General features: G+C 37.5%; 1 protein-coding gene, 1 long non-coding RNA gene and 2 pseudogenes across 2 annotated transcripts; 3 read left to right on the plus strand and 1 right to left on the minus strand.

Annotated features, from left to right (window-relative positions):
- Positions 1-59,266: 59,266 nt before the first annotated feature.
- LOC132597190 (SCAN domain-containing protein 3-like) lies at positions 59,267-441,912 on the minus strand. The gene is made up of 4 exons (XM_060297563.1): positions 441,871-441,912; positions 369,244-369,323; positions 240,488-240,633; positions 59,267-60,423 (listed from the first exon to the last, which is right to left on the minus strand). Exons 2-4 carry the CDS (start codon positions 369,308-369,310, stop codon positions 59,374-59,376), a joined length of 1,263 nt encoding a protein of 420 aa, XP_060153546.1. The 5' UTR covers positions 369,311-369,323; positions 441,871-441,912; the 3' UTR covers positions 59,267-59,373.
- A 105,462-nt stretch (positions 441,913-547,374) lies between these two features.
- Positions 547,375-547,774, plus strand: LOC115842107 (phosphatidylinositol N-acetylglucosaminyltransferase subunit P-like; annotated as a pseudogene).
- A 483-nt stretch (positions 547,775-548,257) lies between these two features.
- Positions 548,258-549,017, plus strand: LOC115842160 (mitochondrial import inner membrane translocase subunit Tim17-A pseudogene; annotated as a pseudogene).
- Positions 549,018-557,003: 7,986 nt separating this feature from the next.
- On the plus strand, positions 557,004-562,703 carry LOC115842108 (uncharacterized). The gene is made up of 2 exons (XR_004035087.2): positions 557,004-557,421; positions 561,694-562,703. It is a non-coding gene; the product is annotated as an uncharacterized lncRNA (long non-coding RNA).
- Positions 562,704-576,716: the final 14,013 nt, after the last annotated feature.

Genomic DNA, 576,716 nt, shown 5'->3' on the forward strand with positions numbered 1-576,716 from the left:
AACACATTCATGAGTTGAATTCTAGTATTCATCAATTCATCTATTCTAGTCAGAGTTCTATTGATTCATTACACTGGAACATTTATACTATATCTGAAATAACCTAAGGTTACAACTCACCTGTATGTATAACATTGCAGCATTTATCAGTATATGCCATTCGTTACTAACTCCTGTCTTTCCACATGTGATGTGGTAGCAAGGGTTATTTTTAAGCAAAGTATAGATGGTTTTTACACTGTTTCTTGATATTTATTTAGGCTACATTGCTTTGGTTTATTTGCCTAGGTAATTATATTTTGTAAATTTTTAGCCTCTATTTTACAGTGGAAGTAATTCTTTTTCATCTATATGTTTCAAACTAAGAGTTTGAATGGGATTGGATTGAATATCAGTCAAGGTGACTGAGGTGAAAATTAACTTCTGCAAACACTTTTTGAAAATTTATTTTATATTGGAGTATAGTTGATTAACTATGTTGTGTTATACTCAGGTGTACAGCAAAGCAATTCAGTTATATGTATACATGTATCTATTCTTTTTCAAATTCTTTTCCCATTTAGGTTATTACAGAATATTAAGCAGAGTACCCTGTGCTATATACAACAGGTCCTTGTTGGTTATCTATTTTAAATATAGTAGCGTGTACATGTCAATCCCAAACTCCCAGTCTATTCATCCCTCCCCTTCCCCCCTGGTAACCATAAAATCATTCTCTAAGTCTGTGAGTCTGCTTCTGTTTTGTTCATTTGTATCTTTTTTTTAGATTCTGCATATAAGCAATATCATATGATATTTGTCTTTCTCTGTCTGACTTACTTCACTTAGTATGATAATCTCCAGGTCTATCCATGTTGCTGCACATGGCATTATTTCATTCTTTTTAATGGCTGAGTAATATTCCATTGTATATATGTACCGCATCTTCTTTATCCATTCATCTGTTGATGGACATTTAGGTTTCTTCCATCTCTTGGCTACTGTAAACAGTGCTGCAATGAACACTGGTATGCATGTACCCTTTCGAACCATGTTTTTCTCCAGACATATGCCCAGGAGTGGGATTGCTGGATCATATGGTAGCTCTATTTTTAGTTTATTTAGGAACCTCCATACTGTTCTCCATAGTGGCTGTACTAATTTACTTTCCTACCAACAGTGTAGGAGGGTTCCCTTTTCTCCACACCCTCTCCAGTATTTATTATTTGTAGATTTTTTTGTTGATGGCCATTCTGACTGGTGTGAGGTGGTACTCACTGTAGTTTTGATTTGCATTTCTCTAATAATTAGTGATGTTGAGCATCTTTTCATTTGTCTCTTGGCCATCTGCATGTTTTCTTTGGAGAAATGTCTATTTAGGTCTTCTGACCATTTTTTGATTGAGTTATTTGTTTTTTTGATATTGAGCCCCATGATCTGTTTGTAAGTTTTGGAGACTAATTGTCAGTCACATCGTTTGCAAATATTTTCTCCATTCTGTGGGTTGTCTTTTCATTTTGCTTATGGTTTCCTTTTCTGTGCAAAAGCTTTTGAGTTTAATTAAGTCCCATTTGTTTATTTTTGTTTTTATTTCCATATTTTATTTTCTACATTAAGACCATACATGAAGACTGCATGACAAATAAATGAAGAGAAATTTGCTGGCAAATTCATTTCTATTTGAATACATATGATGATAGAGATTATGAACTAAACAAATGTTGCCAAACATATTCCCACAAAGAAATAGGGTTTGCAGTATGCAGAAACATACTTTTATATATTTAAAGTACCTGGTTTTATATTAGAAATTTAAAAAATACAATGCCATCAAAGATCCTAAAAGACAGTTTTTTATTTAAATGTTGGGTATTTTATTGCTCTTTTAACTTTATAAACTGTATGTTCCAGTTAAAATTGATGACTTTGCTACTATTTATGAAGCTTAACAAATTAAGCACAATGTAAGCAAATGTGCTATTAAACAGGAAATAACAACTAATCCTCCTGTGCTGACAAGAGGGTAGAATTGTATTTTTCTGGTTTTGTGTTTGGTTTTATTTTTTTTCATTCACTGGCAGCCTATCTGGCATCTCACAAACAAACTACCTGGTGAATAATAATAATCTAAAAATATGTGTTTATTACTTCCAAGAACAAAATAAAAAAGAATATCTGAAAGTATGAGATTCAGAAACTATCAGTTCATTTATTGTTTATTTCAAATTCTGTATTTTTCATTTTTGTAAGTTCTGACTTCATGAATAGGGTCTTTAATAGTCTATGTAATTAATCCCATTTTTCTAAATTAGTATTAGCTTATCAAAATCTGTGAAACTAACAATTATGGATGCATTCAACCTTGAAACATTAAAAAATCACTGAACACTCACATGAAGGAGATGGTCTTGAGACTTGAAAGAAGTTTGGGACATAAATGGAATAGAATACAATCCAGCTTCAATTTTTTTGTTTGTATTTCTGCTATGAACAATAAAATCTTTATTTCATTGATTTCTCCATCCACGTGGGTCAAAATGAGCAGAAAATGTAATACCTTGTGCCAAATTCCATCCTATGGAAGTAGGACATAAGTATGGTGTCTGTGTATAAATAGAATAGTTTCTGAAGTGGACATATCAAGGAAACACAGATTTACCACATAGCTAGCCTTGTAATCTGACCTCTGCTCATCTTTCTAGTATTATTTTTGCCTTTCTCTGCTTTCCCACTCAATGCCTTAATCTTATTGAACTAATTTTTGTACCTGAACTTCTATGTTCCTCTCTCTGCCTTCCTACAAGCAGTTACTTCTACCTGACCCACTGCACTCTCAGCACACCCCAATCATCCCCATAACCCACCTTTTCCTGGCCCAGTTACCCCTGCTTTTAGCTCAGATGTTGTTTCCTTTTCTGTCCCACTCACTGCCCAGTCTGGGTCAGACACCCCTCCAGATACCTCCATGCCAACCTAGAAGTATCTCTCTCATGGCACTAAGTACATGCTATTTTATTTTATTTTATTTTTTGCGGTACGTGGGCCTCTCACTGTTGTGGCCTCTCCCATTGCGGAGCACAGGCTCCGGACGCGCAGGCCCAGCGGCCATGGCTCACGGGCCCAGCCACTCCGCAGCATGTGGGATCTTCCCGGACCGGGGCACAAACCCGTGTCCCCTGCATCGGCAGGCGGACTTTCAACCACTGTGCCACCAGGGAAGCCAGTACATGCTATTTTAATCTTCTAGTTACCGTGTGTGTTTCTGTTTCTCAGAACCAGAAGGCAAAGAAAATGTCTCATACATTATTTTTTCTGAGCTCCAAACTGTTATGTAACTGCCTAATGCATGGTGGTAAGTACCCAACAAATGATTACTTAATGAATGAGTTCACATGCATGGATGACAGCACAAGTGGTGACGAGGAAAAGGAGAGGAATAGACAATTCACCCAAGAGGAAATAAAATCAATTAAACATGCCTTGTTTACCACGCAAATCAAAGAAGTAGAAATTAAGACAAATCTGTCTTCAGTCACTTACTCAAAGAAAAATTATATTAATGGCATTATTCAATGAGAGCAGTTATGAGATGAAAATGGTATAGTCATATATTACTAGTAGGAATGTAAATAAGAAACTGATTTTATAAAAATTATAGTAATGAGCACCGAGAAGCATAAAATATTCATGACCATTTGGCGTACTTTGGGAAGTTATCCTCAAGAAAGGAGCTAAAGGAAGGAAAAACTTTCAGCTCAAGCTCAACCCTGAGCTCCAGACACATCTACCCAGATGCCAATTAGACAGCCCGACTAGGGCAACTGGCAGCTTTGAAATTAAACCCGTTAAACTTGGTTATAAGCCAGAATATATTCTTTCTTAGTTAACAGAACTACCATCCACTCCATTATTACAATGAGAAACCTGGGAATCCCTCCTCTCTACTTAACTGACTCATCCAATTAAACACAAAGCCTTCTCTACTTTACTAGCTCCTCTTCTACTACCTCACTCCAGGGGTCCCTCACCGGAATTGTTTCAATCGCCTCCTCTCTTGGCCAATAGGTTTTGCATACCACAAACCAACAGATCCTTATAAAATACAAATCTTGTCATGTCACTCTCCTTCATAAGTCTTTCCAGTGTTTTCTTACTGTTACTGTATATCGCTCCTCAACTAGGCTTAAAAGGCAAACTGTTGTTCACTGCAGGGCTCTCCTTTACTTCCCATGCTATGTGCTAACCAGGTTCTCTAGTTCTGGACCTTTACCTTTGATTTACTTCCTCCGCTTAGAAGGGTTCTCCACACCCCATCTCGCCTTCACCTGGCTGATTCCTACTCATCTATTATATTTTGGCTTAGGTGTTACTTTCTCTGGGAAGCCCTAGCAGACAATATTCCTTAGCACCATGTATTTTTCCTCTTACAGCATTTGTGACAATAAATAAATTTGTTAATTAATAATAAACTAACTTCCAGGACTACTAGAGTCCAGGAAGGCTGGTATTATTCCTATCTTGCCTGTCAATGTATTTCTTAGTGCCTAGTACCCTAAGAACACAGGAAATGTTTTTAGAATAAATGAATAACGTGGTCACCAAAAATATTAGTTTTAAAAAAGAGAGATAAGATCAACAACAAAAAAAGCAATCACAAACAATGCTGAAAATGGTACCACTAAATGGATACACATATATTTTTGGTGGAAATGTGAATTGCCACAAACTTTCAGATTAAGTAACCGACAACATGTACTAAAATTAAAAAAAAAAGTCTCCACTTTCCTTGGAGCAGTAATCTTGGTAGTTTTGGAAATGTATCAGGCAGAAATAAAAGCTTCAGTACATAAGGACCTATGCATAAAGCATTTATGAAAGCATTGTTTATAGTGGCCAATAAAGTAAAGAATAAAAACAATAACAAAAATATTAACTCTTGAAACATGTATGTTCATCATTAAGACACAGGTTGAATTAATATTGTACAAATAATGCAGCATCACATTATCACATCTGATAGCATAACAGCTATCCCATATAAAAAGATATATCTACATTATTGACTTAGAGGGATGTTTCAAGACATATTGTCAAGTGAATAAGGCAAGTTTATATGAGAAAAACTGGAACAATATAAAAAGCCATATAAATAAGTATACATATACCCACAAGCATACAGAAACGTATAAAAGAATTCTCAAACTGTTATCGTTAGTTATGAAAAAGAGTAGAATTTGCCAGGGTTAGAAAAATATTAATTTTCCTCTTATAAATTTCCATATCATTTGACTTATAATAAATTAATGGAGGGGGATATATGCATATGAATAAAATAAAAGGTGCTAAAAAATTAAAATGGTGACTATTCTTTTACAAGTATCTTGAAACGTCATGCATTTCTACAGTACATATTTTAAAAGTTGGGAACATAAACAAAAGAATGATGTCTTACATTTTTCTTTAAGTTCATCAAAACTGGATTTCTAAATCTCTTCGGTCATTTGTTTATCAATATCTCATTTCCATAGTGCTCCATATATCCCTTTGTCAGACCCAAATCTCAGTCCTCCTAAATCCTTCCCCTGACTCCCCTGCTTTGACTTGACTACCTGGTCCTGACCACTCTTCCTCCCCTGAAGTCTCTCTTTATTATAGGCATTTATTCTCCCACATGTGTCATACCTCAGCGTACAGAGGTGGAGCCCATGGTCTTCCCCATTGCTGCTTCTACAATTTACTTCTGCTTATTCTTGTAAAAGAAGCAACAAAAAAATGAAAGAAAGAAAGAAAGAAAGAGAGAGAGATACTATTGATATGCCAACAACTCTAGCCCTAACCACACTTTTCACTATCAAGAATATGCAGTTACCCACCTCTATCACTTGTCTATTTCATTGATATATTCCAAACTGAAATACTGGTGGTCTTCTCAGCCTTGATTTTTTTTTACACTAGTTTCCTTTTATCAGTAAATGGCACTTGCATCTACACAGTTGTTTATGCCTGAACTGAGGGAATCGTCATTTATAACTCCCTCTCTCATCCCTCATATCTAATTTAATGCTACCTGCAAAATACATTATACATCCAACCTATTATAATAATCCATTAGATTATATTCTTCACTCACTGTTACAGAATTTTATACATATATATATTCTTGCAATATAATTTTGTAGTACCTCCCACTGGAGCAGTCAGACTTTAATCCCCACCCAATGTTTTGCTTGTTCATATGATTTGCTTTAGCTAATAAAATGTAGGCAAATATAATATATGCCCCATCTGACAGAGGGGCTTTAATGTACTTGGATACTTTGGCTTATTAGACTTTTGCACTTCTGCCTATTTGCTTTGAAAAGAACATACCTGGGGAAGCTTCTCGTCCCATGAGAAAGAGAAGATATGTAGAACAGACTTGCACCCGATGTTTGAGGCAAGCCCCTGAGCCCTCAGTCTACCTGCAGAACCATGATTGATAAAAATAAATGCTTGTGATTTCTGAGGTTATTGTTACATGGCATTACTGCAGCAAAATACTCATCTAATAAACCACCCTAGTCCAGTGCTCTGTCTCTCATCTGGTCTAATGTTGCAATAGCCACTTCCCAGCAGTCCTCTGCAGTGATCTGCACAGAGCAGTCAGAGTGGGTGTTTTAGAAATATAAATTCAATCATGCCACAACCCTTCTAAGAACCACCTATTGTACTGGAATATAATCTACCTCTATAAGGTCCTGAAGATCTATTAACAGGGATACATTTTAGAAAGGAAGCACTCAATTTCAAATATAGGAAATGGTCATGTTTATTTTGTTTCCTTAACTATGCAGAACTCTTTACGTGTTAGGCCTCTAGTGAAAGCTGAAGCTCTGCCTGGACCTTTGTCTCTTGTCCCTCATGGTCTGGCTTATGCTTAATTATCTACCAGGATTCAGCTCCAATTCCATCTCAGATATTAATTTTGTCCTATAAGATTATTTTCCTTCATATCACTTGTCACAATTTGAAACTACATATACATATTTATCCATATGTCTGCTTTATTTTTCTTCTAAAAGACTGGAAGCTTCTTAGAGGTATAGCCTTTATTTAAATTAATACCAAAGGTATTAATTTAAATAATATCCGAAAGATGAGCTTGAATGACTTTTTATTTCTCTAGTGGTTAGACCAAGGAATGGAATGACTGACAAAATATCTAAAGGGGAGGAAAAGAGACATTTAATGTGTTATAATATTGAAATCTAAATAAAAGAGATGCATTATTTCAATATGGATAGTTAAAAATTAAATGGAAAATAAACTTAAAAGGTTTTGCACAGCAAAGGAAACCATCAACACAATGAAAAAATAACCTACTGAATGGGAGAAAATATTTGCAAATGTTATGACCAATAAGGGATTAATATCCAACTTACTTAAATAGCTCAAACAACTCAACAGCAAAAAAACAAACAACCTTATTAAAAAATAGGCAGAACTGAATAGACATTTTTCCAAAGAGGAAATGCAGATGGGCAACAAGCACATGAAAAGATGCTCAACATTGCTAATCATCGGGTAAATGCAAATCAAAACCACACTGAGACATCACCTCACAACTATCTAAATGGCTATCATCAAAAAGACCACAGATAACAAATGTTAGAGAAGATGTGAAGGAAAGGCAACCCTTGTACAATGTTGGTGGGAATGTAAATTGGTACAGTCTCCATGGAAAAGAGTATGGCGGTTTCCCAAAAAACTAAAAATAGAACTACCATATGAACCAGCAATTCCACTCTTGGATATATATCTAAGAAAAACCCAAAACACTAATTCAAAAATATACATGCACCCCAATGTTCATAGCAGTATTATTTATAATTGCCAAAATATGGAAGCAACCTGTGTCCATCAACAGATGAATAGATAAAGAAGATGTAATGTGTATATATATATATATATATGCACACACTATATATATATATATATATACACACACATATATATAGTATATATATGTGGAATACTACTCAGCCATAAAAAAGAATGAAATTTTGCCATTTGCAGCAACATGGATGGACTTGAATGGTATTATGCTAAGTGAAATAAGTCAGACAGAGAAAGAAAAATACTGTATGATATCACTTATATGTGGAATCTAAAAAATACAATGAACTAGTGAATAAAACAAAAGAAGCAGACTCACAGATATAGAGACTAAGCTAGTGGTTACCAGTGGGGAGATGGAAAGGGGAGGGACAACATAGGGGTAGTATATTAAGAGGTACAAATTATTATGCATAAAATAAATAAGTTACAAGAATATACTGTACAGCACAGGGAATACACCCAATATTTTATAATAGCTATAAATGGAGTCTAAACTTCAAAAATTGCAAATCACTATATTGTATACCTGTAACATATAATATTGTATATCAACTATACTTCAATAAAAAAAGTTTTTAGGGGGGGTTTGGTGGTGGTGAGATCAATTGGGAGATTGGGGTTGACATATATACACCAATATGTATAAAATAGATAACTAATAAGAACCTGCTGTATAAAAAATAAATAAAATAGAATTCAAAAATCAAAAAAAAGAGATCTTACAGAGAGGACCTTCAAGATGGAGGAGTAAGACATGGAGATCACCCTCCTCCCCACAGATACATCAGAAATACATCTACACGTGGAACAACTCCTACAGAACACCTACTGAACCCTGGCAGAAGACCTCAGACCTCCCAAAAGGCAAGAAACTCCCCACGTACCTGGGTAGGGCAAAAGAAAAAAGAATAAACAGAGACAAAAGAATAGGGATGGGACTTGCACTTTGGGGAGGGAACTGTAAAAAAAAAAAAAAAAAAAAAATTAAAGAAAATACATCTAGTGACTTTAACATACAACTTGAAAACATAAAATAGTGCTCACTTAATATATTCAAGAAAGGGAGCAAGGCTTGAGTATAAGAATCTGCATTACATGATACTATGATTTCCTATCCTTGAAGTGGTGATCTTCATTCACACACTCCCTAGGGAAGCTAGCAGTGGAAATACACCAGTCATGGTTTATTTGTAAGTTTATCTGGAAGTCATTCACAATTGAAGAAAATCAGCAGAGGGAATGCTCAGACCTTATTATTAAGTTCCTGACAGTTCTTAGGCTGGTAAATGTATTATCAATCTACTCCTGGTCATGTTTTTGGTTCAAATCTGGCCCATCCTATCTAAAAACTATTACTCATTCACTGTTATCTGCTCACAGCACACAGGGATGTTACTCAACCTATTTTGAGACTGAAGGTAACTACACTGCAATCTTCTCTTTCAAGAGAACAATTTACTGCAGAATTTATGTCCAGTAGGATAATTTCACATAGATGGCAAAATATGGTGGAAAGCACTGAATTAGGAACTAGAATAAATTTGATTCTCTTATGTCCTATTTCCTCTGCCACTCCACATTGGGAAGGAAGGAACGAAGAAAGGAAGGAAGGAAGGGAGGGAGGGAGGGAGGGAGGGAGGGAAGGAAAGAGGGAGAGGGAGAGGGAGAGGGAGAGAGAAAGAAGGAAGGAAGGAAGGAAGGAAGGGAGGGAGGGAGGGAGGGAAAGAGGGAGAGGGAGAGGGAGAGGGAGAGAGAAAGAAGGAAGGAAGGAAGCAAGGAAGGAGAGAGAAAGAAGGGGGAGGAAGGGAGGAGAGAAAATCTACTTATTATTCTTTATTTTAAAAGGCAAATAAATAAAAGAGATAATATATGTGAAAGTACTTTACACAATTTAAAGACTAGTGTTATAATACAGTGCATTACTATATGCTTAATTACTCTATCTTTGGCAAACTGTTGTCCAGACATATTAACCGAATTTAGACAACTAAAAAATATATTTTGGGAATCAATATTTTCTGAATTTGCATGACTCTAACATGGTAGACTTAAATTTAAGCCATTTTAATAAGAGATTTCTGAGTCAATTACTACTGTAAAGTAGTAATATATAAATTATATGTAAATATATAAATTATATATATATGTAAAGTCCATATATTTTTAAGATTTCCTTCAATTTTACCTAATGTCCTTTTTCTGTTTCAGAATCCCATCCAGGATACCACACTACATTTAGTTGTCATGTCTCCTCAGGCACCTCTTGGCTGTGACAAGTTTCTCCTACTTTACTCGTTTTTGATGACCTTGGCAGTTCTGAGGAGTGCTAGTGAGCGTTTTGAAGGATGCCCCTCAATTTGAGTTCGTCCATTATGTTTCTAATGATTAGACTGCAGTTACGGGTCTTGGGGAGGAAAACCACAGAGGGAAAGCTGCCATTCTCATCACATCGTATCAAGGACATGACTTAATCACTGATGGAAGGTAAGCTTTCCCACACAGCTGTGGCAATGACTATTCTGTTTCTACACTGTGAAGTTACTTTTTTAGCCCCCTTTCCATATCATCTATAACTTTTGCTTTATAAAATTTGCTGCTACAGTATTTGTACGTATATATTCCTAAGTATTAGATCTTACTGGATCTTGTAGCTTTAGCATTACAATGCTTTCGGCCTAGATTCTACACTGAGATTAAGATCACTACCTGTTATTTTATTTACTTTGTATTTGCCTGACATACCTACTCCATTTTTTATATTTAACCATTCCAAATCAATTTGTTTTTAGATATATTACTTTTTGACAGCAAAGAGTTGCCATGCATGCTAAAAATCTTTTATCTTTTAATAGTTAAGCCCATTTATACTTACTGAAAAAGACATATGACAGTCTTTCAAATTTTATCTTATATAACAGCTAGCATGCAAAACAACATGTGCTGCATAATATACATGAACATTATGTAACTTAAATACACGTGAATGTGTATATAAACAGGTATAAATTACATACGTGCATATATGCATGTGTGTGCATGTGTGTGCATGTGTCTGCATGATTTGTTTTCTTTGCCTCTTTTTGAAGTTCCTCTGAAATTTTGGAATTCTTGTATTTTTGTTCTAGTGGTTAACTTTATACTTATCCTGTGATACAATACCCTTAGACCTCCCCCCTTTAGATAACAAATGTTATCTTTTATGAAAACCAATAACGTCAGCTCTAATCCTCTTCCCTTCCATCCTTCCCTGCTCCTTTGTCATACAATTATCTTTTTACTGAATGATTGCTTTTGTTCCCTTAAATTTGCTAACACTTTCACTACTAGAATAGTCAGTTTAAATGATATTCCTTGATCCCCAACGCTCACAAATGAGTAATCCATGAGTTTATTCTACTTCCAGTATTTATTCCTCTTTCTCCCAATTTTTATTATTCATATATCATTTCTATGTCTAAGAAAATTTTAAATTTACATTCCATTTTTTTAGCCTTATATTCACTTTTTTTGGCTTAGATTTGCAATTAAATCTATTCAGTGCTTATTGCCAGTTCTTTTTTTTTTTTTTTTTTGCGGTATGTGGGCCTCTCACTGTTGTGGCCTCTCCCGTTGCGGAGCACAGGCTCCGGACGCGCAGGCCCAGTGGCCATGGCTCACGGGCCCAGCTGCTCTGCGGCATGTGGGATCTTCCCGGACTGGGGCACGAACCCACGTCCCCTGCATCGGCAGGCGGAATCCCAACCACTGCACCACCAGGAAAGCCCTATTGCCAGTTCTTTTGCTAAAGTACCCTTGATTTGTTGGAGGACTCAAGGATTTTTCTCAAGGAGGACTTAAGAAAACAATATTCTCAGGGTTCTTGTGTAAAAATTCAGTATTTGTAGACTTTATGTTTGAAGAACAACTTGCTTAGATGTAAAATCCCTGGCTCACATATTCTGAGACTCCTTCAGTATACAATATTTATGTTAAAAGAGATAACTGAGTCAAATACTTATTAAAAATAAATTTCACAAGCGCTTTTTTAGTTCCTGTTATGTTTCAAGTACATACACCTTGACCAAGGTGTCAACGTTATTTTTTACATCACTTTTGTTTAATTTTATTTTTTGGCCACGCCATGTGGCATGTGGGATCTTAGTTCCCCAAACAGGGTTCGAACCCGTGCTCCCTGTATTGGATGCGCAGAGTCTTAACCACTGGACTGCCAGGGAAGTCCCCAAGGTTATTTAAAATTTTTTTAAAAATTAAAAAAAAAAAACCTACCTTTGCCGACCATATATAGTCTGAGAGGGGAGACAGTATGCCAACAATTACAGTAAGATCCAAGAAAAACTAGCAACAGCTAAAACCACAAAGGGTTGGGGGAGCACATTTAAAACACAGATAAAGAAACAAATATCAGTATAAATAAAGTTAATATTTATACTATTTAGGAGTGAAAGCAAATAAATGAACTTTAATCACCAATTAACAGCAATGTACAATGCTCTAATTATAACTGCTTATTTAATATATATGAATACACTAAGTTAAAAAATGTTAGTCCAAAGGATGTACCAGAAAACAACTTTATTTTCCCCCACTCCCCATTTTGTGTCCTTTCAAACCAGCTCTGGGGAACATGTTCTTCCTTTCCTCTCCTTTAACTCTCTGACAGGTCCCATGATTGTCCCAATCACTCTCAAGTAAGATCATCTCTTATTTGCCAGGTGTGTGCGAAGCAGAAGGTAACAAAACTCGAAGCATAAAAAGTTTTTTAAAACTTTATAATATGGTGAAAACAAGTGATCTAGAGAACTGGGGATAAAGAATGACTTGTATGTGGGTGCAATTTTACATGGGCTGGTCTGGGAAGGTACCTCTGAAAGGTTATATATCTGAAACCCAACAGAATAAATAAGCCAGGAGTCCATGTGGGTGGGCAAAAACATTCTGGATAGAGGGAACTGCAAAGGCAAACTTCTACGGAAAGAGCAGGTTCCCTGTGTTCTTGGAGAAGAGAAGAAGTTGGGGAGACAGTACGTGACTTAGCAAAGGGGAGAGCAGAGGAAAATGACATCAAAGAGGCAACAGGGCCCCGATCGTGTAGGGCCTTGTAGGTCAGGTTAAAAATTATGGACTTTTCTATGGAACAAAAGGAATGCATTTGGATGGTTATAAATAGACAGATGACATATTCTGAATTTTATTTTAATAGGATCACCCTGGCTACTGTGTTGAAAAGTAAACAGTACATGGCATACATCAAAATAAGGAGACTACCATTAGCCAGCTTTTAAATGAGCAAAGGTGAGAAATGATGGTGACTTATATGAGCATGTCAGTGATACACTGGGATATACTGAGAAGTAGTAAGTTTCTCAATATCATTTACAAGTACAGCCAACATGATTTCTTAATGAATTGGATATAAGATGTCAGAGAAAAGAAATCAAAAATGACTTTACAGTTTTCTGATGAACAACTGGAGGATTGTAGTTGCTATATACTGAGATGGAAGAAGACCAAGATAGAAACAGGTTTAATGGGCAGATTTAAATCAAGAGTTAAGTTCTGGGAATTCCCTGGCACTGGTGGTTAGGACTCTGTGCTTCCACTGCAGGGGGCACAGGTTCGACCCTTGGTCCCTGGTCGGGGAACTAAGATCCTGCATGCTACGCAGCATGGACAATAAATAAGTAAACAAACAAACAAACAAATAAATATTAAAAAAAGGGAAGTTCTAATCATGTCAAGTTTGAGAAGCCAGTGAACATCCAAGTGAATAAGCTGAATACACAGTAAAGTACATATGGAGTTCATATGAGTGGTCTAGCATTGTATAGGAGTCAATAAGAAGTTATAAATTATATTTAAAACTGGACAACTGCATGTAAAAGAATAAAATTAGTACATTTTCTCACACCATATAGATTAAAAGTCTAAATGTAAGACTGAAAACCGTAAAATTCCTAGAAAAAAACAGAGGCAGACACCCTTGACATAAATTGTAGCAATATATTTTTTTTGATCTGTCTCCTAAGGCAAAGGAAACAAAAGCAAAAATAAATACATGGGACCTAATTAAACAAAAGATTTTTCACAGGAAAGGAAACCATCAACAAAATAAAAAGACAACCTCCTGAATGAGAGAAAGTATTTGCAATGATATGACCAATAAGGGGTTAATATACTAAATATATAAACAGCTCATACAATTCAATATCAAAAAAACCCAAACAACCTAGTTTAAAAATGGACAGAAGGCCTAAAGAGACATTTATCTAAAGAAGACATACAGATGGCCAACAGGCACATGAAAAGATGCTCAACATCGCTAATCATCAGGGAAATGCAAATCAAAACCATAATGAGATATCACCTTACACCTGTCAGAATGGATATCATCAAAAAGAACACAAATAACAAATATTGGTGAGGATGTGGAGAAAAGGAAACCCCTGTGCACTGCTGGTGGGAATGTAAATTGGTGCAACCACTGTGTAAAACAGTATGAAGTTTCCTCAAAAAACTAAAAATAGAACTACCATAAGATCCAGGAATTCCACTGCTGGGTATATATCTGAAGAAAATGAAAACACTAATTCAAAAATATACATACACCTTAATGTTCATAGAGCATTATTAACAATAGCCAAGATACGGAAGCAGCCTAACTGTCTGTCAACAGATAAATGGATAAAAAGATGTATTATATATGGAATACTATTCAGCCATAAAAAATAATGACACTTTGCCATTTGCAACAACATGGATGGACCTGGAGGGAATTATGCTTAGTGAAGTAAGTCAGACAATAAAAGAAAAATACTGTATATTTTCACTTATATGTGGAATCTGAAAAATAAAACAAACCAGTGAATATAACAAAAAAGAAACAGACTCATAGATATAGAAGGCAAACTAGTGGTTACCACTGGGGAGAAGGAAGGGGGGGCAGCAAGATAGGATTAGGGAATTAAGAGGTACTAACTACTACGGATAAAATAAATAAGCTACAAGGATGTATTGTACAACACAGGGAATATAGTCAATATTGTATAATATCTTTAAATGGAGTATAAACTATAAAAATTTTGAATCACTATGTTGTACACCTGAAATAAATATAATATTGTAAGTCAACTACATATTAAAAAATAGTTTTTAAAAGCTGTGGGACTGGATAAACTCTCCTAAGGAGTGATTATAGTTGGGAAGATAGCTGCAAGGATCAAACCCTGGTGCACTGCATAATTTAGAGGTAAGGAGTTTGGGAAAGCTGCAGAGACTAAGAAAATGTTGTAAGAAAAACAAAACAAAACAAAGGAATTATGTTCTGGAGCCAATGAAGAAAGTGGACAAAGGAGAAAGGTGGTGGTGTGTCTTATGATGGCTTTGGATCAAACAAGATGAGGACTGAGAGGAGAGCACTGGACTTGTGAACGTTTGCAAGTCATCTGTGACCTTAACAAGAGCATTTTTTGATGAATGGTGTGGGCAAAAGCCTGACTGATAGGGCTGGCAGATACTGACAGCCCTTTTGAGTTTTGCTGTAAAAGGAAGCAGAGAAAAAGTTCTCCAATCACTTTAGTTGTAAAAAGGTACTGTTTCAGTCATTAAAATGTCATTCTGTGTATGATGAAAAAACTCACGCGTCTGACTGAAGTTAGCTCTGGAAATGCTTCAGTGGCATAAGTGGGGTGTAGTTGACTTCCTTTTCCTGCCTGTCTCATTTACGACTCCACTCCATTAATGAGGCTGCTGCTGGGTTCTTGGGGGTAAAAAAAGATGAGGGAGAAGGAAGGAGATGTGAGGGAAAGGAGAGATGATACTTGAACAGCATTAATGAACTCTGACTTTGGACTTTGAGTGTGGTAGGTCTTTATATCTGACCCCCTAGGCTTGGAAAATGGCTCAAACTTAGTCTCCCCTCACCATCCCCCATTCCTGCCCCTGACTTGGGATAAGGTCTAGTTTCCTAAATTCAGATCATATCTCCTCCATCTAATCTTTTATAGATATTCTCTCATCACCCTGGTTTTGAGCAGTTTACTCCAGAGAAGCTCTATTGAGCCAACTCCCCACCAAGTGACTCTCACAGGCCTGAGTCCCCATAAGACCACAGGATGGGCATGCTCCATGCAGCCTTTGCCCTGAAAAATCTTCGGGAAAGCAGCTTTTTCCCCATGAAAGCATGTCTCCTTGATCCATCATCAGAACATTCAGGTAGTCAGACACTCTTAGGCTTGAGAATGATGCCAAGATTACCTTCTGCTAATCTGGCCATTTCCTTTGCTATTTGATGTCCCAAGGGGTAAACTGTAAAGTTCTTCTTTGGAGGCTGAACTGAATACTGATAACTTTTACTTAATGTGTACTATGTCAAGGGCTACTCTAGAAGCGTCACTCATATTTAAAAATGTATTGTTCACAGCACCCATTGAGGTAAGAATCCATTTTACATACAGGAAAACAGAAGTACAGAAAAGTTAAGTAATGTTTACAAAGTCACATAACGTCTAAGTGGCAAGCTCAGGATTTAAACGTAGACAGTCTGGCAATGGAGTCTATACTCTTAGCCGAAATTCTCCTCTGAAAGGAGGCGACTGAGACTCAATTCCACACCACTATTAACTTACATTAAGAACAAGAAAACTTAGATTCTGTGTTTGTTACATTATACGATGCTGTTAGTTTGTTAGAAAGCTTTTGGTCTCTAGCAATACCATTATTGCCATTAAACAAATAAACATCTTTGGTGCTGCATTTTGTTTATATGTAGCAAAATAGCACATGAGAATAACAACAGGAACTGTAAACTATCCTTAAAATTTTCCAAGGTGATCCATCTGATGGAAACCCATTCATTACCTTTCCTCATATCTACACAATTTGAAGATCCAGAACCTCCTGATGGAAGAACCAGCTCTGAAGCTGATGTTCTTGAAGGCACCAAGTTACATGATACAAAGTACAGAAAAGAATTGTGACAGAGACAGCACACAAAGGACACACTTTTCTTCATTTTCTACTTAAAACAAAGGGAAAAGAAAATGCTTGAGAGGACAAAGTACATAAGAATATGGATTAAAAGTCAGGAGAAATTCTCAAGTTTTGTTTGGTTGATTTCCCAGACTTTTACCTTTTTATATTTTAGGTAAATTCCTATCTAACACTGAAAATACAAGTATGAGGAAGATGTTCATTCCTTAAGCTCATTCTTATTTTGTAATTCTATTAAATAAATTATATTTTGCAAAATTAAGAAAGTATACATTAAAGTAGAGAGATAATAAAAAAGTATAATGCAGTGTATCACCTTTATCTGTAGTCTAAATTCAAAATATCATGTGAGGCATCTCAGAGGCTAGTATTATACTGATATCTTACACACTTCAGCATAGACATCCTGGATTCACACTATCTACCCTTCAGGTCCATCTTCTGAAGAGTGCTAGAGGGTCTTTCTGTAGGAAATGCTGCCAACACTATTAATGGCCTATGCTAAAATATAAGCAAGCAAAAATAAAGTCAATTCGGCTATTTCCTCCAAACCCTAAAATCTTGTTCCAAAAACCTGTTACCAGACATGATTTTTAAAGCACAAAAACATGGAAGTATGCAGAAGCAAACAGCAAGCACAGCATAGCCCTTTACCCTTTCTTAGAGAAAAATCTCTCTAGACCAACTTTAGTGTCGTTACCTGGACGGCTCATTCCTAATGCAAAGGTCAGTACCCATTCCTGGAGATTGAGTCTGGAGGTTCAGGTGGGGTCAAGCTGCTCTCTAACTGATTCTAATGCTGGTGCTTACTGAAGTCAGTTGTCTAGCAACTAGAATAGTTGTTCTCAAAATCTCAATCTCTGTACCGTCTACATGAATACCATTTGGGGAGTTACAACATTATTTACTTGATAATTAAAGAATCTTTTCTTTAAAGTTTTATATCATTAGATATACATAACATAGATAGATAGATGATAGATAGATAGACAGACAGTAGAATCTTATGTAGCCAGCTTACAATACTTCACTAGCCACTTCATGGTTTTGTATCCATGCATTCCCAATTTTGGACTGCAAATTAAACAACACTAAAAGTCAACATATGTTTCTCCCATAAAGTACTACAGTATAAATGACTTACATTCAACAATTCAAAACATTATGTTTCAGGGCATAAATATTTCCAATGAGATGTTTTGAATACTTCATAGTATTCAAGAACTACAAGAATACTGCATAGTGAAGAAATATTAATACACTGTGCTTAATACCTAAGAAATGGCTTTTCTTATATAAAACTGTAAGCATACAGGGAGAACATGGAGACTAAGAAATCAATCTGGTATTTGAAATTTACAGTGAGTCTTGAATAATCAAAGTTGATTTGGAAATATGGAGACCTGATCAGGATGTTGAATATATATAGTGAGAGAAGGGGGGGGGGGGGGAAAAAAAAACTTTAGCAGATGGCAAGCATAAATTGAAATATAATCTAAGCACCTGATCTTTTGCAGAAACACACATTAGCTTAAACTCAATTATAAAATCTAATTACATTTCTTGTGAAACCTTCTTTTAAAATGTTGATCAGTTATTAACGGCTTAATATTTGCTATTACTTGGAACACAGTAGGTAAAGACAGTGCAGTGAGACTAACTATAATGCATGTGTGGCTCATCCATCCAGTCATCAGCTGCATGATTATCAAGAAAATGTGCTCAAGTTCATTTGTGACCAATTGGCAGTCTTCGTTACAAAACAAAAGCTATCCTTCCAAGTCAAAAGAAAGTTCTTAACTGATTCTTAACTGGAACCAACTGCTTCTCCTGAAATGTTTTTTTTTTTTTTTTTTTTGGTCAAAGTGAAACTTTTCTTGACTACTTTCTTTTACTGTTGTCTTAAGAACAAAAGCACAAAAACTGATCAATATGGCAATCAAGACAATTCAGTAAGAAACTTTCATCTATTTGCCACCAGTGAATGCCACAGAGACCATCACCACAGGAAAGACAATCGAGGAGGCAACTCTAAGGCAATCTTTGAGCAACTTTCCTAGTTTTAAAGTTTCTTTAGAAAAAATGTTGGCCTTTGGTTCCGTTTTACAGTTCACAGTGCCATCAATTGAAGCTGTGCACAGATATGCTGGGAGAAAATGGCTCCTTTCAGGTTAACTTGGTTTTAACTCGCAATGTGACTTAACTCTATTTGAAATGTGGCTAGCTTCATCTAGTCTAAATTGGGGGCATGTATCATTGTCTCTTTTTGCCTCAGGACAGTACTGGAAATGAGATGTTTGATTTCAATGCATTTTTTTTCCAGCTGAAATTGTGTAAACAAATAGATTGGGGAAAAGGTAATGAAACCATCTGTAGCCTGGAGCTAGCTATTGGTCCTGCGCTAAGCATTTGACGCAATCAACTGTCTAAGAGATTGAAAGTCCTAGGCACTGGGATTTAAGGTTATCATGAGCTCAGAGAAGGGAGGATCTAGGAAGGGGTTCGCACAGTAACTTCATATACAGAGGTTAGGTCAAACAGAGTGGTAAGTGACCAAAGGCATTTTAACCAATAAAAAGAAACCACATGGATAATTCAAATACTAAAATTAATAGTTTAACAGTAGAGAAACTCTAGATCAGAATTCAAGTGTACTTAGTTTTCCCTCTGATTTTGTTAATAACTCATTGGTTGCCTTTAGACAAACCAAATGATTTTTCCATGCCTCCGTTTCCCAGTAGGAAAAAATATGGTTAGAAAAGGACTATTTCACCCGGAACATTAAGGACTATAGAACACAACAGGGACAGTAACTAAAAATGCATCTGAGCATTTTATCCTTGCATCAACTGGAGCAGTAGTATTGCATTTTTCTATTGCATTTTACATTTTCATTTAAAGGAGTCCTGTTGCCATAAAATGCTTGAAAAATTCGTAGTCTAGAAGAGGGTTTCTAAAGTGACTTCCAGCTCTTATGATGGCAAAGGTATTGTAGACAAGGTGTATAATTCTCAACTCTACCCTAAGTAACCTCTGTGCACACAGCTCCTGTGACAGGATTTTCATCAACACAAATTTACATCAGAGAATGGGCATCACTAAAACACTAATAAAGGAAGGGAATATAGTGGAGATAGACAGTGAAGGGCCTTCACTTTGTTAAAAGAGAAAGTCAATATGAGCATTTGTATTCATTCAGAAATAAGTAGAAAAGAATGCTACTATTTGGTAGTTTTCCATTGAATGGGATATAAAAGTAAGTGAAATTAAAAAAAAAAGAAAGTGAAAGAACATAACTTCTGTAGTGCTAATTAATAACTCAAATTATTTCTAGAGCAATTTATTAGGTATACATTAACCATGGATGTTTACAATGATCTTAAGAAACTCTTGAACTAAATTTTTTGATCAGATAAAATGTTGTACTGAATAGCACGTGAAAAGAGTGAGCTTTTGTCAGAAATATTTCATTGTTGTACAAAGATTTCATCACAATAAAATTTTATTTGTATTGGAAGAGAATGGTAAATTCAGAAATGTATTTTTCTAAATGAATAAATGAAATTAAAATAGCATTCTGTTAAAAGATATCTCATTTGATGACATTTTGACTAGGTACAGAAAACTGGAATTATAATGTACCTCATCTATTCAATATCCTACTATTATTTGATGGGAAGTATTTTTTAAAACAACCCAACTAGAGTTAATTCCTTAAAAAGAATCTTGAAAATAGGATTCTCCCAAAATATTCTGTTTGTATTAGAGTATATTTTATAAGAGAAATGAAGCACTTTTGGAAAAGAATAAATCATGCCTAAAATTCCCATTCACTCTCATATACTCTTAATAACTAAAATGATGTAGAAAAGTCCTTTGTACTTGGCTACATAGATTGCTCTTCTCAGTGATGTCAAGAGGTCATGTGGTTTTATAAGGGCAACATACACGCAAATGATTGTGCTTTGCTGAAAATAATTAAGGAAAAAGTATTAATTTGTTTGACCAAGTCAATCAAACATCAGGATGTATTATAAGACTAGCTGGAAGGGAAACAGTACTTCTGGGTGCATGCACCTTGAAAGATTCCTCATCACTTTGTGAGGAAATGCTAATTTTCATCTTACCAATTCCCCAAGATAAATGTGGGTAGGCAGAGAGGCTTGCAGAAAAATCCCTCATCAGAACAGGTTACAGGGCTCTGTGATTCTCTGACAATTAACTGAGGAAACGTGTTAACATGGAAGCATGTTAAGCCAAATGGAACACTTACATATTTATTAAAAGTTAGGCATAGTAAACTAAACAACATACAAAACATGAATTCAGTTATGGGGAAGAAGAATGAAGTGTTTACCTGAAGGCAAAGAGGTAGAGTCAGACCAAATTATCTAATATCATTCCCCACCTAGTCACCCAATGCAGATTGCCATTTCCTAGTTAACAAGAACTTCATTTTATCATCTTGGAGTCAGGAGATTGTGATCATCCAGAAAAAAAAGTGATTGTTGCCCATTTAAAAATGTTATGATTCACCTCAGCGGACCAATCAGACAGTCACCTGAGTAAATTAAAGATTTGCTTTTAAATATTGTAACACGTCAATAGATTAATGTCATAAATGTTCAGAATATTTTGAGAATTAGATTTGAACCAAGAAAGAACAGCTAGAAAATAAAAACATAAACGAAGACAATGTCAAATGTTCTGGTATAAATCCATCTATGGGTTTACATGCTCTCTTCCAGATCCAGTCCAAATATTTTATACTTTGAGATGTTTGTGGGTTTGTTTAATTCAAAAGATAATTAGATTACTGATAAAAGCTAATAAACTAGTCTCACATATGACTCTGTAATATTCTTCTGATTAACCTCTGAACTTGCTTTCTCTTCCTCCCACTCACCTCACCCCACCCACCACCATAGGATCTACAAATTCCAAGTTAGAATCACATCTCCCTGATGTGCTCCCAAAGTGACAAAAAGGAAAGGGATTTTCCTTTCCTTAGTTGAGTCAGTCTCTAAGGCAGATGGTTAATTCATTGCACCTGTAACCAATTAGTCATTCAAAACAACTTATTCTTCACAGTAAATTGTTCCTTTGCCAATATGAGAAGCAGGTGCATATTCAATGGATAAATCGCCAAGTGGCTGGGTACACAAGATGGAAATAATCCAAATACAAAACTCTTTTAGATTAATGTGCAGAAAAATATGACCAGTTACAATGCTTCCAATCTAAATTAAGAATTTAATTATTTCAGATTTTGAATTGTGGCTTTGAGAATTTTACTTTTTCATTCTGATATTTGGCTAGCAAATTAGGCAGATGTTTTTTCAATAAAAATTAACTTTCTTTTTAAAATAATAGAATTTTTTTCTTCTTTCTTGAAACAATGAATTTTGATTACAATAAATGTATTAAAATATATTACATTATATAGTAATCCTATTGTTATTCTGCTTCAAAACAGGTAACTTAAATGGAAGATTTAACTTCCAGCCCAGGCACCATGACTACTCCATGAAACTGGGTACAGGTTAGTCACTTTCATGTTTTGTAGAACGAGAATCTTTGTGATCTATTCAATTATTCTATTGCTACGGTGCCAACGTTACAGACTTTCATAGACTTAAACCCTTTTACTCTAGGAAATTATTCAATAAATATTCTTACGTTTCTCAGACATATTATTTGAATATAGAGAAGGGGTCCAGAAACAATTTTGGGGGCTTCAGATGTCAATAGCATCAAATCTAAGCAGCCCAACTTCTGGATTCTCTTCCCATCACGATTGTAGGATGATAAGAAATCACACCCAAGAGGAGTATCAGACCCTATTTAGTTGGCACCAGGATCTTATTCATATCTTCTCATCCTAGGAACCAGCCTGGAGGGTACATATAGGGGGAGACCATGGCCACATTTCTAAAATTAATAAGGGATCTCCAAACACCTGGATGAAAATTTTTGTACAGGGAGGAGATTAGCTCTGGGAGGATACAAGACTCTAACGGCATCATTGTAGTAGCATCACTATCCCAATCAGGACAGATACACTGGAGACATGTTTAAATCTGTCTTTCCACATCTCACATGTCTCCAATCCTTTGGATAGAATTTTACAGTATATTTCCCATGTTTTTCATTTCCATCATCACTATTCTTCTGATGTCCTTCTCCCCCAACTGACTTGTTCAATGTATTCACACATTTTGCATTTACTTATTCAATAAATATGGATTAAGTATCCACTGAGGCCAGGCACAAAAAAGAAAATTGTGAGTGGGGAATAAGGCAGACAAGATACCTGTTTTAATGGTGTTGATAGTCTAAGGTAGATAATGACAAATAAATCAATAGTTAAATTTAGTACTAACCCAGAGCTGAGGATCATTAAGGCTCCTGGAACAGGTGAATGTCTAAGCCAAAACCCAGTGGTGAGCCCCTTCTCTAATTAAGCAAAATAAAAGAAGGAACATTTTTCCAGGCAAGGGGAATGCTCTGTTTCTTGTCTCTTGACTCTCAGTGCCAAGCTTCACAATGATTACAGATTTATATCCTTAAAAATACTTCAGATCATGGCCATCCTCTGTTTATAGATTCCCTATTGTCTACTAAAGAAATTACAAACTTGAGATTGTTTCCAGTCTCATCTTCTCCAACAAAGGGCAAAAGAGTATTAGTCCAGCAAAGAATATTAGTCCTTTGCTGAAAAACAGGAACAGTTAAACTTTTTGTTGTTGTTGTTTGTGCTATCTGCTTATACTGGAATGCCCCACACTGTAATGCCTTCTTAACATCCCATGAAATCCTACTTATCCTTGAAATATCTGTTAAAATATTGTTTTCTGGGAAGTTTCCCTTGCCCTTCCATTCAGAATTAGCTGCTTTTAAAAAAATTCTGCAGCCCATTCATTGTTCCTCTATCATACAGCACCTATTTAATTCTGCTTTCTATAGTAGATCTTTGTTTATAGCTGAAGTTTAGGCTATACTAGCAACTTGGAAGCCCCTGCCCCACTGCTTTAGAATTCCTAGTCCACACTCCAGTCTAGAAAGCTTTCTTCCTCCTTAGCTGCTTTATTGCCACAGTGAAAATACAGTTGCCCATAATTTCCTGTCTCCCTCCAAGTAGCAAGGGTAACTTGATACTGGATGTTCCCAGTGGTATTTCTCACTATCAGGTACCCCTTTAGCACCTAGAATTTGACCTTGCCTGTGCTTTATTTCTCCTCTCCTCCCTAACGACCTGAGCTTCCTGGCCATTACCTTTCTTCTCCACTCTCTGGTATTCCTGATGAATTCCCATGTAGAATCATGGCTCTTTCTGCCATAGAAGAAAACTTTCTTCCAAACATGACAAAGTTTTCACAGAGATGGACTCACCTCTAAGAAATTATGCATTTTAAAAAATCTCCTAAAGAGATATTTGCTTTTTTAGATTTAAAGCTCCCTTAGATAAGAAATTCAGACCAGGTTATGATAAACTAGGCTTTTCCTAACATTCTTCTACTCTCACATCTGGTCCCTTAAATATTCTCTGACATTTAGGGTTGTCACATGGAACCCTCTCCAGGGTTGGGTGGACACCCTTCCTCTCAGCCTTTGATAAAGATTTTAATTGAAAAGAACTAACTTCTGATCACAATACTCCATTTACAGTTGCCCCAAAAGAATTTTAGGTCCTTTTTGGAATGAGAATTCCTAGAAATTCTATGACTCTTGGAGTCATTGATGTAGGCTCTGGCTGCATACCTCTCCCTCTGCAACGAGATTATGCCTAATTCTATTTTTCAAGCCTCTCAATCTTATGAAATCTTGCCTAGGATGGTGCTTTATGGACAGTAGGCACCTAATAAATGCAGCTGAATTAAATTTTCCCAGGAACAAACATATGGCTCAGATGACTAAAACGTGAAAATCCTCTATAACATCTAAGGGGGAAAAATCTTGTTAATGCTCATGGTGACAAGTTTATATCCTGAAACATGAGATCTGATTAGTTTTTTTAATTTAGCTCTCATAACTACTACTTTTACTGCTTGTCATAGGATTATCCAGCTCACTTTGAAATTCAGCTACAAAATAGAACACTTTGACGTTCTGTGATTATACCAGTTTCTGTGAACATTTAACTCCGTGGCAGGGAGTTTAAGAAAACTAGAGTTTGGGAACCTAAGGAGGTCATGTTGAAGAAATCTCAAGGGGGTCTCAGGGATGAGAACACTTTGGGTGCATTTGGCACTGGTACCAGCAAAAAATACAGTTTTTTGCCAGGATCTTATCTTGTTAACTGAGATTTTGTAGTCATGAGGGCAAGGTCATGGATTCAGTTTTTGTATGTCAGTTCCTTGACCTTGGGCTGTACCCCTAAACTGTTGTCAACAGATACCCATCATTTACCAGGAATATCACTAAAGCATGCAACACCGGGACACTAACTTAAAAGTCTATCAATAATTTATTTCATAAATTTGTGTTGAGCACCTACTAGGGATTCTGAACTTATTCTGTATATAAGAAACTAGCAGCAACACTCTAGTATTTTTTTAGTAAACATATGAACTTTCAATAGAGTGTAGATCTGTATGTCAGATCCATGGCCATTTAGAGAGAAAATCAAGCACTGGGAGACATGCACATCCTGGGTTGAGGTCAGGAGGTTTGATCAGCAGAAATAAAAGTGAACTGGAGTCTCTGGGCTTATCTTAGGTCAATGCACTTACCTAGGCACCAGGACTCTAGGGGTCAATGACCATAAAGTTGAGTCCAACAGACAGTTTAAAACAGATTGTATCAAGACAGATACCTCATGAAATGGGGAGGCCATTGGCTTCCTATCTTGATTCCTAGCACTACAATTGGAGAGATGTCAGCAAATTATCCCAACAAGTAATGAGAGCAAGCTGCCACTATCCCATACAAAAAAATGCATAGCTTAGAGGTTTCCTATAAAATCAGGAAGCCTTGATAAACAAGGATATATTTATAGTAGCTGAATAAGTGGGGCTGGGAGGGTAAGGACAGTCACAGCCATGGAGATAGAGGAATCAGATAGGGTTCCATACTATCAAAGCTTTTTCACTGGTGAGGGGAGGGGATAAAGGAAAAGCGACTCTATCCAATTTCTCTCCTAATGCAAGTGGAGACATTGGGAGAAATGTCACAATCCTTTCTTAAAATCTGCTCAGAAGACCTACCCCCATATTTGCCAGCCAAACTTATTACCAGTTTCAATGAAAGAAGTTATTCTTAACAGCAAGATGGAATGTGTAGCAGGACTGCTGGGTTCAACTCCAGAGGCTACTTTTTATGAAAGCTTCTTTCTTAAGAATCTCCAAGGCTTTATCCTGTCTAGATCTTTCAAAACTCACTGCAGAAACAGAGGACAAAGAACCTATGAAAGTGGGCTTCCCTAGTGGCACAGTGGTTGAGAGTCTGCCTGCCGAAGCAGGGGACACGGGTTCGTGCCCCGGTTCGGGAAGATCCTGCATGCCGCGGAGCGGCTGGGCCCGTGAGCCATGGCCACTGAGCCTGCGCGTCGGGAGCCCGTGCTCCGCAACGGGAGAGGCTACAGCAGTGAGAGACCCGCGTACCGCAAAAAAAAAAAAAAAAAAAAAAAAGAACCTATGAAAGCAGTACATGGAGATCATAAAAGGTAGTATTCTGGGCAAACACTTGCAATCTTGATGATTCCTACCCCCGCATCCCCTCCCACACTGTGCCAGTATGATTTTGCTTATTTGCTCCTTTTGCACACCTTCAGCATCACTTCCTCTCAAGACACCAACTGCCCTAGCTGCGTGAAATATGACATGGCCATTAAACAATTTTCCACCTTAAAGGCAATTACTTTAGTTGGATTTTGTTTTTTGTATATGTCAATTTAGGCATCCTTCATTCCTGCACTGTATTCTTAGGAACATGAACAATCTCAGGGATAAATCATCAACTGAGGATTACAGAGCAGACACACGTACACATGTGCACACACATATACTCGTATACATACAAAAGATCTGTTACTTTGTCACTGCAAATAGCTCTTTGTCATGCATATCCGTCTTCCACCTCATTTTGCCAATTACACAGTCTCCTCTGCCACATACTTATTAAAAACATTTAGAGATGAAAGGTTTTAAGACCTCATTTCTGTTGCCATTTCACGTCCCTGTGCACATGTGTTTCGTACTCTGACCGTATAAGGCAAACTATTAACTATGTTTCATAGAACCACAAGACTGATAGCATTTGCATATGAGAAATATTGGTTGGCCAAAAAGTTCATTCAGGTTTTGCATAAGATGTTAAGGAAAAACCTGAACGAACTTTTCGACCAACCCAATATTATTTAATATTGGCATTTTCATATGTAATCTATATTCCTCATATGTTTCTTGAATAATTACTCTACTATTATCACTGCTACTTTTATTACTACTTCTAGTACTAAAACTCCTATTACTATTAGTTAATATTATTTACTGATGACCTACTACGCTAAGCAATTTATATATGTATAATTTTTAAAACAAACCTAGGTATAATTATTCCCATTTTACAGTAAAGAAATTGAGTAACAAAGAAATTATATAACCTGTTAAATAATAAATCCAGATCTATCTGACTTTAAAGTCCATGCTCTTAACCATTATGGAGAATACAGAAAGTAAGAGAGTATGTATCCTCATGCTGCCATGTGTAATCAGCTCTCTTAATACCTAAGGTCCTAGGGTAGGTCTGTCAGTTGATGAAAGTGTTTTACACAAAACTTAACATATGAGGATTCAAATGTTTAATACTACCAACGTATGACACTATCTTCTTAAATGAGATGAAAACAGATCTTGAATATTGATTTGAATTTGGATCTACTTTCCAAATCCCAAAGCAACTTATGGAAAGACATCATCTGTAAATACTGCATCATCATCACACACTGCCGTGGACACCACCTCACTTCACTGATTCAAGTGTAAATTCCAATAATTCATAAAAGTTTAAAGAGACTAAGCCCTATCCCTTTCTGCCCAAATTGGTTAACGAAACCTTGCATTCCTAATTAAACATATATGTGTATGACACAAAGTGTACATAGAGGTATTTTTTCCCTCTTATTTTGAAAACGGATCCTTTTAAATCATGTCTTTACTCATAAAGTAAATGAAGTATTGTTTATGACTTCCAGAACATATTCATGTCCTGGAAATTAGAAATGTATCTAGCTTGTTCACTGTTAATCTCTACAATCTAGCAAATCAATGTGCTGCTATTATTTAATATTATGCTAACTTTTTAATAAATCTGTTAGAAATTCCAAAAGAGTTATTTACTATTTAAGCTAGACTTAATTAAATGCATAACCTCATTGAACTTTCTACTGATTTTTTACCGAATAATCTCCTAATTACATATTCTCACTTCCCTAAATTATTTGCTTAAAAGAAAAATGTGTAACTATCCATAAATTATGAGATATATCTATAAAGAAAAAACATTGAAGAAGAATATAAATATTTATACTCAATTTTTTTCAAAGGGATTTGAAATAATTTATAAAAAATATACACTGCAATGGCACAGAAACAGATAACAAGAACAAGAAAAAAGGAAAAATAAGATAAACAGAAAATGAGATTCAAGGTAAGGTTACCCAAAAAATGCATACCAAAATTTCTTTAAATACAAGTCATTGATTTTGCTGTGAGCTTCCTAATAGACAAAACAAAATGAGAAATACTATCATTTTTAATTCAGAGTCTATAAGGAGGTTAAATATAGTTGGTCAGGAAAAGCACAGCTGATACGTGCATAAAAGTGTTGACTCTTTGGAGGTCATGTATTTATTAAAACCATGCTGCCAACTGGCAAAATTTTTTAATTCTTTTCGGTAGGAGGGATTGCTTTCCATGAAATAGAAGAAAATTCTTTGGCGTCTCATTACTTTAAATCATATATTAGTTTTATAATAAAACCATACTCAAGGATGACCAATAATATATACCAGACTCATCTTTAAATGATATTCATTCATTTCCAACACCCAAGTCCAATTTCAAATTCTATAAGTAGACTATAAGGATCTGCAAAAAGTGACAGACTTGAAAGGTCATTTGCAGGGCTTCCCTGGTGGCGCAGTGGTTGAGAGTCCGCCTGCCGATGCAGGGGACATGAGTTCGTGCCCCGGTCCGGGAATATCCCACATGCCGCGGAGCGGCTAGGCCCGTGAGCCATGGCCGCTGAGCCTGCGCATCCGGAGCCTGTGCATCCGGAGCCTGTGCTCTGCAACGGGAGAGGCCACAACAGTGAGAGGCCCGCGTACCGCAAAAAGAAAAAAAAAAAAAAAAAAAAAAAGGTCATTTGCAATGATGTGTTCAGAAATATTTTGAGCAACGTTGATATCAAAGAAAGAGTCATATAATCTCTTAAGGTGAATATTTGAGGGAAATAAATGCTTGTTAAGATAGTTTTCATTCTTTGCGTACCCAAGGGATTATAGTAGGCTGTGATTGTATACATGGCAGTCCAGGATAAACAAGGCATTCGCAAGCCATCCTCTTTAGCTTGGGGGTGCAAATAATCAGTCCTTTCCCTCAGTAAATATATTCCTGGGTTTTTTTTATGCTTCTTGTGCACATGTCTTTTTTCTCCTTTAACTGGAATAAAAGTTCCTTTAGCAAAGGAAGCATAATTGCTGTTTCATTTTACCCTTGGCCATTAGCAAAGCTGCTGTTAGGTGCCAACAAATACTTATTGAATAAATGAACTATTCTCTGATCCCCTGAAAAACTAGCAGACTGCCTAGCTCTGCTGTCACTTGCCGTGTAAAGATGTGGCCTCAGAACACATTCTCCCATATCTTTTCTTGAAAATTCAGCAAGTTTATAATAAGGAGATGTAAAGTGTATTAAATGTCTTTATAATCTCTCTTTTCTATGCTTTGGGTAAATGCTAATCTGAGATTCTGTAATCTGCATGACTGGTATAGATGACAGCATGCATAATTTGCTGATATTATTTTCTTAGGCTAGTAAGCTCTGTCCAACCTTTTAAGAATATTGAATTGGAAGATCATGTTCCCACCATTTCATTCAGGAAATTGGTAGAGTCACGGCCCAACAACTTGAGAAAATAACATTATTTTATAGGGGAGGTAAAAAGAGGAAATGGCAACAAAGAAACAATCCTAAACGTCAGACTGGAAATGGTGAATATTTATCCAATGCACCCAAAATGCTGTCAATGTGAAGAAAGCAGTAAAAGCATATTACTGTGATTTATTTAACTAATTAGCTCTCCTTTAAAGGTCTCTGGTATTTAAATTGCCAACTGTAAGTGTTAACCCTTTAGTTGTTCTTATAAATGAACACTGCTTTTTTCACAATGGAAATCCACATCAGGATAATTTTTTAAATGCTAAGTATTAATACAATGGGAGACATAGGAATCTATTTAATAAGGATAATTTAATCAAGTCCACAAAGGAATGTATTACACAAACAGTTTTTGAATACAGAGAAGTGGAAATGCTGGAAATGTGGTCTTTATTTTCAATGACCTTTCAAAGGGAAATATACATTGAGTCAAAACTTTGCAGCCTGATGGCTCTTCTAATTAAGGGCGTGACTAGAAGGGAGATGGTAAAGTAGCCTCCAAATAACGCTGGCGTCCTAGCAACCATAGCTCCAGTGATTTAACCAGATTTAAAATGCAAACAATAAACCTCAAGTATTGAGCCTGAGAGGGGTGTTAAATATCTTGGGGCAAACAGTGCACGAGTTCTTCAAAAGAAATGCTCTTCTGAGGAGGCAGTGATACCAATCTGTTTCAAAGCTTTCCCCTGCACTCAGGTACCTGCAATGAGCTCTGCATGAACACTGAGTTACATTATGCTTAGATTATCTCCCCAATACATTGACCGACCCTACGGTTTCCTGCCAGAAAATACACTTTAAGAGTTAGGTGGCTCAAACCTGATGTGTATCCACAAGGATTGTTTACCACTTTGTAATTTACAGCCTAATGTATTAGATCGTGAGTATATTCTTCATAAGCTTGTTTTTCATCCATTTTCATTCAGTATTATCATTCCCGTTTTCTAAAACACAGCCTCAAGAAAGTCAGTCTAAGAAGATTCGATGCAATGTCTTAAACAAGCATGACACTCAAAAGCAGCATATGTTTCCAAGTAGGTCTCATTCATACAAACTATTAAGTAGAATATTGATGTGAGAAAAAATTTTAAATGGGTGAATGTAACCACCTTCATAAAGTCTTACTTAATTGCATAATATCCAATACCTTATGGACATATATGGAGGTTCCAGAAGCATGATCTAGAGATAGGTTTCTTGCAGAAGAGGGCCCCTGAGTCTCCTCAAATGATAATTGGAAGACACTCAGACCTGTGGAAAAGGTCCCAGAGTCTTCAGCCATGATGGATCCTAGCCATTCAACACAGAAGATATTTCCCAGGAGAAGGACTGAGTTGTGCAGACAGAAAGCACAAATTTCTCAAGAAGATTACTAGGAATGATAGTAAATGGGGTCACGTGTCCTTTAACCCCTTGATTCTTGAATTCATATACATATAAAGGCCATAGATTCAGTATAGAGGTTGGTGAACTACGGCTCTCAGGCCAAATCCATCCTGTTTGCCTATTTATGTAAATAAAATTTTATTGGATCTCAGCCATACACTCTCATTTACATATTATTTAAGGCTGCTTTCACACTAGAGTGACAGAGTTAAGTGGTTGCATCAGAGACCACATGGCTTGCAAAACCTGAAATATTTATTATCTGTCTCTTTACAGAAAAGTTTGCCAACTCTTGATCGCACACATATATTGCATCCTGGAGGACAGTGCCCTATCCTTGCAAGGAATCATCTTCACGCTGGCACCTTTGCCTTCACAATTCCATTTTTTGTTCCATTGGGCTGACAGCTTCTGGGCAGTGCAATGTGGCCTGTTGATCTCATGGTCATGTGTTCACTCCCACTTCTCTTTTGCTGTAAAATGAGTGTCTCAGTGTCTCAATCTGACATGATATTAAGTGAGATCCTGATCTGGTGGATCTTTCTTTAGGCCCTTGGATAGTGGTGCTGTTTGACATCCTGCAGTCAGGAAAGGGAAACTCATGCTCAGAAAATATACCTATTCTTCTTAAAATGAATCATTGCCACTGAAGAGTAACGGGGTCCAGTATAGTCAACTTGCCACCAAGTGTCTTCTTGGTTTTCTTGAGGGATGGTGCTGTATTAGACTCAGTGTTTGTTTCTATTGCTGAGAGGTTGACAGTTCAGTAGGGGGATAGCTAGACCAGCCTTGGTGGGTGTGAGCCCATGGTCTTGAGTCCATGCATAGCCTCCATCCCTGCCATCATGTCTGCTACATTCACGTGCCCATTCTGTAAGCACTGGAGCAGACCATGACAGAGTCTGGCTGACATCAATTGGATTATTCATTTTGTCTACTTGGTTGTTTAGTGCCTCTTCCATGATGGGTGTTCTCTGGTGGAATCAGCTTGCAATGAAAAAAAATTCACATTTTTTGTCTACTCCCCGAGGATAGAATGTTTTTTTGCTGAACCAACGTACTAAACTAACATATTTATGAACCAAGCTCTGATTCGTTTCCTCCTCCAAATCCCCATTTATCTATAAATGTAAGTAGAGTGAGAGGTTCTGGTGCAAAAGTGAATGATCTGGTGGGGGGTGAGGGGAGGTGGGGTAGTGATGGTAGAGTGAATGCTATGGTTGTAGTGATGATAAGGGGGGTGGGCTCAGCCATCTGCTTAAGATCCAAGCTTAACTTGAGTCTTTGGGCATTGCTTATACCAGATCTCAGATGCACTGCTTCTATATTACAATGAAATCCTTATAGGGCTACTAATTTTAATCACAGATCTACTCATGAAGGAAGCTCTGACCACATGGTCATATGATGACCCCATGGTGAGACATTCCATCTCTACCAGTGCCCAGTGGCAGAAAAAAAGATATTTTCCAAAAGGCATAAAATTCTCAGCAGAGCCTTGCTCCAGAATAAACTGTATTGTGTTTGTCCCACTGAAACTTACCCAATACTCCACCAGACATTTTCTTCCATTACAGACCTCTCCGATACAGTATAAGGCTCAAGAAGCAGAGCTGCTTGTCCTACAGCCTGGACCTGCTACAGAAACCTTTGTTTTTCTGTTATCCAGTCAAAGCTGGCAGCTTTTCATGTCACACTTTATATGGACAGAGCAGTTTTTCCAGGTGTAGAATATGCTGATTCCAAAACCTTAAGAGGTCTACGCAGTGTTTGTTGTGTTTCCTTCTTCATGGCGAGAGATATCAGAGGTAATCATGTGTCCTTTACTTTAGGGGATGTATACTGACTTGTCCCTGACCATTGAATCCCTGAGCACTAATATGACAAGCCCCTGAATCTTCCCATCTCTGTAATGCTTGTGTCTTGCAAACACCCCTAACATACTTGTTACTTCTTGCTTTTCCAATCTGATTCACATGATGTCATCAATATACTGTACTAGTGAGATAATTATGATGATGTCCAGATAATTCAAGTCTCCTCAGAGATGGGGGGTATGAAGGTGCCTTGGTATCAATGTCAACTCAGACCCTGTGTCTAACACTCCAAATGGTTGGGTATTCCCTTTCCTGAGTAAATGGTTATTCCAGAAGCAGATTTTATATAGCAATTTCTAAGCAGGAAGTTTATTGGGGAGTGCTCTCAAAATCAACATCTACAGAAAAGTAAAGGATACAGGATTGGATGGAAGGAAAATTGAACTGTGATGCTCTCTCAGAAGAGATCTCAGCTGGCCTCACAGGGAGCACTGAAGCTTTGATAACCCTTCAGAATTATTCTAAGTTGTGGCAAAATAGCCAGAACGCTATACCTCTGTGTTGACCAGTTGGTGGATACAGGCTGCCCAGGGAAGGGGATGTGATCTTGGGTGAGGAGGCTCTTTTAGCCGAGGCAATCTGAATGGAACTAATAATTGAGGACTTTCAGTTTACATCTCTAACAGCAGTTGGCAGGGCAGGTTGGGGGGAAGCCCTTTATTCCTAAAGAAGGGGTCACAATGTCTACTACACCCCCACTTGGTAGATTATATCATAAAAAGTTCACTAGTAAACTGAAAAGAAGTTCAGTGCAATTTTTAAGTCTCTCCATAGGAGTTGAATTCAATTAACATCATGTTTTCCAATGTTCTAGTGTACACTATACACAACCATACTTACAGTACGTATTGTATCAACAAAGGATTGATATGTGTGTTATTTTCAAAGTCATTTAAAATAATTTATGACTTAAAAAACAAAATAAAATAAAATAACATCACTAAATTGTATAGCAAAAAATTAACTTTATAAAAAAGCAAATACTCTCAATTCTTAAAAAAATTCCATGGGATAGCCAGAGAAATCAATACTAGGGACATTTTTCTCCTTCCCAGTATTCAGAGAAGCAACTAAAACATTACATCTTGGAAAGAGCACTGGTCTGGAAGTGAGAAGACCTGGGTTCAAATTCTATTTCTACTGTCTTTTATGTGACCTAGGGCATGCAGTTAGGGTGCCTTCTAATGATACAATGTAGGGCAAGCTCTGTATGTTTCTTTTATGTGTGTGTGTGTGTGTGTGTGTGTGTGTGTTTTATGAATGCTTCAAGGGTTATTGTGAAGACCAAAATATTTCAATACGTAAAAGTGCTTTTGTAAGGTACAGATTAGTATATGAACATAACGTTATTTAGTAATCTGTGTTAAATCAAAATTATTATACCTGATTTATTATATATCCTTCTAACTGTAAAGTGGCATGTAAGTTTTATCCTTCATTGTAATTGAGATGACAACAGAATTAAATGAACACACTGCTTCATTCAACAGCTCCCCACGGCTCAGAGACTACAGCTTAGTCTCATTAAATAGTTGTTGATGAATAAGAAACTCTACAAAGAGTATCAGTAATCTATCCACAGATATTAAGTCATGCTATCTATATAAGACCTACATGAGAATTACTAATTTACCATATTGACTCCCAATGAGACTTGGTATTATAGAACCATAACATCTTAGGGCTGGAAGGGGCCTTAACTCTCATCCAATTTAGCCATGTCTTTGATACATGATTTAACCAAGGTACAGATATGAATAGTGACATGTTTGAAATCAGGTCTAACCAGCTGCATAACTGCGTCAGAATCCAAAACTCTCAACAACCAGGTTAGCATTCTTTCTTTTGCACCATTCTATATGTCATTTTTCTATTATTCTGGCTCCCTATAGAAGTAAAATATAGTGGAAAAAAAGAAGTAAAATGTTTTCTAACACAATATCTTGAAGGGATTTTTTTCAATTCAAACTCAAATTAAGGTTTACTAATCTAATTTTCAAATCTGGAATATGGTAGAAGAAAAACTCTCAACAATCATTTTGATATAAGGGAGTTAAGAAAAAATTAATTTTTAAAATAAAGCTATCAACATTTTTTGGCAGCACTTAATTGAACTTCACATTGTTTCTACCTTTAGATACCATTCTGTTTTCCAACCAGTACCCAACAAAAGACACATGATTCATTTTTCTCTCTTCTCCCCTAATTCATCCAACCTTAGCTTTCTCATATGAAATATGTATTCAATGTACCTTGTATTATATGAAATACATAAATTTATATTATATGAAATATAATTTATCTCTTTCAATTTCCAAGTAGAATGATTAGAAAAACATATGTCTAAAGTCTGATCTAAATGTAACAGAAAAGGAATCATCACAGTTTTATGTTATGCATAAAAGATTTCAAAATGCTACTAGGCATATTTGATTCTTAAACACTTAAGCAATTGCTAAAAATTATTTTCCTAGTGATTATGTAGACAGACTTTTAGGAGATAGTAGGGAAGATATCAAGAACAGATGAAAATAGTAACATGAAGGCATATCTGCTTAATGAAATAATAAAGAAACCTGAAATGTACAAATATGAGGTTGTCACAACAGCACAAATCAAAGGTATTTCCTATGGCTTTTGAAAGCCAACAAAAAATGGCAAGGTATTGAGAATGAGCAAAAAAAGGTAATTTTACTGAAGTTCTTTTACCAAAGAACTGAAGAAAATCGAGTTAACAAAGATCTTAAAATAATAAGGTAGGGGAACTTTTAGAGATGGTCTCTTCAATAAAAAATTTTTTCAGCAGTCCAAATGGGAAAAAACATTAGTTTTTCTTTGGATTAAAAAAATGGAATCCATCAATAGAATTATCCACATAATCACATCATAGAGCTGTCTAAAAATATATTTTTGGCTTATGCTTCAGAATTTTAGGGATCATTAATGTGCTTAATGTGCTCAAGTACATATTTTAAAAAGAAATTGGTTGTTTTCTACACTTACATTCAAGGTTGCATTCTGATTTCTTCCTTTTTAGATTCATGAAGAAACAGAAATGCCGATTTTCTATATAATATGGACACTGTTTAACACTGTTAAATAATATATTCAGCATGAGTAAGGTATTTATGAAAGTTGAATAGGTTCATATGGACAGTCTTATTAAAATGGAGAAATTTTGCTTCTAAATGCTATTAGGAGAGTAAACCAATGTTTCAGTCGGCATGCCCTTCAATTTATACTCAAAGGGATTTGGTGTTCTTACTTTTTAATAAATTGCCTTTGTAACAAAGAGACCTCTTCTTTTACCCAGAGAAATTGAAAAAAAAAAATAGTTTGTGATCTTGACGTTCTACTCAGGCATTCTGAGAAAAGGTTTGACAATTTCCACCCGTATCCAAGCTATGTTAAAAAAACACAAAACTAGGGCTTCCCTGGTGGCGCAGTGGTTGAGAGTCCGCCTGCCACTGCAGGGGACACGGGTTCGTGCCCCGGTCTGGGAAGATCCCACATGCCGCGGAGCGGCTAGGCGCGTGAGCCATGGCCACTGAGCCTGCGCATCTGGAGCCTGCGCTCCGCAACGGGAGAGGCCACAGCAGTGAGAGGCCCGCGTACTGAAAAAAAAAAAAAAACTCACCATCCGTTATACCTCCATACCTAATTATTAAGCGTCAATCAAAACTGACAGTAGGACAACAAAGCCACACAATTACACAGAAGGATATACTTTAAAACGCCATTCTAAATTTATGAAATTGCATAGTTTTATAGTCCTCTTAGAAAATGACAAAAGGTGCCAACCATAACCTTTTCTCTGACTGGTGAATACAACAAATACACATCCTTAATGCATTCACCTTTTATTCTTACAAACAATGATAAAAATTTTGGAGTTTAATTCCTATCTTTTTATTTCTTGAGGTTAGGAAGTTTATTTCATATGTATCAAAAATCATTTATATCTAGAAAAATAGTGAAAAGCATAAATTAAATTAGGTCAATTTTGTTTAATTATAAAAAACTTATACTCATAATAAAATATTTAATAATATAGGAGAAATTATAGATTAAAATAGACTTCACTCCCAAGCCTTGGCTGCCTAATTCCTATCCTCAAAGGTCATTTGGATAGTCATATTAAAATGGAGAAATTCATTATTGATGACTTTCGGCAGATCATTCTATACATATTCTACGAATTGATAGATTGTTATGGATACATTTATATATATTATCTTTTAGATAAATAATATAATTACATATTTATATATATTGCACACATCTGTGAATGTAACTGTAGGATAAATTCTTAGTAGGGAAATTTCTATGTCTAAGCATGTATGTAAATATATATATATACTATAATTTAGTTAATATTAAATTATATCAGCTAACTATGACATATTTTTAATACAGTGCAGATATAATCCATTTTTAAGAGTAAAGTTAATCAACAATGGACAAGATAAATGATAATTTTGTAAAAACAACTCAAAACAAAACATAAATATTTTTACAGAACTAGAACAAAGATTTTCAAATTTGTATGTAAACACAAAAGAACCCAAATAGCCAAAGCAATCTTGAGAAAGAAAAACAGAGCTAGAGGAATCAGTCTCCCTGACTTCACACTATACTAAAAAAGCTGCAGTCATCAAAACAGTACAGTACTGGCACAGGAACAAAAATATGGATCAGTGGAACAGGATAGAAAGCCCAGAAATAAACCCATGTACCTATGGTCAATTAATCTACAACAAAGGAGGCAAGACTATACAATGAAGAAAAGACAGTCTTTTCAATACGTGGTGCTGAGAAAACTGGAGAGCTACATGTAAAAGAATGAAATTAGAACATTCTCTAACACCATATACAAAAATAAACTCAAAATGGATTAAAGACCTAAATGTAAGACCGGATACTATAAAACTCTTAGAGGATAACATAGGCAGAACACTCTTCAACATAAATTGCAGCAATATCTTTTTGGATCTGTCTCCTAGAGTAATGGAAATAAAAACAAAAATAAACAAATGGGACTTGATTAAACTTAAAAGCTTTTGCACAGCAAAGGAAACCATAAACAAAATGAAAAGACAACCTACAGAATGGGAGAAAATATTTGCAACCTATGTGACTGACAAGGGAGTAATCTCCAAAATATACAAACAGCTCATGCAGTTCAATATCAAAAAAGCAAACAACCCAATCAAAAATGGTCAGAAGATCTAAATAGACATTTCTACAAAGAAGACATATAAATGTGAGGCACGTGAAAAGATGCTCAAAATCACTAATTATCAGAGAAAAGCAAATAAAAACTACAATGAGGTATCATCTCACACCAGTCAGAATGACCATCATCAAAAAGACCACAAATAATAAATGCTGGAGAGGGTGCTGAGAAAAAGGAACCATCTTTTACTGTTGCTGGGAATGTAGATTGGTACAGCCTCTGTGGAGAATAGTGTGGAGGTTCCTTAAAAAGCTGAAAATAGAGCTACCATGTGATCCTGCAATCCCATTCCCAGGCATATATCTGGAGAAAAACATAACTCAAAAAGATATATGCACCCCAATGTTCACTGCAGCACTGTTTACAATAGCCAAGACACGAAAGCAACCTAAATGTCCATCGGCAGATGAATGGATAAAGAAGATGTGGTACATATATACAATGGAATTGTACTCAGCCATAAAAAAATAAAATAAAATAATGGCATTTGCAGCAACATGGACTGACCTAGAGATTATCATACTAAGTGAAGTAAGCCAGACAGAGAAAAACAAATATCATATGATACCACTTATATGTGGAATCTTAAAAAAATGATACAAATGAATTTATATACAAAACAGAAATAGATCCACAAACATAGAAAACAAACTTATGGTTACCAAAGAAGAAAACAAGGTGGGGGTGGGGGAGTGGGGATAAATTAGGAGTTTGGGATTAACAATTACACACTACTACATATAAAATAATCAACGAGGACCTACTGTATAGCACAGGAAACTATACTCGATATTTTTTAATAACCTATAAGGGAAAAAAATCTGAAAAAGAACATATATATATGTGTATATATATATATATATTTGTATATGTATACCTGAAACTAACACAATATTGTAAATCAACTATACTTCGATAATAAATGAATGAATAAATAAATAAATAAATAAAAACTTAGAGAAAATACCTTGGGAAAAATAGTTGATGGCCAACACTGGAATTAAATTTTGAAGAGCACAACAAAATGACGATAGCAATCACTAGTTTGTAAGATTTAAAATAAAAATAAAACTATAATTTTAGTTATATTAGGTTAATAAATTGTTAGGGCATATTAATAATGAATGTCATTATTTCTTGAATATGCAGCATCAAAAAAGCAAACAAAATTATTAATGCCAAATAAGATAACATATTTGTCATCAATGCAGAAAGTAATTAGCCCCATATTTGAATGATTTCACATTTAAAGCCATTAAAATCACACAATTCCCTGAAAATGGTAAGTTATTACGGAACAAAGTGAATATATGCCTCCTAACTCCTAACCATTTCTGCTGGTATAGAACAAACATATGGTTCAATGACATACTCTATTTTTTCATTTGATCTTTCACTGGGAGGGAGGGAGACTTAGATATTTGAAAATTTATCCTTAATTATTCTATTTAGATAGAGAAATTTAAAATGTTTTTTTATTTGGAAGAATTTAAGATCTAGAGTAAACAGTACTAGGCTGATCACTGTGTAGTAGACAAAGTTTTTATAACCAGGGTCAACAAATTTATTAGATCTCCAGTTTCTAGCAAGCAATTTGAGAAATGGAAAACTTTGGACCACGGGTATATACAGGAAGCGCAGCTGTGTTCAAGTTCTCTGAAAATGAGAAAATACATAATAATCTAGTTTTTTTTTCAAGATTTTGTCCTTAAAATACATGTTCTAAAAGATATTCCTTGAGGCCTTCTTACGTAACTTTTTTGAGAACGTGGGTTTAATTTCAAAATGCTCTTCCAATAATCAAGTATTAAATATAGTGTATGTTGCTTTATATGTATTTATTATCACAGAACATCATGAAGGAAGAAATGTTTAGATCTCTCCCTCTCCCCCCTGACCCCCCACACACATTCATCAATCTTCATAATGATTGAATTTATTCTAGAGATCACAGTCAGCTTAGATTATCAGTATCTGCCTGGTTCTAAATACAGTTGTAGCAATAGTACCTAAAAATGTATCCATAAAAAAAAAATTAGTACTCTTTAATAAAACATCTAGGACTTCAATCATCAAATGCCTGAACAATTTACTGCCCTTGTTTTTATTATGACAGCTACTGCACTGGTCTCAGAAAAATTCACTCATCATTTCACCACCATTAAATTTAATGTATACACTATGTAGATCATTGTATTAGGAACAATACATTGATCAAAATTTGGGTTTGATTCTGAGTCTAACATTGTGCCAGGATCTATAGTTTATACAGAGAAATATGGTCCTTCATTTCTAGGAGCTTTTGAACTATCTAGGGATCAACGATCTACAAACAACAAAGAAGTCGAATAGCAACAACATACGATACATGAGAAATGAGTAGAAAGGCAATAAGGTACTGTAGATTTTTAAGGAAAATGTCTGTAGTCACTACTTCATAGAAGAAATTTAACTGGAAGCATCACTTGATGGTGAAAGGAATTCAAACTTACAGTGGAAAATAAAAAATCCATTTTAGGCATTGATAATTGTGTGAACTTAAAGCACATGGTAGGGGACTGGTTTAGGAAGAAGGTACATATCTATCTGGTCAGAATAGACTTTAAGAAAAAAAAAAAAACTGTAGGATATATCCATTGAAAACTAGCTGGAATCTAGGTCATACTAGACCATAGGGACATGCTAGTACATAGGGACTTCTAATACAAGTCTAAGGAAAAAGCATTTTATCCTATGGGAAGAGAGAAATTCTTAAAAACCTTTTATCTGAGGTGGCAATGCTTTATAAAAATTAATCTAGATATAAGAAATAACATGGATGGATGATAATACTAATAGCTAAAATTTACTCAGCACTTCCTGTGTAATAGGCATTGTGCTAGGTGACCAACATGGATTGTGTCATCTTAAATGTACTTAGAGACTGATGTTATAGTAATTCCTATTTCCAGGGGAGAAGATAAGGTTAAGACAGGTTCAAGAATTTCCCCAGATCCCCAAGCTGACCCATGAATGAGCCAGAACTTAATGTGGGCAGTAAGTCTTTAAGCTAGACTCCTGCAGGCAAGTAATTAAAACTGGTCTTTTGTGATAAGTTGCTCTACTGTGAAGCTAGAGTGAAAATAAAGAGGAATGAAAGGGTGCTAAAGAAAATGTGAAGGAAATCAGATCAGATCAAACAGTGCTGTGAAAATGCAACACATTTAAGGAACAAAATTTTTGAGTAAGAATGTATTAGTATTATCCACATTTTCTTTGCAGAAATTTGCTTCTACCTTTTCCTGAATCATGTGGTCATGCTAATGATAGTCAGTTATCCTAGACTGGTTTGAAAGAAAATTCTAGATGCAAACAATTTGCAGATGTCTCAGAATAGACTCATTTTGTCAGATTGCTCTGCTGGTGATGGTTTGGTTTTGTGTGAATGATTTTCCCCCAATATGTATTCAGTAGAAATGATACAAACCAGCTTTGCAGACAGGTCTCTTAAGGAAAAATTAGCTTTGTCCTTACCTATGTTTCCTAAAGGCATCTTTCCATCTGATTATTCTTCTTCAGTTTCTTTTGGAGTAAGGAAAGCATTAAAGGAAAGCGTTAGGAAGACATAGGAAAGTAGGAAAGCATTAAAAATCTGCTCACAGTAAATTCTTGCAAAGTTTCATCCAAAACAGATTCTTATGAAAAAGTAAGAATAACAATGAGTTCATTCCCTGATTTTTGTTAGATCTTACCTATCTTCTTTAGAGATATGCTTATTAAATAACTTTGCACAAATAATACCTAATTAGAAATATGAATATCTAAGCTTGAATTAAATATTTAAAAAGCATTAAATCTGGCATAAAATTTTTCTACCAGGAAGTCACGACTAGGGCATACAAAGTGTGTTTGATAACGATTTACTATTGAATGAGCAATGTGACTGTAACTTGAATGCGGGTCCAACTCTTTTCCATAGCTGTTTTACGGTGTAACCTACATAAGATTTACTTTGGATAATCAGCTAAAGGTAATTTTGTCCAACAAAAGTTAAGTAGAAATATGAGTCATGATCGTGCCACTCCTCTGCGTAAGACCCTGAAATGGCCTTGCATTACACTCTGAGTAAGGTCAAAGTCCTCACAATGATCTTATATGAACTGGCACCTGCTACCTCTCTGATCTCTCTCTTGCTGCTCTCCCTCTCAGTCACTCTGCTCCAGTCCCCTCTGGCCTCTTGGCTACTTCTCAAACAAACTAGGTACCATCCTAAGGTAAGGCATTTACTGGCTGGTCCTTCTTTTTAGAATCTTCTTCAAAATTTCAACATGGTTGATGCCCTCTTGTTCTGCAAGCATTTGCTAGAAGACATGAATAATGCCAATCCTGACCATCCTATTTAAATATGTTCCCTCCACTGATACTCCTCATCTTGCTCCTCTTACATATGCTTTGCCAGTTATCATCTTCTAACACACAAGAAAACCTATACATAATACATATACTTTTTAAATTTTATAACCATTTTGCCTAAAAGGTAAGCTCCTGGAGAGCAGGAATGTTTGTTTAACAAAACAAACACTGTTGAATCCCAAGCATCTAGTTCAGTTCCTAAATAGTAGATACTGAACTAATATTTGTTGAATGAAAGAGTGGATGAATGAAAGCATCTTCACATTCTCCCACCAAAATTGGTCTCTAAATAGCCATCTTGTGTTTCAGAGCTGCAGGGTAAAGGGTCAATAAATATTTTAGTTGGCCAATCCTTCACCAGGGAAACATAAATGAATATAATTCTTCCAGGGCATATTTTTGCTAAGTGTTTAGAGCAATTGCTATTTAAATACTGTGCTTTACTGTTAAAGTCTGATGAGTGTTACTTTATAAAATGTCAATTAAACAGAATGAGGCAGACACTCTTTTAAGTCATATACAATCCTATTATCTTTGATGAGAGTAGATGCTAAAGAGTATGTCTCTGAGACAGGGAAAATCAACGCAATTATCTAAACTATGTGATCTTTGAAATTATGTCTGTCTCATGTTTGAATAAAACCTCTCAATACCTTGACATTTATAAATGCTCAATAAATATTTGCTGGTATAAGAATGCATTTCAAAACTCCCTTTTCTCTAGCATAATGTCAAGGATTTTTAATTTTAGCTGCTGACACTTAGGAGATCTCTGGTGGTTCCATGTCCTCTCTACCCAAAAGGAATTTTGGTTAAATAACTTCAGAGCTCACATTCTATTGATTTACACTTATTTTAACTATTCTGCTAGATTAGCGAATTCCTTAGATAAAGGAACACTGGGAGAAAGGCTAATGAGTATTTTTTTCTTCAAATTGTCATGCTTTCATTATGGTCCTCCCTAATCTGTGCCTTAAGATGTTCTTCTCACTTCAGTTAAATCTACAAATAGCATGTTGAAAGAATCTCATCACTTTCTTCTCTGTGTTTTAATATTATAGCCCCAAAAGGAAACAGTTCTATACAGTGAATAGATATTAATGCCTGGCTAAATTTCATCAATGATGAGAAAACAATAAATTCTATTCTTTCTGGGTCTGTGGTCAGTGCACAATATTGTGTACTACAGTGTGGTACTGTATCTTAGCAGTGTGAACCAAAGATGGAGTGACAGGACTTAAATTGGATCTAGCTTTGGGGAATTTAATGAAAAAAAATCTAGAATGACAGAAAGTTAAAGAAAGAACATTGAATTAAAAAACAAATTTCTTTAACAATTATTTTTCTATAGTCCCTTTGCTATCATCTTAAACTCACATATTTGATTCAAAGCTTTTCCCTCAATCTTATGGAGTCAAAGAAGTTATCATGATACAATTGAAACTTCAGATTCTCACTGCTGAAATCTTTCATCACAATTCTAAAAGGTCTTGCAATGGTCTGAATGTTTATGTCTCCCTGAAATTAATATGTTGAAACAGAACCTCCAAGTTTTGGCATTAGGTGGTAGGGCCTTTGAGATGTGATTAGGTCATGAGGGTGGAGCCCCCATGAATGAGACTAGTGCCCTTATAAAAGAAGCACAACATAGCTCCTTAGCCCCTTCAGCCATGTGAGGATATATATATATAATGAGAAGTCTGCAATCTGACTTTTACCTGACTGTGCAGGCACCCTGATCTTAGATGTCCAGCCTCCAAAACTGTGAGAAATAAATTTCTGTTGTTTATAAGCTACTCAGTCTGTGGTATTTTGTTATAGCAGCCCAAACAGACTAAGACAGGTCCCCACTACTACCACCATTTCCTTAATGTCTATCAATGTTCATAAGGATTGATAAGATTGAATTCTTAGAATGTGATCATTCTTGACTGCCTTTCTGGTCTAGGAAGTAGATTATATGAGCTAGGAATTGCATTAAGACTTCTTCCACAAAAACAAAGAAACAAAAACAATAGCAAAACCCTTAGAGGTACACGTACTGGGGAGACCTCCAAGATGGCAGAGGAGTAAGACGTGGAGATCACCTTCCTCCTCACAAATACATCAAAAATACATCTATGCGGAACAACTCCTACACAACACGTACTGAATGCTGTCAGAAGACCTCAGACTTCCCAAAGGCAAGAAATTCCCCACATACCTGGGTAGGGCAAAAGAAAAAAGAAAAAACAGAGACAAAAGAATAGGGACGGGACCACACCAGTGGGAGGGAGCTGTGAAGGAGGAAAGGTTTCCACACAGTAGGAAGTCCCCTCACTGGTGGGGACAAGTGGGGGTGTGGGGGGAAGCTTTAGAGCCACAGAGGAGAGCACAGCAACAGGGGTGCAGAGGGCAAAGCAGAGAGATTCCCGCACAGAGGATCAGTGCCGACCAGCACTCACCAGCCCGAGAGGTTTGTCTCCTCACCCGCCGGGGCGGTCGGGGTGGCCAGGGCTGGGAGCTGAGGCTCGGGCTTTGGAGGCCAGACCCCAGGGAGAGGACTGGGATTGGCTGTGTGAAGACAGCCTGAAGGGGGCTAGTGTGTAGCAGGGAGGGACTCTGGGAAAAAGTCTGGACCTTCCAGAGAGGCAAGAGACCATTGTTTCAGGGTGAGCAAGGAGAGGGGCTTCCTGCTCCGTGTGCCCAGAGATGGCAGAGCACTGCTTAAGCAAGCTCCAGAAATGGGCGCGAGCCACAGCTATCATTTCGGACCCCAGAGGTGGGCAAGGACCGCTAACGCTGCCACCAAGAATACTGTATGCAAGCGCAGGTCATTACCCACACCCCCCTGGAAGCCTGTGCAGCCCACCACTGCCAGGGTCCCGTGATCCAGGGCGAACTTCCCGGGGAGAACACACGGCGTGCCTCAGGCTCCTGCAATGTCATGCTGGCCTCTGCCACCGCAGGCACACCCTGCATTCCACTTATGACTACCATACCCCTCCCTCTCCCTGGCCTGAGTGAGCAATAGAATCCTAATCAGTGGCTGCTTTAATCCCCTCCTGTCTGGGTGGGGAACAGACTCCTGAGGGTGGCCTACACGTAGAGGCAGGGCCCAAACCAAAGATGAACCCTAGGAGCTGTGGAACAAAGAAGAAAAAGGGAAATCTCTCCCAGCAGCCTCAGGAGCAGCAGATTAAATCCCCACAATCAACTTGATAAACCCTGCATCTGCGGAATACCTGAATAGACAATGAATGTTCCCAAAACTGAGGCGCTGGACTTTGGGAACAACTGTAGACTTGGGGTTTGCTTTCTGCATCTGATTTGTTTTTGCTTGTATGTTTATCTTAGCTAAGGTTTTAGTGTTTGTTTTCATTGGTGGGTTTGTTTATTGGTTTGGCTACTCTCTTCCATTTTTTTTTTTCTCTTTTTGTGAGTGTGTGTATGTAAGTTTCTTGGTGTGATTTTGTCTGTTTAGGTTTGCTTTACCATTGGACTTAGGGTTCAGTCTGTTCAGGTTTTTTTGTTGGTTTTTTTCCTTTTATGAGTGTGTGTGTGTATATTTCCTTGTGTGATTTTGTCTCTTTAGTTTTGTTTTTACCATTTGTTTTGGGGTTCTGTCTGTTCGTTTTTGGGTTTTTTTCTTCCTTTTCTTCCATGCCACGTGCCTGGCAGGGTCTTGGTGCTCCAGCTGGGTGTCGGGCCTGAGCCTCCAACATGGGAGAACCGCATCCAGGACATTGGACCACCAGAGCCCTCCCAGCCCCACGTATATTAATCAGTGAGAGCTATCCCAGAGATCTCCATCTCAACACAAAGACCCAGCTCCACCCAACGGCAAGCAAGCTACAGTGCTGGATGCCCCATGCCAAACAACTAGCAAGACAGGAACACAACCCCACCCATTAGCAGACAGGCTGCGTAAAATCAAACTAAGTTCACAGACACTCCAAAACACACCACCAGACGTAGCCCTGCCCACCAGAGGGACAAGACCCAACCCCACCCACCAGAACATAGGCACCAGTCCCCCTCACCAGGAAGCCAACACAAGCCACTGAATCAACCTCACCCAGTGGGGGCAGCCACCAAAAATAAGAGGAAGTACGAACATGCAGCCTGTGAAAAGGAGACCCCAAATACAGTAAGTTAAACAAAATGAGAAGACAGAGAAATATGCAGCAGAAGAAGCGAGGTAAAAACCCACCAGACCAAACAAATGAAGAGGAAACAGTCTACCTGACAAAGAATTCAGAGTAATGATAGGAAAGATGATCCAAAATCTCAGAAATAGAATGGAGAAAATACAAGAAACAACAAGGACCTAGAAGAACTAAACAGCTAATAAACAATGATGAACAACACAAAAAATGAAATTAAAAATTCTCTAGAAGGAATCAATAGCAGAATAACTGAGGCAGAAGAACTGATAAGTGACCTGGAAGATAAAATAATGGAAATAACTACCACAGAGCAGAATAAAGAAAAAAGAACGAAAAGAATTGAGGACAGTATCAGAGACCTCTGGAACAACATGAAATGCATCAACATTAGAATTATAAGGGTCCCAGAAGAAGAAGAGAAGAAGAAAGGGACTGAGAAAATATTTGAGGAGATTATAGTTGAAAACTTCCCTAACATGGGAAAGGAAGTAGTCAATCAAATCAAGGAAGAGCAGAGAGTCCCGTACAGGATAAATCCAAGGAGAAACATGCCAAGACACATATTAATCAAACTGTCAGAAATTAAATACAAAGAAAAAATATTAAAAGCAGCAAGGGAAAAGCAACAAATAACACACAAGGGAATCCCCATAAAGTTGACAGTTGATCTTTCAGCAGAAACTCTGCAAGCCAGAAGGGAGGGGCAGGACATATTTAAAGTGATGAAGCGGAAAAACCTACAACCAAGATTATTCTACCCAGCAATGATCTAGATTCAACAGACAAATAAAAACCTTTATAGGCAAGCAAAAGTTAAGAGAATTCAGCACCACCAAATAAGCTTTACAACAAATGCTAAAAGAACTTCTCTAGGCAGGAAACACAAGAGAAGGAAAACACCTATGGAAACAAACCCAAAACAATTAAGAAAATGGTAATAGGAACATACATATTGATAATTACCTTAAATGTAAATGGATTAAATGCCCCATCCAAAAGACACAGGCTTGCTGAATGGATACAAAAATAAGACCCATATATATGCTATCTACAAGAGACCAACTTCAGACCTAGGGACACATACAGACTGAAAGTGAGGGGATGGAAAAAGATATTCCATGCAAGTGGTAATCAAAAGAAAGCTGGAGTAGCAATACTCATCAGAAAATATAGACTTTAAAATGATGACTATTACAAGAGACAAAGGAGGACTCTACATAAAGATCAAGGGATCAATCCAAGAAGAAGATATAACAATTGTAAATATTTATGCACCCAACATAGGAGCACCTCAATACATAAGGCAAATTTTAACAGCCATAAAAGTGGAAATGACAGTAACACAGTAATAGTAGGGGACTTTAATACCACACTTTTACCAATGGACAGATCATCCAAAATGAAAATATATAAGGAAACACAAGCTTTAAATGACACATTAAACAAAATGGACTTAATGGATATTTATAGGACATTCCATCCAAAAACAACAGAACACGCTTTCTTCTCAAGTGCTCATGGAACATTCTCCAGGATAGATCATATCTTGGGTGACAAACCAAGCCTCAATAAATTTAAGAAAATTGAAATCATATCAAGTATCTTTTCCAACCACAATGCAATGAGACTAGATATCAATTACAGGATAAAAACAGTAAAAAATACAAACACATAGAGGCTAAACAATACACTACTAAATAACCAAGATATCACTGAAGAAATCAGAGGAAATCCAAAAATAGCTAGAAAAAAATGACAATGAAAGCACGATGATCCAAAACCTATGGGATGCAGCAAAAGCAGTTCTAAGAGGGAAGTTTATAGCAATATAATCCTACCTCAAGAAACAAGAAACATCTCAAATAAACAACCTAACCTTACACCTAAAGCAGTTAGAGAAAGAAGGAAAAAAAGAAGAAAACCCAAAGTTAGCAGAAGAAAAGAAATCATAAAGATCAGATCAGAAATAAATGAAAAAGAAAGGAAGGAAACAATAGCAAAGTTCAATAAAACTAAAAGCTGGTGCTTTGAGAAGATAAAAAAAATTGATAAACCATTAGCCAGACTCATCAAGAAAAAAATGGGAAAAGACTCAAATCAACAGAATTAGAAATGAAAAAGGAGAAGTAACAACTGACACTGCAGAAATACAAAGGATCATGAGACACCACTACAAGCAACTATATGCCAATAAAATGGACTACCTGGAAGAAATGGACAGATTCTCAGAAAACTACAACATTTCAAGACTGAACCAGGAAGAAATAGAAAATATGAACAGACCAATCACAAGCACTGAAATTGAAACTGTGTTTAAAAATCTTCCAACAAACAAAAGCCCAGGCTTCACAGCCGATTTCTGTCAAACATTTAGAGAAGAGCTAACACCTAACCTTCTCAAACTTTTCCAAAATATTGCAGAGGGAGAACACTCCCAAACTCATTCTACAAGGCCACAATCAACCTGATACCAAAACCAGACAAAGATGTCAGAAATAAAGAAAACAACAAGCTAATATCACTGATGAACATAGATGCAAAATTCCTCAACAAAGTACTAGCAAACAGAATCCAGCAGCACATGAAAAGGATCATACACCATGATCAAGTGGGGTTTATCCCAGGGATGCAAGGATTCTTCAATATATGCAAATATATCACTGTGATACACCATATTAACAAACTGAAGGAAAAAACCATATGATCATCTCAACAGATGCAGAAAAAGCTTTCGACAAAGTTCACCACCCATTTATGATAAAAACCCTCCAGAAAGTGGGCATAGAGTGAACCTACCTCAACATAATAAAGGCCATATACAACAAACCCACAGCAAACATCTTTTTCAATGGTGAAAATCTGAAAGCATATCCTCTAAGATCAGGAACAAGACAAGGTTGCCCAGTCTCACCACTATTATTCAACACAGTTTTGGAAGATTTAGCCATGGCAGTCAGAGAAGAAAAAGAAATAAAAGGAATCCAAATCACAAGAGAAGAATTAATACTATCACTGCTTTCAGATGACATGATATTATACATAAATAATCCTAAGGATGCTACCAGAAAACTACTAGAGCTAATCGATGGATTTGGTAAAGTAGCAAGATACAAACTTAATGCACAGAAATCTCTTGCATTCCTATACACTAACGATGAAAAATCAGAAAGAGAAATTAAGGAAACACTCCCATTTACCACTGCAACAAAAAGAATAAAATACCTAGGAATAAACCTACCTAAGGAGACAAAATCATGTATGCAGAAAACTATAAGGCACCTATGAAAGAAATCAAAGACGATACAAACAGATGGAGAGATGTACCATGTTCTTGGATTGGAATGATCAACCTTGTGATAATGACTATACTACCCAAAGCAATCTACAGATTCAGTGCAATCTCTATCAAACTACCAACGGCATTTTTCACACAATTAGAACAAAAAATTTTATAATTTGTATGGAAACACAAAAGACCCCAAAGAGCCAAAGAAATCTTTGAAAGAAAAACAGAGCTGGAGGAATCAGGCTCTGTGACTTCAGACTATACTACAATGCTACAGGAATCAAGACAGTATGGTACTAGCACAAAAACAGAAATATAGATCAATGGAACAGGATAGAAAGCCCAGAGATAAACCCACACACATATGGTCACCTTATCTTTGACAAAGGAAGCAAAAATATAAAATGGAGAAAAGACAGCCTCTTCAAGAAGTGGTGCTGGGAAAAGTGGACAGCTACATGTAAAAGAATGAACTTAGAATACTTCCTAACACCATACACAAAACTAAACTCAAAATGGATTAAAGACCTAAATGTAAGGCCAGACACTATCAAACTCTTAGAGGAAAACATAGGCATGACATAAATAGAAAACATAGACATGACATAAATCATAGCAAGATTCTTTTTGACCCATCTCCTAGAGAAACGGAAATAAATCAAAAATAAACAATGGGACCTAATGAAACTTAAAAGCTTTTGCACTGCAAAGGAAACCATAAACAAGATGAAAAGACAACGTTCAGAATTGGAAAAAATATTCGCAAGCGAAGCAACTGACAAAGGATGAATCTCCAAAATTTACAAGCAGCTCATGCAGCTCAATAACAAAAAAACAAACAACCCAATCCAAAAATGGGCAGAAGACCTAAACAGACATTTCTTTAAAGAAGATAGACAGATTGCCAACAAACACATGAAAGGATGCTCAACATCACTAATCATTATAGAAATGCAAATCAAAACTACAATGAGGTATCACCTCACACCAGTCAGAATGGCCATCATCAAAAAATCTACAAACATTAAATGCTGGAGAGGGTGTGGAGAAAAGGGAACCCTCTGGCACTTTGTAAATTGATACAACCACTATGGAGAACTATATGAAGGTTCCTTTAAAAACTAAAAATAGAACTACCATATGAGCCAATAATCCCACTCCTGGGCATATACCTGGAGAAAATCATAATTCAAAAAGAGACATGTACCACAGTGTTCATTGTAGGACGTGGAAGCAACCTAAATGTCCATTGACAGATGAATGGATAAAGAAGATGTGGTACATATATACAATGGAGTATTACTCAGCCATACAAAGAAACGAAATTATTTGTAGTGAGGTGGTTGGACCTAGAGTCTGTCAAACAAAGTGTCGTAAGTTATAAAGAGAAAAACAAAAACAGTATGGTAACACATAGATAAGGAATCTAAAAAAAAAAAATGGTTCTGATGAACGTAGGGGCAGGACATGAATAAAGATGCAGACGTAGAGAATGGACTTGAGGATACAGGGTTGCGGGGAAGGGTATGTGGTATGAAGTGAGAAAGTAGCACTGACATATACACTCTACCAAATGTAAAATAGATAGGTAGTAGGAAGCAGCTGCATAGCACAGGGAGATCAGCTTGGTGCTCTGGAACCACCTAGAGGGATGGGATAGGGAGGGTGGGAGGGAGAGGCATGAGAGAGGGGATATGAGGATATATGTATACATATAGCTGATTCACTTTGTTATACAGCAGAAACTAACACAACCTTGTAAAGCAATTATACTCCAATAAAGATGTAAAAAAAATTTTTAAATGTGCATATTCCTATATCAGCATCCCAAATCTACCACTCCATCATGAAGAGAAATTAAATGGAATTGCTGCTCCCTAAAGATTAATTAGTAAGCTTATTCAGATAATATTTATTTTGTTTCTCTATGAACAGTGCTAGGCTCTAAAATATCGCTGGCTAGGTTAGCTAGTCTACTAGTTCTAAATCCTCACCATCCAATATGGTAGTCACTAACCACATGCAGCTATTGAGGACTTGGTGTGTGGTCAGCATGACCGAGAAACTAAACTTTTTAAATTTAATTTTGATTAATTTAAATATAAATTTACATAGCTACAGGTGGCTAGTGGTTACCATATTGGACAGTGCAGTTCTATGGACATGTACCTTTGAGTAGTACCAACAGGAGCTATACTGGCAGAAAGCTTATAATCTAATGGACAAGGAAAATAGCAAAGAATGATGAATAAAGCAAATACTTGGCAGAGGCTGTTTTCAACTGTTGTTATTGTAAAATGAAGTGTAGGTCACTGGCGGCAGTAAATGTACAAATCTTGATCATAAAGCAGGGTGCAAGGCCTTCATTTAAACAATTCTAACAATTATCACCTGTGATACATATATATGCCTGTAAGAAACATTAAAATGTATCAGAAAAGTGCTCTACATGAAAAACCTGTGCTTGACCACCATGAAAAAATAATCTACCAGATATGTCCACCATCTATTTCCGGCAACATGATTGTCATTTCCAGGGATAGGAAAGAAGTCAATTTTAGACTGATGCAAAGACATCTCTAATTATTAAGTTATTAAAAATGGGATGATGGTTTTCTCACATCATTTCTGTTTGTAGTCTCTAGATGTATGTTATCTTCATGGCTATTTGTATTCTTGTTGTTCAGGAGAACTTTTATTTCAGAGAGAGAGAGAGAATGCAGAAACTATCAAGAAAGGAAGGAAAAAAGGAGGAAGGGAAGAAGGAATTTGCTATGCTGAAGTAATGATGTGGTTTAGAGAGGATAAATGTCAAATCTACTTTTAAGGAAAATGAGAACAAATTATTAAACCAAAATGACTAATCATATTTTTAGTTGTTGTTCCATATGAAAATTTAGAGGGAGGGGATATGGGGATATATGTACACATATAGCTGATTCACTTTGTTATACAGCAGAAACTAACACAACATTAGTAAAGCAATTATACTCCAATAAAGATGTTAAAAAATAAATAAACAAACAAACAAAAAAGAGACTGTAAAGGTTTCAACAGACCAAAAATCAGATTTTGTTTGTGGATCAAAACATTGTGCTTGTGCTATCTCATTTTACCTTTCATCATGTTATTTCTCAGTTATTTGCAGTGCACTGGATTTCAAAATGGAAGATCCGCTTTGTCAAGTGGAAGAAGTAACTGAGCTTATCTATGATGCCTATTTGGCGGCATTCATACGTGCTCCACATTTGAGCTACTGACGGAGAAGATGGCCTTATTAGGTAAGGATGGGTTAGTTCTTCAGAAAATAAAGAGGAGGGAGAGAGAGAAGCTTGATGATCTAATCAGAAAAACCAAGGATCAGACTAAGAAGGAAAATCAAAACTTGGGTAGTATTAAATAAGGAATTATCTAAGTAGAATGGTCTAATGGAATAAAATGCATCGGGGCAAAACACTAAAGGAAGACAGAGAGCAAATTTGATTTTGTTGGATGATACTAGAACTCAGTGGCACACAGAGATATGGGGACAACAGGTCGGGAGCTGATGAGCAGTGTCTCAACACTTGGGAAAATTTACTCATTTTTCTTAAATCACATATAATTGTGAATATGTTTTCTTGCCACTGCATTACTTTCTTTGAGAGAGAGTCAGAAATAACTGCTTAACTGAATTGATCTGAATTTGGTCAATATTACTTACTTTCTCCTTCCACTAAAAAATAAAGTTCTGCGTGTTTTCTTAAAGAAAATACAATACTTAGTTTATTTAAAATATTTTGGGGTAGCTTGGAAACAAATTGAAATAAAGTCGATATATTTAATAAGCTCTTTCCTTTGACACTGTCAGTATCCCATGAGGTAAACAGGGTAAATACTATTTTGTCCACATTTCATTTTAAAGATAATTAAAGCAAAACTATGATAAATTAACGTAATGATAAATGTTCATGATTATTTACCAAATCAGTGACAAAAATTTTACTTTAATATTTTTAAAAATGGAAAAAAATTAAAGAAGTTGTTATTTTACCATTCCACCAATATTTTCAAAACTATTTCCTAACATTCTCTAAGAAATGTGTGTATACTTTTTGCCTAAGAAGTCAGATATTATTTGATACATATATTCATCAATATTTAAGAAATAATATTCTTAAATATTTTTAGGCTTCTGTTTTCTTTTCTCTAAATATCTCACTAGCACAGTAAAATAAGGCAAGGGTAAATAAATAACCCACCATAAAGTAGCTTGCTACAGATTTAGGTGATTGTCCAGAGAAATTAGTTGATTTTTTCCCCTCCTAATATTTTCTGCTTTTTTTATATACTTGTTCAGTTGTTTTGTTTTGTTTGCTGATTTTTTTTTTCCCTTAGAGCAGTCTGATGTGGTGTGTGTGTGTTTGCTGTCTTCCTTTGGTTAATAAAATGAAATACGATATTAGATTTGTATTATTCACAGTACTGCTAAGGAAAAATTCACATTTTTATCAGGATATAGGAAACTTAATAGACCATGGCCCCTAATAAAATAATAAAATAAGATGATGGGGTTTTAATAATTATTTGTTCGCTTTTAGAGTGGTAGCCAAGACTGTTTTCATGGTGCGGCATTACTAAATGTCACTATTTGTCTTTCTGTCCTAATTCTCTGTATATTCATATTTGAAAAGCCTCAATCATCTAATGAAATCATTTGGAAATTATTTACTGAAATAAGTAGTTTTCCAAAAAACACTCTGGTTTTCCCTTTCATACTATCAATGGAAATGTATTCTCTACGAAGGTTTAATGTACATCAATGAATAGCCCTAGAGACAACTCTTTGCCCTTTGGACAATTTTTCATAGTAGAGGGCAGAGCTGTTTCAATTTAAATGATGTTGCACTTGAGGTCAACGGTAATAAGCAAGCTCTACTAGACTTTCATTACATTTTCTTATCATCTGAATATAATCATAAGCACTTGATGCTAGCTCCTACAGCCTTCACGTGAATTATAAATATCATATTTAAGTTTCTCTTTAGAGGAGAAACAAGATTTCTGCTGTGGATGAAGAAGTGAATACAGTTAAGTAACGTGATCTGTTTACCAAATTACCTGCCATCAAAAGAAAGCAAAATGCCCGGAAAATGGGAATTGGCTTGACACCTCATTATTTAAAACAAACAAACAAACACATCTGTTTTTGAATACAGAATTAACCTATTAGCCCACTGTCAAAATAAAGCTTCCAACTGAATGTCCAATTACCCATTCAAAAGACCCTCACAAATCATTTGGGCAAAAACCTCTACAAAGAGGCCTGCCTGAAGGTCAGCAGTGGAAATGTGTGATGCAATAAGAGGGGAAAAAAACCAAACAAACAGAGAATTCAAAACACTCTCCTTGTTATTTCCTCAACTCCAAACAAAAGAACCTTTTTAATCTACAATGAATCCCACATTTATCTCAATACATATAATTCCAACACTGGAATTGCATAAAGATCATGCCTACCAGCAGAATTAACTCTCCTTAAGCCCTAAGAAATCCCACTAGCACAGTAAAATAAGGCAAGGGTAAATAAATAATCCAGTCTAGAGTAGCTTGCTACAGAATTAGGTGATTGTCCAGGCCTTGATATCACTAATTGCTTTATGCACGTGGCCTATTGTTTTCTGTGCTAGCTAAATTTTTGGTGGAGGAAAAAGCTGGTGATGCATCTAATTTCAGCTTTGAGAGCCCTGACTGTGCTCCCTTGCTCATCTGAGTTTACGTAGGCATACATGCATAAACATGGCATTGTAAAAAAGGTATTTAAGTAAAGGTTATCAGCCTTTAAGAATTGTAATGAGGCCACCAGGTAAAAAAAAAAAATGGTCACAACTTGTGTGCTATGCAAAGCATAATGCAAAGTTTCTCTTTCCTGAGGCACCATCTAAATCACTTCTGCTCTGTGAAGACTTTAATTCAGTGTAAAGAAAATACTCTTCAGCTTCTCCAAAAGCTTCCATCTTACCTGGATTAAACTTCAACCTGCCTGTTGTCATTTTACTTCACAGTCACTCAAACACTAAGGGAAATAGGAGAAGCAATTTTAAAAGAAGTGTATACCTCAGTGACTTTAATAATAATCTACAAGAGTTCCATTTCCTCTTAAATTGAACAAGACCACATTCAGGCCAGAAGATCACAAGGTAGTGAGCAAATGGATACTTCCCACATACATGTTACTGAATTGATCAGTATGTGTATAAGAAAATTGGTACAGTTGGCCCTCCATATTGGTGGGTCCTACAGCCACAGATTCAACCAACTACAGATCAAAAATATTTTTTAAAAAAATCCAGAAAGTTCCAAAGAGCAAAACTTGAATTTGATGCACACTGGCATCTATTTACATAGTACTTACATTGTGTTTACAACTATTTACACAACATTTACATTGTATAAAGATGATTTAAAGTATGTGGAAGATATAAAGATGATTAGATGATTTAAAGTATATGGGAAGATGTGAATAGGTTATATGCAACTACAGCTGACTCTTGAACATCAAGGATTTGAACTGCTCGGGTCCATTTATATGCAGATTTTTTTCAATTGTAAATACTACAGTACTACACGATCCAAGGTTGAATCCTTGGACACAGAAGAATTGATATAGAGGGCCAACTCTAATTTATTCACAGATTTTCAAATGTGAGGAGGGTCAGCACTCCTAACCTCTGAGTTGTTCAAGGGTCAACTGTACTAGGCCATTTTATATAAGGAACTTGAGCACCCTCAGGTTTTTGTATTGTTGCGGAGGGGGGTATGTCCTGGAACCAATCCCCCACAGACACCAAGGGACAACTGTACTATCTTTGTAAAATGTTGATGAACTATATTATAGGGTTAAAATATTGATCTCAAGAGTTAAACTGTCTCTGTTCAAATCTGACTTTGCCATTTGCTGGCTGGGTGACATGGGGCAAGTCATTTAACTTAAGTCTCACCTCCTCGTTGCCAAAATAAGGATCACAGTGGTGCCTATTTCAAATGGTAATTGTGGGTTGTGAGATAATGCCAGTTGACTAGCTGCAATATAAAATATAAGACCCACAAGTTCTTAGCATACGCCTGACATAAACAGTAAGGATGTGTTCAGTGTTAATTTTTATAAATCTGTTATTATATTGTGAACTAGACAAGATCCAGATATTTTAAACAATTTTTTCCATTCTTCCAAATACCACATGCATTGTGCTCAACCTTCTTAGTTTTGTTTTAACTAATTGATGTTAAAGTAATCAAGTTTTAGTGAAGCACATAGATATAAGTCATAAGACATGTTTTCACCTAACTTAGGGGTTGCCGAACTTTTTTCTGTAAATAGACAGACAGTAAATATTGAGAGCCATAGCCTCTGCTGCCGTCAATTCTGCCGCTGTAGTGCCAACGTAGCCATAGATAATACAGACAATACGCAAATCAACAGGTGTCGCTGTGGCCCAATAAAACTTAATTTATGGAAACTGAAATTTGAATTTCATGCAATTTTCAAGTGGCACAAAATATTATTCATATTTTGATTTTCTTTTCAACCTTTTTAAAAAGTAAAACAAAAACAATCTTAGCTTGCGGGCCACACACAAACTAGAAGTGAGTGGTATTTGGCCCTCAGGCTATAGTTTATTGAACTCCTAATCCATTATTTCTACTAAAACTGTTTAATCGTTATAGCTTGTATTTAAAGATAAATTATATATAAATTCTTTCAACGTTCTTGACTATTTACTGGTGAAATTAATGAATATGCCCTATCAATAGCCTAGTATTTTACTGTGATATTAACAGTCCTAGTAGTTAATGCTAAAAATTTCTAACACAATTTGGCACATTCCTTAATTTTATTTCCTCTGAAATGTAAAAATAAGGTAAAGCGTACTTTAGACATTAGTACTGAGGCTGGTCATTCTGGGGAAGAGTAAACCTGCCTACCTGATCACTGTAATGAAATGTCAGCTCTGGAGTTGTCAAATGACATAGCCATTGGAAGACCTGAGGGAGGCTAGATAATTGGAAAGATAAAAAGGTTTGTCTAGAAGAAGGACTCTGATCTTGATTGAGATTTAAAAAAAGGATTGGATGTAGATCATCTGATTGGACAGTTCACCTTTGGTAAACAACACTGGTTGTTTGTGTGGCTTTATTTGAGAATAAAAAGAAAAAAGAACGTGGAAAAAAGAACAAGGGAGAGATCATCCAATAAATATAAAACTCTATTGGTCTACTGCTCTGCTCTTTGAGGAGACTCTTGAGGATTCTGAGTATATTAAATAACATCTGATATTTACAACCGGAACTCTAGCTATGCGGCTTCCACATCCACAGATTCAACCAACCTAGTATTGGATTCAACCAATTCCGGACCAAATTCAATCCAAGGCTGGTTGAATTCGTGGGTGCAGAACTGGAGGACTGGAGGGCCGGCTCTACTATGCCATTTTATACTTATAAGGCAGCGGTCCCCAACCTTTTTGGCACTAGGGACCGGTTTCATGGAAGACAATTTTTCCACGGACCGGGGGCGGGGATGGGATGACTTCGGGATGATTCAAGTGCGTTACATTTATTGTGCACTTTATTTCTATTATTATCACATTGTAATATGTAATGAAATAATTAAACAACTCACCATAATGCAGAATCAGTGGGAGCCCTGAGCTTGTTTTCCTGCAACTGGATGGTCCCATCTGGGGGTGATGGGAGACAGTGACACCCGAGGTGTGGTGCTTATGTCCAGTTTACTCCGTGATCTCGTTTTGGTTGCTGTCACTGCAGAAAACCCTGCTTCACAAAGATAGGATGTTGGAAACGGAAGCAGGCTTTTCAGTGCTTTTGTGTCAATCTCAGGATACTCCGCCTTGACTTTCATCCAGAACGTATGGAGATTTGAAGTTGTCTCAAACAAATTTTTTTTTTTTTTTTTTTTTTTTCTGTACGCGGGCCTCTCACTGTTGTGGCCTCTCCAGTTGCGGAGCACAGGCTCCAGACGCGCAGGCTCAGCAGCCATGGCTCACGGGCCCAGCCGCCCCACGGCATGTGGGATCTTCCTGGACCGGGGCACGAACCCACGTCCCCTAGCATCGGCAAGCGGACTCTCAACCACTGCGCCACCAGGGAAGCCCTCAAACAAACTTTTAAGGCCACCGTCATTTGCGATCTCAAGCAGTTGATCCTCTTCTAGCACGGATAAAGTTGATTCAACTGGTTTATTCACAAATGGGTTGTGGATCCATTCCTTCCCAGTTCGGGGGTCTTTTGTGGTTGGGAAGTAATGCTCAAACTCTTTTGAAAGCTGAGATTGGTGAACATGCACCAGCAGGGAGAAAGTAGGCCCTGGCTCAGTCTCTTTCAAAATCTCTGCTAATGCTTGAAACATGACAAAAGTCCCAATGTTCACTTGTTGCCCCCATAATTCCAGTTTGGCTTTGAATGAAGCCACTTTATGTGCCAACTTGAACACAGCTACCATTCTCCCCCGAAGTGATGACAGACTGAGTTTGCTGAGCAGGTTGAATATGTCACACAAGTAAGCAAGTTTTGTGACGCATTCTGTGTCACTGGAATGTGCTGCCAGTGGTGACTGTTTCTCTAAAAGAAATCTCTGGAGCAGCTCACGTAACTCAAAAACTTTGACCAGTGATCTACCTTTAGAAAGCCATCTCACTTCTATGTATAAGAGAAGACGTGTGTGCTTTGTGTCCATCTCCTCACAGAGCTGCGCGAACAGACGTGAGTTAAGGGCATGTACTTTAATGTGGTTGACAATTTTAATCACAACCTGCAAAACGTTGTTAAGTTCAGGTGACATTTTTCGGCTAGCCAGCATTTCTCTATGGATGACACAGTGTGTAGACTCACGTTCAGAAGCGACCTCTTTGACCCGAGTAGTGAAACCAGAAAGCCGTCCAGTCATGGCAGCCACTCTGTCTGTGCATATACTGACAGAAAATGACCAGTTCAGTTTTCCTGATATGTAATCATTCAAGGACTTGAATAGTTCTGCAGCTGTGGTGTTGGTTGGCAACAAAAGTGCACATAACATATCCTCATGCACATCCTCCTGAAAAATATATCACACAAAAACAAGCATTGTTGCCTTGTTGTCAACATCAGTAGACTTGTCAACCTGGACTGCATACCACGGTGACTCATTAATCCTCTCTAACAATTGTGCCTCAATATCCTCTGCTATTTCATCAGTTCGTCTAGTTATGGTGCTGGCAGGAGGTAGAGCTCAGGCGGTAATGCAAGCGATGGGGAGTGGCTGTAAATACAGATGAAGCTTCTCTCGCTCACCTGCCACTCACCTCCTGCTGTGTGGCCTAGTTCCTAACAGGCCACGGACTGGTAACAGTCCGTGGCCCAGGGGTTGGGGACCCCTGTTATAAGGAACTTGAGCATCCGTGGATTTTGGTTATCGGGAACTGAATGTTGCCTTGGAGCTCTTCAACTGGGAGAATGAGGAAAGAAGATAAAGATACCAGGAGGGGAAGAAAATGGAAGATGGATAAATGCAAATGGGGCCTATATAGATTTCTATTAGTAACTTTCAGGGACAGATTGTCACTGAAGACTATTCGAGAATTTAAGTTAGCCTCTGCCGTGTTAACTCTGAAGAGGGGCAATTTTGGAATAAAAATGAATTTCTTAGAACACTCATAGTGGGACTTCCTTGGTGGTCCAGTGGTAAAGAATCTGCCTTACAATGCAGGGGACGTGGGTTCGATCCCTGGTCAGGGGACTAAGATCCCACATGCCGCAGGGCAACTAAGCCCACCTGCCACAACTACAGAGCCTATGCGCCCTCTCTAGTGCCACAACTAGAGAGAAGCCCGCACACCACAATGAAGAGCCTGTGCACCACAACGAAAGATCCCACATGCCTCAACGAAGATCCTGCGTGCCGCAACTAAGACCCCATGCAGCCAAAAATAAATTAAATAAATAAATAATAAATCTTAAAAAAAAAAAAAAAGATATATTACAAAAAAAAAAAAACACTCATAATTCCCTAAAACAGGCCTGGGCAAACTACAGCCCCGGAGCCAAATCCTCTTGCCTCGTGTCCTGTAAATGAAGTTTCACTGAAAGACCACCATGCTTACTTATTTATGTATTAACCATGACTCTTTTGTGCTTCAGCAGCAGAACTGACTAGCTGTGACAGAGAGCCTATGGCCTGCAAAGGCTAAACTATCTATCTTCTGGTTCTTTACAGAAAAAGTTTGCAGAGCCCTGCCTTAATCCTCACTATTCCACATGTGGTCTGTAGACCAGTAGCATCTGCATCACAAGAAAGATTGTTATCGATAGAAATGCAAAATCTCAGGCCCCACATCAAATCTACTGAATCAGAATCTATACTTTAATGAGATCTCCAAATGACATAATGACACATCAGTGACTGAGAAGCACCTCCCTGAAATAATTTCTTTCTGTTGACAAACACATGAAACATGGGGTGTAGGGGGACCAGATGTTTATCATTTTCTGGCATCCATCTTGTGAGGATGAGATTCTCACTCTCTCCCAAGTGGTTTTAAACCTTGATATTCATAAAAATTACATTTCTTAATTCACAACCCAAACTCCTGATGTGGGAATTATATCAAGAGGTCATAAAGAAGGATGAAATATTTATAGCAATGGAATATTCCAATAACTGATAAATTACCATATCTATAAGTCTTGAAAGAAGGCCTTCTTTAGATTACCAACAGGCAATAAAGGTACTACTACCAATATGTGAGTTCACATTCAGAAAATTTTAATGCTGTTAAGCTACAATAATAATATTTAAAAAAAAACTGTTTACAGTTTTGTAGTTTAATCAGTCTGAAGAGTTCTATTTTTATACTTCATTCCCTTAATCAGATGTAATAAGACAGAACTTGTAACTCATCAGCCCAGGTACATGTTCAAAAGGAAAATACAGAAATGTACTTTCTTGGTTGATGGAAATGTAGGTCTATTTAATACATACTTTATATTTAGTATTTTATTATTAAGCTTAGTTCAGTATAAATGCACATTTTTCAATGTCATGAATACATGGCATGAATGATGTGACAAGCAATTTGCATTTATATAGCACCTTTCAAAGGCTGAGGATCACAAAGCAAAGCATAAATGCTTGTGTAATTTTGCAATTAAGAATTCACTTCTAATTACTCCTACTTAAATGTGCAGTCTCTTTTTAATCACAACATTTTTACACCTGTGGTTAAGTGCTCTGACAGAGCCTCAGCCTTATCTCCAAAGCATGCAAATTGCATGACTGGATTTTGTAATGAAGACTACATTTGCCAGGGGAAAAATGATCACAGACATGTAACACTGGTAACAATATTAAAGACACAACTAAATTTAGAAGCATCATTCTCTCCCATTATGTACTCATTTGGATCAACACACACACACACACACACACACACACACACACACACACACACAAATGTCTGTCAGTTCTGGAGCATGCACGAGTTTCAGGCTTAGTTATACTTCTGCTATATCGCCAGGAAGTTAAGATATGAGATCTGAAAACTGGCTTATAAATGTATGCTTGCCTGTAGTATAAATCTTTAGCTCCTGGAGCTACAATTGCTAACATGTGTGAGATTCCTAGTTTTCTTGAATAATCAAGGGACCAACAAATAACATGGTATTAAAAAAATGATATCCTGCTACTAGGGGAAAGCACAGTTCAGCTGCAACATATGGTTCTGGAGAGCTGCAGTCTCATAAATGGAGCTGAGGAAAGAAAAGTAATTCTGGGAAGGTGGTTGTAGCTAAAGAGAAGGCTCTAGAGACAGCCATCTTCATAACTGACTGCAGAAAAGCACGAAGCTCCATTTTCAAAAGCTGATTAGAAAGAAGATTCATTAGGAACCTATGGTGATCTGGGGACCAGTGTAACACAAATAGCCGAGGCATGGTTCCTGCACCTTGAAAGGCTGCCAAGAGGAAGCAGAACTGCATGGACCAGAAGCAAACACATTTCAAAAATCCACAGTCAGGGGCTTCCCTGGTGGCGCAGTAGTTGAGAATCTGCCTGCCGATGCAGGGGACACGGGTTCGAGCCCTGGTCTGGGAAGATCCCACATGCCACGGAGCAACTGGGCCCGTGAGCCACAACTACTGAGCCTGCGTGTCTGGAGCCTGTGCTCCGCAACAAGAGAGGCTGTGACAGTGAGAGACCCGCACACCGCGATGAAGAGTGGCCCCCGCTCGCCGCAAGTACAGAAAGCCCAGGCACAGAAACGAAGACCCAACACAGCCAAAAGTAAATAAATAAATTTTAAAAATCCACAGTCAGTAATGAAAAATTAGTAGGTAAGAAGGTCTCAGGTTTTCAATAAACTATTAATTGTACGAAAAATAATTTTAATAGACTGTCCATTTAAAAAACAAATATCGAGACCTTCCAATATACCAGATATTGTGCTCATCTCTGATAATTAAAGTAATAGCAGTATCGGCAACAATAATAAAAACAATGATGATCATAAAGGGGTGTTAGGAAATCAGGCAACACTTCCACACTCAGGAAGTCACAGGATGGAGGGCAGGGGAGAAATAACTAAAGAGGGTGATGTGTGTTTTATCAGCTTGTGTGCAATGCTCTGAGAGCAGAGAACAGGGAATATTTAATTCTGCTAGTCTTTGGAAAGTCTTCAGAGAGACAAGGATATTTCACTAGAAATGTGAAATGCTGTCAACCACACTATTGGTGGAGGAGGGATGAATATCAGGAAGTAGGAATATTCAAATATGAATATTCACACAAATTATTTGTGACCCTTGACTTCATACATAAACACTGCAGTAACAGCATGTTAATCAGGAGTACAGGCTAAAAAGTCGAATTATCTCTATTCATTTCTAACTGTGTGACTTTGGACAAGTCACTTAACTTGAGCCTCAGTTTCCTCACCTCTATAATGGGGAAAGAATAGAATATACATCTGAGGATTGTCTTGACAACTTAATAATACTTAATATTAAGCATTTCGAATTTGACATATGACTAATGTTTAGTAAATGTTAGGTGTTGGATTTTTTCCTCTCTCTCTCTTTTTTTTTTTTTTTAACTTCTGTCTCTTTTTAAGTAAAGCTAGAGCCATTCCGGTATATGGTAAATGAAGCAGTAAAATAAGACCCCTTATGCTTAAGGACGTTTGTCTGTTGCTTCCTTTCCAGAGGGAAGATGGTAGTTCTGCCATTTGAGAAATAAAACACAACACCCTCTATCATCTTTTAGTCTGCTTCTTTTACCACTCCCATTTCCCATTACACATATCTAGTCTTTACAATAATCCTATGAGGAAGGTAATATCATTATTTTTACTTCATAAACAAGGAAACTGAGGCTCAGCGATAAACAATTCTACAAGTTCAAGAGCCAAGAGCTTGTGAAGCCATGATTAAAATCTAGGTGTTCTAAGCAGAAAAACCAGCTATTTATCACTTCACTGAAATGTTCTAAGATAGAGTTTGGTCCAAAATAATCCCTCCTCAGTAACTGAAGCATCAAGGGAGGCCAGACTCCATTTGCAGCAGGGACAAGCGGGTAGTATAAGAATTCTGGAAGGCTCCTCTAACTAAAATCCTAAAATGCTGGAATGAAAAACATACAGGTAAGTTTGTCACAAAAGGAAGGACTCTGCATAGGTCAAGAATTATGTGAAAGCAGAAATAACAGAAGATAAATGATCCATGAAACCAGTTTTCACCAAGGACATTTCTACTGATTCTTGGAGACTTTGAGACACCATTCTGATGGCCACATGGGGTAGGAAACAGATGGTAAAGCCTAAAGCTCACCAAACATGAGTATTTTAATAGATGACTTCCACATATAACTAAGGTCTTCGAAGGAAATCAGAAAAGAAGAGGAGCCCACTTGGTGTGAGAACACTCTAGAATCCATAGCACAAAGAGCCACAGTGGATGGGTCATTGATTAAGATGATAATGAGTTAGAAGCCATTTTGCTAGTTTACTCCATGCTGACAACCAGTGGATCTGTCGATCCATGCAGTAGCCTTCTTTTGTTTGCCTCCATGCAGTATTTTACTGCATGAATTCCAAATTGCAATCGTATGGGAAGTTACTGCACCACCAGTGTAGACTTATTGGGTATACTATACTAATGTCTGACAGTAACAGTTAAAACAACAAAAATACCAGAAAAAAGAATCAGTCTCCAGCCTCATCTATCTTTTTTCTGATCCGTATCTGGAAATGCTCACTTGGATCCAATAATCTTGTTTCAGAACTAATGTTCTTAAAGAAACTTTGGGAGTTAAAAATTAACTCTGGATCAAATTTTGGCTTTATATTTTCATGAGTATACAGCACCCCATTCTCACTGCAATGATATCTCTCCATCTCATTTTTGTTAATTATATTGCACTTGAGTTTATAAAAGTTCCATTCTTTATATCCTGTATTCAGGGTCCAGACAGACCAAGGGTGTTGACTAAAGGACACTGGAGAAATGGGTTGGGAGGAGAACCTAAGGACAAATTTGGGGATAGACAGGGATCTTTCCACTAGTGGGCAGGAGACCAGGCAGGATGTTCACAGAGAGTGACCAAGTATGTGAATGGAGATGGAGAAAGTAGGGAAGAGTAAATGAGAAAAGCAGTAAATTTTTCTTACAGACTAACAAGGCACAGACATATCACTCAGAGAGTTAAAAATAGTCACACAAGTCTCACACCAACAGTTTTAAAGCCAAAAAACTTTCATAATAGTAGTGTTCTGCTTCTCTTTCCTTCTTTTCTCACCCAAATGTTCCTTTCCATCCTCCTATCCTCAAGTTGGCTGGTTATGGTAGGATAGATTATTAAAGACTGAAATCTAAGAAAAAGGTGTTTAAGTAGTTAGGCAAAAGACCACCTTTGTAGGTTTCTAAATAAAGAACTAGTAAGAGTAATTGTGGGACTAAAGGAAATTCAGAGCAGCAGAAATCTGTCAGATGGGCTGGGATTTCAGAAAGGAAGTCGAAGTTGTAATCCAGATCACATATGGATTCTTAACTGGTTCCTATATCAAACAGAGAGACTACTAGTTCTTAGAAGATAGAGATTTTTGTTCAGTTTAATAAACACTAATACCTTACCTACTATGTGGCTGGGTATCTTACTGGCAGTCTAAAACATGGAGAGAGCCACTATTGAAACTGGGTTTTATCAATGTAATAACAAAATCAATAGCCATATGTGTAGTCTTCTGTGTGTAACATTCCAGCCAAATAACTCTGGAGAAATTGGAGAAATGTTTCATAACTTCTTTTCACTGGGCTTGTTCAGATTCTCAGAATGGCAACTTCTATTAGAAGTTTGAAGTTGAAATAATTTGAGGGAGAGTCAGGTTATGCATCTGTAAAATTTCCACATGGCTAATAATTCAAATTTTTTTTTTTTTTTTTTTTTTTTTTTTGCGGTACGCGGGCCTCTCACTGTCGTGGCCTCTCCCGTTGCGGAGCACAGGCTCCGGACACGCAGGCTCCGAGGCCATGGCTCACGGGCCCAGCCGCTCCGCGGCACGTGGGATCCTCCCGGACCGGGGCACGAACCCGCGTCCCCTGCACTGGCAGGCAGACTCTCAACCACTGCGCCACCAGGGAAGCCCTAATTTCAAATTTTGAAGTCATAAAGACATACATTTGATTCCTGGGTTTGTCATATTCTAACTGCAAAATCTTGCATTCTTCTTCGGTAAAATACGAATAATATGGCATTTCACAAAAGGTTTTTGAGTGCAGTAAATTAGAAACTTTTGTGAAAATTACCTAGTATAATACCAGGCCCAGACAGCCTTCAGTGAATATTAGTTTATTTCTTTCTTCAATATTCAAAAAAAAAAAAAAAAAACCCAAAACTGAAAGCATGAGTAGGAATTTTCAGATCCAATCATCTTCTTACAATTTCACACATCAACAGCTGATTTAGCCGCTATTTTATTTTCACTCATAGCCACTAACTTCCCACATGAATTCCCTTGCTGTTCTAGAATGTTGCACAGCCCTTTGCTATTTTACAAATCACTTCAGTTCAACTAGAGGATAAAAATTATTTTTCAGCAAAAAAACCCATATAATACAAAACCACATCTCCACAGTCTGGGAGACCAGATTAATTCTCTACATAAGGCAGGGAGAAATCATTAGAGATCACTACAGGAAAACATTCCAAGGAAGCAATGCATATGTACTTTTGTTTTATTCTGTTCATTAAAACAGAATAAGATGAGACTTGCTTTTCAAGATATCCTCCCACATTTTTAAAGTAGCTTTCTATATATTATGCAGGTTTTCACAATACTAAATATCCTTTTTTTTTTCTTTCTTTCCACAAAGCATGATGGAGTATGGGCTACAGAGTTAAGTAGACCTGATTTGAAACCTGTCTGGCCAAATTACTGTCTTATCTTGTGAGAGTTACCTCACCTCTCTGAGCCTGTTTCTTTATATATAAATTGGATATAATACTTTATAGTACAGTTGTGAGGATTAAATGAGGAAAATATGAATGCTTCTTTATATGGTGTCTGGCACAGATAAAGTGTTCAATAAGTATTAAGGAAGATTCATAGCTATTATTATTGGGCAGAGGAAGCACATGTAGTAATGCCTATGCAAGTTCACACAGGATTTGAGCTGCCTGCAGTTCCTTAAGGAGCTGTGCTGATAGAACTGAGAGAATATTGAGGTTCAAATTTACTCAAAGTCCCCATTACAAAACTCTGAACATGTACGTTTGGACCTCAAATTGATAAACCAGAGACATTAGGATACAGACATGGGATAATACTGGTCAAAATAGTTTAAAGGAAAGAGATGCACAGGTATAATCTTTAAAGGAAGAAAACTGATTTGTTACATATATTCTTAAAATGTGTTATTATAAGGAGACTATAAGCAGTGTGATATCTTCTCCAAAACGCTCAAAGATATTTATAATCACACTGTCCAACCTACTGTATAACTAACCATCATCAGGAAGATGATAGACCTGGAGCATATTCAGTGTCTGTTCCTTACTCTTTCCATCCAAAAATCGGAAAAAAAAGCAAAAATTTTAAAATTATACATAAAGTTTTTTCTTAATCATAAATTAAAGATAACTTTTAGAGGAAGAGAAGAAGAAGAATGTTACCAAATGGAAATTACAGCCTAAGGAGTTTATCTGAAATCAGAAGATCTAGGCTTTAAGTTTGTGTTTTCTGTTTGTCAACTGGATGACTTATCTTGGATAAGTCACCCAACCTCTCTGCACTTTAGCTCCTTCACTGTCTTGAAAGATTTCTGAGAGAACAAAATGAGATGATATGGACTCCTAACATCAATACTCCTTGACATGCAATGGACACATTCACCCAGTGGCTATAGACGTTTATCATTGGCTTCTGTCTTGTTCCAGGCTTTCTTCCATCCTCCTTTGTTTAACCCTTTCTCAGTATGTGCCCTTATGTCTAGTCTTACTTGACTTTGTGCCTTGACTGCCATGTCTTTTGCCATGTTCCTGTCTCATTCAATAGCAGACATCACATGGTCCTCTGCAAGACTCAGACCCAGCACTCCCATAGGAGACTGTGCACAGGTTGACCTTTGACTCCAACCACAAGGTTACTCTGCTGGCTCCAGCCCCTGGACAGTACTCTGGCTGCCAACGAGCAACCACTAGCACAACCCCACCCCACTGGCCAGGGAAGGGGTTACGGAAACTAAGCCAAAAATTGCTATCTCTCTACATCCATGGGGTTAAATGGGGGGTGCTGGCTGCCAAGAATCCAGTATCAGTGCTGTGGTCTCCACAGTGAAGAGCTGTCTGAGTTGAATATATGCCTGATATAACACTATATTCTTTCAACAGCAGCTGGCCAGCCGGTTTATCTCCCTTTCCTGCCGCAGTCTGAAACATTCCAGGTCTCAGGACTCTGAGCCACACAGAACACAGCACTGGGTATATATTTCTCATGGGACTCAAATCCTAGACCTTAAGGTATGTGCACAAAGGCACAGGTTTACTGGTTCTTGAAAAGTAGCTCACATACTAGAAATGGTACTGACCACCCTAATGACAGAATGCTTGGATCACAGCGACACTGTCTGTGTCACACTGCCTGGGGTCTTAAATTCCAACAGCATCAGGGAGGAAAGTAATGGAGAACTCAGCTCAGCCCTGCTAAAAGTGTACTAAAATTCCCATTTAAAAAAAGGCAGAATTAAAGATACAGCTAAGGAAGACCACTCTGGGTGCCTAATGGGCCCTCCCTCTTCTTCAGGCTTGGATTGAGCCTTCTCTTCAGACAAAAAGAATATCCCTATCTCCTTCATGGAAGTCCTAGGAACTTCTAGAATCTAAGCGCATCCCAGTTAACCATCAACTTATGAGAAAATGATCAAGTCACTTCACACCCTTGACTTATAGTTGCCCTTTTATATAATGAAGAATTCTCTTTCAGTCCAAAAGTCTGTGACGATAGCTTTAAAATGGCAGTAAGAATTAAGTTATTCTTGCTTTCAATTTGATGTTTTTATATTTGGAGTGAATGGATCGATTCTGCTGAAGAGAACTGAGCATCTCTGACTTCGGATGCTCTGCATGAGCACTTTATGGATCAGTGGCTCCCAAACTTTTCCCAATCCAACATACTAAGTCATGAAGCACATTCCGGTTAGTAACAGTCCTCACCACAGTGTTGACCACTTGTGGGTTGGGACAGTTGGGTATCAAATGCAGAGGGGGATATATGTGGATGAATACTCCTCAGCTAATTCTGATATGTCCTTCTCACACCATGTTCAGAATCACTATTATAGATTGAATTTACCTAAAGAAATATATAGGCTAGGAAAAATACCAAAAAGAAAGAACTTTCAAGTGGCCAGAACAGTCCCTGACTGGCAGAATTAGAACTAAATCTACTCCAGGGTACAGCCTGAATGTGCCTTCTCAAAGTCATTACATAGCACCTGGTACAGCAGAAGACTAATATAATAATTAACCAAAGAAAGGAGAATGTGGATGAGACAGACTTTGATTTTTAAACTGATATTTGTCAGTTTTTTTAATTTATTACAAAGTTAATAATGCTTGATTTAACAAATCAAGCAAGACAGCAATGTGTAAAGAAAAACTTGGTACCCTCCCGCATACTTCTCTTCAGTCTAGTCACTGCAAGAAATATTTTGATGTGGGATGTATAGACCAGATCATTCTCTATATGCACAAATATATAGATTTGGTTTTGACAAAAATAGGATAATATCCCAATATATTTACTTCAACTTTTTTTTGTGATTACAAATATCATGACTTTATTTTCAGATTTATATATAGTTAGATAAAGACTAAGATACAGAGCTAGAGACAGAGAGGTAGAGAAAGAGAAGAAAAACAGAAAAAGAGAAAGTATGAAATATATTATTTGGTAAACCATTCCCTACTTAATATTCAGACTTTTGCAGCTTTTTTGACATAAAAAACCACTTAAAAGAAATATCTTTTTACATATATCCTATATCCTTATATATCTTATTTTTAGTTTTATGGTTTAGAGTCCCAAAGGTGGTGTTGCTGGGTTACAGGGTATGATAGTTTAAACTTTAATTTAAATGCTGATAGAATTCTTTCCAAAAAAATGTATGCTGACTTGCAGTCTCACTGGTATTACACGAGACGAGCCATTTTCCTGCATCCTCCAGCAATGGATGCAATGATTTTTCCTAGTTGTTGTTTACCTTAAAAGTGACATGGCAACAGCACTGTTGCCTACTTGTGATTTTAATCAGTCATTTGCATTCAATTTTCTCTGGATTACCTGTTGTTCTCATTTTTATGTTAAGTAGCTTATTCTTTTCTAATTTGTGAGAATTTTTAATATACAGCTGGCCTTCTTTACCCCATGTTCTGTATCCATGGATTCAACCAACCACGGATTAAAATATTCCAAAAAAAAAAAAAAATCCACAAAGTTCCAAAAAGCAAAACTTGAATTTGCTACACACTGGCAACTACTGATAAAGGATTTACATTGTATTTACAAATATTTACATACTATTTATATAATACCATGTATTAGGTATTATAAGTAATTTAGAATTGATTTAAAGAATACAGAAATAAGAGACTTGGCCATCTGCAAATTTTGGTATCTGAGGGGGTTTTGGAACCAAAACCCAGTGAATAACGAGGGACGACCATATTGACCATACTTCCCATTTGCCTAAATGAATTACACATACTTATTTTAAGTACTTATTTTGAGGCTTCCGGGAGGATGGCGGAAGAGTAAGATGCGGAGATCACCTTCCTCCCCACAGATACACCAGAAATACATCTACACGTGGAACAACTCCTACAGAACACCTACTGAACACTGGCAGAAGACCTCAAACCTCCTAAAAGGCAAGAAACCCCCCAAGTACCTGGGTAGGGCAAAAGAAAAAAGAAAAAACAGAGACAAAAGGATAGGGACGGCACCTGCACCAGTGGGAGGGAGCTGTGAAGGAGGAAAGGTTTCCACACACTAGGAAGCCCCTTCCAGGGTGGAGACTGTGGGTGGTGGAGAGGGGAAGCTTCGGAGCCCCGGAGGAGAGCACAGCAACAAGGGTGCGGAGGGCAAAGTGGAGAGATTCCAGCAAGAGGATCACGGCCAACTGGCACTCACCAGCCCGGCAGGCTTGTCTGCTCACCCGCCGGGGCGGGCGGGGCTGGGAGTTGAGGCTTGGGCTTCCGTCGCAGCGCCGGGAGAGGACTGGGGTTGGAGGCATGAACACAGCCTGCAGGGGGTTAGTACGCCACAGCTAGCCAGGAGGGAGTCCGGGGAAAAGTCTGGACCTGCCGATGAGGCAAGAGACTTTTTCTTCCCTCTTTGTTTCCTGGTGCGCGAGGAGAGGGGATTAAGCGCGCTGCTTAAAGGAGCTCCAGAAAAGGGCGCGAGCCGCGGCTAAAAGCGCGGACCACAGAGACAGGCATGAGACACTAAGGCTGCTGCTGCCGCCACCAAGAAACCTGTGTGCGAGCACAGGACACTATCCACACCCGCCTTCCGGGGAGCCTGTGCAGCCCGCCACTGCCAGGGTCCCGGGATCCAGGGACAACTCCCCCGGGAGAACGCACGGCGCGCCTCAGGCTGGTGCAACGTCACGCTGGCCTCTGCCGCCGCGGGCTCGCCTCGCACTCCGTGCCCCTCCCTCCCCCCAGCCTGAGTGAGCCAGAGCCCCGGAAGCAGCGGCTCCTTTAACCCCGTCCTGTGTGAGCGAAGAACAGACGCCCTACGGCGACCTACACGCAGAGGCGGGGCCAAATCCAAAGCTGAGCCCCTGGGAGCTGTCAGAACAAACAAGAGAAAGGGAAATCTCTCCCAGCAGCCTCAGAAGCAGCTGATTAAAGCTCCACAATCAACTTGATGTACCCTGCATCTGTGGAATACATGAATAGACAACGAATCATCCCAAATTAAGGAGGGGGACTTTGAGAGCAAGTTTTATGATTTTTTCCCCTTTTCCTCTTTTTGTGAGTGTGTATGTGTAGGCTTCTGTGTGAGATTTTGTGTGTATAGCTTTGCTTCCACCATTTGTCCTAGGGTTCTATCCGTCCGTTTTTTTGTTTTTTGTTTTTTTTTAATTTTTTTCCTTTAATAATTATCTTTATTTTAATAACTTTATTACATTTTATCTTACTTTACTTTATCTTCTTTCTTTCTTTTTTTCCTTCCCTCCCTCCTTTCTTTCTTTCTTTCTTTCTTTCTTTCTTTCTTTCTTTCTACTTCTACTAATTCTTCATTTCTACTTTTTCTCCCTTTTATTCTGAGCCGTGTGGATGAAAGGCTCTTGGTGCTGCAGCCAGAAGTCACTGCTCTGCCTCTGAGGTGGGAGTGCCAACTTCAGGACACTGGTCCACAAAAGACTGCGCAGCTCCACATAATATGAAACGGCGAAAATTTCCCAGAGATCTCCATCTCAACATGAGCACCCAGCTTCACTCAACGACCAGCAAGCTACACTGCTGGAAATCCTATGCCAAACAACTAGCAAGACAGGGACACAACTGCACCCATTAGCAAAGAGGCTGCCTAAAATCATAATAAGTCCACAGACACCCCAAAACACACCACCAGACATGGACCTGCCCACAAGAAAGACAAGATCCAGCCTCATCCACCAGAACACAGGCACTAGTCCCCTCCACCAGGAAGCCTACACAACGCACTGAACCAACCTTAGCCACTGGGGACAGACGCCAAAAACAACGGGAACTACGAACCTGCAGCCTACAAAAAGGAGACCCCAAACACAGTAAGATAAGAAAAATGAGAAGACAGAAAAACACACAGCAGATGAAGGAGCAAGATAAAAACCCAGCAGACCTAATAAATGAAGAGGAAATACGCAGTCTACCTGAAAAAGAATTTAGAATAATGATAGTAAAGATGATCCAAAATCTTGTAAATAGAGTAGACAAAATGCAAGAAACATTTAACAAGGACCTAGAAGAACTAAAGATGAAACAAACAATAATTAACAGCACAATAAATGCAATGAAAAATACTCTAGATGGGATCAATAGCAGAATAACTGAGGCAGAAGAACGGATAAGTGACCTGGAAGATAAAATAGTGGAAATAACTACTGCAGAGCAGAATAAAGAGAAAAGAATGAAAAGAACTGAGGACAGTCTCAGAGACCTCTGGGACAACATTAAATGCACCAACATTCGAATTATAGGGGTTCCAGAAGAAGAAGAGAAAAAGAAAGGGACTGAGAAAATATTTGAAAAGATTATAGTTGAAAACTTCCCTAATATGGGAAAGGAAATAGTTAATCAAGTCCAGGAAGCACAGAGCGTCCCATACAGGATAAATCCAAGGAGAAATATGACAAGACACATATTAATCAAATTGTCAAAAATTAAATAAAAAGAAAACATATTAAAAGGAGCAAGGGAAAAACAACAAATAACACACAAGGGAATCCCCATAAGGTTAACAGCTGATCTCTCAGCAGAAACTCTGCAAGCCAGAAGAGACTGGCAGGGGATATTTAAAGTGATGAAGAAGAAAAACCTGCAACCAAGACTACTCTACCCAGCAAGGATCTCATTCAGATTTGACGGAGAAATTAAAACCTTTACAGACAAGCAAAAGATGAGAGTGTTCAGCACCACAAAACCAGCTTTGCAACAAATGGTAAAGGAACATCTCCAGGCAAGAAACACAAGAGAAGGAAAAGACCTACAATAACGAACCCAAAACAATTAAGAAAATGGGAATAGGAACATACATATCGATAATTACCTTAAATGTAAATGGACTAAATGCTCCCACCAAAAGACACAGATTGGCTGAATGGATACAAAAATAAGACCCATATATTTGCTGTCTAATAGAGACCCACTTAAGACCTAGATACACATACAGACTGAAAAAAAGGGGATGGAAAAAGATATTTCATGCAAATGGAAACCAAAAGAAATCTGGAGTAGCAATTCTCATATCAGAAAAAATAGACTTTAAAATAAAGACTATTAGAAGAGACAAAGAAGGACACTACATAATGATCAAGGGATCGATCCAAGAAGAAGATATAACAATTGTAAATATTTATGCACCCAACATAGGAGCACCTGAATACATAAGGCAAATACTAACAGCCATAAAAGGGAAAATCAACAGTAACACATTCATAGTAGGGGACTTAAACACCCCACTTTCACCCATGGACAGATCATCCAAAATGAAAATAAATAAGGAAACACAAGCTTTAAATGATACATTCAACAATATGGACTTAATTGATATTTATAGGACACTCCATCCAAAAACAACAGAATACACATTTTTCTCAAGTACTCATGGAACATTCTCCAGGATAGATCATATCTTGGGTCACAAATCAAGCCTTGGTAAATTTAAGAAAATTGAAATTGTGTCAAGTATCTTTTCTGACCACAACGCCATGAGACTAGATATCAATTACAGGAAAAGATCTGTAAAAAATACAAACACATGGAGGCTTAACAATACACTACTTAATCATGAAGTGATCACTGAAGAAATCAAAGAGGAAATCAAAAAATACCTAGAAACAAATGACAATGGAGACACAACGACCCAAAACCTGTGGGATGCAGCAAAAGCAGTTCTAAGGGGGAAGTTTATAGCAATACAAGCCCACCTTAAGAAGCAGGAAACATCTCGAATAAACAACCTAACCTTGCACCTCAAGCAATTAGAGAAAGAAGAACAAAAAAACCCCAAAGCTAGCAGAAGGAAAGAAATCATAAAAATCAGATCAGAAATAAATGAAAAAGAAATGAAGGAAACAATAGCAAAGATCAATAAAACTAAAAGCTGGTTCTTTGAGAAGATAAACAAAATAGATAAACCACTAGCCAGACTCATCAAGAAAAAAAGGGAGAAGACTCAAATCAATAGAATTAGAAATGAAAAAGGAGAGGTAACAACTGACACTGCAGAAATAAAAGAGATCATGAGAGATTATTACAAGCAACTCTATGCCAATAAAATGGACAATCTGGAAGAAATGGACAAATTCTTAGAAATGCACAACCTGCCAAGACTGAATCAGGAAGAAATAGAAAATATGAACAGACCAATCACAAGCACTGAAATTGAAACTGTGATTAAAAATCTTCCAACAAAGAAAAGCCCAGGACCAGATGGCTTCACAGGCGAATTCTATCAAACATTTAGAGAAGAGCTAACACCTATCCTTCTCAAACTCTTCCAAAATATAGCAGAGGGAGGAATACTCCCAAACTCCTTCTACGAGGCCACCATCACCTTGATACCAAAACCAGACAAGGATGTCACAAAGAAAGAAAACTACAGGCCAATATCACTGATGAACATAGATGCAAAAATCCTCAACAAAATACTAGCAAACAGAATCCAACAGCACATTAAAAGGATCATACACCATGATCAAGTGGGGTTTATCCCAGGAATGCAAGGATTCTTCAATATACGCAAATCTATCAATGTGATAAACCATATCAACAAATTGAAGGAGAAAAACCATATGATCATCTCAATAGATGCAGAGAAAGCTTTTAACAAAATTCAACACCCATTTATGATAAAAACCCTGCAGAAAGTAGGCATAGAGGGAACTTTCCTCAACATAATAAAGGCCATATACGACAAGCCCACAGCAAACATCATCCTCAATGGTGAAAAACTGAAAGCATTTCCACTAAGATCAGGAACAAGACAAGGGTGCCCACTCTCACCACTCTTATTCAACATAGTTTTGGAAGTTTTAGCCACAGCAATCAGAGAAGAGAAGGAAATAAAAGGAATCCAAATCGGAAAAGAAGAAGTAAAGCTGTCACTGTTTGCAGATGACATGATACTATAAATAGAGAATCCTAAAGATGCTACCAGAAAACTACTAGAGCTAATCAATGAATTTGGTAAAGTGGCAGGATACAAAATTAATGCACAGATATCTCTGGCATTCCTATATACTAATGATGAAAAATCTGAAAGTGAAATCAAGAAAACACTCCCATTTACCATTGCAACAAAAAGAATAAAATATCTAGGAATAAACCTACCTAAGGAGACAAAAGACCTGTATGCAGAAAATTATAAGACACTGATGAAAGAAATTAAAGATGATACAAATAGATGGAGAGATATACCATGTTCTTGGATTGGAAGAATCAACATTGTGAAAATGACTCTATTACCCAAAGCAATCTACAGATTCAATGCAATCCCTATCAAACTACCACTGGCATTTTTCACAGAACTAGAACAAAAAATTTCGCAATTTGTATGGAAACACAAAAGACCCCGAATAGCCAAAGCAATCTTGAGAACAAAAAAGGGAGCTGGAGGAATCAGGCTCCCTGACTTCAGACTATACTACAAAGCTACAGTTATCAAGACGGTATGGTACTGGCACAAAAACAGAAAGATAGATCAATGGAACAGGATAGAAAGCCCAGAGATAAACCCACACACATATGGTCACATTATCTTTGATAAAGGTGGCAGGAATGTACAGTGGAGAAAGGACAGCCTCTTCAATAAGTGGTGCTGGGAAAACTGGACAGGTACATGTAAAAGTATGAGATTAGATCACTCCCTAACACCATACACAAAAATAAGCTCAAAATGGATTAAAGATCTAAATATAAGGCCAGAAACTATCAAACTCTTAGAGGAAAACATAGGCAGAACACTCTATGACATAAATCACAGCAAGATCCTTTCTGACCCACCTCCTAGAGTAATGGAAATAAAAACAAAAATAAACAAATGGGACCTAATGAAACTTCAAAGCTTTTGCACAGCAAAGGAAACCATAAACAAGACCAAAAGACAACCCTCAGAATGGGAGAAAATATTTGCAAATGAAGCAACTGACAAAGGATTAATCTCCAAAATTTACAAGCAGCTCATGCAGCTCAATAACAAAAAAACAAACAACCCAATCCAAAAATGGGCAGAAGACCTAAATAGACATTTCTCCAAAGAATATATACAGACTGCCAACAAACACATGAAAGAATGCTCAACATCATTAATCATTAGAGAAATGCAAATCAAAACTACAATGAGATATCATCTCACACCAGTCAGAATGGCCATCATCAAAAAATCTAGAAACAATAAATGCTGGAGAGGGTGTGGAGAAAAGGGAACACTCTTGCACTGCTGGTGGGAATGTGAATTGGTTCAGCCACTATGGAGAACAGTATGGAGGTTCCTTAAAAAACTAAAAATAGAACTACCATATGACCCAGCAATCCCACTACTGGGCATATACCCTGAGAAAACCAAAATTCAAAAAGAGTCATGTACCAAAATGTTCATTGCAGCTCTATTTACAATAGCCCAGAGATGGAAACAACCTAAGTGCCCATCATCGGATGAATGGATAAAGAAGATGTGGCACATATATACAATGGAATATTACTCAGCCTTAAAAAGAAACGAAATTGAGCTATTTGTAATGAGGTGGATAGACCTAGAGTCTGTCATACACAGTGAAGTAAGTCAGAAAGAAAAAGACAAATACCGTATGCTAACACATATATATGGATTTTAAGAAAAAAGAAAATGTCATGAAGAACCTAGGGGTAAGGCAGGAATAAAGACGCAGACCTCCTAGAGAACGGACTTGAGGTTATGGGGAGGGGGAAGGGTGAGCTGTGACGGGGCGAGAGAGAGTCATGGACATATACACACTAACAAACGTAGTAAGGTAGATAGCTAGTTGGAAGCAGCCGCATGGCACAGGGATATTGGCTCGGTGCTTTGTGACAGCCTGGAGGGGTGGGATAGGGAGGGTGGGAGGGAGGGAGACGCAAGAGGGAAGACATATGGGAACATATGTATATGTATAACTGATTCACTTTGTTATAAAGCAGAAACTAACACACCATTGTAAAGCAATTATACCCCAATAAAGAAGTTAAAAAAAAAAAATCTTCCAACAAACAAAAGCCTAGGGCCAGATGGCTTCACAGGCGAATTCTATCAAATATTTAGAGAAGAGCTAACGCCTATCCTTCTCAAACTCTTCCAAAATATAGCAGAGAGAGGAACACTCCCAAACTCATTCTATGAGGCCACCGTCACCCTGATATCAAAACCAGACAAGGATGTCACAAAGAAAGAAAACTACAGGCCAATATCACTGATGAACACAGATGCAAAAATCCTCAACAAAATACTAGCAAACAGAATCAAACAGCACATTAAACGGATCATACGCCATGATCAAGTGGGGTTTATTCCAGGAATGCAGGGATTCTTCAATATACGCAAATCAATCAACGTGATACACCATATTAGCAAATTGAAGGAGAAAAACCATATGATCATCTCAATAGATGCAGAGAAAGCTTTTAACAAAATTCGACACCCATTTATGATAAAAACCCTGCAGAAAGTAGGCATAGAGGGAACTTTCCTCAACATAATAAAGGCCATATATGACAAACCCACAGCCAACATCATCCTCAATGGTGTAAAACTGAAAGCATTTCCACTAAGATCAGGAACAAGACAAGGTTGCCCACTCACAATACTCTTATTCAACATAGTTTTGGAAGTTTTAGCCACAGCAATCAGAGAATAAAAGGAATCCAAATCGGAAAAGAAGAAGTAAAGCTGTCACTGTTTGCAGATGACATGATACTATACATAGAGATTCCTAAAGAAGCTACCAGAAAACTACTAGAGCTAATCAATGAATTTGGTAAAGTAGCAGGATATAATATTAATGCACAGAAATCTCTGGCACTCCTAGACACTAATGATGAAAAATAAGAAAGTGAAATCAAGAAAACACTCCCATTTACCATTGCAACAAAAAGAATAAAATATCTAGGAATAAACCTACCTAAGGAGACAAAAGACCTGTATGCAGAAAATTATAAGACACTGATGAAAGAAATTAAAGATGATACAAATAGATGGAGAGATATACCATGTTCTTGGATTGGAAGAATCAACATTGTGAAAATGACTCTACTACCCAAAGCAATCTACAGATTCAATGAAATCCCTATCAAACTACTACTGGCATTTTTCACAGATCTAGAACAAAAATTTTCACAGTTTGTATGGGAACACAAAAGACCCCAATAGCCAAAGCAATCTTGAGAACGAAAAAGGGAGCTGGAGGAATCAGGCTCCCTGACTTCAGACTATACTACAAAGCTACAGTAATCAAGAGAGTATGGGACTGGCACAAAAAGAGAAAGATAGATCAATGGAACAGGATAGAAAGCCCAGAGATAAACCCACACACATATGGTCACCTTATCTTTGATAAAAGAGGCAGGAATGTACAGTGGAGAAAGGACAGCCTCTTCAATAAGTGGTGCTGGGAAACTGGACAGGTACATGTAAAAGTATGAGATTAGATCACTCCCTAACACCATACACAAAAATAAGTTCAAAATGGCTTAAAGACCTAAATGTAAGGACAGAAACTATCAAACTCTTAGAGGAAAACATAGGCAGAACACTCTGTGACATAAATGACAGCAAGATCCTTTTTGAACCCCCTCCTAGAGAAATGGAAATAGAAACAAAAATAAACAAATGGGACCTAATGAAACTTCAAAGCTTTTGCACAGCCAAGGAAACCATAGACAAGACCAAAAGACAACCCTCAGAATGGGAGAAAATATTTGCAAATGAAGCAACTGACAAAGGATTAATCTCCAAAATTTATAAGCAGCTCATGCAGCTCAATAACAAAAAAACAAACAACCCAATCCAAAAATGGGCAGTAGACCTAAATAGACATTTCTCCAAAGAAGATATACAGACTGCCTACAAACACATGATAGAATGCTCAACATCATTAATCATTAGAGAAATGCAAATCAAAACTACAATGAGGTATCATCTCACACCGGTCAGAATGGCCATCATCAAAAAATCCACAAACAATAAATGCTGGAGAGGGTGTGGAGAAAAGGGAACACTCTTGCACTGCTGGTGGGAATGTAAATTGATACAGCCACTATGGAGAACAATATGGAGGTTCCTTTAAAAACTAAAAATAGAACTACCATATGACCCAGCAATCCCACTACTGGGCATATACTCCGAGAAGACCATAATTCAAAAAGAGTCATGTACCAAAATGTTCATTGCAGCTCTATTTACAATAGCCCAGAGATGGAAACAACCTAAGTGCCCATCATCGGATGAATGGATAAAGAAGATGTGGCACATATATACAATGGAATATTACTCAGCCTTAAAAAGAAACGAAATTGAGCTATTTGTAATGAGATGGATAGACCTAGAGTCTGTCATACAGAGTGAAGTAAGTCAGAAAGAAAAAGACGAAATTGAGCTGTTTGTAATGAGATGGATAGACCTAGAGTCTGTCATACAGAGTGAAGTAAGCCAGAAAGAAAAAGACAAATACCGTATGCTAACACATATATATGGAATTTAAGGGGAAAAAATGTCATGAAGAACCTAGGGGTAAGACAGGAATAAAGACGCAGACCTACTGGAGAACGGACTTGAGGATATGGGGAGGGGGAAGGGTGAGCTGTGACAGGGCGAGAGAGAGTCATGGACATATACACACTAACAAACGTAGTAGGGTAGGTAGCTAGTGGGAAGCAGCCACGTGGCACAGGGATATTGGCTCGGTGCTTTGTGACAGCCTGGAGGGGTGGGATAGGGAGGGTGGGAGGGAGGGAGACGCAAGAGGGAAGACATATGGGAACATATGTATATGTATAACTGATTCACTTTGTTATAAAGCAGAAACTAACACACCATTGTAAAGCAATTATAGTCCAATAAAGATGTAAAAAAAAAAAAAAAAAAACCCCACAACATTGTAAATCAACTACTCTTGAAAATATTTTTTAAATGCAAAAAAAAATTTAAATTAATTTTATTGTGTGTGCATACCACAGGTTCAATATACAAATTATGTCAAATTGATTTCATTGTTTTTCAAAATAAAGAATTTTTGATATTTAAAAAAAAACTGATTTTTTAGAAACTCTAAACAATAAAGTTTTCTTTATCTCTGCTTGTAATTCACTGTCCTGATATTTTTCCTTACTTTTATTGAAGATCATCTTTGTATGCAAATAAGCATTCATATAAGTCTTACTACTCATCATCTCACCACCTATAAATTATGAGGAGCTTATTATGTACTATGCGCATGTGCAAGTTTATAACATAAGTTTGAACAAAAATTTAATTTTTTTACTTAATGTGCAAATGTAACATGTTAAAAATAGTTCTGCAGTACTAACACCATATCTGAGAAAAAAATTAATGAATGATTCATCTTCAGGTAGTTTATCTTCCATAGCTATTCAATCAGAAGGATATTCAAAAAAGGGTACTTTCCTTTCCTTTCCGATTATTATTCTATTTTAATGCTCAATTTCAATTCAAGTTTTATCACTCCCTCCCTCCCCATTCTTCCTTCCTTCCTTCTCTCACTCACTTCCTCTTTCCTTTTGTTTCTTCTTTTAAGTATTATTCTATTTTAAATAAATAGAACAATAATTTAAAATTCTATTTAAATTTGTTTCTTTTTTTTTCTTCATTTTTTGTCTTTCATTTTATAAATCAGGTCATAAACATCCCTTGAAAAGGAAAAGTAGCACAGAATATATATTCTTCTATCCTCTTAGAAAAAAAGTATTCAAAAGATGGGTAAGTGCCAAAGTCTTTAAAGTACCTTAAACACATGTGGGACACATAGATCAACTTGATGGAACATCATTTCATTGTTTTCAAAATGTATGAGCTAAAGCAGGAGGTATTATTTCAGAGAAAAGGGAAAAAAAGATTAATGAGAGCAAGAACAATGATGAATTACATGCAAGAGCAATGATGAATTATATGTGCCTATAATAAAGGCTGTTAGCAAAGAAGTCTAGATCCTATCAATCTAATGAAGAAACATTAAAAAAGAATTCAAGTACCTGCTTTAAAAACATGAATTTTTCAAATTTTACTTCACAGAATTTATTTTATTTTAGATTCTTATCATTTTTACCTTACCAGAAGTTAAATTATGAAATATTGGATACTCCTTCCCTTGACACATTTTGATGGCCTTGATAGAGGAATGATATTTATTATTATATTACTCCAAAAAAGGAGAGATTTTTCACAGAAAGATTTCCATAAGATTCTCAGTTTTTATCATTACAGCAGAGACCCTAAAAATGTCATTACCATGGAACCAGATACTTAAAATTGCAGACCAAAAGAAATAGAATGATACCTTAATTAAGGGTCAGGATATGGATCTACAGAAAAGTACAGTATCCTCTGTATTACTGGCCATCACAGCAAGGATGACCAAACTATAAAATGACATATCTATAGAGAAGGTAAATTGGGCAATTAGCATTGCCGTATTTACCATCCAACACATTTAAAAGAATTTAATATCACTTGTAAAATTTTGCAGACTATTAGACAAGGGTTGTGATCCTCTATTAGCTATAATGATGCTTATCATTATTGTTTACATTGATTGAGCATTTATCTGCCTAGCACATAATGAATATATGAGATTTCCAACCTTTTCTCTACCAAGGACACTGAAAAGAATTCTGACTCCGTGCATTTTACAGGGAGGAGAGACCTAGTGGAACTGACAGACCTCCACGTTCCAACACCATATTGGGCTCACAGGACGATGAGATCTACATCTTTGGACTGGTCTAGTGACAGAAGGCTGTAACCCCTGATTAACTGTGCTTCATAAACTTGCAATGACTGTTACCATGCAGAGGTAATGGGTACTCTGCATTTTAATAAAGATAAGAGTAATCCTCAGCAGTCTGCCTTAGTGTCATTAATGTTGCTGCATAACTTGGGATCATGAAATACAGAATGAAAAAGAAGAGAGGAGCATAGAGAAAAAAGAAGATCAATTTGAATTCTCTTGAAATTGCACCTGCTCTTTCACTCAGTATCAGTACAAGTATATCCCAAGCAGTGGATACAGAAAAACCTGAAATATTCAATGCTGGTTGGTGAAACCTTTTGAAGGATTGGGAAAATAGTTTCAAGGATTTCCTGACTTACAATAAAGAGCTAACTGCATTGTTAGAAAGGACAGGCAAGGTGATAATGACTTTCCTGAAAAGCCTTGGGGAAAAATTGAAGAATTAATTGAGATTCAGAAAGATATTTGCTAATGAAGAGTTATTAGACTGTACTATACTATAACATCATAGATATAGATATCTATATACATCTATACATCAGTCTATCTATATCTATATTCCATCTATCCCATACATCCTATCTATCATGTATCTACATATCTGTCTATCTAAGTATCTATCTAGATTCTATTAACCTAGATAGATGATGATAGATAGATGATAGAATGAATGGGTAATTTAAAACCTACACTCCCTTCTAATTTGGCCCCATATAGAAAGTGACAACATTGTATATTTCTTAAATTTAGCCCTGACTCACTATCTTTATGAGGTTGATAAGCTGAGTATGACAAAGACAGATGACACACCTCTATCATAAGCTGTTTTGGAAAGCATATAACCTAAGAGGCAATGCCACAGACATAAAATTATTAAACTGTTCTCTGCAAGTGATAGGGCTCCTTCTATAATTCTAATATGCATTTGGATTTATCACAGCTTAAGGGCCCGTTTTCAGACTCAAAGATGATTCTTGATTTTCCTTTCCCTACTGGCTTTTATGTTAGCTTATAGTTTTAACTCAGCTTCCCCTAATGTTAATATCTTTTATAAACCATAGTACAATTATCAAATCAGGAAATTAACACTGATGCAATACTATTAATTAAACACACATCTTATTCAAATTTCACTAATTTGTCACTAAACTCCTTTTTTCCATTCCAGTATTTAACCCAGGATTCCACATTGTATTTACTTGTGTCTCCCTAGTGTCCCCAAGTCTCACATGACCTTGACACTTTGGAAGAGTATTGCCTTGTTATTTTATTTAACTTGGACTTGTCTGTTTTCTCATGATTAGATTGAGGTTATGTATGTTGGCAAAAATACCACAAAAGTGGTGAAGCCTTCTCAGTGCATTCTATCAGGAGATATATGATATAGATGATGCTGATACAGGTTAAACTTTGTCACTTGGTTAAGGTGATTTCTACCATGTCTCCACTGTAAAGTTACATTATACATTATAATTATGTTATAAATTCTATCATTATTGTTTTTCTTTTGCTCAAAATGTTCCAGCTTTGGCAACTGAGAGTTCCTTTCAAAACATCTTCAACCACTTTCAACACTTCCTTATTTTCTGGCACCGCAAGATATTCCAAGCTTCTCATATTTTTTTTTTCCCTAGTCCTGGAAGCAACTATTTCTCCAAGGAGCACTGGCTTCCATTATTAGAGAATGACTTTTAGAAACCATAATCTCAGCACTAGGTGTGCTCTTTACTACAGAGATTTCATTGCATTTCTTCTAGGCACTCCACATAGAAAGTCAGAAAATATATTTATAAACACTAACCCATGTATACACATCTACATTTAATTTTCTACATGTGTATCTATGTACCTATCAATCTATGTATGTATCCTGTGAGTTGACACTCCTCCCTCATATTCCAACCCATCAGAGTTTTTTCAAGCCTTCCCATTTTCCTTATCTATCAATCATTTATCTATATCATCTTCCTCCACCAGTGAGTAACCTGGTTTTCATTATCTACAATAAATTTGCTTATTTGTTCAATCCTACTATATAAAAATATTTTCAGAATTGATAACCCATACCCTTGCAAAGAAAATATTAATAACTAGAGTACAGTACTGAAATGGTTTATTTTTCTTTAGTCTTGAGTCAAAATACTTCTTTCCAATTTCTTCTAGATTAGTTCATCCCTTCCCAATTCTCTTTGGTGTGGTTGTATGTCGTGGATGACCTAAAATTAAGGCTCACTACTATGTGCTGCCTTGACATCTGGTAAAATCAGGATGGCTCAAATAGCCTAATGACAAGTTTCCCTCCTCACTCTGTGCCCTAACCCAGTGACCTCCTTATCACGGGAGCAGGTGCAGTTCCTGCTTATCCCTGAGGTTTCAGTTCCCTGCCAGGTGGAGGAATTATTCAAACAAGCCAATCACATCCTCCCATGGGAACCAGGGGACTCTATATGGATTTGTTTACCTTTCCTAATTTTTATGGTATTGGGTTGTTTGTTAAAGTTTCCTATTTCACCAACGTCCAGATATTTTAGCAGATTTTGTTTGTCTGGTAGTGGGGAAAGGGCTGATGAGTTCCCTTTTATTCATAGTACCCTGCGTTTCCCACTTCTGCTTTTTTTCCCCTTCACCACCCAATGGCTAAAATGTATTTCTCCCTTTTTGGATTCCTTCTTCTGCCCCAGAGCTATACCTTTTAAAGATACCCCTCTAATTTATAAATATTTTGTGGTCCCTTCCCTATGATTCATGCTCCTAACTGCCCAGAGCTTTTTCAGTAATTTCAGACTTAGAACGGTCTAGTCTTTCATACAATAATTTTAGATCAACTTTAGGTCCCTTCTCTCATTTTCTTTTTCTGTCTTCCCTGCAGTTTTTCATGGTTTACCTTTGCTTACCAAAAAGCCTAGAAGCAGGGCAGGGATGTGTCAGAGTGTGCTAGGTCATACAATAGGATTGGTGATTTTTTCCTCTTTATTCATAGTTGTTTTGAAGTTTCAGCATTCTCTGTCTTCAAGTTATTCTGCGGGGATGATTTTTCTTAGCTTTTTTTCCCTCTTCTTGTATTTTTTGGTATTATTATTGGGAGACACATAGCTAGGTGTCTGTAATTGCCTTCAGTCCTCAATCATGTTTTATAACATTTCTAAAGTTATATAATTTTTTATAACTAATGTTTCCTGTGCCAACAATTTAATATTCCTATCTCTGTCTAACTCATTTGGTTGGGGGGTAATTGCTGCTAATAAAGATTTTCCAGAGAAATTGATTTGGAAACTGCTTAGTGTAGATATGCCTACAGAAATAAAAAGTAGTGATACCTTGACAGTCAATATAACCAGTTCTCTTTGTAAAACTTAAATATTAATCCTGTCTGACACCGTCTGGAGATGAGAAAAAGGCTAAACAAGTACCAGCTAAACAGAATGTCTTCGTATGCATCCATTACTTCTAGTTGTGTGCTTCTTAATATTCTGTTTCATGAAGCACACAGAAATGAATATTAGAAATAAGGATCCAGACTGTCACTGACATGTAGGAAAAGATAACGTGTTAACCCACGTGAGCTTGCAGTAGAATAGTTTCAGGTCAGTAATTGTTTGTTTCTTGAAATCAAGGAGTCTGGTGAGTTTGACAGATTTCCCATTTTTACATATATTCAGCTCCCAGCTTGCAGTGGCACTAGTGAGAAGCTGCATTTCCTTTGTTTGCAGTAGAAGAGACTGATAAGGCCTCACTTCTCTTTGACCTTTTGCCATGGAAGGCTGCTCTGATTTCAACTTGCCACGCAGTAAATGTATGCGTCAGTTAACAAGGATGCAAATTTTTAAATGTGTATTTCAGCCTTAATCCATCAACCTCACTGGGAATACAATTCAGCTTGCATTCCCTCCTGAAAATGATTTACAAAAATGATTTACGTGCTTCACATATTTGTACATCTGACATCATGCGAAGTATGGAACAATTTACAGATGTGCAAAATGTTCCACGGAAAGCCTAAAATGCTGTTAACAATCTGGTTGAAAAGGAACCGAGATGGGAGAGATTTATCAAAACTGAAGGTTGATGAAAGAAGTCACAAATCAAGAATTATCAAATTATGTCATGTTACTTAGCTTCTGCTTACAAGTAGCTAATGGCAAAGGGTTAGGTGAGGATTGGAAACAACCGGGTATTATTAATAGGTGACCAACAAAAAATAGTCATTTTAAAATCATTGTACATTTGATTATTTTATCAAAATTATCTAATTTCTAGATTCCAGCTAAATCAATGGCGCATTTAGAAAAATCTTTCTGCAATATTTTAGGTAATACAATTGCTCCTACGTGTCACACTTCAAGACACTAAGATGAAACTTAGAATCAATTTAGTCAAAGACCAACCAGCCATTAATCACTAGACTATGTGAAACAGCACAAAAAGAAAAAAAAAAAAAAAAGAAAAAAGATTTTCTTAGTCGACTCAAAGAGGAGTTCACATTTTAAGCACTGGGAGCAATTAAAATCTGTGAAAGACCAGGGCATCCAAATGACCAATATATCTCTAAGTTGATACACTAAAGCTCTTAAAAGTGTCATAACAAACAACTTGTCATCTTAAGAATATTTTATGAGGCAGTTGGATACTGGAGGAATTGTAGGAAGTCATAGCTCAGGCTCAGGAAATGTCTTTTCTGTTCTCACACTAAGCTTTGGAGGCCAGATCGACATTGCTGAGTTGGGATAACACTAAAATGGGCAGTTTATCCATATTCCTCAAGAAAAATGTCCAGTAACATGAAAATTTTCAGTTAATAGAGAAGCATCTCTCTGAATTATTTTCCCAGTTTTTCTTGGTATTTTAATAGATGGTTTGGATCTATTTTGTTTTCTTTTCTCTAAGAACTCTTTTATTTCAAGGTAAGATGATAGCTACTTATTTGTAAAGAGAATTTCATTTCAACTTATTTGTTATCAAACATATGGACTAAAACAGAGGACTAAAGTGAATACTTTTGTTTGCAAGCTTGCTTAGGAAGAATTATATTTTTCACCGTACAGCCTGCCTCATCACTCTCTTTGTGTATTAAGTGTATGTATGTATTCTCATAAAAATAAAACTTATTTTATTACTTTTATATACTGAATTTTTCAGCTATAATTTCCTACAGTCTGCAATAGCTATATATTGAATTCATGAACTTCTGAGAATTATTTTCTTTCTTTGGTCATATACAATCAAAAAAATACCATTCCTTACTAAAACAATGTGAACCATTTTTGAACTTATATAAACAGAGAGTAGAAAAGTGCCAGAAGCTGGGCAGGGTGGGTGTTGGGGAAGTAGGGAGAGGTTGGTAAAAGGGTACACACCTTCAGTTATAAAATGAATAAGGTCCAAGCACCTAAGGTATAACATGGTGACTATAGTTGATAACACTGTATTGAATAACTAAAATTTCCTAAAGGAGTAGAATTTAAATGTTCTTAAAATAAATTGATAGATAGACACATAAGTGAGGTGATGGATATGTTTAACTCGATGGAGGGGAATCTTTCACAATGTATACATATATGAAATCATCACATTGCACCAATTAAATATCTTCTTTGTCAATTATACCTCAATAAAGCTGGAAAAAATTTCAAGTGGCACATTTTTAATGAAAATCCTATGTTCCTTACAATATTTTAATACATTTATTTATACCCTGTTCATATTTAGAATAAGGCAAGATATGATTTTAGTGAAAAATAATAATGCCGCCTGCTTCTGTAATGCCTTGGTAGTTACCAGGAATCAATAGAGATTGAAGAAAAAGAAACCTAAAAAAATGATTAAAGCTAACAAACCAAAATATTTAATAAATGTGTCAAGATTGGCATCACCAACACTTACTTACCAATCTCTGAATGCTGAATATTTTGCATAATGTTTAGTCCTAAATATAAGAAATGTAATTTTCAGTATATGGGCCTTATATGCTTTTTGATAAATATAACGTTAACTTTTGTCATGTCTTTACAGTACTGTAAATGTTAATTTTACTTTCAATTTTCAATTGTTCATTGTCTAACTACAGAAATACATTTTTTAAAATATTGATTTGTATTGTGTAACATTCCTTAACACTTACTAGTTCTATGAGCTTTTTCATAAATTCCTTATGTTTTTCACATATACAATCAATTCATAATAAAAGCAAAATAAAAGCAATTTTATTTGTCCTTTTAAATTTGTTTGCCTCTTATTCTTGCCTTATTGCACTGGCTAGGACCCCACCTCCCCAGTATAATGCTGAACATCTACCTTGACTTTTTCTTGATTTTAGAAAAATCAAGGGTGGTAGATGAAATAGTGTTCCTCCAAAATTCATATCCATCTGGGACCTCAGATTATGACATCACTTAGAAATAGGATCTTTGCTTATGTAATAAAGTAAGAATCAAGATGAGATAGAGTGAATTAAGGTGGACCCTGAATCCAATGACAGTATCCTTATAGGAAACGGAAAATTACACACAAAGACACACACACAGGAACTAAGCATGTAAAGATGGAGGCAGAGATAGGAGTTAGGATACCACAATCCAAGGAATATCAAGGGCTACCAGAAGCTGAAGAGGCAAGAAAGGTTTCTTCCTAGGAACGTCAGAGGGAGAAAGGTCTTGCTGACATGTTGATTACAGCCTCTGACTTTCAGAACTATGAGAGAATAGCTTTCTATTGTTGTACGTCACCAAGTTTATACTAATATATTACAGCAGCCTTAGGAAATGAATGCAGGATGGAACCATTTTGTCTTTCACCATTAAGTATTATGTGTGCTATTGAGTCTTCATAAATGTAGGGCCTGGATTTTAAAAGGCAATATGCCCGAGAAGAGGCAAAAAAGTCTTGGGCCCAATTGGGGTCAGAGATATTGCACAGAAGGGCATGCTCAGATGAATTAGCCAGGACAAAAATACAACCTGCAGAAAGTTAATGGCAGCATTTTCCAGTCTTGATCTCAGTTCCAGAAAAACAGAAAGAATTTTTAAAAGCATATGTCTCCTCCAACACAGAATAGACAAAACAATCTTGAAAAACACAAAGTTGGAGGATTTACATTCTTGATTTCAAAACTTAGTACAAAGCTACAGTAATCAAAACAAGGTGGTGCTGACACTAGGATTGAGTGCTGACACTAGGATTGACACACAGAACAATGGCACAAGGATTAGAATTAAGAGGCCAGAAATAAAGTCACACATTTACGTTCAATTCGTTTTCCACAAGGATGCCAAGACCATTTGATGGGGAATGAACAGTCTTTTCAACAAATGGTGCTGGGACAAGTGAATATCAACATAATAAAGAATGAATTTGGAATCCTACTTCATACTATGTATAAAAATTAACTGAAAATGGATCAAAGGCCTAGATGTAATAGTTAAAACTATAAACTCTTAGAAGGAAATATAGGCGAAAACCTGCCTTATCTTGGATTAGATGATAGTCTTATAACACAAAAAGCACAAATAACAGAAGAAAAAATAGATAAATTAGACTTCATCAAAATTAAAATCTTTTGTGTGTCAAAGGGCATAATCGAGGAAGTGAAAAGACACAGAATGAAAGAATCTGCAAACTATCTGATAAAGGTCTAATATCCAAAATGTATAAATAAGTCTTACAATCCACACCAAAGAGACAGATAACTAAAAATTGATCAAAGGACTTAAATAGACATTTCCCCAAAGAAGATATACTACAAATAACCAAAAAGCACATGAAAAGATGCTTAACGTTATTAGTAACTAGGAAAAAAACAAATCAAAACCACAATGAGATACAACTTCATACCCACTAGGATGGCTATTAAGGAAAAAACAAATCAAAAAATAACAAATAGTAGTGATGATTTGGACAAATTGGAACTCTCATACATTGCTGGTGGAAAGGTATAATGGTGCAGCCATTGTGGAAAATCATTTGGCAGTTCTTCAGAAAGCTGAATGGAAAATAACCATATGACCCAGCAATTCCACTCCTAGTTTTATACCAAGAGAATTGAAAACATATATTCAAAAGAAGTTGTACATGCATGTTCACAGCAGCATTAATTCACAATACTCAAATAGTGGAAATAACTCAAAGGTCCATCAACTGATTAATGGATAAACAAATGTGGTATTTCCATGCAGTAGAATGATATTTCATAAAAAGAATGAAGTACTGTTATGTGCTACAACATAGATGAACATTGAAAATACTACTGTAAATTAAAGAAGGTGGAGACAAACGGCCAAATAGTGTACGGTTCCATTTATATTAAATATCTAGAATAGGCAAATCAATAGAGACAGAAAGTTGATTAGTGGTTGCCAGGGGATGGGAGGAGGCAAAAATTGGGACTAACTGCTAATAAGGACAGAGTTTCTTTTTGGGGTGATAGAAATGCTCTGAGAATAGACAGTGATGATGAGTGCATAATATAATGAGTATACTAAAATCACTGACATATTAATAACAAGTACATGTCTTCTTCGAAATTTCTAATAATAAAATTTCATGTGTTTGGGGTTAGAAATTATACTACCTGTATCTCACCCCCCAAAAAAGAGATAAAACTTTAATTTACATAATGGGGGTAGTATTTGACTTATTCTTAGACAGATGAATATTGCAAATTCTATGTGTAAGTATTGATTTTCACAAGAAAAACCAAAAACATAAAGCTGAAAATGACATAAAGGTACAAAGATGTCTCTATTAATAGATTATATAATTCCTTTCATACCTAAAGAATTCTTACTACAGAAAACCTTGCTAGAATTAATAAGTGAATAAAGCAAAGTAACAGAATACAGGATAATATAAAAATAAATAATATTCCTATTATGTTAGAGATAAACATTTGCAAAATAAAATTAAATTATATGTACCACTTCTGATAACCACAAAACATAAAATTATTAGAAAAATAAATTTAATAAACAATGTACAAGATCACTCCACTAGATTAGTGAAGTCCTCACGGTATATTGAAGCCCATTTACTGGCTTTCCCAGCTTCTTGCTCAGTCATATCATACCAGTAACTACTAGAAATGAGTCATAGGATTATTTATCTCACAGAAAGTGGCAAATGCTACACATGAGAGCTGTATATTCTAGAGAGCAGGTTATTAAATATTTATCAGCATAGCCAGGGAGAATACTTAAATAAATGAAGAGATATTCAATATTCATGGATTAGAAGATTCAAAATAGGTTAATCATCAATAAGCTGATTTATAGATTTCATGCCCATTCAAGTCTAAATTCAAGCAAGCTTTTTTGGTGGAAAATGACAAAATTGTTTTAAAAAATGTAGATAAAAATATAAAAGACCTAGAATAACCACAACAGAATTATAAAAGAAGAATAAAATTGAAAGACTTCTAAGGGCACAAAATACATTAATCATTGATAAACTGGCCTTTATAAAATAAAGAATACTCTGCTTTTTAAAAGACAATGTTAATAAATGAAAAGACAAGCAAAAATACTGTTTAAAAATATGTAATACATACATCTAAGAGAAGAGTAATATCAGGACATGAAAAGAACACTGATAATACAACGATGAAAGGACAAGCGATGCAATAAAAATAGGTAAATGATTTCAACAGGCACTTATCAAATAAAACAATGGTAAATGCACAAAAAAGGTATTTAATGTTATTAGATTTCAGAGAACCATAAATTAAAATCACAATGAAATAAAATATTAAATTATTAGACTATCTAAAATTAAAAGTTGTGAAAATATAAGCATCATAGTATGATAGCGATACTGAAACTCTAGAGATTATTTATGGAAATGTGAAATAGTATAAACACAAGAAAATTTCTCATACACTTAAATAATTACCTTACCTCTGACCCCATAATTCCACCCAAAGAGAAATACTATTATTTACCAAATAGAAATACTAGTATCATCACAAATATGTCTCATGACATATTAAAACACAGGTGAACATGACACCAAAATATTGAAAGAAACATCTAAAGATGAAAGTAGCACAGAAGCAAAAAGAAAAAATAAAATATATGAAAATGAGGTGAAGAAAAGATTAGAAGATCCAACACAGATCTAAGGAGAAAGAAGCCATATTAGAAGAAATAGTGGCTAAGAATATTTCAAAAGTGATGAAAAACACTAATGATCAGATTCAAGATTTCCACCAGACAATGTGGTGAAAATGCACAAGACCAAAAGCAAGGTCAAGATTTAGAAGCAATCAGAGGAAATTGCAGTTGGACAGTCACTTAACTTTTTAATATCAACAATAGCAGCAAAAATGAGAAATGGTATCTCAACGTGAAGAGAAGTTATATTATTTTTATAACTTTTTTAGGCAAAATTGAGTTTTTACCACCAGAAAACCTTCACTAAGAGACATTTCTATAGGAAGTACTTTAGGAAAAAGATTTCAGAAGGAAAGTATAAGATTCAAGAATGAATAATGATAAACAAAAATCACAATATTTGTTTGGTTAAATCTTAAACATTAACAATATAAAACAATAAAATATAATTTGTGGGGCAAAACAAAGTCAGCAGGGACGGGGAAGGGTAAGCTGGGACAAAGTGAGAGAGTGGCATGGACATATATACACTACCAAACGTAAGATAGATAGCTAGTGGGAAGCAGCCGCATAGCACAGGGAGATCAGCTCGGTGCTTTGTGACCGCCTGGAGGGGTGGGATAGGGAGGGGTGGGAGGGAGGGAGATGCAAGAGGGAAGAAATATGGGGACATATGTATATGTATAACTGATTCACTTTGTTATAAAGCAGAAACTGACACACCACTGTAAAGCAATTATACTCTAATAAAGATGTTAAAAAAAAAAAGTCAGCAAAGAACATTTGACTAAAATAGCATGTGAATTGGGATGAATTAAATGACGTTAAAATACTCTTAGATGTTTGTTTAGTTTAGGAAGAATGTAACGATAATAATTAATTTTAGATTTTATTGTATTTAATATTTAATGTATATCAAAATTTCTAGAATAACCACTAAAAGATTATTAATAGACTAAATGATACTAGAACAATACTAGAATAATATACTAAAAAAATGTGTACAGCTTCCAAATCAATAATGGGAAAATGGCCAAAATTTACAAATTGACCACAAACTGGATTTTTTCAGTCATAATAAAGGATTTGATGTGTTAAAAACTATATACTCATAGAAAGGAGCTAAACCTAAAATGCTCACATTAGGAAAGAAAAAAGGCTGAAAGTAAATGACTTAAGCATTCACCTTAAGAAGTTGGAAAAAGAATCAGACTATATCCAAATACGGCAGCAGGAAGAAAAACAAAGAGCAAATATTCATGAAATTAAGCACAGTGGTATGCACGACTAAAATGAGGGGTTGAATGTGGTTGCTCTGGACTGAAAGCTGATGGGGGAGACCCAATAACCCAAGAAAGTGCTGAGGCCGATCCTGCTGTGTGCCAACCCTAGCTTACCTTTCACACCTGTATGGGTCACTGCTTCCTCATATCTGAGCTGGTGAGAAACAGGACCCACAGAATGGGTGACAGAAGGAAAGAAGGAGAGAACAAACAGAACTGGGAGTTGGGCTTAAGATGATTTCCAGTGCCTCTGCGACCTGAAATAAAGGAGTACTAGATGCCAGCTGGGACTGTGCTTTTTGCATTTACTTGGAAAAACAAACCAACTGCTCCACCAAAGACCTTGCACTGGCTCTTACTAGGGCATCGTGCATTGCCCATCTTTAACCAGGCTTTCAGCTGTAGGCTCTCAGCCGTTACTAACTGCTTGAAATATTTATAGTTTTACAGTGGTGTTTTATGATGTATATGCTCCCACAGGCCTTGGTGAGTAGCATGGCTTATGAATTTATTGAATTTTGAAACAGATTTATATATTTCCTTTTGTTTATGTTTTATTGGATTCTTGCTCCTAAATCGACACATAGAAGATGGTGCCCTGTCTGGAGGGTAACTTGCCAATCTCTACACGCTAATGAGTGAAGTGAGAAACAGCAAAACATTTCAAGCTGAATGGAAATTCATCTTTGGATAAGCACGCAACTGAGAAGACGAATGATGAATGCTTGCTTACGACTAGAGTGTGCTTGTAAAAGAGACACTTGCTTAACGCCACTTTGTAAACAGAGTTAGTAACTCACAACTTACGCCCAACGTGGAAAAAGAATTCATGCTGTGGAATACTATGCAAAATGCAGGCCTGACAATGGGAAGCATATTATTATATTGTAATGCACCCTAAAAGTTTGAATCAACACAGAAATTGATAAAAATAGTCTTCTGGAACACTGGTTTACAACCTCACATACTACAAAAAACCTCTCATACATGTGTGTTCATATATGTATATATCCATATATATTTGTATATGTATTCATATATATTTAATATAGATATATACATGTTTTTCAAGTTAATAAGGAATAAACCATCTTTTCTATTTTTGATTAATTAAAGCCCTTATTATAGTTGATGTTTCTCTTCTCATAATAGAATTATTTCTACCTCATTTGAAATTTAAAGGTTACACTTTATTCTACAACTTGGATAATTGGGACAGGAAACAGGGATTTTTTTTTTCTTGGATCTTCTTTTAGTCAGGCATTTGATTATTACTTCCTTCTAAGAAAAAAATGTTCCAGAGAATAGAAATAATTACGCATATTTGGTCTGAGGTCTTTGAAAGTATATCTGACATAGGCTCTTCTATGATCACAATTCAGACTGAATTCACTGGAATGACAACAGCACAGCTAAATGGTTTGCAACTCAATTATCCATCATGCAAGAATCGCAGAAGCACTGGATTTAAAAAATCCTTCTGGCTTCTTTCTGATATCTCCTTTTTGAAAGAGCCAGCACCAATATTTTTAGTAGTTTTATATTAAAACAAAAAAATATTTAAATGAATGGATAAAGTCACATATGAAGGTCAATAATATCTTTGGAATAGTAAGATCTTTAAAACTCATTCATTTCTGGGCAATCATGATATGTTCCATAAATGAATGTAAAAAAGGTAGAAATCATAGTTAAAGGGCAAATTTTCTATGGAGATATATATATATATATATATTTTTTTTCTTTTGTCTTATGAAAGTGTCCTATAAGACAGTGTCTGTTTCAGAATTACTTTCTTTATAGTCATAGAGAAGTTTAATCTGAAAAGCTACCAGCTATTTATTTCATTAATGTATGTATTATTGTTTCTGGTGGCTACCTGAGATGAATCTGATATTTAAGTGCCTCTAGGCATTATATGTTGTTTATAGCTTTGTATGTGCACATCTGGCTTGGGGCTCTGATAGACCTACTGTTCTTTTGTAACAAATTGAATTCATTTTTTTTTGTTCTGTGACTCTGACTTCCATTTGACAACTTTTTACCCTTGAAGCCTGACTTGGCAGCTCCTCAATTGATGTCTGGAGATACCTGATAATTGCTAATCAGCAAATTGTATTAGCTTTTTTAAGTTTTACAGGATGTTCTTCCTAGCTTTATTGAGATATAACTGCCATACAACATTGTATAAGTTTAAGGTATATAATATGGTGATTTCATATATATACATACTGTGAAGTGATTATCACATTAGTTAACATATCCATCACCTTACATTGTTACTATCTTTATGTTTGTGTGTATTGAGAACTATTTTTTTATTGTATTGAGAACTTTTAAGATCTACTCTTTTAGCAACTTTCAAATATAAAACACAGTATTGTTAACAATAGTCACCACTTACATTGTTACAATTTGTGTGTTTGAGGGTATGTTGAGAACTTTTAAGATCTACTCTTTCAGCAACTTTCAAATATAAAACACAGTATTGTTAAATATAGTTAATGCTGTACATTATGTCCCTGGAACTTCCTTATCCTATAGCTGGTACCCTTTGACCACCTTCACCCATTTCCCCCACCTACCCACAGTCCCTGCTCCTGGCAACCATCAATCTACTCTCTTTTTCTACAAGTTTGTTTTTTTTAGATTCCACTTATAAGTGAGATCACACAATATTTGCCTTTCTCTCTCTGACTTACTTCGCTTAGCACAATGACTCAAGGTTAATCCATGTTGTGAAAATTGCAGGATTTTCTTCTTTTTTAAGGCTGAATAATATTCCATACATCCATCAATGGACACTTTGGATGTTTCCCTGTCTTGGCTATTATAAATAATGCTGAAACATGGGGGTGCAGGTATCTCTTAGAGACAGTGATTTCATTTCCTTCAGATATATACCCAGAAGTAGGATTACGAGATCATATGGTAATTCTTTTTTTAATTTTTTGAGAACTCTTCATACTGCTTTCCACAGTACCAATTTACATTCCCAATAGCAGTGCACAAAGGTTTAGTTTCCTCCACATCCTCACTCACAGTTCAGAAATCTGGCGTGGCAAAGCTGGGTTCTCATCTCAAGAAATCACAACACAAATCATGGTATCAGCCAGTTTGAACCCCCATTTGGAGGCTCTGGGGGAAAATCTGCTTTTAAGTTCATTCTTCTTGTAGGCATAATTCAGTTCTTTGCAGTTGGAGGACTGAGCCCCTCATTTCCTTGCTATGTGTCAGCAGGCACTGCTTTTAGTTCCAAGACACCATTCCTTGGCATTTGGCCATCTCCAACTTCATGTCAGTAATGGTGCATCAAATCCTACTGCTTTGAAGAAGAACTACAATCCTGCAGCCTGTGGAACAAAAACCACATTCACAGAAAGATACACAAGATGAAAAGGCAGAGGGCTATGTACCAGATGAAGGAACAAGATAAAACCCCAGAAAAACAACTAAATGAAGTGGAGATAGGCAACCTTCCAGAAAGAGAATTCAGAATAATGATAGTGAAGATGATCCAGGACCTCGGAAAAAGAATGGAGGCAAAGATTGAGAAGATGCAAAAAATGTTTAACAAAGACCTAGAAGAAATAAAGAACAATAAAAGAGAGATGAACAATAAAATAACTGAAATGAAAACTACACTAGAAGGAATCAATAGCAGAATAACTGAGGCAGAAGAATGGATAAGTGACCTGGAAGACAGAATGGTGGAATTCACTGCTGTGGAACAGAATAAAGAAAAAAGAATGAAAAGAAATGAAGACAGCCTAAGAGACACCTGGGACATTAAAGGCAACGACGTTCGAATTATAGGGGTCCCAGAAGGAGAAGAGAGAGAGAAAGGACCAGAGAAAATATTTGAATAGATGAAAATCGAAAACTTCCCTAACATGGGAAAGGAAATAGCCACCCAAGTCCAGGAAGTGCAGAGAGTCCCATACAGGATAAACCCAAGGAGAAACATGCCAAGACACATAGTAATCAAATTGGCAAAAATTAAAGACAAAGAAAAATTATTGAAACCAGCAGGAAAAAATGACAAATAACATACAAGGGAACTCCCATAAGGTTAACAGCTGATTTCTCAGCAGAAACTCTACAAGCCAGAAGGGAGTGGCATGATATACTTAAAGTGATGAAAGGGAAGAACCTACAAGCAAGATTACTAAAGGATCTCATTCAGATTCGATGGAGAAATCAAAAGCTTTATAGACAGGCAAAAGCTAAGACAATTCAGCACCACAAAACCAGCTCTATAACAAATGCTAAAGGAACTTCTCTAAGTGGGAAACACAAGAGCTGAAAAGGACCTACAAAAACAAACCCCAAACAATTAAGAAAATGGTCATAGGAACATACATATCAATAATTACCTTAAATGTGAATGGATTAAATGCTCCAACCAAAAGACACAGTCTTGCTGAATGGATACAAAAACAAGACCCATATATATGCTATCTACAAGAGACCCACTTCAGACTTAGGGACACATACAGACTGAAAGTGACGGGATGGAAAAAGATATTCCATGCAAATGGAAATCAAAAGAAAGTTGGAGTAGCAATACTCATATCAGATAAAACAGACTTTAAAATAAAGAATGTTACAAGAGATAAGGAAGGACAGTACATAATGATCAAAGGATCAATCCAAGAAGAAGATATAACAAGTATAAATATATATGCACCCAACATAGGAGCACGTCAATACATAAGGCAACTGCTAACAGCTATAAAAGAGGAAATTGACAGTAACACAATAATAGTGGGGGACTTTAACACCTCACTTACACCAATGGACAGATCATCCCAAATGAAAATAAATAAGGAAAGAGAAGCTTTAAATGACACAATAGACCAGATAGATATAATTGATATTTATAGGACATTCCATCCAAAAACAGCAGATTACACTTTCTTCTCAAGTGTGCACAGAATATTCTCCAGAACAGATCACATCTTGGGTCACAAATCAAGCCTCAGTAAATTTAAGAAAACCGAAATTGTATCAAGCAGCTTTTCTGACCACAACACTATGAGATTAGACATGAATTGCCGGGAAAAAAATGTAAAAACACAAACACATGGAGGCTAAACAATACATTACTAAACAACCAAGAGACAACTAAAGAAACCAAAGAGGAAATCAAAAAATACCTAGACACAAATGACAATGAAAACACGATGATCCAAAACCTGTGGGATGCAGCAAAAGCAGTTCTAAGAGGGAAGTTCAGAGCTATACAAGCCTACCTCAAGAAACAAGAAAAATCTCAAATAAAAAATCTAACCTTACACCCAAAGGAACTAGAGAAAGAAGAATAAACAAATCCCAAAGTTAGCAGAAGGAAATAAATCATAAAGATCAGAGCAGAAATAAATGAAATAAAAACAAAGAAAACAATAGCAAAGATCAATAAAACTAAAAGCTAGTTCTTTGAGAAGATAAACAAAATTGATAAACCATTAGCCAGACTCATCAAGAAACAGAGGGAGAGGACTCAAATCAATAAAATTAGAAATGAAAAAGGAGAAGTTACAACAGACATCACCGAAATACAAAGCATCCTAAGAGACTACTACAGGCAACTCTATGCCAATAAAATGGACAACCTGGAAGAAATGGACAAATTCTTAGAAAGGTATAACCTTCCAAGACTGAACCAGGAAGAAATAGAAAATATAAACAGACCAATCACAAGTAATGAAACTGAAACTGTGATTAAAAATCTTCCAACAAAGAAAAGCCCAGGACCAGATAGCTTCACAGGTGAATTCTATCATTTAGAGAAGAGCTAACACCATATCCTTCTCAAACTCTTCCAAAAAACTGTGGAGGAAGGGACACTCCAAACTCATTCTATGAGGCCACCATCACCCTGATACCAAAACCAGACAAAGCTACTACAAAAAAAGAAAATTACAGATCAATATCACTGATGAATATAGATGCAAAAATCCTCAACAAAGTACTAGCAAACAGAATCCAACAACACATTAAAAGTATCATACACCATGATCAAGAGGGATTTATCCCAGGGATACAAGGATTCTTCAATATACCCAAATCAATGAATGTGATACACCATATTAACAAATTGAAGAAGAAGAACAATATGATCATCTCAATAGATGCAGAAAAAGCTTTTGACAAAATTCAACACCATTTATGATAAAAACTCTCCAGAAAATGGGCATAGAGGGAATCTACCTCAACATAATAAAGGCCATATACATCAAACGCACAGCAAACATCTTTCTCAATGGTGAAAAGCTGAAAGCATTTCCTCTAAGATCAGGAACAAGACAAGGATGTCCACTCTCACCACTATTATTCAACATAGTTTTGGAAGTCCTAGCCATGGCAATCAGAGAAGAAAAAGAAACAAAAGGAATACAAATTGGAAAAGAAGAAGTAAAACTGTCACTGTTTGCAGATAACATGATGCTATACATAGAGAATCCGAAAGATGCCACCAGAAAACTACTAGAGCTAATCAATGAATTTGGTAAAGTAGCAGGATATAAAATTAATGCACAGAAATCTCTTGCATTCCTATACACTAATGATGAAAACTCTGGAAGAGAAATTAAGGAAACACTCCCATTTACCATTGCAACAAAAAGAATAAAATACCTAGGAATAAACCTAGGGAGACAAAAGACCTGCATGCAGAAAACTATAAGGCACTGATGAAAGAAATTAATGATGATACAAACAGGTGGAGAGATATACCATGTTCTTGGATTGGAGGAATCAATATTGTGAAAATGACTCTACTACCCAAAGCAATCTACAGATTCGATGCAATCCCTATCAAATTACCAATGGCATTTTGGTAGAAGAAAAAAATCTTAAAATTTGTATGGAGACACAAAAGACCCCGAATAGCCAAAGCAGTCTTGAGGGGAAAAAAACGGAGCTGGAGGAATCAGACTCTCTGATTTCAGGCTATACTACAAAGCTACAGTAATCAAGACAATATGGTACTGGCACAAAAACAGAAACATAGATCAATGGAACAAGATAGAAAGCCCAGAGATAAACGTATGCACCTATGGTCCACTAATCTATGACAAAGGAGGCAAGGATATACAATGAAGAAAAGACAGTATCTTCAATAAGTGGTGCTGGGAAATCTGGACAGCTAAATGTAAAAGAATGAAATGAGAACACTCCCTCACACCATACACAAAAATAAACTCAAAATGGATTAGAAACCTAAATGTTAGACTGAACACTATAAAAGTCTTAGAGAAAAACATAGGGAGAACACTCTTTGACATAAATCACAGCAAGATCTTTTTTGATCCACCTCCTAGAGTAATGGAAATAAAAACAAAAATAACAAATGGGATCTAATGAAACTTCAAAGCGTTTGCACAGCAAAGGAAACCATAAACAAGATCAAAAGACAACCCTCAGAATGGGAGAAGATTTTTGCAAACGAATCAACCGACAAAGGATTAATCTCCAAAATATATAAATAGCTCATGCAGCTCAATATTCAAAAAACAAACAACCCAATCCAGAAATGGGCAGAAGACCTAAATAGATATTTCTCCAAAGAAGACATACAGATGGCCAAGAAGCACATGAAAAGCTGCTCAACATCACTAATTATTAGAGAAATGCAAATCAAAACTACAATGAGGTATCACCTCACACCAGTTACAATGGGCATCATCAGAAAATCTACAAACAACAAATGCTGGAAAGGGTGTGGAGAAAAGGGAACCCTCTTGCACTGCTGGTGGGAATGTAAATTGATACAGCCACTATGGAGAACAATACGGAGGTTTCCTAAAAAACTAAAAATAGAATTACCATATGATCCAGCAATCCCACTACTGGGCATATACCCAGAGGAAACCATAATTCAAAAAGACACATGCATCCCAATGTTCTCTGCAGCACTATTTACAATATACAGGTCATGGAAGCAAACTAAATGCCCATTGACAGATGATGGATAAAGAAGATGTGGTATATATATACAATGGAATATTACTCAGCCATAAAAAGGAATGAAATTGAGTCATTTGTTGAGATGTGGATGGATACAGAGTCTGTCATACAGAGTGACGTAAGTCAAAAAGAGAAAAACAAATATCATATATTAACGCATATATGTGGAACCAAGAAAAATGGTACAGATGAACCGGTTTGCAGGGCAGAAATTGAGACACAGATGTAGACAACAAACGTATGGACACTAAGGGGGGAAAGCGGTGGGGGGTTGGGGGGGTGGTGTGATGAATTTGGCGATTGGGATTGACATGTATACACTGATGTGTATAAAATGGATGACTAATAAGAACCTGCTGTATAAAAAAATAAATAAAATAAAATTCAAAAATTCAAAAAAAAAAAATCCTACTGCTTTGAATCTCTCCCTCCTGAGGGAGCCCAGTCCCTTTTAAGAGCTCACCTGATTAGGTTAGGTGCCCCCAGGATAAATTACTCTATTTCCTTTTATAAAGTCAACTGATTAGGACCTTAATTATATCTGCAAAACACCTTCAAAACAGCTCCTAAATTAGTACTTGATTAAATAACTGATGTACAGTTAAAATTAATATCTTAATGTTAGCAACTGGAGATACTGAGGGCCATCTTAGAATTCTGCCTGCCACACATATATTTGAACATTTCGTTAACAGTCACTTTATTACTTCCACAATCAGCTCATGCCGTATTTTAATAAACACAAGACTAGCTCTTTTCGTAACTATGAACTCCTCAAAGGCAATATGCATGTTTTACTTAGTTTGGTACTTATACCAGGAACTCACTCCAATCTTTGCACAATGTATGATAGTTTGATAGATATATGAAAACTCACATTTTCAAAAAAACACTTTTGCTTATCTAGCTAAAAAGTCCATTTTTGCAGCTCTAATTCACATTTTGGCATTTGGAGTCAGAAAGAACAAGGATAATCTCTATTTCAAATATTTGAAATCATGATATTTTCCATCTTTGAGTTTTTTCTTCTCTAGACCACATGTCTCTAATGTTATAAATCTTTCATCAAAGCATGGTTTTCAATCACCATTAATACCCTCTTAACATTTTCTTGGACACTTTAATTTACTTTAATTTTAGTGCCTACAACTGGACACAATTCTCTGGACGATTTCTGCAATATTGTTGTGGTTGTTTTGTTTGTGAAAAGTATAATAGGGTTATCATTAGTTGGACTGGAACTCCATACTTCTATGAAGCAATAACATCTTTAGAAGTCATATAAAAAGGTTAACTCACTGTGCCTATAATCTAGTTTAGTTTACCTTAACTTTTTTTTTACATGTGCTATTCTGAATTATGGCTCCTCAAGGTAGATATTTTTAGATACAAAATATATTGATTCTTATTAGATTTCATCATTAGATTTAGCCTTTCATCCAGATCCTTTAATATTTCTTGAGATCCTGAATGTGGTCACTGAATGCATCATTTGCACACCTTATCTTTCTTTCCTTTCTCCTTAAAGGAATCCAGAGGATGTCATCCCCAAATATGCTGCTTTGGCATATTGACTATTTGAGTTGAAAGACTTCAGAAACATTAGGTGCAAGAAGAGCACTCTGACCCTCTTTTTCTTCCTGAAAGCAAGAGTTAAAACTCCCAGGTGAAAGGTACCTTTCCTGTACCTGGAGGAAGGAAGACATTCCTATCACAGAGACAGAGAATTCAGGCCAAGAAATCTGTTCAAACCAACCTTGTTAAACTAACTCCATCTTTCTAGTCACTTCTCCACAATTTACTACCCCTAGCCCAAACCATTTGACTTATCAATCCTGCACAAACTTATTGTTTCTTTGTCTGAAAGGCATAAAGCTTTTTTCCCTGGCCACTTTTTTTGGTCTCCAATCTCCCATGAAGCCCCCCATGTACATGTAAAATTTTAATAAATCTTGTATGCTTTTCTCCTAATCTGTTTTATGTCAGTTTAATTCTTAGGCTCAGCCAGAGACCCTAAGAGAGCAGAGGAGGATTTTTCTTCCCCTACATCCTCATAGCCCATTGTGTGCATGTCATATTCAATTTACATCTCCCACTTACTCACATATGCCATTAACTAAAATGTGAACTCAAATAATACCATGGAGAACAGCACTCTGGCCTCTATGCTGACATTAATTCAAGAAGTAGCACTCAGCCAGTTACCAATGTACTTGATTGTATTATCTCCCAACAGACAATTCCATATTTTAGCTACAATAACTTTTAAATACTCATACAATTCAGATAAATTATTTCTACAACACTTTTCCAACCAAACAAAGGAATCATCTCAACATACCTTGTCAAAAAAAGAGTACTATTAAACATTAGGGAAACATTTATTGAACATCGGTTCTGACCTGAACATTGAATTAGAAGCACACAAAAAATTAGAATGCTATTATGCCTTTGTTTTTCCACTTCTGAAGTCAAACAAATATGGTCTGCCTGCAGAAGGTATGTTCTGAGGTATAATTAATGTAGAAACGTGAATTTGACCATAAAATGGGAAAGAAATAGTAACTCAACTGCTTCCGAACTGTTGCATAATAAATGTAGACAAATATATTTTATAAATCTTTTTTTAAAGTACCCATATGTAATTTTTATTAAGTTTTAGTCCCCATTATTTACTAGTTGATGTGAATTTACAATTTCTTCTTGCTAGCATTCTATTATTATCCATAGTTGTTTAACTGACTGATTGACTTAATAATCCATCCATTCATCAATTATGTATTGAACCCTGGTATAGGAAACACATCATGCTAGGTAATTTTTAGTAAATTTAAAGGTAAGTAACATATCTTTCTCACAGAACTTAAAAATGTGATATGTAACAGTAGAAAACATCACCAGTGTGGAGGACAGAGAGAGATCACCTACCTATTCAATAGCATATTATCAGGAATTTACTATGTGTGAATAATTGTGATAGGCATTGGAGATAAAGAGATAAAAAATAGTCCTTGTCTTTAAGGCCTTTACAATCTATGCATAACATTATAAATAATTTTTTGGAACTGGTGGCTTTTGAGTTGTACTATAGGTAATAGTATGTGTGATAAATTTGTAGCAAGGAAATACTGAAGGTAAAAAGACAGTTTAGAGGCTATCAGAATAGTCCAGGCAAGAAATAATGAGGTTATGAATTTAGGTAACTGTCACAGAATGCATAGTTAGAAGCCAGATGTGAGAGGATTGATTGGGCTAAGTATTTATTGAGATAGGGTGAGCAGAAAATGGAATAAATCAAATATGCCCCAGGTTAATCAGTGTGTCTCTGAGACTGATTCTTTTAATAGAAATACAGTATTCAAAAAAGATAAATTTAAGGTTAAATATCTCTTTATGATAAATGATTATCATGAAAAAAGATAATCATTTTGAAGTACCTGGATTGAAATGATAGAGTATTGTATGTTGCCACTAAATTTTTAATTCCCAGGATGCTTCCTTCCATGTAACAGGGATTCAGACATCAGAGAAGCAATGCAGCATGGTGGTTAAGGGTCTGGGCTCTGGAATCAGGCTACCTGGATTTGAATCCTGTTCCTGCCCCTTACTAGCTGGGCGCTGAGCCGTTGCTTAACAGTATGTACCTCTGTTCCCTCACTTGTAAAATGAAGATAATAATAATACTGTCTATATTATATGATTCACACAAGGAATAAATGGATTAATACACTTTAAACAATGCTTGGCATATCATAAGTATTAATACATCCACTTGTTAAACTTTATCTCCATCTGGAGTAGACCACTGAATGCCAGACTTAAATATGCAGCTGACTACTTGACACCTAGCTTAAACTCGATGGCACAAAAAAGTGAATGCATTAGGTACAAGCCCTCTCTATCTTTTCAAAATGAACCTGCTTCTTTCCCTGTATTCCCTTTGGAGAAAGGTGAATTTTCGGAAACCTGGAAGTCTCTTTCTCCCAATATATCTAATCAATTAGCTAATCCTGAAGACTTATTTCCTTATCGATCTCTGACCTGTCCTATCTATGCTTACTCAGGGCCACTTTTTTGTTCAAACTACATTAACTCCCCTATGAGGTACTATAGTAGACTCCTAATTGGTTTCTGGCTGTCACATCTTCCACTACATATTTGCCCAGACAGTATCGCTAAAATCCAAATCTTATCATGATACTTCACAGATTAAAACTTCTCATAAGCATGCCATTCCATAGGATACCGAATAAACTCATCCAAGAAAGATCTTCCACACGCTCTGCATGCTTCGGCCCCTGTATATTGTGACACTTGTACTCCAATCACAATCTCCAGCTACATCACACAACGGACAATTGTTAGACTGAAACAAGATGTTGCCAGTCTCCCATCTTCATTTACACAATTCTTGTTGTTGGTAATGCCCATTCCCTCTTCTCCTTAGCCTTCTTAGTTTTATAGAACTCATGGTCATCTGTCAAAACTCACCTCAAGGGTGATCTTTTCTCTGAAGGCTTGTGGATTACTTTTCCTATCATCTGTCTAGCACTTTCTATGATCTGTCTTCTCTGACCGCCCCCTCACCTTATAACCTGAAAATTTGCCTATCAGAGCCCATGTAACCTTAATTGAATCAAGGTACTCCAATGTCTATTTTACTTCATTAGAAACTAAACTTTTAAAATACACTTATGTGACTTTGTAACACTGCCTGGCACATGGAACATGCAATACATAATGAATAAATGTTTGACACATAAGAGGACATAATAACTAATTCAGTAAAGGTGACAGCCATAGTTTTCATAAAAGACAATTAATCAGACTAGAAAAAGTACTGGGAATGAGTTAGGATTTCTAGTCACTTAATAGATTCCTAAGGTAAAAGTTATAAAGTACAGTGCTAGAGAGAAAGACATTTTTATAAAGAAACAAAAAGTGGATTAAGTTTTAAGTTCAAACTAATTTGTTTAGTGGCTGGCATAAATGTACCCAAAATGTCTTTGGATTAATTATTCCTTCACATTTTGATCACTTCTTCCCAAAGTAAAAAATGTCATCAATAGAGTTTTACGTCCTCTTATGTTTCTCCTAAACTTAAAATTCTACTAATAAATTCAGCCTTATTAAAACATCTTGTAACTTGCTTTTAGGTAAATTTTCATAGTGGGAAAAAATTAGCAATTAACTTTTTCCCTCTTAATTATGTGTCTCTTTTTATACTCCTTGAGAAATCAAATAACAATTGTAATGAACTTTGTGATCTTATTTCAAAACACATTAATTATTGAAGTACTATCTCTAATTGTTATAAATTTCCAGCCAAAACATTTCATGTTCCCCTTCCTTTAATTTTAATATATTTTATTTATATTCCAAGTGAAGTAATATTTTAATCAGAGAAAATATAAATGTACTTTCTCTGAAAATAGAGAAAAAAATTGTTATAGTACTACAACACAGAATTCATGTAACAATACAAATAATTCTACTAAAGATTATTCACTAACTCTCAGGTCAATAATATAGAAAAGACTCTTTCAGAACCATTTAAACCTTTCTAATGTAGATTCTCAATTATTCTGTGACTCTTGAGTCATAATGAACCAAGTTATTTTGTAGGTAAACACAATCAGTATCTTGGTCCTCTTACAGGGCAAATAAGTTACTGGCAAATTGGTACATTTCCCAGTTAATGGCATAGAATTAAATTAAAATACATCATATAAATGGCATTAATACACTCTGAAATTGAATCACTTAAGAAAAATGATAATGTTAATTAAAGTTATGCACTACTGGGTTCATCAGCAAATGCCCAGACTGACACAGAAAACTTAGAAGATAATTTTTTCCTCTTTAGAAATTAGATTAGAAGTTAGGGGCTTCAAGATGGCAGAAGAGTAAGACGCGGAAATCACCTTCCTCTGCACAAATACATCAGATATACATCTACATGTGTAACAACCCCTATAGAACAACTACTGAACGCTGGCAGAAGACCTCAGACCTCCCAAAGGAAAGACACTCCCCACGTACCTGGGTAGGGCAAAAGAAAAAAGAATAAACAGAGACAAAAGAATAGGGACGGGACCTGCACCAGTGGGAGGGAGCTATGAAGGAGGAAAGGTTTCCACACACTAGAAGACCCTTCGCGGGAGGAGACTGCGTGGTGGCAGAGGGAGCCACAGAGGAGAGCGCAGCAACAGGGGAGCAGAAGGCAAAACGGGGAGATTCCCGCACAGAGGATGGGTGCCGACCAGCACTCACCAGCCCGAGAGGCTTGTCTGCTCACCGGCCAGGACGGGCGGGGGCTGGGAGTCGAGGCTCTGGCTTCGGTCGGATCCCAGGGAGAGGACTGGGGTTGGCTGCGTGAACACAGCCTGAAGGGTGCTAGTGCGCCACAGCTAGCCGGGAGGGAGTCCGGGAAAAGGTCTGGAGCTGCCGAAGAGGCAAGAGACTTTTTCTTCCCTCTTTGTTTCCTGGTGCGTGAGGAGAAGGGATTAAGAGCGCCGCTTAAAGGAGCTCCAGAAAAGGGTGCAAGCCGCGGCTATGAGCGCGGACCCCAGAGACGGGCATGAGGCGTTAAGGCTGCTGCTGCCGCGACCAAGAAGCCTGTGTGCGAGCACAGGTCACTGTCCACACCTCCCATCCCGGGAGCCTGTGCAGCCCGCCACTGCCAGGGTCCTGTGATCCAGGGACAACTTCCCCGGGAAAACGCACGGCGCGCCTCAGGCTGGTGCAACGGCACGCCGGCCTCTGTCGCCCGCAGGCTTGCCACGCATACGTAACCCTCCCTCCCCCCAGCCTGAGTGAGCCGGAGCCCCCGAAGCAGCGGCTCCTTTAACCCTGTCCTGTCTGAGCAAAGAACAGACGCCCTCAGGCGACCTACACGCAGAGGCGGGTCCAAATCCAAAGCTGAACCCCAGGAGCTGCGCAAACAAAGAAGAGAAAGCGAAATTTCTCCCAGCAGGCTCAGGAGCAGCAGATTAAATCTCCACAATCAACTTCATGTACCCTGCATCTGTGGAATACATGAACAGACAACAAATCATCCCAAATTGAGGAGGCAGACTTTGGGAGCAACGATATATATATTTTTTTCCATTTTTTTCTTTTTATGAGTATGTATGTGTATGCTTCGGTGTGTGATTTTGTCTTTAAAGCTTTGCTTTTATTATTTGTCCTAGAGTTCAGTGTATCCGTTTTTTTTTTTTACTTAAAAATTTTTTTTCTCAATAAATTTTTATTTTAATAACTTTTAAATTTACTTTTATTTTATCTTCTTCTTTCTTTCTTTCTTTTTTTTTTCTCCCTTTTATTCTGAGCTACGTGGAGGACAGGCTCTTGGTGCTCCAGCCAGGCATCAGGGCTCTGCCACTGAGGTGGGAGAGCCAAGTTCAGGACACTGGTCCACAAGAGACCTCCCAGCTCCAGTAATATCAAATGGCAAAAATCTCCCAGAGATCTCCATCTCAACGCCATGACCCAGCACAACTCAATGACCAGCAAGCTACAGTGCAGGACACCCTATGCCAAACAACTTGCAAGACAGGAACACAACCCCACCTATTAGCAGAGAGGCTGCCTAAAATCATAAAAAGTCCACAGACACCTGAAAACACACCACCAGACGTGGACATGCCCACCAAAAAGATAAGATCTAGCCACATCAACCAGAACACAGGAACTAGTCCCCTCCACCAGGAAGCCTACACAACCCACTGAACCAGACTTAGCCACTGGGGACAGACACCAAAAACAATGGAAAATACGAACATGCAGTGCAAAAAGGAGACCGAAAACAGAAAGTTAAGCAAAATGAGAAGACAGAGAAACACACAGCAGATGAAGGAGCAAGGCAAAAACCCACCAGACCTACCAAATGAAGAGGAAATAGTCAGTCTACCTGAAAAAGAATTCAGAGTAATGATAGTAAAGATGATCCAGAATCTTGGAAACAGAATGGAGAAAATACAAGAAACGTTTAACAAGGACGTAGAAGAACTAAAGAGCAAACAAACAGTAATGAACAACACAATAAATGAAATTAAAAATTCTCTAGAAGGGATCAATAGCAGACTAACTGAGACAGTAGAACAGATAAGTGACCTGGAAGATAAAATAGTGGATATAACTACTGCAGAGCAGAGTAAAGAAAAAAGAATGAAAACAACTGAGGACAGTCTCAGAGACCTCTGGGAAAATATTAAATGCACCAACATTCTAATTATAGGGGTCCCAGAAGAAGAAGAGAAAAAGAAAGGGACTGAGAAAATATTTGAAGAGATTATAGTTGAAAACTTCCCTAATATGGGAAAGGAAGCACAGAGAGTCCCCTACAGGATAAATCCAAGGAGAAACACACCAAGATACATATTAATCAAACTATCAAAAATTAAATACAAAGAACAACTTTTAAAAGTAGCAAGGGAAAAACAACAAATAACAGATAAGGCAATCCCCATAAGGTTATCAGCTGATCTTTCAGCAGAAAAACCGTAAGCCAGAAGGGAGTGGCAGGACATATTTAAAGTGATGAAGGAGAAAAACCTACAACCAAGATTACTCTACCCAGCAAGGAACTCATTCAGATTTGATGCAGAAATTAAAAGCCTTATAGACAAGCAAAAGCTAAGAGAATTCAGCACCACCAGACCAGCTTTACAACAAATGCTAAAGGAACTTCTCTAGGCAGGAAACACAAGAGAAGGAAAAGACCTACAATAATAAACCCAAAACAATTAAGAAAATGGGAATAGGAACATACATATCGATAATTACCTTAAGTGTAAATGGATTAAATGTTCCAACCAAAAGACATAGACTGGCTGAATGGATACAAGAACAAGACCCATATATATGCTGTCTACAAGAGACCCACTTCAGACCTAGGGACACATACAGACTGAAAGTGAGGGGATGGAAAAACATATTCCATGCAAATGGAAATCAAAAGAAAGCTGGAGGAGCAATTCTCATATCAGACAAAATAGACTATAAAACAAAGACTATTACAAGAGACAAAGAAGGACACTACATAATGATCCAGGGATCAATCCAAGAAGAAGATATAAAAATTGTAAATATTTATACACGCAACATAGGAGCACCTCAATACATAAGGCAAATACTAACAGCCATAAAAGGGGAAATTGACAGTAACACAATCATAGTAGGGGACTTTAACACCCCACACCCAACAATGGACAGATCATCCAAAATGAAAATAAATAAGGAAACACAAGCTTTAAATGACACATTAAACAAGAGGGACTTAATTGATACTTATAGGACATTCCATCCAAAAACAACAGAATACACATTCTTCTCAAGTGCTCATGGAACATTCTCCAGGATAGATCATATCTTGGGTCACAATCAAGCCTTAGTAAATTTAAGAAAATTGAAAATCATATCAAGTGTCTTTTCCGACCACAACACTATGAGACTAGATATCAATTATTGGAAAAAATCTGTAAGAAATACAAACACATGGAGGCTAAACAACACACTACTTAATAACCAAGAGATCACTGAAGAAATCAAAGAGGAAATCAAAAAATACCTAGAAAAAAATGACAATGAAAACACAACGACCCAAAACCTATGGGATGCAGCAAAAGCAGTTCTAAGAGGAAGTTATTAGCTATACAAGCCTACCTTAAGAAACTAGAAACAACTCAAATAAATAACCTAACCTTACAACTAAAGCTATGAGAGAAAGAAGAACAAAAAAACCCCAAAGTTAGCAGAAGGAAAGAAATCATAAAGATCAGATCAGAAATAAATGAAAAAGTAATGAAGGAAAGCATAGCAAAGATCAATAAAACTAAAAGCTGGTTCTTTGAGAAGATAAACAAAATTGATAAACCATTAGCCAGACTCATCAAGAAAAAAAGGGAGAAGACTCAAATCAATAGAATTAGAAATGAAAAAGGAGAAGTAACAACTGACACTGCAGAAATACAAAGGATCATGAGAGATTACTACAAGCAACTCTATGACAATAAAATGGACAACCTGGAAGAAATGGACAAATTCTTAAAATGAACAACCTTCCAAGACTGAACCAGGCATAAATAGAAAATATGAACAGACCAATCACAAGCACTGAAATTGAAACTATGTTTAAAAATCTTCCAACAAACAAAAGCCCAGGGCCAGATGGCTTCACAGGCGAATTCTATCAAACATTTAGAGAAGAGCTAACACCTGTCCTTCTCAAACTCTTCCAAAATATAGCAGAGGGAAGAACACTCCCAAACTCATTCTACGAGGCCACCATCACTCTGACACCAAAACCAGACAAGGATGTCACAAAGAAAGAAAACTACAGGCCAATATCACTGATGAACATAGACGCAAAAATCCTCAACAAAATACTAGTAAACAGAATCCAACAGCACATTAAAAGGAACATACACTATGATCAAATGGGGTTTATCCCAAGAATGCAAGGATTTTTCAATATACGCAAATCAATCAACATTATACACCATATTAACAAATTGAAGGAGAAAAACCACATGATCAACTCAATAGATGCAGAGAAAGCTTTTTACAAAATTCAACACCCATTTATGATAAACACCCTCCAGAAAGTAGGCAGAGAGGGAACTTACCTCAACATAATAAAGGCCATATATGACAAACCCACAGCAAACTTCATCCTCAATGGTAAAAATCTGAAACCATTTCCACTAAGATCAGAAACAAGACACGGTTGCCCGCGCTCACCACTATTATTCAAAATACTTTTGGAAGTGTTAGCCACAGCAATAAGAGAAGAAAAAGAAATAAAAAGAATCCAAATCAGAAAAGAAGGAGTAAAGCTGTCACTGTTTGCAGATGACATGATACTATACATAGAGATTCCTAAAGATGCTACCAGAAAACTACTAGAGCTAATCAATGAATTTGGTAAAGTTGCAGGATACAAAATTAATGCACAGAAATCTCTGGCATTCCTATACACTAATGATGAAAAATCTGAAAGTGAAATCAAGAAAACACTCCCATTTACCACTGCAACAAAAAGAATAAAATACAAAGGAATAAACCTACCTAAGGAGACAAAAGATCTGTATGCAGAAAACTATAAGACACTGATGAAAGAAATTAAAGTTGATACAATGAGATGGAGAGATATACCATGTTCTTGGATTGGAAGAATCAACATTGTGAAAATGACTATACTACCCAAAGCAATCTATAGATTCAATGCAATCCCTATCAAACTACTAATGACATTTTTCAGAGAATTAGAACAAAAATTTTCACAATTTGTATGGGAACACAAAAGACCCCAAATAGCCAAAGCAATCTTGAGAAAGAAATACGGAGCTAGAGAAATCAGGCTCCCTGACTTCAGACTATACTACAAAGCTACAGTAATCTAGACAGTATGGTAGTGGCACAAAAACAGAAATATAGACCAATGGAACAGAATAGAAAGCCCAGAGATAAACGCACGCACCTATGGTCACCTTATCTTTGATAAAAGATGCAAGAATATACAATGGAGAATAGACAGCCTCTTCAGTAAATGGTGCTGGGAAAACTGGACAGCTACATGTAAAAGAATGAAATTAGAACACTCCCTAACACCATACACAAAAATAAACTGAAAATGCATTAAAGACCTAAATGTAAGGCCAGACACTATCACACTCTTAGAAGAAAACATAAGGCAGAACACTCTATGACATAAATCACAGCAAGATCCTTTTTGACCCACCTCCTAGAGAAATGGAATTAAAACAAAAATTAAAAAATGGGACCTAATGGAACTTAAAAGCTTTTGCACAGCAAAGGAAACCATAACCAAGACGAAAAGACAACCCTCAGAATGGGAGATAATATTTGCAAATGAAGCAACTGACAAAGGATTAATCTCCAAAATATACAAGCAGCTCATGCAGCTCAATATCAAAAAAACAAACAACCCAATACAAAAAATGGGCAGAAGACCTAAATAGACATTTCTTCAAAGAAGATATACAGATTGCCAACAAACACATGACAGAATGCTCAACATCAGTAATCACTAGAGAAATGCAAATCAAAACTACAGTGACATATCACCTCACACCGGTCAGAATGGCCATCATCAAAACATCTAGAAACAATAAATGCTGGAGAGGGTGTGGAGAAAAGGGAATCCTCTTGCACTGCTGGTGGGAATGTAAATTGATACAGCCACTATGGAGAACAGTATGGAGGTTCCTTAAAAAACTAAAAATAGAACTACAATACAACCCAGCAATCCCACTACTGGGCATATACCCTGAGAAAACCATAATTCAAAAAGAGTCACATACCACAATGTTCATTGCAGCACTATTTACAATAGCCAGGACATGGAAGCAACCTAAGTGTCCATCAACAGATGAATGGATAAAGAGGATGTGGCACATATATACAATGGAATATTACTCAGCCATAAAGAGGAACGAAACTGAGTTATTTGTAGTGAGATGGATGGACCTAGAGACTGTCATACAGAGTGAAGTCTGAAAGAGAAAAACAAATACCATATGCTAACACATATATATGGAATCTAAAAAAAGAAGAAAAATGGTCAGAAGAACCTAGTGGCAAGACAGGAATAAAGATGCAGACCTACTAGAGAATGGACTTGAGGATACGGGGGGGGGGGAGGGTTAGCTGGGACAAAGTGAGAGAGAGGCATGGACATATATACACTACCAAATGTAAAGTAGATAGCCAGCGGTAAGCAGCCACATAGCACAGGAAGATCAGCTCGGTGCTTTGTGACCACCTAGAGGGGTGGGATAGGGAGGGTGGGAGGGAGGGGGATGAAAGAGAGAAGAGATATGGGGACATATGTATATGTATAACTGATTCACTTTGTTATAAAGCAGAAGCATTGTAAAGCAATTGTACTCTAATAAAGAGGTTAAAAAAAAAGTGATAGTATTCAAAAGAAAAAGAATCTACAAGATAAGTACCTTAATAGTTTGCAAAACTCTCTACATCAGATAACTAGGAACAGATTCATGACAAAGGGCAAGTCTGAATCCCAGTCCCTAAATACCATCCTAGTTTTTGCCTTCTTTTCAATGCTCAGCATCTCAAAGGAGTTCTCTAAATTTCTGTTTCAGTTCCCAGTTTTTTCACTTAGCATTCACTCCTCATTCCACTTTAGTCTGGATTTTCTCTTCTCTAATGAAAGGCCTCTTGCTAAATCCATAGATAGTCTCATGTTATGACACCAAAGAACCTTCCATCAGCACAAGGTTGAGCACACTTCTCTCCTGAGCTTCTGAGATGCTTCATTCCCCAAGTTGCTGCCTCCAACTTTGGCTACTACTTTGGAGTCTCTTCTGCAGGCTTATCCTCCACTGTCTAGAGACTACACGTTAGAATTTCTTAAAATTTGTTCACAGCATGCTTTCTTTTCTCTCTGCTCTTCCTAAACGATCCCAACTATGATTACAGCTCTATTAACAGCTGATCCTCTTCTGGTGTCTCTATTTTATGAATAGCACCACTAGTCTCCTGTCAGTTTTACTCAGTAGCCCTAAGAGCTACCCATTCCTCTCCATTTCAAACTATCATCACCAAAGTACAAGCCACTAAATATCTTACCCTTACTAAAGCCATTCACATCCTAACTGCCCACCTTGCCTTCTTGTTTTCTCCGAGGAGCTCTTCCTGCTGATGCTACAGTTATCTTTTCAAAATGTGAATGAATACCAGCCCCACCATCTTTTAAAAGTTAGAAAAGCCTTCCCATTGTTCTTAGGATTAGAATAAAATTTCAACTTGCCTTCAAGTTTGTATGGTCTTGGTCTAACTCACCTCTCTAGTCTCTTCCCACACCAGGACCCCACCTCAAGTCTCTGTGTCAGTCACACTGCTTAATTTCAGGTCCTTGGACTCCATGCTCCAACTCCCACAAGGTCTTTGCAGGGCTTCCTCCCCATCCACCATTCTTTAGCCCAGTAAACTCCTCCTCATCCTTCAGATCTCGGCTCACCAGTCACTTAGTAGGAAACTCCTACCATTACTCTTCAGATACCCCTATATGTTTGTCTTTGTGGAAAGTTGCAAACTTACTCAAAGGAATTTTAGGAAGTGAAAGTGATTGAAAATAAATGAGTATGTCAATTTACCAAATCTGCTTTTTTCCACCCCCTCAATCATGATTTTTTTTTTTAAAGTATTTAGCTACTTGTAATTGCTAGGCTTGGAGACTCAATTTCTTGAGAATCAATTTAGTAATCTCCTCAACTTGATTTGTAATAGATTATGTTGAAAAGACACCTATCTTGTGTCAAACAATGAATTTAGAAGAAAATTGTCATAGTAACCATTTTTATACAAGTAGTATTTGTCTGCTTGCCAACCAGCCCTTTTTGAGTACTTTAACCTTCCTCCTCTTATTTTTTTAAGCCCACTGAGGTAGAACCCTTGGTAATTGACCAAGCGCAGCAAGAATATATCTTCAATGGTTTTTCTCATTTTTATCTTAACTATGTATTATAAATTTTAATCTCACAATCTCACATTAGGTTCCCAAGATTCCATATGGATTTGAGGAAAAAAATATGTTTTAAAAATAAAACCTTTGAGTCTTATCACCAGAAAAAAAAAATGTCTGGGAATTATAACCTAGGAATAACCTTAGGAACTTTAATTTTATCCAGACAAGAAAGCCACCTTTTTCCCTTGTATCCACAATGCCCAGATCAGTGCTAAGTTTATTATTCAATTTTTAAAAATATTTTTTCTTGTAATGGATGTGGAATATTTTATAAGAATAGTGTTCCATGGAATGTCTAGGAAAGTTTGTTCAGAATATGTTAGAAGAATACAAAACATCTTTAGAATATAATATGGGATAAAGATTTAGTACATATCAAATCATATTAACAAGCATCTCTGAATATATGAATCGGTCCACGAAAAATAACAAAAAGTTCTAATATAACCAAACAAAAAGAAATCAGAATAACAAGAAGGAACATTAATATGGGATATTATAAAAGTATGAGCAGAATCTGAATAATGCAGGGATGATAAATCCAGCCTAGAACACAGGTCCACAGCAGTCTTAAGGTTTTCATCATTTTCTTAGCTAGGAAAAAAATGGACATTATTATAAGGACCATAAGTATATTTGTATTAATTTTTTCTTGTGATAACTTTTAAGGAACTATATTGAGAATCACAGTGTTCATTGTTCATATTTCAGAGTGTTGCTTCACTTTCTATCAACTAATCATTTCATTGTCTTCTTCATGAAGTTCTAAACTATAAAAACCCATCTACATGTTACATAAGATCATCTGGCTTAAGTGGACCCTACTAGACTATTGCAGTCAAAATCCCAGCACCAATTGTACGCAAAATCAGGCAACATCATCCCTATGGAATACTGCCTTATCCTGGCCTATACCTGTCTGGGGAGACAATTTCAAAGAATCTGGATATTTCTGTGAAGTGTCCTGATTAACAAGAGGTATATTATAGAACTTGTTGTGGAATAGTTCTCTATTACTGAAAATTACTAATAAAATTTTCACCTACCTTTTTTCTTAGTCCTGTAGTAGGAATTCACATAAGATAATTTCCCTGTTCTTAAGAGATACTTTTAGAGTAGCTCAAGCTATTAGCAGCTTATTGTATAACCCTATAAGGTCATGTTCAGAAACAGGCTCACTATATATACACACACATAAACACATACACACAGACACACACACACCCCGATTCACTCAGGGATGAACATTCAGAAATTCACACATGAATGTTTTGATTTATTGCAAAAGGACTAGAAGAGTCCTCGCTTCCAGAAAATAGAAAGAAGACTTTCTCAATTGATTTTATGAAGCTGGTATTACTGTCATACCAAAAGCAGATAAAGACAATACAACCAAAGAAAATTAGAGACCAATATCCCTCATGAATATAAATGTAAATATCTTAACAAAATACAATAATAGCAACTAGAATTTAGCAATATATAAAGAATTATACATCAATACCAAGTAAAAACATAAACAATATAGTTAGAAAATGGGCTAAAGTTACACAAAAAATTTCACCAAGGCTGATATTAGATAGAAAATAAGCACATGGAAAAATGTTAAACAATTTAGAGATTAGGAAAATGTGATTAAAACTACAATGAGCTATCAATACACAGCTATCAGAATGGCTAAAATGAAATACTGTGGGGGGGGGGGACCTTGAAGATGGCGGAAGATTAAGACGCGGAGATCACCTTCCTCCCCACAGATACACCAGAAATACATCTACACGTGGAACAACTCCTACAGAACACCTACTGAAGGCTGGCAGAAGACCTCAGACTTCCCAAAAGGCAAGAAACTCCCCACGTACCTCGGTAGGGCAAAAGAAAAAAAGAAAAAAACAGAGACAAAAGAATAAGGACGGCACCTGCACCAGTGGGAGGGAGCTGTGAAGGAGGAAACGTTTCCACACACTAGGAAGCCCCTTCGCGGGCGGAGACTGCGGGAGGCGGAGGAGGGAGCTTCGAGGCCGCGGAGGAGTGCACAGCAACGGGTGCGGAGGGCAAAGCGGGGAGATTCCCTCACAGAGGATCGGTGCCGACCAGCACTCACCAGCCCGAGAGGCTTGTCTGCTCACCCGCCGGGGCGGGCGGGGCTGCGAGCTGAGGCTCGGGTTTCGGTTTCGGACGGAGCGCAGGGAGAGGACTGGGGTTGGCGGCTTGAACATAGCCTGAAGGGGTTAGTGCACCACGGCTAGCCGGGAGGGAGTCCGGGGAAAAGTCTGCACCTACCGAGGAGGCAAGAGACCTTTTCTTCCCTCTGTTTCCTGGTGCGCGAGGAGAGGGGTTTAAGAGCGCTGCTTGAAGGAACTCCAGAGACCGGCGCGAGTCGCGGCTAAAAGCACGGACCCCAGAAACGGGCGGGAGACGCTAAGGCTGCTGCCGCCGCCACCAAGGGGCCTGTGTGCGAGCACAGGTCACTCTCCACACCCCTCTTCCGCGGAGCCTGTGCAGCCCACCACTGCCAGGGTCCCGGGATCCAGGGACAGCTTCCCCGGAAGAACGCACGGCGGGCCTCAGGCTGGAGCAACGTCATACCGGCCTCTGCCGCCGCAGGCCCGCCCCGCACGCAGTGCCCCTCCCTCCCCGCCCCCGGCCTGAGGGCGCCAGAGCCCCCAATCAGCGGCTCCTTTAACCCCGTCCTGTCTGAGCAAAAAACAGACGCCCTCCAGCGACCTACACGCAGACGCAGGGCCAAATCCAAAGCTGAGCTCCTGGGAGCTGTGAGAACAAAGAAGAGAAAGGGAAATCTCTCCCAGCAGCCTCAGAAGCAGCGGATTAAAGTTCCACAATCAACTTGATATACCCTGCATCTGTGGAATACCTGAATAGACAAGGAATGATCCCAAATTGAGGAGGTGGTCTCTGAGAGCAAGATTTATGATTTTTCCCCCTTTACCTCTTTTTGTGAGGGTGTATGTGTATGCTTCTGTGTAAGATTTTCTCTGTATAGCTTTGCTTCCAACATTTGTCCTAAGGTTCCATCCGTCCCTTTATTTTTCTAAATAAGTATTTTTTAATTCAATAACTTTATTATACTTTATTTTATTTTTACTGTATCTTCTTTCTTTCTGTCTTTTTTCCTTCTTTCCCTCCTTCCTTCCTTCCTCCCTCCCTCCTTTCCTTCTTGCCTTCTTTCCTTCTTTGCTTCTTTCTTCCTTCCTTCCTTCCCTCCTTTCCTTCTTTCATTCCTCATACTTCTAATTCTACTTTTTCTCCCTTTTATTCTGAGCCGTGTGGATGAAAGGCTCTTGGTGCTCCAGCCAGGAGTCAGGGCTCTGCCTCTGAGGTAGGAGAGCCAACTTCAGGACACTGGTCAACAAGAGACCTCCCAGCTCCACATAATATCACACGGAGAAAATCTCCCAGAGACCTCCATCTTAACACCAGCACCCAGCTTCACTCAACGACCAGCAAGCCACAGTGCTGGACAACCTATGCCAAAAAACTAGCAAAACAGGAACACAACCCCACCCATTAGCAGAGAGGCTGCCTAAAATCATAATAAGGCCACAGACACCCCAAAACACACCACCAGGCGTGAACCTGCCCACTAGAGAGACAAGATCCAGCCTCATCCACCACAACACAGGCACTAGTCCCCTCCACCAGTAAGCCTACACAACCCACTGAACCAACCTTAGCCACTGGAGACAGACATCAAAAACAGCGGGAACTATGACCCTGCAGCCTGCAAAAAGGAGACCCCAAACACAGTAAGATAAGAAAAATGAGAAGACAGAAAAACACACAGCAGATAAAGGAGCAAGATAAAAATGCACCAGACCTAACAAATGAAGAGGAAATAGGCAGTCTACCTGAAAAAGAATTCAGAACAATGATAGTGAGGATGATCCGAAATCTTGGAAATAGAATGGACAAAATGCAGGAAACAGTTAACAAGGACCTAAAAGAAATAAAGATGAAACAAGCAACAATGAACAATACAATAAATGAAATTAAAAGTACTCTAGATGGGATCAATAGCAGAATAACTGAGGCAGAAGAACGGATAAGTGTCCTGGAAGATAAAATAGTGGAAATAACTACTGCAGAGCAGAATAAAGAAAAAAGAATGAAAAGAACTGAGGACAGTCTCAGAGACCTATGGGACAACAATAAACGCACCAACATTCAAACTATAGGGGTTCCAGAATAAGAGAAAAAGAAAGGGACTGAGAAAATATTTGAAGAGATTATAGTTGAAAACTTCCCTAATATGGGAAAGGAAATAGTTAATCAAGTCCAGGAAGCACAGAGAGTCCCATACAGGATAAATCCAAGGAGAAACAAGCCAAGACACATATTAATCAAACTGTCAAAAAATTAAATACAAAGAGAACATATTAAAAGCAGCAAGGGAAAAACAACAAGTAACACACAAGGGAATCCCCATAAGGTTAACAGCTGATCTCTCAGCAGAAACCCTACAAGCAAGAAGGGACTGGCAGGACATACTGAAAGTGATGAAGGAGAAAAACCTGCAGCCAAGACTACTCTACCCAGCAAGGATCTCATTCAGATTTGATGGAGAAATTAAAACCTTTACAGACAAGCAAAAGCTGAGAGAGTTCAGCACCACCAAACCAGCTTTGCAACAAATGCTAAAGGAACTTCTCTAGACAAGAAACACAAGAGAAGGAAAAGACCTATAATAACGAACCCAAAACAATTTAGAAAATGGGAATAGGAACATACATATCGATAATTACCTTAAATGTAAATGGACTAAATGCTCCCACCAAAAGATACAGATTGGCTGAATGGATACAAAAACAAGACCCTTATATATGCTATCTACAAGAGACCCACTTCAGACCTAGAGACACATACAGACTGAAAGTAAGGGGATAGAAAAAGATATTCCATGCAAATGGAAACCAAAAGAAATCTGGAGTAGCAATTCTCATATCAGACTAAATAGACTTTAAAATAAGGACTATTAGAAGAGACAAAGAAGGACACTACATAATGATCAAGGGATCGATCCAAGAAGAAGATATAACAATTGTAAATATTTATGCACTCAACATAGGAGCACCTCAATACATAAGGCAAATACTAACAGCCATAAAAGGGGAAATCGACAGTAACACATTCATAGTAGGGGACTTAAACACCCCACTTTCACCCATGGACAGATCATCCAAAATGAAAATAAATAAGGAAACACAAGCTTTAAATGATACATTAAACAAGATGGACTTAATTGTTATTTATAGGACACTCCATCCAAAAACAACAGAATACACATTTTTCTCAAGTGCTCATGGAACATTCTCCAGGATAGATCATATCTTGGGTAACAAATCAAGCCTTGGTAAATTTAAGAAAATTGAAATTGTGTCAAGTATCTTTTCTGACCACAACGCCATGAGACTAGATATCAATTACAGGAAAAGATCTGTAAAAAATACAAACACATGGAGGCTTAACAATACACTACTTAATCATGAAGTGATCACTGAATAAATCAAAGAGGAAATCAAAAAATACCTAGAAACAAATGACAATGGAGACACAACGACCCAAAACCTATGGGATGCAGCAAAAGCAGTTCTAAGGGGGAAGTTTATAGCAATACAAGCCCACCTTAAGAAGCAGGAAACATCTCGAATAAACAACCTAACCTTGCACCTCAAGCAATTAGAGAAAGAAGAAAAAAAAACCCCAAAGTTAGCAGAAGGAAAGAAATCATAAAAATCAGATCAGAAATAAATGAAAAAGAAATGAAGGAAACGATAGCAAAGATCAATAAAACTAAAAGTTGGTTCTTTGAGAAGATAAACAAAATAGATAAACCACTAGCCAGACTCATCAAGAAAAAAAGGGAGAAGACTCAAATCAATAGAATTAGAAATGAAAAAGGAGAAGTAACAACTGACACTGCAGAAATACAAAAGATCATGAGAGATTACTACAAGCAACTCTATGACAATAAAATGGACAATCTGGAAGAAATGGACAAATTCTTAGAAATGCACAACCTGCCAAGACTGAATCAGGAAGAAATAGAAAATATGAACAGACCAATCACAAGCACTGAAACCGAAACTGTGATTAAAAATCTTCCAACAAACAAAAGCCCAGGACCAGATGGCTTCACAGGTGAATTCTATCAAACATTTAGAGAAAAGCTAACACCTATCCTTCTCAAACTCTTCCAAAATATAGCAGAGGGAGGAACACTCCCAAATTCCTTCTACGAGGCCACCATCACCTTGATACCAAAACCAGACAAGGATGTCACAAAGAAAGAAAACTACAGGCCAATATCACTGATGAACATAGATGCAAAAATCCTCAACAAAATACTAGCAAACAGAATCCAACAGCACATTAAAAGGATCATACACCATGATCAAGTGGGGTTTATTCCAGGAATGCAAGGATTCTTCAATATACGCAAATCTATCAATGTGATAAACCATATTAACAAACTGAAGGAGAAAAACCATATGATCATCTCAATAGAGCAGAGAAAGCTTCCGACAAAATTCAACACCCATTTATGATAAAAACCCTGCAGAAAGTAGGCATAGAGGGAACTTTCCTCAACATAATAAAGGCCATATAAGACAAGCCCACAGCAAACATCATCCTCAATGGTGAAAAACTGAAAGCATTTCCACTAAGATCAGGAACAAGACAAGGTTGCCCACTCTCACCACTCTTATTCAACATAGTTTTGGAAGTTTTAGCCACAGCAATCAGAGAAGAAAAGGAAATAAAAGGAATCCAAATCGGAAAAGAAGAAGTAAAGCTGTCACTCTTTGCAGATGACATGATACTATACATAGAGATTCCTAAAGATGCTACCAGAAAACTACTAGAGCTAATCAATGAATTTGGTAAAGTTGCAGGATATAAAATTAAATCAAAGAAATCTCTGGCATTCCTATATACTAATGATGAAAAATCTGAAAGTGAAATCAAGAAAACACTCCCATTTACCATTGCAACAAAAAGAATAAAATATCTAGGAATAAACCTACCTAAGGAGACAAAAGATCTGTATGCAGAAAATTATAAGACACTGATGAAAGAAATTAAAGATGATACAAATAGATGGAGAGAGATATACCATGTTCTTGGATTGGAAGAATCAACATTGTGAAAATGACTCTACTACCCAAAGCAATCTATAGATTCAATGCAATCCCTATCAAACTACCACTGGCATTTTTCACAGAACTAGAACAAAAAATTTCGCAATTTGTATGGAAACACAAAAGACCCCGAACAGCCAAAGCAATCTTGAGAACGAAAAAGGGAGCTGGAGGAATCAGGCTCCCTGACTTCAGACTATACTACAAAGCTACAGTAATCAAGAGAGTATGGGACTGGCACAAAAAGAGAAAGATAGATCAATGGAACAGGATAGAAAGACCAGAGATAAACCCACGCACATGTGGACACCTTATCTTTGATAAAGGTGGCAGGAATGTACAGTGGAGAAAGGACAGCCTCTTCAATAAGTGGTGCTGGGAAAACTGGACAGGTACATGTAAAAGTATGAGATTAGATCACTCCCTAACACCATACACAAAAATAAGCTCAAAATGGATTAAAGATCTAAATATAAAGCCAGAAACTATCAAACTCTTAGAGGAAAACATAGGCAGAACACTCTATGACATAAATCACAGCAAGATCCTTTCTGACCCACCTCCTAGAGTAATGGAAATAAAAACAAAAATAAACAAATGGGACCTAATGAAACTTCAAAGCTTTTGCACAGCAAAGGAAACCATAAACAAGACCAAAAGACAACCCTCAGAATGGGAGAAAATATTTGCAAATGAAGCAACTGACAAAGGATTAATCTCCAAAATTTACAAGCAGCTCATGCAGCTCAATAACAAAAAAACAAACAACCCAATCCAAAAATGGGCAGAAGACCTAAATAGACATTTCTCCAAAGAATATATACAGACTGCCAACAAACACATGAAAGAATGCTCAACATCATTAATCATTAGAGAAATGCAAATCAAAACTACAATGAGATATCATCTCACACCAGTCAGAATGGCCATCATCAAAAAATCTAGAAACAATAAATGCTGGAGAGGGTGTGGAGAAAAGGGAACACTCTTGCACTGCTGGTGGGAATGTGAATTGGTTCAGCCACTATGGAGAACAGTATGGAGGTTCCTTAAAAAACTAAAAATAGAACTACCATATGACCCAGCAATCCCACTACTGGGCATATACCCTGAGAAAACCAAAATTCAAAAAGAGTCATGTACCAAAATGTTCATTGCAGCTCTATTTACAATAGCCCAGAGATGGAAACAACCTAAGTGCCCATCATCGGATGAATGGATAAAGAAGATGTGGCACATATATACAATGGAATATTACTCAGCCTTAAAAAGAAACGAAATTGAGCTATTTGTAATGAGGTGGATAGACCTAGAGTCTGTCATACACAGTGAAGTAAGTCAGAAAGAAAAAGACAAATACCGTATGCTAACACATATATATGGATTTTAAGAAAAAAGAAAATGTCATGAAGAACCTAGGGGTAAGGCAGGAATAAAGACGCAGACCTCCTAGAGAACGGACTTGAGGTTATGGGGAGGGGGAAGGGTGAGCTGTGACGGGGCGAGAGAGAGTCATGGACATATACACACTAACAAACGTAGTAAGGTAGATAGCTAGTTGGAAGCAGCCGCATGGCACAGGGATATTGGCTCGGTGCTTTGTGACAGCCTGGAGGGGTGGAATAGGGAGGGTGGGAGGGAGGGAGACGCAAGAGGGAAGACATATGGGAACATATGTATATGTATAACTGATTCACTTTGTTATAAAGCAGAAACTAACACACCATTGTAAAGCAATTATACCCCAATAAAGATGTTAAAAAAAAAAAATCTTCCAACAAACAAAAGCCTAGGGCCAGATGGCTTCACAGGCGAATTCTATCAAATATTTAGAGAAGAGCTAACGCCTATCCTTCTCAAACTCTTCCAAAATATAGCAGAGAGAGGAACACTCCCAAACTCATTCTATGAGACCACCGTCACCCTGATATCAAAACCAGACAAGGATGTCACAAAGAAAGAAAACTACAGGCCAATATCACTGATGAACACAGATGCAAAAATCCTCAACAAAATACTAGCAAACAGAATCAAACAGCACATTAAACGGATCATACACCATGATCAAGTGGGGTTTATTCCAGGAATGCAGGGATTCTTCAATATACGCAAATCAATCAACGTGATACACCATATTAGCAAATTGAAGGAGAAAAACCATATGATCATCTCAATAGATGCAGAGAAAGCTTTTAACAAAATTCGACACCCATTTATGATAAAAACCCTGCAGAAAGTAGGCATAGAGGGAACTTTCCTCAACATAATAAAGGCCATATATGACAAACCCACAGCCAACATCATCCTCAATGGTGAAAAACTGAAAGCATTTCCACTAAGATCAGGGACAAGACAAGGTTGCCCACTCACAATACTCTTATTCAACATAGTTTTGGAAGTTTTAGCCACAGCAATCAGAGAATAAAAGGAATCCAAATCGGAAAAGAAGAAGTAAAGCTGTCACTGTTTGCAGATGACATGATACTATACATAGAGATTCCTAAAGAAGCTACCAGAAAACTACTAGAGCTAATCAATGAATTTGGTAAAGTAGCAGGATATAATATTAATGCACAGAAATCTCTGGCACTCCTAGACACTAATGATGAAAAATAAGAAAGTGAAATCAAGAAAACACTCCCATTTACCACTGCAACAAAAAAAATAAAATATCTAGGAATAAACCTACCTAAGGAGACAAAAGACCTGTATGTAGAAAATTATAAGACACTGATGAAAGAAATTAAAGATGATACAAATAGATGGAGAGATATACCATGTTCTTGGATTGGAAGAATCAACATTGTGAAAATGACTCTACTACCCAAAGCAATCTACAGATTCAATGCAATCCCTATCAAACTACTACTGGCATTTTTCACAGATCTAGAACAAAAATTTTCACAATTTGTATGGGAACACAAAAGACCCCAATAGCCAAAGCAATCTTGAGAACGAAAAAGGGAGCTGGAGGAATCAGGCTCCCTGACTTCAGACTATACTACAAAGCTACAGTAATCAAGAGAGTATGGGACTGGCACAAAAAGAGAAAGATAGATCAATGGAACAGGATAGAAAGCCCAGAGATAAACCCACACACATATGGTCACATTATCTTTGATAAAGGAGGCAGGAATGTACAGTGGAGAAAGGACAGCCTCTTCAATAAGTGGTGCTGGGAAACTGGACAGGTACATGTAAAAGTATGAGATTAGATCACTCCCTAACACCATACACAAAAATAAGTTCAAAATGGATTAAAGACCTAAATGTAAGGCCAGAAACTATCAAACTCTTAGAGGAAAACATAGGCAGAACACTCTGTGACATAAATGACAGCAAGATCCTTTTTGAACCCCCTCCTAGAGAAATGGAAATAGAAACAAAAATAAACAAATGGGACCTAATGAAACTTCAAAGCTTTTGCACAGCCAAGGAAACCATAGACAAGACCAAAAGACAACCCTCAGAATGGGAGAAAATATTTGCAAATGAAGCAACTGACAAAGGATTAATCTCCAAAATTTATAAGCAGCTCATGCAGCTCAATAACAAAAAAACAAACAACCCAATCCAAAAATGGGCAGTAGACCTAAATAGACATTTCTCCAAAGAAGATATACAGACTGCCTACAAACACATGATAGAATGCTCAACATCATTAATCATTAGAGAAATGCAAATCAAAACTACAATGAGGTATCATCTCACACCGGTCAGAATGGCCATGATCAAAAAATCCACAAACAATAAATGCTGGAGAGGGTGTGGAGAAAAGGGAACACTCTTGCACTGCTGGTGGGAATGTAAATTGATACAGCCACTATGGAGAACAATATGGAGGTTCCTTTAAAAACTAAAAATAGAACTACCATATGACCCAGCAATACCACTACTGGGCATATACCCCGAGAAGACCATAATTCAAAAAGAGTCATGTACCAAAATGTTCATTGCAGCTCTATTTACAATAGCCCAGAGATGGAAACAACCTAAGTGCCCATCATCGGATGAATGGATAAAGAAGATGTGGCACATATATACAATGGAATATTACTCAGCCTTAAAAAGAAACGAAATTGAGCTATTTGTAATGAGGTGGATAGACCTAGAGTCTGTCATACACAGTGAAGTAAGTCAGAAAGAAAAAGACAAATACCGTATGCTAACACATATATATGGATTTTAAGAAAAAAGAAAATGTCATGAAGAACCTAGGGGTAAGGCAGGAATAAAGACGCAGACCTCCTAGAGAACGGACTTGAGGTTATGGGGAGGGGGAAGGGTGAGCTGTGACGGGGCGAGAGAGAGTCATGGACATATACACACTAACAAACGTAGTAAGGTAGATAGCTAGTTGGAAGCAGCCGCATGGCACAGGGATATTGGCTCGGTGCTTTGTGACAGCCTGGAGGGGTGGAATAGGGAGGGTGGGAGGGAGGGAGACGCAAGAGGGAAGACATATGGGAACATATGTATATGTATAACTGATTCACTTTGTTATAAAGCAGAAACTAACACACCATTGTAAAGCAATTATACCCCAATAAAGATGTTAAAAAAAAAAAATCTTCCAACAAACAAAAGCCTAGGGCCAGATGGCTTCACAGGCGAATTCTATCAAATATTTAGAGAAGAGCTAACGCCTATCCTTCTCAAACTCTTCCAAAATATAGCAGAGAGAGGAACACTCCCAAACTCATTCTATGAGACCACCGTCACCCTGATATCAAAACCAGACAAGGATGTCACAAAGAAAGAAAACTACAGGCCAATATCACTGATGAACACAGATGCAAAAATCCTCAACAAAATACTAGCAAACAGAATCAAACAGCACATTAAACGGATCATACACCATGATCAAGTGGGGTTTATTCCAGGAATGCAGGGATTCTTCAATATACGCAAATCAATCAACGTGATACACCATATTAGCAAATTGAAGGAGAAAAACCATATGATCATCTCAATAGATGCAGAGAAAGCTTTTAACAAAATTCGACACCCATTTATGATAAAAACCCTGCAGAAAGTAGGCATAGAGGGAACTTTCCTCAACATAATAAAGGCCATATATGACAAACCCACAGCCAACATCATCCTCAATGGTGAAAAACTGAAAGCATTTCCACTAAGATCAGGGACAAGACAAGGTTGCCCACTCACAATACTCTTATTCAACATAGTTTTGGAAGTTTTAGCCACAGCAATCAGAGAATAAAAGGAATCCAAATCGGAAAAGAAGAAGTAAAGCTGTCACTGTTTGCAGATGACATGATACTATACATAGAGATTCCTAAAGAAGCTACCAGAAAACTACTAGAGCTAATCAATGAATTTGGTAAAGTAGCAGGATATAATATTAATGCACAGAAATCTCTGGCACTCCTAGACACTAATGATGAAAAATAAGAAAGTGAAATCAAGAAAACACTCCCATTTACCACTGCAACAAAAAAAATAAAATATCTAGGAATAAACCTACCTAAGGAGACAAAAGACCTGTATGTAGAAAATTATAAGACACTGATGAAAGAAATTAAAGATGATACAAATAGATGGAGAGATATACCATGTTCTTGGATTGGAAGAATCAACATTGTGAAAATGACTCTACTACCCAAAGCAATCTACAGATTCAATGCAATCCCTATCAAACTACTACTGGCATTTTTCACAGATCTAGAACAAAAATTTTCACAATTTGTATGGGAACACAAAAGACCCCAATAGCCAAAGCAATCTTGAGAACGAAAAAGGGAGCTGGAGGAATCAGGCTCCCTGACTTCAGACTATACTACAAAGCTACAGTAATCAAGAGAGTATGGGACTGGCACAAAAAGAGAAAGATAGATCAATGGAACAGGATAGAAAGCCCAGAGATAAACCCACACACATATGGTCACATTATCTTTGATAAAGGAGGCAGGAATGTACAGTGGAGAAAGGACAGCCTCTTCAATAAGTGGTGCTGGGAAACTGGACAGGTACATGTAAAAGTATGAGATTAGATCACTCCCTAACACCATACACAAAAATAAGTTCAAAATGGATTAAAGACCTAAATGTAAGGCCAGAAACTATCAAACTCTTAGAGGAAAACATAGGCAGAACACTCTGTGACATAAATGACAGCAAGATCCTTTTTGAACCCCCTCCTAGAGAAATGGAAATAGAAACAAAAATAAACAAATGGGACCTAATGAAACTTCAAAGCTTTTGCACAGCCAAGGAAACCATAGACAAGACCAAAAGACAACCCTCAGAATGGGAGAAAATATTTGCAAATGAAGCAACTGACAAAGGATTAATCTCCAAAATTTATAAGCAGCTCATGCAGCTCAATAACAAAAAAACAAACAACCCAATCCAAAAATGGGCAGTAGACCTAAATAGACATTTCTCCAAAGAAGATATACAGACTGCCTACAAACACATGATAGAATGCTCAACATCATTAATCATTAGAGAAATGCAAATCAAAACTACAATGAGGTATCATCTCACACCGGTCAGAATGGCCATGATCAAAAAATCCACAAACAATAAATGCTGGAGAGGGTGTGGAGAAAAGGGAACACTCTTGCACTGCTGGTGGGAATGTAAATTGATACAGCCACTATGGAGAACAATATGGAGGTTCCTTTAAAAACTAAAAATAGAACTACCATATGACCCAGCAATCCCACTACTGGGCATATACCCCGAGAAGACCATAATTCAAAAAGAGTCATGTACCAAAATGTTCATTGCAGCTCTATTTACAATAGCCCAGAGATGGAAACAACCTAAGTGCCCATCATCGGATGAATGGATAAAGAAGATGTGGCACATATATACAATGGAATATTACTCAGCCTTAAAAAGAAACGAAATTGAGCTATTTGTAATGAGGTGGATAGACCTAGAGTCTGTCATACACAGTGAAGTAAGTCAGAAAGAAAAAGACAAATACCGTATGCTAACACATATATATGGATTTTAAGAAAAAAGAAAATGTCATGAAGAACCTAGGGGTAAGGCAGGAATAAAGACGCAGACCTCCTAGAGAACGGACTTGAGGTTATGGGGAGGGGGAAGGGTGAGCTGTGACGGGGCGAGAGAGAGTCATGGACATATACACACTAACAAACGTAGTAAGGTAGATAGCTAGTTGGAAGCAGCCGCATGGCACAGGGATATTGGCTCGGTGCTTTGTGACAGCCTGGAGGGGTGGAATAGGGAGGGTGGGAGGGAGGGAGACGCAAGAGGGAAGACATATGGGAACATATGTATATGTATAACTGATTCACTTTGTTATAAAGCAGAAACTAACACACCATTGTAAAGCAATTATACCCCAATAAAGATGTTAAAAAAAAAAAATCTTCCAACAAACAAAAGCCTAGGGCCAGATGGCTTCACAGGCGAATTCTATCAAACATTTAGAGAAGAGCTAACGCCTATCCTTCTCAAACTCTTCCAAAATATAGCAGAGAGAGGAACACTCCCAAACTCATTCTATGAGACCACCGTCACCCTGATATCAAAACCAGACAAGGATGTCACAAAGAAAGAAAACTACAGGCCAATATCACTGATGAACACAGATGCAAAAATCCTCAACAAAATACTAGCAAACAGAATCAAACAGCACATTAAACGGATCATACACCATGATCAAGTGGGGTTTATTCCAGGAATGCAGGGATTCTTCAATATACGCAAATCAATCAACGTGATACACCATATTAGCAAATTGAAGGAGAAAAACCATATGATCATCTCAATAGATGCAGAGAAAGCTTTTAACAAAATTCGACACCCATTTATGATAAAAACCCTGCAGAAAGTAGGCATAGAGGGAACTTTCCTCAACATAATAAAGGCCATATATGACAAACCCACAGCCAACATCATCCTCAATGGTGAAAAACTGAAAGCATTTCCACTAAGATCAGGGACAAGACAAGGTTGCCCACTCACAATACTCTTATTCAACATAGTTTTGGAAGTTTTAGCCACAGCAATCAGAGAATAAAAGGAATCCAAATCGGAAAAGAAGAAGTAAAGCTGTCACTGTTTGCAGATGACATGATACTATACATAGAGATTCCTAAAGAAGCTACCAGAAAACTACTAGAGCTAATCAATGAATTTGGTAAAGTAGCAGGATATAATATTAATGCACAGAAATCTCTGGCACTCCTAGACACTAATGATGAAAAATAAGAAAGTGAAATCAAGAAAACACTCCCATTTACCACTGCAACAAAAAAAATAAAATATCTAGGAATAAACCTACCTAAGGAGACAAAAGACCTGTATGTAGAAAATTATAAGACACTGATGAAAGAAATTAAAGATGATACAAATAGATGGAGAGATATACCATGTTCTTGGATTGGAAGAATCAACATTGTGAAAATGACTCTACTACCCAAAGCAATCTACAGATTCAATGCAATCCCTATCAAACTACTACTGGCATTTTTCACAGATCTAGAACAAAAATTTTCACAATTTGTATGGGAACACAAAAGACCCCAATAGCCAAAGCAATCTTGAGAACGAAAAAGGGAGCTGGAGGAATCAGGCTCCCTGACTTCAGACTATACTACAAAGCTACAGTAATCAAGAGAGTATGGGACTGGCACAAAAAGAGAAAGATAGATCAATGGAACAGGATAGAAAGCCCAGAGATAAACCCACACACATATGGTCACATTATCTTTGATAAAGGAGGCAGGAATGTACAGTGGAGAAAGGACAGCCTCTTCAATAAGTGGTGCTGGGAAACTGGACAGGTACATGTAAAAGTATGAGATTAGATCACTCCCTAACACCATACACAAAAATAAGTTCAAAATGGATTAAAGACCTAAATGTAAGGCCAGAAACTATCAAACTCTTAGAGGAAAACATAGGCAGAACACTCTGTGACATAAATGACAGCAAGATCCTTTTTGAACCCCCTCCTAGAGAAATGGAAATAGAAACAAAAATAAACAAATGGGACCTAATGAAACTTCAAAGCTTTTGCACAGCCAAGGAAACCATAGACAAGACCAAAAGACAACCCTCAGAATGGGAGAAAATATTTGCAAATGAAGCAACTGACAAAGGATTAATCTCCAAAATTTATAAGCAGCTCATGCAGCTCAATAACAAAAAAACAAACAACCCAATCCAAAAATGGGCAGTAGACCTAAATAGACATTTCTCCAAAGAAGATATACAGACTGCCTACAAACACATGATAGAATGCTCAACATCATTAATCATTAGAGAAATGCAAATCAAAACTACAATGAGGTATCATCTCACACCGGTCAGAATGGCCATGATCAAAAAATCCACAAACAATAAATGCTGGAGAGGGTGTGGAGAAAAGGGAACACTCTTGCACTGCTGGTGGGAATGTAAATTGATACAGCCACTATGGAGAACAATATGGAGGTTCCTTTAAAAACTAAAAATAGAACTACCATATGACCCAGCAATCCCACTACTGGGCATATACCCCGAGAAGACCATAATTCAAAAAGAGTCATGTACCAAAATGTTCATTGCAGCTCTATTTACAATAGCCCAGAGATGGAAACAACCTAAGTGCCCATCATCGGATGAATGGATAAAGAAGATGTGGCACATATATACAATGGAATATTACTCAGCCTTAAAAAGAAACGAAATTGAGCTATTTGTAATGAGATGGATAGACCTAGAGTCTGTCATACAGAGTGAAGTAAGTCAGAAAGAAAAAGACAAATACCGTATGCTAACACATATATATGGAATTTAAGAAAAAAAAAATGTCATGAAGAACCTAGGGGTAAGACAGGAATAAAGAAGCAGACCTACTGGAGAACGGACTTGAGGATATGGGGAGGGGGAAGGGTGAGCTGACAGGGCGAGAGAGAGTCATGGACATATACACACTAACAAACGTAGTAAGGTAGATAGCTAGTGGGAAGCAGCCGCATGGCACAGGGAGATCAGCTCGGTGCTTTGTGACAGCCTGGAGGGGTGGAATAGGGAGGGTGGGAGGGAGGGAGTCGCAAGAGGGAAGAGATATGGGAACATATGTATATGTATAACTGATTCACTTTGTTATAAAGCAGAAACTAACACACCATTGTAAAGCAATTATACCCCAATAAAGATGTTAAAAAAATAAAGAAAGAAATACTGTGGCAACATCAAATACTAGCAAAAATGTGGAGAAATTGAATTCCTCATACGTTGCTTGAGGCAGTACAAATAGTCACTCTAGGAAACAGCTTTATAGCTTCTGAAACACTGAACATGCAATTACCATATGACCAGTAATTGCCCTCTGTTACATATCTCAGTGAAATAAAGACTTACTTTCACACACAAACCTGTAAATGAATGTTTACAGCAGTTTTATTCATATTAGCCAAAACCTGGAAACAACTCAGAAAACCTTCAACAGGTGAGTGGTTAAACAAACCATGGTAAATCCATACCATGGAATAGCAGTAAAAACAAACTATAGATACACAAAACTTGGATGCATCTCCAGAGAATTATGCTTTAGTAAAAAAAATCGAATCCCCCAAAATTTGCATACTGTAGGATTCTATTTCTATAACATTCTCAAAATGACAAGTCATAGAAAAGAACAGGTTAGCAGTTGCCAGGGGTTAAGGAGGATGTAGGGGCATGTATAGAAACAGATTCACTACATACACACACACACACACACACACACTCACACATTCACACGTACACTCATACACACATAGATTCTGATTCACTTAGAGCATTCTCAAACGAATATTTTCATTTTACTGCAACAGCACCAGGAGAGATCATGTGCAGGGTAGAATTATTCATAGGCAATATGCCTTTGGTGGTTTCATATTTCTTCTCTTCAATCCTTTCTCCTATAACAGACAGCTGATTTCTCCCTTGGGGTCTACCTTTTAGGAACTACAAGGACCTTTCCATAGAAGACTATCATCCAATCTCTTTTTTAAAATATTATTTATGGTAACTTAAGATGTTATGCCACCCAGAGATACATCATTTTAAATAAGAATTCTTAAAACTCCTAAGAACCAAAAGAATGTTTCTCTGCTGGTGGAATTGCTAGCACCAGGTTGGATAAAATTATTTGGGGCATTTATCCCTGTAGAATTTCTTCTAAAATCACACTATGTAGACCTCACCATTCCAGAAAATAGGTGGATTCATCAAATACTGGCAAAAACGTGTGGATAGGTCAGCACAATCAACTTCCGTTATTGGAAAAATAATTCAAACTCATGTCAATGTGACGGTGAATCAGTATTAAAAAAGGCATACAAAAAGTAGCATCTATAATGCAAATTAAATGTATTTTAAGATAACTTGCTAATAAAGGCATAATAAAGCAATCAATTCACTTGGAAAATATTTTTATGGAGAATACATGAAACAAAAAGATAAGGCTGAGTTCATCAGTACAGCTGATCTTACTGTCAACCAAAGACTAAAGTAAGATCCCCAGAAGATCTTAGATACAAGCAGGCCATTTAAAAAAAATTGTTTATTTAAGCAGAGTCTATTTTAATTGCTACATTTGTACTGGCCCAAGGTAGAGCTTTCAATTATCAAACAAAATTAAAATTTTGTTTGATCAGCAATATGAAATCAGTCAAATGTCATAGTGCTTTGAGACCTGGTCAAATCCACCTTGGTGAGAAGGGAAGTTTACCAGGGAACTCTGTGAGCTCTCTTCATTTCCTTAACTCTAATTCCAAATAGTATCCCTGCTCTCTTGTTAACTTGAGAAAATTATGAAACCAGAATAAAAAGAGCATCAGAGGAATCCAGGCTATTTTCCTAGTTCCCCAAGTCCTGCACCTCTCATCACAACTCTCAATACCCATTATGGAGACTCAGGAAAGGATTCTGTGAGCTGTTGTCATACTGTTTAGTATGCAGGCTATTGAACCTGGTCCCTGATGAACAGGAGGAGACAGACCCTGAGGCTGTCTAGTGCATGGTATTTGTGTTGTTTAAAATGCTTCAAGCCTTGGATCTCTGGAAGAACAGAGGAGGAAAGGTCATTTTAATATTTTCCCTTTTCTTTCTGATGGTGCAGTTCTTAACTCGGTGAGTTAGAGATGGACAAGTACAAATAATGCTTTCTCAGCTTTCTTGAAATGCTAACCAAAGATAAAAATGTTATGCAGTGGTGCTTAAAATTTAATGCCATTTTGAAAACAAAAACCATGAATTCCTAAGTAAAAGTAATAGCACTGTAAGATAATACTATAAATGCTATACAAATGAAAGAAAGACATTTAAATGCAAGTGACCCACTCCTAACAGACTCCCTTCATTAGCCCATCCTTCCTCCCCAACTGTTCTACACAGGGCAAGACTAGAGATTTGTTTAAAATGCTTATATTACTTTTCTTCTAGAATGGTCTTTGGGTAGAGTGCTTAAGCAAGAATACACATACGAATAAGCTATAGATTGGTATGGAGGTTAGGAAGAGGATAACAGGTAAACTGCAGGCAGAAAAAGAAAACATAAAGAAAAAGAAAATGAAATCCTCTTCTAAGTGACTTTAATGCATTCTGAAACCTAAAAACCACCATTCATCCATAGAATAGTAAGTTAATATACTTATAGAGATATCTGGTAAACATATATTGTATGCCCCATTTGTGATATTGGCTGAAATGTTATTTTGAATATTAAATTTAAAATCAAAACAGAAAAAAACAGAATCCTACAAGAGGAACACTCCCTCTGGATACACATTTCCTTTGAATAGGCACACAAACTTCCTTTACAAGTGACCTTAATTTTGAATTAAAAAGGCCAAATTTGTGACTTGCTGCTCACCTCTCTACCTTTGACCTGTCTACTCTACCTTCCAAAAGAGAAATCAATGGAGGCACGTATCAGCACGGTTTGAAGATTCTATTAGATGGCCATGAAGAGCTGTCCTGAGCCATTAAATCCACCTTTCTCTCCTTTAGTTTCACCCTACCTGCACACACACAGTTAAAAGAATAGATAATATAATGGTAAACAATCTTCCACGAAGATAACTGGGAAAATATAAGAGAAAATTTTTATCACTAATATAATTTACCAACCCTTTCTCTCAAAAATTTTCATAATGCTGTCATTAGAAATTATATTTTTCACTGTTCAAGAAGTCTACTGTCTCTATCTTGCTTTCAGTTCTAAGAAGAGTCTCAAATCAATAAATATCATTTTGATGATTTCATAAATAAAATAATTACAGATATTTTTATTTACTTTGAATTCTTGCAAATGACAACAATTACCATTGTGATTAACTGCAGAACCTGGGAACTGATAAACAGAGAAATTTGGGCTTTTTCAGATTAAGCAACAGCATGTTAGAAGGAGAATTACTTTAAAAGTTTGATTTGTTTTTTATAGATGTTCATTTATAGTTTACAAATTAGACTCTATTTTCTTCTAAAGCCCCATTTGTTGAAATCCTGAATCAGAATTATCAGTTCCAAAAAGCAGAGGAATTAAGATACAAATAATTATTTCTTCAGAGTATAATCTGATGAGCTAGCATCTGAGCCCAAATAATAATTTCAAACAATTTGGAAGCAGTTTTCATATAATTTCATGCTCTATGAAAAATCCATTTGGAAACCATGTATGACATTTGTTACAAATAGTACATTTATACTTACATCCTTACATTTTTCCATTTTTCATCAATTGCTGCCTATTTCATATTTCAAGGAGGGGCAAAAACGTGCCATCAGACTGAAGTTACTAGGATATGTGATTTGCAATCATCATTCAGACTTTCATAACTTTATGTTTTGCACAGGGACCTAAAGAATATATTTCAAGAATGTATTGGAGGTTAGAGGATGTGCTTCTGTATGGAAGAGACCTCATTTAAAGAGCTGGGTTTCTCTGTAATCCTTTCAAAGGATATTCATGTATGCATTGAATAAGAAATATGCTAAATGCTAGGAGTGTATTTTAAGCTTTGGTCAGGCTAATATGCTGTTTTAATTGTTCTTTAACTGAGACATAATAAATTTTGAGTGAAATATATATATATATATCAACCAACAGGGAGGTTATTTTTTCTTTAAGCAAGACTGAAGGAAAATGAGAATGCTTTTGTTCCATTTTTATTAATTGTATAATTCTTTTTAAATTTATGCACTTTATTTTTTAATTTCCTGTACACATCAATAAGTTTTCAGTAAAAGACTAATAACACCAGAAAAAAAACTTCCAGAGATTTCGTGAGAATCAAATGCACATAGTATATGAAAACAATTTGAAATTTTATCATCCTGCAATTGAAGTGAATAATATGAGAGATTAATGATGGTGATGATGATGATCTTGAAAATGATGCTAAAATTTACTACTCTTCAATGATATTTTATACCCAGGCATGTACTTTTTCTATGTTTTATCTAATTTATACTTAGAAATATTCCATGTTTCTTTTGGGTTTTTTTAACATCTTTATTGAAGTATAATTGCTTTAAAATGTTGTGTTAGTTTCTGCTGCATAACAAAGTGAATAAGCTATATGTATACATCTATCCCCATATCCCCTCCCTCTTGCATCTCCCTCCCACCCTCCATATCCCACCCCTCTAGGTGGTCACAAAGCACCTAGCTGATCTCCCTGTGCTATGTGGCTGCTTCCCACTAGCTATCTATTTTACATCTGGTAGTGTATATATGTCAACGCTACTCTCTCACTTCGTCCCAGCATACCATTTCCCCTCCCCGTGTCTTCAAGTCTACATACTCTACGTCTGAGTCCTTATTCCTGTCCTGCCCCTAGGTTCATCAGAACCATGTTTTTTTTTTTTAGATTCCACATATATGTGTTACCATACTGTACTTCTTTTTCTCTTTCTGACTTACTTCACTCGCTATGACAGACTCTAGGTCCATCCACATCTCTACAAATGACCCAATTTCATTCCTTTTTATGGCTGAGTAATACTCCATTGTATATAGGTGCCACATCTTCTTTATCCATTCATCTGTCAATGGACATTTAAGTTGCTTCCATGTCCTGGCTATTGTAAATAGAGCTGCAATGAACATTTTGGTACATGACTCTTTTTGAATTATGGTTTTCTCAGGGTATATGCCCAGTAGTGGGATTGCTGGGTCATATGGTATTACTATTTTTAGTTTTTTAAGGACCCTCCATACTGTTCTCCACACTGGCTGTATCAATTTATATTCCCACCAACACTGCAAGAGGATTCCCTTTTCTCCACACCCTCTCCAGCATTTATTGTTTGTAGATTTTCTGCTGATGGCCATTCTGACCAGTGTTAGTTGATACCTCATTGTAGTTTTGATCTGCATTTCTCTAATGATTAGTGATGTTGAGCATCCTTTCATGTGTTTGTTGGCAATCTGTATATCTTTCTTGGAGAAATGTCTATTTGGATCTTCTGCCCATTTTTGGATTGGGTTGTTTGTTTTTTTGATATTGAGCTGCATGAGCTGCTTGTATATTTTGGAGATTAATCCTTTGCCTGTTGCTTTGTTGGCAAATATTTCTCCCATTCTGAAGGTTGTCTTTTCATCTCATTTATGGTTTCCCTTACTGTGAAAAAGCTTTTAGGTTTCACTAGGTCTCATTTGTTAATTTTTGCTTTTATTTCCATTTCTCTAGGAGGTGGGTCAAAAAGGATCTTGCTGTGATTTATGTCATAGAGTGTTCTGCCTATGTTTTCCTCTAAGAGTTTTACAGTGTCTGGCCTTACATTTATGTCTTTAATCCATTTTGAGTTTATTTTTCAGTATGGTGTTAGGGAGTGTTCTAATTTCATTCTTTTACATGTAGCTGTCCAGTTTTCCCAGCACCACTTATTGAAGAGGCTGTCTTTGTTGTATATTCTTGCCGCCTTTATCAAAGATGAGGGAACCATATGTGTATGGGTTCATCTCTGGGCTTTCTATCCTGTTCCACTGATCTATATTTCTATTTTTGTGCCATTACCATACTGTCTTGATCACTGTAGCTTTGTAGTATAGTCTGAAGTCCAGGAGCCTGATTCCTCCAGCTCCATTTTTTTTCTCAAGATTGCTTTGGCTATTCAGGGTCTTTTGTGTTTCCATATAAATTGTGATTTTTTTTGTTCTAATTCTGTGGAAAATGCCATTGGTAGTTTGATAGGGATTGCACTCAATCTGTAGATTGCTTTGGGTAGTACAGTCATTGCCACAATGTTGATTCTTCCAATCCAAGTACATGGTATATCTCTCCATCTCATTGTATCATCTTTAATTTATTTCATCAGTGTCTTATAGTTTCTGCATACAGGTCTTTTGCCTCCTTAGGTAGGTTTATTCTAGGTATTTTATTCTTTCTGTGGCAATGGTAAATGGGAGTGTTTCCTTAATTTCTCTTTCTGATTTTTCATCATTTGTTTATAGTAATGCAAGAGATTTCTGTGCATTAATTTTGTATCCTGCTTCTTTACCAAATCCATTGATTCACTCTAGTAGTTTTCTTTAGGATTCTTTATGTATAGCATCATGTCACTTGCAAACAGTGACAGCTTTACTTCTTCTTTTCTGATTTGGATTCTTTTTATTTCTTTTTCTTCTCTGATTGCTGTGGCTAACACTTCCAAAACTATGTTGAATAATAGTTGTGAGAGTGGGCAATCTTGTCTTCTTCCTGATCCTAGAGGAAGTGGTTTTACTTTTTCACCATTCAGAATGATTTCTGCTGGGAGTTTGTCATATATGGTCTTTATTATGTTGAGGTAGGTTCCCTGTATGCCTACTTTCTGGAGAGTTTTTATCACAAATGGGTGTTGAATATTGTTGAATGCTTTTTCGGTATCTATTGAGTTGATCATATGGTTTTTCTCCTTCAGTTTGTTAATATGGTGTATGACATTGATTGATTTGCATATATTGTAACCTTGCAATCCTGGGATAAAGCCCACTTGATCATGGTGTATGATCCCTTTAATGTGCTGCTGGATTCTGTTTGCTAGTATTTTGTTAAGGATTTTCACATCTATGTTCATCAGTGATATTGGCCTATAGTTTTCTTTTTGTGTGATGTCTTTGTCTGGTATTGGTATCAGGGTGATGGTGGCCTTGTAAAATGAGTTTGAGAGTGTCCCTACCTCTGCTATATTTTGGAAGAGTTTGAGAAGTATAGGTGTTAACTCTTCTCTAAATGTTTCAAGGAATTCACCTGTGAGACCATCTGGTCCTGGACTTTTGTTGTTGGAAGATTTTTAATCACAGTTTCAATTTCTGTGCTTATGATTGGTCTGCTTATATTTTCTATTTCTTCCTGGTACACTCTCGAAAGGTTGTGCTCTTCTAAGAATTTGTCCATTTCTTCCAGGTTGTCCATTTTATTGGCATAGAGTTGCTTGTAGTAATCTCTCATGATCCTTTGTATTGCTGCAGTGTCAGTTGTCATTTCTCCTTTTTCATTTGTAATTCTGTTGATTTGAGTCTTCTCCCTTTTTTTCTTGATTAGTCTGGCTAATGGTTTATCAATTTTGTTTATCTTCTTAGAGAACTAGGTTTTAGTTTTATTGATCTTTGGTATCATTCCTTTAATCTCTTTTTCATTTATTTCTGATCTGATCTTTATGATTTCTTTCCTCTGCTAACTTTGGGGTTTTTTTTGTTCTTCTTTCTCTAATTGCTTTAGGTGGAAGGTTAGGTTGCTTATTTGAGATATTTCTTGTTTCTTGAGGTGGGATTGTATTGCTATAACCTTCCCTCTTAGAACTGCTTTTGCTGCATCCCATAGGTTTTGGGTCATTGTGTTTTCATTGTCATTTGTTTCTAGGTCATTTTTGATTTCCTCTTTGATTTCTTCAGTGATCTCTTGGTTATTAAGTAGTGTATTGTTTAGCTTCCATGTGTTTATATTATTTACAGATTTTTTTTCCTGTAATTGATATCTAGTCTCATAGAATTGTGGTCCAAAAAGATACTTGATATGATTTCAATTTTCTTAAATTCACCAAGGCTTGATTTGTGGCCCAAGATATGATCTATCCTGGAGAATGTTCCATGAGCACTTGAGAAGAAAGTATATTCTGTTGTTTTTGGATGGAATGTCCTGTAAATATCAATTAAGTCAATCTTGTTCAATGTGTCATTTAAAGCTTGTGTTTCCTTAATTATTTTCATTTTGGATGATCTGTCCATTGGTGAAAGTGGGGTACAGTCCCCTACTATTATTGTGTTACTATTGATTTCCCCTTTTATGGTTGTTAGCATTTGCCTTATGTATTAAGGTGGTCCTATGTTGGGTGCATAAGTATTTACAATTGTTATATCTTCTTGGATTGATCCCTTGACCATTATGTAGTGTCCTTCTTTGTCTCTTGTAATAGTCTTTATTTTAAAGTCTATTTTGTCTGATATGAGTTTTGCTACTCCAGCTTTCTTTTGATTTCCATTTGCATGGATGATCTTTTTCCATCCTCTCACTCTTGGTCTGTATGTGTCTCTACATCTTAAGTGGGTCTCTTGTACACAGCATATATACGGGTCTTGTTTTTGTATCCATTTAGCCAGTCTATGTCTTTTGCTTGGAGTATTTAATCCATTTACATTTAAGGTAGTTATCGATATGTATGTTCCTACTGCCATTTTCTTTACTGGTTTGGGTTTGTTTTTGTAGGTCTTTTCCTTCTCTTGTGTTTCCTGCCTAGGGAAGTTCCTTTAGCATTTGTTGTAAAGTTGATTTTGTGGTGCTGAATTCTGTTAACTTTTGCTTGTCTAAAAAGGTTCTTATTTGCCTGTCAAATCTGAATGAGATCCTTGCTGGGTAGGGTAATCTTGTTTGTAGGTTTTTCCCCTTCATCACTTAAAATACGTCCTGCCACTCCCTTCTGGCTTGCAGAGTTTCTGCTGAAAGAACAGCCGTTTACCTTATGGGGATTCCCTTATCTGATATTTGTTGCTTTTCCCTTGCTGCTTTTAATATTTTTTCTTTGTATTTAATTTTTGATAGTTTGATTAATATGTGTCTTGGTGTGTTTCTCCTTGGATTTATCCTGTATGGGACTCTCTGATTTTGCTGGACTTGATTAACTATTTCCTTTCCCATGTTAGGGAAGTTTTCAACTATAATCTCTTCAAATATTTTCTCAGACCCTTTCTTTTACTCTTCTTCTTCTGGGACCCCTATAATTCAAATATTGGTGCATTTAATGTTGTCCCAGGGGTCTCTGAGACTCTCCTCAATTCTTTTCATTATTTTTTTCTTTATTCTGCTCTGTGGTAGTTATTTCCACTATTTCACCTTCCAGGTCACTTATCCATTCTTCTGCCTCAGTTAGTCTGCTATTGATTCCTTCTAGAGAATTTTAAATTTCATTTATTATGTTGTTCATCGTTTGTTTGCTCATTAGTTCTTGTAGGTCCTTATTAAACATTTCTTGTATTTTCCCCATTCTATTTCCAAGATTTTGGATCATCTTTGCTGTCATTACTCTGAATTCTTTTAAAGGAGACTGCCTATTTCCTCTTCATTTGTTTGGTCTGGTGGGTTTTTACCTTGCTCCTTCCTCTGCTGAATATTTCTCTGTCTTCTCATTTTGTTTAACTTACTGTGTTTGGGGTTTCCTTTTCTCAGGATGCCAGTTCGTAGTTCCCATGGTTTTTGGTGTCTGTCCCCAGTGAGTGAGGTTGGCTCAGTGGGTTGTGTAGGCTTCCTGGTGGAGGGGACTGGTGCCTGTGTTCTGGTGGGCAGGGCCACGTCCAGTGGTGTGTATTTGCATGTCTGTGAACTTAGTATGATTTTAGGCAGCCTCTCTGCTAGTGGGTGGGGTTTTGCTCCTGTCTTGCTAGTTGACTGGCATGGGGCATCCAGGACTAGAGCTTGCTGGCTGTTGGGTGGAGCTGGGTCTTAGCACTGAGACAGAGATCTCTGGAAGAGGTCTCACCGATTGACATTACGTGGGGCCAGGAGGTCTCTGGTGGTCCAATATCCTGAACTCGTCTCTCCCACCTCAAAGACTCAGGCCTGACACCCGGCCAGAGCACCAAGCCCCTCTCAGCCACAGGGCTCAGAAGAAAAGGCAGAAAAAAAGAAAGAAAAAAAAAATTTTTAATAAAAAAATAGTAATAAAAAAAAGAAGAAGAGAGCAACCAAACCAGTAAACAAATCCACCACTGATAACAAGTGCTAAAAACTATCCTAAGGTAAACATAAAAATCAGAAACAAAATCAGTTGCAGACAGTAAACCCCAAGTCTACAGTTGCTCCCAACGTCCACCACCTCAATTTTGGGATGATTCGTTGTTATTTCAGGTATTCCACAGATGCAGCGTACTTCAAGTTGATTGTGGCGATTTAATCTGCTGCTCCTGAGGCTGTACAGAGAAATGTCCCTTTCTCTTCGTTTGCACAGCTTTTGGGGTTCAGCTTTGGTTTTGGGACCACCTCTGCATGTAGGTTGCCCTCAGGCATCTGTTCCCACCCAGACAGGACAGAGTTAAAGCAACAGCTGATTAGGGGGCTCTGGCTCACTCATGCTGGGGGCAAGGGAGGGGTAAGGTAGTTATAATTGGAATGCGAGGCAAGCCTGCCTGCGGGCAGCAGATACTCAAATGATGTTGCAACAGCCTGAGGCGCTCTGTGTGTTCCCCCAGGGAACTTGTCCCTGGATCACAAGTCCCTGGCAGAGGCATGTTTCACAGGTTCCAAGGGGGGTGTGGACAGTGACCTGTGCTTCACACAGGATTCTTGGTGGTTGCAGCAGTGTTAGCATTTCATGCAATCTCTGGTGTCCAAGCTGATAGCCGTGGCTTGCATCATCTCTGGAGCTTGTTTAGGTGCTGTTCTGCCTTCTGTGGGCAGACAGGGAAAGAATCCCCTATCCTCACGCACCCTAAAACAATGGTCTCTTGCCTTTCAGGCAGGTCCAGACTTTTCCCTGGACTCTCTTCCAGCTAGCTCTGGAGCTCTAGCCCTCTTCAGGCTGTGTTCATGCAGACAACCCCCGTCCTCTCCCTGGGGTCTGACCTCCAAATCTCGAGACTCAGCTACCTGCTCCCACTTGCCCTGGCAGGTGAGCAGACAAACCTCTCAGGCTGATGAGTGCTGGTCGACACCGATCCTCTGTACGGGAATCTCTCCGCTTTGCCCTTTGTACCCCTGTTGCTGTGCTCTGCTCCATGGCTCCGAAGCTTCCCTCCTGCCCGTCCCCCATCTCTGCCAGTGAAGGGGCTTCCTAGTGTGTGGAAACTTTTCTCCTTCACAGCTCCCTCCCAGAGGTGCAGGTCCTGTCCCTATTCTTTTGCCTCTGTTTTTTTCTTTTTTCTTTTGCCCTACCCAGGTACATGGGGATTTTCTTGCCTTTTGGCAAGTCTGAGGTCCTCTGCCAGCGTTCAACAGGTGTTCTATAGGAGCTGCTCCACATGTAGATGTATTTTTGATGTATTTGTGGGGAGGAAGGTGATCTCCACGTCTTATTCCTCCACCAACTTGAAAGTCCCCGTAACTGTGTAATTCTAAACCTTTATTAATGCCACAACTCTACAATATTGTCCTATACTCTTTGTAGTCTTAAACTCAGGATAAATATATAGGAATTAGTAAGTGATTCATCAGTTTTTCTCGAGAAATAGCTATGACCAGAGTAGTAGCTAGTTAGTTAGTTTCCCGGTTTAGCATGCTCTGCTAACTAAGCTCGATCCAGATTATACTTCTATAGCCCATGAGTTACACATGTTGCTTCATTCTAGGGTCTCATGATCTACATGGAAAGCCACTGCATGTGTATGTTTGCGTGTGTTAATGTGTTGCTGATCAAAACAGCTGAGAACGTTTAGCTGGATCAATAAAAATCCATCACTAGGAATAGAAAAGTCAATTTTAACTACTAATTATGGCCCAGCAGCTTCATTTTTGCACACAGAAAAAAAAATTATTGAAATTGACGAAAGAAAAAATATGGTCTGTATAACAATTTAAAATCTGACACAGGATGAGAAATGTACAGAGGTTGGTTAATCACAAAACTATATACAAACAAAATAACAGCAATATAAAATACAGAGGCAACACTGGCTCTCTTGTACAGAGATTATGTGAGTGGGGACAAGAAAAGCCATTATTCTCTAGACTGCTCTTACTCTCCTCTACATTCATTGGTGACTACATCTCAGAACTTTATCCATCACAAATACATATATTTCCTATTACAATCATGATTCAGCACATATGAGAAGGATATATTACCTTTCATATATGTGGTTTCATATATTACCACAGGACAGGGAATTATTTTCAACATATAGATTATCCCAAGAACTTTTCATTTGTATGTTTTTGACATCATGATGGTTTTATTTTTGCCTTCAACGTTATAGGTTTGAGTGTGGTTTTTAGCGATTAGTGTGTAAGAATAGGGTTAGGGAGGGAGCAAGATTAATAATTAATTACACTGAGATTATTACCCATTAATCAATTCATTTAATACAGGTGGGGTTTAGAATTATTGATGCTTTGCTCTCTGATATTGTATGCAAAGAACCTGGTTTCTTGTCTAACCCATAGCAGCATGATATCAATGACTGTTAATTCCTTTTATTTCTACCTTCATGTGTATTTACAGGGTTGAAAGATTTCATTGGGCTTTGTTTTAAAAGGAAGTGGTTCAGCAACATTCTGCAGCATTTATTTCAAATTCTCATTCATTCTACAAATAATTATGGAATTGTTATCATGTGCCAGTTCTTATTACATTGGTGCAGTCTATATGGCTCAGCCTAGACAATTAAATGAGGCATTGCAATGTGGTATTGTGGACATTAACAGAGATAGGAAAGGGATTATGCCCACTTTAAAATAGTCTCAGAAGAGGGTTGGGGTCAGAGACCGTCAAGTTGGAGAGAAAAGACAGTATAAATACCTACAGAAAGGGAAGAAAGCATGGAACATTCAGGGAGCTGAAAGTGCTCAAAAGGATTCTAGGAACTAAATGGATTTTGTGAAAGTCACATTTCAACGGTATACATATAAAGATCAACCAAGATCCAAAACTGCCAAATATGAGAAATCTGGATTAGCTGTAAAAATATAATTTTCTACATGAAAAGAGGTTATGTGGTTTATTAAACTATGGGTAAACTTGTGCCATGTAAACATCCGGTTGTGACATAGCTAAATAAATGGTTTTTCGGGAAAGTAAATCTAAAACCTTACATTATCCATTTTTAGAAATTACTCTTCTTATTACAGGAGGTAATTGAAATATTACTTATTAAATTACCCCATAATTTTTCCTTAATGAAAATAAAAAAAATAATAAAAATATTTCAAACTGATATATTATGTTCACATTAATTATTTTATAGTATTTCTTTACTAAATCAATTTATTCTTCACTGAACTGGTAATACCCTTCATACTAAATTTTTCTTGGTATAATTTAGTTTAAGTCAGTCTAATGCTAAATGATGCTTGTTAGCGGCTGAAGGGGCATATTGGATACTGAATAAGCTGAAAGGGATGCTGCCATTTTTTAGAATGCACATTAACAAAGAGTTTACAGGTCAAGAATACTTATGTTTGTGCATAGAAACAAAATGATCTCTTTAGAAGTATATTTGTTTAGATATAACTTTGTGATGTTTGATGTTTACTGAAAACACTGCCATGCAGAAAATCACAAAGATATTTTTAGCATAATTTCTTCAAAATCTTTTTCTTTGCACTTCTAATATTTTCTGAAGAAAATAAAAGGCACATTAACTAACTTTCTAAGTAAGAAAAAATACCAGGTAAAGGAATCCATTTTCCTATTAATTTGAAAGCTTACATTTGGGCCCACCAAACAATATGTAAGTCATGAGAGTTTCTGAGCATGATTGAAAAAATCCTCTTTTTTCTTTTTTGGAAACAATCCTTTTTCATACTTTAACCTTTATATCTTGATGAAAAACTTCAAATTATTAAACTTCAAATTATTTTTCTTATTGGCATTTTTCCTTAATCTTATTATTTGTCTTACAGAAAATTCTAACCTCTTGCTTCTGTCTATTGCATCAAAATTGAAAAAGCAGAACAAAGAAAATCATTATGATTTGAGAATGGTTTTTCTTTCAGTAAATGGATTTCACCTCCAACAAATCAAAATGAAGAATGATGACTTTCTGGAACATTTAAAAGACTAAGTACCCACAGAGTAAAGTTAAAACCAGCAAAGTGGAGAATGGATAATATAATTTATGACACATATCCTAAAACACAGAAGATTTGCAATATAAGAGAAAAAAGTCTAACCAATAGCTGACTGGCAAGGGTACAATATATGCCACAGAAAAACAAAAAGCAGTTATTTATGATTTCTCAAGTTGCTTATCTTGTAAGTCCAATGTGTTCATTAAGAATTAAATATTAATTCAATAATGCTGACTGGTAAAATTCAATGTAGCAAATATGAGTTGCCCCAGGTAAACCCACTGACTGGTGGCAGGTGAAATTAGATGATGGAAAGTAAGATAAAATTTGTACTTAACTCAAAAAGCTTTTTTCTTTCTTTTAAATTCAAGTTATGAGTAAAGGCAGCCAAGATACCAGATTCTGCATTTAGTCCTCTGCCAAACCTTCAGCTAAAAGCAGTGAAGCTATGTTCAAAAGCACCATTGCCTCAGACCAGCATTATGGTCACCCTATGTATTTGTGAGCAGGTTGGGAGGGACACAGAAAAAAAGGCAGAACCCAGCTAGCTCTCCCTCAGTTTAAAACATGAACAAACCCAGGATTTTTACAGCTAATGCGCTAGGCTCTAAAAATTAGTGTTCTGGAGAAGTCTACAAGTAATGTGCATGTAAAGGGAAAATGTAAATATAAACTGTCAATTACCTATATATGTCCCTTCCTTTTTTATAGCTGGACAAAAGACATTATCATTTGTGAGTATGACTTCCATAAAAATTTCTACCAAAACAATTATTAGTGTCAAAGCAAAAGTAACCATGACTTTTATGTGGACAAATAGGAAAAATTTTAACTCAGGCATTAAATTGGAATTTGAGAATCTGAAACAATTTGAGTTTACTTTTGAAATAATGTTAAGAAAAGCTCTGATGAATAGTGCAGTATGTTAGAAATAATAGTGGAATGAATAGGAACCCTAACGTTTAATCCTAACTCTAACACTTTCTGGATGTGCGAATTTGGGTTACCTAAACATTTTTGTGCAAGAAATCCATTATCTTCATTAGCCCTAGAGAATGGTACATATTGAGCCATCAGAAAATGGTTGATTGAAAGCTCTTTCTAAACAATACTGTTTGGCAAATGTAAACAAATTCATATTTTAAAAAGGTAAATATCAGCACTTAAAAGACAAAGTTTCAAATGGTGCTCTAGAAACAGTTTGCATTCAAACAATGAATGGACCGATGCATAATTACAGAAATATATAAATAATTTTTCATGTCATATTTCATATAAATTGCCTCTGGAAGCATTTACATTTGAGGAATAAAAATTTATTTTAAAATGTTTTGTTATATATTCACTAAGTCACTATAATTATGGAAAGCATGTTTCTATTTTGGGTAGTAATTACAGTGATGTGGTTTTTTTTAAACCAACATCAATAATGATGTAGATCAAAATGACTCAGAAATGTTATTACGTATTTCAGATGATCATTGGCAGGTCACAACAATCTGTTTAACATGGAAGGATATATATTTAGTTACCATAGAGAAATTATGTGTTAAAAGAGAAAAGGGTTACAATTATTACATTTAGTAGAATACAATTAAAAGCTTTTCTGTCTGAAATCAGCCTTCACTGTCTTCTAGAACAGCTTTAGATGGAGAAATAAATACTCACATAAAAATTTCTTTTTAATGGGAAGGGGTTGAGGGAGACTTTTTTCAATAGCAGAATAATACTTCCTAATAATGTAGCAATAATATACTTTCCTAAAGCATGCTAGGGGACTTCCCCGGCGGTCCAGTGGTTAAGAATCCAAGCTTCCACTGCAGTGGGCATGGGTTCATCCCTGGTGGGAGAACTGAGATCCCATATGCCTACACAGCATGCCTAAATAAATAAATAAATAAATAAATAAATAAAAGCATGCTAGCCAGAGTAATTCAGCAATCTGAGAGAAAGGAATATTTATTTTATGTAAAACCGTGTAAGAAAATACGACTAGCTAAGCCATAAATAAAATACAGTGTTTCTATTGTAACATCTAAGGGTTAGGTGAATCCCAAAATGCATTATACAATACGAATTCCAAACTACATTTAGAGAAAAACAAAAGGTAGAAATCTGAAAATGCTGCATTGTTAAAAGATAGAGTAAGTCTCCATTACTTGAAAAGTTTGAGCACAGATGAACATTCATGCTTTATTACAAAATTAGTTTATCAACACTGAGATCAGAATGCTGAATGAGCTGAACAAAAGTTCAAAAATCTTTGCAGACTAAAAGTTATCCAAAACTCTAGAAAGCTGTCTAAATTGGTGCACCTGGAGCTATAATGGTAGTTAAAATTCATGGAGAAATTTCTATGTGCCGGGTACTGTGTTAAGCAGGAAACTTTTGGAGGAAGTTCTGGATATTTCTTCTTTTTCAGAGATGAGGAAGCTGAAGTACCTTGGTAAAATGTATAACAGCTATGAAGTGGCAAATCTTGGACTCAAATCCTGACCTTAAGTGTGACACTATATTACCCCTGTATTGTACATATACTGATCTGCTTTTTAATGCTTGCTTACAATAAAAAGACAGCAATGCCCCTATTTCTAACTGAATATAAATAAAGAAGACATTAGTTTGCATAGGCAGTTGACTGCATTTGAGAACATTTTTTAAAAAGACTGACTCAAAATTTTAAATGATATGGCATTAAAAAACTGTATATAATTAATTTAAATCAGTTAGTTATATTAATTATTTACAATTGCCAATTTTTGCCAAATTTCACTGATTGGTGTTAACAAATTGAATTATGAAAATTAAAAAGTATAAATTGAGTTATATTTAAGATATGAGAAACTACTGTAATGAACACGTTAGGTTGTTTGAAAGTGTCATCCATGCATGCTTTAAAAAATGTTAAGAATTTACCTGTGGCTTAAAAGAAGCAAGTCAATAACTGGATGGAGAACATTTTGTTCAGTTTGGTTTAGTTTCTTTGTCTTATATAGGAAGTGAAATACTATTATCACATTACTTGGTACAAGCCAAGGAAAAGGAAGTAAGTCTACTGCTGGAGAGTTTTAGGCTTTTTCCTGAGGAAGTTCATTGTTTCTAAATTATTTTTAATGGACATATTTATTCATTAATTACAGATTCACATGCAGTTGTAAGAAATAATGCAGTGTTCTCATGCATGTTTTTCCCAGCTTCCTCCAATCATAACATTTTGCAAAACCTTAGTATAATACCACAACCAGAATGTTGACATTGATACAATCCACTAATCTTACTCAGATTTCCCCAGGTGAATTTGTAATCATGTGCAGTGCATGTATTAAGTTATATACAATTTTATCATCTGTGTAGGTTGATGTATCTACCACCACAGTCAAGATACTGAACAGTTCCCACACCACAAGGAGAATCCCTGTGTTGCCATTTTATAACCGTGCCCAGCCCATCTCCTTCCTTCCCAAATCCCGGGCATCTACCAGACTATTCTCCATTTCTAAAAATCTGTCATTCAAACATGTTGTAGAAATGGAATCACAACATGTAATCTTGGGATTGGCGTTTTTTCACTCAGCATAATTCCCTGAAGATTCATTTGATTTGTTACACATGTATCACCAGTGTGTTCCTTTTCATTGCTCACCAGTATTCCATGGTATGGATATACCACAGTTGGACCATTCACCCATTGAAAGACATCTGGGCTGTTTCCAGGTTTGGGCATTACTAATAACGCTGTTATGAATAATTATATACAAGTTGTTGTGTGAACATAAATTTTAATCTCTCTGGAATAAATAGTAGTGCAAATGCTGGGTCATGTGGTTGCTAGATATTTAGTTTTTCATGAAACTGTCAAACTGTTTTTCAGGGTGGATTTACCATTTTACACTCCCACCAACAACATAGGGTGCTCCAATTTCTCCATATCCTCACTAGCATTTGGTGTTGTTAGTGTTTTGTTTTGTTTTTTAATTTTAGCCATTCTGATAAGTATGTAGTGATATAACTTTGTAGTTTGAATTTGCATTTCCCTAATGGCTAATAATGTCAAATATATTTTCATATGGTTATTTGCTATCTGTATATTTGCTTTAGTGTAATAACTGTTCATATCTTTTGTCCATTTTCTAATTGAATTATTTATACCTTTTAGTGATGAATTTGAGATTTCTTTATATAATATAGACACAAGTCTTTCAACAGATATACGGTTTGCAAGTATTTTCTTTCAGTCTGAAGCTTGTCTTCTATCCTCTTCAGGTGGGCTTTCCAGAACAGTTTTAAATTTTGATGAGATTCAACTTATCAATTTTTCCTTTAATGGATTGTGCTTCTGTGTGATATCTAAGAACTCTTCCATAGTCCAAGATCCTGAAGATTTTTCTAAGTTTCTTTTTGTAAAATTTTATAGTTTTACATTTTCATTTAAGTCTATGATCCATCTTGAATTAATTTTTATATCATATAGGTTAAGGTCAAAGTTAATTTTTTGCTTCTGAATACCCAATTGCTCCAGTAGCATTTGTTGAAAAGGCTATATTTTCCCTTTGAGTTGCATTTGCACTTTGTCAAAAATCACTTGAACATATTTGTATGGGCCTATTTTTGAATCCTGTATTCTGTTTCATTGATCTCTGTTTCTACCCTTCTACCAATATCACACTGTATAACCCTTAACATTTAGTAGAGTAATTCTTCCCACTTTATTCTTCTTTTCAATATGCTTTTAGCTATACTAGGTCCAGTGCCTTTCCATGTAAAATTTTAAGTGAGTTTATCTACATCTAAAAAAAAACCAAAAAACAAAAAACAAAAAACTGGGGGATTTTTATAGGAATTGTGTTAAACCCAAATATCAATTTGGAGAATTGCTATTTTTACTGTGTTGAGTCTTCTAATCCACAAATATGGTACATCTCTTAATTTATTTAGGTCTTCTTTGATTTCTTTCACCAGCATTTTGTAGATTTCAGCATACAAGTCTTGCACATGTTTCATTAGATTTAGATCTCAGAATTTCATATATTTTGGATATAATATAAATGGTATTGTATTTCTAATTTTGGTATCCATGTGTTCATCACTACTATATATAAATACAATTAATTTGGCATGCTTATCTTGTATCCTGTGACCATGCTGAACTCACTTATTCTAAGATATTTTTTGGTAGAGTCCTCAGGATTTTCTATGTAGACAATTATGTCATCTGTGAATAGATATAGCTTTATGTATTTATTTCTAATCTGCATGCTTTTAATTTCTTTTTCTTACCATATTACAATTTCTAGGACTTCCAGTACTACATTGAATAAGAGTGGTGAGAGGGAACAGCCTTGCTTTGTTTCTAAAGTTAAAGAAGGAAGCCTTCAGTCTTTTACCATTAAGTACATTAAGTATGTTAACTATAGGGTTCTGTTTTTGGTTTTTTCTTTTGCTTGTTTTGTTTTTTGGGGTGTTTTTTGGTAGGAGCTCTTAATCAAGCTTAGGTAATTCTCCTTTATTCCTAATTCACTATTTTTTTTATCATGAATGGAGGTCAGGTATTGTCAAGCTTTTTTCTGTGATAACATGATCATGTGATTTTTTTTCCCTTTAGCTTGTTGATATGGTGAACTAGATGGATTGACTTTTCCAAAGTTGAACCAGCATTATATACCTGGAAAAAAATCCCACTTGGTCATGGTGTATAATTATCTGTATACATTGTTGAATTCTGCCTACTAACATTCTGTTGAAGATTTTTGTGTCTAAGTTCATAAGAGATATTGGTCAGTAGGTTCATATTTTTGTCCTGCCATTGTCTGGTTTTGGTATCCAGATAATATTGGCCTCATAAAAAATAAGCTGGGAAGTGTACCCCCCTCTTCCATTTTCTGAAACAACTTGTATAAAACTGGTGTAATTCTTTACATGTTTAGTAGAATTCTCCAGTTAATCCATATGGGCCTGAAGATTTCTTTTACAGAAGCTTTTAAACTATGAATTCAATTTATTTTATGGTTATAAGTCTATTTAAATTATCAATTTCATCTTCATTGAGTTTTGTCAATTTGAGATTTTTGAGAAATTGGTTCATTTGTTCTAAGTCATCAAATTTATGAGTAAAGTTGTCCATAGTATTCCCTGATTATCTTCTTAAGGGCTGCACAATCTGTAACAATTATTCCCTATTTTATTCTTTATATTTGTTAGCATGTTTTCTTTCTTTTTATTAATGTCAGTCTTGCTAAGCGTTTATCAACCTTACTGATTTTCTTAAGAAGCAGGTTTTGTTTCATTTATTTTTCTCTACTGTGTTCCTATTTTCAATTCCATTGAAATATGCTCTTTATTATTTCCTTCTTTCATCTTGTTTTAGGTTTACTTTGCTCTTCTTTTTCTAGTTTCTTGAGATAGAAACTTAGGATATTGATTTTAGACTTTTATTCCCTACTAATATGTATTCAGTGGTATGACTTTCTATTCATCATTGCTTTAGCTGAATTCCACAAATTTTAATACGCTGCTTTTTTGTTTATATCCATTCCTGTATATTTTCTTATTTCCTTTTTGACTTCCTTTTCGACCCATGGATTCTTTAGAAGTACGCTGTTTAATTTCCATGTGTTTACAGATTTTCTTGTTGTCATTATGTTATTGCTATTTAATTTGATTTCATTATGGAAAGAAGACATATTCTGTATGATTTCAACTCTGTTAAATTTTTGAGGTTTGTTTTCTAGCACAGGACATAGTTTATCTCAGTGAATGTTCCACGGATACTTGAAAAAATTCTGTACTCTACTGTTGTTGGGTGGAGTCTTCTTCATATGCCATTTAGATCCCATTGGTTGACGGTATTAATAAAATACTCTATATCATTGCTGACTTTTCTGTCTAGTGTTTCTATCAGTTGCTGAGAGGGGGTGTTGAAGTCTCTAGTTATAATTGCATATTTATCTACTTCTCCTTTCAGCTCTACGAGATTTTATTTCCTGTCTATTGAGACTCTGTTTCTTAATATATAAAAATTTAGAATCATTAATTCTTGTGGATTAATCATTTCATTATGCAATATCTATCTTTTTGTCTCTAGTAATTTTATTCTCTGTGAAATCTACTTTTTCAGGTATTAATATAGCTATTCCTAATTTTTTATTAATGTTTGTATGGTGTATCTTTAGGTATCCTTTTACCTTCATCTATTTTGCCTTTAAGTCAAAAGTGACTTTCCTGTAAGCAATAATATGTAGGTAATGTTTTTATTATTTTCTCTGCAATTTCTGCATTTTTATTGGTAGGTTTAAGATATTTATATAAGGTAATTGTTATATGTTAATACTTACATCTGCCATCTTATTATATATTTTCTATTTGGTTCTTCTTTTTATTCTGTTCCTTTGTTCTTGCCTGCCTTCTGGCAATTAAACAATTTTGGGAGCCCATCTTGATTTATTTATAGTGTTTGAGTATATTTTTGCATAATTTTTAGAGACGCTGCTCTGTATATTTTACATATAGAAATAGATGATATAGATATAGATATCAATGATAGATATAGAAATAGAAATATAGATAAATAGCTGTGTAACTTATAGTCTACTGAGATCAACATTTACGACATCAGATGAAGTGTGGAAACCTCACCTCCATTTAGGTCTCTTTTCCTTCCCCCAGTTTTAAATATAATTGTCTTGAGTATCAGATGATCACATAACTTTTGTTTTAATGATAAATATAATTGACAAAGCTCAGGAGGAAAAAGATAGCCTTATGTTTGTACCTCTATTTCTGCTCTTTCTGTTGTTCCTTCTTCCATCCAGATGCTACAAGGTTCCTTCTTTTTATCATTTCCTTTCTGTAAAATAACTTCCTTTAGGCAATCTTTAAGGGAAAATACTCTAGTAAGAGATCTTTAATTTTCTTTCACCTGAGAATGTTTTTATTTCCCCTTTATTATTTATTCCCCATGAGTATAGACTTGATGGATATAGAATTTGTGGTTAACAGTTCTTTCCTTTTAGCATTTATAGAATATTATGCCACTTCCTTCTCGTCTCCATGGTTTCAGATAAGAAATCTGCTGCCAATTGATTTAGGATTCCCTACAGGTAATGCTATTTCTCCCTGATTCCTTTTAAGTTTTTTGAAAATTTATCTTTAGCTTTAAAATTTTAATTAAGATATTTCTTGCCATGTGCTTCCTCAGGTTTATCTGTTTGGGATTCACTCAGCTTATCATATCTGTAGGTTTATTTCTTTCACCAAATTTGGGGAGTTTTAGCCATTATTTCTTTGAATTCTCTTTCAGCCCCACTTTCTCTTGCCTCCTTCTGGGACCCTGACAATATGAATGCTGGATCATTTGCTCTCATGCCACAGGACCCTGCCTCTGTCTTTTTTTTTTTTTTTTTTCCCTCAGTCTATTTTCTCTCTGTTGTTTAGAATTGATAAGTTCTATTATTCTGTCTTCAAATTTACTAACTTACCTTCTTTTATCTCCACCCTACTAATAAACCCATCCAGTGAGTTTTTAATTTCTCTTACCATATTTTTGTTAAGGTTCCATTTGGGTCCTTTTTATAATTTCTATTTCTTTAGTAATATTTTATATTTTTTGCTTCAGGAGAATTTGCAATTGGTTATTAAAGCATTTTTATAATGTTGCATACAATACGTGTCAAATAATGCCAACATCTCATTCATCTTAACGTTGACATCAGTTGATTGTCTTTCCTCATTCAAGTTGTGATTTTCTTGGTCTTTGGTATGATGAATGGATTTTTATTGTATCCTGAACATTCATCTGTTATTTAGGAGACTCTGCATCCTATTTAAATCTTTTATTTTAGCAGGTAGTCACCTTGTTTAGTTTTAGCACTTGTATTTTAGTTTAATTTTATAGGCTGTGGTTCTATAGCAGTTTAATTTTCAGGACCTTAGTGGTATTATTTTGGTTTTCTTCTGTACAGTTAACTTTTCTGGGGCTCCCACTGGTCCCTGCTGTCGGTGTTTGAGTATTTCTGGGTGTCTCCCCATGGTGGAGGAGTCCAGTAGGATCCTCCTACCTGTGCTTGTCTGCTCTAATATCTTGATCTGTGGGGACAAAGAGGCTTCCCATACCATGTCACTTGCTGTGACTGGGTCTCTTTTTCTGGTTCTACCCACCTACCCTGATGTCTCTGGGTCAGGGAGGGAAGTATCATCCCAGAAGAGAAAGAAGCTTCCCAGACGAGACTACCTGCTGTAGCTGAGTCTCTCTTACTGGTTCTGCCTACCAGCTTCAGTATCTTTTGGTGGAAAGATAAGTCTTAGAGCCAGCAGGGAAGGAGACTCTCCTGGATGGTTTTTTCTGGCAGGAGTCCCAGTTGATTCTCCTTTCTGGTGGTGTTATGCTCCGCTAGTGTCATCAGAGGGACTCCCATTGAATCGGGGGTAAATGAGCCTACTTAGGCTGCCTTCACATGCTATATTGGGGGTCTAGAAATGTCAGGTCTGAGCAGGCTTCCTCTTTTGGGTGGAAGGATGCAAGATATTCTGCTGCTGTACCACTTCTCTCTCCTGAGGTCTCAAGACAACTCGCCTTCTTAGCATTTTTTAGAGTTATGTTTTGATTGTTTCCTGTGCTTTATACTTGTGCTTTGCAGGGAGGAGCAAGGAAAATGGGTCTATACTATTTTGTCCCAACTAGAAGTAATGACACAATTATATTTTGAAAAATTCATCCACAGTGTGGTGCAGGCAAAGGCTGGAATATAGCTCTGAATGAGAGCATCTGCTTTCTCAGAGAGGAACTATGCCCAGCCAGCTAGCAGGATCCTTCCCAGTTCATATACTCTCTACTCGATAGAAGGCTACCTTACAGCTCAGCTTCCCCAGGGGAGTGAAGCATCAAGAAACTGCTCACAGTAGCTCCTCCTTACCTCTTTTCTAGAACACATGGTCCATTCTAAATAATCTATGAAAAAATGGAAATCTATTTCCAGTCAACAACAGAGGCTGGGAATTATTTTAAAACCATTTTTTCTCTCTCCTTAATATGACATCATTGATTCAATACATGGATCAAAATGTGAGTCATTATAATAAATGTTAATCCAGATTGAATTATTATCCAGCCACTTATTATAGTTTTTAATCTTACCCCCCCAAAAAACACAATTTTTGCTATTGTTTGTGCTTGCAGCTCTACTCAAATAGAGAATAAATCAATGGATCTAATACTACATCTGATGAATGGTCAACATTTATTTTGATTGATACCAATACATACGCTTTGCAATAAGCTACTCCAAGTTGTACATGTACATATTCTTGAAATAGGTATACTTCCCTACCCTCTATCAACTATGCATGCAAGATAAGTAAATGTGGCAAAGTGAATATGGAAGTCTGTGGTCTGTTGGGTCACTGATATATAAATCAGAGTCAGGGCTCTGAATGGTATCCAGTTGGAGAATACTGATGACAATAGCAGAGGAAATGGTTTTCTGGGGACCAGGAAGAAAAATGCTATATCCGTAGGGTCTATAATTAATTGTACTGAAAGGCAGCTATGTTATTGTATCCTGGCATGCAGCTGTATATGCTTCCTTTAGGAATCCAAGAAAGAAAGATGACTTCTAGAGATTTTTTAAAAAAGCAAGTTGGAGGGACAGGCACTACAAAACTCAGCATCTGTTGAGCTCTATGCCCCACATCGTCAACATTAAGTCTCTATCTGTGTCTTAGGCAGCTCTGGCTGCCATAACAAAATACCACAGACAGGGTGGATTAAACAATAGACATTTATATTCTCGCAGTCTGGAAGCTGGAAGTCTAAAATCAGAGTGCCAGCATGATTGGTTTCTGGTGAAGATTCTTCCTATCTTGTATACAGCCACATTCTCACTGTGTCTTCACATAGCAGAGAGAGATAGAGAGCAAGCTCTTATCTCTCATGTCTCTTCTTATAAGGGCACTAATCCCATCATGAAGGACCCACCCTCATGACCTCCTCTGAACCTAGTTACAGTCAGCCCTCTGGACTCACAGGTTCCACATCTGCAGATTCAACCAACCACAAATCAAAAATATTAAAAAAAAAAAAAAAAAAAAAAAACTCCAGAAAGTTCCAAAAATCAAAACTTGAATTTGCACCAGCAACTATTTACATAGCATTGACATTGTATTAGGTATTATAAGTAATCTAGTGATGATTTAAAGTAAACAGGAGGATGTGCATGGGCTATATGCAAATACTATACCATTTTATATAAATGACTTGAGCATCCTTGGATTTTGGTATTTGCAAGGGGTCCTGTAACCAATCCCCCATGGATACCAAAGGATGATTGTATCTCTCAAAGTTTCCATTTCCAAACACCATCACACTGGAGATTATACTTCAACATATGAGTTTTGACAGGACACAATTCAATCCATAGCAATCTGCAAATCTGTGGGTGCCTCCATGGGACATTATAGCAACTGTCATGCCTACGAACAATCCTGAATCATCAACACTAGATGAATTAGTGTTACCAGGCCTACATTTAAGTGTCAGTAAATTATAGTTTATATGTATATATAAACTTATAAATATTATAGTTTTTATGTATATATACATATTTTATTTATAGAAATACATTATAGGAAAACTCTGTACACTAAAAAAAGTAAAGATAAAGTATTTGCAATATAAAAAGGAATTTTTACTACCCAGTAAACTCAAAGGATATGTTTTAGTAATGTCAATATATAATAAAGCAATTTTTTCTTTCCCTTTCAACTGGTTTATATCTCTCTGCATATAAGCATGTTCTGACATCCCCTTTCCAATTCAAACCCTCTACCAACCCTGATATCAACTTTAACTATTATTTCTCCATTACTAGGGTTTCTATCTGCAGCAATGGTCTTCTTTCCACCTTCCTCCCATATATCCCGTAACAGGATAAACTGATTCCAAAGTTGTAAAACTGATTTTTTTCAGATTTTCATGCACACACCATTGATCTTTTCTGTGTTAATTTGCTGACAGATGGGAGCAAATCCAGGCCTAAGCTGCCAAAGCCCTAGAAACATAACCAAAGAGTTGATTATATTTTCTCCCCTTAACTCTGTAATAAACTCCAGACACACACACACACACACACACACACATCTCCAGTCTAAATCTTATTATGAGCAAACACAGATTGCCCCTAACATGTTCTGAACTTAGGCAAAAGCACAAATAGATGTCCTGCTTGGATCAAGGGAAACACACATGTGTCTAGCTTGGAAGATGGATATAGGGAAGAAGTCTGTGTAGGCACTGGATATAAGCTGATGAATTCTGAGGTTGCTGGAACATGGTTTAGAATGGGGGGCCATGGGTTCAAGATGGACACATACCCTTAGACCCAGAAAATCTTCATATTGAGATGAGGGACACAGTCAGAGAAGAATTAGAGTGGGGACTTCTAAATCAGGGGGACTAGTCCAGGGGCCTATTTGCTTGTGTTAATGGTGGCACTAGACATGGTTGTCTCTTAGTTACTCTACCTTCTCAATCTAATCCACTAAATGTCTTTGTACATAATATTAACTTTGTTTTGTGATATCATCATCCTTCCTGAAATTTAAGGGCCATTTAGTTTTCTTAATCTCCCTTCATTGTACCTTTCATCTCCTTATACAAATGATATCCTCATTCCCTGGCTGAAGCAGCTAACATCTTGATGTGGAAACTAAATGACTTCATGTAATACTGAACAATGAAGTGCAGAACAAGACCTGTGATATATAACAATATAAAGATACTAAGGAAAATAAGAATAGGCCTATAACTAATAAATAAATTGAATCTATAGTTAACAGCCTTCCAAAATAGAAAGCACCAGGTCCAGATGTGTTCACTGGTAAAATCTACCAAACATTTAAGGAAGAAATTATACTAATTATCTATAATCTCATTCAGAAATTAGAACAGAAGGAATACTTCTTAACTTATTCATGAGTTTAACAATTCTATGGCCATCATTACCTTTATATCAAAACCAGACAAAGGTAGTACAATAAAAGAAAACTACAGACCAATATATCTCATGAAAATAGACGCAGAAATCCTCAACAAAATATTAGCAAATTTAATCCAATAAGCATAAAAATAATTTCACAGCACAACCAAGTAGGATTTATTCTTGGCAAGCAAGTCTGGCTCAATATGTGAAAATTAAACAATGTAATCCATCACTTCAATAGACAAAAAAAGAAAAATCACATGATCATATCAATAGATGCCTAAAAAGCGCTGCTGAAATATAACACCCATTCATGATAAAAACTCTCAGTAAGCTAGAAAAAGAGGGAAACTTTCTCAACTTGATAAAGACTATACAAAAAACCTATAGCTAATGTCATACTAAATGGTGAGAAACTTGAAGCTTCACCACAAAGTTCAGATATAAGGTAAGGATGTCCACTCTCACCATTACTCTCAACATCACACTAGAAGTTCTACCTAATGCAATAAGAAAATGAAATAAAAGGTATACAGACTGGGAAGGAAGACATAAAACTGTCTTTGCAGATGACTTGATCGTCTGTGAAGAAAATTAAAAAGAATCAACAAAAACCTCACAGAACTGATAGCAATTATAGCAAGGTTGCAGAATACAAGGTTAATATGAAAAAGTCAACTGCTGTCCTATAAACCAGCAGTGAACAAGTGGAATTTTAAATTAAAAAAACACAATGCCATTTATATTCACATCCCCCAAAATGAACTACTTAGTCATAAATATAATGAATTATATACTAAATTTATATGAAGAAAACTACAAAACTGATGAGTAAAATAAAAGAAGAACTACATAAGTGGAGAGATATTCCATGTTCATAGATAGGAAGACTCAATGTTGTCATGAGGTCAGTTCTTCTCAAATTGATCTATAAATTGAATGCAATCCCAATCAAAATCTCAGCACTTTACTTTACGGATATTGACAAACTGATTCTAAAGTTTATATAGAGAGGCAAAAGACTCAGAGTAGCCAATACAATATTGAAGGAGAAAAATAAAGTTGGAAGACTAACACTACCTGACTTCTATACTTACTATAATGCTACAGTAATCAAGACAGTATGGTGTTGGTGAAAGAACAAATAGATTAGTGGAAGAGAAAAGAGGACCCAGAAATAGACCCACATAAATATAGTCAGCTGATGTTAGACAAAGGAGCAAAGGCAATAGAATGGAGCAAAGATAGTCTCTTCAACAAATGATGCTGGGACATACACATGCAAAAAAAAAAAAAATCTAGACACAGACCTCACACTCCTCACAAGAATTAATTCAAAATGGATCACAGACCTAAATGTAAAATGCAAAACTATAAAATTCCTAGAAGATAACATAGGAGGAAACCTAGATGACCTTGGAGATGCCAATGCCTTTTTATACACCACACCAAAGAAGATACATCAGATGGCAAATAAGCATATGAAAAGATGCTCTGCATCATATGTGTGCCATCAGGGAATGCAAATCGAAACAATGAGATACCACTGCACACCTATTAGAATGGCCAAAATCTGAAACACAGACAACACCAAACGCTGGCAAGGGTACAGAGCAACAGGAACTCTCATACATTGCTAATAGGAATGCAAATTGGTACAGTCAGTTTGAAAGATAGCTTGGTGTCTTCTTACAAAACTAAACATACTCTTAGCATGGGACCCAGCAATCAAGCTTTTTGGTATTAACCCAAAGGAGTTGAAAACTTATGTCCCCACAGAAACCTGCACAAGGGTATTTATAGCAGCTGTAGTCATAATTGCCAAAACTTGGATGCAACCAAGATGTCCTTCAGTAAGTAAATGGATAAATAAACTGTGGTACATACAGACCATGAAATACTATTTAGTGCTAAAAAAAAGAGCTATGAAGGCATGAAAAGACATGGAGGAAATTTGAATTCACATTACTAAGAAGGAAGCCAAACTGAGAATGGTATATACTGTATAATTCCAACTATAAGGCATTCTGGAAAAGCCAAAACTATTGAGACAGTAAAAATATCAGTGGTTACCAGGGGTTGGAGATGGTGGTGAGGTATGAATCTGCAGAGAACAGAGAATTTTTAGGGCAATGAAAATACTTTATAGGATATCATAATGATGGATAAATCTCATTATGTATTTGTCCAAACCCATAGATTGTACAACACCAAGAGTGATTACAATGCAAATATGGACTTTGGGTGAATATAATGTGTCAATGTAGGTTTGTCAACTGTAACAAATGTACCACTCTGGTGAGGGATGTTGACAATGGGGGAGGCTATACATGTGTGAGGGCAGGGCACATATGAGAAATCTCTGTTTCTTCTCCTCACTTTTGCTGTGACCCAAATACTGCTCTTAAAAATAACACTGAATAATAATAATTTTTAAGGATGTCAAATATTATTTAAAATAATAATTTAAAAGATTTCAAAGAATCTGGAGAGCACACCCTCTCACCCCTTTGAGGGAATAATGCTGCTGTCTCTACTTTTGTAGCATTCCCTCCTTAATTCCCAAAAGAATTGGACCTCTAAGGAGAGAATACCAGGAGTTCTCACGGATAAGCTGGAGGCTGTTATTTCAAAGATGGTCTTGGTTCCTGCCCCTCGAATCACAGACTCCAAGTAACCTTCTGTTTTACCTCTGTGAATGTCTCTGATTACAGCAGAAAATTATTGGAATCATAAAATTGTTGGAAAGGGAAAAAAGTAACCATTAGCCACTACTATTTTCTGTCTTATTTTTAAAGTAATATTATAGCTCATTCTATCAATATCTTAAAAAACAGTGCTACATCAGTATTCAAATAAATAATATGTTTTAGATTATCTAAGAAACACGTTCATGGTACCAACAAACTGATTCTAAAGTTTATGTAGTGAGGCAAAAGACTCAGAATAGCCAACACAATATTAAAGGAGAAGAACAAAAAGCTTTGCATGATGTAGTGAATCCATCAAAGGGAAAGGCAAGTTCAATGGTAGCCCGTGCTACTCTGCATTTGGTGTGGAGGTTCCTCATCACTGATGTGATATGAGGAAACAGTAATAGAACTTGATTTGTGGATCACAGGTTAACTTGGAAATCTATCAATTTACAATGCTATCTGTTAATATGTTAATTCTCAATACTAATCTTATTTATAAAAGACACACTTTATCCACCCATGTAGAGAAACAGCTGAAAATTTAACTTGAGACCTAAGCTTGGCACAAAACTAGAGAACAGTGAAAACTGAAACTAATGGCCTCATTCTTACCCTCTCTCATGAAAGAAAAACGACTTTCTCAAACAAATGAGACCAGAAAGTGAGAAATCATGACTTGTTGCTTAATGCTTCTCAGGGGTGTTATTCTAAATTCTGTAGACCTGTGGTTACCAGGGGTTGGAGGTGGTGGTGAGGTATGAATCTGCAGAATACAATCTATGGGTTTGGACAAACACATAATGAGATTTATCTATCATTATGATATCCTATAAAGTATTTTCATTGCCCTAAAAATTCTCTCCGCAGAAGGAATGCAGAAACTCTTTTGAATTTTCAATCAAATCCTCTGTAGCAATTCTAATGAAGCCCCACTGAGTCCTTAGTCCAAGCCAAGATTTTGAAATTTGGATCTGAAAGTAGCTCTAAAATATTTTCTTTACGTTATTTTCTTTGCAGAAGAAGACAATGTTGAGGTTCCTAATGCAGCAGATGGTTGCTGGAAGATATGAATGTGTTATGAGTAAATCAATTTGTTCTATTATAAAAACTGAATTTAAGGTGTGTTTTCTATATTCTTAAAGAGTATTAATCAATGGAATTCATCTTACTAAAATATGAGATTTAATACAGAAATTCTATTTGTATTTATAACCATGAAGTGACTGAAATCATGGGAAATTAGAGAAAACTGTAAGTTTTATATCATAGGAGTATACAATAAACCATGGCATGAAAAAGTTTAATAGGATGTTAAAAGGAGATTTGCAAATTTCTTTGTCTAGCACTTAAGGGTCTACACATTTTCTTACCCAGCAGCAACCTTTTATGTCATACGGGAACCCTTGCTTTTCCCATTACAAAAAAAGCTCATACACGTGTCTGTACCTTTGTCAAAGTTGTTTCTGTCTGAGTTTCCACTGTCTACATATCTGTATTCTACCCTGGAATGAAGTAGTTAAAATGTATTAATTTTAACAGATAAAATATTTAAATTTTAATTACAAAATTTATTTTTAATTAATTTTTTGAAAAATTAAAGATTTTTAGTTCTACAACAAGAAAGTTCAGTTCTGACCTGCCTATTATTCTTAGGTTCCACCCTGATCTACCATCAGTAGGAGTCAGAAAAAAGCAAGGCATGCCTGGCCAGAGGAAGAAGTAAGCCTGCCAAGCTGCACAGCCAGGGAGATCAGCTCAGTGCTTTGTGACCGCCTGGAGGGGTGGGATAGGGAGGGTGGGAGGGTGGGAGACGCAAGAGGGAAGAGATATGGGAACATATGTATATGTATAACTGATTCACTTTGTTATGAAGCAGAAACTAACATGCCATTGTAAAGCAATTATACTCCAATAAAGATGTAAAAAAAAAAAAAAAAAGAAGAAGTAAGTCTGCCACCTGTTTGCAAGAGGGACTGAAGAAACTATTCCTAAAAAAAAGAGACATTTTTAGCAGAAGTTTGTTGAATAATAGAGTCTTGATGGCTATATGCTAAGAGGCGAGACTAAGTGCTAGTGTTAGTTCTTACCTGAGCTCCCTGTGAACTTACATCTTGGATTTTGAAAATGGGCTGTCACTAAAAGCTGATTCCTTAAAAAGAATTGTGAGCTATTTGGAATCTTTAAAAAGCATAATACACAGAATGAGAGTAAAAGCAATCTCTCAACTGTGCCAGAGAGCTCTGTCTAGTTTTGGCTCCCTGAGGGTATATTGCACTAGTGGTGAGACAGTATAAGTGGCAGCAGTGACATTTTTGGGTGGTAGCACCCAGTGAACATGACACGACAGATGAAGCACCACCTGGAAGAAACCCTACCAGAACCTCGAAAATGAGCTAGCTGCAGACTGGCCCACGAATACATATAAGACAGTCCCTGGGGACTTGGCAATTCTTGATGGGACTTGTATGGTGTTGGGACCTATATTAATATGCAAGGCAAGAACTAGGGAAACAAGGTTTACATATTTCCTCATCAGAAAGAGAAGGTGACACCTGCTATGCCTAACACAAAAGATTCTTGAGAATAACATGATATATCATATTTGAAAGTCACTTACAATAGAAAATCCCCAAAGCTACACACAGCAGTTACATAGCAAATAGGAAAAAAGAAAGGAAGGAAAGGACAGAGGAGGAAAGAAAGAAGTGAAACAGATATTTATTCGGATGGTTGTTATTAAACTTTCCAGAACTTAGTCAAATTCCCCATGAAGTTTTCCTAGTGATGCTAGTCCACATTGGCCATGTTTTCTTTAACCTTTTTAAAAATTGGTGTATGTGTGTATCCCTCAATTAGCACCTTAAGTATAACAGTTCTTGATTCAAATAATCTGGACAATAGAATTTATCATATCTGGGCAAATAGTATCTAACTCTCTGTGTTTTTCATTTTAGAGCTTTAATCATTAGCAGTGCCTAGTAAATAGCTATAACCAATTCTCAATCCCTAACCCACACAATCATGGGATGAAGTCCATGGGATAGATAGCAAAAAGACTACTGAAGTTGGAATGAGAAAAATCAATTTTCAAATCTCAGTGTCGACATTTAGTAAATATGTAACTTTGGCCACGCAACTTAACTTCTCTGAGCCATTTCTTATCTGAAAATAAGGAACATGTACTGAACTGAAATTTTTTGCTGATTAAATACCTATTAAAAGGATGCATTATATATAAGAAATAATATATGTTAGGTAAATGTGAATTTAACAAAATTTTTAACTGTTATTCTTTAACTAGTAGGTAAATCAAATATGTTCCAAAAGACAAAGATAATACTATCAGAATATGGCACACCCCCAATTGAAAATTTATCCTGCAATAATGTATTTTAAAATTGGATCTCTGCAAACACAGCGAAAGCAGGGTCTGCCTACATATGATACACGAATATGTCTCATTCATGAACTGTTTGATGTGTATGAGTTTTGTGTCCTCAAATAAATCATGAGCTTACTGTGGGCAGCAGTCATATCTTATATTTTCATGTATCATTTGATAAACAGCATAGTACTGGGAACAGAAGATTTTCAATATTGTAAATTGATTTGTTGATGGATACAAAACAGCTATCTAGTAATAGACAGATTGGAACTCATAAGCACTAAACTCTGTAATTAGAAGAACATCAAGCTTATATTTAATTTTCTTAATTTTCTTTATTACATTGTCATTTGTCCTTTTCTCCTTTAATGTGAACATAGACTAAAAATTAAACCAGGGTTACCATGTGATAAAATAATGATCAATGACATATGTCTCTCTAAATAGAGGGAAAATAATATAGTCTCATATCTATTTAAAAGGGAAAAAGTTCAAAACAGTCACAATATGTATATCTGTGTCTGTCTGTCTGTGTATATATATAATTTTTTATTTAATCCTAAATAGCATGTCTCTTTAAAACTAAAACTTAGAAAAGTTTAGCTTTCTGTGTTCTCCAGGATTAAAGACCATTTCAAAGATGATCTCTAAAGATTAGAATTAGGGTTAGTGTTTGGGTTGGGGAATGGGTCAGGCTGAAATGTGAATTTCCTCTGTCCACACTTAACAGTGATACTTTATTTCCCAACTTATCACATTCTAGCTCCTCTAGTGTTATATATTTCTCCAAGAAAAAAGAATACAATCTCTTGCTGTAGTGCAACATGCCCAAGTCCCTCTCTAAAAGAGTCCCTTACTAATCAAAATAAAAAGGTTTTTTTCCTCATTGATTTTAGAACTCCACCTCAGGCATTTAATTTGAACATGGTACAACCATATCCCTTTAACTATTGTTTAACTGTTAAATTCTTGACTCAAGAACACAGACTAAAATCTCATCCTGCTTTAGGCAGCTTCTGCTTCCATTCCTCACCCTACCTAACCAGATATATTTATTTACACTATTGCTTTCTCCCCCAGTAAGTAGGTCATTTCTCTGAGCCCTATCATCATTGTGTTCATCTGCATATCTGGATCTTCTCCAGATGTCCCTTCAAACTGATCTTTTTCTTTTCAACTTTCTAAATTACATATTTTCTTAAAAATTTAAATGCAAATTATGATGCTGGCTATGCTCTTATCTCATTCCAACAGAAACTGCCCAGACGACAGTGCCTGTTATAGGGAGAGCCCTAGGGAGAGTGCGAATTTGATGTACCATGGCTCCTGACCCAGGGGTTGGCTAGTGACCTATGACATGACCTGATGTGCAAATAAATGGGGATAATAAGAAGTTCATTCTCTGGAATTAGAATTAAAAAACAGAAGTAGGTGGCTCATAGAAGCTGGAAATTAAAGAATGTAAATCTCAGAAGCAAAAGATTGAGGCTTTTACAGGCAAAAACTTATGAAGAAAATATAAGCAAGGAGAAGCTCAGCTGCAAAGAACAAACAAAACAAAACTCAAACAAACAGGGAGAAGGAATAGTCTGGTGGAAATATACTCAAGTATAGGGACGCTAAAAGGAACAGAGCGATATGAATGTAGATCACTAGAGTTAACAGCCAAGAAAGGCTTCTAATAAGACTCCTAGCTCTGTGTGTCCTGGCTCTGGATTTGTGCTTCCCTTGAGGCCTTGCACATTTATGTGAATAAGTACTGCTCACCAACCTTTAATTCATTACCTTATCTTTACCTCCAGATTATAAGCATCTTGAGCTCTGAGGTCCTGTCTTAACTCTCTCTCTCTTCTCTTTCATCCAAACACCTAGCACTAAACAATATTTGACACTTAGTAAATGCTCACTGACTGATTCAAAACAACTTTGAGACTCTATAAATTAATCTTTATTCAGAAATACACAAGGTAATGATTCCAAGTCTTGTTATTTCACTTTATAAAGTGACAAGGAGTGCAATTTAACTTCTAACAGGTTTATTTCCTCCTTTTTGTCATTATCATTAAGACTTGACAATAATAACTCCAAGTATAGTGGGAGCCAAGTAACAGAAGAGTTTAATCCATAGGTATTTGAGTTTGATAAATGGCAAGAACCTGTCAAAACTTGTTTATACAAAGAAAAATAAATGCTCTCCCTCAGATGTGAGAACCAGGAGAAGAAAACGATACCCTTCACTTATTGTCTCTTCTCACCACTTACTCTTTCAAATGAAAGAATGATAAATACAAGGTCAGATATTTTTAATGAAAAAACATTATAATAATTAATATAAAATCAGTCAAATGTGCTGGTTACAGGAAAATTTCTTGGTGGTTCGAACTCTGTAGAGATGGATAAAAACAGAGGTAGTAATCCTCTTGAAATTTGAAGATGGTTATTAAGTTACCATTCAGCCTCCTCTTCTTTCAACTAAATATGACTAGTTTCAGAAGAGTCTAGACAGGTCACATTTTTCATCCCTGTAATCACTGTGGTCGGTCTTTTCTGAACCAGCCAATTTCTCCACATCCTTCTCAGGTAATTTTCATGACTTTACAACGGCTTATGTTTAATGGCAGAGCAAGCCAAAAGAATCAAAGATTTATTTGGCCCTTGTTGGCTTGTATTACAACAGTGACAGAATGTTCTGGCTTACAGACAAGGAGGAAGCAATAAATATAGCATGTCTGACCTTCAGGAAAGTTTTTGACTCTATTAGGAATACCATTTTATTCAGCAAGTCAGAAAACTAATCATTTTCATTACATAATGGATGGGGACTCATGAGGCCTCAGCTTTTCACTTCTAATCCTTGTAATCCTGAACCAAATAGAGTGGTCCCTGGTACCTATTTCTAAATCTTTGGGGAGAGTCTGACTGATGTCCTTTTTGGTGTTCTCTTGAAGTACAACCTCTTAGGTCCTGGGCTCTTCTCACTTATCTGTGGATGAACCAGATGCACTTCTCCATATTGAACTTTTCTGCTACTCTTCCTTATACTAAAATAATACTATTATAGGTTTCACATGAATTTTACCTACAGGAATGGGGGTTGGGAGGGAAGATGGAGAAATAGAGAATAAAACAAATAGGGAAATTTCAAAACCACAAAGATAAGTTCTTAGTATTCCTGGAAGTTAACTCAACAACTTAAAATCTGAATTTGATTATCATAAATTTTAGTCATTATCTTGACCTGCACCTAAAACAGTCCCTTTGGGTGTCATTGACATTCACATGTTTCTACAAAGAAGCAACATAGGTGAGGTATTGAATAACAACTTAGTACACCAAGGTTAATGTTGATTTTGAATTTGTGAACATTGGGCAAGATATTCAATTTTCCAGGCTTCATTCAAACAACATATATTGAATACTCAGTATACCACATAGCTTCCTAAGACCTTGACCTCCTGTACTTTACAAAACAAAGAAATTGATTTAATGACTCCAAAATGCCTTCCATCTTTAAAAGTGTATTCTTTCTGATATTATTGATATTTGAGGCCAAAGAAGTTGTGCTTGGTTACACCTTGACATCTTTATTTCTTTTCTGAGTATTTTTTCCTCTGCTCCCACTCTGAGGTGTTTCACTTTGCAATATCACAAATTTTCAACTGAACTCAGTATGTATGAATGCTTAGCTAATTAAATGGTTCTCTTAAAGTAAAAACCCAGATTATACATCCTATAGCATAATCCATTCTAACTTGCCTAAGTATTGCTCTGGGTAGAGTGGAAAAAGTTTCACTTTCACATTCTTAATATCTACTGATCAAAGATCTTGCCTGAAAGCTTTGTCAGGGCAAGAGTTGGGTCTTAACACCTCTTTATGGCTCCCCCTATGATTAGCAGTATCCATGGTACCTTGGCCTTACTCACTAATTTAGGAGAGGGCAGGATTTGAACCCAGGCTGCTGGGTCCACAACACTGCCTCAACCACTGCCCCTAGGATGTAGTTAGGCCAGGTTTTCACCAACCAGTTTAGACAATAAATGTCTCATTTATAGATATAGTAATGCCCTTTGCCCTACTGTATGCTGATTAATAAAATGAAACTTTTTGAAAATTAATAGACTATGGACATGTGCGCAATACTGGAATTGATAGTATAAATAATTAGGATCAAAAGCATAACTTTTAACTCACAAAAGTACTAGTACAATGCCAGAGATTATCTAGCAAGTTGAGACTACAGACTACTGTCATCTCACTTGTCTTAGCTTCCTAATGATAAATTTAGTACCATGCAAGAAATATACATTATACCCTATTGATGCAATAATACTTCACATAAATTTGATTTGCATGATGCCAATACTGTAAGTAAAGCAAAATAAGGCAAATATATTGTTTCATTTTTTAAAAAGTGATGAATAGCACTTTCTAGACTTATGTAAGCTTCCTGCATTTTATAACTTTTATAACAGGATGAATTAGCATGATATGGTGAAACATGATGACAGATGCCAGAGAAAATTAAGACTTTATGGGCATAGAACTAAGAGGACTCCACATGTAGCATGGGAATAAGACAAATCACTGATTTTCAAATAGATTACTAATCTGATTCTCTGTTCATATCTACTCTATGTGTTTATCCTGACCTGAAACTCTTTTGGAGTTCCAGTTTGGGGTTTCTCCAAAAGCAAGACTGCTAATAATTCCGAACACTGTCACATTTTATTTTATTTTAGTTCAGTGAGGCAGGCAAATGGTCATAAAGGGTTAAAATAAGAGGATCACAGTAACTCAGTGATTTGCTGTAAATAGGATACCTAATTCAAAGGCCCAAAATTGAAAAGTAAAACCTAAATGTGTGTGTGTGTGTGTGTGTGTGTGTGTGTGTGTGTGTGTGTGGAGAGAGAGAGAGAGAGAGAGAGAGAGAGGGAGAGAGAGAAAGGAACAGGGACAGGGAAGTAGGGGAAGGCGAGGAGGAAGGGGAAAGGGAGAGCTGGGAAAGATGAAAGTGGAGAGTATGCTTCAAATAACTAGATTTGGTCTAGAGGCGAATTTGTGAAAGTACAATTACAGAAATGAGACAATGACTGCAATTATAAGCCTCATTGTTATCTTTAACATTTAAGCAATTGTTCAAAGACACAAAAAGTACTTTAGGCTGTATGCACTAGAAAAACATGCAAAAATTATTAAATTCAGAATCTGTGCATATGTAGAAATATAGACATACATTAACAATTTATATGTCAGAAAATATAGAGCAGACATGGATTCTACAGAACATGAAAATATAGTGAAAAATAGATATGGAAACCAGTGATTGAATAACGTGACTTTATAAGCCAAACAAAACACTCACTCTCTCATACATATATTTAACCAGTGCTCTCATCATCACTAAATTATGCTAGTATCACAATAAATAAGCTCAGCAGTTATTTTAAACAAAGAAGCAATACAATTTAATTCATTCTAGCCAAGAAAATAATGACACTTATTAGAGGTATGAATTTGAATATAGGACTTCACCACCCTAAGCCTCCATAAAGAAGACTGTATATGTGATGTTCTCAGCAGAATTCTAGCACAAATTTAGGGTCCAACAAATTTTATTTATATTTGCTTGGAGCACGGCCTGATATGTTTTGTGTATTTACACAATGCTTTATATTTATATACATAAACTCTCAGTGCCTAATCCTCACTTGTCAATCACAGGCTTATTTTAAAGACTTTTCCATCCATGAAAAAGATAGATTCACTTCATTAATGCAATATGTACCTCTCTATAGATTGTATTTAACAGTAAGGAAAGTCCCTGAACACCAAAACATGGTATAGTTGATTCACATTATTTGCAAATTCCATAGATTCTAGTTGGTTTACTTGCTAAAATTTATTCCTGGATATGCAAAGCAGTGAAAATTTTGAGCCACTTGACATGCACATCCCACTAAAAGGCAACCTCTGCCTTATTATTACAGGTCTTGCAGTGTAATTGAGTGTCCTTTAGAAGGTTTATTTTGCCATGTTTTTCACATTTTTATGCTTTTTGTAGGTGATTTTGCTGTTTATAATGGCCCCCAAGTGTAGTGCTGAAATGCTGTCTAGTGTTTCTAAGTGCAAGAAGGCTGTGATGTGCCTTATGGAAAAAGCACCTGTGTTGGGTAAGCTTCATTCAAGCATGAGTTATAGCATTATTGGCCCCAAAATCAATCTTAATGAATCAACAGTATATATTAAATAAGGAGTTTTCAAGCAGAAAAAGCACATAAAACAAGGTTATATATTGATGTTGTGATGAAAATGTTGTGAACAAAAGTTCCCAGGAACCTAATCCTGCATTTCCTGTGAGCAATTGTTCAGTATCTCCTAATTCAATATTTGTGGTAATTTTACAAAACGTTTAACTATCATAAATAATGAGAACTGACTGGATTTGATTTTTAGAAAGGCACGGTTTACCTGTGGTGATATATTGTAAGGCAATATAAATAAGAGCATCAGAAAGATTGACTGATAGATATAGTTGCAAAATAATACACATCAATTATCCAAAGCTCAGATTTCTTGTACAGTTACCTGGACCATGACCTTCACACTGAAAATGAGAAAAGGCCTCTAAGTAGCAGAGTTTTGTTGACTCCCTGCTTCTCCCAGCCTGTGGCCACTTATTGTCACTCTGGTCTCTCCCTCCCCTATATTCTTGGTTACTAGGATCTTACTAGGACATTAGAATTATGGCTATTGAATTGAAGGGTTCGGGGTGGTGACTTGAAAGTCACAGAAAATCAAGAACTGGATCAATGTAATGGTGCGTTAGCTCTGCAGGGAGAGGTGGAAAACCAATTGGAGCGAATTTGTGGTGTCTGAGCCTGGGAAACTTGGTGGATAGTGATGTGGTTAGACCATTTTATCATGAAGTTCACAAAAATAGGTGTAACTTTCCCATTAAAGCCAATTTATGCATCAACAGGGAACAAGGTAAAAATCAGAATTGTAGTCAGTACCTTAATAAAAATAGTTTCCTCTCTCTTTTGAAATGCATACCTCCCCCAATCTGGGGATAGTTTCCATTTATTCACTAAACATTCAAGTACTTACTCTGTGTAAGCATTAGATGTTGGAGGTAAAACATGACAAGATACTATTGTTGTCCGCTTGGAACCCACAGCCCAGTGAGAAAGACAATTATAACATCATCTCACATGTTCATGGCTGCAAGGTTGAACAATAGGTGATTTTTTTTTCCAGTTACAGCAGGAAATAGTGAGAGTATGTTCTGATAGTAGAAACTGATAAATGGATCCTTGAGCATGTAAGTCAACTTATAATTTAAGATGGCAATGGTGATTCTGAAACTTCAGATTCCCGAGTTCTCAAGCGTGATTAAATTCCCTGGGGACCTTGTTAAGATGCAGATTCTGAGGCAGCAGCTCTGGCGTAGGGGTCTGAGACTCACACATTTGCATCGAGCTCCCAGGTGCTTAGACGCCGCTTATCCACAGACCACACTTTGAGTAGCAAAGCCTTAGGGTACAAAACTTTCACCTGGTGACCTTGGGAAAAACTATTGGTTCTTAAGCCCTACAGCTAGATATTCTGAGACAACAGTCCCAGCATGGTCCAGTAATGCAAGTGATTTCAATGCAGATGGTACTCAGACAACACTTTTATAAAGCACTGATTGATGAGTTTATAAAGATTTCTTCATTAGAAGTCTCCAAGATTAACACATGTTTTCTAATTCCTGCCATCTGGACATTGTTTTTAACACACCTTGTAATTTTAGGAAGACTCAAAATCAGGCTGAAAAATAACACATTGTGCTCAAAGTTAAAATGGAATTCAGAAGACACAGCCACATTTATTTGTTTGGAAAAAATATTGTCAGAATTTATTATTAATGTCTCAGGTGTTCTACTAGGGACTAGGGTTACAGGATTGTGAAAAATAAATCCATACCCTTTTAAATATGCCTGTTTCAACTGAGCAAATATGGACTGAATGCTGAGTGAGACCCTCAGGCTCGCAGAAAGTAGGCTCATTTGTTTAGAAACTATTACATAAACAAGTGAAATTTCCTTTGGGGTCTCCTATGATTACTTCCAAAATTATTTTGAAATTTTAAAAATATGTTTGTCATATATAACCCATTTTGCCCATTTGAACTGTAATCACTCAGTTCACAAAGTACAAAGCATGTGCCCACCAAACCTTGGTTTTATTTAAAAGAACTGAATTTCTAAATTTCAAATGGTCATTATACTGAATTGCTTATCAAAGATAATAAATTACTGATTCAAGCTTTATACTGTAATGTAAGTCTTGTTTTTAAATACATGGTCTTTTTTACTCCTGATATCCAAATTTCTACAATAGCACTGATATTTTTTCTCTATGTTAATAGAAGAATTAACAATTTATTAGTAGAAGGATGCAAAATCCACAAAGGCATTCTTCCCTTCCCCTCTCTGATTTTATTTCTAAATCAGCTCTATTAGAACAGAGAAGATAGTATTTAAAATTGCTTTATCTTTAATAATGTTGCTATGCCCAAACAATAAGTTTCTTTTTGTCAGATGGCCATGTCAAATAATGGAAACAGAAAATGATCCCAATAAAAAACATTTTAGTTGCAAATAAAGAACCTAGTTTCTCCTGGGCAAAGTCTATGATCTGTAACATTGTTGGCTCAAGAAAGACGAAGACTGTTTTGCTTTCATTTATGTTTCAGCATGATCGGTTAACCTTAAAAATACCAAATAAATGCCACAGAAAAGAGCACAACCTAAAATTCTTAGAGAAAAAATAACTTCAGGTATATTTCTGTAGTTAAAAAAAGAAAGGAAGATGGGATGTTTGGGTTGATAAAGCACTGTAGAGATGCTGAACTGATGAGAATGTGAAAGCAAAGGAAGTGTAGAAAGAAAGGTGCAGCCACACTGAGAAGTATGATTTATAGACGCTGCCAGAGCAGCAAATCAGCATTGCCTTTACCCTGATGTCCGCTGTACAGGTCTGGAAATTCCTCCTGTTCCAGTTCTGATCTCAAAAGGGTTTTCTAGATATGTCTAGAGAATAAAGTTTTCTCTTTAAGGCATTGTTAGATATGGTACAATTTGATTTTTGTTCAAACTGATAGAGTAGCTAGCTAATCAATTCAAACTGATAGATTCCTAAGCCAGAAAATTGTACTTCTATGATGAGGTTGGAGGGGCCTGATGTTTGTTCTCATTCTAGCTTATCTGGGTGGCAGCCAATAATTATTTCCATCTTAGGTAATGCAGGACCTGTATACCTACTTCCATCCCATCCAAAACAAATTAAAGTTGTATTTACATCACTTAGTTTTTAGTGATCAGTGGGAAGAGGTGTCATTTTAATCCTAAAGCCAATAAAACAGTGGCTAAATCAATGCATACATAAAACCCTAAAAAAGGAATGGAGAATGATGTTTTAAATGATGGCCATAGTTTCCATGTAGATATGCCAAACTATCAATTTGAATTTTCAATATCTGTTCTAAATTATAGTCAGAATAATTCTGTCCTTCACTACAACCCCCTCCAATTTGTAGTAACAGTCAATTAATACCTCTGATATTTTTACTATTGTGTCCAATGCATATTACGATGAATAATAGCTATTAAAATCACTGAGCCTTATTAAACTTTGAGTAGTTTGTTTTTAATATGAAAAAATTTATAGAACATTACTTGCCCATATCTTAAGGGGAAAAAAAGGAAACAAAAAACTTACATCTTAACAGTGAAGTATGTTTAAAAGTAAAATTTGAAATACAGTAATATAATTATACTGACATCTTTTGTGAGTGATAACACATGATAACACATAATTGAATGGCTCCTGTACCAGAAGAATTACAACTATGGACAAAGACAAAGAGCCTAATTTATTCTGACTAATCAGGATTGATGTTAATTAAAGAAGAGTGCAAGATAATGACTTCTCATTACCACCTGATAGATGGAAATAGATTGTTCTTCTTCTAGGTAAAATAGCAATTAAGTAACCTTTTAAAAAGGATTTATTTTCAGAAGACTTTCCTCTATAATTGGTGAAGTATTCGTAAAAAGATCTTCACATGAAATCATCTAAAAAAATGGATTTCATCAAAGGCTGCTTATTCTATAGTATTTATCATATTTTGTTGGATATGTACAAGATAAAGAGTAGTTGAAAAGGTGGTGATCAGGACAATATTGACTCGCATTATTCTATGGAATGTTTCACATTAAAGAACATAGTCTAGAAAAGTGATTAAAGCTCAAGTACAAATCCCAGTTCCTTCATCAACCAGCTCTGTGACCTGCACCAAGTGTTTTGACTTCTCTAACACTTCATTTTCTCATCTGTAAAATTTTAAAAATAGATCTTGCTTCACAAGCCTGTTGTATTAAATAAAATTATCTATGTATTATCCATTGCACAGAGATGGGTATTCCATAGATGTGCTGGTACACTAAAAGAGTTAAATAAATACTGGATATTGCATTAGTTTTTTTATTGCTGTATAACAAATCACCACAAACTTAGTGGCTTAATGCAAATTTATTATCTCACAGGTTCCATGCAGCAGCAGTCTGGACTCAGGTGAAAGGGGTCCTCTGGCTCAGGGTCTCCCCAGAGGAAGTCAAGGTATTAGCTAGGGCTGCAATCTCATCTGGGGCTCAGGATCTTCCAGGCTCACCTGCTGGTGGAATGTCGCGGAGCAGCTGGGCCCGTGAGCCATGGCCGCTGAGCCTGAGCATCTGGAGCCTGTGCTCCGCAACGGGAGAGGCCACAGCGGTGAGAGGCCCTCACACCGCATCATTACACTCTGGGCAATGTGGGGTTGATTTTTTTTTCTAATTTTTTTAATCGATCTTTATTGGAGTATAATTGTTTCATAATACTGTGTTAGTTTCTGTTGCACAACAAAGTGAATCAGCCATATGCATACACATGTCCCCATATCCCCTCCCTCTTGAGCCTCCCTCCAACCCTCCCTATCCCACCCCTCTAGATCATCGCAAAGCACCGAGTTGATCTCCCTGTGCTATGCCGCTGCTTCCCACCGGCCAACTATTTTACATTCGGTAGTTTATATATGTTGATGCTACTCTCACTACACAACATTGTAGTGTATGCTTTTAACACAACATTGTGAATCAACTCTGATACTTCAGTTAAAGAAAGAAATAAAATTGCCTTTAGCAAATATGTATACAAAGAGACTTCTGTACCCATTATGCATTACTTTTAATCACTGTCTTGCTGGATACACATATCCAATAATGAACCAGGTTTCCCACACAAAACCTGAGAAGTAGCCCTTCAACACCACATCTGATTATTGAGCAATATAAAAACCAAAATAAATGTAGTAATGAATGTCAGTATGACTCAAATACCTTCTTGATAAAGAAGGTTAAAAGAAAGAAGAGACCCTAATCAGTGCAGATATCATTATAGCTTGTTTTGTAAGGGGTAATGATCCTCTATTTGATATATGGATTAATTTGTTTCAAACAAACTGTCACCATCCAGTTTTTGTTTTTCTTCCTTAAGAATCTTCTTCCAGATTCTCATCCACCTTTAGGTTGATAAGAATAAGATGAACTTTATTTCTTCTATAGACAGGGCTTTAAATGATCTTTTACTAAATATTTTTTTGTTTTCTATTGGCTCAAAGGGTGAAATTTTCTAAGTAAATTTTCCTGTTAGCTAACCTCATCTATGGAGAATTACAGATTTATAATTGAAATAGGTGATCTTCACTTTATTTTTAAAACCCTTGTTCTTTTTAACAGGATAGTATTGATAAAAGTAGACTCAGAAATGAGTCAATTATAAAACAAATAATAATTTATTCATATTATCATTCATCTTATCACCGATAATAAATTACTCATATTATCACTGATCAAAAATGAAAATAACTTCATTTTTACTTATGAATTCATAAGCCACAAGCATTACTTTGCTGACATACACATTAATGCAAATCTCAGCATGCTGAATAATCTATTTCCAGACAGGAACATGTGGCAAATAAGCAGTACATTTCCTACAACACAACTAGACTCTAAAATCAACCTCTGAAACTACATAGAGGGAGTTGTTTAATGACATCTATTGAGGAAGACCTGTCCTGGGAATCTCCCGAATGAATCATGGCATCCCATATTCTTTGTCAAAACCTTAAATGAATTAAGTGTTTGGCTCACTGATAAGTAGGATGAACCAAAATAACTGAATGTGGTCATCAAAAATGTGTTAAACCTGTCACTGTACATCATTATCTGCTTCAAATCCAACACAGCACAATTAGCTTACAGTAGTTACAGCTGAATCAAATCCATGTTAAGGTTGAGTGAATAATGCACACTCTTCAGTAGATTAAATTAGACTCCAAGTAGATGAACAGAATAAAGGATGCATGTGTGACTGGTATAAATAAGGTAAAACGTAGGATTTATAGAGTGCTAAACTTGTTTCCTGAAGCAATGTGGGCTAAATAGCCTTCATTACTGTCTCTTAACTAGCAGACATGTCATAGGTAGATCAAGGCCAGAGCCTAAAAATAAAAATCTACTTAATTCTGGACGCTGGCTTACGATTGACATGTTCAAAGCAAGTAGTCAAATGTGTAACCATCAATAGATACTAGACATTATATTCTTCTCATTGCTGAAGAAGTACTGAAAACTTACAAGAGAGGAAGACTAACAAACCCCATTGTACCTTAAATTGTAGAGAAGAAGGCTTTGGGGGAAGAATATCCCATCACTCTTAGTGTGATGAGTATTTTTAGTAAAAACTTATGGTTACACTCGCAGCAAAAATTTTACTACAGGGTTTATGCAATGGTAGAAAATGATTTGATAACTGGTAGGGAGATGTTTATTTCCTAGGAAATTAAAATTATATGGGTGTGTTCATACTCATAAAAGGGTTTAGGTGAAAATATGTGTTTTATGGGATGATTGGAATTGGCATAAATATTAAATTAAACCCAACAAATAGGCATTTGTGTTACTGATTTGTTTGGGAAGCTCAGAAATAAACACAAGACACTTGTGTAAATGCCAGCTATAACTCAGTTACAACACTCCACAAGTCTGAAAATTTAATGTCTTTTGATTCAGGGGTTATGTAAATTTTAAATTATAGCCATGGAATGTACAAACTTAGACTGCTTGGGACTAGAAATTTGATTAATTTGAAACTAAAGGTAAACCTTATAGTGGACTGGAATGTTCATATTTCCTACCAAGTTTACCTCCTCAGTAACATCATACCTGAAAAGTCAGGTTAATAGTTACAATGTTTTCTGGTCAATATGTCATGAGAGAAAAAGATGCTTGCAGTCCTAATGAATATTTTATTTAATTTGAGTTAAGTTAAAATAGATGGGTAACTTTGAGTTTCTAGAGACCAGACTGCTTACCTCTTTTTATATATTTTAGATAATATATTAATATTTGGTAAAATATTAACAAGTTTTTATTTCCTCCAGCTGCCTCCAGTATCATTTTCTAGATTTCATATATCTCTGTCATTTCAGCATATTTTCATCATGTGTCACACATTATAGGATTTTTTCAGTGACTGTCTTTTCTGTTGGTCATTTCCAGTTGCCTAATAGCCAGCTTCATTAATCTCAAAGATAATGTCTATAAATCTTGGTACAGAACTGACTCCTTCTCAGAAAACTTCCTGAAGATAGCTAACCTCACCCTTTTCGATTCTTGTTACTTGCAACAATAACATGATGGCTCTTGGTAAGTGCCCTGGTGTTTTTTTGATTCATACTTTTGGCATGCTTTGGGGTCTTCAAGTATATCCACGGCCTACTGACTTTTGAAGAAATGTGTGACATTTAATTGTCATTTTTACCTATTGTTAAAACAACTTCTTTTCATTTTAACAGTTTATATAGAAGATAGACAGTATTACTGTTACTTGGAAAGTTGATAATTTTCTCTCTTCTATGACCACTTAAGACCTGCAATCTCATCTGACTTCTGTTGTCCATGGCTTATAGGTAAATAGATGCTTGTTTCCCCAGAGGTTATTACCCTTCATTGGCATGCTTATGGTAGATATATTGGGAGTGTAGGGGGACCTTATGTCCAAAATGGACATAGTAGCTTCTAATTCTTTTTTCTCCTGCATAAAAATAAAATCAGTTCCTAATGTGAAAGCTATTCGGCACTTTCTACAATACAGAATTTTTTCTTAAAGATCAAAGATTGTGTATTTGAGTGAACTACATATTTTTAGTTGTACTACTGACCCTGTGTGAAATAAGTATTATTTGGTGAGAGTCCTGGCCTTACCTGGATATTTCAAAAATGTTTTAAAGATCTACATAATTGACACCATCATCATTTAAGTATCCCCTGTGTCTATGGCAGTATACAATATTATCTGGGTATAGAGGGCAAAATAAATAGAAGATTGATCCTACATTGAGGAATTTACAATTTAATCAAGATGTACATGGATGAAATGAAAAGCCAATAGATAAAAAAAAAAAAAACCTTTATACATTAGTTCCAGGTGGTATGGTTTAAAGTCAGGCTAAGTCTTTAACAGTTATAGAATACAAATATATACCTTCATAAAAGCACACACGCCTTCATCACATAAAACAAAGACACTCTAGGCCATTACACAGACCATGATAAATTGCAAGAAAGGAGAGGTGCTATAATAGTAAAATCAAGCCAGTCAGTTTTCCTCAGTCTTTAGCACTGGAGAAATACCTATATCATGAGTGAGGCTGCACAAACTCAACACAGACCCTCAGCTCTCAATACACGTTCAAAACTAGCACTTTGCTGTCACAGCAAGCCAGGGAATCGTTTGAGCAGTTTTAAGAGACAAAAATCTAAGATGGTTTTGACTACCTCCAGTTTTATTTCCAATTACTTTTGTGTAAAATTTTTCAAAAACACAGTAAAATTGAAAAATTAAATTAAGTGAACACCTGTATCCCAATCACCAAAGAGTCCACAATTAACATTTTTCTAGATTTGCTTTATTGTCTATCTATTCACCTATCCATCCCTCTTTGCATCCATCAATTCATCTATATTTTGAATGCATTTCAAAATAAATTGCAGATACCAGTATACTTCCCATCTAAATACTTCAGCATATATATTATTATTTGTTTAAAATTTTTCAGGTTAAATGTGGTGCTATGAAATGCACAAATCTTAACAGTACCATTAAATGAGTTTTGACAAATACACAACCTGTATTAACCTAAACCCCCATTTTTTAAAAGATACACTCTTAGTACTTTGATATAGAGTATCAAGAGGTAGAATATTACCATCACCCCAGAAATTTACCTCATGCTCCTCCCCAATTAATCCCCACTCCTCCCAGAGACTATCACTGTTTTTTACTTTTTCCACCAAACATTAGGCTCTAGAACATCATAAAAATGGAACTATATAGTATGAACATTTTATTGAAGGCTTCTGTCACTCAGCATACTCTTGAGATTCATTCATGTTGTTGCATATAAGTAGTTTTTATTCTTTCCTTTTATCACTGAGTAGTATTCCATCGTATGAATATACCATAGTCTGTTTATTCATGTACCTATTTGCTGGACATTTGGTTTGCTTTCAGATTTGCGCCATTATGAATACAGTTTCTCAGAACATTCCTACACAAGCCTTTCTGTGGACGTACATTTTTATTGTTCTTGGAGTGAAACGGACAAATCATAGGATAGGTGTCGGTTTAGTGTTATAAGAAACTTCAAGGCTTTTTTTCCAAAGTACTAGTAATATTTTATACTCCCACGAACAATGCATGAGAGTTCCAGGCACCCTACATCCTCACCAGCATTTGACATTGTTCAATTTTTTAAAAAGAAATTTATCCATTCAAGTGTATATGTAATTGTATCTTTGTGGTTTTAATTTGCATGGTCCAGTGACTGAACTAATCTGGGTCCAAACACGGAATAGAAACCACACAGTGGATCAAACAGAAGTTTAATATAAAGAATTATCAAGCTATGATAAAAGAATAACTATAACAGATAAGAAAATGCTGTACATACCCTAGGACTGAGAGAGCATACCCAAGGAAGGACATACTTAGAAGGGGACTTCCTCCTCAAGGCTGAGGTTCAGACCTTGTTGGAGAAGTTACAGTTTAGCTCACTGGATGGTGAAAAATTCCCTGGTTTTTCCAGGCTAAAGCTTATCTGCAAAAATGGGCCAGCACAAAGCAGTCCTCTGGTATGCTGCTGGGGACTAGTTCATTAGCAACTGGAATGCTGTTGTTCAGATGGGGTAGGAATCCTCCAGGTCCCAGGCTATACATGCTGAGATAGCATCAGCCAGGTGGGATCCTCTGGGTCTCAGAGGAGCTACGCTGCTGCCTGCAAGGGAAATCAGGTTGCTTGTGGCAGTAGGAGGTTTTTGGGGTGCTGGTGTCTCTGTCTGCAGCAGAGCCGCTGCACATCCTCCCAGCCACGCTGCCCACCCTCCTCGTAGTACCTGGAAACTGCAAGAGAGCCCTTTCCTCCTGTGATGCTCATCTAGCACCTTCTACTGAGAAAGCTTAACATTGTGCTTACTTTAAAGAAGAAGGGCTTAAAGGAACCCTATTATCACAGGGCACAGATTCAAGGGGGAATTTCGAGCTGAGTGACAATATACTGATAACTGATACAATGAACAACGATCGTGCAGACTTTTTATGTGATTTTATATATCGTCCTTTGTGAAGTATCTATTCTAACTTTTTGTTTTTCTTTCTTTCTTTTTTTTTTTTAAGAAAACCATTCTAAGCACCTTGATATTGCTTCAGCTTTACCTGGATTCATTAAAAAGCCACAACAGAGAAAGAAGCCATCACATGAGCTCTTCTGCATTCTTTTATGTGGTTTTGATTCTTCCAAACATAGAATTGCTACAAGAAACCCTGATATCTAATCTCTATCAGAAAACATTGCTTACTGTAAAAATATTGTTGGAGATGACTCAATATTATGGATAAAAACTAACACAGATAAACATTAAAAAGGCAGCATGGCACAGGCGATAGAACTGACTTTGGAGCCAGATCACATATGTTAAAATACAGCTTCTCCACTGACTAGTTGTGTGACTTTGGGTAATTTGCTTAAGATCGCAGTGCCTCAGTCTCCTCGCCTGTAAGATAGGGATAATAATTGTACCTCATAGGGTCGTTGTAAGAAATAAATAAGTTAGCATTTATAAAGTTCTTAGAAAACTTTCTGGCACATAGTAAGTCCCAGTGTTTAAATATATGCTTGTATATACTTTATACTTATATAAATTTATATTATTGATAATATATTGATATATAATAATCTATTATTAGTATATAATAATCTATCAATACATTATATTTCTATATAATTTTTTTTTTTTTGCGGTACGCAGGCCTCTCACTGCTGTGGCCTCTCCCGTTGCAGAGCACAGGCTCCGGACGTGCAGGCTCAGCGGCCATGGCTCACGGGCCCAGCTGCTCCGCGGCATGTGGGATCTTCCCGGACCGGGGCACAAACCTGTGTCCCCTGCAACGGCAGAGGGACTCTCAACCACTGTGCCACCAGGGAAGCCCTCTATATAAAAATTTTAATGTAGGTTAGCTAGTGATAATACTAGTTAATATTTATTAGGCACTTTCCATGTACCAGGTACCAGAACTTTGCATGTATTATCTCATTGAGTTATCAAAAACAAAACTTTTCTGATAAAGATATAATGGGAAAATGGAGTTTTAGATAGGCTAAATTGGTTTTTAGCCGAAATAGTGTATTAGGTTATAGTATAAAGTCCACTCCCCATCTCACCTTCACCCTGGCCAATTCCACCAAGCAAATGAAGATGCTGGACAAAGTATAACCATTTAAAAGAAAGGAAAATTTCCATACGTAAGAAAAAAAAGAGAGAACTCAAAGTTACAGAGGTGAGTAGAACTGAAACTGAAAGAAACCTGGGATTACTGAAGATGAGACACCCTTTGTAGGACTGGATATTAATGCTTCACTATGTCAGGAGATGAACCCTCAGGCCTGTACACAGAGGAGAGTTGGATGCAAGCTTTCTGCATAAACCCAGGAACCACAGTGGGCTGTCAGTCCATGAAATAGGAATGAGGCAACTCCACTCACTGGCTATAGAAAATGGCAAAGAGGCTAAGCTGTTCACCAGTAGCCATGGTTGGAAGAAAGAATCTTGTACAAGAAATCAAGCCCAAACCTACACCATCTGTGGATATTGGATCTGAACTTAACAGTACTCAGATGGAAACCCCATGACATAAAAGGGGTAAAATGCATATTTCCCAGCAGAGGAAAATAAAACTTCTTCGTAGGTGTGTCTCTACAACCAGAGCAGGTTGAACAACCCTGGAGGAAGGCATGCTAAATCCATATTCGCAGGAAATGTCATAACACAAGGAAACAAATCACTTTGAGACTTGATGGAAACAACCACCTGGAGAACCCAAATTTTAAGAAATGCAATAATGGAATAAAATTAAGGACACTGAAACAAGTATGTTAAAATAATCAGAGACAGAAAAAGAAAGGATTAAAATCATAAGGCAAGAATGAGACATATGGGGAAAAAAAACTAAGCTAAACTAAAAACAAACTAAGGCAGATCCAAGAGTTGGAATATTTACTCAAGGTCCTACAAGACGTAAAGGACAGATTCAGCATTTGAACTCTGGAACTCTAACCTCTAAGTACTGTACTATCCTATCTCTCAAAATAGTATGAGAGTTTTATATAGGATGCACATAGCCAAAATTGTAATACTATTTTTAATCTCTATATTTCCATCTCTTCTAAGATAAATAGAATTGTGGATAATTTTTATTTTGTGCTTTATTTTTCAAGTTTTAAAAATTAATCATTAAAGTATTTTTTCTTTGCAATAACAATAATTTAAGGTCAAAATAACAGTTCCTTTTCATCTTGCCTAGAACATCTTTGCCTTAAATCTAGCAGTCATAGAAATTTGCCCAATTGTTACAAAACCCTCAACTTGTGGAATCTCATATTTTTAAGAATTTGTGTTTCATTAATTTTTCTACATAGTTTAAATTACAGACTAGACAAGACTCTCAGAGAACCAGGTGCTAGGTATCTTGGCCCCTATATGATAACTTTTATAGAAATTAACTTTGGAAATTTTTTACCAACTTTATATCAAGAGACATAAGAGGGCTTCCCTGGTGGTGCAGTGGTTAGGAATCCACCTGCCAATGCAGGGGACACGGGTTCAAGCCCTGGTTCAGGAAGATCCCACATGCTGCAGAGCAGCTAGGCCCGTGCACCACAACTACTGACCCTGAGCTCTACAGCCCGCGCGCCTAGAGCCGGTGCTCCGCGATGAGAGAGGCCACCGCAATGAGAGGCCCGCGCACGGCAATGAAGAGCAGCCCCTGCTCATCGCAACTAAAAAAGAAAGCCCACGCGCAGCAACAAAGACCCAACGCAGCCAAAAATAAATAAATGAATTAATTAATTTTAAAATAAGAGACATAAAATAACCTTACAAAGTATATTTCATTTGTATTCAGTTCAGCGTTCAGTTAATTATATTGCCTACTAGATTACACAATGTGTGTGGGGGGGGGTGTGTGTGTAGTATTAAATTTCACCTTATGGTATTTTCCTTCATCACATTTTTTTTTCTTAAAATATATACTACACCTGTCTGAAATTGTGCTTTTTGCCCATTGAATGAACACTTCCTTTCCACCACCTGTGAGGTTAAATTTCAAAGGTCAAAAGATGTCCTGACCTCAAAGATGATCTGAACCACCCTTTATCTCTAGAGGGGACAACACCTGAATTATTACAGATTTATGGTCATTTATTTTATTGAAGTTTGTTTTGATAGATGCAGAATACTGTGTACTTAGTCTTACAAATGGACACTCACCTAGGGTTAGAACTATCAGAGGAAAATTGCACCTGATGGAGTTAAACATGAAAGGAAAATTTTATTAGAGATTATTGCAATAGGGTTCAAGAGGACAGCAATAAGGGAGAGAGGAACTCATCTCCTCTGGAACAAAAGGCAGGAGAGGTTTTAAGTGCTGGCGAGAGCTAGTGAAAAGTTCTGGAGGACATTACTGGGCTGTGGTCAATCTGATTAGACCACTTGTGTTTGCTAATTGGCACTCATTGAAATTAGGCTCCTACCCTCCCACTGAGACTGGGAGATACAGGTGCTATCTTTCTTGAAGATGACATTTCAAAGGATGGTTCCCAGGTCCTTGAGAAAAACATTCCTGGACTGTAAAACTGGCAAGAGCCTTGGACAAGATTTATATCTCAAAGGGACAGAGAAAGAACTTATAATTACAAATTTTCTAAAGTAAATGCTCTACGTAAAAGAAGGTCAGGGGCCTATAGTTAGGACAAAACTTGTCTAAAGTATAGTCAAACTGAGGAAAGCATTAGGCCATCTTGGTCAGTAGCTAATCTATAAGTAGATAAAGCTACATAATTTCACTGTATATTTAGATCCATAGAAGGAGACCGCTTAGTCTTTTTAACGATATGTTTTAATATATTTAAAGCATTTATTTCAATGATAATGCAGTATTTTGCACATGTGGCGTTATCCCACCTTTCTCTGTATCTGTCCTCTCCTCTTCCCTAGTGACTTCCTCCTCCTTCTGTCACTGCTGAGATTTTGTGGGACCATGCTCAATCATCCCTGCTCACATTTAGTCTCAGGTAGCCACAGAGATTTGGAGCTTCAGTTCCTCAAGCTACCTAAATTGACAATTTCATACCCAAGACACTCAGCATACACCTTACAAGGCTGTTGTGAGAAATAAGTGAGATAATGTATGTGAAAGCACATTGCACAGTCCCTTGAAAATAGCGGTTAAGAAATACTTTCTAAGTGAGTCAATCCTTTATGCATTATTTCACCTCTTCTTACTACCCCTGCCACCTGCTCTCTTTCCCTTTCTTGTTTTAGTCTTCAGCCTCCTTTTCTCTCACCTTTGTGAGAATGTGCCACACCTGCTGACAACTCCATGCCCATCTCGGGTCCATGGCCTCAGCAGTAGCAATGCCTTCACCCTCCAAGTCTGCTCCTTGACCCACTGCCTCTCTCATACACACACAACTCCCAGTTCTGGTTCTCTTCTACAGCTCTCTACAACTCAGCATTGAGAAAGGCAAGGCAGACCAGATAGAAGAGCGGAATCATCCCTGGAATTCACAGGTTGTTAGAGGGGCAGCCCGATCCCTGGCGCATCCTACACCTGAACAAAGCCCCACAGAAACGTCCCAGATGTTATGATTCTGAAAAAGTGAAGAGAAGAAAAGCCAAAGAAGGACAGAAAAAACGAGAGAAAAAAATGACAGAGTCAGAAAAGGTACAAAGAAAAGCAAGAAATAGAATGAGAATTAGTTTAAAAATAAAGGTAGCAGTTTTTTGTTTTGTTTTGCTTTCAAGGACTCAAGGATTGGAAAGTCCCATCCTAAAAGGAGAGCAGAGAAGACAGTATTGGGTGACAGTTGTCCTGGGGAAGGATCAGAGAATGGACATTCTGGTGGGAAAAGACTATGAAGCACCTCTCAATGAGACACCTGAATTTTCATTGTCTTCGGGCCGCTGCTTCTACACCCAGCCTCAAGGCAAAATAATTCATTCCTTGGTGTATTGATTCAAGTGAAGCCATTGAAAATATTTTTATCTTGTCTAAATTCCTTCTCACTGTTTTCTGTCCTTCTATCTGTTCTTTTTAACTTGTCTCCCATTTCAGATGAACATCTGACTCAAATACTTGGGGGACTATTCCTTCAAACTTTCTTCACCCTTCATTCCTTTCCCTTTTCTTTGATTCCTCTTTCCATAATTAGCATCCTGTTTCTTCAGAAGTAATGCCCAGTATGTTCAGCAGAGTAAAGAATGTTTGTAAGTCTAATACATATAATAACTCTATTATAAATATTTGAGAAACTACTACTATTACCTTGCATAACATGTACTATGAAAAATTTAATACATGTAAAAGAAAAATGATGGAATAAAAGGAATAAATGCTAAGTACCAGGGAACATTGTCACATTTCTTGCGCTCACTCTGCCATGACAACAACTTCAGGAACACTTTATGATGAAGGATGGACTGAATAATGGCCCAAATAAAACTTTAATTTTCTTTCATTTTAAGCTTATTGAGTACTTATTATGCCTGGTCCTTAAAAAGGATAAAATAATGCTTTCCATTATTCACAAAAGAATTACATTTGTATGGATACTATTGTGCAATTATTCCATAGATCTCTTCTGTGACACTCAGGAGTTTCAAATGTAGTAAATATAAAAGGGGACTTTAAATGTTGATGAAGTCACTAAACAGTAAGCATGGATGGTTTAGGAAGAATATTCATTACTGAGAAGCAATGGAAATGTGTTTATGGAAGAATCGATCACCGAGTCGATACTGGCACTTTCCAGTGGGATTGGCGCATTTCTCCCATTAAACTTGTAATGACTCGGATCCAAAGCGTATTTAATTCATGGATCACTGCTGTAATATTGTGTCAACATGTACTGAGGGAGTCTTCACTGTATGGATCACTGCAGTGACAGACTGTAATGGTCCCTTGTCTACCAAGTTAATGCATATTATCACAGAACACTAATACAGCCTATACTTTATAAGAAATTGCTAACAAACCCTTAACATTATCAGTAGGAGAATTAACAAAAAACCAGAACTAGTTGCTAAGACTTTTTAGAAAAAATCTTTACAAAACATAAGATTTCTCCAATTTCACTCTATGCTTACATGATCATTTTTACATTGAATTTTTCCTAAACTCTATATTGTTAAAAGATATATTCAGCTCTTCTGCTCTTTCTGGACACTTACATGGGTAATTTTCTTTGACCTTTTTAAGAGTAAAAAAGCTACGAATTTGGGGCTGAATAACTAGGAAGTGGAATATTCAGTAAATTAGACAACTCCAAGATAACCCTAGGTGGTAAACTGAGTTTGGTGCCCACCTCCCTCCCCCAGGCAATGGCAAGACATACTACATTACATTTAGTCAAGAGTTTCTGCTGGCATATTAAAACTATTAACATAGGTTACTGAGAACCCTCCTTTTTATAAGAAAAGCAAAGATTCTATTTGATTTGCATGTGGAGTATTTTAAATTCTCCATGGAATTAAGTTCAGACTATCTCCAATTCACAGTTACTCCAAGAAAAAAAATTACATCATTAAAATGCCAAACAATAACAGTAATAAAGAAATATATGTACAAGATAATACATAAAAAATCACCTCCTTACTTGTTTTTACTTCCTTCTCATTCACGTGTGTTTATAAGACAAAATCTAATAAATAAATAATTGTAGACCCACGCAATGGAATATTATTCAGAAATAAAAAATGAACAAACAACTGATTCATACAACAGCATGGATGGGTCTAAAGTGTATTTGTTTTAATGCATTTTTAAGTGAAAGAAGTCAGACACAAAAGGCTACATAGTACATGATTCTCTTCATATGACATTCTGGAAAAGGCAAGACTATAAGGATGGAAAACAGATTAGTGTTTGCTAGAGATTAGAGGTAGAAAGAGGGGTAGGGACAAAGGAGAGGCATGAGAAAAATTTTTGAGTGATGAAATGATACTATACATTATTGTGGTGGTAGAAATACAGCTCTATGCATTTGCCAAAAACCAGAATCGTTCAAAAAGTGTGATAAAGAAAACTGACAGACAGCATTTAACCAACTGATCAAGAGTAACATCACCAGTAATCCTTGATAATAATTTGCTGAGAAGTGATGGCCTTACTAAAAATTTATAACATCAATCTAATCATGAGAAAACATAAGACTAATCCAAATTAAGGAACAAAATGGTGATCAATACCCTTAAAAGTACTGAGATAGTGAAAGGCAAGAAAAATCAGAGAAACTGTCATAGATTGGAGGAGCCTAAGGAGACATCACAATTAAAGGCAATACTGGATCCTGGACTGGACCCTACAACGAAACAGAGACATTAGTAGATAAATGGTAAAAGCCAAGTAAAGTCTGTAGATTAGTAATCAGTATTGTACCAATGTTAATTTGCTAGTTTTGATTATTTCACCATGGTTATGTAAGATGTTAATATTATGGAAACAAAGAAACTGTGAAGGATGTACAGGAACTCTATGTGCTATCTTTGCAACCCTTCTGTAAGTCTAAGTTATTCAAAGATAAATGGTTTTAGAAATCTAATGAAAGTACCTGCTGCACTGAAGGGACTATGTTTATGTGTTCAAGTTGCCATGAGGCTAGCAGAAAACCAATAGACACAGAAACACTGCATTGATTTTATAAAATAAAATCTAAAAATCTAATGTGATTTGGATTAAATGCCATCTAACTCCTCTTCTCATAAGATTTTAGAATTAGAACACATTTTCTGCTTTACGTTCCTAAAAGCAATCAGAGAAATCAACTGTAGTAGTTTATCACTATTGTTTTAAACTCAGCATTAGCAGAGTATTGGCCAGTTGATATATATATATATATAGCACAAGGCACAATCAACCCTTCTCAAATCATTACTCTCAAGGTCTAGTCCATGACTCCATTCCTGAAAAGAATCATGGATTCATAGAGTGCTTGAAATATAGGAAACCTCAGAGAGGTTATTTGATTCAGAAGTTATCAACTGTCTGAGTTTGAACATTGTCTAAGATGTTTGACAACTGCCTCAGAGAAAAGGAGGTCACGTGAGTGTTACTCAACTCCCTGAAACCCTAGTCTCCTCCCCTTTTCAACCACTGCAACCAGATAACACTTAAGTTTCTTTTGTTTTGTCTAATGGGACTCTACAGAAACTTTTTAAAATAAAGAATTCTAAGGCTAAAAGAAAAATTTTAAACCACTTCTGTATGTCAACCTTTTTAGTTTTCTGTTTTTTGAAAAAAACGAGAGGGAAGGATGTGAAGTGACCTGCCCAAGGTCATACAGTGTTTTAATGATAAAGTCTAGAATCCAGACCTCTTAAATTCTAATGCACTATTTCTTTTTCTACAGCTTGTATCCTAACTAAGTCCCTCCAAAAGTAGTAACTAAAACTTTTTGGAGAGATCTCCTTAAACTTTAAAGTGTTCCAGGGTCAACTGGGTAATGAAATGCTCAAGTATGATACCAATGTATAATGTAATTGTGATTATCTTCACCTGACTGCAGTGGTAATCAATGAATGATTTAAACATGTAACACATACACACATATATACAGCTATACAGAGACATACCCACAGGAATGCTTAAGAGCCTCCCCCTCATATATTTGTGCACCTTGCTCCTTGTCCTAGCGAACAAAAAGTTGTGTCTGAGGAAGAAATGTGTTGGTCCTCCACAATCCCACTTCATGAAATCTTAAGTTCCCAATATTTCCTGTGCTCAAACCAACCAATATTTTAACAACAACAACTGATCTTGAAACTTCTGAAGCAAGTTGTTAATAGTGAGAGAGAAAGGCAACCCCTGACAGTGACAGCCAGGTCTTGGTACAGCACTATTAGCTGGGCTTCAGTGTTACCACGAGCTGGACTAGCATTCTCGGCTAGTTCATGTTCTCTTGTGGAACATCAACAGTCTCACAGAACAGCAACATGGGAGAAGGCCACTCTGAATCAGTGATTATGCCAGGCAAAAATCAAGACTACTGAAAATCATGTCTGATCACAGACAGTATCATATACATTTCCAACCATAAAAATGACCAAACATCTTTCCGTCCTGGCTAATATGAGTGAATGCTACTTCTTTACCAAACATAGCTTTAGCCTTGCTTCATTTCTTTTGTTTTTTAGATAAGAATTGTTAAGAAACAGAGTTACCTCTACTTTCTAATGGCATCCAATACACAGCAAAGCCCTGCTTCCTTGAATCCTTCTAAAAAGCAACTAACAGAAGCTGAAATTCTGCAGGGAGTCCCCTCTAAAACCTTCTTACTGAGATATTCCATGGTTCCCCATGGCACATGTTCTCCCTCATTGCAACGAGTCAATAAACCCAACTTTGTTGAACTGCAGGTGTGTTCCTGATGGTCTTGGCGGAACGGCACTGACAAAAGTGCAAAAAGAAGAAATTTAATCACACACTTGGAATGACAAATAAATGGCTAGGGGCCATTTTGAGTGTCAGCCATTTTTTCCTAACATCCTCTTCATTGCCACATGAGAAACAATTAAAAAACAAACAAACAAAAAACAGCTAACAAGAAGAAACTGTTCATCAAGTCAGGGTCTGTAGATTCTATTGTAGATTCTATGTCACCTCACAAGCAAGCTCTGGCCTCAGCTCTCTCTTTCTGGACCACTCTAGAGGCTGGATGCTGGTCCCAGAGTGACTGGGCAAGACTGTGTTCAGGGAGGTTAAGCTGTTAACTGAGCTGCTACTTGAGACTTACTTTTTGCTCAAATGTATATAGTATTACTGTTTTAATAAGGTTCATTCTGAAGAAAAACCTCACATAGTTTAAACATAAGTTGTTTACTTAGTAATTTTCACTTTGGGTAAAATTACAGTCCATATAGATGAACTATAGGGGAGAAAACAGATCAAAAACCAAAGGAAGATTTAATTTCCTTACATCTGGACAAGAGTTAGAATGGCAAATCCTTGTGTTGTGATAAAAATAGCTCTGTAATAATACACAGTATTTGCCTTTCTCTGACTTATTTCACCAGGCATAATATCCTCCAGGTTCACCCACATTGTTGCAAATGACAACATTTCATTCTTTTTTATGGCTGAGTAATATTCCTTTGCATATATATATATATATATATATATACACACACACACACATATATACCACATCTTCTTTATTCATTTACCTGTAGATGGACAATTAGGTTGCTTTCATATCTTGGCTATTATAAATAACGCTGCTGTGAACATTGGGGTGCAGATATCAATATCGTTTCAAACTGGCCTTTTCGTTTTCTTCGGATATATAGTGGATATTGCCGGATCATATGGTAATTGTATTTTTAGCTTTTTGAGGAACCACCATACAGTTTTCCAAGGTGGCTGCACCAACTTACATTCCCACCAACAGTTTACTAGGGTTTCTTTTTTTCCACATGCTCGCCAACATTGTTATTTACGGCCTTTTTAATGGCAGCCATTCTGACCAGTGTGAGGTGATAACTTATTGTGGTTTTGACTTGCATTTCCCTAATGATTAGGGATGTTGAGCATCTTTTCACGTGCCTGTTGGCCATCTGTATGGCTTCTTTGGAAAAAATATTTATCCAGGTCCTCTGCCCATTTTTAAACTGGTTAAAAAACCTGTTTGATATTGAGTTGTACGAGTTGTGTATATATTTTGGATATTAACTCCTTAACAGACATATCATTTGCAAATATTTATGTTATCACTTATATGTGGAATCTAAGAAAAAGACCAACAGATGAATGTAACAAAACAGAAACAGACTCACAGATAATAGATAACAAACTAGTGGTTACTGGTGGGGGGACAGGTTGGGGGAGGGCAAGATAGAGGTAGGGGATTAAGTGGTACAAACTACTATATGTAAAACAGATAAGATATAAGGATATATTGCATAGCACAAGGAATACAGCCAATATTTTATAATAACTTTAAATGGAGTATAATCTGTAAAAATATTGAATCACTATGTTGTACACCTAAAACTAATATAATGTGTAAATCAACTATACTTTATTTTTTTAAAAGAAGACCAGTTCTGTGGACAAATGATTTAAAACAGCAAACCAACTATCATACTGTAGATAATATTTTTAGGAGAAAATATTTTGGATTCATAAGAACAGAACAGTTGTTTAATGTGAATAGACTATTTGATTGTCTATGCAATCACAAGACTTGACATGGAATCTTAGTTTCCTCACAGATTGTCATTGCTTGTTGTGATCTTGAAGAATTTACTTAATCTGTCTAAGCTCAGGTTTTTCACCCCTAAAATATAAGCTCCATTGAGGCAGAGGTTTTTTTGTTTGTTTGTTTTTATTGGAATATAATTGCTTTACAATGGTGTGTTAGTTTCTGCTTTATAACAAAAGTGAATCAATTATACATATACATATATCCCCATATCTTTTCCCTCTGGCATCTCCCTCCCTCCCACCCTCCCTATCCCACCCCTCTAGGCGGTCACAAAGCACTGAGCTCATCTCCCTGTGCTATGTGGCTGCTTCCCACTAGCTATCTATTTTACATTTGGTAGTGTATATATGTCCATGCCACTCTCTCACTTCGTCCCAGCTTACCCTTCCCCCTCCCCGTGTCCTCAAGTCCATTCTCTAGGTTTTGTCTCTTTTATTCATTGCTATTTTCCTTGCACCTAGGGCAGTCATTGGATCATAGTAGATACTGAGACATACAGTAGAGAAATTTTATAAAATTGTAGCGTAGAATCTGGTAAATAGTAGATGTTTAATATATTTTTATTGTTAACTATGATGGTGGTGGTAGTATCATGATTTGGGGCATAAATTTAAAACAAAATATTAAAACACTACTATTAGTTATGTTGATGTAAACCTCTCAAACAGGAGGAGAGTTTGAATGAATCTCTGTTAGTTGTTGCTACGTAAAGAGTAGTGCCTTTTAACTGATATACAGGCAAAAAGTGATCTCCACTTGGACATGGAAAGCTACAAGAAAGGAACTGTAAATATTTTATTCTGACTTATATATTTCAAACTTATTATCAAAATAATTTTTAGTATTCTAAGATTTATATAACATAAGATGTGAATAGGGAGAATTTTAGAGAAATATAACAAGATGTGCGTGAATTTAAAACCTCCTACTAAATTAAAACATTATATTATTGATCAGTCTAGCTTTTCTTTTCTAGACTCAAGAAAATAGTTAATGTTCTCCAAGTTTTTTATCAGGCATTTGATTTGGGGTAGCTTGCTATCTACGTCCACTCAAGTTTCATCCTAAGCAGTTTGGAGTTTTCAGTTTTAGAGATGAGAGTGAAAATTTAACTGTGTATGGCAGCAGAATATGCCACCCCCAAATATGCCACTTTGGCAACAAGATTATTTTTAGCTAAAGGCAATAGAAAAGAAGCAGATACAAGAGAAGCTCTCTGCCCTCCCTCTATCTGCCTAAAAGCAGGACATAAATTTGCCAAAGTGTCCCCTTTCCCCCCTCTACCTGGAAGGACAAAAGTTAATCACCAGAGACAACTTTCAACCTTTATCAGCCCATTGGCATCAGAGGAATCTCCACAACAAACTTTACTAATTAGCCTTATCTTCCATTAGTTCCCCACATATTTGCTTTTCTACAATTTATCACTCCTAGAAAATCAGTCTGTCTTTTCACTTATCTGAAAATGTATTGTTCCTTTGCTAAGATGCTCTATGTATACACCCAAGGTCTAACTACCCCTTTGGGCTACTTATCTCTGGATACTCCCATGTGTAAGCACAATGCACCTGCTAACAAACTTTGTTTTTCTCTTATTATCTATGTCGTTTGGAAGTCAAATTTTCAGGGCCCCAGCTGGAGAACCTAGAAAGGTAGTTGGGAAATTATTTTTTCTCCCCTACCACTGCTTTAGGAATAACCACCTACTGTTTGACCTCACATTTTTCAAACCAACTTAAGGAACTACAAACTATAGAGGGTGAGCCCCCAAGGTAAGTGACTGGCTAAATAAATATCTAAAGTTGCCTGAGGTTATCACTACTTCAATGACAGTCTGATGCTTGGTCTCCTGGAACAAACTAAACTGTTCTCTGTTTTGATAACTTAGCCTTTTCTAACACCCTCTATTGATCACTGGTAACATTTATTCACTTACTGGCAACCTATGCACAGGAACATTGCCCAATTCAATCTGTAAAAGAAGCTGTGCTATACTACCGCCCCCTCCCTATAACTCTCTTATTCCAAATGTTTTTACCCACCCTTCCTATTGAATACTCTGAAGTATATAGTGCTCTACAAAGTAGAGGTAAACTTCTCAATCTCTTGACTCATGAAAGTGATTTATTATTATGTATTAGGCATCAGGTAAATAATAAAAAATACGTCACCATCAAAACATTGTGTTCTTCTTTTCCATGTATATTTGCATTTGGAAGAGTGAGAAATTCCTTTTCCCATTTGTCTTTAACTATTTGTTTGTTTTGATCCCCCCAAATTTAGAAGAGGTGAGAGAAATTAAATGAGAGAAAGAGATTTCAACACGAGTGGATGCAAGATCTGCAAAGGCAGAAGTAAGCCATAGTAAGTTACTTAGAAATTCATTAATTCACTCTTTGAATGCTTAGATTAATTGCGTCAAAATTAGTGTTTGCCTCTGGAACATCTAGGTGGTGATAAATTTATTAAATGCCTTTTAGCCTGACAAATCCTAAATTGCCAAATGTTGTTTTGTTTATGTGTGTAAATATATGCAAAGTAATTCAAACTTTACTTTTAAAGTCTTCAACTTTATTTATCACTAAAATTGCCTGTCAGCCCCAGAAGAGACAATGAGGTAATTTGTTAATGGATAGAAGTGGAGTCCAGGGAGACGTGATTAACACGACTAAAGGCAATGGGGATTTCTTACATGTAGATCCGCAGGTTAATGTTCACCTTTCATGATCCTCTAAATTATATCTTGCCTCCTAATCAGCTAGGCTTAAAATATTCTGTCTCTTAATACTGACAAGGTCCAATTTATTAATTCTCCCACATTAAACGTACAAGACCAAACACATCTTAGTAGATATGTAGACCATGTGCTATTAAATCAGTTATGTTATTTAACAGAATCTCAAAAAACACTGTTGTCCCTGAAAATCTTAGAGAAGCTGTGTTATGAACAAGCTGTGCTATGAACAGGCTCAGTAAACAATATGCCTCACATCTAATAGTAATACCTAAAATTTGTTGAGTACTGTGTTGTAAGCACTTTATATGTATTAATTCATTTAATGCTTATCGCAACCTTACAAGATAGCTACTAGTTTTAGGCTCACTTTGCAGATAAGGAAACTGAAGCATGGAAATCTTGGGTACCTTGCCCAAGGTCACACAACTAAGTGGCAGAGCCACATTCATGTTTAAACCCAGGCAGACCAGTCCCACGGCTTGCATGCATAATGTTAGACTGCCTTTCTTATAGTAACAAATATGTTCCCAATGTATGTTGATGCTGCTATGATTAATAAAGTATAAATAGTAGAAAAGTAGGCACTGATTCTTAGAAGCCAATAGATATTGAAACTGAGGGCTGATCTGATGAGGCCCTCCAAACCTAACCTGCCTTGCTTGCTTTTAGTCTCTTGCTTTTAGTAGATATTAAACTAAACTCCCACTAGTTTCCTTAAAGGCAACACATCTGACTTTTGGGTCACTACAGTAATGGTTGCTTAAGCTTTTTTTCAGGAACATGGAGCTAGTTCTTGCCCAGTTTAGACCAGTTGAGACCACTGACCATTCAACTGGGTCCTCATGAGTGTCCCATGAATGACATTTTGACTTCAGAGGGCCAAAAACTCCATCCTCAGGACACGCTAAGGCTTCCATTTTCTGAACACACATTGTGTGAAGAGCCATGAAGCCTGACTATGCTTGCTCAGACCATCAATTACCTCTCTTTTCTTACCTCCGATATCCTTCCCCACACCTCAGATCACCCTGCCTCTTCATTCCATAAATGTCCCTAAACCCTATCTTCAGGGAGGTGGATCTGAGATTTGTTCTCTGGTCTGCTCACTTGGCTGCCTCATGAATAAATCTTCTCTGCTGCAAACCTTGGCATCTTGGCATTTGGCTTGCTGCATATCAGGCAAAGGAACCTGGTTCAGCAACAATACCATCAGTATTACTACTTTTATGTTGTAGTTTCTTGAAATTGCTTTGGCCTTCAAAATGAGGTTTTTACCCTCGGAAGTCTGGAAACTGTGGGCCTAGCACAATTTATCATATTCAGTGAGCCTCTTCTTCATCTACAATAATAACCAGAGACGGAATTCTCCAGGAATAGCCAGTGGGAGCTATTCTCTGGTTATCTCTGGAGAATGAGGGAAGATCATCTTGGCTGGGAACAGGAAGAAAAATATGAAAGAGTGAGCTTCCAAAACAGAGAGCAAAGGGAGAAGCAGAGGTAGGGCAGATTAAACACCAGGGTAGAGGTCCACGTGGAAGCTTGAGCCAATGCCTGTATACCACGGGTCACCACTGAGGTGAGAATTGTGTCTCATCCACTGTAAGGCATCTATCCAACAGATGTGGAGTAAACGCCTTTTGCCCACAGATGCTTTCAACGTCTTGGATCATTTAGCATTTGTATATCCCACTAGAACAGTTAAAATCACAGTATAGTTACATGAGGGATAGGGCAGTGATGAAACTCACTCCTTATTATAATTACACAACTATAACGTATACTATTACTTTCAATATATTTGAGAATTCTTGGAAGACAAACCTTTTCTAGGGCAAAAAATAGCTGGGACAATTTTCTTATTCTGTTGAGTTTTTTTATTTCTACTTGCTATATCTCCTTCCTATTTTTCAGAAATATGGTAAAGATTATACCACAATTAATGGGAAAACAATTGCATGTGTGAAAACAAGAGTAAAGATTCTCCTACAATAAATGAAAAAATATGGTGGTTTTGAATTTTGACTTAGAGTATTCAGGACATGATTTTAATCACATCCCAGGCATATAGACACTTGCATTATATTGCCATAATGCATGTTTCACACTGTAGAACAAGTGTTGCTACCAAGCCAGCTATAAGAGTTTTCTACACAAGTACTAGCCACCATGACTAGCACTGTTCACATTCCATTTTTACCTTATGACATAGGCCAGGGTAACGGAACTGATGCACACGTTCTTCCTGCTTGTATCATTTCTTTCACTGATGCAGATACATAATATTAAGGTCTCACAATTTGCCCACTAACTAGTCTATGACCTGAAAATGATATGAATGACTAATCAGCCTAAAATGGCCTGAGTGCGCCCATTCGTTCCATGCCTGTTTGGCTTTCTTGCTGGCTGAGCTTTTGTGACCTTTTGAAAAATGGCTGCTTGATCTAAAAATGTGTTTTATTTCTAGGTAAGGGACTATGTCAACTTCCATTTCTTATGGAATTCACAGTGAACCGTCCAGCATAGCAAGACATTTCTTACATTCTTATCTGCCTGTTCTTTCCCACCACAAATCTTAACACAACCAACATCCCAATCTCTACTTATATCTCGTGACCTCAGCAATTGGATTTTCAATTTCTACAGGTTTCCTTTTAGGGAGCACAGACATTTGCTACAGAGCAGTACATTTAGTTTTCCACTCGTGTAGCTTTGAAAGAAGAAAGTGTACTTATTTCTTGAGGCCTTCTCAGCTAAGTGAATTTGGCTCCATCTTCCCCAGCTTTTAGTTCTGCCATTAGTGTTAGAGGATGCTTCAGTGAAATGTACTTGTATTCCATATAATGGAGGTTCACTTTGATGCTGAGAATATTAAAACTGGATTTCCAGAATTGTAATTGTAAATTTTCCCAGAAAAATCAGAATCAAACTCATATTGTTATTGTTATATTAATTTAGCAGTAGATAATTTTTAAAGAAATATGTATATCATTACTAATTAATCTGGCAAAAACTATGATAATTTTAGCCCTGATAGAATCACTTGATTAGAATTACCCCAACTGAGGTGACTCTAATGATGATACCTGATGTGTCAAGATTCTTAGTTTTCAATGAAAGTTAGACTCAATAATACTTTTTTTTTTAATAGCAAAATAAACATATGTTCTCTGGAGGTCATAGAGCCACAACAGAATAGAAACATGGATCTAGGCCATTAGGAGATATAATGAAATTATTTCATTTTCCACTCACATTCATTTTGAAAAAATAATTAAATTTAAAAATTTTAATTTATCAGTCTTTCTGTATCAAAGATGTAGCCATCAGATATTCCCCACACTATTTCTAAATGTGTTGATATTTGCTCAACTACACATTCAAATTAAAATGAGATGTTTAAAATGTTTGTTTCCTGTGTATACGTCTGGTCATGGAATCTCAAAGATAAAATACATCTGTATTAGTAAGCATTCTCCATTCTTATTAGTAAGTAAGTCTCTCAAAACAGAGATTTACTATGGGGAATTGGCTCATGCAATTATGGAGGCTGAGTAGCCTCACAGTCTACCATGTGCAAGGTGGAGACCCAGGAAAGCTGGTGGTATAATGTGGTCTGGGTCCAAACACCTGAGAAACAGGGGAACCAATGATACAAATCCCAGTCTGAGGGCAAGAGAAGATGAGATGAGATATCCCAGCTCAACACAGACAGGAAAAAAAGGAGCAGATTCCTTCTTTTCTGCCTTTTGTTCTATTCAGACCCTCAATGGATTAGATGATGCCCGCAAAATTTGGGGAGCATAATCTACTGAGTCCACCAATTCAAATGCCAATCTCATCTGGAAACACCCTCACCAGTATACCCAGAAATAATATTTAATCCAGGCACCCCATGGCCAGTCAAGTAGATACACAGAATTAACCATCACACATTTTATGTTATAAATGAGGAAACAGAACCTAACTAACTAGGCTTAATCTCTGAGAATGTTAGTGATGGCATTAAACGTAGATAGTGGGCGTCTCATTCCTGATCCAGAGTTCTTTAATATGCCCTTCTTTTTTCTTTTTTTTTTTTTTTTTTCTGAAATCTCCTATGGATGCCTGTCAATTTAGACATTTACTTTAAGTGAGAATTTGAGTTTTTAAAATAGGATGTTTCATCATGGAGCAAAAGGTCACAGTCAACCTCCAACTCCAAACTTCTGACATGGGATTGTAACAGAAAAAATACCATTTGTAGAGATCGGAAGATGAGACATAAAGAAAATAAACTATCTTCCCAAAACCCATATATTAGCAAATATCTGATGCCTGAAAGATATACTTCTTATGTACATTACAGTTTAATATTCACAACATATCTGTCCCAAGCTCTTCCTTAGTGTATGACCTGCTTCAAGTGCTACAAATATTCACCATCAGGTGCTTTTTCATTTTCTCTACCATATGTATCCACTCATCTGTAGTATGGCAATGGCATCTGTGACCTAAGGATTTGTCTCAAAAGATAAGAGGGACTAACAATTTCTTTTAGTCAAAGATGTTTCAGGTAGTATACTAAACATTTAATATAGAATATTCTCACCACAATCTACAAGATAGGTATCATTTCCTTTTAAAAACAAGAAAAATGAACCCCACAGTTATACAGATGACAGAATTCACTGTAGATAACATTAAACATTTGAAAAATGTTTTCATACTTAAAAAAATGAGTCAACTGTGGTAAGCCCACCTATAGTGATGACTATGAAAAAAGTGGAGCACAATAAAAAATATTTGAGCATATTATTATTAAAAACAATACATGAAAGTATATGCAAGCTCTTATTTCAAATCTTTAGAAATTTATGTACGAAAAAGGACAGAAATTCAATGAAAATATAATAAATAATTCATAGAATTAGAACAAGTAAATCCAAAAGGAGATATATTAGAGTGGGCAAATAGGGCACATTTTTCTTTTTTATATTTTCTGATTCATTTTTATAGTGTAGATACATCACTTTCACACAGGTAAAAATTCTGTTCTATGAAGAACTAAAATGCACTAAAATTTAGATAATACCAAAGATAAAAGTATCTGAAAATAAATTTTATTGATTTTAGTTATTTTTTTTAAATTCTGAAATGTAGTATCATTTTGTCTCATACTTATTATAATAGTAGTTCCAATATGATATTAATACTTAATTTAAATTGTCTCAAATTCTATCTTGTAATTATTTGTTTAACTTTTTTCCTGGTAATATTGCATAATAGGAATATATGGAATGATTTTTCCCATGTAAAATACTACCCTAGAACCAAGGTCAAACTGCTGTCTGAAAATTTTTTAGATGCCTAGATTAGCCCTCACTTTCATTGTGATGAGGGTGAAAACATACTATTTTGGGAGCTGGTCCTCCTTTATCCTTTACTTTTACATGCAGCTGCATAGTAAATGAGTTTTAAAAACAATTTCAACCAAAACCAGCCTTCTCTGTAATGAATAGGAATGAAAAATAGAAATACTGAAAGATTTTGTTTGGCTTGCTTTTTTTTTTCCTATTGGCACAGAAATAATTTGACTGCAAACCATCTCTTCTTCATAGCATGCATGACTGTTTTGTCCATTACTTTTCAATTGAAAAAAGAAAAATGTTTAAAGATAGAAATAGGAAGGTGACTTTTGTTTGTAGATGAGAGTCTCATTTGTGGCACTTGTGCTTAAAATCATTGTAGTAAGAAAAATAGTTCAGTAATAGCTCAGGGGTTTGGGTTGTGTAAAGAGAGAAAGAGAAAAAGAAAGGGAAGGAGAACCTCTGAGAGATGTTTAAGGCCAGAATCATGCATTATTGGCCAGGTTTTCATTTGGTCCTTTTTGGACTGTGATGAACAAGACCTGGAAACACTTTAAATGCCATATGATCAGGCATTTAAAGATAGGGTTCCTTAGCAGAGCAGTGGGTCTAAGGATTAAACTTTAGGGTAGGTGACCAAAGAGAGAGATTGAAAAAAGACAGGAAACTAGTATAGACCATTGAATCCTACAAATCTTAAGCCATTTAGTCTAAATGGATTAAATGTGCCTTCCTGTTAGCAGACTATCCTTCTTACAGATAATAATTATAATATCTGAACAAAATGTAAAAAAAATAATAATAATAACACATTGGAGAATGACCAAAAAAGGCAAAAACTAGAAGGGATTTGATTCTTGAAGAAAAAAAAATGCATGCGATAGAACTCACATTTATATTGCTTTTCCCCTGAGGACATTCTCAAGTCTGTATAGAGCTGGCAAACAGAACTCAAGCAAAAAGTTACAGCATTTTTTTTCCACTTTATTTTATTTTACTTTGTTTTGTTTTGTTGCTTAAGGTGTCAAATGAAGTAATTGTGCCTACCAAAATGGTGAAAAATTATGGGAAGAAATCCCATAAAGAAGGGATTCACAATGGAGGAAGACCCAAAATTATCATACATACTTCCCATATACTCTTGGCTGACCCCTGAATGGCAAACACATAAGGAAGACTTGAAAAACCTTAGAGGAAAACAAGAGTTAGAAGGCTGAAAGAACTGAGCAGAGATCTCAGGGACTTCCCACTGCATAAAAGTGTGGAGTACAAATCCTTCCACGTCCGAGGGACTTGGTAAACACCTCAGGTCTTTGCCTTATGGCAAGGTGTTTACATAAAAACAAGCCTCCATGAATTCAAAGTGATCAGGCAACTAGTCTGTCTGATAGAACAAAAAGCAACACTCTTCAGAGGACCATAACAGAATCAACAATCTACAATAAATCAGAATTTCCAGGAAAAAAAAATAGCAGATAATTAAATAAGCAGAAAAATATAACCAATTGTCACATACACACACAAACGCAGTCAATAGAAAAAGACACAATATGACTAAAATATTGGAATTAGCAGACAAGGAATTTAAAGTAGCTATTAGAATTAGTCTCAGTGTAGTAAAGCAAAAACTATCCTTACAATGAATTACAAAATAGGAAATCTTAACATAGAAAATGGAAACTATCTTTAAAAGGACTAAATAAAAATTCTAAAATGGAAAATTACAATATATAATATGAAACTTTTCCTTGATGGACATACAAGCAGATTGGAGAGAAACGAGAATTGAACAGTAAAATTAAAGACAGATTAATAGAAATGACTTAATCTAAAGAACTGAAAAGCAAAAGACTGAACAATAAACATCAGGTTCTAAGTGACCTGTCTGGCAATACGCATCAGTCTAACATATATGAAGTACAGTCTTAGAAGGAAGGAAAGGAGAGAAGTAGATTTTTAAAAATATATTCAAAGAAATGGTCAAACATTTACTAAGTTTTGTTACAGTATCAACCTGCAAATTCATAAACCTAAATTAAATCCAAACTGGGTTAATACAAAGAAAATCACACTTGGGTATATTATTGTCACACTGTTGAAAAACAAAATCTTGAAAGCAGACAGACATAAAGAGTTAAATAACACACAAAGGAATAACTATATGTAGGAGAGCTGGCTCTCACCTGAAGCAATAAAAGCCAGAAGACAAGGGAACTATATCTTTGATGTCCTATAAAATATAAGTCAACTCTGAATTCTCTTTTCCATAAAAAATATAATTCAAAAATTAAGGAGAAATAAAGTCATTTTCAGATATGTGAAAGTTGAGAGAATGTATCACCATCAAACATCAGATCTGTATTATTAAAAAATGGAAAAGGGAGTGTACAGGCTAAAAGTAAATATACAAGATGAAACATAAATCTACAGAAAGAAACAGCACTGGAAATGATAAATATGTGAGTAAATATAAAATCAAAATTCTCTCTTAATTTCTTTAAAGGACCTATGCCTGTTAAAAGCAAAAAAGTATAGCATTATATTGTTGGATTTATGATGTATGTAAATATAAAATGTATTAAAACAATAACACAAAAGACAGGAGGATAATAAGGTACAATATTAATTCTAAGTAGACTGATAAATTAAGGATACATATATAATGCCTAGAGACACCAGTAAAAATAACACAGAGGTATATAATTAAAGTTAATGGAAGAATCAAACTAGAATATTAAACTGGAATATTAAACTCATATTTTAAAAGGGCAGGAAAGAAGGAACAGAGAAATAAAAATGAGATGGGACAAATAGAAAACAAATGGCACAGTGATAGGCTTTATTCAAACTGAATTAATAATTAGGCTAAATGTAAATTACTAAACACTCCAATTAAAAGGAAGAGATTCTTAGATTTGATAGGGGAAGCAAAACCCAACTAAACGCTTCCCATAAAAAAAGCATTTTAAATATGAAGAAATAGGTTAAAAGAAAAATATATGTCATTCAAACACTAATAATAAGAAAACTAAAGTGGGTATATTCATAAGCAAACTGTGAGTTCAAGACAAGGAATATTGCTAGAAATTAAGAGGAACATTTTATAATGATAAATGAGTAAATTAATCAAGGAGACATAACAATCTTAAATGTGTATGTACATTAATAACATTAATAACAAAGGTTCAAAACACAAGAAACAAAAAAACAAAAATTAAGAGAGATAAATCAACAGTCATAGCTGGAAGTTTAAACACAGCTTTCTCAGAAATTGATTAAAAAAAAGCTAGACAAAGAAATAGAAAATTTATAGAATTCACAACATCAAACCACTTGTTGTAACTGACATTCATAGAACAAACATTTCATCCCACAAAGGCAGAAAAAATCATCTTTAAAAATGCACATGAGATGTTCAGCAAGATTGACCATATCTGGCCAACAAGATAAATCTTAAATGGCAAGATATTCACATTTAGTTCACATCAAAATTCAATTAGAAATCAATAATAAAGTTAAGTTTAAAAATTAATAATAACCTAGATATCTAAAAAAGCTCCAAATATAAGAAAATTAAACAATCTAAACTATATTCTAAATTACATGGATCTAAGAAGAAACCACAAAGGCACTAGAATTATTTATGATTTAATGATAATTAATAATAAAAATACAGTATATCAAAATTCATAAAATGAAGTGCTTACAAGGAAATTCATAGCTCTATAAATTTATACTAAAAAGGATGAAAAGTCTAAAATTAATGACAAATTATCACTTTAGGAAACTAGAAAAAGAGCAAATTATACATAAAGTAAATGGGCAAAAATAAGGACAGAAATTAAAGAAACAGAAAACAAAAATAGCTAGACTGGTCTAGAAATTAAGAGAAAAAACAAATTAACAAGTAAGGAATTAAAAGATGCCACTTCAGATACTAAAGATATAGAAATGATGACAAACCAATTGCATGACAATGTCATGGATTAAATGCGAAAAATGGAAGAAAAAAAACACAACTCACCAAAACTAACACATGGAAATTGAAAATATGAATAGTCCTGTATCTATTAAAGACAATGAATTTTTTATCTAAAACCTCAATCCAGAAGATTTCAATGACCAATTCTATCAAATATTTCAGGAAGAAATTATGTCAATCTTATAGAAAATTCTTCAGAAAACAGAAAGTACACTCCCCAACTTATTTTCTGAGACCAGCATAACTCTGATGCCAAAACCTGGCAAAAATATTGCCACAAAAGAAAATCACAGACCAAAATCTCTCAAAAATAGGGAAACAAATTGCTTAACAAATTATTAAAAAATAGAATTTAGCAATACATAAAAAAATACATCAAGGTTTATCCAGGAATAAATGGTCGCCTTTACATTTGAAGATAAAAGTAATTCACCATATTAACAAAATACAGAGAAGAAAATCACATAATCATTCCCACTTCAAATAAAGCACTTGATTTTATTAAAAAGAAACTCAGAAATCTAAGAAGAGAAGGGAGCATTCATTACTGATATACGACATACATAAAAAACCTACAGCTAATATCATACATAATTTTAATATGAAATATTGAACACTTTCTAAGATTGGGGGCAAGGAACATATGGTTATTTTCTATTTCCTTTCATCATTATTATGATACACCTAGCTAATACAAATACAATTTTAAAAAACATGAAGATTGTATGGGGCTTCCCTGGTGGCGCAGTGGTTGAGAGTCCGCCTGCCGATGCAGGGGACGCGGGTTCGTGCCCCACTCTGGGGCATGCCCACATGCCGCGGAGCGGCTGGGCCTGTGAGCCATGGCCGCTGAGCCTGCGCGTCCGGAGCCTGTGCTCCGCAACGGGAGGGGCCACAACAGTGAGAGGCCCGAAAAAAAAAAAAAAAGACATGAAGATTGTAAATGAAGAAATAAAAGTTTCTATATCTGATGAGGGCATAAACACTTATGCCCCCAAAGTCCTAAGGAATCTACCCCTAAACACAAAGGAACTGTATTGGTTTTCTAGGGCTGCCCTAACAAACTATTACAGTCTCAGATGCATATACAACAGAAATTTATTTTCTTAAAGTTCTGGAGGCTAGAAGTCAAACACAAGGTGTGGGAAGGTTTGGTTTCCTCTAAGGCCTCTCTCCTTGGCTTGTAGATGGCGAACATCTCACAATGTGTGTGCATACCTAGTGTCTCTTTGCGTATCCAAATTTCCTATTATTACAAGGACACAAGTCAAATTGGATTAGGGCCTACTGTAAGGGCCTCATTTTAACTTAATCACCCTTTTCAAGACCTTATCTCCAAATACACTCATTCTGAGGTACTGAGGGTTATGCTTCAACATAATTTTGAGAGAACATAATTCAGGAGATAATCAGAACTAATAAGTAAATTTACCAATTTTGAAGGGTATGATCAATGATATTTCAATACATAAGCAGCAAAAACAAATAGAAAATAATTTTTTTTTAAAAAGACAAAAATTTCATTTATAACAGCATTAAAACCAGAAAATATGTATGTAAAAATTAACTAAAGATATGCAATATGATACTGAAAAAAATGAACTGCTCATACACACAACATGGATGAATCTTAAAAACATTATGGTGAGTGGAAGAAGCCAGACATAAAAGAGTATATACTGTATTATTCTATTTATATGAAGTTCAAGAGGAGGAAAAACTACTCCATAGTAATAAAGACCAGAACCATGTTTACCTATTTGACTCTGGATTCTCTTGAAGGAAGATGAGGGAGCTTTCTGAAGTGAAGTATATGTTCTGTATCTTGACTGTGTGGTGATTAGACAGATATTCATTTATCAAAACTCAGTGAATTATACACTTAGGATCTGTTCATTCACTATATGTAAATTTTACTTCAATTGTGTGTGTGTGTAAAACTGGAGTGACATATAATACCAAGTTTTGTATACTACAAAAATTATGAGAATTAGCTTTGAAATCAGACAAAGAGAACTATAATCCCAGGTCTGCCACCTCCCATTTTGTAGCACTGGATGATCTACATAAACTTGTCTGGCCCTGTGCTCTCCAGGCAGAAAACTGGAGTGATCACAATATCCATCACACAGAGTTATCGTGAAGATTAAATAATATAATGTATGGAAGCGTTTAGAACAGTGACTAGCATATAATATGTGCTCAAGAGTAGTAAAAATTGTTATGATTAAGATGCAGATTTTTTTTTTAAAGGGAAATAGTGGTTTCTCCCTTAGACCGAATTGTCTTCTAATTGTCTTCTAATGCACGATATCCACAAGCAAAGAGAGAGACAGATGGATGAAGGATAAAAGAAAAACGGATTGGAGAAGCTGCTGCAATTAAGGCAAAATGCTAACATTAGCATAATCGAAGGAGACTGAGGGATTCAGTGACATTTCTTAGGGATATTGTGAGGATTAAATGAGGTGCGACATGAAAAATTACTTCGCTGGTGTCTGGATTGAGTAAATCCTCAGTAAGTATTCAAACTGAATTTATTTGTATTCATACTTAACTTTTTCCAAAACACAGATACTGATAAACATAACAGAGCTTTTTATAAAAGCTTTATTTTATTCAGGAAATATACCATATAAAGTATTACCTCTGAAGCCCGCGCGCCTAGAGCCCGTGCTTCATAACAAGAGAAGCCACCACAATGAGAAGCCCGTGCACCACAAAGAAGACCCAACGCAGCCAAAAATAGATAAATAAATTTATAAATAAATAAATAAATAAACTATTCCCTAATAGTTCATCCCAATTAGCTGGTATTCATGTTTTCACAGGATGCATTTGGAGCAGATTATAAAACTTACTTATGTGGTGGCCTTAAAAATTTAGCCTTTGATATAAATCCATATATCTGAGTGAAAGATGTTTTACTTTAATAGTTACTCATCTATAGTTATTCCATTTTACTTTTCCCCCCAATCAAAGCATTTTAATCATCCCTGTTGCTTCTGCAATCTCTTATCCTTTGTTTAGTTCTAAAGGTTCATGACACTGTTCAGATCTCAGCCAGTTTCGATTAGCTATTGAATTTTTAAACCACTGAAAACTTTGTGAAATAGTTATACTGAATAGCTACTGAAGGACTTAGTATATAATTCAGTCTGTTCAGAAATTCTCCTCTTAATCATGCTGCTTATCATAAGTTATTTTGAGTATGTGATTTTGACATAATTCCTTTTATTTCCCCCTCAAAATAATTAAACATAATTTTCTATTCTATTTTTGGCCAACTTATGATCATTTATAAAATAAATTTGTGGGCTTCCCTGGTGGTGCAGTGGTTGAGAGTCCGCCTGCCGATGATGCAGGGGACACGGGTTCACGCACCGGTCCGGGGAGATCTCACATGCCACAGAGCGGCTGGGCCCGTGAGCCATGGCCGCTGAGCCTGTGCTCCGCAATGGGAGAGGCCACAACAGTGACAGGCCCGCGTACCAAAAAAAAAAAAAAAAAAAAAATTTATATGCTCTGAATTATTAGTATTTGCATTTTTTAGTAATTGGGTTTTTTATTTAACAAATAAAAAACCCTCTTCAATATTGATCTATTTCAATAATCAACAGAGCCTTTTCAAACCAAGGGTCAGGGAAGAGTCAAGTGGGGATGATTCTTTCTCAAGTGGAAATATTAAAAATCAGTTATCACTTTTACTGCTCATCCACAGACCTCTTAAATAGCAACAGTGAAAAAAATTAAAACTATCTTGTCTTCTCTATCATAGCATAATTTGAGAAAAGTAGGTAGAAAATAAAGAAATTATGGAAAGATCTGTCAAAAACCACATATAATTCCTCAATACTAATTTCCATTAAAATTAAACCAACTAACTTTAGGGTTTAGAAACATATTTCATGAGCAGATAAGGATAAGGTATGATATAATTCATACAAACATATTAATGAAGAGAGATTTCTTGGGACACCAATCACCATTTTATTCCTAACAGTCTTGAAAAAAAGAGACAACAATCCCAAAATGGAGTCCTCATGCTAAGCCCACATCACCAGACCAAGGCTTAATACCTAACTTAATTGCAGTTACAACCTCCCCCATGAATGGAGACTTAACCTGTCAGTCTGGAATTTTCCGGTCAGCACCAATGAGGTAATCTGCCACACAGGCCCTTTTCCATCAACCAAAGGAAAATGAGGTCATCTGCTCTCTCCTTTTCCCTCCGCCACCTGCCTTTAACAACCTTCTATACTGTACACCTCCTTGGAGCTCCTCTCTACTTGCTAGATGGGATGTTGAGTCATGGCTCATTCAATAAAGCCAATTAGGTCTTTGAAACTCACTTAGTTGAATTTTTGTTACTTAACAGTGTGATTATACCCCCTAGAATCATTTTTACATTAAATACTTAAGAATTTTCTTTTTAAAAAAATGTTTGAAATATGTTAATTTTTATAGGCAAATGTAAAATTTAGCTCAGACATGGAATGAAATTCCACACATTCCATTTTAATATAACTCAAATTAATTACAGATTTCTTTAAGGTTTCATTCATCATTGCTAGTCTTTTTCTTCCATACGTAGATAGATAGAGAGATAGATACTAAACTTTTCTTAGTATGTGGCAAAGGATCAGCAAGACAAAGCTGTTCTTTTTATAAAATACCTTAATTCAACTGTTTTTATGAGTATTATTAAAGCTCAGAATTCTTACATATCGACTGAAAGAAAAAAAAACACAATGTAAAAGCTATGAGTCGAGTTTATTCAGTGTCTTACTGAGGACTCTAGCCTGGGAGACAGCCTCTCAGAGAGCTCTGAGGAACTGTTCCAAAGAGGTAAGGGGAGAGGGCAGCACATATGTGATTTTGGCAAAGGGAGTACACGTAACCAAGCACACATATCAGTAGAAGGTTGCTACTCGTCACAAGGAACAGATATCTTGGTTAATGGTTTTAGAACTTTTCTAAGTATGGGAAGATAGAAGAATCCAGGTTTATAAAATTTTTCTCCTGAAAATATCTAACGATCTGAGGGCCTGTTCTGCCAGTTTTTCTCAGAGTACAGAGTGCCTCATTCCTGATCTCTGCCCTGAACTCCTTTCAGGGTGTGTTGAAGGTAAGTGGCTGCAGAGGCTAAGGACTCAATCCTTGTAGAGTCAGATGGTGAGTGGCATTCTTTAGTTGGCAGACATAAAAAGACTATATAATGGTGAGTTAAAAAGAAAAATCTGACTAACTTCTGTCCTTCTTTGTGGTTAATGTTTTTTGTTCTAGTTTGTTTTAGTCTACACTGGGTGTTCTAAGAAAAAATAATATTCATGCACTTCCTTTCCATGGCCCCTTCTTAAGAGGAGAGGTCATCACTGTGCCTCTAAAGTAAAATAAGTTTTTAAAGATAAAATCATGGCTCTCATACAAATACAAAACTAATGCTTGTCAAATGCTATATTTAACTCCTTAGTGAGGGAACTAGTAACATATTAAAACTCTTAAAATTGTCATATATAGGCAATCAGGAATTCTGAAATGAATTTACAAATAGATGCAAAACTGGTCACTACCTATAGGGCAATAATCAATTACATTCAACCTGACACATTTCATTTATATTTCTGTGGGCAAAAATTACTTGTATTATCAGTTTTCTGAAAATAGCTATGTAAAATAGCTCAAAGAAAACGAAAGGTAAAGAAAGCCGAGAGGGTTGCACTAAGTAGAAGAATTACTAATTTGTTTAACCATTTCAAAGTCCTTCAATATTTTTTTCTGACACTAAAATGTCCTTAAAAGTCTCCTTAAAAGTCTTATTAAGCTCCTTAAAGTTGTGTTCTAATTAAAGCTGAAATAAATAGCTTTAGTTTTCAAGACTATAGGTAGTGATAGGATGGCATTTTATGTCTCACACAGAATTTATAGAGTATATTGGAAAAAGGAAGTAGTTTCCTATATGTGAGAGAGAGAATAAGACTTGGGGAGTTTCCACAAAGAAACAAGTGTCCTTAGGGGAAAAGGTAATGAGTGTTGATGGAGTGGAAAAGTTATGAAAGCAGAGACCAAAGAGGTATCGCTGGGTCTGTGTCAGCAGGCAGCACAGCTGTGAGGGACAGCACTAACTCATGCAGAGCAGCTGAGCCCAATATGGAGTTGCATGTTCTATCTGATGCAGTGGTATGTACTGCAACTCCCACAGACTAGGAATGAGCCCTACTCCTAGCTTTCCGGATCCATGTAAGCCCAGAGTTCTTGACTAGAGGAAGGTATCTTAAAAGCCTAAATTTCTATTCTAACCCCAGGACTCAGGACTCACAGCTGGCTTCATTTGACTTAAAAAGTAGAGTAATGTGACATTTTTGAAACTCAAATATAGTATAATAAATCCATTCTCACTATAGTATTAAGCTTTTGGTTAGTGGCATTACAAGAAAGGATTATTTGTTCTGTGGTTACTTTTACTTTCAAGGCTGATTTAGCACAGATTTCTTACTTTGGGAAAATAAAGATAGGAAATATAATATTAAAACACAATTATATTGCAGAATATGTATAATAAACTGTTCCCTAAAAACCTTGCAATTTTAGGATTTTTTTCTAATTATTTCAAGATCAGAGATTATTAGTCTGTTAAGAAAATTTAATAATGGATGTGAATAAATGAGCTTTTCCTACCAGTCTATGAAATTTCCATCATTCATAGCTTCACTGAAAGAGAACATATTTCTAGAAAAGCCAACATGTTTCTTTTATAGATATTTCAGAAAACAACATGAGTTATCAGAATAATATTATCCCCTTAAATAGATATAACATCATTTATATCTATACACACACTAAGTGGTTGATTCATACACCCATTCAATAAATATTTATCCACTGATTTCTAGGTGTCAGACAGTATGCTGGGAACACACCAATGGACTAAACAGGCAAAGTCCCTGCTCTCATAGAGCTAGTATTTCAGTGAGGAGAAAAAAATGGAAATAAATGGAGAAAAAGTAAGTGTACAAAGGCGATGTAAGTATCAAGCAAAGGAGAAGAAAATTTATTGAAGTGGTCAGGGGAGGATTTAGTGAAAAAGTCACAATTGAGCAAAATTCTAAAATTGTGGAAACAGAGATATATGCAGATTGCTAGGCAAAGAGATCTGCAGAAGAGAGATTAAAAAAAAAAAAAAAAAAAACTAGGAACAACAAAAACAACATATACCCTGAGGATGGAACATGAAGCATGCCTAGAATGTTTAGGAACAGCAAAGAGGTAAGTATGGCTGGAGCCCACTGAGAGGAGAGAGCTGTAGGGAATGTTAAAGAGGCCACATATGGGATCACACTGTGAAGGTTACTATAAGAAGTCTGAGTGAAATGGAAAGCCATCTCCTGTAACATGTGATGATAGCAGCTTAATTCCAAGACTGCTAGACATATACACAAGCATAATGTCCATACAAAGCACTCAAATTTGGTGGTTATAAAATATTAAATTGCAGCATTAAATCTGCAAATTATTAAATTGCACTATATGTTCAGTTGCTGTAACTGAGACGTAAGTATCAGTGATGAGAGCAAGATAAATATGTATCTCTCTCTTGCATAAAAGTCTAGGCATAAGCAAACCAAAGTTGGCAAGACACTTTCTAGTAACAGGGACCCAAGTTCTTATTAATTTCTTTTCTATCTTTAGGATTTTGCCCTTATCAGTGTGTTCCAAAATGAAGCATGACCACACCACTACTCTCATGAGTAGGAAAGAGGAAAGGAAGATGTAAGGTTATACCTTTCCTATAAAGGTGTGACCAGGCAGTTGAACACATCATTTCTTCCCCTACCCCACTGGAGCTTATTTAATCACACAGTTACCCAAAACTGAAAGGGAGTCTGGGACATGTAGTCTTTATTCTGGTTGAACACATGCCAAGTTAAAATTAGGAGTTCTACTATTAGGGAAGAAAAGGATAAAGAATACTAAGAACAATTAGGTGTCTCTGGTTTAAGATTAAAATACATCCTTGTAGCCTATCTTATACCCAATATAATTTAATTTTAAAAGGCATTAAACATCCTTTAAAAGTCTGGTATAAAGGAAAGAGTACCTGACAAAAGGCCAAAGGATGTTAGTATTCAATACTACCACAAATCTACCAAGAATTAGCTGTGCAACCTTCTCTTGCAGTCAGTATGTCAATTGTAGTACTGGATAGCACCTAAACAAAATATTCTCCCTAAAACTTTAGAAAAGTCATGATTATCAAGTGCATAATTATTCTAAAATACTGAAACTTACACAATGTTATAAAAATTCCAGAGTAGAAATATCTGGCCTCCAGCCCAAGGGACACCAGATGCATCTCTTAAAAGCCAATAAAGTATGGGAGAACATATTTGCAAATGAAGCAACTGACAAGGCATTAATCTCCAAAATATACAAACAGATCATGCAGCTCAGTAACAAATAAACAAACAACCCAGTCAAAAAATGGATGAAAGACCTAAATAGACATTTCTCCAAAGAAGACATACAGATGGCCAAGAGGCACATGAAAAGCTGCTCAACATCACTAATTCTTAGAGAAATGCAAATTAAAACTACAATGAGGTATCACCTCACACCAGTCAGAATGGCCATCATCAAAAAATCTACAAATGTGAGGAGCTTCAAGATGGTGGAAGAGTAAGATGCGGAGATCACCTTCCTCCCCACAGATACACCAGAAATACATCTACATGTGGAACAACCCGTACAGAACACCTACTGAACGCTGGCAGAAGACCTCAGACTTCCCAAAAGGCAAGAAACTCCCCACGTACCTGAGTAGGGCAAAAGAAAAAAGGGAAAACAGAGACAAAAGAATAGGGATGGGACCTGCACCAGTGGAAGGGAGCTGTGAAGGAGGAAAGGTTTCCACACACTAGGAAGCCCCTTCGCGGGCGGAGACTGTGGATGGCGGAGGGGGGAGCTTCGAAGCCGTGGAGGAGAGCACAGCAACAGGGGTGCGGAGGGCAAAGCGGAGAGATTCCCGCACAGAGGATCGGTGCCGACCGACACTCACCAGGCCGAGAGGCTTGTCTGCTCACCCTCCGGGGCGGGCGGAGGCTGGGAGCTGAGGCTCAGGTCTTCTGAGGTCGGATCGCAGGGAGAGGACTGGGGTTGGCGGCGTGAACATAGCCTGAAGGGGGCTAGTGCACCACAGCTAGCCGGGAGGGAGTCCGGGAAAAGTCTGGAGCTGCCGAAGAGGCAAGAGACTTTTTCTTCCCTCTTTGTTTCCTGGTGCGCGAGGAGAGGGGATTAAGAGCGCTGCTTAAAGGAGCTCCAGAGACGAGCGGGAGCCGCGGCTAAAAGCGCGGACCCCAGAGACGGGCATGAGACGCTAAGGCTGCTACTGCCGCCACCAAGAAGCCTGTGTGCGAGCACAGGTCACTATCCACACCTCCCCTCCCCAGAGCCTGTGCAGCCCGCCACTGCCAGGGTCCCGTGATCCAGGGACAACTTCCCTGGGAGAACACATGGCGCCTCAGGCTGGTGCAACGTCACGCCAGCCTCTCCCGCCACAGGCTCGCCCTGCATCTGTATGCCTCCCTCTCCCCAGCCTGAGTGAGCCAGAGCCCCCAGATCAGATGCTACTGTAACCCCGTCCTTTCTGAGAAGACAAAGGGAAATCTCTCCCAGGAGCCTCAGGAGCAGTGGATTAAATCTCCACAATCAACTTGATGCACCGTGCATCTGTGGAGTACCTGAATAGACAACGAATCATCCCAAATTGAGGCGGTGGACTTTGGGAGCAACGATATACATATACTTTTCCCTTTTTCTCTTTTTCCGAGTGGATGACAGCATCTTGGTGGTTGATAGCGTCTTGGTGCTCCGGCCGGGCGTCAGGGCTGTGCCACTGAAGTGGGAAGGCCAAGTTCAGGACACTGGTCCACCAGAGACCTCCCCACTCCATGTAATATCAAATGGCAAAAATCTCCCAGAGATCTCCATCTCAACGCCAAGACCCAGCTCCACTCAGTGACTAGCAAGCCACAGTGCTGGACACCCTATGCCAAACAACTAGCAAGACAGGTACACAAACCCACCCATTAGCACAGAGGCTGCCTAAAATCATAAGGTCACAGACACCCCAAAACACACCACTGGACGCAGACCTGCCCACCAGAAAGACAAGATCTAACCAAAAGACACAGGCTGGCTGAATGGATACAAAAACAAGACCCGTATATATGCTGTCTAAAAGAGACCCACTTCAGACCTAGGGACACATACAGACTGTAAGTGAGGGGATGGAAAAAGATATTCCATGCAAATGGAAATCAAAAGAAAGCTGGAGTAGCAATTCTCATATCAGACAAAATAGACTTTAAAACAAAGACTATTACAAGAGACAAAGAAGGACACTACATAATCATCAAGGGATCAATCCAAGAAGAAGATATAAAAATTGTAAGTATTTATACACACAACATAGGAGCACCTCAATACATAAGGCAAATGCTAACAGCCATAAAAGGGGAAATCAACAGTAACACAATCATAGTAGGGGACGTTAACACCCCAATTGCACCAATGGACAGATCATCCAAAATGAAAATAAATAAGGAAACACAAGCTTTAAATGACACATTAAACAAGATGGACTTAATTGATATTTATAGGACATTCCATCCCAAAACAACAGAACAAACTTCCTTCTCAAGTGCTCATGTAACATTCTCCATGATAGATCATATCATGGTTCACAAAACAAGCCTCAATAAATTTAAGAAAACTGAAATCATATCAAGTATATATTCTGACCACAAGGCTATGAGACTAGATATCAATTACAGGAAAAAACATGTAAAAAATACAAACACATGGAGGCTAAATAATATACTACTTAATAACCAAGAGATCACTGAAGAAATCAAAGGGGAAATCAAAAACTACCTAGAAACAAATGACAATGAAAACACAACGACTCAAAACCTATGGGATGCAGCAAAAGCAGTTCTAAGAGGGAAGTCCATAGCAATACAATCCTGCCTTAAGAAACAAGAAACATCTCAAACAAACAACCTAACCTTATACCTAAAGCAATTAGAGAAAGAAGAACAAAAACCTCCCAAAGTTAGCAATCACAGAAATCATAAAGATCAGATCAGAAATAAATGAAAAAGAAATGAAGGATACAATAGCAAAGATCAATAAAACTAAAAGCTGGTTCTTTGAGAAGATAAACAAAGTTGATAAGCCATTAGCCAGACTCATCAAGGAAAAAGGAGAAGACTTAAATCAATACGATTAGAAATGAAAAAGGAGAAGTAACAACTGACACTGCAAAAATACAAAGGATCCTGAGAGATTACTACATGCAAATATGCCAATAAAATGGACAACCTGGAAGAAATGGACAAACTCTTAGAAAAGCACAACCTTCCAAGATGAACCAGGAAGAAATAGAAAATATAAACAGACCAATCCCAAGCACTGAAATTGAAACTGTGATTAAAAATCTTTAAACAAACAAAAGCCCAGGACCAGATGGCTTCACAGGTGAATTCTATCAAACATTAGAGAAGAGGTAACACCTACCCTTCTCAAACTCTTCCAAAATATAGCAGAGGGAGGAACACTCCAAAACTCATGCTACGAGGCCACCATCACCCTGATACCAAAACCAGACAAGGATGTCACAAAGAAAGAAAACTACAGACCAATACCACTGATGAACATAGACGCAAAAATCCTCAACAAAATACTAGCAAACAGAATCCAACAGCACATTAAAAGGATCATACACTATGATCAAGTGGGGTTTATCCCAGGGATGCAAGGATTCTTCAATATACACAAATCAATCAATGTGATACACCATATTAACTAACTGAATGAGAAAAACCATATGATCATCTCAATAGATGCAGAGAAAGCTTTCAACAAAATTCAACACCAATTTATGATAAAAACCCTCCAGAAAGTAGGCTTAGAGGGAACCTACTTCAACATAATAAAGGCCATATATGACAAACCCACAGGCAACATCGTCCTCAATGATGAAACCTGAAACCATTTCCACTAAGATCAGGAACAAGACAGTTGCCTGCTCTCACCACTATTATTCAACATTGTTTTGCAAGTTTTAGCCACAGCAATCAGAGAAGAAAAAGAAATAAAAGGAATCCAAACTGGAAAAGAAGAAGTAAAGCTGTCACTGTTTGCAGATGACATGATACTACACATAGAGAATCCTAAAGATGCTACCAGAAAACTATTAGAGCTAATCAATGGATTTGATAAAGAAGCAGGATACAAAATTAATGTACAGAAATCTCTTGCATTTCTATACACTAATGATGAAAAATCTGAAAGAGAAATTAAGGAAACACTCCCATTTACCACTGCAACAAAAAGAATAAAATACCTAGGAATAAACCTACCTAAGGAGACAAAAGATCTGTATGCAGAAAACTATAAGACACTGATGAAAGAAATTAAAGTTGATACAATGAGATGGAGAGATATACCATGTTCTTGGATTGGAAGAAAATTGTGAAAATGACTATACTACCCAAAGCAATCTACAGATTCAATGCAATCCCGATCAAACCACTAATGGCATTTTTCACAGAATTAGAACAAATATTTTGACAATTTGTATGGAAACACAAAAGACCCTGAATAGCCAAAGCAATCTTGAAAAAGAAATATGGAGCTAGAGAAATCAGGCTCCCAGACTTCAGACTATACCACAAAGCTACAGTAATCTAGATAGTATGGCAGTGGCACAAAAACAGAAATACAGACCAATGGAACAGGATAGAAAGCCCAGAGATAAACCCACACACCTATGGTCACCTTATCTTTGATAAAAGAGGCAAGAATATATAATGGAGAAAAGACAGCCTCTTCAGTAAGTGGTGCTGGGAAAACTGGACAGCTACATGTAAAAGAATGAAATTAGAACACTCACTAACACCATACACAAAAATAAACTCAAAATGGATTAAAGACCTAAATGTAAGGCCACACACTATCACACTCTTAGAAGAAAATATAGGCAGAACACTCTATGACATAAATCACAGCAAGATCCTGTTTTACCCAACTACTAGAGAAATGGAATTAAAAACCAAAATAAACAAATGGGACCTAATGAAACTTAAAAGCTTTTGCACAGCAAAGGAAACCATAGACAAGATGAAAAGACAACCCTCAGAATGGGAGAAAATATTTGCAAATGAAGCAACTGACAAAGGATGAATCTCCAAAATTTACAAGCAGCTCATGCAGCTCAACATCAAAAAAAACCCCAAAACAACCCAATACAAAAATGGGCAGAAGACCTAAACAGGCATTTCTCCAAAGAAGATATACAGATTGCCAACAAACACATGAAAGAATGCTCAACATCATTAATCATTAAAGAAATGCAAATCAAAACTACAATGAGGTATCATCTCACACCGGTCAGAATGGCCATCATCAAAAAATCCACAAACAATAAATGATGGAGAGGGTGTGGAGAAAAGGGAACCCTCTTGCTCTGTTGGTGGGAATGTAAATTGATATAGCCACTATGGAGAACAGTATGGAGGTTCCTTTAAAAACTAAAAATAGAACTACCATATGACCCAGCAATCCCACTACTGGGCATATACCCCGAGAAGACCATAATTCAAAAAGAGTCATGTACCACAATGTTCATTGTAGCTCTATTTACAATAGCCAGGACATGGAAACAACCTAAGTGCCCATGATCAGAAGAATGGATAAAGAAGATGTGGCACATATATACAATGGAATATTACTCAGCCATAAAAAGAAACAATATTGAGTTATTTGTAGTGAGGTGGATGGACCTAGAGTCTGTCATACAAAGTGAAGTAAGTCAGAAAGAGAAAAACAAATACCGTATGCTAACACATATATATGGAATCTTAAAAAGATAAAAATGGTCATGAAGAACCTAGAGGCAGGCCGGGAATAAAGATGCAGACCTACTAGAGAATGGTCTTGAGGACATGGGGAGGGGGAAGGGTAAGCTGGGACAAAGTGAGAGAGTGGCATGGACCCATATACACTACCAAATGTAAAACCGATAGCTAGTGGGAAGCAGCTGCATAGCACAGGGAGATCAGCCCGGTGCTTTGTGACCACCTAGAAGGGTGGGATAGGCAGCGGGGGAGGGAAGAGATATGGGGATATATGTATATGTATAGCTGATTCACTTTCTTATAAAGCAGAAACTAACACATCATTGTAAAGCTATTATACTCCAATAAAGATGTTAAAAAAAAAATCTACAAACAGTAAATGCTGGAGAGGTTGTGGAGAAAAGGGTACCCTCCTACACTATTGGTGGGAATGTAATTGGTACAGCCACTATAGAGATTCCTTTAGAAACTAAAAATAGAGCTCCCATATGGTCCAGCAATGCTACTCCTGGGCATGTATCCAGAGAAAATCATAATTCGAAAAGATACATGCACCCCAATGTTCATTGCAGCACTATTTACAATAACCAGGACACGGAAGCAACCTAAATGTCCATCAATGGATGAATGGAGAAAGAAGATGTAGGACATATATACAATGAAATATTACTCAGCCATGAAAAAGAACAAAATACTGCCATTTGCAGAGACATGGATGGACCTAGAGATTGTAATACCAAGTGAAGTAAGTCAGACAGAGAAAGACAAATATCATATGATATCACTTATATGTTGAATCTAAAAAAATGGTACAAATGAACCTATTTGCAAAACAGAAATGGAGTCACAGGTGTAGAAAAGACACTTATGTATTAGCAAGGGGGAAGGGGGAGGGATAAATTGGGAGATTGGGATTGATATATACACACTACTATATATAAAATATTAATAGATAACTAATAAGAACTTACTGTATAGCACAGAGAACTCTACTCAATACTCTGTAATGACCTCTATGGGAAAAGATTCTAAAAATGAGTGGATATATGTATGACTGACTCACTTTGCTGTACATCTGAAACTAACACAATATTGTAAATCAACTATACTCCAATAAAAATTAATTTTAAAAAAAAGAAGAAAAAGCCAATACAGCTTGTCTCTATCTTTGTACCTCTGTACAAATGGAACTCTATGACTGCCTCGCTGGCAGGGCACAATGACTGGGCTGAATGCACCACAGGATACTGGCTGACATCCCTGAGGTGGCACCTGATACACAAGCCAGATGACCTTTCAGCATAGATAAGGAATGAGCAGTTTGTTTTTACACAGCCAATGAATCCACCGCCACAATATTCATTCAAGGAAAGCCATCGGTTGTAAATGTGCCAGAGAACTCAAAGAACTGCCTTATTTGGGCTTATAAGTCATAGCAGAAGCTAAGATTATCTGCCATGTGTTGGAAATGCATTGGATATGCAAAATCATCTTTTTAGAGATTTTTGCTTCATTGAATGCATTTCCCCATAGCCCATTTGTGGTTCTCGTATCTTGCCACCAGCTTTCCAATGCTCAGGAAACATTCATTCACAGGGCCAAAGCCAGTTATGTCAAAAGTCTGGTCCTTGTCTCTCTCTCCATGAGTGCACTGAAGTCTCCTCTAGAAGTACAGAAAGGAAAGCTTTCAGTCTTCATGTTGTAGCCAGAGTCACAGTTCCCAGGAAAGCCAGTTAGTCTGGAAAACCAGTATCCAAACATAAAAGAAAAAAGAAATATTATAGTGTCAACTGACATTGCAACCTAACAAATTTTTAGTAGAAAAAAAAATTTTTAAAGGAGGGGGCCTCACAAACAAACAGAAATGCAAATATTTACAAAAGCACCTCTCCATTTAGGTACTAACAAGTGTAATCTATCTGAAATAATCAGAGTGATTTGATGCTACATATTTTGATTTCAATATCTTTCATTTTAAGCTGCAGGGTGAGGAACATGATTAAAATAAATGATTAAAACACATACTGCTGTACATAATTCAAATGTTCCATGAGAATCAGGGATGTTGCTTTAATGTGTTAATCTGATGGTCTATTTAAAAGGCAAAAACCTAGTTATGATGACATAGCACAAACAGATAAACATTCATACCTGCAACACCAAGAACTTCCACAGTAAACTTGACAGCCTGTCTCTGTGGATAATTGAGGTGCACAACATACAGAGCTCAATTTATCCATTCTAATCTGCTTCAAACAATGGGGACTGAGTCACTGGAATAAAAACTGATGCTTTCATTCAGTCTACCTTTAAAAAAAAAAAAAAAGAAAAAAGCCAGGCTATTTGACACTATGGGCTGAAAAAAAAGACAAAATGTCAATGCACACGAAAACCTTTCAGGTCCTAAGATTGTTCACTATCCTTACTATAGCTACCTTTGTTATGAATACTTTTATAAAACGGAGAAGTTACCCCTCCTTTAAAAATAAATCTTCAGGGCTTCCCTGGTGGTCCAGTGGTTAAGAATCCGCCCGCCAGTGCAGGGGACATGGGTTCGAGCCCTAGTCCGGGAAGATCCCACATGACGCGGAGCAACTAAGCCCATGCGCCACAACTACTGAACCTGTGCTCTAGAGCCTGCAAGCCTCAACTATTGAAGCCCGTGCGCCTAGAGCCCATGTTCTGCAACAAAAGGAGCCACCGCAATGAGAAGCCTGCGCACCGCAACGAAGAGTAGCCTCCGCTCACCACAACCAGAGAAAGCCCACATGCAGCAACGAAGACCCAACGCAGCCAAAAATAAATAAATAAAATAAATTTACTTTTAAAAAAGATCTTCAATAACTACTTTTGGCATACAAACTATAAAAAAAAATTGTATTAAGTGAAAAAATCATTTACTTTAGAGTGATAAAACCAGAATTTCAATCATGGTTCCACCATTTTCTCACATTTGGTGGGAGGATTCAATGATTCAATGAATATATACATTTCATATACATCATATATATATAATTAACTGTCATGTTATAGGCAATAAGCATATATTAATTATCTCCCGTTTTAAGCACAATGTTTAATATAAAGACTGCAGTACACTGGTTAAGAGCATGGAGTCTGGCGCCACGACTCTGGTGTCTGCTTGGGTTTGAATCCTGGTTCTTTTGACTTTGTGTCTCTGTTCCACAGTTTCCTCTTCTGTAAAACTGGGTTAATAATAGTATATACTGCATAGGATTGTTAAGAGGGTAAACTGAGTTCATTTATTTGTACTGAGGAGAAAGGGCCTGGGAAATCAGCCAAGGTGAAAGGAGGCCAGGAAGCTGCATGGAGTACCAGCTCTTCAGAGTAAAGCAGACATTGCCTTTAGTCCACACAATTGAGCCACAGGGGGAAGATGAGATTGGAGCCTCCAGGCTAGTCATGGACCAACTAATGCAGGGCAGAGCTTAGCCTCAGAGGAAAAGAACATGAGCAAGACACCACCAGCCAGAAGATGAGGCAGCATCTCTCAAGAGCTAACGATACCTGAGGGAGCTGCTTAGGTCTGAATGCTGCAACAGTAGGGCCAGTTGAGGCTACCAACACCCACACATGCTGGGCCCTTAGACAATAATTTAGACCTGCTGTGATGACAAACAGAAAGAGGAAATGATGTCTTTGCAGGCACTTGTACGAGGAGGTAGACATCTGTTTTTCTCTCCCTCCTGCTCCAATACAATGGGCATAAATCTCAGGAAGAAACTTAATAAAGTACTATCTCCACACTTGAAGCGCTTACAACTAGTTGGTTAGACAAACGTGCAAACAAAGAAATACTGTACAATTAACATGAGGACTTCAGAACAAGGTATTGTTTGTGTTGGGTCCTGAAGGATGGGTATAAATTCTCCAAGCAGACAAGGGAGACAAAGGAATCTAGAGGTAACATTCGATGTGAATATCATGAAGAAATTCTCAGAGGCATGGAAGTGCATGATATGTTCCAAAAGAGTACTTAATTAGAATTATGGTTACCAGGGAAGGAATGGATGAGGAAGAAGTAGGGAAGAAGCTAGAAAGAAGAGCTCCAAGGTAGAAGTCTGGAAAGAGTTTCACATTAGATATTGAAGGGTCTTCCCTTTATGCTAAGATAAAGAGTAGGAGATTTATTCAGTAGGAAATTAGAAACTGGCAAGAGTTTGAACACAGGGGAGTGTGACATGGTCAGATTTACATTTTGATCTGTATCACCAATAGTAATATGGAAAGTGCACTGGAAGGGAGAGGCTGTGGCATAGAAAAGAGGTTCAGTAATGCAGACCACCAGAACTATGTCCACAGCAGTTACAGTTACCAAAAATGAGACAATAAAAAAGGATGGGGACTTTTGAGTCCCAAGTCTCATAAATTCTCTCCCTTATTTTTTTAACAAGACATGAAAATCAACTGGTGGGGAATAATTGTAAGAGTAATACCTGATATAAGAAATTTTAGTAACGGAAATAAACACTATTTCAGGGTTGTAAAAGATCATGTTTTACTAGACCAGAAATCTCCGTAGGCATTAGGAAACCATCACAAACCGTTAATTTCATGGTTGTCTACTCTGTAAAAACCTATGGCTGATTTGCTTCATAAATACATACATACATACACACATTATATATATATATAATATATACATAAGATATATATATTATGTGTGTGTGTGTGTATATACATACACACACACACACACACATATATACATACATAAATGGAACAGACCACACGAATACCCCCAAAACATCTGATGCTGATAAGTAAATATTGTCATTTACTAGAGGTTCAACTCCATATCAACCCCACTTTAGCTCTCTATTTGACCCTTCTTTTCCAATTGGGAGAAGGAAAGTACAGTAAATGAGCCGTAATTTTTGGCAATGCATATTTAAAATAAGGCCTGCCAAGTTAAAAACTGAAAATGCAGCAGCTGTTTGCATAGAACATAGGCCAAGAAATTCCTGCATGACTGACAATATGCTTTTGCTTCTGGCCACACAATCTCTGACCAGGTATTCATTTCAGCAGCTGTCAGCCAAACCTTGAGAGGAGAGTTTTTCTCACTATAGAGGAGAAGATCCCTAAAAGAGAAGGATTAAGTGTTGATACACAATAATGGGAGTGCTTCTAAGGAGGAAATCTGTATATTCAACAAGGAGGCAATCTACATGGGAATGGAAAAGCAACCATTCTCACAGTGTAGGCAGATTAAACAAGGCACATATCCTGAATATTTGGAGAAGTGTCTTACTTCGTTTGCAGAAGAGAGCTCCCAGGGCCAGTCCATGGGGCCTGGCACTAAAAGATACTGTTTCCTAAACTGTGTGGAATGTGCCTTCCGGATGCTGGCCACATCAGGCGGCCATATCTCTGTGATAGCAACAGTGGAAGGGGCAGTGGCAAACACTGAGAAAGTGTCTAAGGCAGCACCATCTCCCACATCAGCCTGCAGCTGTGATGGGACCAGGGCCAAAGGCATTTGTGGAAGCAGTCCAACAGGGGCAATGGCTATTGCCTGGCAAGGGGGCAGCCAGCAGGTGGGGGAATAATGCCTAAGGCTCAAATTGTAAAGAAATTCCACAATGATAACTCCAGTTAATAGCACCAAAGACACAGCAATAATTTAGAAAATGAAAACCTGGGGGAGTAAGGGGGCAAGTAAATAACCCTTTCACTTTCCATGTTCAACTTCATAACAGAGGGAGGAAAGTCAGACAGATGGAGATACAATTATCACACTTACTACTGATAAAGCTGACTGCAGAATGTGGCTCAAGATCTGCAGTTAAATGAGCTTGTTTACATTCATCCTAAATTAGACACTGGCATAGCTGGACAACAGCAAGCCAGAGGCAGACTTGGTGGAGAAAATACCAGAATTTAATGCCCTGTGGGCAAACAGGCTCTAAAAAGTAAGAAGGAGTTGGACTGGGCACATTAGGAATTGAATGTTCCTAACATAAACTTTCCTAGTCTTTCATCCATGGGTAGGAGTGAACTGAGAGTGAAAAGAGGCTCTTCCCCTAATCCACCATAACTTTTCCTCGAGGTGAGTGAAGTGCTCATTTTCCATCCCTTTTGGAAGTATGAGGAGGGGGGAAATATTATTACATTAACCATAATAATAATGGCAACTATTATTTATTAAATATTTGTTGTCTTCCAGCACTGTGCTTTGTGTATTATCTAATTAAACCCTCACCACAACCTCATAGGTAGGTATTGTTTTTAAACCTCATGTTCACACATAACTACACAGAATCTGAGGATTGGTTCCCTGCCCAACGTTACATAGTTATGAAGAGCCAAAGTCTGGAGTTTGTGCTTCAACCCCTACACCCTTCTGCCTCCTGCAAGTGAGGGCTGTGAGCTCCTAAGTACTCCGAAGAAAAAAGAGAAAGTAAAGAGACTGGATAAGGAATGAGGTGAGCTCAAGTCCCATATATTACCAGGAGGACAGGGGAACTAACAAAGGCCCTCAGCTTAGCTGTAACCTACATCCTCTGCATGGTTAGTTCTACCGTTCCACTGTTAAACTTTTTTAAGCATGTTCTTTCTTCTTTTCCCCACAGCTTTAATGAGGTATAATTAATATACGAAAAACTGCATGTATTTAATGTATATAATTTGATGAGTTTGAACATAGGCAGAACCTGTGATACCATCACAACAATTAAGGTAATAAACATATCCATCACCTCCAAAAGTTTTGTGTCCTTCTGCTTTTGTGTATGTGTGTGTGTATATGTGTTTGTTAAGAACACTTAATACGACATCTACACTCTTCAAAAAATTTTGTGTGCTTACCACATTTTCTTTATCAGTTTGGCCATTTGGGTTGTTTCCATGTCTTAGCTATTGTGAATACTGGTGCAATGAACATGGGAGTGCAGATATCTCTTCCAGATTTAACTTCCATTCTTTTGGCTATATACCCAGAAAAGGGGTTGCTGGTTCATGTGGTAGTCTATTTGTGATTTTTTGAGAACCCTACATACTATTTTCCATAGTGGCTACATCATTTTATATTCCCACCAACAGTGCACAAGGGTTCCAATTTCTCAACACTTGTTACCTTTTTTGTTGTTGTTGTAATAGGCATCTTAACAGGTGTGAGGTGACATCTCATTATGTAGATAAACTCTTCAACGCAAAAATATAGGTATGCTTTTTCACAGAAGCTAAGGATTCTTTAATCATATCATATACATGCAACACATGGTTCTATATTGTAAGCACATGTCGAGAAAAGGTTTACAGATATTGATTTTGGTTGTGGCCAACTTAAATAAGCCTACCATCACCATCCTTTTACCTATATCTACAGCCTCTAAATATTGCCGGTGAGAGACACAGCAGTCTATTTACAAAAGCAAATTCTTTTGCAAGTATAGAGCAACGTCATGCCAAACAGAAGTACTCATGGTCCAAGATACTTAAACTGCCATTAACCTATAAAAAGCAAACCAAAATAGATTTGCATTAAAGCTATTATAATTCTTAACGTTTGGTGGTAAAGAGCAAAAATAGGATAAAATACCTATTTTCACATGTGATTTGAATAGTTAAGTCAGAAACAGAAAATATTGGGATATTTTCATGTCTCTGTAAATTTGTTCTCATACTAAATGGCCTTCATATGCTTTTCAAAACAAACCCAAACTTTTTTCAACATCTGAGACATACAACAGTCTACTAAATAAACACTTAAGGAGATAGTTAGAGCACTATTTGCATTATTTTGGCAGAGTAGGAAAATACAATATAAAAATAGCATCTCGAGGGAAGATTAAATTTTTTACAAAGGTGCCAATAATTCACCAGTGGTCTTTGGTTTCCCCATTTGTCAACCTTGCTATCTCTGTTCTACCTTTTCTGCTATTCATACCCCTCTCCAGATGTGCATGGTATCACCAGACCAGATTTCTTCTATCACAAAGAGAAACTATCTACTTAATAAGTTGATATACGTCCCTACGTAAAAGTATTTTTAAAGATGAGTCTACAGCATGATTGCAGAGCTAAAACAAGGCAGTAGATTACTATATGTGGAATTCCTAACACAAATAGAGAGAGGAAAATCTTGCTGGTTCTCTTAAAATTATACCATATAGATGACACCCTACAGCCTCCCCTCCCCGCAAATCAAAGCTGATTCCAAAAATATAACTTGTGGAAAAAGGATTTAAAGTGTGTAAGTTCATGAATAAACAGAATAATAGAGTCAAGTGGCTCTGGGAAGGCCTCCCCTTCCTTCAGTGGCTTCCATACACAGCTGATTGCTAGTCAAAATTCCAAAATTAGTTTCATTTTGTTGTCTTTTTTAAATGTGCATATTCCTAAGATAGCATTTTAAATTTACTAAAGCATCCAAGCAACATTTTCTAAAACACTTCTATGTGCCGGACCATGTGCTAGGTACTAAGGACACAAAGACATTTACGAAAGGAGTTCAGTAATCAGGTAGGAACCCAGGCCATGTAAGCAATTAACTAAAAGATGGTATAATAAGGGCTGTAACAGATAAATGTATGCAGAGCTGTGGGAGCATGGAGATGAGAATAATTGAGTTACCATGAAAAAGTCTCAGAAGACTTTTTATAAAAGGTGACTTTTTAACTGGATCCAAAATGAGTGTAATTTTGATCAAAGGAAGAAGACAGCAGGCATGAAGCTGCAGAGAGCTGAAAAACTCTACAAGGAGAAGAAACAGGATGTGTGCACAAAATAATCTCTATGTACACCTTCTTTTAGGTCACAGAGAAAAAGGTAACTATGTCTAAACTCACAGAACATTTATGCATCTCCCCCTGGTTAGAGCTAAAGACATATCTGTGCATTAATAAATTTATATGCTAAAATGTGAGCTATTTTCACTGAGAAAATATGTACTAACAGAGATATAGGTAGAAGTAGAAATGATTAGATATGTCAGCAGACATCCAGCTAGAAACTTTTTAAATTGGGATTTTATCATTTTTCACCTAAATGAGTCCAGCTGTCTACTTACTTAATATTACTGAATGCTTACCAGTTGCCATGTGCTTTTCAAGGCACTGGGGATTCACTGAAGAATTAACCAAAGTAAACTGATTTCACAGAGCTTATAGTCCTAAGAAAGACGGAAAACAAACAAGAAACTAATATGTAATATAATTTGAAGTGTGACTAAATTGAAGAATCTTGCAAGCAGCTAAGGTGGAATTACTTGCAGAAACCAGTAGTCCTCTCAGGAAAAAGTAGAAGAGCCAGGTAAAAGGAAAATAAAGAAGCTTTTGATTTAAGGCATTAGAGACTGGCTGAAGCTTCTAGAATTCGAGGAGCCAAAATCACAGAGACACTGGAACCACAGAGAGGTGAGCAGACAATCTGTTGGCCATTTCTTCTCTCAGGCAATTCTTGGAGTGAGACTAAATGTCAAGAATTAAGTCAAGGGACTACACACCCCTCTGTGTGTGCAGGTGTCAACTGACGCTCATTGTGTCCACATCTGAGTGATAGGGTGTGGAAAACTAAAACTAGAAAATTGTGCTATGACACACTGCTAAAAGAAACTGTCCTTTGACTCTGACCCAGGAGTCTCATGACTTCTGTTAAGGGGCAGAGAAGTCAAAAGAGCTTTGAATAATCTCATGGGACAAAAGATACAAAACCAGTGAAATGCAGGATGAATTTTTCTGTAATCTTCCACTGCTAAGGAGAGAGAAATTGTTGTTCAAGACCATCGAAAAAACAGGGGACCTAGAAAATTCCCAGGCTCTCAGTTTCTCATTTGGAACTTCTGAAGAGCTACACATAAGATATAAGAAGAACCAGAGTCTACAGAATTTCAACCATCCCTAAGTCATCTCAATCCAGTTAGGAGACAATTCTCCATGGGTCTCTTGCATTTATTCACATCTTATAAGCAGAGGAACTTACTGTCTTTGTTCCATACTATCTTTTAAGAATGTTTTTATAGTAAACAGCCATGGAGGAGAGAGACAGTGTCTTTCTCTGGAGCAAAGGGCAGGTTGTTTAAACGTTGTGGATGTATTCTAAATATGGATAGAAATCTACAGAGATCTATAGATCCATTCAGGTTATTCTTCTTGAGTGATCGTTGGCAGTTTTTATCATTCAAGAAATTTGTCCATTTTATATAAATTGTTGAACTCACGTGCACTGAATTCTTTACAGTAGTCTCTGCTTATTCTTTTAATGTCTACAAGGTTTGGGGTAACGTACCCCTTTTCATTCCAATATTTACAATTTGTGTTGTCTCTCATTTTACCTGGTTAACCTGACTAAAGGTTCATCAATTTTACTGTCATTTTCAAGAAACTGGCTTTTGCTTACTATGCTTTTCTCTCATATGTTTCTGTTTTTAATTTCATTGCCTTCTGCTCTGTTATTATTTCTTCTATGATATTTGCTTTGGGCTTAATTTTCTCTTTTTTTTTTTTTTTCTAGTCTCCTGAAGTGGAATCTTAAATTGTTGATTTAAAACTTCGCTTTTCAGCAACCTAAGTGTCCATTGACAGATGAATGGATAAAGATGTGGCCCATATATACAATGGAATATTACTCAGACATAAAAAGAAACAAAATTGAGTTATTTGTAGTGAGGTGGATGGACCTAGAGTCTGTCGTACAGAGTGAAGTCAGTCAGAAAGAGAAAAACAAATACCGTATGCTAAACATATACATGGAATCTAAAAAAAAAAAAAATAGTTCTGATCAACCTAGTTGCAGGGCAGTAATAAAGATGCAGATGTAGAGAATGGACTTGAGGACACAGGGAGAGGGAAGGGTAAGCTGGGATGAAGTGAGAGAGTGGCATTGACATATATACACTACCAAATGTAAAATAGATAGCTAGCGGAAGCAGCTGCATAGCACAGGGAGATCAGCTGGGTGCTTTGTGACCACCTAGAGGGGTGGGATAGGGAGGGTGGGAGGGAGGCGCAAGAGGGAGGGAATATGGGGATATAGGTATACATATAGCTGACTCACTGTTATACAGCAGAAACTAACACAACATTGTAAAGCAATTATACTCCAATAAAGATGTTAAAAAAATAGGAGTTTTAAACTTTGGACCACATTACTTTTGAGGGACCCCTCCTGTTCCCTTTCAGTTATGGTTGTTTTGTTAAACTATTCTAAAAAAGCATGGCAAAATTTAATACATTCTTTGTTTAGGGTTTCAACATGACTCACTATTTTCTGAGCATTCCATCTTTTAAACTGTTTTATTATAAAATATACACAAAGAGAATAATGTGTAAGAAGACAGTTTGAATAATAAAATGAACACCTGTGTATTCACCACCTAACTTAATTATTATCAGTCCCTTGTAGCTATTTCTCTGGATTTTATTAATAATCCCTGTGCTTTTCCTCATTGTTTCATCTCATGTGTATGTATCCCTAAGAAATATAGCTCCACTTGCCTGTTTTCTAAATGTGTAAACTGGAATATTTTACGTATCTGTGGCTTTTTTTGTTTTGGCTCAATGTTAATATTTTTTGAGATTCATGCATATTGATGCATATTATCTGTGGTTTGTTCATTTTCTTTGCTGTATACTATTCCATTTTGTGACTACATCATGATGTCTGGTAGGGAAAGTTCTGTTTTGCTTTTGTTCAGGATCATCTCAGCTCTTTGCATTTCCATATAAATGTAGAATTCACTTGTCCAATTCCATGAAAATCCCCATAGGGAGTCTGGATGAAATTACATGTAATCCATAGGACCATTTTGGAGGAATTAACATCTTAATGATACTAACTCTTCCTATCCATGAACAAGTTATAGCTCACCATGTATTTAGATCTTCCTTACTGTATTTCAACAAAATTTTATAATGGTCTTCATAAATGTTGTCGACAAATAATAAACAATCTATAATAGGAAAAAAATCCTTGTAAAGCAACTATACTCCAATAAATATTAATTAATTTTAAAAATAAATTAAAAAAATAAAAGTTTGCTTTTCAAATAAAAAGCATTAAAAGCTATAAATTTAACTCTAAACTTCTTTAGCTACATCCCACAAATTTTGACACATAGAACTTTTATTTTCATTTGATTAAAAACATGCTTGAATTTCCCTTGTGACATTCTCTTTGAACCATGGGCTATTTTGAAGTGTTTATTTTCAAATATTTGGAAATCTTTCAGATATCTTACTGTTGCTGGTTTCTAGTTTAAATCCCATTTGATCTGAGACCAAACCTTAAATGATTTTGATTCTTTATTGGTCTATCTTGAATAATATCTATCTTGGTGAAAGTTCCATATGCTCTTGAGAAAAACATATATTCTACTGCTGTGATTTGAAGTGTTTTTTATGTATCTAACAGATCCATTTGGTAAATAGTGTTGTTGAAATCCTCTGTTTCCTTACCAACTTTCTATTTGTTTAATCTAATACTTAAAGTTGAAGTCTCTAACTCTACTTGTAGATTTATTTTTCTTATCAGTTCTGTCTGTTTTATTTCATATACTTTAAACTCTGTTGTTAGGTGCATACATATTTAAGATTACTATTCTTTTATTGAATTGTCCCTTTTATCACTATGAATACTGTCCTAGTACTATTCCTTATTCTGAAGTCCACTTTCTCTGACATTAATATAGACACTTTAGTTTTCTTTTGATTAATGGTTCCACACTATATTATTTTCATATTTTTACTTTAATCTATTTCATTATATTTAAAGTAGATCTTGTTGTCAGGACACAGTTGGGTGCTACTTTTTTATCCAATCTGAAAATCTCTAATTTTTATTTGGTATATTTTCACAGTTTAAATTTAATGTAATTATTTAAATGATTGGTTTTAAATCTACTAACATCTCCAATTTGGGGTTATTATTTAAAAGTTTTACACACCCTAATGACTGCCGTAGAGTTTACAATATTCACATTTAATTAATTGTGCACTATAAGGAACTTATAACATTGTAATTTAAATTCCTTTCCTATCCTTTGTGCTATTATTGTCATGCATTTTACTTTATATATACCATAAACATGTAATACTTTGATATAATGTTTGCTTTTCATAGCTATCTTTACAGAAATTCAAAATAAGAAAACTAAATTTTAAATTTTCCTTCATGAATGCCATTTCCAGCACTCTTTCTTTGTGTAGATCCTAGTTATTGTCTGGTATCTTAGTCCTTATTTTTGAAGAACTTCCTTTAAGGAATAAATAATAGGTATGCTTGTAAGGAATTCTCTCAGTTCTTGTTTTTTTCTGCAAGTATTTATTTCTCCTTCAATTCTATAAAATATTTTCTTTGAGTATGAAATCTGGGCTGACAGGTTTTGTTGTTGTTTTTCCAGCACTTTAAGATGTTACTCCCTTGTCTCTAGATTTCATAGTTCATGATGAGAAGTCTGTTCCAATCCTTATTTTTGTTTCTTTGTATACAATGTGTACTTTTTATCTGGCAGCCTTCAATATTTTCTCTTTATCTTCAGGTTCCAGAAGTTTGAACAGTTATGTTTCTAGGTGTGTTTGGAAGTATTTATTGTTTGGTGTTCTCTGAGCTTCACAGATCTATAGTTCTTATAATTTACTGCTTTTGAAAAATTCTTGGTCATTATCTATTCAAACATTTCTTCTGCTCAGTCTCTCTTCTCTATGATTCCAATTCCATTTATTTTATACCATTTACTATTGTCCCTTAGCTCTTAGAAGAACCGTTATGGTTTTTTGTTTCATGCTTGTCAGTTTGGAAAACTTCCCTTGACCTATCTCCAACTTTACTGTTTCTTTTTTTTTTTTTTTTTTACTGTATTGATTGTACTGATAAATTCATCAAAGGCATTCATCTCTTCGATAACCATCCTTTTAATTTCTTCCATTTCCATTTGGTTCTTTATCATAGTTTCCATCTCTCAGCTGAGATTCCATATCTATTCATGCATATTGTCTACTTTTTCCTCCAGAATCTTTGTCACATTATTCAGCTATTTTAAACCTAAAATATGAATCATATTTGATCTGGTTCTGTTGATTGTTTTGTCTCTTGACAGTGTATTGTTGCTTTTTTTCCCCCTTGCTTCTTTGTATGCCCTGCATTTTAGCTGAAAGCTGAATATCTTGTGTGGAAGAGTAGAGATGACTGTAAATAGTATTTATGCCTGGAAATAGGCATGCCTTTTCTCTTTGGATTATAAGAGTTTGTGTCAGTCTAGTCAGGAATTGAGCTGAGTCTTTTTTTGTTGTTGTTGTTATTTTGGCTTCTATGGTTACCCTCAGGGCACCACAAAATTCTCTGGTTTTAACTTGTACTTAGAGTGAGGAATACTTTTTCAGAAGATTTTTTCTCAAGGGCTGCTTGCCTCTCAGTTTTAGGTTTTTCCTTTGTGCCTGAGAAAAGATCTCTCTCTTCACTTTGCCCTTCTCCCAGCATTATACATATGACAACTGCTATGGGTCACTTGCCAGCCTGATAAAGAATGGAAGAGGGGGAACAGGGAATCATTTTCTGTTGTTCTGGTTCAACCTCAATCTGAGGAAGGCACTGTGTGTCCAGATCTTGGATATGAGGCCTTTTTTGTGGTCATACTCCTCCCCCAAAGGTAGAGCTCTAAGTGGTCTAGGCTCAGGGTGTTTTTCTGTCCCTCCCCTAAGGGCAGATGGTGTTTTGTTATTTCCTTCACCTAATTGCAATGCATGTTCACTTCTGGCCTGAGGGTGACAATATCTGCTGTCCTTCCCACATCAGCTTACGCTTTTACCCCATAAAGAAGGTAAGAGAGAAGGTTCTAGGTGAGGCTTTACACCTTTTCCACAAGAGCTGTTGTTCTCTCCCATACCTTCACCAAAATAGAGGCTTTCTCAGGTCTCCAACCCAGCCCCTAATCTCTCTTATAAGTACATACATAGTCTGTGGAGAAGATCGTGTACATATGGGCAATTTCTCCTTGTGACTGCAGCTCCCAAGAGATTCTATACACTCATGCCGGTCCACAGTCTGAAGTAACTCGTCAGAAATTTTAGCTGAATTCTCATGAACAGCTTGCGTGGGGTTTAGCATTTACCCCAGAAAAGAAATTGCTCATATTTTCCTTCTCCTTCCAGAAGAATGTTTTTCTTTAGATTTTGAGTTAGTTGACTGCTCTACAACCTCAGCTCTCTGATAAATTCAAGGACAACTATTAATTTGCAGATTATCTCTCTTTTTCATTGTAAGGGTAGTAATGATGCTCTTTCCAGCTTTCTACATCCTAAGTAAAAGCCAGATCATCACTTTATCTCTTTTATTTTAACCACTGAAATACACAGTTCCTTTGTATATTGAGGAAATATACTCATTCCTGCCCATTTTTATAGCACTAGCTTTTTCAAAATTTATGCATTACTACAAGAATTAGTCTAATAATGACAAAATTATGTGTGGGGAATAATCTAACACTTATTGAAATGTTGAGCCCATACCTGTGGATTTACTCTATGAAAATACTTCAGTCTGCTGGCATGTACGGCTTCTATTATGGTCATATACAAACAGATGGCACAGAAGTGTCAGTTCTCACATCATAAACTCATGGAGTGACAGACAAGTTAATGAAACACGTCCTTTTTTCTGATATTAATTGCACCACCATATGATAAAAGACTTTAAAATTAAGCTTTATAAGATTCTATTTGCCATGGCAAATTATTTACTTGGAAGAAAGTTGTCTTTCAATGAATTTCATCAAATTAACTAGAAGTAAAGAAATTAAATTAGCAAGTACTCTTAAGTTAATATCAGTTTATGTCCTAAATAGTAAATAAGTAACTCATATTTGGCCTAAGTAGTAGCTCATGGGATTTAACCTATAAAGATTAGGTGCATTTAGTCTGAATAAATAAGCTTGGAAAAAAATTCTTCTTGAAAATCTTGGAAAATAGAGGGTTTTGGGGGAAATTTATTAAGCACAGATCAATTTCCTACCAGATAAAAAGGCATGTTTATAATTAATCTGATGGTGATAAAAAGGCTTTTAATTAGATTTCCAATGCAAAATGGGAAAGGATAGGTTTGGAGTCAAACACAGAAGAGTTGAGCCATCTGCTGTCAACCAGCTCTTGCCAACATCTGATTTGCAAGTTAAATTATTCCAGCTGATGACATATGACATTTCTTTCTTCTTTTTAATATCTTACTCAAAATGAGTTTGCTGCTCTGCCACTTGATTAAATATTAAATGCTCTCAAATGCTGAGGTTGGACTTTCAGAAGTCATAGCCGTTGCCATAATGTTCCTCAGTAAACAAATCTAACTAAAGAAACATAGATCTGAGTTGCTGGCTCATGTATTGTTGTTCTGTGACATGATTTTGAGTTAGAGAAATTTGACCTCTGAGATATTCACATTTGGAATTTACAAACTCAAAAGTTTCTTCACAGTTTTAGGGTAATGAGGCAGAGGAAACAAGAGTCACCTCTCTAGGTTTTGATCCATATTTGAGCAAAAAGGGAAAATGGTTTAAAGAAGTCAAATCCTATCTGAACTCACTGCTTCATCTCTAGCATGATGAGTTTATCACCCGGCAAAAGAGTTGAGACTTATACTGCAGAAGCTCTCAAAAATTTAAACCATAAAAACACTGCAAAACAATGTGTTCTTATTCCCTATGGCCTAAAGCTGAAAAATTCTGTTTCCCTCAAGGTTTTAGGCTTATTAATAGCTACAGTTTTGCCTTCAGAATTATTGATCCAAACTGCCTTGAATTAAGGCCACAGCTTTTTCCAAACTTTTCAATCACTTAGCCTCCACAGAAATCTCCATAAACAATTTTATCATAACCTAACTAAATCAACCTATGTATGCCAATAACTAGAATGCAAAGTGTGTGTGTGTGTGTATTTGACAAGATACCGATTTATATATCATAAAGATAAAACCATGGAGAGAAATTGGTTTTGTGGTAAAGAAGGTGAATATTCATTTCCTGAAGGAAAGCCCAAACCATTGGCATATGAATTCCTGACAGAAAATGAGCACCCTCAGCCAGTCAGGACACAGATTTCTCTACCGGTGAACCACGTGTTCACCTGTAAGGCAAGGACTTGAGGCAATTATATTGGAAGTGATGGCGCCTATGGATCACAGTTTTCGTCCCAGTTGCTTGTGCCCCCTATGCACTCATAAATTTTTAATCATGACTATCTAACTTACAGCTACCAATGGCAGTTTTCTTTAGAAAAGACACAGTCTCCTGGCACACTTGCAACATTTCTTTTCAGATTCTGTGCGTTCTATCATTACAAAATCAAATTTTAACACCTTTTTCTTAATATATTCATCTGATATAAAGCAAAGACTTTATAGCTTCCCTAAAACGAGGCAACATATCTTAAAATTTCCATTACTGTTTGATCACAAGAGGATGTAAAAGTTATGTAATCAGCAAATCAGTAACAGCTTAGGTGGATGAATAAACACAAGCAAAATAAAACGCTAGTGGAACATGAATGGTCATTGTGGGTTTTCCTGAGGAGCCAAAGATGGTGCTTAGCAATTGGGATTTTACAGAAAATGAATGGCAAGACCACTAACAAATGTGAACATAAGCTGGTTTAGAGTGCCTTGGTCCCGGAGGCCCCTGCCCGTGTTGAGACTCAACCCTTCCATTGCTGGATTGTGGCAAGAGGCAGAAGTGCCTTAAGCAATAAGGGGTAGGAGGAAACTTGAGAGACTCAGGAAAGTTGCTATATATAACAGGTCCATCCAAAATCATTTTATATTTTAATAGAAGATATGGCTATATGTTGTACAATGCTGAATGTTAGTCCTGGTCTATAGATTTGCTTCCAACATTCTCAACAGTGGATTTTTCTAACTCTTATGGTTTCAGAAAATGAACCCTCAGAGTTCTAAAGGATATGCTAAATCCTGAAGTTAACTCTAGCATGTCTCTTCATACCACCAACTTCGATAAAGCACAGAAAAACTGTGTACTTATTCAAGGAGGAATGAATGTAGGCTGTGTTTGTGTACGTGCATACACTGGTACTGGCAGGTAAAATTTGAGCACCTAATAGTTCCAAGTGCTTAAATACGTAATTCAAATACTTCAGCATTACCAGCCCTTGAACACAGCTATTGTCACATTAATAGTAAAGCCTTATTTCCTGTATTTAACTCCCACCTTTACTCACAGGTATTCCGGATGCCTATCAGATCCCCTCTAGTGTTCTGAGCATTCCTGAAGAGTGTCTGTCATGTGCTCATGAAGCAGGGGCCACATAACACCTGTCACGCTCTTACTGTCTTTTACTCTCCTACCTTTTTATTGCTCTCTGTACATAAGATTCCTTGAATGCGTATTGGATGCTGCTGTCGTTGTTTTGACGACACTGCTTTATAAATTGTACGGTTTCTGCTGCTGCCTGACCAGGACTTTAGGTGCCAAACCCTCTCTGTGATGAAGAAGAAATGCTCCATTCCTCAACAACGTGCAGCACTCTGTCACCAAGGCCACAAGGTACCACTACTTTTGCCCTGTCTCAAAAAGTTGGTCTACTTTTGCTTTAACCACTACTTGATAACTATTTCTCTCAAACTCGAAGCAATTCTGGAAGACAGTGAACTGAATGGCCCACAACGGGATGTGACTCAGGGTGGACCATGAGTGTCCACCCTCCTGCACATCATGACTTACCTCAACAAGGCCAATTCGAATCCTTCTCAGGGATGGATAAGGCTGCTGAAGAAGAGATGGTTTTCTCTCCTTCTGTGAGATCGTATTATTTGAGGACCAACTAATTCTGCAGTTTCCAGGAGCCACTGACACCACATGGAGACAGCCTGAGAATAAAGCCAAGAAGAGGCAAGCAGAGCATGATTTAGAGTTGTGCCCTATACCAGGGCAGCCACCGGCCACATGTGGCTTTACACTTGAAGTCATTAAAATTAAGTTAACACATTCATTTCCTCGGTTGCTATTAGCCACACTTCAAGTGCTTAATAGTCACAAAGGTTATCATATTGGACAGTTTAGATATAAAACATTTCTGTAAACACAGAGCATTTTACTGAACAGCATAATCTAGAGGAAGAAATAGAGCCCTAATTTCATCCTTTAAATATCTGCATCCCACCTCACCCTAAACTGGATCCACCTTAAATTCCATTTTGGTTTAAGCTAAAATAATGAAAGCTGTTTAAGTTATATTTCTGGCCTTTGAAAAATGTATGAGAAGAAACTAACCCTCAAGCCTATTCCCCAGAGACAGTCAGGAAACACACAACAGCCTTCTCACATTTTCCCAATTTCTTCCCATGACCTTTCCTGACAAGACTGAACTTCACTCTCTCCTTCGGAAAACACACACACACACACACACACACACACACACACACACACACACACACACCACTTAAAAGAGACCTGGGGGCAGAGGTTTGGTAGGTGTTACCACAAAGCCAGCTTTTACTTCCAAAGAGAAACAAAGCCAGGCATTAGTTAGAGTGATAACAGATTTTATTCAGTAAATACTGACAGTAGGGGAAAGAGCTGAGCTCCATTCTGATTTGCACAGTGGTGACTGGGATTTTAAAGGCAGAATGACGGTGTAGAAAAGGGAAGCGAGCAGGGACTCAAAATTACCAAGGGCTGATCGGTGTAAACATGATTAGGCCAGCCAGCTGACTCTGCTACCTGGCAATTCTTAAAGTTAGGATCCTATCTTCCCAGAGTGTAGGAGATAGAGCCCCTGGCCTTCCTGATTATTACATTTCAAAGGAATGTTTTTCAGGTCCTTGAGAAAGACACTTCTGAGTTATGGAAGATACATCTACATCTTAAAGGTTCAGAGGAAGGATTCACAATTGCAAGACTTTCTTAGTAGATGCTCTAAGAAGAGACCTGGTGTTGGCTAGAACAAACAGTAAATTCTTCTGACATCCCTGAGCTTTTCAAAACAAGAACTCCAAAGGGGGCTCGTTGTCCCAGGGACACGAGGTCTTAGGCTGCTAGAAGCCATGTTAAAGTTTGGCCAAGTCTCTGAGGGCCGGGGTTTGAATGGTGTTTTCGAGCCGAGAGTTCTTTGCAATTCTCACTACCTAGATTTTTCCAGAATGCACAGCCAAACATAAATTATGTAATTTAATCCATAAAATAATCATCTGATGTAAATATCATTATCCCCATTTTACAGATAAGGGAATCAAAGTTCTGAGGACTTAAATCACTTGTCCAGGTCACATACTAAAACGTTAAAAAGCATACTGAAACCCAGATTTCTCTGACTAAAGACTGTTTTTCTTCACATCATCCACAACTCTGTCTCCCTACTGGTCTCCCTAATTTTTCATACATGTTTCAGTAACAGTTTTTACAGAAATGCCCTTGCCTTTAAATGACAAAGCCCATAAGATATCAACAGGGAAAAATATATCACAAAATGCCAGGAACTTGTGATTAACAGGAAGCAGGTGTACAAACAGAAAGTGTACAACTCACATCCATTGTCATCTCGGCAAATGGCATGGTCCCAAAGTTGCTGAAGGGGGAAATTTGATTATCTTTTCTTCCCCTGAAGGCTGATAAATCGAATTCAGCCTGCTATTGTTCCAGATACAGCCTGAATCTTCCACAGGATTTTAATCAGCAGCAGAATTATGTAGCATATGGGAGCTATTTGGCTGAAAGGAGACTCCAACTGTTACTGGTACATCCTCCCAACATGAAAGGAAAATAATAATATGGAATAATCGGACTCTCTTATCTATGCAACAGCTTCCCTCTGAGAAACTCCATGGTTTACTGTACTCCATCTTCCCAACATGCTGTTTGGTGGGTCAGAGAACTACTTGACTATAATCCTGGATGCTTACTGGCTGATTCCACCAACATGTTCATCTCTTCCATAGCTCTCTCTCTATCTCCATCTATAAATCTTATTTCCTCTCACCTTGCAATCTCTTCTGTTCTCTAATGATTAACTTTCACTCATTCCTCCCCATCTACACTACCCTGCCCTTCATTCCTCTTTCTTGCTACTAATTTCTTCCTTTTCCACCCTTATTCTGTAAAAAGCCTAAATGGGAGAACAGGATTCATACGTGATCAAGTCTATAGTTCAATTACATCATCCTATTATACTACAATGATGGTCAAATGTAGAGGTCACTTCACTTATTCACTCCCTTAGCCACCAAAACTTTATTGAATGTGTTTGTTTCAAGATTCAAAGGTAACACATGGTCCTTTCCTTCAAACATGGAAGACAAACAAATGACAATGACAGGCAATGACAATACAACGTGAAGTGTCATCATTTTATTGAGCCCACTAATGTATAGGAAAAACAAAGAAGGCTAGCAGCATGGTCTCTACGGTTGCTGGCACTGGTCCCTAGAGCTTTTATTTTTGTTTTTGTTCTGTTTTTTAACATCTTTTTTGGAGTATAATTGCTTTACAATGGTGTATTAGTTTCTGCTTTATAACCAAGTGAATCAGTTATACACATACATATGTTCCCATATCTCTTCCCTCTGGCATCTCCCTCCCTCCCTCCCTATGCCACCCCTCTAGGTGGTCACAAAGCACCGAGCTGATCTCCCTGTGCTATGCGGCTGCTTCCCACTAGCTATCTATTTTATGTTTGGTAGTGTATATATGTTAGATCTGGTTCCAGAGCCAGGCTCAGAAACCAAATATCAGGCTTCTTTTTAACCTCCCTCTCCCCTTTCTTGACCTTTCTTGACATGCCTCAACCCCTACTCACTCAGAAAGGTTATGAAAGATATTATCAGGGATTGTTTAACGCTCTTACACACACCTGAGAATGGCATTGACCAAGCTTACCTGTTAATTCGCATTTTAAGTAACCCAGGAGTCAAATCTAAAGCTCTTGGCATATATTTTTTCCTATAGCAGGAAATGCAAAGAATGAGCCACTGGTGCTATTGGGAAGCAAAACAAGATTTTGAAATAAAGTGTCAAGACCTTCTTGACATCCCTGTACTTGTCCAAAATGTGAATTCCATAGTGGGGAGCTAGTAAATGTCATTTTTAAGCCCTCAGATACAAGACAGACTTTATCAGATGGCAGAGAGAAGAATGGTTGAAAAAGAATTGGCCAAGAATGACACACTCTTTCAGTCCTGGACCATGTCAGAAGATGTGATTTCCTTCTTCTGTCCCTAGACCTAGTTACCCAACAAAAACTCAGCTTCTAGGAGTGATGGGAGGTGCTTTCTTTACTAAGGTATTGCCATCAAAGTTCTCAAGCCATGAAAAGGAATGCCTAAAGTAATGGGTGCTTGCAAAAGAAAACCTATACTGATTTTGTACAAGGGTGGGAATTCAGTAAAAGAGAATTTTTCCTTCAGAAGGAATAATGAAAAACAAACAAACAAAAACTCTTCCACTACCATCAAACTCTAGGAAGAATCAGGCAACAGAACAATTCTGGGTGTCTCAGATAAGAACTGAAAATGATTCTAATCCCTTGGAACACTGAGAAGAGTGGTAATGTTGAGGTTTTACACTGAGTGTAAAAATTAAGTAGTAAATGGGCTCAGGATAAGACTGTAATATACCATTAACTTTTTAAAAGTATATTGAAGATAACTTTTTTCTCTTCTTCTTTGTTCCTAGGATAAAATAGATGCTAAATAAATGTTTGTTGCATCCATGAACGAATGAACAAATGAATAGACATTTTCGAATGCTCTAAAACAGTATTAAATATTACTTGCTTAAAGAATTATAAAAGTAAAAAGACAATTATATTCAAAAGCCATATAGAAGGAACTAATGAAAAAACTGTGCATAAAAAGTCCCAAATCCAAATAATAACCTCCCAGCAAGTTCATTAATCTTGATTTGCACTGATAACTGTTATTGCAAAATTGATACATATTAGGATAACCGGCTAACTGCTTCAACAAATACCCCAAACAACTTCACTGTCTTCACACAATGGAATTTTCTTTCTGGTTTACATAAGAGTCCAATGGCAAGAGTGGGATTTGGGGGCAAGAAGCTCTGCACCATGAAGTTATTCAAAGACCCTACTCTTTTATTGGTTCTTCCATCCCCTATCACCTCCAAGTTCTCCACTGGATTGCCTACATTCAGTCAACAGATGATGGAAGAGAGGAAGCATGTAGTGTGGAAGGTCTTGTGGTCCAGGCATGGAGATGGGCACTCTGGCCACACTCTGCTGGCCAGAACTCAGTATTTGACTTTAAGTTAGAAGGGTTGAAAAGTTTCATTATGATAAATAAATAATAGGCATTGTCAGGTTTTAAGCAAAAAAATGACATGATGAAAGTGGAGAATTATACTGGCCATGCTGAATAGAAGAACCTAGTGAGGGGATAAACCAGAGACAGAGGGACCTGTTACGAAGCTATTGCAATAACATGGGCAGGGAACGATGAGGCCCAGACCAAGACAGTTGAGAAAGAATGACAAGAAAATAATCAATATGAGGATATATTGACTGATTTGCTGAGTGAGCAGAAAAAAACAAATGCTAGTCTTGGGCTTTATATATTTATATGTATATATAATCACATTTGGGTGGTCTTTTGGTTAACTGATGCATGCTATGTTGGTTTGTTCACTTTTTCCCACAGGAATTAGGAAAATAAAAATTTAGATGTGAAGAAAAGTGAATAGAATGCAGTGTCTGTGGGAAGTCAGGGAAAGCTAACATGGAATCAAGGAAAACAAACAAATGAAGGGAATGTTTTGGGATTCTGAGTGTTTTGAAGTCAATGTATGACAGCAAATTAAGTGTCAAAAGAGCAAAAATTACGTCCAAAACATTTCCCCATATTTGTTACGTTGCTATTTCCCACAACGGTCAAACATTCAGTTGCAAATAAAATACTTGAATAATTTCATTTTTGGATGTGGCAACTGGTTTACAGTGTGCATTTTTTAGGATTCTGTAAAGATGCTATTTTTAGTGCTTAGAAGTGGAAATTTGTACCTGGGGAGGCTAACTGGTAACCAAGTAATCTGACAAATGATCTAGTGCAAATCAGCTTTAATCACATTGTTGGCCTGCATCATAGGAATTAAGTAATGCTCAATAAGTTTAAAATATACCATGTAAGATCCATTACTTAGACAAAGGAGGGTGCCATTAATCCCTGGAAAAACAAATATCTACTTTTCTAAAGACTTCCTGCAGCCTTTCTGCAGTTTGAGAGAGATACGGACACAGCAGCTGGGTGGGCACACAGCATTTCCGTTAGTGGTAATAACAGCCAGAGTGAGGAACTGAATGTGAACTAGCATTTCAGTCTCCTCACACAGGTCAGCCCCTCTTCTTGAATCACACCTAAGCCTGATTACCAGAGAATTCCAGAATGTTCTCCCTGTAGTGAACCAGTCAAGGTACAAGGAAAGAGACTTTTCTTGGGGCCTTCTACACATCTAATTTTTTTTATAGGAAGAAACAAATCCACACATAAACCTCAGTTGTTCAATGCAAAATTTGTAGAGATACTTTCAAGCATCTGTGTTGTCTCCAGGCAACAGGAACATTTTAAATAAAATTTTCATTAATTTCTCAACAGTTACGCAGTAATCTACATGTGCAAGTACTCTATCAAAATGAATCCTTTTATCATACATATTCATACATATCATACATATTCATAAAGTAGAACTTGAAATGTTTAAGCACACACATTTACTATACTCCCAATCACAGTAATAGGTTTGGAGAGCAAAACGGAACAGAACAGCCCCTAAACAAGAATATGTAATTTCTACCAAATAACACAGCACCAAACAGTATGTAAGCTACTATGAACCAAGCACTCTCCACTTAATCTTTCCACATCCAAGTGAGGTACTAACATTGTTCTCAGTTGAGGAAACTGAGGCACAAGGTGGGAAAGTAACTGACTGTAGACACACAGTTTGGAAGTGGCAGAAAACATGTAGGGCTGGACCGAATGCAGGGTCTACCCTCTTAACCACTTGACTGTATTGAAGCACGAGCACAGAGTATTTTACCAACAGAAGTGACATTGGTGGTTTGTGGGGTTGGTGGCAGGGTGTGACAGAAAGAAGAGCACAAGAGATGAAGCAGAAGTGATAAACAGAGATCATGCCATGAAGAAACTTGGGTTAATAGAAATTATAAAGCTACTGCTAGTGATTCCAATAAAAATGGTGATAGTCATAAAGTTCTGAATTTATATGATATGTGCAAAAGGGTAATAAATAAATCAGAGTTGGAGCCTCGGCCAACTGCATCTATTTTCTGTCTTTTGAAAAATGAATACTGCTCAATAGCCCTCCTTTGACAGAGACTGGTAAATAAGAAAGGTTTGCTTAGTTGTCATTAACATTGGTCATCCTTCCTGAATTGTTGCTTAGGTGCCAAAGAATTCTGTCTACACTGTTTTCAGAGGTTTCTGCCAAGTATCATACTCACATCACTGACTGCAGTTTCCTCGGTAAAACTCTCTGCTACATTCTCAAGATTTACCGAGGTACAGCCTGTTCTACATCAGCACATGTTTCTATAAGACCAATTAGCTCATATTTTTTCTTGATAAACAAAAACACATCTCATAATCTTAAATATACAGTCAAAAAATTTGGCACTATTGCTCACAGACCCGTAATCACTCATGCACATTACAACTTGTAATGAAATAACTGATTTTTATTTCAGAGAACTAGAGAATAGGTAATGAGAACTGTTACAAGCATTTGGTATATCAAAAATTTTATAGGTGCACACATCCTTTTTACACTTTCTTAGAGTGGATGGATGGATAGCTAGATCGATAGATCGATAGATAATGAAGATAAAGATAACAAGTAGGTAGGTATATAGATAGACCCAAAGTGCCCTAGTCTGGATTCCCCAGAAGTAGACATAGAAAACAAATTTATGGTGACCAAAGGGGAAAGGGGGTGGGGGAGGAATAGATTAGAAGTTGGAGGTTAGCAGATACAAACTACTCTATGTAAAATAAACAACAAGGTCTTACTGTATAGTACAGGGAACTATATTCAATATCCTGTAACAATGCATAAAGGAAAAGCATATGAGAATATGAAATGGAGATGAGCATGCACAACAATTATCAAGGAGTGCTTTTAGGATCAAGACCTGTGGAAGTAGGGGGAAGGAAGCAGTACTGAGCAGGGGGAGAAGTAGAGCTGGGATGCAAGTATTACGAAGGCCACAGGTGACCACACATCTCAGGACTGGGATAGCCATTGAGAGATGTCCAAATTGATAAAAGGGACTTTCTTATGCCCATGTTTGATTAGTCATTGAATATAAGCTGCCTCTGGAAGATGTGACCAAGGGCAAGTCAGGTTTCTTTAACTGGGGCACTCCTCCAAATGGGATAAGGGTCTTCTTTTATTAGCACTCTCTGCTCCTAGATGAATAAACATTTTATTCCTAAAAGAAGATCTGAATGGCATATCACAGTATTCTCACACAAAGGTACAGCAACTCTATAACATATCGAATTAAAAAACACAGGAATATATAATATATTACATATGTAAAATACACATATATTATATTAAATATGCATTATATATTAAAACAATGTATATATATAGTAAAACCATGAATGATGACCAATTTTTCAGTATTTTATCTTGCTTAGAAATTATTCAAGTCCAAAGAACTATCAATTAATGACAAGAAAATATAAATCTGATATTTTAAAAATAACTAAAATCCTGAAAAATTATATTTTCAGCTGTTGCATCCAGAAGATAATTACTATTGATATAAAAATCATTGAAATTAGTATTTAATTTAAAGAATATGTTTTTATAAAATTCTTTTTTATTGAAGTATAGTTGACTTACAATGTTGTATTAGTTTCTGGTGTACAGCAAAGAGATTCAGTTATACATATGTATTTCTTTCTCCTATTCTTTTCCATTATGCTTTATTACAGGATATTAAGTACAGTTCCTGGTACTATACAGTTTATTTTATACAGAGCAGTTTGTATCAGCTAATCTCAAACTTCTAATTTATTCCTCCCCTGTTACCCTTTGGTAAACATAAATTTTTCTGTGTCTGTGAGTCTGTTTCCATTTTGTAAGTAAGTTTATTTGTATCATATTTTAGATTCCACAAATAAGTGATATTATATGATATTTGTCTTTCTGCGTTTGACTTACTTCACTTAATATGATAATCTCTAGGTCCATCCATGTTACTACAAATGGCATTATTTCATTTTTTTTATAGCTGAGTAGCATTCCATCATGTATATATACCACATCTTCCTTATCCATTCATCTGTCAATGGACATTTAGGTTACTTCCATGGCTTGGCTACTGTAAATAATGCTACTATGAACACTGGGGTGCATGTATCTTTTAGAATTAGAGTTTTCTCTGGATATGTACCCAGGAGTGGTATTGCAGGATCATACGGCAACTCTATTTTTAGTTTTTAAGGAACCTCCATACTGTTTTCCATAGTGGCTGCACCAATTTACATTCCCACCAACAGTGTAGGAGGGTTCCTTTCTCTCCACACCCTCTCCAGCATAACTGTAGACTTTTAATAATAGCCATTCTGACTGGTGTGAAGTTAAACCTCATTGTGATCTTGATTTGAATTTCTCTAATAATTAGCAATGTTGAACATTTTTTCATGTGCCTATTGGCCATCTGTATGTCTTCTTCGAAGAAATATCTGTTTAGGTTTTCTGCCTATTTATTGATTGGGTTGTTTGTTTTTTGTTGTTGACTTGTATGAGCTGTTTGTATATTCTGGAAATTAAGCCCTGTTGGTTGCATCGTTTGCAAATATTCCTTCCCAGTCTGTAGGTTGTCTTTTCATTTTGTTTATGGTTTCCTTTGCTGTGCAAAAGCTTATAAGTTTGATTGGGTCCCATTTGTTTATCTTTGCTTTTATTTCTATTGCCTTGGGGGACTAACCTAAGAAAACATTGCTATGATTTATGTCAGAGAATGTTTTGCCTATGTTCTCTCTAGGAGTTTTATGATGTCATGTCTTTAAGCCATTTTGAATTTATTTTTGTGTAGGATGTGAGGGAATGTTCTCACTTCACTGATTAACATGCAGCTGTCCAGCTTTGCCAATGCCACTTGCTGAAGAGACTGTCTTTTCTCCACTGGATATGCTTGCCTCCTTCGTCAAAGATTAATTGACCTTAGGTATGTGGGTTCATTTCTGGGCTCTCTATTATGTTCTATTGATCTATATGTCTGTTTTTGTGCCAGTACTATGCTCTTTTGACTACTGTAGCTTTGTAGTATTGTCTGAAGTCTGAAAGGGTTATGCTTCCAGCTTTGTTCTTTTTACTCAGGATTGCTTTGGCAATTCTGGGTCTTTCGTGGCTCCATAGAAATTTTAGAATAATTTGTTCTAGTTCTGTGAAAAATGTCACAGTTACTTGGATAGGAATCACATTAAATCTGTAGATTGCTTTGGTCAGTATGGCCATTTTAACTATATCAATTCTTCCAATCCAAGAGCATGGGATAGCATCCTATTTCTTTGAATCATCTTCAATTTCCTTTATTAATGTTTAATACTTCTCAGCATTATAGTCTTTCACCTCCTTGGTCAGGTTTATTCCTAAGTATTTTTTTATACATTTATATATTTTATTTATTTATTTTTGGCTGCATTGGGTATTTGTTGCTGCATGCGGGCTTTCTCCAGTTGCGGTGAGGGGGCTACTCTTCATTGTGGTGTGCAGGCCTCTCATTGCTGTGGCTTCTCTTGTTGTGGAGCATGGGCTCTAGGCGTGCAGCTTCAGTAGCTGTAGCACATGGGCTCAGTAGTTGTGGTGCACAGGCTTAGTAGTTGCTCCACGGCATGTGGGACCTTCCTGGAGCAGGGATCAAACCTGTGTTGCCTGCATTGGCAGGTGGATTCTTAACCACTGTGCCACCAGGGAAGTCCCCTAAGTATTTTTTGATGCAATTTTAAACTGGACTTTTTTTTAACTTTCTTTTTCTGATATTTCATTGCTAGTGTAATGGAATGCAACAGATTTCTGTATGTTAATCTTGTATCCTGCTACCTTGCTGAATTCATTTATCAGTTCTAGTAGTTTTGTGTGGCACCTTTAGGGTTTTCTATATATAGTATCATGTTATCTGTATATAAGGACAATTTTACCTCTTCCCTTCCAATTTGGATACTTTTTATTTCTTTTCCTTGTTTGTCTGCTGTAGCTAGGACTTCCAATACTATGTTGAATAGAACTAGTGTGAGTGGGCATCCTTGTCTTGTTCCAGATTTTAGTGGGAAGGCTTTCATTTTCACCATTGAGTATTATGTTGGCTGTGGGTTTGTCATAAATAGCTTTTATTATGATGAGATAAGTTCCCTCCATAACCACTTTGAAGTTTTTATCATGAATGGATGTTGAATTTATCAAGTGTTTTTTCTGCACCTATCGAGATGATCATGTGTTTTCTGTCTTTTCTTTAGTCGATGTGGTATATCACATCGATTGATTTGCGTATGTTGAAATATCCTTGTGACCCTGGGATGAATCCAACTTGGTCGTAGTGTATGATCTTTTTTATGCGTTGCTGGATTCAGTTTGCTAATATTTTGTTGAGAATTTTTGCATCTATATTCATCAATATCGGCCCACAATTTTCTTTTTTGGTACTGCCTGTCTTGTTTTGATATCAGGGTGATGGCAGCTTCATAGAATGACTTTGGAAGTGTTCACCCCTTTTCAATCTTTTGGAAGAGTTTGAGAAGAATTGGTATAAGTTCTTCTTTGTATGTTTGATAGAATTCCCCAGTGAAGACATCTGATCTTGAGACTTTTCTTTGCAGGGAGTTTTTTAAATTACAGATTCTATTTCACTTCTAGCGATCAGTCTGTTCAAATTAATATTGTTGGTATAAGGGTTGTTTTCAGTATGGATGCCTGTCATGTCTTTCCTCAGTGTGTGCTGGCCATCACCCCTTTGATAAGGGGTGTGATCAGTGTTGTGATGACCAGAGCTTGCACTGGATGTTGAGTGGGGCCTCCTCTTTGCTCTGTGGCTGTCACAGCCCCGTCGAGTGCAGGGTCTGCTCCCTGATTGTTGGAGCAGAAGCCCCCAGAGCCATTTCTGAGCTGTGGTGTGAGGCAGGCAGGACTGGAACACTTCTGCTGGGAGAGGAACCATTGGGTATTCCTCCACAGGAGCTGTCCACCAGGAAGTGCACTCTATGGTGTCGCCTACCCCCAGCTGTGTGGGCTCACAAAATACACTGTTGTTGGCACTGCCCCTGGCCCCACTTCAACCATGGGAATGCAGGCAATCAGCCCAGGTGTCCCTCAGGCGCTGTGCTCACACAGCCACCAGTGCAGATTTGTTGGCACAGATCTGCTGAAGTCAGGTACCAGGACCTCCATAGTCATGCACCTGGACCCCCTGCCAGGAGCTACAGAATCAGACCGCACCCCAGCCCTGCCTCCACATGCGTACTCCCGCAAAGCCCACAGCTGCTAACCCCGGCTCTGCCCCTGCCACGGGGGCACCAGTAATCTGCTCAGATGTCCCACAGGCACTGAGCTTACAAAGCTGCTGGCAGCACGTAAATCCGGGGGCAGCACAGCCACTAGGAGATGGCTCAGATTTCAGCCTCTCCATGTGTGGGCAACCTGCCAGTGCCTGGATGCTCCCAGGTCTCGTAGAGGTGGAGCCATGCCTCCTGTGAGCACACCGAGAATGAGGCCGCTATGTCTGGGGTCCACGCCTCCCTTCAGCACTTGTGTTAAAAATTGGGATCCTATAGCAGACCTAGGCTCAGTCCTGCGGACGCCCCCATTGCAGCTCAGACCACACTCCAGCCCCTTCAGGTTGTCTCCATGCAGCCAACCCCAGTCCTCTCCCTGAGTCTGTGCTCTGAAGCCCGAGTTTCAGCTCCCAGCCCCCGTACACACCAGCAGACGCACACCTCAGGCTGGGGACTGCAGGCAGGTGGCCAAGACCCTCTGCACTGGTCTCTCTCTGTTCTGCCTGCCGCAATCCAGGTGCTGCACTCTCCTCTGAGCCTCTGAAGCTCCCTTTCTGTCTTGGCCAATCCTCTAGCCATTGAAGGGAGTTCCGAGGGTGAGGGAACATTTTCTCTTTCACAGCTCCCTCACAGAGGTGCAGGCCATGTACTGATTCCTTTTTCTTTCTTTTCTTTTCTTTTCTTTTGTTCTACTCAGTTATGTGATGATCTTTGTTGCAATTTTGGTTATATGAGTGTTTTTGCCAGCTTTCAGCAGGTATTCTGTGAGAACTGTTCCTCATGTAGATATACTTTTTTTATGCATTTGTGGGAAGAGGTGAGTCCACGTCGTCCAATTTTGCCATCTTGATCTCTGTCCCCTAAAATTCTTAAACATTTTGTAGGAATGATGTTATTTATCTGATTGATATACCAGAAGTATAGAATGTATATAATATGTTTAGGAAGTTTAAATAAAAATCACACAGATAAGACAAGGTAAATGCATATAGCTGTTTTAAAACCAAAACTGTCAAACCCAAAGGAGATAGATCAAGATGGTGGAGTAGGAGGACACGGAATTAACCTCTCCCCAGGAACACAACAAAAATGCATCTGTACGTGGAGCAATTTTCAGTAAAAACTAACTGGAGACTGGCAGAAAGACTCTTACACAATCAAGGCTATAAGAAAGAACCACAAAGAATGGGGAAAGGGAAGAGAAGTGATCAGGTTGGGACCTGCACCACAGGGAGGGTACTCAAAAGAGGAGGGGGATTACATGGGCAGAGAACCTCCCTACAGAGTGAACGGTTTGAGCAACAGATTGCGCACACGGCCCTGGGGTCCAACACCATGAAGACAAGTCCCCTTGGCTGGTTAGAGCTGGTAGGATTAACAGAAGGGCTGGGGGAAGCCTGGACTCCACTCAGGAGGAACACATATGCTTGCTTACTCCTAAAATAGAGCAGAGGTAGACTGAAACTGCGTGGGATGCTGGCCAGTTTCCCATGACTGCCCAATGGGCGCCCCGGCCTCAGCCAAGGGCCTACTCTGGCCCTGCTTGTTTCACGATGCAGCTCCACACTGGAGTAAGCACTGCCACCGTCAAGGAGAGAGCTCCACTGTGAGGGGCGGGACCAGCACAGACACGGATCAGTTTCTGAACAGTGTAGGGGCAGCCATTACAGCGCCTAAGGAGGCAGCCATCAAAAGCAGTTCTGGGCTCTGACTGTAGCTGGGGCCACCAAAGCTCATACCCAGACCCACCCCAAGCACCTGCAACAGCCCTTATTGATCCAGCACTGCTCCCCTCTGGGACAAGGCAGCCAGTGCTGGGAGTGGGAAGAACACAAATTTTAAAGGGAACACAGCCACCTCAGGGCTGACCCTCATGGCTTCTGCTCCAGCAACTTAGAGCCCACCCCCAATAGGGTGGTGCTGGCCACTGGGCACACTGAGTAGAGGAGAAGGCCTGGCTTACACTTGACTCTGGTCCTATCCTCTCCATCCTCAGCCCCACCTCCTACCAAGGTGATACCTGCCAGCAAACCCTGGGGAAAGATATGACGCATGCTCACATCAGATCCAGCTCTCGCACCAAAGCCACTGGGTACACACAGACTATATAAGGATGCTCCCATACGAGGACACCCCTTCAAGACTGGAATAGGAAACTGTTTCACCTAATTTCATAGAGACAGAGAAAGTTAAGCAAAATGAGAAGACAGAGGACATTTGTTTCAATTGAAAGAACAAAACAAAGGCCCTGAAAAAACAACTAATGAACATAAATAAACAATTTTCCAGATAAAGGGTTCAAAGCATTAGTAGTGAGAATGCTAACTGACTTGGGACAAGAATAGATGAACACAGTAAGAATTTTAACAAAGAACTAAAAAATATTTTTTAAAAAAGAGCCAGTCGGAACTGAAGAATAAAATAACTGAAATGAAAAACACACTAGAAGGAAATAATAGCAGGCTAGGTGATTCAGAAGAATGAACAGTGATCTGGAAGACAGAATACTGGAAATCACCAAACCAGAACAGCAAAAGGAAAAACAAATTTTAAAAAGATAACAGTTTAAGGGACCTAAGAGGCAACATCAAGCATACCAACATTCGCATTATAGGGGTCTCAGAAGAAGAGAGGAAGAAAGGAGTAGAAAATGTATTTGATAAAATTATGGCTGAAAACATCCTGAATCTGAAGATGGAAACTAATAACCAGGTCCAGGAAGCACAGAAGGTCCCTAACAAGATGAACCCAAACAGACCCAAACCAGGACATATCATAATTAAAATGGCAAAAGTTAAAGATAAAGAGAGTATTCTAAGGACAGCAAGGGAAAAACAAAGAGTCATATACCCAGGAACCCCCATAAGGCTATACACTGATTTTTCTGCAAAAACTTTGCAGGCCAGGAGGGAGTGGCAAGATATATTCAAAGTCCTGGAAAAAACCCTGCAACCTAGGATACTCTACCCTGAAAGATTATCTTTTAGAATTGAAGGAGAGATAAAGAACTTCTTAGACAAGCAAAAACTAAATTAGTTCATCAATACTAAACCAACCCTCAATGGTCTTTTCTAACTGGAAAGGAAGGGGATATAACAGTAAGTATCTGTAGTAAAGGAAAATTCCCACTATTAAAGGCAAATATATAGTAAGGCTGAGGATCAACCACTTAAATAAGCTAGTGTAAATATTAAAAGAGAAAAAACTATAAGATCAAGTATAACTATAATAATCAGTAAAGTTATAAACGTGAAGATGTAAAATATGACATCAAAATTTTACCTCAAGGGGAGTAAAAAATGTAGCTCTTTTAGAATCTGCTTGAATGTAAATGACTGCCAGTTTAAAACAAGTAGATATAGTTATAGATCTGCATACACGAACCCCACAGTAAACACAAATCAAAAACCTACAATAGATACACAAAAACTAGAAAGAAAGAATCACAAGCATACTACTAAAGAAAACCATCAAATCACAAAGAAAGAAACAGAAAGAAGGAAAGAACAGAAAACAACCAGAAAACAAGTAATAAAATGGCAATAAGCACATACCAATCAATAATTACATTAAATGTCAATGGACTAAATGCTCCAATCAAAAGACATTGGTTGGCTGATTGGATAAAATAATCAAGACCTATCTATATGCTGCTTACAAGACACTCACTTCAGAGCTAAAGACACACAAAAAATGAAAGTGTTCGAAGATGAAAAAATATTTCATGCAAATGCAAACGACAAGAAAGTGGAGTAGCAATACAGTAAGTCCCCTACATACGAACGAGTTCAGTTCTGAGAGAGTGTTCAGAAGCCCAATTTGTTCGTAAGTCCAACAAAGGTAGCCTAGGTACCCAACTAACATAATCAGTATATACTGCTGCTTTTACGCTTGCTCCTGGACATCCTGAGCTTGAAATAAAGATGCTATACTACTGTACTCTATACAGTACTGTACAGCAAAGTACACAAAATCACAACCACTTGTAGAGAACGCACGCACGTGACAACGTACACCAGACACGTGAACTAATTTACATGACTGGACATGCAAACACATGTTTGCATCTCTGAAGGTGTATGTAGGGGACATACTGTACTCATATCAGACAAAATAGACTTTATTTATTTATTTTTATTTTTTATTTATTTTTTTGTGGTACGCGGGCCTCTCACTGTTGTGGCCTCTCCCGTTGCAGAGCACAGGCTCCGGACGCGCAAGCTCAGCAGCCATGGCTCACGGGCCCAGCCGCTCCGTGGCATGTGGGATCTTCCCGGACCGGGGCACGAACCCGTGTCCCCTGCATCGGCAGGCGGACTCTCAAACCACTGCGCCACCAGGGAAGCCCATGTTTGTTTTTTTGATATTGAGCTTCATGAGATGTTTGTATATTTTGGAGATTAATCCCTTGTCAGTTTTTTCATTTGCAAATATTTTCTCCCATTCTGAGGGTTGTCTTTTTGTCTCATTTATGGTTTTCTTTGCTATGCAAAAGCTTTTAAGTTTCATTATGTCCCATTTGTTTATTTTTCTTTTTATTTTCATTACTGTTGGAGGTGGGTCCAAAAAGATCTTGCTGTGATTTATGTCAAAGAGTGTTCTTCCTATGTTTTCCTCTAAGAGTTTTATAGTGCCCAGTCCTACATTTAGGTCTTTAATCCATTTTGAGTTTATTTTTGTGTATGGTGTTAGGGAGTGTTCTAATTTCATTCTTTTACATGTAGCTGTCCAGTTTTCCCAGCACCACTTATTGAAGAGACTGTCTTTTCTCCATTGTATATTCTTGTCTACTTTGTCATAGATTAGGTGGCCAGATGTGTGTGGGTTTATCTCTGGGCTTTCTATCCTGTTCTGTTGATCTATATTTCTGTTTTTGTGCCAGTACCACACTGTCTGATCACTGTAGCTTTGTAGTATAGTCTGAAGTCAGGGAGCCTGATTCCTCCAGCTCCGTTTTTCTTTCTCAAGATTGCTTTGGTTATTTGGGGTCTTTTGTGTTTCCATACAAATTGTAAAATTTTTTGTTCTAATTCTGTGAAAAATGCCATTGGTAATTTGATTGGGATTGCATTGAATCTGTAGATTGCTTTGGGTAGTATAGTCATTTTCAGAATATTGATTCTTCCCATCCAAGAACATAGTACATCTCTCCATCTGTTTATGTCATCTTTGATTTCTTTCATCAATGTCTTACAGTTTTCCGAGTATAGGTCTTTTACCTCCTTAGGTAGGTTTATTCCTAGATATTTTATTCTTTATAAAAGAATAAAATAAAATAAAATAAAATATTCTTTATATTTTATTCTTTATACCAGTGGCATATTTCACAGAATTAGAACAAAAATTTTCACAATTTGTATGGAAGAATATACAATGGAGAGAAGACAGTATCTTCAATGCGTGGTGCTAGGAAAACTGGACAGCTACGTGTTAAAAAATGAAATTAGTATATTTTCTCATACCATCTACAAAAATAAACTCAAAATGGAGTAAAGACCTAAATGTAAGAGCAGAAAACATAAAACTGCTAGAGGAGAACATAGGCAGAACACTCTTTGACATAAATCATAGCAATATGTTTTTGGATCTGTCTCCTAAGGCAAAAGAAGCAAAAGACAAAATAAACAAATGAGACCTAATTAAGCTTAAAAGCTTTTGCATAGCAAAGGAAACCACTGACAAAATGAAAAGACTTACTGAATGGTAGAAAATGATTGTAAATGATATAACTAACCAGGAGTTAATATCCAAAATTTATAAATAGCTCATGCAACTCAATATTAAAAAAAAAAAAAAAACAGCCTGATTAAAAAAATGGGCAGAAGACCTGAATAGACATTTTCCCAAAGAAGACATACAGATGGCCAACAGGCACATGCAAGGATGTTCAACATTGCTATTCAGAGAAATGCCAATCAAAACCACAATGATATATCACCTCACACCTTTCTGAATGGCTATCATCAAAAGGACTGCAAATAACAAATGTTGGCAAAGATATGGAGAAAAGAGAACACTAATACACTGTTGGTGGAAATGTAAATTGGTGCAGCCCCTTTAGAAAACAGTATGGAGCTTCCTCAAAGAACTAAGCTTAGAATCACCATATGTTCCAGCAATTCCACTCCTGTTTATAAATCCAAAAAAACCCAAAAACACTAATTCGTGAAGACACATGTACCCCAGTGTTCACAGTAGCATTATTTACAATAGCCAAAATATGAAAGCAATCTAAACGTGTATCAGCAGATGGCTAAGGAAGATGTGGTGTACACACACATGCACGCACACACACACACACACACACACACACACACACAGAGGAATATTACTCAACCATAAAAAATAATGAAATTCTGCCATTTGCAACAATGTGGATGGACCTGGAGGGCATTATCCTTCATAAAATAAGTCAGACAGAGAACGACAAATACTCTATGTAATCCTTTATATGTGCAATCTAAAAAATAAAATGAATGAATATAACAAAACAGAAACAGACTCACAGATATAGAGATCAAACTGGTGGTTACCAGTGGGGAGAAAGAAGGGGGAGGGGCAAGATAGGGTAAGGATTAAGAGATTCAAACTATTATATATGAAATAAATAAATAACAAGGGTATATTGTACAGCACAGAGAAATATAGCCATTATTTTATAGCTTTAAGTGGAACAGAATATATAAAAATGTTGAATCACTATGTTGTACATCTGAAACTAATTTAATATTGTAAATCAACTATATTTCAATTAAAAAAATAAAGTAACTGAGGTAGGTGAAAAAACATTTTCAAACTAGTCAGAATTGTCTAAAAATTTGTTTTAATTACGGAAGTCAGGATTCTTGTGTATTTTTTTTAAATGCTTTTAAACTGGCATTTTCAGTGAAAAGTGTTCTTTTGGTATTTTTTGTTTTTTAAGAGTTCCATATTTAAAGCATTAGATATTTAGTGTCTTTAATTCTCTAGGAAATTGTATGTTCCCTTATATTAGACTTTTATAAACCTTATTTATAAACCAATCAATATAGAACTCCTTAATTTACAAGATTTTATATCTAATTAATTTACTTATTTTTCCAGAAGAGAATATTTCTAACACAAAATGAGAGATAAAGACTTTTTTGCAATTACAGACACAGACACACAGCTTGTAGCTTTAGTTCTATACCATTAGTCATAACTTAAAATAAACATGGAGAACAAAAGCTCACAAAACTGCATGTCGAAATGCTCTTAACCTTTTCAGTGGAAGGCTGATGTATTCTTGAATAAACAAGGAAACCAACAAACAAAATTTTCTGTCATCTCTCACCCAACAGGATAGGGCTCTGCCTGATAAAGACCATCAAATAGGCCATAAAACCAAATTCACATACATTGGTGGCAAATTAAGAATAACTTCCAGGGCTTCCCTGGTGGCGCAGTGGTTGAGAGCCCGCCTGCCGATGCGGGGACGCAGGTTTGTGCCCCTGTTCGGGAAGATCCCACATGCCGCAGCACGGCTGGGCCCGTGAGCCATGGCCGCTGAGCCTGCGCGTCCGGAGCCTGTGCTCCACAACAGGAGAGGCCACAGCAGTGAGAGGCCCGCATACCGCAAAAAAAAAAAAAAAAGAAGAACTTCCAGGTTTTAGGAAACCAGAAGCAGAAACAAAAGCAAAAGCACAGAATCGGGGTGTGGGGTGTGGAGGAGAAACAAAGAGTCAGTGAAGGTAAATAAAGTTATATTGGTCCTTGGGATTTGCTTCGGGAGCCAAGGAAAGAAGATGTTTATTCCCTCGCTACACTGTTTAAATGGCTCTGGAATGTATTTACTTGGAAATCTCTGGTGTAACCTCCAAAGCAATCAAGCTACAATTTTCAAAATTTAAAAAGCTGAGTTAGAATAAAGTTGAGAAAAAATGTGTTTAATTCATTGATGAAAAAACCAGGACTGTAAAGCTGGTTCATTAATTCTATCGGTAAAAAAAATCAAATGCCGCCTAAACCCAGATCTCCCAAGAGGCAGTATTTCAGCTTTGCCAGATCCAACGTCAGAGCAGGTTGTTCTTCCTCTGTGACCATCTCAATGAAAGCTATATTGGCTAAGAGATCCACTTCTATCTACTCTATTGATGCCATAAGTCATTCTACTCTGTAACTGCGGTATCCTCTATCCATGTTGAACTGCCTTTCTGGTTTGTTCAAGTTATCTCTTAAAATACCTATCATTGTTTTTGTTAGCATTTTGGTTAGAAATTTTTATTTTAATTAACTCTACTTTTCTCAAAATTCACATTCTTCTCTTTTGCAGAATATGTAAATTTCTAGGAATGCATGTAATGTGTTATGGTAGAAACACTTCATTTCTCCTCCTTCTTTGATTTGTTTGTATATGAAAAGTAGAAACGAAATGGCTAAACTCAATCTCTGATGGGCTAACACAAAAATTTATTCAAATTTTATTCAAAATGTATTCTTGAAAGAACCAAAAATCCATAAGCCTCTTTTATCAGGTGTCTACTTTGATGAAAAATCACCCATGCACGATGACTTGTCTTTCCTCCATTAGTCTTACTCTGACAAATCAGAGCAATACTTTGGCAACTACGCAAAAGAACAAATATTCAAGCAAGGAGTATTTTCAGACTTTTCCTCTGTTAGTTGCCTAGGGGATTATACTCCTATAAATAATAAAGCACTCTACAACTTACTCTAACATTTTTTCTGATTTAAAGTTTCTGACACAGCATGATATGGCTGATTATGCCAATGAATTTCCCCCCTTAAGTCAAGAAAAACTGCACAACAATAATTATCTAATTAAGAGTCACATAATTATGATTACTGAATTCCAAGAGAACTGTTGTAGTAACAGTAACAACTTATCTAAGGCCAATTAGGTTGTATTTCCTTTCTGCTTTAATTTAATCCAAAAGAGCAATAAACAGGATATGTCTAGTTGATGATTTAATTAACTACAGTAAATTAAGAAGTTAGAAATTGTTCTGATGCTGAAAACCTCAATGCCCTTCAAGGCTGGAATCTTTATTCCTTATTCCCTAAAAAGTTTAGGATTTTCACTAATTTCATTAGTGAGGCTATATCCCAAATTAAGATCAACACACAAAAAATGTAATGATTCGGGGTGTTTAATAACTGAGAAAGGGGGAAAAAAAAACCCAGGGCACAATCACTTTTAGTGAAGTGGAAAGGATTATTTTAATGTCTTTGAAAGTCATATTGGAAAAGAACAATGCAAAGTTGAAACCCCATTTACTTTCTGAAATGGACAGAGCATTTGAGGGCAAAGGAAATAGGATCAAAGAGAAGGTGTGAGATAGATTTTATTCAAGGTCTTTGATTTATGTGGTTTGAAAACATCTCTAAGACTATTCTTGAAGAAAAGAGTAAGAGAAAACATATGTTAAAATTTTCAATGTGTTCCACAGTCCAAAATCAAAAGTTCCGAACACAATTAGAAAAGAAGGAAAACCTCAGAGAAATATGGAACTAGAGAGGTCTGATTATGATAAAAATCTGAAAATGTTTTTTCTTATTCTTTTTCTATGATCTTAGGTTAAAGAATGCACTGGTTTCATAGCTGCCAAATAAGTGATCACATAATTATTCATGTTTTACAACAGCAATACACAGCCTGAGAAACTGTGAATATCTACAGCTATTCACGCTTGGTTCAATCTTCAGTTCTTTTTCTCAATATTTCTGACCACAGTTAAGTATCTAATTCTTCATTCATCCATCTTTTACATCTTTCTTCATATACCAGTTAATTCTCTTTTAAGAGATAAACTGGCATAATTCTTTATTTCCTTTCACTTTAAGAATTTTCGACCTCTATGTGGTGGTACATTAAGTTAAAAAAACCACCGCCAAAATTTCCTATTAAATTCAAGAGAATTGCATTTACTTTCTTTAGAACCATCACTGTTTAACATTTCGAGAGGATGATGGGTTCACACAGTTTTACAAACCTGTCATCCATGACATTTTAAAGAGATTTGTCCTGAGGATTTCAAACTATGAAAAAACTTTGATATTTAACTCAAATATCATCAAATGGAACTTGCTTTAATTTCTGTTATTTTTTAAAACGTCTCAGATCTCTCTAAGCATTTATTTTCTATTTAGTATCCCTCCATAGCAGTAATTATTTTTTCCCCTTCCAGCACCTGTTTACATGCACAATAAACACAGATCCAGTTATTCCAGATTTTGAAGATGAGCTGTAGATAGACTTGAGGGTAGACACAATTGTTAATATGGGTTAACTAACTTTGTTGTTTTAACAACTGTTAAAAACAAACATGTGGGAACTGATGTAATTGATTATTACCATTGGAATCTAGCAAATGTTTACTGCCTCTCACAGAGAAACCCTACCCCCATTTCTTCTCCCCCTGATATTTTAACTCAAAATATGTCAGAAAAATGGAATACAGTCATCTTTCCGTATCCACCAGTTCCACATCCATGGATTCAACAAACCGGGGATGGAAAATATTTAAAAAAAAATTCCAGAACGTTCCAAAAAGAACTTGGATTTGCTGCATACCAGCAACTACTTACATAGCATTTACATTGTATTTATGACTATTTACAGAGCATTTACACTGCATTGGAAATTATAAGTAATCTAGAGCTGATTTAAAGTATACTGGAGGATATGTGTAGGTGCAAATACTGCACCATTTTACATAAGGGACATGAGCATCCTCAGACATTGGTATCTGTGAGGGTCCTGGAAATGATCCCCTCTGGATAACGAGGGACTACTCTACAAACTGAAAGAGGCATCCTCGCTGCTTCCCCAGGAAGAAACCTCTTTTACAGATAAGTAAACTGACTTTTAGAAACGTAAATTACTTGCCCAACATTGGTAATACAGATTTTAATTAAAACTAAAATGCCTTTTCCTCCGCTAAGCTGGTCTTTATTATTTCTTTTATTTTAAAGATGCCTTAGTATCCTGGATTCCTTTCTATAGCTCTTCGTTACATTTACTTAGTGACTTTCTCAAACCTGAATGACTCTTATTTGTGTATTTATAAATAAAATTTTAATATTGAATAATCTTCATCTACAGTGGAGTAGTATTATTAGGAACAATTATTTGTCAACTGGAAAAAAATGCACAACCTATAAGTTGAGAATTATGTTTTATTCAATGGACTCTGAGGACTTCAGTCCAGAAGACAGCCCCTCAGGTAGCTCTGAGGGACTGCTCCGCAGAGGTAAGGGAGGTCCCTGGATATATAGGAGTTTTTACAACAAAAACCAGGTAGTTAGAACATCGAAAGATCACTGTTAACTTAAAAAAAAAAAAAAGACACGTTAAGTTAATGAATTTAGCCCTTTTCTATGTATGGGAAGATGCAAGAGTCTGGCTCAATGAAATCATTCCCTTGATGTGCACCTCAGCTATCTAGGGCCAGTATCCTCTTCTTTCCCATCCTGAGTCCCCTCAGGGCTCACCGTGGGGGGAAGCTGCAGTGGCTGATGACTTGAGGGCCACAACATCCTTTGTTTGCTGATATGGTGGGTGGCATTCTTAGTCCACATATTTAACATATATGAAGCATTTTGTAAATGACCAGATTATAAAAGATTAAATGTTAAGTTATGTGGTTAAAAGTCAGTAACCCACACCACTTTTTATGTTTACTTTGAAAGGTTTTCTTGTTAAGGAAAGAACTTCTGAGTGTTTACTGTAGTTCCTTTCCCCAAGGCAACCTCTTATTTGTCAGGACCTCTGCATTTCTTTCTCGCCTCAAGGAAACAATCTTAACTCTGTGACTGTACAGAAAAACCTGTGATTAGAGAAGGGAAGTGAATAAATCATCTGCAAAACAGTTACAGAGTTTCAAGAATGATTACTCTTCTGGAACAGTTTTTATGTTGGAGCATATTTTTTGTAGCTCTTTGTTTTGCATTTGAACTTAATATCTTTCATTTCAAACTTCAAATCAAAGGAAATAGGGCACCAAAGAACACAGATGTTCAGACCTTAGCAGTTTTAACATACAGAGTGCTTTCATACAATTTAGAACTCTATTTATCTCATAAAATTTAAAAGTCCAATTTAAGATGTGTTTAAGACTTACAGAAAAGGATACTATTGAAATGAAGATGCAAATTCTGAACCTTAACTTTTTCTAATTATTGTAAGAACCAATGGTATTTTGTCTTATGAAAGGACTCTCAAAATGGAGTATTGCTAATAGAGCTCTCGAAAATGGAGCAGGGAGGCCACTCAGGAAGTGTGACTATCATACAAGTCCTTTATGCCTGGATAGAATTGGACCTTTTGACCACTACTGTCCTAACAAAGGCATCCAGAATATCTGCCAGAAACTCATAGTTATCGGGCCCTTATCCCAAAATAACTCATAATTCCTTAAGGCCAAATATTTCCCAACTTGTGTCAGAGTTGACCACAATTATCCAGGCAACTTTAACAACCTTGTGGCTTTTTGTCTTTATTGGCCCCTGACTCTTTCTCTTTCCAGGAACATGCTCTCATTTTTTTCCCCAAGTTGCAATCCTTAGGACCCCAAATAAACTAGTTTCTTTTTTTTTTTTTTTTTGCGGTACGCGGGCCTCTCACTGCTGTGGCCTCTCCCGTTGCGGAGCACAGGTTCCGGACGCGCAGGCTCAGCGGCCATGGCTCACGGGCCCAGCCACTCCGCGGCATGTGGGATCTTCCCGGACCGGGGCACGAACCCGCGTCCCCTGCATCGGCAGGCGGACTCTCAACCACTGCGCCACCAGGGAAGCCCTAGTTTCTTTTTGAAGCCTTCTAAAATTAAATTCAGCAAGTGTTTCATCCCCATTTTACAGGTAGTCACAATTACATAGTTGGCAATTCCAAATTAGGTTTGTCAGTTCTAAAAACAACATGGGATTTTGTTTATATCTTATCACAGTAAAGTTCCTTGATAAAGACAGTAAACAGTTAAAGCTCTCAATGTTAAAAATATCAAAAATGTCAATCCATCAATGAAACATTTGCATTAATACTTTATCTCAAGAGATATTAAAGATTATCTTCGTTCTTTTTCTCTCTTCCTCTCTTTTTAAGAAAACATGAGATCTTACACTCAAGCACGTTTCTATTTTTCAAAGAAGATTTACAATCCCTCACACACAATTAGTATTTCATAAAATATTGTAATTTTTTACTTCTTCTTTCATCAGATAATTAATGAATGCCTAATACAAACTCTGTATGTCTGCCCTCACAGTGTGTACAGTCTACTGCTGATGATGGGCAGTTATGAAAGGGCATGAGGGTAACCTGAAACAATGTACAAGTGTTAGGTAGTTAGATATCTGCAGCAAGAAGGTGACAGTGGCGAGAAAGACAAGAGCAAGCAATCAAGTCACACCCAACCATCTGGGGACTCTCCCCTGACCCCATTCACAACAGGCGAAACTATGGTTGTGTAGTGGGCAGCTTATCCTGATAAAGAGGGGCACAGTAACACAAGGGAACGTCCCCGGGCTGCGCATGCCCAGACCAGACAGGCGTAGAACCTATAGTAAACCCAAACTCATTATACCATCATTATAATAAAATCTACATGTGGTTTTGCCCTCCCCGCCCCCGTGGGCGTTTCTTAGCGATTCAAAGGTGAGAGCATGTGCAGCAGTAAACTTGTGCCATAGCTCCAGACGGTCAATGAAATAACGATCCCCTGTCACGCACCCCTGCTTCCCTGCAAAATGCTCCTTAATAGAGCCCTTAAGCCTGTACAGGAAGGTTGTTTTCATTTCGCGAAAAGAGCCGCCCGCTCGCGCTCTCTCTCTCTCTCTCTCTGAGTGTACCTTTGCTTCGATAAACTTTGCTTTGGGCTTGCTTCACTTCGCTGAAACTGCCTGCTCTCAGAAACAGCCCACTCTCTCTCTCGCTCTCTCTCCCCCTCTCTGAGAGTGTATCTATGCTTAAATAAACTTTGCTTTGTGCTTAAGCCTCAAGTGGTAGTTTGCAATTCTTTGCTTACTATTGTGGGATGGAGATAACTGGTCCAGGTCTTCCGTTGACCTCCTCGGTTGAAGCTATTTTGTTACAATGCACGTCAAAGGAGTACTAGTGTCACAGGAGCCTTTAAAAAAATACATTTGACCTGAAGTCAGGGCCAGAAAATGCTTCCAGGAAGAGTTGGAAAACTGAAAAGAAAGTAACAGTTAGCTAGGTGACAGGAGAGAAAAATATCTTTCAGACAGAAGAAATAGCATAAACAGCATATAGGAGGCTCAGGAGGAAAGACAGCTGGTAGAGGCCAAAGGAGAGAGAAAGAGATATTATTAGTGCCTGTAAAGAAGTAAAATAATACAATGAGAGATGAGACTAGAGAGAAAGCCAGTGAACTCACTATATAGGAGTTTTGACACCAAGTTGAGCACGTGGTCTCACCTCTATCCTAACATCACTGAGAAGTCGTTGGACGGTTTTAAACAGGAATATCATAGGCTGCAATGTGGAGAACAAATTAGAGGGAAACAAACTTGGATAGAAGACCGTTTGGGAACCTGTTGCCAAAATATGAAAAAAAGACGAAGGAACCTAAATTGGGGAGTGGCTGTGCATGTGGATATTTATAGAGGAATCAAACCTATGTGGTTTGTGGACTAATTGATTTGGGGATATGAGGCAGATAGAGGAATCAAGGATAATCCCTCTTTGATTTAGGCAAAGAGTGCATAGAGGTGGCAGTCACTAAGGGTGCAAAATGGTTCACCTTTGATGGTACAAAACTGATTTCAGTTTGAGATAGGCTATATCTGAGGTGTTGTGTCATTTGTATGAAATTTCAATAACAGAGTCAGAAATATAGAGATCTTTAGGATTCACATAGAGGATGATCTAAATTGCCCAGGAGGAGATAGGGCTAAGAAGAGAACCTGAAAAGACCCAATAATTAAGGAAAGAGTAGAGAATAAAATCCTGGAAAGGAAATTGAGAAAAAATGGCCACTTATTTAAGAAATATAAATCAGGGCAGTATAGAGCCAGGGAATTCAAGGAAAGCCATATTTGGTAGGTAAAATAATGCCCCCCCAAAAAATGTTTGGGCATTAATCCTCAGAAACTGTGAATATGATACCTTCACAAAGGGCAAAAGTGACTTTGCAGGTGTGATTAAGTTAAGGATCCTGAGATGGGAAATTTTACTGTATTATTATCTGGGCAAACCCAATGCAATCACAAGGGTCCTTACAAAAAGGAGGCAGAAGGGTCAGAGTTGGGGAAGGAGATGTGAAGAGGAAGAGGTGATAAACAGAGATAAACCAAGGAATACCAATGACCTGTAGAAGCTGGAAGACATCAGCAATTGGATCCTCCCCTAGAGAGAAGGAATGTGGCCCTGCAGATTCATTTCAGACTTCTGGCCTCTAGGACTGTAAGATAATAAATTTATGTTGTTATAAGCCACTAATTTTCTGGTAATTTGTTACCACAGCAATGGGAAACTAATGCACTATGTAAGAGTTGAATTTTGCAATACAGAATTCACTGATGACTTTTGAAAGAGGGGTATTCTTTAGAGGAAAAGTCGTGAGATTGCTTTTTTTGGATCCTTAATTATGTCTCTGCCCTTGATGTTTCAGGTTGCTTGCTTCTTCAGCTCCAAGTCTGGGATATATGAGGCAAGAAGAACACCCAAGGAGTTCATCACTATATTGTTTCTTGGGTCTCAAAACTCCTGGGTCATCTGCCTTCCTCTTTCCACCTTTCAGAGTTTTCTTATGTTTGTTTAACATTTAATGTCCAGGGTTTTAGCTGTACTTATCAAAAGGAATAGGGGGAAGTATCCCAAATGATATTTTAATTTTTAAGTTCTTCTTTATCTGTGTTTTCCAAAATTTTTTACTGGATATGAATTACTTGTGTTTCATATAAATGTGTTTTTACAAATATAATGCCTAGAACAGAACTTTATATGTCACATAGCAATCAATATACAAAGTTAAATTTATTTTGCAAAAAAACAACAAATCTGAAACAATTTAAAATAGACAAATAACTGTCTTCATTATAATATGATTTTAATATAATAATATATTAAAATCCTATATAACATTTAACTCATCAGTGACACAACCTTTCAAATAGCATTTTCTAAAATATATTCTGCATAATGTGATTTAAAAATACTGAGCAACTGGTATGGACCAGGCAGAAACCAGTAAGAATGACTGCCCAGAAGTCAGAAAGGACTGTCTAGAACAACATAGTGGGCATATCAGCCTTTAAAACCCTAGGAAAAAGTGTTCCATGGCCAAGTACTTTGGGAAGATAATACTATTTCCTCTTCTTGGGAGTTCTTGTCAGGGAAAAAAAAATATCCTCAACATCATTAAATGCAGACTTTTATCATAAAATTATTTTCTCATGAAAAACTTTTTTCTGGCAACACCTATTCACAGCCTGTAGAATATGCTCTGTCAAGTGCTTTTATGCTAAACTATTATTCTGCTGAGCCATTTCTTATCCATATCCTTTTCTACCACTTGATAATTATTGCCACTCGAATAGAATGCGTTCTGTAAAATGGCTTATTCTGTAGCCTAATCTGTTTAAGAAAAGTGACACATGTGAAATTAAACCATGTGAGATATTAACATTTCCCTGGACCTTTGAATACATTTATTTGTTAGATGCATATCAGCAATAAATAAAAGCAGCATATTAGGAAAAAGGTGAAAGGTATAGGTTTAGAGCTAAAATCACCTATCAGTTTTCTACAGTGTCATCCCTTATCAACTGGTAGGTGCTCTTTGTGGAGAATTTTGCAGCTGGATCTTGGCTCAGATGGAAACTACAAAGTTTAACTAGTGATTCCTGCCATGACCACAAGATGAATAAATAAATGAAGACCTGCATGCCAAGTACAGTATTTTGTGTCTTTTTATGAAATAAGGCTGAATAAGAATTATATTGCATGTTGATCTAATTCCTCTTTCATATTTGAAATGATGTTTTGTTTTTAGAAAGAAAACACAGTTTAGAAACTTCCTCAATCCCTTGGCTATTGAAATTCAGATAGGAACCTACTTCTGCCTGACAATAAAATCTTTTTTGCTTTCACTATATCATATTGCAGTATTTAGATAACACACGAAATAAAGTTATCCAAGGACATATAATGAGATATCTCTAGGGGATATTACATTGAAAAAAGAGAATTTGAAATATTTTTTTAAAAAGTAGTACGCAATTTAAACTTTTACTGAACAGCAAGTACAGTCAATTAATTTTCATCACTTTCAAAATAATTTTATTATGTATCATAAAAATAAGCATTAAAGATTCCTATAAAAATGGTTTATACATGGCCCAGGATATACATGTTTAAATCAACTATAACTAAATCCAAATGCCTTCATAGATATTAAGAAAATATTTTTGTGAACAGGAAATGGAAGACGAACATCAAGAGGCAAGTAGTCCTCAAGCTGCTGGTCTCCTTGCTCTGAGTCCAGTAGCAGGAAGAAGCACCAGGGCATAAGGTGGCCAAGGTAAGAGGGGAAACCTTAACCAGGTTTATCGCTTAGAAATGAGCCAGGACTGGCCTTCTTGGTGCCTAAAAGGAGGCTGATAAACTGCTCCAGAAAATGTAACTGAGCAGGACCCTCTAGTGCCTTCCCGGGACAGATCCCTCCCCCAAATCCTCTGCTTTAGTTCCTCTGTGAAGTACGCTGATAATCTCTCATGCATATTTCCTGAGTTTTTCAGAGGCTAAAAACCACCACCAAATGGAAGAAATTAACTACAGTAAGTCCCCTACATACAAACCTTCAAGTTGTGAACTTGAAGAGGATGTCCATGCATCCTCTACAAGTGGTTGTGCTTTTGTGTACTTTACTGTACAGTACTGTTGCTGTGCAACACGAAGAGCTTCCTAATGAAGATCTGATGGAATTGGAGGCCCAGAGAAAGGATGAAGAGAGACAAGAGGAAGAAGTAACTGAAGAACCGAAAAGATTCACAATGCAGGAAATAGCAAGGAAATTTTTTTTTTTTTTTTTCGGTATGTGGGCCTCTCACTGTTGTGGCCTCTCCCTTTGCGGAGCACAGGCTCGGGACGCGCAGGCTCAGCGGCCATGGCTCACGGGCCCAGCCACTCCGCGGCATGTGGGATCCTCCCAGACCGGGGCACGAACCCATGTCCCCTGCATCGGCAGGCGGACTCTCAACCACTGCGCCACCAGGGAAGCCCCAAGGAAATTTTTTTTTTATTTGAGGAGGCACTGTTAGTTTTTGAGGCACAGGACCCGAACGTGGAGAGGTACAGGAAGGGTGCAGCAGCCGTTCCAAATGCAATCCAGGGCTACTGTGTCAACTATCATGAGAAAAAAAGAGCTACTACCCAGACATCACTGGATCGGTTTTCAAGAGGGTAGATAGAATTGAATCCAGCAAGGAACCAGAACCTGTGTCATCAACGTCAGGTGTGAGTGAAACTGCAGCTTGCCCTCCGTCTCCTATTGCTCACGATCCTTCAGCTCTACCATCTCCCACCTCCTCTTCTTCCTCCAGTCAATAACTCTTCTTGCCTGTTCACTAGATGCCACACCCTGTATGCCAGCTGTTGTACAGTACTACTGTACTTTTCAAGGTACTGTACTATAAGATTAAAAATGTTTATTTTTTGTGTTTGTTTGCTTTTTACGTATTATTTGTGTGAAAAGTATTATAAACCTATTACAGTACAGTACTATATAGCCGATTGTGTCAGTTGGGCACCTAGGCTAACTTTGTTGGACTTAATGAACAAATTGGACTTACGAACGCACTTTCGGAACGGAACTCGTTTGTATGTAGGGGACTTACTATACTTGATGATGATGAGTACGTAGTTCCCCAGACTTACTGGCACCCAAGGACTGATAATGTTAACTGCCCTGTTACTTCAACATCAACAAATCAGAGAACTGTGTACAAGATGATCACATACCCTGCAACACCCACTTCCCTCACCTGGCCTTTAAAAATGCTTCGCTGAAACTCTTCACGGAATTCAGGGGTTTGGGGAGCATGAGCCCACCCGCCTCCCTTCTCCTTGCTTTGACCTGCAATAAATATTTCTCTGCTCCAAACTCCAACGTTTTGCTACTGTCTGGCCTCACTGTGCATCAAGCACACAAACTTGTGTTCAGTAACAAAAACTGAATGTGGGAATAGCTTACATAAAGCTACCAACTTAAGAAGGAAGGTCACAGCTTTAAAACTGGATCCTAAACCAAGCCACACACTGGACAGGTCGCACTGTCTATGAAACTCTCCAAGAGCCCTCACAGCAAAAAAACTCGGAATTGCTGAAGTGAGACCCCCTTAGTGGAAGACGATCCAGAAGCCATGTGGTGGCAGCCACAAAACTACTAGCCAAGGACAAGAGCAAGAGAGAAAATACAATATCTCATTGAAGACACTGTGCAAAGTAAAACTCCAAAACACATGAAGATAAATAATGCTACAAATAACAAACAAACAAACCAAAAAAAACCAAACACTTTTAAAACAGATATTATAAAACATGAACTGGTAGAAATGAAAGTAAACCAATCAACACTTTTTTTTTTTGAAATTGACAATATGGTCACTGAAATTAAAACAATAGGTCAGATATAATATTATTGAGTTAATGAATTATTAAATTTGAAGAGAGTGATATTCACTATGAACATGTGCAGAGGGTAAAAAATATTTAAAAAGAAAGAAAAACAAAGGGAGGAAGGGAGAGAGGAAGGGAGGGAGAAGGAGAGTTTCTAGACATGGAGAATAACTGAAAGTCTCCAAGACAGCTTGAATAGGAATTTATCTACCCCCTCAAAAAAAAGTGGAAGAGAAGCAATATTAGAAGATATTATGGCTGACTGTTTTTTCCCAAAGTAAAGAAGGAAAAGAGACCTCAAATCCAAAGGACTTCCAATTACCAAGCTGGAATTTAAGTCTACATTTGAAATGGCATAATAAAATATAAATTTTAAAAGTTACCAGAAAGAAAAGTTGGTTACTTACCAAAAAATAATAATCACATTGGCAGAAAAATTTTCATTAGCAAAAAATAAATGCTAGGAAATAATGACATGACATCGTCAAAGAGCTGAAGGAATTCTGTACTAGTTCAACCATCCTCCAAGAGTAAGTGTGAGGGTTCTCCATCTGGCAGTGTGGCAGACTGAATTCTCTGAGAGATTCTCCTACAATAAATCAACTAGATAATGGATAACATAGTTCTCAATGCATGCAGTGCTTGCAAGGAGCAGGGAAGTCTGTCATCCCTCCCTCAGAAGGAACAAACTATGAGTTGAATGTGCAAGCAGGGAGAGGCAATCAAGTGGGAGAAACATACCCCTTAAGAGCAGGTACCCATAATACGACTGTAATTGTACTACATTAAACATTGGGCCAGCAACCAAATGAAGAATTTAAAGCTGACACTTAAGAGACTAATGGAGTCCTAAATCTATGGTCCCCCAGGGCTCTCTTCAGAAACAAAAGGTGAAGGAAAGCATTCACAATTTAAGCCCACGGTATTCTCAGATTAAGATCAATCAAGTGTAAGTTTCTAATATCATTAAGCAGATGCTTCCTGAGTGAGGCAGAAGAAACAAACAAAAAAGGTTTAATATACCAAAAACCTTAAGAGAGTGGAAATGTCAAGTGCAAAATATAAAATGGAAAACGTATTTTAAAAAATGATAAATTCAGAAATGGAACAAGCCTCAAGAGATTTTCAGAAATGATCAGGCAATTCTAGAAAAGCAATTAAATGGAATTTCTAGATATGAAAAATGTAATTGTTGAAATGAAAGAAGTGCAATAGAATGGGATAGAAAATATAAAAATGAAATATATACAGGCATACCTCGTTTTATTGTGCTTTGCTTTACTGTGCTTCACAGATATTGCATTTTTTACAAATTGAAGGTTTGTGGCAACCCTGCATTGAACAAGTCTATGGGCATCATTTTTCCAACAGCATTTGCTCACTTCATATCTCTGTGTCACATTTTGGTAATTCTTGCAATATTTCAAACTTTTTCATTATTATTATAGTCATCATAGTCATCTGTGGTCAGTGATATTTGATGTTACTATTGCAAAAAGATTACAACTTGCTGAAGGCTCAGATAACGGTTAGCATTTTTTTTAACAATAAAGTATTTTTTCAGTTAAGGTATGTACATTTTTTTAAGATATTATGCTTTACACATCTAATAGATTACAGTGTAAACATAACTTTTATATGCATTGGGAAACCAAAAATTTCATGTGACTCACTTATTGCAATATGGATCTAATAAATTCTAATTGGAGTCATAGTGAAACTGAGCAGGACCTTGTGGGGATCTTCCCAAGGACACAACCTTCCTGTGTCCTCCACGCTTCTTTGTAGAAAAGTTTTAGCTTCCTAGGCCTTTTCCAAGTTCTAAAGAGCAAATAGTTTAACCAGAAATGAGAAAATGTAGAAATAAAGGAAAACAGTGAAGCAAGACAAAATAATAATAGTTTAGCCACAAAACAAGTCAAGAAACTTTAGTTCCCCCTCAAAGGCTACAGATAATATCCTGAGCCATATCCTTGTTTTGTTTTGCAGATACTAGAATTCCCATCAGGTGGAAGAAGTTAACTGCTGACCACCAGCATGTAGATCTCAGGCAAATTAGAAACAGAAGGTTGATGATTGAGATTCCTGAAACATCACCAAGTTACTTCACCACCAACCAATGAGAAGGATGTCCATGAGCTGATCAAGCATCCTGTGACCCTCTCCCTCACCTTGTCTTTAAAAATCCTTCACTGAAAGCCATAGGAAACTTTGGGTTTTTTGGGCATTAGCCACCCATACTCCTTGTTTGGGCTCACAATAAATGTTGCCCCCTTTTTTTTTTTTACAACTTGGTGTCAGCAGATTGGCTTTACTGTGCACAGGTAAGAGGATCCAAATTTAGTTTACTAGCACTAGAAAGAGAGGGAAGAGAGAATAAAAGAGAGGCTTGTCAATAAACTTATAAACTCAGCTAAAATTGACAAATTCATAAAAAAACAGAACTGAAAACTCAAGACAAAGTACAAAGTCTGAAGAGTCCTAGAATTATTATAAAAATTAATCAATAACTAAAAAGAACAATATTCCAGGTTTGGGTGATTTACCATGCAATTTCTAATATGCTTTCAATGATAAAATCTTTCTAATTTATACAAAGTCTTCCAAATAATGGAAAAAAAGGACAGGTGCATATTGCCCAAATCAATGAGAATGGTACACTGGTCTTAAAGTTTTAACTGTGATATATAGATTCAATAAAGATATTTAAAACAGGAAAGATAGAAACTCCTTTAGGATAAAAACTCTAAGCAAAATAGCAAGAGAAATGAACTTACTTAACCTGATAAGTCTAATAAAAACATATTGCAAATGTTACTGTTAAGGGTGAAATTTAAGAGGCATCTCTTTCGAAGTCAGAAATTTGACAAAGATTCAACTGCTTCAATTCAACGTTTAGTGAGAATGTCTAACTAGTAGCATCAGGCTTGACAAAGAATAAGGGATTAACGATTTGAAAGGAAGAGACAAAACTCATTACTCATAGATAATATTGTACAATCAAGAAAATGAAAAAAATCCAAAGTTTGTAGGAATTGATGAGAAAACAGTCAAGTGGTTGGTTATAAGATTAATATACAATAATTATGTACATTTTTATATCCCATCAACAAGCTGGGAAAAGCCTTGTAAAAATAACATTTACAATGGCCAAAAATACTGTAAGTTTCCTAGAATATATCTAACAAACATTGTTTCACAACCCAGAGAAAATTATACAAATATAAAAAACATCCCAGATGATAAAGTGATGAAAACATATGTCATATGTGTGATGAAGAGGCATTTTTTAAAATATCAATTCTCTCCCAACTGACCCAAAGATTCAGTGCAATCCCAGTCAAAATCACCACAGGATTTGCTGTAAATTTTGATAAGCTGATTCTAAAATGTTCACAGAAGAGCAAAGAGCCAAGTATACCCAAAACACTTAAAAAGAAAAAGGCGGGCAGACTTGCCCTCAGCAAAAACAGAGCTTAGTATAATGCCAGGTGAATTAAGACAATATGATGTACGTTAAGGGAAAACCAAATTGCTTGATGGAAGGAACTAGAGAGTCCAGAAGCAGATCCATATATAAATGGAAACAACAAATGAGAGAGGTGGCATTTCAGATCACTGAGGAAATGTTGTCTTTAATTTATGGTGATGGTTTTCTACACACAAATCAAATCACGTGAATTCATGACTTAAATGTGAAAAGCAAAACTTCAGCAGTTTTGTAAGAAAATATAAAAGAATATATTTATGTCCTATAATTCAAAGATAATTTTTGAGGCATTATGATATTAACTGTAAAAAAATTAAAATTCCACATTATTTCATAATGAGTCATTCAAATGTATACATACACTAAAACCAATATGGTTTGACCAATATGGTGGCTTTTTACATTACAAAGCAGGCAGTTCATAGACCACAATGAGCTGATTTCAAAACATTTTCAATAATAAATAATCTTACAGGGAAAATAAACTCAACAAATAAAGTATCTATGAATATTCAATAATTATGTCTAAAGAAAAAGAAATTAAATTTATTTTAGTGGCATGTGCATAAAATAATAGAAAAAGGACTAGCGTGAACTAGAACTGATATTTTTCTTTCTTTTTATTTTTTTATTTTTGTTGTCCTGGCATCAAATATGTACTTTCTTTTCAGACCAATTTTTTCATCTCAAAAAACTCCAACTCTGTAAATAAAATCCACCTCAACCCAAAAACTACTCTTGCAAACAAGCCAAAAATCTAAGCAAGAATATAATAGGAGACCAATGATACCTACCTACTTCTTCCATTGTAGTCAAAGCATTTTTCTACATTATCAACTATTATTACTATGAGACTTGAATCTTCTTTCATACAAGTCCTTTTGCCTGTGCATTTAGCCATCGTGTTGGTTAAGGTAAATGAATTCCTTTAGTTTTTTAGAACTTTCCTGGGTTATTCAAACCTCACTGACCACAATCATTAGTGCTGGATAACTTGACATCCAGTCCCTAGAAATAAACCTAGGTAGTATATGTATACATAAGTTGCTGCTGCTGTCCTTAATGTTACACTGACTATTCCTTACAAGTAATCAGAGGGAACGTGTTGGAAATAGATTATCTCTTGTTGCAAACTCATGAGTCATTATCATTAGACATCTAATTAGTTTTGTAAGCATTTGTAGAATGTATACATACGCAATTGCAACCTATCGTATTTGTTTTCTGCTTTTTTAACAGTCTTCCGAAAGCAGCAGATGGTCAATAAATGCTCAAATAAATGACCTTATGGATATTTGTTTTCAACCTATTAATTAAAAAAGAAGAACACATACCAACGAGTGTGCTTAACTCAAAAATTAGTTTTTAGAAATAATATTCTCAGCTGTAATGCATTTTAGTAACTTATGTTTGTTTAAAATTTTGCCATCTCATTACTTATACCAAAATCAATCTAAAAATATAGAGACAGCATTCATCTTTCTTCCAGCGGTGTTGACAAGTACTTTACTGCCATTTGCAGCAATGTGGATGCACTTAGAGAATACTATGCTTAGTGAAATAAGTCAGACAGAGAAAGACAAATACTATATGATATCACTTATATGTGGAATCTAAAAAATAATACAAATGAATGTATATGCAAAACAGAAACAAACCCACAAACTTCTGGTTACCAAAGGGGAGAGGGAAGGGGGATACAAATTAGGGGTATGGGGTTGACAGATACAAACTGCTATATATAAAATAGATAAGCAACAAGGATTTAGTGTATAGCACTGATAATTATACCCATTATCTTTTAACAACCTATAATGGAATATAATCTGCAAAATACTGAATCACTATGCTGTACACCTGAAACTAACACAATATTGTAAATCAACCATACTTCAATTTTTTTAAAAAAAGAGTAAATTAAGATCCACACAACTAATATTTCAAAATGCTGGTTATTATATTAATCTCATGTGCACTTTGCCTAATGATTTTCCAAACATTAAAAACCAAATGGGGAGACTTCCCCATTTGGTTTTTAATGTTTGGAGGTGCAGTGGTTAAGACTCCACACTCCCAATGCAGGGGGCCCGGGCTCGATCCCTGGTAAGGGAACTAAATCCCACATACATGCTTCAACTAAGAGCTCCCATGCCACAACTAAGGAGCCTGCCTGCCACAACTAAGACCTGGTGCAACCAAATAAATAAATATTTAAAAAAACAAAAAAACGAATGGGGTTGGTGAATTGGTGGTCATTACAACACCCACCAGTATTCCTATAAACCATCTGCCCAGCTTTATGTTTTTACACCAAGCAAAAAAGTAAATTCTGCATGACTCTTCTCTTCCCAATTAGATCACAAAGTTCTCAAAGGCAGGACCATCTTCTTCCTATTTTACGTCCCCTGCAGTCCCTTGTACCCAGTTGGCTCTACATATAATTAACTGGAAAAAGAAAACTAAAATAGAAATTAAAGTTGAATTGCGACTTAATACAGTACATAGTACTGACATTTGTGTGGAACTCTCTTTTCTCCCTTCCTCTTCAATTTTTCCATATGCAAATACACTAAATTCAATGCATTTAAAGAAGCACCCCCCCCGCCCCCTGCCAAATACAAATAGCTATTCTCTTAGGCATGTTATGACCACCAAATGAAATATGTCTGTGGCTTTGTTTAAAGTATCCAAAAATAACATATTTGGGGACTTCCCTGGTGGTGCAGTGGTTAAGAATCCGCCTGCCAGCGCAGGGGACATGGGTTTGAGCCCTGGTCCGGGATGATCCCACATGCCACAGAGCAACTAAGCCTGTGCGCCACAACTACTGAGCCTGCGCTCTAGAGCCCGCAAGCCACAACTACTGAAGCCCACGCGCCACAACTACTGAAGCCCACACGCCTAGAGCCCATGCTCCACAGCAAGAGAAGCCACCGCAATGAGAAGCCCGCGCACCGCAACGAAGAGTAGCCGCCACTCACCACAACTAGAGAAAGCCCGCGTGCAGCAACGAAGACCCAACGCAGACGAAAATAAATAAAATTAAATATTAAAAAAAAAAAATATTTGAAGCAATTTTTAGTTTCTGTTTCTAAGATGAGTGCACAAAGAAATTTGATCAAATCATTTGAGTTATTGTGACCCTTTACAAAAGAGTCACAGAGGCATGGTTACATATTGAACAATTACTTGACTAAAGGCTGTTTGGAGCTTTGAGTCCTTTTTGAGACAGGTTGCTTAATATTTTAGGTTTCATTCTTTGTGGCAAATAAGGATGTCCTCCCCCCCTTAAAAAGATAAATTAAGTTTTGTTTCCTTTGTTTCACATCTTGCAGCAGTACATTCAGAATAAAAGCTGTTACTGCATATTTTTACTGAGTGATAAATCACTTGAGCTTCCACCAGTGGATCTGTGCTTAAGCAAATACACCTAAATGTAACGTAGCACTAGTGTTAGCTTACCTAAAAGGCACCCCCTCTTTATAATTTCTAACATCTTCAAATGAAACACAGATACAGAAACTAGAGCCTGTAATACTCAAAAACATAGATTTTGCCTTCCAGACTTGAACATTATGAATTCTATAGACTCTTCTGTATCAATAGCTTTAAAAAAAAAAAAAATCCCTCCGTGAATAGGGTGACAGTGAAAGCTTGCTTGCTTCTGTGACTACTCGACATAGAATTCATTAGCTTCTGGTCTGCATTCTTTCAGCATCATTTACAGCTACAGGAAAAACCAACAGCACCTCCAACAGCAAGGAAATGGACCGTGAACCCTGCAATTCATCTCATGTTTATTTTGATAAGAGACCTATACTCATTTCAATGAAATTTTGACGAGAAGCGGCAGCAGCAGTGAGTTCATCTCCTTGGTTTTTTTTAACCTAAACAGCCTAAGAGCTTACCCTTTCACAGAAAGACGTTTCTTTGACCATTTTATTAAATTTTAGCTAGGAAGCAATGTTTCCTATATTTCATACGTGTAGAGGAACAGCTTGCACAAAAACAGCTTTTCTGAGGATTAATTTTAATGAGTCATCTTTTACTGTTGCTCCAAGAGCTAACGTTAGTGTTCATATTTTTAAGTCATTTTAAGTATTATCTGCTAATTAACATTGATTGTATTCATGTAGAATTTACTAAATCATTCTTTATTTGATATTCAAGTATTTCTTTCTTCAAAGGACAATGTAAGACACATTTTAAGTATCAGGAGAAGCTAATACTTCAACAGAATTGCCTGCTTTGATTCTCTAAAAATTATTTAGAGAATATCCCTTTAATGGCATCACATTTGGTATTGAATCTGGAAGAGAATTTAAAAGAGGAAAAAAAAAAGAAAGAAAATAACCGAGAGACAAGAGATGTTTGATAAGTACAGAACTTTTCAACCTGAGCTTTGAATCATCCAATTTGATATGTTGCCCTCAAGAAGAAAAACAGGGAAACACAAAAAAACTATTTTCAATAAGTGAAGGCTCTATGATATAAAGTTAGAAATTTCTAAAATATTGAATAGAGTTTCAGTGTCCTCAATATATCAATCATTGCAAGAAAATGTTTCAAGTTAGTTCTGACAAAAAAAAGAGTAAATGCTGTTCATTTTGCTATTATATCCCACAGCCGAAAAAGTTCTGAAGCTACAATTTGGAGTAATTATTTATATTACATTATTTCAAGTTTATGAAAGGATTCATAGCAGGGTTATTTTAAATATAGCGTACCCCACAGTGCATTAAATATTTGCTTAAAGATTGTTTCCTATTTTGTGATGGATCAGATAAAACTCTAATAAGAATCACTGACAATTTATTAAAAGTAGAGATCTAGCAACTTGGAAAATATGCAGTTATGGTTCAATTCCCAATTTCATTTACAGACACTTTTCCTCAAGAGATTTACCTCTGTGAAATGTGTCAGAGTACAGAATACAATTAACTATTTAATTGTACTCTATATTTAGTAGGATAGGCTAATTTAAATGTTATCATTTTTCATCTAATAAAAAGAACAACCACTATGGAAAACAGTATGGAGGTTCCTTAAAAAACTAAAAATAGAACTACCATATGACCCAGCAGTCCCACTACTGGGTGTATACCCTGAGAAAACCATAATTCAAAAAAGACATGTACCACAATGTTCATTGCAGCACTATTTACAATAGCCAGGGCATGGAAGCAACCTAAATGTCCATCTATAGATGAATGGATAAAGAAGATGTGGCACATATATACAATGGAATATTACTCAGCCATAAAAAGAAACAAAATTGAGTTATTTGTAGTGAGGTAGATGTCATACAGAGTGAAGTAAGTCAGAAAGACAAAAACAAATACCATATGCTAATGCATATATGTGGAATCTAAAAAAAAAAAAAATTGGTACTGATGAACCTAGTTGCAGGGCAGGAATAAAGATGTAGACATAGAGAATGGACTTGAGGACAGGGGGTGGGAGGGGGAAGCTGGGGTGAAGTGAGAGTAGTATCGACATATATACACTACTGATATAAAATAGCTAGTGGGAAGCCGCAGCATAGCACAGGGAGACCAGCTCGGTGCTTTGCGATGACCTAGAGGGGTGGGATAGGGAGGGTGGGAGGGAGGCTCAAGAGGGACGGGATATGGGGACATATGTATGCATATGGCTGATTCACTTTGGTGTACAACAGAAACTAGCACAGTACTGTGAAGCAATTATACTCCAATAAAAATCTATTAAAAAAATGCATAGAAACTTCAAAGATACTCATGGAGTACCTACTATGTACTAGGTACTAAATGGGAAAAGTTGAGATACAGAGGTGAATAAAGTAAATAAGACATGTTGGTGTTGCAGTTTAGTGGAAGAAATAGACAAATATTCAATACCTAATATACAATGTAAAAAATGTTCTTTATATGTGTTATGTGAGTACAGAATAGAACAGCAGTCAGGTAAAGCTTCACAAGAGGGACTGTTTTTAGCTGGACCTTAAAGACTGAACTCTCCACCAGTGGAAATATGGATGGTGAGATCCCTATTGTGAAGTTGTTCATATATAGAGTGGATAACCACTCAGTGGGGATGCTGGAAAAGATGTGAACATTAAAAGTGGGGTGAATTGATGCCTCCAGTGACACTTTGATATGTCTCACCACATCTATGCCTCAATCCAGAAGCTTCCCTATGGAAGGTATGCGGAACCCATATATATTCATACTACGCTTTCTTAGTCACACCTCAGAGAAAAATGCCAGTGTTCTACAGGTTGTTTATGGCCTTTCCACTCTGAAAATAGTCTGGGCCCCTGACATAGACTTTCGCCAATGCTGTCAAAATGAATGGCCATGTATGGAACACCTACTATGTGCCATAGTGTTTGTTAGTTTTATTTCATACTTAAAGTGTGATGAGTAAAGTCACATTTAATCATGCGTATTTACTCCAGAGTGGCTTGCTGCATGTATCATGACCAAGATACAATACTACCCTTCTAGAAAATCAGTGCAACATCCCCATGAAACCATCCTGTATAGGTAGGTAAATCATGCTCGTGGTTTGCGAACAGTTCCGCATGATGATCACTTTAAGTCAATCTGGGATCTTGTCCTAATAACTGCAGAACTGGGCCAGGGAGATCTTCCAACATCAGAGACTGAAGTGAAAGTGCCAATCCACATCTGGGGTCTGCAGTGATGGAGGATGGAGGATACTATCATTCAACATTATTTGTTTAAACTTGCTGGCAAACACCATACAAACAGATGCTGCATACACAGCAATCTAGTGAAGGGCATGGGCTATTTTTCTGAAAGGAATACTGTCAATTTCGATTATAACTCCTTGGCTAGTAGAGAACATTTAAAAAATATATAATCGGGAGACACATATGATTACTTATAAAATCTATATGACACAAAAAATCATTCAATAACACTCATGTACCCACCTCCCCAGTTTAAGCTGACATTTTTTTCTCCTAATATAACTGTGAGAGTCTGAGAAGTGCCTTGTAGGATGGCTCTGATATATGAGTCTCCGAACACAAGACTGAGTCAATTAAAAGTGGCCAAGACCTTGTGTAAAATACAGAACAAATGTATCTGTGCTGACCTGTGTTCCATTCCTCTTACCTATGACCCTACCCTATTTCCAAAATCAGCTCATCTTTTAAACACAACTTATAGCTGCTCAATAGAATAGCCCTTTTTGTCCTTGTGTGTATGTGGGTGAGAGACGCCTCTATCTACGCCAACCTAGTCTCCGTATATCAGACCTACTGTCAAGCTCCCTGGTTGTGGATTCTCCCCATTCGATATTCTATCCCATTCTCTAAGTTCAGCAGTGCCAGACTGCAGCAGTAATACCAACAGTAATGGTGAAACATTGGAAAATTACAGAAGAAATAGGAACTTATTCCATTCAGGCTACTACAACAAAAATATCAGACTGGATGGCTTAAGCAAACATTTATTTCTCATGGTTCTGGAGGCTGGGAAGTCTAAGGTGAAGGTGCCAGCAGATCTGGTTTCTGATGAGGGCCACTTTCCGGTTCATACGTGGCTGTCTTCTCTCTGTAACCTCACATGGCAGAAGAGACAAGGGAACTCTCTGGGGTTTCATAAGGGTAAGAATCCCACTCATGAGGAGTGTACGCTCATAACCTAATCACCTCCCAAAGGTTCCATCTCCACACTGGGAGTTAGGGTTGCAACATATGATGGGGTGGGGGGGAAAACACAAACATTCCGCCTATAAGCAAAACCCTGGCCCCCAAAGTATTTAATACATAATGTCTCTGATAGGGGTTGTATTAGTTTCCTATGGCTGCCATAAGAAATTGCCTCAAACTTGGTGGCTTCAACTGATAGAAATGTATTATTTCACGGTTCTGAAGTTCAGAAGTCTGATATCAAGATGTCCACCAGGGCCATTCTCCCTTTGAAGACTCCAAGGGAGAATCCATTCCTTGCTTCTTTCAGTTTCTGGTGGATCCAGGCATTCCTTGCCTTGTGGCCACATCACTCTGTAGTCACCCAGCCTTATCCTCTTGTCTCAAAACTCCCTCTGCCTCTCACTTATACTAATACATGTGATTGCATTTAGAACTCACCTGGATCATCCAGGCTTCACTCCTCCTTTCAAAATTCTTAACTTAATCATGTCTTTTGATGTAACAGGTAATGTTGATAGGTTCTGGGGATTAGGGTATGGACATATCTTTTTGGGAACCATCATTCAGCCTACTGCAGAGGACAATCATTTGAATGCCTAAAGTAGAATCATTAACTAACATCAACAGAACTCTAGCCAGTCTTCAGACACAAAACTTAGAGAGAGCTGTTAGACTTCCATCCTAGGACCTCCCAAATCCTCTCCACAATCTGCCACTGGAACCAATCTCTCCCCCAGATAACTCCAGCATGCTGCTGCCATTAGTAGTAAAATAGCTCTGTTTTTTGCTATTTTAAAATAGTAAAATAGATCTGTTTTTTTAGGATAATCTCACTTTTCAAATACCTCTTCTGTCTGGCTTGGCATTTTGTAACATAAAGATAAATCATAGGCTTTTTTTTGCTCAGAAAAAGTGAGTTCATTTCTGTGATAATAATTATTATTATCATGATTACTAAGTTACTCATCTATTGATTAATGTTAGACACAATGTTTTTAAATTAGTTCTGCTGTTAGAAAAAGCATTTAATCTCTGGGCTTCAGTTTCCTCAACTACTAACACCATTCAACTCTATGCTTTGTTATGTTACAGGAAATATATAATAAACTAGTTTGTGGGGGAAAAAACATAATGGCTGAAAATAAACCACAGTTAATGGAAAACATAGAGTCATATTTAAGAATACATATAAAACATAATATTTTGAAATAACCAGACACTAAAACAAAGAAAACATCTTAAGAGCACCCAAAGAAAAAAGACAGGTCATCTGCAAGCAAACAAAAAGACTGTTAGAATACTGCTCATTAATAGTAATAGAGGAAGGAGACAATGACTCTTCCTACTGCTGAGTTAAAATATTCAAACTAAAATTCTATGCTTAGCTAAACTACAATTCAAAAAAGAAAAACATTTTCAGATTTTAAAAACTTACCACTCAAATGTATTTATTAAAGAAATGATTAGAAGACATAATTCAGGAAGAAGGTTAGAAATTTATGTTAATAAAGGAAGGAGTAGGATGCAAGAAGCAGTGGTAGGCAAAGAAATGAGCAAGCATGAATAAATCTAATCAAGCATTAATTGTTAAAAAACTAACAATAATTACTAATCTGAGGATAAAAGTTTAGGAGCAAATAAAATATGAAGAAGTGATAGCTAATGTATTTCCATGTACCAGAAATTCTTTAAAAGTGTTTTTATATACATCAATTAGTTTAATTCTCATAACAAATCTATGGGATAGTTCGTATAATATCCTCACTAACAGATGGAGAAACCAGGCCAAAGTAGACTAAGCAACTTGCCTAAGAAATCACAGCTGGCAAATAGGAGACCCAGAATTTGAACCTGGGGAGTCTATGCTCTTCATTAGTACCCTGTACTGCCACTATGAATTAGTAACATAGAAGAGATACCTGAGAAAATTACAAAAAATATAAATAATAATAAAATGTAATATGGAGAAGAATGATTGGAGTTAAAGTTTTTCAATTTTCTTGTACAATTTTGGGAAAGATTAGAGATCCTGATTAAAATTAGACATTACTAAGATAAACAGGTAAAACAAACAAGGTCTCTTATGTGTTGCTGGCAGAAAGTGGTGTGGTATTATTAGGTAAATTTGAAAATATGTATATCCTATGACCAAACACTTCTGCTCCTAAGTATGTACAAGAAACTCTGGTGTACTTATGCACCAGGAGATAAATACATGTATATTCATGGAAACAGTGTATGTAATAAAACAAAACTATAAACATTAAAAATGCCTATTGCAGGGAGAATGGAATTAAAATTTTGGTATACTCAAATAACACAATGTAATCCTGCAGCAAAAATAAAAGAACTATAGCACCCACAATAATAGGGATAAAATACAGTACATTAATATTAATTAAATAAGATGCTTTATGAGACTGTTATAATTTTGTTGGACTTTTAAATAATTAAAATTAAATAATTTCTTATTTAGGCATATACATTAGGATAAAACTATTGAAAAAAATTAAGAGAAAGACAAAATTAAGATATGGAAATACAATAAAGGGAGGAGCACATAAGTAAATGAAAGCTATTGTCAATGTTCTAGCTCTTCAGTGGTTTGACAGTTTCACCATCATGAATTGGTTGGTTCATTACCATTGGTAGGTTCACTCATTAATGAATAAGTCAATCAGGCAATGCAAGTGCCCGTGATGAGAGTATGTTAATGACAAAGAATTCTGATTTTTTGAAACCATGAAAATACATTTCTTCTTCACAGTAAATACAGAAGGATGAGAAGCCATGAGTAGTTGGTCACTTATATAAGAAGGACTCATAGAATAAGGGAAAAGCAATAAAAAATGAGATAATATTGGGGCTGGGTATTAAATATTACATTTTCTCTTTATTCATGGAAGTCACTCTATTAAGCATTGGTGAAAGAAAAATGAGTTTCCTGGATTCAATTTTCAATTCTGCTACTAAATCACTCTATGATCTCATGGACATAAAGGGATAATTGTACTTCATGGCTGTGCAGTGTCTTTCAGACATGTCTATTAATTCATAATCCTCATAATATTACACCTGTGAAATTACAGTATAGTAACAGATCTTACTACTATTACTAAGTACCTAATAAGTACTCAATAAAACTTAGCCATTATTATTATCATTAATAATGATGTCATTCAGTGTATTTTTTTAAGTATGAGAAAGTTACTATCTATATTGTGTTGGTTCCCAATATTGTTTACCATAAGAATTTCCTGAGGGTCTTGATAAAATGCAGAATTCCAGGACTCATCTCTGGTTATTCTGATTCCTCTGTTCTGGGATAAGGGAGAAAAAACCTACCCCAACAATTATTTCATATGGTCCTCAGTCAATACTTTGAAAAACATATAGGAGGACCAAAGCATACACCAACCAGTTAACCAAGAATTTCTGGGTAACCTTATACACTTACTAATCTAATCATGTGAACCAGGCCCTAGGCATCTCTAACCCATCACATTATGATCGAAGTTCTGTTCAATTTGGAGAAAGTTCTGAGGTGTCTATACTAGAACCTTGTAATGCATTGGACACTGATGACTCAGCCCCTTTTCCAAAACTTTCAAAGACTCGTAACAGAAGATAGGCAGGTAAGCCAGCATCAGTCATCAATCATAATAGATGTTATCATAGATGTAAAGCTGAAGATCAATTGGGACATGTCTAATTCCAGCTTTTCAGAGTTAAGAAGATTTCACAGAGAAGGTAAATCTTGAACAAGATTCATAAGATAAATGGGAACTTTTATCTCCTAAACTAGAAGAAAAAGAAAAGCATAATAAGGGGTCATGGGGTACAGGACACCCAATGCAAAGACCTGCATGTGACAAAAACCCCAAAATAAGAAACAGCTGGGTGCTAGGCCCACTTTAGAATCCTCAGTACTTAACCCAGCCCTCTGACTAAGCTCATCACCCTGTTACGGTAAAATCTGGAAGCACATATGGACAAGTACCACTCCCCTAGAACTTAGCAGGATGGAGCATAACTTTCCAATTTATTCAAAATATGTATAAACTAAAATAAAAATTCATTTTGATTATCGGCTCACAAAAGAGTTGTCTATTACTTGTGCTGCCTTGTTTTTCTCTCTTTTCTGAAGTCAAACACATGAGTATTTTTAAGTGGTTAATCTGATCAAAATTAATTTGATATAACTTTTGATACTGCCAACATCCAGGAGAGAGTAAAATGAACCTCCAGATGCACTATCAAATCTGTGACCTTTTCCCTATGTATAAGACCCACACCCCCCACTGACTCTTCTACCCTTAAAATGGTGAAACAGTCTAACGGGACTCGGAGATCCGTGTGGCGCTTGTGCACGCGTGCTGTCTTCACTTTATGCTCTCCCACTCCTCCACTGGTGATCTGTCTGAGGACTGTCCTGGCAATGGCAGATGGAGGGGGACACCACAAATGCAAGTTGTATTATTTTGCCCTCACTTCTGATCTCCTTGAAAGTTATTATATTTTTGAAGGAGGAAGAGAAATATGGAAGAATAAACTGATTTAGGATTTGGCTGTGAGTTTTTTTTCTAAGTTCATTGGGTTTTTTTTTTAATTAATTTTTATTGGCATATGGTTGCTTTACAATGTTTGTTAGTTTCATCTGTACAGCAAAGTGAATCAGTTATACGTATACGTATATCCACTCTTTTAGATTTCTTTCCCATTTAGGTCATCACAGAGCATTGAGTGGAGTCCCCTGTGCTATACAGCAGGTTCTCATTAGTTACCTATTTATACATAGTAGTGTATATATATGGGATGAATTTTCTTTTATACATAGTAGTGTGTATATATATATACATGTAGGACAAATTGGGAGATTGGGATTGACATATATATACACTACTATGTAAAAAATGGTTTTATTATAAAGAAAATGTGGAGCACATGGTCAATTATTGAAGCCACATGGAAGAGAAGACCATAAATGGCAATAGACACCAAGCTGCTGAAAAGTAAGGAAGCTGAAAGGATGCCAGAATCCATCTCAAAGAGCAGCTTCCTTCTTAGTGAGCCAAAGACCTGGAGAAAGGCAAACAGGATACACTTGCTACTTAGAAATAGTCTAAGAATCCCAAGATGACCCCAGGTCTCTTTACTTCCGGCTCAGTAAAAAGGGTACATTTCTGTTTACTATGGGACAGGTCTTGTTAATTTCTATTGTTCCTGCATAATTATTCATAGTGTTCCCTTTCAACCACCAAAAGTGTCCCAAAGTGGATGATAAATTATATGGTCATTCTATGAATAAATACTTAACAGAAACAGCTAATAATCATTGAGCATCAATGTGCCAGGGGCTATTATAAGAGTTTTGGCTCAATCACTTATACATCCCCATGTTCATTACAGCATTATTTACAATAACCAAGATACAGAAAAAACTTAAGTGTCCATTGACAGACGAATGCATAAAGAAATACTGGTGTATATACAGGCATACCATGGAGATATTGCAGGTTTGGTTCCAGATCCACAATAAGGGAAATATCACAATAAAGTGAGTCACATGAATTTTTTTTTTTGGTTTACTAGTGCATATAAAAGTTATGTTTACATTGTAGTCTATTAACTGTGCAATAGCATTCTGTTTTTAAAAAGCAATATACATACCTTAATTAAGAATACTTTATTGCTTAAAAATGCTAACTATCATCTGACAATGCTGAGTTGCCCCAAACCTTGATTTTGTAAAAAATGCAGTATCTGTAAAGCACAATAAAGTGAAGTGCAATAAAATGACGTATGCCTTTATAATAATAGTGAAAAGTTTGAAATGTTTTGAAAATTACCAATATGTGACACAGAGACATGAAATGAGCAAATGCTGTTGGGAAAATGGTGCCAGTAGACTAGCTCAATGCAGGGTTGCCACAAACCTCCAATTTGTGAAAAACACAGTATCTTCGAAGCCCAATAAAACAAGGTATACCTGCATACAATGAAATACTATTCGGCCATATAAAAGGAGAAAATCCTACCATTTGCAACAACTCGGATGGACCCTGAGGGTATTACGCTAACTGAAATATTCAAACAGAGAAAGACAAATGCTGTATGATTTCACTTATATGTGGAATCTAAAAAAAAAAAAAAAAAACCTCATAGAAACAGATCAGATTTGTGGTTGCCAGAGGAGGGCGTTGGAGTTGGGGGAATTAGATGAAGGTGGTCAAAAGGTACAAGTCACCAGTTGCAAGATAACTAAAGTCAGGGGATGCAATGTACATGTGGTGACTATAGTTAGCAATAGTGTATTATATATTTGAATATAGCTAAGAGAGTAGACCTTAAAAGTTCTCATCACAAGGAAAAAAAACTGTAACTATGTGAGATGATGGATATTAATTAATCTTGTATTAATCATTTTGCAATATATACATATATCAAATCATCATGTTATATACCTTAAACTAATACAGTATTATACGTCAATTATTATATCTTAATAAAAGTGGGGGAAAAAAGATTTGACTCACGCCTCACTTCTTATGCTCAACCACTCATGAAATAGATACTATTTTTATTCTCATTTCACACGTGAAAAAACTGAGGCACTGAAATGTTGAGTGACTTGCCCAAGGTCACAGAGGTAACAAGTGGAGAAGCCTGGATTTAATCCCAGTAGATGGTTCCAAAGCCCATATTTCTAAGTACTACTCAGACTGCCTTTCAACTATGAGGTGTGTACAAAGCAATGTTTTTCAACTATGAAGAATGAATTATTATTCTCCACATTTTACAAATGAGAAGATAGAGAGAGGGAGAAAATGCATTTTTCTAAGGTCATAAACTCGGGCAGTCTGACTGTAAAGTCTGTGTTCTTAATCTCCATTCCATACTCTACCCTGAAATATTTCAGGAACCCTTGGAAACTGGAATTTTCAGGAGGTTGCACACACATAAGACATCAGCAGACCATTCTTTTTCACTCTTACGATGAGTATTAAAATATCACAATAAAAACCTCACCCTTCTGTAAGAGAGCACACAGTCTTGCATTCTTCACAGCTATGTTTCAAATAATTCAATAAGAAAACTTTGATGCTTGGTGTTATAGGATGTGGGTTAAATTTGGACCTTAGGCAAGTAATTTGGTGAGTGCCTTTGTCTTTTCTTATGTGAAAATAGAGGCAATGCTAGGGAAATGATACAGTCACTCTAGGAGAGTCTCAAAGCCTGTGGATATTCCGTAGGGTATGCCTCTAAGAATCTTAGGTTTGTCGACTAATTTATCAGTACTGCAACCCAAGAACCCAGGAGCAATAACAGGAGGGGTTAAGATCTCCTCTCTACTCTAATTGGTCTCTAATAAGCACATCCTTCTACAGCCATACCTGGAAGCTGCTGTAAGCAGACCAACTGTAATATGTGACCCATTGTATTTACAAACTAGAAATGCAAAATATCCACACATTCCTCCAGACTTTTCTTCGCTCAACACCTCGTCTTCTGCATGTTGTGAGACTGGTCATATTCTGCCAATTAGGTTAAGAAAATTTAACCCAAACAGCTGTTTAATGTCTCTCCTGTAATTTTCTCACTCATTATTCCCTGCAGGGAAGAATAAACCAAGTGCAGCATGTATAAAAAACAAGGAGGCAGACTGTGGGGACATTCAGAAACACACACACGCATGCATGCATACATACACCATATACTATACACTGCAAATCATCTGAATAACGTATCAGCTGACATATATTAATGTGCCATATGCTATTAGATTTGGAGAAAATTAAAGGAGTCATTTCATTTGTGTTACATGGAAGTATTCATGTAAAAGGCCAAAATAAAACTGTTATTTTATCTAATGATGACATTGACATTAAAAAAAAGTCAGCATGTGTTCCCCTCTCACACGTGGCACAAGTGACGACAAGATTCACAGTAGGAACACCTGGCTCACCCACCTCCATGCCCTCTCCCCAAGCAAATTTCTAAGACACATTCTCTTTTTTTAACAATCAATTTGATTTTTATCTTAAAACATCTTGTAACTTATATCTATCTCCAGTATTGACAGTCAATTTAATTTTAAAGGAAACAACTCACTTATCACAAGCAAAGCAAACTAATCAATGAAGACGCAGCAGAGACCAGAAAACGGAGAAGAAAATTAAAGGGGAGGTTTCTCTCCACTTTAGATCTATTTCCTGTTATAGTTTAATGATTATCTCTATTTTGTAAATTCATTAAATATAAAAGTTACCAGATTAAAACTGGAATATGTTCTTATTGTGAAAGAAGGAAAAAAGGAAGGAAGGAAGGAAGGAAGGGGAAAAGAAAGAAGAAAAGAAAGGGAAAAAAGAAAAAACATGATTTTTGCATGCTCCAAAGTGTTCAGAAATTTGAATGGATCCAACTTCCTAATAAATATAGTTCTATATTTTTACTTCTCCCCCTTTCTTTTTCTTCCGTTGCTGGTTTAGAAAATCTTGTTTCTTCCCCCTTACAATCCACAGGAGGAACTAATCTACACACTGATGCACAAACACATAGCCCAGAAATACTGTGCCACTAACTTCAGTGGTATAACCTACGTCTCTAGTTCCTAGAATGCACTTCCCACACCCAAGCTTAAAGATCTTTGTGGGGAAGGAACTGCTATGGGGAGTTCCAATGCCAGGTTTACTCAGAAGTGGTTGATTCAGAAAAGGAAAGGTAAAAACAGAAGGAGGAGTTAGAGGAGGGAATCTATGTGGGTTACAGCTCTCTGCAATATAAACTGTTTTTACTATTCAGTCAGAGACAGCATATTAGAATTAACTAAACCATCACAAATTATACCTTGGCAATGATTTAGTAGAAAAGACTTAGAAAAGTAATTGGATCCAGTGTTACAATTTACTGGTTGCATGAACATGGAAAAACACTTAATGTCTCTGAGTTTAGTTTATAATCAGTGAAAGGGGGATAATAATACAATCTATATCACTGAGACATTATTTAAACAATAAGGGTTGAGTGAGACAATATATGTGTAAGTGCTTTATAAACTGTGATATTCTAAAGATACTTGTTTGTGGCCATTCTTATGCATTGTTGCGTGTTTTTCAATAAAATGATTCAATTAATTTATTTGTAAACCTTTTATTTTTAATCACTCATTGAGCTTATTCTTGAGTTGCTTGATAAAATATAAATGTATTATTTAATTATTGATGTCACTATTTTTTCACATCCCCCTCCCCCCTTTTTTTTCTTACTGTTAAGGAGAACAAACATGCTGACTCAAGTACTGTGAATCCCAGCCTGAATACTAGTTTAGTCATCACTTAATATGTAGGTATCACTTGGAATGAGGCACAATTCCTTTCTAGGTTTTGTAAATAAGTTATATAATTCAAAAAACTGAAGATTTCTTTGGAGGTAATATACATGCATTGCTTGTGGGAGAATAACAGGTATGGATTAAGCCCCTTAAACATATACAGTAGAATTTCGACACTACTAATAAGCAATTACTCCTGAAACAAAGCATTTATCGTACGAACTCACTAGCGTTTTTGCTAATTCCTCTAGATAGCCTGCCTTTAGTCTCCAAGTTTCACTTTGCTTTTCTTTCACTCACAGCTTATATAAGGAGCTATTTATGTCCTTTGATAACCTAGCCACTTTGATGGAAAGGGCTGGCTTCCTGCTAGTGTCACCAGAAAGACATTCTCCTCAGGAAATCAGATTTCCATCTCTGTTGCACTCAACTTAATACAAATAGAAGCCAGTAAACCTCTGCTCTTTTAATCCAGCAGCAGGACCCCAGCAGCTGCTTACAAACAGCCCACTTGGCTGCCCTCAGCATCAGTGCTGCTTACCCACTCCACTAAGAAGTAGAACAGTCTCTGCTTTTCTTTTTTGTAGTACTTACTGTTGTATAATAGGCATTTCCTTTTTCTCAAAAATATTGAATTTCTTTCAATAAGACAAATATGTAAAAGAATTAGGGATACACTTTTTAATTATTTATTTTTAAAATACAGTCTCTACCCTCAAACTGCTCATTGTCTGAGCAGAAAAATAAACAATAAAAAACATTACAACAAAAGGGAGTAATAGGTACATGCACAAGGGAGAATAATAGCCCTGGGTTGTTGTTGGTGGTGTTTTGCTTTGCTTTGTATTTGTTTTTGAGGTGGGAGGGTTGTCAGATATCCCAATGAATGCAATTTTTAAATTTCAATTTGCAATGTAAATAGGAGTTTTTTATGTAGAGAGGGGAGTTTCAAGAAAATGTCTATTCATGATTCCAACTGATTCACTAGAATAAAAGAACAAGAGAGTCCAGGTTAAAAGTACTCACAGAGAACTCCCATACAATATGGTTTGAAAAGAGTTCACATCAAGACACATATCACAATGTCTCAGGAAACTGGCAACAAAGAAAAGACACTGATGTACCCAGAGAGAAAGAAACAGGTCACATACAAAAGAAAGGAAATAAAAATGACACCCAGCTTTCAAAATGTTTTAGGAATCTAGAAAACTATTTGAAGGAAAATAATTTCCAACTTAGTATTCTATACTTAGCCACAATATCAACCATGATGATAGGATTAAGATATTTCAGATATATAAGATGTGGAAAAGTTTAGCCATCTTGCACCATATCCTGGGAAACAACTGCAAATCCACTTCACTGACTAAAGAAAAATAAACCAAGAGAGAAGATGCAGGATCAAGAAAGCAAGGGATTCAACACAGGAGAGGGAATCCAAATGATGATGGTAAAGGTAGATCCTATAATAGGGAAAAACAAATCTGACTCCATATTAGATCTGTTCCTTTTACTTTAACCCTTGTACTTTGTTGCCTGTGCTTAGTCATGCTGGCTCTGCACCTTTTGTAAAAGAATGTTGCCTACAGCCTGAAATATATAGGATAGCCTATTCTCAGGGCTCTGACCTTTAAAAGAGTCCATTTATATAGAGATAAAAAGTTGCAGAACAGAGAATAACATTTGTCTTGTTGGAGGTTTACAAGAACATCATGAGCTGACCTTCAGTAGAAAGTTACAAGAACAAAGGATTCTGACCTCAAGAAGTTTGCAACAACTAACCACACCCCTCCCTCACCTTGCCTTTAAAAGTGCTTAGCTGAAACCCTTCCAGGAGTCTGGCAGTTTTGGGGGCATGAGCCACCCGTCATCTTGAATGGCCCTGCAGTAAACCTTTCTCTGCTCCAAACTCCAACATTTCTGTTTGTGTGGCCTCACTGTGCATCGTGCACATGAACCTGTGTTCAGTAACAATCCCAGGAGAACAGATGTGCAGTAGGCCTGCAGAACAATCAGTACATACTGGAGCAGGGAGTCAGAAAGCTCCAAAGGGATACCTCTAAGGAAAAAGAAATGAGATGAAGAGATACACTGAGATGTTTAAACATACTGAAAAGAGACTGAGATTTCTAACAAAGTGTTTGTAAATGAACTTGTGACGAGTATTCAGAAAATTAAGCAAATAAAAATTGAGACTACTTAACTTCATGAAAACAAAATGGCTCAGCTGTAAATAATATGTACATTCCATAGTAACGCAAGAACAAGCAATACTGATCAGAACAAAATTACCACTTAACTGTATTGGAGGGAGGGGAAGTGCACAGTGGCACAGGGGATATATAACAAAGCACAATTCTCATCTTTCAGAGTTGAAAGTAAATATGCTATATGTAAAAGTATTTTTTTTAAAAAAAAAGGAAGGATAAGAATGTATTCATAAACATTTGAGGAAACGTAGAAAGGAACAATGAAAAGCATTAAAAAAAATTGTTCCTAGGGAGTAGAAACAAGGAGTAGGAAGGAAAGACAGAAGACTCATTTAGTAGTAAGATATATAGAATGATTTAACTCAACATGTATAAGTTTTATAACACTAAATGTTAAAAATAAGTATTATTGGAGTTATATAGAGAAGGAAGCCATCAGAGAGGTAGCAATCAGGCAGTGAAGAGCTTTGTATGCCAATCCACTGCCTTTACAATTTAATTGGTAAGTGATGGAGAGCTACTGAACATTTTTAAAACGGGAGAGACTCATGGTTATATTTGGATTTTGGAAAGAGCACTCCAGTAGTGATACCAGAAGGGACAAAACAAGAGGCAAAGGAATCAACTAAGTGTAAACAAGCTAGGAAAAAACATATGTAAAACATGACAGATAAAAAAATTACAATGTTGTTAATAAACCAGGAACTCTTATGTATCACTGGAGGAAATGGATGAAAGTGTACAGATTCCCAGTTATAAGATAAATAAGTTCTGGGGGTATAATATACAGCATGGTGACCATAGTTAACATACTGATTTGTATATTTGAAAGTTTCTGACGTGAGAGAGTAGCATTGACATATATACACTACCAAATGTAAAATAGACAGCTAGTGGGAAGCAGCTGCATAGCACAGGGAGATCAGCTTGTGCTTTGTGACCACCTAGAGGGGTGGGATAGGGAGGGTGGGAGGGAGGCTCAAGAGGGAGGGGATATGGGGATATATGTATACATATAGCAGATTCACTGTGTTGTACAGCAGAAACTAACACAACATTATAAAGCAATTATACTCCAATAAAGATGTGGGGGGAAAAAAAAGAAAGTTGCTGAGAGTAGATCTTAAAAGTTTGCATCATAAGGAAAAAAGAAACCTGTAACTAGGTAAGGTGAGGGATGTTAACTAAACTTACTGTGGTAATCATTTTTCAATATATACATATATCAAATCATTATGTTGTACACTTTAAATGAATACAAAGTTATACATCGACTGTTTCTCAAAACTGGGGGGGAGAAAAATCAATAGAAAAAACAATAGAAACACTGGCAAAAAAATGTAAATAGAAAATTCACAAAGTAAGAAATAGGAATGGTTAAGAAAATAGGAAAATATAGTAGAAGATATTCAACTCACCATTAATCTCAAACATGGAAATAGAAACAACACCATTTTGACCAAACAATTAGCATAAACAACAACAACAAAAATGATGGACAGCCTGGTTTTTATGAAGGTAAGGGAACTCTCAGACAGTTGCAGAAAGTGTAAATAGCTACAATCTTTTTGAAAGATGAGCAAAATTCCTAAAGTCAAGAGATTCCTTGTGGTGCAGAGTGCATTCCTCTGTTTACCCTCAGTTTCTGCCCTTCCACAACTGCATTTTGCACATGGCTTTGGCACAGCAGTGCAGTAAACCTACCCCATCTTAAGATCTCTAACTGTAGCTCCCTTTGGCTAACTGGCTCTTCTATTGTTCCAATTCCAAATTTTCTGGATATGAGTTGATCAGCATTGTTTGTGAGATATACATTCCTGGTTGAACCTCTTATGTGCAGTGGAAGGAGGTTACTTGATACAAACCTGAGCACCCACCCTTTCAGCTTGGTCTGTGGGTCAGGAAAATTTACCAACCAGGCAGCTGAGGACAGGTGTTGCCTGAAATAGCACTTGGAGACTATGGATTATGAACATGTAGTAGTTAGGGGGACAGACTCAGGGGCCAAAGGTTTCTACCACTTACTAGCTGGGTGACCTTGGGCAATACTCAACTTCTCTGACCTATTTCCTCAGTTCTAAGTGGGAATAATAATATCCATCTATATATATATGATAGCATTGTTGAGAGAACAACTGACATATAATAGGTGCTTTCCATCATTTTTACTATAAACAGTCTAAGGGAAAATGATATTGGTCTGAAATATGGTGTAGGAAATGGAGAACAGAGAGCCTGCAGAAAGGAAAGCTTAGCTGGGGCCTTGGCCCTCCTTGTTTTCCTTTATTTTAAGTGTAGTTTTAAAGTATTCAGACAAAAAGAGGAGTTGCTTCATTTGGTGCCTAATATTTATATGTATGTTTATAACAATTCTCAGGGGAGTATACATTTCTGAGAACACAAACACATGAAAATTCCCTCAGGAGTTGATATTTTGCACATCTATATTCTCCGTAACCTGAAGTGATCTCTCTTGAAATATTTTAGAGTCTTCAAAGCCTTCAGTATAACTTGTATCATATTGCTTTTGTAATGTTCAGACTATGTGTTACTGTTGTTCTTAATTCACAGTTGGCCCTAAAGCTTGCTCAGCCTTCAGAAAATGGTTAGTCACGCTGACACTTTTAGAAGTTTCCCCTATTAAAGGGACCAGAGGGCAGAGTTTGATCCTAAATGAGAAATAATATAATGCAAACTTCGTGGAGGTTTCTATTTGTGAATTCTCCCACTCCCAATTCCTACCAATATTTCATTTATTTTCAGAGTTAGAACAGTCTCCAATTTGCCTTCAGGTCCTGGCACTCCTGACATTTCTTTTGACTCCATTCTCCCCTATCTCTCCCAGTCACAACTATAAGACTTGGCCCAGCTGTACCCAAAGTTCATTACCCCAAGCCTGTCAACTTCCTCTGCCTCAAGGCCTCAGGCATCCATGTATTTCTCCTGAAAGGCATCTATGAAGATTATCTTAGAGTAATCATTTTTAAACTGTTGTGGATAGTTTAAAATCATTAAGATTGTGGAACCCTTTTAATGCTTGGCTTCATGAAGTGTCAAATGTCATTGGAAGAAACTTGGAATAGCATTCACTAGAAACAACTGATCACTTGATGTCCTTTGCAGTTCACTGGAAGGAAGGTGTATTGATTCAAATTTTGCATGCGTGTGTCTCAAGCTGTAGAAACCCACTCTAGCCAATATAAGAAACCTAGGCTACAAGGACGTAATATACAACACAAGGGCAGAGAGCTCAGCAAGCCTCTGAACCGAACAGGATTCTTTTAACCTCTTCTTTCTGCCAGTTTGTTTTATTTCTTTCTCTCATACTTGCTGACTCTCAGTTTCCCATCCACCCCACCATCCCAACTAGCTATCACTTTTGTAGACACAGTGGAAAATGTGGCTATCAAGGACCATCCAATACTGAATACCCAGAGAAGGGTTACTGATGCCGCAGTTCCCACCTTGTGTCAGAGAGGTCACCGGGATAAGCCGCCAAGGTCAAATGCAGGAAAAGCACTGCTGCTTAGGGCAGCACCTTTAGTGAGTGGGGCAGTGGTGAAAGGGGCAGCACTCAGGAAAGAGTGGCTGAGAAGCAATCAACAAGAAGGCTGTACCCCTTTCTTTAAAAGAGCTAATAACCATTTGGGAAGACATTTTGCATCTGGAATGTGCAGCTATTGGGTTGGCTGCCCTCCTCTACTGATACTGTCAAATTCTACATAAAAGAAAATTTTTATTTTTTAGAAGGAAATATATATATATATATATAATATTTCCTGTATTGACTTTTAAATTGTTACTAGAAAAAATAAAGCTTTATTAAATAAATAAAATGGAAAAGAGAAAGATTTCTAGACTCCAGAATAAAATGACAGACTGAGAACATGTACTTTCCTTTCCAAGCTCTCAAAGTGTTATAAAGGGCATCCATAACCACAGTAAGGTTTGGAGTGGAGAGGTCATCCATAGACCAGATGTGATGGCAGATAAACTATGCAGGACAGCTGAAGCCATGGTTCAGAATGTGAAGAGAGGAACAAGTGTCAGCAATTGTAGAAACTGTTCTTTTAGAGAAACTGAGAAGGCTGAAGCTAAAAATTGGCAGGCCTAGAGAGTAAGAAAGAACTATGGAGAAGCAATCAAAGGAAATAATTAAAAAGCTGTCCACATCACTGCAACTTGGCTCCCCCCAGCAAACCCCCATTCCCGCGTGAATGGTGAATGATAGGTCTTGAATGTTCAATGAGTATAAACCAGAGGACTGTTTTCTAAAGAAATTGAATCAGTTGCTTGGAAACAGCAAGTGTTCCATGTGTGGGATTTTGTGCCCAGATTAAAGCTGTCCTTACTTTCTCTGGGGGTATCCTGAGGGCAGTATACCTGCCTGCTTCTCATCTTCTCATCTCCATACCTTAAAATGAAACTTGTGCATTGCCAATAATACCACACACACACACACACACACACACACACACACACACACACACACACACACTCACATTGAGCCCTGCCCTCCAGGATAAGGAAAATGATGGTTTGATAAAAAACAAATCTACAGCAGAAGGAACTTATTCTAGCAACTTAAGTTAATCAATATTGTATTTTATTCACAAAGATGAATGGAAACCTAATTATCATGAGACAGTTGGGAAAAATCATCATTACAAAGAAAAGTATCAAGAAGAACAAGCCTGGGCTTCCCTGGTGGCGCAGTGGTTGACAGTCCGCCTGCCGATGCAGGGGACGCGGGTTCGTGCCCCGGTCCGGGATGATCCCACATGCCACAGAGCGGCTGGGCCCGTGAACCATGGCCGCTGAGCCTGCGCTCCGCAACGGAAGAGGCCACAACAGTGAGAGGCCTGCGTACCAAAAAAAAAAAAAAAAAAAAAAAGAAGAACAAGCCAAATCACTGATCCTGGATCCTGGAGAAAACACAGATAATAGGGAAAGAATGGGAAATTAAACATACTATTACTGAAATTGAAAGTTCAGTGGAAAGGCTGGCTCATAAAGTTAAAGAAACTTCCTACAACATATAGCAAAAAGACAAAGAGGGAAAATACAAAAGATCCAATTGCTAACAAATAAAAGTTTCAGAAAGAAAGAATATAATGGAGGAAAGAAAATTATGTAGGAATTCAAAATCCCAGAGTTAAAAAGAGATATGAGGCTTCCTACTTAAAGGGGTCACCAGTGCCAAACATAATGAATTTTAAAAGAGCTACACCTAGACACATAATTATAAAATTCTAAAATACCTAGGATGAAGACAAAATGCTAAAAGCTTCCAGAAAGAAAAATAAGATGTGCTCGCAAGTAACAAGTTTCAGGGTAGCAGATGTTTCCAGTGCCCCCGCCCCCCAGTTACATCACAGCCCACTGCCTGAGTCTGATTTCAGTTGCATCTGGAGAGTATATTCTATGGGAACTGGGACACATCTCACAGAGACAGCATCCCAACTGAAACACACATTGTGTGTCTTTTCTCTTTCTGCCCCCAAGCCTTCTCCAAGCCCACAGGAGCTCCTGTGCTCAGGCACAAGCACATTCCAGAGTATAAGAGAGTTATACCCAGGAGCAACCTTACCAGCAGAGGAGCTGGTAAATAAATGATCCAGCTCCCTGTATTTCCAGAGGCTAATTCTGGTGGCATTATATGTGATTCTCAAAAGATCTTAGCAGACTCAAGCCCCTGTGTACCACAGTAGCGACCTCATTAATGCACCTTAAGATTACCTTTTCCTCCTTCTTTGTCTCACTTCTCTCCTTCCTCAACCCTGTTTCCTGGGATCTCACTGCAAATAAACTGGCCTGCACCCAAGTCCTTTACTCAGACTTAGTTTGGAGAAACATTAACTAAAATTTTGGTGCTCACATGCCTGGTGACAACAATGAGTGAGCAGTTTCGGCAACCACAGCCTGACAGGAGCAAGAAGTAAACCCTAAACCTTCCTGGCATTAGCTTCCTGCTGACTATTCAATCGGCAGAAGCTGGAAAAGTCTTCAGAAGACTGTTCGGGAAACCTGAAAGGACCGCGAGGAAGTTGTTAGTGAAGGTTTGAATACAGTGAGGAAAATGTTATTGGAGGCCAAAGAAAAAGGGCATTTCTTATGTAGTGGTAGACAATTTGGCAACACTGTCACCTGCATTAATGAGGAAACTAGAAAGAGTCCCCAGTGGAATTGTGGATGCCTGGGGAGATTTGAAGGCAAACTTCCAAACCTCAACTGGCTTCTTTCAGCTGCCTGTGATAAAATAGAAGAAGAGAGAAATAAAATAAAGGAGAAAATCTTTAAGTGTTTTTTTTAGCAGAACTTAAACATAAAGGGTCAAGCTTTGGGGGATCAAAAATAAGACTTTTTTTTTATCTCCAGTCCCTCCAGAAAAGATTCTTATGGTGCGAATTTCTTAAAAGCAAAGATCAAATCATGTCCGAGTGTAAGTTCCTTGATAAACCTCAGAAAGAGCTAAGACGGTAACTGAAAGACAATTTCAGACAAAGGGCTTTGTAGACCCTCTGTGGTAAAACATAAAGGCTTCTAATAATCTTAAAGACATTGTCCCACAGGGGACCAAAGGTAGAGAAGACCTGTCCCCAAAAGAGTTATGAGTGTGGCTGTTGTCTGAAGCAAGTATCTGTACGTTGGCACTACTAACATTTTATGCCAGATAGTCCTTTGTTTAAGGGGGCAGGAGGAGGTTGTTCTCTTGTCCAGGCACTGTGCGAGGTATAGCAGCATCCCTGGCCTCTACCACGTAGTTGCCAGTAGTATCCATCCTTGTATTCTTTTTGAATTTTATTTTGTTTGTACAGCAGGTTCATATTAGTTATCTGTTTTATACCTCCTTGCATTCTTGACAATAAAAATTGTTTCCAGACCTTCTAAATGACACCTGGCGGAGAGGAGATCATCTTCATCTCAGAACCACTGATCTAAAGCACTGGACTATAATTTGATACACAGGAAGTCCACAAAGATTTTAAAAGAATGATATCAGCTTGGACTGAAAGGGAGAGAAACAGGACAAAATGAAATGAAAATCTGTCTTTGGACATCTACACAAGAATCAGCCTAAGAAAATTACTTAGTTGCAAACATGGGTTATTTCTATGAAAAAGACAATCCTCTCACCAAGAGTAGGGTTTATGCCCAACCCCTTAAGATTTGGGTAGGCTCTGTGATTGCTTTGACTAATAAAATATAGTGCAAGCTACACAATGCCGGGGTTCCAGGTCATGGCCTCAGGAAATTGGCAGTTTCCACTTCCTGTCTCTTGGAAAACTTACTTTTGAAACTCAGCTGCCATATATGAGATGCTTAAGACATATGGAAAGGCAATATGTAGATGCTCCAATCAACAACCCCACCTGAACATCCAGACAACAATCAGTAACTACTAGCCATGTGTTTTAGCCATCTTGAACATCCAGGTCAGTTGAGTCTTCTGATGATGCTAGCACCAGCCTCTATCTGACTGAAGCCATAGGCGAGATCCCAAGGAAGAACCACCCAGCTAAGCCTGGTCAACACAAAGAACCATAGAGATAATAAGGCATTGTTATTTGAAGCCACTAAATTTTGCAGTGGCTTATTATCCAGCATTAGATAATCGGCAATTAGGGAAGAAGTTCTGGGTAATCACACTGACTTTTCAGAGATTAAGCTTTTGGTTATATCACCAAGCAAGCAGTTTAGACCAGCTGAGGTGATGGCCAAAGATGAGAAAAATCTAGAATGAGTCCTAGAGGAAAGAGATAATAAATATCCATCACAGCCTTGGAAGCAGTGGTTGCACTGGGGACTATAGTTTGTTTCAAAAAGACACTAAATATGAAATCTTATAAAGATTCCAGCTGCTCATCACCTTGAAGCATCAGAAACAGAGTGGACTTAACGTGGAACATAAGGAAATCTTTATAGTGCAAGGAGTGGACCAGAGAACTCTGGTGCACTGGTCACATCCCAACAATCCACATGCGATTTCATTCTCAGCTGCAGTAGACAGTTCTATGTGGGATCAAAGTTATCTAATGCCGACAGCATCGCACATCAAGAGTGCATCCTTTTGTATGCTGCCTCAAAATCTTCTCTAACATTGTAAGAAATTGGAAGAATTGACAGAACAAGTGGCAGTGGTAAGGGGAAACTTAATGCACCTAGAAAGAAACAAACAATGAGGAGTGATAGCCTGCATATTAAGTCTCCAGCCTCCTGTTCTGCAGGTGGAAAAATCGGGGCAATATTATGTACATTTTTCAGGAGATACTACAGGAATTGAGCCCTGTTGCCCGCAGTAGCTCCCTTGAGAAAGTACCCTTGTATTGAATTCTCTTCCTTACCAATCTCACTCTCCCCCTTCTCTCACTTCTCATACTTTGGATTGACACTGAAATAAACTACCTGTACCCAAGCTTTTCTCTTACATTCTGCTTTGATGAGGAACTCAAATTAAGACAATCAGATTGATAACAGACTTGTTATCAGCAACACTATCTACAAGGAATGTTGATTTCTATACCTAGCCTAACTATTATCAAGCATGAAAGCAAAATATATTTTCAGACATGGAAAGAAATGTAAGAGGTAAGAAATATATTTCTTACCTCTTATGCACCTTTTCTCAAAAAAAAAATTAAAGAGGTAACCTAGGAATTTTAAAAAGTATTCTGAGAAAGAAGACTTGAAATCCAGCAAACAACACAACTGACTCAGGAGTGTAAAAGTAAAGAGATTCTGGATCATAATACAGACACATATCAAGTATTCAGTCAAAATTAGAAATTTTTAAAGCCAAGGACCCAACAACTGCTTTCAAGAAAAAAATAAATCCCACATAACACGTAATATTATTAAGAAACTGGAAGATATTTGCAGTATTATATAGTTATATTTTATTTTAACTTTACTTTAAGGTAAAATTTTAAAAGGCAATAGAAAATTATGGGAAAATGTTGTAAAAGAAAGTTGTGCTCCAGATCTGAAGAAACTAATATATGGTATGATTTATTTTACTTTACCTTATTTTTTAACAGAGTATAATTGGCTTCTTGTCCACGTACAGTTCTTTGAGTATTAACACATGTTAATACCACTACCATCAGGATACAAAACAGTTCTCTCAACCCCCAGATCTCTATAATGCTGCCCCTCTGTAGTTGCACTATCTCCCTATGCCTAACCTTTGGCAACAACTGATCTTTTGATCATTAGATAGTTTTGCCTTTTCCAGGAGGTCATATAAATGCAATCATACAGTATGTATGTAACTTTTGAAACTGGCTTCTTCAACACAGCATAATGCCTTCAAGATCCATCTGTGTTGATGTGTGTATCAACAGTTCATTCCTTTTCACTGCTGAGGAGTATTCCAGTATTTCAATGTGCCATAGCTCATCTATTCACTCATTGAAAAACTTTGGATTATTTCTAGGTTTGGGCAAAAGAAAAGAGCTGCTATAAACATTTGTCAACAGGTTTTGTGTGCACATAAGTTTTTGTTTCTCTAGGGCAAATACCTAAGAATGGGATTGTTGGGTCATAATAAGTGTATATGTGATTTATAAGAAACTGCCAGACTGTTTTCCAAAGTAGCTGTGCTATTTTGCTTTCCTACTAACGAAGTGTGAACACTGCAGCTACCCCACATTCTTGTCAGCACTTTAGATTGCCATGTTTGCTTTATTTTGTTTTGTTTTGTTTTTCAGCCATTTTACTGTGTATGTAGTGGCATCTCCCTGTGGTTTTAATTTGCATTTTCCTAATGGCCAGTAACATGGAGCAATTTTTCAGATGCTCATTTCCATCGCAGTATGCTCTTTTGTGAATTGACTACTTATTTGCTCATTTTTAAAACTGGGTTGTTTGGCTTATTACTATTGAGCTTTGAGTGAGCTCCATATATTTCAGACTTAAGTCCTTTACCAGATTTGTGATTTGCAAGTATATTCTCTCATTCTGGAGCTTATCTTTCATTATGACTTGATTTTGAACATGTATTTGAATATCCACTGACCTGTCTCTTGCAAGATTCTCATTCTCTTTGAAATGATATAGGATTACACACATTCTCTGTAGATCTATTCAGAATATTTAATCCTGTAGTAGATTATATATATATATATATATATATATAAAAAATCATTAAATTATAGGAGCCCTTTATTCATTTGCCATTTTTAAAACCAACCTATAAGCAAAGCATTTTAAATTAAATTTTAACTGAATTCTATTAATTACTCACTTAATAGAACATAAATGTTACAAACTGAAAAATATGTAAGAAATGATATGGTATACAAAAGTGAATAGTGAGGGTTGTGAGGGGTAGATAGACAGTGATAAGGGAGTCTTAATTTTGTCCTATTTCATAGTGATGTATTTTGAAATAGTTCTGAAGTTGATGAAACAAAAAAATAAAGATTTAAGTATTTTAGTAAACAGAATAATTGAAAACAATAATATTGGTAGCAAAACTCAGGAGGTGATGAGAGATCAATGTTAGTAGACATGAGTTAATTCCTCATCAAATGAAAATGTGAATAGAATGTGCAGTCCCAAGATATTGTCTCAATAGAAAAAAAAGTAGCAATAATTTTTTACTTGACATGTGGTGCTATTTTAAATTGTTCAAACTTCTATGTACATGTGTTAAATAAATATGTACACATATATTTGTATTAAAATATAGTTCTATATTATAGACAGTTAAAGGAGTATGAGAAAGTGAGACTTCCCTGGCAGTCCAGTGGTTAAGACTCCACACTTCCACTGCAGGGGACACGGGTTCAATCCCTGGTCAGGGAACTAAGATCTAGCAAGCTGCATGGAGTGGTGAAAATAAATAAATAAATAAAATAAAAAATAAATAAATATTTTTAAAAAAAGGAATGTGAGAAAGTAAAAAACAATAAAGAACCAGGAGTTTTGCGGGGAGAAACACAGAGAAAAAAATGCAAAGAAAGTGAAAGAAAGACAGGCCCAGGCAGATAGAGGAAAAGAGGCAGAGAAAGAAATTTGGACTGACAGAAACAGTGAAAAAAGGAACATCAGTAATGGAAACTGACCTCCATGGAACAATATTGTCAACTTGTGGCCTTTTAAGATATTGCAAGTAGAGATTTTTCAAACACTTTGAAAAATTGCAAAAATCCCATAAAATGTTTTGTGTCTGAAGAAGCAAGGATCCAACCTTCTTTCAAAGTGAGACGCCACTGTTCTCGAGTGACTGTTTTCAGTTAAACCAAAAAAAAGGAATATATCTAAAAATCCAACCTTAAGAATCAAACACTAGCCAATTTACTTATTCAACCAGAGCATTTAAGTTATTCAGAGGACAGCACAATCAAATACTAGAAAATTCCTCTGAATACACAAGACACTTGACTAGACTTTTTTCTGCATAATTGTTGTGATAGGAGCCTTTCTAAATATCTCCTTTGTAACTGCAGGCAAAGAATTCCACGGACACATCTCTAAGTTCATAAATACTTTCCATATCTCTGACAAGTACCTGCCTCTCAAGCTCCAGTAGTCCTCATCAGTGAGGTATAGGGAAAAAGAGAGATAATGGTAACTTAATTTTACCATTTGAACTAAATATTCAGTACCTTTCGAACCTAGAGCTGGAGAGTGGATTTGTGGTACGCGTTGGGAGGAGCAGGGAATGAGAGGGATGGTAGGGAAGAAAAGGGAAGTACTGTTTAAGAGCAGGTGACACTAATGTTATAAATACTAACTATATGGATTTGTGCACCAAATAGAGCATCTTAGGCCCACTGTGAAACTTCTGCCAAGAGTCACTGAGTTATCGTTAGTGAAAACCTGGCATCAGATGACTAGTCTAACTAGAGAGCTACATTACTCATTTCTATTTCCAGTACAAGAATTTAAGCAGTTGTGAAAGTGTAATTGAAAAATCATGGGAAGAAACTCGAGCTTCCCAAATCCACTAAGGGAGAAAGCTGCGTAGTTGGGGGTCTTCTTAACCTCTATCACTTCCTATTATCTCATGGCAAAAGTGGATCACTGGCCTAAAGATCAGTGGTAAATTACCAGAACTCCATGAAACAAAGAATAAATAAAACAACTAAATGTTGATAAGTAGGGACCCCAAAATTTGTATTGCTTTTTACTCTCCTTGAGGAGGAGGTTAAATTATCTATATTAGATCAATCTACTTAATTTCTAGCTATTTTCAAGCTTGTTTCAATTTGCTCTCAATTGTACATCAATGAGGAAATGTGTTACCTACATAGAGTGGACTGATAATTAAGTATTTCAAAACAGTTTCAGAGTTCAAGGGTTAGCTTTATATTTTTCCTAACATTTTTCAGCAGATTATTGCTCCAAACTTTGATCAACTATCTGTGATGATGAATTGCTCTAAATTCTGAAACTGGGAAACCTATCATAGCATTTCAAAAATAGATCATAGTAGGTCTTTAGAATGTGTTTGTTTTTTCCTTTAAAACTGTCGTGTGAATGATTAGGGTTAAAGCCAATGCCTCCACCGAGAGAACAGGAGAGATCCATATAAAAGAAAAGATATATTACGGACCAGCAGTGAATTAATAAATTATTTTTAACTTGCTTAAATACATACAAACATACAACAGTATAAATCTCTCATGTGCTTAATACTCTCCCAATCATAAAACCAAGCATTTATATCAAATACTAAAAAATTTAAGAAAATAAAAATTCAGAGTGACAGCATTAACGGGATGAATGATATTTTGTTGAAGCTATATTAAAATTCACAATATAAATATGGTACTGAATGCTGTAGTGGAAGTTAGCTGAGTTTCAGCAATCTAGTGGTGGTGTGATGGCACAAACTCCTTGCCACTTTTGTCTATTTAAACTATCATATGGCTTGTGTTCCTTTGTGATATCACTTTACCTTTACTAGGTGCAAACATTACATTTGCATTTTAAGTCAACCTCTGTTTTCCTCTTCTCAGTCCACTACAAGTGGTACATTACTCTACCTCAAAGTTCTTTCATAATATCAGATCCCAGTTTTTATGTAGCTTAATAATTTAAAGTTTCAATGTATGAAAATGTTTTCAATAGAAATGTATAACTATAAATTCATCTGTAACTGTTAAAAAGTCAAACATGAAAATTGTGTCAGATATCACACTTTTGATATAAGGATCCAAAGTAGATCCTTATGACAAAAATTCAAATGTGAATATAGTGACAGATAGTAATCATTTTAACATTAAGAGATGCTAAGATAACTGTGGATATGCTCAATACATTAAAAGATAATTGCGGATATGCTTAATACATTATCAATTATGGTAACCACTTATGCTGAATAAAATCACAAAAATAATACTAAATTAACAACTAAAATCATTTGGGAATACTCAGTTTTAATCTGATCTTTGGGTAATCCAGAATATTCTTAAATTGACAAAGCCATATTGAAATAAAAAGCCAAATTTCAATGTTTCCAATATTTTAGGATATGTGAATTATCAAACATTCCCTGGCAATGGATATATGCAATTTTATTTGAGAAACATCAGATTAAACAAAGCAAATTTTTAGGAGCCACCTAAAATGAGGAAAAGATCTTAGAGTCTAAAGTCAATGAATTACTTGGAGATACATGCCAACAGTTGGAAACAATGTCTCCACAGATGTGAGAATGTCACTTTTTCTGACTTAGTTTTTATCAGTTATTTTTTAATTTCCAATTGTGCTGAAATAAAAAAATAGTAATTCACTGATATGCATATTCTGCAAAATTAATTAAAATCATGTGGTAATAGCAACTTTAAACATCCACATGGATATAACTCTCAGTACTTATGACATCTTCTTTAGAAGTAAAAAATACCAGAGTTTCTCTAATCATGATATAATTCATATTCTATATTTAACACAGTGTATCAGTTCCAATGAGGTTCTGAGTGTAATTTAGTACTCTAACTATAACTCTGTAACTCTGCGTCTGAAAAGAACTTTCCCATATATGCAGAGTGAGCATGATGGAGTTTAGTACAGCTATATGTAAACACACCCTGGAAGGGAGCTGAACACTGTCTTTGACGTTCTGTTAGAAGACAGTCTCAGAGAGAAAATTTCAAAGCCGATATAAGTATAACATAATGGAATAAGCATGTTTAAAGTACAAAGACTTAGATTTTAGAAGAGCTATATATTTATTTATAAGTTCTGTTCCCACCACTCACTAGTTATGCAATCCTAGGCCAATGCAGAAAGTAATGAGAATTTAATGTGTATAAGGCATCCTTTTCATATTAAATTGCAAAACTTAATTTTGATTATTGTTCTTTATGAGACAAAAATGGTGATATCACAATGTTATATAATTTTGAAGTTTAGACTGTAGGCAATTTAGGAAAGAGTAGTACTATTACAAGAAGTGCATAAGAAAAGAGGTCAGAAATGCAAGGGAAAAGTCAAGGAGAAATCATGAGCTGGTGAGTATTCAGAGAAGGTCATTACATTGATATTTATGATAGTTTTAAGAAAATTTACAAGAACTGAGGTGAGGGCAGGAATTCAGAATGCAAAGAGTTTAAGAATGAAAGAAAACTATTATTTCTGGGATAATTTATATGAGACAACCTCAAAAACGTCCCCCATAAAGAAAGGAAACATAATGAATAAATTTTAACAATAGTTTTCAATGCATATTTCACTCTGCCAGAAAATAATGGAAACTCCATAAGCTTAAAAAGAAAAATATGTTGAAAACCTGTGTTGGAAGTGGGCACTTAACCTGTGGCTACCATGGGGCATTTACATTCTGTGTTACTTATTGCCTTGCATTCTAATAGCCACCCAGAGGACAAGACATTCTGTCTTGAACCCACAAAGTAAATATTCCTGATTTAGACTGTAGCACAAAACACAAAGGACTACATTCTCAGTAGACAGTTTGACTAAAAAAGAAGGAAGCTAACAAAATATATTTGGGTTGGTCTTCACTCTAATTGCGGACTAAAAAAACCTTTCCTTGGGCTTCCTGGTGGCGCAGTGGTTGAGAGTCCTCCTGCCGATGCAGGGGACACGGGTTCGTGCCCCGGTCCAGGAAGATCCCACATGCCGCGGAGCGGCTAGGCCTGTGAGCCATGGCTGTTGAGCCTGTGCGTCCGGAGCCTGTGCTCCGTAACAGGAGAGGCCACAACAGGGAGAGGCCCACATACCACAAAAAAAACCAAACCAAAACAAAAAAAAAACCTTTCCTTGTAATTATAACCAAGAGCCTGATTTTATGTGAGTTTGTGTGTGAATTTACTCTGTCCACATGATCCAGGAAAACTAAGCTGAGAAATTCAGTTAAAATTGCCCCTGTGTTTAAGCACCCTAGGAGTTTATTTAAAGAAAGGAAAGGCAATCTAAAAAACTTAGGTGGTATAGGATTATCCTGGATAACAGCAACTCTTCAAACATTTGCTCACAACCCACAGTTTCAAAACACATGAGGAAATTAACAACCATGAGTAAGCAGAAACAATCATAACAGGTTTAGAACTCAAGGGTGTCAAATATTTAAGCTATCATAAAAATTATCATAAAATAATTATGCTTAAAATGATAGACATAAAAGATAGTTGAAAACATGAATTATAATAATATAGTATAAAAAGAGAACAGACATATTTAGAACAGGAACCAAACACTAGTTTAGAAATTAAATATAATATATTTCATTGCAATTAGAAACATAAAGTATAGGAAAAAGGGCAGATCAGACACAGGAAAAGAAAGAATTAGTTAACTGAACTAAAGAATGATCTAATGTAATTTCCTAAAGTACAGTATAGAAAGACAAAGTTATGGCAAATATTAGAGATAGTTTAAAAGTGTGAAGGAAAAAATGTTACCTGTCACATCAGTAAACAAACCAAGGGTGTTGCAGCCATCAAGCTACCATATTACAGCCACCCCTGACGAGACTCAGGATGAGAAAGCACAGGATACTGGCCCCAGGTATCTGAGGTGCATATCAAAGAAATGATTTCAATGAGCCCGTATTTTTGCATGTTCCCATACACAGAGAAGCACTAAATTCAATAACTTGAGATGTCTGGTTTTCTTCAACAGTAATCTTTAGATGTTCCGACTACCTGGTCTTTGTTGCAAAAACTCCTTTATATCCTGGCTCCTCCCTTACATCTTCAGAGCAGTCCCTCAGACCTGCTTGAAGTCCTCAGAAAGTCCCACCAAATAAAACATAACTCTCAACTTTTAGGTTATGCATTTTTAAAAGCATTGAGTGATCAAGTGTAAAAACACCAATTTACAGCACTAAAAGAAGGAAGAGTACATGAAGAAGAAGCAAGATTTTGGATTGGAAGAATCAACATTGTGAAAATGACTCTACTACCCCCAAAGCAATGTACAGACTCAATGCAATCCCTATCAAACTACCAATGGCATTTTTCACAGAATTAGAACAAAAAATTTCACAACTTGTATGGAAACACAAAAGACCCCAAATAGCCAAACCAATCTTGAGAAAGAAAAACGGAGCTGGAGGAATCTGGCTCCCTGACTTCAGACTATATTACAAAGCTACAGTAATCAAGACAATATGGTACTGGCATAAAAAAAGAAATATAGATCAATGGAACAGGATAGGAAGCCCAGAGATAAACCCACGCACCTATGGCCACCTTATTTTTGATAAAGGAGGCAAGAATATACAATGGAGAAAGGACAGCCTCTTCAATAAGTGGTGCTGGGAAAACTGGACAGCTACATGTAAAAGAATGAAATTAGAACACTCCCTAACACGATACACAAAAATAAACTCAGAATGGATTTAAGACCTAAATGTAAGGCCAGACACTGTTAAACTCTTAGAGGAAAACACAGGCAGAACACTCTATGACATAAATCACAGCAAGATCCTGTTTGACCCACCTCCTGGAGAAATGGAAATAAAAACAAAAATAAACAAATGGGACCTAATGAAACTTAAAAGCTTTTGCACAGCAAAAGAAACCATAAACAAGATCAAAAGACAACCCTCAGAATGGGAGAAAATATATGCAAGCAAAGCAACTGACAAAGGATTAATCTCCAAAATATACAAGCAGCTCATGCAGCTCAATATCAAAAAAACAAACCACCCAATCCAAAAATGGGCAGAAGACCCGAACAGACATTTCTCCAAAGAAGATACACAGATTGCCAACAAACACATGAAAGGATGCTCAACATCACTAATCATTAGAAAAATGCAAATCAAAACTACAATGAGGTATCACCTCACACCAGTCAGAATGGCCATCATCAAAAAAATCAACAAACAATAAATGCTGGAGAGGGTATGGAGAAAAGGGAACCCTCTTGCACTGTTGGTAGAAAGGTAAATTGATATAGCCACTATGGAGAACAGTAGGGAGGTTCCTTAAAAAACTAAAAATAGAACTACCATACGACCCAGCAATCCCACTAATGGGCATATACCCTGAGAAAACCATAATTCAAAAAGAGTCATGTACCACAATGTTCATTGTAGGTCTATTTACAATAGCCAGGACATGGAAGCAACCTAAGTGTCCACTGACAGATGAATGGATAAAGAAGATGTAGCACATATATACAATGGAATATTACTCAATCATAAAAAGAAATGAAATTGAACTATTTGTAGTGAGGTAGATGGACCTAGAGTCTGTCATGCAGAGTGAAGTAAGTCAGAAAGAGAAAAACAAATACCGTATGCTAACACATATATATGGAATCTAAAAAAAAGAAAAGAAAATGGTTCTGAAGAACCTAGGAACAAGATAGGAATAAAGACACAGACATAGAGAATGGACTTGAGGACACAGGGATGGGGAAGGGTAAGCTGAGACGAAGTGAGATAGTGGCATGAACATATACACTACCAAATGTAAAACAGATAGCTAGTGGAAAGCAGCCACACAGCACAGTGAGATCAGCTCAGTGCTTTGTGACCACCTAGAGGGGTGGGATAGGGAGGATGGGAGGGAGACGCAAGAGGGAGGAGATATGGGGATATATGTATATGTATAGCTGATTCACTTTGTTATAAAGCAGAAACTTACACACCATTGTAAAGCAATTATACTCCAATAAAGATGTTAAAAGAAAAAAAAGGAAGAAGCAAGATTTAAAGCTAAGAGTTTTTCAGACACTTGGATTATCAAGTAAAAGCATAATTATTTCTTATATAAATCATATGTCCAATCACTATGCTAATGAACAAAGAATACTCCCATGAGGAGACAGTGCTAATCAAATGATAACAGGCAAGAGTGTAAATAATATTCTCATAGAAAAGAACAGTGGTCCAGTCTACCAAAGTGCGCTCTCCCATGGAAGAAAAATAGATACGCTACTCTACAATATATTTTATGTGGTGAGAAAATTTTGATTAAAAAATTAGACATAGGGCTTCCCTGGTGGCGCAGTGGTTGAGAGTCCACCTGCTGATGCAGGGGACATGGGTTCGTGCCCCAGTCCGGGAAGATCCCACATGCTGTGGAGCAGCTGGGCCCATGAGCCATGGCCACTGAGCCTGCATGTCCGGAGCCTGTGCTCTGCAACGGGAGAGGCCACAACAGTGAGAGGCCCACGTACCACAAAAAAAAAAAAAAATTAGACATAGACACCAACACAAGATTAAATTTTAGCCCAATATTTTTGACGGAGATGGATACAGACATTCTAAATAAAATATTATCAAGTCAACTCATTAAGCACAGAGAAGCAGAATGTTTAACATTAAAAAATATATTAATGTAATTAACAAAATAATAGATAAGAAAACTACATCTCGATAAATGCAGAAGATGACTCTGGCAAAAACCCCATCATTCATTTGTGATTAAAAACTCTAGAAAATCTATTTTAGAAATTGAATCAACAACTAATAATATTCCAAAGTAGAAAGCACCAGGCCCAGATGGATTCACTGGTGAATTCTAGCAAACATCTAAGGAAATAAATACAATTCTCTACAATGTCTTTCAGAGGATAGAAGCAGAGAGAATATTTTCTAACTCATTTTATGAGGCCAGAATTACCCGAATACCAAAACCAGACACAGTCATTCCAAGAAAAGAAAACTACTGGCCAATTCCTCTCATGAATACAGATGTAAAAATCCTCAACAAAATATTAGCAAGTCAAATCCAAAAAAGTACAAAAAAATTATATACCACAGCCAAGTAAAATTTATCTCTGGTATATAAGGCTGGTTCAACATGAGAAAATCAATTAATGTAATCCATCACATAAACAGAAAAAGAAATCACATGATCATATCAATAGATGCAGAAAAAGCATTTGACAGAACTCAACAACCATTCACGACAAAAACTCTCAGTAAACTAGAAACAGAGGGAAACTTCCTCAATGTGGTAAAGAATATCTAACAAAAAACCTACCATGCTAAAGTTTAAAACACTTTTTAAGAGACATGAAGTGTCAAAAGAAATTCACAGAGGGGCTTCCCTGGTGGCACAGTGGTTGAGTATCTGCCTGCTAATGCAGGGGACACGGGTTCGAGCCCTGGTCTGGGAGGATCCCACATGCCGCAGAGCAACTAGGCCCATGAGCCACAACTACTGAGCCTGCGCGTCTGGAGCCTGTGCTCCGCAAGAAGAGAGGCCGCGATAGTGAGAGGCTCACGCACTGCAATGAAGAGTGGCCCCCGCTCGCCACAACTAGAGAAAGCCCTCGCACAGAAATGAAGACGCAACACAGCAAAAATAAATAATTAATTAATAAACCCCTACCCCCAACATCTTGTAAAAAAAAAAAAAAAAGAAATTCACAGGAAGGAAATATTTGCAAAACATATGGTGAATTAAAACAAAAAACAAAGCCAAAATACAACACTATACCAGTTGCTTAAACACATTAGTCTTGTGCAACAAGAAGTTTGAAGGTAGAAGCGTTTGCGATTGACTCAAAGATACCATCAGAGATCTAGGCATTTCCACCTTTCTTCTCACCATTATCAGGACATATATCCTCATGCTGTGGTCTCATGGCTTCAAGACATCTGTATCGTTAAAGACCTCACATCCATTTGGAAGAAAAAGGCAAAAGGCAGAGAGCATATTGCTTTCAGGTTCGGAGGCTTTGCGTTTTCTTCTGAATGGGAAAGCCCTTCTCTTACATTTCCACTGACACCTCATCTATGAGAACTGTATCAAATGGCTACCTGTCACTGCAATGGTGATTGGGAAATGGAATATTTTCAGTTGGGCTCATTACTGCCACAGACAAAATCAGTTGTTAGTAACAAAAAAGAGTACATGGATATTAAGTAAGGATGTAATAATACCTACCACATTTATTTGCCCAAATATATGAAGGACTCATGAAAACCAATAAGGAAAAAGAACACAAATCCAATGTAAAATGTCACAAGATACAAACAGGCCATTGAAAGAAAAGAAAAATCAACTAATAAATTTTAAATACAAATAGATGTTCAACCAAGTTAGGAAAGAAGGAGGTAAAAATGAAAACCAACTTTAGATATTACTTCACATCTCTGAAAATACTGCTTTGGCAAGAATAATAAATGAGAATTTTACATTCCACCAATAAAGGCAACTACTTTTAGAGCAATTAGCATTATCTAGCAATTCTGAAGAGATTATACCTACTACTCAGAAGGCATACTTATAAGTATATAACCAGATAAATGATCACACATATTCATAAGTAGATATGTCAAAAAATAACAGCAAATTAATTAACAACTTAATGTCTATCAAAAGAACAGGCTAATGAATTCTGACATAATCATACATTAAAATATTAAACAACAATGAAAATGAATTCACAGCAAGTGAATACTCAATACGGATAAATCACAAATATTTGGGACAAAAACCTACATACTCAATGACTCCATTTATACAGAAATGAAAATATGCAAAATGAAACTACATACTATATAGGGATATATATATATTGGGCAAAAATATAAAGAAATAGATGATTTACTCAATTTATCATTGAGTAAATTGATAAACATTAAAACTGAATTAATGGTTTCCTTTACTGGGAAGTAAACATGATTTAATTATTTTTTAAATTATTTATTTCTTAAATAGATAGTGAGAACATGCATGTTCCATGCACATATCTTTTATAAAATTCTACATGTCTATAATATTTCATAATAACTTAAATAAATGAATAGAAATTTGGTATTTTACATGAAGTTTAAGGTGAAATGAAAAGTGAAAATGAAAGCTGTGGAATAATGAAAAAAGTGGATGGCTTACCCTCAAAACCAGTTTCAATCTCACCTCTCCCTTTGCCTCTGAAATCTTGTTAACATTTTTTGTTACCTGCTTGTTTTTAAATCTTGGTAAAGTTTTTTACCTCTTCAGGCCTATGTAAGAAGACCTGTGAGGGGACAAGATCAAAGCACAGGCAAAGGCTTTAGCTTTTGATGTAAGAAGATATTCTTTAAGGAAGAAAAAAACAATTTTGAAACATGCAATTTTGAACTGCCCAGTCTACTATTTTAACTTGCTGAATAGAAAACACAATGAGAACATGTCTTAAATAAATGGCTTGCATTATTCATTTCAGTATTATTTTCATTTTGCTGTGATGAACTTCATGTGTGATTACTATTTCTCACTCTCTAGGTCTGCAGTTGGTACTGCTAAGTCAATTTGTGGATTTAAGTAGCAGGTCAACTACATCAAATACTGCTGGGGCATTGAGTAAACTGAGGAGACAAAAATGTCCATTTGGTTTGGCAACACGAAAGCCACCTCTGACCTTGAAAAAGCAGTTTTTTGGTTTTTGTTGGTTTTTTTTTTGCGGTACGCGGGCCTCTCACTGTAGTGGCCTCTCCCGTTGCGGAGCACAGGCTCCGGACGCACAGGCTCAGCAGCCATGGCTCACGGGCCTAGCCGCTCTGCGGCATGTGGGATCTTCCCGGACCGGGGCACGAACCCATGTCCCCTACATCTACATCGGCAGGAGGACTCTCAACCACTGCGCCACCAGGGAAGCCCCGAAAAAGCAGTTTTGATAGAGCGGTTGGGTGGGAAGCAAAACTGGAGAAGAGCTGAAAAGTAAAAAGAAAGTGAATGCAAGGAGATATGTGAAATAAGTTTAGCTACTGGAAGAGCAGGAAAAAGTATAAGCTGGTAGCAAGAGGGCTATGAGAGATTCAGGGAGGACTTCTTGTTTTATTTTTAATGGGAATTAGAAGAGCATGTTTTGTACTGATCCAGTATAGAGAGAAAAGGTGATGATGTGGATGCTCCACAACTCTTTCAGATTCAACATTTCAAATACTGAATTCATCATCCCACCGCTCCCGCCTCCCTTCAGTCAGCATGCCCTGCTCTTATGCTAATCAATTTAGACAAGCTCCACTTACTGTAATCTAAACCAAAAGTCATCCTAGACTGCTTTGCCTCTGGCATTTTCTACATGCAGTCCATCACTGAGTGCTACAAAATTTACCTCCTAAATTATGAAAGTCCTTCTCTTCTCCATCTCACTACCAATGTTCTGATTCAGACAATCACTGTCTCAGATGGACAATTTTCACAGCTTCTAGTTGATCACTCTGGCTCCAGTATTACACTTTAATATTTCCTGTCTATAATGCTGCCAAGTCACTCTTTAACACACATGCCAATCACCTGCTTAACACCCTACGATGGTTTTCCAACAATAAAACCTAATTCCGAAGCTTAGTTTCTTGGAACTTTGGACCAGTGTTCTTAAGCAACAGTCCTACTTATGTATGCTGGCTCATAATATACTACTTCAAATCTTCAATTCTTGGCTAAAATTGCCCCATTTGACCTTATTATTACTCTTTAAAAATTCAGCTCAGCCATCATCTCACCCTGGAAGTTTTCTATTCCTCGCTTCACTATGATGAACCCTTCCTCTACACTCCTGTGGTAGGTAGAACCCTAAAATAGTCCCCCAAGATTTTTCTGTCCAATTCCCAGGACCATGAATGTGATGAGAATTCATTCAAGTTCTAATTGTGTCAATTAATAAAAGGGATTTTACAGATGTAATTAAGATTACTAATTAGTTGACCATGAGTTAATCAAAGGGGAGATTATCCAGGTAGGATATATGAGCCCTTTAAAGGCAGAGTTTTCTCTGCCTGGTAGCAGAAGAGGAAGTTAGAAAGATTCCAAGACTGAGAAGGATTCAATAGACCATCGCTGACCAGAAGATGGAATGGGCCACATGATGAGGAATACAGGAGAGGCCCGTGACTGACAGCCAACAAGGAAACAGGAACTTCAGTACTACAACCATAAGGAACTAGATTCTGCCAGAAACTTGAATGGACCTGAAAGTGGATTATTCCCTAGACCCTCCATATAAGAGCCCAGACTGGCTGACACCTTGATTTTTGGCCTTGTGAGACCCTAAGCAGAGAATCCAAATACGCCTGCCCAGATATCTAACTGATAGAACCGGATGCTGTTTTAAGTTTGCTAAGTCTGTGGAGATTTGTTTTGCAGCAATTGAAAAACAAAACTCCATAGTTATCGATCCATGCTTATGCTGGCTCCCTTGCATTTCTTATTTATGGTGCTCTCTCCTCAGTCAGCTTGTGAGCTGCTTCGGATGAAAAGTTATGTTTAAACGATGTTTGTATTCCCAGCATCTAGCACATTACTTGACATATGGGATGGGAGATGTTCAACAAGCATATATTGAATATCTTAGGGGGATGTTACTATGTCAGTTGAGTCCAATGAGAAGCAAACACTGAGAGTTAGGAGTGTGAGGAATTTGTGGAGGTATAGAGGGATTCAGGCCTGTAAAGCTAAAAGACAGGGAAGCTGAACTGGTCATGGAAAGATTTCAGACTTCAATGCATATCTGAAAAAGTCATAGCCAACCCAGAGCAATGAATCTGGAGCTTCAGACCAATAAGTACCCTTAAGTGGAGTCCCATGTTGGGCAGAAATGACCAGGCTCAGTACCTCCAACCTGCACACTCGTGGATCAGGGACTGCCTAGGGAAACCACTATCTTGGCCTGAAAGCTGAGGTGTATCCTGATGGTGGCAAAACTAGAAGCTGTCAGTTAACTGTACTTCTTTCAGGTGAATAGTAAGTTCTTACCGGAAGAAAGATCTAAACAACATCTCTCCACAGCCACCATACTCTATGAAAGATCACTCTCTCTGAAGCAAAACATAACATAAGCCCTACTCATCAAAGTGGAGCTATGAGTTTTTCTTCCAGAAAGAATGCAATAAAGAAAGGACTCCAAAATAATAGTGTCCTAAAATTTAGTTAAAAGTCAATCCACTATTTTACAATGAAAGTTGTAATATAAGGAAACCATAAACAAGATGAAAAGACAACCCTCAGAATGGGAGAAAATATTTGCAAACGAAGCAACTGACAAGGGATTAATCTCCAAAATTCACAAAAAGCTCATGCAGCTCAATATCGAAAAAACAAACAACCCAATCAAATAATGGGCAGAAGACCTAAATAGACATTTCTACAAAGAAGACATACAGACTGCCAACAAACACATGACAGGATGCTCAACATCACTAATCACTAGAGAAATGCAAATCAAAACTACAATGAGGTATCACCTCACACCAGTCAGAATGGCCATCATCAAAAAATCTACAAACAATAAATGCTGGAGAGGGCATGGAGAGAAGGGGACCCTCTTGCACTGTTGGTGGGAATGTAAATTGATATAACCACTATGGAGAACAGTATGGAGGGTCCTTAAAAAACTAAAAATAGAAATACCATATCACCCAGCAATCCCACTCCTGGGCATATACCCAGAGAAAACCATAATTCAAAAAGACACATGCACCCCAATGTTCATCATTGCAGCTCTATTTACAATAGCCAGAACATGGAAGCAACCTAAATGTCCATCAACAGAGGAATGGATAAAGAAGATGTGGTACATATATACAATGGAATATTACTCAGCCATTAAAAGGAACAAAATTGGGTCATCTGTAGAGAAGTGGTTGGACTTAGAGACTGTCATACAGAGTGAAGTAAGTCAGAAAGAGAAAAATATCGTACACTAACGCATATATGTGGAATCTAAAAAATGGTATAGATGATCTTATTTGCAAAGCATAAATAGAGACACAAACGTAGAGAACTAACGTACGGATACCAAGGGGGAAGGAGGAGGTGGGATGAATTGGGAGATGGGGATTGACATATATACACTATTGATACTATGTATAAAATAGATAACTAATGAGAACCTACTGTAAAGCACAGGGAACTCAATGCTCTGCAGTGACCTACATGGGAAGGAAATCCAGAAAAGAGGGGATATATGTATATATATAGCTGATTCACTTTGCTGTACAGCAGAAACTAACACAACATTGTAAAGCAACTATACTCCAAAAAAAAAGATTACACATGCTCCTGATATTGATGGTTGTGTTTTTCTCAAAGCAGAGAATTATTAGTCAATTATAACTTCCTCAAGGTTTTGGCAAAGAAAAATATTTTCACCTCAAGGGTGTATCTTCAGCTCAGAGAAAATTGTTTAAATAAACACCAATGATAACTTTTAAAGGAGTTTAGTTTTCTTAGCATTGTTAAAATGAGATTTTTAAAGAGAAAACTCTATTTTCTTAGATTATTCTGTCTGAATTCATATATCTTTGTTCTTAGACTGTTTTTCTTATTTGTTTCAACAGCTTTTATTTGGAATTGCATAGGCGTGAATTCTAAGTAAAACTATGCAAAGCTTCTATTATCATTTCCCAAGTGTCAAAAAGAACTAGACATTGCCCTTTTTTTTTTTTTTTTAAGAGGACTGAATGTTTTAGAGGAGAGGAAGTCTGGCAAGGTACTAAAGGAAGAGTTATCTTCAAAGGCAGCTGTCAAATCATGTTTCTTGATGACTCTCATGTTTGAGAGTATCAATATCACATCAGGGGAAATACGACGGTTAAGGATACATTTTTCCCAAACCTTCTACATTCTTGTTTATGTATATGAGTATAAAAATTCTCAATACAACTGTTCTCAGAAATATAGTTTTAGATGTAATTATATCAAATAGCATTTTCCCAACTGTAAGCCTGGATGAGACTTAATATCTTCTCATATCCTTAGTGATATTGGTTTTCTCCTCACCCAGCTTCTGGCTTGGGGATTGGAACATATCCTAATTGTCATATTGAGGTTTAATTGTATCATATTAGATTCAAAGATATGACCATAAAGTTTTAGTGGCATTTGTTACATTAACACAATTTTTAGAGGTATAACAAGTCTAAGGAAAATCCACCTTTAGTCTCATTTACCAGAATTCATTCTAATTCTGACTTCAATTTGCTACTTTCTTACTAATCAGCAAAAAACACACAAAAAAATTAAAACGTCAATTTAAAGAAAAATCTAACTCTTTTCCATATGCATAATCAATAGTAAAGACAGAAGCCCAGAGCTGTGTGTCCCTGACAAGAAGCCTAAACTACCCTTCTATGCACCACATTTTCTTAATCTTTTTCCTTTCCACCCCTGGATGACCATATCAGTCTTCTCATTCCTCAAATCCTAGCTCCTCCTTATGTGTGCTCACTTTCAGCTCATGGTCTTATTTCCTGTTATTCAGAAGAGCAAGGCCATCAGAAGTGGTTTTTCGCATGCTGCCATTTCCACAGCTATCAACATGCCTGCAATTGAACCCTTGTACACACTGCCTTCTCTCCCATTGCTATAGAGGAACTGCCTTACTTAGCTCCTCTATGAGGAGCTTCCACTGATGCACTAGCTCCCTTCCCCACTCGTATCCTCAGGGACATAGTTCCACAATGCTTCCCTTTTCCCTGTGACCAATTTCTTTCTTCACTACATCATTCACATGAGCATAGAAATTCAACGTTTTATTTGCATCTTTTTTTAAGGCATCTAGACCTCACAACCCCTTCTGGAAAACACTCTTTCCAATAGGAAAACTCCTAAAAGCATACAGCTATACTCCCTGTCTACCTTCTCTCCTTTCTTCCTTTCCAATCAGACTTTTGTTTCCACTACACCAAAATGGCTCTGGTGAAGGTCAGCATTGTTAAATCAAATAATCAATTTTCAGACCTTATTCTATAAACAGCATTTGTCATAGTTGACATTTTCTCAGCCACTTCACTTCTTTTCACTTCTTTTCCTCTTTCTTGTTCTCCTCCCATCACACTAGCTGCCTTGTCTCAGTCTCTTCGCCATTTCATCTCCATCTCCCATGTTTCTAATGTTCGAGTACCCAGGGCTCAAGGCCCTAAATATTCTCTCCTTTTCTATCTATACACATTTCTTAAAATATCAACTATTTTTGATGCTATAAATTATACCTACTGGGACTTCCCTGGAAGTCCAGTGGTTAAGATTCCACGCTTCCAATGCAAGGAGCACAGGTTTGATCCCTGGTCAGAGAACTAAGATCCCGCATGCTGCGTGGCACAGCCAAAAAACAAAACAAAACAAACAAAAAACCTATACCTCCTGTCCAGATCTCTCTCACTAAACTCTAGACTATTATGTCCAACTGCTTACTCCCCACCCACACTTAGATGTCTAATGGGAATCTCAAATGTACCAGGTATAAACTGAATTCTGATCTCCTCCCTTCACGAAAATTGATCTTCCCTAAATCTTCCCCAGTCTAGTGCATGGCAACCTCATTGTTCTACTTGTGGTCAAAAAACCTGGAGTAACTTTGATTCTTCCTTCTTTCATACTCCCCATTAACCCATCAGCAAATTCTGTTGACTCTACCTTCAAAATATATTCAGAATCTGCCATTTTTTACCACTTCAATTGCTACTACCTTAGTGCAAAGCTACCATCATCTCTCACTTGAGTTATTGCAATAGACTTAACTGGTCACCCTGCATCCACTCTTGAACGTCTGCAGCTTATTCTCAACCTAAGAAAGATCATATTTCTTCTCTGGTCAAAACCCTAAAATAGTTTCCCATCTCACTTGTATCTGTCAGGGTTCTCCAGAGAAAACTGAATCAATAAAACAGGACAAATTGTACGGAGAACTGGAACAAAATAAAGAGATTTCTTTAAGCAATTGGCTCAGGTGATTGTGCACGCTGGCAAGTCTGAAGTCTAGAGAAGGCAGTCTAGCAGGCTAGAAACTCAGGCAGGAGTTGATGTTGAAGTCATGAGGCTGAATTTCTTCTTCTCTAGGAAACCTCAGGTTTTGTTCTTATGGACTTTCACTTGATTGGATGAAGTCTACCACATTATTGAGGAAAAACTGCTTTAAAATCAAGATTATAGGTGCTAATACATCTACAAAATACTTCTACAACACCTAAATTAGTGTTTGATTAAATACCTAGGTACTATAGCCTAGCCAAGTTGACACATGAAACTGATAATCATATTCCTCCAAGCCAAAAATCCTTAAGATTGCCTTAAAAGCCCTGTGTATTCCATCCCTGTGTTAGCTCTGACCTCACCTCTTTCCACTCTCTCTCTCATTCACTCTGCCCAGCCACTCTGGTCTCCTTGCAAGTTCTCAAGCTCATCAAGTACATTCTTTCTTCAGGAACATTGTTGTTCCCTCTGAAATATTCTTCCCCAAAGGCTTAAAAGGCGCCTCTTCACTTTGCTCAGATTTTGCTCAAATATCACTTCCCTTCATTGCTTTCCTGATTTATTATTCTCCGCAGCACTTATCACAATCTGACATCCACTGTACTTCTGTGCTTATTTGTTCATCGTGTATCTCTTCCCACTAGGATAAGCTCCAGGAAGGCAGGGATCTTTATTATATTCACTGAGAACAGTGTCTGAAACACAGTAACTATTCAATAACCACCTTTTGTTTTTCAACACATCATAGGAATTTCTATAATGATTACTTTGAAGTTTTTCCAATGAGTGCAGTGAAAAGGATTGGATTGTAGATTCATAGGCCTGAGCTCTAATGTGGCTCTGCCACTCACCTTACTTCCTCTCTGATAAATCACTTCACTATTGCAGGACACAGACTTCCCCAAATGCAAAACAAGGGTTCTGAATTAGGTTCTTTCCAACTGAGAAATCTCACCTTGTTTCTTTCCTCTATATCTTACTTTGTTTAAACAGGACCTCAAGAAATATGACAGCTCAACAAGTTGGAAAAGTCTATACATCTCCTGTCATAAAGCATAAGGGAATTACTCCTTAACTGAAGAAGCATAGATGATATAAATTAAAACAGACATGATGTAGGGACTTATTTATGCCAGCAAACTAAAAATACCTTCTAGATGTTACCCACCCCCACTGCAATGTTATAAGCACAGGTCCACATATTTCCATAATTGTGTGCCCACTTGGAGGGCCTACTACATACTCCAGAAGCTGAAGACAGATGCTGCAGGCTTTGGCAGGTCCATCTCTTCATAATGACACCACTTCTTCCTCCAAACTTGAGAACATTCTGCTCTCCTGATTTTATATTTTGTATTTTAGTTTCCCCTCCTCATGGTCCCTAAGCACCTACTGTCTTTCTGGAATAAAGCAGCAGCTACATATAAGTAATTACTTTGTTTAGCGCTACCCCAAAGCCTTGTGAATTCCATCATCAGAGCCCTGAAAGTCTTACCTGCCTTTCTTTACAGAAAGTAATGAACAGTGTCACTAATCAGCAGCTTCAGCAATCTTCAGTGACCCACTTTCTCTCCCTCTCTCATTCAGACACAGAATTATGAGTATTCATTGTCCATAAGACTTTAAATCAATGTAGTCAATACTGCACAATTCTGAACCACAATCAGTAAGAGAGGCTTGGACAACACTGCAGTGCATTTTCTCTTGCCTGGGAAATTTTCCTTTCTTACAAGAGAGAGAGAAAATGAAGAATCTTATACAATCAATACCACAGATGCTGAGTTTAATCCTTTCAAGTCTAGAAAAGGAGCCATGTCAGTTATAATCATCGTAAGAATTTTTACAGGGTTTTACTTTCACTAGCTTAATAATGGATTAAATTTTTAAACTATCCAGAAAAAAGACTCATAGCTAAAATTCAGCGTAAGAAGTTGCATTAGTTCAGCTTAGTTCTAACTGCAGTAGTAGGCACAAATAAATTGCTGCTAATGCAAAAGAAATGCACAGAGAACAATTAAAGGGAAAGTCGAAGAATGAACATAGCCACAAAAGGCTTTTATTGAAGTTAATCTCACATTAAAGAAAACCATTATGTGAACAAGGCAAATTGAAACAGTCATTAACAATGCAGATGTGCTTGACAAGACAGTCTTAGCCTTTCAGGCAATGCAGACCAGTCCTACAAACTCTTGCCTCTTTTATCTCCATCATGCCATTAAAAAAAAAAAAAAAAAAAAAAGTAAAAATGTATATTTTAAGGTTGAAAGAATACATTGCTAATTCTAAATTATTTTTCACTTTCACCCTTCAAACTTACATGGAATTAGTAAAAGGAGGCTCTAGAGAAATATTTTTAAAAGCTGAAAACTAACTCAACTGTCTCTAGTGCCTCAAATGCCCTCAACACTACTGCAAATTATTGGCCATTTTTGGATGCCCACTAAAGTCAAGGCCCTGTCCTAGACCCATTATATATACATTATCTCAATTCAATACTGCAGAGACCCTGCAAGGTAGGCATTATTATTCACATGTTATGGATTAGATACTAATATTCAGAGATGTTGACAGTCTACCCAAGGCTATACTGCGAATTCGTGAGAAAGCTCGGATGCAAACTTTGGTCTATCAGAATCCACAGCTGATGTTCTTTCTACTGCTCTGCATAAAAATGAGTTTCAGTTGAGATTCAGTGAGGGGTAGCTTTTTTTTTAACTATGGGGTGTTTGGGACTCTCGTGGAAGGACTGCAACTGAAAAGCCTCTCACCTGCTTTCCCGGATGACAGGGAAGCAGTGCCCAGGGCCTGGCTGAGGGCACAGTGAGATTGGCAAGAAAGTCAGAGAAAACCTTCCCAGGTCTAGCTATTGAGGACAGAATTGCTGAAGGGGCAGAGAACAACTGAAAGTGACCTTTTGATCACGAAAATAGGCGTCATTTTTCCCACGCATGTGCATTTCAACATCTTGCATCCATTTTATTGACAGTGTAAACAAGGGAGAGCTCCAGGCAGAGTACTTCAAAGTTCACAAAGTGTTTAATCAAGGACTGCCTCTCCACACACTCCCAACAGTCCTGGAGTCTGGCTGGAAACAGGACACGCTTTTCAAAAGTACTATCAATTTTTGAGAACCTACCATGTACTAACTACTGTCAATTGAAAGAAAAATGCACAACCTAAAAGTTTCAAGTTAAGTTTTATTCGGGGACCTTAACTGAGGACTACAGCCCAGGAGACAGCCTCTCAGTAGATCCAAGGAACTGCTCTGAAGAGGTAAGGTAGGAGCCAGGATATATACGAACTTTTTTTGCTGGGAAAAGACATGTAGTCGAACATCAAATGATTACTTCTAATCCAAAAGAACAGACATCTCAAGTTAATGGTTTTAGTGCTTTTCTATCTATGCGTGGGAAGATGCAAAAATCTGGGGTCATTGAAATTATCTATACAGTAAGTCTCCTACAAACGAACCTTCAAGTTGTGAACTTTCAAAGATGCAAACATGAATTCGCATGTCCAGTCAAGTAAGTTAGTTCACGTGTCTGGTGTACAGTGTCACATGCGTGCATCCTCTGCAAGTGGTTGTGCTTTTGTGTACTTTACTGTACAGTACTGTATAGAGTACAGGAGTACAGTACTATCTCCCACCTCCTCTCCCTCTTCCAGTCAGTAACTCTTCTTGCCTGTTCACTCCATGCCAGCCCCTGTATGCCAGCTGTTGTACTGGATTATGGTACTTTTCAAGATACTGTACTGTAAGATTAAAAAGGTTTTCTTCAGTTTTTGTGTTTTTTTAATGTATTATTTGTGTGAAAAGTATTATAAACCTATTACAGTACAGTACTATATAGCCGATTGTGTTAGTTGGGTACCTAGGCTAAGTTTGTTGGATTCACGAGCAGGCTGAACTTTTGAATTTGCTCTCGGAACGGAAGTCATTCGTATGTAGGGGACTTACTGTATCTAAATATACATCTGAACTGTCTAGGGCCAGTATCCAGAGCACAGAATGCCTCCTGGTTTTCTCCATCCTGAATTCCCCTCAGGGTGTAATGTTGGTGGGTAACTGCAGTGACGAAGGGCTTGATCCTTGAAGAACTGGAACAGCAGGCAACGTTCTTTTCTTTACACTACTCTAGTGGGGGATGATACATTGCCAAAGTTTATCTTCAAAACACCCTTTAGACAAGGGGAAACCCAAGTGTGATTTTAGTTTCCTCCAAATCAAAAAGCTAGTAAAGTAAAATCAAAGTAAAAATAAATGAATAAAGAAATAAATAAGAAATAGTACCTTTATTTTTTACAAAGAAAAATGATTTGTCATGTGAAGACTTGTTGTCGATACAAGTCTCCCAGCTCCCCATTTCAGTCACATTACTGGCCTTAACCACCTTCTACGTAGAACTTCTGGGCTCCCACTGAGGAGAAAAGGCAATCTACGTTTGATTTCACATCTAAAATTAAAGTTAAATCAATAGCATCTGTGTTAGTTTCCTATTACTGCTATAACAAATTACTTAAAGCAACACAAATTCATTATGCTACAGTTCTGAAGGTCAAAAGTCCAAAATGGGCCTTACTGAATGTAAAATCAAAGGGGCAATAGGCTGCATTTCTTTTCAAGGCTCTAAAGAAGAACCAATTTCCTTGCCTTTTCCAGCTTCTAAAGGCCACCTGCAAACCCTGACTCATGGTTCCTTCTTCCACCTTCAAAGCCAGCTGGATAGCATCATCATCCAATCTCTCTCTCTGCCTCTGACCACCACTTCCAACTGCCTTTTCTTCTTTTAAAGATCTTTGTGGTTATGTTGTGCCCACTCAGATAATCCACGAATAATCTCCCAGTCTGAAGTTCCTTAGCTTAATAACATCTACAAAGTCCCTTTTCCCATATAACCTAACATTCATTCACAGGACACGGACATCTTTGGAGGGCCATTATTATGCCTACCACGGCATATTTGTCTGGAATTTATACTCACTGATCTGGAAACAAAGACTTAAAAGAGTTTATAACAAAAGATTCTTTGGCCTCTTTTGTATAAAAAATGATGATGAAAGTACTTCTAAATGTCAGTTAAAGTTCTTAGTATGATTCCAAGGAACAAAACTCTTCAATGTGACATCTAAGAAATGGTTCACATGTGGGCTACATAATGCAATAAACCAAACATCTGTGATGAGGGGAGAAGAAATTCTACTACTGTATGGTAAAAATAAGTATAAAATTGGAGGCCGAAAGATATGAGCGGGGTGTGTGTGGAGCGGGTGGGGTCATCTATATCACCACTGAATGACCCGCCAGCTGGAATTCTAGGCTCTTCTGCTTACTAGCTAGGTGACTGTAGGTAAGCTACCGAAGAAATCAATGCCTCAGTTTCTCACATGTAAAATGGAGACTGTTTCTGTATTATAGCCATGTTTTAGGGTGGTCGGGAGAATTGAAGACCATGCCCCTTAAGTACCTATCACAGAGCTTGGTCCAGGGGAGTTACTATTTACCTAGCAACTATTTACTATTTACCCTATGCAAGGATGTTTTCCATTATTTGGTTAAATGTACAACATTTGTATTCCTGAATGGAATCCAGCTTCAGAAGAATTCCTGCAGAGCTATAACTTCTTTCATGATAATACTTTATAAAACTCCCTGATGAACTGCCCAATAACAAATTAAAGAAATGGTCAAGTTTTGACAATTAAATTACACAAAGTTCCAAATGCCACAGTCACAAAACTGAAAACAGACAACACTGGAACGCTAATTCAGCTGAAGGAGCACCAACAGACGGAAGTACTGTCTGCAGGCTATCACAGAGGACTTAAGTTTCTGCCTTGAGTTAGAGGTCAGTTTAAAAAATAAAGAGCTATATAGATCTTACATTGTAAATATAATTGCTAACCTCTTTCTGTAATTTCTTTAGGTCATTAAGTAGTTCCTGACACTACCTCCCCAAGTCAGCATTTGAAATGAAAAGGTTTCTGAGCTAGCTGACCATGACAAGTTATATCAAGCCTCATTTATGCTAGGATATACAGAACATATCTTTTTAAAAATCGAGTGCTAAATATTGAGCAGATAATACATTCCCTACAGAAATCTAAAACAACACTAATTGCAAACAAATATAGAATAGAAAAAAGTATTTACAGTTGTTTATAAAAACTACTCTTATTTTTATTGTCAAAATGTCTAGTGTCACACTTTTGGACAAACAATTCAACAAAACAAGCTTGCTTCTAGTAGGAAATCTATCAAACACCAAAGAAGGGGACGTCATCAATAAAACAAGAATAGTTTCCTGGTGCAGTATCTGTGGCATGTATCAAAATGTGTATATTTTATTTTAAAATCTCTTAAAAATCCCACTTGTAAAGTTTATGCTTTCATTAACTAGTTATATAAATTGCAAACTCCACAAGCTTTCATATTCATGAACAAAATATAAGTATATCAAAGCAACAATAATTTGTCCTTTAATAATATTGTTTCCTATGAGGAAATTACCTTACGGTTTCCTGTCTTTTTCTTGTGAAATTTGAGTGAAAAGCAGAAAACTTTTAATGCCTTTTAAATTTAAAATTACAGCTAGAGACTAGAGACACATATATACTGTCAGCCAAGGCAAAGGAATTCTACTGTTAAAGCACCAGAGATGTTGCTTTCAATGTGTGTTGCCAAAGCCCTCCTAATTTCATCAGTGTGATTTCATCAGTCTTGCGATGAGGAATCAGAGAAAGTTTGTATTCCTTTGGCTGCTGAAACGCTGGGGTTTTAATATCTTCATAGAATTGAATCTTCGAGGGATTTACAACGGGAGCCTTTAGCTATCTACAACTCTAAGTTTTTCAAGTTGAGAAAACTATTAAAATAAGAAGAACGTAAAATGGCAAGTGCCTTGATGTGAGGCCTTTGCAGCAGGATATGGTGTTAAATGAAGTTAACCAATTTCCACTTTGTAGTTTTGATAGATGTCCAGAGGGCTTTTTGAAAGAAAAACAAAATGAAAAAAGAACAAAAGCTGAGTGGACCCTTGGTTTATATTGTAGTTCAATTTAGGCAAGTCAATATCAGAAAACTCAAGAAATACAAAAGAGGGCTTCCCTGGTGGCGCAGTGGTTGAGAGTCCGTCTGCCGATGCAGGGGACACGGGTTCGTGCCCCGGTCTGGGAGGATCCCACATGCCGTGGAGCGGCTGGGCCCGTGAGCCATGGCCGCTGAGCCTGCGCGTCCGGAGCCTGTGCTCCACAACGGGAGAGGCCACCACAACAGTGAGAGGTCCGCGTACCGCAAAAAAAAAAAAAAGAAATACAAAAGAACTTCTCCTCCTCAAAACTCATTTCATCTCTCATCCAAGAGCATACCCTAATGTGCATTTCATCAGTTCTCTGAAGTTATACTCCTCTTGTGTTCCCATCCAAGAGAAAACATTACTGAATCCACCATCTACAGAAGCTTTATTTCATGACTTTAATACACAAAGTGTGTTTTGCATACACCAGGTCAACTTAAAAATTGAATTAGTTTACCAAAAAATATTTCTGAGTATCTATAATGTATTGTTACCTATGCTAAGTTCTAAAAATAAAACAATGATCCAGATGGGTATAGTCCCTGCCTGCACAGAATTTACAGTTTACATGTAGGAAAAAAAAAAAAAAGCAACTAATTATTCATTTTAGTGTGATAAGCATTGTGAAGCAGAACAGGGTATTATGGGAGCATTTAATAGATTTGACTAATTGGAGCTTTATAGAATGATTCATTGGATATATGAGCTAATTTTGAAAGATGAAGAGAATTAATAGGGAAAGCAGCTGGGAACTAGTTGTGGGAGAAGGAAAACTATTCAGGCTAACAGGCCCCAGAGTGGATTGATGTGTTGAAAGTTTGAGAACTGAGAGAAAACTAGAATGGAGACAGCCAAGAGGAGGTAAAAGCATGGCATGAGGCAGAGGGAGAAGTAGGCAGATGTCAGATCACGCCAGATTTGGAAGCCACATCAAAGATTTTACTTTACCCTGATAACGATAAGAAACCGTTAAAAGGTGTTGAGCAATACATTGATACAATCACTCTTATGTTTTTAATTGGTCACTTTGGAGAATGGATGAATTACTACTAATAGAGCAGCTATTTCTCAAAGATTTATGGATTCCCCACATCACACAGCAATAGTGAATCAAAGGAAAATGAATGCAAAAAGTTAATGAAAAACAAATATGCACCAATAAATCTGAATCCAGAAACTGTAACTGTGATTTGGTAGAATATCACAAAAAGTGTCTGATTCAAACAACTACCTCTGTCTTTACCAATAGCATACAAAACTCCAAGACTACATTCATCACCTGCACTTTGTCCATAATTTATCTGCAGCACCTGAAACTGTGGTTGGCAACAGCAAATCCTCAGTAAATACTTACTAAATGCATGAACAGACAAAGAAGTAAAAAAAGTATCCACAATCACTACACACCAGTGGTAATTACATTCCCCATTCTCCTCTTGATGATTTCGATAAATATCTCCTCTTGATGATTTCGATAAATATCATCTTTCTATAGATTCTTCCTCTTCCACCAATCCTCCAATGTAAGGCAGAAGAAGGTAGTAGGGTTCAGTGACAAGAGGAGCAAAGGGCTAAGTGGTGTCAAATGATAATGCAGTAGCCTGAAGAAAAGATAAACTAGGGAAGCATAAGATACAAAGAGAATGAGTTAGGTTAGGGCATTAAATCATTCACCTAATGAGGTTCAGGACCCATTAGGGCCTGGTGACTCATAGCTACTGATGACACCCTGCTATGGTCTGGGTGTTTGCACTACCCCAAATTCATATGTTGAAACACTAGCCCCCAAAATGATGGTATTAAGAGTTAGATAATTTGAGAGGTGATTAGGTCATGAACGCGGAGCCCTCATGAATGGGATTAGTGACCTTATAAAAGAGACCCCAGAGAGATCCCTCACCTCTTGGGTCTCATGAGGTTACAGTGAAAAGACAGCAGTCCAGGAAGTACTTCTCACCATGATCTCGTACTTCTCAGCTTCTCTATAACTGCGAGAAGTGAATGCTGTTTATAAGCCACCTAGTTTATGTACTTTTGTTGTAGCAGTCTGAAAGGGACTAAGACACACCCCTGTCTTCAAGAGTTCATACTGAAAAGCTGTCTTATAGGTGATCAGCTGGAAGAGTATGAAGCTCAATTACATATGCACTATAGCAAAATAACCAAGGCATCTATGGGTGAGGTAGCACTGTCATCCTCTACTGGAAAGCACATAGGAAAGTAACGTCCAACAGCTTTAGGGTGATGGTTGAGCAGCTCTGTTCCTCCCATTTTTCACTGCAGCAACACTGAACACTTTAAGTGTATTCAATGTTCAATCAGCCAGGAGAGACAGATCCTCAAGCATACACCACCCATGCACTATACACACCCTCCACAGGCACACACCTCTACACAGAGAGAAAGGAGAGTGTCCCCCTTGGGTGGAAAGTCTAGGCGAGAGCATATGCTCCAGAGCCCTGGCAGGGCCCATAGCAACCTGTGCCCAGAGACCAGCTTCCAAGTCACCTCATACCCTAGAATTCTATAACAGACAAACTATTATTCAAAAGTGGGACTAACATAAGGAGATTTCAGATCTATAAGGGCTCATAATATGTGTCCCGGAGAGGTATTTTGTAAAAGAATTACCAAAGAAGGTACCACAGAAAGTAGAAAAATGAAGCCAGGAGGAATTATTGGAATTCAGGAAGTAACAGTAAATTAATTACTCAGCGTTACTGTAAAGTTTAAATAGGTACTGATTATTAAAACATTTAACACATATGTGTATGTGGGGGAAGGGAAGAGGTGCCTGAGGTGAGGGTGGAGCACAGAAGTGGAAATTAAATGATGCAAACACCTCTTTGTTTACGTCTTTTAGGGTATATATAGATGTTCAATAATTTAAATCTTTGTTTTTAAAAGTATAAGTTCTAACACCTGCTAAAGTCACAATGGAAACATTAAAAGCATAGAAATAGCAGTAGCATTTTCAATTTAGAAAGAGATACCATGGTGAAGAGAAAACACAAAGCAAGACATCAGGTTTCAGTGGACACAGTAAATATAAATGTGTTTAAATTAGCTCATCTTTTGGAAGACATTTTCAAATTTGTTAAAACAAACTAATTAACCATATTCTATTTTTAAATGATGCACTTTTTATAAAAAGGACACAAGAAAGTTGAAAATCAAGGTAAATGCTAGCAAAATAAATCTGCATTGGCAATAGCACACAAAAGAGAATTCAAAGCAAAAGCTTTGAAAGAGTTTTCAAGCAGTTCATGACATACTGATAACACAACAATCTAATCATAAATTTTAAGCATCTAACAACAGAAGTACAAAACTTATAAAGGAAGAACTGATACTTCCAAGGAAAATGGATAAATCCATAGTTCACAGTAGGAGAATATAACACATCTCAGAAATCAACAGATAAAATAGAAAAGCAGGGCTTCCCTGGTGGCGCAGTGGTTGGGAGTCCGCCTGCCGATGCAGGGGACGCGGGTTCGTGCCCCGGTCCGGGAGGATCCCACATGCCGCGGAGCGGCTGGGCCCGTGGGCCATGGCCGCTGGGCCTGCGCGTGCGGAGCCTGTGCTCTGCAACGGGAGAGGCCACGACAGTGAGAGGCCCGCATACCACACACACACAAAAAAAAATAGAAAAGCATATTAGTACAGAGGATTTTAATGCCACACTTTAAAAGTTTGATCTACTACACACACACACACACACACACACACACACACACACACACACACACACACACACACACACACACACACACACCCCCCATGAGGAGTTGCATGAAAAAGAACAGATTCTTTTTTAAGCACACTTACACAACAAAAAAAATGATTTTCTATCAGGCTATAAAGATGACAAGTTTCAAAAAATTGGTATAAGTCTCACAAGGCTTATTCACTGATCCTATTAGAAAAAATTAGAAATCAACAACAAAAATAGCAAGAAACATTCATACATCTTAAAATTGAAATTCACATTACCAGTCATTGTACTATGTAGGAAATTAAATAACAAACTAGTTATCACAAATATGCCCAAGGAGACATGTAAAAGATGTTTAGTTAATTGTTGTTTTAAACAACAAATAAAATTTTAGGGAAAAGTCTGTTCTTTAATAGGATAAATAAAATTGCTGAATAAAACATGGGACACATACCATGGAATACCAATTATATCTGTAGATACTAGCATGGACCCATTTCCAAAATGTATCACTGAAAAAAGCAACTTGCAAAATAATGTGTAGTATATGAGGATATCAATAAAACACAACACTTACAATCTACATGGAGCTTGTATATATTAGTCCATAGAAAAACATCTGACAATAAACACATCTAACAGAGGAGAAGGGAAAAGACACACATTTAGTTTTCATGGTCAAAGAGGACCTCAGCATTTTCTACAATATTTTACTTCTATAAGGAAAACATAACCATGCAAAGATTTGGTCTGAAACAGATTATAAATTAGTTTATAACATATTGAACTTTGAGCAATTATAGATAGTATGTAGAGAAAAGAGAATGAGAGAGAAAGAGAGAGACAGACCGACAGAGAAAGAGACTTAGTGAGGATGGCGGAAGAGTTCTTCTTTAAAGAGGGTGCTAGATGAGGCATCTCTGAAGAATTAACTTTTGAGCAGAGCTCTGAATTAAGTAAGGAAGTTGACTATTGGGAAAACAGGGAGAAGTGTGTGTTAGGCAGAAGGAACAGCAAACACAATGGCCCTGAGGACAACTTGGTATGTTAGAAGAAGAGCAAGGAGAGGGGAGAGGTAAGCAGTAACTATGTATTTTGGGACTTTGTAGCCATGGAAAGGAGTATACATTTTATTCTAAGAGTTACAGGAAACAATTGGAGGATCTGAGCAAGGAAAGGACACGATTTACATTTTGGTTTTCTTTAGTTACACTTTTTATTTTAAAATAATTATGGATTTATATACTGTTGTAAGAAATAATACGGCGAGATCCCATGTACCATTTACCCAACTTTCTCCAATGGTAACGTCTTGCATAACTATAGTACAGAATTACAACCAGGATATGGACATTGATACAGTCAAGATATAAAATATTTCCATCACCACAAGGATCCTTCATGCTGCCTTTTAGAGCCACATATCCCCTCCTTTTGACCTGGCAACCATTAATCTGGGCTCCATTTTTATAATGTTGACATTTCAAGAATATTACAGAAATGGAATCATATAGTATGTAACATTTTTGGATTGCCTTTTTTCACTCAGTACAGTTCTCTGGAGATTCATATAAGTTGTTGAGTATATTAATAGTTTGTTTCTTTTTATTGCTGAGTCGTAATCTATGGTACTAGAGTTTAACCACTCCCCTCTTAAGAATTAAGAGAACTAAAATTGGGTCATTTGTAGAGATGTGGATGGACCTAGAGAGTGCCATACAGAATGAAGTAAGTCAGAAAGAGAAAAGCAAATATCGTACAATAACACATATATGTGGAATCTAGAAAAACGGTACAGATAATCTTATTTTCAAAGCAAAAATAGAGACATAGATGTAGAGAACAAATGTATAGATACCAAGGGGGAAAGGGGTGGGGAGGGAGGAATTGGGAGACAGGGATTGACACATATACGTTATTGATACTATGTATAAAACAGACAACTGATTGGAACATACTGTATAGCACAGGGAGCTCTACCTAATGCACTGTGGTAACCTAAATGGGAGGGAAGTCCAAAAGGAAGGGGATATCTGTATGTGTATGGCTGATTCATTTTGTTGTGCAGTGGAGGCTAACACAACATTGTAAAGCAACCATATGCCAATAAAAATTTTTTTAAGTTATTAGAAAAATTAGAGAAAAAAAAAGAATTAAGAGAATTAAATCCCTGTATAATCCATGTAGAGGTTTTTGTGTGAATACAAGTTTTCAGTTCTTCAGGATGAATGCCCAAAAGAACAACTTCTGGGTTGTATGGTAGTTGCATGTTTAGTTTTTTTAAGAAACTGCCAAACTCTTCTCTGGAGTAGCTGTACCATTTTACATTCCCACCAGCAGTGTATGAGTTAGCAAATTTTTCTACATTCTTGTCTGCACTATGTGTTGTCACTGTCTTTATTTTAGTCATTTTTAGACATTCTGATAGGTGCACAGTGATATCTCATGATGTTAATATCCATTTCACTAATAGCTAATGATGATGAACATCCTCTTTATGTGATTATATGCCATCTGTATATCCTCTTCAGAGAAATGTTTGTCTCTTGCCCATTATCTAATTGAGTGTTTGTTTTACTATTGAGTTTTGAGGGTGCTTTATATATTCTACATACTAATTCTCTGATGGATATATGGTTGGTAAATATTTTCTCCCAGTCTGTACCAGTCTGTAGTTTATGTTTTCATCCTATCAACAGTTTTTTTTTTTTTTTTTGCAGAATAAAGGTTTTCATTTTGATGAGGTTCAAGTTATCAGTTTTTCTTTTTATGGATGGTACTTTTAATGTCAATTTTAAGAACTCTTTGACTAACTGTAGAGCTTAAAATTTTTCTATATTTTTTCTAAGAATGTTATAATTTTACATTTTCAGTTTAAGTCTGTGATCCACTTTGAGTTGACGTTTGTGTAAGATGTGAAGGTATGAGACATAAATCAAGGTTCTTTTTTTTTTTTCTTAATGGATATCCAGCTGCTCCAGCTACCCTTCCTCCACTGAATTTCTTTTGCACTTTTGTCAAAAATCAGTTGGGTATACATTTGTGGGCATATTTCTGGGTTCTCTATTCTGCTGCATTGATCTCTGTGTCTATCTCTCCATCAATACCACACAGCAAGGACTCTGATAACACAAATATTCGATTTTTTGTTTTAGTTCTACAGATCTCTGAGGCTGTGCTAATTTTTTTTCAGTCTCTTTTCTCGTCTTTTTCCACATTGGGCAATTTCTATCGTTCTGTCATCAAGTTCACTGATTCCTTTGTCTTTTCCCACCATTCTGCTGTTGAGCCAATTCATTAGGTTTTTTAAAATTTTGGTTACTATATTTTTTAGTTCTAAAATTTCCACTGGATTCTTCTTTATATCTTCTATTTCTTCCTGAGACTTTTTGATTTCTTTGCTGAGACTTTTTTTCTTCGAGCAAGTTAATAACTGTTCATTGAGGTATTTTCATGATGGTTGCTTAAACCCTTTTTCAGATAATTATTATCTCTCTCTCTGCTTGGTGTTGGCATCTATTGGTTATCTTTTTTATTTCAGTTTGAGATCCTCCCTGTTCTTCAAATAAGGCGTCATTTTTATTGAAACCTGGACATTGTAGATGTTACGTTATGAAACACTTTATCTTATTTGTCTCCTGCATTAGCTGGGTTTCTGAAACCACTCGGCAGGGCAAGGAGAGGAGCTGACTTTTACAGCCAGGTGGAGGCAGACGCCCAGGTTCCTCACTCAGCCTTCATATATACCCAAGGTGGGAGCTAACTGGTACTGTGGAGCAGTGGCTGAAACTCCATCCCCCGAGCAGGACAACGGTGACAACTCCCTAGTTGAAAAGATACTGCGTTGCTATTGTTGTCGCTCCCATCCTGGCCTCTACTGACACTGTTTCCTGTTTCTCAGGGCACCCACGAGGGTCAGATTAGAAAATCCTGAGCTACCAGAAAGTCCCCAAAACTCAAGGAAGAAATCTCCCTTCATTCATAGTCTTTTGAACAGCTTCGTGCTCGACTCTGGCATGCCCCTAAAATGATCTTAAAATCAAAAGTTACACTGAGCTCAGCTCGCTGCCAAGCAAGCACTTTCCCGAGGCAGGTCTTAAAATATGCTAATAGAAATGTAAAAACATTAAATTTATTTTACATCCATAAGATTCACACTGGAATATTTATCTTCAGCTATGGATTCCTATCTTAATGTTTAATTTAATGAAACCAAAGGCATCTGAATAAAAAGTTGCTAAATTTATAATAAACAACTGCTTGTCAAGACAATTTATTACTGGTACACTATATGCCTGCGGATGTGATTTTATGCAGTTTAGATGCAAACATCTAGAACTATCTTTCATATCTGTAAGTATTATCTACTCTGTCTTTGCTCCTCTCCTGAGATGATTTCCTGAGCCCTTTGTTCCCTGAGCAACTGTGAGAATGTGTAAGGAGCTGATACCCTCTTACTGCTTAGTCCTCAACTGCAGACTTAACTTTTTAAAGACTCAGCAGGTCTGGTAGAAAACTAAGGCAAAGCAACATACCTCAAGAAATCTCCTCACTCCTCAGTGGACATGGAGTCCCAGGAAAAGAGAAGTAGACTATCAGGCTATCCTTAACTATCACTCACTCAGAACTAATTGCTGGGAACATTTTCCCATCAACACTTCTTTCTCTGGTCATGCACTTGCCTCCTGGACCGATGTGAGGTGTAGTCAGTTCAGTTTCCTTTTATAAAAGTTGACGAATATAAAGCTCAGTCTCATCACCATTGGAATATAACTTAGGTATGGCCTTTTAGGTAATGCATACCACCCTAGAGCAGGGAAAGAGGACATTGCTCTTGCCCTCCCCCACTCGCTCCCAGCATACAAGGGGAGGAGTCTATGGGGCCATGGGACTAGGCCCAACCAGATACATGCTCCCAATTTTGGGCCACTCTCTTTATACCTAGGACCCTACTATGTCCTCTCCAATTGACCCAACCTTCTTTCAGGGCCTGCACAAGCACTTCCAAGGGTCTATACTCCTAAGGTTATATCAACTGATATGAGCTTAGGTGTAGTCAAGGATGGCTTTTTGCAGAAGATGTGGATGGGGCAGTCCAATAATTCAAATTTGAAGCTGGCCTTCCAGGCAATTATAAAAGTATATTTGTCAAAGAAGGAGGATAGAATATATTTTATCTACCAGTCTGTTGGCTTGATTTATAACTTCTAAATATTTAGACCTATGGCAAATGGGCCTCCATCTCTATATTTCTTGCTGAGATCTTGTAACTATTAGAGTTAAAGCCTAGGCTAAATCTGTGTGTAGTAAGAGTAAATGTCTATAATTATTTGCTAATTATGAGTCAGAGGAGCTGGTTCCGAAGAAAGTGCCAGTATAAAAATGTTACAACTGTGTATCTTTAAGATCCTGGGAAACAGGATAGTTAAGAATGGAAGAGATGGAGGCAACTCTATAATACCTGGCAATCAGAAAACGCTTTAAGATCATGGGAGTAGCATTCTCCAGAAAGGATTCCTTCACCCCCAGATGAATGAGGTGCCCGCATCCATGAGATCACTGTATCCTGTCCTACCATAGCACCGTACTGTAATTACTTACGTGTCTACATCCCCCACTAGACTGAGTTCTGGGACAGAGAGACTATTAATTTGGTTTACTACTTTATCCTTAGTAATCTGACATAATGTATAGTAGGTGTTCAATTAACATATTTTGAATGACCAAATCAAAAAATGAATAAATTGTGCTATCCTAACTGAGATGAAACAAAAAATGAAGAACCAACATTTCCAAATCTTCACATACTGGGCAATCTGAGAAAAGCTCTCCTCAGAAAAATGGATAAGAACAGGTTATAACTAGTAAGAAAATATAAATTTGATTCATCAGAAAAATAAACTCTGGATCAAAAAGTCACAGTATTCTGATAACTAGAGAGAAATTTTCCAGTTTGAGAAAGCTTTATGAGTTCCCTAAGGATAAGACTGGAGTCTAATCCATCTCTGTATCCCCAGAACTTAATGCAGTGTCTGTAATATAGTAGGTGCTCAAAAAGAGTTTGGTGAATGAATAGATTAAGATACTTCCCAAGAAAAAAATGTACTAAACTCTATTTCAGTGTTATATGAACATTGTTCAGAATATATGCTCTAATAAGTATTGAAATTCACTCAAAAGATACATTTTGATTGTGTAATTGTTACCTTTAAATGTACTGGATTGTAAACTCCATGATGTAGCTCATGTGTATAAGGAGTATGAGTACAAAGATATAATTTGTTTCCAAGAATCATTTAAATAAATGATAGTGTTCCAGTTATCTACAACTGTACAACAAATCCCCCCAAACTTTGTGGCTTAAAACCATAATAATCATTCCATTACCTCTTATGGTTTCTTTGGATCAGGTATTTGACCAGGGCACAGGGGGAACAACTTGTGTCTTTTTTATGACGTTCGAGGTCTCAGCTGAGAAGACTTGAAGGCTGAAGTAACTGAATGGCTGGAGGACAAAATCATCTAATAGCTCATTCATTCACATTTCTGAAGGTTGTTGCTAACTACTGACTTGGACCTCAGCTGTGGGTTTATTAGGGTTATCTGCCAAAATACTTAGCAGTAATCTCTCACGGTTTTTCTGTTTCCTTAGAGCATAGTGAGAGGGTTCTAAGAGTAAGTATCCCAGGAAGAGCAGGCAGAAGCTCTATCACCATTTGCTGTTTAGATTCAGAAGTCATATAGCTTCACTTCTACCATAGTCATAGGTCCACCCAGACTCTAAGGAAGAGTGTCAACATCACATTATAAGAAAAGCATAAAGGGCAGGCGATATTATTGTTGCTGCCAACATGGAAAATACAATCTGCTACAGTCGACTCTCTCTCAAACATACAAACCACCTCCATTCCCACCATCAAGACTACAAAGTCTCATTACATTACAGCAACAGCTCAAAGTCCATGAGAATCATCTAAATCAAGCAGATGGGGCTCCTTAGCTGAGATTCTTCGACTACAGCTCCTTAAGCACCCTTCCTTTCCAGCTGGAGACTTATGACATTAGGAGACAAGTTAGGCATTAACAGATTATCAGAGCAGCGTCTTTCCTACAAATGACTCAAGCAGCGATAGTGGACAGGACAAACATTCAAAAAGGGGAAAAGCAGGAGGCACATAGCAGTCACAAGTTAACAGCAATTCTGAAATGCATCCTAACATATATTGCCAGTTCCTTAATTACTGCCCCTAGGAATGATTCTCTGTGACTCTTTGTTCTGTCTTATGAATTATCTTTCCTTTTATGTATAAATCAGCTCATGTTTGCAGCTGAGTAATTTTCTCAAGATGTGTCTTGTTAGTAAAACTTGTGGGGAAAGGGACTGGAAGTCTCTTTTACTTGTACGCTCTGTCCCTTTCAGTCCAAGCTGGTGGTGCCTCCATGAAATTAAAAATTCCTTGAGATTTTCTACGACATTTTTTGGTGTTCATTCACTTCATTAGGCAAAAGTCATTAACCACAAATCTCTTCTGGATGAGCTCCTCTACCTAGTCTTCCTTGAAACACTGCTATGGTTCAACAAATGTAAGAATCTTGAAGCCTTATTACTTAACAGAGATCTATAAGGTACACCCATAAGGTCCTTAGAGAGTCTTTAGTCTGTCTAAAAGAGTCGATGAAGCACCACCTTAAATCTTTCTGAGGTCTCAAAAAAAAGACTATACAGTCATATTCCTGGCTTTTTCTTTAGACCATGTTTTCCTGACAATGACGTGGATTTGACATATATTAGGAAGCTTTTTCTTAATTTTAGAATAATTTTCCATTTGGAGAGGTGGGAATGAAAAACAGTTTTGTTTTTACATGTGTTTCCTGGCTCCTTTATTTTTAACAGTTTGTTTTTTAGCTTATCTCCCTGTTTTCATATTTTATCATGGGTGCCAAGAAGTTCAGTGACACTTTCAACATTCTCCCTGGAAAGTTCTTTAACTAGATCATGGAATTCATTAGATACATATACTATTTTCCATATACTGTAAGTGTCAATGTCACCAAACTTTTTGCCACTATATAACCATGGTTCCCTTACCGCTAGTCTCTAATAACATTTTTCTTACTTTCCTTTAAGGCTTCACCAGTAGCCTCCCTGTGGCTTTTAGGTGTCCACTAACTCATTCTTTAGGGTCCTTTAGGCTGCCCTTGACAGTCTTCTCAAAGTCCTTCCAGCTTCCATCTGCCATCGAAAGCCAAAGCCACCTGTTTTAATTGTTTAGCTGCTCATTTCCAGCACCCAAATCTGTTCTGGCTTTTTGTTGCTGAGCAAAAATTACTCCAACACCTTATGGATATTTATTATATCTCACAATTTCTGTGCATCAGAAATTTGGACAGGGCACAGAAGTGACGGCTTGCCTCTGCTCCACAATGTCCGGAGTCTCAGCTGGGAAGACTCAAAGGCTGGGGGATGAAATCATATGATGCTTTGGTCACTCAGGTGCCTTGAGGTTAATGTTGGCTATTAGCTGGGCCCTTGGCTAGGGTTATCAGTCAGAACACCTACATATGGCCAATCCATATGGTCTCTTCATCTCCTCACAGCATGGTGATTGTGTTCAAAGAACAAGCTGTATTGCCTTTTATGGCCTATCTTTGGAAGTCACATAGTATGACTCTTGCCTTAGTCAAAGGCATGCCCAAATTCAAGGAAAGGTAACACAGACAACCTTCCTCCTTTGCCCCAACATTTCAGTGGGAGAAATGCCTATAATATATCATAAGAAGTGTAGGTAGAATAAGAGAACTTATTGCAACCATTTTGGTAAATATGATCTGCCACACATACTATTAAAAGAAGACTGAGATGTCTATGCTTACATGCCTCCAAAATTCAAAGTGTAATGATATCTTAAGTCTTGTATCTTAAGAATAAGTATTTGAAATCTATACATTTTTTTCTGATTTTAATGCTATAAAGAGGATTTAGTGCTCCTCTACAAAATACCCCAAGTTTACAAATAAATATAGTAAGGCACAGAGAGTTAAAATAACTTGTCTAAGTCACTGAACTAATTAATAGTCTTTTAACTTCCAATAGAATTATCTTCCCATCATATATCTTGTTACATTAAAATGCTTAAAATGCTCTCTCCCTCTCTCATCTAACATGGTATCTATAATACCCAAATCATCAACAATACTGCAAGTCTTTATGAAAAGTTTTAGAAATACAGGTGATGGCTAAACCTATACATATATGAACAATTAATTTACAACAAAGGAGCCAAGAACATACAATGGAGAAAGGAGAGTCTCTTCAATAAATGGTGTTGGGAAAACTGGACAGTCACATGCAAAAGAATGAAATTAGACCACCGTTACACCATAAACAAAAATTAACTCAAAATGAATTAAAGACTTGAGTGTAAGACCTGAAACTATAAAACTCCTAGAGGAAAACATAGGCGGTAACCTCACTGACATAGATCTTAGCGATGTTTTTGTGGATCTGATTCCAAAGGCAAGGGAAGCAGGAGCAAAAATAAACAAATGGGACTACATCAAACTAAAAAACACAGCAAAGGATAAACCATCATCAAAACGAAATGGCTACCTACTGAATATAGGTTTTTGCAAATCACACATCCAACAAAAGGGTTAATATCCAAAAAAAAAAAAAAACCCTCATACAATTTAACAACAACAACAAAAAAAACCCTGATTAAAAAATGAGGAGAAGATCTGAATAGACATTTTTCCAAAGAAGACATACAGGTGGCCAACAGACACTAAAAGATGTTCAACATAAGTTTTATGGAGATGCAAATCAAAACCACAGTGATATCACCTCACACCTGTCAGAATGGCTATTATCAAAAAGACAGCAAATAACAAATGTTGGCGAGGATATGAAGAAAAGGAAACCCTCATACAACGTTGGTAGGAATGTAAATTGGTGCAGCCACTATGGAAAACAGTATGGAGCTATTCTATGTCTGGGTATTTATGCAAAGAAACAAAAACACTTAATTTGAAAAGATATATATACCCCAATGTTCATAGCAACATTACTTACAATAGCCAAGATATGAAAACAATCTAAGTGTCCACTGACAGATGAATGAATAAAGAAGATGAGCTATATATACATAATAAACTACTCAGCCATAAAAAAGAATGAAATCTTGCCATTTGCGATGACATAGATGGACCTTGAAGGTATTATGTTAAGTGAAATAAGTCAAAAGATGAAAAACAAAAACTATATAATTTCACTCATATGTAGAATCTAAAAAAAAGAACAACAACAAATGAAACAAAACAAAAACAAACTCATAGACACAGAGTACAGGTTGGTGGTTACCAGAAAGGAAGGGGGTTACGAAGTGGGTGAAATGGATGAAGGAGGTCAAGCATATGGTGATGGATGGTAACTAGACTTTTGGTGATGATCACTACAACAAAGTTGTAGTGAATACAGATATCAAATCATAATGTTGTACACCTGAAACTTATATAATGTTATGTACTTATTTTACCTCAATAAAATTTAATTTTATAAAGTTTTATCACCTTATAACTTTGTAATAAGAATACAATACAAAGTCACATTTCCTGTATGCAAAAAGCTAGAACTTAACTAGTATCTCTGAACAAGCTGCAGGTTAACAAATAAAACTTGCTTTGAACAGAAAGGAATATAAACATTTCACTCATCTTTCTTTCTCTTTCCTCAGTGCAAACTCTGGGTACATGTGTTTCATTTTACTGTCTGCTTTTAGGACTATATAGGCATTTTTCCCTCTGGTAGTACCGCTGAGATGTTTTAATTGGAGAAAGCATGGGTGGGGCCAGTGTTGCCTAACTGATTCCTGAGCAAAATCTTTTTAAAAACACACAATTAGTTGATTTTTCTTTGTGGACTACTACCATCAATAATCTAGAATTGAATTATTCATTCTCGAAAATAATAAAAATAAATAAAAACATACCTACTGTGAAAAAGAAAGAAATACAGGATTCCTTTTTTTATAAAGTAATTTCTTTAAGCCCTTGTGAAAATTGCAGGAACTTTTAAATATTACAATAAGCATTCAACTCGAGCAAGACCCTCAGGTGTGTTAAGCTTACAACTCCACTTAAAGTAACAGGGGCATGCAAGGCAAAAACATAATTACTCCAAATTTGTTTTTAAACATTTATTGACCTTAAGAGTTCAGAGCCTATAATGTTGTTCTCATCCAAAACTAATCACCGACACTTCATAACTCAAATGCTGACAAATTTCCACTCAGCTGCTGTCAAAGATAGCATAATTATACTTAAGGTACTTTTTTCTGGAATGTTTCATATATTTTGGATAGCAGTGTTGGAGTCTCATTTTAAAGGTGTTCATTTGTCAACAGAATATTTTTAAAATTCTAATTTCTGAAAACACTGATAAATGAAAATTAAATGCAGATAAAACCCATTAACATGTAATACAGCCTTCAGTCTTTAGAAAGCAACATGCTACTTCTCACTCAGAACTGTGCCTTTAACAGACCTGAGGTCAGACTGTGAACTACAAAGAAAAACAGTTTTTATTTAAAATTTGACAAAAATAAATAAAAGTAAACCAGCTGACAGTTATAACTTCATATATATTGCTGCTTACCCATAAACATTGAACTATTAACCTATTTTTAGAAAACATTATTAAAAATATTTTATTAAAAATATATTTTATTTATATTTTTGCTTTAAAAATAAAACAGATGCCAGAAAAAATACCAGTCTACACTGTTACATAACACAATTTTAATGTAATTAAATTAGTCATCCAATATCCACATCAGATAATTTTTTAGACCCTAAACCAAATTAAGAAAAATCATTTACTTCATGGAGAAAAAACCATCTTATCTGTATCTATGAACTACTCACAAAAATTGATATAAATCACAAAGAAAGGTTTAACGTACTTAAAAATGAAGAAATCATACAGTAACTGAGTTGATTACTCTGGAAAAAAAGTACTGTAAAGGTCAAATACAGAAGTTTAAACAATATATCTACAATAATATGGAGATTAAAATCACAACATAAAAATTTTATAATATGACAAATCATTATTCTTATGTAAAGAACTGATGCAAATTAATAAATAAGTAAAAATGAAAGACCCTCCTATCTGTTTTGGAAAAATAACAGTTGAGTAAGTAGTTGAAGAAATAGCAAAAATAAATGTATAATAAACATCTGAATAAATGTTTAACATCACTAAGAATCATTTACATGCAAATTAAATCAACAGAATCCAATTTTAATTGATAAAATAAACAATGATTAAAAAATAAGAACATCCAGTTCTGGAAATGGTGCATTGAAGCTAGGCACTCCCAACCACAACTGATAATAGTCTAAACTGATACAATTTTTATGAAGAACAACCCAGTTATTAGTTGCTTGAAAAGTATCCAAAACCTATGACTAAGTGATTCTACTTTTGAAGGTCTGTTTTATGAAATTAAATTTAAAAGAAAATTTATGTCAACACCACATATTATTGCATTGTTTATTACTAGTAAAATGGTGGACACAACATAAATATTCAGCTTTAGGAAATGATTAAATCCAATCCCTATATACTTATATAAAGATTTTACAAAGGTTTTTACATATTGTGAACTGCATATGATATAATATTAATAAGAAAGGGTACAAAAATATTCATTATATTTCCCATTACATAAAATGTATATCAAAGAAGCCTGGAATACAATATTCCAAAAAGTTGGGAGTAACTCTGGCTTTACGGAAGTACTATGAGAGATTTAATTTGTTTTTGCTTTCCATGTTTCAAAAACAAGTCTGTATCACTTACTATTAGAAAAAGGTAAAAAGAGAGAAAATGTTTAATCATTTAAGAGGGAAAAATTTAAAAAGAAAATATTAGCTTCTGGCAATCATTAGTATAACAACAGGTAAAAATAATGTTTAAATCTTGGTTGAAAACTTCTATTCATTTTCTTTCATATAATGATTCACTGATTTTTCTCTTAAAATTCTGTACAAGGATTTTTTTTTTAATACGGAAAATCCGAGTCATTCTTTTTAAAAGACTCTGATGATTATACACCTGCTTGTTTTCCTTTCATCCTTGTCTACCAGGAAGTGCAGGGTCAAGTGTCCTTCTGAGAAAAACAATCATGTTATTCTATTTTCCTAACAGTCATCTACCTGCCTAGTCAACTGCCATTTTCACTTACATCTACAGCTTTTTAACATGTCTTACGATAGATCTGTTATGGCAGATGCTGCCATACTTTTTCTTAAATGTGTATAATGTAGAATATGTGAAAACAACTTAAAAGAATTGCATGATGATGAAAAAATTTGCATAGTTAATTAGGGGCAGAAGTTTTCAAATTAATGAAGGTTTAAAAGTAAAACTAAATTTAATCAATGTTTTTTACCTTAAATTTTGGACTCTAGATAAATCCTGGGTTTTTAAGTATAAAGGTTATGAGGGTGACTAGAAAGAGAAGCCAGGAAAACCATTTTCTCTGCAAGAAAAATTAAGCTAATTGCATGAATGCAGGGCTTGTCAATAGGATTAACAGCTGAAGTGCTTCTGATTATATTATTTGTCTACGCATACCATTACTCTGTGGCAGCTTTCTCTTTTAAGAAATTCTATTCTTTATATTAATCCTTGAACAAGTCTTCTCTCTCTGTGTAAAAAGCTTTCTACCAAATAAATAAGTGAGCCATTGAAACATAGAAGAATGGGGTGGCTATATTTCATCACCTTCCTGGTTGTACTGTGGGTCTGTTTTCTGTACAAGGTGATAAATTATGGATACCAAGGCTCCATTTCCATCAATTCTCTTCTGGAAATGAATCTTTAGGAAATAGTTTTCAGACTGTGTTATCATCATTGTCTGATACCAAAATGAGGCTTTTTTTCTATCATAATTTGATCACTTCTAAATTACAGCACATTTTGAATATTCTTGAATCTCTGTGCTACAAATATTGTAATAACATTTCCCTGACTTCTAAAGTAAAGCTATGAATTCACTTTCAAAAATGCTTTTAAAAAATCTTCCCAAAGTGGAATTAAATATCTGCTTGTATTGCTCTCAACAAATGACAATAATGTTTTAGGAAGTTATAGATTTATCCCTATGAATATGTACATGCTTTGAAATACAAACTCTAGAAAATGTCAATGTGGCCTGGAAGTTTAACATTAATCTTGTCAAATTCTGCAAGGGACAAAAAAGAGAGGGTTAGCTAGTAGATGAGACTTAGGTGCTGTTGGACACCCATGTAAAGTATAAAAACTTTGGTGCCTTATTAGTGATAACTTAGTTAAATGGTTGTAATTGTTTTTCCAAAATGAACATTGGTTAGAGTGCTTGGTTGTTATATGAACTGGCTTCAGTTACTAATATCTAGAGCTTAGAATTTAGAAAAAATATTTATGTGAACTTCTCATTTTACCTTTTTTAATACCTTATATATAAATTGATTAAAATAATTTCAAACACACATAACACATATTCTCCCTGTGCAAAATTAAGATGTGAGATTAAAGAAAATGTTGATAACTAACTTAAATTTCAGTCTCATCCCCAGAGGTACCCAACATTATCAGTTGAGTGTGCATCCTTCCTCCTCCTTTTATCACATTTATGTATAACTATTAAACATAATATATAATAATATATATGTAAAATAGCATATACTTTAATGTGTATGTAAAAGTACATAGTATTTTATATACACTACACATACAAACACAAATCCATAAAAATTCCAATAGCAATGTAGGAATATACCTATTACCACTGAAAATGAGCTTTTTTTCTCATCTTCTATGAATTACTTATACAAGTATTTCCTCCATTTTTCCTATAAGGCTATTTATCTTTTCCTTATTGATTTGTGTAGCTTTCTGTGTATTCTAAATATTAACGTGTCTCTTGCTGTATTTAAATTTTAATTGTAATGTCAATTTCTTCAATTTTTCCTTCATAAGTTTGGCTACTTATTTTAGAAAGGTTTCTCCAACCTAAAGATCAAATATACATTCTTCTATATTGTCTTCTAATAGTTTTATAATTTACTTTCACATGAATATATTTAATCTATTTTTCATTTATCTTATGAGTTGTATGAGTAAGAAATCATATCTTAAAAATTTTGTAGAACACACACCAACTTTTATCTTATTTACTGAATAACCCATTCTCCATACTGACTTAAAATGTCTCCTTTACAATTTATGTCAAATTCGAAGAAAGGAAGAGAGAGAAGTAAACACTTCTGGGCTCTTTACTCCATTTACCTATTTGCTAATATCTTTTTCAATTAATAATTACTTAATTCCTACTTAATTACTATAATTTTTAACACTTTATTAGGGCAAGCTTCCACCATTGCTTTTCTTTCAATATCGTCTTGGCTATTTTTTCACATTTACTTTTACTTATAAATTGCCATCAGCTTCTCAAGTTCATTGGAAAAAATCTATTGATTTTGAATGGTGTGAATTTAAATTACATATCTAGATTACAGATTTGCCTTATGGCAACTGAAATATTTAAAATGATAAATTTCCTCACCCATAAAATTTTCTCTCTCTCCATTTTTGCAGCTCTTCTAATAAAACTCCTTAAATAACATTTTAGATATTTTAAAATTTTAATCCTGAGTTCCGTGGACAGACTTGCTGGCTTTCTTCTTAAGTGCTTTATGGTTTGTGTATTTGTTGTTGCTATTAGCTATTTTTATTTGGATTATTAACTCTGTATTCCCTAGTTTGTTAAGTTCACATATATGAAAGTAATTACTTTTGTATGTTGATATTTTATCTAGCCACCTTGTTGAACAAGCTTGGGTTCTGATAGTTTGTCAGCTGATTCTCTTGGATTGTCTATGTGACAATCATCTTCTGTAGGTTATCCGGTTACATTGTTGTTGTTATTGTTTCATTGACCAGGCCTCTGGTGCCCTGTTAAATAGATACAATAATAACGGACCTTCTTTATTGTCCCTCTTTTCAATGGGAATCCTGAAAGTACCATTTAATGGGATATGTATTTTTATAGATTTTTGTAAAACACCTTCAAGATAATGATAACAACCTTTCTAGTCCTTGTTTGTTAAAGAATGAATTTAAGTTTTATTTAAAAAGTTTTTCGTATCCTCTAGTATGTCACTATTGTGTATTGCATTGACAGACTCTGTGTTGCTGAAACATTTGTTATATTTCTGGGGTAAACACTGGATGTTCATGATATATTTTAATTTCAATGCACTGCTTGATATTTATAAATATTTTATTTAAAAATTTTGCATCTATGTTTATATGTTTTTTCTGTGAACCTATGTATTGTTTTCTCTTTACCAGGTTTTTAAATATTTGTACTCCCCCTTTCTTGCCTTTTATTGAATCAATCAACTTTTGTTTGTATCTTTTATTTTTACTAATGGGTAAAACATCTATTTTCTCTTCTTCTAGTAGTAACTTTAATTTTTAAACTACTCCTTTATAATGAATTGTAATTCTACTGTTTCTAAAAATGGCATAAACAAATTTTCTCACTAAAAGTTAAGAACTGTAGCATGTTTATGCTTTTCTTCACCATCCCATTTGCCTTGTTGATATAACCTGGAAATTTTTAATTATAAATAATTTTAGAAAAAATAGTTACAGTCAATATTTATTTAGGATTTATAATAGTTTTGACTAATTTAGTTGCTTATCAGTGCTTTAGTATCCTTATTCTTCCTCTTGGATCCATATTTGTCTTCTTGCAGGAGAACATCCAACAGTAATTCAACCTGGTCTATAAGTGATACATTCTCTGAACCATTCTATGTACAAACCAACCCTCTTTCTCTCACACAACTGAATGATCAGATAAAGAATTATACAAAGTTATTTACCTCAAATGTACTTTCCCATTATCTTCTTGCATCTATTTAACCTAGTGAACTTTGAGGTGAATCTAATTTCAATTTGACCATTATTTCCTAGTAAACAATCTCTTCTACTTTCCTTCTCTGGAAGCTTTTCGGGTTTTGTCTTTGTCCTTGGTTTTGTCTTTGTCCTTCTAAATTTCATTAGGATGGGTGGTGCTCTGATAGCTTTCTTCAACCTGAAGACAGAACTTTTCCCAATTCTAAGAAATTTTTGACAGTTCTTTCATTTAATGTTATTAATTACCTCCACTCCACTCTCTTCTTCTGAATCTTTTAGAATGTGAAGTTTGAGACAGGAGATTACCTTACCTTTAATACGTTTCATCTCTTTTTTTTGTTCTGGATTCTGTAAGAATTCCTCAGTTCATATATATTTTTTTTAGTATGTAAATTCACTTATCAGCTTCAGGGCTCATTCTGTTATACTTAGTTCATCTATTTTGCTGTTGTTTGACTAACCAATTTTTATTTTCCATGTAAAATAATTGATTACTTTTTAGGTATCAATATCCTCTTGCAACTCCCTGTTCCTAAAATATAATTTGCTCTAATAAGAAATCCTTATTCTAACAGCTCTGTTTCTTTGGGTTTAAGTTCTTCTGTTTATCACCTTTGTTGTCTCTCTTTCATGGCAATGAATTTCCCTGAGTACTTGGTGATTTTTTAATTCTGTGCTCCTTTTAAAAGGGAAGATTCTGTTAGGATGTCTGCTGTAGCACTTCACTGTTTTTCTTTGCTATACCAAAATCCTGCTCCTGCACTAGCAATGAGTTTACTGCTAACTTACAGAACAGCTAATAGAAAGATTAGCTTTATTGTGTGATTCACGTGCTGTCAACTTTAGCTTTCTAAAGAGAAGTTGAGTATACTTTTGGCCTTTAAATGAAATAATAAGATAGAAAAGAATATTTATTCTACCTGGAAGACAAAAACAAATAATTTCTTAGAGAACTTTGGGTAGAATAATATCACCAACAGATTCTAGTACAAAAATAGCAGCTCCAAAAAAATTCTGCTATAAAAGGAAAAATCATGGTGGGATATTTCACTTCAGATAGAAGATTTTTATTTCAAGAGGTTGTTTTCTTTAGGCTACTCCATGAAAAGAAGTTTGGTAGGAAAAATGTAACCCAGGGCATTCAGAATCTTAGCTGCTTGCAAAGTCATGAGTAGAAAAGCAATTTCAATATGAATTGTTCTAAAATTAGATGAGATTTAACTTTGCAAGAGATACAAGATCAAGTCATTTAACCTCTGTGATCTTCCACTGACATTTAGAAACTGAGATTGATCATAGTAACACACATATCACAAGGTTTTGAGAGGACTAAATGGATGAATATATCTGACTTTATATTTTATAAATGGTAAAATCTTCTAAAAAGTCATTTGCCACATATGCAGGCCCTCACTATAAAAGAAACTACACGTTATTCATTATTATTAAGCCAATTTGTAATAAAATAAAATTTTGAAATTTACTTTTGCTTTTTTGTGTAATATCTCTTCTTATCCTATCCCTTTTTCATATATAGATGAATAGTTAAATAATATTCCCTTGATGTCCTTAATATCCCAATCTGAAGATTCAATTATAAATCATGTTTCCCCTTCATGTTCGAACGGAAGAATCTCTTGAGTTGCTTGTTACATGAATAATAAGTTCTAGGGCTTCCTCTGGTGATTCAGATTCAGGAGGGGCCCAGACAAATGTTATTTCACAAACACCCAAATTAAAATTTGTCATCAGGAATATCTGGAAAACACTGGCTTAAAGTAATGAGCTGTAATGGTTTTCTAAGAGTCACAATTCATCTTCATCTAGTGCTAATGACAAATGGCGAAACATTATAATCCAGAAATAAACCGCCCCAAATGTGTCTAAAGTCCTCCGTATGCTCTCACCCTAATGAAAAATAAGTTAAACTGCTTAGAAGAAACCATTTTCAGGTCGTCTAGTCTGTGTTCCACTTATATTATCCCAGGTAGATGAGAATAAATCCTATTTCCTAAGACTTCCAGGTAAAAAACATTTCCCTCCTTTGTGACAGCCCATTCAAATATTTTTTCAACTGTCCCAAAGCTCATTTTTTTAAATCGGGCTTAAATATTTAATGTATATAAATTCATTGTTAGTAGATTAGCATTGCTACTGGAATGCAAAGACTTATATCTCAAACCTTACTAAGCTTACAAAATGTCCCCCAAATTAAAAACTACTCTTCATCATCCAGAAGCTAATTTCTCACTAAGAGAAGCCAAAGAGATCAAAGAACAGAAAAAGAAAAAACCTGTAACCTGCATCCACCTAAACACCTCTGTGAATGTGCTGTCAGTAATACATGAGGCGGCGGGGGGGGCGGGGGAGGAAGGGTATGTTTTCCAAGAGACAAATGATTAGCATGAATGCATCATGCTCAGACCTTTAGGATAACAGAATAGCTGGGGTCTAGAAAAAATTGTGCAACTGTTTCTGGAATGCTTTTATTTGTAATTTCATGGACAGTGCATTGTGCCAAAAAACATCAGTGGAAGGTATTCATTCATCTGCATGATTGTCTTAGAAGTCCTGATTGCCACAGTGATCACTAATGAATATGCAGAACATCTTTAAGGTTCAGCAGTTTTCAGATAGGCTAGTGACAAACAACCGTGACTAAATTTGCTCTGAAGGCTCTTTTTAGAGGGCTAGGGCCCCTGACATGGTGCCAGTCGTGCCAGCACAGGAGAAAAACTGCCTTGATTGTGCTCTTGTCTGCTAAAAAGCCTAGGCAATTGTATTCAGCTCCTTTCTCAATAGCAGCCTCTTCAACAGCTTGGTGTGAACCAGCCATTCTAAGAATGCCTGTTTAAATCTTAGAATGATGAAAAGAGAAAAGTAGACTGATTTGGCATTGAGACTTATGGAACAGGAGGCAACATTAAAATTTAAAGTATTCATGGGTATGCACACATAAAATTTCAGTTCATGATTTTGGTTACTGCACTTTTGGTCTTTTAGTTGCAAATCTCTTATACAGTTAAATATGTAAACTCGCCATACACACACCGAAAGATCCATGCTTGTGGCCAGTATAGCTATTCACTTTTTAAAACTGTTTTGACTGGAACAAAAACAGAAACATAGATCAATGGGAAAGGATAGAAAGCCCAGAGATAAACCCACCCACATATGGTCACCTTATTTTTGATAAAGGAGGCAAGAATATACAATGGAGAAAAGACAGCTTCTTCAATAAGTGGTGCTGGGAAAACTGGACAGCTACATGTAAAAGAATGAAATTAGAACACTCCCTAAAACCAGACACAAAAGTAAACTCAAAATGGATTAAAGATCTAAATGGAAGGCCAGACACTATAAAACTCTTAGAGGAAAACATAGGCAGAACACTCTGTGACATAAATCACACCAAGATCCTGTTTGATGCACCTCCTAGAGAAATGGAAATAAAAACAAAAACAAACAAATGGGACCTAATGAAACTTAAAAGCTTTCGAACAGAAAAGGAAACCATAAATAAGATGAAAAGACAACCCTCAGAATGGGAGAAAGTATTTGCAAACGAAGCAACTGACAAAGGATGAACCTCCAAAATTTACAAGCAGCTCATGCAGCTCAGTATCAAAAAACACAAACAACCCAATCCAAAAATGGGCAGAAGACCTAAATAGACATTTCTGCAAAGACGATATACAGATGGGCAACAAACACAAGAAAGGATCCTCAACATCACTAGTCATTAGAGAAATGCAAATCAAAACTGCAATGAGGTTTCACCTCATGCCAGTCAGAATGGCCATCATCAAAAAGTTTACAACCAGGGCTTCCCTGGTAGTGCAGTGGTTGAGAGTCCGACTGCCAATGCAGGGGACGTGGGTTCGTGCCCCGGTCCGGGAAGATCCCACATGCTGCAGAGCGGCTGGGCCCGTGAGCCATGGCTGCTGAGCCTGGGCATCCAGAACCGGTGCTCCACGACGGGAGAGGCCACAACAGTGAGAGGCCCGTGTACCACCAAAAAAAAAAAAAAAGTTTACAACCAGTAAATACTGGAGAGGGTGTGGAGAAAAGGGAACCCTCTTGCACTGTTGCTGGGAATGTAAATTGATACAGCCACTATGGAGAACAGTATGGAGGTTCCTTAAGAAACTAAAAATAGAACTACCATACGACCCAGCAATCCCACTACTGGGCATATACCCTGAGGAAACCATAATTCAAAAAGAGTCATGGGGCTTCTCTGGTGGCGCAGTGGTTGGGAGTCCGCCTGCCGATGCAGGGGACGCGGGTTCGTGCCCCGGTCTGGGAGGATCCCACATGCCGCGGAGCGCCTGGGCCCGTGAGCCATGGCCGCTGAGCCTGCGCGTCCGGAGCCCGTGCTCCGCGGCGGGAGAGGCCACAACAGTGAGAGGCCCGCGTACCGCAAAAAAAAAAAAAAAAAAAAAAAAAAAAAGAGTCATGTACCACAGTGTTCATTGCAGCTCTATTTACAATAGCCAGGACATGGAAGCAACCTAAGTGTCCATTGACAGATGAATGGATAAAGAAGATGTGGCACAGAAATACAATGGAATATTCCTCAGCCATAAAAGAAACAAAGTTGAGTTAATTGTAGTGAGGTGGATGAACCTAGAATCTGTCATACAGAGTGAAGTAAGTCAGAAAGAGAAAAACAAATATTGCATGCTAACACATATATATGGAATCTAAAAAAAAAAAAAAAGTCTGAAGAACCTAGGGGCAGGACAGGAATAAAGACACAGATGTAGAAAATGGACTTGAGGACACGGGGAGGGGGAAGGGTAAGGTGGGACGAAGTGAGAGAGTGGCACGGACATATATACACTACCAAATGTAAAACAGCTAGTAGGAAGCAGCCGCGTAGCACAGGGAGATCAGCTGGGTGCTTTGTGACCACCTAGAGGGGTGGGATAGGGAGGGTGGGAGGGAGACGCAAGAGGGAGGGGATATGGGGATATATGTATATATATAACTGATTCACTTTGTTACAAAGCAGAAACTAACACACCATTGTAAAGCAATTATACTCTAATAAAGATGTTGAAAAAAACACCAAAACTGTTTTGTATTACGATATATAAAATACATAATGAAAAGTGCAAAAAAATACAAATGTACAGCTCAGTGAGTTATCACAAAACCAGTTCCTGTGTAACTATCACTAGGTCAACAAAGAATATTGCTAACCCTGCAAAAGCCCTCCCTTCATGGCCACTCCCAACCACATGCTTTCCCATCTCCTCAGAGGAAACCACTATCCTGACTTCTAACACTACAACTTAGTTTTCACTATTTGATACAATTTTTTATCAACGAAATTACATAGTATAGACATTTTTGTTTCTGACCTTCCCAGCAATATTATAATTGTGAAATTCATCCCTGTTGTTGGCTGTGATGGTAGTTCCTTCATTTCCATTTTTAAACAGTATTTCATTGTATGACTATAACACCCTTATTTATCTATACTACTGTTCAAGTAGACATTTATGTTTTTCCAGTTTAGGATCATAATGAATAATGATGCTATGAATATTCATTTGTATGTCCATTGGTGTGTGTGTGTGCATGCGCGCGCACACACACACACACACACTTTTCTGCTGGATACCCCTATCCAATTTCACTAAGGAGTGAAATTGCTGGGTCATAAGTTATGCAAAAGATCAGCTTTAAGAGATACTATTAAGTATTTTTCCAAAGTGATCACACTAATTTATAGTCCAGTCCTAGCAGCAGTATAGGAGGATTCTTGTTTCAGTCATGAAACCCAATACAAAATAAATGTCAAAGTTGAGAAGAATTTCTGCTATTATAAAAATTTGAGCACATGGAAACTTTGAGAGAAATGTTTCATTAGATATCTGAAGGCATGCAATAATACTAGTGGCTAATGCCTATATATAGGACTTACTTTGTGCCAGACACTGTTTTACTGTTCTAAGAAGTACATATGTAATGTAGTCTTCACAACAACCCTATGATAAAGGTACTATTATTATATTAGTATTCCCATTTTACAGATGAGGAAACTAGCACAGGAGGTTAAGTAAATTGCCCATGGTCATCTAGTTTGTACGTATTATAGCTGGAATGTGAACCTAGGCAACACGTCCCCAAAACCCACGTTCTTAAACTACTGTCTGGTACGTTAACAATGGAATAATTCACAAAAGTCAGTGCCCCTGTAACTTATATCAACCATTAACAGCACATGTTTGAAATAGGAATATATGAATGTTAGTGTTAGTATTTTTCATAATGGCTCATAATGGCTAATTGAAACAGAAAGCAGACATCAGTGAGCTGAGGCCAGTCTTTAAGAAATATTTTAATTTTAGAACCCAGGTATGGAGTTTTTGTACTGCTTTTATAAATTCCTTTGTTTAGGCTTTCAAACGTTAAATTCAAAGTTAATGCTACATTTAACATTAAATTTAGAAATTCCTTCTTTTAGACCTGCAAATGTACATCATCTAAAAATACAGCCTTTGTAATCAAGAAGACATAAAAATAAATGCACTTGATTTGACAAGCTAACTGTAATAAACAGTAATAATAATAATAAAACTCTAGGACTATGTCTATCTAGTGCTGCTCAGGAATCAGGCACACACCACTGCAACATGACTACCTGGATATCCTCAGTCACAGGTGATAATACCCTCTGAGGGGGCATAACCACCATTTCCAGTCAAGCTCTTATATACACCACACTGATGAAATGGGTCTGTGTTGTGAGTCAGCCAAGCAAGTGGCAGTGCTAAGTAGGAGACACAAGTACTCAAATAACCCTGGCTCTAGCTAGTTTGACAACCTTAGTCTCGCCATGCACTAACATGTTATTCAAATCAGACTGCCACTCATTTGAGAGCTCCAACTACACCATATCCCCCAGTTCTCTCTGTTCCCCGGGGTACATTCAGCTCTCTGATGGTAATCAGCCTTATAGTTTCAACTCCACGGAGGCCCAAGGAGATCAAATACTGTCCAAGAAGATAGGAATTCTGACAAAATTCTTGAGCTCCTCTAAGTAAACTAACAGTAAATGAGCAAGGGGAGAAGGTTTCCTTGTGTGGAGCTATCTTCATCTGAGAGGTTGTGACTCCATCTGTATATATGCCTTTCTTTTCCTCTTTCTATTCCTTCCAATTTAAAACAGCACCATTTCTAGCCAGCGTGTCTGAAGAAAAACATATGATTGTAAAATAATTTGCAAAAATATATATTGCTGTAAAATATTCAAAGGGATTTCCTTTCTTGCAGAGTAAGTCCCTATTGTATATGCAACAGGATATTTCAGATACATTTTGTTGCATATTTAGCACAATTTTGAATATTCATATTGCCCCAAAAGCTACTTACTAGAGCCTTCATAATAATACTTTTTAATCTTCTATACAACAGCATAAACCCCAAGTCTTCTTTATGAATTCACTAAAGTTGTATTCAGATAAGAGTAATTATCCTTAAGTATATAAGCCTAAAATATGTAAAGGATATTTATGTATTAAAGCTGGTAGGTTCTGATTGCTTTTATTTTGATGGGGAGTTATGAATCCTCTACATTTAAAAGAAAATGTGTTTTCAAGCCCCAAAGCTAGAAATCTTTTTAAAACACATTGAAAATGAAGTCATATTTCCCTGGTCTATTTCAGCATACAGTACTTTGTAAAATAAATACTACAAAGTGGTTTGACTTCACAACAATAATTGCTTAAAAACTGCCCCAAGGTTAGGCTTGGCATTGAAGATTTTGTCTGGTGGCCAATTATTATGGTTCTGTTAATGCTCTAAAACGCTGTCTATAATAGAAATGTCAACTTCTCTGTAGTCCATATGAATGAAATATTACAAATTGAAGTATGCAGTTGATGTGCAACTTCTCCTATGAAATACGATAATTGCTATTTGCCAGTATATTTTCAAAAAATATATGAGCAACAATTGGTATGAATGCCTAGGGACTACAATTAAAAGTATTGTTCAATTCCATACAATCCAATCTTTTATTATATTGTTATATTCAGTGACTAGTTCATTATGAGTTACATCAGAAAGTAAGACAGCCTTCCCTAACTCAGTGACATACCATACACTATAATTATTTATTAGGGACTTGTGTACACCTACTAACTCTGTGATTCTTGGTAGACATTTTAAACTGTAATTTATAAAGAAAGTAGAATTTGAAACAGAGATAGTTCATCCATTGAGAAAAAGCAGGAATACCCAAAGCACCATATCAAAAGCCTGCTCACCCATTTCAAATTCTGAATAGTAATAAAAGCATGTCCTACCACCTGCTCTAGCAGTCCTTTCCACAGAATCAAGGACAAAAGAAACAGGAAGATTACTGGGGAAACAACATCCTATGCAGCTTCCACTTGCCTCTCCTCCCTGCTATCTCTATTCTGCCTGTTCCACGGGTGACAAGATCAAACCATGCATGTGTTTAAACAGCATTTAAGTAATACCAATAAGTCAGGCGAGCACTTTGGTTTACACTGTGTTGTAGTCAAAGGGCAGAGAGTCTTAAAATTCTGGGGAATAATTTATATAATATTGCATGTGCTACAATTATCACTTACATGAACAGCATTGACCTGAATCTTTAACTCTTTTCTGGAAACATACTTTCCACATTGAAGAAGTGCCTTAAATCACATTATAATTTCTTATTCTTCAAAAAGTTGTCAATCAAGAAGGAGCTAGTCATCATCAAATATATTCTAGTCACTGTGGAGGTTTAAAAAAAAGAGTAAAAAAAAAAAAGAGTAAAATATGTGACCTCTACCGGTGAAGAATCATATCTGGTTGTTTTAAAAAAAGACATACAAAAGTTACTAGAAAATAAAGTGTAGTGTGTATTACAACACACTAGAACGTTTTCAAACTATACTTGCTTTGGGAATTTAGCAAGGAATGGAAGAGCTTGGTCTCAAACTGTCATTGAAGGAAATATATGTGTTGAACTGATTGGTGGAGAGGCAAGAAGATATCTCATGTGGAAAGGAGACCACTTGGAAAATGGTACAAAATGGGAATGAGCATGTAGAAGACAGAGGTTAACCAATGTGATTGATTCATCAATGAGATGTTTATCATAGTACCTGGTTAATGGAGAGTGTTAAATGGCACATGTGAACCTGTAGGGACAGCCACCAAAAGGACTGAAGTAGGAAAATACAACCTGTAAGCTTTTGTCTTAGAAGATTCATCAGGAAGCAGTGGTAAAGTAGGGTATTAAGAAATTAATGATTGCATTGAACACTTTAATGCATACAACATACCGGAAACGAGCTCCAGATTGAGTGTGTCTTGACTGGACTCCCAGCAACTCTACTTACTGAGGTACCCAGAACTGCTGCTGAAATCCTTGGGCAGCAGTTTTCTCATCTAAAATTTTGGTATAATAAAATACCTAGCTCATTGGGTTATTATGAAAATTAAATGGATTAATACAGGTTAAAAGCTTGGAGTAGAGCAGGTACATCATAAGCAGTCAATAAAACAATGCCATTATTATTATTGGGAATTACATGTATATGTTGCATATTCACACACACAATTTTTTATATTAATTCTCTCATCGTGTAAAAATTATTAACTTGAGGATAAAGGATTATGAATTTTTCAAAACTACATCCCACAGCAGTTTGCAAGGTACAAGTCACAGAACAGGCATACAATAGATATTTCCTAAAGAAAAAAAAATATGGAAAGGGAGAGATAGGCTAATATTGGATATTGATTATTAAGCTAATAGAAAAAATTCATGAGGGTAACAAGTCTGCATCAACTACTTTGACCCCCTCAGAACTTAGAGAAATGCACTGAACGAATATCCACAATGTGTTCCAAGGAAATGTCGGAAAATTTTCTGAAATCATACACAAGAGCAAACTGACAGCTTCATCATTCTAGGTCTCCCCAAAAAGATGCAGAATCGCATGTGAAATTTAACAGGAGTCAGGAAAGCTGAAGAGATGAACCAGGAAGGGAACTCTTCAAAGAGAATAGAGTCTTGAGTGTTTCAAAACATATATAGAAGCAGAGACAGAGATTTTCTGTGGGGAGACAAATACTGGGGACAGTTACTTAGAGGAGAGAGGTTTCACATTCTCCACAAAGGTTAGAGGCGTGTGTGTGTGTGTCTCCTATGTATTTCAGAGCAAAAGTGAGCCGACAGCATAGAGCAATGGATGCATATAGATAACAAGCCACCAGTGGGTACCACAAATGTGGGAAGCAGACCTCGTGGGTCAAAACAAGGACATAAGAATACAGAGGAACAGTGCAGATGAGATGGAGCCTGCCTCTGAGGTGCTCCTAACACTCATGACCTTACTTTTCAAAGTTCCAGTTAATGGAACAAGGTGAAAGAAATTCAAAATATAAGGAGCTTGGCAGCATGGCTGAGGTAGCAGGTCACCCTGATGTGCTGCTGGCTTAAATTTATTAGATGCTATTTTCTTTTAAGTCAACTTCTTAGCATAACTTATGCTCAGAGTTCTTGTAAGAAGTGGTGTATAGAAACAGAAGAATGGCAAATTAGTCAGTATAATACAATTTTGCAATAAAATCCCAAACAAGGGACTTCCCTGGCAGTCCTAGTGGTTAAGATTCCATGCTTCCACTGCAGGGGGCACGGGTTCGGTCCCTGGTCTGGGAACTAAGGATCCTGCATGCCGCGTGGCGGTGGCCAAAAAAATCACAAGCAAAAAGCAATTCCTTAGAATTTTTAATATAGGACCTCTGTTGGCAGAGTTGATCAACCCACAGATTACCTATGCATACAAAGAGCTAAATATATAATGAAATTATGTTGGAAAGATAAGTCTAAGCCAGTAATCTAATCATTCTGTAGATGCTACAAATTATGACTTCACAAGCACTGTATTTGCAATTGGTTCCCTAAAAAGAAAAGAGAGGCTTTGATGGTGATGGTCTGGTTGAGAAGGGAGAAGTTGAACATATCCTTATTTAAATATTACAATGTCATCTCTTCAATGAGGCTTTCCCTATACACTCCTATAGAAAACAGATGCCCAGCACTCACTCTATCACAGAGCTTGTATATGCATTAATTACACTTCTTAATTTTTTACTTGGTTATTTTCTTTTTCACCCAATGGAATATAAGGTCCATGAGACAGAGGATAGTAACGATTTTGAAAGGCCACACAGTATAAAGATTAAGAGCACAGATTTGAGGACTAAACACTAGAATTAGAGTCCTGGGCACATTGCTTAATGTCTCCATGTCTTGGTTTCCTCACCTGGAAAATACAGTTAATAACAGGACTGATACACTTTAAAATATACAATAACAAATATATATTTTATAGATATTAACCACTATATAAGTCTTGGCTTTTATTGTTTATGTTCACCACTTTCCTCAATGCCTAGAACAGCAAATGAATGGATAAATATTCAAACACACATGTACACATATACATTCTGCACATCCTAACTTTCTACTGAAATGTGGAATATTCATAATCAGGTGTTTACTTTTAAATAATTAAAACTGTTCAAAGTACCTGTATATGTCAAATATATACAAGTAACATGCAGTGTTACTGTGAAGCTCAGAACTGCATTTGGCACCACAAGGACCCATGCTTCAGCCAAATTCAAGGCTTCCCAACCAGTGGTCCTCAGAGTTACTGCAAAGCATCTTCAAGTCCACAGTGCACGAAGAATAGTTGATTGACTACATAAATCTGTCTTGCATTTCTTTGACTATCTTTCAGATATATGCATTGTAATTAATAAAATATGAATGCATTTAAAACTACTACTGAGTTCAACGGAATTAGCATTGTTTGGTAGTTCCTCATTGTTTTGTAGTTCCTTCATTATCTTAAAATTCTTTGGCAATTGATTCAAAAAAATACAACTAGTGTCTTTGGGGATTCTGAAAAGTTTGACATTTAAATGGGAATCTTAAACGTGGAAAGGTTGAGAATCACAGGTCTAGGTCATGCTGCACCACCAAAATGTCATCTTGCCCTCCCCAAGCTCCCCGGCAAGCAGCAAAGGGCACTTGAGTCAAGGAATACACAGACTAGAAGTGCTCCTGTTCAGCCTTCTCATCTAAACTGCTCTAGGCATCATTGCCTGAGATTGTCTACATTTGTGAATTCTGTTTCAGCAGAAAGGTCAGGCCTTTGCTCAGAAATAGCTTAAACCGTTGTGGATGAAACATGCCTTCTTTTTTAATATAGTTAAGTTGAGACTGAGAGAAGGTAGTAGACCATAAAACTCACACTGTTACAATGTTTCAAAATTTCAGTGGTGTCTTTCTAAATATTTACCTCCATTGAGAGGCTTCTCAAGCAGGTGATAAAATATTAGTATCTTCACCCATTAATCATCCATAATCACTACAGCCACATTTCAACATCCCTGCCACAAGTACAGATGCCTGGACCCTGTGAGAGACACTGGAGGGAAATGATGAAGATGGGAAACATGATAAAGCAATTGTGGAACTCCTATATCAAGAGGAAGGCTTTGATGTCCCACTGTATTACAGTTTTCTGGAAATTTCTAAATAAAGAATACTACTATCAGGAAGACATAAGCTCTGTGTTACCCTCTTTCTGTCTATAAGCATAATAATAAAAGATAATGTAGCAGTCCTTCAGTTATTTGCACCATGACCAGTGGTGGAGATACAGCACAGGCAGAACCAATGCTGTGGGTTCATGAAATCTCATTTCATTTTTCTTCTGAAAATGCAAGAAAACCACATTTCCAAATTGCCCTTGCTATTAGGTGAGGGCTGTATGATTAGTCCGTCTAGCAGTATGTAAATGGAATTCATACACGTAAATTCTAGTCAGAAGTTAAGGGTGGGTATATATCCTCTGCCCACTCTCTTCTGAAACCATTTGAGACCTGCTGCTAAATTTCACATAAATAAGAAACAGGGAATTCCCCGGTGGTCCAGTGGTCAGGACTCAGCACTTTCACTGTGGAGAGCCTGGGTTCAATCCCTATCCCTGGTCCAGGAACTAAGATCCCACAAGCCATGCCATGCGGCCAAAAAAAAAAAAAAAATTCCATATTACATCACTGTTACTGCATGTTCTAATTTGTTACACTGCATATCCTTGCCTAACCTAATACACAGTGTGTTCTAAACAAGTTACTTTCCCAATTAAACTGAAGATTAGTTATTAAACAGAAGTACATTGGCTTTGGAGTCTGATAAACTTGGTTTTAAATACCTAGTTTACATCTTATGATTGAAATCTTTAGAAAGTTAAATGACTTCTAAGTCCTAATATGCTTTTTCTATAAAATGCATAGAATATCACATGCTATGCAGTTTTACTATACAAAGTACTATACAAAGTACCTTAGGTAACTAAACAAGTGAATAAATTTGTGAGTGTATATATGTGTTTGCACTCCTTGGAGTACAAAAACAGCTCAGTGAATATTAATTTCGTGTTTTGTATTATTTCTAAAAAATATAATTTGACTAGAAATGAATTAGATGCTTAGAATAAAAGTTTTAAGGATAAAAGGAACCTGAATCCATCCCTTTATTTTGCAGATGGGGCAAAATGAGATAGAGGTTAAGTGAATAGCATTGCCTGTAGTGAAATGCTCTTCTTTCCATCATACTATCTGCTGTTGAATTAGATATAATTAGAAAGTATTAAGAAATGTCATAACTTACTTTCCCACATATTAGATACCACGGCATCAAAATATGGAATTGAAAGAGTTATTCATCTGCAAGTTTTATAAAATATAAAATAACTCCTCAGTCTTGCCCAACCATGTGGAAATAAGAGGCACAGATGTTTCGAGCAGTGTCAAGGATGGTGACAGTGAAGCAGCGGTCTTTCCTCTACCCAAAGCCAACTGGCTTCTGTATAAACTGACTGTACAACTGTGGCTTCATCCGTGAATACTTAAGTTAATTTGTACAGTAATGTAGCAGAGAGGTTCAGAGCATCAATGCCTACCAGATAAGACTTTGGCCCGAATTCCAGTTTCACCACCCTCCAAGTCTAGGGCCCTAGGCAGTTTAACCACTTGTTAGCTCTCCGTTTCCTTATCTGTAAAATCAGGATAAGAGCATTTGCTACAAAGAAGTTTTCTGAGTATTAAAAGAGTTAACGTTTGTAAAATCATTTAATACAATGTCTGACAACTAGTAAGCACACACTAATGATAATTATCATGATGTGCAGAAATCCATTCCTCTCAGTACACTGTAATCACACAATGGATATACCTGCATATAAATAAATATTCATACCCACATATACATTATGAATGAAAACTTGTTACATCTGCTAAATCACTTATATTTGTACCTGTATGGAAATGTTTGTAATTGAGTTACCACAGAGAATTCACATTTGCAAAGCATGAATGGGATCTGATATTATATAACACAAATGAAAGATTAAAATTTGTAAAAACGGGGCTTCCCTGGTGGCGCAGTGGTTGAGAGTCCGCCTGCTGATGCAAGGGACATGGGTTCGTGCCCCGATCCAGGAAGATCCCACATGCCGTGGAGCTGCTGGGCCCATGAGCCATGGCCGCTAGGCCTGTGCGAGAGGCCGCGACGGTGAGAGGCCCGCGTACCGCAAAAAAAAAAAAAAAAATTTGTAAAAACAGAATTTCAAAAGATATTTACAATGTTAGTATAGCCTCTTTTTTTTAATAAATTTATTTATTTTATTTATTTATCTTTGGCTGCATTGAGTCTATGTTGCTGCGCGTGGGCCCTCTCTAGTGGCGAGCAGGGGCTACTCTTCGTTGTGTAGGCCTCTCCTTGTGGTGGCCTCTCTTGCTGCGGAGCAGGGCTCTAGGTGCGCAGGCTTCAGTAGTTGTGGCGCGCAGGCTTAGTTTAGTTGCTCCGCAGCAGCAGGTGGGATCTTCCTGGACCACGGCTCAAACCCATGTCCCCTGCCTTGGCAGGCAGATTCTTAACCACTGAGCCACCAGGGAAGTCCCAGTATAGACTCTTAAAGCAACTCATTAAATAGCAAATTTTTTCTCTGCCTTCTTATGTACAATATAACCAAATTTCACATTTTATCAATTACTTAGAATTATCATTATATTAATTATACATGCCATAGCTGCTCCTGATGTGGGATATAGGGAGTAAGGAGTATGGATTTAAAGACATTCTCAAACACTTGCTTTCTATATAAAGTAGATGATTAGCTTGCTTTTTGCTCATCTGCACTATTCTTATGAAATTGAATATGTTGAGCTGTTTGTCCTTCAGGGCAACAGAACACCATGAACTCTTTGAAGAATAGATTAATAAATTAAAGAGTGAAGTAATCATCCCTGAACTGCTTTACTTGCCTGCCAGAAAAATTATCTTCTTTGCTTGTGCTTCCAATATCTTTTGAGTTGTCAGCACCATTCAAAACATTTCTTAAGATTCCACCATGCATGTCATTTCAGATCGCCTGTGTTGTTTCTCATACTGTCCTCTCCACGCCCAAACCAAATGAACAAACTTGACTGTATAATTTTGGATTAGGGTCTGCAATAACTGTCAGCCCTGTAACAGGTGTGAGTTCCAAGATGCTTTTGTGCCTACAGAGCTATTGCTTTCTCCACTCGAATGGAAAACTGTTTCAAGCGCTGACTTATATGCCAGTTTTCTGACTAGGATTGGATCTGGTTTCTCAGTTTCAACAATCCTAACAGGGTTCTAAAACAAGCCTACTTTCCCTAGGAGTTGGACCCTCTGTCCCTCCTGCCAACAGCTGGCTGGAATCCTGCTTCAACCCAGATGGACTCCCACACTCCGGAAACCACACAATCCCCATCCACCTGTCTCCATGGCACTACTGCAGGGAAACTCAGGCTGAGGGGCCCCCACCACCTGATTTGAATCTCAGGATATCAATTCAAGTCCAGATGGAGAACAAATTTGCTGCATCAACTTGGATCCCAAATCGGATTCCTGCCACCATCCTCACAGGCAAACCCTCTGCTGAGAAGGTTTCCCTAGTCCTGGCACTGCCTGTTCCTAACTTGTTTTTCTCTTGCTCCAGGCCAAACAATTGAGGATTCATCATGCCACATGACCCATCCTACAAAGTTTATTACGATAAATACCTTTGGCAGCCTAATGCTCTCCTTCTCTCTGGCATCTTTCATTAATACGCTGTCAATGAAAAGTACCCTCAGATGTACCCAGTACTTTTCTAGGATACTTTGGGCTCATTACTAATGCCTCACCAACAAAATAAAAAGAGATTCTCTACAGCTATGATACTGAGTTAAAACAATGAAATTTGTACAGTTTACGCTGTATAAAGTCTGTTTGTGACACACTGTATTAGTTTACTCCACCTACCATAATAAAATACCACATACTGGGTGGGTGGCTTAAGCAACAGAGAGGTACTTTCTCACAGTTCTAGAGGCTGGAAGTTCAAAATCAAAGTGTTGGCAGGTTTGGTTTCTCCTGAGGCCTCTCTCCTTGGCTTGCAGATGGCTGCTCTCTTGCTGTATCCCAACATGTCCTTTTCTTTGTGCAAGTGCATCCCTGATGTCTCTCTCATGTGTCCAAATTTCCTCTTATAAAGGATACCAGCCAGATTGGATTAAGGCTCACCCTAATGGTCTTATTTTAAATTAGCTGCCTCAACAACAAGGACCTACTATGTAGCACAGGGAACTATATTCAATATCTTGTACTAACCTATAATGCAAAAAAAAAATCTGAAAAAAGAATATATATATATGTATATATATACATATATATGTGAATCACTTTGCTGTACACCTGAAACTAACACATTATAAATCAACTAAACTTCAATTTAAAAAATAAATAAATAAATAAAATCAATAGCCTCATTAAAGGCCCTGTCTCTCAATACAGTCGCATTCTGAGGTACTGGTGGTTAGGGCCTCAACATATGAATTTCAGAGGGAAGGTGGGACAATTTAACCCAAAACACATGAAATAATATCCTCTTCACAAGGTCTTAGTATACTGCTTTGAAGAATGAGTCACCCATAGTAGACCTCTTTTAGAGGTTATTAAGTGGATGAAAAACTATTTCAAACTTTTAATCTTGACCTCACTAGGAACCTGTGAGATAATACTCACAGGCAAAATGAGTAAAATTTTACCATCAAATCTGACTTTCTGAAATGGGCTGGACAACAGTGAAAATAGTTACTGTACCTGATAAACCTCTAGTCTCTAAGTTGTCTTTAAATGATGCTTCAGAAAGAAATATCTTGGTCTATCCATGTACTAGTATGTTTTGTTTACACTACAGTCAATTATATTCCTCTAAATGTTTTAATGCACATTTCAAATTGCCAGATGTTTTATGTCATGCTAGCCTGGAGTATGGACAAACAGAAGATGGCTCCCAGTAGCAGTGTGTTCACTAACAACTACCACTGGTATAAAATTTGACAAGATCTGAGAAAAAAAGGCTCATTTTTTTTTTACTGAAAAAATGATCAGAAAATGGTCACTATTCAAAAACAAATTCTATGTAAAGACCCATTTTCATTCTGTGGTTTTTAAGGATTGAGTTTTCTCCCCACTGGCTATGCCACTTGGAAATGCCAAAGTTTCCCATCCCTCAATTCAATCCTTCCAGTTAGGGCACTGGCTAATCTTGGATGTTGAAACATTTTAGAATCCACGCAGTGGGGAGGCTCCTGTAAGGCAGCTGGCACTGCTCAGCTGCGTCTGTCACCGCTCAGCTGCGTCTGTCACCACTGCCATGCAGCCTGCAGGGATACCTGCCTGGCACACAGCCCACTGGGGACCAAGAAGAAGCGGGGAGCCCGCACTGCTGGCTCTTCTCTCCCACGCTGTTCCTGAACCTTGCTCCATTATTAGTGCTGCTCCCAGCTCCTGGGCTCTCCTGTTCCCACTGCTCCTATCGTTCCAGCTCTCTGCTGGGCTCAGCTTCTCTTTTTCTTTCCATCCTCAGGCTGCAATGAACATTTTCATAATAGAACTTTGCACCCTGGTGAAAGTCTATCTGTAGAACAGATTCCTTGAATTGGACTTGTGGGGAATGCTCGATACTTTTTTAATGCGTAAAGAAGAAGCAAAGGTGATGCACTAAGAAAACCCTTTGCTTTCCCATCACTGTTGAAAGAGCACAGGTTTCTATATTATTCTAAGTTTTGTTAAGAGCATTTGTGGCCATGGGAGGGGTGAGAAGCAGAGAAGAGTCCAGAGAGGAAGAAAAGAAGGAAAAGAGAGAAAAGAAGGTGAGAGGGAACTGGAAGGTTTTCAGGCAAATGAGGGGAACAGTTGGTAGGGAGGAAAAAATTTAAACTATGTCCAAGCACAGTGACGTTCACTTCCAAAATTAAAATTGTCTGCTGGTTATGGCTGAAAACCCACAATTCTTTTTTTAATCTTATTTTCACCATCATAGTCTTCTCAGGCTGACATAATTACCTTTTGGGGTTTCATCAGCATTTGGCAAAATTACAGCATCTCAATTTCAAAAACGTTTTATTTCCAGAAAGGAATCTAAAGCCTCTTATGTTTTAACACATGGCAGGTGCTTAGCTGTTAACAACTAACTTTTTACCTAAAGAGTGACATAATTAACCCAAGCATGTTACGTTCCCATCACTGGATGTTGTATCACTAATTTTATTTTTTAGAAATCAGGCTTCATTTAATAATAAACTAGCATTTGAAATTATTATTAGCATCATGGCAAATCTACCCAAGGTTACCTTTCACAGAATAGCCGCCTGTTGTTCTCAGTAGGTTTTGCCCTGCAGCAGGTGACAGATGGTCCATGTGAGGATAAACACTGGAGAAAAGAAAAAGGAAAAATATCAAAGCGGATATACTGTGTCTTTTTTGAAAGTAATTTATCTTTTGATTTCATGTTCACATAAGGAGGCAAAAATTTATGGCTATCCTGTGATAAGTGTGGTAAAGTAGCAGGCTCCTGATCTCAGTGATGATGCTGGGCAGGGAATGGCTCATTGTGGCTGCAGAGGAACAGGTGGTCCTTAGATTTTTAGACTCAGAAGTTTAATTGTATCAGCTCAGTTGGGGAGATCAGGCCTTGGCAAAGAGAGAAAATGTAACCAAATTCTGAATAGGCTGCTTTATAAACCTGTTGCCAATTGGTTAACTTACAATGAGAAACATACTTTTGAATGAAAGAATAGTTTTCTCCAGAATGAAGGCTTTAAAAATATATATATTTACCAAAATGCAATTATATGAGCTTGGACTCAGAGCAAAGGGGTTAACATGATAAAAACAACAGCACCTGCTCAGAGTACAGTCTCTGTAACAGCTACTCAACTCTAACTTTGTAGTGTGAAACAGCCATGGATAGGGCAGGTAAAGAAATGGGCAAGGCCATTTCCCACTATAACTTCATACACCAAACAGGCAGCACGCAGGCTTTGGCTTTGGCTCAGGTCTGCACTACAAGTCATATGCATGATCATATATGAGAGATTTATCACAACTCTGCGAGGTTAGCGTTATGTATTTCATGGGTGAAGAAACTGAGGCTCAGAGAAATTAATCGACTTATTACCTGAAGTGACACAGGTAATAATGCTAATGAATTTTTCAAACCAGGACTTCCTATTTCAAGTCAGATTCTGTTGCATCAAAGTTGGCTACTCTGGAGGTAATTCCACTGAGGTAATAGTAAAGTCATTTTTCTTAATTCAAAATATTTGTATCGGTTGAAATTATCATTTTCCCAAGAGAAACACCAACATTTTAATCCTCAAACTCCATTATTTTTCTAAACTCTGTGAATATTTTAATATTTACTCACTGTGATTGAGCTGCACAAAGAAAATAGCTTCTTAAATTCTTTAAATCTGCATTTATTTTTTTCACAACCTCTAACCATGGGTAGGAAGATTTTTTTTTTTTTTTTCAACTGGTCAGTTAAAGTATTTCTGCCTCTTCTTGTTTCAACAACCCTTATTCAGTCTTTCCAAAGTTCAACTTCCTATTAGGGCTTTTTAAAATTTGCCTCTTTCACAGAATTTAGTCTTTTAAGGTAAATGTCCAGTCTTTCAGATTTACCCCCTTAGTCCTCTCAAGTTTATATGAGTGTGTGAGGGGGTTTGACCTTGTCCTCATAGAAGTAGGTGAAGGACACATGAAAGGATGGTGGAGAGATTCATTCCTCAGATCCATGAGGTATCACCTGGATCTCTATATTCTCTTATACAGCATATATGGAGTAGTCTCCTCCCCAGATTGGTGACTGCTGATGGGCAGGTGGCTGGACCAGGCTTTTGGGGTGACATGCTGGCACCACTGCTAGGACCCATAAGGACTTTTCACCCAGTCTCAAAGTCCTTACCTATGGTGGCCACTCTGTCTTGATCCCTGGTCTCTGCTACCTGCCAGCAATTTCAACATCTCTTCATCACTTCATTGGAGAAATTCTGGGATCCCAGAACGCCATATAGATCATCTACCTAGCTGCCTTACAGCAAGGATATGCATAACCACTCCATGCCAAGCTGGAAGTATCTGAGGGATGGAGGCTCAAAGGCTTCCATTCAGTCTTGCCAGGGAAGCATGGCCAGCCTGAATGGACTCAGGCCCCGCATACCCATGTGAATACATCAAGTCAACTCTTTTTTTTTTTTTTTTTTCAATTTAGGCAGATAGTAAGAGCCCTTATTCCTCATCTACTCACTCTCCTCTCTGTCCTCTCCTCTGCCTTCCTCTCCCCACAAACTACCAAGACAAGCAGCAGTTTTTCTCTCCCTCTCTCTCTCTGCCCCTGCTTGATAAGGACCACCTGAAAATGGAACTCTGCAGTCCAGTTTCATCAGCCTCACTCATGTTATGCTTCATGAAGAAATAAAAGAATGTAGAAAATCCTCTGTTTTACCAAAGCCAGGCTTTTAAGTCTATTGTCTTCTGTAAACTTCTATCTGTATAGTGTCAGAAACTGAATATTAATTCACTCTCTTTGATTTCCTCTTCTGGCATTCTTAATCCCTACCTGAGATAGATACACTTCTAAAATTGGCTAGGAAATTGAATGTGGATATCACACACACACACACACATTTAAAAAATATAAATTCTATTATATACCATTACAGTATAATATTAAGTTTCCATATTCCTAAAACATTTTTCATTGTTCAATGAAAGTTGTGTGCTTCCTGAATATCCGAAGAAATAAACCTGTATTTATTTCCAAATGGAAAGCTGTACTTCAGAGAGAGTAAAACGTTTGAAAATTTATGGATTCTTTTAACAGCAATAACAGAGAACTGCACATTTTCATGTTTTCAGTAGACTGTATTTGTACCCTAGTCCTCATTCCATAGACTTCTGCAAATAAGAGAGACTTTTGCAGATAAGAGGAAGGGTGTGTCTAGAAACTACTATGTAAGACAGCCCGGGCAGCATAATAAGAAGTTCATTTGCGGCCTTTATGAGAATTCCCACACCTTAGAACCTAGATTAGAATTCAAGCCACTGAATTAACACATGGCACTTCCATAAAACCTAAAAGGCAAAATTTCAAGTCTCTGAGGGGCACGAGGTCTTAACTTCTTGTGGTAAGAACCTCTTAACTTTCTAGAGTCAAAACTAATTTCCTCCTACTCTTGGCATCACAACAACCACCTTCTCTGATCCACTCTATCATTTGACTATTTTATAGGTAGAAACTTTACTCTGTAGCTTTTTCAAATCCCTTTTCTGAAAGCATGTTAATTTAACCCACTAATGCTTTCTTAAATGAATAAACCAAGTATAATCCCCATGTATAAATGAGGAATCACACACATGTTTTATGATATATCCATGTGCTACAAAGAACTGGAATTAGAATAGTTTCCTAAGGTTTAGAAGAGTTCACTGCCATTATTACAAATCATGCATCTTCTTACATTGCTTCCACAATTTGTTGGTTCACCACATAAAGAACTATTATAAAGAGTTATTAAGTCTGCTCTTATCTTTCTCTTTCCAAGCCCAATTTCAGTGCTAATGTAGGGGATAGAACTATTACCTTATACGCTAAAAATTTTATAATTTTATTGTGACGTTTTCTTTGGGGAGTCATGTGACTGTGTTATATTCAAATTTGTGATATGAGGTGTGGTAATGAGGGGTTTGTTCTCGTTATATTTCTAATTAAAGTTTTCTCTATAGCTCCTTTTTTCTGACCCTTTGATCATTTTTGTGATATCTGAGCCTTTCCAACATTCCTATTAATTAGATAAACTCGACAGTCTAATAATGTTTTGAATATTGCTTCATATTTTGCCCAAATATGCGGACTAATCCCTGATTTTATTTTTCCTTTATTACTCTTTTCCTGCTTGTTTTTGAGATGCTTTTGTTGGACTGTCCATTAATTTCTACACCAAACTTTATCATAATCTCACATCTCACATCATATGTTTACTCCTGAATTTACATCTTTCACTGTATCTTGAAAATATAACCAACTATTTTTAAATGCTAGAAACAAAAGATACGACATCAACATTACACTTAAGCTATCAATGATTAACTTATTTTTGGCTTAGCTCAAATTATGGTATTTGGAGAATTCATGTTGCAACACAAAATTTTTGAATCTGTGTATGTAGAATGACATATCAAATGCACTGTTTTTAAGACAGTTAAGCGTCTCCTGGTCATGAGATACAAGAAATACATGGTTAGCAAGTGTTACTTGCTATTGACTAGCTAAACTGCCTTATTAACGTGCCAAGAAGAACAGTAATTTCTTGGGAGCAAATACAGTTGCACAGAAAGAAATTCCACTTTCTGAGGAATCCTAAACACGTTTAGACCCTGCTGTTCTTAATAAGACACTGAAACACCTGACCCATCTCTCACTCTATTCCATAGTCCTTCTCAGGAACCAGGACTTATGAGATGAGATAGCACCTGCCTTTTTCCCACCTTCTTTTTAGAGTTCTTTTGCACTTCCCACAGTAGTGCATCCTTTCTGCCTTGTTAATCACCTCAGACTACTCAAGCAGACAAAGCTCTCATCTTCTTAGTGAACAATGGGTAAGCATTAACTGGAATTACATGAATATCTGTGTTCATTTTTTCTATGAAAGCAAAACTAGAGGCGGTCTTTTCCACCACTAAACTGCCAATGCCTAGCACAGTGTCTGGCTGTGTGACATCTACACACATGTTTGTTACATGCTTCACATAGTGATGCTATTCACATGCAGAAGAGACTCCTCGAATTTTCAAAAGATTAATTTTGATTCATATATACATGTATATGCTCTATGTTCCTCTTTTAATAAAACTAGATGTTTTTATTCTTAACATTCTCAACATTCTCATTTGTAAAATCTCTCTTACCTTTCTTTCCCTTGATGATATGATTTTATAAGCTTGCTGATTCAGACTCATGCCAGTTTCCGTTTTCTCATCAACAAAATGGTGAGCGAACAAGAAACAACCTCTTCCTCACAGTATGGTTATGAGGATTAAATGCAACAATACATACAAAGCATTGCCCCATAGTATATTTATTCAAAATGCCTATAGGGCATTCCCAATGCTCAGTAAACATCAGCTGCCTTTTTTCTCCTTCTCGTTTTATTCCAGCTACAAAAGGAAATGCCATCTTTTCTACAACTATCTCATTAAGGTAAAATGAGATTCTCTATTTAAACAAAGCCCTTCCTTACCTAAGAAAGTAACCAAAGTCGTCCGGTTGTGCTAAACACACACAGCAGTTGTGTAGGTGATGGAGAGCTGAAGTCAGTTCAATAAATCATGAAAGAATACAAAGTTTAACAAAGAAGAGTTTAATTGGGAACTGTAGTACATCCATCTGCTCTACCATCTTTTACTGAGTCCTAGTTATTACTGCCTGAGGCAGATAAGCTTTAGACTAATCTGAATGAAGTGAGATGTGACATTAATTGTTACATTTGAATTCTTACTAGATTAGAAATTGTGCAGCTACACACATGGCACATAACAACTTCCAGGTCCCCTTTTTCTTTTCTTTTCTTTTTTTTTCTATTTTCAAGAGATTATTCCATCTAGGGTGTTGCTGTGCTATTAAAAAGTAAATCTTGCATAGGATAAAGTGTTCCCTGAGACTTTGTTTCATGTGAGAGAAAGGGATATGGGTTCTACCAGACTAGTAACAGCCAGATGCAGTTCGTGTTTACCTTCTGAAATGCAGATTACAGACAGATTACTGTCTTTTGCCGTGAAAAGAAAAAAACAAAACCAAACAAAAAAACCTGTCTTTGGAAGAACTGATCTCCAGGAACAAAAGTAAATTCAGACAAAAGGGAAAATTAACCAACATTTAGAAAGCATGAGGTCAACCACAAAACTCCATTGGTAGGAATTTTTATTCATATTTAATAGATAAATAGGCTCATGGAGGTTAACTGGAAGTCACACAGCTAGCAAATGGATGAGCAGAGATTTAAATTCAGCTGGGTTGGGTTATTTTCCCTTTCAAACATGGTTCATTCTACTGCTGCTCCCTGTTTTATGAGCAACAAACTCAGAGGACCGTGTTTAGGGTCAAATTGATACTGTAGATGAAATGTGCTTTGAGGGCTGAAGGATGGAGGTGTCTAGTAGGCATATGGACATCCCCTGATCCAGTTTCCCCATCAGTAAAATGTAATGTTGTGAAAATAAAATTGGAGGAAGTTTTAAGGACACTTTAGAAAGTTAAAATACTATAGTGTATCTTTATTCTGTTCATGCTTGTTTATAATAAAGAAGCAGAAAGCCACATGCCTAGAGACCATCCTTCCTTCCCTCTTACCTTTCCTCCTCACTGCTCTCCCCCATCTCCTCCTATCACAAATTCTCATGTACATATACTTGAAGACAGTGAAGTCCTTAAAAGAAATTTCCAAGAAAATAAAAAGAGAAGGTGAAGAGAAGGACATTAAAAGTCTTCGAGGAGGAACCAACCTGTGTTTCATATCTTGGGGCAGTGTTCTCAGAACTCTTTCAGAATTACAATAATATCATTACTTATTTGATTTACAAGCTCCTTAAGCACAGAGGTGGTATCTTAAGGTTCTTTGTATTCCCAGTATCTAGCACAGTAAAGAAAACTTAATAAATATTTATTCTTGATAGGGAATACATGCGTGTGTATGTGCGCGCGCGCACACACACACACACACACACACACACACAGACTCATGCATTGATAGCGAATTCCTTGTCTATAAGAATTTTGTTGTACCCATCTTGGGATAACTGAGGCAACTATGGTAAGTTTCAAAAAGCATGTTAGAAGCCCTTAAAAAAAAAAAAAAAGCATGTTAGAAGCCCTAGATTTAGTAGGAGGAAACCAGAATTATAAATTCTAATGAAGAGACCAACAGGTAGGGAGAAACCAGAAAATATAAAGACAAGGACACAGGGAGATCAGCTCAGTGCTTTGTGACCACCTGGAGGGGTGGGATAGGGAGGGTGGGAGGGAGGGAGACGCAAGAGGGAAGAGATATGGGAACATATGTATATGTATAACTGATTCACTTTGTTATAAAGCAGAAACTAACACACCATTGTAAAGCAATTATACTCCAACAAAGATGTTAAAAAATTAATTTAAAAAAATAAAGGCAAGGAAATATTTTTATTTCAGGAAGAAAATAGTGTCAAACTCTAAAGTGAGCTCAAATAAAATATATAAGGAAAAGTGTCCAATATATTAAGCAACAAGGAGGACAGTGGTAACCTTCTCAAAAGCAGTAAATTGATTCAGTCTTTGCTCATATGGCTATAGTTTTACTTACTGAAATAATGTCTAAAATGTCTAAATCATCTCACAACTGATTTAGGTAGAAAACCAAGATGCCATAATGAATGCATTCATCCATTCAACAAACATAAACCGAGCACTCACTAGCTCTGTGCTGGGCACTAGGGATAAAATATAGATAAATATCACGGACTTTCAGGGCACCATTCATTTAATTTATCATTTTCTTTTCAAACTTCTATTTGCATCAAAATAAGTTTGAGGAGCCTTTGGAAAACATATATTCCTTTGGGTTTTCCCCATGAAGTGAGTGAATCTGAATCATCTATTTTAAGACCAAGGTATCTATATTTTTATAGGCTTCAAAAAATTCTAACGCACATCAGTGTTTTAAACCACTAATACATCATCCCTCTAATAGTCATAATGTAAAGCTAAACTTATGGTTTCTGTTCGTATTTCAACAAGATGGAGAAATAAGATGGCCTAAAAAATCTCCAGCTCAAACATCAGATAGAATATAATACACAGCTGACCTTTCAAGAAAGAGCAAAAGACTTCTGCTTCTGGATAAAATGTATGGGATGAAAAAGACCTTGATCCTAGTGGTAACAACCAGAAAAAAACCTAACAAAATAAAAGTCATATTTTCAATGTGACAAAGGAGTCTTGATAAGCTGACAGCCTCCATACCTGGAGGTGGGTATACGGTCTAGGTACAGCTGACTAAGGAGAGAGATGCTAAAGATGAAACAATTACGTGGGAACGGGAGAGGTCAGACAAGCCCTGAATGATAGTGTAGACTGAACTGGAGTATAGAAAAGTCCCAAGTACAAGAGCAAATTGCTGAGCCTGACAATTCTCTCCACCAACTCTATCCTTAAAATTCTGCAAAGAGAGCTTCGGTGGAGAAAGGAATAGAAACATAATCCATGCATTCTCACGGTGACTGGACTGCTGAGTCATCCAGGTATAGAATCCAAAGACTAACCAACATATTTGAAGCTGCAGCCAACTGACTCCCAGCTCACATATTTATGGGATTTAAAGGGAATGAACTCAATCTAATAAAAGCTGTGACCTAGCCTCAGCTCAACACAAGAAAGGAATTCAGCTCTCTAAACTACATAACGAACAATATGACACTTCAATCTCTACTTTTTATGCACAATAACTGGAATAAAATTCTTAAAAAATTCAAGCAGGAAATTCAGTCTAAGTAACAAAGAACGGATGGTTTAAACAGAAAATAAATAATATGATGATAGACTTACACCAAAATCATACTGATATCTATGTTAAATGTAAATAGACAAAATATTCCAAGTATTAGTCACACATTGTCACACTGGATTAAAAAGAACCAATTGAATGATGTTTGCAAGAGACATACTTTAAATTTAAAGATACAAATAGATTAAAAGGTAGAGAAAAGATAAAATAATCATAAGAAAACAGAAGTAGCCATGAATATACAAAGTAGACTTTAAAACAAGAAGTGTTGCCAGAAAAAAAAAGCTCATTTTGTAGTGATAAAGGTCAATTTATCGAGAAAAAAAAATTCTAATGATATATACACCTAATAACACAACTTCAAAATATATGAAGCTAACAACTGAGAGCACAGGGACATAATCTTGCCAGTGGACAGAGCAAAGGTTCCAAGGAACTATAAGTTAGAGCTGCTGCTAGGCACTTTGGAATTGTTGTGTCCAGGGACCAGCAGTCAAGGAGTTACTACCATATTGTCCAGGGTAATTAACCACGATCGACAGGAGGAGTAGAGATGGTTTTGCACAATACGGAAAGGGAAGAATACATGTAGAACCCAGGTGATCCACTTGGATGGCAACTGGTACTCTTTTGTCCACTGTAGCAAGAAATGAACATAAGCAGCAACTCTGGCCTGGAAATAATTCCCAGAGTTTCAGAGCCCTCTGAAAGGAAGATTTGGGTCACACCACCAGGTAAGCCACTAAGAGCCAACACGGCATTAGCAGAGGGTGAGGGGAATTTGGAATGGAGAGTGGAAATGGTAAAAGATGAGAATGGTTTTAGCCCCAATATCAACTGCAATTATTAAAGCTGTAGCTTATCTCACTAATCTGCTAAGTTTCCTCTCAGAAAGATAAGCCTGGGGCTTCCCTGGTGGCACAGTGTTTGAGAGTCCGCCTGCCAATGCAGGGGACACGGGTTCGTGCCCCAGTCCGGGAGGATCCCACGTGCCGCGGAGTGGCTGGGCCCGTGAGCCATGGCCGCTGAGCCTGCGCGTCTGGAGCCTGTGCTCCGCAACAGGAGAGGCCACAACAGTGAGAGGCCCGCATACCGCCAAAAAAAAAAAAAAGAAAAAAGAAAGATAAGCCCGTAGGAATCATGGAGAAGCTGATCCCTGAACTTATATGGAGAAGCAGATCTGTGTGATGTAAGGGATAGACTATGACAGTCATAAAAAAAAGTACCACTCAAATTTCCAACTGTAGTGACTACAAATGACTGACACTCCCAGCTGCTATGCTTTGAATACATCACTGTATCCTGGCCAAGGGCATGCTTCCACTGAGCTGCTCCCAACCAATGACTTAGTGCAAAGGGATGTTATGGCAAGCACACTCCAGTGATTTGGGACTCCTCTGACAGACTATTCTGGCACAGAGACTCTACACTGGCCTTGCCAAAACATTCATAAAACGGCACTGCAATCTAAGGCTTTCTTTCTTCCTTCCTTCTTTCCTTTTCTCCTTCACAGGTGTCAGACAGCAATCAGATGCTCGCCCAGCCTCCTCCAGCTCCCTTCTCATTTTCCCTCACAGAGGGAAATCTCCCAATGAAGCTCATGAATGACCAATGCCATCTTGTCTTCTGTTTCTCAGATGACTCAGATTAATGCTTAATCTTTAAAATAATGTTTATATAAAATTTTGTTCAATTAAATCGAATCATAAGTTTGATCATTTTTATACCAATAGTAACTAGGTTTTCTAGTGTGCCAGCTAGACCTTAATTTTCAAGATCTTTAGGTACCATAATAACTTATACTAATATCATCTTGAGTTAATAAATAGGTAATTACCCATTGATTTCTATGGGAGATGATTTCTATGAAGGACTGATTACTGGAAGATTGATCACTGAGCATAAGAAGGTGTAAAGGAATATAAGGTTTCTTCCTTTATTCATGCACTTTGGTACTGTTAAAACTTCTTCTATGTTACAGAAAGTTCTCAATTATCTACCATTTAGTTTTCTCTGAGAAACAGAAGTTAGCATCAAAAATATTAAATACATAAAATAAAAAATTTTTTACATGTGCCGAAGAGCTCATACAGCTTAATATCAAAACAAACAAACAACCCAATCAAAAAATGGGCAGAAGACCTAAATAGACATTTCTCCAAAGGAAACAAACAGATGGCCAAAAAGCACATGAAAAGATGCTCAATATTGCTAATTATTAGAGAAATGCTACTCAAAATTACAAGATATCACCTCACACCAGTCAGAATGGCCATCATCAAAAGTCTACAAATAATAAATGCTGGAAAGAGTGTGGAAAAAAGGAAACCCTCCTACACTATATGTGGGAAGGTAAATTGGTGCAGCTACTATGGAGAACAGTATGGAGGTTCCTTAAAAAAACTAAAAATAGACTTAACATATGATCCGACAATCCCACTCCTGGGCATATATCCAGAGAAAATTCTAATTTGAAAAGATATATGCACCCTAATGTTCACAGCAGCACTATTTAGAATAGCCAAGACATGGAAGCAACCTAAACGTCCATTGACAGATGAATGGATAAAAAAGATGTGGAATATATATACAATGGAATATTACTCAGCCATGAAAAAGAATGAAATAATGCCATTTGCAGCAACATGAATGGACCTAGAGATTATCATATTAAGTGAAGTAATCAAAAAGGATGTAAAAATTCCAATCCAAAAATCCTTATAAATATTTTAGGCTAAAGTAAATTCTTTAGACTTAGTTGCTGGTCTATACTGTATGGCTCAAGATTTGCCAAGAAAATGCAAGAAGACATATATAATTGATTAACACTATTGATGCATCTTAGTAAGGAATCAAACAAGATCTAATGAACTAGACATTTTTGTGATCAAGAATAAGCTTTAGAGATTATTCATAGTCACAGGTGATTAGAGGAAGGAATATTTTGGGGAAAAAAATACCCCACAACTTGGAAATAGTTAAAAGAGTGTACTTGGTATCCTTTCAGTGGAGTGCTAGGCATTGCCTAGAGAACCCTCTAATTATCTGATTCTATAGGAGCATGCACCTTTCATTAACTTTCTATTGACTGGGAAATTTTATAACTCTACATTGTAGTGATTAAGTTGTAGAAAACTGATAGCCATGCAAAGGATTACTAGCAACAAAATAATCCCTATTCATAACAATGTAAGTCAATTTTCTTTAGTAGAGATTATGAATCTTTATAACTCAAATTCTCATATGAACCAGTTAAAAATTCTTACTGGTTACTTCATTCATATGTTGAATAATAATCCTTGACATATGTTTACTTTAAAATGTTTTAAAATATACAGGCAAGACAAAGGTTGGAAGAAATATTTGTAACATAGCTATCAAAGGACTCATATGTAGAATATATAAAGCACTTCTAAAAATCAATAAGAAAAACACCAACCAAATGAAAAATAAAAAGGCAATTAACTTGAAAATATTTTTCACAAAAGAAGATTATATATATATATATATATATATATATATATATATATCAGCCATTTCCAGGCCAAAAAAGCACATAAAAATGTACTAATCATTATCAGTCATCAGATAAAGAATTGCATACTCAAAAAAATTATTTAAAAGACTGAGAAAACCAAACATTGGCAAGGACGTGGGATTAATAAAACTCTCAAAATTTGTGGATGGGAAGGCAAAATGGTATAACCACCTTGCGGGAAAAAAAAAAAAAAACTACACCATTTGGCAATTTCTTATAAACTTAAACACATGCTTTACCCATGCCCTAGAAATTCCTAGGCAAGTCCAAGAAAAATTAAAACATATGCCCATGAAATGACTTATACATAAATTTACATAGCAGTTTTATTCGTATCGGCCAAAACTGGAAAGAGCCCAAATACCCATCTAAAGGATAATGGAAAAAACAAATTATGCTATATTCATAGTTCTCAGCAACAAAAAGCAAAACAGAAACTCAACAGCATGAATGAAACTCTCATACTGTTTTGAGTGAAAGAAGTCAGACACAAAAGAGTACTCACTGTTTCATTTTTATAATGTTCAAGGACAGAAAAAATAATCTATGGTCATAAAAATCATAACAGTGATTTACTCTGAGGAAGGGGTGAGGATTTATTGGAAAGCAACAAGGCAAAACTTTCTGGGAAGATAAAAATATTTTATATTTTGATCAGGAGATCAGAGTCTAGATTACACGAATGTATAAATTTATCAAAATTTTTCAAATTTATTTTCTATCCTTACACCAATACTGAACTACCTTGATAATTGTAGTTTTGTGTTAAATACTGCTGTGTGGCAATAGAAGTCCTTCAAACTATTTTCTTCTCTTTCAAGATCATGTTGGCTCTTGCTATTTTATGTTCTTTGTAACAGCATGAAAATTTCAGAAAAAACTGTTGGGATTTTGGTCAATATTGCTTTGAATTTACAGATTAGTTTAGGGGAAATTGACATCTTAACAATGTTGAGTCTTCTGGTCCATAAACACTTTATATTGTTCCATTTATTATGGTCTTTAAATTTTTTTTCTAAAATGCATTTGTATGTTCAGAGGAAAGGTCTAGTACATCTTTTATTGTACTTGTTTTTAGGTATTTAATACTTCATACTATTTTAAATATTGTTCCTAGTATACAGAAACAGTTTTTATATCTACCTTTTTATTCAGGAAAACTGCCAAATTCACTTATTAATTCTAATGTTCTTAGTGAATTCTTTTGGAATTTTCTATATACACACACCATGTCATTTGCAGATAATAGCTGTTTTAATCTATATTTTCAATATTCATGAAATATTAATATTATATAGATACGTGAATAATAAAGTTCATTTTGCACTACTGTACAGATTAGGACCACCAGTATAATGAAGTGATAATATTCTTGTCTCATTTCATACTTTAAGAAGCAAAGCATTCAATATTTACTGTTAAGTACTCTATTAAATCTATTAAATATTCTATTTAAATGTTTATAGATATTCTTTTCAGATTGAGAAAGTTCCCTTCCATTTCTGGCTTACTGAAATTTTGTTCCATGAATATGTGTTTAATTTTATCAAACTTTTTGGTTTTCTAATGAGATAATCAGGGCTTTTCTCCTTGATTAGGTTAATTTGGTCAATGCAGTGACTGAGGTTTTCAAATGTTAAATCAACATTGCTACCTCAGAATAAACCATACTTCTTATACATGTTAACATAGTTTATGTATTACTGAATTCAATTTTCTCTTTTTTTTAAATTACAGTCAAAAAAGCCCCACATAACATGAGATCTGTTCTGAAAAATTTAGTTGTACAGCGCAGTATTGCTAACTATAAGCACAATGTTATGTAGCAGATTTCCAGAACTTCTATATCTTGCACGACTGGAACTCAAAGCCCACTGAACAGCAGCTCTCCATTTCCTCCTCCCCCACATCCCTGGCAACCACCATTCTACTCTCTGCTTCTACTAAGATGCTTTAGAGAACATCAAATAAGTGGAATCATACAGTAGTTGTCCTTGTGTTACTGACTTATTTCACTTAGCATAATGTCCTCAAGGTTCATCAATATTATGGCATGACAGAATTTATTTCTTTTTTATGGTTAAAAAATATTCCATTATATGTATATACCACATTTTATTTATTCAGGTATCAATGAACATTCAGGTCATTTCCACCTCTCGGCTATTGTGAGTAATGAGGCAATGAATATGGAAGTGCAAATATCTTCAAAATCCTGATTTCAATTATTTTGGATAAATACCCAGAAGTGGGATACCTGGATCACATAATAGTTCCACTTCTAGAACTTTATCTTTTGATACAGTCTTTATTTTAAAAACTATTTTGTCTGATATAAAATAGCTACCCCAGCGTTCCTTTGATTTCCATTTATATGGAATATCTTTTTCCATCCCTTCACCTTTAGTCTGTGTGTGTCCTTACAAATGAAGTGAGTCTCTGGTAGGCGTACATAGATGGGTCTTGTTTTTTCAGCCATTCAGCCATTCTGTCTTTTGATTGGACAATTTATTTCATTTACATTTAAAGTAATTATTGATAGGTATGTACGTATTGCCATTTTGTTAATTGTTTTTTGGCTGTTTAGTAGTTCCTCTCTGTTACTTTCTTCTTCTCTTGCTCTCTTCAATTGTGGTTTGATGTCTTTCTTTAGTGTTATGCTTAGATTCCTTTCTCATTACCTTTTTTTTAAAATAGATTTTTATTGGACTATAATTGCTTCACAATACTGTGTTAGTTTCTGTTGTACAACAAAGTGAATCAGCCATATGCATACACATGTCTCCATATCCCCTCCCTCTTGAGCCTCCCTCCCATCCTCCCTATCCCACCCCTCTATGTCATCGCAAAGCACCAAGCCCGTCTCCCTGTGCTATGCTGCTGCTTCCCACCAGCCAACTATTTTACATTCAGTAGTGTATATATGTCGCTGCTACTCTCACTACACCCTAGCTTCCCCCTCCCACCCCGTGTCCTCAAGTCCATTCTCTACGTCTACATCTTTATTCCATTCCTGCCCTGCAATTAGGTTTTTTCAGTGCCATTTTTTTCTTTTTTTAAGATTCTGTATATATGCGTTAGCATACGGTATTTGTTTTCCTCTTTCTGACTTGCTTCACTCTGTATGACAGACTCTAGGTCCATAGGACTGCTGGGTCATATGGTAGTTCTACTTTTAGTTTTTTAAGGAACCTCCATACTGTTTTCCATAGTGGTTGTATCAATTTACATTCCCACCAACAGTGCAGGAGAGTTCCCTTTTCACCACACACTTTCCAGCATTTATTGTTTCTAGACTTTTTGACAATGGCCATTCTGACCGGCATGAGGTAATACCTCATTGTAGTTTTGATTTGCATTTCTCTAATAATTAGTGATGTTGAGCATCTTTTCATGTGCCTCTTGGCCACCTGTATGTCTTCCTTGGTGAAAAGTCTATTTAGGTTGTCCACCCTTTTTTTTTTTTTTCTTTTTGCAGTACGCAGGCCTCTCACTGTTGTGGCCACTCCCGTTACGGACCACAGGCTCCAGACACACAGGCTAAGCGGCCATGGCTCACAGGCCCAGCCACTCCGCAGCATGTGGGATCTTCCCAGACCGGGGCACGAACCCGTGTGCCCTGCATCGGCAGGCAGACTCTCAACCACTGCACCACCAGGGAAGCCCCGTCCGCCCATTTTTTAACTGGATTGTTGTTTTTTTTGATATTGAACTCCACGAGCTGTTTGTATATTTTGGAGATTAATCCTTTGTCGGTTGTTTCATTTGCAAATATTTTCTCCCATTCTGAGGGTTGTCTTTTTATCTTGTTTATGGCTTCCTTTACTGTGGGAAAGTTTTTAACTAAGTCCCATTTGTTTATTTTTTATTTATTTCCATTTCTCTAGGAGGTGAATCAAAAAAGATCTTGCTCAGCTCGGTGCTTTGTGACCGCCTGGAGGGGTGGGATAGGGAGGGTGGGAGGGAGGGAGACGCAAGCGGGAAGAGATATGGGAATATATGTATATATATAACTGATTCATTTTGTTGTGAAGCTGAAACTAACATACCATTGTAAAGCAATTATACTCCAATAAAGATGTTAAAAAAAAAAAAAAAAGATCTTGCTGTGCTTTATGTCAAAGAGTGTTTTTCCTATGTTTTCCTTTAAGAGTTTTATAGTGTCTGGTCTTACATTTAGGTCTGTAATCCATTTGGAGTTTATTTTTGTGTATAGTATTAGGTAGTGTTCTAATTTCATTCTTTTACGTGTAGCTGTCCAGTTTTCCCAGCACCACTTATTGAAGAGGCTGTCTTTTCTCCATTGTATCTGTCGCCTCCTTTGTCGTGGGTTTATCTCTGGGCATTCTATCCTGTTCCATTATATCTTTTGTGTATCTACAATAGGTTTTTCCTTTGTGGTTACGATGAGCTTTACATAGAACAACACATATATATAATAGCCTATTTTAAGTTGATAACAACGTAAGTTTGAACACATTCTAAAATTCTATGTTTTTACTCCCACCACCCTTCCCAAGTTTTATGTTTTTCTTTTTTTAAGATGGGAAATTTATTCTTTTTTAAATTTTCTTTTATTTATTTTTTCATACAGCAGGTTCTTATTAGTCATCAATTTTATACACATCACTGTATACATGTCAATCCCAATCGCCCAATTCAGCACACCACCATCCCCACCCCACCGTGGTTTTCTCCCCTTGGTGCCCATACATTTGTTCTCTACATCTGTGTCTCAACTTCTGCCCTGCAAACCGGTTCATCTGTACCATTTTTCTAGGTTTCACATACATGCATTAATATACAATATTTGTTTTTCTCTTTCTGACTTACTTCACTCTGTATGACAGTCTCTAGATCCATCCACGTCTCAACAAATGACTCAATTTCATTCCTTTTTATGGCTGAGTAATATTCCATTGTATATATGTACCACATCTTCTTTATCCATTCATCTGTTGATGGGCATTTAGGTTGCTTCCATGTCCTGGCTATTGTAAATAGTGCTGCAATGAACACTGTGGTACATGACTCTTTTTGAATTATGGTTTTCTCTGGGTATATGTCCAGTAGTGGCATGGCTGGGTCATACGGTAATTCTATTTGTAGTTTTTTAAGGAACCTCCATACTGTTCTCCATAGTGGCTGTATCAATTTACATTCCCACCAACAGTGCAAGAGAGTTCCCTTTTCTCCACACCCTCTCCAGCATTTGTTGTTTCTAGATTTTCTGATGACGCCCAATCTAACTGGTGTGAGGTGATACCTCACTGTACTTTTGATTTGCATTTCTCAAATAATTAGTGATGTTGAACAGCTTTTCATGTCCTTCTTGGCCATCTGTATGTCTTCTTTGGAGAAATGTCTGTTTAGGTCTTCTGCCCATTTTTGGATTAGGTTGTTTGTTTCTTTAATATTGAGCTGCATGAGCTGTTTATATATTTTGGACATTAATCCTTTGTCCATTGATTCGTTTGCAAATATTTTCTCCCATTCTGAGGGCTCTCTTTTTGTCTTGTTTATGGTGTCCTTTGCTGTGCAAAACGTTTGAAGTTTCATTAGGTCCCATTTGTTTATTTTTGTTTTTATTTCCATTACTCTAGGAGGTGGATCAAAAAAGATCTTGCTGTGATTTATGTCAAAGAGTGTTCTTCCTATGTTTTCCTCTTAAGAGTTTTATAGTGTCCGGTCTTACATTTAGGTCTCTAATCCATTTTGAGTTTAATTTTGTGTATGGTGTTAGGGAGTGTCCTCATTTCATTCTTTTACATGTAGCTGTCCAGTTTTCCCAGCACCACTTACTGAGGAGACTGTCTTTTCTCCATTGTATATCCTTGCCTCCTTTGTCATAGATTACTTGACCATAGGTGCGTGGGTTCATCTCTGGGCTTTCTATGTTGTTCCATTGATCTATGTTTCTGTTTTTGTGCCAGTACCATATTGTCTTGATTACTGTAGCTTTGTAGTGTAGTCTGAAGTCAGGGAGTCTGATTCCTCCAGTTCCGTTTTTTTCCCTCAAGATTGCTTTGGCTATTCAGGGTCTTTTGTGTTTCCATACAAATTGTGAAAATTTTTGTTCTAATTCTGTGAAAAATGCCATTAGTGGTTTGATAAGGATTGCATTGAATCTGTAGATTGCTTTGGGTAGTATAGTCATTTTCACAATATTGATTCTTCCAATCCAAGAACATGGTATATCTCTCCATCTATTTGTATCATCTTTAATTTCTTTCATCAGTGTCTTATAGTGTTCTGCATACAGGTCTTTTGTCTCCCTAGGTAGGTTTATTCCTAGGTATTTTATTCTTTTTGTTGCAGTGGTAAATGGGAGTGTTTCCTTAATTTATCCTTCAGATTTTTCATCATTAGTGTATAGGAATACAAGAGATTTCTATGCATTAATTTTGTATCCTGTAACTTTACCAAATTCATTGATTAGCTCGAGTAGTTTTCTGGTGGCATCTTTAGGGTTCTCTATATATAGTATCATGTCCTCTGCAAACAGTGACAGTTTTACCTCCTCTTTTCCAATTTGTATTCCTTTTATTTCCTTTTCTTCTCTGATTGCCATGGCCAGGACTTCCAAAACTATGTTGAATAATACTGGTAAGAGTGGACATCCTTATATTGTTCCTGATCTTAGAGGAAATGCTTTCAGTTTTTCACCATTGAGAATAATGTTTGCTGTGGGTTTGTCATATATGGCCTTTATTATGTTGAGGTAGGTTCCCTCTATGCCCACTTTCTGGTGAGTTTTTTTATCATACACAGGTGTTGAATTCTGTCAAAAGCTTTTTCTGCATCTATTGAGATGATCATATGGTTTTTACCCTTCATTTTGGTAATATGGTGTATCAGATTGATTGATTTATGTATATTGAAGAATCCTTGCATCCCTGGGATAAATCCCACTTGATCATGGTGTATGATACTTTTAATGTGTCATTGGATTCTGTTTGCTAGTATTTTGTTGAGGATTTTTGCATCTATATTCATCAGTGATATTTGTCTGTAATTCTCTTTTTTTGTAGTATCTTTGTATGGTTTTGGTATCAGGGTGATGGTGACCTCATAGAATAAGTTTGGGAGTGTTCCTTCCTCCGCAAAAATTTTTGGAAGAGTTTGAGAAAAATGGGTGTTAGCTCTTCTCTAAATGTTTGATAGAATTCACCTGTGAAGCCATCTGGTTCTGGACTTTTCCTTGTTGGAGGATTTTTAATCATAGTTTCAATTTCATTAGTTGGGCTTGGTCTGTTCATATTTTCTAATTCTTCCTGGTTCAGTCTTGGAAGGTTATATCTTTCTAACAATTTTTCCATTTCTTCCAGGTTGTCCATTTTATTGGCACAGAGTTGCTTGTAGTAGTCTCTTAGGATGCTCTTTATTTCTGTGGTGTCTGTTATTTCCTTTTTCATTTCTAATTTTATTGATTTGAGTCCTCTCCCTCTCTCTCTCCCTCTTTTTCTTGATGAGTCTGGCTAATGCTTTATCAATTTTATCTTCTCAAAGAACCAGTTTTTAGTTTTATTGATCTTTGCTATTGTTTTCTTTGTTTCTATTTCATTTATTTCTGCTCTGATCTTTATGATTTCTTTCCTTCTGCTAACTTTGGGTTTTGTTTGTTCTTATTTCTCTAGTTCCTTTAGGTGTAAGGTTAGATTGTTTGAGATTTTTCTTGTTTCTTGAGGTAGGCTTGTATAGCTATAAATGTCCCTCTTAGAACTGCTTTTGCTGCATCCCATAGGTTTTGGATCATTGTGTTTTGTCAGTGTTTTGTATCCATGTTCCTACTTCTGGGACGCCTATAATGTGAATGTTGTTGCATTTAATGTTGTCCCAGAGGTCTCTTAGGCTGTCTTCATTTCTTTTCATTCTTTTTTCTTCATTCTGTTCTGCAGCTGTGAATTCCACCATTCTGTCTTCCAGGTCACTTATCCATTCTTCTTGCCTCAGTTATTCTGCTATTGATTCCTTCCAGTGTATTTTTCGTTTCAGTTATTGTATTGTTCATCTCTGTTTGTTCTTTAATTCTTCAAGGTCTGTGTTAAACATTTCTTGCATCTTCTTGATCTTTGCCTCCATTCTTTTTCCAAGGTCCTGGATCATCTTCACTATCATTATTCTGAATTCTTTTTCTGGAAGGTTGCCTATCTCCACTTCATTTAATTGTTTTTCTGGGGTTTTATCTTGTTGCTTCATCTGGTACATAGCCCTCTGCCTTTTCATCTTGTCTACCTTTCTGGGAATGTGGTTTTTGTTCCACAGGCTGCAGGATTGTAGTTCTTCTCGCTTCTGCTGTCTGCCTTCCGGTGGATGAGGCTATCTAAGAGGCCTGTGGAAGTTTCCTGATGGGAGGGACTGGTGGTGGGTAGAGCTGGGTGTTGCTCTGGTGGGAAGAGCTCAGTAAAACTTTAATCCACTTGACTGTTGATGGGTGGGGCTGGGTTCCCTCCCTGTTGGTTGTTAGGCCTGAGGCAACCCAACACTGGAGCCTACCTTGGTGCTTTGGTGGGTAATGACAGACTCTGGGATGGCTCACGCCAAGGAGTACTTCCCAGAACTTCTGCTGCCAGTGTCCTTGTCCCCACGGTGAGCTACAGCCACCCCCCGCCTCTACAGAAGACCCTCCAACACTAGCAGGTAGGTCTAGTTCAGTCTCCCCTGGGGTTACTGCTCCTTCCCCTAGGTCCCGATGCACACACCACTTTGTGTGTGCCCTCCAAGAGTGGAGTCTCTGTTTCCTCCAGTCCTGTCAAAGTCCTGTAATCAATTCCCACTAAGCTTCAAAGTCTGATTCTCTAGGAATTCATCCTCCCATTGCCGGAACCCCTGGTTGGGAAGCCTGATGTGGGGCTCACAACCTTCACTCCAGTGGGTGGACTTCTGTGGTATAAGTGTCCTCCAGTCTGAGTCACCCACCCAGCAGTTATGGGATTTGATTTTACTGTTATTGCGCCCCTCCTACCATCTCACTGTGGCTTGTCCTTTGTCTTTGGATATGGGGTATCTTTTTTGGTGAGTTCCAGTGCCTTCCTGTCAATGACTGTCCAGCAGCTAGTTGTGATTCTGGTGTTCTTGCAAGAGGGAGTGACAGCACGTCCTTCTACTCCAAAATCTTGGTTTCTCCTCAGGTTTTATGTTTTTGATGTCACATTTTACATCTCTTTATCTCATGTATCCCTTAACTAATTATTGTAATTAAAATTATTTTTACTACTTTTGTCTCTTAACCTTCATACTAGCGTTGTAAGTGATTAATCTACCTTTACTATATATTTATTTTTACCAGTGAGCTTTACACTTTCATGTGTTTTCTTATTACTAATTAGTGCCCTTTCTTTTCAGCTGAAAGTAGTTCCTTTATTCTTCAGCTCTGTGGCTTCTGTTTGGTATTTTCTTATATTTTCTATCTTTTTGTTGAAGTTCTCGTTGCAGTTATACATTCTTCTCCCAAGTTTGGTGAACATCTCTATAAACATTAGTTTGAACTGTTTATTAGGTAAATAATACTTATTCCCATTTCATTAAGGTTTTTTCCTGAGGTTTTATCTTGTTTTTTCATTTGGAACATATTCCTCTACTTCCTCATTTTGCTTGACTCTTTTGTTTATTTCTACGTATTAGGTGAAACAACTACCTCTTGCAGAGTTGACGTGTGGCCTCATATAGAGAATAAACCATATTGTTCAACTTTGTCTCAGTTCTTGGTTGTGTCTCAAACCTTTGTGATTATCCAAGCAGCCCATGTTATTTTTATTAGCTCCTAGTTGTTGAAGACGTGCCAAGACCTGTTAGTGCTCCAAAGAAAGGGATCTCAGTCAGCACCTAGTTTCAGGGTGACTGGAAACCAGACCCTCAGGCAACGGCTTGTAAAGTATGCAAACATACACAATCCCATGGTACCACAGCCATAAACCCCACTGGTCTCCAGACCAGACAATCTGGAAGTGTCCCTTGGGCAACAGTTGCAAAACTCAGGGCTCCAGAGGAGTGGTTAAGCTCCTTTCTGGGAGGTATTAGCAAGCTGCCACAAGGCAGAGACAGAGCACAAAGATGGAGTCCCCAGCCTACATTCCCTGGAAGGACCTCCACAGGCCTTTAGATGTGTGGCAAACCTGAAGAGTAGGGGTGCCTGATGTGGGGTGTGAACACTGCGCTCTTTAGGGAGATACTCCAAATTTGTGAGTTCCCTCCCAATTGTGGGTTGCCGCACCAGGGTTTAAGGTGAGATTGTGTCTTTGCCACTCCTACTTGCCTCAATATGACCCTTTTCTTTGACGTGAAGGAGCTGTTTAGATAGTTTTTATGTCTTTTTCAGAGGGATTTGTTCTATATGTAGCTGTAGATTCAATGTGTCTATGGGAGGAGGTGAGTTCACGATCTTCCTATGTCACCATCTTGAACTGTATTCCTTAGTTTCTTCACTTTTTCCTATTGTCTTTCTCTCTTATATTTCATTTGTTTTTACTTTAATCTTAATATTTTCTTCCTTTTTATAATTTTAGTTTGTTCTTCTCTTTCTAGCTCTTTGAGGTGTAAAGCTATTTTGTTTATTTTTGATCTTTCTTCTTTTTCATGTAGGCAAGTATCACTATAAACTTCCCTCTTAGTTCTGCTTTTGCTGCCTCCCTTTAGTTTTAGTATGTTATGTTTTCATTTTCATTTGTCTACAGATATTTTCTAATTTCCCTTTTGATTTCTTCTTTGATTCATTGGTTGTTCAAGATTGTGTTGTTTCAAATGAACCTATCTATGAAACAGAAACAAAATCATGGACATAGAGAACAGACTGGTGGCTGTCAACAGGGAGGGGGTTGGGAGAGGGATGGCATGGGAGATTGGGGTTAGCAGATGTAAGCTTTTATATATAGAATGGAATATAAACAACAAGGCCCTACTGTATAGCACAGAGAACTATATTCAATATCCTATGATAAACCACAATGGAAAAGAATTTTAAAAAATGAATGTGCATGTATACATATATATATATATATATATATAAAAAACTGTATCACCTTGCTATACAGCAGGAATTAACAAAACATTGTAAATCAACTATACGTCAATTAAAAAATACTGAAAAAAAGACTGTGTTATTTAATTTCATATAATTTAAAATTTTCCTTCTGCCATTAATTTCTAATTTTATTCCATTGTGGTCAGAAATTATACTTTGTATGATTTCCATCTTAAATCTGTTTAGTCTTCTTTTATGACTCAACATGTGATCTATCCTGGAGAATGTTCCATGTGCAGTTGAAGAGAATGGGTATTCTGATGCTGTTGGAATGTTTTATACATGTCTTTCAGGTCTATTTGGTCTAGAATGTTGTTCAAGTCCTCTGTATTTTTACTGATTTTCTGTCTGGATGTCCTATTTTTTTTTTTTTTTTTTTTTTTTTTGCGGTACACGGGCCTCTCACTGTTGTGGTCTCTCCCGTTGTGGAGCACAGGCTCCGACGCGCAGGCTAAGCGGGCATGGCTCACGGGCCCAGCCACTCCACGGCATGTGGGATCTTCCCGGACCAGGGCACGAACCCGTGTCCCCTGCATTGGCAGGCGGACTCTCAACCACTGCGCCACCAGGGAAGCCCTGTTCTATCTATTTTTAAAGTGAGATATTGAAATCCCCACTATTATTGTGTCGCTGTCTATTTTTCCCTTCAGTTTAGACATTGTTTACTTTATATATTTGGGTTCTCTGATGTTGAGTACATATACTTTTATAATTGCTATATCTTCCTGGTGAATTGATTTTTTTATTATTATGTAATGTACTTCTTTGTCTCTTTTGACAGTGTTTCTTATATTAAGTCTATTTTGTCTGATGTAAGTATATCCATCTCAGCTGTCTTTTAGTTATCACATGCATGGAAAATCCATCCTTTTACTTGCAGCCTATGTGTGTTCATAAGTCTAAAGTGAGTCCCTTGTAGACAGTATATAGTTGAATCTTGTTTTTTTTTTTTTTAATCCATTTAGCCATTCTATGTCTTTTGATTGGGGCGTTTAATCCATTCATGTTTAAAGTAGTTACTGATAGGTGAAAACTCATTGCCATTTTGTCAATTTCTTTCTATCTTGTAGCATTTTTGGTCCCTCTTTACTTCTCTTGCTGCCTTCCTTTGTATTTCATTGATTTTTTTTTTTTTGTAGTGACATGTTTTGATTCCTTTTTCAATTTCTTTTATATCTTATATAGATATTTTATGTGTGGTTGCCATAAGGGTTACATAAAACACCTTATAGTTATAATGATCTATTTTAGGCTAATAATAACTTAACTTCAAATGCATACAAAAATTCTACACTTTCACTTCTCTCTCCCACACTTTGTTATCCATTTAGATATACAATATAAAATATGTAATTTATGAAATGAATAACAAAGTATTGCATATTTTATAGCTAAAGTTACTTTTTTATAGTTTTTGTCTTCTAACTTCCATACCATATTTAAAAGTGATTTACACACCATCATTACAGTATTACAGTATTCTGTATTTGTCTATATATTTACCTTTACCAGAAAGCCTCAAACTTTCATATGATTAGCATTGCTGTTTAGTGTCCTTTTGTTTCAACCTGAAGGACTTCTTTAGCAATTTTTTAAGTCAGGCCTACTGCTGATGAACTCTGAGCTTTTGTTTATCTAGGGAAGTCTTTATTTATACTTAATTTTTGAAAGATACTTTTGCTGGCTATAGTATTCTTGTTTGGTAGGGGTTTTTTTCATCCCTTTGAACATGGTATCCCACTGCCTTATGACCTACAAGATATCTGCCGAAAAATCCACTGATTGGATATATCATCCCACTCCCTTTTGGCCTGCAAAGTTTCTGCTGAGAAATTTTCTTCTAAGAGCTACCTTGTATATGATGAGTAGCTTTTCCCTTGCTGCTTTCAAAATTGTCTTTAATTTTTGACACTTTAATTATAAGGTGTTTCACTGTGGATTTCTTTGAGTTCATACTAGTTGGGTTCTGCTGGGCTTCTTGAATCTGTATGTCCATCTTCTTCCTCAGATTTGAGAAGCTTTCGCCCATTATTTCTTTACATAAACCTTCTGCCCCTTTCTCTCTCTCTCTTCTCTTTCTGAATCTGCCATAATGCATATATTGGTCCATTTGGTGGTGCCTCATATGTCCCTTGGGCCTTCTTCACTCATTTTCACTTTTTTTTCTTATTCTTCCTCTGACTAGATAATTTCAAATGACCTATTTTCAAGTTTGCTGATTTTTCTTCTTCATGATAAGTCTGCTGTAGAACCCCTCTAGTGCATTTGTCAGCTCGGTTATTGTATTCTTCAGCTCCAAAATTTCTGTTTGGTTCTTTTTTATAAGTTCCATCTCATTGTTGATATTCTCATTTTGTTCATGCACTGCTTTCTTGAGTTCGTAGAGCATCTTTATTAAGATTATTTTTAATCCTTTGTCAGATAACTCATTTATCTCCGTTTCATTAGGGTTGGCTTCTGGAAATATACTTTGTTTCTTTAATTGGGCCATGTTTCCCTGTTTGTTTATGTGTCTTGTAGCTTTATGTTAACATCCACACATTTGAAAAACAGCCTTCTCTTTGTCTTTATAGACTGACTTTGTGCAGGGAGAGACCCTCACCAGTCTATCCATCTACAGATTGTGAGGGCCTCTGAACCATTTTGGGAAGCAATTTCTCTGGGCCTGTGCATAAAATTTCTCAATTAGAGAGGTTTGCCAGTTTCTTTTTCAGGAGCTTGTAATCTCTTGCTCCCTCTGGTATCTGTCTGTGGAACTGCATGTTCTCTGGATCTTCAGCAGCAAGATAAAGCCACCAGACATCCAGAGTATGCCAACTCCTTATCAGCACCCTGAGTCAGTAAAGACAGATACCACCAGTCTCTTGAGGTATCTCTGAAAAGCTGGACTGCCAGAAACACACTGCACTCTTCTTCTTCCCTCTGAGAAAGAATCCTCAAGTTGTATGCTTTTCCCCACTGAACCAACCTTTCAGTCAACCCTAGCATTCAAACTATCCTGGTCCTCTTAACTCTCTAAGTGAGGTAAGACAGACACCAGTCCTTTGTGCAGCCCTCCAAAATCCTGGAACATTGGTACACATGTTCCATGCTCCTCTTTCCCCCAAAGTAGAAGTGGTGAGCCAGAGCATTCCCTGCTGACATTGAGCTGTGATGGCCTGAAGGAGAGGTTGATGTGGGTAAAGTGAAATTGCTCTCATCTGTTTCAATGGAGCAGTTCTCAGCTTCGGGCTCACCTGGGGTTCTACAACTTCTTAACTGGACTCTGGAAGTCTCATAAAGGTATTCTGGTTTGTATCTCATTGTTAAATCAGTGTTTCTATGGGGGAATGAGAGCATAGACCTATTCTTCCATCTTGCTGATATCTGCTCATATTTTGTTTTGTATATTCAAGAATGAGGGTAAAATTCACACATTTTAAAAGTCAAAGTCTGAGAAAATTCAGAATCCCACTCACATTCTCACAATGAGCCACTATATTTTCATAAGAAATAATTTGAATAAAGGAAAAAATGGTTTGAAAGAAACCAAGATGAGCAAATAAACTGCCAGATTTTATGGTCAATTTGAACAAACACTGATCCTAAAAAGTAACAAAAATTTCTGTGATATAAAAACTAGATAAGAATAGTGGAAATAGTATTATATAAAATGGGAGAGGGTAATAGGAATTTCCTGAGCTGGGTGTATGGTACTGCTAAAGAATAGAAATATTGATTAAATCAGGCTGCCAATTTAGATATGCATAGGCTTATAAATGATTTAAATATCTTTCTCAAGTCATAATTCCAATTTAAAAAAATATCTATTTATTCCTCTTCTGCCCACCCTCAGTTCTGGAGTTTAAGAAAGTAGTAAGTCACCAACTATTATTCTATATCTGTTGTAACTGGCAGGTTTTTAAAGATGTTTCGATGATTATCTCCCTATTCAGAGAGCTCTGAGCACCTCACTTATCCTTTCCACCAGAAGCTAAATGTTTCCTACTCATCCAGCCTCACCTCTCCTCTTTAAGCTTGATTCAAGATTTAGTCTCTTTATTTATAACCAAAGTAGCAAAGCATAATCAGTGATATGTATCTGAATTACCTGGAGAAAGGTTTACAAAATATATTTATACTGGATTCTACATCCACATTCCCAGATGTACCTATGCAACAGGACCAAGATGAGTCCCAGGCAGGAATATTCTTTAAAGGCTTCTCTCTACTAAAGTTACTCTGATGAACAGCCCGTGATCATCAAATGAGATCCATTTGCATTTTCTAGGACACTATGCAGCAAGATATCATTTATAACAACACTCTATCATGTATTGAATCTACCCTGAAAAGTAACTTTCTGCAGTAAAATCTGAATAGAAAATTATTAACCTATAAGTTGGTATCTTTCAAGATTCCTTTTTGAAAAAATTCTGCAGCAATATATGCTCATTATAGGATACTGAAAAAATGAAAAAAATATATTCTTGGGTTTCCCTGGTGGCGCAGTGGTTGAGAGTCCGCCTGCCGATGCAGGGGACACGGGTTCGTGCCCCGGTCCGGGAAGATCCCACATGCCGCGGAGCGGCTAGGCCCGTGAGCCATGGCCGCTGAGCCTGTGCTCCGCAACGGGAGAGGCCACAACAGTGAGAGGCCCGCGTACCGCAAAAAAAAAAAAAAAAAAAAAAAAGCTCTTCTTTCCAGATTTGTTGTATTAAGGTTCTATTATTTATATAGATCTTTATTTCTTTACGGAGGGTCATACTACCTTAGAAGCTCTATACTCTTTTATAGATCATTATGAAATATGTGGTCTAAGGATAGAACATTTTAATCTTCATAGAGTAGAATGGGAATCCAGGAAAGTGAGAGACCTGAAGTTGCTTCCCTTCATTACAATTTACTTGCTCTGTGGCCTACAGCAATTCACTGAACTATTTTGTTGAAAAACTGACTCAAGCTTCTACAGAGTAAGAAAGAATGAGAAAGTTACACCCACATTCTCTTCTAGATTAGCCTGTGCTATGAAATTCAAGCAGACAAATGAGATAAAAAATGAAGAGCTGAATTTAACACACAAGAGCAAACAAGTGACTATATTGCTTTAGGGATGAAACTGCAAAGAATTACATTTAATATATCTGTAGAAGTTTCCAGAAATTGCACCACCTTGTTGCCTTTCATAGGCAGGCATTTTCCTTTCTGTTTAAATACACAGAGTTTTTCACTTAACAAAGCAAATTCATTTTAGAAAGTTAATTCCATAATTTTTTTTACCTAATTTTTATTTAAGACTACAGGTTATTTCCTTTTTCCTATTTCTTTCTCAAATACTCATTTAAGGTCAATAAAGGAAATGATTGAATTGTTTTTAACGCACCAACAATAGAAAGTTTCCTGAAGTGACGCTAATTTGGTGTAAGCAGAGAGGAGCCTATTTGAAATGGAACATCTGTTGTAGTTTTAAATTTTGTAAAATCTTTTGGTAATTTACAGAAATCATTCATTCTAAAAATATTTCTGAACACTTTATATGTGTGCAGCACTGTGTTAGACAGTAAACATTCAGAAAACAGTAAGACAGATGATCTCTCTCCAAAGGGTTCATAGCACAGAGAGAGAGATAAACATGTATACAGATATTTACAGTGTCATGGATACTAGACTTGAGGAAACATTTAGGCTACTAGACTTGAGGAAACATTTAGGATGGAGTAAATAATAACAAATTGAGCCTATGGTCAGGTATGGAAAAACTTCTCAGAGGAAGTAACTTTTGAACAGACAAAAAAAGAATAAGCCTTCACAGCAGTGAAAAGAATGGTTCGAAACACATTAAAAGCATGCAGGATAGCACGTTTCATTAAAAGAACACAGAAGTATAGAACATAACTATATATACTATGAATGATCAGAAAAGTCTCAGATTATGTAAGATTTCTCTATTAAAATACATTCTGTCACTGTTTACCTTCAGGTATCACTTCTCCTGCTGTAACCCTAAGAGGTTACTAGAAATTGTTTTATTTAGTGCTTTTGTACAGATATTTTGCATAACTCTCTTTAAACTAAAACTGATTTTTAAGTGAAATTGTAACAAAAACATGAAAAAAAACAATCATTCAATGATTGTACTAGAACTAGATGGGCAGTAAACCTCAGGATTTGAGATGTTTGCCACAAGGGATAAGTAACTGAGAAGAACTTCAAGAAGCTGATGGTACATAAAAGAGACGGTTTCCCCATAGGTCAGACCCACTGCTAGGAGCAGCATTTCCATGAGAGCTGAGCAAAGTACATAAAAGCCTGGAATCCTTCCCGGGTCTCAAGAAGTTTCTGATCAGGACTTTGATCTCTTTGGAGTGAGGCACGGTGCAAATACAAAGTATTTATTACAAACTTTTCACAGAAAAACTATCTCAGAAAAATTAAGAGCTGAACATTAAAATCTCAACCTAGCCAAACAGCATTCTTTATTTAATGACTAACAGCCTGCTAAATTAAAAAAAAATATTAAAGTGTTATGAACAATTAACATCTCTCATACTCATGTGGTGTTTCTGTACAAATGCCTATTAAATATTAAGGTCGATAATGGCTGGCAGCGCTGCAGGACTCCGCAAAACACACGGCACATCGGCAGCCACCATTTGCCTGCATCAGCAGAGGCTGCAATTCAGAGACTATTAAGTTCTTCTCCTCCTCTCTGTGTGCTTCTATTTGTTTCTTTTTTTCCTCCTCCTCACTGAAAATCAAATTCAGTGATTTAATATTTACCCTTTTTAAAAGCTACATATAAAAAGAGATAAGTTAAACCGCTTTGGGAATTCTAGTACTATACACTCTCTACCCTAATATTTTCTAGAAGGATGCATTAGGCAAGAAAAGGAGAACTTTATTATCTAGAGAGATGGGAAGCCTAGCTTACCAGATGTGGAATTATAGAAAGCACAGGGGAAGGTCAGAAGGAAGGAGCATCTTCCAGTAGTAATCCGTTCCTACTTTCCTAGAGCAGCTTTCCTTCCAGATGTCAGTAGCAAATTATCTAGAATTCCCAGATTGTGGAAAAGATCTGATACTTAATAGGAATTTCTCTTGTCCTATATTGCATGCTTTAGTACATTTATTCCTCATAACAACCTTGAAAGCAGGAAATACTGCACCCATTTTACAGATGAGGAAACTGCATATCAAAGAAATTAGGTAAAATACGTTGCTGGTAATTGATAGATTCAATCTCTGTAAAACACTAAAGCACATAATATTTTCTTCACTGAGTTTCTCCAATCTTCAGCAGCAACCCGCACCCTTATTTTTTCCTCACAGACTTATATCCAGATGAAATTCACTACATGTAGCTTATTGATATCTGCTCCATAAAGATCCAGTTTGTAATTCTCTTACTCCCTTCTCTTCATCCAAGTCATAACAAATCTATCCCATAACATCACTGGCAGAGCCCATTAACAATTCCCAGGAAATAAAAATAGAATCTGGGTAATAAAATAAAGTATAGCTTTTTTTGTCTGTTTTCCCCTTTATGCTTACTCTAGTTTCACTTGCTCGCAGGATGCTGCGGGCAGAGAGGCCTCGAACCCAGCGCTTCAGACCGGAGTTCCTCATGGAAATCGGGACACCACGACACCTCAATTCAAGATAGCGTCGGCGGGGCATGCGCAGAGGCACTGTGCCTCTACTGCGACCCAGAGCATGAGCGGCGCAGGTGCAACTGACCCACGACAACTCTACCCCTCCCTGCTGAAAGATTCCTACAAAGCAGCTCCGCCCATGGCCTGGTTTGCGGGAGGCAGAGGGAACAGTGTGCTCTAGAGAAGGGCTCGCAGGCACCTCTCCATCCTTTGCTTCTGAACCGAACTGCATCTCCTATTGGCTCAAACAACACACCCGGCAGAAGGACCCTTGTTGGGGCCCAACCCAGGAGGGTCGGTAGCAATACTAGTTGGATTTTTTTTTATTATTAAAATCCAAATTCACTTCAAAGGAGTAGGCAGGCCCTTTCACAGTTGACTCCAATCAACAGAGTCATCAGAAATAGATCCAGTGACCTGTGTATTTAAGCTCAACTCTTGCCAGCTACTTCTGGAATCTTTATCCATTTGTTATTGTCATGAAAAATGTATTGTAATAGTGCAACCCAGTCCTATCCTACAACACGATCATCCAATGAGACACACCCCTTCGAGTGACCCAACTCCATTCTAACCAGCCCTTCACCAGTGGTCTAGAAGGTGAAGAAATGTAGTCAGGTAATATAGCATTTACTTGTTTTGTTTGTTTGTTTTCAAATATAAAATGGCCATGAAGAATGTTGGGTTAAAAATCTTAATATTTGTTTTTGTTATAATGCATAATAATAATAACAATAATATAGTAATTATAATAATTATTATATAGTAATAATAATAGTAACTGTTATCACTAATTGAGCCCTTATGTGTCAGAAACTGCTCTAAACTGGCCTAAATTATAAGAATAAATTCATTTAATTTTTATCACAACCCTATAAACGTATATACTATTTTCATCCACATTTGTTCAAATGAAGAAAAGGAAGTAAGATTTATGGATTAATTTGTGTAAGGGCACAAAGTCAGTAAATATCAGAGCTGACCCTTGATCCCAGGAAGACTGGCTCCAAATACCAAGCTTTTCACCCTGCCCTCTGCCACCTGTGCTAGGTGGCCTACACGTAAAGAACAAAAGATCGAATTTCAGGCCTTTCCAAACTCGATCTCCCTCTTCTAAACTCACTTTGAGTACTTTTAAAAGATGGTATTAAATCTGCCCTATGCAGATACTTGAATCATTTGCATGCAAATATTTAAAGATACAGTATTAGCTTCAAGGTACTTAAGATAATCACCCCAGAAGACACTACAGTATATCCAACTCAGCAACGTTTCTACACAGTGCTGTAGTCCATTATCTGTGGTCCAAGAATCATTTCCTCTTCAGAATCCTTATGCTTCCACAGTACCTTGAACTTAGCTCCACTATTATGCTAATCATACTGTCTTAGATTTATTGATTTAATTCCCTTGCTTAACTCACCATATTGAGAGGGCAGAAGTTGAAATCAGAGCAGAAATAAATGAAATAGAAGCAAAGAAAACAATAGCAAAGATCAATAAAACCAAAAGCTGGTTCTTTGAGAAGATAAACAAAATTGATAAACCTTTAGCCAGACTCATCAAGAGAAAAAGGGAGAAGACTCAAATCAATAGAATTAGAAATGAAAAAGGAAAAGTTACAACGGGCACTGCAGAAATACAAAGCATCATAAGAGACTACTACAAGCAACCCTATGCCAATAAAATGGACAACCTGGAAGAAGTGGACAACTTCTTAGAAAGGTATAAACTTCCAAGACTGAACGAGGAAGAAATAGAAAATATGAACAGACCAATCACAAGTAATGAAATGGAAACTGTGATTAAAAATCTTGCAACCAACAAAAGTCCAAGACCAGATGCCTTCACAGGTGAATTCTATCAAACATTTAGAGAAGAGCTAACACCCATCCTACTCAAACTATTCCAAAAAGTTGCAGAGGAAGGAACATTCCCAAACTCATTCTATGAGGCCACCATCACCCTGATACCAAAACCAGACAAAGATACTACAAAAAAAGAAAATTACAAACCAGTATCACTGATGAATATAGATGCAAAAATCCTCAACAAAATACTAGCAAACAGAATCCAACAGCACATTAAAAGGATCATACACCATAATCAAATGGGGTTTATCCCAGGAATGCAAGAATTCTTCAACATATGCAAATCAATCAGTGTGATACACCATATTAACAAATTGAAGGATAAAAAACATATGATCATCTCAATAGATGCAGAAAAAGCTTCTGACAAAATTCAACACCATCTATGATAAAAACTCTCCAGAAAGTAGACATAGAGGGAACATGCCTCAATATAATAAAGGACTGTACCAAAATGTTCATTGCAGCTCTATTTACAATAGCCCAGAGATGGAAACAACCTAAGTATCCATCATTGGATGAATGGATAAAGAAGATGTGGCACATATATACAATGGAATATTACTCAACCATAAAAAGAAACGAAACTGAGCTATTTGTAATGAGGTGGATAGACCTAGAGTCTGTCATACAGAGTGAAGTCAGTCAGAAAGAGAAAGACAAATACTGTATGCTAACACATATATATGGAATTTAAGAAAAAAAAAGGTCATGAAGAACCTAGGGGTAAGACGGGAATAAAGACACAGACCTAGTAGAGAATGGACTTGAGGATATGGGGAGGGGGAAGGGTAAGCTGTGACAAAGCAAGAGAGAGGTATGGACATATATACACTACCAAACGTAAGGTAGATAGCTAGTGGGAAGCAGCCGCATGGCACAGGGATGTCGGCTCGGTGCTTTGTGACCGCCTGGAGGGGTGGGATAGGGAGGATGGGAGGGAGACGCAAGAGGGAAGAGATACGGGAACATATGTATGTGTATAACTGATTCACTTTGTTATAAAGCAGAAACTAACACACCATTGTAAAGCAATTACACTCCAATAAAGATGTAAATATATATATATATATATATATAAAAAATAAAGGCCATATATGACAAACCCACAGTCAACATTGTTCTCAATGGTGAAAACCTGAAACCATTTCCACTAAGATCAGGAACAAGACAAGGTTGCCCACTCTCATCACTATTATTCAACACAGTTTTGGAAGTTTTAGACATGGTAGAGAAGAAAAAGAAATAAAAGGAATCCAAATTGCAAAAGAAGAAGTAAAACTGTCACTGTTTGCAGATGACATGATACTATACAAAGAGAATCCTAAAGATGCTACCAGAAAACTACTAGAGCTAATAAATGAATTTGGTAAAGTAGCAGGATACAAAATTAATGCACAGACATCTCTTGCATTCCTATACACTGAGGATGAAAAATCTGAAAGATATATTAAGGAAACACTTCCATTTACCATTGCAACAAAAAAATAAAATACCTAGGAATAAACCTACCTAAGGAGACAAAAGACCTGTATGCAGAAAACTATCAGACACTGATGAAAGAAATTAAAGATCATACAAACAGATGGAGAGAGATACCATGATCTTTCACTGGAAGAATCAACATTGTGAAAATGACTCTACTACCCAAAGCAATCTACAGATTTAATGCAATCCCTATCAAACTACCAATGGCATTTTTCACAAAACTAGAACAAAAATTTCACAATTTGCATGGAAACACAAAAGACCCCAAATAGCCAAAGCAATCCTGGAAAGGAAAACGGAGCTGGAGGAATCAGACTCCCTGACTTCAGACTATACTACAAAGCTACAGTAATCAAGACAGTATGGTACTGGCACAAAAACAGAAATATAGATCAATGCAACAGGATAGGAAGCCCAGAGATAAACCCACGCACCTATGGTCACCTTATTTTTGATAAAGGAGGCAAGAATATACAATGGATAAAAGACAGCCTCTTCAATAAGTGGTGCTGGGAAAACTGGACAGCTACATGTAAAAGAATGAAATTAGAACACTCCCTAACACCATACACAAAAATAAACTCAAAATGGATTAAAGACCTAAATGTAAGGCCAGGCACTATAAAACTCTTAGAGGAAAACATAGGAAGAACACTCTATGACATAAATCACAGCATGATCGTTTTTGATCCACCTCCTAGAGAAATGGAAATAAAAACAAAAATAAACAAATGGGACCTAATGAAACTTCAAAGCTTTTGCACAGCAAAGGAAACCATAAACAAGACCAAAAGACAACCCTCAGAATGGGAGAAAATATATGCAAACGAAGCAACTGACAAAGGATTAATTTCCAAAATTTACAAGCAGCTCATGCAGCTCAATAACAAAAAAACAAACAACCCAATCCAAAAATGGGCAGAAGACCTAAACAGACATTTCTCCAAAGAAGATATACAGACTGCCAACAAACACATGAAAGAATGCTCAACATCATTAATCATTAGAGAAATGCAAATCAAAATTACAATGAGGTATCATCTCACACCAGTCAGAATGGCCATCATCAAAAAATCTAGAAACAATAAATGCTGGAGACGGTGTGGAGAAAAGGGAACACTCTTGTACTGCTGGTGGGAATGTGAATTGGTTCATCCACTATGGAGAACAGTATGGAGGTTCCTTAAAAAACTACAAATAGAACTACCATATGACCCAGCAAACCCACTACTGGGCATATACCCTAAGAAAAGCAAAATTCAAAAAGAGTCATGTACTAAAATGTTCATTGCAGCTCTATTTACAATAGCCCGGAGGTGGAAACAACCTAAGTGCCCATCATCGGATGAATGGATAAAGAAGATGTGGCACACATATACAATGGAATATTACTCAGCCATAAAAAGAAACGAAATTGAGCTATTTGTAATGAGGTGGATAGACCTAGAGTCTGTCATACAGAGTGAAGTAAGTCAGAAAGAGAAAGACAAATACCGTATGTTAACATATATATATGGAATTTAAGGGGAAAAAAATGTCATGACATTTTTTCATGACAGGAAAATTTCATGACAAATTTCATGACAGGAATAAAGACACAGACCTACTGGAGAACGGACTTGAGGATATGGGGAGGGGGAAGGGTGAGCTGTGACAGGGCGAGAGAGAGGCATGGACGTATATACACTACCAAACATAAGGTAGATAGCTAGTGGGAAGCAGCCGCATGGCACAGGGATGTCGGCTCAGTGCTTTGTGACCGCCTGGAGGGGTGGGATAGGGAGGGTGGGAGGGAGGGAGACGCAAGAGGGAAGAGATATGGGAATATATGTATATGTATAACTGATTCACTTCGTTATAAAACAGAAACTAACACACCATTGTAAAGCAATTATACCCCAATAAAGATGTTAAAAAAAAAAAAGAAGAAGCAGCAATGGAAACAATTTTAAAAGTAATAGACTGAGATTCATCAGAACAGGTAGCTTCGTGTCTTGGCCTGTTGGTACCTAGCTGTGTGGCCTTCAACTAATCTCTCACTTCTCTGTGTCATGACTCACTCCCCCATAAACAGAGAGGGTTCTAGGATTCACTCATTTATCCCAGGTATTTATTGTACACTGACCATTTCCCAGGCATTGTGCTAAACTTCAGAAATGTAGCCTTCAGTCTGCTGACTAATAGAAATAACTTATTCTTTTAGGAACTGAGTTAGAAGTTATTCAATTGAGATAGATAATACTTCCAGAGAACCAGAAATTCTTGTCAATCACCCATTCTTTCCAAGGCATCCTCAAGGGAATTACACATACAAGGAGTAACAAATAAGAACCAAAGTACAGTTGTTGTAATAAATCAGAAATGATGATAATGACTAAAATTTTTAATCATCTACTGTGTGTCAGGACTCACTCTAAGCATTTTATGTGCATTAACTTATACGATCTTCAAAGCAAACCTTATTATAAGAAAGGTTCTACTCTTATTTCCATTTTTCATAAAAGAAAACTGAGTCCAAGAGAGTCAAAGATAAACTGACTCAAACAGCTAATATGCGGCAAATCTCAGATCTAAATGCAGGATTTGAATCCAGAGCCTATGTTCTACACATTCCCCCAGACTGCCTCCTGTAACAAGATAAGGGCCCAATAATTCAATCCAGAATTTCCTTGTAAGAGCTGAACTAAATAGCTTGTCCTTGATGTCCACTCTATGAAACTAAATCTTTGTCTGGGTAGGAAGTAACGCTTTTGGAGTTGGCCCTCCTGCTCCAAGCAAATAGCCCTATTTTCAGGGTTGCCTAGGAACCCTGAATAGGAAAGGTATGGGAATAGGAAAGGTATGCTGTACTTGTTAAAACCAATGACAACAGTGCTGTCTGCCTCCTCCAGTTTCCCAGGGAAGGAAATCTCAGGCCATTGAAACAACAACATCCCTATTCTTGGCTAGCAGCCTGTATGACACACTGCCTAGAAAGATGACAGTCTACATGGATCTACATGCTTGTGCAGAAATGGAATCAAAAGAGTCAGCTGGATTTACAGCATGAGCCCTGGCTCACTTACCCCCTCCTCAATATTCACAGAGGTGGTGAGAATAAAAGAAAATAAAAGACAAGAAATAGCAAGAATGACTGAATCCACCATTCTGCCCAGCTATATAGGAGAGAATAGAACATAACTACCTAATTTTTAATACAGTCATCTGCCCACTTGTAAACATAACTCACTGAATAGTTTTCTCTCATGGAGGTGGATACAGGAAGAAACAAGCAGAAATGGAAGCTTCCTGGTGCACAGAGAAGAACAGAAATGTTCCTACACCCACATATATAGGGACAGTACTCTTTCTTCTTCAAAGATATTTCCTTTCTTTATTTTCTTTCATCTTCATAACAGCAGTATAAGGAGATGCTTAACCCCATTTCCATAGAACACAATTGTGGAAAATATCTCCAAATACCTTTTTCCAATATATTCCTTTTTACAGAAACCAGCACACACTCTACCCATAATTCCTGAGACTGATCTAATATTAATTCATATATGCTATGTATTTAAATCAACAGAGATTTATAAGAACCTGTTTCAATTCAAATACTTCTCTCATTGACACATTCAAGACACCTAATGACAACAAATAAAATGAATGAATCTGAATATATTCGTCCCTTATTTCTCATTTGAGGATGTTCTTCTAGAATTTCACTGTGGATGTGGAATTTGACTGATTCAAGTCAAGGCAGAAACTTTGTGTTTGGAGGCTACCTTTTTATCCATCCTACAATGAACCAGATTACCATCGAGGAGAATGCCCACTCTTATTTAATTTTACATTATTACTCTGTATTGGACTCTCCATGTCCCAGACTAGCACCCACCAAATTGAACTGATATCTAGATTTCCTCCAGATCAATTATTCTCAGTCAGCATCTTTAGAACCACGTGTGACTCATTCAAATATATGCTAGCACCCAAGCTATCACACTGCTGCTTTAGAATTCTTTTATACAAATGCTTACCAATATTGTAGCCAGACATTTTCAAAAGATATTAATGACTGTAAATGTGGCTACATTGTCAATGAATGTACAATATTGTGCTCAATTAAGGGTAACCCAATACTGGAAAAAGCACTTTTTTCCAACAATTATTTGAATCGGACTTGGACCCCATCATATTTTCTTTTATAAGTTAGAAAGCACATAATACATTTCAGGGATATTTTCCAAATGTCTCCAAAAGAAGACTACATACAGTATTTTTTTCTACCACAGCACCTAGTGTCCTTGGTGAATCAAATATTTATCCAAAGGACAAGGTGTAAATCTAAATGATATCCTAGATTCTCTATCTCCTTCACGGCTCATTTATAACTGATTAACTCCCTCTGCCACACATATATGCACACTTCTCCATCCTCATTGTCACTGCCACTCACTTTCTCATCATTCTGTTCAATCATCTCAAAATAATTTATTGAACACTTTACTATATACATTGCACCAAACAACATGCTTGTTACTGGGCTCACAAAAATTAAATTTAAAAAAGCAGATATCAAAGTATAGTTGTGAAAACAGATGCGTAATCAACTAGATACAGCATGTTAAATACTTTAGAAACTTGGAGAAGAAAAAACTGATTTTTCTTGAAGGAGTCAGATGCAGATACATGGTTTTGAAGAGTATGTGAAGGAGAGGGAATAGCATGTGAGATACTAGAGAGCAAGGCACATTGAGAGATACTCACGTACCTCAATATCCCTGAAACAGATTTACACAATAGTCTCTTTTAAGTGATTTTTCTGCTAGCAGTATTTTCTCATCAAAACCCCTTTTTCACATGGCTACTTTTCATTTTTCTAAAATACGTCATGTCTTATAGTACAACTGCTAAAAAAAAAAAAAAAATGTATGCATCCCTACTACCTGTAGCATAAGACACAAACTCTGTAGCCAAGTATACATAGCTCATGCTTGAAACAGGACAAGAGACATAACCTATTAGTAGTGGTGGCAGTAAGTGGATTTTGAATCAGCTCTTTTAACAGGATTATTCCAACATTCCCATAACAAAGTGGTAACATCAAAATACAAAAACATTTTTATTTATTTAGTTCAACTAATCATTCTTAGGTGCATGTGCTCTTACAGATGCTTAGAATATATCAGTGGACAAAACAGACAAAGATCCCTGCCTTGTGGAGTTTAAATCCTAGTAAGGTGAGAGAGATAATAAAAATAAACTAATAAGAAATGAAATTAATATGTTACAATATGACAAGCATAATAAAGAAGTTGAAGAGGTTAAAGAATCAAGTATGCTGGGTTTGGGAAGTGGGGCAATTTGAAATTTTTAATATGTTATTAGGATTGACTTCAATGAGAATATAAGATATGAGCAAAGAGTTAAAGGAGCTAAGGGGGATATCAGAGAAAGGGTGTTCCCAGCAAAAGAAACTGCCAGTTTAAAGGTTCTAAGGGAAGAAAGGGCACAGCATGCTCAAGGAATAACAAGGAGACTAGTATAGCTGACATAGAGGAAGTGAATAAAAGAATAGTATAAGATGAGGGCAGAGAGTATGAGGGGACAGATTATTTGAGACCTTGGTTGATATTAGAAGGATATTAGCCTTTATTCTGAGTGAAGTAGGAAATGATTGCAGGGTTTTGAGCAGCATGGCATGATCTAATTTACACTTTCAAGGCAACACTCTAGCTGCTGTCTTGAGGAGGAGAAAAGGGAAGAAGCAGAGAACAAAGTGAATAGCTTCTGCATTAATCCAAGTGAAAGATGATGTTGGCTCAGAACGAGGTGGCATTAGTGAAAATGATGTTAGATAATGAATATAGTTTTAAGGTAGAACTAATAGCATGTCCTAACAGATTGGATGGGGATTATGAGAGAAAAAGAAGAGTCAGGTACAATTCTAAGCCTATGTTTTCTTTCCTTTTTTTTTTTTTTGGCCTGGAGAAAGGAAAATGGAGTTATTAAATGTAAGAGAAGACTGCAGGTGTAGCAAATTGTGGGTGTGGATCTCATATTAAATATAAATGATCTAACCACCCTAATAAAAAAAGCAGATATTTTCAGATTTGACAAGAAAAAAGACCCAATTACATGGTGCCTACAAGAGATATAAAGAAACAAAAAGCTTAAAAGTGAAAGGATAGAAAAAAATTGTTGCAAACACTAAATCAAAAGAAAACAGGAGTAGCTATATTGTTATCAGACAAACTGGATTTCAAAGCACAGAATATTGCCTGAGTTAAAGAAGGTCATTTCATAATGATAAATGGGTCCATTCATCAATAGGACCGAAAAATCCTAAGTTTTGTGCCATAATGAAAAAAAAAGCTTTAAAATGCTAAAGCAAATACTGATAGAACTCTGAGGAAAACTAGATAAATCCACAATTACAGTCAGAGAATCCAATGCCCTGCCAATGACTGATGGAACAACGAGACTCAAAATCAGTAAAGATATAGTAGGTTTGAATAACAGTATCAATCAATTGGACCAAATTTACATTTAGAGAACACACCACCTTACAGCTGCAGAATACACAATCTTTTCAAGTGTCTATGGCCTATTTACCAGAGTAAATAAATTGAGTCTCAATAAACTTAAAAGAATTTTATTTATACAAGGCATGTTCTCTGATCACAATGGAATTAAATTAGAGATTAATAGCAAAAATATATCTGGAAATATCCTAAACACTTGGAAATTGAATAACATATTTCTAAATGACCCAAAGGTGAAAGAAGAAATCAAAAGGAAAATTAGAAAGTATTCTAGAATGAATGAAAACACAACATATAAAAATTTGTGAGATGCCACTAAAATTAGAAAGTATTCTAGAATGAGTGAAAACACAACATATAAAAATTTGTGAGATGCCACTAAAACAGTATTTAGAAACTTATAGCCCTAAATGCCCAAATTAGAAAAGAAGAAAGATCTCAAATCAGTGACCTCAGCTTCACCTAAGAATCTAGAAAATAAGGAGCAAAATGAACATAAAGCAACCGAAAGGATATAATAAAAACCAGAGCATAAATCAATAAAGTATCAAACAGAAAAACAATAGAGAATATCAATAAAACAAAAACTGATTCTTTGAGATCAATAAAATTAATAGACCTAGCTATACTGACCAAGGAAAAGAGAGAAGAAACAAAGTACCAATATCAGGAGTAAATGAAGTAACAAACTACAAATTTTATTGTTACAAGCACAATATGGTAATATTACGAAAAATTTTACGCCAATAAATTCATCAACTTGGATTAAATGAAAGTTCCTTAAAAGACTAACTACTAAATCTCACTTAAGAAATAAATATTCTGAATAGTACTATATCTCTTAAAGAAACTGAATTTGTCAAAAACCTTTCCCCAAAGAATACTACAGGACCAGATGGCTTCACTGATGAATTCTTCCAAGTATTTAAGAAAGAAATAATACCACTTTTTTCAATGTTTCATAAAATTGAAGGACAGGCAATACTTCCCAACTTATTCTACGAGGCCAGCCTTATATTGATACCAAAGCAGACAAAGACATTACCAGAAAAGAAAATGGCAAATCAATGTCCCTTATACAAACAGAAATAATTCTTAACACAATTTTAGTAAATTAAATCCAGCAATCTATAAAAAGAGTAATATCATAACCAAAAGAGATTTATCACAGTAATGCAATGTTGATTTAATCATTCAAAAGTCAATGTAGAGACTTCCGGGAAGATGGCGGAAGAGTAAGACGCGGAGATCACGTTCCTCCCCACAGATACACCAGAAATACATCTACGCGTGGAACAACTCCTACAGAGCATCTACTGAACGCTGGCAGAAGACCTCAGACCTCCCAAAAGGCAAGAAAGCCCCCACGTACCTGGGTAGGGCAAAAGAAAAAACTAAACAGAGACAAAAGGATAGGGACGGGTCCTGCACCAGCGGGAGAGAGCTGTGAAGGAGGAAAAGTGTCCACACACTAGGAAGCCCCTTCGCGGGTGGAGACTTCGGGAGGCGGAGTGGGGGAGCTTGGGAGCCGCGGAGGAGAGCACAGCAACAGGGGTGCGGAGGGCAAAGCGGAGAGATTCCAGCGCAGTGGATCAGGCCGACCGGAACTCGCCAGCCAAGAGGCTTGTCTGCTCGCCCGCCGGGGCGGGCGGGACTGGGAGCTGAGGCTCCGGCTTTTGTCGGAGCGCCAGGAGAGGACTGAGGTTGGCGGCGTGAACACAGCCTGCAGGGCGTTAGTGCACCGCGGCTGGCCGGGAGAGAGTCCGGGGTGAAGTCTGGAACTGCCGAAGAGGCAAGAGACTTTTACGTCCCTCTTTGTTTCGTGGTGCACGAGGAGAGGGGATTAAGAGCGCCGCTTAAAGGAGCTCCAGAGACGGGCGCAAGCCGCGGCTAAAAGTGCGGAGCCCAGAGACAGACATGAGACGCTAGGGCCGCTGCTGCCGCCACCGGGAGGCCTGTGTGCGAACACAGGTCACTAGCCACACGCCCTTCCGGGGAGCCTGTGCAGCCCGCCACTGCCAGGGTCCCGGGATCCAGGGACAACTCCCCCGGGAGAACGCACAGGCGCGCCTCAGGCTGCAACGTCTTGCCGGCCTCTGCCGCCGCAGGCCCGCCCCACACTCCGTGCCCCTCCCTACCCCCGGGCCTGAGTGAGCCAGAGCCTCCGAATCAGCGGCTCCTTTAACCCCGTCCTGTCTGAGCAAAGAACAGACGCCCTCCGGCGACCTACACGCACAGGCGGGGCTAAATCCAAAGCTGAGCCCCTGGGAGCTGTGAGAACAAAGAAGAGAAAGGGAAATCTCTCCCAGCAGCCTCAGAAGCAGCAGATTAAAGCTCCACAATCAACTTGATATACCCTGCATCTGTGGAATACCTGAATAGACAACGAGTCATCCCAAATTAAGGAGCCCTGTGGATGAAAGGCTCTTGGTGCTGCAGCCAGGAGTCAGTGCTGTGCCTCTGAGGTGGGAGAGCCAACTTCAGGACACTGATCCACAAGAGACCTCCCAGCTGCACATAATATCAAACAGCAAAAATTTCCGAGAGATCTCCATCTCAACGCCAGCACCCAGCTTCACTCAACGACCAGCAAGCTACAGTGCTGGACATCCTATGCCAAACAACTAGCAAGACAGGAACACAACCCCACCCATTAGCAGAGAGGCAGCCCAAAATCATAATAAGTCTACAGACACCCCAAAACACACCACCAGACGTGGACCTGCCCACCAGAAAGACAAGATCTAGCCTCATCCACCAGAACACAGGCACTAGTACCCTCCACCAGGAAGCCTACACAACCCACTGAACCAACCTTAGCCACTGGGGACAGACACAAAAAACAACAGGAACTACGAACCTTCAGCCTGCAAAAAAGGAGACCCCAAACACAGTAAGATAAGCAAAATGAAAAGACAGAAAAACACACCGCAGATGAAGGAGCAAGATAAAAACCCATCAGACCTAACAAATGAAGAGGAAATAGGCAGTCTACCTGAAAAAGAATTCAGAATAATGATAGTAAGGTTGATCCGAAATCTTGGAGATAGAATGGACAATAGAATGGACAAAATGCAAGAATCAGTTAACAAGGACCTAGAAGAACTAAAGATGAAACAAGCAACGATGAACAACACAATAAATGAAATTAAAAGTACTCTAGATGGGATCAATAGCAGAATAACTGAGGCAGAAGAACGGATAAGTGACCTGGAAGATAAAATAGTGGAAATAACTACTGCAGAGCAGAATAAAGAAAAAAGAATGAAAAGAACTGAGGACAGTCTCAGAGACCTCTGGGACAACATTAAACGCACCAACATTCGAATTATAGGGGTTCCAGAAGAAGAAGAGAAAAAGAAAGGGACTGAGAAAATATTTGAAGAGATTATAGTTGAAAACTTCCCTAATATGGGAAAGGAAATAGTTAATCAAGTCCAGGAAGCACAGAGAGTCCCATACAGGATAAATCCAAGGAGAAATACGCCAAGACACATATTAATCAAACTGTCAAAAATTAAATACAAAGAAAACATATTAAAAGCAGCAAGGGAAAAACAACAAATAACACACAAGGGAATCCCCATAAGGTTAACAGCTGATCTTTCAGCAGAAACTCTGCAAGCCAGAAGGGAGTGGCAGGACATATTGAAAGTGTTGAAGGAGAAAAACCTGCAACCAAGATTACTCTACCCAGCAAGGATCTCATTCAGATTTGATGGAGAAATTAAAACCTTTAGAGACAAGCAAAAGCTGAGAGAGTTCGGCACCACCAAACCAGCTCTACAACAACTGCTAAAGGAACTTCTCTAGGCAAGAAACACAAAAGAAGGAAAAGACCTACAATAACAAACCCAAAACAATTAAGAAAATGGGAATGGGAACATACATATCGATAATTACCTTAAATGTAAATGGACTAAATGCTCCCACCAAAAGACACAGATTGGCTGAATGGATACAAAAACAAGACCCATATATTTGCTGTCTACAAGAGACCCACTTCAGACCTAGAGACACATACAGACTGAAAGTAAGGGGATGGAAAAAGGTATTTCATGCAAATGGAAACCAAAAGAAAGCTGGAGTAGCAATTCTCATATCAGACAAAATAGATTTTAAAACAAAGACTATCAGAAGAGACAAAGAAGGACACTACATAATGATCAAGGGATCGATCCAAGAGGAAGATACAACAATTGTAAATATTTATGCACCCAACATAGGTGCACCTCAATACATAAGGCAAATACTGACAACCATAAAAGGGGAAATCGACAGTAACACATTCATAGTAGGGGACTTTAACACCCCACTTTCACCAATGGACAGATCATCCAAAATGAAAATAAATAAGGAAACACAAGCTTTAAATGATACATTAAATGAGATGGAGTTAATTGATATTTATAGGACATTCCATCCAAAAACAACAGAATACACATTTTTCTCAAGTGCTCATGGAACATTCTCCAGGATAGATCATATCTTGGGTCACAAATCAAGCCTTGGTAAATTTAAGAAAATTAAAATTGTATCAAGTATCTTTTCTGACCACAACGCTATGAGACTCGATATCAATCACAGGAGAAGATCTGTAAAAAATACAACCACATGGAGGCTAAACAATACACTACTTAATAACGAAGTGATCACTGAAGAAATCAAAGGGGAAATCAAAAAATACCTAGAAACAAATGACAATGGAGACACGACGACTCAAAATCTATGGGATGCAGCAAAAGCAGTTCTAAGAGGGAAGTTTATAGCAATACAATCTTACCTTAAGAAACAGGAAACATCTCGAATAAACAACCTAACCTTGCACCTAAAGCAATTAGAGAAAGAAGAACAAAAAAACCCCAAAGTTAGCAGGAGGAAAGAAATCATAAAAATCAGATCAGAAATAAATGAAAAAGAAATGAAGGAAACGATAGCAAAGATCAATAAAACTAAAAGTTGGTTCTTTGAAAGGATAAACAAAATTGATAAACCATTAGCCAGACTCATCAAGAAAAAAAGGGAGAAGACTCAAATCAATAGAATTAGAAATGAAAAAGGAGAAGTAACGACTGACACTGCAGAAATACAAAAGATCATGAGAGATTACTACAAGCAACTCTATGCCAATAAAATGGACAACCTGGAAGAAATGGACAAATTCTTAGAAAGGCACAACCTGCCAAGACTGAATCAGGAAGAAATAGAAAATATGAACAGACCAATCACAAGCACTGAAATTGAAACTGTGATTAAAAATCTTCCAACAAGCAAAAGCCCAGGACCAGATGGCTTCACAGGCGAATTCTATCAAACATTTAGAGAAGAGCTATCACCTATCCTTCTCAGACTCTTCCAAAATATAGCAGAGGGAGGAACACTCCCCAACTCATTCTACGAGGCCACCATCACCCTGATACCAAAACCAGACAAGGATGTTACAAAGAAAGAAAACTACAGGCCAATATCACTGATGAACATAGATGCAAAGATCCTCAACAAAATACTAGCAAACAGAATCCAACAGCACATTAAACGGATCATACACCATGATCAAGTGGGGTTTATTCCAGGAATGCAAGGATTCTTCAATATACGCAAATCAATCAACGTGATACACCATATTAACAAATTGAAGGAGAAAAACCATATGATCATCTCAATAGATGCAGAGAAAGCTTTTGACAAAATTCAACACCCATTTATGATAAAAACCCTGCAGAAAGTAGGCATAGAGGGAACTTTCCTCAACATAATAAAGGCCATATATGACAAACCCACAGCCAACATCGTCCTCAATGGTGAAAAACTGAAAGCATTTCCACTAAGATCAGGAACAAGACAAGGTTGCCCACTCTCACCACTCTTATTCAACATAGTTTTGGAAGTTTTAGGCACAGCAATCAGAGAAGAAAAGGAAATAAAAGGAATCCAAATCGGAAAAGAAGAAGTAAAGCTGTCACTGTTTGCAGATGACATGATACTATACATACAGAATCCTAAAGATGCTACCAGAAAACTACTAGAGCTAATCAATGAATTTGGTAAAGTAGCAGGATACAAAATTAATGCACAGAAATCTCTGGCATTCCTATACACTAAGGATGAAAAATCTGAAAGTGAAATCAAGAAAACACTCCCATTTACCATTGCAACAAAAAGAATAAAATACCTAGGAATAAACCTACCTAAGGAGACAAAAGACCTGTATGCAGAAAATTATAAGACACTGATGAAAGAAATTAAAAATGATACAAATAGATGGAGAGATATACCATGTTCTTGGATTGGAAGAATCAACATTGTGAAAATGACTCTACTACCCAAAGCAATCTACAGATTCAATGCAATCCCTATGAAACTACCACTGGCATTTTTCACAGAACTAGAACAAAAAATCTCACAATTTGTATGGAAACACAAAAGACCCCGAATAGCCAAAGCAATCTTGAGAACGAAAAATGGAGCTGGAGGAATCAGGCTTCCTGACTTCAGACTATACTACAAAGGTACAGTAATCAAGACAGTATGGTACTGGCACAAAAACAGAAATATAGATCAATGGAACAGGATAGAAAGCCCAGAGATAAACCCACGCACATATGGTCACCTTATCTTTGACAAAGGAGGCAGAAATGTACAGTGGAGAAAGGACAGCCTCTTCAATAAGTGGTGCTGGGAAAACTGGACAGCTACATGTAAAAGTATGAGATTAGATCACTCCCTAACACCATACACAAAAATAAGCTCAAAATGGATTAAAGACCTAAATGTAAGGCCAGAAACTATCAAACTCTTAGAGGAAAACATAGGCAGAACACTCTATGACATAAATCACAGCAAGATCCTTTTTGACCCACCTCCTAGAGAAATGGAAATAAAAACAAAAGTAAACAAATGGGACCTAATGAAACTTAAAAGCTTTTGCGCAGCAAAGGAAACCATAAAGAAGACCAAAAGACAACCCTCAGAATGGGAGAAAATATTTGCAAATGAAGCAACTGACAAAGGATTAATCTCCAAAATTTATAAGCAGCTCATGCAGCTTAATAACAAAAGAACAAACAACCCAATCCAAAAATGGGCAGAAGACCTAAATAGACATTTCTCCAAAGAAGATATACAGAGTGCCAACAAACACATGAAAGAATGCTCAACATCATTAATCATTAGAGAAATGCAAATCAAAACTACAATGAGATATCATCTCACACCAGTCAGAATGGCCATCATCAAAAAATCTAGAAACAATAAATGCTGGAGAGGGTGTGGAGAAAAGGGAACCCTCTTACATTGTTGGTGGGAATGTAAATTGATACAGCCACTGTGGAGAACAGTATGGAGGTTCCTTAAAAAGCTACAAATAGAACTACCATATGACCCAGCAATCCCACTACTGGGCATATACCCTGAGAAAACCATAATTCAAAAAGAGTCATGTACCAAAATGTTCATTGCAGCTCTATTTACAATAGCCCAGAGATGGAAACAACCTAAGTGTCCATCATCGGATGAATGGATAAAGAAGATGTGGCACATATATACAATGGAATATTACTCAGCCATAAAAAGAGACGAAATTGAGCTATTTGTAATGAGGTGGATAGACCTAGAGTCTGTCATACAGAGTGAAGTAAGTCAGAAAGAGAGAGACAAATACCGTATGCTAACACATATATATGGAATTTAAGAAAAAAAAAAATGTCATGAAAAACCTAGGGGTGAAACAGGAATAAAGACACAGACTTACTAGAGAATGGACTTGAGGCTATGGGGAGGGGGAAGGGTAAACGGTGACAAAGCAATAAAGAGGCATGGACATGTATACACTACCAAACGTAAGGTAGATAGCTAGTGGGAAGCAGCCGCATAGCACAGGGAGATCAGCTCGGTGCTTTGTGACCGCCTGGAGGGGTGGGATAGGGAGGGTGGGAGGGAGGGTGACGCAAGTGGGAAGAGATATGGGAACATATGTATATATATAACTGATTCATTTTGTTGTGAATCTGAAACTAACATACCATTGTAAAGCAATTATGCTCCAATAAAGATGTTTTAAAAAAAAAAAAAAAAAAAAAAGTCAATGTAATTCATGACAGCAACAAACCAAAATGGAAAAATCATATGATCAATTCAATAGACAAGAAAGCATTTGACAAAATATCCATTCTTGACAAAAATTCTCACAAAACTAGGAATAGAAGGGAACTTTTTCAACTTCATAAAGAGCATCTACAAAACATCTATATCTAACAATATACCACATACATAACAACATACCAAATAATGAAAGACAGCTTGCTTTTCTCAAACTAAGATCATGAGTAAGACAAGGATGTCTGCCCCCATCTCTTCTGTTCGACATTACACTGGAGGTTCTACTCCACGTAATTCTTCAAGAAAATTAAATAAAATGCATCCGTATTTTTTTAAAAGAAGTAAAACTGACTATTCACAGATGACATGATCATGTTCTTGGAAAATTCGATGAAATCTTAAAAAAAAAAAAACACTAAAACTAACAAGTGAATTTAGCAAGGTCACATAGGATTCAAGATCGATATGCAAAAGTCAATTTTATCTCTGTATACTAGCAATAAACAGTTGGTAATTGAAAATAATGCCATTTGTAATACAAAATATATAAAAGAAATACTTAGGAATAAATGACAAAAAAATATATACAGTACCTATACACTGAAAACTAGAAAATGTTGCTAAGAGAAATTAAAGAAAACCCAAATAAATAGATAAACCATATTCTTGAGTCAGAAAAGTCAATATTTTTAAGATGTCAACTTAGATGTCAACAGTGGATTACTGCTGAAGTGCTATCTTTGAGAAACTAAGTGGAAAGATAATCAAATAGAGGAGCAAGAATGAAATCTGTTAGGATAGTGTTAGATAGGAGCCCAGATTTAAGCACAAAGGCATAAGAATATGAATGCAAAAGCTGACAGGTGACTGGATGCAGCTGTGGGAGTCCTTAGAAGTTTTTATTTTGGCATTTCAATTTTCTCGGTGAAGTAGGAACCAATGTCATTAACTGAGATAGGAGATGGAGGGCAAGGTTTGGGAGGTTTGAGGAAAGAGGGGAGAATATGAAATAGTAGTTTAGGAGAGCTCATGGTAGTCTACAAAAATTCATCATGATTGCCAGGCAGCATTAAAATAAAAAAATTGATGCTCATGGCCATGAATTTAAAGTAGGACCAATCAGCATGTTTAGGTATTTTTCTCCAATCAGTGGGCAGGGGCAAGCACTGAGTAGTCAAAGAGCTCTTTTAACTAGAGTTGTGCTCTTTCCAAGTAAGTTCAATGAAGTGAGAAAGGAAGAAAAGAATTGAGCATGTGTGCAAGAAGCATCTATAATGATTGCTCACAGAATTCAAGCCTGGTAAGAGAGTGGAATGAATGAAATTAACATATTAGAAGGGCTGTAATTACTGATAATGATAGGGTCTACAGAAACACCATATGAGTGAGAGCTGAAACAGGGTAAAGGACAAAATCACTGGAGGATAGAATGTTGAAAGGATCATCAGTGAAGCTGAACCCAAGCAGAATTAAGGTAGGAATGGTGTTGGCAAAAGCATCAAGTAACCAGGTGCTAAAATCTATGAAAAAGGAACAGGAACAATCCAGAGATTGAGATGACAGAAAAATAATAGAAAGTGGGTGATATAATCAGGTGACATAAAATTCCTCTTCAGGTTCAAGAGTATGATATCTGTGAGAGAAAAACTATCAATAGCTGAAAGAGCTAAAGGGGAAGTAGTGTCTTAAGGGCCAGGGAGGTACGCATGTGAAAGAACAGGCTTCCATTAGCTCAAAAAAGGTAATCTGAATGTCTCAATAAGAGAGTAGTCACATATATTGATATACTATTTGGTGATGCTAGATAATGATTTTTAGAAAGCACAACAAAAATATTTCAGGAGTTGGAGATAGGTGGGAAAAGGGAGCATAAGATTCTACAAAGCCTTATGGAGAACACTGGAGTTAAAGGATGACTGATAGTCTAGGGGCCCTCTTATTGTCTGACAGATCAGGAAGAGATAGAAGCCGTAAGATTTGTCCTGGTGGATTCAGGGTCAATTGTGTTGGTGATGATCTGAGTTCAGAGGTGGGGAGGGTTGGATGTTTGGAACTTTCTCTTAACCCCTCGTCATGGAGTCAAGAAGTCTCTAGAATGGGACCTTAGTCCTGGGACTGGGTAGGAAAAAGTCTTTGGTGAGGCATGGTCTTAGTGTACGGTTTTACCTTTGAGCCCTATTAGAAAAGGGGCAAACTTACAGCAGTTGTGCTGATTCATCTTCAACTAATTTTGTAGTCCAAGATGTCTAAAGAAGCCAGCTAATATGAAAAATAATTATTCCTAAATTGTACTGAATCTGGACTTCCATCCTATCTCTCACAGCACCTTACAACTCTGGCCTTCATCCTAACCGGAATGGCTGACAGCACAAGTGTCAGAGGTGGAGAAAGAGCGTCTTTGTCTTTATGCACATTATCTGATACTTCTAAAAACAATTTAAAGTAAAACATTTTAGCCTGCATAAAAATATCCTGTGGCTATCTAACCGTTTATATCCTAATCTCCTACCCCTCCTATTCCCACCTTTCTATTCCATCTCCCCTGCTCCATATACACTTACCATGAACCTTTCATTTTGCACAACTCAAACTTTCTAAATCCACAATACACTTTCACTGATTTGGGCCTTTGCTTATGCTACCCTCTCATCCTGGATATTGCATCTCCATCCTTTCATATGCCTGACGTACTCTTACTTTGACCTAGTTCAAATGCTCTACCTCTCCTGGGAAGCCTTCCCTTGTGGTCCCACATCAGATGCTCCATTATCAGTGTTGTGCACTACTTCATACACACTACTCCCTCAGAGCATATCACACAACATGCTAACTCTTCATGTGCTTGTCTTCCCTGCTGGTTACTGAGTTCTTCAAAGTCAGGAGATGCTATTCAACTTTATACTACAAAGGCCTCAAGTGCCTTGTTGAATTAAATTGAATATAATTTACTATTAAATATTTCAGAATAGGTGGCGTTAACCAAAGCTAGAGTCATATGAAGTTCATCCAAGTTTATAAAAATGTGACTCATATTCACTTTTATCAAAAAATATTTTACTCATAGTTCTAAAAATATTATAAGGAAATATTTTTTTAAAAATTTGTAAATGGAATCATTTATTTTATTTTACAATGATCAGTTTACTCATCCCAGCAGTATAGCTGGAGTTAGGAGATTCAAACTAGCGTAATAAATATAGTTGGTTTCAGTGAAACACTAAAGGATAAAATTGCACTCTCTTATCAAGGTGAAATAATACTATGCACCTAAATAGCACAGAGGAAGCAAAAGGTTAACTGGAATTTAAACCAAACCCCATTTTAGTAGACTAAGCCTTTAATCAAAAGGTGGAATTCAGCATTAAACACTATAATAAATAAGTGTCACTATCTGAGATCTTGGCTTATAAAAGAATGATAAATCAGGGTACCTTTATTAGAATACAAATGATTTTGCAGCATATCAGAATACAACTAGCTAAGGCATAGAAAGAATTTGGTAAGGCATAGTTTACAGCATAATTCAAAATATAATTGCTTTTGCAGAGTAAAAGCATAAGCCAGATGCAATTTTTCCAGAGGGATTAATTAACAACACAATGTTGGCCCAATCCAGTTCAAGCATGTGGACATCCCAGGAAGTTACCTCAGATTTTAAAACTTGTTTGAAACTGAATTCAAGTGCAACACCCTGATACAATCAAATGGCCACTGAATGACAATACATATAGATCTTCAGAGGTTTAATTTTTAAGTGTGAGATTTTATTTGAAATCAAATTTATATTTTATCATTTACTGTTGCATTAACAGGAGAGTTAGTGCATAATAATGTCAATAATTCTTTGAAAGTCAGTAAGAAGAACTGCAGGCTGTCAACAGCTTGAAGAGCTTATGTCAGTCATAATAACAGAAGCAATTCACAGTCTTCCTTGCTGGACACTCACAGAATGTCCAAAACTGACATGCTAGTAAATTCTATTTTCTTTGAACTTATACTTTATCCCAGAAAATTGGTGTTTTATACCACTGGGATAACAAAAAGCTGCAACTCTTCTACAATGCTTTCTCACTTCGAGGCATGTGACACAGATGGCGTCTCCATCCTGAGAAAGGCTTGAGAAAGAAATGAGGGGATGTTAACCTCGTTTTTAAGTAGACAGAAACAAAAAGGTAACATTTTTTTCTCTCTCTCTCAGAAAAGATCAGCCTCTCAATTAGGTACTTCACTGACACTGTATTTCTCACAAATTTAAAATTCTATATATTCTTTTAGTCCATCTAAAAAGCCAGAACTTCTCACCAAACTGCAAATCATTAGCAGAAAGTGACATTTATGAAGTCCTAGATTTGCATAACCGTGTGGTGAAAATTGATAATAAGCTATAAGGACAGTTCTCTCTAGAATTACATTCACATATTAATGTTTTTAATCATAGAAGGGATCATATAGAGATAACTGCAATTATCTGAACAGTTGCTGCAATCACCAGCAAAAGCAGTAGCCCTGAATACACACGGTGTGACCAAAACACCCACAACTCAGTACCAGTAGTTATATGCAAAAGAGTAAGAAGACACAGCCTGCCACCCATTGCCTGTTATTTATAAAAGAATGCTTTAACAATAAAAGACTGAATTGAAGAAGGTCAGAATATGTCAGATTAAAACTTAGAAGAACTTGGGTTCTTATAACCTCAAGCCAGCTCTGTATATGCTGCAAACTTCTCCTCTTTCCTCTGGCTTCAGCATAATACTAACATTGCTTCCTACTGACGATTTATACTCCAAGTCATGGTGACCACTGTATTATCGGTGCATGTTGTATAATTCGAGGCTATCACATTAGGAATTCCAAAAAAATGGCTGCTGATTCCAGAATTCTGCAGACACAACATAGATAATTTCCTTCTCCCTATAGCGTAAATAGACAAGCTAGAGTCCAGATGTCCTGTCAAGGAACTTATTATTGTCAAAAAATGCAAGAGTTCCAGTCAATAATATCTTTGACATTTCAGAAGAGCAGCTCAGTAGTAGTCCTGCCCAGAATGGTCAGTTCCACAATGCCAACAGAAAAATTGATAGAGGCAAAGAGTTTGTAGGTCAATACACTAGGCTGATGCTACACTTGCCACCTAAAGTGACAGGGGACTGACATTCTCTCCACAGCTGCTTAGAGTCAGTAAGTGAAGCAGTACGAAAAAAAATGGGAAAGACTCTTCTCATCCTATTAGAGCTTATTAATACTTAGCAGATACTCTGACTTCCCACTTCTATCTCTGCGGAGAAATTCCTAAACTCTGAGCAATGTTATTATTCCTTGACTATGATCTTCACTTGGACAGCAAACAATCTTAGATAGTATTTTTGAGCTCCCCCCAAATGAAGGTGATTTAAGTTGCTATTAAATATATTATGGTAGTAAGGTATGAGCACATACTTAGATATACCTCCAACTGTTTTATTTTGCCACAGGGAGATGCTGAAAATTATAATTATCCATGAAAACTTCATAGCAATGGAAAGTTTTCCTGGAAATAAGCAAGTATCCATCTACCTGACAACACTACACTTAAATTATCCCAAACTACCCCTTTTTTTTACCAAATTGAGGAATAAAAGATTTGAATCTAGTTATCCCAACAGTAAACGTGTGTCTTTGTCTTCTTAAAAGTCTTATGAACATTTTATTGTAACACAGGTTGAAACTCATTTCTATGAATATTTCATAATGGAAAGTATGGCTCATGTAAATTTTTTTTCTACTTTGCAGCAATTGGTAAATTGAGTTCAAGATCTTCAGCTAGTTAGCAATTATTCTGCTGCTGTACTTCATGTAGACAATGGCATAGTAAGGTGGAAAGGGGCATTAGAAGCACAGATAACTAATAGGTCTACTTTGGGAAGTGTTTAAATCACTATTAACCTTCCAACTCATAATTTCTTAAAAATTGTCCCTCTGGAATATAATGGTACAAATGAAGCTCAAGAACACATTGGTCACTTAATAACCAGAACTGAATAAGTAATCGAGTTTAATTCAAAATTCAAACCAAAACACCTCTACAGAAGCCCTAAGAACAAGGCATTCTGGGGAACACAAAGGAGGCTGTGTGCCTTAATAAGCTATCACAAATAACTGGAATACAAGGTCCCAAGCCATTTAACTGGAGTGCAGAGGAAGCATTAAAAAAGTGAGAGATCATATTTTTGCAACCACAAGAAAAGTGTTGTGGAGGATTTGACAATGGGAATAAAACCTGGCACAGGGCTTCCCTGGTGGCGCAGTGGTTGAGAGTCCGCCTGCCGATGCAGGGGACACGGGTTCATGCCCCGGTCCGGGAAGATCCCACATGCCATGGAGCGGCTGGGCCCGTGAGCCATGGTCACTGAGCCTGCGCGTCCGGAGCCGGTGCTCCACAACGGGAGAGGCCACAACAGTGAGAGGCCCGCGTACCGCAAAAAAAAAAAAAAAAAAAAAAAAAAACCTGGCACAAAGGGTTTTTCTAGAGATTTGTTTAGCTGGTAATTTATTTCTCAAAATGAGCATGAAGAGAAGGTAATTCATATGAATAAATTAAACTTTTATTAGTCCATGTAATCTTTTCGGCAAAGAACAGGCAGAATCATTCAATTCATGTATTTAATCTTCCTCTTCCTATATCTCCCACTAATACTACCTGGTGCACAGTGTTTTTTTGTTTTTGTATCTAGCTGAATATAATTGAATGGCTAAATGATATATTTTGATATATTCATACTACAGAATAGTACACAGTAGCTTAAAAAACATTTTTACACATAGTTAGACGAATAAACTTCCACAATATATACTGAATGGAAAAGCCAGCTGTTGAATGCTGTATACTGTATCATATTATATATGCCAAAACACTAAGGAGGATTCGTTATAACTTACATAATTATCTTTATCTAAATTCTAAGACCCTAATGCTCAATTGACTTGAACCTCTAGGCAATAACTTTGAAAACTTGGTATAGGCCAACCCAAGGGAGACATATCCTAAGTTCCTAAGTTTACAAGATAGGATTCAAGCCCAGGAGCGGTATTACCCTGAGACAGAGTCAGGAAGGCAAGGATCTCCTGAGAGAGGCGTTGCTCATTCACTCTACCTGAATACCGTATCCAGGAATGACCTGAAAGCAGAGGCTGTTCCCCCCGCTGCATCTGTGGCATTCAGCTCAGCTCCTGACAGGTGCTCTAAAAGACACTGGCAATGTTCACTGAGGAACTGTGAGAGACTATGAATTTCCTGTCTTGAGTCCTTCTCCACCTATTCTCACAACTTGCAAGTACACTGGCCATCATGTGTCCAAAGCATGTTCTATTAAATAAAATCAGAGGAAGGAGAATGATTAAAAAGGTGCTGATAGACCAGCAATTACCAGATAGAGTCTACAGAAGTCCTGTGATCTTCTCCATTCAGAAAAGAGGTCCAAGTTTGGAAAAGTGCAAGAACCCATCACCCTGTCTTGGAGAGTCACAATTCACATACATAAATAGTTAAACACACTAAAAGTTCTGAGAAGTCATGTAGTAACAGAACCTGTTGAACATTGTTTAATTTCTCTCTAAGCTCCACTCATCTGCCCCTTCGACATATCCAAAGGCATCTAAGCCCTCATGTGTCAAAAACTGAACATATGGGTTATATCCCCAAACCTGATCTTCTCAGGTGATGCCTAAAGTGTGCAAGTCATTCATCTAGTGGTGCAAATCAGCAAGCTCAATACCACTTTCTCTCATCCTATACACACAATCCAACACCAAATCCCATCACCTCTACTTACAAAAAGGCTCTCACTTCTGTACACTTTTCTCAATGTCTGCCGTTCCCGTTGTAGTACGTACTACATTATCTCTTACCGGAACTACTGCTGTGGTTCCCTACCCAGTACTTCATGTCCATTCTTGCCACCTGTTAGTATCAGTCTGCCTGGGCTGCCATAACAAAATGCCATAGACTGTGTGACTTAAACAATAGAAACTTTTTTTCTCGCAGTTATGGAGGTTGGAAGTTCATGATCAAGGCGCCTCTTCCTGGCTTGCAAATGGCCACCTTCTTACTGTAGGGCCACTTCTTACTCCTCACATGGCCTCTTCTCTGTGCACAGGCTGAGAGGAAGAAAGAGCTCTGTTGCTTCTTCCTCTTCTTATAGAGACCCCAGTTCTATAAGATTAAGGCCCCATACTTATGACTTCAAGTACTTAACCTTTATTATTTCCTTATAGGCCCTATCTCCACATACAGTCACATTAGAAGTTAGGGTTTCAAACATATAAATTTGGAGGGTCACAATTCAGTTCATACCACCCCCTTTTACTCTAATGTCCAACTGTAATCAAAGTGTTACTTTAAAAATGAAAATCTGATCATGCCACTCTCCCTCAAAAATGGTCTTTTAAAAAAAAAATCATTGATGCTTTGCTCATTCTGGCTTCTGTTTACCTTGTTACCTCCCTGTGTGCGCTTCTGTTACAAAGACCTTCTTTAAATTTCTCAAACACCATGTTTCTGTTTATCTCAAGTCCTTTGTGCATGCTGCTCCATTTCTGCATTGCTGACTTCCCTCTTCTCCTGAGAAGCCTTCTCTGGCCCCCAGATACTCCAAAGCTAAACAAGACCTCCTAAAATAGTCTGCTATAATGTCCTATACTTTTTATTCGTTAGAATTATCTCAGTTAGATATCATATATTTGTGTAATTAGCTGATTAATGTCCTAGTCCATTTGGGCTGCTTTAACAATACAGACTGGGTGGCTTATAAACAACAGAAATTTATTTCCCACAGTTCTGGAGGGTGGAAGTCTAAGATCAAGGTGCCAACACGGTCAGATGAGGACCCCTTCCTAGTTCAGAGCTGGTGTCTTCTTGCTGTGTCCTCACATGGTAGAAGGGGACAGGAAGCTCTATGAGGTCTCTTTTATAAAAGCACCAACCTCATTTATAAGGGCTCTACTCTCATGACCTAAATCACTTCCTAAAGGCTTCACCTTCTAATACTATCACATTGGACATCAGGATTTCAACTTATGAATTGGGGGGGGGGGGATACTAACATTCAGACCATGGCAATCAATGTCTGTTTTCCTTCTAGATCATAAACAACATGAGGCAGCAATCATGTCCATTTTGCTCAACATTGTATTGACAGCATCTTGCACTGTGTTCACCACATAATAAGTAATAGACATTTGTTCAGTAAATAAATAAATGTACCCAGAATTCCTTTAATTTACTTGTAAAAAGATTACAAGGCCTACTTATAAATATTTTGCTTAACCAGTATTATCCAGAGCACACTTCAGGAAACATGCCAATTATCTAAACTTCCCTGGGATAAAGATATGTCCTGGCAAGTAAATCCATAGGAAGAAGGTCACATATCTGCAGATTTGAAAAACAGAAATCAGAATCTGATTAGGAGAATTTTATACACATTCTTGAGATTTTTCAGATGGCTTCTAAAAGGATCTCCTACCCTCTTTCTCTTACATCAACTAATGATCCTGTGATCAAAGTCCTATTTCTCAGGTATAGGGACCCATATGTGTGTGGTTCGAATTAATTATGATACGTTTACTTGGCTCTAACAATAAATTATTTTATCATCTGATTGCTATGAATGTATATGTGTATGATTATGATTAATTAGGGTGCATGTGACTATTTGCCTGGATCTACATATGGAAAACTCCTCTCATTGCACTAGGGGAACTTTCCAAATAAAAGATTTTCTGGAAATTATTATTTGTGCATCAAAGAGTACTTTTTACAAGCTAATCTTAAAGGTCCTGCCAACTCTGAGATACGATTCTACTTTTTGTACTTAAGAACTAACACCTCAAATAGATGCATGATATATTAAGACCCTAGAGAAATATCATCAAGGATGTCTTTGGACAACAAAGGTACTAGAAGATTCATTCATGTAAATGCCAAGAGAATGAAGGTGCTGCCATTCATATAGGCAAACTGAGTTGCACGATGTCTAATTCCCAAATACTAATGCAAATTCTATCTCTCAGAATTACCTAGGGATTCATCTAAAAATTAGTAGAGAAAAATAAAGACTGGAAGTCATTGTAAAACTATGAGTCATTCATATCAATTTATGGTATATTATTGTCCTATATTGAATCAGGTGGCAGAGAGGTCTGGAACTTAAGATCATAAAACCTCACTAATTTGTTTTTCCAGCTGATTGTAAAGTTTGCTTTTATTTAATCCATCAGAAAAGGGCTTGCTAAGCAAATGAATATCATATACAAGATTACAAAGATAATGTTTATCCTTCTTAAGGTAAACTTTTCAAGTACTTCAAACCATTTGCATATAAGCAATTAATATGCTCAATACAAGAGATGCTCGTGTATCCATTAGAGTAATTCCTGTGGGACTACTACTTGGCAAGGCTTTGGATGTGATTAAACATAAATTATATTATATATAAATGGTTGAATACAAGCAACAAACATTTAGAAAAGTTCTGTTTATTTACCAGTTAATAGAAGATCGTTTCATTTCATTATTTCTAACTTCTGCATGTAAAGACGCATATTTACTAGTCAGATCAGATACGATGTCATTTATACTTCTGAAAATTTAAAGTTCAATCTTCTCTAAATATCCCTTAATTCAAAACTTCCAGAAATTCTTACTGGCCGTTCTCTACTTATTCTGAACTAGTCTTCCAATGAATGCTACACCTACAGGGGTCTGAGCCAAAGCAGGCTCTGCAGAAGCAGGCTGCAACGAATGGAGCCTCACCCAGGCACCACCTACTCAACAACAGGTCTGTGTGTCGAAATGATGAGTCTGGTAGTCCTGGATGAGGCCTCCTCAGCAACAGAAAGACCCTCTAAATAAGGTGTCCTTGGGAAGTGTCATCTACCTTATTCACAGCAGTATCTTAAAAGAAAGACTTTGGATGCTTAGTATACCTTAAACTTTAATGACAAATCCTTAGAGTATTCTAATTATAGAAGAGAACGACAAGAATGAAAAGACATGGCTAAGGATGAAAACAAAAATCAGAGAGAGTCTAGAAAGAAAAGCAGAAAGTGGGACTAAATCAAGCTAAAACGCACACCAAAGCAGCTACTGAACTCTTTAGTTCCTGAAAAGATGTACATTTTGACAAACTGAGATATCAACTCCAAAAAACCTGACACCATGTCTCACATATTTAATTGTCCAAAACCATTTCTTCTTTTCTTGGGCATTAACTCAGAGCAAGTTTTCTGGAAAGTCAAAGCAAAACAAAAAATAACACTTTTGTGTTTACCATTCCCTTTCCTCCCTCCCTCCCTCCTTTCCCTCCCCCCTTCCCTTCCTTTCTTCCTTCCCTGCCTACTTCCTTCCTTCCTTCCATCCATCCTTCCTCCTTCCACTTCTCCCTTCCTCCCTCAGAGATACATTATATCTCCCTGAAATGGAAATTGTGCTGCGTCTGTAACATAATGATGAATGAAAGCACCACAAAGTTGATTTTTATATCAGAAAAGGGAATAGACCCAATGAAAATTGTGTCATAAATAAAATTTGTGGAAATGACTTGTAAGTTATAAATGCAAGCATTATTATTCTCATCCAGGGGCATTCAATACATTCCTGCTGATAAAGAATTCCTAAGTGTTCACTAAACTTTTAACGTCTTTCCTGTCACTTATCACTGACAGATGCCATAGGGCATTTTGTCTAAAATTTAATAAAGTCAATGCTCATCAAGAAATCAATTAAGGGCTTCCCTGGTGGCGCAGTGGTTGAGAGTCCGCCTGCCGATGCAGGGGACACGGGTTCGTGCCCCGGTCCGGGAAGATCCCACATGCCGCGGAGCGGCTAGGCCCGTGAGCCGTGGCCGCTGAGCCTGCGCGTCCGGAGCCTGTGCTCCGCAACGGGAGAGGCCACAACAGTGAGAGGCCCGCGTACCGCAAAAAAAAAAAAAAAAAAAAAAAAAGAAAATGGAAACTGAAAGAGGATATATGACTTGTTCAAACTCAAGGAACCAAGTAGAGGCAAAACTGGGTTCAAACTCAGAATTTCTGACTTCGGATAATCTACTTGTCCCATTCACCCATTCTGTTGTCTCTGTACAAGAACTCTATAAGACGTTAGAAACTGTAAGCTAATTTTAGGCACGGTACAAGTTCAGTAGTCTTTAGAATGAATAGTTCAGTACTCCCAGAATTCTGGATTGAGAATTTTGAGTGGGTCCATTCAGCATGAGAATGTCAGTGATAAGGCCTTCTCTTTGAGTTCAATTCCTCTGCATGGAAATCTAAGAATATCAATTTTATCTGGCCCATAACACTTAGGGCCTATACTGAAAATCAAAAGGGTTCTGCTCCTCTAGGCCTGGTTCAAGTGCTGAACTTGTAACAAAGAATCCTGGGCCTCATCCCGAGCCTATTAAATTAGAATCCACGTTTTCGAAAGGTCCCAGGTGGTCCATATGCACATTAAAGTTTGAGAAGCATAGCTCTGGTGTAAATCTCACTGGAATTTATATTCCAGTAGATTCAGCGTCCTGCCACTGTCAGAAGCTTGGGACTGTGGGCCAAAACTCTCCTAATACTATGGTGATTAGATGTAACTCTAGAGTCAGCTTCTCACTTTATACTCACATGTGTGTCAGCATGTTTCCCTCTCAAAGGAATAAGGAGAACACTGTGGTCAGCCAGAGCAAACAAAAGAAAAGCAGAGCTGAAGCTAGGTGACTTGACATTTTCTGCAACAGAATATTGAAGAGAGAGCATAAGAGAATTGGCAGAGTGTTTTAATATATTAGAAGTATCTTTGTTCAGAAATAATGGTTTCTTGATTAATGAATTCCCTTATTACCAAAGGACTGAAGTACTACCTGTTGGTCCCAGTCTTACACAGTCCTGAAGAGTAGCATAAGCTAGTCTGTAAGCATCAACAAAACATATTCCATGAGTCATCTGGAAGCTTCAATATATACTTTACATCTAATTATGATATACTTTCTAGATGATGCATATTATTCTGAAATGGTAATTTGCCTAAGGAAAACAAATAAGTCAGGAGCCTGCATCAGGTTTCAAAAGTTTCTATCATATACAACTAGAAGTTGACAGTAATTCTGGAGATTTCTCTCCGAATCATAAGAGCATAGAGTTAGGAGCAAAGCAGACATCTCACATCACAATGAAGTTGCGAATAACCAGGTGGAGCATCAAGTCCAGGTCCAGCGCACCTTTAGGAACTGATCAAATCTGGTGTCAAATGAACACCAACTAACTGGAAGATCCAAAAGGAGGGGTGTTGCAGTTAACTTCCCACAACTATGATAACTAGACCCTGAATGGTATCCCACCTGGCAGCTTAACCCATTTTCTTAGCAACCAGTGAAATTCATTCTAACTATAACTGCTCATCATGTAAACAACATGGCCCAAATCAAACAAAATCCTGCTTAAATTGTAAAATAAAAGTTATTTAAAGAAAAAGCAGACATGGGAATTCCCTAGTGGCCCAGTGGTTAGGACTTGACACTCTCACTGCCAGGGGCCCCCGGTTCGGTCCCTGCTCAGGGAACAAAGATCCCACAAGCCGCATGGCCAAAAACAAAACAAACGAAAAAGCAGATGTGAAAGGAAAACAAAGCCCCAGGAAGAAGCCTTGATTGATATTACATAATTAATAAACGCTTGTTTAAAGATCGTGAATGAAGGAAAATCAATGAAACAACAATGGAGGCAGTGGCCATCACTACTCCCACGCCAGGTTTCTATCTAGAGTCCTCTTTTCGGCTTTCATGTGTAGGGTATTTTGCTTTCACAGCAGCAATGAGGCTCACCAAAGTCAATGACGGGAAAAAATTGTTATCTTCCAAGCATCACGCTCAAATGGGTAGCATACACAGAATGTATGATACACATTGTTTTAATTGCAGCCAGTTTTAGTGCACTGAAGTGGAATCTGTAATGCAGAAAATTCAGAAGTAAATTCTTAACTGTCACAAAACTTCCTATAGCCAAGCATGTGCCTTGAAAGAGGCAAAGTTTTATCTGTAATTGAAGGAAGGAATGCAAGCCAGGGCACATAAAGGGATACTTATGCAGTAGGAAGATGAGTGTACATGGCACTAGAGTCTTTTGGGGTCATATCAACACACAATTATCCAGGTCACCAGCTATAATATCACCTAGATAATACGAGATCCATAGATATGGATACCTATACCCATATCCATATTTATGGATCTCATATTTTCTAAACACTATGTAAAGCTTTCAAGAGCTATCACAAAATTCAGGATTGGAAAACTGTTAATATCAAGAAATATTTACTGAGAACCTGCTAAGTAGAAGGCACTCAGGAATATCAGTGGTAGAAGTAAGATATCTGCATTAGCTATAAAAGCAACCAAAGTCATGAGTACTTCTTTATGTTCCATTTAAATTACTTTTGAAATTACATTTTGTTGGAGAAAATGATATCCTCACTACCACTTATGCATTTTCACATGAATCTAACTATATCAGTCACAGGATAGTCTTCGTTAAATAAAGAATAATTAGTTCCTTTTCTAAAATGGATGCAATAATTCAAAAGAATAGTAGCCATCATCTCTTGGGGAAAAAGTGAATTAGCAAAAGTCTGTTCGAACTTTCAACATGTGATATTAGTAATGGAATTAAGAGGTAACCTCTTTGGGAAGAGGTTAGAGTTGAAATGGGAGACAAATTTACCAGAAAGAAGAAATCAGAGCACTGGGTGTTTTTGTATTCCAAAGCAGAATAATTATGAAGGCAATGTATTATGATAAAATATCTGTAGCTCCCGTGCAAGTACATAAAGAATTACCAAATTAGAGCAGGTTTATGATTCATCCAGGATAGTGTTAGGTCTCTAAATGTGGTGGCTAGTAAATGCTTACTTGTTGAGCTGAAAAAGAAACCAAACGCCTATCCCTAAGGCTGTACATTGCATATTTATAGTAAAGTTATTCCCCAGTGCAAGGTCTTGTGTCAAAGCAAACATTTTTGTATAGAAAACTGTTTAAAAATCTGTTAATAATAAATCTAAGGTCTAGAAAAGATACAAACCAATAGCCATAAAATTTTAAAATTTTCTTCATGTTATAGGTGTATTGTAAAGGCATGGAAAAGGAAAGAAGGAAAGAGATGTGGGGAAAGAGAGGCAGAAAGGAGGGGAGGAAGAAAGAGTCATTCATGTGCACTCTAGTGCCCCCTGAATTTCTAAATTAAATTCAAAATAAAGGTTTCCAAAATAAAGAAATGCCAGCCAAAATGATTGTTAACAAAAGCGAAATCATCTCTGTTACAAAGTCAGCTTATTATTTTTTTCTAAGTTCAATTCTACAGCCTATAAGTGTGACCACAGAGGACATAAACTTGAAATGAAAATAATGTGTTTATTAGATGTATAAAGGTGAAGCACATTACAGCAGAAGATGACATTGCTGAGAGAAGTAACTTTGGAATGATAAGGAAAAATGAACAGGGGAGGAGAAGAAAAGAACTGGAAGAAATGGAGCAGGAGAACATTATTTCGTGTACATTAAAATTAAATGTAAAAGGATGACAGTAGTTCTGATCTTGTCAGGCTGAGATATTTTGGTGGCAGACAGTAATAGAATTATAAGCAATTTGCAAACCACAGGTCAGCAAGCATGCACATTTCTCCTCTTTTAAGATCGTTAATTCAAGTTTTTTTTTTTTTCATTGAGAAAAACAAACTCCAAAATATCAGTTTCATGAATCCCTGCCAAAATCAGGAGCAGTTTGGTCCCTGCCAACGACAGACAGTTCCTGCAGGCGGCAGGCAAAATCTGGCAATGGCTGCGTTGCCTTTCATGGCACCTCCACTTGACAGCACCCTTCCTGGAGCTATCTTTCGTACAGAATGCAGATTGCCTCCTGCTCCAGGCTTTCTCTCTGATTGAGCAACTGCTCCCTGTCCCCTCCCCTGCCCTGGGTGCAGCCCTCTGGCCTGAGGTTGTCAACTCCACAGACAGGATCCCTCCCTCACCCAGCTCTCTTTCTGTAGGTCCGCATGACAATGATCTGCTTCTACCTCCTCTAGCTAATACCTCGTCCTTGCTCTGTGCCAGGAATGTTGACATATATTAAAACATTAAAAAATACTTCATCCTCAAAACCACCTTATGTGGTTGTTACTATTATCACCCTCATTTTACAAGTGAAGGACTTGAGCACAGAATGAATAATGACTTAGGCAAGTCACACACCTGGGAAAGGATCTGCACTCAGGGAAGTCAGGCCCTAGACAGTTCTCTCTCTTCACAATGACATTATATAGCACCTGTTTCTTCTCAAGTATTCATTCATCAAACCATCATTTATTTTAGCATTATTACATGCAAGTTACTGTGCTAGATGCTAGGGAGTATATCAATGAGTAAAAAAGATACAGCACTTTTTCTTGGGGAGCTAACAGTCAACTTGGGGTGACAGACAAAGGACAAGCGAACCAGTATAGTGTCACTACTGTGGAAGTGTTCTAAAGGGAAAAAACAAGGTTAGACAGAATAACAGCAATTTTCCAAATCTGCTAACGAATAGTCCTCATATTATAAAGCTGAAAACTATATATTAAGGGAGAATTAAGAATTAGTAAGGATGTAGGGGAAGGTGCATTTGTGGGAAGAACTGCACTTAATTCATTTTCTCCTTTTCAAAAGCACAAAGGGAAATAGCAACCAAATAACACAATATACAGAGTGTCTGTTTTTCAATGAAAAATGCCAAGTAAAGAGGTCTTTGTATTGAAATCCACATAGCATTATCCTCCACTTCTGAAGATTTTTCCCCCTGCACAAAACGGCAGACGGATTGCTCTGTTTCTGTCACCCAAAGGCACGGGTAACAGTGACATCTAGTGGCACACAGTGATATAGGAGGGTGAGACAGAAATGCTCAGTGAGAGCTGAGAGCAAAACCTGGGAACTAGGGAGCTACATTTAAAGTTTCCTGATTTATGTGGCAACAAAACTGTATTCCAATGGAATCAGTGAGTCCTGTCTCCAAGAAAATATTTTTCTGGGTCAACATTTGGAAAAGTCACTTAATATTCACTGCTGGGTAATGAGAAGCCGGTAGTCAAATCATACCACCTCGGTCTTGGAATTGGAAAGGTGGCAGCAGTATTACTGGGATTTTTTTTTTTTTTTAAGCATTATCAATCTGGCTGCAAGAGGTTATGCTTCTCAGATAGGATAAAGGTAGCTGAATACACTTCTGAATGCCAACCCTAAAAATTATCCAAAGATATTAAATTTCACTTTTCTTTCTTTTATTGCTGTACTGATTATTTTCTCCTGTCAACAGAAGAGGCCACCTCAGGCTACTCTCTAGCAGCTGAAACTCTGGCACTCAGCCCTTTGGATTACACCTATGAGCTACACCACTCTGCCCTTCTCTGCCTTGGGTGCCAGCCACAGTAGCCTTTTGTCTGGTTGCCAGGTCAATAATCTCTCTTGGCATCTGCCTTTTTCACCCCTTCCCTCCTCCTCCCCCTCCATCAAGAAATCTAATTCCAAGTTGGCAGGCAGAAGGTCAGAAATCTTTGAAAGCTGCCATTTCCACTGCCCACACTCAGGTCTCGCCTCTGCACATACTGCCAGATGCCAACTTACGTTTCTCCCTCCTCCATAACCTCCTGTATCTCTGCAGTGCCCAGGTTGTCACCTGAATCTTGCCCTCACATCTGCTTCCCTCCCCTCCTTCAGCAGCAGGTATGTCTTTTAATAGTAACGTCCTGCCATGTCTGTCCCAAAGGCTCAGCACATCTTGTCATCCGTCCTGGGATCAGCAGCCTCTTCAGAGTTATCGACTTTGGGACTTGCCTCTGTCAGAGGTGTCCGGAGGCCTCGAGCTGGCCCACAGCATCTGGGGAAAGGAGAGCTGACAGCGTCTTGAAACCCACACAATCACATCTCTGAAAAGTGGGCCAAGCTAAAGCAAACGATTGCAGGCTAGTGTGACAGAAAAGACAAAGGACAAAGTCACACCGAACCCCAATAGATGACAGTTTTATTTCTTTATATACTTTGAAAAGACATATTCAGGGCTACTTTATTTATTTATTTTTTTAACATCTTTATTGGAGTATAACTGCTTTACAATGTTGTGTTAGTTTCTGCTGTACGACAAAGCTATATGTATACATATATTCCCATATCCCCTCCCTCTTGCGTCTCCCTCCCACCCTCCCTATCCCACCCCTCTAGGTGGTCACAAAGCACCCAGCTGATCTCCCTGGGAAGCAGCTGCTTCCCACAAGCTATCTATTTTACGTTTGGTAGTATATATAAGTCCATGCCATCTCTCACTTCGTCCCAGCTTCCCCTCCCCCCTCCCCCTGTCCTCAAGTCCATTCCTGTCTTTATTCCTGTCCTGCCCCTAGGTTCTTCAGAACCACTTTTTTTTTTTTTTTTAGTCAGGGCTACTTTAGAACAGTCTTTTAGCAAAAAAAAAAAAAAATTAAATATCTGGCATGATTTTTGCCAGCTATGAAATGAAAGAATTTTTTTAAACACATGCACTGGGAATTTTATACCTTTTTTTGTTTTAGAAAGGGGATCATGTCAATGTTCAATTTTTAAACTGCAAATTGTAGAGAAATTATATTCTGAAAATATAGGACTTTCATCTCACTTGTTTTTAAACACTTATAGCCACTGCGCTATCACTATCAATTCTCCGCCAAAAGAGCAAAGTCAGAGCTACCTAAAAAGGGAGCAAAATAAAACGAGAGCAGAGAATTCCCTGGTGGTCCAGGGGTTAGGACTTGGAGCTTTGCTGAGGCCCAGGTTCAAGTCGGGGAACTAAGATCCTGCAAGCCACACAGTGTGGCCAAAAAAAAAAGAGAGAGAGAGAGATAGAGAGGGGGAGATCAAAAGGCAATTATTATCTACCATAGAAATATCCATTGAGCAGAAGCTGAAAAAATGACTCCAAAATCTGTGAAACTAGGAAAATGTTTACTTGTAGCAATTCAGAAAAGATGGATAAATCACTAACTAGTAAGAAAAAGTGAAGTTACAAAAAAGTCTTTGTAGTATACTTTAGAGATATTATTACTTTTGTGTTGCTCTGTTATACATGTAACGTAGTGTTCAGACTTGACAAAATTATTTTAACTGGGGTATATTGTATTAAGGTGTTTTTTTTTTCTTCCAATAGCAAAGCAGGAACCAGAATCTAACATTTTGATTACCAATCCAATGCTATGTATACATTTATGTAGAATTTTTAAATATTAAAAGAATGTGTTATAGTAAATAGATGATTTTATGAACTGAATTGTGTCCCCCCAAATTCATATGTTGAAGCTGTTAAGTCCAGTGTAATGGTATTTGGAGGTGGGACCTTTGGAGATGAGGTCATGAGGGTGGGGGCCCCATGACAGGATTAGTGTCCTTATAAGAAAAAGAGAGAGACCAGAGCTCTCTCTGTCTCTCCACCACATGAGCACAGCGAGAAGATGGCCCTGGGACTAAGGCAAACCAGGAAGAAGATCCTCACCAAGAGCCAAATCTTCGGGCACCTTGATACCGGTCTTCCCAGCAGCCAGAACTGTGAAAAATGTCTGTGGTTTAAACCATCCAGTCTATTGTATTTTGTTACGGCGGCCCAAGCTGACTAAGACAGATGACATCTGCCTCACACACTTTTCCATTTCTAAAATAAATACAACCATAATCATGGAATCCTGACTATGCACCACTAAATCAACTAAATCACCTGATCTACCAAAATTGGCAAATGATTGGGAGAAAAGGAAAACTCAGCCCTTTAAAAGGAAGCAGGTAAAGAGTAGAGATGGCACCGTATAACCCTCTTTCATGGAGTGTGTAAAACGAAGAAAAGAGAATATAGAAACAGATTGAGATGAAGAACGAGGTCTGGAAAGACTGACAATGATCACAAGGTTTAGATTTCACATACTGAGGGCCCAGGGATTGTGTTTGGAACTTGCTTTGTCCTCACCATGTTTTATTTGTGTTGCTAAGAAGATATTCAGCTTAAGATGACAGGAAGCCAGTACGTCATCCAGGGACTAACGCTAGAGAGAAAGGCGTATGGAATGAACAGGCTTCTGCAAGCTAAAAGAACAATGGAGGGTTTCTCCGTCTTTACAATGTGAGTGATGGATCGATGGTGAGTGCTTGCCTAAGGCTGCAGCTCTCAAAGACATTTTTCATTATTCTTTTAAAAGTGGTGCATCAAAATAACTCTCTGACTCAAAAACAAAGAATTCACTGAAACTGGTTACAGTTTGGTTGAAAAAGAAACCACCATTCCAATATACCTGAGTTGAAATCCATTGTTTCCTGGTTATGTGACCTTAAACCAAGCAGTTAGCCTCATTGAACCTCAGTTTCAATCTTTAGTCTAGAGATAATACATGTCCGCAGTCTCTTACCTGATATCCTTGGGATCAGATTTCAGAATTTTTTATAATGTCCCAGACTCACAATGTTTGGGACAGCAATTAGTAAGCAAACATATTGATATTCCTTCAGAAAAATGAAGTATCAGTAATCTACTAGATGAGAAAAATAAAATTTATTAACAGTTTTCTGGCAGTTCAAGTTAGGTGTTGTCACCAAAATTACAAAAAGAACTTTCCAATTTAGAGCTTTCTGGATTTTTGAATTTGGGGAGGGCAACCCATAAATATATTCATCCTAGAGTGATTGTGAGGAATAAATGGTGGATAAATGACATATGGTGGATAGACAAATAAATGACATATGGTGGATAGAAACTCAGAAGATTATGTAGGATGGATTACAAATGAGAACCCAAGGAATGCAAGTACAAGGGAGATCTTTCCTGAGCATAAACTCCCTCTCCTAAGATAACCAACATCCAGTTGCCAAGTGACCTGAGAGGCACACTGAGAAGGTACATAGATCCCCCTTCTTCCACTCAGTATTCCCTCTTCAGACCTGTATTTCCAAGCCCTAAGGGAGCCGGCCCTTCTGCAGTTTGGGGAAGGAAAGTGCATATCAACAGTGTTTTCTTTTTTAACACTCCACCTACCTTCTAACTCACTTCTCCCTCTGTGGGCCCCCAGTGAAGAGGAAAGAGCTTCGTGCATTGCTTTACAGTTTTAAAAACATGTTGCTTCCATTGAGTTCTTTAATCATTACACCAGCTGATGACAGGCCTGTCGTATTAACCTACTATTTGCAGTTAGTATCAGGATCTAGGTTCCAAACTTTCTGTATCCCCTTCAGATGGAAGACATCATCCCAGGATCCCTCCTAGGGTCCCGAAGACCTCTCTCTTCTCAGTTCAAAGCCCATGTCTGCTTTTCCAAGCACTAGTTCTTATCTCTAATCTGAAGAATGCTTCCAATCCTGTCCAGTGACTCATTCAAAAACATCCCACATGCATCCCCTCCTCAATCCCCCTAGGAATCCACCTTTCCTGCACTCTATTACCATGGGTTTTACAATAGAAAATTGCTTTACAGTCCTAGCAGCAACAGCAGCCATTCAGCTACCACAGTGAGCAGAAATCTGTTCTTTCATGGTTCCTATGCAGCTTAACAAAAGTCATAGACACAGATATTAAATCTATCATTTATATACCCCAAATCACTACATAGAGATATAGCTTGATTTGAATCTAAATTCTAATTTTTAAAAGCCCTAGTGATACTTACTAAGATAGGGGTTTAGGAGAGTGAACAATTACCATGGAAAAGCAACCACCCACACAAATATCTTATGACTCAGACATTATACTTCTTAAACATCTTCTTTAAAAGAATATAGTAAGTCAGGACAAGAGTCATCATTTCAAATACTCCAGTAACTAATAGCAGGCCTGTTACAGTTGCTGCACTTTTGTTTAAATTCAGAGCTCAACAGTTATGCACATGCACATGTGTGTGTATGTTCCTGTGTATTTGCACATGAGCATGTAAGCTTGATGCCTACAACGTACTTAAAAGCGTTAAAATGCAGTCTATTCCTATGTTGCTGAAAGGAGTACTTTTCTAAGATAACAGAGTTATCCAAGTATCTCCTACAAGAAAGATTACTTTTATTATTATTATTTTCAGCAATATAACCATATTCTTATTATTTCATAGGCCATAATTCTGATCTGATACCAAATTGCACCTATGAGCCCACTCACTGTCCCTGTACGTGCAGTGTGTGTAGATTCCGTCGTCACGTTATATAATGCAGTACTATGTGGCTATTGGGTTTCAAAACACCACGTGGCGAACACTTGGAGAATTCAAAATTTTGTTACCATGGGGACAAGATGTTGGTCCTTCTCAGTGCAGTCAACACACTTCCTCGTTCAGAAAAACTATTTCCACAGGAAAATAAATGAGCTCAAAAACTGAAGCTTTTAGTTTTAAAAGAATGACTATTTTCTTAAAGTTCTGTATTTAATAGTGACAGCAGAACTGGGCAAGCAATGGAGAAATATTTAGGAAGCCTTGTTTTCAAACACTTATTTCTGACCTTTGTTTTCCTCGCTGGCTAGTACTAGGTGAAGGAACAGATTTCAAAGATCTCGTGCTGCACTTCTCAAGTGCCTGTCCGATGTGGTAGGTTACTAAGTGGCCATAAATCATTTCTCTTCCTTTTCCTATATTCGTTTGCATTTGACTTTGCAGCTCTTGCCACAAAAAAGTTGGAATCTATTCCGTCACTCCTTGAATACGGCCTGACATTGTGCTTTGTCTGGCCAATAGAATGTGGCAGAGCTGAGAGTGTATCAGTTCCATGCCTTGAGTCGAAGCGCCCTACATTCTTCCACTCTTTCTTGGGATCCTGCCTACTTCTGTGTGAACACACCTGGGCTGTACTGCAGGCAGATGAGAGACGCTGGCTTAGCCATCTCCACTGCCACCCAGTCTACAGCCAGCCAACCCTCAGAAGCAGAGCTACCTAGCTGAAAGACAACTGCTTGCAGACACGTAACTTAGTCCAGTGAGACCAAAAGAACAAACGAACCCACAGAATCATGAACAAAATAAACAAGTGTCTTAAGCCAGTAAGTTCTGGAGTGGTTTATTATGTAACAAAAGGAAATCATATACCATATGCTTCTTTGTTAGTTCTGTCAATTTTGAAGGACATATTTATAAACATGCAGCTGGGTTCTTAAAACCAAAGGTTAGTCTGGAGTGACATGAATGCCTATTAAAAACCCCAAGCAGGTATGCACAAGCATAAACAAATACATTGCCCTCACTCTGACAATATGGACAGCAAATAGTTTCCTTTCATACATGAATTCAGATGATTTTTATGCCTGATTCTGCAGAGTCTGAAAAGAAAATTTAACCCAGATGAACAATCCCTCCCTCTCAATTGCATATTTACTGAATGAAATCACCTTTGCTCTCCCAAGAATAAGATGAGTATACTGCTATAGATTCTATGGAGAACACATACACATACACACACACACACACACACACACACACACACACACACACACACACAATGAAAGAGAAAATCCCATTAATGTGTCTACTGCATGCAAAGGAGATCATCATCCTTATTTTATTTATCAGTGGTAGGTGAAATCTCACATAGTGGATAGTAAACAGTTAAATTTAAAATATCTTGGATTTTTAAATGTTTATCTCTAAAACAGCTTTCCCTTAAAAAAAAATTTATATGTTGTTCTTCAAAGCTTCTTTTTCCAACTCTGTTTATGCCACCTTCCACTCTCTTTTCCTGGCCATGGGGACCCTAGAGCCATGTATTGACCTCACAAGTTGAAGGAACCAGAATCCCTGTGTCACTCTCATAGGGGAGAGCTGCTCTAAAGAGTCATCCAGCACCTGCTTAATGCTGTATAAGCAAGAAATAAATCACTGTTCTGTACATTAAGATTTCAGGGCTTGTAACCACGAACCAGCAAAGCCTACTGTAATAAAGTATTAGGGCATACAGACATGCTGATAGGAATGATCCTGCAGAAAGGAGGGAAGGGCATTGATGCAGGAGAGAAAGGGGACAATTGCAGGAACCCATTTTCACAGATAAGACTAGAGTATGTGAAGCTGGTATACTTGCTGAGGGCGGATCGGCGGTACTGTTTTGGTTACCACTATTCTGGCCCTAAATCACGAGGCAGATCATTGGCTGAGACTGTAAAGGGGAGTGCAAGTATGAGGACTAACCTGATGCTGTAAAACAGTCTTCTCGGGGCTTCCCTGGTGGCGCAGTGGTTGAGAGTCCGCCTGCCGATGCAGGGGACGCAGGTTCGTGCCCCGGTCCAGGAAGATCCCACATGCCGCGGAGCGGCTGGGCCCGTGAGCCATGGCCGCTGAGCCTGTGCATCCGGAGCCTGTGCTCCGCAACGGGAGAGGCCACAACAGTGAGAGGCCCGCGTACTACAAAAAAAACAAAAAAAAAACAAAAAAAACAGTCTTCTCGGGAAGAAGAGAGTAAATGTTGAATGTGAGATGCTCCCATAGGTACTAAATGAGTGTTGTTTTCCTTTAGCCGTGCTCAGCTGTTTGGCCACGGGCTTTATCCAAGTGGAGAGCGGGATCTAATCAGAGTGGAAGTTTTGCCAAGCAGGACTTATAAAATATAACAAAAAGATGAGGCACCACAAAAACAAAGGTGTAGAGAGGCCATGATTATGATGTGGGACCATGAAATCTGATCTGAGGAAAGATGTGAGAGCACGGTGCTATCAGCGAGCTATGTTAGTCAACATGGGCTACCATAACTAAATACCACAGACTGAGTAACTAAAACAAGAGAAATTTATTTTCTCACAATTCTGGAGGCTGAAAGTACAAGATCAAGGTTTCTACGAAGTCTCCTCTCTTTAACTTATAGATCACCATCCTCTCTCCCTGTATCTTCTCAGGGTCTTCCCTCTGTGTGTCTGTGTCCAAATTTCCTCTTCTTATAAGAACACCAGTCTATTGAATTAGTCCCACCTTAATGACCTCATTTACACTTAATCACCTTTGTAATCACCTTTGTAGACCTATCTCCAAATACTGTCAGATTCTGAGTATTGGGGATTGGGACTTCAGAGTCAGCACTTTAGAGGAACACAATTCAGCCCATAACAAGGAGATTGAAATGGAAAAACAAAGCGACGTCCAGGAAATAAGATGCACAAAATTGAGGTTTGGGAAGCAAAGGCCTAGAGTGTGATCAAGAAAATAGATGTCAGGGCTTCCCTGGTGGCGCAGTGGCTGACAGTCCGCCTGCTGATGTGGGGGACATGGGTTCGTGCCCCGGTCCAGGAAGATCCCACATGCCGCGGAGTGGCTGGGCCCGTGAGCCATGGCCGCTGAGCCTGCGCGTCCAGAGCCTGTGCTCCGCAACGGGAGAGGCCACAACAGTGAGAGGCCCGCATACCACAAAAAAAAAAGAAAAGAAAAGAAAAGAAAATAGATGTCAGAGGTGAGGAAAAGACAAAACAGTTGGGGATGAAGCAGTCAAGAATAAGGCACAGAATGAATTATCCTTGTGGATACTGAAATCACCAAGCTTGATGACAGAATCCATAAAGGAGAAAAATACAGTAAACCAAAGTAGAGAAAGTGCTAAAATCTTCCATGAACCTGTGTTTGTGTGTGGGAGGTGTAGGGAGGGAGAGTGGGACAGGTGGGAGGGAGAACAGGAGGCAAGGTGACCAGAGGACAGCTGATGGCTGCAACAAGGAAGGGTATCAGATGGTCCGGTCAGACGGCATGTGTTTTAAAGGAACTGAGATTTGTGGGAAGAAGCAAGGAAAGCAAGGGAGAGCCACATTCTGGAAGAATAAACAGTGAGCAAAGAATACATTACTTTGCCTACAAGTCCAGGAGTATATGGGGTATAGGAGAAAAAGCTTTAGGAAAAGCCAGATTCTCTTAGTACAAGAAGTTGAAGAGAAATTTAAGAGAAGAGATTGAAGATGGGGTATTTTTTTTAAATTACAGACTGAGATAGTTTTTACTGGTGATCAAAAATATCATTCACCTCCCCTTTCAGCCACTTGGAAGACAGGACTTCTCAACCCCATTCTACTTAAGCAGGGACATCTGAATATTTCTGGCAAAGAAATGTGAGACATGACCCATGTTACTTTTGGGCTGAGGCAGTGAAAAGCCCATGTGCAATTCTCTCATTTCACTCTTACTCTCCTGAGGCCGCCAAGAAGGCTTTATTGCCAGATGTTTTTGATAAGAGACTGGAGCCTCTGTCAGCTGCTTCTCTGGGTGACTATGTAGAATGGACTCCTTGCCAACCAATGTTGACCATAAAGATTAAGTGAGAAATGAGCTTTTGTTTTGTGAGGGCCAGTGGTGTTTCTGGGTGTGAGTGTGTGTGTCTGCGTGTATGTGTGTTTGATTTGTCACCACAGTAAAACCTAGTCTCTCCTGATTTGTACACACTCCATGATTGCAGAACGTGCAATGGAAGAGCTGGGAAGGGAGGGAGACTGTGGCTTATCAGCAAATGTAGTCACATTTAATCCATGAGAATAAGGGTCTTGGGCTGCAAGATGGACTGGCAGGCTTGGGAGACTTGAAGTGATTGAGAAAAAAGAAGATGCAGGGTTTGGTGACATCTTAGGGAAAGGCAGATGGTTAGGTGTACTTGTCGCCTCCTTCAATGGGCCTCTCAGGCACATTGTGATGGAGAGACGGGGCATGTGGTCAGCAGTGAGGGGCAGCGGTGAGAGCTCTGTGACTAGCTCCCACCACCCGCAGCATCCTGGTGGGGGCAAAAGGGACATATTACTGTGATTATATACATTTTTTTATTCTAAAGAAATATTTTCTTCTTCTTGGAGTTTCCAAATGTTTCACATAGAGAATATATTAATCACCCCCAAGAAATTCATAACAAACATTTTTACAAAGGTACGGTGGAAGAAATAAGACAGAGAAAGAAGGATGGAAGGGAGATGCATGAGAATGTTCATCATGGTTGTCTCAGGATGATGGGGTTATGTGTGACTTTTGTTTCCTTCTTCGTACTTTTCTGAAATTTCACGACTTCTGCAAAGAACTATAAATATTAAAAGGTGGAAAATGTATCACATAGTCATAGTCAGATTCATTCACTTCTTCACTAATTCATTTAACAAATAAATATTTCTTTAGTGCATGCTATGTGCTTAGCACTTTCACCAGTGCTAGAACGAGAAGCTAAGAGATTATCCAGTACGAACTGTTTACCTGACTGGCTGGAAAAACCCAGAGAGGTTATGAGACAACCTTAGGAAGTCACAAGAGGACTAGAAGAATAGGGATCATGCTCTTCTTGTTCTGGACTCTCCTTCTTTCATCATTTTAACACCAAGAACAAGAAGGATATGATGTGACCAACCACATAATCAAACAGCAGTATATCCCTCAGTGGACATCCCTTCCATTCCCCTTTGAAACATCCTCACATTCTTCACTGCAAAGTTCTGTTTTATAAATACCATTTCTCTGTTCCGAAACCTTTAAAGGCAGATCATTACCTCCCAAATAAAGTTTGGATTTTTTTACCCTAACATTCAAGGCCTTCTCCAATCTGTTTTTTACATACTTCACAGACATTATATTTGGTCTGCTCATTTCTCATGTACAAAAAATAACAAATTTATCTATTATTTGTGCAGTTCATGCTCCATGACTATTCTCAGTTTTTTCCCCATTATTTAGTAATTTTCTCAACAGAAGTACGTGGCAGGAGAGGAAGACAGCCAATCAATGAACATGATTGGACCCTAAACTTTCAATCACAAAGGCTTAAACTCTAGTTTGCTCATCATTTAACAGGTGTGTGATATTAGCAAATAATCTTGGCCTCTTTGAAAAGCCTGTGTACTTCACAGGGCTATTGTTCATTTCTTTATGTATGAATTCTCATGTAATGAGCTTTTATTGCATATTTATTACTCACCAGGCTCTGTGTTAGGTACTATGCATTCATCAGAAGAAGATGGGCATAGTCTCTGTGTTCATGGATCAGGAGTGAGGTGAATGAGGGAGGAAAATGACATGAGATTATCTGTGATTATAATTTTTAAGGAAAAAAATTACAGAACTAATGCTTCTGGGAACACACATTGGAAAATGCAGGTCTAGAAACATGTTAGATTAATCTTCTGTGTGATTTGATATCTATCAACCATAGGTATTCTTGAAAATGTGGGAACACCATAAAAGGTTTTTTTTTTTTTGTGGGTTGAGAAGATAATTTTCCTGGCAGGTGCTGCCACAAAGTAGATCTTTTCCCATTTCAAGAGTGACGTTGCCTAAGCAAAAGATAAGCTTCTGTTTTACTTATAAAAGAAACAAGTAAATAAGTGGGACCACAGAGTATGTGAAACCAGTTATCCAATGCCCAGGCCTCTAGAGTGAGCTAAATCATATGTTAGAGGGCAGGCAAGTCCAGAGAATGTAAACAGAGTGTGGTATCAGGCAACACAAAGAAAGGAAATGCAGAGCATACAAGGAAAGGAAACGGCTGATGATGAAGCAGACAAGGCTAAACTCCCAAAACGGGGGGCTGGAATGGCAGTGTGGAGAAGTGGCAGTGTCAGGACACACAGCAGCAGGGCACGGAGCAGAGAACATCCTTCAGTGAATATGCTTAGGATAAGAGTCACAGAGACACAAAGAAAGAATAGAGTTAAGAAACAGGTAAGTTGGGAAATTGTAAAGCCATTAAGAAGTTCCAAGCCCTCTCAACATCTACCCACTCTACACACAACATACGTAAGAAAAGAACAGGAGAAAGTGGATCAAAAGAGGAACACTGATGAAAACAAGGAGGTAGTATGCCTCAGCACAATTACATTCACTGCCTTGGGTTGTTGCAGCAGCTATAAAGGGTCACCAAAATATGTGCTACATAGAGAGTGTTGCACTGAAGAATAATTCTCATTCCCAGAAAGCAAGACTGAAATGTCGATGTATCCAGGGATGGCTAGAGAGAATTTACCAGCTCTCAAAGTGAGAAAAGATTTTCAGTCCAACTTAAACTCAGCCTTGTGTATTTCATGCTCATTCAACTCCATAGAAAATTCAGTTAAAGTTCATGCACAGGGTAAATATTCTCTTTTGCTGCAAGTCTAAATAAAGAACACTAAAATGATACTGACAAATGTATAGTGGATACTTACATCCCAGTGGACACTAATGATCATTTGATCATTGGCCTGGAACCCAGGCCAAAAACAATCCCCAATTATGCCAGCCTACTTCTCTACCTACTGGCAGGAAAATTTGAATGTATGTGTTTATGGGGCTATAATTTAAATGACTGATGACCCCCACACCACCAAAAAAAAGTACCATTATTGATACAGACAGAGCTAGGGAGTAAAGAGGGAGGACCACCTGTGCAGATAAGGCTACCATGAGACTGTTCATTAAGTCTTTTCCAGGATGAAGAAACCCAGGCAATGAGCTCTTTGAAAGCAGGGCTGATGCCCACTCTTCTGAGCACAACCAACACACAGGACCCACTACAAGACCAAACACCTAAAGCTGTGGTATGTTGGCTGATTGGTGAATTTTTTAAAATGGATAATAGTTTGTGGATTATGCACATTCCTCCAAGTTGTGCTAATCCTTTTACAAAGACCAGAATGACCTTTTTCTACTCCTTTGATACAAATATGCTTATTGAGAACTTCCTATATCCCGGGCCACACACTAAGGCCTGAGGATACAAAGATGAGAAGACCCTGTTTTAGTGTGCTAGGGCTACCACAACAAGGTACCACTGGGTGGCTTAAACAAGACAAACTTATCTTCTCACAGTTCTGGAGACTAGGAGTTCAAGGTGAAACTGTCTTCAGTTTGAACCCTTGTGAGGGCTGTGAGGCAGGGATCTGTTCCAGGCCTCTCTCCTTGGCTCCACCCTGTATCTTTACACAATCTTCCTTCTATGTGTGTCTGTGTCCAAATGTCCTCTTCTATCGGATTAAAGCCCACCCTAAGGACCTTATTTTAACCTAATTCCCTCTGTAACGACCCTATCTCAAAACACAGTCACATTTTGAAAGTCAGGACTTCAACAGATAACTTGTGGCAAGGACATGATTCAGCCCACAACAGACACATGCCCTACTTCAGAATACTCATATGTGATTTCTCAGTGAAGTGCTCCCAGGAAGACCTGGGAAAGCAAAAATATTGTTGCTGTCCAGCACTTGCCTGACAGAGTTCTACTTCCCAGCAATGAGCTTACCTTTCTTCTATTTAAACTGCATGCACAGTAAGTTCTCTGTTAAGAGAATTCTAAGTTCTGCTAACTAGCCCCTCTGCCAGAGAGGCATTCTGTATTTTCAAAATCCTTGTGGAACTAAAAATCATAATGGCTACACTTTGCCAAAAGGTATGCATGCATGTCGGAGATAAAATAGTAGTGAAGTAACTAGGCAGGTCCATTCCAGAAAAAGCAAAATCACTAACTGTATACTATCTGCCCTTCTGCTTTATCTGTATAATTCTTACAAAGCGAGTTTATTCACCACAGGACTCTATTCTCTGTTCTTCGTTTCCAGTCTACACTGGGTCCCCAACTCAGACTTTGAGAATAGAAAGTCCAGTTGCATAAACAAATTTTCTGCTTAAATAATAAGGCTTATAAACTAAAGGCATAAGCATCTTAAAGCAAACTACTCCTAGTTCGCTAATTCAATGAATGATATTTACACAATGTTATTAAGAGCCATTTAGCTACCAAAAAACATTCCATTTGTACACAGCATTCCATTTCAGCCAAACTCATAAAGTGTACTCACTTGCTGCAGAACAGTTGCTCATAAGTGTAGAGTCAATTTCTACTTCTGCATGAGCAATATCAAAAAGGTAATAGAAGAAAACCTGCAGTCTGAGCAAGGAAGTCAGCCCACTCTTTCATTTGCATAAACACATGCATTGAAGAGGAACTTAAGGTCTATTTATTTTACAGTTACAAAGGATAACAGAGCCTTTTCAAGTTTTTTGTCCCAAAACCTAAATTTCTAACTACTCTGCTAGTTACATATTATTTAGTTGGTTGAAGATTGCTATTCTTTGGTCATGAGCAAACCCAAGTTTACCAACTTTCCTTCTCACAACCAGATTCATTATCGTCCTCTTAAGTCTCCTGTTCCAGTTAATATCATAAAGATCTTCCCAGTTACCCAAAGGAGATATCTTGGAATCATCTTTCACTCTTCTCTCTCCTTTACTTTCCATATCTACTCAACCCCCAAATTCTTGTGATATTACCACGCTCATTCAACTTTATTGGCTTGCCATTATATGCCAGGAACTGAGCTAAGCATTGGGGAAATAAAGACACATAAAAAATGGTGCCTTCTATCAAATAGCTCATAAAATAGTCGAGAAGGAAAGTCAGTTATCAATGACAGTGATAGGGGCCATGATAGAACAATGTTTTGACTGTTTTGGGAGCTCAGAAGCAATATTCTTGAAGGGAGTTTTAAACAAAAAGAATTAAATAAGGGCCAGATTGGGGCTGGGGAAGGAAACAGGTAGCAGTGTGGAGATGTCATCTGAAGAACAGGAAAATGCACACACATGAAGCAGCATGTGTCACTGGGAAACTACCAAACTTCAGGATGGCTAGAGCAGAGTCTGTGGTAGATTGGCAAGAGATAAAATTGCATTATAAAGCAGGGAACAGATCTTAGAATATCTTGTGTTTTACGTTATGGGTGATCCATTAAAGGCTCCTAAGTAGTGACACAACCAGATTTCTTTCCTAGAAAGCCTGCTCTATCTGCAGTGGGTAGGTTAGATCGAATGTGTAAATGCAGGTATGCTGAGGGAGGAAAATCGGATAGGAGCTATTGGGTAAATATGGAGGAGAAAGAGAGAAAATTACCTTAACCTATTGTCTCCATTCTCCCCAACATCAGCTACAAATAAGGGTGAAAAAGTCTATTTTTTTAAAAAAATCAGAATATCAATGCATAAAATTAGATGTGCAATAGCTATTCCAATCAAGAAATTGTACTGGTTACAAAATAGCCATAGAAAAACCATACTGAACAATGCTGGTAGAACAGTATAATTGTTAATGTATGGACTCTGGATTGGAACAGATCTTAGTCTAAACTTACTGATAGTGCAAACTTAAGCAGGTTACAAAACCTCACTAAACCTCAGTTTATTCATCACACAAATAATATTAAAAATCATACCAACCTCTTAGAGCTATTGTGTGGGATAAATGGGCTGATGCATACACTTCGCACAGTACCAGACACACAGTAAGCAACCAATAGAGAGCAGCTATTTTTACACCAGTGCAGAACTGTTTACCTCTACAGTAAACCTGCAGGGAACTGGAGAGGAGAGTCCTGAACTGGGACATCTGCGTCTATTTCTTATTGTTATTTAACTTCACATAAGCTACTTAACATCTCTATTTCTTCTGATCAACTGAGATAATTCTTGTTCTATTTATGTAATAAGGTTGTTTCTGACATGAGATAATATATGTGAAAGTAGCCTGAATAATCTAAAGTGATGAACACATACAAGATATTATGGTCTGACCTTGGCATATTTCACTTTGGGCAGCTCTGGTCACATGGTGATAATTATGAACTCCTGCACAGAAATAGTGCCAAAAGAGCAGTGGACTCAGATTGGGGGGGGGGGAGGGCGGGGCTGGACTCTAGCCTCAGGATCACCATGACCTGTGACCCAGGCCAAGCCACTTACCTGTTGGAGTCTCCACTTCCTCATCAACAACTCAAGGGGATGTATTCCACACCCTCTAAACCACCTTACTGCAGATCCAACAATCTAATTCCCTTCATTAAGACAACTTTAAGTGTTCAATATTTCACATTTTCCTCTATGCCAACAAAATGCTCCAAAATGAAGCAAAGGCAGGATTTACTATGGGTCAAGAATCTTCTAACCCAGAGTCAATGCAATCTCACATTATTTAATTTTTCACATGCTTTAATCTGTGATGACATTCAGAAATGAGCAGATTAAATATAATTAACCCACCAGAACAGAGCTGTCAGGCTTCACCCCCTGAAAGGGATTTATATAGCACCACTTAACTGAAAGAGGGTATCTGTGTAAAGATTCTGGTCACAACCAGATAAAGAATAGCTGGTAATAAAACTCAGCAAAGGAAAATGAACATGGGGCTTGCTATCTATTTTTTTAGTATTTTTCAAACAGATATAGAATATTTATTTGATATTATTCCCTGCTATTCAAGTTTCATCTCCCTGCAATATGTTGCTTTTTTCCCATTGGCAATATAATCAGGAAGGTTATTTAAAAAGAGAGAGAGAGAAAAGGCTAAAGGTAGATAATGCTATGAAAAAAGTATTTTCTGGATGAACTAGTAAGACACCAAATTCTTCCATTATGTTCCAAGGTTCAAGAACCTGAACTGTAAACCCAGTGGAAAACTGCATAGGATTTTATTGCTGTTGACGTTATTGCTTATTTTGAGTTGTTTCTCTGAATGAAAATCATTGTCCCCAAAAGAACAAATGGCAAAACAGCTAATTTAGAGTTCCTCAACCTTAGCAGTACTGCATTCTGGACCAGATAATTCTGTGCTGTGAGAGGCTGTCCTATGCCTCGTAGGATGTTGCAGCATCCCTGGCCTCTACCCACTGGGTGCCAGCAGTACTCACCCACCCCGTCATGACAATCAACAATGCTTCCAGACACATTGCCAAATGCCCCTGGAGAGACAAAATTGCTTCCATTGTGAACCACTGGTTTAAAGAAAGCTCACACACACTTGTCCAGTTCCAAATCTGTATCACCCCACCTGCCATTATCATACTGAGAATACCCTTTATCCATATGAAACAAGACAGTTACCAGTGAGTAGGGAATTTTTTTTTTGGGGGGGGGTGTACGTGGGCCTCTCACCATTGCGGCCTCTCCCGTTGCAGAGCACAGGCTCCGGACGCGCAGGCTTAGCGACCATGGCTCACGGGCCCAGCCACTCCGCGGCACACGGGATCCTCCCGGACGGGGGCACAAACCCGCGTCCCCTGCATTGGCAGGTGGACTCCCAACCATTGCGCCACCAGGGAAGCCCGGAATTTTTTTTAACATGACTCATTCTCTGGAGGGGTGATCAAATGACAGACCACCAGGGCAATAGCCAAGAAACCACCCATCCCATGAGTTCTCATTCACAAAAGATAGGCTGGGATTCTCAACATCCCCATGGAGAATACAGAAAGCAGGAGGCCTGGAGTACAAATGAGTGTGTGTATTTTAATCTCTATTTCCCAACTTGATATATGGAAACTAGAGGGCTCCATTTTCTTTTTTCTTCTTTTTTTTAATGATCTCCTGTTATGTGTTTTTTCTGTATGTCTCTGTTTAACTCTCTCCCAGAAAACAATCTTGGAAGCTAAATCTGTGATCAAAAAAATTTTGGAAGAAAACTGTTAGAGCATTTGCCTCTGGAAAGGGTGGGCTAGGTGGGTAGGGGTCTCTAGACTTGTTTTTATTGTATTCTCTTCCATGCTATTCGAACATTTAATAGCTTCCATGAATTTATTTTCAAATTTAAAGAACTAGTTATCAAAATAAATTTAAATTATGACCGGTCACAGACAGTATACAGGGTAATGTGGTTTTAAATTAGAAGGCAGCTGCCAACACTGATTCCCCCTATAGACAGAATAGCAATTATTCAGGTCTGTGATTTCAAAGTCTCTAATATTCTTCACTGCCTGTGGCATGAATGATGCAGAGAAATAGGTGCACTTAAGACTGTTGCAGAAAATAGAATCCTCGGTCCCTACATCAGGGATTCTATTTTATGGGGAGGGGGATTCTGAGCAGCCCATTGCTTCTAAGAATATATTCATAAATTCTTGCAATAATTCAGTCTAAAGCCTTGGATTACATCTGCTGTTAGGCAGGGACTTTCACATTACATAGACTGACTATGAATTCATTGTGAGTCACTGAATAAGAATGATATGACATTTAAATGCAGAATAGTTGCAAATATATTTTAGCTTCTGATTAACAGATATGCATTATATGTGTGTACAAATTTATAAAATGCAACACATATTTATTCAGGGCCTACTCAGTACCCAGCAATGTGCTGGATGAAAGGATAAAACAGTGAATCAGACAGACACGGTCCCTCCCCTCATGGAGCACCCCTTTAGTTGAAATGTAAGAGAACTGTAACTCTTTAACTTTATACATTTGTAAAACTGTCATTTATAATGAGCACTTACTTTGCTTTTATTATTGAAAAATACCTTAAAAGCAAAAAAAGAGAATGAATTTATTAAAATAGAGCAGAGTGTCCCAATTTTTTTCCATATAAAATTATTTCCACAAAATGTCCCCTCAAAAAAAATCTATGGTTAAATAAGCTGATGAAACAGCACACACCATATAATAAATACCTCTCTTAGAGAAATGAAATGTAATTAGCTGGAAATTTCTGCTTACCAGAATCCCAGGATGTTTATCCCCACAAAAAGAAGAGGCAAAGAGAGAAGGTAGGGAGAAGAAGGGAAGAGAGGAAAAGAAAAAGAAAGGAGGAAAGGAAAAGTCAAAAAGAAAATACAGCATAAACTATATTAAACTTCCAAGGGTGCTGCAAAAGACATAGAAGTTTTCATATTGGGAATGTTTTCATATATAGAGAGAGGTGGGGGGGCATCCTTTGGTATCTCTGGGGGGTGGGTTCCAGGACCTCCACAGATACCCAAGTCCCAGGATGCTCAAGTCCCTTATATGAAATGGCATACGGTTTGCAGATAACCTATGCACATCTTCCCATATACTTAAAGTTATCTCTGGATTACTTATAATACCTAATACAGTGTAAATGTTATGTAACTAGTTGTAAATTTAATGTAAATGATATGTAAATAGTTGCTGGCACATAAATTCAAATTTTGCTTTTTAGCTTTTTAGCAGTTGGTTGAATCCACAGATGCAGAACCAGCAGATACGGAGGGCTGCTTGTGTGTGTGTGTGTGTGTGTGTGTGTGTGTGTGTGTGTGTGTGTGTGTGTGTGTGTGGAGAGAGATATATACACTCTCTATATATAGGGAGATATATAGTTATAGATATCTCAACTAAAGAAAAGGAGAGGGAAAAGAAAATGTGTAGGGTAAATAAACATGAATGCACGGAAAGAGAGTGAGAATGAATGGAGTGGTAAATGGGTAGAGAGGCAGACTGACAGAAAAGCAGAAAGACAAACAGATAAATGGATAAGTGGGGAAAAGGAAGAAGAGAAAAGGAGAAAATGGCACAGAGAAAATATTTTTGAGCAGCTGCTTTAATGATGGATATTTGCTTTATAACACACTACATAGTCTATGTTTATCTCTTCAAGAATACCTGTAGTTAAGATCCACATTTTTAAAGTGTCTGAAATCAAAGCAGTAAGTTTGGGGAACATACCAACTGAGGCAGGCTCCAAAGTAGTCCACTATACTAGCATCACACATACCTGGACCAATAAGGCTCTGCAAGGCCTCCCTGTAAGGTCATAGAATTAAGGATCAACACATTCTAGGAAGCACTAATGTAGGAAGACAAAGCCTACTAAAACTTGTCAGTAGATAACAAGAACATGATTAAAGAAAACTGAATAATGCTCACTAGATAGATGATAGATGTAGATAGACAGATAGGGTGGGAGGGAGGAAGGAAGGAAGGGAGGGAGGGAGGAAGGTTGGTTCTAAAGTGACACTAATTCAAACTGTTTAAACATTTGCCAGCATTAAGGCAGCAGCCTAACTTTAACATGTTAAAAATCTCATCCAGCAACTGGTTTTGTAGTTCTACCTGAAAGGCATTTCTATTATCATGAAGAGTTTTTGTTATGGTAATCATTTTGAAACTAGTTTACAGTAACACAGTAATATTTACCTTGGCTTAAATAAATGGCCACAGCATATTTTAGTGGAATACATTTTATATATTATTAGACTTATTTGCTAATATTGTACTGAAGATTTCTGTGTCTGTGCTCATGAGGGATACTCATCTGTATCCTTATCCTGAAATGTCCTTCTCAGGTTTTGGTATCAGGGAAATGCTCAAAACACAAGTTAGGAAGTGTTTTCTCTTCCTCTGTATTTTGAAAAAGTTTATGTAAGATCAATAGTTCTCTTCCTTAGATGTTTGATAAGATTCATCATTGAAAATATATGGTCCTGGCATTTTCTAGTCATTGATTACAAATTAGATTTCTTTCATTGACATGAGGCTATTCAGATATTGCTTCTTCCTGTATCAGGCAAGATCACGGATTGTGATCTGAACACAAGCAATGCTTCAAAGGTCCCTCTATGCTTTATAATCTATCCAACAGTTTTTAAGACCTCTGTGGAGTCCCTCTGCTCTCCCATCCCAAACCATGAAAATCTTTCTCCGCCCTACTATCCTTCCCCTAGACTTCAGTGTGCCACCATGTTGTAATCAGTAAATTCCTGGTATGCCAAAGGGGTTTCTCTCAGCTCTCTGGCCCTGCCTCCAGCCTCTAGGCCATGCACCTGCCCTATATGCTAAAAGACACTGTGTGCCTCAGGGGAATTTCTTAGCTCTCCTACTTTGCTCCCATCCTTCAGCATGCTGCCTCTACTCTCAGTGGCAAGAACTGGGAGGTAGACATGGCTTTGCTCTCTGACCAGGGCTCTTTGGGGTCTAATCCAACAGGCATTGTTAAATGTTTATTAGAAGTTCATCTGGTTTCTTCCTGTCCAATTTGAGGTGAGTTGGTGCCTCTTTCTGCTGTTCCCCAGGGAAAAAAGCAGTCATGGGTCCTTTGCTGCTAGGAAGGATCATGATTCCTTTCTTGACTTTAATTCACTTGTAATTCTTTAGCTCTTTGCTATTCAAGTTTATCGGATTGTTCTCATTCACAGTGGAATAGATGGTCTTTTTCAACTTTCTACCTCAAAACAGGAAGCAGAAGTCCTTGTATTTCAATATATTTAAGGTCCATAACCTTTTCACTCAACAGATGGGCCAGTGATAAATGATCTTTCAATATCTGCTCAAATTTCCCTTCCACTTACTAGCTTGTACAACTAGAGTGATTGATGCCCTCCTCCTGGCCCAGTTTATATGCCAATTTTCATCAGATCAATAGATAAATTAGCAACCTCACTGCCTTGCCTACCAGCCTCTGGTTGTATGTACAGGGTTGAGGTGGATGCTTTAGGGTTAGAGTCTGTTTATGGGATTAGGCAGGATGACTGGATATTAATATACACAGCTCTTCAACTACAAGGACCTTCCCTGATACCTACAATATTGTTTCCATTTATATGTTTAATCTGATTTGTTTCCCATCTGACATTTCAGTGACATGGTGAAATTAGTACCATGCCCTGCTCTCCATCCTACATGGCCAGGATAGTGATACCTGAATTTTGCTAGCCACCCCATCTTTGCTAGCCACCTACTCATCTCCACATCCACCAACAACTAGTCAGCACCTTGCTATTGTAAAAAATGATCCGCAAACATGAAGCTCTACTCATCTGCTTTTAAGCATTACCCACCCACATTTTGCTCCAATATTTTATATAGAACTTGTGAGATTTTTTTATTACTATATGTCCAGCATAGTGTATGCCACAAAGTGTTCATTCAATAAATGTTCATTATTATTTAATTAAAGATATTACTGGTTAAAATTTCTATCTACATTGCAGATAAGGTAAACCATGGCAGACAGATGAAGGAAGACAGTTCCTGAGTGAGTCTTAATGACTGGCTTCACCTATAAAACCAGTTGTCCTAGTAATGGTCAAGAGTGGATTCCCCCCTCTGTACACTACTCCAAGATATGGTTCAATGGTTAGACTTCTGGTTCAAATTCTGATGTTTAAAATTCAGATGTGAAATTGGGTAAGGTGAGACAATGCTACATGAAAGTAATATAGACTGTCAAGGGCTGAGCTGAGTTGAGCTGAGTGGTGTTAGAGTGGTCAATTAAGATAACAAGCCAAAATGAAACAGTCAAGCCTTTAATAATTTACTGTGACAGCATAAGCAAGAGGTCAAATAGGGGAAGTGGCAGCTCCCTCACTGGACCACTTTTCCCCGTGGATCAGCCCTAGGTCAGGGTCTGGTGAATAAGCCCAGATGGGAATCATCTCACTGCCAAGAGAGTCCAAAATAAAAGACTCTTGAGGTTTTTATGGACCTGAGGGCCAGAAAGAGGGGAGAGGGAAGGGTTAGGAATGAAAAAGTACTAAGTACAGGGTCAGATGGAGAAAAAGTGTCTTCAAGCTTCCCCCCTTCCCTAGACAAGGAGGTCTCTGCAGAGGCACCTGAGAAAGGCTTCTGCCAAAGGCCCCCAATAAAGAGACCTCCAAATGGAGGTGCCTGGTCTAGGAATGCAGAAATACTCGAGAGCATGGCCAGCCAGGGGGCTGGAGTCCTCAGCTGCTATTCCCTCCAGACACTGCAAATACATCAGCTTTGCACCAAGCCTGGTGTGAGGAAGGCAGCTTCGCTTGGCGGGCTTTGTTATTTCCTACGGTCAGGCTTAAAACAAATCACACAGAGGTTTTGGGCCAGGAGCTGGGTTCCTCATCATCCACCAGCAACAAGCAGGAACCGAGGTAGGTGGAAACCTAGAGACTCCACAGGCCCACTCAGTTACACAGCCTGAGAGCCTGGTCTCCTGAAAGGGGCTGGAGGAAATCCAGCACTTTGAGAACTTCTTTTCTACGTTAAGTCCCTGCCAAGCTCTGTCCTGTCTCAAGACACTGAGCCTGGTGGTCCACTGCATACACATGCAGAAACTAATCAGGGCAAAGGAAGAAGTTCTGAGACAGTTTATAAAATTATCTACGAGGCAGGGGGATCTTTGAGACTAAAAGCACTGGTGTTATGATTCTTACAATAAATTAAAGAAAACCTAGGCTCATCTTCATCACATTCATCATCACTTAATACGTTGCATCCATGGATATTAAATACAATAAATTTAAATGGCACCTTCAAAAGACGTAGCTTCTGTCCTGAAACAATTTACATTCTACAGAAGCACTTAGACCTGGGGGGAAAGGCCTGAGAGCATGTAGCTGTGTTGGTTAATGCCAACAGTAATACAATAAGTCAGCAGCAGCTCCCATTAAAGGCAGTCTCTTGTAGAAGTTTAGTTTCTTTTAAAGACTCAATAGGCATTATTTTACTATGACATATACACAGATTTTGGACAGTAGAGCCTTTGTTTTGTTTAATAGATCAAAAAAGAAAGCTATGGAGTGGTTTATATCAGCCTTGAACAGCGATTCCGCATAAAGTATGGGGTACTTGAAACAATAAATCACATTTTAATGGGACTTGTAATGAAAATGCCATGGAAGGATAATAGTCTAAGGGTCTCTGTCATACTATATAACTAACAGTAGTAATTGTCGGAGATGATTTCCAGAGTCAATGCCCTATAAAAGAATGACACACAGAAAGAAGTGTGTTTCCAGAGTCAATGCCCTATAAAAGAATGACACACAGAAAGAAGTGTGCAATCCTGGTATTATCCTTGTTAATAGGGTGATATCCAACACCGTGTGCCTGGCAGAGGGAAGAGCAAGTGTATGAATATTTAGAAAGGAAAGAGAAAGAGAAAATCATTCTAGTTTCTAAGTCATTCTTTCCTGTATATCTTTCAGAAATAAATACTTATGCTCTACTGCCTATCCAAATACCTAGTTGCTACCTATGGGGGAGGAGGGAGGGAATACTGCCTTGAAAATGACCACCACCACATAAGTCATGTAAGTTGGGCTTAGGTAGAAAGTTGTTTTTTTTGTTTGCTTTTCTTCAAAGGAAATTTTATTTTTCTGACAGTTTTACGGGCACTGTTTCCTGCAAATATCATCTCTAGCCCTAGCTCTCATCTTACATTCACTGGAAACCATTTCTACTTCATTTCACAGTCATCAGCAAATGAGTGGTGTCTTCTGGATCCGCCATGTAAGCAATGCTGTTATATCTAAGGATTCCCACTGAACGGACAGGCTCTCAATGAATCTCCAGAAGTACCTCATTTGGTCAGTAAAACTATTAAACAGATGAGATTTAAGCTGAACCAAAGAGCCACAGCATTATAAATCCTGCCTGGAATAAAGTTTCCAAGAAAGCATCAGTTAACCTATTCCTGAGTAACATCTCTGCAGAAGAAAGCCTGCAGCTGATGATCCTGTCATAACTGATAATAAAGCAAACAATGAATTGTTCAAAAATAGGCAAAAGATTTCAAGAAAAAATGCAAACAACTCACTATTAGAGATGAGACTATTTATTAAATAATCCAAGTTAATTCTTACTTTACTCTTTATACCATTTAATAAGAGTAGATATTATGGAATGGGACAGTTCTAGCTATCATGTTTCCAGTGCATATATAAGCTGGAAACATTAGATTTTTCATAAAGCTTAAATATTCAGCTTGGTAAATTTGGTAATTGCATTCTCTTTTCTCATTGCGTTTCTTTAGAGATATTTCCACTTCTCTCCTGCCTGAGAGAACAGGCAGAGAAATTAATAGAAAATTTCTATTAATTTGTCTTTCTGCATATGTTTGCCCTCCTTTTATGCCATAGTTCTGCAGTGAGAACTCTTAGAAAAAGCACAATGCTTAAGTATGGGAATTAAGAATGTAATTTTGCTCATTATTTTTCTTTTTGTGATTTCTCATACGTATTCCAGATATTTATTTTAATGTTTTTTTCACCAGAATCATTTGAGGGCAAAGGGCAGTCTCATTTCTCAGAATTTAGTAATATAGTTTGATGAATGTTAAATTATATTCCTTATTCTAGATAAACATTCATGGTGCCCTAAATATAACCAAATGAAAAAAAATTCTACTTTATCTTATTATGAAACTGACATTTTCAACATTTATTTTAAATTTTTAAAAGGCCTATCCCAAGCAGCTATAAATTTTAAAATCACAACTGCACTGAGCAAATGGGACATGTATATAATTTATTAAAATATAAAGCCAGCAAGTGTTTTCAGGAAAGTCCAAAGTACTTCTTTGTTCCAAGGTTGGAAAGCTCCACTGGTTGACAGGCTCAGGATAAGCTCACTGAAAACAACAATTTTAAGACAGGATTTGGAAATGAATTTGATTTCAATATAATACTATTTACTTCATTTTTCTTCCTTTATATGGTAAAAAGATTTCTATCAAAATACACAAAACAGGAAAGCAGGATTCAGAGGTTTTATTTGACCATCTGCAGATATACTATGTGTACAGTTGATTCTATTTTTCACATAACAATATGTGAAGGTGAGGAGATACTATTCATAATTACTGGGAAACAGGTAGTACAGAAGAAAAAGTATTTGTTAGTTTTCAAGGAACATCCTTCTAATCTTTTATTGATTCCATTATTCACAAAAGGATAAATCTCTAATAGTGCACCTTACTGAGCCTGAAATAGAAAGATTTTCACGGATGGCCTCATAGAGAGGTGCAGGCTAGCCACGGACCAGGGAAATCTATCATAGTAACACTGCATCCCCTAGTTTCTGCTTTCTGATCTCACAAAATTCCAAAGTTACTGACGACAGCATTTATTTCAGCAAATTTAGCATGCCCTTTAAACTGCCACAAGTTAGATGCACAGTACAAGATACACACAAAATATACACTAGAAGTACATTTACCTCATCCCTAAATGACATATTCATTTTAAATGCAATATCTCAGGGCTCCTAAGAAGGATGGAATTAGGAATCAGAGGATGGTACTTGATGTCTTCCCTTCCCCACATCTTAGCTGAGTAACCTCAATCTAGTCATTCCTTCAGCAGAAAAATACATTGAGCACCAGGTACTTGTTCTAGGTACTAAAGATGAGGCACTTACATTCCAGTGGGGGAAGCAGACAGTAATGCATGTGCATAAGTGAATGTGCACATTGTAACTAAGTATACAGCCCAGCAAAGGTATGACATGCTGCAGAGAAAGACAAACCCAGATAAGGTGACCAGAGAGGTGTTACTTTATAGACAGGACTCAGCGGTCTCACTAACAGGCTCCCTGTGTGCCGAGACTGAAGACAGTGAGTAAGCATGCCCGGAATATTGGGGGTCAGAGTGCCCCTCCCAAAGTGGCTCACTTTGGTGTATTCACGGAGCAACAAGGAGGTGCTGGCAGCTGGAGCTGAGTGAGAAGATGTGGGGTTGGTAGGACATGGGGCCAGAGGAGGAAACAGATGTCACTGCCCACTTACATTTTTATTTTGTCCTTTTTCATGTACAGTCTCACTAATGTTATAGTCTTTGAGACTCTTTTTTACTTCCTTCATTGTTCTCCTCCCTGAGTACAAAGTTTAATTAATCTGCAGTGAATATGAAAGGGTTTGAACTCATCCAGTGTGAGGGCAGAATTGGTAATGAGATGTAAAGAAACCACTGACTTCTTCTGACTCTGCTAGAACTTCGGGCTCCGGGCTGCTTCTTTTCAAGAACCTTTTCAAATTCCTGCCTCCTAGCGGGGCCCTCCCAGGCCTCACCTCATCCTCCTGGTTTGCAATCCAAAAACAATATGCTCTTCAATATGTGACGATCCCGCACCTTTGGAAGTCATCCAGATTAACCAACCCAGGGAATGAAAAGAGACCTATCTCTTGCGTGGCATACATTTCACAGGGGGGCTAGCCCAGAGCAACATGGAGAAGGAATTCAAAGGCCTCACATGGATAGTGATCCTGCTCTCCGGAAAGGAGCCACTAGTTATGAATCATCACAGTCCCGCTCCTCTGCTCCCCGCTCAGAGACTGTTCTACTCCATCCACTTGTAGCCAAACAGTGAACAGGAGAGCAATGGGAACAACACTCAGAAATTCACCTGCCCTAAGTGCCATGAATTCTCTACATAAAAGAGAGATAGGAGATCTGTAAATAATTTTAATATGGATAGAAATGCAAATTTCATTTGTTTTCTATCATCACATTTGTATTGGACAGAACATCCCAAATAAAAATTGATCATACAGCTTCAACCTTGTTTATGTAAATGCTTGGTTCAAGAATAATGAAAAGAGATTTCCCTGGTGGATCAGTGGTTAAGAATCCACCTGCCAATGCAGGGGACACGGGTTCCAGCCCTGGTCCGGGAAGATCCCACATACCACAGAGCAACTAAGCCCGTGCACCACAACTACCGAAGCCCACACTCTAGAGCCCGCGTGTCACAACTACTGAGCCCACTCACTGAAACAAAGAGCAGCCCCCGCTCGCCGCAACTGGAGAAAGCCCATGGGCAGCAACAAAGACCCAATGCAGCCAAAAATAAATAGATACATAAATTTATAAATAAATAAAATATACCTTAAAAAAAGAATAATGAAAATACCCCATATAAAAATATTTACAAAAAAATAGATTAGACAATTAAAGATCTAAATGGTAAAATGTGAAGCAAGATAAAAATACATAAAGAAGAATAAAAATATAAAGTATTATGCAATAGAGGTTTGGAGTGCTTTCTGAAATCAGATTCAAATGCTTAATTGTATAAAAATTTAAATGCATGATCATAAAAGGCTATGTTAACAAAGTTAGAAAACAGGTAACAGATTAGGAGAAAATGTTTGCAATGTATGTAGCAGTAGAAGGATTAGGAGTCAGAATACATATGAAGAACTCCTACATATCAAATCATCCATAAAAATGGTAGAGGGTAGGGCTTCCTGGTTGGCGCAGTGGTTGAGGGTCCACCTGCTGATGCAGGGGACACGGGTTTGTGCCCTGGTCCAGGAGGATCCCACATGCTGCAGAGCAGCTGGGCCTGTGAGCCATGGCCACTGAGCCTGCACGTCTGGAGCCTGTGCTCCGCAACGGGAGAGGCCACAACAGTGAGAGGCCCGCGTACCGCAAAAAAAAAAAAAAAAAAGGTAGAGTGTAAGAAAATTGAACAGATCACAAAATTGGAAATAAAGTACACAGATGCTCAACTTTTAGTCATTAGGGAAATATAACAAGATACAAAGTTTTAGTCACACTAACGAAAAATAAAAGGTTTGATACTATTCAGTGTTGGCAAGGTAAAGGAAAGAACACTCACTTTTGGAAATGTAAACTAAACAAAGGTTTTGAAGGATAATTTGACAGCATCTATCAAAATATAAAACGTGCATTATCCTTGACCCAGCAATTAAATTTCCAGGTATTTTCATCTAAAGCAATGTTAGTACGTGTAACAAAGAGTCACACACAAGGATGGTCAGTTCAGTGTTACTCCTAATGGTAATAAAATGGAAATATTCTAAATGTCCAACAACAGGAGGAAAGGTAAATAAACTATGGCATAACCCATACTCTGGATACTGCATAGCAGTTTCTAAAAATTACGGAAATCTCTACACGAGTGGTTTTTCAAGCTGGAAACAGTTTTGGCAATGAACAGCGAGGGACATTTTTGGTTGATACAAATAGAAGGGGTAGGGGTGCTACTAGCATCCAATAAGTAGAAGTCAGGGATATTGCTAAACATTCTACAATGCACAGGACACCTCTCCCCCAAACAAAGAATTATCCAGTCCCAAATGATAGTGCCAAGGTTGAGAAACCTTGCCTTATACTAACATAGAAAGAACTCCAAGTCATCATGCTAAGTGACAAAAGCAAGCCAGACAACAACACTTATGGTATTATCACACTTCGTAAAATCAAAATCAAAATTTAAACATCTTCACAATGTGTTTGCGTATAAATATCATTTTTCTGGATGAATAGATATTAAAATATTAACAGTATTTAACATCTGGGGGAAAGGGAGACAATATAAAGTAGATAGCAACTCTACATTTTTCTGTACAGTTTGAAATTTCCCCACCTAGCACATTTTAAGGTATTATTTACGTAATTAAAAGAACAAAATAAAATTGCAAAAGCATATGTTCCATTCATTCTAAGTGGATTAAATGAAGTTCTCACTGTCTCTCCTGAGCTTTGGAACCTCTGATAAAGCAGTCCTGACTCTTGCATATTACTGTCTGAAAAGTAGTGATAGTACAAACATTTGTTTCAGTAATGGTTTTGATTTAAAAGTACTTTGAATTCCCTAGAATACAGTTGCTCTTATGCGCTGAGCTGTTTCCAGCCCAAAATTCAAATGCTGAAGTCCCAACTCCCATTACTTCAGAATGTAACTGTATATAGAGACAAGCTCTTTACAGAAGTGACTGATGTAAAATGAGGCCATTGGAGATTGGTTCAAGATGGCAGAGTGCTGCCTGCCGATGCAGGGGACACGGGTTCATGCCCCGGTCCAGGAAGATCCCACATGCTGCGGAGCAGCTGGGCCCGTGAGCCATGGCCGCTGAGCCTGCGCGTCCGGAGCCTGTGTTCCGCAACAGGAGAGGCCACAGCAGCGGAAGGCCCGTGTACCGCAAAGAAAAATAGAAAAAAAAAGATGGCGGAGTAGAAGGACACATGCTCACTCCCTCTTGCGACACCAGAATCACAACTAACTGCTGAACAATCATCGACAGGAACACACTGGAACTCACCAAAAAAGATACCCCACATCCAAAGACAAAGGAGAAGCTGCAACAAGATGGCAGGAGGGGCGCAATCACAATAAAATCAAATCCCATAACCACTTGATGGGTGACTCACAAACAGGAGAACACTTGTACCACAGAAGTCCCCCCACTGGAGTGAAGGTTCTGAGCCCCATGTCAGGCTTCCCAGTCTGAAGGTCCAGCAACGGGAGGAGGAATTCCTGGAGAGTCAACTTTGAAGGCTAATGGGATTTGACTGCAGGACTTCGACAGGACTGGGAGAAACAGAGACTCCACTCTTTCAGGACACACACAAAGCAGTGTGCATATCAGGCCCCAGGGGAAGGAGCAGTGACCCCATAGGAGACTGAACCAGACCTACCTGCTAGTGTTGAGGGGTCTCCTGCAGAGGCGGGGGGTGGCTGTGGCTCACCATGGGGACAAGGACACTGGCAGCAGAAGTCCTGGGAAGTATTCCTTTGTGTGAGTGCTCCCAGAGTCTGCCATTAGCCCCACCAAAGAGCCGGGTAGGCTCCAGTACTGGGTCGCCTCAGGCCAAACAAACAACAGGGAGGGAACCCAGCCCCACCCTTCAGCAGAGAAGTGGATTAAAGTTTTACTGAGCTCTGCCCACCAGAGCAACACCCAGCTCTACCCACCACCAGTCCCTCCCATCAGGAGGCTTGCACAAACCTCTTAGATAGCCTCATCCACCAGAAGGCAGACAGCAGAAGGAAGAACTACAATTCTGCTGCCTGTGGAAGGAAAACCATATTCACAGAAAGATAGACAAAATGAAAAGGCAGAGACTATGTATCAGATGAAGGAACAAGACAAAACCCCAGAGAAACAACTTAATGAAGGGGAGATAGGCAACCTTCCAGAAAAAGAATTCAGAATAATGATAGTGAAGATGATCCAGGACCTTGGAAAAAGAATGGAGGCAAAGATCGAGAAGATACAAGAAATGTTTAACAAAGACCTAGAAGAATTAAACACAAACACCTAGAAGAATTAAAGAACAATCAAACAGAGATGAACAATACAATAACTGAAATGGAAAGTACACTAGAAGTAACCAGTACCAGAAAAACTGAGGCAGAAGAACAGATAAGTGACCTGGAAGACAGAATGGTGGAATCCACTGCCACGGAACAGAAGAAAAAAGAATGAAAAGAAATGAAGACAGCCTAAGAGACCTCTGGGACAACATTAAACACAACATTTGCATTATAGGGGTCCCAGAAGGAAAAGAGAGAGAGAAAGGACCAGAGAAAATATTTGAAGAGATTACACTCAAAAACGTCCCTAACATGGGAAAGGAAACAGCCACCCAAATCCAGGAAGCACAGAGAGTCCCAGGCAGGATAAACCCTGGGAAAAACATGACAAGACACACAGTAACCAAACTGACAAAAATTAAAGAGAAAGAAGAATTATGAAAAACAACAAGGGAAAATCGACAAATAACATACAAGGGAACTCCCAGAAGGTTAACAGCTGATTTCTCAGTAGAAACTCTACAAGCCAGAAGAGAGTGGCATGTTATAGTTAGTGATGAAAAGTGATGAAAGGCAAGAAGCTACAACCAAGATTACTCTACCCAGCAAGGATCTCATTCAGATTTGATGGAGAAATCAAAAGCTTTACAGACAAGCAAAAGCTAAGAGAATTCAGCACCACAAAACCAGCTCTACAACAAATGCTAAAGGAACTTCTCTAAGTGGGAAACAAGAGAAGAAAAGGACCTACAAAAACAAATCTGAAACAATTAAGAAAATGGTAACAGGAACATACATATCGATAATTACCTTAAACGTGAATGGATTAAATGCTCCAACCAAAAGACACAGGCTCACTGAATGGATACAAACACAAGACCCATATATATGCTATCTACAAGAGACCCACTTCAGACCTAGGGACACATACAGACTGAAAGTGACAGGATGGAAAAAGATATTCCATGCAAATGGAAAACAGAAGAAAGCTGGAGTAGCAATACTCATATCAAATAAAATAGACTTTAAAATAAAGATGTTACAAGAGACAAAGAAGGACACTACATAATGACCAAGGGATCAACCCAAGAAGAAGATATACCAATTATAAATATATATGCACCCAACATAGGAGCACTTTAAGGGAACTGCTAACAGCTATAAAAGAGGAAATCGACAGTAACACAATAATAGTGGGGAACTTTAACACCTCACTTACATCAATGGACAGATCATCCAGACAGAAAATTAATAAGGAAACACAAGCTTTAAATGACACAACAGATCAGATAGATTTCATTGATATTTATAGGATATTCCATCCAAAAACAGATTACACCTTCTTCTCAAGTGCACACAGAAAATTCTGTGATAGATCACACCTTGGGTCACAAATCAACCCTCGGTAAATTTAAGAAAACTGAAATCATATCAAGCATCTTTTCCGACCACAATGCTATGAGATTAGAAATCAATTACAGGGAAAAAAATCACAAACACATGGAGGATAAACAATACAGTACTAAATAACCAAGAGATCACTGAAGAAATCAAAGAGGAAATCAAAAAATACCTAGAGACAAATAACTATGAAAACACGACGACCCAAAGCCTATGGGATGCAGCAAAAGCATTTCTAAGAGGGAAGTTTACAGCAATACAAGCCTACCTCAGGAAACAAGAAAAATCTCATATATACCATCTAACGTTACGCCTAAAGGAACTAGAGAGAGAAGAACAAACAAACCCCAATGTTAGCAGAAGGAAAGAAATCATAAGATCAGAGCAGAAATAAATGAAATAGAAACAAAGAAAACAATAGCAAAGATCAAGAAAACTAAAAGCTGGTTCTTTCAGAAGATAAATAAAATTGATAAACCTTTAGCCAGACTCATCAAGAAAAAGAGGGAGAAGACTGAAATTAATAAAATTAGAAATGAAAAATGAGAACTTACAATGGACACCGCAGAAATACAAAGCATCATAAGAGACTACTACAAGCAACTCTATGCCAATTAAATGGACAACCTGGAAGAAATGGGCAATTTCTTAGAAAGGTATAACTTTCCAAGACTGAACCAGAAAGAAATAGAAAATATGAACAAACCAATCACAAGTAATGATATTGAAACTGTGATTTAAAATCTTCCAACAAACAAAAGTCCAGAACCAGATGGCTTCACAGGTGAATTCTATCAAACATTTAGAGAAGAGTTAACAGCCATCCTTCTCAAACTCTTCCAAAAAATTGCAGAGGAAGGAACACGGAACACTCCCAAACTCATTCTATGAGGCCACCATCACCCTGATACCAAAACCAGACAAAGATACCACAAAAAAAGAAAATTACACACCAATGTCACTGATAAATAAAGATGCAAAAATCCCCAACAAAATACTAGCAAACAGAATCCAACAACACATTAAAAGGATCATACACCTCGAGCAAGTGGGATTTATCCCAGGGATACAAGGATTCTTCAATATACGCAAATCAATCAATGTGATACACCACAGTAACAAACTGAAGAATAAAAACCATATGATCATCTCAATAGATGCAGAAAAAGCTTCTGACAAAATTCAACACCCATTTATGAAAAAAACTCTCCAGAAAGTGGGCACAGAGGGAACCTACCTCAACATAATAAAGGCCATATATGACAAACCCACAGCAAACATCATTCTCAATGGTGAAAAACTGAAAGCATTTCCTCTAAGATCAGAAACAAGACAAGGATGTCCACTCTCACCACTATTACTCAACATAGTTTTGGAATTCCTAGCCACGACAATCAGAGAAGAAAAAGGAATATAAATTGGAAAAGAAGAAGTAAAACTGTCACTGTTTGCACATGACATGATACTATACATAGAGAATCCTAAAGATGCCACACCAGAAAACTACTAGAGCTAATCAATGAATTTGGTAAAGTTGCAGGATACAAAATTAATGCACAGAAATCTCTTGCATTCCTATACACTAAGAACAAAAGATCAGAAAGAGAAATTAAGGAAACAATCCCATTCATCATTGCAAAAAAAAAAAGAATAAAATACCTAGGAATAAACCTACCTAAGGAGGTAAAAACCTGTTCTCAGAAAACTATAAGAACTGATGAAAGAAATCAAAGATGACACAAACAGATGGAGAGATATACCATGTTCTTGGATTGGAAGAATCAGTATTATGAAAATGACTATACTATCCAAAGCCATCTACAGATTCAACGTAATCCCTATCAAATTACCAGTGGCATTTTTTACAGAACTAGAACAAAAAATCTTAAAATTTGTATGGAGACACAAAAGACCCCAGATAGCCAAAGCAGTCTTGAGGGAAAAAAACAGAGCTGGAGGAATCAGACTCCCTGACTTCAGACTATACTACAAAGTTACATTAATCAAGACAAAATGGTACTGGCACAAAAAACAGAAACATAGATCGATGCAACAGGATAGAAAGCCCAGAGATAAACCAACGCACCTATGGTCTACTAATGCATGACAAAGGAGGCAAGGATATACAATGGAAAAAAGACAGCCTCTTCAATAAGTGGTGCTGGGAAAACTGGACAGCTACATGTAAAAGAATGAAATTAGAACACTCCCTAACACCATACACAAAAATAAACTCAAAATGGATTAGAGACCTAAATGTAAGGCCGGACACTATAAAACTCTTAGAGTAAAACATAGGAAGAACACTCTTTGACATAAATCACAGCAAGATCTTTTTTGATCCACCTCCTTGAGGAATGGAAATAAAAACAAAAATAAACAAATGGGACCTAATGAAACTTCAAAGCTTTTGCAAAGCAAACTACAAACAAGACAAAAGGACAACCCTCAGAATGGGAGAAAATATTTGCAAACGAATCAATGGACAAAGGAGTAATCTCCAAAATACACAAACAGCTCATACAGCTCAATATTAAAAAAAAAACAACAACCCAATCAAAAGATGGGCAGAAGACCTAAATAGACATTTCTCCAAAGAAGACATACAGATGGCCAAGAAGCACATGAAAAGCTGCTCAACATCACTAATTATTAGAGAAATGCAAATCAAAACTACAATGAGGTATCACCTCACACCGGTTAGAATGGGCATCATCAGAAAATCTACAAACAACAAATGCTAGAGAGGGTGTGGAGAAAAAGGAACCCTCTTGTACTGTTGGTGGGAATGTAAATTGATACAGCCACTATGCAGAACAGTATGGAGGTTCCTTAAAAAACTACAAATAGAATTACCGTATGACCCAGCCATGCCACTACTGGACATATACCCAGAGAAAACCATAATTCAAAAAGACACATGCACCCCAATGTTCACTGCAGCACTATTTACAATAGCCAGGTCATGGAAGCAACCTAAATGCCCATCGACAGACGAATGGATAAAGAAGATGTGGCACAGATATACAATGGAATATTACTCGGCCATAAAAAGGAACGAAATTGGGTCATTTGTTGAGACGTGGATGCATCTAGAGACTGTCATATGGAGTGAAATAAGTCAGAAAGAGAAAAACAAATATCGTATATTAACGCATGTATGTGGAACCTAGAAAAATGGTACAGATGAACTGGTTTGCAGGGCAGAAATTGAGACGCAGAAGTAGAGAAAAAACGTATGGACACCAAAGTGGGAAAGCAGCGAGAGGTGGGGGTTGTGGTGTGGTGTATTGGGCGATTGGGATTCACATGTATACACTGATGTGTATAAAATGGATGACTACTAAGGACCTGCTGTATAAAAAATAAAATAAATTTCAAAAATAAACAAATTTTAAAAATAAAATAAAATGAGGCCATTAGGGCTTCCCTGGTGGCGCAGTGGTTGGGAGTCCGCCTGCCGATGCAGGGGGACACGGGTTCGTGCCCCGATCCGGGAAGATCCCACATGCCGCGGAGCGGCTGGGCCCGTGAGCCATGGTCGCTGAGCCTGCGCTTCCGGAGCCTGTGCTCCGCAACGGGAGAGGTCACAACAGTGAGAGGCCCGCGTACCGCAAAAAAAAAAAAAAAAAAGTGAGGCCATTAAGCAGGGCCCTAATCCTACATGACTAGTGTCCTTATAAGAAGATGAAGAAACACTGGGGATGCTGTACACAGAGGAAAGACCAGTGAAGACACAAGGGAGAAGGTAGCCATCTGCAGGCCAAGGAGAGTGGACTCAGAGGGTACCAAAGTAACGGACACCTTTATCTTGAACTTCCAGCCTACAAAACTATGGGAAAACATGTTCTGTTGTTTAAGCCATACAGTCTGTGGTAATTTTGTTATGGCAGTCCTAGCAAACTAATATCGTTGCTGTATAAGAATACTGTAAAAATGAAATTTATCTATTGGTTCCTATTTTATTCTCACTAAAAGGGGTTAAAGGCAAAAAGCAAACAAAAATTATTAAGCTAGTTTCATTTTTCAGCTGAGGAGATGCACACAGTGAGTGAGAGCAAATCCACGCTCCTAGATGACAACCATGCTGCATCCCGGATCATCGCTGACACTACTAAGTTATTAACAAAGATTTCTGCGACACGTCCTCCTCCCGTGCCTTGTGTTCCTTCTCCTCTCCCTACCAAGTACCGGCTAACACAGCCCCTGGCTGTACATCTGCACTCACAGGAGTCAAGGGATTTGATTCCCCAGCACACACCAAGCACTGAAGAGCTAGGAGTGAGACGTGCATTTGACTCAAGATTACAGGCAATTGATCACCTATTTTTTTCCTCCTTATATTTCCCACATAAGAATGGCTCCTTCCTCACAGGGGAAAATAAGGGGGAAAGAGCAGTGGGAAGGAGAGGTTACAGAAACCTACAGATCTGAATCAGGCCTCAGGTCAAGAGGGACAGATTGGTTACCCCAGATTAATTAAAGGGGAAGCCAAGTGCTATCTGGAACTCTGGGAGGCAATCAATCCCTCAAAATCAGCCATGCCAATCTGGGGTGACTATGGTGGAATAAAATGGCTGATGGCATGCTTAGATAGAGAGAGAACCTGAGACAGTACCCCACATTCTCCAGGGCCTAGGTGTGACATGTAAGTGATCCAGAAGCCCCCTCTGTCCCAGAGGGAACAGCTGGTGCCACTGGCTAGTGCGTTGACCTGGTGGAGCAGCACAGTGAAAGGGAGTAACCCTGAGGAAGGGAGCAGAGGGGCCAGCTGTCCAGCTGAGGTTAAATGGGACTCACTGCCAAACCTCAGGGATCTGGGGCTCAGAAAAGCAGATGTGGGGAAGAAAGCAATGATCGGGAGCAGCCCGATAGTTTAGAGCCCACGGCACTACTGGTGTTGAGAGAACAGTACCAGACGTGTCAGTGACAGAGGCCCATGAACAAGCAGGACAAGACACCTTGACCCAGAGGACTGGCTGGAACAGATCCTCCTCCCATCCTCAATCCCCTAATTCCCACCCCCACTGTGAGAACACAGCGTCCTCCTGCACCAACCTGCCCTCCTGGGAAGGAAGAGAAGGAGGTGGTACCACCTGAAAGAAAAGAAGCAGCCCTGATAGTGAGTTTTAACTTTGAACAGGTGGAATATTTATCAAAAAGAGGCTGCTTTATCAAGAGAAGTGAAGAGAATATAAAAAGAGAACACAAGAAAGATTTTCACCCTTCCGCATGAAAATAAGTATGTATCTTTAATGCACCCTTCAGTATTCCAAGGGTAACTAGGCATCTTGCTTCATTTGCATGTTCCTAATTTCCTTTTGAATATATCATTATTGTAGTAAGGAGATGCAGATGCTTAATTTTATTGTTAATGCCTCAAGGCATTGTTAGGAAAAGTGCACAAAGCTTTTAAAAATCCAATAAATTATACAGAACCTTAATTTACTTTGCGTTATACCTTCAACTGAGGAAGGACATAAAATCCTCTTGAATTTAGATCTTGTTTGTAACACCAACTGAATACGTATTTGACTTACTAGAATGGGCAAGACACACTCTTGGAATGTTACTTATGTGCTAACAATCCCTCCTTAGTTGGACAAAGAATTACATCTTGACAAAATTGATAAGAAGCTTCTAAACTGTCTTATTAATCTGCAAATAATGATAACTTGTAGGCATATTATGTCAAACTCATGTCAATAGAAATGAAAGTTTTTCTGGAATCATTCTATAAAAATGTTTATTCATCCACTCTACCCTCTAGGCAGAGAATCCTGACTGCAATTGTCAGCAGAAGTTTCACTAATTCAGTTACTTATGTGTAATAACATCTGGGGGAGATTAAACAAATATTTTATAAAGATAAACAAAAATGGAGAATGATAAAACGCACACTATAGATTAGAGAAGAAAAAATGTATACATTTAAAATTCAGTTCATTCACTGAATGAATAAACTAGACCTCACTGGGCTTCCCCTCTTCCTCCCCTAAAGTCAGGCTTGATCCGTCCTATCTCAACATACAGAAACACAACTGGAATCGGGCAACGCCAAACAAAAGTGGTTCGGGGTGCTCCACCGACAGGAGCCAGGGGAAAGGCATCTAAAGTGTGGAAACAAAGAAAGGAAATTTGATTGACTGTAGCTTAAAGCCTAGTTGGCCGTTTGTGGTTGTCCTTAGTGTTTTGATTTGGTAACCTCAGGGCATTTACAGGCTTAGATTCTGGTTTGATCACATGGGTCCCGGCAGCGGAGACACCTCAGTCTAACAGCCTCCTTGCTTAATTAATTTAACAGGAGTTTTGTTTTAATAACTAATGCTTCATTACTGATACTAAAACTAGGCTTCACTCATCCTCAAACACACAGGCACCCTATGCTCACTTACCTGCAGCCTTTTCCTGCGCTAAGCATCCAGCTCTTCCCTCCTGTGGAATCCCGAAGCCAGAGGAAATGACTCAGCACTATTCTGGTTTGGCTTCTGGTCCCTGTTAGTCATCTAATTCTTTTCACCTGTAGACCTTATCTGCATTTGACACTGATTATACCTTCCACAAATATCTATTGGAGTGGTCACTTTTTAATATCAATGTTTTCAATACAATTCAAAAGTAACTTTTGATCTCTTTATTCAACATGGTCTCCCTCAAATGCATTTCTGTGGCATTGTTTTCTTCCCAAACACCCTGCAAAATCCTGACTGCAAGTGTTTATTATCTGAGAAAATTTCTCTCAGCTCTGCCTAATATCCACTGTGAGCCTGTTTTTCTTTTCTGCTGTATTACATTCCTTATCTACCATAAGTCGTGTCAGTAGAAGGATTTTTATCTCACTCTTGCTTTGATAGAATTTTCAGGTTGCATTCACAGAGGAAAAAGTTACCCTCCTTGATCAGTTACAATCTCTATGAAATATTCTATTTACCAGCATTAAATAATCCCTAGATGTAATCACCACGGATTTTCTGTTTAGCTGTTTCATTCACTTCTTCCTGGGATACTGTGGCCATGGGAGTCACCAGTATTCTTGGGGGGAGTCAGAAGGGAGCCTCCCCCTAGCAGTCCAATTCAATCATCCCAAAGCACCAGGGCTGCCTCAATTTGGTACAAAGCAGGTACACACAAAAGAACTGAAACCATGCAGATATATATTGACATTGATCACCTAAATATAAAATTACTGAGAGAGCTACTAGGTTAATTATCATCTAGCTATTGCTCTAAACCTAATGGGCATTGGTAAGAGAGTCTCAAAGCTGAGTGTTTTGCTATTCCTTGAGAAGAACTAACAGTTTCAGAAGAATTCTTGTCATTCTGAAAGTTTGTTATTGGCTTATGCCAGGATTCACTGCAGCTGTGGGCCCTCAAGCTCCTTGGAACCATACTCTTAAACACTCTTTAAAGCTGAACATCCTGTAATGTAAGACTCAAACACAAACAGGCTATCCTTCAGAAGTCCATTCGAATTTTCAGTTATTTAAGCCCTGCCCTGGAGATAGCCTAAATTAGCTGTGTATCTGAATACCACTCCATTTCTCCAACTCCCAATTTGTTTTCACTGCCCAGTCTTCTGTTAACAATCTTCAATCATTCAATTTTTAGGGTTTTTAATAAAGTACTTGAAGTTTTATATAACTCTCAGAATGAAATGAATTTTTTAACGTACTTGCTTTTGAAATGCCTTTGAATAAGTTCATTTACAAACATGGCTCAAATAGGAGACATTCCAACAGATATTTTAAAATTTCAGTAGTTCCAGATTTAGTGACTTTTAGCTCTTAAATGATCGAGCCACATAGTTTTCCCTATCAAAGAGCTTACCTGCCAAAATAGTATGATCTAAACTGTCCCCTCCCCGACCTAGGATAAAGTCCTTAAGTATTAAAGTAGCATTTAATTTACAGAGATACAAATAAGTGCTTAAGCAGAATAGGTAACACAAAAAGCAAAGCTTGTGATGAAACTTGAAGCTGATTTGCAGGTGAACACAGTTCTTTGTCCCAAATCCTTTTTGTTAGTGCCAGTGTCAGTTCTGACTATAGAAGGGTCATTATAGTACACTGTGTCAGCTAGTCTTGATGGGCAGACATGCCAGACAGGAGTAACATTTAACTCATCTGCCCAGCAGCTCTTCTCTCAGAAGTCTAAAGAGAGCACCTCCATGAATAAAAATGAATTCCAAAAATTCTGTTTCTTTCCTGGGGGCAAGCACACCTAGCCCAAAAAGGACTAAGAATTATATCCATGCAGATTTGTATATATTCAAGTTTCTACAGTTAAACAGAATGCTGGTGGAACTAGAAGAAATCAAGTGGTAACTAATAAAGAATATCTTATGAACTGTTTTTATTGTTCTGTATTTTTATTAAGAAATAGCACTTGAATAACTTTACCTAATAATATACACTAATTTTTGCACAATTTGATCACACAGGCATTAATAAAACTAGGTTGAGGTATGTATTTCCAGGCTTGTAGAGCACACATTGTTTCTATCTGTCTTCAGGTCATTTCAGACTATGTCAGGTGCAATCACAGCAAATAGTCCAGGATGGAAAAGAGAAACAGGAACATGTTTCTAATTAATAGGAAAAATCTCTTCTTTCCCACTTCTTCAGGTTATGTTAAAATGTTTTCTCTCTACTTTCATAATATTTATCACTTAATTATAAAAGCAATACCACCATCTAAGGTTTAGAAAATACAGAGGAAAAAAATTTTTTTAAAAAAAGCAGAAAAACTATCTGTGATCCCATTACTGAAATAACCAAAGGCTAGACAGAGCTGGGTGAAATCCTGACTCTGTCTGTCACAAGTAGACAGGATTTTAGACAAATTACGGTCTTCTCTATGTTTTAATTTTACTCATACGCTAAATGAAGTTACCAACCAATGTTTAGGTATCATTCTCAAGTAAAGAACCAAAGCCCAATTCTCCTCTGTATTAAAAAACATTTGCATGCATTGGCAACATAACATAATAATGATTCTTAGGAGAAAATTGGCATCTAAGCACAAACACTTTACTGCTGGTGCTTACCTCAGTCCCTAAAATCATAAGTGAAGACTGTTAGCGCAACAAGCAACACCATTCTTTAACCCTTTAGATGTCAGTGTAGATGATGGGAGGGTGGCAATAAGTGAAGAAAAATGGCAAAGGCAGGTCCTAGAAACCTTGGACTCCAAGCATGTTGGGACTCTTTGTTCTGCTTTGGGAGAAGATCACCTCCTCTTTGGAGTCCTCATGGGAAAACCACCATGACTGGAATGTAAGTTCTATCAAAGAGACTGTTCTGTTTCATCGCGGTAAAGCAGTTCATTTCAGGGGAGCCTTAAGGTGTTAAAGCTCTAGCCAAGGCTACAGAGGGAACCAGTCATTGTTGGGTATTTTAATGCCTAAACCCACTTGGCCAGTTTATACTTTACGAACCAGTCTGAACAACAGCAGTTAGGGCACCTCATCCAAAGAAACATACTCTTAAAATCAATTACATCCACTATATTTGCATATTTAATTTCTTCCAGTACAAAATTTCAAACTGTTGACCTATGATTTTCAACTTCAAAATGATCTCCAAAAACTATTCATCCAGGGAATCAGTCCTTGACAGTGGCATTTTCTGAGCTGCCCATAACAATCTCACTGTGCTCCTAAGAGGATTAAATATGATACTTTGCCTTATGCCCATTCATGAGTTTGTCTTTACAAACCAAAATTCTCTTGTATATAAAGTTGGTTTTCTGGGTTTGTTGTTGTTGTATTTTTTCTTACATTAAAAAAAAAAAAGTGCTTTTAAAACTTCTTCAAAAATATTTTTAATGTCTATCTAATAGTCCATTAATGGAAAGGTCACAGTTTTTATAACAATATATTTATTGTTAGAGACTTTGGGAGTTCCAGACTATATATATAAATAATATTGAGGTGAACATTTATTTACAGAAATCTTTATCTGCAAACTTACTGTTATATCTCTGGTTATTTTCTTTCAATTTCCACCCTAATATATTTAACTTGCAAGATTTTCTAAAAACCACACAATGCCAAAGAAAACCAAAATGCAAAACCGTGTAATATATTCCTTGGAAGGCTGTGTAACTTATTTTCTATTAACTCAATAAATTTCCAACTGAAAAAATAATTGTCTAAAAATTTAATTTTGGGGGGGAATAAAAACATGCTCAATTTAATATGACTTTTGTTCAAGCAAGATGATAACTTTATACGCCACTAATTTAAACTCGAATATACTTTATGCAGCAAAACAGTGCAACTGGTAGACTTCTCTCACATCATGGAGAATGAGATCTTTTGTCAAGTTATTCAGAGAAAGGTTCAGGTCAATGGAGCCTTCCTCATAAGAGTAAATGTTTATTCCCTTATGCTATTTATGATATTGTGCTAGTTGACAGCAGATTAAAAACTAAACTTACAAAGTCACAGCCACAAGCGTATGTCAGCAAGCAGGCTCCAGAATCCATCCGTAACTCTGCTTCTACTTACCCATAGGTCCTCCTGTTGATCTAGGTCCAACTATAACAGAAATTTATGATCCTATTCCCATCTGATATTTCAGTCACAGCCCCAGTCTAAGAAGGGGAAGTAAAGGACTAATCTGTAGGCATTACTTTGAAGAAAATGTGTTAAAAGCTTGTCGGAATTTAAATTATATATTCTTTGAATAATACCAAAGTCCATAATGCAAAGTCCCTACTGCCAAATGTGAGGCCTCAGTTCACAGCTGAAATCTAGACTTTCCAATGATATCCTCTTTTCCTCACTGTGCCCTCACCTCAATAAACCTTCAACATGCAGTGAGGAGACTGCCCCCTTCCCCCATCTTAGAACTACACCCAAACAAAGGTGTCCAAATTGGACTGGAATTCTTAGAGTAATTTGAACAGCCACCTGGCTTCAAGCCTGACCGTCACTTGGCTGGATTGGGACAGTTTTTACCAACTGACAATTCTTCAACTGCAACCCACCTTCTACCTCTGACCAATGGATGGAGGTACAAGAGCAATACACTCCCCAACTGTAATTTTCGCCAACATTGTGGTTTTAGACTTGTTGACTTCCCCTAATCCAGGACTTGCCCACAATCACCCGTGTCTACCCCAGCAGTATCAATAACATTTAATCTCAGAGATAAAAGGCTGCAGATTTGATCTTTCCTCTCCACTTCATAACCACCAAAGTCCTCATGCAAATTTACCCACTTTTCCAAATGCCCTTCAGTTGCCACATCTCAATAGCTCCATAAAAAATTTTAAATCCCATTTCACCAGATTCTTGTCATAGTTAGGAAGAGATAAATATTTCAATTAGTAGCTAGAGACGAAGGGAGCAAGAGAGAGAGCAAGAGAAAAGAGAGACGGACAAGACACTATTGAAGTCTTAGGTTGTTATTACATTGATTCTTTTCTGTCCTGTTAACCATGCTTCAACAAGTATAATTTAAGACTAAATGCAACAAATTTGGTGACTATAAAAAGAGTCTACAATTGACTGGAGCAATAACATGCTGAATAAAAATATGTACTGTACCTCATAAAAAACTGGCATTTACCTCTCAAGTGTTCCCAAATGGGTGTTTGAATAGATCTGACATATTTATTTTTAAGGTAATTTATTCCTCAGGCTTAATTTGTGGATATATTCAACTATGATAAAGCATTATAAAATATTAAGTACTTATTTGCTTATCTTCTCAGAATAGTGACAAATTAAGAAGTATGATGTAAATATGTTTTCCTAGATTAGAATAAAAATAAAGGATGCAATTTAAAGAGTGCAGAAAAATTGGCAAATCTTAGTGTTTCAAACAGAACCATAATACTTTCTGCTCAAAATCCAAAATAACGATTAAAATGAAAATTTATAATGGTATGTTCAACTGTCAATATAGTTGAGTGTAAGAGTCTACAAGTCACCAAAGACTTTATCTATTCTACGACATCTAAACAGCTAAACTTAACATTAAAATAATAAGTGAGTGAATACTGAGAAAGCAACAGGAACATTTAGACTACTTTAGTCCCTTCAGTACAAATTGAATTTATCTGTGGAAGAAGAGTCTCAACTGTTTCCAGTCTCTGAGAACACGTTAGGCCACTTAATATAACATCCTGGTGTATTGTTTGCTTTTTGATAGCAAACAAGATAGACTGATTGATCGAGTCACTCTCAGGTATTCATCCGCTCAACAAACATTTGCTGAAGGATTATCATGTTGGACACTGGGATACAGGATTTTCCCACGTCACTTAATTGAAATTCAACAAGTATTCTTGTGTTATAATGAAGATTAAATAAGTTAATATTTGGACAGGGTTTAAAACACTGTGTGGCACATAGTAAGTGCTATATAAATGTTTGTTAAATAAATTATGTTGAGGAGTCAGTTGTAACAGGATCTTTGTACAAGATTTTGGCTGTTCCATTTCTTCTCTCTCAAAGGTTTCTATGTGCATAAGAGATAGCGGGAGAGTCCTAAACCTCCAGCCAGGGAGTACCAGGTACATGTACATGAAACACCCAAGTCAATATCTGCCCATATAAAAATCACCTGATGGGGAATTTCTCTGGAGAAATAAAAAGTCTGTAGGACTAGAGTAACAGGTTTTACATTGCCTTTTAACATTTATTTAGCATGTATTTATGAAACACTATATAAGGGGTTCTATTCTAACTGCTTTATATGTAATTTAATTCTCATTTAATTTTTGTAATAACCCTATGATACTGTCATTACCCCACTTTACAAATGTGGAAACTGAAGCACGGAGAGGCTGAGCACCTTGCCAAGGTCATACAGGTAGTAACAGGCAGAGCCTAAATGCAGTCTGGCTCCAGAGTCCAAGTTCCTAAACACTAAGTTAAAATGTGGACATATAAAGGGGCCTGTAGCTATAAGGATCCTCACAGTGTCTGTCTCCCCAAGTCAGAATTGTTCTGCACACATCGGTTTACTTGTCATGTACCCCATACTGGGAAAGAAAATAAGCACAGATTTTACCTTACAAAAAGAGACAGTCAAGGGCCACTTTGAAATATATACCCCTAAACCATACAGAAAGTCAAAAAGGAGAACTGAGGTGACAAATGAGAGTCCAGGGCTTAAGTGTGTGTTAAACTTCGCATGATCATAACTAACAACTTTTGGCATTCAAACGTATTTTGCAAGAGCTGGAACCCATCAAGTATTGGCAAAGAACAGAGTAGGCATACCTGTATCCTCCTCAATTGAACAGAGGAAATTCCAACTTCTCTGCCCTCATCCTAGCCCCTTGCCCTCAATTAATCCACTACAAATAAGGAAATGTAAGGAAACTACAGATCACAAAGGGTAACAAGTACCAATAACAGGAAGCATGACTTTTCCATATGAGATAAATTACAAAATTATGGTGGAATACTTCTGAAAGTTGTCTTCAACTTAGAAATCCTGCCGAAGGGAAGGAAGCAGACTTTTCTCAAATAGCCAAAGGTAAAGATGAATTTTAAAATGTGATAATGTATCCCCCTTTCCTGAAAACCAGAGTGACGTTTCAGCAACGTATCCAGAAGTATTAAAGCTGGAAACCTGCCAGTGATTTCTCTGCCTCAGAGAGAAAGATCAAGAAAGACCCATCCCAGTCCTTTTTAAGGACATGGCAAACTTTGCTTCTCAATTCTTCCTACAGTTTAACTCTGATTAGTGAAAGAAGAAAAGGGTGTAAGGAGTACAGAGGCTTTCTAAGAATGTTTGCTACCACAGATCCTGCCAACTTCTGCTTCCTCGTTAGCTGAGCACAGTTTGGGCCACTTAAGCTGGGGTGTCAGCTCCTGCTTCGACGATGATTCAGTAACACAGAGACTTCAATACACTTTCTGCCCAAAACGTTCAAAACAGACACAGAGGCTTCACAGGCCTGATGCTTGAACCTCCCACAACCGCTCAGCCTAACCACTCTATCGATCATGATTATTTGGTGCCCCCCACTGGCCTCACTGCAGAAATTTAATTTAGCTCCCCAGAGAAACTGAAAAGAATTCCCAAAGATCCAGGATGGACTCACAAGACTGCCTGTGAGAGAAACCTCATTTTGTCTGCACTTATGATTATTCCAGTTCTCCAAGGCAAAGGAAAATCTGTTGGGGCTGACTGAATGCTTTTGAACTCATAGTGTAGTTAAGATGATATAATTTTGCCTTATGTATTTTCAAATATCCCCCAAGGAGACAAGAGAACGCTCAGTTTTTCAGTTAAGATAACCAGGCTACCTGGGCTCTGCTCAGAAGAGTAAGGCGATTTACTTAGGAGAAATCATTCTGCTAAACTTAGACAGCCTTAGGACACTGTGCAATTGGAATCTGTATAAAAAACTCAGGTTAAATAGTATTACTTATTAAGGTCATACAACTCCTATAATTTCACGTTATTCACCAGCCTTCACCCAAGGCCCCCTGGACACAAGTTGTATCCATTCACAGAAAGCTTCCAGTATCCCAAAGTGAGTTTCTTCTCTATATCCAAGGCCTCCTGCCCTGTGGCCACTCCCTTTGGGGTGACCATGTTCTTTCGGTTAGGTCACTATGCTTTGATTGATTTTAGCGATAGCACATACATTGGTTTCCAGTTTATGTCATTAAGGAGTTGGGCAAGGGGGCAGGTCACTCGTGTCCACAGTTACCAAGAGAGAGCTGAGCCAGTGCAAGTGCCAGAGATAAGAGGTCAGGCCATATAGGGTTTCCAGACAGCACTAAGGGAGTCAGACCCTGATGCACACAATGACAAGGGGAAGTCAACCTGTAAAAGCAAGAGGGTGAAGAGCCAGGGAGACTCCTTGTGGGCGACAGGAAGGTGAATGTGGAGTCTTTGTACAGGGCTTTGGGTGTTGGCAGACATGAAGAAGACAGACATTAGACACACAGAGAGGATCACAGGGCATCCTGATTCTTCCTTTCTTGCCCTTCATTCAGAGTTTTTAAATTCAGGGACTTCCTGGATTGGCATATGCAACTGATTCTTTTTTCTAAGTCATAAAAACTGAAACTGAAACACTCGCTAAGGAAAAAAGGTCAATTAAAATTCATCCATGGGATAAGGAGCAAATCAAGGGCATGACCATAATACTTTTCTGAAAACCTCTGAAGCAATTAAGTTTATGCTCAGTAAATATTCTTATTTGGAAAAAATGGCCCAAGGAAGACAGTAATAAAATTAATCACAGTGAGGACTTGTTTTAGTCCTAGATCCAATTATTTAGTCCTTCAACAAAAGACCAGATGGGCAGGAAGCCACATATGCACCATGCACTAAACAGTATAAGTATCATAGTTTATAAGCCAAAGGTGGGTCTGCCGAAAACAGTTTTATTCTCCCTCAATATCATCTGTAAGGCAATGCCTAGTAAAATTATCCAAATAAATGATAGTGTGATAAACAGTTATTTCCAGTGGTGAACAGAAGTAGCATTTCCTCACTACAAAAATATTTTCTTTGGCAGATGAGACTAACTGAATTAGAAATCTACTGACACTGAAATCACACAACCAAATTCCCTTTCATAGTACTTATCACATTGTGTTAGAATTGTTTGTTAATATCTTTACTTACTTTCATAAATGGTATAATACTTGCCTTTTCCTCCCCAATGCGCTTCACAAGGTTTGACATATAATAGGACCTCAAATAACGTTTCTTTGGATTCAACTGAATGTTCCTTTTAAGGCCATTATGCTCACTGATTTAATAACGGAATGGTAGACAGCAAGTACAAGTTCTGATCTTTCATAGCTAAGTAATTTTTTTTAATGGATGAAGGTCTAATCTGGGAATTACTGTGTTATTTTAGATCAAATGTTTTAGTGCCATCTCAGAAAAAGGCAGGAATTCTGGGCCAAGCGGACAACTATAAGTGTCCTTTCAATGATCCTATTTTAGCATCCCCAAAGAGAGCAAAATAAATTATTTTACATTTTTTAAATGAAAAAGTAAAAATATAAAGCTATTTAAACTGAGAATGCCCACATAAAAAGGAAAAATAATGTGAGCCTCAATGTTAGGCTCTAATTAGGATTTCAAAACAGTTTTCCAATACTTCTAAGTCGCCTCTAGAAAACATGAGATGACAATATAACAGTTTACTCCAAAGTATACATGTGGAAACTGACACAGAAACACCATTTATTTGCGCTATGATTGAAACAGTTGGCCCATTTAATCAGACAAGTGATTTGAGTTTATCTGGTTTCCACCTGAACAGTCTAGCACAGCAGGACAGACAAGCCCCCAACACAGAGATTAAAAAGAATGCTTTAGTTCTAATTGATTCAGTGATCCTCTTCTGACATCATGTTAGTACTGAGGGGATAATAATGAGTCAGATGGTTTCAGGTAACTCATCTCCTGCCCTCCTTTTTAACCCAGCAAGTAATATAACTCACCTGTCTTATGTGCAAAGAGAAGACTCACAGCCTTGAATCATGAGTAGGTCTGGGCGCAGACCCAGTGATGCTTCTTGGAGCAAGCCTGTCATATCCAACAAGCACATCCTCTCCAAATGCATAGCCCCTCGGTGCACAAACTAGGACTTCCACTATCATTCTCCTATCTAAGATATACGTCAGTGGGAGTGCAGCCATTCTTAGGAATGATAACTATAAAATCATGTTTGATTTGATTCTCTTTTTTGGTTTCCTGCTTTATGGTGCTTGTACAAAATCAACCATGCCTTTTGTAGGGGAAAAAGACATCTGTAAGATTGATGACTTCCTTATCTCATTGCCTCCCTATGCCAAAATTAATAATAAGAAAAGAAACTTTAACTCATTAAAATTCTTCACGCAAACACAGTCTCTCCCAGCTCTCCACTTCACACACTTTATCACCTGCAAATGATTGTGGACTTATACGTTTCCAATCTAACATCCTCAGGAGAGCCAACGAGTCTGTCGACGGCGCAGAAACTTCCCTCTCTCTTTAGACATTTTAAGCAGCGCTGAGGATGCAACGAATCCCACTTGGGAGCAGCACACCATCACCCACATATTAACTTGTCACCCTGAGTAATAAAGTTCACAAACTCCATTTCATTTTTTTCTTCACCATGTTGCCTGATAATATAAAAAGGTGTCACATCCCTTTGATTTGTAGCTTGTATGTTTGTGAAAGAGCCTCTCCACAAACAACCTGATGAAGTCAAGGAAGCTGGATGACTTTTTTCTTAATGCTCACGTCTATTTCCCAGTAAATATTCATGTGCATAAACATAAAAGTGTTCGATGAGGTGCAATCTCGGTAACTGCACAAATAGGGAAAAGTCAAAGCATGATTGTTCTGAGCAGGGTAGGAATTTCTAGACTCACTGCCCGTGTTAAAAGCAATGACTCCAGGGCTTCCCTGGTGGTGCAGTGGTTGAGAGTCCGCCTGCCGATGCAGGGGACGCGGGTTCGTGCCCCGGTCCGGGAAGATCCCACATGCCGCGGAGCGGCTGGACTCATGAGCCATGGCCGCTGAGCCTGCGCGTCCGGAACCTGTGCTCCGCAACGGGAGAGGCCACAACAGTGAGAGGCCTGCATACCGCAAAATAAATAAGTAAATAAATTAATTAATTAAAAAAAGCAATGACTCCAAATTACAAAGTCAGGTATGGCATTTCCAGACCTTTGAATTACTAAGGTATCAAGAAATGCCACACTGGTCATATGTAATTGAAAAACGGCTGTCGTCTCTTCCACAGCTTTCCTTAATTTAGGCTTCTTTTGTGGTATGCAAAATATATTTATACCTGATCCATTTTAACAGACTGTTTTCTAATGAACATATTTGTGACTCACTTTGACAGACACTTCACTAACAGTCATTCTTTTGCCACCATTGTATGGGGAGAAAAGAATAGCAATCAATTACATATGCTGTTTGGATTTCTAGTAAACACACTTCCCGAGAAATAATGGAGACTCTTCATGGATGTGTGTTTTGAGATCATCAGTTATTCTCATCATTACTCATCATCTTAATTCTCTGTGAAGTGGTTTTTAATAGTTGAGGGTATAGGATATGATAAAATACCAATGCTTCTCCCCTGAAATAAAATAATCATAAACACAATTTTTTGCCTATAATTCAAAGGACTCACAGACTTCTAAAGTCATCAACCATGGATGATTTCAGGTTAAGAATCTCTGCTGTAGGATTATGATAATGCTTGTTTTTATACCATTATGGTGGCAATGTGGAGAATGGGTTGGAATAAGCCAAGAAAGGCTGCAGTGAAGGAGTGGAAAGTATTTGCCATTTTCATCAGAATCAGGGAACAGTGAGGGTGGTTTGATCAGAGTACAAGCAATAGAAAGTGAGAAAATGAAGAAACAAAATCAACAAAACCTGGAGATTGAAAAGGTTTGTTTTTTATATCTATATGGAAAGAAAAAAAAAAGACTTCACTTCTTAGTAATACCTGACATCAAAAAAAGAGGGGGTGGATTAAGTAGAAAACTGGTCCTTTGAAAATGTTAAGGCTTTTATTGTTGTATCTTTATTTTACATGAAAACCACTCTTCAAAAAGTAGTAAAAAAAAAAGAAATTTCCTGCACAGAATATTTTTAAGTGATTAGGTAATTTTGCAATGTGATTTTTCTAGAATGCCTAAAGAAGGCTAGTTTCCAGTTCATCCATGGGCTGTGTTCTATAGAAGTAGTGCCTTATGTTACCAACAACACACTCTATCATACTTATAGTGACTGAAGAGACAAACTAAAAGGAAAATCTATGTGTAAAGAGGTTAGATCCATAGTCTTCTCCCAACCTCCCTTCACGGATTTGTGGTTACTCCTCTCCCTACCAAGCCCCTACCACTACCACCTCCCTAAAGGTGAGAGGTTTATTCTCTGGAGAAATTGAAGCTGAAGGCCCCAGACTTAAGACACCAGACACAACTGTGGGGGAGGAGGGAGGTAGGAATATGGAGCTGACGACAGGACCGAAGAAGTAGAGTTTCCTCCTCCCTGATTCTAGAATGCCAGAAGCTGGGCTTAAATCCCGACCCCAGGGCAAGATATAAAAGGTTTCTTCCCCAGGAAAAAAAAAAATCAAACAGTCCCAAAGAAAAGACCACAAGTTTAAGGGCCCCTAATGAAAAGGCTGAGCCCTCAGATTACCCTACAGTAAATCATCAGCAGATAAACCCCTCCGACCCAAGGCTTCCAATTAACTTTCTATCGCCTCACTCTTAATATGAATGGACAGCCAAGTTATCACCAGTGTTTGAAAGAATCCCCTAATGGGAAAAATGAACAGGACAAAATAGGAATACAGAAGGAATAAAGGCAATACAGGGTATAATAAAGCATTAAAAAAAAAAAAAACCTATCACTAACATACTCTGAGAAATCAGTTTACATCAATAACAAAGAACAGAGTGCTACTGAAAAGGAACAATGGGAGACAAAAAAACTCTTTAAAATTAAAAACAGGATAGCTAAAATTGAAAACAAATCAATAAAAGTAAAAGGGAAAGATTCTGTTTTGTGTTTCAAATAATACTATGCCCTTTTTGTGGTTTTATTTGGCAACTAACAAGTCAAATACCTGTGAGATAATAGAAAATACATACATTGGTGTCTGTCCCCAGTTCCTGCACAGAGCTCCTAAAACCCCTTTGTAACTTCCTAAGTAATAAGAGCTCTAGGAACATCTCTTGTTCTAATATTTGGTCTGTGACCCTGACATGGGACTCCTGAAACTCATAATTTCCTGGGTGAAAGGAGTGTCTTTTGTTCTAATGAGGAGACTGTATGGGCTCCTGAATGGCTCCCGGATATGGACCGTCACTGGAAAGACCAAACCATGATTAGAAACTTGGAATCTTCGGCCCTGCCCCTCAGTCTCTAGGAGGGGAGAAGAGCTGGAAATGGAGTTAATAACTAATCAGGTCTACATGAGGAAGCCTCCATAAAATCCAGTAGTATGGGAATCAGGGAGCTTCCAGGTTGGTGAACACAGACCTGGAGGGTGATGCACCCCAACTCCATGGGAAAGAAGCTTCTGTGCTCGGGATCCTCCCAGTTCATCTGTGTCTTTGATCATATCCTTTAATAAACTGGTAAGCATAAGTAACTGCTTTCCTAAGTTCTGAGAACTGCTCAGTTAAAATTAATCAAACCCAAAAAGAAAGTCATGGGAGCCTCAGATTTATAGCCTAGGGATCAGAAGCACAGGTGACAACCTGTACTTGCAATTGGTAACCGAAGTGAGGTGGGAGTGGTCTTGTAGGACAGAGCTCTTAACCTGTGGGATCTGATGCTATCTCCAGGTAGATAGTGTCAGAATTGAATAAACTGTAGGACACCCAGCTGGTATCACAGACAACTTCCTGGTGGGGGAAAAAGCCACACATTTTGTGACCAGAGTGTCCTGAGTGTAACAGTAGGGTGGGGGTAAAGGAGAAACACAGGAGGTAGACGGGTTTTTTTCCCTAAGCAATACCCCCTCTCAAACTATCTCTACCAATGCACATTTTATACATTATAGGAAGGGATCCTCAGGTCATTAGATTGTACATCTGTAATTTGGAACTCTAGTTCTCAGGCCCATGTGCTAAAATAAATCTTTAAGAAAATATTCTGTACTCAATTCTACATGCTTGCTTTACCACGTGGATTGTAAACTTCTGGAGAACAGAAGTCTGACTTCCTTGGTTTATACCTAGCATTTCACAGCATCTGGTAAATTTCTGGACATCATTGGGTGATGTAAGAAATCCTTTTTGAAAACAATCTTAAGTATTCCAAACATCTCTAAATATTCTAGGACAGAAGAAACAGTGGGGAGATATTCAAATACGTGTTAAACGTGTGAGGAGACTTACTAAAAGAACAAGAAAAATCATCACTTTTGAGTTAAATAATGACAGTAAATTGGATGAGTAAAAATGAAACATTTTATTTCAAGGTGAAAACAACAGAAACATTTGGAAATACCAGACTAATTTAATCAGCAAAGTATTTATGATACTTGTTGAATAACATTAAGATAGAAGCCCTGGGTTTTCCTAATACCATACAACTAATAGTTGTCAGCAGCTTTCCACGTGCTAAACACTATGCTAGATGTGTATGACAGGAGGAGATGTAGAAATGAACAAAACAGAGCAACTCCCTTCAAAGAGTACAAAGTATAGCAGGACCAGATTAAAGCAGAATATGGCAATTCCTTTCCCTGCGGCATAAACAGATACATTTCAGCCTGGAGGGAAAATGGGATTGGAATAGGATTTTAGAAAAAGTCAACTTAATCAGACTCTTGAAGAACAAGGCAGGAAAACTAAAGGGAAAGAGACATTCTGAGCTAGAGTGATAAACCAACCCTGTTCGCCTGGGAATGAGGGGTTGCCTGGGATAGGGGAGACTTTCAGGGCTAAAACCAGGTAAATTTCAGGCACACCGGAACAACTGGTCATTCTATTCTAAGAAGGAACAAACTGGTTGAAAGGTAAAATAAGATATAGGTATTTGGAGACCTAAAAAATTCCATCGTTCTAGAGCACACATAAAAGAGACAAGCAGGGCTTCCCTGGTGGCGCAGTGGTTGAGAGTCCGCCTGCCAATGCAGGGGACGCGGGTTCGTGCCCCGGTCTGGGAAGATCCCACATGCCGCGGAGCGGCTGGGCCCGTGAGCCATGGCCGCTGAGCCTGCACGTCCGGAGCCTGTGCTCCACAACGGCAGAGGCCACAACAGTGAAAGGCCCGTGTACCACAAAAAAAAAAAAAGAGAGACGAACAATAAATAAAAATTCAGGGAGCTAACCATTCTAAGGGTCATTATGTGCTGTACAAAAGAGTTTACAGTATAATTTTAAATCAATGGAGAACCACTGATTGGTTTTGCTCAAAGGAATGGAATGTTCTGATTTGTCTTTAGAGAGATCATTCTGACTTGCCTGTGGAAGATAAATCAGAAAGCTTAGACAAGAGGAAAGTGAACTGATTAGGAAGCTACTATATTAATTCATAAAAAAAAGGCAAAGAAATATGACAGCTTTAACAAGGATATAGCAGGAAGCATAAATTCAAGACATATGTAGGCAGTCGAAACAATGGGGTTTTAACACATATATGGATGACCAATAATGAATCCCATGTTCCTGGTTTAATAGCTCAACAGATGGAAGTTTCATTCATCAGGAACAGAAACACAAAAGAAAGAACAGACTCTGAGGTGGAGATGTTTGGAAAGGGGAAGATTATGGATTCTGTTTGATTTGTTGAATGTAGGAGCCCCGTAGAGGATCTTAATCAAAGCGTCAGCAGGCGAATATTTTCAATATAGCTTCTGTGCCCTCAACAGAACTTTAAGATGGAGACAAATAGAACCTCCAAGCTAGAGTGGAGTCAAGGAAGGAAGGGAGGGAAGAGGTTCAAGAAGGAAGTGATTGGTCAGTCTTGAAGGCTGCAGAGAGATCAAAATAATAAGTGTGCAGTGTGTCCAAGGATCTTGGTGATTTGGAGTAAAGTACAGACCTTTTCCAGAGCAGGCCTGGTGTGGAGATGGTGACTAAAACTTTACGACAGTGAGTAAAAATGTCAGAAAACAGCGAAAGAAATTATAGGCTAATCTTTCAAGAAGGTTGGCTAAAACAATACAACATTTGGCTCCTGTCCCCAGAAAAGTAACATTCTGTTGGAAATTAAGATTAATCTAGATTCTGCCAACAAATTCAGCATTTTTAGGCATCCCCCAACATTCTCTATAACACCTGTGGCTGTAAAACTCTGCAATCAATAAAATGTGCTTAATGAGAGACCCCCCCAAGTATCAATTTTTGCATTGTATTAATGTATATTATAAATCAAGATTATAGTTACTTGAAGCTTCACCTTTGCAAAGAAAAACTAGCAATGCTTATGGTGTATCCAAGACAGTGGGATCTGGTCTCTACTACTGAAAACAGTCCATGAAATAGCTCTAGAGGAAAAAATGGATTTTCCAAGTTTTAGCTTTAAATTTCTAAAAAACTGTATAGCGCAACAAACCCTTTGGAGTCCTAGTCAGAAAACAAACTGGAATCTGTAAAAATTGAAGCAATTGCCCTTTATTTCTAGAGATGGCAGCTCCAGGGATTTGTTTTCCCCAACCTGAGTCACCAGAATAATACTGTGGGTAAACTGTCCCCAAATGTGCCCTATTGTCAGCCTGTAGAAGTCTGAATAGTCTAGTGTATGCTGCAATATCAAATAACCCCAAGTTGTGATGACTTAAACAGGAAAGCTTTCCTTCTTATTCATGGAATATGTCCATAATAGGTCAACCAGGGGTGCTGCTGACCTTAGTCATTCAGAAACCCAGACTCATAGAACAGCCATCATTTCAAACGTCACAGAGCAAAAGAGAGATCTAGTGAGACTTGCAATCGGCCAGAGTAACAAATGTCACCTTTGCTCGTAAATATTTAGCTAGAACTGGTCACATGATCCAAACCCAGGTGTAAGAGGACCATGGAATTATGGAATTCAATCCTACTGTGAACCCAAAAGGTGAAGAGACAGATATACTGATAGAATTTTGTTAATGACTACCACAGAAATTATACTGATTAAACCCACGTCTTCCCACAAGGCATATAAACATACACACACACACACACACACACACACACACACGTATGTATGCAGAGCAACAAGAAACGTATGATACGTTTTAAGTTTTAAAAGACTCCTGGGTGAGGACCACCTTTGAGAATTATTTCTATTAACATTTTACTTTAATTATCTACTCAATGTCTTAATCCAGAAACCCTCAAAAAATCCACGGCAGTTTTAAATATTATTCTAAACAGGGTTATTTGTACACACAAAAATAATAATCACACCCAAGGAGACATTATGGTTTTTTAAAGTATGTAACAGAAAAATAAAATTATTTTCTGTAAGAATAATTGGGTACTATGCTGTTCAGGAGATGCAATTTCCACATTTCACTGGCAATTGAATACCCTTCTTTGATAAAGGGATAATCAAAGTTTATTTTTCAATTGCAAAGAGAGAAAGAGAAAGGGAATGTTTTCATGGACTGCTACTGCCACAAGCCTTCTCCCTGAACAGTTCCCTCCAGCTATATTTTTAATTGATTGGCTCCTTTCCAGACATCTTTAGATTATGCAGTGAAGCAGTAGAAAAAATGTGATGTTTTCACCTTGACCTTATAGTAAGAATTCCTGTACAATTTTTTCTCCTAAGCCTGCTGCTTCCCAAAGCCAAGCAAGCTGCTTTATTTTGCTGCAATCAGATATTTCTTCAATAAATTCAGAATCTTTAGCAGCCTACAAATTAATTATAAAATGAAATTATTAATGGCACATTTGGAAATTTTGTTTGTATGCTCACACCAGCATTTGTCTGTATATAAAATTTTATGTCTATGTAATTCATTCCAATCTCTCTCATTCACTCATTTTCTCTTTGTCATCCCATTCACAATTATTTCTGAAACAACTAAGCCCCACTGATAGTTTCATGATAGCATTCATTACTAATTTATTCAGAGCCAAGGAGTATGAAGCAACCCTCCTCCTAAAGACAAACCCAGCTTTTAGAATAAAGCTTCCTTTCTGTGTTGTTTTTTTTTTTTTTTTTTTTGCTTTCTAAACCAGGACACTTCTCTGAGCATCTCAAGGGAACAAGTTTCCAGAGTTAGTTTTCACTCTTATTTTGAACTTGTAAACTGAACCAACTCTCCCTTGAACTGCCCATTTGGTACTAGAGTGCTTATGGTACTTGGAGTCTTATAGATTTCATGCATAGTCTAAATTTGTATAAGTCCCTCAAGCTAACGTTGAATAAATGATTTGGCCAGGTAGCTCTTCTTAATGGTGTACTTAAACAAAATGGCCAAAATTAACCCCTTACCCCAACATTAAAAAGTTAAATAGGTTTGTTCCTCACATGCACGCATTCGCATGGGGTGATGCCAATGATGCCTTAGGTGATGCCTAAGCTTCAGGGCCCCTCACCTGCCCAAAGCCCAGAGAAAGTCCCTAGCATTGCTGTATGCATAATATTTATTCTTTTTCTTAAAGAAGGGCCCAAAACTGTATAAACTTGAGGTCCCACAAATCGGGATTTACCCCTACATATACTACTAAAATAGATGCAACTCCCTCTTCGTAAATTGCAACACAGGGAAAAAAAAAAAAAGAAATAGTCAAAGAGAAAGAGAAGAATATTGAAAGAATATTATCTAATATGAGCAAAATTATCGGTATGCCAATACCTGGAACAAGGTATTGAATGAAAAAACCTAAGTTCTAAATGAGGAGAATATTTTAAAGAACTAGTTGCCATGGAAACTGATACAACAAAAAAATTATTATATATACAGATAAACTGAATTTATTTATACTGCTTTTAATGTGAATAAATGGCGAACTCCCTCTCCTTTTCTCTCCCTTTGATGTTGACTCTAGGGATTGCAAAAGATTCTATAACAGCAACCCACTGAAGGTCAAGGCCCCGGCAGAACCAGCTCTAGCCAAAGAAGCAGGAGCAGCTTTAGTGCAATCACTAAGAAGTCCCACAGGAACTCAAAGTCTGTGGGGGAGGTAATCTCTGAAACAGTAGTGCATGACCTCGGGAGGTCAGAGTCTCCCTCTGAGACTTTAATGCACACTGTGGATGCTCCATCCAGAAAAATGCAAATTCAGATTTTGAATAGGATTTCAGGGGGTTCTTAGAATAGTTAGTTCATGGAACTTAGCTAATAAACTTTTGATTTATCATCTAGAGATTATTATATATTATATTCCTTGTTTCCAATGGAAACATTATCTAGCAGCCATACCAATATTTTGGTTATTTATTGCATAGGAAAGACAAACCTTCCCTCTAAGTAACCTTTTTATAACTTACTGCAAACAATCCTGACATGTAGGTATGATCCAGACTTGCGATTTAATCTCTTCATTTGTTTACTTATCTAAGAGCAATGATCTCTCATTTTTCACTGTAAGAAATTAATTCTATAACATAAGTGAGGCTGAAAGAAAGAGAACAGGGCGGGGGTGGCACAGAAAATAATAGGATGTACACTGCTCAGAGATGGAAGCAAAGACGAGACTGCCAACACCAGTCTGCCTCATTAAACCTCTTTGATGTGTGTGTTGGGATCTCTGTGATGAATAAACGTTTTCAAGTTTTGATGGATACCAGAGGTGACAAGAGATAAAATTAAAATCTCAATTAACTAAATTTAATTCTTTTGTCAAGACTTTGCCTCTCACCTCACTGGGCCTTCAATCATCTACCTTGTCTCCACATGAGCACTGAGGGGTCTACACCTTGGATTTAGTCCACGCTCTGTCAAGAAGCATCTGAGAAGGTCTCTCCCTCTAGCTTGCATGTCACGTCTGCTCCCCAGGTGTCTGGTTTCTAGCCTGATAGAGTCCACGTGTTTATGCTGCTGGGTAGAGGCTGACCAGTTCTCTCACCCTGCCCTCCTGTTCTCATGATTCTTTTATTATTCCTCTCCTTGATTTACTCTACAATAATTATATTCTCACACAGACCTTCCCCATCCCACATATAAGTTGCCTTAGTCTGTTCGGACTCCTATATCAAAATACCATAAGCTAGGTGACAATAACAACAAACATTTCTTTCTCACAGTTCTATATGCTGCAAGTCCGAGATCAAGACGCCAGCAGATCTGGTGTCTGGTGAGGGCCCTCTTCCTGGTTCACAGATGGTGTATGTTTGCTGTATCCTCACATGGTGAAAGGACAAGGGAGCTCTCTGGAGTCTCTTTATAAGGGCACTAATCCCATTCATGAGATTATAAGGGTGCTAATATTATTATTTATAAGGACACTAATCTCACTCATTTCATGGAAGATAAGCACCTTCCAAAGGCCCCACCTCCTAATACTGTCACACTGGGGGTTAGGTTTCAACATATGAGTTTTCGGGGGACACAGACATTCAGTCCATAGCACAAGCACACTCACACACTCACATTCAGTCCCATGCACTCCTCTACAGTAATACCCAACCCCAGTCACATGCACTCACCCACACTCCTTACAGTCCCACGCACATGGGCACACACACCCGGTTACACACGCACACGCACGCACACAAAGTCCCACTTCCACACAAGCTCACAGAGTCCTACTCACTCACACTCACACAGACACCCAGTGCCACTCCTTCACACAGATCCCATCTACTCAGTTCTACCCTCCCCCTCTCTCACTCTGTCACAGCTCCACTCACCTAACCTCCCTCTCCCCACCCTAGCTGACGTCCATACCCAAAGTCACACAGGGGTGCTCCACCCAACAATTGTTTTCTCTTCCACAACTGTTACTTCTTTTTCTTTTTTTAATTTTTATTGAAGTATAGTTGATTTACAATGTTGTATTAGTTTCAGGTATATAGCAAAGTGAATCAGTTATACATATACATATATCCACTCTTTTTTTAGATTCTTTTCCCATATAGGCCATTACAGAGTATTGAGTAGAGTTCCCTATGATATACAGTAGGTCCTTATTAATTATTTATTTTATACATAATAGTGTGTATATGTCAATCCCAATCTCCCAATTTATCCCTCCCCCTGCTTCCCCCCCATAACCATAAGTTTGTTTTCTACATCTGTGACTCTATTTCTGTTTTGTAAATAAGTTCATTTGTACCATTGTTTTAGATTCCACATGTAAGCAGTATCATATTTGTCCTTCTCTGTCTGACTTACTTCACTCAGTATGACAATCTCTAGGTTCATCCATGTTGCTGCAAATGACATTATTTTGTTATTTTACAACTGTTACTTCTTAACTAGACAGGAACAGAGAATGGCACAGTAATATAGTCTCCTCCTTTTCATAAGGTTTTCTTGAGTGCTATCCCTTTTTATTTAAGTGCTAAAGGAACAGGCCTCCTACCTGTCCTCCTAAGAGAAGGGCAGATTAGGTTTTGAGTGACTTAAAAATCTGCCTTGGGATAAAGCTGAATTCAGTTAGGAAGACAACACCCATATTGTAGTTCAGTAGAGAGAACTGAATGCAGGGAGCTGGTTCACAAAGGAGCTGGAAGCACTAAAGAGCTTTTAGGAGCTAGTGAGGCAGTTCCAGAGATAAAAAATTATAGGAAGTCACTGTCACCCTCAAGGCTGGAAAGACAATGGGAAGAAGTGGTGTATTAGTCAGGGTTCTCCTGAGAAACAGAACCAATGGGGGCAGGGGAGGATGGGGAGGAAAAGGGAGAGAGAGGAGTGAGAGGGGGAGAGAGAGAGAGAAAGATTTAAGGAATCAGTTCCTGTGATTGCAGGGGCTGGCAAGTCAGAAATTTGTAAGGATGGCTGACAGCCAGAAACTGAGGTAAGATATGATGTTGCAACCTCGAGGCAGCATTGCTTCTCCTTTGGGAAACCTCAGGTTTTGCTCTTACGGCCTTCAACTGATTGGATGAGGCCCATTCACATTTTGGAGGGTAATCTGCTTTACCCGAAGTCAACTGACGGTAAATGTTAATCACATCCACAGAAACATTCACTGCAACATCTAGCATTTGATAATCACATCCACAGAAACCTTCACTGCAACATCTAGCATTTGATATCATAGCTTAGGCAAGTGGACATAAAGTTGACCATCACAGATGGTATAAATGGAGCTCAGGGTAGAGGTCATCAGTAAGAGCTAGAACCACAGAGGAGACACAGCCAGTGCTGGGCACTGAGGCAGGGAGAAAAGGGAAACACTCCAGTTGCTCCCTCTTCCTGCCCTCCAGAGTCTGCTCCAGTGCTTTACATTGGCCTAATCTAACTGAAGCTAGTTGGCAAGAGATCTGGGAGATGTCAGTAAGAGTCAACCCTTTGGTACAGAAGACAACAGGGAAGGGTAGGGGTGGATCTAAAAGTATCTGGAAAGACCAGCACAGTAGGGGTATAAGTTCTAGGACCACGAAGTGTTAGATTTCTGAAACGAGGTCCAGTTTGACCCAGGAAGAGGATATGAACTGTGTATATGAACTGAAAATAGTGAACAAATATAAAGCAACCTCAGCCATGCTCTTCTCAGAAGACTGGACTATCTACCTTCAAAGAACTCCTGGGGTCTGGGTTGGAAATAGGCTGTGCGATACCTGGAAACAATGGTACTAGTGTACCAACCAGACTCCAGTTCCCTCTATGCCTGGGTTGTAAGAGGACGAAAGTGTTTTAAACCAAATAAACCTCCTCTGGGGCCATTCTTGATTTCGCTGACAGCTGGATGAAATGATCCCCCAAATTACCATTCCCCCAGTGCCCATGAGAATGCCGAGAATCGAGGGAATATGCAACAAAAATGGACGAAAAGGGGATGGGTAAGCTGGGACAAAGTGAGAGAGTGGCATGGACATATATACACTACCAAACGTAAAATAGATAGCTAGTGGGAAGCAGCCGCATAGCACAGGGAGATCAGCTCCGTGCTTTGCGACCACCTAGAGGGGTGGGATAGGGAGGGTGGGAGGGAGGGAGACGCAAGAGGGAAGAGATATGGGAACATATGTATATGTATAACTGATTCACTTTGTTATAAAGCAGAAACTAACACACCATTGTAAAGCAAATATACTCCAATAAAGATGTTAAAAAAAAATGGATGAATGGCTTCTTGAGTTTTCTTTTTTTTTTTTTTGATATCAAGAAGCTTGCTCAGGACTCTCTACTAATTCCATTATCTTCCCAGTCATCTTGGAAAGACTAGGGTATGTTCAGTATTTGGAGGTCATATTTATGAATCTATGTTCTGCAGTTTCATCTTGATGAGGTGAAGATCCCTTCTATCATTTAAAATGTCTTTTCCAAGAGGGGGATTTAATTATGCTGTTAACTATACAGTCATATTTATCTTCAGGTAAATAATGCAAACAGGAGATTAGAAGCTCACCAAGAAGAATTTCTTCTCCTTCGAATACTCCAGAAGCTATAGAAAAGAATGCAATAGAATCTTACAGTTGATAAGGAACCCAATTTTCTATGCAATGCAAAAATCTCTTATACAGGATGTTGGAAAGTGTTCATCTGTCCCTTCATTCATAATGCTCAAATTTTTTTTTAATTCATAAAATAAAAAAATACTTGAGGACCTATTATGCCCCAGGCACTCCTCAGTGTGCCAATGTACCTAGTGAATGTGAAGTACAAGGTCCCGTTCTCACAAAGATTACATTCTAGTGAGAGGAAGGGAAAAGAGAAAGAAGCAAAGAAAAGAAAGTAATCTCATACCATGTTAAATGCTCAGAATGAGGGCTGGGAAATGCTCTTGGAGATAGTGATATGGAAACTGAAAAATGAGAAGTAATATGAAACGTCATGGGAGGAAGATCCAAGGCAAACATGACAGCCCTGAGATGGAACAAGCTTGGCATGTTAAAATGAGAGCATGCCAGAAAACCACAGAGCGAGTCTTCACTGGAGTGCCACAAATGTGTGGGAGCACTTTTGATTGTCACATGATAGGATGGGGGTGCTGCTGCTATTTCACGAACAGGGGCCAAGGACACTCGATATCTAGGACAATCTGAAGGAGACTGCTCCAGAAAGAAATTTTCCACCCAAAATACCAGCACTTCCTTTGAGCAGCCCTGACAGAGAATAGTGAGTGAATGAGAAATTGTTAAAGAGGAGGTCAGAGAACCAGACAGAGGGCACATTACAGAGGACCTTGGGGCCACAGTAAGAGTGAAGAACTGCCGACAGAAGCCATTAAATGCCCTGTAAGCAGGGGAATGCTTGCCAAAGTCTCAGAGACCGGGAGCATAACACCTTCATACAACATTCTGTTCCACCATAGCGTCCCTGAGTTTTATTTTTATAATTTCCACTGAAATTCCTACTACCACAAAGGGAAGCCCCAGAAAACGTCCCCTCTTTTTCTAAATCCCCACCTTCAGATTCCACTATAATCCTGTTCTAGCACCAGTTCTGTACTCAGAGGGGATTCCACAATTCACAGATCCATATCTCAAGTGAAAATGAAACATACTTTTTTCATGTCCTTGTTTTCCCACTTTATCCTTGTCCCTAGTTCTCCTTAGTAAGTGGCTGCTAGGACTCAGCCCCCATGTTCTATTCCAGATAATTACTTCTACTCAGATAGAGAGCCTACAATTGATAACGGCCAAGAAGCTTCATTCTCCTAAGACTAGATCCTACTAGGTTTTTAACCATATTTTCAGCATTTAGATCCTGCCCACGAACCCCAGGCCCATAGCAGATGTTCTGTTACTTCCAACCAGACTTTCCTTATGCCCACCATATGGCTACCTGGCTGCATATCCATGTATTGTCTTGTTGTCAGACATGTCTGTGTTCATGCCGTGCCCATCTGCTAAGACACCCATAAGGGAAGCAGGCCCTTGTAGCAAGAGCAGTGACTTGGGAATCAAACCTGGGTGTGAATCCTGATACCACAGTTTACTAACTGTGGATTTCTTTTTAATTTCTTAGAGCCTTGGTTTCCTAAAGCAGTGACGATGGTGATAGTAACAATATCTGCCTCAAAGCTCTGTAATAAGTAAATAAACATGACATGGGTGTTAAATGCAGCAATTATTATCATCTTTATTTATAACCATTGCTGGACCTTCCTAACAAAGGCCAATAGCTTACACCTATCACCAGGCACACTGGATTCCGTGCCCTTACTGTCCTCTTTCCTCCCTAAACTCTGCTCCATGCCAGACTGTGCCTGTTTATGGGCTCTGCTCCCCTGTTACCAAAGAACGGAGCTATGGGCATGACTCTACATCAGTCTATCTGCTGAGTTAACCAAGTTACAAAAGAATATTGAGCAGGAAGGGGTGGGTGTATACAGGAAGAGACAGATACTTAGAGGTATTCTTGGAATGCTAAAAAGGTAGGGCAATTGTTGAGGATAAAGCTAAATGGAGGAATGAAACAGGAGAAAATAGCAGAGAGTGGGAAGGGAGAACAAAGAAACTCTTATCCTCAATTACCCTGACACTTCTGGGTTTGGCCTATATTAGCAGGATCTTTGTTTAGATCTTCATTTTTCTTTGGCTGTAGAGGCCTTTCCTGGTGGGATTATGAGGGAATTTTATAACCCATCCTCCCACTCCTCTCTCTCCTGTGGTTTTAACTGATGGGGAGGAAGAAAACTACTCAGTAAAATTAGGTCCCTTCCATAAAACACAGCTGCTTTTCTTCAGAGAGATTTACTTTTGACTAGTAATTTATGTTGCTTTCAATTACTATGGACTGTTACTGGGGGATGGAGGAGGAAAGACCTAGAGACAGGATTGCCTGGGAGTGTTCTAATGTCATTTGTTGCAACAGGTGGCCTGAAGAACTGCTGACTTGAAGCCACAGCTGCTCTCAGCTGGCTTGACTGATGCAGGAACCTAACTGAACCTGGAACAGGCGTAACCCAGGTGCACTAAGTGAACAGCTGTCTCTACTTCGATTAGGGGAAAAAAGTGGGCGCAGATTTGAAAAATAATATTCTATGAACCAGAGTGCAAAGAGATGGTTTGGTTCCACTTTATTATTTTTTATAAATGGTTTACAAAAACACACTGAGTGAATTATGATGTCTCTTTAGAGGGTTTTCACCAGTGTTGCTGCCTAGTGCGTCTCAGACAGTAATGTGCACACACGTCAACTAGGGACTTTGTTAAACTTCAGATTCAGTAGGTCTGGGTTGTGCTGGGATTCTGCATTTCTAACCAGCTCCAGGTGATGCCAGGTCTGCTGGTCCACAGGTGACACTGAGTACCAAAACTGCCAACTACACAGCACTTCAGAATATGAGACTGGTAAAAACACTGCGAAGCTGTCAAATGTAAGAAATGGTCTATCAGCAGGGAATGAAAGTCAACTACATACTGATGAGATTTTTAAAGGAAATTGAATGACTGAAGAAGTCTTTAATATTAATGATTTAAAATTGCTCTTTTGACCTCTTAGACTTCTGATCATATGCCATGGGCTTAAAAGTACCCATTATTATCATATAAGAAATGGCTTAGTGTATGACTATTTCAATTTCTGAGAAATTTAACTGCAGCTTTTTTTTATTATTATTTTGACCACACAGTCAAGCAACCAAAGGATTTTTTAAATTATTGAATTCAGCAGTTTAACTAAATGCAAAGTTTCCTCCACTTTGGCGAAATATTTAATTCTGAGGCACGATAAGTCAGTAGAAGTTAAGGCAAATACCAGTGGGGATGCATTGCACAGACAATTGGGTGCTAAGAAAGAGTGCAAAGACGATTCATTGCATGTGTCATAGCTGATAGAAAAAACTATTTGGCAATATTAAACCAATGTGCTTTTGATCTTCTCCCTGTTCCCCAACAGCAATTCCACCATCATCGCTCCAAAAACGAGAACATTGAAAGAAGTTTTTAGGAATCAGGAGAAGGAATATGAGAGCTTGTCACTGCCGCACTGGGGAGTTGGTGAGAGGAAGAAAGGAACAGAGCAACTGTCTGCCCTGCCCTCCTTTTCAGCCAATGCAGGAAGCATGGTTAAGAAAGGGTCAAGCCAAAAGTCAGGGGGCTTTGACCCTATGTCTGTCTGAGATGGTGAGGTAATGATTTAACCAGCCATGCTCAGATCAGCATTGGGTGGCCACTCCAATGTGAAGAGGTAGGGTGTCGTTGTTGGTCAGAGACAGGTCTGCACCTAACTGTCTGGAGGCTTCCTGTTCCTGAGAACATGAACAGTAGGTAGAGGTTTCCACATGCAGCGTGGAGGGATGCAGAAGGTAGCTGATATCATGGCTGGCAAGAAAGGTCAGATGGCCGAGGTTGGAAGCAGCAGGAAAGACCACAGTTGGGAATCAAATCAGTTGCAAGCAGATTTCAGGCAGGCCCGCAGGGCTGTCAAAGGCAAGGGGAGGCTGAGTCTTCAGGGAAGTCCTTGGGAATGTGACTGAGCCAGAGGGAAGAGACCTCAACTTGACCTGAGCTGACCTCAGGGGCAGATAAGGGAAACTGCTTCCAAAGGAGAGGAAGCAGTACTGGGACCTGCTCATGGTTCCTGGGTCCCCACCATTCCTCCCTGGCACCACTGGGCCAAGTCACGTCCACCTCCATGTATATATCGTCTGAAAAGAAAATATGAGGGTGGTGGTGGGTAAAAATCTTAAAGATTAGGGTTTGATCTAAAAGACTCTGAGTTACCTTAAGAGCCTGTATAAATCATTGGATTAGAATGACTAGATCTGGGTGTTTTACTTCCACCCTCCTCACTAACTAGATAGGAGGTTCTTAAAGAAGATCAAATCTACAGAAAATAAAGCTATCATTCCTTCACACAGCTCAGTGTAGTGTGAGTTTAATTTGAAAGCCTGCTTCAACAGTAATAAACCATCGCATTTCAGTCAGTGGACTCCCTCATTCTGAGGTGGAAACACTGAGTTTGGGTCTCTGATTTGTCATCGCTCCTCCCCCAGCTCTGTTCCTCTGTGAGCTAAACTCCAACCAAGGCCTCCGCTGCTAATTGTCAGGAACCCTCTTGCCCTAAGCCTAGCACTCGGGAGTGATCCCCCAGCCTGTGTTCATCCAGTCTGAGGCCAGTCCGGGATTTGCCCTGGTTCTGAAAATCTGTGTGACAACTTCCTGAGTGTGTTCAGGAAACAGAATCAAAGGAGCAGGAGCTTTGGGAAGAAACTGAGTTGGATTCTGCTTCAGGCGCTTATCATCCATCTGGCTGTGGGGAAGCGACCTTTTCTTGTGAGTGTCCTTCCGTAAAGTAGAGTTATTAATATCTACATTTAGGGCTATTATAAGAAATAACAATAAATCAATAAATCAGGGTCATATTATAGTATTCCAGTTCCTTCCACTGTGCACACGGCCCTGTAACAGCCTATTCAACTGAGACCATGGACCTCTTATTCCTTGTATTACCAGCTCCTTTTCCTTCCTCCCAAATAGATGTCATGGATGCCCTGCTTTGCCACCCAGACCCCCCCTTCAGGACCAAAGGATGCATTTCCCCCACTGATGACAGACACGGTCAGCCCTCTCTGGGAATTTCCTGAGCCAAAGTCACACCCTCTTCCTGAAAGGGCGGTTTGTATCCAAAGACTGGTGGATGCAAGAGGATAGAAACCAGTGCCACTGGCCCAAGCCAGGGAAATTCTCCCACCCTCAGAGCAGGGGTGGCCAAGGGAGGCTTTGTGGTGACTGCACTACAGCCCAACTTTTCCCTCAGTCCAGCCCTGCTTCCCTACATTTTTCCTATAGATACTGATCCTAAGAGCCCACCCTCATAAACATTCTACGTGTCCATCTCTGGGTCAGAGTTGGCCTCTTGGAGAACCCATCTGGTGACAAGAGATTACCACAATCCCTTGCTCGAAACCGCTCACCTAGCTATTATTATTGACACCGTACAATCAACTTAACACACAATTTGGTAAAATAAACATGCACAACCCTCTTGGCCACTATTTTTGGACAAGTGCTACGTGTCAAAGCCAGTGCTATCTTTTAGTCCTGGTCCTTCCTTCCTCAGGGTCTTCCTCAGCCTGCCCACCAGCCAAACATGCCCAGAGTGGCCACTACTGACACAATGGCTTTAGGATACTTACCACATTGGAGTGTTGGCAACTATACAGATGTAGCCTTTAGCCTTTCTTTGATCCAGAACTAGCCTTTAGCCTTTCTTTGATTCAGAGCTAAAATTTGCAACTACCTTAAGAAGGATTTTATATCCTTGTCTCCACTCTACGTGAAGAAACAACGTCTAGGTATAAGAAATTGTCAATTCCTCTGTACAGACTAAGCACCTGCTCGTATTATTGCCCTGCCATATACAGATGAACCATTTGGGGAAATGAGTAGAACAAATACGCTCTAGAAATTGCAATACAAGCAGTTCCCAGTTTGGAGATAGGTTGTGTTCTCTAAGTGGCTTTGCAAATTGGCTACTTGGAGCTCAGAATTATCCCATAAACAGTGTTATAAATGATGGCCAGCTTCACAGTATTGCCCACAAGCCCTGGTAAACTCACAACGTAATTAAAATGCCACTGCCTTTAATAACGGACTATTCTTTATTGGGAAAAATACCCTTCATAGGGCCTAACATGGACACCATGTGGCGCCAGGAACATGCATCTCTCTCTCACTCATAGTTCTACTCTTCTCTATGCCACACATTTGCTAGAATCACCCGTTTTCAAGACGGCAACAAGGTCCAGCAATGAACCTGGCCCTTCTCCTCTCTCTCCTCTAGAATTTGAACACAAATAGTGTAGACGTGGTGACCTCTGGCTTCTAGGAGATACTAAGCAAAATACAGAGGCTCCAAGAATGTTTCTTGATCCCTGGCCCACAAAGAGAACAATCTCTGACACAGCACTGTCCATCTGTAGTTTGAGAGATCCAATATATCTGCAAGAGAGTAAATCCCAAAGGAACATTATTATTTCCTATTTATAAGCCCAACCAAACACGGTTGAGGTTAGAAAGCCTAACCTCTGGTTTTAATGTATCCCGCAACACTTCTGTCTTGTCACACCTATGCAAAAAAAAAAAAAAAAAAATCCTTCTAAAATGATATATTTTTACAAGGCCTCCTGAAGCATAAAAAAGTATATCTGTAGCCTAAAGCACAATTTTTCAAATGTAACCCCTTGATCAACATCATGCATCAGCATCACAAGCAAACTTGTTAGAAATGCTAATGTTGGATACTACCCCACACCTATTAAATCAGAAACCATGGGATTGGAGCCTAGCGGTCTGTGTTTTAACAAGTCTTCCAGGTTATTCTAATGTATGCTAAAGTTAGAGAACCACTTACCTAATGATTTTGAAAAAAATGATATAGCAAAATCAAGATTAATTTCTTTTTAAAAAGAAATGACTAGAAACACTGCCAATGTAATTGTTCTACATATAACATAACATATTACTCTTATTAGATACCCAACAATTCAACTCAAAAATGTTTGTTCCATGTTTTATATGTGTAGGCTACGCCTTATCTGCTAAGGAAGATTTAAAAAGTGAGTGGATTAAATAGTGATTGGAGTGCAAATAAAAAATTTTCAACCATATGAGGCTGAAAGAAGGAAAGCTATCAAAAATTAACTGATACCAGAAAGATTATTTGTAGTTTTACAGAAAATGCAAAATAAAATGTTATGGGGAAAACAAAACAAATTGGTTTTAGAAGAAGACATCAAAAAAAAAAGTTTTGAGGCAACATCAGAGTCAGGCCTTGAAAGACAGGCATACATTTTGACAACAGAAGCCACGTTGGGAGGAGGGGATGGAGGGCACATGGAATTGGTGAAGGACAAAGTTTCCCAGGAAAGGAGACAACATGAGCAAAAGTCAAGGTGTACAAAAGCATGGTACAAAGCTTCTGCCAAGATGTGTCATAAATGGGTTTGGCAGTGTTTAAATAAATTCCCCTCAACTCTCAAGACAATTGGGTGAACACTGAGTAGCCAGAGACCACAGGCCAATTACCACTGTCGGAAGTAGTTGTGCGCAGCTACCCCAGGGTGACTTACTAATGTTATTCCTATGTGTACCGTGACACCAAAGCGCTTATTTAAGGAATCAAGATGAATGCATAAAGTTTAGGCACTGAGTAGATAAGGAGAAGAGGCAGGAGGGTCTTGGGTGCCGTATTAACCAAACTGGATCTTATTTAGAAGGCAACAGTGTGTTTGGAACAAAAAGACATGATTTGTCCTGGGTTGTAAAATTATCATCACACAATATATAGACTGATTCAGACTGAAAACAGAGTCAGGCAAATTGGTTAGAATTTTATCAAATTAAGGCAGACAGGAACTATTAAGAGCCCAAACTACTGTGGAACACAAAAGGAAAGGAGAGAATTGCAGGATAATCAGTTCAATTCACTAATATATGATGGTCTATGATATAGAAAATACATATTGTCACTTTAGAGAAAACCAAAATTGTAGAGACTATCCTTTATCTTAAATAAATTAAAATCTGTTATGCAGAGGTACAATACCACTATAAAATTATGATAAATGGTAAAATAATTATAATAAAGGAAGCATTGAGTGTTATGGAGGTTTAAATAATTGCAAGGTCACTTTTTTTTGTTTGTTTTTGTTTTTGTTTTTTGCAGTATGCGGGCCTCTCACTGTTGTGGCCTCTCCCATTGCGGAGCACAGGCTCCGGATGCGCAGGCTCAGCAGCCACGGCTCACGGGCCCAGCCGCTCCGCGGCATGTGGGATTCTCCCGGACCGGGGCATGAACCCACGTCCCCTGCATCAGCAGGCGGACTCTCAACCACTGTGCCACCAGGGAAGCCCTGCAAGGTCACTTTTATATGGAGTAGTTATTTCATGGATAAAGTGTTGATTTAACCATGAGTCTTTGAGGATGACAAGTGTTACCAAAAGAGGTACAGATAAGGGCATTCTAGGTATAGGAAACAAAAGAGATTAAAAAAAGACACAGGTAGACAAGTTTTTACTGAGTTAACAGTGTAATATATTTAGAAAAGGTGGGAGATGAGCTTGAAGTCATTAGGGAAATGCAAATCAAAACCACAATGAGACACCACTTCACTCACAAAGATGACTATAAAAAAAATTATAAGTGTTGGTGAGGATGTAGAGAAAAATCAGAACCTTATACACTGCTGGGAGTGTAAAATAGTGCAACCGCTTTGGAAAACAGTTTGTTAGTTCCTTAAAAAGCTAAGCATAGATTTATCAGATGACTCAGTAATTCCACCAGATACATAATTGAGAGACTTAAAACATATACGAACACATATATGCATACAAAAACCTATACATGAATGTTTATAGCAGCAAAAAGCCAAAAAGTGGAAACCACCCAAATATCCAGCTGATGAATGGATAAATAAAATATGGGGGCTTCCCTGGTGGCGCAGTGGTTGAGAGTCCGCCTGCCGATGCAGGAACATGGGTTCGTGCCCCAGTCCGGGAAGATCCCACGTGCCGCGGAGCGGCTGGGCCTGTGAGCCATGGCCACTGAGCCTGTGCATCCGGAGCCTGTGCTCCACAACGGGAGAGGCCACAACAGTGAGAGGCCCGCATACCGCAAAAAAAAAAAAATATATGGTGCATCTATTCCATACAATGGAATACAAAACGGAATGAAGTATGATACATGCTAGAATATGGATAAACCTTGAAAACATCATGCTAAGTGAAAGAAGCCAGACACAAAAGGCCATATATTTTATGATTCCATTATATGAACTATCCAGAATAGGCAAATCCATAGAAACAGAAAGTAGATTAGTGGTTGCCAGGGGGAGGGGAAACAGAGTTAATGTTAATGAACACAGGATTTCTTCTGGGGTGATGAAAACATTCTGGAATTAGATAATGGTGATGGTTGTACAACCTTCTGAATGTACCAAAAACCATTAACTGTTCACTTTTAAGCAGGTTAATTTTGTGGTATCTAAATTATATATCAATTAAAAACAATAAGGAAGGAAGGGAAGAAGGAAGGGAAGAAGGGAGGGAGGGAGGGGTGGAAGGAAGAAAGGAGAGAGAAACACCACTGGATGAGGCCTATGGGTGGACCTCAGAACAGATAAAAGACTCATCTGTAATTAGAGCAATTTAACTGCTGGAACTGTAAAAAATAAACCATCGCCTTTTCAGTTTGTTCTGAGGTTTTAAGAACTTTAATTGACTTGTCCAAAGTCACAAAGCTAAGCTACTCAGTTGTGAAGTTAGGATGCAGTCTGATTACAAAGCCATACACTTAACTACAGCACCTACTTGCTGCCTTCTCTGGTCTGAGGGTAAGATAATTCCTCACATTAGACAGGACAGTTACTATCCAGAGAAATGGAAGGAGATATACAATAATATTAAAAATAGGGGAGGTATGTTTATTTACATGGAAAATAAGGAGGAGAAATAATCTTGGGCTATAGGATTTGTCTAAAAATAAGAATGATCAGTTTCATCTGAGTAAGTTAGTCATGGATAATGAATAGCTCTTTCATGACCATGTATGAATAGGTAGAACAAAATACTGAGTATAGTACTCAAAAACTGAAATAATCTCCTATGCATGGCAAAAGGAACTTCTTAACCCGACTGTAAAGCCCACTCAGTTGACAAAAATTCTGCATACTATAATTTAGTATCCAGCTAGCTCAATCCAGGCACTGCTTTGAGGCTCATGTCATGAGTTCAAATTTCATATGACTAGTTCCCTAGTCTAATTGTACCCCTACACCTGACAGCTATATCAAAAACATGGCCATGATTTCAAAGGAAAAAAAGGATAAAATCATATAAATGGATAAAAGCAAAATCCTTTGACACATACACACATCATTTATATGATAAAATCATATAAATGGATAAAAGCAAATTCCTTTAACACACACACACACACACACACACACACACACAGAGCAATCCAAAGAAAGGGACTCCATTCTCATGGGATAATAATACATCATTTTTATCATTGCATATGATGGACAGCACATAATGAAGTGTCCTGTCTACATATAATAGTATTACTTTGACAGTTGAGAAAAATTTAACCATATTTCTTATGTAATGACAGTGACCAATTCTTTATTTAGAAGAACTGTTAAGACTTGTAGGACCCAGAAAAAAAGAAAGTTCAGAGTGAAGATCAAAGAAAATTAATAGAGAATGTGATAAAGAACAAAACATGTATTCAGAACAAATGAAGCCCTAAGAATGGATAGGCTCCTTTTTGGAGAAAATAGTGCAATATTAACAGATAAAGACCATAGATCTATTCAACTCCTGTGCTTCTTCCATTTTCACCAATGAAATGAATGATAATATTGAAACCCTTGTAAAACACAATCAGATGGGAGAATAGTCTGGAATGATTAAAGAAAGAGAGATAGGCAATGAAATAAGAGTATATCTAAATGATGCAAGTCCCTATATTAATATTATACCCCAAAGCAAAAGATACAGAATTCATATAGTTTTTAAGTATCTCAAATGATGGAATACAAGCAAATTTCTTAAAGAGGTATAATGATTCCAGAAACTATGAGGTTTGGCTTTATCTTAGAGAAAATTTCAAGAGTGGCTATTGTATCATTGAGGAAGACAAGAAAAAAAAAAGAAGATAGTCCCTGAAAACAACATTAACTACAGTCTTCCCAAATGTATGATTTTAATTTTTACTAGACTATAAATTAATATAAAAATAAAATTCTCTTAAGATTTCAAAACATGTTGACAGCTAAAACAGCAATTACTGAAAAAACACCTTATTGGGCAGGCAGCAGCAGGGAGGCAATTATTCCTGTGGCACTGGGCAGTCCCTAGAATTAAAATAAATAGTACATACTAAATAAGATGGCATGGGCTCATTTCTGTTTGCTTCTCCCCACTAAGAAGAAACATAACTCTAGAAATGATGCAAGAGAAAGAGAAACCTGAAATGTGGAAAGAGGAAGATAGACTGATTACAGAACCTATGACATGACATCCAACTCAACAAAAGAAGGCAACCCAGACCTGGCATTTCCAACGTATCAACAGAAGGTGATTTTTTCCCCCCAGATCAAATAGGATCCCAATGACAACACTAAGTGAGCTCAGCAATAACTGGCAGTGGAGACTGGTCAGAAACCCCACTGAAAATAAAAGGCCAGACAAAGCACTCTCCTCTGCTGGGCCTGAGACTACCCTCCCCCACCGAGAGTCACCAGACACCACTGGCAAGGTGGAATCCCACCACATCAAGTGGCCCAGCTCAGGAAGCCTCTTAGTCTCCACAGGCTAGAGAATCTCTTTCTCCAGACAGTACCAACAGGGGCAACCACAAGTGCCTGGCCTAAGAAGTGCTTGTCACCCCCATGAACCATGTGACTCCCTATTGCCATCTAGAGGAACCATCAAGTCTGGACTGGGGAAGCTCCCTGCAGCTTCAGGAAGCACCATTATAAGTTCAGGCAGCACCAGACGATAAACAGATGAAAATAGCACCACAAAGGTCTTAAAATTAAACCTCCACTGGAATCACAACCCAGAAAGTAGGCCAGGACCTGCAAGCTAAATCTAAACAGGATGACTGCTTACTAAAATAAAGATTTAATTGAGACCCAGAGTCTCATAACATAATAACCAAGATTGTCAGAATACAGAAAAAAAAGAAGAAAAGAAGGAAGGAAGGAAAGAAGGAAAATCACTTCTCATACCAAGAACTAGGAAAATCACAACTTGAAGGAGAAAAAAACAATCAACTGATATAAACAACAAAGTAAATTAGATGTTAGAATTATCTGACAATAATTTTAAAGAAACCATCATAAAAATACTTCAACAAACTACAATTTAAAAAAAAAGAAAAAATATAGAGAAACTGAATATAAAAAACATAAAAATGCCTAAAAGTGACTGAAAAAAAATACTTCAACAAGCAATTACAAATTCTCTTAAAACAAATGAAAAATGTAAAAGTTGCAGCAAATAACAGAATTTGTAAAATAATAATAATAATGACCAAACCAAAAAACACAGAACTGAGAAATACAATGGGGGGTGGTGGTGTGGAGAATGGACTCTCATGAATGGGCTCAACAGTATAGTGGATATAACAGAGGATAAGCTCAGTGATCAATGGCATTTATACCATCCTGAACAACAGAGAGAGAGAGAGAGAGAGAGAGAGAGAAGGAGGGAGAGGGGAGGGAGGGAGCGAGAGGGACCTGAGGGATAAACAGCAAAACACCCAACACCTTGTATCATTAAAGTCTCAGAAGACTAGGAGAGAGCAGGGCTAAAAAAGTGCTTGAAGAAATAATGACAGAAAACTTCCCAAATTTGGCAAAGGACATAAAGCGACAGATTCAAGAGGTTGAGCAAACCCCAAATAAAATAAATCCAAAGAAATTTAATCCAAGATACACCATAAACTTCTGAAAACTAAAGACAAATAGAAAATCTTAAAATCAGCCAGAGAGAAACAACACATGTACAAGGAAAACTAATTTGAACAACAGCAGATTTTTTATATGAAGCTTTGGAGGCCAGAAGAAAGTGGCACAACTTTTTTCAAATGCTGAAAGAAAAGAATGGTCAACTATAGATTCTATGACCAGTGAAACTATCCTTCAGGTATATGGAAAAAATAAAGAAAGTCTCTGATGAAGAAAAACTAAAACAATTTGTTGATAGCAGACAGGACCATAAATAATGACTAAAAAAAATTCTTCAAACAGAAAGGAAATGATAAAAGAAAGAACCTTGGAGTATCAGTTAGGAAGAAAGAACAACTGAAAAAGCACAAATATGAGTGCATGTAATAGACTATCTCCTCATGAATTTTACAAATCATATTCAATTATTGAAACAAAAATTGTAACACTATCTGATACTCAAGACAATGACACTTAAAAGCAGGGGAGATAAACCTAAACAGCAGTAAGGTATACACTTCAATAAAAGTGGTAAAATATTGATACCACTTTGATAATAAACACATGTATATTATACTATGTTATATTATACTCTCTGTGTATATATTGTAATACACAGAGACAGCACTAAGAAATCTATAAAAGAAATACACTAAAAAACATTATAAATAAATTAAGATAGAATCCTAGGAAATATTTAAGTAACCCAAAGGAAAGCAAAAAGAAACATAAAAATGAGAAATGCAGGAAACAGAAAATAAACACTGAAATGACGGACTTACGCCCCAAAATATTAATAATTACCTAAAATGCAAATGGTCTAAAATCATCAATTAAATTCACAGATTGGAAGAGTTGATAGAAAAATGTTCATGTATACAACAACTTAGATGATATGTACCAACTCCCTGAACACCACAAACTACTAAATCTCAATTAAGATGAAGGAAATATCTCAATAGTCCTATCATCATTAAAGAAATTGAATCCACAACTTAAAACTTCCAAAAAAGAAATCTCCAACCAAATGATTCTACTGGAGAACTCTACTAAATATTTAAAGAAAAAATATACAATCTCTTCCAGAAAACAAAAGAGGGGACACTTCCAAGCTCATTTTATGAGGCCAGTCTTACCGAAATATCAAAATCAGACAAATATAGGACGAAAAGCAAAAACTGCAAACCAGTATCTCTTATGAACTTAGATTCAAAAACATTGGCAAATCAAATTGAGCGATGTATAAAATGAATTAAACACCATGGCCCAGTGGGATTTGTTCCAGGTATAAAAGGCTGTCTCAGCATTTGAAAATCAATTACTATAATCCACCATACTAACAGCTAAAGAAGAAAAATACTCAGCAAGTTAGTAATGGGGGAAACTACCTTAACTTGATAAAGAGCATCTTCAAGAAGCCTATAGCTAATAACATACTTAATAGTAAAACACTGAATGCTTTCCTCCTAAGATTAAGAACAAGGCAAAGATAGCCACTCTCACTTCTCTTAGTCAACATAGTTCTAGCCACTGCAATAAGACAAGAAAAAGAAATAAAAGGCATACAGTTTAGAAAGTAAGAAACTTATGTGCAGATCACATGATTTTCTGTGTAGGAAATCCAAAGGAATCTATAAAAATGCTTGTAGAAGTAATACGTGAATTCAGCAAGGCTGAAGGACACAAGATCAATACAAAAAAATCAATAGCATTCCTATACACTAGCAATGAATATGCTGACTAGAATTTAAAAACACAGTACCTTTTACAGTCACCTCAAAAACACTGAAATACTCAGGTATAATCTTATCAAAATATGAACAGGATCTGTATGTTTAAAATTACAAAATGCTGATGAAAGAAATCAAAGATCTAAGTAAACGGGGAGACATACCATGTTCATGTATTGGAATATTTAACATAGCAAAGATGTCAATTCTCCCTAAATTGATTTATAGATTTAAAACTTTCCTACCAAAATCTCATAGAGGTGTTGTACATACATAGACAAGCTTATTTTTATATTTTATGGAAAGATACAGGACCTAGAATAACTAGAACTTTTCCAGTGTTATTGAGATATAAGTGACATACAGCACTGTGTAAGCTTAAGGTGTACAGCATGATATGAATTACATGCATCATGAAATGATTAACACAATAAGTTTAGCGAACATCCATCATCTCATTAATTTTCTTTTTTTGTAATATTTTTGTCTGGTTTTGGTATCAAGGTGATGCCGGCCTCACAGAATGAGTTCAGAAGCATCCCTTCCCCTGCAAATTTTTTGGAATAGTTTGAGAAAGATTCGTGTTAACTCTTCTCTAAATGATTGGTAGAACTCACCTGCAAAGCCACTGAGTCCTGGACTTTTGTTTCTAGGGCAAGGCTGAGTCCTGGAGCAGCTGGCTACATGGCCTCGGGACTCCCAGGACTGATGCTAGCCCACTGGTGGATGGGGCTGGGTCCTGGCATGATTGGCTGAGGTGCCTTGCGGGGGGGGGGGGGTCCCAGGGCCAGTGCCCCTTGGCAGCTGGCTGTGGGATCTGGTGAGTCCTGAGGCTGGTGCTGGCCCACTGGTGGGCAGGGCCAGAGCCTTGAACATCCTGGGACTGGTGCCAGCCTGCTAACTTCAGGCCTATGGGGTCCTGGGGCAGCTGGATGCCTGGACCAGGGCTTCCCAGAGCTGGTGCTGGCCCACCCTCAGGCAGGGCCAGGTCTCAGTGGGCTGGCTATGGGCCCAGGGTCCCAAAGCAGCTGGCTGTGGGGCTGGGGGATTCCAGAGCTGGTGCCAGTCCACTGGTGGCTGAAGCTGGGTCCCATGGTGGCTGGTTGTGAGGCCAGGGGACCTGGGGCTGGTGCCAGCTGCTGGTGGGAGGGGTCACGTCCCGGTACAACTGGCTGCTCAGGATGTGGTGGATTGGTGCCCACTGTCTGGTGGCCACGGCTGTGTCCCAGCACTAACATTCTAGAGGGAGGACTCCAAAATGGCATTTGCCAGCACTAGTGTTCTCGTGGTAGAACGAGCTCCCAAAAATGGCTGCTGCCAGTATCTTTGCTCTGGGGGGAATCCCAGTGGCCTTCTGCTGGTTACATGGCCTTCTCACTTCTGGGAGGCTTCTCCAAGATAAGCAAGTGAGTCTGACCCAGGCTACTTTCAAAGTCCTCTGTTGGCACAGGGTGCCAAAGGGTGTGAGATTTCGCATGTGACCTTTAAGAGTGGAGTCTCTGAATCCCACAGCCCTCTGGGTCTCACATACACAAGCCCCAATGCCATTCAAAGCCAGAAATTCTTGGGGCTCATCTTCCTGATGCAGGACCCCTGGACTGGGGAGCCCAGTGTGGGGCTTGGACCCCTTGATCCTTGGAAAGAACCTCAGAAATTGTGATTATCCTCCCACTTGTGGGTCACCTACCCTGGGGTATGGGTCTCGACTGTACCATGTCTCCGCCCCTCCTGCCCATCTCACTGTGGCTCATTCTTTATATCTTTAGTTCTGAAATTTTTTTCTGCTAGTCTTCAGGTCATTCTCATCAATAATTGCTCTGTAAAGAGTTGTAATTCCAAGATGAACTCGGAGTCTTCTTACTCTGTCATCTTGGCCACTCTTGTCTAACTAAAACAATTTTGAATAGAAAAATAAAGTGAGAATAATCACTCTACCTAATTATATACAGTATGTCTACATAATCAAGAGAGTGTGGTACTGGTGAAGTGACAGAAAATAGATATATGGAATGAACAGAGAACCCACAAATAGACCCACATAAATACATTCAATTGATTTTTCCAATGGTGCAAAAGCAACTCAGTGAAGGAAGAATAAATAGCCTTTTAAACAAATGGTCTGGAGCAACTGGACGTCCCTAGGTGGGAAAAAAAAAAACTGAATCTCAACCTAAACCACACACCTTATCCAAAATCAACTGAACTATATCATGTATTTAAACATAAAATAGAAAGCTATAAAACTTTCCAAGGGAAAAAAAAACAGAGAAAAATCATCTGGAACTACAGCCAGGCAAAGAGTTCTTAGACTGAGCACCAAAAGCATAACCTATAAAAGGAAAAATTGAAAATTGAACTTCATCAAAATTAAGAATTCTTGCTCTGCAAAAGACCCTGTTAAAAGACTGAAAAGACAAAATATAGACTGAGAGGAAATTTTCCAAACCAACAAAGGACTAGTAGAATATATAAAGAATTCTCAAACAAAACAACAAACAATCCATTTAGAAAATAGGCAAAAGACATGCACAGACGTTTCACTGAAAAGGATACACAAATCGCAAAGAACTCGAGAAAAAATATTCAAATCATTAGCCATTTAAAAAAATGCATGTTAATACTTCTCATCAATAATTGCTCTGTAAAGAGTTGTAATTCTGGTGTGCCTGTAGGAGATGAACTCGGGAGTCTTCTTACTCTGTCATCTTGGCAGTGAGATAGTACACACCTATCAGAATAGCTAAAATGTTTTAAAAAGTACCTCAACACCAAATACAGGCAAGGATATGGAGAAACTAGATCACTCATACATTGCTGGTACGAAACTCTGAAAAAACTGTTTGGCAGTTTCTTCGAAAACTAAACGTACAATTACTACACAATAGCAATTGCATTCTTGGGCATTTATCGCAGAGAAAATGCATGCTCACACAAAAAAACCTGTACACGACTGTTCATGTTCTAATAGCCTAAAACTGGAACCTATCCAGATGTCTTTTAACAGGTTAATGGATAAACAAATTGTGGTACATCCATACTATATAATACTCCTTAGCAATAAAAAAGAACAAACCCTTTATACATACAACAGTTTGAATGTTTATCCAGATAACTTTACTTGGTAAAAAAAAACAACAAAAAGAGCCAGTCTCCAAAAGTTTGCATACCTGTTAGGATTACATTTATACAACGTTCATGAAATGACAAAATTAGAGAAACGGAGAACAGATTAGTGGTTGCCAGGAGTTAAGGATGGGGTTGGGGAGGGGAAGCAGGAAGGAAGGGGATATGTCTGCATAAGGGACAACACAAGGGATCTTTTAGGTGATGGATATCCCATCTCTGGACTGTGGTGGACATACGCCATTGATACAACTGTATAGAGCTCAATACACCAACACAAAGGATAAATAAAACTGGGGAAATCTGAAAAGACAGATTAATTGCATCAATGTCAACTTCCTGGTTATGATAACATATTATAATTTTGGAATATATTACCACTGGGAAAAACGGAGTAAGGGATACATGTGATCTCTCTGCATCATTTTTTACAACTATTTGTGATAAAATCTATAATTACCTTAAAATAAAATGCTTAACTTTTTAAAATACATAATGCATATAAACTACTTAGTACAATGCCTACTTTAGGAAAAAAAAAAAAAAGGTTAGCTATGACAGTTTTTCACCAGCATGTGCAATTCTGGCAACAACAATTTAAGACAACTGGGGCTATCAGGAGAAAATACGGATGAGAGTGATCTGCAAGACCTCCGGAAACCATGTCATTATTTTGGGATTGAAGAAATTAGAAATAGAAATATTTACCACAGAATATGGAAAAGTAAAGAACATATCAGTCATTAAAAGTGTCAAAATAGTAGAAGCTACATACTCTATTAATTCCTAAGGTCACTGCAAAAGAAGTTTTACCTCGGTATAAAAATAAAACTATAATCACTCAAGCTGTCTCTTAACTGAAAAGCTGATCTCAAAAAATCTGCAATAACCCCACCAGGTTCACTAGGTAGAGACTCAAATCAGGGCTTTCTTGCTACAAACTCCAGGGAAAACACTTATGATCCTGGCCCAACGCCCATCTTTCAGAGACGCCCAGAGTGGATTGAGGCTTGGAGTCAGAACCTGAAACTTTAAAGGTCAGTTCCAATCACAATTCTGATTCTTCATGACAGAATCCAGAAAACCTTATCAAAGCTACAGAGTTAAATTTAATATAAAAAAGTAAGGAGAGACTGCATGGAGGAAGGAATAAAACTTTTGAAAAAATTAGCTATCTTTTAAAGTGAAACATAAATGAGTTTCTAAACATAATAGTTCGATTCAGTATCATATATTCAAATTATGAAGTTACTGGAACCAAAAGAGATTGATTAAAACGTTAGCCTCTTGAAAAGTGACCAGATACTGCAGGAACAATAAATACCAGCCATTTCACTCATAGAGGGACTGTGGTGATCAGTTAGCGAACGACTGCATAGCCTTTCACGATCTTGTAATGAAAGTAGCTACACAGGCATAAATCAACCATTATGATCAGGCCTTAAAGCCCACAATATCTCATAAGACTATCTAATGGGCATATTTATTAGCTTCCTAAAGGAGCTGATAGCATTCATGAATGTTTTAGTCGTATTTCAGCACCCAGGCCTATGTAATCATATCCCGATAATTCACCACAATTAAGCAAATAGATATTCTCTCACTTACAAGCTGGTCTATTAGTAGCTCCTAACATTACACAAGTATATGTGTTACTAGATCCTAGAACTAATAAAGATGGTTTTAATGTTTCCAACTGAGATTTTCAACATTCACCAAAGTAATCAATTTGTCCAGTGTTAAGCCGCACAGCTCCATAAGTGAGATATTTGTCATGGAACCTGATTTAAAATGCATTCTTTTCTCAAGTGATTGAATAGTTGTAATGAAAATTTATAATTTGTAGTATACTATAGAAGGAAGTGAGTTGAATTTCTTTATTGAAATTATTCATGGATCAAAATCTTTTGTGCTCTAACACATAGAAACTGGCAGACAAATGCAATTACATTAGATATGCTGTCATCCAGAACATCTGAAGAATGCTATTTATCCAATCTTATCAATTTAAACTTACTCTACTACCACAGCTGAGTACAAATACCGGGCCATGACAAGCACATTAACACCATGAGGCTACCCCAAATGCCACTTCTGGAAATCAATGGAGAGAATTTTATTGGGTCCAGGCTATTTCACTTGAAGGCAAGTGGAATCAAAATCAAAATCAATCTGTGTCTAAACTTAGATTTCTGACTTAATTTGTAACCTGATTTATACCTACAATGCTTGCAGATTAGACAACTGATTAAGAAGCATTGATTTATTCTCAGAAAAAACAGAACTTTCAAATAAATCACATTATTACTTTTCATAAAAATTAACACATGCCATTTCCAAAACATATAAATTATTCAGTAGAACTAATAAACGAGAGCTTTTGTGAAAAGCAATTTCGATGATGATATTTCTTATGACAATTTTGTGACATTTAGAAAATCTTCAACTTATCAGAATATACAGGTTGTAAATTTATACCAGAAGATTTCACTATTGTATGTAGGGTTCAGTTTATATAAAGAAAGACAATATTCATGAAATTTCTTGCTAGTTTATCTTTGAAATTCTCTCTAATGTAAATGCAGTTGTATTCTAAAAGACAAATCTATGGCTCATTTCACCTACCAAGACTGTATATAGTCATTATAAACTTGATTACAAGCTGAACTTCCTTGAACTAAAGACTTTCATGTGTTCTATCTCAGAATATGGAAACCAGTTTCTGTTCTCAACTTAAACACTGGAAGCCTGGGCCTGGAACCTATGGAATAAAAAAATCTGGAAGACCTCAGATCACGGGTTTCTTATCAACTTTGATTTACCACTGTACATTTGAAACTGAATATAAATTTTGTAATTAGCTACAAATTGATTTTATTTGCTTTTATCATGCAAAAGATATCACTACAATTAGTAGAATTTTTTAAATTATAGTCAAAGTTGTATTCTACATTAGTCTGAAATTATAAACAAAGAATAGCTACAACCCTTTAAAAATACTATTTTGAATTCTCTCAACTTGGTCAGGTGACCTCTGTCCCCTCCCCACCACACATACTCACAGCAGCAGATTAAAGGCAGGCATCCTTCCAGCCCTGTGCCTGTTAAGTGTCTGCTTTATACTCACATCATTTCTCACTTGGGATGTTTATCCCATCCTCTTGTTTAACAACACCCCTCCTATGGTTTCAGTTTCCTCCCTAGCACCAGAGCCCAGAGTGCTTCATATCCTCCACACCCTGCCGTTATCCTCACTGCCGTGGCTCCTTTTTCCATACTCACTCTACATATTTATCAGTCCAACCATCTAGCGCTCCTAGAATAAACCAAACGTGTTGTCTCTGAATTACGGGCTAGACCCTCAGCACTACTGTCCTGTGACACTGGTTAATTCCCCACAGCAGATATTCCACACATCTCTTCAAGACCCCATCTCACTGTAACCCACCCTGCTCTCAAAAGAAAACATTTTCTGCGACTGCACAGAGACACTGAGGGTGGCAAACATGAAGTCCCTCAGAGGTCTGGCCCATCTCAGCTCCTTTCTACAAATCTCTGAGAGAAAGCTGGCCCTTACACTGTTCAAAGCTAATTGCACTGCACGATTCCCAAAGAGAGATTGCTAAAATGCCACTAACCAGGACTGGCTTTGGTATGATTTCATAACCTCCTGAGGTATGTGATATGTGGGGACAGCTCTTGTTTGGCACAAATAGGGGAAGGACATTATTTAAATGAGCCTCATTAATTTATATTTACATCTCATAAAGCAGGTAATAATTTTGGCAGGTAGTCTTCACAGATGCTAACAGGACAGGTAAGGAGACTTCCACATACACATTTATACACTTACCAAGGTAAGTGTGAAGCAACCTTGGGTGCAGTATACTCAAGTGAAAGAACACTGACTTTGGCATCAAACCCACCAGGATTTGAAATTATTTCTACCACTTACTAGATACGTATGTATCCTAGAATATGATATTCAACCCTCTGAGCCTCAGTTTCCCCATTTTTAAAATAGGAGTAAACTAACTAGATGAAAGGGCTTTTGCCAGGATTAAATGGGAAAATGCTTATAAAGATCTAAACATGGCTCCTGGGGGAGACAAATGTCAATTGTCTTCCAATCCCCCTTTCTCTCCTTTCCTTCAGTGCTGCTATTCAAAAACATCAGAATCAATTACATTACAGACTCTTTAATGAGATTTCATTTGGACCAACTGAAATATTTGTCACATCCATTGTTTTACTAAAGTAAATAGTACCTGACCAATCTGGACCACTACATTTAGGTACCAGAGCCAGCAGGAAATTGAGGGGATCATTTGAATAAACAGGGTAAATCTTTTATGAAAAGCTGCCAGAATTAAATATCACAACTGATCTACTTATGATCCATTAATAACTGCATTGACACAGAGGAAAGAGATCCTGCTATAGAAGCATTTAAGTTAACCCAGATACCCTTTTAGCAAGAAACAACAGAGGGGACTAGAAAGACATTGGTGAGTGATATTTAAGCCATTCATGAAGTGTTCTTCACAGAGCCCTGTGGAGGCTGCATACAAGCAAGGTAACAGAGCTGCTCTCCATGAATATATGGCATGTAAATAAGAAAAAGCCAGAACATGATCTAGAGCACAAGAGGACAGACAGAGAGAGACAGACTGACCCCCACCCCCCTGCTTTGCCTCTGAACTTGAAAGCAATCAGGGTGGTAACAACTGGAAGGACTTCTGGCAGAAGTGGTGGAACCTTCAGGAGCTTGGAAACACCAAACTGAGACTAGTATGACTGTGGCAGCTGCAAGCCCCACACAATTAGAATGTTGGCAAGTCGACTGGAAAAGAGAGCCAGGAATAATACCAAGTGGCAACAGAGCCTCTCAACCTGACCATTCCTCCACATGTTTTAAACATATGTTTAGTCCAGCAGGGGTCATGGTGACAGCTGAAAAGCCCCTTCAGAAACTAACAAAGACAGCATTTGTGAAAGCCTCTTTGTGCCTTAATGCACCAGTGAGGGTGTTTTCCTCTCACGTGAGCATGAAATGTTTCTGAGCGAATTCAGCATATAAACCCAGAGGGTTAGAGAGCCGTGACCCAGAGGCCAGGGTATCTCCCTTGGGCCAGGCCACCAGTCCAACTCCCGTGGCCTCTGGGAACCATCACCTTATCACCACACTATCCTACTTCCCCACACGCCGCCTAGGAATGCCCACTGCCCCTAGAACATCTCAGCTTTCTGGTCTCCAAACAGAACATCACACCATTTGTCTCACATAGTATACCTCAATAAAGAGTATGTGGAATGCGTAATTTGTTATTTCCAAACCACAGGATCCAAAAAACTCAATTCTTGTTATTGGCAAATAGAGCAGGAAAGACACAGGAGTAACTGCATTGAGAGTTAACCATGTCTCTACAAGTCTACTGAATGATCTCATTCCTTCTTTGCAAAAATTTAGCAATTTTTTGCTAAAATATTTTACAAAGTAACAATACATCATAGCTCTGGCTCTGCAAATATATTTTTAAATCTTAAGTTTCTTTAAAACATTTAGGGACTTCTCTGGTGGTCCAATGGTTAAGACTCCGTGCTCCCAATGCAGGGGGCCAAGGTTCAATCCCTGGTCAGAGAACTAGATCCCTCACGCTGCAACTAAAAGAGCTTGCACGCTGCAAATAAAAGATCCCGCATGCTGCAACTAAAAGATCCCACATGCCGCAACTAAAGATCCTGCATGCTGCAATGAAGATCCCTCGTGCCACAATTAAAAAACAAAAAAATCCCTCATGCCGCAACTGAGACCCGGTGCGGCCAAATAAATAAATATTTAAAAAAAAATTAGAGAAAATAAATTGAAATAACTTTTAAAAACTGAAAGTTAAAAGAACAGAAGTAATCACTCCATTTAACAATTTGAAATGAAAATCTCATAAAAATTCACAAGTGCAAATAACACCCAAGACAGTACACATATTTTTGAATGAAAGATTCAAGGGCTACATTTCAACAAATTAGAACAGGATAATTTTTTCAAAGACAGATTTAAGGATCTGAAAATCTACCTTGTTAATTTCATAATAAAAAGTTCCTCTTTAGAGTACTTCATAAATTACATAAATTCAGTTATTATACAAACTATTGGAAACCTGAGCCTCTTGCCTCTTGCCAGCCACCATGTCACTGTTCCATTCATTGTTGTCAGGCTGATGTTGAAAAACTGTAAGACAGTTCCCCGTGGAGACAAAGACATGAGAATAAAGTCAAACCCACAGAAGGAAGTTAAGTTCTCATAAGTCAGAACACAAAACGTTTCCCACAGCCCAGTACTACGGTTCTGTAAAGAGCACCATGAGAATAAAAGGCAAAGAGCCTAATGTTTTCCCTGAAATAAGCCTAAAAATTAGAGGATGTATGCCCTAAAAGATACTCAAATGTACATCTATTTCATCAGAGGTTTTTTAAAGGGAGGAGGTTTTCAGTATACATCGTTTCTTGGGTTACTAAATTGCATAAATTTATGAAACACATTTCCAATTATTGTGCTAAATTTACCTCTCACATTTCAAAAAGTGCTCTTATTCCTCACATTCTAAAATTTGATAACCAACTATAATCCTTTCCAGGCCTTTGATGGATGGATTGATTGACTTTTTTTCCATTTTAACACTTCTTCTCTAAGTCTTTCAAACCTGAAAAGATGATGCATCCTAGTGCTTAAAGCTATACTATCAGGTTTCCAGTCCCAACTCTGCCACTGATTAAATGGAGTTCTTGAGCAGGTGACTTTATTCTCCTCCTTCAATGCCCTCACCTTTAAAATCGGGTAGTAATAACAAGCTCAGCGTGTCGCGATGAGGATTTTAAACTGGTTAAAAGATGCATTCACAACATATTAGCCATTATTATTATGAATGTTAACCTCTTTCATCTGGTCTTAAATGGGTGGCATTTGCTGAGGAATCAATCCCTTATACTTACTCACTTTTACCTATTGTTACCATAGTTTAAACTGGCTAGCTCTTAAATATTTTAGATCCAACCAATCATTTGGACGCCGAATGAAACACAAAGCTGAGTCCGATGAGCAGAACCTGCTCCATCCAGACAACAGACAGGCAGGGGGGAGGAAGAATATGTGATAGAGATGGCTGATCGGTTAAAGGGAAGGGTCACACAAGTCTGGATAGAAATATTAGTGGGCAAGAAATCCTCACTTTCTGATAGTCTTCCAAATAAACAATGGAAATTTTTTTTTTCCTTTTAAGGATCCAAGAATGGCTTGGAGAAATGTCACATTTCATCGTATTACAGTATTGATTACTAAGCAAAACATTTTCTAATGACTGACGACAACTCTAGAAGCTACCAAGCATGATCACGCCTACATTTTTCAACATTTACATGCTACAACATTTTTCTGTCTTTTCCCTATCATATGATTCACAAATGTTTCAATTACACTGAGGAGAAATTTTTTTTTTTTTACTCTTGGTTTAATCTCCTGTGGAGGGTATTTTCTCCATTTTCTCTAGGTCTTGTAAGGATGGTGGGGACAGCAGCCACTGGAAATTCTGTCCACAAAAATTCATAAACAACAAAACCTTTCAGATACACACCACTCACAGCTGTCAACGCACTTATCTCGTCATCTTCACAACAACCAAACAGAAAGAAGGGAAGTCTATATTCTCAGTAAATGAAGAAACTGAAACCCAGACAGATGGTTTCTCTGATTTCTGAGGCAAGTGTTTCTTCTGGGTCTGCATCCATGATCACTACACATATGGCAGTGCTGTTAATGTGGTCCTCGTGTGTTCTACCTCCTTATTTCATCTCATCAAAATTGCTTGGCCTAGGGCTCATTAAACTTTAACCCACTGCCAGAGTTCCCAAATAAGACTGTCAGGGGTTAGTTAGCCTCAGTCTTCCTACCAGCTGATGGTTATGTGCATGTCATCTGCCCCAACCAATCAGATTAGACACCAAAATAATAACAACAACAACAACAATAATGATGATGACAGCAACTGCAAGGCCACTCAATGATAGAACTTTTATTTACAATTTATTTTATCCTCACAACAATGCTACAAGATAAGTTATCAATATCTTTATTTTACAGAAGAGGAAACAAAGTCTCAGGTAAGCTAAGAACTCCACAGGGCCACAGAGATAGTGGTGATGGTGTCAGATTTGAAAGCCTACTGAGGCTAGCTTCAAAATCCACCCTCTTCATGATGACACACTGTTTTAAATATCTGAATTCCCAACATCCAGCATGATGTCTACCACATGGTTGTAACTCATTAAGAGTGTGTTAATAATTAAAGCCAAAGCCAAAAACAGATGTACTTTCTCCTAACCTGATTGGAAATCTCAATTTTTCTGTCTGATGCTCACCCCCAGGTTTCTCTCCAGTAGACGTTGCTCTCTGGATTCAGTGGGCTGGAGGAGCTAGCATTACATAATCTCCACTGCGGCTTCCCCACAATTGCCCATCACCAGCTCTCAGCACAGTTTCTGAGGCATACTTGAGTATTTGTGTACTTTCCTGTATCTTTACCACTATCATCTGGTGACCTCCAGGGCATTCCCAAGTTATTTAAAACTTTAGCACCCAAGAGAAAATCTTCTACAGCCCCACATCTGTCATCCCATCTTCCATGACCTTCTCAATGTCAAACAACTACAACTGTGATCCACTTCAGCCACTCTGCATCCTATCATCTTTTAGAACCACCCCCCTTCAAGGTTATGATCTTTGCATTTCCTTTCTCTGGCTATATTACTCTTACTTCCACCGCCAATCTCTCCATTACTGAATCTGATCTTTTTCCCTCCACTCTTTAGTTAACATCTTCATAAACAATCTCCTGCCTCTTTCATACCTTTACTCCTTCCTTCCCTCTCCTCTCTCTTCCCTCTAACACAAATATACTCAATCTTCCATAACCTACAAAGTCTTTCCCACAGCCTACTTAAACTCAAATTATTCCTCTAGGTCTGCATTTACTACTTGTCCATTTACTTGAAACTTACAAGTGGAGTAAATCCACACTAGTAATTAGCCTTCCGGAGTAACAGAGCCATCTATACAAGAAGACATGTATAAGAATGCAGTTACAAGTATGAGTTCTGCACGTTTCTATAATGCCTCAAGTACCAGGAATAAAATGACGATAAAACAGAATATATCCTTGCTTTAGCAACTGGTTATCCAAATACAAAGCAATCACATTTAAATTCACTCTATTCTGTCTTCTTAACTATCATGAAGAAAACCTGCTTTTAATGTTTCCCAAGGAGCAATCCCATGTTTTCATCATTTCTGATAAAAGAAGGTATATGCTCTCTCTCAGATACAACTCACCATAAAAATAAAAATATATACATTTATGCCAATAAAAATATCTGGATTACTGCTATTTTCTTACTCATATTTAGGCAAGAATTCTTCTCAAAAGCAGACAATCGTGATTTTAGTACATTTCCTAAAGATGTTCTAAAGATAAGAAGAAAAAATACTCAAAATTCTTGTTTTAGGGTAAAATATGGCTTTTGTTAACTAAATAAAACAAAGATTTTGATGTGAGATACAAAATTTGTAAATTCTGATTTGAATAATCTACATTTATGTGGATTTTATACTTATTTTATTTGCTTATATTATGAGGGAAACACAGAGCTAAGAATTCCATAAATAAGAAATGCTTTATTAATCAAGTTATGATGAAACACCAGTTTCTTTAGGACAATATCAAATTCAAAAAAGGACCTCATTTATATCAGTAAACATAAAACTCTCTTGCCTGACTCGTCTACCATCAAGTAAATGCCATCCATCCTAGGTGAACATCTAAGAACAGAGAATAGCAAACTAGAGATCTCTCTTCTCTGAGACTTGGACCCCTTTTCCTCTTCTCTCTGATTTACCTCCAGGGGGCAGTACAGTTCTGATGAAGTCGGACTGCCCTGAATCTGAAATCCCTGCTCTGTCAGTTTCAGTTATATAAACTAGAACAAGTTAGTTAACCTGAGCCTTGGTCTCTCATGCATAAAATGAAGAAAAGAATAGAAACTATTTCACAGGACTGTTATAAGGATGAAATGAGAGAACGGTCAGTATATAACAAGTGCTTCATTAGTACTTGGTTGCTATTATTATTTCATATGTTTTCATTGTATTAGCCTTCCCTGTGATATAACTAAACATAAATTATTCAACTAATATGTTTTAAGTTCCTAATACTTGTTAGGCACTCTAGATGATGAGGCTAAAAATATAACTCAATCCTTCTCCATAAATTAGGTCTAGTAAGGGAAAGCAGACGTGTCAATTATAAATAAAACAATGCAGTAAAGCCGATATACGAAGTACTGCAAGAAAGGTGGATATCTGCACCTCCAACAGGGTAAGTAAGGGGAGGGGGCTTCTTGTCATTGTTGGGAGATGAACAGATAGATAAAATTGAGTTGAAAATGAAAAGGTCCACCTCCTCATCTCCTGCTCGCCCCCACACACACACCCCTGCATCAGGCACCATCCCTAGGTGTTTGGACAAACACACATGACCTGAACTCAGCCAATTAGGTGCTCTTGACTGGCCCTTTGATTCTTTTTATTATTATTATATTTTATTTTATTTTTTAAAATTTATTTATTTTTGTCTGCATTGGGTCTTCGTTGCTGTGCGCGGGCTTTAGTTGAGGAGAGCGGGGGCTACTCTTCATTGAGGTGCGCAGGCTTCTCATCGTGGTGGCTTCTCTTGTTGCTGAGCACCGGCTCTAGGTGCATGGGCTTCAGTAGTTGTGGCTCGTGGGCTCTAAAGTGCAGGCTCAGTAGCCATGGTGCACGGGCTTAGCTGCTCCGCAGCATGTGGTATCTTCCCGGACCAGGGCTTGAACCCGTGTCCCCTGTATCGGCAGGCGGATTCCCAACCACTGCGCCACCTGGCTCTTTGATTCTTGAGAGAGAGATGTCAAGTTGTTCGAGTTGCCAGGAAATATTCCTGACCCCCAGAGCAGAGGGCAGTGGCCAGTGGTGTGGTGGTAAATGCCAAGGGGCATCAATGTTAATGGTAACAGGAATAGTGACAGATTCTAAGCAGTGGAGGGATCTCAGCTATGTCCTCAGCTGTTCATCCTCCCTTGGTTCCCAGTCTCTTTCTGAATTCGATCTCTAGCCCTCTAGCCAATTTGTGAGAAACCCAATATCCTTCCAACAAATTATTTTTCTGCCTATGTTAGACAGAGGTTCTCTGTTATTTGAAACCAAGAACCCCAACTGGTACCTTGGGTCATCAAGTAAAACTTTCCAGCCTCATTGAGACTGTGGCTCTGGCTTTCCAACTGGCCTCTAATCATCACTTTCTTCTATGTTAACTAAGATACTATTCTGTTGCCTTTTTCAGTGTAAACAGACTTTATTGTGAAACTTCATCTTAGCAAAATGCATATCAAGGAAAGTATTGTCTGAATTTTCACTTAGCAAAAGAACCAATTGTTCCTACTTGCCACGAAGAAAAAAATCTTCCATGATTCATCCCTTTTATACAAGATCCTCTTATTGTTTTCATTTTATGATAAACAATGAAGAAGAAAGCAAAAGATACAGGAAGTACAATGTAAGGAAAGAGAGAAAGAAATCATTTACTGGTTTCTTGTAGGAATCAACAACCCACTCCTATCTTTATTTTCTTCTTAATATTAAGCTGATCAAACTGGCATTTTTGTCTTTAATCAAATATAAGCAATTAGCAAAGTAGAAGCTTCACTCACAGGAACATCTTAGTCTGTGGACCACTGTCATTGTCAGAGGATAAACAGGTGAAAAAGATTGAGCTGAAAATGCACACCCCTCCAGGAGGCCCTCAAGGATAACCAGATCGGAATCCACACTTTGAGAATCACTTATGTGAACACTGTAAAGAGAAATATCTTGGTACTCTGAACTACTGAAAAAGGAAAGATTAGCTTTGATTCGCTATTTGGAGTATAGGGTACACGGCAACAAAACCTAATGAGAACATTTAATAAGACCTTTTCACATTCATATCCCCAAATTTCATCCCCCCCCCCACCACCCTATCACTTCCCAGCTGTCTTCAGATTTTAGCTGAGGTCAGAGTTAAGCCTTCAGGAATGTCTCTCTCTATAGGCAGAAACCTGATTCCCTCTGAAAAAACTCTTGGTAGAGCTTGGGAAAGCTGCAGTTGCTATCACATGTACAGAGAGAGCTTTTGCAGTCATTGGACTTTAAATGTGTGTCTGTTGGACTGCCAAAAGGTTACTGCTCCCTGGAGAACTGAGCCAGCTCCTCTAAACCCCTCCCACTGACTCATATGTTTGTCTGGCTGCAGCTGCTAAAGAAGATGGGAATTTAAAAGCTGCTACACAAGTGCAAAAGCAATAACCAAAACAGTGGCAATATCCTCAGGTCTCGAAAAGAAAATATCCTTACTGAGAAAGGCAAAGGGTGGGAGAAGGGACATAAAATAGTGGAATACAGAACAGATAAAGATGAAAAGAAACAGGAAGGAAATCGCGGGTTCTCAGGGCTGGAAAGTATCTTGCTCTGTGACCTTGCTAAAGGCAGTCTCATGGATTTATTTTCTTCCCCCTGTGGTTAAATTTTCTTTGACCCAGATTTGCATGGAAGTTGACTACTGATAACTTATCCACTATCACAATATTATAATCATATTCTTCAGCAATGCTCAGAGAATTTTAAAAGTTGTTTATTATTATTTCATTATTACTTCTATCCTAACAATATACCAGTGAGATAGGACAGAAGGTTATTTCCTACATAAAGATCCCTTAACTCTCAAGTCATTGTACACAAATCCATGTTTCATTCAGTAGAGCCCAGAAACCGTTGGTAAACCAACACGATTGTCTTTCAGGACTCTGACTCTGATTCGGTGGCCTCTGCTCTCCCCACTCCCTTCCATACCCACTTCCTTTCATTCTCAAGCTTTCCCATCTCTCTCATCAAACAGGAAAGTGACCTAACAAGTATTGATCTGAAGTGTGAAGGAAAGAAAGTGCTGCCATTCTCGGCAATTCTTCCACCTTCAAAAAGAGACAAGGAAAGGATGATGTTCACCATAGAGAAACTGCTAATAATGGAACTTTTTATTCCTAAGTGTGAGAGTTAATTGGAGATGGGAAGCTTTCCCTGAAAGCCCTCAATCACACTGTTGAGACATACTGAAGGTACAGTTCTCTAAAAATATCCAAACCTTTTCCCTTGATGCCTATTATGCCACAAATCCTGCACAACACATTTGATCAAAAAACAGTTGTAACACTGCAAATAAAGCCCATGCCCATACATTAGAAATGTCATCTTTATTGTGTTTGTTACAGAAATCTCTGCCTTACCAGAATCTGTCTCCTCCATAGCCTTTCTTCATCTGTTATCAAAAATGGGGGTGTTCTTTCTTAAGGTTGACTCAGCCTAAGAGAGCACTTTAGAATTTCACTAACTGTATCTCACTTTCTTGTTGTGGTTGTAATCCTGTCACCGCCTAACCTAAAGTTTTGCATGAATGTCTCTGATAAGAGGTACATAATCCTTGGACAACTCCATTCAGTTTTATTTTTAGATCTTGCTTAGGTGGGTCTTGTTAGGTGTCAAATCTCCATGGATTCATTTTCTGTCAGTTTCTCTGTATATTTCCCCAAAGATCTGAAACTATTTATAAACTGCTTCACTTCCTGGAAAGTTTCTGCTACTCCAAGGAAACTTCTGAAGTTTTAGAACATCACTTTGGAACTGGCCACTCTGGCACTGATCCTATTTTTTTAACTTTGGGGGAAAACATTTCAAAAACTCATATTTAAACAATCCTAACTAAACTGCTTATTTTATTTTGTGAAATTGTGCCTCCCCAGCAAAACTGTTAACTCTTAGAAGGCAAGAAATATGCCTACTGTTTGTTTGTTTGCTAGTGAGTTGACTTATCATCACTCCTCCCAGAACCTAGCATGGTTCCCATGCACACGGTGGGTATACAACCGCATTTTGGTAACTGAACTAGAACTAGGTAATTCAATATTTAAGGCTATGTTTTTGGAAGCCAACATTTTTGTCTATACAGAAAAATGAAAATGGAGACACTTAAAATAGCTTGGGCTTATGAAATACACACTGACACTTGTCTCTTAGCTAAGAAATGTATAAATGTAGAGCTGAGGGGAGGAATTATATTATTCACTATCTAGAACAGGCTAATAACACTCTGACTTGTTACTGAATAGTTATACATCTCAAGGAGCTGGGCCCACTTGCCCTTAAAGTCACCAGTAAACATGTATAACAAACCTTTGAGTTTTTACAGTTTTTTTTTTTTCAGATGCATTATGACATCAGGCTTTTTTTTCCTTTATGTGTGCCTTATTTTTTCTTTAGACCATTACTCCCCACAGTAGTTTTTCTAATATATGCATACTAGAATAAATTAAAAGCTATTATCACTTATTAGTCATCATTTATGGTATATATTTAAGAATTTTGACTTTAAATATTTCTTTTAAATTTAAAATTATCCTTGTGAGAGTAACCTATGCATCAGCATTCAACAAGGTATTGCCTGTAGAATTGTAGCTTTCTTTTTTGCTATTAAAATTCAAATAAATAATTAAACTTAATGGATATTGAAGAAGTAAAATCACTGCATTAAAACAGTTAGTTTCAACAGTTAAATGGGGTTTAACTGTATGGGGTAGACTCTATGACCTAAGCTGGATCCTAATTTTCAGTAATAACACTTAGAACATGCTTTGGCTTTCTTGGGCAACATTAATGGAAAATATATATTCAAGTATACTTCTATGTATGTATTCATATGTATACACACATCTATATATTTAAGTATACATATATGTATTCATATGTATACACACACGTATATATTTATATACGCAATTATTTTAGGGTAAGCTCCTGTAAAAAGCATCTTTCTCAGATTTTTTTTTTTTGTCCTAATTTGGATCCAGTTCCCATTAATTTAAAAACAATAGAAAGCAAACTGTTTAGGAAAACAAAACAAACATCTGCTGAGCACTTACTACTTACTAATATACTCTGTGATTCTCCTAACAACTTTGCAAGGTAGCTATTATTATTCATATATTAAAAATGAAGAAACTACATCACAAAAGAGTTTTCATCAGCTCTCATGGCTAGTAAATAAAAGAGCAAACATTGCCTGACTACAAAGCCAGTGCTGTCTGTATACACCAGACGCCTAGAGGACTCAACTGAGAATCACAACCAAGGCAGCGGCTTGCAGAAAACTCTTGACTCTACAAAGTGTTTGCAGATACTTATTTGTGAGATATTTTCTCAGAAGAATAAAACCCATCTCCCCATAAATATCATAAAACCCATTTTCCCATAAACAGTAGTATTGTTAATGTACATACAGCATTTCAACCTAAGCATCTTAACACTTGGTCATATCATAAACTTTGGCAAATATTCTTTCTCACTTTGCCTAATATTCTTTCTCAATATACCATCTGTTAAAAACAAGACAACAGGCCCAATATAGAGTTGCTTATGTTAAGCCCCACGTCACCAAACCAGGACTTAACTACAGCTTTGGCTCTCCCAGAAATGGAATCTTAAACCAGTCAATCAGGAATCACCTGATCAGCACTAGCTAGGTCAGCTGCCTGAGAGACCCCTACCATCCCCTCAAGAAACGTATCCTTGGGATAACCAACCTACTTTTGTGCCTAGTATAACTTCCTTGTTCCTGCTCCCTTCTGTCCTATAAAAGTCTTTCCTTTTGTACAGCTTCTCAGAGCTCCTTTCTATCTGCTAGAATTGGGATGCTGCCCAATTCATGAATCACTGCATAAAACCAATAAGATCTTTAAAATTTACTCAGTTGAATTTTGTTTTTTTAACAAATCATAAACATGAAAATTAGAAGGAACCCTATAAATAGATTGACCGACTCTCTGTTTGCCCAGGACTTTGAGGCTACTAAGACAAGGGACTTTGAGTCTTAAAATTGGGATTAAGGAGTTCCTGGGACCTGGGACTTTCAGTCTGGAAAAAGTCCCAGGCAGATCAGAACAAGTTGCTCACTCTACATATCACCTGGTCCAGACCCTTCATGTCACAGGGAAAGAAGCCAAGGCGCGGAGAACACATCAAGTCAACCAGTTAGTGACCCATGCCACTTGTACTCTTCTCTTATTTATACAGACTCATTGAGCCTCCAGTTATATTGTAATTTCTCAAGCTTCATCAATTAGTTTAATTGTTCATCATTTACACTACTCATTAGGATCTGTGTGTAAGGAACCAAATCTCTGTTGCCTTTGTATTTTCAGCAGTAGTCCAGTTCCTGATTTGGTGGTTGCAATGTGATATATGTTTGCTGACTGCTATTGAAGAACTATATTTTGTTGCCTGGGGAAATTGAGGTCTTTATTCAAGTCATATTGGGCCAGAAGAAAAATGATATATTAAAGATAGAAAGCTGGCAGCTGCACAAAGCAACATCTTCACCAATTTTTCCTTTACTTCCTGTATTTTATGTACTGAACATGTACAACTTTATAATGAAAAATAAAAAGCATTTTTAAAAGAATAATTATCAGTGCCTTGTGTCCCCCTGATTAACCACAGGGCTTCTGATTCAGGAGGTGAAGATCATGCCATAGGATAAATTACTATCCCAGCTGTTCCTGCTGCCACGCTTCCTGCCAATCCAGCAACAACAGAGCACCTCATTCTCCTCCCTCATTGCCCCTCACCCACTGTCCTCACAAATTACATGTAGACAGAAGAGGGCAACCAGTGAACAGATACTGATGTTTCCTTGACTGTATCAATAAACATCCCCCAGTTCCTGCTCATATTAAAATCTGAACTGGCAGCGGAAAAAGCTTAAAAATTGATGTAGCGCTTCAGATATGAGATTTCAAAGAAGGGAGGTCTTCTCCAGCTGTGCTGCATCTCCACATCTGCCAAAATGCTCATGGTTTGACTCTGTGCATTCCGAGTTACATTCCTCCCTCTTAAAAAGATGAGAACCATGAGCCAGAGCTCATTAAGAAATAGTAAACACTCTGGCTCCCAAGTTGCTGTCTGACACCAAGTAACTTTCTTTGATCAGTAGAAATAGTATACTATATTCACTATAAACCTTTAAGTGGGAGTCACTGCCAAGAAATTCCAACGAAAATACCAGAATTCTGAAGCTGACCCACAACTGCTTCCTGATCCCACAGTACACTGTGACTTGAACAGTTTAATTCATTACTATTTGATTTTGGAAATGTTTCTACACCCACTTAGAAATATCCTTTTTCATTTTTTTTTTCCCTCCTTGAAACTCAGAGTATCATTGTCCTATAACTTGAAACTATACCCTGGGATTATTTTATTATAGTGCAAAAGTAGATTTCCAGAGATCAGTAGGCGACCACTTGTTATTTATTTTCTATATCTATTTTCTTTATTTTTTTGGCTGTGTCGGGTCTTAGTTGTGGCATCTTTCGTTGCGGTACACAGGCTTCTCTCTAGTTGTGACGTGCAGGTTTTTCTCTCTCTAGTTGTGGCGTGCAGGCTCCAGAGCGCGTGGGCTCTGTAGTTTGCAGCACATGGGCTCTCTCGTTGAGGCACGTGAGCTCAGTAGTTGTGGTGCCCAGGCTTAGCTGTCCCGCGGCATGTGCCACAGGCATGTGCACAGCCCGTGATCCAGAGAGTCTACTTGTAGAAATTTATCCAACTGACACTTGAGGAGAAGGCAAAAATATGCAAATCACAATGTGACATTTACCACTGCTTGCAATAATAAAAAAGAAGAGACTAAATAATAAACTGATTATAAATAAAGTGTGATATCAAAGCATTGAAATTCTGTTAAAAAGAAATAGGTAAGTCTATATCTGCTGATATGATAAAGAAAAATAAATCAGTTTCTCACTGATTTTGACTGTCTGTTAACTGGTTTTAAGCCATCGTCATTACATAGGAAAGGGCATAGGACCAAGGCTGAGAAAAGGGCTCTTGGGGCTGGATCCACATAGCACATTCATAAGAATACTTCGAAGTTTTTGTTACATCAAAGCTGGAAGACTTGCAGGAGAACTTCCTGGTCCACCTGGCACAGCACACTGGGATGGTGTACATTTGATACAGCTGTGCCAAGATCTTGTTCCCCTCTAGGTGGCCAGGCAAGGACCTGCTGCCACCAGCAGTGAGCGGCCTCTTCTATCACTCCAGAGTGCCGCACAAATAACCACTGTTCCAAGTGTACACAGAAGTTTGGGAAGCTGTGGATTTTAGGAACTGCAGAAGTTACCTGGTACTTGTATCACTGCATGTCTCAAAGACTAATTTCCAAAGAAAAGAAAGCAAAATACTGACTGTAGCTAAAGCATCCTATACAAAAGAATGAAGATTCCTGGGGCTATTTGAACAATTCCTTCATCTTTTACCTTAAAATCACTTTGAAATGCTAAGTGAAAGAAGCCAGACACAAAAGATCATATAATATATGATTCCATTTATGTAAAATATCCAGAAAAGACATAGCTATACAAACAGAAAGTAGATTAGTGGTTGCCTGGGGCTGGGGGTAGGAACAGACTGACTGCAAATGGGCGTGAAGAATCTTTTGGGGATGATGAAAATGTTCTAAAATTGGACTGTGCTGATGGCTGCACAACTCTGCAAATTTATTAAAAATCATTGAATGGTGCACTTAAAATGAGTGAATTTCACAATATGTAAATTATATATCAACAAAGCTCTTAAGAAACACTGTGAAGTAATATTAAACAATTTATAATTTTAGCCATATTACTTAAATTTCTAAACAGAAATATATCTAAGTTATAAAAAGCTTGCAATATTGATATCATATTTTTTCATTAAAAAAAAGAAGCTATATTTTAAAGAAAGAAAAAAAGTCTTTAGGGGCTTCCCTGGTGGCGCAGTGGTTGAGAGTCCGCCTACCGATGCAGGGGACACGGGTTCGTTCCCAGTCTGGGAGGATCCCAGATGCCGCGGAGCGGCTGGGCCCGTGAGCCATGGCCGCTGAGCCTGCACGTCCGGAGCCTGTGCTCCGCAACGGGAGAGGCCACAACAGTGAGAGGCCCGCGTACCACAAAAAAAAAGTCTTTAATCTTGAATATGCAAAGAAAATGACTAGGAGGAAATATAACGAATGTTCTTTTTAGTGGGTAAGATTAGAGTTTCCTTGCAGGGAATTTTTTACTTCTCACTTTATGCATTTTTGTACTATCAGGTATTTTTATAGGCAAATATTCCCTTTTAAAAATACACAAATTATCCTTAATGTCTATGTTTTTCTTTGGGTCTCAAACAGACTTGTCACCAAGAGTCTCAGAACATAAGTTATTTATAATTAAATATTTCAGTTCCAGAATAAAAAGGTAAAGTATTTGCTGGTTCTGGAAAAAAATGTGATTAAAGATTTAACGCACACTCTCTCGGCAAAACTGCACTACAGTAATGTTTTACAGAGTGTGCTTTGTGTTGTATTGATGGTATGCAGACAATTTTAGGTCAGAGGTTGGCAAAGTTTTCTTAAAGAGCTAAATAATAAATATGCTAGTCATTGTGGGCCATTCTGTCTCTGTCTCAACTGCTCTGCTGTTATAGGTCAAAAGCAGCCATAGACGATTCATAAATGAATAGACTTGACTGTGTTTGTTGATTCCTGTATTAGATGGTAGATTAGATCATTTTTTATTTTAACACTTGTCTGAATATGTATTGGAAAACTGTAACTAGCATACCAAGTCCATGAATTCATAAGTATTATTGCTTAGAATGAGGCTAAATTCATGTAAGTTTTTTAAAGGTTGGAAATTTAAAGAAAATATTGAGTAAATATATAGAACAGAAGGTATCTGGGTATGACAAAAATCATGAAAGATATTTGCAAATGACAAACATTTGGGAAAACTACATTTGAGTATAAACATCAATTTCTTATTAACAATAAATGGTAGAATGAATAAAATCTCTCCAGACTAGGTAACTCTTATCAGAATCTAACCCAGTACTTGAGGCAAAGCTCCTTGAAAGAAATATCAAACTGTAGACCAAAAATCCTCAAAAGCAGTGATCCTTAACATTTACTGGATCACAGAAATTATGGACCTGTTACCCAAAAAAGGTGCATACTTAAAAACTGAGCTCCCTGCAACACATCCAGAGACTTCAAAATGGTGAAAGAAAAGAGAACATAGGCAACATCATTCCCAGGTTTGTTCCAGGCACTCCAGCGCACATGACCTGTGCTCAGTGCTGAACTCAGCAAATCAAACAGACAGACTAAGAATACAGTGCCCTTTAGGAACCAGTGCCCTCCTCACATACCAATTGTGATGACACAGGAAACTGTGCAGTGTCAGAATAAAGTACTGTTGCTGCCAAGGACTGCCCCCATTCAATTCAACATTCTGCAGTCCAGGTCAGAAAAAGAACAGAGTTCTAAAGCTCTTGACTCTTCCTCCACTTTCCAAATGCAGCCATAATTTCCAAACTGATAACCTAACCATCATTAGGGGTTTTCTTCCACTTAGCAACATCATAAGTGAGGAAGGGCAGGGGAGGGTATATGGTGGAGAAAAAAGGAGCTAAGATTTTTGAGCACCTACGTGCTAGGTACTCTACGTATGCTGCTTTACTGAGTGCTTACAACAACTCCACGAGGTAGACATAGTTATTTTCATTTTAGAGAAAAGGAAATGTAAACATTTGTCTAAATTTATCTCCTTTGTCTCCTCAAGATGAAACTTTCATATCAGTAATACTGAACAGTTAATACTGATCTGTAAATATATCTTATTTCGTGCTTCCCTGTTAGCTTTGCTCAGGCTGCTAGAATGTTCTTTCTATATCTGTATTCAACTAAATTGTACTTGGCTTTAAGACTCAGCTTAAGTATGGCTTTCCCTGAGAAGCCTTCCCTAATGCCCTCCCCCATTCTCAGTTCACACTCGCCTTGGTTTCAGTTCCACACAACACTACAATTCTACATACTTCCATGGTACACTCATGAAATCGCTGGTTTACTTGCTAGTCTCCCCCAGTAGACTAAAATCTCTGTAAATACAGAGATCATTTCTATATTTGACTTCTCTCTTCAGAGCTTTAATACTGTGTCTGACACAAAGTAAGAAATCCATAATCTCCTATATAAAAAAATGAACGAATGAACTGCATTGCCCAATGTCCTATAGCATGTAAATTGTAAAACCAGGATTTGAAACTAGTCTCTCTTTCCATTATACCATAATGTGAGTACAAAAAAAAAAAAAATCAATTAATTATTTACTACTTTACCCTTAGGATATTAAAGGATAGTCCATCAATGACTCAGTTGCTCTAAATTGCTTTGGGAATCCTTCAGGAAGTACCATAAACTAGTTTATAAGGGACAAAAAAAAATTTTTTAATGCCTCAAATCCAATGAAAATTAAAATTCTGTTACATAGAAAAGCTGAGTTTTTCTCAGAATTAAGTTGCCAAAGAACTGGGAAGTGGCAGCGTGGTACTCAAAAACCCATCAAAGTCAGATAACTCTATCCTTGTCGTGAGGTCCCTCTAACCTCACAGCAGGACATTCTGTCGTTCCATTTTTAGCAAACCCTCAGTAAGGTCCCGAGGTGGAAGCTGCTTCATATCAAATTGCCTCTTTGAGATTTCCCGAGAGTAGTTCACAATCCCTGAGCACCCAAGAATCTATATATACCCGCTGTCTGACTAGGAAACAAGCTGAGCTAACACTGAATACCAAGTTGTTATTCCTGCTTCTCTTCAGTTATTTTTCAGATAGTTCTATGGTCTGGAATGTGGTTGGGGCCTGGTGGCCTTTGCCAAAGTGAATCTGCATCCTACAGGGGCACAAGCACTCAGCTGCAGCTGATACCACCACCATGCTAAGCCCTGTGTCCCAAACAAAAGTTTAGGGGCTGACACCGGGCAACGAGAAGCTACTGCAAGGTTATAAACAAAACAGTGATCAGATTGATGCTTGAAATATTCTACTTGTATCATCATCATCATCACTATTATTGTTATTACCTCTACAATAATGTATTCTCATGCACATTCTATATGCTTCACGAGAGAGAAAGTGCAGTTACAGCTGGTATACATGAAACAAACTTCAGTAGACATATAGAGATGCATTAGAAGGCTGGAGCAACAACTATCAAGTGTGTCATGAAGGAAAAATGATAGACAAATGTTGCTTTAGATTACTGTAGTCTACTGAACTGAAAAATTAAAAAGTATTTGTTGCCGGTCTACTGTGTGCAAAGCATTGTGCCAGATGCCGCTGTACCTATCTGTAGAGAGAAATGAAGAGTTTTGTTGGCTTCTCAGGCAAGAACTCCGGGGAAATTTTTTTAGTAACATCACCATTGTCTAACGTCTTATGCTTTTCTGCTTCAATTTTTTTAAGACACCGTTAGCAGACTCGTAAATAATTAAATATAAAAAATCATCTGCTATTTTTGTGGGGAATATACTTTTTCTCAGTGACCAAAATATTAATATCTACTCTCTATGGATTTGGTTTTGAGTATCAAGGTATTTGAGAAATCCAATTATTAATCAGAAGGTTATGTGTACAGCATATATCCAGAAATAACTGGCTAATTTTAAAGAATATTATACAAAACATTAAACTGTATCTGCTCCCAAATTACCTACAGACCAAATACGCCCATGCCTTTAAAACTCAGGATCTCTCTTCTTTTAATATAGATGTCAACTCCTTCCAATCAATCAGCCTTTGTTAAAAGTGACCACAAATACCATTATACCACGTAATGTAAGGTGCAGCACAATTAAATAAATTACAGTTTTCATTTATATTCCCGTTATGCCTCCTTGAGGATACACCCTGTTCAACTCCACTGGACTTAGGTATTACTCAACTCTGCAACAGCAACGCATTTAGAAACCAACTCCTTGTATGGATCATGGTCACAAATGCAGTTAATTCATTTAATAAGCATTTACTGCTCATACGTGCTAGATATTGTTCTAGGTACTAGGAGTTCAAGCAAAGATGCTGTTGAGGAGACAAACGTGTAGCAGATAAATACAGTCAGTGTGGCATGTACTCTGATAGAAGGAAGTGCCTCAGAAGGATACCTAATCAGAGGTGAGCAGTCAGGAAGCCTTCCTGGTCTTAAAGAAACAGTAGAAAGTAACCAGTTGAAAAATCATGCTAAGCTCATCCACAGTGAGCTAGTTAAAAAGAAAAAAAAGTTTCCACTCAATGGGCAGTCTTTTTTTGACTTTGACCTCCACAGGCAGTCCCTATGGAAGACACCATTAGCAGCAAATACCCTATTCACCTACAGGTCTGTAATCTAATTAAGATAGTACGTTTAAAATGATGCTTTAGCAGCAGAAAACCTCTGATCAAGCCCTAGATTTGCCACTTACTATTTGTGTGATTTGGGACAAGTGAGTGTCTCAAAGCCTCAAGTTTATCATCTGCGTAATGGATAATAATAGTATATACTTCACATGTTGCTATAAAGGTGAAATGAAATAATGCAACTAAAGCCCTTAGGCCACGCCGGAGAACTCAAAAAATATTAGCTACCACAAAAACATTAATATGATTAATCTTATGGTGAGTGTACAAATATTCAAAAGAGCAAGCAATCATTTTCCAATGTGTCTATTTTAAAAAGATTTAGCAGTGACACTGAGGTTTGACTTAACACTTGAAGGCAGCATGAAAAAGTTTCTACATGGTGGAATCAACAGCAAAAGTCAAAATAATGATGATTTTTCCAGGGGGGAATGAGAAGACAATTTTGACTCTGAGTAGAGTTTGTATAAGGAAATAGAAGTAAGACTTGAAAGGTAAGCTGGTAGCAGGTTACAAAAGTCCTTCAAACAAGTTCGAGCTTTGTCCTGTACAATGACGGGGACTGAAAGTTTTTGTTCAATAAAGTAAAATGACCAAAGCAGTACTTTATAAGAAACACTGGAAAGGGGAGAAAAGTTAGACAAACTGGTTAGGATGTGACTGCAGTACACCTGCTTCATGGCAATGAAGACATACCTTGGAGCAGTGACAAGTAGAAAGATGGAGACAAAAAGCGTTTTGAAGGATAAATAAACAAGACATACTCACTGAATGCAAGTACTGGTCACAGTCCTAATCTAAAAAATATTGTCAAGCCACATTTTCCTATGAGTACTTAAGTCTCTGAATTCAAGTTATGAAATTCCAGAGACGTGTTGATTCTTCCAGATAGTTTAATGGGTGATAAGGATATTTTGCTCACCATGAGCATTAAATCAGCATTGGTGCTCATAATAATGATCTATATTTGTACATTCATGTTCATAGGAGCATTACTCACACTAGCCAGAAGGTGGAAGCAACCCAAATGTCCACCAATGGATGAACGGACAAACAAATGTTATATATACATACAATAGAATATTATTCAACCCTAAAAAGGAATGGAATTCTGATTCATGCTACAATATGGATGAACCTTAAAGATTATGTTAAGTGAAATAAGCCAAACACAAAAGGACAAATAACATTATGATTCCACCTGTAAGAGGTACCTAGTTATCAAATTCATAGAGACAGAAAGTAGAATGGTAGTTGCCAGGGGCTTGGGGAAAGGAAAATGGGCAGTAACTGTTTAATGGGTACAGAGTTTCAATTTTACATGATAAAGTTCTGGAGATAGATATTGGCGATGGCTGCACAACAATGCGAATATATTTACTGCTACTGAACTGTCTACTTAAGAATGGTTAAAATGTTTAAAATGAGTATTACTCAGCCATAAAAAAGAATGAAATAATGCCATTTGCAGCAACATGGATGGACCTGGAGATTATCATACTAAGCGAAGTCAGACAGAGAAAGACAAATATCATATGACACTGCTTACAAGTGGAATCTAAAAAAAATGATACAAATGAACTTATTTATAAAACAGAAATAGACTCACAGACATAGAAAGCAAATTTATGGTTACCGAAGGGGAGGACCGGGGAGGGATAAATTAGGAGTTTGGGATTAAAATATACACACTACTACATATGAAATAGATAATCAACAAGGACCTACCCTGAAGTATAGGGAACTATACTTAATATCTTATAATAACCTATAATGGAAAAGAATCTAAAAAAGGATACATATATATGTGTATATATATACATAAATATGTAAAAACTGAATCACCTGAAACTAATGCATTGTAAATCAACTATATTTCAATGAAAATTTTAAAAAAGAATGATTAACATGGTAAATTTGGGGTTACCTACATTTTACCACAATAAAAAAAAATAATAATGTAGATCTAATGCCCTGAGAAACAGCATGCTCACTCAAAACAAGAGAAAGGTAAAGGCTGCCAACCCACTTAGCCTATAGCTGTTCAGCCAAAAAAGATACCCATCCCTCCCCAGGTCAGACACCATTAGCTGGCTTGTCCAACGAAGAAATGAAGAGGAAAAAACGTCAACCATCATCTATATCAAAATGATAATGGTAGCACAATGGCGCATGCCTCTCTGCTTTTCAACTGCCCTGGTCTGACACTAAAGGAAAAAAGGAGAAGTCACTTCATCAGTCAAAGCAATCCTTCACCTTGGTACTTCCACTTGATGACAAATTCCCTGGAGAAAGGAAAAGTAACTTGCCTATCTCTGCCCTTAAGTCCAGAGCCATGACAAATGCTCCACAGACACATTCACTGAGCTTTGAGGGACTAAAATTACTTAATATACTTCTATCAATTAAATTCTCCCAAGTGGATACCATGACCAGCACTATACTAGATGTAATACAAATATAGCAGTATAAGATATGGTCCCTGCCTTTTAAGATCATATAATCTACTTGAAGGAACAAGAATCATACAATGATATAATAATGAACAACACAACACAGAATATAATTAGGTGCTAAATTGTGTAGTACAGACTATAAAGTACTCTAGGACGTCATAAAAATGTCTAACACCTTGTTGAAATGAATAATGGGTCAGGAAATCTTTACTCACTGCCCACTTGTAGGAGCAAGCAGAGAAACCTATAAAATGAACTGAAGGATTATAAAAATATCCATCAGGGACTTCCCTGGTGGCACAGTCCTTAAGAGGCCGCCTGCCAAGGCAGGGGACACGGGTTCAGTCCCTGGTCCAGGAAGATCCCACATGCCGCAGAGCCCGTGCGCCACAACTACTGAGCCTGCACTCCAGAGCCCGCGAGCCACAGCTACTGAGCCCGTGAGCCACAACTACTGTGCCCACGTGCCACAACTACTGAAGCTCACGCGCCCTAGAGCACGTGCTCCACAAGAGAAGCCACCACAATGAGAAGCCCGCGCACCGCAACAGAGTAGACGCTGCTCGCCGCAACTAGAGAAAGCCGTGCGCAGCAACAAAGACCCAACAACCCAACACAGCCAAAAATAAATAAAGAAATAAATATTAAAATATATATCCATCATATTTAATTTTATGTGTAATACAACTCCTCTGCCAAACAGTCCCTTAATTTTTTTTCCAAATTTGCTTTTTCTCTCAGCTTTGTTTACAAGTAAGTAGAAAATACTTCAAAGGAAAATAAATGTGCCAACAACCATTTGAAAGAATGTGTAAATTACCATGAAACAGAGGTACTCAATAAAAGAATTAGTAAATTCAGCCTTTGTAAAAACTAAACCTTTCATTTCAAAGCTTGATTTGTTCAGACAAAGCCAAGAAGAAATAACTATACAGAGTTCCCTCCATCCCATATGAGGGTTAATGAGATCCAAGGACAATTGTATTCATTTAGCATAAGAATCCAGACCATCTGCTTTAAAAATGAGAATTTCACAACCCTCTACATGTCAGATCAAAACAGACTTTGTTTCTATAAAGACTCAAACTGTGAGTGTGTATATCTTTTTGTTCTGGCCAACTTCAAACATTAAAAGTTGTACGAGTATGTAGTTTAAGCAGAGCGTTGAAGAAGCAAAGCTTTAAATTCTATTTCCTAGGCTGCCAGTGACTATAATCTCTCTACATCACCTTCTTCATCCCTTCTCCCTAAGCAGCAATCAAACATATTTTGCTCCATCAGAATTGAGTAAATATACAGCTACCTGGTATTTCTCAGTCAACTCTCAGTCCTACATAATATTGGCAAGAGTGCTTTGGGTAATATATTGCTGTATAAAAAACTCACTCACGATTCTGTGGATCAGGAATTAAGGAGGACTCAGCTGAGTGGTTCATCTCATCTACCTGATCCAGCTGGTAGCTAAGGCCAGAAGATCAGTATTCAAGATGGTCTCCTCACTTAAATGTCTTGCACCACTCTTGCTTTATTCTTTCTCTCTCCCTCTCAAGCTCCTTACCGGCCCATTCTTCTCTCCTCTCTCTCCTCTCTCTCCCCTCTCTCTCCTCTCTCTCCCCTCTCTCCTCTCTCCTCTCTCTCTCCATTTTGTATGTCATCCTCCAGGAAGGGCGAGGACTAGGGTAAGGCAAGAAGAGGTGTCTTGGCCACAAAATTTAAGGGGGCACTAATTCTCAAGTGCTGCCCCAGTACTTACTGACCCCTGAGAATGAGTGCCTTCTTAAGAGCGAATCTCCCAGAGTGCAAAATTTAAGGAGTTGCTCACTCTCAGTATTATGCAAGTACACCTGAGAGCGAATGTCTCCTTAAATTTTGCACCCTAGAAAACCCACTTGCCTCACCCCAGCCCTGGCCCTACCTCTAGGGCCTCTCCATATGGCTTAGAAGCACCAAATTGAGACACACCACAGCACAGTGGTCTCAGGGGAGTCACACCTCCTACATCATGACTATCTTCCAAGAGGTAAGGGAGTTAAAGCTGCTGGGCCAAGAAAAGTCTTTGTGTATAACTGGTACGTGGTGTCACTTTCACCCTATTCTATTGGTCTAAGTAGTCACTGGCTCTGCCCAAGTTCATGGATAGAGAAACAGACACCAACTATTGATGAAGGTGTAAGGAGGTCTCGTTGCAGAAGAGCAAGTGGTATGACAGACACTGTTGGAGCCACCTTTGGAAAATACACTCTTCCCCATCTTCCTCTATAAATTTTTGTTCATGTTATTCCTGGAACATTGCAACATACTCCTCATTAATATCCTAGCCTCTAAACTTCATCTTCAGTTCAGTATACTGAAGCATAATGCCTGCTGCCAGACCTTCCTGTCATAAGTATCTTATCAGTACCCTTGCTTAAATTGTCCAGTGATTCCACTGGCTTATAAATAAAACCCCAACTATTCTACCTGTCATTGAAAGTGTTCCATGATTTAGTACCGTCTCACCCGTTGTTGGTTAAATTGTGTTCCCCAGAAAGATATGTTCTAATCCAAACCCCCAGTACCTGTAAATATGACTTTATTTGGAAATAGCATCTTTACAGGTCATCAAGTTAAGATGAGGTTCTGCTGGATTAGGTTGGGCCCTAATGCAATGACTGGTGCCTTTATAAGAAAAAGAGATCTGGACAAAGAGACAAGAGGAGACACAGGAAAGAAAGTCATGTGAAAACATAGGCAGACTGAAGTGATGCATCTACAAGCCAAGAACGCCAAGGATTGCCAGGAGCCACCAAAGCTCGGAGGGAGCAAGGAAGGATTCCTCTGTGGAGCCTTCAGAGGGAGCATGGCCTCGCCAACACTTTGATTTTGGACTTCTGACCTCCTAAGAGAGAACAAATTTCTGTTGTTTTAAGCCACAAAGTTTGTGGTAATTTGTCATGGCAGCCCTAAGAAACTAACACACTACCCATCTAATTCTAACCCACGCTACTGCCAAACACTCCGCATTTATTTAAGCATAGTTCTCTTCCCTGTTCCCATCTTCCAATTAATTACTGCATCTCTCTTTGTCCTTTCCTTCTACTAAAAGGAACAAAGCAAAGCAGTGCACACACCTATAAACTGTGGCTGAGTTATAACTGGCATCTTCTGGCACTCTGCTAGGCAGGGCTACTTGTCCCAAACACTGAGTCAGAGTACACCTGGTATAAAGAGAGTTCCACACATTTGTTAACTTAAATAAAAATGTTAAGAAGATATAAAGTTTTTTTAGTAAGTGCTTAGAGTTATAAGTAGAACAATTCCTTCCCTGTCATATTCTTTGTTCATCAAAAAGAAACATAATGTTTAAGTGAGATAATAATTTATAGAAATGGATTGCGCAAAACTATAGAAGTCCTTCCTCTGCTAGTCAGTCACCTCTTAGCTGTCAGAAAATGTATGAATTACAGTGGCTTTAACCAACTGGACCAAAAATGACTTCCAAATCGTAATTCAATAACCCAGAACTCTAGCAAGGTAGCCTCATTATAGTTCCCATTTGGAATGTCGGATACAGTATATGAAGAGCTCCTCAAGAAATTAAGGAGGTCACTTATCCTTTTCCCAAAAATACTTTACATGGTAACTTGTGCAAAATAAATATAATACTTTTTAATACAGTACAAAATGAACACTCAGAGAGATTTGAGGGACAGAATCTGGAATGCTGGAAGTGATCATACTACTGTATCCTGCAGTGGTCAGTATACATCTGGAGCCCTGAATACCCAGTGGCTACCACACCTTTAGAGGTAAGTAGATGACCTGGAAGGCACTAATGGGAGCAAGAGGGAGAAGAGGCTTGAGAAACAGCAGATTTATACAGTGATGTTTAACTTGAAGAACAGAAGTTTCTGAAAAACCTTAATTACCTTAATAAGTAAGAAGGACCTTTCTATCACAGAATCAGACTTATTTTTTGTGCCCCAAAGAGTAAAGCTAACACCAATAAATGAAAGTTACAGGAAGACAAATTTTGATTTGTCTTAAAAGAGATTCCTAAAAATCAAGTTAGTAATTGTGAATTGTCCCTGGAAATGTTCATGCAAAGACTTGCAACTACTTGACAAGAGTATCTTGGTTATCTTTACAGCCCTAGTGCATAGCAGAGATACTCCCATGTAATAACTGACTAATACGTATTTGATAAATCAAGGGAAATTCAAACAGACCCTTCTAAACCTAGGATACCAGTATTTTGGGATTCCAAAAGAAACTCAACTACGAGACACTATTTTCCTTTCAATGGGTCACATTATCATAATTTTCTTTATGCTGGATGCATACCCCTCAGGAAAATAAAGAAGGACCCCAAACATCTCAGTTTGGATATCCAAGGTAATACCACATAGTAATAAGTGTAAAATGTGAAACACTTAAGTTCAAAAGTTCAAATACATATATTTACACATATACTTAACCCCTCTAAAATTCCCCTTATTCAAGGCAAAAGTGAGCTGCAACTTATCAAACCTTTACCACATACATTAAGCTCAGTGCTTTCATATTCATTCAAAAGCATTTCTTGAATGCTGACCATATGCCAGACATGTCTAACACTGTCAACCAATTTAGTGAGGTAGGGATTAATATCTTCACTTGAAGGCCAAAGGAGTTATGTAACTTGTCCAAGTTCAGGCCACCACTAGCCCATACAGAGCATTTGTGCAAACAAAAAAAACAAGGTACCTCTTCCTCAAGACATTTTACTTCCATTTGCCAGAAAATGTATCATAATATACTAATTTTATCTGAACAAGAAACTTGACTGCCCTCTGCCATAAAATTGTCTCAATAAATATTCAAATTGATAAGTCTATGATATAAACAGTGTGCACCTTAGATCAGTTTCTTTGTACAGTGCACAATTTACTCAATGGTAAGTGACAATCCCATCAGACCCATATGAGATCTAATAAACGTAGCATCAGGGATTTTACTCTGAAGTACTACCATTAACTCCCACCCTAAATGGGAATCATCAAGAATTTCATGTGAATTACATAATCCTCTGGCGGCATATGATTGCTGTCTCCTTTCTGCACTGTTTCATACTCAAAGCACTTCTGAAATGTATTTAGGTGGACATAAACCCACTGAAAACACAGAAAGCAACAAATGCTAGATGAACGAGAAGGGTTCCTCAGAAAGCTCATCGTCAGCATCTCCCAAATAAGAACTGCTTCTCTAAAGCCTGATTTTTACCTACCAGGCAAATTGAAAAATATTATTGATTAATATAAAGTAACTGTTCTCATAAATGTCGAGCAAATACTCACTTGGAACCTGAAGACCTTAATTATAACAAAAATGATTTTAATCAGATTCCACTAAGAGGGAATCTTAGTGCTTCAGATCAAAGTCAAGCCAAAGTGCTTCAGATCAATGTTCAGTCTAATTCTGGAAGAAAGATATTTAGATAACAAGGGTTTTTACGAAAAGATGTTGCCTCTTCCTAGAGGAAGATATTCCAGTGTGAAACAGCCTTGACACCTAGTGAAAATAAAAATGTCTTCAGAAAGAACAATGTTATGTTTGTGTATGTGGTGCTTTAAATTCATCCAAACCTCCCTTGTTGGGTCTCTATTATGTTTCACGTTTTGTGTCAGAGGCTGAGAACACAATGATGATCAAATCCAGACCATGCTCTGCTCTCATTCCAGCAGGCAAAATTAATGTAAAAAAGGAAAGTGTGACAACTGCTACAATAGAGATCTAGACAAAATGTAACAGACCCACTTGTTCTTGCCTTGATTTGTTCTCTGAACATGATTTCTTGGAATTTAGGTAAATAGAGCTCACAAAATTTTAAGTATGCTTTATAATTAACGTAAAGCCCAATCACTATCATCATATCTGGCACACAGTAAATACATAATAGATGTGGAATGAATAAATAAATGAACTTTCCAGCTTACAAATTAGAGTTGGGCCATAAGCAAACATCCCCATCAATTATAAAAGATGTGTTCATGAATACAAAATATTTTTAAAAAGCCAGAAGCCTAAGGCAATTTGAATTGAGAGAAGAGACCATCTAAAATACAAACCTCATACTGGCCAGCCTAAAACATACATAAATTATTTCCTATACCTCTTAGGCTATTTAATGATATATTTTCAGCATCTCAGCAGCACATTTATTTTCATTTTCCAAGTCATGTGGGCTATTGTTTTTGTCCTAAATCCCAACCATATCTATCAATATGGCTTTGGCAAGAGTGATCAATTATGAGGAGCTCTAATAATTTCCATTGTTTTCAGCCATCCAGACAGAGATCTGGGTTTCAAAGCAACACAGAGATAGGGACAGAGACAGGCAGATTGCTTCCTGTACAGAGGGGGATCTATATTCATGAATTCCAACTTTTTGGTGGATAATTTGAGAAGGTCTGTACCTTCAACAGTTTCAACCACTCCACCCTATACTAACCAAGCCTCCCCAAAGACACTTCACTGAAATAGAAGCAAGACGCTATCTACCTTACTTTTTCTTCTAATTCTGTGCTTTCGGACTTCTTTTTATTCCTCTCACATTCTATTATAAATAACTCGAGGATGGAACACAGTCTGTGCTGTTCTCCCTCATCAGCACCTAGCCCAGCACCATATGCAATGAAGCACTTATAAAATGCCTTGTGACGGTTGACTAGACATGAAGCCACCGCACATATGAAACTCAGAAGCTGGCGCTTTTTTTTAAACATGCTTTTAGGCAATGCCTGATGTGAAGAAGAGTCACAAAATACTAAAATTAAAAGAAGCCTTTACGCTATTTAAACTACAGTTCCTGTCAACTATTTGTTGAACCCTGTGAGCTTCTTCCATACTAATTTCCACACGACCACTTACCAGAAAACAGTTCCAAACTTTCTAGGTGGAGTCCATGGGACTTGAGACGGGAAAGAAAGAAGAACATAAACCTACTCTACAGCTTGCACCCTCCGGCCCGGTACGAAGGTGGTGCGCCTGCACCCCAGAGGGTGACGCCCTGGCCTTTCCCTCAATTTCTCCTCCTGCAGGGCACTCGGCACTCAGGAGGCCGAGCTGCCAGCAAGACGGGCCCAAGATTGTCTACAGCCACAGAAAAAATGGTGGAAAAGTCACCCTTGCCATTTCCAGAAAGAGCGATCTATGGCTTTCTTTGCTGTTAAGCTCCCAATTTTGGTGCACACTATATCTCATGTGGCCTTTTATTCCTGAATCTTGGTTGAACACCTTAGGCTTAACCTATTGGCCTCAAAAATATCAGGCAGTTGCATTGCCTGTCTACCTCATTACTACTATAGCAATCCGTTACATAGTCTTATTTGGAATAAACATGATGAGTACCTCCCCACTCAACTCCATTCATGTAATCACAGATAACGATGCTAAAAATCAACAGCAGAAGAAATACCAAGAGGCCATCTAGCATTAGAAGATATTTCTATTAGTGAAATAAACTAAATATTCCTTCTTGCAACCAAAGAACTTTACACCAAAAACTGAATTGTATGTAGACTAACACCAAGCATTTATTATTTTTGACATAATATTGATCATAATTATTTTGACTATCTTTCTTATTAATATCCAGTATTATTAATAATCCAGTATTAATATCCAGTATTGAAATGTAAAAAGAAAAAAAGTTAGTTGAATGTCTCTTAGATTAAGTTCCATTCATATTGTAAATGTTCTCAAATATTAGACATTAATGGAATACTGCATTACTAGATATAGATAACTTCATAGTACAACTACATATAGATACTATATAAGAAAACTACATATATAGAATACTCTATAGTATAACATAGTATACTTGCAGAGAAGATCCACTTCTCAGTAACCCAATGAAATTCTGGAACCATTTATGCTGACGGTTTTCTTAGATACTGGCATTCAATACAATTTAAGTAGAACAATTAAATAGGAGCAGACAATTTGGGTTACACCATTAAGGTGGCAAAAAGCATGTTCCAATATACTATGAATTTTGTACAGTGAAACACTGATAAGTTAGTTCTTGATTCAAAAAGAAAATAAGTTTCAGCTTCCTTTTGAAAAACAGGCATCATCATTGCTCGCTACCTATCTTCAGGTTTCTACCAAATCTTCAGTAGGTTGCATGTACTCAGATCTGATAAGAATCGCACAGGCAGAAATGTTGAAAATTCATATGTTTTGGCAACTTACGATAATCTTTAAAAAGAGATTCAGGAGTGGCAGAGTCAAGATGGAGGAGTACACGGCACAAGCCTTGCCCCTGGCGCAATGTGGACGACTGTGATGGGGTCTTTACGATGGGAGCCATAGGTGGTGGGATCTTTCAAGCAAAGGTTTTCGCAATTCTCGGGTGGGAGTAAACCACAGACTATGAGGGAATCTGACAGCTATTAGAACCAGGGCTCTGCAGTTGGGAGGTAGCTTTGCAGTTTGGGGAGGTCTGTTTTCCATGACTGACTGCAGTATGGTTCACGTCAGAGGGAAAGAAGACCCCTGGAACTGCATCACGAGTGGTGCCTTAACAGGAGCCATCCTGGCAGCAAGAAATGGACCAGTGGCCATGGTTGGGTCAGCCGCGATGGGTGGCATTCTGCTAGCTCTCATCAAAGGAGCTGGTATCTTGTTGACCAGATGTGCCTCTGCCCAGTTTCCCAACAGCCCTCCGTTTGCTGAAGACCCCTCCCAGCTGCCTTCATCCCAGTTACCATCCTCACCTTTTAGGGACTATCAACAATACCAATAGGACCTCTCTCCCAGGACTTCTTTAACAGAATGAGCTGCAGTTCAAGGAAGGATTTCAGAAGATCAAGTTCAGTCTGTTTTTAAAACTGTAGGTGGGACAACTATGGCCAAATAGGCTATGAAGAGACATTTAGCACCTTTTTCTATTTAAGGGAACGTGGGAGATCAGTGGAACAGAATAGAAAGCCCAGAGATAAACCCATGCACATATGGTCACCTTATTTTTGATAAAGGAGGCAAGAATATACCATGGAGAAAAGACAGACTCTTCAGTAAGTGGTGCTGGGAAAACTGGACAGCTACATGTAAAAGAATGAAATTAGAACACTCTCTAACACCATACACAAAAATAAACTCAAAATGGATTAAAGACCTAAATGTAAGGCCAGACACTGTCAAACTCTTAGAGGAAAACATAGGCAGAACACTCTATGACATAAATCACAGCAAGATCCTTTTTGACCCACCTCCTAGAGAAATGGAAATAAAAACAAAAATAAACAAATGGGACCTAATGAAACTTAAAAGCTTTTGCTCAGCAAAGGAAAAGACGAAAACAAGATGAAAAGACAACCCTCAGAATGGGAGAAAATATTTGCAAATGAAGCAACTGACAAAGGATTAATCTCCAAAATTTACAAGCAGCTCATGCAGCTCAATATCAAAAAAACAAACAACCCAATCCAAAAATGGGCAGAAGACCTAAAGAGACATTTATCAAAAGAAGATATACAGATTGCCAACAAACACATGAAAGGATGCTCAACATCACTAATCACTAGAGAAATGCAAATCAAAACTACAATGAGGTATCACCTCACACCAGTCAGAATGGCCATCATCAAAAAATCTACAAACAATAAATGCTGGAGAGGGCGTGGAGAGAAGGGGACCCTCTTGCACTGTTGGTGGGAACTTAAATTGATACGGCCACTATGGAGAACAGTATGGAGGTTCCTTAAAAAACTAAAAATAGAACTACCATACAACCCAGCAATCCCACTACTGGGCATATACCCTGAGAAAACCATAATTCAAAAAGAGTCATGTACCACAATGTTCATTGCAGCTCTATTTACAATAGCCAGGACATGGAAGCAACCTAAGTGTCCATGAATGAATAAAGAAGATGTGGCACATCTATACAATGGAATATTACTCAGCCATAAGAAGAAATGAAATTGAATTATTTGTAGTGACCTAGAGTGTGTCATACAGAGTGAAGTAAGTCAGAAAGAGAAAAACAAATACCGCATGCTCACACATATATATGGAATTTTTTTTTTTTAAATGGTTCTGATGAACCTAGTGGCAGGACAGGAATAAAGACGCAGACGTAGAGAATGGACTTGAGGACACGGAAGGGGCAAGGGTAAGCTGGGACGAAGTGAGAGAGTGGCATGGACATATATACACTACCAAATGTAAAACAGATAGCTAGTGGGAAGCAGCCACATAGCACAGGGAGATCAGCTCGGTGCTTTGTGACCACCTAGAGGGGTGGGATAGGGAGGGTGGGACGGAGGCTCAAGAGGGAGGGGATATGGGGATATATGTATATGTATAGCCGATTCACTTTGTTGTAAAGCAGAAACTAACACACCATTGTAAAGCAATTATACTCCAATAAAGATGTTTAAAAAAAAAAAAGATTCAAGTACTTACATGGTGGAATTTTTGTGTTCTAGTTTTTCTCATTTAAAAAGTTTCTTATTACCCCTTAGAGTTTGAATACAAAAAATATATTTCTAATACTTCCATCTAGGTCTAGATAAATTCCCCTTAATTTCACTCTTTTCCTCTGTTGAAATCAAATGTGCATCTAGTTTACATAGGCACAGGATAGTACTAAGGCAACTAGTAAGTGCTCATACTTCATTCAGCAGATATTTATTACAAATACATGCAAACTTTGTATAAAGTGCTGGAGTACTAGGGGTTGTGCAAAGATAAATTAAAAGGACAATCAGCTTTCCTGATTTGTAATTTAAACAAAATGAATACAAATAAAATAAAATAGTAAAGAGAAGAAATGGAATGACATGGAACGGAATGAAAGGGAATAAAATGATAAAGTGAAAAGGAATGGGAAATTATTTTTCTACTCTTGGCTCCTTCTTATGTGATTATCATACTGTTGTTCTACATTTTGCTAAACTACTATAAAAAGCTTAAAGGCAGAGTCTATCATATTTTTCACCATATCTTTAACATCTGCCATAGTGGAAAATACACATTTAAGTGAGTAAGTAAACAGTAAAATATCACACAGGAGAAACAAAATTCTGTAAGCACTAAAACCAACACTGTGAACGTATCTACCTCAAGTATTAAGGAATCAGCTTATTGTTATCTGAAATAAATGATGTAAATGTTTTCTCAAATTTTTATCTTAGAATTCATCATTCGTGCCTTTGAGGTGGGGACTTCAGAAGTTAGAAACGACATTCTTAGTGGTATTTACAGCCAAAACTAAATCTTTCAACAGTAGTTCAGGCTGGATTTCTAGGTTTAGCATAACAGGATGTAATTTCGTATATAAATATGCATGTGATTTTCTAAATATTAAAAGATTCTTCTCTAGTCATGCTCCTCATGGAGAGAGTCTAAGCAAAAACAAAATGCTGAAACAAGGCCCCTAGTTTTTAAATTGCTTTTACTGAGTGGAGGGGATCCTGGCACCTAATTACCTAATCCCACTGGAAGAACTGGCATGCAGGAACTAGCAGCCCATGGTTGCTAGAGTTATGAAACCTGGAAAAAATAACATGAAACTCCTATGCTCAAACACACATATTTGCACATGGGCTAACTTTCATCCAGTAGACAGCCCAGACCTCTTTAGAAATTGCAGAGTAAATCAGGAAATTAGCTCCAAGGATTATATGCTTCTACTCTGCTTCAGGGGCCCCAATTCACATCATAATGGTTCTGAGAAGTTTTCATGACCAAACCCAAGAACAAGGAGGCAGAAGACCTGAAGGTTCGCAAATGACCCATCCACCCTCTTCTGTGGAGACAAAACAGTTTCTATCCAACACCCTCAGAGGAATGCGAATGATCTGTTCAGGACTGAACTGCTTTACCCTCGCTGTATGTAAATTACTCATTACCCCCTCCTTTTGTACATTTTGCCCTCCATTTTCCCTGCTTACTTCACCACTTTTTCTCCGAGCTACCTCAATTGCCTTGTGCTTTGCTCTCTTCAGAAACTTAAAAAGGAAACTAGATTCATTAGCCAAATAACAGAATCATACATTTCTTTTTGATCTATTGGGGAGTAGGGAAGATGCTTTGGGATTTCTCTGATATTCAGCTTTTTAGAAAACAATTCCTTAAATTATTGTTTTAAATATTTGAACTGCTTCGTCTAATTTTCTCTGATGGCACGCTAAATTAGACTAAAACATGAAACGTTTTGAAAACCTATTTCTGTTGTCAGTGCTTCCACAAGAACAGCAGGGGGCAATAGCACACCAAGAATTGTGGAAACTGTCTCAGGCTCTAAGAAACACTGTTGAATTGCTGCACTGGGTCTGTGTACCCCAAGGCGATGATCTCAGCTCTCAGATGAAGTCTTTTGTTTTCTGTCCTATTTTACAATGCACTGTTCAGTTTTCTATGAGTTGTGACTTATTCAGACAGCATTTCACTGACAGTTTAGCTTAAGAAAAAAAAAAAAGGTGAAGGAGAAAAAAAAAAAAGGAAAGAAAATTAAAGTGCAGCAAAATGAAACACAAAAAGACAAGGAAGAAGTAATCCTGCATGTATTGAAAGTTTGTCCCTTCTCTGTTCCCATCCACTGGAATCTTAAACATTGTTTTCCTGGATTACAGACTTAATTCACCCTTAACCCTTCCCTCATAGATGCACTCATTTCATTCTACCTTCTCTGTCATACAGTTTTCTGTTAAAACAACGTATTTCTTTATAAAAAGAACAAACTGTTTTAAGCTGAATATTTTTTAAAAGAATTCAAAAAACTGTGTGCTCGCCTTTGGTCAAGCATCTCTGTATAGAATTTTAATGTTTTTCTGCTTTTTAAACATTTATTAGTCAAGATACATTTCATTGCTATGTTTCAATAAAGTTTTCCCCTGTAAATTCACGCCTTCAGCTAAACAGCAAAAAGCTGCAGTTGTGAAGCTATATCTGATGAGTTTGGGGGTAGAATATAAAGTAGAAACTGTAACATCAGAGATTTGAGGAATATATTCAAGGATCATTTCCACTGCATTGGAAGGTGTTTCATACTCCAACCTTCAAAACCAGCAGAGATTAAACTATTTCATGCATAATTTGAGTTGCACCCCAAAATATAAAACCCATAAGACTGGCTTCTTTCTCCCACCTAGGCTGGAATTCCCAGAGTTACTAATGCATTCTCACAGAGTTATTAGTTTATGACTGTGGAATGGCAGAAGTAATATTATTTCAACATCTGGCACTAAAATTCCTCGTCAAGGGATAGTCCTTTCCCTCCCTGAGACTGAGGGCTCTATCTGATACCCTCGACTTTATCCCCTCTGGCCTGTCTCCTACTATTCTCCTGCACACAGCGCTCCAGTCACACCAGCCTCCTTGCTGTTCTCTGAAAACACACCAAGTAATCTTGTGCCTCAGGCCTTGCAGTTCTCTCAGTCAGGGTAAGTCTTAGCCCACTTATCCAAACGACTCATTCCTTCACCTACTTCAAGAGTTTGTGCGAAAGTCACTTTCTCCCTGAGGCTCTCCCTGACCACTTACTTAAAATAGAAAACTCCCCCCTAGCATTTCCTACTCTCCTCCCCCTCCTTTATCTTCCTCAATAGCACTTACCATCATCAAATATTATATGCTACATCTTACATATAATAAAGATGAGCTACTGAAACCAAACGTATCTACCAACAGAGGGCTTAACCCCCCTACTAAATGGACAAAACAGTTGATTCCAAAGCAAAACCCAACTCTTTGCTGCACATAAAAGACAAAGACACACCTAAAACAATTCAGAAATGCTAACAATGAAAGGATGCACAAAGGTATACCAAGAAAATACAAAGAAAGAATTGAGATTTTGAAATCCAACTAAGTAGAATTTAGACCCAAACCTATTAACAAGTCAAAGAGCACTTTACAAATGCTAAATGCTACAATTCACAGTGAAAATAAAATATTTATAAAATATGCAGCAAATAACACAGTAGCTTCTTTCATTTAGCAGAAACTACGGGAGACTCAAAGAGACTAGAAATACATAAATAATAGCAGACTTTAGTATACCTCCCTTGGTCCAAGACCAAAAATGGTACCAAAAACCATTTATAATAATTGATTCCATAATTACAGAGACATCTATACTTCAATAAATTACATAAAGAAAAGTACAAATAATATTCTCCATCAACAAGATGATAAAAGTATGAATCCATAACAATCAAAACATAAGAAAATCTTCCCACTGTGAAATTTAAAATGTTTCTATTAAACTTAGCTTGACTCAAGGAAAAAATAACAACTGATAATGAAATTTTCTAGAAACAAATAATGAAAACATGATATCAGAGTTTACAGGATACTGCTAAAGAGTGTTTAGAAAAAGATTCATAGATTTAAATATTTGTATCAATAAAAATGAGAGAAAATGAGATAGACATTATCCTCAAAAAGTTAGAAATATTTAAGACTTGTTTTTTTTTTTCTCCCTACTTTGGACTTAATTTTCTTTTTAATTAAGCAACCTAGATTTGAAAACAACCTGAAACAAATAAACTTAGTTGTATCAAACTGCATTTAGCACTTTTATAAATTCATTATAACTTTGGTTCTGTTATTTTGAAACTAACATATATTATGGGGAAAAGTAAATAAGCAATTATGTTAACATTATTAGGAACCATGCTTTTCAGCAGAAAAGAGATTCTATAAAATTAAATAAGTAAAAAATTCTATAACCTTTCATTAGAATTGGAGTATCAGCACAAAGTTATGATTTATTTTTCTTTGAAAAACCACATATTTCCTAGATCTGTATTAAAATGTCTGAGAAGTAACAACAAGCCTTTTAGCCATGAACATCCTACATGCACAGACTGTGGTCAACAAATACCATTTTCACTGAAAGCAATGAAGTCTCCTTTGAGAAATGGCTGATTCTAGGTCTGGAGCAGTAAATGAGACTGTTCCAATACGAGACTGGGACTCTTTAAAGTATCCAAAAGCAAGGAAGCTATCAAGACATTTGCAGTTATCAAATGAACACAGAAGCCAAAGATGGGCAATTTGAGCTTTAAAATGAATAATCACTGCAATTATATAAAAGCGTAAATAGAGATGCCAATAGAATCAATGCAAAACTAGAAGCAATAGGAAATTCAATATGAGAGCGAGATACAAAATTACATGTAGAAATCGATGTCTTCATATGTTTAAGCAATAAGTGATTATAGGGGAAAATAGAAGAGATGACCCCATTTACATTACCAACAAAAATGAAAAAATATCCTAGGAGTAAATGTTATAGGAACTGTGCAAAACCTGTATGAGAAAAACTTTAAAGCTTTCCTGAAAGATAGAAAACTGTGACTTGAATAAAAGGAAAAATAAACCTTGCTCCTCAATTGAATAATGCAAAATCATAAATTAATGCCAATTTTCAAAGTGTTTTTCACACAGCTAGTTTCTGTAGTTTACATGGAAAAAATAAATAAGCAAGATTATTTCCCCCCAAAACAGGAAATCAAAATAAGAAACCAGCAATAAGGCAGGCCTAGCTCTACCAGATATTAGAACATATTATACAGTTTCTATAATTAAAACAGTATAATATTAGCACTTGAGTAGACAATCAGATCAATAGAAAAAAATAGTAAATATAGATGTAGAGCCACGTACAATGTGGAAATTTATGTATGTGATAAAAGTGGTATCTCAAATCACTGCGAAATAAATGGGCTTTTGAAAATTAAATGTTGTTAGAACAGCTAAATAGGTCTGTGAAACAGAAAACATCGGATATAACATCACTTAAGTGGAATTCCAGCCAGAAAAGCCAAAAAATTCAACGTCAATCTTTCAACGAGGACCAATTTGAGTATCCAAATTGAAGGGCATTCTGTTAAACCACTGGTCTGAACTTTCCCAAAAAAGTCAATGCCAGAAAAAAAAAAAAAAAACAATCAGCAAAAAAGGCTGAGGAAGTAGTCTAAACTGAAGGAAGCTCAAGAGACTTTATGACTAAAATCGACACGTGATCCTTGTTATATCCTGGATTTTTATTCTACAGACAACAACAGGGTAAGCAAGGATTTGGGGTGGCGTGGGGGGACAATGGAGGGAATTCTAATATGGACTATATATTAACTTAGAGTAATGTAACAACGTTTAGTGCATTCCGCCTCCCCAGGTCTGAAAAGCCTAGGGATACATTTCCTAAAGACACAGCACTGATCCTATAGGCCAGTAGTCCGCAGTTGGGGCGATTTTGCCCTGCCCCGCCCTCCCCACACCCACGTGATAATGTCTGAAAACATTTTGGGTTGTCACAAGTTGGGGAGGGGAGAGCCGGGTGCTACTGGCATCCAGCAGCGTGTGAAGGCCAGGAGTGCTACTGAACACTGTACAATGCCCACGACAGCCCCACTCCCCTCACTACAAAGAGACTGCACGCCAAAATCAACAGCGCCACAGTTGATAAACCTTGATGTAGGAGAATCCCTTATTCTCAGGGGACAGTACTGCGATATTAGGCTGAATTAAATGAAATGGTCTGCCGCGCAGGTCAAATATTGGTAACATTTAAGGGTGAAGGGTTATGACGTCCACAACTCACTCTCAAACTGTTCAGCAAAACACACTGTACATGTCCTTCCGCCCTGCTTTCCTCCTCCCTCGGGTACCGAAGCAGGGTCGTACTCCTCCTAGCGCGGACGGACCCGCCGAGCCTGCGCGGTGGGAGGACCCTGCGAGCGACCACTGCGCAGGCGCTAGGTGGCAGCCACGCCCACGCGGCGCTTCTCCAAAAGTTAACAGAGGTGGGGCAGACCTCGCAGTCACCTCGGCTGCCTGGAGCAGAGGAGAGAAGAGAAAGCTCCCAAGAGGGCTCCGCTGTCTTCTCCAGGAGTGACGACGCTGCTTTCCCAGTTGAACCCCGCCCCCTCCTCTGCGATCCGCTGCGGGCTGCACGGAGCATCGCTTATCCTTTGGAGCCCTCTGCCAGGAAGAGCACGTTGCGTGAGGCCGCTGGTGCCTGGCCATTCCCGTGCAGGCTGGATTCTCCAGAGGTGAGCTTTCACACTCTGCTTAGTGGATTCTGACTTAATTTCTGACGAGCCTGGGCAGTACTACAGCTCGTGACCACTGACCGAAAATGCCCGGGCAGGCTCATTCCACACCGGGCTTCTCGCCAACAACAGCTTACCCAGGTAACATTTTTAAATACCTTAAAAATTTTCAGCCTAGAGTTTCTTAATCAAGGAGTTGACAGACTTTTTCTGTAAAAAGCCAGATAGCAAATATTTTAGGATTTGCAGGGCAGGAACAGTCGCCTCTGTCGCTTTTTTTTTTTTTTTTTTAACAACCTCATAAAAATGTAAGGAAAAAAACCCCGCTCTTAGCCTCGGGCTTTACAAAAACATGGGGATTACTATGATTAGATTACAGTCTTTCAGTTTACCCAGCACGGAGGCTAGAGCTTAAGTCTCTGGTCCAACCACAGTTCTGCAGTAAAGACTCAGGTTCCAGGAGGACCACGACCCAACCGGGCTTACTGGGCGCCACCTACTGAGGCTTAGTTTACTATCTTTTGGGCCCCTACACCTGCACCTCTGCTCTTCTCTGCTGAGTGGCCGTTGAGTTCCTGGCAGTCAGGAGGGCTGCCAGGATATCCCCAGACAAGCAGCCACACCCTCCTTCACTCTAAAATGACAATCCCTTCCTATCTGGGAGCAAAAACCAAAGTCCTCACACTGTGATTAAATGAGTATAAACAATACAAGATCTCAGACAATTGTATTTATATAGCATTTTTTCTATTGATAGATGTAATATATTTATGTCCACTCTGGTAATTTGGAAAATACGGAAAAGCATACGGACAAAAATTAAAATTCAGCATACTCCCAACCCACAAAAATGAACTATCAAAATGTTTCTGTATTCTTCTAGTCCAGCTTTTCAATGCATATTAATAGGACAACTTACTGAACTGGATTTCTAAAAAATTTTTCTTAATAAACTTTTGTTGAATTACAAAATCCAAAAATGTGGTGAAACTGTAAATAAACAGTTCAATAAACTTTCAAAGATTAACACAAACATAACCTCGCAGCTGCCACCCAGATCAAGAAATAGACCATGCTCAGTCAAGGGCAACTTCTCCCCAAATATAACCATAATCAAAAGATTAGTTTTGTCTTTTCTTTAATTTCACATGAAATGAATTATTCAGTAAATATTCTGTAGTATTTTATTTCTTTCCATATTACATTTGAGATTCATCCACTGTTGCATGTAACAGGTCTGTATTTTATTATATGCTGTATGGCACTTAATTGTGTGAATATGCTGCAGTTTATCGTTTATACTGTTATTTTTTAAATTTCAGCTATATTAAGTTATAATTCCTATACCATACCATTTTCATCCATTTAAAATGTACAGTTTAATGTTTCTTTAGTATATTCACAGGTAAGTGCAACCATTGACAGGCACAGTCTGTTTTAGAACATTTTCATCACCTCAGGACAACTCCATATTCTTTAGCTGTCACTCCCCTACCCTGCATCCTCTCCAGCCCTAAGCAACCACTAATCTATTTTTTGTCTCTATAGATTTGCCTATTCTAGATAGTTCATAAAAATGGAGTCATATATCTTTTGTGGCTGGTTCCTTACACTGATCCTGAATATTCATGTTATTTCCAGGTTTGCAGCTATTGCAAATAATACTGTTGTGAACATTACTATACTAATCAGCATATTATGTGTATCTAAAGCTATATATGTATCACATAGATACATATTTCTCTTGGGATATATACCTAAAAGTAGAATAGCTCCAACATAGGTTACGTTTATGGTTAGCTGTAGTTGACAGTGCCAAACAATTGTCCAAATTTACACTCCACCCGCAGCGTGTGTGACTTTTCATTGCTCCACACCCTCACCAACATTTGGTGGTTGTGTGGTTTCACTTTACACTTTTTGATGACTAATGAAAAAAAGCACCTTTTCATGTAATTATTAGTCCTTTGAATATGCCCTTTAGTAAAATGCCTTTTGGTTCTTTATTCCATTTTTGGTGAGGTTGTCTTTTTCTGTTTGATTTAAAGTGAGTCCATTTTCATTTATGAGTACTGCAAACAAACAAACAAACACTTTTCCTAATCTGTGACTTGCATTTTAACCATCTCATTGTTAAATTTTAATGACTGTAAATTTTAAACTTTTATTGAAGTCTAACTTTTCAATCTTCTTTTATGGTTAGTACCTTTGCTATCCTAAGAAACCATTGCCTACAAGGACCTTCTCCTGTTTTACCATCTAAAAACATAATGTTTGGGGGACTTCCCTGGTGGTCCAGTGGTTAGGACTCCACACTTCCACTGCAGAGGGCAAGGGTTCGACTCCTAGTCAGGTAATTAAGATCCCACATGCCATAAATTAAAAAAAAATTAATTAATTAAAAATAAAACATAATGTTTTTCTTTGAATCTTTAAATCTACTAACCACATAGGATTGATTTTGGAGTATGGTGTGCAGTTAAGTGTTAATTTTTTTTTCATATAGCTATCCCGCTGACCCAGGTGCTCTTCTTGAAAGACTATTCTTTTCCCACTGCCCTGCAGTGTCACCTTTCTCATAAATCAATAGAAACATAAATCAGTACAGATCCTGCAATTAATAGACAAGGTCTTTAGCCATGATAAACATGTTAAGGAATCTTACTAAAACAAGATGTAATATGTGAAGAAGTAGAGAATTTCGAGAGAGATACGGGTAATATTTTTTTATGAGATGGAAATCCTACAACTGAAAAATATAATATCTGAAATTATTTGATAGGTTATCAGTAGGTTGGACACAGTCATGAAAGCATCATTAAACTTGAAGACAGGTTGCTAGAAATCATCCGAATATAAGTGCACTGAGAAAAAAATATTTTAAATAAAGCATCAGTGACTGATGGAACAGCATCAAATGGCCTAACATACATGAAACTGAACTCCTGAAAAGCAAGGAGAGAGAGCCTGGGGCAGAAAAATATTTGAAAAAAAAATATTAGCAAAAGCTTTCCAAAATTGATCAACTATATTTTATCCAGGACATTTACTTGTTTTCAATGGGGAGTGGATCCCAATAACCTAGCTTACCATGAATGGAATTTAGAAGTTAGCATACATCTACACGAATGAGCAGCAGGGCATTTTAAAGACACACAAAATGTGGAAAAATACTCTGTTGGTTGGAACTGTCCCGAGCATTACTGTACTTTGCGCATAAATGTTGCCTACCCATTCATAGTAATACCCCAATCATAGTAATACCAAAATGTCCTCCCAGTTTTTCAAAATATCCCCTCGGTGCATAGTATGGCCCTACATCCATCGAGAACCCCTCTCTCACATGATCTGCCACTGCCTCCTTTCCTCCTTGCCCCATGCCCTTTCTAACCTCATCTCTAATGCTCACATCTCGCAAACCACACTGGCATCTTTCCATCTCAGGGCTTTTGGGATGGCTTTTCTCACTTCCTGAATGGTTCTCCCCCAGACATCCACATGACTGACTCTTTTCTCCTCCTCAGGTCTTTGTTCAAACATCATTTTCTCAGTAAGACCTAGAAATTAAAACAAAACAAAAAACTTGCGAGTTCATTCCCCCATCCCCAATTTATTTTTATATGTAGCCTTTATTTGAAATGCTATGGGGTTTTTTTTGTTTTTGTTTTTGTGGTACGTGGGCCTCACACTGCCGTGGCCTCTCCCGTTGCGGAGCACAGGCTCCGGATGCGCAGGCTCAGCAGCCATGGCTCACGGGCCCAGCCGCTCCGCGGCATGTGGGATCTTCCCGGACCGGGGCCCGAACCCGCGTCCCCTGCATCGGCAGGCGGACTCTCAACCACTGCACCACCAGGGAAGCCCAATGCTATGTATTTTAATTATTTAACTTCCTTACTGTCTCACTTTCCGCACCAGTAGAATATAAGTTCTGGTGAAGACGGAGGGGGATTTAACTAATCTTGTTCTCTGTAGTGTCTTCAGTACCTTAAATGAGTAAAAAATTATAACTGATAACATTTTTCTCAGGGCTGGCATGTGGGCAACCTTAATTTATTCCTAATAACCTCTAAATCTTTCAAGGTACTTCTTCAGTTTTTCATGAATAAGAAAGTCCTGACAGTATTCCAGTAATTTTTAAATGTTTAAGGTATGTCTGAGTGTCTTAGCAAAAAGGATTACAGCAGTAAAAGCTCCAGCTTTTTACCAAAGAGAATAAGAAATGTGATATGGTTGTTTCCAAAGCAACGAAAAGCTTTACCTCATTAAGTAGACTGAGGGTTTCTCCTTATTAGATTGAAATATCCAATCAAATAGCTGAGGGCTGCCTCACAAAGAAAAAACACTTAGAGCTGTCATCACAAAGAAATTTGCCTATTCAATTATAAGCTAATTTGTACCAACTTCTTTCTTCAGGCGTTCAGGCATCAGGATCGATGATGAACTTTCAAAAAGGAAAAGGATGGAAAATCATCGAACTTACCATGAACTGTGCTCCCTTAAGTGTTTCCTTATAGCATGTGCAGAGTCAAGGGAAATTATATTCCTGTATTATTTAGTCTACCAACAACCTATTTACCTGCGGTCTTAATCTGGGCTATTCTTGAAAGTAGAGCCTGAAACAAAGGTAGACACATTCTATTTGGGAATGTGATCCCAGGGAACAGGAATGAGACAGAGGGGAGTGAACAGGCGGAAAAGGGAAAGTCCAGACAAAACAAGGTAGTGTCACTGAGTGGTCCACTAGCGTTCATGGCTACTTAGTGCAGAGCCTTCCCAGGATTCTTAACAAACTTTGGCTCAGAACAGTCTGCCTGAGAGACGAAAAGAAGAAGGATTTATCTCTCAGCAGCTATCACCTGTGTGCTGAGGGCTGCTCCCATGGGGCATTAACTCCCCCCTGAGGAGACCCTCACTGGTACTACAGCATCACATGTGCTGCAACAGAGAAGCTTTGGGACAGGAAGCTAGATTCTTGACGCAACCCTGAGATGAGGCACTGACAGCACAGAGCGGGATGAAACCTGCCCAGAGCTGTTAACCAAAGCTGTGGCTGGAATCGGAAGTGGAAGAGATGGGAGACAGTGCACAGGAGGCATCTCATAAGCCTAGAGAATGTGTTGTTAGCCTTGTCTAAATCCATATTCTCTCTTCTTTCTATCATCAAAATTTCATCGTCCAGATCAAGGCTGGCAGAAGGGTTAAATAGGAAGGTTAAATGTATTTCCTAGAAGCTGTATGTTAACAGTTTTAACCTTGAGTGACACTTACAAGAAATAGAAAGTGACCCTAGAACTTGGAAATTTTTAAAATTATTCTACTTGAAATATTTTACCATTGGATAGCAATATTAGATATCTTCTAAACTCATGTAATCTCAGAAGTAATCATGAATTGTTTGGAGAAATAAAATTAATCATTTCTTATATTTCTATTAGCTTTATAAATCAGTGTCATTAATTTTTCCTAAGATATTGTTTTCTACTGTCACATAGACTAGTGATACAGAGCTTACAACCAACAAAGGAAAAATTGGTAGAAACACAGGAAGGAAAAATGTTGGAATAATTTCCATAAGCTAAAGGGTTGGCATTAATATTGGCTGGAATCGGGGAGGCAGGGGGGAAACTGCACATTTTGACTTGGGGTTCCTCTTTTGAAGTTCCATTTTACCAGAAATAATTTTCTCTCTGCCTACATCCACGTGATGTCATCATCATCCTCACTTGTTTGGCCTGGAACTGCCACCAGCAGGAATAAACTTTTGAGTTATTTAATATGGATCGAGGGCTTCCCTGGTGGCGCAGTGGTTAAGAATCCACCTGCCAATGCAGGGGACACGGGTTCGAGCCCTGGTCCGGGAAGATCCCACATGCCGCAGAGCAACTAAGCCCACGGGCCACAACTATTGAGCCTGCGCTCTAGAGCCCACGAGCCACAACTACTGAAGCCCGCGCGTCTAGAGCCTGTGCTCCGCAACAAGAGAAGCCACCGCAATGAGAAGCCCACGCACCGGAAAAAAGACCCAACACAGCCAAAAATAAATAAATTAATAAATTTATAAAAAAGTATATATACATGGATCGAGCTCCTACTATTTGCTATGTATTGGCACACTGCATATGAGTAAGACATAATATAAAACATTACATCCAAACATTTCAGAATACATACTCTTTTAAGGTATACCCAGGACATTTACCAAAACTGACCATATGATTGATTACAAATGGTCAGAACAAATTTCAAAAGATTAAAATCCTGTAAGAGTATGAAATCAGAAATCAATTATATAAAGACAAAAAATTTCCCAAATGGTCATAATGTAAGGAACATACCCCTAATGACCCCTGAGTCAACCTATAAATCACAGTGGAATTTAGAAAATATTTTTAAATGAATTCTAATGAAAATACAACATATCAAAACTTCGTGGCATGCTGTGAAAGCAAATGCTTATGGGAAATTTATACCTCCAAATACATATATTAGAAACTTTACAAAAAGGTTAGCTATCAGTGTTTCAAGAAGCTAGGAAAATAGTTGTGTGAAGCAGCTTTTCAGACATGGGACAACTGGCAGCAAAGGACTGATCACAGAGCAGGTGGAACAAGGTGACCCTACCATTGTCCTGCCTTTCTGGGTTTAAGCACTCTGGACCTCGTTGCAGGAGGAGGAGCTTGAACGGAGCAAAGCAGTCCTGCTGACTTGAGGAGACAAGGGTTAGTATTGAGTGGGACAAGTGTCTTGAATTTCAGGGCAGAGTATCAGCAAGAAAGAAGGTATGCAGAGAAAAAATTTCCAGAAATTTGCATACGGATCCCTCTGTGCCACTGCTGCACACTGAACAATTCCCAAAACAAGCACAAGACTGGGAAACATTTAACTTCCATCCAGCCATAGTGGGGTGTCCTCACAGAGAACTCCACACCAGGAAGGCTACATCTTACATAAGTAGGGCTAAACTAGCATGACAATAAAATCTAGACTTGCTCAAAAAACAAGCCTCAGTAACATGAAGCTGATCCTCAAGTAACTACCTGCCAGAACCAAGTCCAGATTTATTAGTTCAGGTCCTCCAAGAAGCACATGCAAATATGGAATTAGATTTACAAGAGATGTACTTGGGGAAATGCCTGTAAGGGTTGAAATAGAGAGGAAGCCAGAGGAGTAGTCTTCAGACTGCCTAACATGTCTGACCCCTTTGAAAGAAAGAGAGAAGGAAGGAGGGTTGAGTGGCAAGGGTCCCAGACTGCAGCATAATTCCAGGAAGGTTTAAGGTCAGAACTTGCCTCCCAAAGGAGTTCCTACCTCACAGGAATAGGCGTGCATTAGGATACCTGCTCAGTGGTTGTTCCAATGGAAACGACCCATGGGAAATGTAGCCTAAGCATGAAAATAATGGATCCAGAGAGCAGCTGGGGCCCTCAGGTATGCTACTGTCTGCAATAGATCTGGGTAATGTACTTCCATGGCTCTGTAGTCCACGCCTTGTGCTGCCGAGCTCAGGGAGCGAGGCCTCCGTGGTTCCTGTGGGCCTATCTTCCTGGGGGAAACTTAGAAGGAGGAGGTAGTAACATTAGCGAGATGAACTACATCCCCTCTCTTGGCAGTTGATCTCAGGGCTTCAAGTGGTCCTCATCCTCTCCTTCCTCCACTATCCATTTTGGGTTCCCATCACATTTACGAATCGTCTCAGCAGTTCTTGGCAGTTTACCTGATGATGTGATGCAAATTTTCATCACATCTAAGGGTCTGAACTTTTAGTGACCACGCCCTTCTTAGGTTGGGTTTGCCACGTATGTCTGTTCACAGTTACAGTAGGGCAAGGCAGGAACAGGAGGCACCAAGTGCCTCACCTGGAATCCACACACATGCCTCCCTGTGCCATTTTGTAAAAGCAGCCCGACCTGCTCATCACGTGAATATGGTGACTCCTCACCTGCATACCCCTGGGCACAAGGAGTATAAAGTGCCCTAATGGCAATTATTTCTTGTAACTCAATGGGACCCTCACCATAGCCCCTGGCAAGAGTATCCCCACTTTGGGAACCAGGGCCTCAGCTTAGAGAGGGTACAGTTGCAGGGCAGGAAGCATGCATGCTTCCAATAAGAAGTCATTGGGAGTGTTGTAAATGAGGCCACTCCGCTGCCATCCCATTTGACTCTCATAATCCTCCTACTGCGGACGCAGCACCATAGAGGTCTCTGGTTTAATGAATACACTGTATCCTGAAGGATAACATCCCAACCTTTCAGAATGTTGCCTCGAAGCTCATACTTTAGCTGTGCCTTTAGAAGATTGGTCCGGCATTCCACGAGGCTGGCTGCATGTGTCAGGCTGTAGGTGGTGGAGTATGTGATAAGACCAGGGGATCTCATGGTCACGGGCCTACTCTTGCACCTTCATCACCATCAAGTGGTCTGATACTATGTAAGTCCTTTATAGTGGTGCTGGCTGAGGCTCTGCGGGTAGGAAAGACAAACCCATACCTGCACTAGGTTCTATCCCTGTGAGGACAAATTAATAGCTATTCCCAGATGGGAGAGGCCTGTTATAGTTAACTTGTCACCAGGTGACCAGTTAGTCTCCTTGAGGAACAGTGCCATGTTGAGGACTTATTGACGGTCTCTGTGGCTGACAGGCTGGACATTCAGAGGCCACAGTAGCTAGATCAGCCTTGGTAAGTGAGAGTCCATGTGTTGAGCCCAAACATAACTTCCAGCTCTGCCACTGGAGCTCCTCCATTCATGTGCCTATCATGCTGGTTCGGGGTGTCTGATGACAAGGCCTGACTGTCAAAACATTTTGTTTATTTGGTTGCTAAGTGCCCCTTTCATAATGGTTGCTTTCTGGTGGATGTTAGTGTGTGAAAACAAAAATCTTCACACTCTGTGTCCACTCCCATAGGCCCATCCACATACCTCTACACCAGACTTCCTTGGCTCCAATTATCCAGTACTTTTTCCGTCCAAGTCCCTGAACAGATGCCTCAGCCATTAGCCACTGGCCAGTAAAGTACACATTCTCACCTAGAACCAGTTCTCTACACAAAGTAGATGATCAGGTACACCACTCACAGCTCTGCTTATTAGAAAGAGTTGCCCTCTCACTGACCTTCAAGTACATTCCTGGTCATAGCTATAATGTAGCCAACTCTTTCTGATCCTCTTTCCTGATTGGAATTGAAAAGTATACATTCACCAGATCAATGACACATACTAGGTACCTGAGCTTTTCTTAATCTCTGTCACCAATGATAACCACATCTGCCCAGCAGCTGCAATCAGGGCTCATACAAGGTTATACCTGCAGTAGTTAGCCTACAGCCATTCTCTCCAGTTTCTTCAAAGCCCAAACTGGCAAAGTAAATGGAGAAATGATGGGGACCACCAATGATCTCCACCTCCCCCCATCCCCACCCTGGCCAAACGTTTTTGATTTCCTATTTTGGCTGGGATGAGGAGGAATTTCAGAGGTTTCCAAAAGGCTTTATGTGTATGTTGCAATTGTTTCTAAGAACACATTAAGGTACTGTGGGCGTGACCACTTGTGGGTCCACAGACTCAGTGTGTCCTTTGTGAACCAGATTTTAGCCAGTACGACAGCCAGGACCAAGTAGTCCCCAGGAGCCCGCACTTTAACAGGGCGCCGTGATGCTGCTTTGGATTTCCAGGTATCAATGTCACCCTAGTAACTGGTCACATGTCCGTTTAGGGAAGAACTTGGTGATTCATCACAGTATATTCATGCCACTGTTTAGCAGGGTTCTTCCTCCTAGGGACCCAGCCCCCTCTTCCATCTGTGGGTTCCGAATCTGAAAATTGCCTCAGATCTGGGGAGTGAACAAGGGAGCATGAGGTTTCACTGGGAACAATGTCCTCGGCCTCATCCTTTTCCATTTTTGCCTTACCGGTTATAGATATTAAGCAGCATTCTTGTCACTTGCCCTTTTATTTTGGCTGTAGGGGTTTTGTTCAATTAGTCATCTCCCAAACACCCTGAGGGTCAAGCCCCCTTGACTGTCCCTCCCACTTCACCAGTTGTTACAGTGATTATGGCAGCCTGACTTTCGGTAGTTAAGCACCAGTCCGCTATTACTTCAGCGCCCCTCACCCCCAATGACATTAACGAGCCCACCTCTGTTACCACCTCACCTGCAATCAGCCCTGTTCTAAAGAGGAGAGCCACCACTGAACCCATGATGCTCGTACCCTTTTACAAGCACATCCCTGGCAACCTTTTGAATCATGTGTCTTCTGGGCTCTGCTTTGGAACAAAATCATGTGCTGGGTTTTCTAGGTTCCTAATATATCCAGTCCAGTATAACCACTTCCCTCAGCCTTTTCATTGAATGTCCTACCATTATCCAGGACAAATTGGGCATTTCCATTTCACTGTGTTGGCCATAACTATATCAGACTTCTAAGGGTTAGCCTATCAGTGAATTTGTCCCATCTCCTGGGGTTCTTGCTAGGATGATAAATCCTGTGTCCCAATAAAGTGTCCCTTAATAAACACGTTCTTATTTTTCTAGTCTTATATCCTGGCCCCTGGATAAAGCACCCTCAAAAATCCAAACCTGGTACATACTACTTCTTGTAGCACCTTCAGTATATAATCTTTTTCTTCCCTTATCAGGCCCAGCACTTCTCAAATGAGGTTATGCTGGATTTAATTCTAGTCATCTGCCCAGCAGACTGGAATGAAGATGGAGGCATCTCATAAGGGGTCACCTACCTACTGTCTTGTCAAGAAGGGGGCTTTGTGATATCTTCCACCACAGGAAAAGTCCATAGCTTTCCATAAAATACTATGCTGTCCCATATGACTTCACTGGTAAATTCTTCCAAACATTTAAGGAAATAAAACAAGCATAACTGACATGGAATTACAAAAAGGGAAAACTGTAGATGGAGCCGACAGAAAAGATAGGATTGTCAAATCAGACTCAAAGACACAGGAATAAAAGATTTTATCCATGATATAGTTTTGCTAATAATCTCAAGAATACAAGCAATCAAGAGGCACAGGCAAAGCAGAGAAAAGTCGTGAATAATGTCTATGTATTCCTATTTCCTTCCTTCTTGCATTGGATGAGCTATTTGGCAAAGCTGGAAAGATACACTCTCTAAATGAGGTCACTTCACACAACATGGAGGATTTTAGGTGATGACACTTCTTCATTTTATATCCAGGTAATTGTGTAACTTACATGATACTTTCCTGAGAGCCATGCCCCATAAATGCAGAGATTGTGATTTTGTTTACCATAATCAATTCTAAGTCAGGGAAATCCTGCTAAAAATGTTTCAAAGATAAGGATTCATGTCCTACTAATTAATATTACTTTCTTTACATGAAGTCTGTTATCACTATGTTTACAAGATAATTAACCTGGCTTCTTTTTTCTTCTTTCTTTCCTGGAAACATCTTTCTTTCCTGGAAACATTTCCAGGAAATATTCTTTGGAATCTAGCTACTTAACTCTTTCCTGCTCAGAAGCCAATAAACCTCACAAATGTAGGTGCTAGAACACTAAATGAAATATTATCAAACAGAATCTGCAATATGTAAAGAGGTTAATTAGTACATCAGGATGTTGGCTTAACATTTGAACATTAATAACAGAAAAATGAGAAAAAAAATATGATAATAGATGCAGAATAAGCAATTGACAAATCAACACTCATTAACATTATAAATTATCAGCAAACTAGAAATGAAGGGAACTTTCCTAACCCGATAAGAGTATCTGCTAAAAACCTACAGCTAACATAATACATAATGGTAAAACATGGAATCTTTCCCCTTGTGGTTGAGATTAAGGCAAGGATGTTCACTCTCATCACCTCTATTCAACATTGCACTTGATGTCCTAGCCAGGACAGTGAAGAAGAGAAAAAAACAGGAATATATATATTGGAGAGGAAAAAATAAAATTGTTACCCCATGATCTACCATATGTAGAAAATCTGAAATAATCTACAAATAAACAATTAGAATGACTGTGAGGTCAACACTGTGATACAGGGTAACTCTATCAAAATCAATTGTACTACATATTATTGTACTGGATCAACTGGACAAATTAAAATATTTTAAATTTACAACAGTATCAAAAGATCAAATACTTAGAAGTAAACTAATTGTAATACAATTTTTCTACACTAAAAACTATAAAATATTGCTGAGTGAAATTAAAGAATATTTAAATAGAGATATGAACAATGTTAATGGAAGGAAGACTCAAAATTTTAAAGATCAGTATTTTTAATTTTTTCCAAATTTATTTATGGAGTCATTGCAATACCAATAAAAATTCTAGCAGGGTTTTTTTTTTTGAGGAAATTAATAAACTGAATCTAAAATGTATACAGAAATAGAAAGGACTGGAATAGCCAAGACAGTCTTGAAGAATAAGTTGGAAGGTTTACACTGCCAGATATCAAAACCCACCAGAAAGCTACAGAAATAAAGACAGGTAATATTTGCACAACGATAAATTAATAGGCTAACAGAATAGAATAGTGAAGTAAAACTATGGTTATGTTTTTTCTAGAAGCAAACACTTTGTTCCTACCCCAGCACCCATTCCCCACCCAAGCTCATTCCCCCACTCAAATTATACTTGTAGGCTTCACGCCTTGGGGAAGAGAGGCCATAGATGATTCATCAAAATAAAAGTTAGTTATTGGCTTTGGGATTCCAAGGACCAAAATCATGGCCTAAAATGTAGGCTTGGAGGGATATTTGTCTAGCCAATCTCTTCCATGCCTACCTCCTCCAAACTCATTCAAGGAAGAAAAAAAAATCTCAACACTAAGTAAGAAGAAAGTAAATCACAGTTTAAGAGAAAGCAAGAGAGTTAACTGCTGCTGAGAGTTCTGAAGAGAGTTTCATTATTCTAACTTAGAGCATGAAAGAACCCCCCAGAAAAAATGTATGTGAACTAGAAATAGAGAGACCAGTGCCCTATTTTTCTTGTCTGGTTATCCTGAGAAAGTCCCACAGTGTTGTTTTGACACTGTGGCATTAAACTTGGAGTAGAAATAGCTACATTGAAAATCAAAACTACCTCACCCTGTTCAGAATAGCCATCATTAAAAAGTCCACAAACAATAAATGCTGGAGAGGGTGTGGAGAAAAAGGAACCCTCCTACACTGTTGGTGGGAATGTAAATTGGTGCAGCCACTATGGAAAACAGTATGGAGGTTCCAATAGAGTTGCTATATGATCCAGCAATCCTACTACTGGGCATATATCCAGAGAAAACTCTAATTCGAAAAGATACATGTACCTCAATGTTCATAGCAAACTAAATGTCCATTGACAGATGAATAAAGAAGATGTGATATAGATATATATATATGGAATGGAATACTACTTAGCCATAAAAAAGAATGAAATAATGCCATTTGCAGCAACATGGATGGACCTAGAGATTATCATACTAAGTGAAGTAAGACAGAGAAAGACAAATATATAATACCACTTATATGTGGGATCTAAAATATGATGTTATTTACAAAACATCTAAAATATGATACAAATGAACTTATTTACAAAATGTAAACAGACGTAGAAAACATACTTATGGTTACCAAAGGGGAAAGGGGTGGGGAGGGATAAATTAGGAGTTTGGACTTATACAAACTACTATATATGAAATAGATAAACAGCAAGGTACTACTGTATAGCATAGGGAACTATATTCAATATCTTGTAGTAACCTATAATGAAAAATAATATATATATGTATAACTGAATCACTTTGCTGTACACCAGAAACTAACACAACATTGTAAATCAACTATACTTCAATAAAAAAAAAAAAATCGGCACTGAGTAACTAGGCAGATGGATCCTAAACTATGTCACAGACATTATGGGACCACAGAATTACAGAATGGAGCTAATGCTTTTCTTGGTGTGATTGAAAACATGACCTCAAGAGCTGACAGACTAGAGGGACCTCTTGGCCAGAGATGGAGTGTGAACTCTTTGAAGCAGTACTGGATGGAAATGCAGACATCCCATCAGATGTCAGCATGGAAGGTGATGTCAGTGAAGACCAGAAAGGACAGTGTTCATCTCAGCTGATGCCAGCTGTGGACAGGTGCCAATAAAGAATCAGATGTACCCCCAAGACCAAGACATGACTGAAGTCCCCTGGAGCTTAGCTGCAACCCTGGGTGGAAGAGGAGATGTTGTATTAACTTACCTTAAGATATGATGTCTGTATACCTGGAAAATGACTAAAGTTAGGGATCTGGGGTGTGTGACTGTATGTTTGCCACTAGGCAGAAGGACAGCTTAAAAAATAAATTAAGGTCAATTATGGAAAAGCAAAGTCCTTTTTCCACACACCTGAATGTGTGACTTGCAAGCCCATAATTACTATGGCAACACCAAAGTTTTCAATCAGGACTTATAGGCAGCGGAGCCTGGAGAAAATCATCTGTACTCAGTTCTTTTAACATAGCCTGCAAGGCACTGTAAGATTAGTGAGACATTTATCATATTATGTTCTGTGACACACTAGTTCCATAGGATATGAATTGATGTTAGAAGAAAAACAAAGTTGGAAGGTTTCTTCAGTGTCAGCTTCTCAAAGCCATTCATATGTGGAAGTTTAGTACAGCTCTTCAAAAGATATTATTCTATCTGGGTCCTGTGGCAGCATTATGATCTATTTACTGCCCAGATCCCCCTTCAAGGAAGGACTTGCTCCTCATTTGCTGGGAGTACTGTTAGTAGGCAGCCTGCAGCCGTCAGCCCTCTTTGGGAATTGCCTCAGCTGCAGGGAACCACTCAACCAAGGTCACACCCCTTCATGGGTTGCCCATATCCAATGACCCACCAGTGCAAGATTACAAAGTTGTTCTCTTGCCCATCTCAGGGAAACTCTGAAGGTCATTCTGACTCCAGAGCTCTCCACGATGTCGGCCAAGGCTGTTGTTGGACCTGCATTACATCTCAGCTTTTCCTTCTACCCATTCCTGTTTCTTCCCCTCTTTCTACAAGTATTGGTCCCAAGCACTCTTCTAAATAAACATCCTGCAGGTTAAGCTACATCTCAGAGTCTGCATCCTGGAGAAACCAGTCTGAGATGCCCCACTTCCCAATTCTGTTTGCCCACCAAAACCTTTCTTCACAGAGTACCTAACAAGCACAGGGTTAGGAAACACATCTTGGATGTTGGTAAGTACAACTGTGAGAACTGGGTAAGTGCCTGTGTGGGAAGTGAGGGAAGGGTGCCTGAGCCTGAACACCAGCCCATGAGTCCTTTACAATTTGAAACCAGACCAATTTTGATATACCTAATTCTTAAAGTGCTACAGAATCCATTAGCTATTGAGGCAGAGGGAGAAACTCTAAATATTATATGACCTACACAAATATATTTTTATTTTCCTGTAAAAAACGCTAAAAGTGATCAGTGGGTTCAGATAAAACGCATTTAATTTTGTCTGACAAACACAAATATTTTGCATTCACAGCTGCCTTGGGATACTTAGTGGGAGAAGAAAAAAGAAAAGTATATTGAAAGCCTTTGAAAATCATTTTCCATGAAAACTAGGCAGTAGGATTTCCTCAAAACTGAAAAAAACTTCAGAACTGGAAAGTCTAACCAAAAAAAGCCCAATGAATTATAATATACTTAACTTATTAAAATATTTGTGTTTGGCAAGCCACTGACTAATATCATCCCAAGATGTAACTGTATTACCAAAAAAAAAATCCGTATCTTTGAAATAATCATTTTTGTATTTTAATACCACTTTGAAACAAGGAGCTGGCTTGAAAGACTAACGCCTAAATGATCAGAGATGGTGAGCTATCAGACTGTATAATCAGAGCAATTCCCAAAGAAGATGAGATGCGTGCAGCTTCTACAAATGTGGCCCGGGGAGGAGTTTGCCTCAGCTCACTTGAATAAGCTACTGTCTATAGCTCACAAGGGTCCCGTTCTTAATGAGGTGGTGCGTAGCCGCAGCACACTGTGAATCCAAATAGCAGATGGCAACACTGTTGAGTAGGCTGGCAGTCTGATGTCTAGTCACCAACTGGCAGCAATCATTATTAAACTGATTCATGTGCCCAGGGAAAATCTTTATAAGAGTCTTAGTAAATGTGAGCAGTGAGAAGCAAATGATCTGCTATTCCTATTTTCTATGGATACCTATAATTTTAAAAATATTATTCCCCAAGGCAATCTACACAAAGAATTGGCATGATGTGTGAACTGGAGGCCCTATTCCTTTTCTATATACTCATGTACCTTTAAACATGATGGCTATGATTTCTCTATTTAGTGAGTCACTTTAACTCAAAGGAAATAGCTTCATAGCATTCACCTTATGGACTTATGGCAAATACTCAATGATTTGCAAGCACTTACAGATTCTCTAAATAAATCTTCCATGTAAATGGTATTGCAAATATAATAACAGCATATTCTATCTCACATTATGAAGCAGTGGCCTAAATTGCTCATGATCCATCTACCTGTAGCAGGTAACTCATCCCTGGGTGAAGAGCTTGTTATGTACACTTTAATGAGGGCAGGGACTGTGTGTGTCTGGTTTACAACACAGTGTCTAATACACAGTGGACGCTCAAATATTTGTTAAGGGAACGTACGAACACCGGAACAACATATCCAGTTTGAATAGATGAGTGTTAAGTGTAATGAAGATGACCTGGAATTAAATGGTTCCTAATGTTATTTTATTGAGTTGGGTATAACTATCATAATCCTTATCTTTTATCTTTTTAGAATACAAAATTGAGGTTTAGGTAGGTCAAGTAACTTGCCCAATAACATGCAGCTTCTAAGTATCATAATTGAGACTTGTACTCCTGCTGTCTTAATTCAAAGGCTATGCTCTTAACTCAGTGTTCCATGTACTGGTAAGTTCAAGAGAAAACGAGGAAGAGGAACCCTAGTTCAGCTTGCTTATCTCCTGGTCCTCTGTTACAACAATATAGTCTTGAAGTTGATGGCTCTGATGACAGCAGAACTACAAATGCTATTTTTTCTCACATTCAAAAGAAAAAGGACCTGTCCCCTTAGCTGTAAAATGGAGATGAAAATACTATCAATCTACCTTCCATAGATTGTTATTTTGAGGCTAAAATAAGATAATGGATATGCAAAATAGAAATCACCATACAAAAAACATGGATGATTTCCATTCATTAATTATTACTACTGGGAGATACTAAAAGAAGTGCTGAAGTGGGGAGGCAGAAAACCTTACTAACAGGGATAGACTAGAGGAGCAGGAAGAAGACAATCAAGAAGGAGCTATATTTAGACAATAATATTGCATTAACTCTGTAAAGTGACAGATGGTAATTAAACTTACTGTGCTGACCATTTCACAAATGTTGAATTGCTATGTTGTACATCTGAAACTAATATAATACTGTATGTCAATTATACCTCAATAATAAAAAAAATTAATTTAGAAACTAAAAAAAAAGCTAGAACATTCCTCACTTACCTAACTCTTATCAGTTAGGGAAATGGAAGGAAAGAGAGTTAATGTTCTCTAGTTCCCATGTAAAAGATAATGAACACCCACTACAGAGTTACAGAATTAAAGGTTCATTGACTTAGCCATACTATAATCTTTTAAACAACCAGAAAAGAAAATCATAAGGACAAAAGTCTGAGGCTGTGAAATAAAACTGGAAATTCTGCAGTTTATTTGCTTTGTGCCTGTGTGGTTTCTACCTTCCACTGACTCCAGAGCCATTACAATTAGCATCTCCCAGGGATGACTGGAGATAGAGTAGGCAGGGGGAGTTAGGTTAATGAGGCAGTGTAGAGGAAGGCAATCCTGTGGACTCCTGGTCATCAGGATACACAGGTCTTTAACCTGTAATCAGGTAGCCACAGTTAGGAGTGCTCTCAAAATTCCCTTTCACCCCTGGATTCCAGGTTGTAATATTCAGTTATTATAGAAAATGGTGACCAAGTTCAACTTAAATTCGGGGACTTCCCTTAAAAGTTTACTAACAGTACCTTCTTCCTTTGGTAGCAGTATAGTCAACAGCTCTCTATTAAGGAGACTAAGGGCTGTCACTGCAAATAGCCAGGTTTCCTGGTCATGTTTGTGTCTCCACTGTGGACATCACACAAGACATTTAACTTAGTTAACCAGAAGTTAACCCCAAAAGTGCAGAGGTATGGCCGAGTGGGTAGAGCTTTGAAGTCAGATCAATATGTATATCTTAGTCATGTAAGCTTTAAATGTGTAAGCCTCAGCCTCAGCCTTAATACGCTCATTATTTAAATGGATACAGCCCCTGACAAGGTAGTTTTGAAGATTCATGATAATATACTTAAAGTGATTACACTGTCTGGCACAGAGTCAGTTTTCAATAAAGCATAGCTGCTACTATTATCAAAGCTGTTAACCATTGGAATGGTCATACCAAAATGGGCTGTAATTTTATTTTCACTAGGTTTTCTTTTTTTAATGAAAAGAGAGCTCCAAATGTGTGTTTACACGAACTTATTCTAGAGATTCAGGCATTCATGCAACAATCACCTCTCAGTTCTCTTTTCAGAATTAATGGACTCAAGGAACATTAACTAAGTTCCTACTATGTGCCAAGCCCCATGAGTCTAGGGTCTAGGGAAGATACAAAAATAAATATAATACAGACTCCACTCTAGAGAATATGTAAAGAATAATTTCAAGAAGAGAATAAGCATCATAAAAGAGGCATAAACAAAATATTATAGACTCCAGAGTACATGGCTCTTCTGTGTGAAGGAATTGGGAAACCATCATGGAAGAGGTGGTATTTGATCTGGGCCTTATGGTAAGCACAGAATTTAGATATGCAGAGACTGAGGAGGAGGTAGACAAATGAGTGGATGATTCATGAATGATTCATTCATTTCAAAATCTTCCCCTTGTTCAACTTCCTGGAGATTAGCCTTTGTGGTGCCTACACTCTAGTGATGGCAGGCAAAGCCATATGAAAGTGAGGTGACATGAGCAAGTTCACGATGGCCTAAGGGAAGAGCGGCTGTTAATAAATTTACAACAAAATCTTGGAAAGTTTCAAATGCCGAGATAAAATATTTGGACTTTATTCAAGCCTTTTGGAAAGAAATTTCAAAAACATTAACCCCGTATTAAAGTTAAAAGCTAGAGGTCTTGCTGAAAGTACAAACTGACTGAAAAATCACTGTTAAAAGATAAACTGAGGCATACTGAAAATTTCGAGTTTATCTGAGCAAAAATTGATGTTAATCAGGCAGCCCCAAACTGAAAGTGGTCATGAGAACTCCACCAAGAGAAGCCGGGAAAAAGACATACAGAGAAAGTGTGGAAGCAAAGAAAGGAAATTATTGATTGGTTAAAGCTAATGCCTAGTTGGCTCTTTGTGATTGGTTATCCTCAGAGTTTT

The sequence above is a fragment of the Globicephala melas genome, chromosome 4 (assembly GCF_963455315.2).
Source record: "Globicephala melas chromosome 4, mGloMel1.2, whole genome shotgun sequence".
NCBI classification, from domain to species: domain Eukaryota; kingdom Metazoa; phylum Chordata; class Mammalia; order Artiodactyla; family Delphinidae; genus Globicephala; species Globicephala melas.

Bases quoted from the DNA above. Each gene is read 5' to 3' on its own strand.
- LOC132597190 (XM_060297563.1), bottom strand. From the start codon at position 369,310: ATGGACCATCTGTCACCTGCTGCAGGGCAAAACCTACTGAGAACAACA. The intron at 240,634-369,243 runs GTAACCTTGGGT...CTTTATTCTCAG, and splicing joins AGGCGGCTATTCTGTGAAAG to GCTGTCTCCATGTGGTGTCA. The intron at 60,424-240,487 runs GTAAGTCATGAT...TATATTTTTCAG, and splicing joins TTCGAATTGGCCTTGTTGAG to GAGGATGTGCATGAGGATAT.